The sequence below is a fragment of the Bos javanicus genome, chromosome 15 (genome assembly GCF_032452875.1).
Source record: "Bos javanicus breed banteng chromosome 15, ARS-OSU_banteng_1.0, whole genome shotgun sequence".
Lineage (NCBI taxonomy): Eukaryota > Metazoa > Chordata > Mammalia > Artiodactyla > Bovidae > Bos > Bos javanicus.
This window is the reverse complement of record NC_083882.1, coordinates 41,126,121-41,702,836: the sequence shown is the minus strand read 5'-3', so window position 1 is coordinate 41,702,836 and position 576,716 is coordinate 41,126,121. Positions and strand designations below refer to the sequence as shown.

At 46.1% G+C, this 576,716-nt stretch overlaps 1 protein-coding gene across 2 annotated transcripts; it reads right to left on the bottom strand.

Annotated features, from left to right (window-relative positions):
* Window positions 1–193,138: 193,138 nt before the first annotated feature.
* GALNT18 (polypeptide N-acetylgalactosaminyltransferase 18) lies at window positions 193,139–551,554 on the bottom strand. 2 transcript variants are annotated; one of them, XM_061440790.1, is made up of 11 exons: window positions 550,839–551,554; window positions 381,990–382,182; window positions 368,723–368,889; window positions 312,034–312,217; window positions 310,302–310,499; window positions 305,210–305,324; window positions 266,537–266,722; window positions 254,800–254,937; window positions 249,366–249,461; window positions 210,191–210,355; window positions 193,139–193,555 (listed from the first exon to the last, which is right to left on the bottom strand). In XM_061440790.1, exons 1-11 carry the CDS (start codon window positions 551,071–551,073, stop codon window positions 193,409–193,411), a joined length of 1,824 nt encoding a protein of 607 aa, XP_061296774.1. In that variant the 5' UTR covers window positions 551,074–551,554; the 3' UTR covers window positions 193,139–193,408. The 2 variants fall into 2 exon arrangements, with proteins under 2 accessions (XP_061296774.1, XP_061296775.1); XM_061440791.1 differs by lacking the exon at window positions 193,139–193,555 and adding an exon at window positions 195,170–198,748.
* Window positions 551,555–576,716: the final 25,162 nt, after the last annotated feature.

Sequence of the window (576,716 nt, the reverse complement as noted above, 5' to 3'; positions counted from 1 at the left end):
CTATTTTTATCAATTGTGCTGAGAACTCAATGGGCCTGTTTATTGTGAAACTTACGTCATTCAGCTTCAGGATATTTTCTTGAAAAAAGCTTTTTAAAATGTTTCCTCCTATCACTTTCTCCTCTTTATGTCTAGAATTCTACTTTTCAGCTACTGGAGCTTCTGAATTAACCCTCTAAGTTTCTAATCAGCCCTCTCTCATTTTTCATCTCCTTACCTTTATGCTGAAATCTCCGAGAGATTTACTCAGTGTCTCTCCTAGCTCTTGTACTGAAGCTATCACTTTTCCTCACAGGTTCCCACTAGTTTCCGAGAGCTCTTTTTTGTTGTTGTCTGTTTTCTCAAAATTACTTTTTAATAGCATCAGATGGCTCAGCAGGCAAAGAATCTGCCTGCAATGCAGGAGGTGCAGGAGACTTGGGTTTGATCCCTGGGTTGGGAAGATCTCCTGAAGGAGAAAATGGCAACCCACTCTAGTATTCTTGCCTGAGAAATCCCAGGGATAGAGGAGCCTGGTGGGCTACAGTCCAAAGGGTTGTGGAGTTGGACACGACTGAGCAACTGAGCACTTACTTTACACACTGCTTTAATTTAGTGGTTTCGAAATCTTCACATGCTTCTCTAGGGTTGTTACCATGAGATATCTGGATGTTTTCTTTTTCCTGCACTCTTCCCCACAGCTGCTTTCTCCCATGTGTTTCTGTCTCAGGGTAGAGGCATTCCTCACGTATCTGGGGGTCCTTGTTTGTCTGCCTTTGTTTATCTGTTCATAATTGGGACTTACCAACCCTGGGTCACAATGTAGGGTGATTTTGCTTGACTATTTAGTTGGATTCCTTGATATCATAGGTTTTGGATCTTCCTGCTGGACTGGTCAAATTTCCTGGAGGAGCATCTTCCAGTCTCCTGCCTGGCTTAACAGCAATCATTGGAGTTCATTTGGAGAAGAAGATTGTAAGTTTCAACATCTAGTGTACTGACAAACATTCTTTTAATTCCTTTGTTTTTAGGATGGTGGTCCTAGTATTAACTGGACTTGGTGTCCTTAGTCCAGAGATCCTAGATATGTGCTGTCCACTACAGTAGCCTCCGGCCACACGGTGCTATTAGCACTTGAAATGCGGTGCATGTAACTGAGGGATTACATTTCCTAATTTAAATTAATTTATTGATAGCATGCATACTTTATTTGGTACTGGGAAACTTTTACACACTTTGGAACAATTTGGGTATGTGCCTGTACTTTTTAAATTGTAGATTTATGAAATCTAAACACAGATCAAGTATTCCAATGAAAACTTAACATTCAAACTGATGTGCATTTGAGTGTAAAATGCATATTGTATGCTGAGAAGAAGAATGTCAAAGATCTCATCAATGATTTTCTCATAGTGATAATATTTTAGAAATGCATTAGGTTAAATAAACATTGTTAAAATTAATGTGACTTTTTTTTTTAAAATGAGGACTTGAGAAAATTTTAAATTATACATGTGGCTTACACTATTTCTATGGACAATGCTGTCCTAGAGGCTGGAGGTGGTGTTCCAGTGGGGAGAGACAGTCATCTGGTTTGTCTAACTGCTCCATAAACAGACATGCACTCAGGCTTTCCGTCTGAGCCTTATTCTTCCTCATTTGCAGAAAACCCAGTGCTGCTGATGCCTGGGCCTATGGGTCTTCTCTGATGCAGATAGAGTGGTTCTTGGTTTTGCTCACCATCAGGCTAAAATCCAGTTTCCTTGGGTTTGCTTGTTGATTGCCAACTAGTTGTCTGCTTTCAGGTTTCCAGAAGTTTATTGCTATTGACTCTTTATCTATCCTCTTTATACGTTAAAAAAAATTATATTCTGGTGTTTCAGTGGGATTTCAGGCAGGAACAGAGACAAAGATGCATGCGTCCAGTCCACCATCCTAAACTGGAAATCCCCAAACCTTTTGATTCCCTCTCTTGATCCATCCTACGGTACTTTTTGTCATCCTTTTTTAGGAGGAAGATCCCACCAGATTTCTCTTAGCTGATCCTACTCCCAGGCTTTTCCCATACAAAGCTCTATTCTAGGTTACAAATCTGATTACGTTGTTCTTCTGTTTAAAACCCTTCAACAGCTTTCAGTACACAAACATGAACATTCAAGCTCCATGTAGATTCCCAGGAGCTGACCCCTTCATCCCCGTCTGCCTTATCTACTACTACTCCGCACTCCAAGTCTCATTACCCACCATCTCTGTGATGGAGATCTTTTATTTTTTAATTCTTGGTTTCTTTATTCTGTCTGTGCTGGGACTTCGGTGTGGCATGTGGGCTCTTCCTTGTGGCCTGTGGGCTTTCTGCAGTTGTGGTGGATGGGCTTGGTTGCCCCACAGCATGTGGAATCTTGTTTTCCCGACCAGGGATGGAAATCATGGTCCCCTGCATTGGAAGGCAGATTCACAACACTGGACTACCAAGAAGTCCCCAGAGAGAGATCCTTTAATGCCTCTGCTTCTCCCATGCTAGGCCCTCTTCCTTCCACCTTCTCCACTTGGTCAACTGCCCAATCCTTGACAACACAGCTCACCAAGACTTCCCCAAACCTTGCCCTTGGTGGAGGCGGGTTAGAGCATGGGAACTAGACTGGGTGTCCCCCCTACTATAACAACAACAGCGGCCAGCACATCCTGTGTGCAGCAGACACTCTTTCAGGCCCTTTACATACTTCAGATCATTATTACTCTCCTTATTTTCTGTATCAGAAAAGTGAGGCCCAGAGGGGTTCGGTGACATTCCCAGATGACTTACAGAGCTGGAAGCTGAGCTCTGGAGTTGCTGCCTGTGTGCGTGAAAGGTGCCAGTGCCTTCACCAGGCTGTAGTTGCTGGCATGTCAGGCTGTGGCTCCAGTAGACTAGGAACTGCCGGAGGCCAGGGGCCCCGTCTTTGTTATCTCTGTATTGTATTACTAAGTGCTTGGCACAGGGCCTGGCATCTAGTAGGTGCTCAAAGTGTATTTGTTGAACAGACCTGCTATCCTCTAATCATTTTATTATGGCGCCTACCCATTTCCCATGAAAAGGACCCATTAAAAGACAACTGAGCAGCTTCCCAGGCATTTGCTTCGACATGTTTTGTGTGTTTTTAGAATGGTAGTCTTATTATTATCATATTTATTTTAAAAAAATAAATACACTTTTAAATCACCACAGAGGTTTAAATGATGTGGAAAATTCTAAAGAGGCTTCTTTGATGAAAAGATTTTTTTTCTCCATACTTAGCATAATCTTCCTTTGAATTATGCCAGGAAATCTTAAAGCCATAGTTTTATTTTTTTCTCATTGCAATCCTCCTTTTTTTGGATGCTTTGCCAGTGAACAATGGGAAGGAAGGAGCTTTCTGCATGCAAAACACTCCTCTGGTGGGAGGGGTTGGGGGACCTTGCAGTTTGGGCTCACCCAGCACTGGAGCAGCAGTGGGAAACAGGCCAAGACCCTCAAGCCAAGCACCCCATTCTCTGTCCTGCAGAGTCTGATTGTTGAGTGGTGCCCACTTGCCCTTCCAGATGAGGGTGGCCTCCAGGTATGCACAGGGGGAGAACAGTGAGCAGGTGGAGCATGGCAAGCACATCTCACAGAGGCAGCCAGATGTGGAGCCTGTAACCCCTGTAAAGAGGTAGATTTCCGGAGAAGGAGAGATGGTCAGCCCTGGAACCCCACATAGGGGCTGAAGGGGCAAAGTGGCAGAGCCTTATGCAGGGGGAGGGAGGAGGGCCAGGCCTGTGCTGAGTTTGCTCCTCCATCAGGCCTTTCTCCCAACACTCCCCTCTCCCATCCTCCCTTTCCTTCCCCCTCCTCCATCCCCCTCTCCTCCCTGCCCCGGGCCCTGACTCCCCACTCATGGAACCACATGCCATGTCCATGGCTGTCTCCAGAGACATGAAGCCTAGACAGTGCCACACGGCACTCAGAGCTCTCTCTGCAAATGAATACACCAACAACTGGTCTAGATACCAGTCCCCTGTGAGTGTTGCTCTGAGTCAGTATTCCTGAGTCCTGGTCCTCTGGGGACTGACAAGATCCTGTTTCCAGGCCTGTGAGGCTGAGGACCAGTCCTTGGACTGGGAGGTTTGCTGAAGAAGTAGATGCTGTCCTAGGAGATGGTTGGGAAACAACTAGCATCTTTATTCCAGTGAGGCCCACCCTCATTGCAGGCCATTCCCTCAGATGGCTGCATTGTGTGTGTGTGTGTGTGTGTGTGTGTGCATGCACACACGTGCACCTTCAAGAGCTACGTGGAAGGTCCACGGAGGCTGAGACATGGAGACTATACTATTCCCTTTTCCCACATGCCTCTCCCCAGTCCCCAGCGAATCACTGTTGGATAAAATCCATATACTAGGTCTTTGGCTGGGAGTTAAAAACCCAGAAGTGAAGAAGAGCTGTAATTCCCACCTTTCTTACAACATCCTGGGAGATAGCCTGGCCAATGAAGCCAAGTAGACCTGGTTCATAAACTCGGGGCTCCATGAATTAGCCATGTGTCTTGGGCTGGCCTCTGAGACATGGGAGCCTCAGTGTCCAGGTGGGGGTGTGTGCTGCCCTCACACAGCTTACAGAAGGATTAAATGGGCTGATGTACTTGCAGCCATCTGGCACAGACCCACACCAAGCGCACAGGAAGATCAGGGCAAATGGTAGCCTCTATCGTTTGCCAAATTCTGAATGGGGTCCCTGCACAGGGTATGGAAGAAGCAAGTGTAGCTGGGGGCTAGGTTTTGCAGATTTTATTGTTTATATTCCCACCAAGAGTTCAGGCTGGTAACCATGAAAGGCTGCATGGAGGAGGACACAGACCCCTTGATTCTAAGATGGTGCCATTTGCAAGGTGCACTGTGCATTTAGAAATAGCTGTGTGCGTGTGTGCCTGTGCACATGTGTGTGTGCACACATGTGCACCCATCCCTGAGTATATTGGGAGAAAAATAATACATTTAGTGTGAATAAGACATGTTTTGATTTCAGCAACATTAAAATATATAACACTGTGCATCTTAAGAAAGTGCAGTACTATTCTTAATAGCTTATAGTGATTGAGTCCTTGCTTTGAGCTGGGCACTGCACTAATTCTTTGCATAAATTATCTCACAGAATCTTAACAAAGTCTCTATGAGAGTGACGCTGTTAGACCTTCACTTGGCCAGTAAGGAAATAAGAAGCTCAGAAAGGTTAAGTAAGTTTTCCAAAGCCACACAGCTACTAAGTGCTAGAGCCAAGCTGATGACCGCTTTCTGATGCCAGTGTGTTTCTTCTTACTCCCTATGTGTTATTCCCGTTCCAGTTTAGGATACCAAGTTCAGCGTTGACTAGAGCACTCATTATCATTATCCATTTCTAAGCCCATTTCTCCTATTAGGGGCACACACAATTCCATCAACATATTCATCACTTTTTATAAGTTCTCCTCTGGTTTTAATAGAGTATATATTCTGGAAAGAATCTATTAACCATTCCCACTCTAATGTGAGTTCAAGTCATAGAATCATATACTCTTACAATGACAAGGGACTCAAATTGCATCTAACTTCACTTCCTGCCAAATGCAGAGTTCTCTGAATGGTAGCTCTAACATGGCTACCCAGACTGTCCCTTCATACCTCCTATGGCAGAGAGCTCATGGTCTACCACCTCCTTATACCCACAGAGCTCTAATTGCTGGATGATGTTGAACTAAAATCTGCTTCTTTGAAGCTTTTTACCAGCGATACTCACTCTTCTCTCTGGAGTGATTACAAAATAAATCTGCTTCTTCCTTCGCATGACAACTTTTCAGACACACATGAGCTCTCATATCCCTTCTCTTTTCCTGGCAGAATGCTGCATTTTCTTGATATGTCCTCTGTAACACTAGTTTTAGTCTCTCACCAGCCTGGACACTGGGGCCCCATTTAAAAAAATCTAGCACTGAACATATCTCACCAGTCAGGGTCCTTCTTCTGGGGTGTTTAAAATGCAAAGCAGACCTCTTAATCATCAGAGCAGAGGTCTTAGTTCCCTGGGAAGAAACTTCGGACACTTACTTCCAGCTATGAGGGTCATTATGAACCAGGTGACACTTATACATAACTACCCTATGACATATTTAATTTGACTTTTTTTTTAACCTGATGTGGACAACTGGCATGTCACTCAGGTCTTCCCAGTTAGGCTGTAAGTTTATCCAGGGTGGGCATCACATCTAATCATTTCTGGGGGCCTCTTAAACACCTGCTGCAGTGGTCTGACTCCTTTTGGCTGCCAATAAATGTGTTTGATTGATGGACTCACTGGAGCCGAAGAAGTTATTTGCCGCTCTGTTGCATCTCAGAATCCAGCTGTGTCCAGCTGGAGCCAGCCCTCTTGTTTTTACCGTGACCATGGACCTAGATCTCATGGCTTGTTCATGTAGCACGGTAGGATGAATTTCACTTTAGAACCCCACTCTCTGCTACCCCCAGCTGGGGAGAGGGAGGAACCCTGAGGGGACTGGCGCATCCAGAATTGAAAACAGCCTTGGACACCCATCCCTCTTGCTCTGGCCCACCACCTCCTTCTTGTTTTATCTATCCACCAAAGTTTGGATAATAAAGATCTCCCTGCTGCTGCTGCTGCAAAGTTGCTTCAGTCATGTCTGACTCTGTGTGACCCCATAGAGGGCAGCCCCCCAGGCTTCCCCGTCCCTGGGATTCTCCAGGCAAAAACACTGGAGTGGGTTGCCATTTCCTTCTCCAATGCATGAAAGTGAAAAGTGAAAGTGAAGTCGCTCAGTTGTGCCCGACTCTTAGCGACCCCATGGACTGCAGCCTACCAGGCTCCTCCGTCCATGGGATTTTCCAGGCAAGAGTACTGGAGTGGGGTGCCATCACCAGATGTAGGCATATTCCAGGGCTGCAGTTTGTAGAGAAGCTGGGGGGTGATGTATCAAACAGATGTTTCCAACTGTATCTTCACTGAGCCTCTTGCCTCTGCTGTACCTCCTGGCCTCCCCCCCTCCTCTCCCATCCTCCCTAATGTTGCCTATAAATCAAGTGCCTCTTCTTAAAATTGTAATCACCCAAATAAGGTGGTGATTTATAAGGAATTCTGAAATACCAAATAATCAGCCAAACACTTCAATTTAATGGCAGCGATAAGTCAAGTGTCTCCACACTCAGCTCCAGAGGAAGAAACACGTCTTGCTCTTGGTTGTTTAGAAATGACAAATGCTCTTTTGTGAGTTGTAACAAATCAATTATCCACATGATGAAAATGGAGCAAGTCCTTTTTAAGACATACTTTTATGGATACATTTTAAAAGATGTCCCAGGAAGTGTGGGGGGGGGGTGGGTGGAGACCAGAGAGCTCTCTAGTTATTTTTCTGGCAACAGAAATTTGGGGAAAGAATAGCTCGGAGGAGAAAACCATCCAAAATGACATCAATCAGAGATGCAGGTGCCCCACAGAGCACTCAAGGTCTGTTTTTCACCCAGTCTGAGCAGGTAACAAGGAATCAGCTCCACCTGCAGTGGTATTTTCACTAGAACTTTCTGGTTCCCCGAAGAGCTCTGGGGGGGGGCATTCAATCCTGCACCTCTCCTCAGGCACATTTGTCTGCCTTGTATTTTTCATTTCAAGGAGAATTTCTTCTTTTTCCATTAAGGAAGCAGTCATGCCTCAGCAGCTGGCCCCGAGATTGGAACCTGTGTTATCTCATTATGTACGCCCATCTGTTAGGGCCGCCCAGAAGGGTTTGCGCCCTTTCCCTGGTTCTATTTTCCTCTACTCCCACACTGCATTCATTTGCCACACAATGAAATACAGGAGCATCTGCTGGAACCTCTCCTGTCAAAGCAGGCGGGGCTCAAAGTCATCCCCGGCTTCCAGCCAGCTGGCAGCTTGGTTGGTTTCAGCTTTGAGGTCACCCCATCACAATTCCCAATGTCACGGCTGTCCCAGTGCACTGAGCTTCAGACACATCTGGTGCAATGGGTGCTGTTTCAGACAATACCCTGCAAAGTGGATCTTGACAAATTGGAAACTGTTATGGATGAGGGTGACTAGAGGGTGGAGAGGGTGGATGGTTTGGCCATTGTCCCTTGAAGAATGGTTCAGAGATTATGAATGCTTTCAATAAAGAAGAAAAGACACACCATGTAGGGGTTGATGCATAACTGGTGCTGAGAGTGAGCACCCCATCCAGTGCTGAAGGTGTCTAGGCAGAGGAGGACTGTGTGGTAGGCAGCAGGTGAGCCAGGTGGGCCCCTTAGGCTTTGCATCTCAGGCGTGCGTGGCGCTGTCCCTCTGAATAGTGCTGAAGCCTTTGCTGGAATGGTCTGCAGTACAGCTGTAGTTTCGCTATTAGACTTTCTTTGCCACTGCTGCTGCCCACTGTTCTGCCTGCTTTACTCTTGGCCCCTTTCCCCCGTAACCCAGTCCCTCAGCTCGGCTTCTCTCAGCAGGCTTCCCTTCTACCTTCTTTCCTTCTTCTTTAAATCCTTGTTGCTTTACAGTAACAATTTTACTTTGTGTTCCACTCCTACCCTTTTCTCAGTCAGTCTGGTTTGGATGCTCTGTGGTTGACTGGTTTATGATCCATCCATTGGTTCATTCACTCAACAGTTATTGCAATGCTTTCTATGTATTATGTAAGTATGCATATATGATAAGTAATTTTTATGAGTTAACTTGACTGGGCAAAATGTTGCCCAAATAGCTGGTAAAGCATTATTTCTGGGTGTGATTGTGAGAGCATCTCTGGAAGAGATTGGCATCTGATCAGCAGACTGAGTAAAGAAGATGACCCTCACCAAAGGGTGTGGGCATCACTCAATTCTCTGAGGGTCTGAATACAGCATAAAGGCAGAGCAGGGGCAAATTTTCTCCCTCTGCTTGAGCTGGAACCTATCCTCTCTTCCCCTAGGATACCAACTCTGGTTTTTTGGCCTTCAGTCTAGGGCTGGGGCTTACGCCATTGGCCCCTCACCCCTGCTCTCAGGCTTTGGACTCAGATCTAACTAAACCACTTCCTTTTCTGGTTCTGCAGCTTGCAGACAGCAGAGCATGGGGCTTCCCAACCCCCATGATCATTTGAGCCAATTCTTATGATAAATCTATACAAATATAAATACACAGATATAGACATAGATAGATAGTAATAGCTATAGATATAGCACTCTCTTTCTCTCTCAGCTCTTGGTTCTGTTTCTCTGGAGAAGTCTGACTAATACAACATGCAAAGAGTTGTACTTTGTAAAGATAGAAGCAGGTGTTATCAGAGAAAGTTGCAAGGAGGTGGTGCGTTAGATCGGATAGTCAGGGAAGACTTCTCTGAAGAATGAGTGTTTGGATTGGGACCTGAAAAATGAGGAGTCATTCAAGTGAGTGTAGGAGCAAGAGTGAATGGCAAGAGTAAAGGGAACAGAGTGGGCAAAAGCATAAAAGAGCTAGGAGTGCTCCAGAAACGGAAGGGAAACACAACCAATACTCCTCATTATTCCTTTGTTTTGTCATACGTGAGTGCTGGCCACAGGGAAGGTTCTCTCTGGCCAGAAGCTCTTGTTCAAGTGGACGCATGCCTTGTCTGTCCTTCCCAGTGTTCGTATCCCTGCCTAGTTGTTACCTCCTCCAGGGAGCCTTCTCTGACCAGCCATTCACACTCACTATCTCTTACCCAACCTTGTATATTCTGTGGCATCTACCACTAAATGAAATGACATGATTTATTTCATCACTTCTTGATAGATGATCATCTCCCATTCGAATAAAAATCCCCAAAATTCAAATCCTATTCTAATAAGCTGTCATATTTCCAGCACCTGGCAAACAGTAGGCCCTTAATACATGTTTTGTGAATTAATGGATGATGAATGACATGCTGGAGAAACAGAACATTTGTAAGGAAATGTAATTCCATTATAATCAGGCAGCCGCAGGACAAATGCTGAAAGGGAAGGAGGAGGACGTGTTAGAGATCCACGCCAGGACAGTATCACACAAGGAGGAAGATGTGTAATGAGCATATTTATTATGTGAACGTAAAGGCCAGTACTTAAGCTCCTTGCTCTTAAGTAGGCTAACATTTCTGCTGTTTGTATTATGAATTTGCTTAGCAACTCCTGTCGCCTTTATGATAAATAAACACAGACACATTTCTGTAACAGGCATTCTTAATAATTAAGCTGCTGCCAAGCCCCTAGTGAGCACCCAGCTTGTCACTGGTCACAACAAATGCTCTGACCTACAGGCTTTCCACGGCTCTGCCTTCCAAGGGATCATGGCTGGTTGTTTAATGTTTGCACAGTTGTGAGGGGATGAAAAGGCAAGCTGACCTGCAGTTGGATTATTCACAGTTCTTTGCTGAGCCTTTAAGTATTATTAGCAGTCACTCATGAATTCCCTTCTGCTTTTTCTACCACGCTTTTCTAGTTGCTGTTTATAAAACAGATATAGTCCCATTGTCAAACCCCAACACAAAACAGAGCAAAACAAAGATCCCAGTATTGGAGAACAAAACAGGTTGGGAAGTGGATGACTTGCTGGGTGGCTGCTCAGATTGATAAGAGACAGGAATTGGGATAACACTTGATTTATGGCTTGGGTGACTGGTGGATATGTTGTTATCAGCTAGTGTGCAGTTAGAGAAGCAGAACCATTAGGAGCTCTGTCTGTACATGTTTATGTGATCTATCTATAGATACGCATACAGATGTAGACATAGATACAGATATAGATTTATTACAGAGGATTGACAGTATGCAGTGTGAGAGCTGGTCAACAGTCTATGTAGGGCTGTCACATTTGTGTCTGGATGGCAGAAGTCAGGAAAGAACAGACAAGAAAAGATACAGTGTGAGAATGCAAGACTAGAGGGGCTCTACAAAGACGAGGCAGAACCTGTGAAACTGGCCTAGAAACTGAATTGCTTTCCCATCACCTTTAGGCTTTCAGTAGAGGAGAAGCTGGCTTCCTTGATCGCAGAGCTAATATGCATCATGAATTTGCTTAGCAGCTCCTGTTTTCAGCAGAGAGAGATGCTGATGGGAGAGATCTGGCAGAAGCTGGAGGAGCCGCCTGCTTGGCTGCTGCCTCACATGGGCGAGAAGACCAGCAGATAAGCAGCATCAACTGCCCGGCAGTGGCTTTCTGAGAGTAAAACAAAACTGTTTTTCCACCTTCTAAATCTTCTGTAAAATGTCTCTTATGGCCACGCTAACCCAGACCTGTGCAGGGAAGAAGATGGTGGGAAAGAGATGGTCCAGTCCAGCAAAATCAACACATCCCATTACGAGGATTGACAAATCCCCAGTAAACCTAAGAGAAGTCAAGGCTGTGGATAAAATGACCCAGGGATTGCGAGGAGCCAGAAAATACCATTATTGAAGGGATGGGCTGAGGGTAGGAGCCTATGGTAGAGAAGAAAAGGAGAAATCCCAGAGGTTGGGGACAAACCAGGGCAGGCACAGTTCCTGGGTATGAATGTTGGTGAGAATGTGTGAGTCCATAAATAATGACAGTGAGGAGGATGATAATAACAAGGCATGGTAACAAATTTAATGGCTGGTATCTACGGCACTGGCCAATCAGAATGGATGCTGGAAGGTGTTCCCTGGAGGTTCTCAGGTTACTGAGGGAAGGCGTCACACCACCGTGCGATGGTGGACATTGGGTGAGCAGGGGCATTAGGGAAGCAGCTATTTAACATCCAGTGTGGGCATTTCCCCACATTTTGACAACTTTTATGCGGTCTTGGTGCATGTTTGCTTTGTATCAGCCCTGCTGGTAGCTAACATTAATTTTGTGCCTACTGTGTGCCCAGCTAAGCACTGTGAGTCAGTGTGATGGTGCTTCTGGGATGATTGCCCACCTGATTTGGCTGGGTGGGCATGAGGAAGGCAGGGATCAGGCGGGGGTCAGAATCTTAGATCCTGGCAGGGCAAATTGTCAGGCCCATCTTCAGCAAACATCTGTTGTCAAGCATGCACCGCTTCCACAGGAGGATATATTTTGGGGAGGTTTTATAGGCCCCGCTCCACGTGGGGGAGAACGTTTAAACCGGCAGCCGCTATGAATGAGTGCCATGCTGCTAATGAGGACAGCCTGGGGAGGAGCAGCTGTGCTGGTTTGAATGGCAAAGGCTGCGACATCTACCTGGTGGAGTCCTGAGGGGCTGTCTCTGTGGGGCACATTCTGAGCTACTAGGACCCATGGAGACTCTGGGGGGCGGGGCATTCAACTTGGAAGTTCTTGTCTTGAATGATCTGATGTGACTACTCACCCAGCTCCAACAAGGTGCCATTTTGATTGGCAGTTTATGGCTACTGCCTTGGGTACCATGCCAGAAAGACCTGTGCACTCAGAAGTAACCCGGAGGTCACTCACCTTGCCTCTGTCCCCTTCTCTGCAGCGTCTGGGGTCCTGTTTGCCACTTGACCTCTGTCTCTGGTCCTGCCAACTTTCCATTTCTCCAAGAGAAATTTTAAAGAGGTGCCAGGGTATTATTATCTTAAATGATCTTGGCATTTGTCTTAATAATACTACCAGATTGACCAAGGGATGACCCTAGCTCCAATTTGTTGCCAGCTGGCTTGGCATTTGGTGAGGCCAAGGTGCTCAGTCACTTAGTCATGTCCAACTCTTTGCGGCTCCATGGACTGTTGACCACCAGGCTCCTCTGTCCATGGAATCTTCCAGGCAGGAATACTGGAGTGGGTTTACACTTTCCTACCCAGGGATCAAACCCGTGTCTCTTTGTCTCCTGCATTGGCAGGCAGATTCTTTACCACTAGTGCCACCTGGGAAGCCCATAGGGCAAAGTGGACAGGTTCACTTGCATATGTGAGCCAGGCAGCCTCCATCTGACTGCAAGTATGTCTGTACTCCGGGTCATTTGCAGCATGTGCTTTTGATCTTTGCAGGACTGCTGCCGCTGCTGCTAAGTCGCGTCAGTCGTGTTTGACTCTGTGCGACCCCATGGACTGCAGCCTACCAGGCTCCTCGGTCCATGGGATTTTCCAGGCAAGAGTACTGGAGTGGGTTGCCATTGCCTTCTCCGTTTGCAGGACTGGAGATCACGAAAATAGTTCATTGGCCCTCTCACTTCAGCCACTAGGGGGCAGCACAAAACACACGCTTTATTACAAGTGGGTCAGTGAGAGCCTCTTTGATTTATGTGGCATGTCATTTGACTGTATGTTCATTCTCAACCTGTTCCTTCCTTGGATATTGTTCCTTACATAAAGAATTAAATCAGCAAGTGGTAGCAAGTTGGACTGCGCAGCATCTTTTGGTGACTTCTCTGGTGGTCCAGTGGTTCAGACTCTGAGCTCGCACTGCAGGGGTGGTGGGTTCCATCACTGGTTGGGGAATTAAGACCCCACATGCTGAGCAGCCAAAAAACCCCCAAAACTCCACCCAAAACAAAATTAGCATCTTTCAAGAAGTTTATTCTTTACCCCAAAGACATGAATTCACAATAAGGATTCCTTAGCAATAAATAGCAGTGTCTTCCTTCCTAATCATTTGATATGAAATACTCTGCATCTGGAAATAAGAAGAGAATTCCAGGTAGGGACATGGACACAAGCAGAGGTGTAGAAGTCGGCATAGTCTAGTTTGGGGAAGATTGACTGTGATAGCCATTGATGGGGTTAACCGGTGGGAGTGAAGTGTGAGCAAAACTCCCATTTTTATTTTATTAATAGCAGCTTCAAAAGAAAGACTGACAGCTACTGTTTCAAACTCCCAAAGTTGTAAACTGGGTTTTATATTTTTGGCAACAATGGGCTTTAGGCAAAGAAAAGAAGAAAATAATTCAATTATTTTATGTTTAATTATATCTGAAGTTACCACTAATAAATACAAATTTCAAACCATTACAATTTCCAGTTTTGTTTATCTCCCTATGATTATTGAAAACATGTTTCACAGTTCTTCATGTTCACCTACAAACATTAAAGGTTTGCATATCAGATGGGCCAAAATAGGGGTGTCAAAGCAATTTGACAGAAAACCAGTCCTTATCTCTTTCTGTAGAATGGCAGCTAAGAAATTTGCCACTTGAGTGGAGCATAATCCAGTATAGTTTCTGTTGGGGACCTATCTCAGTGTGATTTGTAAGCAAATAGACTTTTTAACTACCTGGGTTGTAAATAATCTTTATCCTCCAGCTTCTTTTATCAGCCAAGAAAAGCCATTTACAGCATGATGCCTGGATAAACAAAAGTATTTTTAGGTCCCAGTGATTTTCTTCAGTTTTCCTTTAATTAAAACTGATTCTCTTCATAAAAGGTGGTTCATATCTCATCAAATTTTCATTCAAATTTTCTTTCTTGAAGAGGGACTTATAGGATTCTGTTTTTACTGAGATTATGTGCTTCCCTGAAATCCAAAAGTGAAATGGCCTTCTGTAGCTCCTAGGGCAAAGTCAGAATCCAATAGCAAAGCCTGCTTTGGTTTTGCCTCTTGCTGCCGTCCCAGCCACATCCTGGGCCCCTTTCACTCCAGCCCCACTGAATTCACTATTCTTCCAAGGGTTGTGCTCCTCTCCACTGGTGATGCAGGGGATGGCCTCTGCCTGGAACATACTTCTGTGCTCCCTTTGTTCACCAAGTGCTGCCAGTCAATTTCTGTCTCAGATGAAGTGTCCCTTCCTCAGAAAATTTGCTCTGACTACCCCCCAACCCCCACCCTTTTCCCCACACCCTTCAGTAGCCCCCGTGCTTCTGTATTGCAATGTTTTGTTTCCTTGTAATTTTCTAATTATTGATACTAATTTATTTAGCATCTATCTTCTCTGCTGTACTGTAAGTTCCTTGGGGACAAGGACAGTATCTGTTCATTCACCACTGCACCCACCACATTGTGTAGTCTCAGGGATTGGATGCCCTCAGTTAATATTTGTTAGCTGATTGGCAAAAATCTAACTCTTCATTAAAGCAACTAAATGCATTAAAGTAAAAACATTTTACATTAAAAATATTAATACTATATACTTTAAAATTACTTACAAAGTAAGATTCAATTCAGTCAACTCTAGATACATTTCAGTATCTTTTTCGTTGATTCTCAACAGCAGCTCATCATGAAAATGATTTATCCTGGAATCATTATCCTGAAGTCAGAAGCATCCTCAGGACAACATTTTCACTGCAATTTCAGCTCATGGATTTCAAGATAGTTTGACAACAGATGTCCTTCCATCTTGGAGCTGTTGGTGGCATTTTCTGCCTCAGTCATAAGGATTTTATTGCCTGCTTATGGATTATATGCCTGCTTATAAACCAGACAGAGTGGCCTTAGCTGGCTTCCTCACCTCCAGCTAGGAAAACCTCCACTATGGAATGAATGACATGTGCAAAACAGCCTTCCTCAAATCACAGGGAAGAAATTTTTCTTTGGATACTCACATTTGAAAATCAAAGTGAGATGATTTCTCCTTTATTTTGCATTAGTTAGGTGATCCTTGTATGCAATAATGCTCTATTAACCTCTGACTTTTAGGTTGTGGTATCCAGATCCTGTCTTTAAAGAACTTACCATCTGGTTAGGCGCAAATAGGTAAAAAGCAAGTCAAGGGCACATGAATATCTCAGGCAGTGAATCCTGGAGTTTAGGGGTGGGGGTGGTTTCTGAACAGCTATGTGATCTCTGAAGAAGACTTTGACACTCTTACCCCAATTTTCACAGGATTAACTCTCATGTCACTCACATCTCAGATCCAACATCTACTCCCTACTGAGGCTTTCCTAACCACCCCATCTAACACACACACACACACACACACACAAACACACACACTCTGACATTCTTCATACCTTCACCCAGGCTTTAATTGGCAACTTCCTCACTAGAACATAAGCTCCCAGAACAGGGAAACTTTGTCCTGATCATCACTGGATCTCCAGCACCTAGAAGGTTGTCAGCACATAGTCGACACTCATTATGATGTTTGTTGAATGAATGGATGGGCAGAGAGGGGGAGCGGGTGAATGCATATGTAGGGAAAAATGGAAAACCAGATGGATGAAATGGTGTGGGTGATGAAAAGGAGGCTGGCTTAAAGCGGGCAAGTGGATAGAAGGAAGAGGCTCATTTAAGTGAGCAATGGGAGGGTGGGCCACTGGTTTATGAGGTAGGATGGGGCTCGGTCATAGAAGGCTTTGAGCAGCCAACTATAGAGTTGCGAGGCATATGTAGATTGGACCCTTGCCTAGGAACAGGGCATTAAGAGTGAAAATGTGGGGAGATGTTACACAGAAACTATTAGTAGGATTTGGGAAGTGACTGATGTGTAGATGAGGAAATCCAAAACGGTGGTCCTACTGTTGAGCCTCCGAGAATGTTGGTGCTTCTGACAATTCAGGCATGCTTTATTTTTTTGCACTTCACTTTATTACTTTTTTTTTTTTTAACAAATTGAAGGTTTGTGGCAACCCTGAATATGGCAAAACTATTGGCACCATTTTTCCAACAGAATCTGCTTAGTTTGTGTTTCTATATTACTTCTTGGTGATTCTTGCAATATTTCAAAAATTTCATTATTATTATTATATTTGTTTTGGTGATCTGTGATCTATGATTGCAAAAAGATTATGACTCACGAAGAGCTTAGCTGGTGGTTAGCATTTCTTAGCAAAGAAGTATTTTTTAAATAAAGGAATATATGTTGTTTTTTAGACATAATGCACTGTTTATTATAATAGACTACAGTGTAGTGTAAGTGTAGCTTTCGTAGGTACTGGAAAATCAAAAAATTTCCGTGACTCGCTTTATTGAGGTACTTGCTTTATTGTGATGGCCAGGAACTGAACCCACAGTATCTTGGAGGTACGCATGTATTAGTGAAGTCAGAGCAGAAACTGGTTTTGGAGCTTGGCAGGTAGACTCAGTTTGAACCAGGTAAAGGGTAAGGGAATGGCAGGGCGTTCAGCAGAGACGAACTGCAGCCATGGGTGCTGCCAGATGGATGCTCCCAGGAGACATTAAGGTTTTCAGCCTGTTCCTAGAGCTGGCTCATGGAATCACTATGTGTGTGTGTGTGTGTGTGTGCTGTTGCTTCAGTCATGTCTGACTCTTTGCAAGCCTATGGACGGTAGCCCACTAGGCTCCTCTGTCCGTGGGATTCTCCAGTCAAGAATACTGGAGTGTGTTGCCATGCCGTCCTCCAGGGGATCTTCCCAGCCCAGGGATTGAACCCATGGCTTCTGCATTGATGGACGGATTCTTTGCTACTAGTGCCACACGGGAAGCCCTGATTCCCACTTTATTCTTTCAACAATCCTCACAGTTGTAGCATCCACTGTTCCATCTAGGTTGGATACTCCTGTTGGAGGCAGGAACTTTCCTACTAGCCCCCAAAGAAGCTACCTAATTCATCATCTATCTCATAAGGCTAGTCTGGATCTCCACTCTCATTATGCACATTTTGATCCGTTATCTTCCCATTTTCTAAGTACTTTGAATTTTCCCCTCACTCCCCACTTCTCCATCTAGTTCACAAATGTGCTAACTTGTGTGCAAGTACACACACACATGTACTAACCCCATCAATCATGTAGTCCAAGGCTTCATAATTCAATGAGGCCAGTGACTGCCACATAACAGGTGCCTAATAGGTGTCATTTCTCCTCCTCTGACACCTTTCTATCTTCCAGCTTCTCTGTTTGAATATAAAACTGTCCAGATAAATGGGAGGGAGTTGGGCTGGCTGCTGGGTTTCCATGCCTGCATACCAATGAAGCTGCTTCTGGAGCAGAGTCTTTTGTGCCCATAAACCATGATCTTTGTTATCTATGGAGGCGGCCAGCAGTAGCTGTCCCTGTAGAAATCCTTCCCATCTCAATCGCAAGGATGGCAGAGGCCACAAGACTATGCCACGTGTCTCGGCAGCACTGACAAATGCTTTCTATAGTGCTGTGCAAAGTGCACTCCTCTCCTATTCTTTTGGGATGGGCTTTTTTTCCAATTAAAAATTAAAATACTGCTGAATTTACATTCATTTCCTAGGTTTGCAATTCACGCTCCATTTCTCATGAGCAGCCTGTATTATTGTAGGGCTTGTCTGCTTATATTGCCTCTTGGAAACAGCCACTTAAATCTCTGCCTGGTTAAAAATGGTTCCCTCATGCCAGGGTACCAGCGGGCAGTGACACACGGAATTGAGTCCACTGAGAGTGACCAGAGGTCTGCAGCCCGGTCCCCTGCTAAGGAAGGAATTCCCCCCATTGCCAGCTCCAGGAGTCATACCTCCTCTTCCTCAGCAGCTTCAAGGATGGGAATCAAAAGGGATAAATCTTCAACTCTTAGAAAGTTCTCTGTAAGTGGCTACAATTTTCCTAGTTTTACCCTTTAGGCTGTGATCAAATCCTCTATAAGAGAGTTCTTCAAGTTATAAAGACAGTTCTCCTGCCTTTTACTATGGGGTGAGTTATGTCATCAAAAGATACATGTCGAAGTGCTAACCCCCAGTACCTCAGAAAAGTGAAAGTGAAAGTCGCTTAGTTGTGTCTAACTCTTTGCGACCCCATGGAATTCTCCAGGCCAGAATACTTGAGTGGGTAGCCTTGCCCTTCTCCAGGGGCTTTTCCCAACCCAGGGACTGAACCCAGGTCTCCCGCATTGCTGGTGGATTCTTTACCAGCTGAGCCACAAGGGAAGCTCAGTACCTCAGAATGTAGTACCTCAGAATGCGGTCCTTATTTGGAACTAGGGCTGTTGTAGATAGAATTAGTTAAAATGATTCATACTGGAGTAGGGTGAATCACATACCACTGGTGTCCTTAGAGGACACGTACACAAAGGGAGAAGAGCAAGTGAAGATGGAGGCAGAGCTGGAATGATGCTGTCACAAGCCAAGGGATGCTTGGGGGCCACCAGATGCTGGAAGAGGCAAGGAAGAATCCTTTCTTAGAGAATTCAGAGGGAGCATGGCCCTGTGAACACCTTGATCTTTGGACTCTGGCCTCCCAAACTATGCGAGAATAAATTTCTATTGTTTTTAGCCACCCAGTGCGTGGCAGGCCCAGGAAACTAATATACCCTCTGAGACTTCTCTAGGCTGAGCATGCTAAGTTCCTTCAATTGTTTATCCTATGGTACGATTTCTGTCCTTTCCTTGATTTCCTTCCTGGAGTGTGTATTTCATGTACCAAGCGAATTGCTCTAGAGGTGGGCTGAGCAGCACATCTTATCCTGGGGACCATCACCTCCCACGTTTCTGGACTCGAACTCAGCACAGTTGCTTTCCTGGCAGCTTTTTTGCACCTCAAATTCTCAATGAGTTTATTATCAACTAAGACCCATGGTTCTTTCCCAAGAGCACCACTGCTAAATCATGTCTCTCAACTGTTATGGTAGTTCTGTCACAATCTCCTATCGTAAAACTGATTAGCGCTCTGTCTTCTTCATGTATTTTGAATCTTGAGTCAGTTCAGCAATGTATTCAAAGTTCTTCTCAACTCCATTCCTATTTTATCAGTCGCACCCCTGCGCAGAAATCCCTTTATGTTTTCATTGAATTATTAATCATGGTGGGCTGAGGAGAGAACTGTGGCATGTTATCAGAGACTTCATTGCAGTCCTGCTGTGAATTCATATATTTGTTCACTCAATAAATATTTACTGAGCCCCTGGTACATGTCAGATGTTATTTTAGGCACCTGAAGATTTGGTGATGAATAAGAGAAATCTCTGGGAGAAGGCAATGGCAACCCACTCCAGTACTCTTGCCTGGAAAATCCCATGGACGGAGGAGCCTGGTGGGCTGCAGTCCATGGGGTCGCTAAGAGTTGGAGACGACTGAGCGACTTCACTTTCACTTTCACTTTCAAGAGAAATCTCTGGTGCTAGTGGTAAAGAACCTGACTGCCAATGCAGGAGATATAAGAGACACAGGTTCAATACCTGGTTTGGGAAGATCCCCTGGAGGAGGGCATGGCAACTCACTCCACTATTGTTGCCTGGAGAATCCCCACGGAGTCTGCCGGGCTACAATCCATAGGGTCACAAAGGGTCAGACATGGCTGAAGCGACTTAGCAGGCATGCACACACACACAAAAGAAATCTCAGTCCTTACGGAACTTAAATTATCACATTAGTCAACCTAGGGGATCTACCTGACTATTAGTGAAACATGTGGATATGTGGATTCTGGCAGATCCTTTATCTTTTCACAAATGCCAGTTCTAAACCTTTGGAGACAGGGGCATGGAAAATACTATTCTTGAATGGAGAATTGAGTGTAGGATTGTCGGATTGTTTTTTATAGCAAGCAAGAAATTTCTCTTTGTTCTTGCCTTCTCTGTGACCAGGTGTAGCTCCCTAAGGCTTTCTGTCTCAATTTGCCAGTTTTCTTTCCTTTTGACCTGCTTACAGTGAGAGCATTTTAGGGTTTGGGTAGGAAGAGTATGAAAGAAGCTGAACTGCAAACAGGCAAGTGGAGTCAGGGGTGGGAAATAAAGTACCCTGACTCTGGATCCTGGGAGCAGGAAGCAAGATCAGTCAGGAGTTTGTACAATGGAGAAAATGAGTGGAGAGAGAGGATAGAATTATGGTCAATGAAGAAGAGTAAAGGAATGGGGTGGGGTATTTAGCTTGAAAAAGGGGAGGTTTGGGGGAGATGAGACTTGCATTCAAATGTTTATGCAGATGTATATCTTCCCCTAACATCTGACCAGTTACAAAATCAGCTAATAGAATTTTGTTGAGAGGGCAATGGCAACCCACTCCAGTACTCTTGCCTGGAAAATCCCATGGATGGGGGAGCCTGGTAGGCTGCAGTCCATGGGGTCACTAGGAGTCGGACACGACTGAGTGACTTCACTTTCACGTTTCACTTTCATGCAATGCAGAAGGAAATGGCAACCCACTCCAGTGTTCTTGCCTGAAGAATCCCAGGAATGGGGGAGCCTGTTGGGCTGCCGTCTATGGGGTCGCACAGAGTCGGACATGACTGAATCGACTTAGCAGCAGCAGCAAGGAATCTAGACGTACTTAGATGAGTTTATGCTCCAAACGCCGGAGATTCTAAGGCTTTAACAACCCTGTTGTAGAGTACCTGGCTCTCTAGTGATACCTCTAGAGTACCTCTAGAGGTTGGTGCCTCTGATGTTGCTCTCTTTTCCATAGCATATGGGCTTTTCTTCTCATGTCATTCTCTTTTCTCTTCATGTCCCCAACTGATTAATTATCTTTTCATTTTCCTATTCAAATTCTGGAGTGGAACCACCAGTCCTACTGGACAGAATTTTGCATACTTGTTTGGTGACAGGCCAGCCTGTGGTGAGCTGCTCTTGGCCCAGGCATCCAGTTATTTGCCAGTCCTGTTCAAGGGCCAGCACAGAGCCTCTTCTCTCAGCAGGGACTTGAGGGCGGGGCAGTTTCCCTTCTGATGGAAGGATGGGCGTGGCAGTCACCATGATTGTCACGTGGCTTGCCATGTCTGGCGGATTCTGTTTTCTAAACCTTTTCCCCCTTCATTCTCTGTTTCCTGGTTTCACCTCTGTTTCTCCTTTATTTGAGCTGGACTGTCAGAGATGTCTTCCAGTCTTCATTTTGTTTTATTCCTCATATTGCCATCACCATGATCTTTCTGAAACCACATATATGATATCTCTCTTCTAGCTCTCCATCATCTCTTAAGGAAAAAGTCAGACTTCCTTGGCTTACCAATTCCATCTCCCGTTACAAATTCATCCCCCTGCCCCTCATTTGCTGTTCATACCCCATTAAGGCCCACCATGCTATTTTATTTTTCCAAGTCTTTGTAATGTTTTCTCCCTCCTTGAGTGCCAGGAAAACTCTTGTTAATGTTCAAAACACTTTGTAGACATCACCGTCTCTGGGAAGTCTACTCTGGAAACCACCTCTGCCTCTGCCACAGTCTCCTCTGCGCATTGTACATGAATCTTTTGTTGTACTTATCATGCTGTATTAGAATTTCCTTTTAAACATTTCTTTTGCTCCTACTAATTTGCATCCATCCTCAGAAGGGAGCTATTTGTTATGCAATTTGCAGCGCCAGCATTCACCAGCAATACCTCAGTGAATGTTTGCTGAATAAGTGAACAAATGAGGAAATGATTGAGAAGATAACCTCACCTACTCTATGCCCCTGTGCTAAGTGCTTTACATGCACTATCTCATTTAATTCTCACGGCAGGGAGATAAGGAAAGGGAGGGCTCAGGAGATGGAGTGCCTTTCCCAAGGTCGAGCAGCTAATAAGTGGTAGAACTGGGGACTTGCACCCAGGTTTGTCTGACTCCAAAGCCGTCGCTGTTTTCACTGCACTAGCAGAGGCAATGGCACTCCACTCCAGTACTCTTGCCTGGGCGGAGGAGCCTGGTGGGCTGCAGTCCACGGGGTCGCTAAGAGTCGGACAGGACTGAGCGACTTCACTTTCACTTTTCACTTTCATGCATTGGAGGAGGAAATGGCAACCCACTCCAGTGTTTTTGCCTGGAGAATCCCAGGGAAGGCGGGGCCTGGTGGGCTGCCGTCTATGGGGTCGCACAAAGTCGGACATGACTGAAGCCACTTAGCAGCAACAGCAGCAGCAGCAACAGAGGAAGAATGTTCTATAGAGACAGATTCTAGCTAAATAAAAGGAAAAGGTTTTTTTTTTTTTTCTTTTTGTGGTTGTTGTTTTTGTTTTAAAGATTGGAGCTGTGCACATTGGAAATGGGCCCTCTCGAGTTTCCATGTCAACAGAATGGAAACAGTTGACTCACAGGAGATAGGGCCCAGGATGCTGATAAAGTATGATTTTCCAAGGGTTAAAAAACATTACTCTCATATCGATATAAAATGAACATGCGCTTCCCTCATAGCTCAGTTGGTTAAGAATCTGCCTGCAGTGCAGGAGACCCCGGTTTAATTCCTGGGTCAGGAAGATCCACTGGAGAAGGGTTAAGCTACCCACTCCAGCATTCTTGGGCTTCCCTTGTGGCTCAGCTGATAAAGAATTCACCTGCAATGGGGGAGACCTGGATTTGATCCTTGGGTTGGGAAGATCCCTTGGAGAAGAGAAAGGCTACTCACTCCAGTATTCTGGCCTGAAGAATTCCATGGACTGTGTAGTCCATGGGGTTGTAAGGAGTCAAACACAACCGAGCGACTTTCACTTTCACTCACAAAGATTTTATTTTACTCGTTAATGAATGAGGGGACCAATAAGATGTTAAAATTGGCTCAAAGAGCATTTAAGAAGCTGGGTATTCATAGGAAATGTTAAGATAAGATTGCTGGGTTAGCTTCAAAATTGATTAATGTCCATTAGAACCATAAATGTAATCTTTGAAATTTATTTTTCACTAGATAGAAATTATTTGCATCTCTAGTGGTCAAAAGCAATAAATTAATATTAACTTTACTAAACCTGGGACTCTAAATCAGTTGTAGATAGTTGAACCAAATGTAATTCCCTAGATAGTCCTTGGGTGCCCTTCACCCCTCTATGGCACTGGAAGGATGTGCTACCATCCTTCTGTCTTATTTCTAAGTTTTGGATAATTTTTCTGACAGTTGTACTGCTCTCTTCAGCCCTAGGGTGTCACCCAGGACAGGCTGCTTCAGGGCCTGGCTCGGGGAAGGTGTGGGGCAGGGCCACCGTGTGCAGAGAATTTGGGTCCTTTCTCATCATGAGCTAGGAATCTCTTCTCCCATCCCCATGGGGAGCCAAAGGGAAGGAGAGACAGGCTCCATGTGCTGCAGGAGGGAGTTCCAGCAACCAATTCTAGTTAGTGGCAAGCACCCAATTCTCAGCTGGTGGCAAGCCCACCTTACAACCTCATCAATATTTTTAAAAAGTTTTTATTATGAAAATATTCCAAGAGAGACACACACACACAGAATTTGATCTGGTTCTCCCTTTTATCTTAGGCTATGTGTGTGCTCAGTCATGTCTAACTCTTTGAGACACTATGTACTGTAGCCCACCAGGCTCCTCTGTCCATGGGGATACTCTAGGCAAGAATATCGGAGTGGTCTGCCATGCCCTCCTCCAGGAGATCTTACCAACCCAGGGATCAAACCCAAGTCTCCTGTGGCTCTTGCATTGGCAGGCGAATTTTTCTCCATTGAGCTACCCAGGAAGCCCCTTTCTTAGGCAATTGTTGTTCAGTTGCTTAGTCATGTCTGCCTCTTTGCAACCCCATGGACTGCAGAACTCCAGGCTTCCCTGTTCTTCACCATCTCTCGGGGTTTGCTCAAACTCATGTCCATTGAGTTGGTGATGCCATCCAACCATCTTGTCCTCTGTTGTCCCCTTCTCCTCCTGCCTTCAATCTTTCCCAGCATCAGGGTCTTTTCCAAAGAGTCAGCTCTTTGCATCAGGTGTCCGAAGTATTGAAGCTTCAGTTTTAGCATCAGTCCTTCCAATGAATAGTCAGGGTTGATTTCCTTTAGGATTGACTGGTTTGATCTCCTTGCTCACCAAGGGACTCTCAGGAGTCTTCTCCAGCACCACGGTTTGAAGGCATCAGTTCTTAAGTGCTCAGCCTTTTTTTATTGTCCAGCTCTGGCATATATTAAAGAAAATCTCAAACATATCATGTCCTCTCACTCCTAAATTTCTGTAGTTTCTACTTCCCCTACTAAAAAGAAAGCAAAAAGATAATTATTTTCTTATGCAACAATGCCATTATTACACTTAACAAATTAACAATAATTTCTTAGTGTGATCTAATTCATACTCAATACTGAAATTTCTGATTATCCAAAAAGTATGTTCTTATAACCCTGACCACTAATATTTACTGCACATCTAATCTGGACCAGGCTTTGTGCTGGTGTTGGTCACATAGTGAAGAATGTTATGGACAGGATCCCTGCCCTCACGGGACTTATTACCTTCTCGTGGCCTAGAGGGTGGGAAGGCTGGTCTTCCCTGCAGCCTGAGGGATGAGGCTATTGTGGAGCTGGGCCTTGTTCTGGGAACATTCTTAGGTCTTAGTGACGCCCATGGTGTTGAGTACCCTAAGTTTTACTAAAATAATCAGAACTAGTTTGTTGGTTCAGCTTGGGTGATATAGACTGGGGCTCTGGCCTGCAGGAGGTGGAGCAGGTGGTGGCAAAACCCAGGCTGAGGACAGCAGCATCCCTTGAGGAAGGGCAAGGGCTTAAGGGGTCCTGGGACAGCACCTTCTCCCTTCAGGAAGGCCAAGCAAGGAGGAGGACCTACCAGAAAAGGAGCAGAACCTGAGGGCTCACCATGGACCAAGTTTGGCATAAATAGGACCAACTATGGTAATGGCACCCCACTCCAGTACTCTTGCCTGGAAAATCCCATGGACGGAGGGCCTGGTGGGCTGCAGTCCATGGGGTTGCTAGGAGTCGGACATGACTGAGCGACTTCACTTTCACTTTTCACTTTCATGCATTGGAGGAGGAAATGGCAACCCACTCCATCGTTCTTGCCTGGAGAATCCCAGGGATTGGGGAGCCTGGTGGGCTGCCGTCTATGGGGTCACACAGAGTCGGACACGACTGAAGCGACTTAGCAGCAGTAGCAGCAGCATGGTCTAACTATTTTTGACCTCTGGTGCACCCTTATGAGCTTCCCAGGTGGCTCAGTGGTAAAGAATTCACCTGGCATTGCAGGAGACAAGGGAGACACAGGTTTGATCCCTGGGTTAGGAAGATCCCCTGGAGGAGGAAATGGCAACCCACTCCAGTATTCTTGCCTGGAGAATTCCAGGGACGGGGGAACCTGGTGGGCTGCAGTCCATGGGGTTGCACAGAGTTGGACATGACTGAAGCGACTGAACAGCAGCCAGTATTCTTGCCTGGAAAGTTCCATGGATAGAGGAGCCTGGAGGGCTATAGTCCATGGGGTTGCAAAGAGTCGGACACAGCTGAGTGATGGGGCACACATGCACGCAAAATAATAACTCTAATAACTATCTCTAATAACTCTCATCTCGACATGTTGGGTTTTGTGGTTCAACCTGCAAAAATCACTCTGAATTTTGATCCTGCCAGCCCCCTTCCCAGTTTCCTGACATCTGTCTGTGTGGTAATTATGCCTTCTGTGTCCTTACTTAAGTTTGTGATGAAAATGGTGAATAGGACAGGATGGAGGATAGAGCCTGTGTTATTGCTTGGAGAAATTCCTCTAGTAAACTGACAGTAAACTTTTAATCCAGACATTCCAAATGGGTGTCCATGGGTCATATTGGGCTGCAGACATGCTTGGTTGATCATGCACAGTGTTTGTTTTTTAATTAGAATGTGCTTGCCGCATACGTGGCAAGTCCAGATTTCTACTTTCTTTGCAAAGCCAGGGGCTATAGGGTCCATTTGCCCGAGTTTTCCCATGGCCTCAGTGGGCTGCTGCTGGGTGATTATATGGGGGGCTGCTCTCTTAGGTTAATTATATCCCTTTCTGTTTGCCTAAGTCCTCACCACTCCCTCCACTCATTCGTAGGCATCAGAGTCCTCCTCCCACAACTCTCGTTGCTCCATAAAATGATGCCTTTTGTTTATGGTTGGGCTACCAACCATGAACCTGTCTCACTCACTCATTCTCCACCTGTATCTCACCAGCTGCTCTGCAGGGCCCTGAGAGACTCCTTGTCAGATCCTTCTGGAAGCTCAGATACATGCTCTCTACTTGATTTCCCTGGTCTATAGATCTAATAACTCATGAAAAAAGGAGAGGATGTGAGTTGACATGACCTGTTCTTGATAAACCCACACTGGCTCCTGGCAGTCATTGCTTCGTTTCTATGTGTTTTAGGAATTGATCAACTATTCTATTATTTTGAAGTAGGAACAGAAGGTGAGCTACAGCTTGGAGTTTTGGGGCTGCAGCAAACTACACTCCTCAAAGAGGACCATGCCATGGAGAAAAAGGCAAGGGCTTTAGATTTAAAAGTAAAACCAATGTTTGAGTTTGGTTTAGCAATTCTGAGATGAATTTCTCAGGGCAGGTCCTTCTTCTCTCTAGGCTTCAGTCTCATCCACAAATGGGCTGATTGGTTAAATGTGGCCTCAAGCTACCATAGGGCTGGAGAGGGGAAGAGACCCCAAAGTCTCTGAGCTGGATCATCTGGTTTGTGGGCGTCCCTGATTCCCTGCACTAGATGATGACAATGCCTCCACAGAATCTCAGAACCAGGAGTCAACTCATTTCTAAATCCCGAAGTGTACACTGGTGGCAGAATGGAGATTTTATCTCAGGACATCCAACTCCAGGTGAAGATTCTATCCAGTCAACCAGTATATTTCAAGGCAATGGCACCCCACCCCAGTACTCTTGCCTGGCAAATCCCATGGACGGAGGAGCCTGGTGGGCTGCAGTCCATGGGGTCGCTAAGAGTCGGACACGACTGAGCGACCTCACTTTCACTTCACTTCACTTTTCACTTTCATGCATTGGAGCAGGAAATGGCACCCCACTCCAGTGTTCTTGCCTGGAGAATCCCAGGGACGGGGGAGCCTGGTGGGCTGCTGTCTCTGGGATCGCACAGAGTCGGACATGACTGAATCGACTTAGCAGCAATCTTGACTCAGATTGAAAAATACATTTATAATCACTATCTGTAACAGTCATACATATGTGATGTGTTTGGATAAAGCATATTTGTAACATAAAACTTTGCATTTCTCATGCAATAAACTCTGTATGCTCTGTTCTGATCTATCCCATCCCATCCCATCCCATCCCTTCCCATCCCATCCCTTCTCGTCCCATCCCATCCCAATCTAGGTCATTTTTAAAAGAAGAGTTTTACTAGGCATTTGAATTTGTTTTCACATTGGTCATTGTAAAACAGGGTTGTTTTTTGTAAATAAAATTGTATTGGTATGCAGCCACATCTGTCATGTGTGGATTGTCTATGGCTGCTTTTGCACTATAGTGGCAGAGTCGAGTTGTTCCAAGAGTCGGCATTTCCCACCAAGTCTGAAATACTTATCATTTACAGAAAGAGTTCGTGAATCCCCTCCCCTTACTTTGTGCCAGGCTGAATATTTTAAGACCTTTTTTCATGATTTAAGTGGGATGATGGGTGAAAAGGAGGAAAGACAGGGAAAGTCCTTTGGTCCATGAGCCAGGTTATGCATTCAGAGATTTTGGCCATGGGAGAAAGAGGTGGAACCTGGGTTTCTGGGCACCCTTTGCTTGCTTGTTTGAACTCTGGAGGCTTTGTATGTACTCCTGGCTTCTACATCCCCGATTTTGTATTCATAGACCCTTCTGTAAGGGCCACAGAAAGCACTTCTGAATTAGTGTTGTGGGGCAGGTGGAAGGTGGAAGGGAGGGGCTGCACATGGGTTACAGCCTGAGATCTTGCAGCTGGGGACCAAGGAGATGTCTATTTGTGCGTTACTGATTGGCAGATCTTGGACTCTCCTGCCCCTCCCACTCTTAGTGGAAATGCTATGGTTTTCAGCTCCATTGGTGCATGTTTTGACAGGTACTCGGTTGCTACCAAGTCTTTGAGCAGCCAATCCCCCTGCCTGGCTGCCTTGTTCAGCCAGTCCCCCTGTCCAGGTGCCTTGTTGATTCATGATGAGTGGGAGCTGCCACACATTCCAAATGTGTGCAGTGTGGAAACCCAGAGTCTGTCTTTGGCACCACGGTGAAGTGAGGATGCCTTTCTCAAATGAAACACGGTATGTAGCACCTCAGGGACCGGGGTTAGGTTTGGTTACTCAGAATAAGTGAAGTGGATTTTTGCTGTTGTTAACTAGGAACAAATGTTCATAGGCTCCTTGTTTAGCTCATGGAGACAGTGGTAATGAAATTGGTTTTGCAAGGTGACACAGATGGTTTTCTTTTTTGGGGTTACGGGTCTCTGTGCAGGACCACTTATGGAAATATATTCAGCTCAGTTTCTGTCCTGCATATACTACAAAAACAGGTGGTCCAGTTTAATGGCATGTATATTTAGTGCATACATCCATGAGAATACACGTATTTATCTATACAAAGTACAAGTGGTCATATACATCACTAGATTGCAGTAAGGAAATACTTTCGTTAGGTTGGTGCAATGTAATTGCAGTTTTGAACCATGAATTCTAAAGTATAAGTAGGCTCAAACGTATCCTTATTAATCAAATAGGAAACATTACAATCAACATATTTTTGCCAATAAGAAATGTTTGTTTACTCCTGTAGCATAAAAATCTGTGCTTCAGGATTCAATGAACTCTTGGAAAGCATTTTCTGCCTCCTGCTGCTTGTAGAAGCATTTTCCCTGCAAAAAGTTGTTGAGATGCTTGAAGAAGTGGTAGTCAGTTGGCAAGAAGTCAGGTGATTATGGCAGATGATGCAAAACTTTGTAGCCCAATTCATTCAACTTTTGAAGCATTCGTTGTGTGACCTGTGGTCATGCGTTGTCATGGAGAAGAACTGGGCCCTTTCTGTTGACCAATGCTGGCACAGGCATTGCAGTTTTTGGTGCATTTCATTGATTTGCTGAGTATACTTCTCAGATGTAATGGTTTTGCTGGGATTCAGAAAGCTCTAGTGGATCAGATGGGCAACAGAACATCAGTGACTGTAACCTTTTTTTTTGGTCAAGTTTGGCTTTGGGAAGTGCTTTGGAGCCTCTTCTCAGTCCAGCCACTGAGCTGGTCATCACTGGTTGTCATGTAAAATCCACTTTTCATTGTACGTTGCAATCCAATGGAGAAATAGTCTATTGTTGTGTAGAGTAAGAGAAGATGACACTTCAAAAAGACAATTTTTTTTTTTGACTTTCAGTCAACTCATGAAGTACCTACTTATCAGACTTTTTCACCTTTCAAATTTGCTTCAAATGCCATATGATCATAGACTGAACAACAATTTTTTCCCAATATTAAGATATAGCTTATTATATCAGTTCAGTTCAGTTCAGTTCAGTTGTGTCCGACTCTTTGTGACCCCATGAATTGCAGCACGCCAGGCCTCCCTGTCCATCACCAACTCCTGGACTTCACTCAGACTCATGTCCATCGAGTCAGTGATGCCATCCAGCCATCTCATCCTCTGTCGTCCCCTTCTCCTCCTGCCCCCAATCCCTCCCATCATCAGAGTCATTTCCAATGAGTCAACTCTTCACATGAGGTGACCAAAGTATTGGAGTTTCAGCCTCAGCATCAGTCCTTCCAATGAACACCCAGGATTGATCTCCTTTAGGATGGACTGGTTGGATCTCCTTGCAGTCCAAGGGACTCTCAAGAGTCTTCTCCAACACCACAGTTCAAAAGCATCAATTCTTTGGCGCTCAGCTTTCTTCACAGTCCAACTCTCACATCCATACATGACCACTGGAAAAACCATAGCCTTGACTAGATGGACTTTTGTTGGCAAAGTAATGTCTCTGCTTTTCAATATGCTGTCTAGTTTGGTCATAACTTTCCTTCCAAGGAGTAAGTGTCTTTTAATTTCATGGCTGCAATCACCATCTGCAGTGATTTTGGAGTCCCCCAAAATAAAGTCTGCCACTGTTTCCACTGTTTCCCCATCTATTTCCCATGATCTTCGTTTTCTGAATGTTGAGCTTTAAGCCAACTTTTTCACTCTCCACTTTCACTTTCATCAAGAGGCTTTTTAATTCCTCTTCACTTTCTGCCATAAGGGTGGTGTCATCTGCATATCTGAGGCTATTGATATTTCTCCTGGCAATCTTGATTCCAGCTTGTGCTTCTTCCAGCCCAGTGTTTCTCATGATGTACTCTGCATAGAAGTTAAATAAGCAGGGTGACAGTATACAGCCTTGACGTACTCCTTTTCCTATTTGGAACCAGTCTGTTGTTCCATGTCCAGTTCTAACTGTTGCTTCCTGACCTGCATATAAATTTCTCAAGAGGCAGGTCAGGTGGTCCGGTATTCCCATCTCTTGAAGAATTTTCGACAGTTTATTGTGATCCACACAGTTAAAGGCTTTGGCATAGTCAATAAAGCAGAAATAGATGTTTTTCTGAAACTCTCTTGCTTTTTCAATGATCCAGCAGATGTTGGCAATTTGATCTCTGGTTCCTCTGCCTTTTCTGAAACCAGCTTGAACATCTGGAAGTTCACTGTTCATGTACTGCTGAAGCCTGGCTTTGAGAATATATCCAGAGAAAAACATGGTCTGAAAGGATACATATACCCTAGGGTTCATTGCAGCACTGTTTACAATAGCCAGGACATGGAAGCAACTTAAATGTTCATCAACAGAGGAATGGATAAAGATTTTGTTGTACATATATACAGTGGAATATTACTCAGCCATTAAAAAGAATGAAGTGGTATCATCTGCAGCATCATGGATGGACTTAGAGATTGTCATATTGAGTGAAGTAAGTCAGACAGAGAAGGAGAAATACCATATGACATCCCTTATATGTTGAATCTAAATAGAAATGATACAAATGAACTGACAAAATAGAAAGAAACAGCCTTGAGAACAAGCTTACGGTTGCCAGGGGGAAGGGATAATTAGGGAGTTTGGGATGGACATGTACACACTGCTATATTTAAAATGGATAACCAACGAGGACCTATGCATAACTTATGGAACTCTGCTCAACGCTGTGAGGCAGTCTGGATAAGAGAGGGGTTTGGGGAGAATGGATACATGTACATGTGTGCCTGAGTACTTTTCCTGTTCATCTGAAACTATCACAACATTTTTAATTGGCTATCAGTTCAGTTCAGTTCAGTTCAGTCACTCAGTCATGTCTGACTCTTTGTGACCCCATGAATCGCAGCACACCAGGCCTCCCTGTCCATCACCAACTCCTGGACTTCACTCAGACTCACGTCCATCGAGTCAGTGACGCCATCCAGCCATTTCATCCTCTGTCATCCCCTTCTCCTCCTGCCCCCAATCCCTCCCAGCATCAGTCTTTTCCAATGAGTCAACTCTTCGCATGAGGTGGCCAAAGTATTGGAGTTTCAGCTTTAGCATCATTCCTTCCAAAGAAATTCCAGGGCTGATCTCTTTCAGAATGGACTGGTTGGATCTCCTTGCAGTCCAAGGGACTCTCAAGAGTCTTCTCCAACACCACAGTTCAAAAGCATCAATTCTTCGGCGCTCAGCTTTCTTCACAGTCCAACTCTCACATCCATACAAGACCACAGAAAAACCATAGCCTTGACTAGATGGACTTTTGTTGGCAAAGTAATGTCTCTGCTTTTCAATATGCTGTCTAGGTTGGTCATAACTTTCCTCCCAAGGAGTAACCGTCTTTTAATTTCATGGCTGCAATCACCATCTGCAGTGATTTTAGAGCCCCCCAAAATAAAGTCTGACACTGTTTCCACTGTTTTCCCATCTATTTCCCATGAAGTGATGGGACCAGATGCCATGATCTTTGTTTTCTGACTGTTGAGCTTTAAGCCAACTTTTTTACTCTCCACTTTCACTTTCATCAAGAGGCTTTTTAGTTCCTCTTCACTATTGGCTATACTCCAATACAAAAAAAATTTTTTAATACAACTTATTGTTATGTGACATGATGGTGGTAACATATTATTATTTTTTTTTTGTTCCTTATTTGATTGCTAATATTATAGAGTCTCCCAAAGAGCATTTTTGAAATTATAATGGACAATAAAATCCAGGTACCTAGAATCATTGATCTACTACAACTGCTCTGTTCTCCCTGGGAAACCTAAACCAGCAGAAAGAACTCCACACCAACCAGCCAGCACTGTGCCCAAGGGAAGCCCCAGCAGTTCACATCATTTGTGCCTTGCTCTTAAGCCTTGAACCTCTCTGTGTGTCCTGTTGACTTGTGATGGAGACATTATCTAAATAGTACCAAGCTTTAATTCACAACTTGGAAAATGCATGGCTGCTGAACATGCCAGGATATCAGCCATGGAAAGTGGGGATTGACTAGCCAGTAGGTGGGCTTGGAGACTGGCACCTTGCCTGGCTGTGAATCTGGCACCAGTAGTGGGAGTAGTGGGTATTCTATTGCCCAAAGGCCAAGAGGTTTGCCATTCCTGGACACATACAATAGACATCCAAGCCAGGGGCCAGTTGGTGAGAGAAGTAGGAGTCACACTCAAGGGGTAGATAATACCTGAGGTCACACAGATGGAGGGACAGTGATGCTGTCAGTCAGTGAACATTCCAACTGTCAGAGGCTCCTAGGAAGAAGCAAGTCAGCTGTTTGTAGGACACAGCCCCTGGGGAGGGAGTGGCGAGAGAGAGGTCAGGGTCCCACCAGATGTGGTGGGGTTGGGGACAGGGTTCAAGTCCAGCATAGAAATCAAGTGCTAGACAAATAAACTGGACAGGAACCCAGTTGAAAGACCCAAACCCACCTGTGGTGAGGGAGAGGGTCAGAAGCAAGAGCAGGCTATGGTCAGTGGGCCCTGGCCAAGAGGCTGAGATCACGAATGTCTTCCTACCATGGTCATATTGGCTGCAGACCTGGGCTGGGCAGAACCTTCAGGAAGTGGCCTCAGCATCTGGAGCTTTGAGGAGATGAGAAGATTAGGGCTTCTGCTGTAGAAAGCAGTTCTTATGCTGCATTCCCTGCCACACCAGTGAGCAAAGGAATTGGGTCAACTCTGCAGTCTGTCCTGCTCCTGGAATCTCACAGAACACATGACTGCATTCAAGGCCCTGAGAAGTCCTCTGGGAAAGAGCTAACTGCTTAATCCAGCATTCCCTAAATGATCAGTGCCTAAGACCCTGTGTCAGCTCCGAGTCTATTAACCCTTAAACTGAGGGCTGCCAGAACGCCCTGTGGGAAATGCTGCTCTGGGAAATGGACCCGAAGGCAAACAAAGCCCCTGAGCTTTGAGGTTCGTGTGCCTGTGTGTGCATGTGTGTGTACATGCACACACATGCCAGAAAGAGAGTGATTAATCTTCAAATGAACCATGGAAATCGTGCGTTAATACCACCATCTGCTGCCTGAATGGGTCACCATAATGGGCTCTGACCAGAACACTGAGTCTTTGCTTCAGGTCCTTTTATTTCAATGCCAGGGAGGCTCTGATTGGCTCACTTTCAAAGGGGAAATATGAAAAATTCTACAGGACAAATTTCCCACGATAATGTCACAACTTCTCTCATTCCCTCCCAGTGTTAGGGCAGTTATATTTCAATTTGTTGATTTTCACAGTATTTATTACCATCAAGTGTTCTAGGATGTGTCAGAGGCAGCCTGGCGAACCCTCAGCTCATCATGGTGACAGCCCTCATCTGTGCGCAGAGAGTGAGCTGTGCCCAGGAGGTCTCTACTTGTTAGAACAAAGCCCCGAAGTTGGACTCTGCTCTCAAGGAAGAGTGTTTAACTTGCAGAGGTTGCCTGAGCAACCACAATGACCTGATTTCCTTTGTTACCAAACCAAACTTGGGTCTACTCGCCTGGGTGCAGGAGAGCAATCTACTGACCCTGGATCATGGTAAAGTAAAGTATAGTGTTTATTGCAAGACATCCAAGATGGGGCCCAGCAAGGAGAATGGGCAGCTTGTGCTCAAAAGACCTGGACTCCATGATGGTTTTCAGGAGAGAGGTTTTAAAAACTGTATGACAGAGAGGGTTGTGGGGCACATGATCAACTTGTGCTAAATTCTCTGATTTGTTGGTGGTTAAGTAGTTGGTTGATTTTTTGGAATATCAATCATCAACCTTCTGGTTCCAGCTGTCTGAAGTCCACATGCTGGTGGTCATCACGCAAATTTCTTCACTTGGTGGGGGTTTTAGTATCGACAAAGCAACACAGAATATTATCTGCAATCCTCAAGGAGGAAGTAAATGTCCTTGATTTTATTTTATGGCTAAACTTTCACTATGTTGTCTTGTTTGACTATGTTCCTTTGTTTCTCATTTCTCTGATTAAATTTGCAGAAGACCTAAGAGGCTAAAGTTTTTCTATAAACAAGGGGCAGGAGGTGGTAGGGAAGGGGGTCTGTCCTTGGGAAGGCCCTGCAGGGTCCTGCTCTGTTTCACTTTGAGCCTCACCTCCTTGGAGGAGGCAGCATCGCCTAGTGGCCTGTATGGGCTGTATGAGTGGTCTGCATGAGGCTGTATGGGCTGGAATTTGACTGCCTGCACTTGAATTTTGGCTCCACCATTAACTGGCAGTTTGACCTTGCGTGAGTTATTTAACCACTCTCAGCCCCAGTTTCCTAATCTTAATAGCATCTATCTCATGGGTTGTAGTAAGATTAAATATATGTAAAACTCTTAAATCACAGAAAAAGATGCAATAAATTCTAGCTATTATCATACTTATCAGGAGGGTTCCTTATTCTAATTTAATTACCAATACCTTCCCTTTAGCTTTGGATTCAGAGGTGGGGTTTGGGGATGCTATTTCCCTTTTAATGTTTGGCTCAGAAGTAGATATAAACTCTCTGTCTTAGGTTTTAAAGAGTCTACTGAGGAAGGACAGCAGGGAAATAAATGTTAAGACTGTAAGCATCATCCTCCCAATCCAAAGCACACAACATTTATCTTCCTCCTTGGACTTAAGGTGAGGATTAAATTGGACAGTGTATGCACAGTACTTAGCACAGTTAATTTGCATAGTAAAGTTCCATTAAATTAGCCCTATTGATATGCGGCCACTGTCACGGTGGTGTTAGCATCAGGGGAGGGATTTGCAGGGTATTTCATGTGTTTTCTAATTTAATTCCTCTGTATTTAGGCGTTTTGGTGAACAATCGGGGGCTCAGGTCAACACCCATCTGTGACTTTGATTGCCCTGTTTCACCTTATCCCTGCTCCTTCTTCCTCCAATCAGAAATGCTCTTTGCATCCTTTCAGCCTATATATAGTCTATGCATCCTTCACTATCCTCTGTGATATGTTCCTGGGATCACCCCAGGTACTTCTAACAACTCTGAACATCTAGCTGTGCAGTCTCGACTGTTGGCAGGATTGATGTCATACAGTCACTGGAAGAGTGGAGGGGTGTAACTCATTGCTATAGGCTAAATTGTGTCCTTCCAAATTCATACGTCAAAGCCTTAAACCCCCATATGGACTGTAGCGGAGATAGGACTGTTAAGGAAGGAAGTAATTCTAAAGGAGGTCATAAAGGTGGAGCCCTGATCTGATGGAATTAAGTGTCCTTATAAAAGAGATACCAGGACAATGGGGTGCATGTATCTTTTTGAGTTATGGTTTTCTCCAGATATATGCCCAGGAATGGAATTCCTGAGTCATATGGTGGTTCTATTTTAAGTTTTTTGAGGAACCTCCATACTGTTTTCCATAATGACTGCACCAATTTATATTTCCACAAACAGTGGAGGAAGGGTCCCTTTTCTTCACACCCTCTCCAGCAGCATTTATTGTTTGTAGATTTTTGGATAATAGCCATTCTGACTGCTATAAGGTGGTACCTCATCCTAGTTTTGGTTTGTATTTCAGTAATAATTAGTAACATTGAGCATCTTTTCATGTGTTTGTTGGCCATCTGTCTGTCTTATTTGGAGAAATGTCTGTTTAGATCTTCCCCTAATGTTCACTGTAGCACTATGTACAATAGTTAGGACACGGAAGCAACCTAGATGTCCATCAATGAGGAATGGATATGGAAGATGTGGTAAATATACACAGTGGAATATTACTGAGTCATAAAAAAGAATGAAATAGTGCCATTCGCAGAGACACAGATAGACCTACAGAATGTCATACAGAGTAAAATGTCAGAAAGAGAGAAACATCATATAATATTGCTTATATGCTATATCTAGAAAAATGGTACAGATGAACTTATTTGCAAAGCAGAAATAGAAACACGAATGTGGAGGACAAACTTATGGATACCAAGGAGGAAAGCAGGGTGGGATAAATTGGGAGATTGGGATTGACATACATACACTGCTAGGTATAAAATAGATAACGAATGAGAACCTACTGTACAGCACAGGGAGCTCTACTCCATGTTCTGTGTAACTTAAATAGGAAGAAAATCTAAAAAAGAGAGGATAGATGTACACATATAACTGATTCACTTTGCTGTACAGCAGAAACTAACAGCATTGTTAAGCAACTAAACATCAATAAAAATTAGTTTTAAAAAGCTAAATAAAACCTTCAAATCTCCAAGAAAGACAAAATATCGAATTTAAAAAAAAAAAAAAGGAAAAAAACAAACTCGAGATTTAGCTCCTTCAATAAAAGAATGAAAATGTAAAAAACAAAAAGAGATAACAGAGATCTCTATCATTTAAGGACACAGTAAAAAGGCAGCCATCCGCAAGAAGAGAACTGTCTCCAGAAATGAAACCCTGCTAGAACCTTGATCTTGGACTTTGCAACCTACGAAAATAAATTGTTATTTAAGCCTATAGGTTTAATTGTTATTTAAGTCTATCGTAGTTTGGTCTGGCAGCCTGAGCTGACTAGTATCCTCATGTTCACTGCATGGGATTAACATGCTGTGGTCTGCATAGGGGATTTATACAAATAAGAAAAACCTAGTTTGTGACTTCAGATATCTTATTGCCTTTACTAAGAGGGGAAGATAGAGGCAAACATATGATCAGAGGTTACAGACCCTGTGGTAAAGGTTTTGGTAAAAGTAGGCACAGTATGCCATGGGGGATGGTGTTTAATAACATGATAGGCTTTGGAGTCGCACAGACCTTAGTTTGAAACCTGCATTTGCAATGTGATCTCCTTCAAGTTACCTATCCTCTCTGAACCTCAGTTTCTTCACTGTAAAATAATAATAATAATTCATCATCATCATCATCATAATTATTATGAGAATTTACAAAGTTAAGCAGTAAAGTCCTTATTAGACACATGGGGAAATAGTCACAGTTATTTACAATACTACTGTTAATAGCACATGGAAAGGGCATCATATTGCTGGAAGGATGGTCAAAAATCTTACAGAGGAGACAAAATTAGAACTGAGTTTTTATAGGGTGAGTAGCCGATAACCAGAAGAAGATAAGTGTGAAGGACATTTGAGGTAGAAGAAACAGAATTTGTAATTATTGGAGGCCGGAAATTGTGTGCCACATTTAAGGAATTTCCAGTAGACCTGTATGACCTGATAAAGTCTCAGGGACTGAAGGGGCTGTGGTGGGAGGGCACAGGGAGTAAGGGGATAAGCAACAAGAAAGGTAGTCAGGAGCTATGAAGCGGAGTGGGACTTTATTCTGAAGATGTTTGGGACTCATCTAAGAATGTTAAATAGTAGGTCTTGGAGCCATCATCAGATTTACATTTTTGAAAAGCCCTCTGACAGTAATGCGGAAGATGGATTGACGGAGAAGGGATTGGTAGGAGATGGAGAGACTTATATGGATATTTTAATGATTAAAGGAGACAAGACAAGGGTCTGAATTAAGATAATAGCAATGGGGACTGAGGGCTTTCCTTGTGGCTCAGCTGGTAAAGAATCTGCCTGCAATGCAGGAGACATGGGTTTTGATCCCTGGGTTGGGAAGATCCCCTGGAGAAGGGGCAGGCTACCCATTCCAGTATTCCAGCCTGGAGAATTCCACGGACTGTATAGTCCATGGGGTCACAAAAGGTCAGACATAACTGAGTTTCACAAACAATGGGGACTGTAGTTGACAGATCTAAGAGATTGGGAGATTAGATGGGGAGAAGGATGAGGAAGGAGCAATAATTAAGGAGAGGGAGAAAGAGAATGGACAGAACTGACTCCTGCGTTTCTGTCATGGCTTCAAGATGGATGGTGGTCTCAGTCACTGAGACAGGATGGGCTTGCAAGTGGAGTGAGTTGCATGTAGGACATGAGCTTTTGGTGTCTGTAAATCACCCATAGAGAAATATCCTTCTGAATGAACTGAATGTAGAATTCTAAAGCTCTTCAGAGAGCTCTGGGCTGGAGACATCTATTTGGGTTTATCTTTATATTGGAAGTTGAAGCTAAGGTTTGAATGAAGTCACTTAAAGGAGAAATGTGTAAAGAGAAGGCTAAGGAAAGAGTGTGGTGAACATAGATATTTCAGGTAAAGAGGAGCCATTGGAGCCAGTGACGTGATGTGTGAGTGGTCAAAAGATCAGGAAGAGGGAGCAGTGGCACTCAGATGGAAGAGAAAGCTTAAGGAAGGAGGGCATGCCAGGAATGCCTGTGCCACAGAGAGGCCAGGCAAGGTGAGGCATGTAGCATCTGACTGGCAGTCACTGGAGAATTGTTTAAAGCTGAGGAGTGAGTTGTGTTGAGAAAGCTTGACTGTTAAGTAAGGGCTGAAGAAAGGGGGTTACCCAAGGAAGGCTATGGGCTATAGGAGGCTCCCCTTTCAAAGAAGGGAGAGACTCGTGCACATTTGTAACCTGTGGGGAATGAACCAGTGGAGAGGAAAAGGTTGACATTATAGAGAATAGTGGTCGATGGGACCAAGTTCCTGAAGAGACTTTCCCCACCTGGAAAGGGTCTGCAGAGCACAGGGTGCAAGTCTAACTTCAGACAGGAGGAGGGGACACGCCTCTGACTGAGGAAAAGGGAGGAGAAAGAGACACTTGCAGATGAAGGCAAGTTTGCCACTAACGGGAAAGGGAGTTGTCTGGATGGTTGGATTTCTTTGTGGGACAAGAGAAGAGGTCACCTGATGAGATGAGGAGCTTGAAAAGGGGATAACAGTTTGGATTAGTGCTTGGCATGGAGGGGGGAAGCTGCTAGGGAGATGCAGAAGATCTCCCAGCAGCACAGGAGCCTTAGCATTCTTAATAGGATCTAAATGGGGCAGGAGAATTGAGCCCATGGAGAGAGAATAATGAAAGAGCTGTTCATCGTGGAAAAAGAAAAGGAACTACAAAGGCTACAGACAGATTGGGAGGCTGTAACATGACCAGTTGACTGGAAGTCTCCCTTAAATATACACTGGGAGTGTGAGAACCAGAGATATACATCTTGGTCCTTAAAAACGGTCGGAGAATAGGACAGAATGGTAAGATTATAGAGGGAAAAGAAAAGCAAGCTTCTAGATGTGCTAATATTTACGATGGATAAAGTAAATGAACAGGAAACTTTTGTATTAAAAAGAACCAGGGTCTTGGTCTTCTACATCTGTGATTCTCAAATTATAATATGCGTGTGGGTCACTAAAGGATTTTGTTAAAATACAGATTCTGTTTCAGAAAGCCTAGGGTGGGATTCTACATTTCAGTAAACATCTTCAGTCATGCTGGCTCTCCTGGTCCACAGATCACACTTGAAGATGCAAGGTCTAAATGGATATGGAAATGGTCCAGGAGGAAGGTAGGCCTGGGGGTGGAGAGAAAGTCCATGCCTGTGGCCTCTCTGATCAAGGGTGCTCCTGACTGTAGTCAGGGGAGGGAGATGGAGTAGGACAGATGAGAAGTGTGAGGGGACCTGCTCTGCCTGGCCTGTCCCATAGCAATTTCCCCACAATAAGAGAGAAGGCTGCTAACTGGCTAGCGACACTTGGTATTAATTAACTCAATAGGATCAGTCCCCTGAAGCCTGTTTTGCATAATTAATAAGTGCTCAGCTATAAGCTGCTGAAAACACTGAAGCCAAAGTGTGACAATTTTCTGATCAGCTAAGCAGAGACACCACAATCCCCTATTGTTTGTGGACACAGAGCAAAGCTTTGTTATTAGTTGCTAAGTTGAGTCTGACTCTTTGCGACCCCATGGATTGCAGTTCGTCAGGCTTTCCTATCCTTCACCATCTCCCGGTGTTTGCTCAAACTCATGTCCATTGAGTCAGTTATGCTATCTGACCATCTCATCCTCTGTCGTCCCTTTCTCCTCCTGCCTTCAATCTTCCCCATCATCAAGGTCTTTTCCAATGAGTCAGCTCTTCGCATCATGTGGCCAAAGTATTGGAGCTTCAGCTTCAGCATCAACCCTTCCATTGAATATTCAGGGTTGATTTCATTTAGGATCGACAGGTTTGATCTCCATGCTGTCCAAGGGGCTCTCAAGAGTCTTCTCCAACACCTCACTTCAAAAGCATCAATTCTTCAGTGCTCAGCTTTCTTTATAGTCCAACTCTTATATCTGTACATAACTACTAGAAAGACCATAGCTTTAACCATATGGACCTTTGCTAATGACTGAGATCGGATACAGAGCCCTTGGCTCTGCCGTGTCCTAATAGGGGGGGAGGCAGGCTGGACTAAGACATGGGGGCACCCCAGGCAGACTGATAATTTGATGCCTCTCCAACAAAATATTCTTTAAATATTTGTTCAACATTTAATCAGAGAGGAAGTTGAGTGCAGCCTTGAGGAAGAGCAAAGCAGGAAAGTGCTGGGCCAGGTACAGTTTTTTCTCTGTTGTCTCAAGCAATTCAGCTCAGGCCCCAACTTTCTTAACATACTTAGCTAAACAAGACCCTCCAGTCACAGGCCCACCCTCCTTAGAAACCAGGTTTGCTTCCCCCTCTATGTATCTCTGGAGATACCCCTGGGAGGTTCTGCCTTTGATCCCAGGATGCTCTCTGAGGTGCTCTTTCTAAGAGTTCTTTCAACAAATAGAATTGTTTAAAAATAGCTTGTTATCTTTCTAGAGAATTTTAGCCTCATTTTTTCAATGATTCTATGGACAACCGCTCAGATGGTGGTGTCTTTGGCTCTGGGAGATGGTCCTGAGATAGGTCAGTCTCCTTAGCACTCAACCAGAGATGCAGTTAGTGGGGAGAGCTGGTTCTCTGGTGCTTACTTATGCCATTGGTAGGATGATTTGATGAGAAGTCCTTGTTGCTTAGAAACCTAAATTCTGAGCCAAACTGTCTAGGTTAAATTTTACTTCTGCTCTGTATGAATAGCTACCTGGCTATGGGTAGGGTTTGTAACTTTTCTGAGCCTCTGGTCCCCCATCTGTAATATGGGGATAATGACAGACGGCTCTTCTAATGTTCTTCTGAGAATTAAGTGAGTTAATAATGTGTGTGTATGTGCGTGCATGCTCAGTCACTCAGCTGTGTCCAAGTCTTTGCGGCCTCATGGCCTGTAGCTCACCAGGCTCCTCTGTCCATGGAATTTTCCAGGCAAGGGTATTGGAGTGGGCTGCCATTTCCTACTCCAGGGGATCTTTCCCACCCAGGGATCTCACGCATCTCCTGCATTGGCAGGCACATTCTTTACCACTGCATCACCTAGGAAGTGAGTTAATAATGGGGAGTACTTAAACAGTTTTTGACATGTAATAAGAATTAAATAAATATTAATTATTATAGTTATTATTATTCTGCAGCTGTTAGCTTCTATGCTGCATAACAATTGTCACAAAATTAGTGATTTTAAACATGTTTTAACATTTAAACATCAATAATGGCACCCCACTCCAGTACTCTTGCCTGGAAAATCCTATGAGCGGAGGAGCCTGGTAGGCTGCAGTCCATGGGGTTGCTAAGAGTTGGATACAATTGAGCGACTTCACTTTCACTTTTCACTTTCATGCATTGGAGAAGGAAATGGCAACCCACTCCAGTGTTCTTGCCTGGAGAATCCCAGGGACAGGGGAGCCTGGTGGGCTGGTGTCTTTGGGGGTCACACGGAGTCGGATACGACTGAAGTGACTTAGCAGCAGCAGCAGCAAATATACTATATCAATAGAATAAAGGACAAAGCCACATGATCAATTCAATAGATGCAGGAAAGCATTTGACGAAATCCAACAGTCCATAATAAAAACCCTCAACAAATTAGGAGTAGAAAGGACTTCTTTAGCTTCATTAAGTGCAGCTATGAAACTCTACAGCTAACATCTTACTTAAGGGTGAAAACCTGTAAGATCAGAAACGAGACAAAGCTATTCCCATTTACTTCTATTCGATGTTGTTTTGGAGGGTCTAGCCAAGGTAATTAGATAAGAGAAAGAAGTAATTCAGATTGGAAAGGAAGAAGTGAGACTATTTGTATTCACAAGTGACATGATCATGTATATAGCTGGTCCTAAGGCATCAACTAAAAATGGCTAGAAGTAATGAACAAGTTCAGCAAGATTTCAGGATATGAGATTGATAAACAAAAATTCATTGTATATTTATACACTTAAAATGGCCAGTCCAGAAAAGGATATTAGGAAAAACAACTCCAGTTACAATAACATAAAAAGTTTAGAAGTGAATTTTTAAAAGAAGTGAAAAATTTATACTCTGAGAACTATAAAATATAGTTAAAACTAAAGAAGATCTAAATAAATGGAAAGACATCCCATATTTGTGGATCAGAAGATACATTACTGTTAAGATGGCAATATTCCAAAACTGGTTTGTAGATTCAATTCTTATAAGCCCAGCTGTTTTCCTTGAAGAAATGACAAGCTGATCCTAAAATTATTTGAAAACTCAAGGGGCCATGACAGACAGAACAATCTTGAAAAATAACAAAGTTAGAGGACTTACAGGCTTCCCAGGTGGCTTGGTGGGTAAAGAATCCATCTGCAATGCAGGAGACACAGGAGACTCAGGTTCAATGCCTGGGTTGGGAGGATCTCTTGGAGGAGGGCATGACCATCCACTGCAGTATTCTTGCCTGGAGGATCCCATGCACAGAGGAGCCTGGTGGGCTATAGTACACGGAGTTGCAAAGAGTCAGACATGGCTGAAGTGACTTAGCACACACGCACACAGAAGACTTACACTTCTCAATTTAATAACTTACCATAAAGCTACAGACAGTGTGGTATTGGGATAAAGATAATTATAGGGCTCAGTGGAATGGAACTGAGAGTCCAGAAATAAACTGTGACATCTATGGTCAATAGATGGGGGAAAGACTGGTCTTTTCATCAAATTGTGTGTGATTGTATATGTTTTAAGCACTAGTAGTGTGTTTATTAGGATTTCTACAGGAATGGGTACAAGTAGAAATATTAGGCGGAGAAGGCAATGGTACCCTACTCCAGTGTTCTTGCCTGGAAAATCCCATGGGCGGAGGAGCCTGGTAGGCTGCCATCTATGGGGTCGCACAGAGTTGGACACGACTGAAGCGACTTAGCAGCAGCAGCAGCAGAAATATTAGGCATTCTGGTTTAGTATTGGCTTTTAAGTCATTTGCCATACACCTAACATGTGCCAGGCATTTTCTTAGGTGCTGGTGGTACAAGGCAAGTTATACAGATATAGTTAGTCCATTAACCCCTCTCTGATCGTTGATAAGCTGGGCCTGCTTTGCTTAATACATTTAGTGGCTCTGTTAATTGATGCATACTTGCGAGCTCAGTCACTCAGTCATGGCCAACTCTTTGTGACCCCATGGACTGTAGCCTGCCAGACTCCTCTGTCCATGGAATTTTTCAGGCAAGAATACTGGAGTGGGTTGCTGTTTCCTACACTAGATCTTCTTGACCCATAGATTGAACCCACATCTCTTGCACTGGCAGGAGGGTTCTTGACCACTGCACTACCTGGGCAGGCTATTTGATGCATACACATATAGAATTCTAGCAGCTTCCTATTTGATAGGCTCTTTTACTGTTATGAAATCTCTTTTTTATCTCTAGTAAACAGAGATTTGATTTCTTTTTTAAATCCAAGATCTATTAAAAGTGTTTAATGAGATAGAGACCCATTAATAGTGCCAAAAACTGATGACAGCAAACTGGTTTTTGAAACAATCCAGATTCCAATGGAATGTGAGAAAAAGCCCTCTGAGATCTAATAAGTAAGAGAAGGAAGCCAATAAAATGACAAGTGGAGCTTTTAGTTGATCTAAAGGCTTTTTGCAAAATGTTTGGAATGCTTTTTTGTTTTAATGTCTGTTTAGGTATAGCTATCCCAGACTTTGATTAGTGTTTTCATGGTATATCTTCTTTCATCCTTTTACTTTCATCCATTCTATAGTTTTCTATTTAGGGTACCAACCAAAACCCTCTGGGATATGATACTTCCCTCTTTGGAAGAAAGTGTCAACCAGAAATAGATGAGGCCTCATAAGGTGAAGCTCAACTTTGAATAATCTAATATCTAGTTGTTATTAAGGTGACCTTCCAGAAACAAAAGTAAATCCTCTGGAGTAAAATACAAGAGCCACAAATGATCTCTGCAATTCCTTATACATGTTATACAGCACACAGTAAAAAATAATAAGGCATGCAAGAAGACAAGATTTGTGAAAAAATAGAAGACAAAAAAAGACAAAAAGACATATTCACTAAAATTCCTGACATTAGATTTATCCCACACAGGTTTTAAAATGATTATATTAAAATCTTTAAGAGTAAATATCAAGATAGGAAAAAATTGACAGAGAACTAGATACTGTCATAAAGGATTAAATGGAAATTGCAGAATGAAAACCACCTCCTCCTTGGAAGATCACAAACTCCATTTTTTGTCACTCCACCTCTGTGTTTTCTGAAAACGTTTCTGTTTCTCAGCCTCTCAATCACTGCTTTTGCTTTCGGACTTGTCCTTTGTTTCTGGTGTTTTCTTGTGTTCAGCTGCTCAGTCATGTCTGACTCTTTGCAGCCCTACAGACTGTAGCCCGCCAGGCTCCTCTGCCCAGGGAATTTTCCAGGTGAGGATACTGCAGTGGAGTGCCATTTCCTACTCTAGGGGATCTTCCTGACCCAGGGATCAAACCTGAGTTTCTTGCATCTCCTGCATTGGCAGGCAGATTCTTTATCACTAGAGCCATCTGGGGAAAGCCCAAATGCTAGGCTAAATTCTTTTGTTTTTCTATTTTATTTTTACCATATTCTAAATTTTTAAAAACAATCTTAATCATTTTCTACATGTTCAAACAGATTTTTGAGATATTTTGATTGTTTAATTGTTTTTAGAGAGAGACTTGGGCCAAAATAACTTAAGCTGCCTTTGCCAGAAGCAGAACCACCAGAGTTCTCCCAACATTTTCATGTGGGCTTAATTGATTGTGCAAAGTTAGACCATAGTTTTGGAATTTAAACTGAGACTTTTCTGTTTCCTGAAGAAGAAAGGAGGGAAGTGCTTACCAATGAGAAGCTGAATGACCACTATGTCCCAATTCTTTAGTTCCGGAAACTCACAAGCTAATATATATATACACCCAGATGTAATCTAAGATTGTCTGTGAGAATTACCCTATGGTTAGCAAGGTGGCACTAGTGGTAAGAACCTGCCCACCAGGAGACATAAGAGACACACTGTGGGTTTGAGCCCTGGGTCAGGAGGATCACTTGGAAAAGGGAATGGCTACCACTCCAGTATTCTTGCCTGGAGAATCCAATGGACAGAGGAGCCTGGTGGGCTCCTAGGGACGAAGTCCCTAGTGTTGTAAAGAGTCAGACTTGACTGAAGCGACTTAGCATGCACGCATCTATGCACACACAGAAAGGGAGGAGTTGGTGTTTTGATACTTCAGTGGGAAAGATCTCATGATACTCAGAAGGGCAGGAAAGCAAGAAGCCCTCCTCCTACCTTAGGGAGTTTCAAAAAGTATTTGTAATAGTTGCTGATAGCACGCATTTTAGAAATGTGTATTTTTGTCCTGAGGGGTTAACTTTCTTTGAGTAACACTTTACAAGTTCAGCATCTCTCTCTGTTATAGGGCTCAGGACTGACTTCTTTATCACTTGGTTCTGGTTAGTACTGTTTCAGTTGAGGAAAGAGACTGGGATAAGAGTATACTTTCCAATATTTGATTGGAAGGAGGAAATTTACCGCTTTGCTCTGGTTACCTTTCAAAACGGACCAGAGAACTTCTGGAAAAGAGCTGATCTCATTTCTGGAAAGTTTCCCAATCCAAACAATCACTTTGGCTGAAAATTTATGTTTTCCTTGGGACCCACTGATAATTCCCTAAGTTGTGTGCTAATGTGTGGAGAACTTCTAAAGTGGCTGTCACCCTGAGTGGCATAATTATAGGTTGTCTACAATGCTTGATAAGAAAATGGAGAAGAAAAAAAAATCTTTAAGACTACAAAAAACCCAACCAAACACACACACCTGAAGATAATGAAGGTGGTAATGAATCCTGGAGGGCACAGAACTGTTTTGTTTTCCAGGGCTGAGAAAAAGAGAAATGGAGAGAAAAGTTCCATGTTGAATCCAGGGGCAATTTCTGGTCTTCTTTGTGCCCCTGGTCATCAGGAGAGCAATGCTAATGTGAGGAGACTGTATGGAAAAGTCTGGGCTTTGGAGGAGAAGGAAGGAAGCTCAGACTCTGGCTCTACCACTTACTCAGTGCATCATCTGAGAATATTATTCACTTTTTTTGAGCCTCATCTGTAAGATGGTAATGATCACTCTTGCTTCACTGGTTTGTTGCAAAGATGAAATGTGGACACCATTGTGAAAGTAGAACATTTACCATGTTAATAGAACATTCAGATAGTTAAAAGAAGAGCCAGATGTGGTTAGTTTGGTGCTGTGGCTATATATGGAGTCAAATAGGCTTGGGTTTGAATACCACTTTTTATTTCCTCATTTGTTTGGATTAAAGGACATGAATGTATATAGAGTGCTTAGTATAGATTCTGCCATATGGCAAATGCTCAGTAGAAGTTATCTGCTATTATTATTGTTGTTGTCCTTTTTGCGATGATGATGACAGTGATGAAGATAATTATGACAAGGTAGGGGAACTTGTTTTTGCCCATTTTGAGATTCAGTTCAGTTCAGTTCAATCTCTCAGTTGTGTCCAACTCTTTGTGACCCATTGAATTGCAGCATGCCATGCCTCCCCATCCATCACCAACTCCCAGAGTTCACTCAAACTGATGTCCATCGAGTCAGTGATGCCATCCAGCCATCTCATCCTCTGTCGTCCCCTTCTCCTCCTGCCTCCAATCCCTCCCAGCACCAGGGTCTTTTCCAATGAGTCAACTGTTCGCATGAGGTGGCCAAAGTATTGGAGGTTCAGCTTCAGCGTCGGTCCTTCCAATGAACACCCAGGATTGATCTCCTTTAGGATGGACTGGTTGGATCTTCTTGCAGTCCAAGGGACTCTCAAGAGTCTTCTCCAAAACCACGGTTCAAAAGCATCAATTCTTTGGCGCTCAGCCTTCTTCACAGTCCAACTCTCACATCCATACATGACCACTGGAAAAACCATAGCCTTGACTAGATGGACCTTTGTTGGCAAAGTAATGTCTCTGCTTTTGAATATGCTATCTAGGTTGGTTATAACTTTCCTTCCAAGGAGTAAGTGTCTTTTAATTTCATGGCTGTGGTCACCATCTGCAGTGATTTTGGAGCCCCAAGGACATTGATTTAGTCAGATGAGGTCTTCCAAGTCCAAACATATGCCTTTAACTAGTTGGCATGTCAATGTAAGGTTTGAAGAGATTAACAAAAAGAACTGGGGAATTTCTGAACTCATATTCAGGAATATATTTTACTTGACCTCAACATAAATATAGGTAGCCAGTTATACATGACCTAGGAAGCGTTCTGATGAAAACATCTACTGGTTTCTCATAAGGAACTAATAGGCACCCTTACTGGAAAGACTAGGGGAATATGTTTGTTCTGGCTTGGTGTGGATTTTTACTGGGTTCTAAAGATTCTGTGCTTTTTAATGCTCTTTTTCCTATAATATTTGAGTTGGAATCTTTCTTTCTCATATATTACTAACTTTTAAAAGTATAATCAGCTTCTGATTATCTGGGGATAAGTAGAATGGTTTGATGAACAAGGTGTATAGGGGCCTGGTACATGCTTGCCTTACCAGAACAGCTGGGACAAGGGCCTGACTTACCATTTACCCTCCCTGCCTAGGGAGTGGAAGAGAGACAAGATCTGCAGCTGAGGTCAAAGGCAAGCTGAACAGGAAGAAATGCTTTAGTTCAAAGGAAGTCGTCGGCTTAGATGAAGCATTTGCTTGGCAATAGAGAAAACACTGAATATCTTTTTAAATTATTTTCTCCCACCTTCCTTGACATTGTATTGCCTTTCTTTTTTCTGACTTCTTGATCTGAATACTTAATCTGTTAGAGGCAGAGTGTGTAGATTGGAAATGAAAAAGATCAAAGGGAGGATTTTTCCTCCAAATAATGTTTTGACTGTACCTTATAGACTTTAGTATATAATGTTTTCATTTTCATGATTTCCTAGAGATTATATATATTAGTTAGGGTTCTTTCAGCAGCAAATAACATAAAATCTTGATTCGAATGCCTCAAGGAGTTATTATTTCCCATAACAAGGAGTTGGAAGCAGGAATATTTCAGAGCTAGTTTATTCAGAAGTTCAGGGATACCTTTAGGCTAGTCATTTTCATGGTGCAGCTTTGGGTGTCACATGCCCTTGACAACTTCTAGATGCAGAAAAAAGACTTTCTTTTTAGCAAAGAAGTAAGCCTTTCCCAGGGGGCTTCCCAGGTGGCTCAGTGGTGAAGAATACACCTGCCAACGCAGGACACATGGGTTTGATCCCTGAGTTAGGAAGGTTCCCTGAAGGGGAAAATGGCAACCCGCTCCAGTATTCTTGCCTAGGAAACCCCGTGAGAGGAGCCTGGCGGGTTACAGTCCATGGGGTCGCAAAGAGTCAGACACGACTTGGTGATTAAACAACAACAAAGCCTTTCCCAGAAGTCATTCATCAGACTCTTCTTTGAAGTTTGTTTGCTAGGATTACTTTATGTGTCTGTTCTTAAAATCACTGGCAGTGGGTTGATTGAAACCAATCAAAAGCCTACCTTATCTGAAGCAGATGATGTCCTAGAGAGAAGAGGGGATATATGAAAAGAAGCAAGGGAAGGTTCAAAATAAGGAAGGAAGAAAAATAATTACAGGAAATGCAACCAGCAATAACTACTACTTTCTGCAATTGTAGTTTTGATTTCTTTTTTTGTGTTTTTTTTTAATTTAATTTTATTTTTTAACTTTACAATATTGTATTGGTTTTGCCATATATCAAAATGAATCTGCCACAGGTATACATGTGTTCCCCATCTTGAACCCTCCTCCCTCCTCCCTCCCCATAACCATCCCTCTGGGTCGTCCCAGTGCACCAGCCCCAAGCATCCAGTATCGTGCATCAAACCTGGACTGGCAACTCGTTTCATATATGATATTATACATGTTTCAATGCCATTTTCCCAAATCTTTTTCTTTTTGACCATGCTGTGCCAACTGTCCGTATCTTAGTTCCCCAAGCAGGTATGGAGCCCAGGCCCTGCAATTAAAGTGCCATGTCCTAACCACTGGACTGACAGGAAACTTCCTTGATTTCTTCTTAATCTTAGGAGTTGTTTATAGTATTGGAAAAAGTTTTAAAATGGTCAGAGATTTTGTTTTCTTGCTACTTTAATTTTGAATTATGGATAATAATATGGTTGAGTGTTTTACTTTTTAGAGTTTTTGAGGGTTCTTTGGTCTAATATGTAGAGAACTTTTGCATATTATGGCCATGTGAGAATAGAGAGTAGTTTCTGTTTTTGAGTTGAAACTCTTAATTATGTCATTCAGACTTTCTATATCCTTACCCTTTATTAAGCTGGTGTTCTTCTAAACTTTCTATTTTGAAATATTTTAGATTTACAGAAAAGTTTGCAAATATAGTACAGATGGGTTGCATACACTTTTCACAAAGCATCCCTAATATTAGTCAACATAACTGCTGTACATTGTAAAAGCCAAGAAATTAATATTAGTACAATTCAATTGCTTAACTTCAGATTTTTTCATATTTCACCAGTTTTCCCACTAATGTTTAACGTGAGCTTTAAAGACCATTAGGTATTAAAATGTCCATTTGGCCTCTTTTGCTTTGCATTTCTAGCAACTTTTGGCTTCATATATTTACCACATATAGATTCAAGACAATTTTACTTTAATGTGGCTCTTACTCTCTACCGTTATACTATGATCTTTTCAATCTCATTTAATGTTCTTTCTTTGAATTCAACATTTTCTGTGGATGACAAACCCTGAATTCTTTTTCTTTGAATTTACCTAGATTTCTTCCCCCCGTTTGTTTCCTTTCAGCTTTATGAAAGTAAAATCGCTTTGTTTGAGTGTGTATCAGTTGGGGGTCCTGGTAGAAAACTGGCGCCATGCTCAAAAATTGGATAATTTAATGAGAATTTAGTGGAAGAACCGTTTTCAAAGGTATGCTATGTGGAGAGGCAGTAACAGTGCGGTACCCTTGAACTTAGCGATGGGGCGCCGTTATCACCACCGCGTCAGTTACCGGAACCTGAAGAGAAGGGCCTGCCTGATGGGAGTGGTGGACTTTGGCGTCAAGAGGCAACCAGCAAGGTGACTCTGCAAGAAGAAACCCAGGAAATGCCGACTTCATTTTCTTCCCTTCCTTAGTGCTCCTGTTGGTGCCTCCTATGACCAAACTCAATTGGAAGCCTGAGGGCAAGGCAGCGTGGTGATACATTGGTGTCAGTTGGCTTCCCGGCTCACAAAATAGTGGAGAATGGAAACAGTAGATCTGGAGAGCAAATAAAAAATGTCTAGTACAAGATGTGTTGTTTTATATAGAGCTAGATTTAGTTTATTTGACTCAATCTGAGAATTCTTTTTATGTATTAGGTTAATGTCTTGCTTCAACACTCTTTGTCATATCAGATGTTTTTAGTCTTATTTCTGTCATCTGTTTTCTATTTTCTGCTTTTTAAATTCCATCTTACTATTTCTGAGTTTTCTATCATTTGCTATTGTTTGATTTTTATTTTCTGCTTTGCTAATTTGGAAGATAAACAACTGACTTTCAGCTCCACTGCTTAGTAATCCAGGCTGTATACTTAAAGAACACAGTTAAACATAATTTTGGTCTCAGAGTCTCAATTTTGTAGATGAAGCAATATCAACAGACAGCTCCACCTGCCATGAAAGCTAAAAAAAATTAATGCATACTTTCCTCATATCTCCCAACTTTCAAGGTTTTGTTGGTATGGGCTGTGATTTTTGTTCTAATTTATGTGTTTTTCCTCATGTCATTTTAATCCAAAGAAGTACAATGCTCACTTTCTGTATAATTGATCTCATTAGTTACTGAGATGAAAGTCTTAGATGGATTCATTGCTCTGGAGAACTGTGCTCATCTGGGGCCGGATTCCCCCATGACTGTATCCATTAGTCTTTAGTTTGCTGTCTCTGCTTTGAGGTGAGCTGGCTGTGCTTGCATGAAATCCTAGAGGTTCCTGGATTTTCGTTTGAAATGGTGTTACTATTTCTTTTCTTCCCCACTGGGCCTTTTGACAGTTATCCTTAGGGTAGCTACACTCGCTGCTCCTCCCCCACACTCTGCTCAGAAATTTTGCAAGTTGGGGAAAGGGATCCCTAGGTGGAATATCACACATTCCCTTTGGATACTTCTAGCCCCAGCCTCTCCATTACTCCAAATTGGATATCGAAGGGGGATATTGGTAAGATTTTCTTTTTAATGTCCTTGGTTCTGCTTTGCACTGTCTCCGTCAATTCCTAGAGTCAAATATTTTTTATTTCAGGTCTAGAATATATCTTGAAATGTCAATAGTATATTTACTACTTCTTTTTATGCATTGATATAGGTTTGGGGAAACAAAGTTTTATAAATCTGCTCATTTACTGTCACTTTTTCCTGAATGTTTTGCTTTTTTATAAAAAAAATATTCAAATTAAAATCTTTAATTTATTTAATGCTTGTTTTTCTATATAGTATTTTTCAATGTGGTAATTTATTTGATAGTTACATTCTAGAAAGTATTTTCTTTCTGAAGACCTGACTCTATTTTGACCCAATTGATAGGGAGAGAGTAAAGGGACAAAATAGGGAGCTAAACAGTTAATCCCACTGCTGCTGCTCCTGCTGCTAAGTCGATTCAGTCGTGTCCGACTCTGTGCGTCCCCAGAGATGGCAGCCCACCAGGCTCCCCCGTCCCTGGGATTCTCCAGGCAAGAACACTGGAGTGGGTTGCCATTTCCTTCTCCAATGCATGAAAGTGAAAAGTGAAAGTGAAGTTGCTCAGTCATGTCCGACTCCTAGCGACCCCATGGACTGCAGCCTACCAGGCTCCTCTGTCCATGGGATTTTCCAGGCAAGAGTACTGGAGTGGGGTGCCATTGCCTTCTCCATAATCCCACTAGGGGACTGTAAGTAAAGAAAAAAAAAAAGGAGACCTCTGTAAGTTAACGATCACTCAAGAACGCAGGTTTGCTTAACCACAAAATCAAGCAGGCTTGCTTAGCAGCAAAACCATGCAGCAGAAGCATAAGGCATGACCCCAAACAATAAGACAATGGTTGACTGAAATCCGCATCCTGCCCAGTGAACTCAGTAAGTTCATGATTCCTAAGACATGCTTCTCTGCACACACAAAAGACAAAGATATAAGAAAAACGTGATATTCTACTGAAACCTGACATGATTTACCATTTTTAATATAGATTAATTAATATAGATTAATTAATATAGGTTAATATAGATTAATTTCCATTGTGCCGGGACAGTCCTGGCTTGACCGTGTAGGGACAGGAAAAATCCCCTGCTTGACTGTGGAGGAGAAGCTGATGATAGAAGCTTAACATCTACTCAAGAATAAGGAAGAAGGTGGTCTTCTCCCACTTTTCCTTTGATTGTAAAACTGTAGCCCACTAATTTCTTGGGGCACCACTAGGAAGCCTCACAAGCATCCTAGAAAAATAGCTTCTTATCACACACTCTGAGCATGTGTGCATGCTAAGTTACTTCAAGCATGTCTGACTCTTTGCAACCCTATGAACTGTAGCCTGCCAGGTTCCTCTGTCCATGGAGATTCTCCAGGCAAGTATACTGGAGTGGGTTGCCATTCCCTTCTCCAGGGGATCTTCCTGACCCAGGGATCGACCTCGAATCTCCAGCATTGGCAGGTGGGTTCTTTACCATTAGTGCCACCTGGGAGGTCCACTTTGCCTCCCACTAAATTTCTGCATTGAGACATAAAGAGCCAGAGTTGCTCAGAGACTCTCAAATGCATTAACTGTGGTTCCACCATGGTTAGTGTTTTGTATCAAATAGTTTATCAAATAATCATAGTTTCCTACCTCTACTGTGAACTTGATTCTCATAGATATTTGGTCTGTTGTGGACTTTCTATTCTGTTTCACTGATCTTACTGATTTTCTTCCTTGCTCTATCTCTCCATGACCCCATCCCCCCAAACCCATTCACTGTGTTTGGGGTGTGACAGCCTGAGCCAATAAACACTCTTGGATGAGGTGTTTCCTTTATTTTTCCTGCCCCTCAAAAGCATGGTGCATGTTCTCCTTCCCTGTCTGGCTCCACCACTGTCCCTTCCTCAGAGATTCTTCTGAGTCTTCAGAGGTTTCTGATGAAGTGTCCTGCCAACCTCTCACCCAGTTTGTATTTACAAGTGGACAGGGATGACTTCCAGGATATGAGAAGTCTGTTACCATCAGAGTCCTAAGGAAGGAGTGGGTGAGCTTTGCAGGGTGCAAATTTCCAGTCATCTTGAGCCCACAGACCCACCCACTCCTTCCTCTGACCTTCAGTATAGCTACTCAGAGACTCCACTCGCCTCAGGACTATCTCATCTCCTCACTAGCAAGGTCCTTTGTCTAGTAAGCACTTGGTAGGGCTCTGAGACTGTGTACTATTGCGCATTTAAACTATTTAACATTTGGGAGTGGGTCTGTCTTCTCCAGTCTTATGAATACATGAACAATGCCACAAGCCCCCCAGAAGAGTACAGAGCTTTAGACATGCTTTGATGTGTGTAACTCTTCAGAGCTGCACAAGGACCCTCAATCTTTGAGCAATTACAACTTTTCAGGAATTCTGAACCTACTAGAGGAGAGAAATTGACAGGAGTACCATTTTTTCCTGTTCCATTAAAAAAGGCGATTATAGGGAAAATTGAAATTTATGATATGGTTCTTTTTTTTTTTTTTAACCACTCTAAATCTGAAGCCATCTTGATAGCTGCAGAACATAAAAATGCATTATGGAATACTTGGCTTGCTCATAAAATGATCAAATTTGGCATATTAAATGTCAAAGTATGGTTTATGAAGACAACAATTATACATTTACTAATTGAATTGACATTCAGACGCATCCCAGTTTGCGATAGACAGAACAAAAACACAGTGAGTTCAAGGAACAGAGCACCTCAGAGTACTCACAAAAAGAGAACATTTTTTTTCTGTTTCTTTGCAGATTGCACAGTCACTGAACCAAGTGAAACCCAGTCAAGAATTTCAGCTTCCAAAACTGGTGTTCCTTTCTTCCTCTGGATCTAGAGAGACAGAGTTGTAAAGACTCGGTAAAGTCCTCGGTAAAGACCGAGGACTCTAGCACCACACTGCTGGGGTCTGAATTCCAGCTCTGCTAATTGCTACCTTGGTCGAGTCTCTTAATCTCTCTGTGTTTCAGTTTTCTCATCTATAAAATAAGGATGATGAAGGATTTCTTCAGAATATTGTTATAAGGATTAAATTAATATATGTAATATCTTTCAAGGAATTTTTAGCATATAATAAAGACTATATAAATATTAGCTACTGTTACTATCAAAACTCGATAATAATCCTTAAGGTTCTATCCCAAACTAGGAGTAAATGGTTGCAACAACCAGTCCATTCTGAAGGAGATCAGCCCTGGGATTTCTTTGGAAGAAATGATGCTAAAGCTGAAACTCCAGTATTTTGGCCACCTCATGCGAAGAGTTGACTCATTGGAAAAGACTCTGATGCTGGGAGGGATTGGGGGCAGGAGGAGAAGGGGATGACGACAGAAGATGAGATGGCTGGATGGCATCACTGACTCGATGGACGTGAGTCTGAGTGAACTCTGGGAGTTGGTGATGGACAGGGAGGCCTGGTGTGCTGTGATTCATGGGGTCGCAAAGAGTCAGACACGACTGAGCAACTGAATTGAACTGAACTGAACCATAAAATTTCTTAAGGGCAGGAATACGTCAATCTTTAGTTTAGGGACCACAGGTCTGTGGCATTGGGAAAGCAAATTTAGTTCACAGATGTATTTTGTTTGACTTGAAAGTATTTATAGAAACAGATCCAAGTACATATGGAAATTGAACACATAATATAGATGATATCTCAAATTACTGGAGCAAGGAATTATTTTTTTAATAAATGTGTGAAAACAAGACAGCCATTTTAAAAAGATGAATTTATATTCTTCTTTTACACATATATAAGAATAAACTTGAAATGGATCACATTTCTAAACATACAAAATTAAGCCATATAAGTACTTAAAGAAAATTTGGGTGAATTCCTCTATGATCTGAATGTGGGGAAGCTATAACTCAAAATACAAAAAGTACAAAATGCCAAAAACAAAAAAATCAATGTTTGACTGCAAAAAATATACTCCCCACTTTTTAATGACAAAAATACCATAAGTAACTCAAAAGATAATTGAGAAATTGGGAGAAAATATTTGCTATATATATCACAGATGTGGGTTGATATCTCTAACATATAAAGAATTTTTTTTACACTGAGTAGAGGGAGAGACCAAAAATCTATTTAGTAAAAATGACAAAATTTATAAGCAACCAATTTATAAAAGTATCTAAAATGGCCCTAAAATGCATGAAAAATATTCAGTTTCACTCATAATAAAAGAATGCACATTTAAACTAAACCAAGATATTACATTTCATGCATCAGAATGGTAAACATTCCAAAGTCTGATAATATATCTACATGGTGAGGTTTCAGGAAAATAGGAAGCCTCACACATTGCTGAGAATGAAAAATGGTACAATTTCCAAGGAGGGAAATTTGGAACTACCTAACACAACTACGTATTTACTAAGTCTTGGGTCCAGCAATCCCAACTCTAGGACTTTGCACGGAAAATACACTTCCAACAATATGCACAAGGTTTTCATTGCTGCACTTTTGTATAGTTGCAAAATATTGGAAAGTACTTAAATGCTCAAATATAGGAGATTGGCTGAAATAAAGCATAGCATGTGTACACAATGGAGTTTATGCAACTGTAAACAAGAAATGAAGTTTATCCTTGTGAATGGAATCAGAGTCATTTCCAGGATATATTGTTAAGTGACAAAAAACAAATTGCAAAAGAGTATGTACAATATACCATCTTTTGTGTTAGAAGGAAGGAGGAATAATGAAATATGTGTATATTTGCTTACTTTTGTCAAAAGAAACAAAGAAATAAAATCGATGACTTTCAAAGCTGAGGGGGAGTGGGATGAAGAGGGTGAGGGGAGGACTGTCACTTCTTGGTATATGTCTTTTTGCATAGATTTGACTTTTGGAAGCATATTTATGTTTTATAAACTTGAAAAAGCAAAATTAAGTAATTGTGAATGGGGAAGTTAAAACAATGCAAACAGATAAAAGTAAACTCAAGTGTATCTTGAATTAATAACATAACTATGTCAGAGGGAAAAGATAACTAGTTAAAAATAATTTGAGCACAACTCTTTGACCATAATATATACCCTTGAGTTAGGGGAATAAAAGAACTACAAACGCTTTTGATTGTGTGGGTAAAGCTATTTTGAAATCAGTGTTTGGGAGACTTCCCTGAAAGGTCAGTGGGTATGTGCTGTGCCAAGTCCCTTCAGTTGTGTCCAACCCTTTGCGACCCCAATGACTGTAGCCTGCCAGGCTCCTCTGTCCATGGGGTTCTCCAGGCAAGAATACTGGATTTGGTTGCTGTGCCCTTCTCCAGGGGATCTTCCCAGTTCAGGGATTGAACCGACGTCTCATATCTCCTGCATTGGCAGGTGGGTTCTTTACCACTAGCACCTCCTGGGAAGTCCAGTGATTAAGAATCCATGGTTCTCCTGTAGGAGGCATGGGTTGGATCCTTGGTCGAGGAACTAAGATCCCTTCTTGCCATGCAGAGCAGCCAGCAAACAACAACAACAAAAAAACAGCTTTTAAAAGTACATTGTATGACTGAATGGTTGAATAAATGGAGGCTAAGATTTTCAATGTGGAAGAGATCTAAATATGAAGTAAGAAAATGTGAGGAAGAACTCTATAGGGCTGGACTGGAATTTTAAGTACCAATATGAACTCATGGGAGAAGGCAATGGCAACCCACTCCAGTACTCTTGCCTGGAAAATCCCATGGATGGAGGAGCCTGGTGGGCTGCAGTCCATGGGGTTGCTGAGTCAGACATGACTGAGCGTCTTCACTATCACTTTTCACTTTCATGCACTGGAGAAGGAAATGGTAAGCCACTCCAGTGTTCTTGCCGGGAGAATCCTAGGGATGGGGGAGCCTGGTGGGTTGCTGTCTGTGGGGTTGCACAGAGTTGGACACGACTGAAGTGACTTAGCAGCAGCAGCATGAACTTATGATTTCTTATATATAAATATTCCCTAGATACATATATTGAAAAGAAGCAGTAACACTCCAGTAGCAATGAGTACACTCAGTGCCAAAGTCTTGGTTTCTAAATACCATTCCTCACTAAGATAAACCAAGTGTCTTTGGAGAAGCATTAGGGAGAGTACAAGATAAACCTGAACATCTTTTGTGACAGAAAATAAGAGAGTGTTAAAACAAAAAAAGAATTCGAGCATGTCACAAAAGATATAGAAACCACTTTGAAAGGGGGGGGCATCCAAGGTAGGATAATTTGAGCAAAACAAATTAAGATTTTAATGGACTAGGAATTATATTTACATAGGAATTATAAGTTCACGAATAAATAAATGGGTAGATAGATAGGTGAGAAGAGAGGTTTCATCAATATGTTGCAAATATTTTCTTACAATGGAACATGAACTAGTATATGCAAGGGAGTCGTGGAAGTGGGAACCCACGGTTTTATAACCATCAGAGTAAAGACTGGATCAGACAAATCACCCATAAATGTTAAATCAAAGGGAAAAGTTTGACGAGGAGCAGGACATTTCAGTTCAGTTTAGTCACTTGTGTTCACCTCTTTGCAATCCCAAGGACTGCAGCATGCCAGGCTTCCCTGTCCAACACCAACTCCTGGAGTTTGATCAAACTGAAGTCCATCGAATTGGTGATGCCATCCAACCATCTCATCCTCTGTCATCCCCTTCTCCTCCCACCTTCAATCTTTCCCACCATCAGGGTCTTTTCAAAATGAGTCAGTTTTTTGCATCAGGTGGCCAAAGAATTGGAGTTTCAGCTTCAGCATCAGTCCTTCCAATGAATATTCAGGACTGATTTCCTTTAGGATGGACTGGTTGGATCTCCCTGCAGCCCAAGGGACTCTCAAAAGTCTTCTCCAACACCACAGTTCAAAAGCATCAATTCTTCAGTGCTCAGCTTTCTTTAGAGTCCAACTCTCATATTCATACATGACTACTGGAAAAACCATAGCTTTGACTAGATGGACCTTTGTCGGCACAGTAATGTGTCTGCTTTTTAATATGTTGTCTAGGTTGGTCATAGCTTCTCTTCCAAGGTGCAAGCATCTTTTAATTTCATGGCTGCAGTCACCATCTGCAATGATTTTGGAGCCCAGAAAAATAAAGTCAACCATTGTTTACACTGTTTCCCCATCTATTTGCCTTGCAATGATGGGACTGGATGCCATGATCTTAGTTTTCTGAATGCTGAGTTTTAAGCCAACTTTTTAACTCTCCTCTTTCACTTTCATCAAGAGGCTCTTTAGTTCTTCTTCGATTTCTGCCATAAGGGTGGTGTCATCTGTGTATCTGAAGTTATTGATATTTCTCCCAGCAATCTTGATTCCAGCTTGTGCTTCCTCTAGCCCAGCATGATGTACTCTGCATATAAGTTAAATAAACAGGGTGACAATATACAGCCTTGATGTACTCCTTTTCCTATTTGGAACCAGTCTCTTCCATGTCTGGTTCTAACTGTTGCTTCTTGACCTGCATATAGATTTCTCAGGAGGTAGATCAAATGGTCTGGTATTCCCATCTCTTGAAGACTTTTCCATAGTTTTAGTGATCTACACAATCAAAGGCTTTGGTGTAGTCAATAAAGCAGAAGGAGATGCTTTTCTGGAATTCTTTTGCTTTTTCAATGATCCAGCGGATGCTGACTCCTTTGCCTTTTCTAAATCCAGCTTGAACATCTGTAAATTCACAGTTCATGTACTTTTGAAGCCTGGCTTGGAGAATTTTGAGCATTACTTTGCTAGCATGTGAAGTGAGTGCAATTGTGTGGTAGTTTGAGCATTCTTTGGCATTGCCTTCCTTTGGGATTGGAATGAAAACTGACCTTTTCCAGTCCTGTGGCCACTGCTGAGTTTTCCAAATTTGCTGGCATATTGAGTGCAGCACTTTCACAGCATCATCTTTCAGGATTTGAAATAGCTCAACTGGAATTCCATCACCTCCACTAGCTTTGTTCATAGTGATGCTTCCTAAGGCCCCCTTGACTTCCCATTCCAGGATGTCTGGCTTTAGGTGAGTGATCATACCATCATGGTTATCTGGGTCATGAAGATCTTTTTTGTATAGTTCTTCTGTGTATTCTTGCTACCTCTTCTTAATATCTTCTGCTTCTGTTAGGTCCATACCATTTCTGCCCTTTATTGAGCCCATCTTTGCATGAAATATTCCCTTGGTATCTCTAAGTTTCTTGAAAAGATCTCTAGTCTTTCCCATTCTGTTGTTTTCCTCTATTTCTTTGCATTGATCACTGAAGAAGGCTTTCTTATCTCTCCTTGCTATTTCTTGGAACCCTACATTCAAACAGGTATTTTTTAGGACAGGACATTTGCTGCTGCTGCTGCTGCATTGCTTCAGTCGTGTCCGACTCTGTGCGACCCCATAGACGGCAGCCCACCAGGCTTCTGGTCCCCGGGATTCTCCAGGCAAGAACACTGGAGTGGGTTGCCATTTCCTTCTCCAATGCATGAAAGTGAAAAGTGAAAGTGAAGTTGCTCAGTCGTGTCCGACTCTAGCGACCCCATGGACTGCAGCCCACCAGGGTCCTCCATCCATGGGATTTTCTAGGCAAAAGTATTGGAGTGGGGTGCCATTGCCTTCTCCGACAGAACATTTAGATGTCTGCAAATGTCTCCCCATAGATTTAGAAGAAAGTCTAGACAGGATGTTTTGGACTAAGAATTGCAATATCTGAAATTTAGATCTCAATGCATGGGCTCAATAGCAGATTGGACACAACAAAAGTCGGGTCATTAAACAATATTCAAACTTGGCACAGAGAAAAATACTAAAACACAGAAAGTTTGGAAGTAAAAGAATAGAAAAATATTTTTTCTTCTAAACACTAACCAAAAAAAAAAAAAAAGAAAGCAAAATCCCCCAACCCCACACACCATTGCATAGTTATATTAATATTAGACAAAATAGAATAGACCTTAAGACAAAAAACATTACCAGAGATAAAGATGGACATTTGAGAATGATATAATACTTGATTCAACTTTAAGATATTACATTTAAAAATGTTAACTGCACTTAATAACATACTCATAAAATGTATAAAACTTGACAGAACTGTGAAAAGAAATAGGTAAATCTGTACTTGTACTTCAAGATTTTAACACATGAATCTCAATATTTGGTGGGCAAAAAAAATAAAATAAAATAAGGTAAGTATATAGACATTTGAAAAGCATGATTAGCAGAAAAGCCTCATAAACTTTTAAAAACGATTCCACTTAACAAATTGAGACTACACATATTTCAAGTTACACATGGAACACTTTATTCTAATTGACCTTATGCTCCGTCATAAAACAAGTCTCAGCAAATTTCAAAGAGTTGAAATCACACAGTGTGTGTTCTTCTTCCAAAATACAATTAGACTTGAAATCAATACTAAAGGCATGATGATAAATTTTGTATAATTTTAGAATTCAGAAATACATTTGAAAATAGCCCCTGAGTCAAAGAAGAAGTCACAAAGGACATTAGAAAAATTTTTGAATTGAATGATAATAAAAGTATCAAAATATTTGTGTGTAGGTAGGTAAGTAAGAAGAAACTATCTTTATATTATGATAGTACAAAGTAATGAGGGCTTCCCTGGTAGCTCAGTTGGTAAAGAATTCGCCTGCAGTGCAGGAGGCCCTGGTTCAATTCCTGGGTTGGGAGGATCCCCTGGAGAAGGGATAAGGCTACCCACTCCAGTATTCTGGCCTGGAGAATTCCACTGACTGTATAGTCCACAGGGTTGCAAAAAGTCGGACACGACTGAGCAACTTTCACAAAGTAATGAATCAGATATCTTTGTCAAGAAGTTAGAAAAAGCATCACATTAATAGCAAAAAAAGAGTAAATTAGTAATAAAGATAAGCAGAAATTAATGAAACAAAACAGTGAAAAGGGTCAACAAAAACTCAAGTTGGTCCTTTGAAAAGAGTAATGTCCTTGATATACCTCTACTGAGTATATAAAAAGGAAAAGAGAGAAGGTATCTATCCAATGTTAGGGATGGAAAGGCAGTACAGCTAGAGATTCTGCTGATGCTAAAAACAAGATGATATTCAGTTCAGTCCCTCAGTTGGGTCTGACTCTTTGAGACCCCATGGACTGCAGCAAGTCAGGCTTCCCTGTCCATTGTCAATTCCCGGAGCTTGCTCAAACTCATGTCCATTGAGTCAGTGGGGCTATCCAACCATCTCATCTTCTGTTGTCCCCTTCTCCTGCCTTCAATCTTTCCCAGCATCAGGGTCTTTTCAAATGAGTCAGTTCTTCGCATCAGTTGGCCAAAGTATTGGAGCTTCAGCTTCAGCATCAGTCCTTCCAGTGAATATTCAGGACTGATTTTTTTTTTTTTTTTTTTTATGACTGGCATCTCTGGTGTCTCCAGCATTCGCAGGCAGATTCTTTACCACTGCACAACCTGGGAAGACCAATTAATGTATAATTTCATTTATATTAAGTTCAAAAACCAGGCAAAATGCTGGTGTTTAGGGATGTGTGCTTAGGTAGTAAAACTATGAAGTAGGGAACTGATTGCTCTAAAATCAAGGCAATGTTGCCCCTATCGAGGTGAAAGCATGACGTGGCTTCTGAAATGCTGATAATCATCTAAATCAGAGGTCAGCACCCGAGTCTGGTGCTTATTTAAAAAAAATTTTTTTTGATGTGGACCATTTTTTAAAAGTTTGTATTGAATTTGTTGCAATATTGTTTCTGTTTTACATTTTGGTTTTTCAGCCATGAGGCATGTGGGATCTTAGCTCTCTGACCAGGGATCGAACCTACACCCCTTCCCATTGAAAGCTGAAATCATAACCATCGGACCTCTGCGTGGTCGCAAAGAGAAGTCCTGTCTGGTGCTTATTTTTGTAAATAAAGTTTTATTAGTACTTAGGAATATATCTACCTAAAGAAACTAAAGACCTATATATAGAAAACTATAAAACACTGGTGAAAGAAATCAAAGAGGACACTAAAAGATGGAGAAATATACCATGTTCATGGATTGGAAGAATCAATATAGTGAAAATGAGTATACTACCCAAAGCAATTTATAGAGTCAATGCAATCCCTATCAAGCTACCAACGGTATTCTTCACAGAGCTAGAACAAATAATTTCACAATTTGTATGGAAATACAAAAAACCTCGAATAGCCAAAGCGATCTTGAGAAAGAAGAATGGAACTGGAGGAATCAACCTACCTGACTTCAGGCTCTATTACAAAGCCACAGTTATCAAGACAGTATGGTACTGGCACAAAGACAGAAATATTGATCAATGGAACAAAATAGAAAGCCCAGAGATAAATCCACGCACATATGGACACCTTATCTTTGACAAAGGAGGCAAGAATATACAATGGATTAAAGACAATCTCTTTAACAAGTGGTGCTGGGAAAACTGGTCAACCACTTGTAAAAGAATGAAACTAGAACACTTTCTAACACCTTACACAAAAATAAACTCAAAATGGATTAAAGATCTAAACATAAGACCAGAAACTATAAAACTCCTAGAGGAGAACATAGGCAAAACACTCTCCGACATACATCACAGCAGGATCCTCTATGACCCACCTCCCAGAATATTGGAAATAAAAGCAAAAATAAACAAATGGGACCTAATTAAACTTAAAAGCTTCTGCACAACAAAGGAAACTATTAGCAAGGTGAAAAGGCAGCCTTCAGAATGGGAGAAAATAATAGCAAATGAAGCAATGGACAAACAACTAATCTCAAAAATATACAAGCAACTCCTACAGCTCAACTCCAGAAAAATAAATGACCCAATCAAAAAATGGGCCAAAGAACTAAATAGACATTTCTCCATAGAAGACATACAGATGGCTAACAAACACATGAAAAGATGCTCAACATCACTCATTATCAGAGAAATGCAAATCAAAATCACTATGAGGTGCCATTTCACGCCAGTCAGAATGGCTGCAATCCAAAAGTCTACAAGCAATAAATGCTGGAGAGGGTGTGGAGAAAAGGGAACTCTCTTACACTGTTGGTGGGAATACAATCTAGTACAGCCACTATGGAGAACAGTGTGGAGATTCCTTAAAAAACTGGAAATAGAACTGCCTTGTGATCCAGCAATCCCACTGCTGGGCATACACACTGAGGAAACTAGAAGGGAAAGAGACACATGTACCCCAATGTTCATTGCAGCACTGTTTATAGTAGCCAGGACATGGAAGAAACCTAGATGCCCATCAGCAGATGAATGGATAAGAAAGCAGTGGTACATATACACAATGGAGTATTACTCAGCCATTAAAAAGAATACATTTGAATCAGTTCTACTGAGATGGATGAAACTGGAACCTATTATACAGAGTGAAGTAAGCCAGAAAGAAAAACACCAATATAGTATACTAACACATATATATGGATTTAGAAAGATGGTAACAATAACCCTGTGTACGAGACAGCAAAAGAGACACCGATGTATAGATCAGTCTTATGGACTCTGTGGGAGAGGGAGAGTGTGGGGAGATTTGGGAGAATAGCATTGAAACATGTATAATATCATGTGTGAAACGAGTCGCCAGTCCAGGTTTGATGCACGGTACTGGATGCTAGGGGCTGGTGCACTGGGACGACCCAGAGGGAGGGTAGGGGAGGGAGGAGGGAGGAGGGTTCAGGATGGGGAACGCGGGTATACCTGTGGCGGATTCATTTCGATATTTGGCAAAACTAATACAATATTGTAAAGATTAAAAAAAAAAAGTTTTATTAGGACAAAGTCAGGCCCACTTGTGTGGTATGGTCCATGGCTGCTTTCACAACACTATGACAGGGTTAAATAGTTGCTAAAGGGACCGAATCAGTTAAGTATTTATTCTCTGGCTCTTAAAAATAGAAAGTTTGCTGACCTTTGACCTAAATCTTCACCTGGAAATTGATTTCACAGGTATTCTTTTGTGACACATCACTGCCCTCTACATTTTTTCTTTTTCTTTGCTGTTCACTCTTGAATATATATTTTTCTTGTATATATCTTATATTTCACATTAAAATGACATTTAGACTCTATATTAACTTTGAGCCAAGATTACCAGAGAAACACCTTACATACAGTTTGTTCTGACATCTCAGCAAATGTATACTTTACGGATTTTCAGGGATGCTCAGAGTAAGTGATCTTGCCAGGATCTCAGAGCTTGTACGGGGAGATCAGATTTGAATCCAGTCTCTCCTGTAAGTCTCTGATGCTTCTATCATATCCTTGAAGTTGTCTCCTGGATATTGTTAGAAAGGCAACAAGTAGGAAAAGAAAGCAAAAACAGCCTGACTGTGAAGCATTTTAAGGGTCCATTGTTGTTGAGTTGCGAAGTCATGTCCAGCTCTTTGCAACCCCATGGACGGTAGCCAGCCAGACTCCTCTGTCCCTGGCATTGTCCAGGCAAGAATACTGGAGTGGGTTGCCATTTCCTCCTCCAGGGGATCTTCACAACCTAGGGATCAAATCCACGTCTCCCGTGTCTCCTTCCATGGCGGGCAGATTCTTTATCACTGAGCCACCAGGGAAGCCCTAAAGGGCCCACGCTGCTGCTGCTGCTACGTCGCTTCCAGCCTCTGAATTTAGCCAGTATGCTTTTTTCCAGGAAACAAAAAGAGAAGGCTTAACTGAACCATGTTTTTAGTCTCCTGAATAAATGCTTTACCAAAAGGCTTGCAGATGAGGGGGGAAAAGAACAGAGTTCCGGAAACTTCTAGTTCTAGTAATTTACCTTTGGTGATGCAGGGGAAGCCATCTTCAAACCCCAGTTTGACTCTGAAGCTTGTGGAAGCTGGCAGTTGATTGATGGTTTTCATTGCCACAACACCTGTAAACCTTTCTGCAAGCCTTGAAAAAGAAGTGTCAAGACTGGTCCAGCCACTCAGTCCCTGTGGGAGCTTTATATTCTGCTTCCTCTGCAACATACCGAGTCACAGATGAAACAAGTGCTTTTATCCAGTAATAATTAAAGCAGAGATGCCGTCTCAGAATCTACTCTGCTTAGGCAAAACGTTTATTGCCTCTGCTCTATAGTTCACCAAATGTAAATAATGGGGCGGATTAACCTACCTATTATTACAACTGTTCACTCAAGTCTTTATACCAAGAGCCATTACATGGAAATTAGTCCTGGGGGAATGCTATTTACAGCTGCTGGCCAAGCCCCCAGTGGATGTTCCTAAATTTGTTTACATGTTTTCCCCAGCGAAATCCTCAATGGATTTAGATTACTCAATCCTGTTCTTTATGTGACCTTAAATTCTCCAGGTCATCCTAGTGACATTTCTTTTTCCGTCATACTTATTTACGTAATTGACGGGATTATGCCCAGTACTCTTTTTGGCCCTCAAGATATCAAAGGCACTGTGGACTAAGGTGCTTAATTTTGGCACCAGACAGACTTGGGTTCAAATCCCAGGTTCTTCCTCTTACTGGTAGTGGGGATAATGTTAGACAAGTTATTTAACCTCTCAAAACTTCAAATTCTTTGCCTATAAAACACACAATTGTTAAGATTCAATAAGATAATAGAAACAAAGTGTTAAACTTGGTATCAGGCCTATAGAAAGCAATCATTATTATTTATTATTATTATTAATTATATATTTTACTGTCTTGCTTAACTCTTAGTATCTATCATTATTGTTGTTTAATGAAATTTATTTATAGACTGGACAGACAGGGAGGCACCAAGAGCAGTGGGGAGAGTTTATGGAGCCTATTGGAAATGGATGGTGTCTGGATGGTCTGAGTTAGTTAGCAAATGGTTTAGGGAAAAAATTCTGCCCCCATCACTAGCTCCCACCAACCATCCACATTCCCTGGGCTGGGGTCTCTGCTTCTTGATCTTCCAGACCTCACATAGTCCAACAGCCCAGGGCCTGGCATGGTCCTTGATTAATCATAATCTCTGTTCACCATATTGTGCTCTTCCTGGCTCTGGCTTCTCACAGCAGAAGTTTTACAAACCTCTTGTTCTGTTTTTTTAAAATTATAATATGGTAATTTAATTAGGATAAAGCAAGGCACCATTTCCTCACCTCTCCAGTCCTTGCCTTTTTCTGAAGTCACACGGTTTCTTTGCTCCTAGGGGTTGGGATGCCTCTTCCCTGCTGTGGTTTTGCTATGCTGCATTTTAAAGCCCACGTACAAATGAGTCGCCTACAGCAGATGTCATAAAATGGGCACCCATGTTTTCTCACTTGATCCTTAGAACATGCTTATGAGGTTGTTGGGCACTAGTATCATTCCTACTTTACTGGTGAGGAAACCAGGACTCGTTTGATGTTATTTAGTGGCTAAGTCATGTCTGACTCTTTGCAACCCCATGGACAGTAGCCCTTGAGGCTCCTCTGGCCATGGGATTTCCCAGGCAAGAATACTGGAGTGAGTTGCCATTTCTTTCTCCAGGGGATCTTCTAGACCCAGGAATTGAACGGGTGTTTTCTGCACTGGCAGGCAGATTCTTTATCCCTGAGTCACCAGGGAAGCCAGTAGGAACTCTGAGACCTGGGTATATATGGGTTGAGATGCCAGATCTCCTGGGTCTGTGCCAGCACTTTGAGTTTCTCTAGAGATGATCATCGTATCCTCCCTAGAGTAGTTGTGGATACAGAGGGACGGGAGCTCATTAAAGCCAGTCCCTTTTAAGACCAGTCTCTGGTATGACTTGGGTTTGATCCCTAGGTTGGGAAGATCTCCTGCAGTGGGATGTAGCAACTGATTCCAGTATTCTTGCCTGGAGAATCCCATGAACAAAGAAGCCTAGAGGGCTACAGTCCATAGGATTGTAAAGAGTCAGGCACAACTGAGGCGACTTAGCACAGCACACACTGGTCTCAAGCAGACCCCAGGTCCTATGTAAAAAGAGGGTCTAGATCACCCTTCTGCACATGCTGACTTAGCTCATGAATACACATCTCTCTAGTGGCTGCCTTCTTCCATATTCTGACCCGCTTAATATCAGCCCCTTCCTGTCCTCCATTCCCTCCCTGTCCCGTCTCTTCCGTGACTGCTTCCATCAGCTCCTTCCACTTTCCAACCTCTGGCTTCATTTCCTGGCTACTGACACCCTTAATCCTGCTTGATGTGGCCCCAGCCACCTCCATACCTTTGTGCTACCCTCTCCAGCAGCCTTCATCTGGAATATGCCTCCTGGACTCTGACGCCAGCTCCGGGAGCCCATGCTGGCTCTTGGTGCTCAGTAATGTTATCCCAGGGGTTGTTAAGCTCTAGACCTTGCCTACCTGGTGCCATTCCTGTCTCATCCGCAAAACTCTAAAACACCCAGGTACCTGGGCAAAATTTCTAGAAGGAAGATAATGTCCTGCACGGTTGGGTTAATGCCTCATCGTTCCTTGCCTCTGGTAAAGGCTGCTCCCAACCTGGCTAGCGTCCAGAGGTTTAGTAGCTAGTATCACATTTGGAAGTCATCCTCAGCAAGCCCTGTCCCTGCTACCTCTTGCCCTTGGCTGCTCAAAGTCCCTCCCCCAGCTTCAATATCTCAGCCTGTTTGCTTCAGACCTGTCTCTATTTTCGGACCCTCGTTTACCTGCATCTCTGAACTCCATTCCACCATTTTAGTTCTTGACTTACAGTAATCTGTTCTCTCTTCAGATGTGACACTGTAGGAGGAACTGGCTAATATAGGGAATGTTTAAGAGAGTGGGTTTCAGTACCTGACTTAAAAAATTGATTTATGAATTTTAAGTCATATTAAAGGCTATGCTTTTTACTTTCTATTGCAGCAAAATATACATAATATACCATGTACATTCTAACCATAAAAAAACTTCTTATTTTGTATTGGAGTATAGCTGATTAACAATGCTTTGATAGTTTCATGTAGACAGCAAAGGGACTGAGTTATACATGTATGCATTCTCCCTCAACATTTTAACCATTTTTAAATGTAGAATTCTGTAGCACTAAGTACATTCACATTGTTGTGAAGCTGAAACCATGCAAATCAGATGGGACTTGAACTCACAGTCTTTTAATTGAAACCACACACCTGGGTCTCAGTATCAAATAAAGCTCAGGTACCTGATGTCTCATTGCAGAAAGAATTCAGTGAGAAACAAAGGGATGGGTAAGAAGTGGTTTTATTTAGAGAAATACACATTCCATAGATAGAATGTGGTCTGTCTCAAGGGGCCAACGTGGCCTTTGGAGAAATGCACTCCACAGACAGAGTGTGGGCCATCTCAGAAAACGAGAGGCTCAAAATATGGGGTTAGCTTTTATGAGCTGGGTGATTTCATAGGCTAATGGGTGGGAGGATTTTTCCAACTGTTTTGGGGAAGGGGTGGGGATTTCCAGGAACTGGGCTACTGCCCATTTTTCGGCCTTTGATGGTTGGTCTCAGAACCGTCATGGAGCTGGCGGGTGTGTCATTTAGCATGCATGTTAAAGCATTGCAATGATCGAGTATGAGGCTCAAGGTCCACTGGAAGTCGGATCTTCTGCCATCTTGGGCATAGTTCTCAGTAGTTTTTGTTATGTTCTATGGTTCCTTGCCTGGAGAATCCCTGTAGACAGAGGAGCCTGGCCAGCTTCGGTCCACGCGGTTGCAAAGAGTCAGACACGACTGAGCGACTAAGCACCCAGCACACAGGGCTGTGTCATTCTTTCAGAGGCTGGGCCCTGCCCCCTTTCCTCCTGTTTCAAAATGGCAGGCAACGTTCTTCTTTTGCTGACAGAATCCTTGGGTAATTTCCTTGCCTACTTGGGTTTCCCATCTGTAAAGTGGGAGCTGTCATGGTGTCCACCTTATAGTGGTGTTCTCTGGCCATCACACCCGCAGCTCCTGGCATGTGGCTGGCTCTCAATGAACATCTCTATCATGAGCATATGAATCAGACTTTTACTCTCCCCAGTTGTGGCCCCAGCGGTCAGATGAAGGACCAACTCTCTAAGAGGTGACAGGGAAAAAACTGGGCTCTCTTGAGGACCACAGTGGCTTCAACTCCAACAGTTTTCAATACAGTACCCAAAGTCCAGTGGGAATGAGTTAACAGGTTACTGTCAGAATGAAACAGGAAGCAATATTGTCCCCACTGTAGAGCTGACAGGCCCAGGGCATGGCTTAAGATCGTGTTTCGCTACGGGTTGGGGGTACACCTCAGACTAGGAACTTCCTCTTGACAAACTTCGTTTCCTCATCTCTCAGCAGGAACAACAGTCCCTATTTCCCAGGGCTGCCATGAGATCACGATGGGAACACATTCTGTGTATTCTCCCCTCCAGCACCCTCCTTTCTACCCTTCCTGAGTTCTTGTGGCTAGACCAATAATAACATTGACGCAAGGCAGATTAACAGAAGAAAAAGAAACACATTGCTAATTCGTCACACTGATGTCACAGAAACGGAACCCAACAAGTGGCCAAAGCAGGCAGCTTTTATACTTTGTAGACAAATAAATAATAAATTTGTGAGAAATTGACAGGACTAAGAAATTTAGATTTTTAGGTACTCAGTTGAAGACTCTAAACAGAGTTTGGGCTTGGAGTAGTAAATTAAAGGAGGAACAAGATCTGTATATACAGACTTCTAAGCCCCAAATTCCCCATCTCTGGTGATGAGGGCCTCCTTCCACCTTCAGATGCAGGGAGGGCACCTTTCATATGAGAGATCTATTTCCTGCTTTCAGGGAGACAGAGGAGAGGGTTGGAATGTCCCTCTTGTATCAGTTGTTTCTTAAGTAACTTAAATTCAAAATAATCAACATGCCACTGTGGTATATGTTGGGGTGGATCCTGTCCTGGGCCCCAACAGAGGTCACCCCTTTCCTTGAGGAGCAGCCAAGCTTGGGGGTGGGTCTCAGCTGCAGAGGAGCAACAAGCGATTTGCAGTTTGGATTCAGTCTCTTCCTAATTCTTCTTTTTGTTACTAATGTAACAAAAGTGAAAGAGACAGATGGCAGGACTTGATTCACTTCTACAGTGTTTTTAAGGTGCGAATATAAAACTGAAAACTGGAGGAATGAGTGGAGGGTCCGTCTCCAGGAGAAGACAGAGCTAGGCTGGGGAGGCCCAGGGCTTGGACAGTGTCTCCCAGAGTCTCTTCCGTCACACTGGCCAGTGAGGGGACTCTGTGGTCAGTGAGGAGGGGCTTCTGCCTGGACATGGCATCCTCCCCAAGGCACATGCTGGCTGGGTCAGACCAAATGATGCTGCCTTTCCCAGACAAGGGAGGGCAACACCCTCCAGCCCACACAAGGGCCGTGCAGCACCTGTGCTGAGCCGGGGTTCTTCTGGAACATTCGATCAGGCCAGACGTTCTCAATCTCAGACTACCGACATCCTGGCTTAGAGAAGTCTTTGTTGTGGGGGCTGCCCTGTGCATTTTTGTATGTTTCTCTGTCCTCCTGGCCTCAACCCACTGATGCCGGCAGCACCATCCCCCTTCCCTCTCCAGACTATAAAAATCCAAACTGTCTGCAGACAGTGCCAAGTGCCTCCTGGGGCAGAATTTCCTTCTGCTGAGAACCACTGGTTGGCCCTTCTCTCGGGTGGGCAACTCTGGGCAACACAGGTGGGGGTTACTGAAATGAGCCTCTGTGTCCTTGTCTTTTGAAGTAAAATGCTGATTCATGAGTTAATAATTGCAAAATAAGATGTAGAAGCAATAGGCTGTTGTTCTAGGAAACTGTTAACAATTTAGACTATAATTCTATCACATAACAGATTCGTCAAACTCACAGTTCCCTGAAAGATATAGATATCCTCCTTGACACATATTCCTAAGTTTTTTTTGCAGAACACAGGCCCCCCACCCCAGATGGAAACTGCTGACCACAGGAACATAAACTCTAGACTGGTTGAAACCAGATACTTGATGATGTTCAAAACTTCACCTTGATGACAACCCATCCAAGAATTGTCCATGAACTGATCATTCCCTGCTCCTTGAACTCTGTAAAATTCCTCACCACCTCTCCAGGGTGGGTCACTATAAAATTACTCACTACCCTCTACAGTCCTGAGGGCATTAGACCATCGTGGTCCCCCTTGCATGGCAAAGCAATAAAAGCTACTCTGTTCTACTTCACCCAAATCTTGGTCTGGATGTTTATATTTGGCACTGGTAAACAGAGGTTGAGTTTGGCAACAGAATTCCACAGTTCTGTACTTTGCTTTCCCCCCGCCCTTCTCCACCTGGAGCGAGGGGTGCTTCTGCCCTCTGGCTTCCACTTGGCTTCAGTGGAAGGGGGACAAGGGAGGAGATGTGAGGAAGGGAGGACATGAGGTCAGAGTTTCTGCCCTGCAGTCTCTCTCTGCAGATCGCGAGGGACTGGCTGCCTTCCTTGTGAAAGACCACAGCTCCCGTCTGGTGGTCCTCTCCAGGTCTGTTCACGGCTCTCCATCAGCCCTGGGGTGACAACGGCTTCGTCTCCACTCACTATGATGACCCTGGGGTGCTGCCTGTCTTAGCCAGTTCCCTAATTCTGTCTTCACCTTCTAAACTCCTCTCATGACCCAATTTGAATGTGCCCTCTGTTTGTTGCTGAAACTTGAATACATCATGTGACCTTTACAAAACATTTTCACAAAAGATGTTCAACACTGCTGATTTTTAGAGAAATGCAATTCAAACTCCAATGAGATATCACCTCACACCAGTCAGAATGGCTACCATAAAAAAATCTGAAAACAATAAATGCCAGGGAGTGTGGAGTGAACGGAACCCTCCTACACTGTTGGTGGGAGTGTAAATTGGTATAGCCACTATGGAGAACAGTATGGACCTTCCTTAAAAAACTAAAAACACAGCTACCATATGACCTTGCAATCCCACTCCTGGGCGTATATCCAGAGAAAAACATGATCCAAAAGGACACATGCACCTCAGTGTTCATTGCAGAGCTGTTTACAGTAGTCAAGACGTGGAAGCAACCTGCATGTCCATCTACAGAGGACTGGATAGAGATAATGTGGTACACATACACAATGGAATGTTACTCAACCATTAAAAAGAATGAAATGATGCCATTTTCAGCAACATGAGTGGACCTAAAGAGTGTGTCATACAGAGTAAGTCAGACAGAAGGAAATATCATATGACATCCCTTATATGTGGAATCTATAAAGAAATGATACAAAAGAACTTACAAAACACAAAGAGATTCACAGACTTAGAGAATGAACTTACGGTTGCCAGGGGCGAAGGGATAGTTAGGGAGTTTGGGATGGACAGGTACACACGGCTATATTTAAAAGGGGTATCCAACAAGGACCTACTGTATAGCACATGGAAGGAACTCTGCTCGGTGTTATATGGAAGTGGGATGGGAGAGGGGTTAGGGGGAGAATGGATACATGTATATGTGTGAGTTCCTTCTGCTGTTTGCCTGAAACTATCCCAATATTGTTAATCAGGTCTACCTCAATAAAAAATAAAAAGCTAAAAAACCCCCCCACATTTTCATGAATGAATATTTACTTTTTCTTGCATTAGGACATTTGACTGTTCATTGATTCACTGTTTTTTTGTTTTTGTTTTTTTTTTACATCCACCTATTCTGGGTCAGGTTCATATGATGCCAGGTGCTGGGGACACAGGAACATATGTGGTCCCTGCCCAAAGGAATCTTATGTCTTACAGGAAATCAGAAGGGTGGTGGTTATGACAGGTGTTCAGCTGTTTAGAGAGCGGTGTGACAAAGCCTCACTCCTTCCATGGAGAGGGGAGCTCGGAGAGAGTATGCCAGTGGAGAAAATGCTGCCTCTCCCCCAGAGATGTGGCTCTGCTCTAGAAAGATGTCCCCAGATCACGGCAATGTGTCCTTGGAAGGGGCACAGTCTCCAGGCCCTGGGGACTCTGGCCTGGAGGAACAAGCCTTCCTCACCGTGGGCCCCAGAGCACATTCACCATGAGACCCTCCACCCTTGGCTGTCTGACATCCGTGACAGATGCAGTGAAGAAGGAGAACATTCCAGAACGGAGAAGTCCTTCCCCACAGCTGCTGCTAAACAGGCTTGCGTCCCAGGCACCCCTCCCCTCGCCCCCACCGTTTGCCAGCCAGTTATATTCCAAAGGTCACAGTTTCCTCCCAGCAGTTTGCTTCAGAGCCGCGGTCTCCTGGACCCTGAAATAAATTAAAATATTGATTGATTCTTAATATTCTCTCAAATCTCTCAAAATCTCTGGGTCTTATATAAATCAATGTGCCAGTTACAGGGACTTATTCAATAATCTGCAAAGTATCCTGGTAATTACTTTCGGGTTCACTTCACAGCAGAGGCTGGCTACCTCTCCATCATTTTTGAGGCCCTGGATATAGCAACTTATCAGGGGAACTCTCATTTCTTACTTTAATTACTGAGTCTCTTCGACATGGTGCCTGTACAGCAGAACAAAGCCCACGTGTTGGAATGAGTCTGTTGGGCAGACCTGGGTCAGGAACTCTCAAAACTGGCCACCTCTGCTGCCTTGTCTGTCTCCCTGGCTCTGTCCTCTCTGCCTGTTCTCCAGCGTCCTTAGCTTTCTGACAATGACAGCTCAGAAATTAATTTAATAGCACCTCATTTCCCCAGATGAAACAAAGAGCTTGTCGGATGAAGGTTATACTCTCTGAAAACCTCAACACCTCTGCCCTTGGGCGGTGGAGGAAGAGCAGGGAGACGGACTGTACGCCTCCCAGAACGTGCTTGTTTCTTCTGCTCTAAGGAACAGAGTGACTTCGGCTTGTTAGGGACCGACGTGGTTCTCTAGGATGGTGGTGTGCTTCTAACAAAGCTGGAGATGCTGCCACAGGCCCCCGCTACTCCGGAGCCTTGTCTTCTGTGCCGACATCCTCCCATGCTAAGCTCCAGCTGTATGGAGGCCCAGCCATCCCAGGAATGCGTTCTGCCCTTCTGCAATGTTTCATCTGTGAATGAATACTCTTCTCTCTGTCTGGAATGCATTCTTCCTCTTTCCTCCACCCAACAAACTCCTCATCAGCTCTCAAAGCCTAGTTCAGATCTGAACTCTTATGGGAAGCTCTGTGCCCCACCACACCCTGCATTTTCCTCTGTTAGGAATCTAGATGAGCTTCCAAGGTCCCTTTTTTCGTCTGTGTGGTGATGGGGGGAACATGCCTGCAGGTGTCTGGCTTCCCATCACCTTACAATGAAGTTCCGTGGTGACCTCTAAGGCCCTAGGTCATCTGCCTTCCCCTGCCTCCGAGCTCAGGCCCTGTACACTGTGGAGCTCTCTGGGCTCCAGGTGCACTGGCTACCCGGCTGTTCTTCCAAACCGCAGGTGTGGGCTGCTTCATTTGCTGTTCCCTCTGCCTGGGACACCTTCCCACACCATGTGTGCCTCATCCCCTCCCTCCCCACAGGTCTCTGACTAAATGTCACCTGTCCCTGGAGTCCTTCCCTGACCACTGGGTTTAAAAGAGCCCCTCTTTCATCTCCTCAGCCTTCCTAATTTTTCTTCACAACCCTTAATACCATCTGATATTACACAATGCACGCTGCATGCTCAGTCACTAAGTTGTGTCCAACTCTTTTGTGACTCCATGGGCAGTAGCCCCCCAGACTCCTCTGTTCATAGGATTTCCCAGATAAGAATACTGGAGTGGGTGGCCAATTTCCTTCTTCGTGGGGGTCTTTCCAACCCAAGGATCGAACCCATGTCTCCCGCATTGGCAGGTGGATTTTTTACCACTGAGCCACCAGGGAAGCCCTGGTATCATACAATGTTTCTGTTTATTTATTATCTATGTTTCAAACTAGACTGTAGGCTATATAAGGGTAAGGATGTTTATCTGTTGTTTTCACCACTATGACCCTGGAACCTAAATGGTGCTTGACATGCAGTAGGGATATCCACGCCTCTGTTTATAGTATGGAATGAATAAATTGATGGTGAAGCGCTGTTTGTGGGAGCTGATTTGCTGTCTGGTCCATTCCCAACCCCTGGACAGGAATCCCAGTCCCTTGAGGAAGACATGGCAAACAGAACCTGAAGGAGCTTTTCTCACTGAGGACTGGGAGGCCACATGTTTAGATCTCCAGATGAGCGTGAGGGATGATGTCAGGCACTGGGGCCTTCTGCCAGGGGCCTAGCCACGCTCTGACCTGCAGACAGCTCCAGGGCCTCAGTGGTGCCGCTCTGAAGAGGAGCAAGGGGTCTAGAGCCCATGGGAGCTGATAGGATGCTGAGGATGCAGAAGGTCACCGGCAGTGTACGGGAGTGGCTAGTGTGTGAGCACAGCAAAGACATCACCTGGGGTTGCAGTCTGGGGTGAGCAGAGGGAAATAATGAGACAGTGAATCAGAGGTAAGACTGCTACTTTTTGAGGTAGGGACTGCATTCCTGCTCACAGGCCAGGAGAGGGGTTTATTGCTGTGTTGATGGGGTTGCTTTGGGTTATAAAGTGAGATTCACACTGAGCCACGTGTGTCCCTGTTCAAAGTAGCTGCAGGTTTAGGTCATCGCCATAGAGAATGCTCTCCAGCCAACCTCCTCAGGCCTTGTGGGAACTGGAACTCATACTCACGCTTATTTTCTTCTCACTGCTGAGAAGAGAACTCTTTGTGTGTCTTTGTACAGACTCCAGCAGTGGGGTGACCGATCCTTTACCACAGGGCAGCCCTGGGCTACATCATCCATGGAGGGGGCTGCCCAGCTGTGGGTGGTGAGTAATCTGTCTTCTGCTCCCCAGACAAATGGGTAAAGGAGACCCTGCAGGGAACACATTTTTGTTTGTTTGCGCAACATCCTTTCTTTCGGGGACCCACCCTTCCCTGACTCAATGTGGCTCAATGTGGAGCTGCAGTCATGGCACCTCACCCTCTCCACCCCAACACCATGCTTTGAAGCAGCTCATCTCTGGCTGTGTGGTTAGTCCAGGGCTGGGCAATCAGTACTGCAGAGCTGACCAGCCTTTTCTGAGAGTCTGCTCTGTTTCTTTTGAGAGTCAGCTCTGAGAATAAGGACTGGAGTCTACCGGCAGCCACTTCCCTGAACCTGGAAAATGTCAGCTTGCAGAATAAAGGCACCACTTCCACGGAAGCCAGGTTGAAAGAAGGAGGAAGAGGCAGCCTGGCTGACTCCACTGGAGCCCTGGTTCTGGCCAAGTCTACATCCATGACCCTCTAGGTTTGTTAGGTCATATCCAATAAACCCCTTTTGCTGTGGCTAATTTGAGCTAGATTTCTGTCACTTATAACCAAAATGTCCTGATAAACATAGGTCAGTTCCCTCCTCTCTGCAAACCTCAGGGCTTGAGAGCCCAGGTCAGGGAATGCTATAGGAGAAAACTGGGAGAATTAGTGTACTCCTCTACCCTGAGCCCCTCTCTGCCCACCTTCTGCCCTCTGCCACATACACCTGTGCTCTGGCACGAGGAGCATGGGCCATGAGGCTGGACTTCAGCCAGTAGCACTTGGTACAGTTAGCATCAGCTGCCCTGCCCTTTCTTCAGCCAGCATTATGGATTTTCTTTTTTTTGTCCCACTGCTTCAAATTCCCAAGAGATGGCTTATGGAGAGTTGTCGTAACCTCATCCCTTACTCCCAGGTGGAAATGCAGGGGTCAAGACCAAATGTTTTATTTGTGAGGCCTGAGGCTAGTCTGGCATATGGGCCTGGATGAGGTTGCAGCTAGAATTGGGAGTTTCTCAGTAGGACAGAAGGGGATATTAAATAGGGTGCACCTAAAAGCCATGCAGAAAGACAAGGTCCAAGAAAAGGGGGTAAGTGACCAATCTGAAAAGGCCAGAAGAAAGTTCAGAACTGGGAGCAGTTGCAGAAATCTGGGAGACAGAGACACAGAGCAGGCACAGTGGACACAAGAAGTGCAGTGGCTCCAGGATGACCACCTAGAACAGGGGCAGAGTTTGCTGCTGACTTTCATGGACCCTCAAAGAGTGTGATCAGTGAGTGGACAGACAGCCACCTGGATGGTTGATGTCTTCCTTGCTTTTTGGCTGTGCTGGGTCTGCATTGAGGCAAACGGACTCTTGCTGCGGCACACGGGGGCTTCTCTAGTTGTGGTGCAGGGCCTCTCTGTAGGTGCGGCGCATGGGCTCTAGAGTATGCAGGCTCAGTAGCTGTGGCTCATGGGCTTAGTTGCCTCAAGTCATGTGAGATCTTAGTTCCCTGACCAGGGATTGAACCTGTGTCCCCTGCATTGGAAGGTGGATTCTGAACCACTGTACCACCAGGCAAGTCCTGGATGGTTGACTTCTATGGGAATCAACTGCTTCTTTCCTACTCTTGCCTGTACATGCTCATGTTAGGATAATCTTTTTTCTTCTTGCTTTCTTTAAGCTAATGAGGGGTAATAACTTGGGGATTTTTTTTTTTTTTTTTCTGAAGAGAAGTCAGGTCTGAATTTCTCAATCTTGGTTCATTTTCCCTTGTTTTTCTCTGTGGCAACCACATGCCTCTTACTCTGCATTTCCTTCAGGAGACACTTTCAAGGACCTTCCTTTCACTCCCCCCAGGGGCTGCTACAGCTCTGAACTGGGACTCAGGACCATGGAGTTCTCACCTGCCTGTATCAGTTACTAGCCATGTGACCTTACTATGTCACTTACCCTCGGCAGGCAGATTAAGTCATTTTCAAAATTCCTCCTAGCTCTGTTATTCTGGGATGCTGTAAATCAGTGTCCTTTACTGATCAGTCTCTAAACCATAGTAACCTCATTCAGAAATACGATTCCTAAGTCTCATTAGTGAGCAGGTGTCTGCCCACAGACCCCGCTCCCCAGATGCTACAGGCAATTTGGGAACTATATTTTTAAAATCACCACAGATGGGAAGACTAAGCTGAAATGAGACTTGTTTAAAAATGCTGCTTTTAGCATTTTAGCCCCATCTCTTCATCCCTCATTGCTTTCAGCTTTTTGGATGGCCGCCCCAAATAGCCCATGATCTTGCTGATTGCTCAACAAAGTCTCCCAGAGAAGAGCCTTGGATCACTGCTGGTCCACGGCCCCTCCTCCCTGCCACCCCATAATTCTCCTCCTAGTCCATTGCAGGGCTATTGAGATCCCACATGATCAATGTTAGGGCCTCTTTAACAGCCTCTGCTATCTGCATAAACATGGGCAGATTTGTGTTTTCATTGTGCCCGAGAGGTCTATAACAGCTTCCATTATCTTCCCTACCATATCTGTCTGTAGCCTTAATCTAAGTCTTGGCTCTATGGGTTCATTTGCATATGTCATCTTTTTATCCACACAGTAATGCTCTTCTTGCCTCCATATTGCTATTTTCTTTTCCTGGAAACAATCCATCTTCAGATAATATCCTCAGAATTGGGATCACCTCCAACCCTAACAAGCTTGTCCCCAACTGGTTGAGTACCATGCCTCTTGGGCTTGGGGCTTGTCCAGCATCTGGTCTTGTCTTTGGGGCAGCATGGCAATGGGCAGAGCCTCCAGTTGGTAGAATGGTGAGTTGGGAGTTGGGCCAGGAAGCAGCATGAGTAAGAATGCAGGGATGGACCAGGGTGCAGGCCAGGAAAACTCAGGAGCCAGGGTGGATGGAGTCAAGTTGGGAAGGGTTAGGAGGCAGAATGGGAAAAGTCAGAGGTGAGGGTCATAGTAACTGGGTGGAATCCAAAAGCTGGGGGCTTGGAATCCAACCCAGCCAAGCCCAAAACTACATTGAGAACCCAGGCAATGTGACAGCTCAGGACCCAGGGAGACTTGTGCTGGGGACTTTACATGAAAATCTGGAGCTGGACTGTGTCCGGATTCAAATTCTGGCTATCCTGTTAACAACTGAGTGACTTGGAGCAACTTACTTCCTTCTCTGTGTCTCAGTTTCCCCACGTATAAATTGAATGACTCTAATACTACCTTCCTTATACTGAATTAAAACACATAAAAATCTTAGAAGTGGTACTTGACTCATAGTAGCATTGAATTCAGTTATTATCTTTACATTAAAAAAAAATTAAAGAAATAAGATCACTTTGCATATGGAGAATTCTTCTCCTCCCACCCCACAGCCCCATTCCCAGGTATGCTACAGGCTCTGAGCAACTACTGATGCTGCTGTGTGAGGCTTTATCTCCCACCCAGGGGAGGTCTAATCTTGGGGAGCACAGTGTCTCACTGCCTCCATTTAGTTCAGTTCAGTCTCTCAGTCATGTCCGACTCTTTGCGACCCCATGAATCGTAGCACGCCAGGCCTCCCTGTCCATCACCAGCTCCCGGAGTTCACTCAGACTCACGTCCATTGAGTCAGTGATGCCATCCAGCCATCTCATCCTCTGTTGTCCTCTTCTCCTCCTGCCCCCAATCCCTCGCAGCATCAGAGTCTTTTCCAATGAGTCAGCTCTTCGCATGAGGTGGCCAAAGTACTGAAATTTCAGCTTCAGCATCATTCCCTCCAAAGAAATCCCAGGGCTGATCTCCTTCAGAATGGATTGGTTGGATCTCCTTGCAGTCCAAGGGACTCTCAAGAGTCTTCTCCAACACCACAGTTCAAAAGCATCAATTCTTCGGTGCTCAGCCTTTTTCACAGTCCAACTCTCACATCCATACATGACCAAAAGAAAAACCATAGCCTTGACTAGACGGACCTTTGTTGGCAAAGTAATGTCTCTGCTTTTGAATATGCTATCTAGGTTGGTCATAACTTTCCTTCCAAGGAGTAAGCGTCTTTTAATTTCATGGCTGCAATCACTATCTGCAGTGATTTCGGAGCCCCCCAAAATAAAGTCTGACACTGTTTCCCCATCTATTTCCCATGAAGTGATGGGACCAGATGCCATGATCTTTGTTTTCTGAATGTTGAGCTTTAAGCCAACTTTTTCACTCTCCACTTTCACTTTCATCAAGAGGCTTTTTAGTTCCTCTTCACTTTCTGCCATAAGGGTGGTGTCATCTGCATATCTGAGGTTACTGATATTTCTCCTGGCAATCTTAATTCCAGTTTGTGTTTCTTCCAGTCCAGCGTTTCTCATGATGTACTCTGCATATAAGTTAAATAAGCAGGGTGACAATATACAGCCTTGACGTATTCCTTTTCCTATTTGGAACCAGTCTGTTGTTCCATGTCCAGTTCTAACAATTGCTTCCTGACCTGCATACAGATTTCTCAAGAGGCAGATCAGGTGGTCTGGTATTCCCATCTCTTGAAGAATTTTCCACAGTTTATTGTGATCCACACAGTCAAAGGCTTTGGCATAGTCAATAAAGCAGAAATAGATGTTTTTCTGGAACTCTCTTGCTTTTTCCATGATCCAGTGGATGTTGGCAATTTGATCTCTGGTTCCTCTGCCTTTTCTAAAACAAGCTTGAACATCAGGAAGTTCACGGTTCATGTATTGCTGAATCCTGGCTTGGAGAATTTTGAGCATTACTTTACTAGCATGTGAGATGAGTGCAATTGTGCGGTAGTTGGAGCATTCTTTGGCATTGCCTTTCTTTGGGATTGGATTGAAAACTGACCTTTTCTAGTCCTGTGGCCACTGCTGAGTTTTCCAAATTGCTGGCATATTGAGTGCAGCACTTTCACAGCATCATCTTTCAGGATTTGAAATAGCTCAACTGGAATTCCATCATCTCCACTAGTTTTGTTCGTAGTGATGCTTTCTAAGGCCCACTGGACTTCACATTCCAGGATGTCTGGCTCTAGGTCAGTGATCACACCATTGTGATTATCTGGGTCGTGAAGATCCTTTTTGTACAGTTCTTCTGTGTATTCTTGCCACCTCTGCTTAATATCTTCTGCTTCTGTTAGGTCCATACCATTTTTGTCCTTTATTGAGCTCATCTTTGCATGAAATGTTCCCTCGGTATCTCTAATTTTCTTGAAGAGATCTCTAGTCTTTCCCATTCTGTTGTTTTCCTCTATTTCTTTGCATTGATCACTGAGGAAGGCTTTCCTATCTCTTCTTGCCATTCTTTGAAACTGTGTATTCAGATGCTTATATTTTTCCTTTTCTCCTTTGCTTTTCACTTCTTTTCTTTTCACAGCTATTTGTAAGGCCTCCCCAGACAGCCATTTTGCTTTTTTGCATTTCTTTTCCATGGGGATGGTCTTGATCCCTGTCTCCTGTACAATGTCACAAACCTCATTCCATAGTTCATCAGGCACTCTATCAGATCTAGTCCCTTAAATCTATTTCTCACTTCCACTGTATAATCATAAGGGATTTGATTTAGGTCATACCTGAATGGTCTAGTGATTTTCCCTACTTTCTTCAGTTTAAGTCTGAATTTCGTAATTAGTGCTGGGATAATTGAACTATTTGTTTTTATTTCTAAATCCCACTGGGAACACAGAGAGTAAACACTGTATATTTCCACAATAACCAGAATGTGAGCTTTGTCGTTAGTCAGTCCTGTGTTCAAATCTCTATTTTCTATTCACTTATCATAACATGACATTTTACAAATTATAGCCCTTCTGAGTCTTGATTTCCCCATCCACTCCTTGGAGGTAACAACATGTATCTCACAGAACGAGTTCAAAGGTCAAGGTACAGTGTGCAGAGCATGTGACTCAAGCACTCTCTTCCACTCACTGTGTCAGCTGGGGTTGCAGTCTCATCTGACGGCTCTCCTGGACGGAGGTCCCTTCCAAGCCTCCTCCTGCGGCTGCTGGTGGACTGAAGGCTCGCAGTAGGCTGCTGGCTGGAGACCCCCTCGGTTCCTACCACATGGGTCTCTCGATAGGGCAGCTCACAACAGGGCAGCTGACTTTCCTCAGAGCACGCAAATGAGAGGGTGAGCAAGGTGGAAGCCAGAATCTCTTGTGACCTACTATTGGAAGTGATATCCCACACTATTCATTACCAACTCCCACTCAGGATGAGGGGATTAACACAAGGGCATTAATACCAGGAAGTGGGGAAACTTGGGGCCACCTTGGAGACTGCCTACCACACTCTGAAACTGCCTCTCCCCACACATGCCCTCCAAATCCCCCCCTCTCAAAAGGCACCATTTTGGTCACCACCTCTAAGTCATTTCTCACTTTATTTCCTCTCCACCCTCAACCAGAGCTAAACTCCACATGCACCAAAGCTTTCAATCTTTAAGCAAGAGATTTACCTTAATAGAAGCTCTTAATATTGTAACTTGAAGATGTTTCTTTTTCTCCTCTGCAGCTCTCTAAGGTTTCCATTTCTTTAAACAGAGAAGAAACAGCTTTTCCCTATGGGCTTCCCCGGTGACTAGTGGTAAAGAATTCACCTCTAGTGCAGGAGACCTAGGTTCAATCTCTGTGTCAGGAAGATCCCCTGGAGAAGGAAATGGCAACCCACTCCAGTATTCTTGCCTGGGAAATCCATGGACAGAGAAGCCTGATGGACACAGTCCATGGGGTCACAAAAGAGTCGGACATGACTTAGCGACTAAATACAATAACAAATCCCCAAGGAAATGTAGTAGCCAAATTCTGTCTTAGGCATGTGTTTACAAGGATATTCAAAATCTACCTTTATCTTGTATTCAGAAATCTTCTAACCCTATACTGTTTAAAAACTGCCTTTGGCAAGACTTAGGTGATAGGGTATGTTGCTTCTATGGGAATGGATCAGCCCTGCCATCCACTCCAAAGCTGAGACACATTTGCCTAAGGTTTGCTGATTTCTTCCAACAGGACTCAGGTTGACTTCAGTAGCAATCTGGCTGAAAAGGAGAGAGCAAAGAAATGCTGAGATGGGAAAGCTGAGAGCAAGCTGGTACCCGCCCTGTGAGGAGAAAGAGAACCATGGGGTGGAGGGAGACACAGGGAGCCTATGAACAGCTAGTCTTGGTCTCAGCAAAAAGTCCCAGTGCTTTTTGTGCCATAGCCCTAATCCAAGCCTGGGTCAGAGTTCACAAGAGGTCAGAGGAAGCAGTGAAATCAGATAATTGGGATAATCCTGGAGACTTCAAAAAGCACGCAGAGTTAGCCACTAGTATTACTGGGAACTTGAGGCTCAGAGAGGCAGAACAGTTCGTTCAAGGTCACGCAGCTTGAAGTGACACCATATCCCCCAACCTTCTTTTCCCAAGGTTACATCAGGGGCCCTGACCCTGGAATGGGGGAATCAGGTAAGTCCAGCAAAGTTACAGAGCAGATTTCTCCCCACTTGTATCCTAAACTCTTCCTACTGGCTTTTCACTTTAACAGACTCAAACCAATCCAACAAACTTTCTTCGCTCTTGCTCCCACCCCTGGTGTTCTTATTTCAGTGCTCCCAGCCTTCCCATCACCATGGATACCCTTTGTATTGTTTTTCCCATCAGAGTCCATGCTTTGGAAAATTCTCTCTACCATGTACTCTCCCCTTGCAGACAATAATACATTTGTTTCCATGGGTTTTATTCATCAGAACCATATGTAACTGCCAATCAGAGCTTCTGATCCATAAGAGATCATCATAGTTGGTATAAATATTGAGCTGTCTAAATAGAAGCTTGTAGCTTCATTTAGTTTGGGGGCGGGGTTTACTGAGCAAAACATGTGCAGTTTCCATAAGGAACTTTAAAAATTTGAAAAAAGCACATAACAATCTGTCACTGCTCCAACTGTGGAGGTAAAACAAGACCCCAAAGCCCCGCCCCACAGCACAGAGCTCCCTGAGCCCCATGCTAGAAGAGATCTAAGCAACAGTTCCTCCCGTCAGGCACTGAACCCACTACCCCTGGACTCTAGGTGCCTGTCGGAGCCTCAGGGCAGGACCAGATGCCTTCCTATTTAAAGAGAAAGTGGGCAGGGCTCTCTGCCCTGTGGCCCTACTGCCTCCCCTCTCCTTTCTACCATTAGCGCTCCATTCTCCTGATTCTTGGATCCCATGGACAGAGGAGCCTGGTGGGCTACCGTCCATAGGGTTGCAAAGAGTCAGATATGACTGAAGCAACTGAGCATGCATGCATGTTCCTGATTCTTGAGGCAGATACACTTGAGGCAGGCGAGTAGGCATGATTTAAACTATGATTAGCAGTTTCCTCCACATTATCAGCCAAGCCCTTTGTAGAGTTTCCTATGGCTCCTTCAACATGATGGTCTCAGCAGACCCTCTGGGAGGTGCAGAGGGTCTGAGGTGGGCTGGGAATGGTTCCCCGTTCTCCAGATCCTGTCTGTGCACATGCTGTGCCCAGGCTAACAAAGCTGCGGGCACCTCTGCCCAGCATCCCATCCACAGCCCAGACGTGCAGTCTCCATGGAGCTGCCTCAGCAGGAGGCTCAGCCTGCATGTGAGGAGGAGACACTGGGCTTTCCACACCGTACCTCATTATTCCTCACGTGCTGGCCACCAGGCCCACAGCTTTCAGATCTCATGGCTGCCTAGGGGTTTGTCCAGCTTGCCTCCAAGGTGCTGTTGGCAGTGTGGCCAGGTAGAACAGTGAACTCCATGAAGACAGGGGAGATAGAGTTGCCCAGAGAGCCTAGCTCTGTCTCCACAGGCCTGTGTGCTGAGGTCCTTTTCCTGCCAAACCCTCTGTAGATCTTCCACTGCTCTCCCCAGGGCCACACACAGCCTCTGGCATCTTCCCAGTGGAGCGTGGGCGTCATGAGGAGGTCAGAGCTTATGTCGGGGGAGGGGTTTGGCCCATGGAGCTGATCTCTCCTTCCCTAGAAGATAGTGAGATGTACAGGTCACTCTGATCCTGCCCCAAGCAACCCTCAGTGGGGTATGCACACGCCTATGCTAGAAATCAGATTATCAATTTTTTGTGTATGACAAAATAGGTAGGATATGGTAGATAACCTTTGTCTTCTTGGATAGATATATATACTATATAAATGTATATTTTAAAAATATATATGCATTTTAATTATTTAATCTTTATTAAAGGAATTGAAAGAAATATATATGATCCTTTCAATGAAATCTAAATTAAAACACTTTAAAAGTTTTAATTTAATAATAGGGACTGGGAACCTAAATAAGGATTCAAGTTAAGAAAGCTGATGGAATGGTTATGAGATGAGTCATTGAAAGCACACAAAATGATAAATAATGAGTTTAAAAAAAAATCCTTGTCTTTTAACAAATGCCATGGAAAAACATCAGTTTATTTCTGGATAGTCTGGTTTGGGATGCCCAATTTTATTTTATTTTTTTAAAGTAGCATAAGAGGAAAACATAAGTACCTAATAAATAATAGTAATAAATAAAACAAAATCCTATAGGAAAAGGCTTATCCAAATGGAATCATCAAGGAGCCTTCAGAAGGAGTTTATTACATGAATTTTTCCAGCAACCTTAAACGAGGTCAGGCTCCAGTGGGCCTGGAAACCTGGGTTTAGGGATATATCAACACCTATCAAGCCGTGAATCCTGTGCCTTTACATCTCTAATTGTTTCGACTTCTTCCAGTCCCAAAGGCAGTAATTCAAATGTCTGACTTTTTAAGCCATCCTGATTTCCAAAAGCTCAAGCACTGCATCTCTTTTCATGCCTAGAACTTGAAATTGGCCTCAACAGATTCCTTTTTCTTTTCTTTGAACTCCTAAATATACTGCTCTTGGGCAGGCAGGGAGCCTGTGCCCTCCTTCAAACCAAACTGCAGGGCCAAGGGCAAAGTCAGAGAGACAGGAGGAATGGTCACCTCTGACCTGTGGAGGAGGACTGCCTTCAGCACTGACATTAGGAGACAGCAGGGCTTGCATCAAAAGACCCCAAAGAAAGAAACCCAAGTCTCTAGCTCTAAAACTTCTGAAAACTCAAGCTGCAGCATTAAAGTAGGTATAAAGAGGTCAGAAAGGGCCCTTCTTCTCTTAAAACCTCAAGATTGTTTCTTAACTTCTCCAGGTTAAAACCAACAGCTGCAGGAGATGTCCTGAGGCGACTTCCCACAAATAGTCCAAACCTATCTTCCCTCAGTAACGTTTTGTGAGTTTGTGCTGTTTGACAGTGATCTTGTTGCCCTGGTGACAGCTGATTGGACAAGAGAGAAGCCACCCTCTGCTAAGGGGTACCAGCATGAAACCTCTCAGGGAGCTCCATTAGCATGACCCTCTGTTCGGTAGGATGACTGCATATTAGATGGTGATGAACCAACTCATTCAAACCTTTTGGGAAAGAGCACAGGCACACAATAGTAGCTTGGACTCAAGTTGCATCCTGAATGGCAAAGAGCTGTAGTTTTGATTCTTTAGAGAAGCCCTGGATTCCAGAGTGCATGTCGAGTTAGGATGATGATGGCCTATGATTCCCCACTGTATTAGTTTCTTACTGCTGCTATAACAAATTAGCACAAATTTAGTAGCTTGAAAGAAGACGCACTTGTTCTCTGACAGTTATGGAGGCCTAAAGTCTAAAATCAAAATGTTGATGGGGCTGTGTTCCTTGGAGGTTTCAGTGGAGAATCCATTTCCCTGTCTCTTTTAGCTTCTAGAGGCTGCCTGTATTTCTTTTTTTTAAACTAAAGAACATATGTTTTATTGGGGTATAGTTGCTTTGCCTGTTGGTTTCTGCAGTACAATGAAGTGAATCAGCTCTAAGTATACATATACCCTCTTCCTCTTGGACCTTCCTCCTTGCCCCTCATCCCATCCTTCTGGGTTACCACAGAACACTGCACAGCTGAGCTCCCTGCGCTATGCAGCACATTCCCACCAGCTATTTCACACAAGAACAGCTGCCATGGATAACATTATGGAGGTTCCTTAAAACGCTAAAAATAGAACTACCGTATGACCCAGCAATCCCACTACTAGGCATATACCCTGAGAAAACCATTCAAAAAGACACTTGCACATGTGTCTAAACATGGGAATATCTTGTCTCTCTAAGGTCACCTGCTCGCTCTATTTCTGTTTCCGTTTGATTCTTCTCCTGATTAACTGGCTTCCTCTGCTTACACATACTATTCATGACCCCCCATAGCAGCTATCAATCCGGATGCTAGATCATTTTTCAAACCTAAAGAGCCACCATCAACTGGCCACAGTCCCTGTGCTATTTATCCAAAGTCTTTGAAACTGACTGACCATTGGCAAGTCATGCTTGCATGATTTAACTTCATTGCCTGCATTTCTTAACTTGTGGCCTCTTCCTTGAATCACTCCAATCTCTAGTATCTGTTATCACATCTACCACTGCTGTGTCTAAGACATTCCCTTTTAAGAGACCTTTGTGATTACATTAAGCCCACTTGAGTTATCCAGCATAATCCTCCCATCACAAGATCATTTACTTAGTCCCTTCCCTGGTGGCTCACAAGGTAAAAACGTCTGCCTCCAGTGGGGGAGACCCAGGTTCGATCCCTGGGTCAGGAAGATCCCCTGGAGAAGGAAATGGTAACCCATTCCAGTACTCTTGCCTGGAAAATCCCATGGGTGGAGGAGCCTGTTAGGCTACAGTCCATGGGGTCGCAAAAGTTGGACACAACTGAGTAACTTCACTTCACTTTTGCCATATGAGGTTACAAATTTGTGAGTTCCAGGGATTAGGATGTGGATGTTTTGGGGGACATTATTTGGTCTGCCACACCTGCTCTGCTATATATTCTTTCAACAAATCTGTATTTCTGGTAATTATATAATTCTATACTACTTAGGCTTCAGCATCTGGCCTGCCCACATCCCCTGGAAGGAATAGTGCAAGTTTGGTATGATTCTATCCTCCATGGCAATAACTGATGAATAGCTGAACTATTTTCTGGTTAATGACCTATTGAGTAATGATGCATTGACTTGCCATTAGCAGCCAATGATTCATTGACTTGCCAATGGTCAGTCAGTTTCAAAGACTTTGGATAAATGGCACAGGGACTGTGGCCAGTTGATGGTGGCTCTTTAGATTTGAAAAATGATCTAGCATCCGGATTGATAGCTGCTATGGGGGGTCATGAATAGTATGTGTAAGCAGAGGAAGCCAGTTAATCAAGAGAAGAATCAAATGGAAACAGAAATAGAGCGAGCAGGTGACCTTAGAGAGACAAGATATTCCCATGTTTAGACTCTGTGGGGCCTGGCTGTGTTTCTTACCCTGAATTTTAGTGTAAATTCTCTCTGTGCAGCTGCAATGAACCACATCTCTGCTCTGGAGCCAGATTGTCATTTGATTTTTTGCAACAAAAACAGCTCCAAATAGAAGAATCTTTTTTGCTTGACTTCTTAAAAAGATGACTTACACAACTGAAGAATTGACGCTTTTGAACTGTGGTGTTGGAGAAGCCTCTTGAGAGTCCATTGGACTGCAAGGAGATCCAACCAGTGTATTCTAAAGGAGATCAGCCCTGGGTGTTCTTTGGAAGGAATGATGCTAAAGCTGAAACTCCAGTACTTTGGCCACCTCATGTGAAGAGTTGACTCATTGGAAAAGACTCTGATGCTGGGAGGGATTGGGGGCAGGAGGAAAAGGGGACAACAGAGGATGAGATGGCTCGATGGCATCACCTAGTTGATGGACGTGAGTCTGAGTGAACTCCGGGAGTTGGTGATGGACAGGGAGGCCTGGCGTGCTGTGATTCATGGGGTCGCAAAGAGTCAGACACGACTGAGCAACTGAACTGATCTGAACACAACCCTTTAAACCAAAGATCCTGTCTTCAGGCGGGGGTCTTTGAAAACTCAAGAAGGGCAGTTAGGAGGTAAGGTGTTACCCCCTATGACCTACTTCTGTCCGTGGTGCTTCCATTCCTTGCCCTGGCTGTCCTTCCATCCAGCAGCTAGAACTCTTAAAGGGCAGACCCAGGTTCTCCAGCTCTGATCAGGATGGGGTTTTATGTGACAATTTTCTCAGGGTTGAGTTGCTGAGAAAAAAACAAACTACTCTCACATTCCTATCCTCACCATATCATCTCAGTCCATACTCTGGTCTTCTGCTCTAGTTTCCTTGTGCTGAACTCTGGTTCCTCACCCTCAGCCCTCCCCATCCAGCCCCTCCCAGAATTGACTGCCATGCGCTTCACTCCTAGACCTTGGCTGGGGCTGTGCTGTGACTGAGCACCACTCAGAATCACAGACCAGAAGTGCCCCTACTGCGTAGACACCTGTTGCCACCACCCACCCATCAGGCACTGGCACTTGCTCCCGCCATTCGTGAACTTGCCACACCCTCTGGGCATCAGAACCTGCATCTTCCAGCCTCCCAACACGCCCCTATTCTTTCAGATCAGGGTCTCCCCTTGATCCCCACAAGTAAGTATCAGTGAGAACCCTGCTGCCTTACTCTCCTTGCCGCTCCCTACTTGCCCAGTGTAGGACACTTCAGGAATCCCAGAGCTATGAACTAATGAGCAGATTTTTGTTCATCAGCATGCGTTTTGTGAATCCAAGAATGAATGAGATCTCTGCTGCCTCCAGTACCTTTGCTGTCAGGGAAAAATTGAAGAAGACCTGAAATGGCTGAGGAGCCGGCTGGTGATTTAATTTCCTCCTAATTTTTCTGCCTCTTGGGAAATGGCAAATTAATTGGAAGCCAGACTTCTCAACTCTGCTGCAACGTAAGTGGTTGCCCCAGGAATGCAGGTCCCTGGGGTCAGCTGGGAGGTCTCAGACACTGGGTCCGGTGGTACAAGGCCACCTGGGGATCCTAGGACAGTCCTTCCCGTCCCCTGCAGCTCGGCTGCGGGATCCTGGGCACATGTGGGCCGTCCTGTTTCGGCATCCTGTGGAGAGCATCCTGCTGCTCAGTATCATCTATTTCCCTCCCCTGGCGCTGTTTTTGCTGTGGAGCTGATCTTGTTTTGCCTTAATCCATGGGGTGCCAGACAAGACCTGGGTAAGTAGACAGGCCCCCAAGGTGCAACACATTGGTTTCCTAAGCCTTGAGTATAGCACTGGGAGCCCTGTCGTGGGTGCTGCAGCCTGGGTTGAGTCTGCAGCATTTCCCAGCTGTATTCAATCCCAGAACACTTTGGTTTCAGAGCACTGATGAACATCTCTCTCAAAGAGTGTTCAGTGACACACATTTAGGAAAATGTTATTCTATTACAGGATTTATCACACTGGATTGAAGTGATTTATTTGCATGTCTGCCTTTCCCACCAGGCTGTGAATTTCTAAAGGGCGAGAAATATATCTTATTTATGTTTTTATCTCCAGCACCTGGCACAGTGCTTCTTTGTAGCGTTGGGCCCTCAAACAGCTCTTGCCAAGGTCACCAGTTACCTCCTCTTGGTTCCCATCTTATTAAAATTCCCGATAACATTTTACCCAGTTTGGTGCTCCTTCCTTCATCACTTTTTTTTTTCTTTTTAAAAAATATTTATTTATTTGACTGTGCTGGGTCTTAGTTGTGACATCCAAGATCTTCAGTTGCAGCAAGAGGGATCTAATTCCCTGACCAGGGATTGAACCTGGGCTCCCTTCTTTGGGAGCAAGAAGTCTTAGCCACTGAACCACCAGGAAAGTCCCCCCACCTTTTTCCCTTTATTTTTTTCTGTCTCGGTTCCTGGGACACCATAGTCTACACAGGACCAGCGACTCGTTTGCATCCCCTGGCTGAACACTTCTCTCTCCGTTATCTAAGCATTGAAGTGCTCAGGGCTCCATCCTTGGACAGTGCCTCTGCCACCAGCTCCACCCTTATCCCGGGTGACCTCGGGCAGATCCACAGCATAAATCACTTTCTGTAATCTGATGATAATCATGCTTATATCTCTAAATGTGGCCTTTTTCTTGAGCCCTGGACACATATCTGGCTACCTATTTGACATCTTCTCTTAAATTTAATATTTAACATGTTCAAAGCAAACCTCCTGATTTTACCCAGTAAATCTGTCCATAGGGCTTTCCTGGTGGCTCAGTGGTAAAGAATCTACCTGTAATGCAGGAGATGTGGGTTTGATCTTTGGGTTGGGAAGAGCTCCTGGAGAAGGAAATGGCAACCTATTCCAGTATTCTTGCCTAGGAAATCCCATGGACAGAGAAGCCTGGCGGACTACAGTCCACAGGGTCTCGAAAGTGTTGGACACAACTTAGTGACTAAACAACAGCAAACCTGTTCATTTTCCAGTCTTTCTGATTAGTAAGTAACATTGTCAGCTACTGATAACTGATTATATCCAAACTCTAAAACTTATCACATTAAAAAAATTTCCCTTTCAATCCATCAGGACATCACTCTAGTATCCTCTCTATGATTGTTTAGATTATTATTTGGCAACTATTCTTTCTTCTCCTCCTGTCTCTATAGAGTAGGCTTCCCCTGCCTCACCCCCATGCCCCCAAATTGATAATAGATTTGGTCAATTGACTTGCTTTGGCCATCGGGATGTCAGCAGTGTGTCCAGAGCTGAGACCCTAACTATATTAGCAAAGTGTGGTTTGGCACTTACGTCCTGTGCTGTTATCAGTGTACTACCTGTCAGCTCCAAGTTCACTGTTTGCTGCCTGAATTACGGAAATAGATCAAGGCCCTTTACATCTTTTCCCTTTGCCAGCTGGCATGATGTTAATTTTGTCAGCAGAGGGCACTGGATATGACTGCTGAGGAGTCTGTGATGCCCTGCTCCTCAGAGGGCTTCCTGGTTGCTGCTTCTCTGATGATTGTGGAACTCTCTACCTGAGGCACCCAGAGAACCTCTTCATTATCATATTCCTCTTTGACTATTTCAGTAGCCTCTTAACTGTTCTCCTTTCTTGCATTCTTGTTACTCTGGACCATTTCTGGGTCCCAACTGATTAATGATGCTTCAGTTGGTTATATGTAAATTTAAATTATATCAGGTTCTGTTTCAAACTAATTTATCCTATCCCAGCATCTTGATCCATTTATTTATTTGATTTTGGGCCCTTATCACAACATTTGAATTATGAGATCATTATAAAGTATCCTCATATCTGGTAGGACAGGTCTTCCTCTTCAGTGCAATTTTTTAGGTTTCTTTTTGTTGTTGTTTTTACAACACATCCCCACCCCCTCCCCCAAACTGGAGTACAATTGCTTTACAATGTTGCGTTAGTTTCTGCTGTACAATGAAGTGAAGCAGTTATATGTATGCATATGTCCCTTCCCTCTTAGACCTCCCTCCTACATCCTTCCCCTCTAGGTCATCACAGAGCACTGGGCTGAGCTCCCCGTCTACACAGTAGCTTCCCGCTAGCTATCTACTTTACACCCAGTAGCGTATATATGTCAATCCTACTCTCCCAGTTTGTCTCACCCTCCTCCTCCCACCCTATGTCCACCCCTTCAATGCATTTTTTCCCAACCTTCTTTTCTATAAACTCTTCCAGTTGAATTTTAGAATCATTTTGTCATGTTCCAAAGAAACCTCAATATTAGAAATTCACTTGGAAACATTCACATCTTTATGCTATTGAGTTTTTCCATCTAACAGATTGACACATCTATATTTAGTTATCTTTTATATCTTCAATAAAGCTTTCTGATTTTCCTTATATAGGCCCTGCATTTTCTTTGTTAAGATTATTTGCAGGCATTTATGTCTTTTGTTACTATTCTGCACCAGATTCTTTATTTTTCTATTATATCCTTTAAGTGAGTACTATTGTTATTTAGACAAGTTATTGATTTTTACATGTTTATTCTGTAATGAATCATTTTATTGAATTCTCCTTATCAGTTCTACATGTTTTCAATGAATTATCTTGAGTTTTATGGGTTTGAAATTCATCTTGACTGTAAATAATGATGGTTTTCTTTTTCTTTCCAATAATTATACTGCTTGCTTATGTCTTGCATCCCATTATATCGGCTAGAACTTTTAGAACAAACAATGTTATATAATAATAGTAGTCTGGTACATTTTTACATTTAGATGCAAAAAATGAAAATTGACCCTTTTTTCACTCTCTTTATAAAAATTAACTCAAAATGAATCATACACTCAAATATAAGAGCTAAAACTGTGAAAGTTTTAGAAGCAAGCATAGAGAAAAAATCTTTGGGTCCTTGGGTTAGGCAATAATTTCTTAGATAAGACACAAAAAGCATGAATCATGAAAGAAAAAAATGATAAGCTGGACTTGATCAAAATAAACCTTTTGCTTTTTGAAGGACACTCTTAAGAAAATGAAAAGACAATCCCAAATAGAAGAAAATACTTTCAAAACACAAATCTGACAAAGAACTTATATTTAGACCATATAAAGAACCCTTGCAGTTCAATAATAAGAGGGAAAACAACTATATAAAAAATAGATGAAAATTTGAACAGACACTTCACCAAAAAAGATATATTGGTGGCAAACAGACACATGGAAAGATGCTCAATATCACCAGTTATTGGATGAGTGAAAATGAAAGCCTAACCAAGATATTACTGTGTATTTATGAAAGAGCTAAAATCAAAGGACTGATAATACCAAGTGCTGATGTGGGAGTAGAGCAGTACAGAGTTGGTGGAAGTGCAAAGTGGTACTGCACTTTGGAAAACAGCTTGGCAGTTTCTTATAAAATTAAATATTTACTTAAATTTCTACTTTTAGAAAAATTCCATGAACAGAGAAGCCTGGCAGACTACAGTCCATGGGGTCACAAAGAGTCAGACCAGACTGAGCAACTGAGCACGCACGCATGCAATACTTTTAGATATTTCCCTAGTAAAAGTAAACATATATGTTTACATGAACCCCTTTACACAAATGTTTAGAGAGACTTTATTCATAATACTCTGAAGCTTAAAACAAACCAATGTCCATCAATCACAGAATGGGTAAACACATTTGGTACATTTATACACAGAATATATGCATTCAGCAACTTGGATGAGTCTCAAAAGCAGTATTCTAGGTGAAAGAAGCAAGACACCAAAGGCTGCTGCATGATTTCATTATCTGACATTCTGGAGGAGGCCAAAGTATGGGGACAGAAATCAGATCAGTGGTTGGCAGGGCTGGGGTAGAGGAAGGAATTGACTCTAAGGGAACTTAAGGGAACTTTTGGGGATGATGAAAATAGTTTATATATTGGACATTGTGGTGCTTAAATGATGGTATATATTTGCTAGAACCTATCAGATTGTACACTATAAAGGGGTAAATTTAGTGTATGCAAATTGTACCTCAACAAACCTTTTTTTAAAAAGACAAGGATAGGACTTCCCTGGGGGTACAGTGGATAAGAATTCGTCTGCCAATGCAGGGAACACAGGTTCGATCCCTGGTCCAAGAAGATCACACATGCTGCAGAGCAACTGAAGCTGTGTGCCACAACTACTGAGCCCAGCTCTAGAGCCCACAATCCAAAACTGCTGAGCCTGCATGTTGCAACTACGGAAGCCCGAGTGCCTAGAGCTTGCGTTCCACAACAAGAGAAGCTACCGCAATGAGAAGCCCGGCTCCACAACCAGAGAGGAGCCCCTGCTGCTGCAGCTAGAGAAAGCCCGCACTCAATAATGAAGACCCAAGTACAACCTACAATAAATCAATAATGAAAAGGACAAGGATACATGTATTAGCTGTAATCCTTGTTTTTCTCCTTGTTTTAATAAGAATGCCATTATTTATGTATTATTTTGGCACAGCTTTGAGGGAAAAAAAAATGCATTCTTTATTATGTTAAGAAAATAGCCTTTAGTATCATTAAGATTGGGCTTCCCAGGTGGCGCTAGTAGTAAAGAATCTATCTGCCAATGCAGGAGATGTAAGAGAAGTGGGTTTAATCCCTGGGTTGGGAAGATGCTCTGGAGTAGGAAATGGCACCCTACTCCAGTATTCTTGCCTGGAGAATTCCATGGGCAGAGGAGCCTTGTGGGCTACAGTCCATGGGGTTGCAAAGAGTTGGACGTGACTGAGCAGCTGAGCGCATCACATTGTAAAGATTTCTGAGTTGTCAGGATAATCATCAGACAGAAACTGATCTGGATGATTTAAGCAGAAAACGAATTTACTAACCAGATCCTGGATAGTTAAGAGAAGCACTGGAAAGTCAGGGCCAAAGGGAGCCTGGGCAACTTGCCCCACAGCCCAGATCATGACACAGAACAAAGAGGAACGTGCTGCCATCTTGGAATGTGGGATCCACCGCTTGAAATACTTGCACTGCTGGGCCTAGGGCCAGGATGCAGCTTCTGTGCTTCTGTCGTGGCTGTTCCTGCAAACTGATGCTGCTGCTACTAATGGAACCACTGTAATTTTTTCCCCTGCATTCAATAAAGTTGAAATTAAAAAAAAAAAAAAATCTCTGCTCCCTGTCATCTTTGCTCCACCTTTTGAGTTTAGGTCAAGTGCCTCATTGTTGCTGCAAGGGTGGGGCTGGCACCCATGGCAGTGAGCATTCGTTTTCTCCATTTCTAAAGGGGAAGAGCTCTGCCTCCACCCAAATTCAGAAAGTGAGGAGTTTCTCAAATACAGGGAGGAGGAGGGATTGCTCTCCCACATGTGTGGAATGCTATCCCACTAAAAAAGTCCCACCAGGTGTCCACTGGTATCATCTGTTTCTAGTATTTTGGAGAATGTCCTCTTTAAGAATAAACGTTGAATCTTCATACATGATTTCCCTGCTCCTGCTGAGATACTCATGTGATTTCTCTTATTTGACCCATTGATGTGTTCTATAAACAGATTTACTCATATTAAAATGGCTTTGCATTGCATTCTTTGGGTAAACCCTGCTTGGTTGTGGTAAATTATTCTTTTAATAGACTGTTGAATTCCATCTGCTGGGTTTTGTCTCGAATCTCCATGTCTGTATTCATGAGGGAGCTTGGTCTCGTTTCCTTTTATTTTATGCTGTTTGTCAGTTTCAATGACATGCTGGACTCTTCCTCTCAGGAATTTTCTACCCCCTGGTTGGGATTTCAGCTCTGAAATCTTTTTAATAAACTGTAGTCTTCACTACAGCCCATGTGGCTCATCAAGCAATAGGAAATTATGGGGATGGACACAGATCTGATGAGAGAGTCCAGATGCCTGAGGCACCCCTTAAATTACTCTGGGACAATTACCAAGGGCCGACCATGTGCCAGCTGCTCAGTTATTTAACCTGAAGCTTAAATAAGCTTCTCCTCTGTGGGTAGAATTCAGATGACCCATGAGAATCATCTGGAAATAGAGAATGTGAGAGCACACCCCAGGCCATCTCATCTACCCGTGTGTTATGGTTGGAAAATGTAGGCTCACAGAAGCGAAGAGACCTGCCCCAGGTACATACCCAGCTTTGCCTGATTTTTTCGAAACTTGCTCTTTCAAAGACTCCACTTCAAAGACAGGGCAGCCAAAATATAGATTCAGACCCTGCTGAAAATATCTTTTGGGCCCCTCAGTAAGTGTGGATGAGCTGAAACTCCTAACACAGCTGGTACTGATGTCCGGTACTGTTGGACCTCAGGCCCCCTGAAGACCTCTGAGCCCCTGCCAGCTGGCCCACCCCTCATGAGTCTTGTCCAAAGAGAAGTATGAGGAACATCATATACGGCCCAGAGCCTAAGCCGAGGGTTTGGAGTCTGGTACCCTGGTTTTAAACCCCGCGTCTAGCACGTAGTAGTCATGAGGCCTGGGATTCAGAAGCCTCAGTTTCTCATCTGTACAATGGGAGACTGAAATAGCCTAAAGTGAAGCCCACCCTGGGCTAGAACAAGCGCTCAGTTATTTCTATAAAGAATGCGCTCCATGCCACACCTGTGGCCGACAGTAGGGCTACAACTGAGACTGAAGATGGTGTAGTGCAAATGTATGTTCAAGACACACTTTTTGCTCATAGGAATGGCATCTTTAAAAAGCCTCATCTTTCACTTTTCTCTGGAAGCAGTGTTTAACAGAATAAGAAGGCCTTTGAAGAATTTCAGGACATGTCTTTCTCATCCTCTCAAGCTCTTTGATTTTTATGGAGACACTTTCATGATCTCTCACCTGTGCTCACCTCTTCTACATTGCTCACAGCCCAGGGGTTCTCTGGGAGCTGTGTCCAGGGCCAGAGGCCCAGGCCAACATCCCACAAATTTCTTCCAACCATCTCCTCCATTCCTCACCTCTCCTGTTCACCCAGATCCCACTTGGGAGCTTAGTAGTGTCCTCTGGGCCTATGGCCATTGTCTTGTTTCACAGCAGAACTGTCAGCAAAGCTTTCCCTTGAGTATTTTACCTTGTATCCATGTCCCCAGGTCTGGCATCCCAAGAGTCTATCCCATGTTACTTTCTAGAATACATAACAGACCAAGGTAAAAACTGATCCATAGCAGAGTTCTGCAGACAGTCTGACTCTGTAACAGCCTTGGCCTGTAAAGATGAGGTGCCATGCAAAGGATAAGGCCCCTGATGGTGTGTCTGGAGAAATGACTACACTGAGTCACTGAGTGAGCTTGGGTGTGTCTGTCCCTCTCTGGGTCTCCATTTTCTCCTCTGTGCAATGAAAATCCTCCCTACAGCACTGATCTCCCTGGTCTAATGGACTTTCAAATGGGGCCAGTGAAGTCAGAGGTCTTTGAAAAGTGTAAAGCTGCAAGGCACTCTTACTGGTTGAGGTTTTGTTTAATTGGAAATATGAGAAGACATCTTGGTCAGAAATTGTTTGGTTACCAGGACACAGGAGAATTTCCAGGCACCCCATGGAGGAATTATAACTGGGCTTCACAGGGGCTGAAAGTCACCAGTCCTCCTCTCTCTGCCTCTGCCTGGGGTCACCTTCTTCTCTGCTCCATTCTCCTCTCTGTTAAACTAGTCTCTTTTCCAAAGCTTGCAGTGATGTTCCCCAGATTCAACTCCTCCGCCACTCTGCCCGGCATTGGTGCGGTAGTTATGGCGCCCAACAGCATATAGTTGACTCTGCCCTTGTGGCCTAAGACTCAGCCTGGGTGGGGCATCCACCCTTAGTGCCATCAGTTTCGGGTGCTGAGTGTGACCCCATGTTACCCAGAACTGACTTCAGTCTGGTGGCAGGTTCTCAGAGAGGAAGAGAGCCCAGAGCAGGCTTGCTGGAGCTAAGTCAGCCATCTTGGTGCTTCCTTTCATAATGGAGTAGAACCAGTCAGGAAACTGGCAGGTGTAAAGTCACACAGAGAAGTAATATAAGAGCTGGCGCTTGAATGCAGGCCTCCCAACCCATGAAATAGGATTTGTTTTTTAATCCCTCCTGCCCTTCTCTGGTTCCGATGCAGAGAACTGTCTGTACTGGGTGGACCTTCTCCTGTAATGGAGAAATGGAAATCAATATGACAGGCCTTGTGTGGCTGGGTGGGACCCACGGGTGTGTCTTTTGGGCTGAGGAGCTGGTGTAGGTTTGGAGGGCTGCCTTGCAGGGTGAAGCCTCGGAAGTCAGGCTGTGGCTGCACTCTGCAGTCCTCTGGCCACGTGGGTAGTTACCACTTGGAGCTACAGGAGTTCTAGCGGGCCCTTGAGCTGATTTAGTGCCTCTCCTCAGGGCTCGCGTGCAGGACTGGGCAGGCCACTCACTCAATGTCAGCCACAAAGGCCTCCCCAGGACATGCCTCTTGCATCCCAATCCTCCAGCTCCATATATGGTCATTGAAAGCCTGAACCTCATCTCACATCCACACTCTTTTGATTGCCCCAGAAAAGGAAGCCTTGCATTCATTTTGAGAAGCTTTGCTAGGCTCTGGGGATATAGTGATGAGCAAACAGAAGCGTTTCTGCCCTGAAAGGGGTTCATGGCCTGGAGCAGAAGGCAGACAAATCCACTCTGTGCTGTAGAAGGAAGGAACCAGGAGCTAGGAGGACATAGAACAGCCCCTGACCTGGTGCTGGTGGGGAGGTCCCACCAAGAATGATCTCCCTGAGAAAGGAGCTGAGGTTGGGGCTTGCAGGATGAACTAACAGTTTTGAGCACTCAGGGCTTGCTTGGCCAGGATGAACTAACAGTTTTGAGCACTCAGGGCGTGCTTGGCTCTAAATTCTATACATGCATCATCTCCTTCACTCCTGCAGCTACAAGTGCTATTGTTGCCTCCATTTTACAGACAAGGACATCAGGGTTTGCAGAGCTTTTGTAAATGGCCCAAAGCCACTTTTTTTTTTTTTTTTTCCTTTTAAATGCTAGAGCTGGGGATTTGAAGCCTGGCTGTCTGGCTTCAGGTCCTGCATATGTAACCACTAACCACAGCAGATGTTAAGTAAGCAGAGGTGGCAAGATAATAGCCAGCCTGGGGGAGGCAAGCGAGGCCAACTCGGCAGAGCTCAGCACCATGAGTGAGGACAGCCAGGTGCCAGAGGAGGCCTGAAGCCTGGCAGGGCCTTGTAGGGGCTTGGGGGACCTTGCAGGCCACATTATGAATTTTACTGTTTATCCAGAGCACAACAGGTTAGAAAACGCAGAAGGAATTTAAGGACAGGAAACACAGGATCAAAATTGTAATTTTAAAAGATCATTCTGTTTACAGAATGGAGAACAGATTGGAAGGGGGCAGGAGTGGATGTGCGGAGACAAATTTAGAGGCCACTGCAGGGCCCAGGGAGGGATGATGCAGCTTGGAGGAGGGGGCTGTGAAGACACAGGGTGGGTGGGAAGTAGGAGTGCAGAGTTCTCTAGGAGGGAAAATTGACAGTGTTTGGTGACTGGGGCTGCAGGAGAGGGAGGCCTCAGGGAGATGCTTCAGGTTCTGACTTGTGCAACTAGATGAAGAGTGGGGCCATTCACGGAGAGGGAAGACTTCGGGAGAACGACTTATTTTCTGCATTCATCCACACGTTTATGTGACTCTCCAATTCTAGGGGCAGTTTTACTTTGCGAATGTTTAATACTAGCTGTGTCTAAGGGGGGTGGTGTGGCACTTCTGGGAAATGACAAAATGGCAGCCTTGCCTTTTCTGCCCCTTATGGAGCCTGCACTGTCACCAGGAAAGTGACTCACCAGGGCCCACTCCAGCACGTGAAGGGAATGAGCTTCTAGGCAGCTTTTCTGGAGGCAAAATCTCAGCCCCTTCTTTCCAAGCTCCCTCTGCAAGAAATTCATACTCTTTCTAGAATTCCACATTCCCCAAAACCCAGGTTCTCCCAAGGACGGCTGAAAGTAAGGTGGGGATGGGGGACATACACTTAAGCACATGATGTGGTAAGTATGAAGCAGTTCAACAGAAAATCCCAGGGAAGCTGTTCAAAGTCCCACTTCCAGCCTAGAAATTGAAGTAGAGATGAGGCAGTAGCCACTAAACAAATAACAGTAAGCAATGGCTAAGAAGAAGAACCAGCCAACTCCTATCAGTAACACAAAGTTTCATTGTCCCACCTGAAAAACTCTCCTCTGGCAGGTGCTTGTTCCATTCCTCACAGTCCAGGCATTTAGTGAAGCAGGTTTGCTGGACATGGTGGTGCCCATCCAGAAGCCCCCTTTCAGACCAGGGCTTTCCATCCTCCAGCTGCCAGGAATGGAAACTTCTGGAAGCTCATAGCCAAATCCACTCTGGAAACTGCCCTCCACCTCCTTGCTGCCATACTTAAGGTTGGGTGCTCTCCTGAGGCAGCCTTGCCTTAATCAAGACAATCCTAAAGGCCACCCCAGCTGCAGAGCGCCAGCCCCAGAGGGTCCCAGTGTACTGGGCATCCCTGTGGGATTCAGTGCTAAGTGAAAATGTGGGGCTCCCTTGTTTAAATTATTAAGCATTTCAAGACAGCAATGGATGGCATAGCACTAAACCAAGCACTGGGTCTGTCTGAGCACAGGGCCCTGGTGACTATAGTCTGAGCACACCCACAAAATCAGCTCTGCTAGCTTTGGGGCAGTGGGATAAAGTCCAGTCCCATAACCTGAATCAGGCTATGCTGAAGAGCACGCAGTCCTGCTGGGTCCCAGGGCTGTGCTGCTCACTCCCCCATGGCTGGGAACCACCCGGGAGCTTGCGATCCAGCAGTTCTGGTGCAGGACTTGCATTTCTTACCAGCTCCCTGGGGACACCCGAGGCTGACCGTCTTCAGGTCACACTTTAAGTAACAAGGTCCCAAGAGACAGCTCAGGTCAATGATGTGGACCTGAGCATCAGTGTTTCTTTTCACTTGGCCTCTCCGGCTACAGATCTTATCTTTAGGGACCTGGCACTTCTGTTCTGAACTGTGAGTAGATACCTGAGAGTTAGACTCACCTGTTATGTCGTGAGTCAGTTTGGGTTTAGTCAAAGATAGGATCTCCTAAAGGTAGGTAGTCTGTATCAATCTGTTCCTGGTAACAGGAACAAGGACAACACAAAGACACCTTAACAGGTTGTATTTATTGAGCACAAACCATATGCTAGAAACACAACTAATCATCTCACAGGCATTGTCTTTTTTCCCATAGTTTGTAACTGTATTTAGTTGAAAAGTACTATTAACATTAGCAAATACACATTTTCCAGGCCCTATAACCAGTAATTATATTATATATATAAAAAGTATTTAAAGACACATAAACTTTTTACTATTAGTTTTATTTGTTTGAAAATTTTTAATTTATTTTTATTTTTTGGTTGCACCATGCAGCATGTGGTACCTTAGTTCCCCAGCCAGGGATCAATGCATATCCCCTGCATTGGAAATGTGGAGTCTTAACCACTGGGCAACCAGGAAAGTCCCTACTACTAATTTTCATGCATAATCTTGCATATGCCCTCTAACATCCTTGGAGTAGGTACCACCTTGATGCCCATTTTACAGATGTGGAAACTGAAATAAGAACTGTTCAGTAACCTGCCCTTTCTGCCTGGCTCCCAAGTCCTGCTCTTGAATACTCTCAAGCAGTTGGTCTTAGTTGTGAATAAATGGGAACAGGTTTACACTAAACACTTTGCAACGTGAACTCACAGGGGATTGTCCACTTGCTCTTTACAGCCATCCTGAGACACAGCACAGGGATACAGATTATAGATAGAGTGATTGAGGCCTGGAGCTGATGAGTGACTTGCCAAGTTCAGAGCCAGTCTGTGGGAGATGGAAAGCCCAGGGAACTAGGGCTTTGTGGGCACCCCATGCTGTCACTTCTCCATGGGAGGGCTAACAGGAGGAGGAGTGTTTGAGGAGGTGGGGACCCAGCTCCAAGACTGAGGTGTTCAGGCAGTGGCTCCAGGGAAAGGACAAGTCCAGGGACAGCACTGGGGAGACATGTGTTCCCAGGAGGGGCCTTCCTGGAGGCTGGTGCTGAGCTTCTGCTGCCATGGGAGAGGGTGAGAACTTACCCCTTCCTAAGGACTCTCCTCTGATCCTGGAGCAAAGGGCTGGAAGGGAAGCCTCAGACCCTTGGGTTGGAAGACTGACTCCAACTATTGATGGTGAATCGGTCTCAGTGTTTATGCAGTGGAATTAAGAATAGTGCCCTCCCTCCACCCCCAAATTGGCTTGTTAGGAGGATTAAATGATTTCTTCCATGGAGGGCTCTGAGAAGAATGGGTGGTCTTCCTCCTCTGGTAAGAATTGCATGTGTGCTAAGTAGCTTCAGTCGTGTCCGACTCTTTGCAACCCTCTGGACTGTAATCCACCAGGCTCCTCCGTGCATGGGATTCTCCAGGCAAGAATACTCGAGTGGATTGCCACGCCTTTCTCCAGGAGATCTTCCCGACCAGGGATCGAAGCCGGGTCTCCTGCATTGCTGGCAGATTCTTTTACCACTGTGCCACCAGGGAAGCCCTGTAAGTGAGTGTTAGTCGCTCAGTACTGTCTGACTCTTTGTGACCCTATGGACTGTAGCCCACCAGACTCCTCTGTCCATGGGATTCTCCAGGCAAGAATACTGGAGTGGGTTGCCATGCCCTTCTCCAGGGAATCTTCCTGATCCAGGGGTCAAACTCACATCTCTCACATCTCCTGCATTGGCAGGCGGGTTCTTTATGCTAATGCCACCTAGGAAGAGTTCATGCAAGTGGCTCTCACCTCCAACATTGGATGCGACCAACAGCAGGTCCCCTTGAGCTGAGGGCCTGGTACATCCTTGTCTGATCAACTACCAGCCTTCACCGTGTTGGTGGGACCCAGCCCCTACATTTCCATCCTCCAGATCTCCCTTCTGTTGACATGTTGGGAAGCAGATCATTGTTGAAATTCTTCCCCATCCATATGGAATATACACAACCTTCAAAGAAAATGACACCAATTTTCTCTCCAAGTGCGATGAAATAGAAACAGCTCACCTCAGGGTCAGGATGACTTCGTTTTGGTCACAGCTTTGCCCTTAGGTAGCTGTGTGATTTGGGGAAAGCACCTAAACTTTCTGGATGGTGGTTTCCCCACGTAAACTATGGAGAAGTTGGATTGCATTTAATTTAAGAAAAAAGTGCCCTGAGCTCCTACTCCAAGCTGGGCAATGCGTGGGGCCCCAGGGACATAAGACTAGAGAAGCCAAGCCTCTCTCCTCAAGGAATTCCACTCCAGAGGAACACCACTGGAGGAATGCATCATTTAATACTTGGGTTTGGCTCTGACATTCTAGAATTATGCCCATTCTCAGTCTTGACTCCTACCAACAGTATTGTGTTCAATAGTGAACAAATAAATGTCTGTTGTTAATCTTTGTTCTTCCATCAGATACCCACCCATTCTGGTCAAAGAAACATTCCAATGACAACCATCTAAATTTTGAACCACTGGCTTGGTTCTGACGATCTGAGTTCTGAACCACTGGCTTGGTTCAACAATCTAAGTGCTGAACTACCGGCTTGGTATCTGCCCCAACAAGGTCCTCTTGCTGGTCAAAGTCCAATGGCTTCCAAAGTTTAGATCTAGTGATATTATAGGTGACCTTTACTTTCTCTGGGTTAGTGGAGACAGAGACATTGCGAGGTCCCCTCTGACATTCTCCCAGCTTACCTGTGCCCTTTTCCAAGAGGCCTCTGGCTGGTACTTTACATCCGCGGGCCTGGAGGCTTATGTCTCCATAATTCAACAACCACGGCAGCTGGTTCTTTTCTCTTAAGATTTAATACTTGCCATTTATCTGTGTCAAAATTGCAAAGGACCAAGTTTCCAAAGACAGATTTATTATGTGTGTGGAGTGCCTCAGGTGCAGCAGTGCATAGAGATGGGCTGAATTCCATATTTTCTCTCAGTTTTTGTTCTATAAAAATAGCCACTTTGACTCTGCATTCAGACAAGTGAGAAATATACAGTCTTGAGCTGTGAGTCACCACGGGGCATTCACAGGAAGTAACATTATTGTGGGACTGGGTTCTAGCCGTTGGTTTCAGGGTCAGCTGCCAGGCTTACACAGGCACGGGCTTAAGCAAGAAGCATGCTGTAACCAGAACCGACCACATCATTTGGGAGGCTCAGTGCTAAATGAAAATAAGGGGCCTCGAGGTTAAAAAGTAGGAAAAAATTCTGTAATAGATAAAGCTTTTCCCTTTCTTCTGTGGTCTTTCTCTCACTTGTCATGGTGCTTTTCATTTGCTATTTAATGTTATCCTAAGAAAAGTTAAAGTTTTCCGTTAGAGGTACACAATTTTTAAATTTTCATAAAGTCTAGTTGTCTTTTTTTGTTTGTTTGTTTTTTATAGTCGGTACCTATGGCGTTCTTTTGGAGAAGGAAATGGCAACCCACTCCAGTATTCTTGCCTGGAGAATCCCAGGGACAGAGGAGCCTGGTGGGCTGCTGTCTATGGGGTCGCACAGAGTCGGACACAACTGAAGCGGCTTAGCAGCAGAAACACGCTTTTACTGTTTACCTATTTATTGGGCAATGCAAACTTAAATGCAAATGTAAAGCATATAACTCCTAGGTGGAACCACTGAAATTATACAACTGTATTTCGCAGCTTGTCCCCAGCGGGTGTCTTGAGTGCTCTAGAAAAGACAAACCCAAGCTAGGATCAGGAATATAGAAGGAAGAAAGGATCTTCAGGCGGGGAGTTGGCTGAGGGGGTGCTCCAGGCGTGCAGTGTGAATCCTCACTGGTGTCCTGGAACTCCTTCCCAGGATGCAAGGCGCATGTGTGCTCATTCTGGCCTGAGAGCTTCCAGCTTTGCCTTCCTGCCGCCCCCCACCCTATCTTGTGCATCTTGGGGATGGGGGCTGGAGACATCAAGCCAGGCATCTCCTCTTCCCATGAACTCATCACCAACAGGCACAGCAGATGGGTTTCTCCACAGATTTTTAAATGTTCATGCTGGAATGGACATTATTTTCTAATCCTTGGAAACTGTTTTGTCTTATTTGGGCAAAAAGTCTTTGCAGATGTGATTAAGCTGAAGAACTTGCAAGGGAAAGATTATCCTGGGTGGTCTGGGTGGGCCCTAAATGCCATCATAAGTGTCCTTACAAGAGAGAGGCAGAGGGAGATTCCACATGCAGACAGAAGAGAAGTCAGTGTAAAGATGAAGGCAGAGATGGGGTTGATGAGCACAAGGAACGTGGAGCCACCAGAAGCTGCAAGAGGCAAGGAACAGATTTTCCCCTAGAGCTTCTGGAGGGAGCTAAGCGCTGCTGGCAGCTTGGTTTTAGCCAGTGAAATTGATTTTGGACTTCTGACTCACAGAACTATGAGAGAACAGTTCTGTTTCAAGCCACCGTGTTTGTGGTAATTTGTTACAGCAATTTTAGAAAACTAAAACACAAGCTACTAGAATAAGAAGTATAATCAGGAAAGTTGCTAGACACAAGGTCAACACACAAAAATCAACTATATTTCTACAGCAACTAATAAATTAAAAACTAGAATAAAATATTGCATTTATAATAAACATCAAATTCCTATTGTTAAATCCAATGAAAAAAGTATTATTGAGATAAATTAAAGAAGACCTAATTAAATGAAGGTATATACTGTGGTCATGGATTGGAAAACTGCAAGATTCAGTTTTGCAAGATTGCAATACTGCAAGATGTCAATTATCCCCATATTAATCTATAGATTGTATAACGCCTATAAAATTCTGGTAGTTTTTTAACATTGATAAACTGATGCCAAAATTTATATAGAAATGCAAAGGGCAAAGAATAGCCTAGGCAATCTTGAAGAAGAGTAACATCAGACAGCTTACATTACCAGACAAGATCCATTATTAATTTACTGTAATTTAGACAATATGAAACTGTCACAAGGATAGAAACACTTATCAATGGTATAAAATAAAGCTCAGAAACAGACTCACATATATAATGACCTGATTTATTAATAAGGCAGTGCATAAGAAAAGTTTGTTAGTAAATATTTCTCAATTGATTTTATGTAAAAGATAGTACTTCTATTCCTACTTCATATCAAGCATGAAATCAAATACATATGGATAGCAGCTCTAAGTGTTAATGATAAAAAATAAAGTTGTAGAATAAAGCATAGAATAATGTCTTCATGACTCTGAATAAGCAAAGCTTTTTTTTTTTTTTTAAAGGACACAAAACTGCTAACCAACTAAAGAAAAATATATTGATAATTTAGAATAACTTTGGTTTTCTAAAAGACATCATTAAGAGAGTAAAAAGGTAATGAATGCCCAGAGTAGAAAAGATATCTGCAGTACATATATCTAATTAAGAACTTGTATCCAGAACATACAAAGAACTCCTACAAATCAATTAGAAAAAGACAACCCAATAGAAAAAATTGGCAAAAGGCTTTAATAGACACGTCACCAAGAGAACATCTGAAGGGTGGCAAACAAACAGAAAAACAAAAAAGAGCCCTAAACCAACCACATGAAGTGAAGTGAAGTGAAGTGAAGTGAAGTCGCTCAGTCGTGTCCGACTCTTTGCGACCCCATGGACCGCAGCATACCAGGCTCCTCGTCCATGGAATTTTCCAGGCAAGAGTACTGGAGTGGGGTGCCATTGCCTTCTCCACCAACCACATGACGAGGTACTAAATGTCATTAATTATCAAGGAAATGCCTCAATTGTACTACCATACACCCACCAAAATGGCTAAAGTGATAAAGATGAAAGGTTTCAAATCAAGGTAGGTGAGGGTATGGCGCAAAAGGAATTCTCCTACACTGCTGGCAGGAGTGTAAATCAGTGCAATTATTTTGATCAACTGTTTGTCAGTGTCTAATAAAGCTGAACATATGCATACCTCATGACCCAGTTATACACCAAATAGAAAGGCATTCATGCATTCACCAAACAATATGTACTATAATGATCATAGCAGCATTATGGGTATTACCCAAATGTCCACCAGAATAAATAGAGATATTCATATAATGGATGTCTATACAGATGTGAAAATACATGGTCTAATTCCATGCAACAACATGTATGAAACTCAGAAACATAATATTGAGTGAAAAAAACTAGATTCCAGTAAATACCATTTATTATTCCATTTGTATAGAGCCCCAAAACCAACAAAACAAATCTTTACTGTTAGACTCTGGAACAATGTCTCCCCTTCGGTAGGTGCAGTAACTGGAAGGGACCACAGAGAGGGACTTGGGGGTACTGGTCATGTTTTGTTTCTTTTTTTTTCTTTTTTAAAATTACTTAATTTATTTTAATTGGAGGATAATTACTTTATGTATTGTGATGGTTTTTGCCATACATCAATATGAATGAGCCATGGGTGTACCATGCGTCCCCCATACTGAACCTCCATCCCACCTCCCTCCCCACCCCATCCCTCTGGGTTGTCCTAGAGCACCAGCTTTGAGTGCCCTGCTTCATGCATCAAACTTGCACTGGTTATCTATTTTGCATATGGTAGTATACACGTTTCAATGCTATTCTCTCAAATCATCCCACCCTGGCCTTCTCCCACATAGTCCAAAAGTCTGTTCTTTACTTCTGTGTTTTGTTTTTTTTTTTTTTTGCTGCCTTGCATATAGGATCATCATTGCTGTCTTTCTAAATTCCATATATTATGTGTTAATATATAGTATTTGTGTTTCTCTTTGTGACTTACTTCACTCTGTATAATAGGCTCCAGTTTCATCCACCTCATTAGAACTGACTCAAATGTGTTCCATTGTGTGTATGTACCACAACTTCCTTATCCATTTGTCTGCTGACGGACATCTAGGTTGCTTCCATGTCCTGGCTATTGTAAACAGTGCTGCGATGAACATTGGGGTGCATGTGTCTCTTTCAATTCTGGTTTCCTCCGTGTGTATGCCCAGCAGTCGGATTGCTGGGTGCTGACCAAGGTTGCATTGGTCAGTTCAGTCACTCAGTTGTGTCCGACTCTTTGCAACCCCGTGGACTGCAGCACACCAGGCTTCCCTGTCCATCACCAACTCCTGGAGCTTGCTCAAACTCATGTCCATTGAGTCGGTGATGCCATTCAATCATCTCATCCTCTGTGGTCCCTTTCTCCTCCTGCCTTCAATCTCTCCCAGCATCAGGGTCTTTTCAAATGAGTCAGTTCTTCACATCAGGTGGCCAAAGCATTGGAGTTTCAACTTCAGCATCAGTCCTTTCAAAGAATATTCAGGACTAATTTCCTTTATTTTTTAATTTTTTGATTTAGATTTATTTATTTTAATTGGAGGGTAATTACTTTACAATATTGTGTTGGTTTGCCATACATCAACATGAATCTGCGATGGGTGTTCCCAATCCTGAACCCCCCTCCCACCTCCGTCCCTGTACCATCCCTCTGGGTCATCCCAGTGCACCAGCCCTGAGCATCCTGTATCATGCATCAAACCTGGACTGGCAATTCGTCTCTTATATGATATTATACATGTTTCAATGCCATTCTCCCAAATCATCCCACCCTCTCCCTCTCCCACAGAGTCCAAAAGACTGTTTTGTACATCTGTGTCTCTTTTGCTCTCTCGCATACAGGGTTATTGTTACCATCTTTCTAAATTCCATATATATGCATTAGTATACTGTATTGGTGTTTTTCTTTCTGGCTTACTTCACGCTGTATAATAGGCTCCAGTTTCATCCACCTCATTAGAATTGATTCAAATGTATTCTTTTTAATGGCTGGGTAATACTCCATTGTGTATATGTACCACAGCTTTCTTATGCATTCATCTGCTGATGGACATCTAGGTTGCTTCCATGTCCTGGCTATTATAAACAGTGCTGCGATGAACATTGGGGTACACGTGTCTCTTTCAATTCTGGTTTCTGGGGTGTGTATGCCCAGCAGTGGGATTGCTGGGTCATAAGGCCGTTCTATTTCCAGTTTTTAAAGGAATCTCCACACTGTTCTCCATAGTGGCTGTACTAGTTTGCATTCCCACCAACAGTGTAAGAGGGTTCCCTTTTCTCCACACCCTCTCCAGCATTTATTGCTTGTAGACTTTTGGATCGCAGCCATTCTGACTGGCGTGAAATGGTACCTCATAGTGGTTTTGATTTGCATTTCTCTGATAATGAGTGATGTTGAGCATCTTTTCATGTGTTTGTTAGCCATCTGTATGTCTTCTATGGAGAAATGTCTATTTAGTTCTTTGGCCCATTTTTTTGATTGGGTCATTTATTTTTCTGGAATTGAGCTGCAGGAGTTGCTTGTATATTTTTGAGATTAGTTGTTTGTCAGTTGCTTCATTTGCTATTATTTTCTCCCATTCTGAAGGCTGTCTTTTCACCTTGCTTATAGTTTCTTTTGTTGTGCAGAAGCTTTTAATTTTAATTAGGTCCCATTTGTTTATTTTTGCTTTTATTTCCAATATTCTGGGAGGTGGGTCATAGAGGATCCTGCTGTGATGTATGTCAGAGAGTTTTTTTGCCTATGTTCTCCTCTAGTTTTATAGTTTCTGGTCTTACGTTTAGATCTTTAATCCATTTTGAGTTTATTTTTGTGTATGGTGTTAGAAAGTGTTCTAGTTTCATTCTTTTACAAGTGGTTGACCAGTTTCCCCAGCACCACTTGTTAAAGAGATTGTCTTTAATCCATTGTATATTCTTGCCTCCTTTGTCAAAGATAAGGTGTCCATATGTGCGTGGATTTATCTCTGGGCTTTCTATTTTGTCCCATTGATCTATATTTCTGTCTTTGTGCCAGTACCATACTGTCTTGATGACTGTGGCTTTGTAGTAGAGCCTGAAATCAGGCAGGTTGATTCTTCCAGTTCCATTCTTCTTTCTCAAGATTGCTTTGGCTATTCGAGGTTTTTTGTATTTCCATACAAATTGTGAAGTTATTTGTTCTAGCTCTGTGAAAAATACCGTTAGTAGCTTGATAGGGATTGCATTGAATCTATAAATTGCTTTGGGTAGTATACTCATTTTCACTATATTGATTCTTCCAATCCATGAACATGGTATATTTCTCCATTTATTAGTGTCCTCTTTGATTTCTTTCACCAGTGTTTTATAGTTTTCTATATATAGGTCTTTAGTTTCTTTAGGTAGATATATTCCTAAGTATTTTATTCTTTTCATTGCAATGGTGAATGGAATTGTTTCCTTAATTTCTCTATTTTCTCATTATTAGTGTATAGGAATGCAAGGGGTTTCTGTATATTGATTTTATATCCTGCAACTTTACTATATTCATTGATTAGCTCTAGTAATTTTCTGGTAGATTCTTTAGGGTTTTCTATGTAGAGGATCATGTCATCTGCAAACAGTGAGAGTTTTACTTCTTCTTTTCCAATTTGGATTCCTTTTATTTCTTTTTCTGCTCTGATTGCTGTGGCCAAAACTTCCAAAACTATGTTGAATAGTAGTGGTGAAAGTGGGCACCCTTGTCTTGTTCCTGACTTTAGGGGAAATGCTTTCAATTTTTCACCATTGAGGATAATGTTTGCTGTGGGTTTGTCATATATAGCTTTTATTATGTTGAGGTATGTTCCTTCGATTCCTGCTTTCTGGAGAGTTTTTATCATAAATGGATGTTGCGTTTTGTCAAAGGCTTTTTCTGCATCTATTGAGATAATCATATGGCTTTTATTTTTCAGTTTGTTAATGTGGTGTATTACATTGATTGATTTGCAGATATTTAAGAATCCTTGCATCCCTGGGATAAAACCCACTTGGTCATGGTGTATGATCTTTTTAATGTGTTGTTGGATTCTGATTGCTAGAATTTTGTTAAGGATTTTTGCATCTATGTTCATCAGTGATATTGGCCTGTAGTTTTCTTTTTTTGTGGAATCTTTGTCAGGTTTTGGTATTAGGGTGATGCTGGCCTCATAGAATGAGTTTGGAAGTTTACCTTCATCTGCAATTTTCTCGAAGAGTTTAAGTAGGATAGGTGTTAGCTCTTCTCTAAATTTTTGGTAGAATTCAGCTGTGAAGCCGTCTGGACCTGGGCTTTTGTTTGCTGGAAGATTTCTGATTACAGTTTCAATTTCTGTGCTTGTGATGGGTCTGTTAAGATTTTCTATTTCTTCCTGGTTCAGTTTGGAAAGTTGTACTTTTCTAAGAATTTGTCCATTTCTTCCATGTTGTCCATTTTATTGGCATATAATTGCTGATGGTAGTCTCTTATGATCCTTTGTATTTCTGTGTTGTCTGTTGTGATCTCTCCATTTTCATTTCTAATTTTATTGATCTGATTTTTCTCCCTTTGTTTCTTGATGAGTCTGGCTAATGGTTTGTCAATTTTATTTATCCTTTCAAAGAACCAGCTTTTGGTTTTGTTGATTTTTGCTATGGTCTCTTTTGTTTCTTTTGCATTTATTTCTGCCCTAATTTTTAAGATTTCTTTCCTTCTACTAACCCTGGGGTTCTTCATTTCTTCCTTTTCTAGTTGCTTTAGGTGTAGAGTTAAGTTATTTATTTGACTTTTTTCTTGTTTCTTGAGGTATGCCTGTATTGCTATGAACTTTCCCCTTAGCACTGCTTTTACAGTGTCCCACAGGTTTTGGGTTGTTGTGTTTTCATTTCCATTCATTTCTATGCATATTTTGATTTCTTTTTTGATTTCTTCTGTGATTTGTTGGTTTTTCAGCAGTGTGTTATTCAGCCTCCATATATTGCAATTTTTAATATTTTTTCTCCTGTAATTGAGATCTAATCTTACTGCATTGTGGTCAGAAAAGATGCTTGGAATGATTTCAATTTTTTTGAATTTACCAAGGGTAGATTTATGGCCCAGGATGTGATTTATCCTGGAGAAGGTTCTGTGTGCACTTGAGAAAAAGGTGAAATTCATTTTTGGGGGTGAAATGTCCTATAGATATCAATTAGGTCTAACTGGTCTATTGTATCATTTAAAGTTTGTGTTTCCTTGTTAATTTTCTGTTTAGTTGATCTATCCATAGGTGTGATAGGGTATTAAAGTCTCCCACTATTATTGTGTTATTGTTAATTTCCCCTTTCATACTTGTTAGCATTTGTCTTACATACTGCAGTGCTCCTATGTTGGGTGCATATATATTTATAATTGTTATATCTTCTTCTTGGATTGATCCTTTGATCATTATGCAGTGACCTTCTTTGTCTCTTTTCACAGCCTTTGTTTTAAAGTCTATTTGATCTGATATGAGTATTGCTACTCCTGCTTTCTTTTGGTCCCTATTTGCATGGAATATATTTTTCCAGCCCTTCACTTTCACTCTGTATGTGTCCCTTGTTTTCAGGTGGGTCTCCTGTAGACAACATATATAGGGGTCTTGTTTCTTTATCCATTCAGCCAGTCTTTGTCTTTTGGTTGGGGCATTCAACCCATTTATGTTTAAGGTAATCATTGATAAGTATGATCCCGTTGCCATTTACTTTATTGTTTTGGGTTCGAGTTTATACACCCTTTTTGTGTTTCCTGTCTAGAGAAGATTCTTTAGCATTTGTTGGAGAACTGGTTTGGTGGTGTTGAATTCACTCAGCTTTTGCTTGTCTGTAAAGCTTTTGATTTCTCCTTCATATTTGAATGAGATCTTTGCTGGGTACAGTAATCTGGGCTGTAGGTTATTTTCTGTCATCAGTTTAAGTATGCCCTGCCATTCCCTCCTGGCCTGAAGAATTTCTATGAGCTGAAAGAAAGGTCAGCTGTTATCCTTATGAGAATCCTCTTGTGTGTTATTTGTTGTTTTTCCCTTGCTGTTTTTAATATTTGTTCTTTGTGTTTGATCTTTGTTACTTTGATTAATATGTGTCTTGGGGTGTTTCACCTTGGGTTTATCCTGTTTGGGACTCTCTGGGTTTCTTGGACTTGGGTGATTATTTCCTTCCCCATTTTAGGGAAGTTTTCAACTATTATCTCCTCAAGTATTTTCTCATGGTTTTTCTTTTTGTCTTCTTCTTCTAGGACTCCTATGATTCGAATGTTGGGACATTTAATATTGTTCTGGAGGTCTCTGAGATTGTCCTCATTCTTTTTTCTTTTTTCCTCTCTGATTCATTTATTTCTACCATTCTGTCTTCTACTTCACTAATCCTATCTTCTGCCTCCGTTATTCTACTATTTGTTGCCTCCAGAGTGTTTTTGATCTCATTTATTGCATTATTCATTATATATTGACTCTTTTTTATTTCTTCTAGGTCCTTGTTAAACTTTTCTTGCATCTTTTCAATCCTTGTCTTCAGGCTACTTATCTGTGATTCCATTTTGATTTCAAGATTTTGGATCATTTTCCCTATCATTATTTGGAATTCTTTATCAGGTAGATTCCCTATCTCTTCCTCTTTGGTTTGGTTTGATGGGCATTTATCCTGTTCCTTTACCTGCTGGGTATTCCTCTGTCTCTTCATCTTGTTTATATTGCTGAGTTTGGGGTAGCCTTTCTGTATTCTGGCAGTTTGTGGAGTTCTCTTTATTGTGGAGTTTCCTCACTGTGGGTGGGGTTGTACGGGTGGCTTGTCAAGATTTCTTGGTTAGAGAAGTTTGTGTTGGTGTTCTGGTGGGTGGACCTGGATGTCTTCTCTCTGGAGTGCAATGAAATGTCCAGTAATGAGTTATGAAATGCCAATGGTTTTGGAGTAACTTTGGGCAGCCTGTATATTGAAGCTCAGGGCTGTGTTCCTGTGTTGCTGGAAAATTTGCATGGTATGTCTTGCTCTGGAACTTGTTGGCCTTTGGGTGGTGCTTGGTTTCAGTGTAGGTATGGAGGCGTTTGATGAGCTCCTATCGATTAATGTTTCCTGGAGTTAGGAGTTCTCTGGTGTTCTCAGGATTTGGACTTAAGCCTCCTGCTTCTGGTTTTCAGTCTTATTTTTACAGTAGTCTCAAGACTTCTCCTTCTATACAGCACCATTGATAAAACATCTGGGTTAAAGATGAAAAGTTTCTCCACAGTGAGGGACACCCAGAGAGGTTCACAGAGCTACATGGAGAAGAGAAGAGGGAGGAGGGAGTTAGAGGTGATCCGAATGAGATGAGGTAGAATCAAAACAGGAGAGAGAAAGCTAGCCAGTAATCACTTCTTTATGTGTGCTCCACAGTCTGGACTGCTCAGAGATGTTCATGGAGTTATACAGAGAAGAGAAGAGGGAGGAAGGAGACAGAGGTGTCCAGGAGGATAAAAGGGGGGAATCAAAAGGAGAGAGACAGATCCAGCCAGTAATCAGTTCCCGAAGTGTTCTCCACCGTCTGGAACACACAGAGATTCACAGAGTTGGGTAGAGAAGAGAAAGGGGAGGGAAGAGACAGAGGTGACCTGGTGGAGATAAAGGAGAGTCCGAGGGGGGAGAGCACAGTCAAGCCAGTAATCTCACTCTCAGGTAAAAATGGGTACTGAAGATTGGGTTCTTAAAGGTACAAAATTGATAACAAATACCAAAAAGCAAAGATTAAAAATCTAGAGTAGAGGTTGGATTTTCAAAAATACAATATTAAAGAAAAGAAGAAGAAAAAAAAAGTCACAAAAATTATTATGATCAGATCAGATCAGTCACTCAGTCGTGTCTGACTTTTTGCGACCCCATGAATCGCAGCACACCAGGCCTCCCTGTCCATCACCAACTCCCGGAGTTCACCCAGACTCACGTCCATCGAGTCAGTGATGCCATCCAGCCATCTCATCCTCTGTCGTCCCCTTCTCCTCCTGCCCCCAATCCCTCCCAGCATCAGAGTCTTTTCCAGTGAGTCAACTCTTCGCATGAGGTGGCCAAAGTACTGGAGTTTCAGCTTTAGCATCATTCCCTCCAAAGAAATCCCAGGGCTGATCTCCTTCAGAATGGACTGGTTGGATCTCCTTGCAGTCCAAGGGACTCTCAAGAGTCTTCTCCAACACCACACTTCAAAAGCATCAATTCTTTGGCGCTCAGCCTTCTTCACAGTCCAACTCTCAAATCCATACATGACCACAGGAAAAACCATAGCCTTGACTAGACAAACCTTTGTTGGCAAAGCAATGTCTGTGCTTTTGAATATGCTATCTAGATTGGTCATAACTTTCCTTCCAAGGAGTAAGCGTCTTTTAATTTCATGGCTGCAGTCACCATCTGCAGTGATTTTGGACCCCAGAAAAATAAAGTCTGACACTGTTTCCAGTGTTTCCCCATCTATTTCCCATGAAGTGAAGGGACCGGATGCCATGATCTTTGTTTTCTGAATGTTGAGCTTTAAGCCAACTTTTTCATTCTCCAGTTTCACTTTCATCAAGAGGCTTTTGAGTTCCTCTTCACTTTCTGCCATAAGGATGGTGTCATCTGCATATCTGAAGTTTTCTCCCGGCAATCTTGATTCCAGCTTGTGTTTCTTCCAGTCCAGCGTTTCTCATGAAGTTTGATTTAAAAAATAGGGTCTTTTTTTTTTGAAAAGTAATAGTAGGGTATAAAAATGAAAATTAAAGGAGTAATAGAGGACTTAAAAATTAAAAAAAAAAAGAGAATTATCATAAAAATAGTAAAAATATATCTAGGACTTTTCTCTGGTGTTGTTGTGGGCAGTGTGGGGTCAGTTTATTTTCGGATAGTTCCTTGGTCCGGCTTATATTTCTCAGGATCTATAGGCCCCTTGCTATGTAGTCAGTACTAACTACAGGGTTTTAATCTATTGCACCTGTCACTTCCAAGGCGGTTCCCTCAGTTTTAGCTTCTGTTTGCTGGTCTCTTCAGTGTCTGATTTCCGCCCTGACACAAGGGGGCGGTGGTGGACACTTTTTTCAGGCTCACTTGTTCAGTCGCGCTGTGGGGAGGGAGGGACGCTGCAAACAAATAACACTGGCGTGTGCTCCTAGTGTACCAGCCACACTGGGCCTGCCTCCGCTCACAGTGCGTGCACCCTCCCTGCCCACACTGTTCAGGCTCTAGGTTGCTCCACTGGGAACCGTCCAAGGCTGGCCCTGGGCTGCATGCATCTCCCAGGTCTAAGCTGCTCAGGTTCAGGCATTCGGGTAGTCCTCAGAGGCGCAGACCCGGTTAGGCCTGCGTTTTGTGTCCTTCCCAGGTCCGAGCAGCTCAGGTGAAGAGGTGTTTGGTGAGCGCGGTTCCTGTGACTTATCGCTTCCCCTGTCCCTGCCGCTGGGTTTTCTGGGTGTACAACCAGCGCACCTTCTCAGGCAGATGTTGACTGTCCAGAACCCCAAGATGTCTTAGTTAGCAAAGAAGCCTGCTTGCAGTTTGGTAGATAATGCCTCTCTGGGGCTGCGATTGCCCCCTTCCAGGTCTGGCTACCTGTCACCGGAGGGGGATGGTCTGCAGCGGGCTAGCTCTGTTCAGTCCTTTGTTCTGTGCGCAGGCCTGGCGGTGTCTTAGGTTAGGGCTTTTCCGGTGGTAGCTATCCCACAGTCTGGTTTGCAAGCCCAAGTTAGTTCCCTCAGATTGCCCTCAGGGCATTCAGGCACGGTCCTTACTCAAAGCCATGCAGCCCGCGCCTCCCTGCACAGCCCCCGCTTGCTAGTGGCGGGTGCAGGCATCTGCGCTGCTTCTCCGCTGGGGGAGTTACCGTTGGGCACGTAATCTGTGGGTTTTAATTATTTATTTATTTTTCTTCCCTGTTATGTTGCCCTCTGTGATTCCAAGGCTCACCACAGACTCGACAGTGAGATTGTTTCCTGGTGTTTGGAAACCTCTCTTTAAGACTCCCTTCCTGGGACGGAGCTCCATCCCTCCCTCTTTTGTCTCTTTTTTTGTCTTTCATATTTTTTCCTACCTCCTTTCAAAGACACTGGGCTGCTTTTCTGGGTGCCTGATGTCCTCTGCTGGCATTCAGAAGTTGTTTTGTGGAATTTATTCAGCGTTTAAATGCTCTTTCGGTGAATTTGTGGGGGAGAAAGTGGTCTCCCCGTCCTATTCCTCTGCCACCTTAGGACTGCCCCCCCCACCTCCCCCCGCGCCATGTTTTGTTTCTTGATTCTGGTTACCTGTGTATGTTTAGTTTGTGAAAATTCATTGAGCTTGAAGCATATTTTGCTTCAACAGAAAGTATATAAAATCTCATTTTATATAAAAACATTAGGACTGGGATTAATGAAAGTAATTTAGCACAGGTCCTGGCACATTGTAACTATTTTAAAAAGACTTCTATTTTTTTCTTCTTCCAATTTATTTTATATTTTTAACTTTTTATTTTATACTGGAGTATAGCTGATTAACAATGTGATAGCTTCAGGTGGACAGCAAAGGGACTCAGCCATACATATACATGTATCCATTCTCCCCAAACTCCCCTCCCATCCAGGCTGCCATACAACATCGAGCAGAGTTTCACATGCTATACAATAGGTTCTTGTTGATTATCCATTTTAAATATAGCAGTGTGGAAATATTGATCCCAAACTTTCTAACTAACCCTTCCCCTCATTCTTCCCTCCTGGCAACCAAAAGTTCAATCTCTGTCTGTGAGTCTGTTTCTGTAAAAAGACAGCTATTTTTATTATTGCTACATAATAGAAATGATTTCCGGAGGGACATCTGCTACAGCTGCTACTGCCGCCTTCATTTTGCCTTGCTTGATGTTAGCCTGACAAATGAGGCCCTGTCCAGTCCTGACTCTGCTACAGTGATTCTGAAATTTGTCAAAATTTGTGCAGCAATGCAGATCATCATCAGACGTGTGAACTGAAATCTGGTGAACGGTAATGTCTGTTAACAGGGAGTTATTGTTCTCCACTTTCAACATTTTTCTAAAGCAGTTCTGGCAAATGAGACCAAGACCCATGAAAGGGCAATGACTAAGGTTTTCCAGAATCGTGTCTGACATGGATTTCACATACAGGCACCTTATCTAGGTGAGATTTAGAAATGGCTTCAGTGGGGACTTTTGCAGGGGCCAAGGTATTCTGTGTGTGTGTGTGTGTGTGTGTGTGTGTGTGTGTATGTGCACTCTCAGTAGTGTCTGACTCTTTGCCACCCCAGTGACTGTAGCTTGCCAGACTCCTCTGTCCATGGAATTTCCCAGGCAGTAATATCGGAGTGGGTCGCCATTTCTTACTCCAGGGTATTCTAGGAGTGGCTGTAATGTTCTTTGCTTTTGCCTCCTCAGCACATGCTGGCCCCATTTGCCCTCTGTATGAAGCTTTGTATTGTTTCCCATTGTGATAAGGATCCTAAGGCTGAAGGCTCAGATGAAGATGTAATTCATGTTGCACATCCCTATCCATTTGTTTGTCTACACATTTCCTTTTTCCAGAAAGGCACTAAGTAGCTTACATGAATATTACTGTTGGAGTTACTTTTAGGGTATTCGTCTCACTGTCCCTTCTCTTATAAGCTGCCCCTCTCAGTTTTAGTGGTGGGTCTGGAAGGCATGTTTGCATTTCATTAGGTGAAATGACCATGGCCCATGGTCATGGTGACCCATGACCCCAAGTGAATAGATCAGGTGGAGGGGACTGACCCAACGTGGGCCACTTGCAGTCTTTCTCCTGAGATTTGAAACTGATGCTTAGAGACAGTAGTCACTGTGCACTGAGTGGCTGAATGGACAGTTGTACTGACCTATTTTCAGAAGAAGAGAAAAAAGGACGTCTACAGTGACAGACAGAAGGAAATAGACGCAGAGAAGAAAGTAGAAAGCAGGTATTTGAAGAAGAGAAAGGAGAGAGACGGGGATGCCTTGGTTTCTTGTATTTCTCTCAATTCTGGTTCTTGTCTCTCCTGTGGGCCAACTGCACTCTCTCCTCTGGGGCCATGGGATGACCTTGTACTATTACAATGTCCTTATCCTTTTCTTTGTGCCTGAAGCTAGCTCAAGTAGATTGTCTGGTTTCAGGCTAAAATAAGAAATATTCCAACAAGAAACTCATATTTAAAATGTGTCAACAAATGGAAAATATGTCAACAAATGACATTTAAAACTTGTCCTCATAATGAAGGCTAGTATGATGTCAGGAGAGAGGAGAGGATACCAATGGCAGCCACAGGACCCTGTTCATTTTCTGCTAGCAGCCACAGATGCCAAGGAGGATGAGTCATCAAGATCAGGTAGTCTCAACCCTGATTTGCATAAAAGGGACATGGGAGCTTCTAAATTATACTCCCAGGCTCCACCCCGCAGACCATGATTCAGTTATTCTAGTCTGGGATCTTGGTGTTGGAAAAGCTCCCTTGTGATTCTAAAGTGTGGCCAGGGTCAAGAGCCACTGAATAACATTATTCACAAGATGTAGAAATAAAAATGCATAATAAACCAAACAAAAACAGTTCCTTAAGAGAAGTATAGAAATAGTATTGAGGCCACAGAGAGAAATCCCTTCCACAGAGCCTCATTTGCAGGGCATGTGTGCTCAACAATGTCCCCACAGCAAGCACAGATGTGGCTCTGAATGCGAGCTGATGGATAATCCCAGAGCACATCTGGTAAAGCACTTTTACCTGGTGGAGCAAAGTGTCTCAGTTGCGTGGCTTCATCTTAGAGTGAGTTTTAGAGTACTTAGAACAAATGTTTATACTAAGACTCCTGAAATTTAAAGCAACTTTTCCCCCCGAGGAGAGGGACCATAATTTTCATCAGATCAGTGGTAACTCTGAGTCCCAGGAAGTTTCAGTTGAAGGAGAAGCTTTCACAGGCTGACTATCTTTTCAATGATTCTCTATCATACAGGGGTCTCCCAGCTGCCCAAGCAGGCTTCCAGATAAACCCATTTATGGGCACCCAACAGGTGTAGAGCCTGCTGTGTTGCTGACTAAAGCATGGGGCAAATCTGCCTTAATAGTTGGTTAGCAGGATGAGGATTGGTGTCCCCTTAGGATAGTGAGGAACCTGGCAAAGACACGTGTGTGAATAGAAAGCAAAGAGGAAGGCTGAAGAGGGGCCAAGATGCTCCTTAGAAAGCATCTGAGATACTCTAGTGCACAGGCAAAAGGGCAACAAAACCCCCAAAGTTCTCTATCTGAGTATAAACAGCAATAATTTCTGCTTGAAAAAAATTTAAAGCAAGTGGACCAAATACCCATATTGTTCATAAAACATCTCTGTAAACACCCATGGAACATTTAACCTTGAGAAATATAGTTTCCTGGTGCTGTCTCTAAGCTAAATTGTTTGCAAAATATATGGCTATGTGACTGAATTAGTTAACTTCTTCTTTAGGGTTATTGACCATAAGTCAGTTTAATGCTGGAGGCTGTCTACCAAAAATGATGACTTTGTTTTTAGAAGCATTTGATCTCTAGTCCTTCTTTACAACATTAATTAGATAGTAGGTAAGTCATCTATCAAGGTCAGTCTTGGCTCATGACATTGGACTATGATATCTAGGAATAAAGAAATATATACCCTTTCAATTTTTTTATAACTAGGGGTTATATCCTGATATCCTACTCACTGAAGAGGAATAGCAAGACTTTGAGGTGTGGCAAGCCAGAATAAATACCTGTTTTATCTCTTTGGGAAATGGCTTCTGATTCATCAAAAGGATATTTTTATTAGGTAGTACCTAAATCAGGCCTTGGGGCTTCCCTGGTGGCTCAGTGGTAAAGAATCCACCTGCTAATGCAGGTGATGTGGGTTCAATCCCTGGATCAGGAAGATCCCCTGGAGAATGAAATGGCAACCCACTCTAGCATTTTGCCTAAGGAGTCCCATGGACAGAGGTGCCTGGCAGGCTAGAGTCCATGGGGTCACAAAGAGTCAGACACAACTTATCAATTAAAACAACAACAACAAAATCACGCTTTGGCTAACTACAGCCACAGGCCAAATCTAGTCTGTAGCCTGTTTTTGTGCTGCCTACAAGCTAAGAAGTTCATGGTTCATATACTGTTGAAGCCTGGCTTAGAGAATTTTGAGAATTACTTTGCTAGCATGTGAGATGAGTGCAATTGTGTGGTAGTTCGAACATTCTTTAGCATTGCCTTTCTTTGGGACTGGAATGAAAACTGACCTTTTCCAGTCCTGTGGCCACTGCTGAGTTTTCCAGATTTGCTGGCATATTTAGTGCAGCATCATCTTTTACGATTTGAAATAGCTCAACTAGAATTCCATCACCTCCACTAGCTTTGGTCATAGTAACACTTCCTAAGGCCCTCTTGACTTTGCATTCCAGGATGTCTGGCTCTAGGTGAGTAATCACACCATTGTGGTTATCTGGGTTATGAAGATATTTTTTGTATAGTTCTTCTGTGGGATGACAGAGGATGAGATGGTTGGATGGCATCACTGACTCAGTGGAGATGAGTTTGGGTAAACTCTGGGAGTTGGTGATGGACGGGGAGGCCTGGCATGCTGCAGTCCAGGAGGTTGCAGAGTCGGACACGACTGAGCGACTGAACTGAACTCTGTGTATTCTTGCTACCTCTTCTTAATATCTTCTTCTTCTGTTAGGTCCATACAAATTTCTGTCGTTTACTGTGCCCATCTCTGCATGAAATGTTCCCTTGTGTATCTTTAATTTTCTTGAAGAGATCTCTAGTCTTTCTCATTCTATTGTTTTCCTCTATTTCTTTGCCTTGATCACTGAGGAAGGCTTTCTTATCTCTCCTTGCTATTCTTTGGAACTCTGCATTCAAATGGGGATATCTTTCCTTTTCTCCTTTGTCTTTCACCTCTCTTCTTTTTGCAGCTATTTGTAAGGTGTCGTCAGACAACCATTTTGCCTTTTTGCATTTCTTTTTCTTGGGGATGGTCTTGATGCCTGCCTTCTGTACAATGTCATGAACTTCCATCCATAGTTCCTTAGATACTCTGTCTGTCAGATCTAATCCCTTGAATCTATTTGTCACTTCCACTGTATAATTGTAAGGAATTTGATTTAGGTCATACCTGAATGGTCTAGTAGTTTTCCCTACTTTCTTCCATTTAAGCCTGAATTTGGCAATAAGGAGTTCATGATCTGAGCCACAGTCAGCTCCCGGTCTTGTTTTTGCTGATTGTATAGAGCTTATCCATCTTTGGCTGCAAATAATATAATCAGTCTGATTTCATTATTGACCATCTAATGATGTCCATGAGTAGAGTCTTCTCTTGTGTTTTTGGAAAAGAGTGTTTGCTATGACCTGTGCATTCTCTTTGCAAAACTCTATTAGCCTTTTACCTGCTTTGTTTTGTTATCCAAGGCCAAATTTGCCTGTTACTCCAGGTATCTCTTGACTTCCTACTTTGCATACCAGTCCCTTATAATGAAAAGGACATCTTTTTTGGGTGTTAGTTCTAGAAGGTCTTGTAGGTCATCATAGAACTGTTCAACTTCAGCTTCTTCAGCATTACTGGTCGGGGTATAGGCTTGGATTACTGTGATATATAATGGTTTGCCTTGGAAACAAACAGAGATCATTTGTTCTGTCGTTTTTGAGATTGCATCCAAGTGCTGCATTTTGGACTCTTTTGTTGACTCTGATGGCTACTCCATTTCCTCTAAGGGATTCTTGCCCACAGTAGTAGATATAATGGTCATCTGAGTTAATTTACCCATTCCAGTCCATTTTAGTTCACTGATCCCTAAAATGTCAATGTTCACTCTTTAGAAAAGGCAGAGGAACCAGAGATCAAATTTCCAACATCTGCCGGATCATAGAAAAAGCAGGAGAGTTCCAGAAAAACATCTACTTCTGCTTTATTTTTTGACTACGCCAAAGCCTTTGACTGTGTTGATCACAACAAACTGTGGAAAATTCTTCAAGAGAAGGAAATACTAGACCACCTGACCTGACTCTTGAGAAATCTGTATGCAGGTCAAGAAGCAACAGTTAGAACTGGACATGGAACAACAGACTGGTTCTAAATCGGAAAAGGAGTACATCAAGGCTGTATATTGTCACCCTGCTTATTTAACTTATATGCAGAGTACAGCATGTGAAATGCTAGGCTGGATGAAGCACAAGCTGGAATCAAGATTTCTGGGAGAAATATCAATAACCTCAGATATGCAGATGACATCACCCTTATGGCAGAAAGTGAAGAAGAACTAAAGAGCCTCTTGATGAAAGTGAAAGAGGAGAGTGAAAAAGTTGGCTTAAAACTGAACACTCAGAAAACTAAGATCATGGCATCCAGTCCTATCACTTCATGGCAAATAGATGGGGAAACAATGGGAACAGTGAGAGACTTTATTTTCTCGGGTTCCCAAATCACTGCAGATGGTGACTGCAGCCATGAAATTAAAAGACGCTTACTCCTTGGAAGAAAAGCAATGGCCAATCTAGACAGCATATTAAAAAGCAGAAATGTTACTTTTCCAACAAAGGTCCATCTAGTCAAAGCTATGGTTTTTCCAGTAGTCATGTATGGAAGTGAGAGTTGGAGTATAAAGAAAGCTGAGCACCGAAGAAATGATGCTTTTGAACTGTGGTGTTGGAGAAGACTCTTGAGAGTCCCTTGGACTGAAGGGAAATCTAACCAGTCCATCCTAAAGGAAATCAATCCTGAATATTCATTGGAAGGACTGATGCTGATACTGAAACACCAATACTTTGGCCACATGATGTGAAGAACCGACTCATTTGAGAAGACCCTGATGCTGGGAAAGATTGAAGGTGGGAGGAGAAGGGGATGACAGAGGATGAGATGGTTGGATGACATCACTGACTCAATGGACCTGAGTTTGAGTAGGCTCGGGAGTTGGTGATGGACAGGGAAGCCTGGTGTGCTGCAGTCCATGGGGTAGCAAGGAGACGGACACAGCTGAGTGACTGAACTGACTGACAAGCGAAGAATGTTCTTTTGCATTTTCAGTTCAGTTCAGTTCAGTTCAGTTGCTCAGTCGTGTCCGACTCTTTGTGGCCCCATGAACTGCAGCACGCCAGGCCTCCCTGTCCATCACCAACTCCCGGAGTTTACTCAGACTCATGTCCATCGAGTCGATAATGCTATCCAGCCATTTCATCTTCTGTTGTCCCCTTCTCCTCCTGCCCCCAATGCCTCCCAGCATCAGGGTCTTTTCCAATGAGTCAACTCTTCACATGAGGTGGCCAAAGTATTGGAGTTTCAGCTTCAGCATCAGTCCTTCCAATGAACACCCAGGACTGATCTCCTTTAGGATGGACTGGTTGGATCTCCTTGCAGTCCAAGGGACTCTCAAGGGTCTTCTCCCACACCACAGTTCAAAAGCATCAATTCTTCGGCACTCAGCCTTCTTCACAGTCCAACTCTCACATCCATACAAACCACTGGAAAAGCCATAGCCTTGACTAGACGGACCTTTGTTGGCAAAGTAATGTTTCTGCTTTTGAATATGCTATCTAGGTTGGTCATAACTTTCCTTCCAAGGAGTAAGTGTCTTTTAATTTCATGGCTGCAGTCACCATCTGCAGTGATTTTGGAGCCACCAAAATAAAGTCTGACACTGTTTCCAGTGTTTCCCCATCTATTTCCCATGAAGTGGTGGGACCAGATGCCATGATCTTAGTTTTCTGAATGTTGAGCTTTAGGCCAACTTTTTCACTCTCCACTTTCACTTTCATCAAGAGGCTCTTTCTTTAGTTCCTCTTCACTTTCTGCCATAAGGGTAATGTCATCTGCATATCTGAGGTTATTGATATTTCTCCTGGCAATCTTGATTCCAGCTTGTGCTTCTTCCAGCCCAGCGTTTCTCATGATGTACTCTGCATATAAGTTAAATAAGCAGGGTGACAATATACAGCCTAGATGTACTCCTTTTCCTATTTGGAACCAGTCTGTCGTTATTTTGCATTTTAAACTGGTTGAAAAAATCAGAGGAATAGTATTTTGTAACCCATAAAAGTTACATAAAATCAAATTTCAGTGTTCATAAAGAGTGTTTACTGAAACACCACCCTGCTTGTTATTTATTGTCTCTGACTGCTTTCATTCTACAGTGGCAGAGTTGGGTACTTGCAACACAGGTTATACGGCCTCACAGCCTAAGTTATTTACCCTCTGGCCTTCTACAAGAAAAGCTTGTGCATCCTGTGCTAGTGGAATGCAAGCAGCAGCCACACTGAGGCCATATGTGTGTGCTGTTGCTTCAGTCCTGTTTGACTCTGTGTGACCCTATGGACTTTAGCCTGTCAAGCTCCTCTGTCTGTGGGATTCTCCAGGCAAGGATACTGGAGTGGGTTGCCATGCCCTCCTCCAGGAGATCTTCCTGACCCAGAGATTGAACCTGCATCTCTTATGTCCTCTGCATTGGCAGGTGTGTTCTTTACCACTGGAGCCACTTGGGAAGCCCACATTGAGGCCATGTAACACTTATCCACAAATGTCAGTTCAGTTCAGTTGCTCAGTCGTGTCCGACTCTGCGACCCCATGAATTGCAACACACCAGGCCTCCCTGTCCATCACCAACTCCCGGAGTTCACTCAGACTCACGTCCATCGAGTCAGTGATGCCATCCAGCCATCTCTGTCATCCCCTTCTCCTCCTGCCCCCAATCCCTCCCAGCATCAGAGTCTTTTCCAATGAGTCAACTCTTCCGTGAGGTGGCCAAAGTACTGGAGTTTCAGCTTTAGCATCATTCCTTCCAAAGAACACCCAGGGTGGATCTCCTTCAGAATGGACTGGTTGGATCTCCCTGCAGTCTAAGGGACTCTCAGGAGTCTTCTCCAACACCACAGTTCAAAAGCATCAATTCTTCGGCACTCAGCCTTCTTCACAGTCCAACTCTCAAATCCATACATGACCACAGGAAAAACCATAGCCTTGACTAGACAGACCTTTGTTGGCAAAGTGATGTCTCTGCTTTTGAATATGCTACCTAGGTTGGTCATAACTTTCCTTCCAAGGAGTAAGTGTATTTTAATTTCATGGCTGAAGTCACCATCTGTAGTGATTTTGGAGCCCAAAAAGATAAAGTCTGACACTGTTTCCAGTGTTTCCCCATCTATTTCCCATGAAGTGATGGGACCGGATGCCATGATCTTCATTTTCTGAATGTTAAGCTTTAAGCCAACTTTTTCACTCTCCAGTTTCACTTTCATCAAGAGGCTTTTTGGTTCCTCTTCACTTTCTGCCATAAGGGTGGTGTCATCTGCATATCTGAGGTTATTGATATTTCTCCCACCAATCTCAAAGAACTGTCAAATACTACAAACCATCTTATATCATTCTTAGGAAAATTTTTCCCCATAAGAAATAGTACAATAGTCAGTAGTAGAATAACCATGCCTAAAACATATTCTATTCTAGAATAGAACATTGGACTGAGAAATTCAAGTTTAACTTTGGATCAGAAGGCAAAAAGTCAACCGTCATGCATTTAAATGAAATATTGAATAATTGTGGGCGTATAGGAAATGCTCTCAAAAATGGCAGATACCACTTTTGAAGTCATTTAATTATTCAGGCAAATATTTATTGATAGATTACTGTGTGTAAAATATCATGCCCAGAGTATTTATAGCAGACTTAAATCTAAAAGCAGACCACTGAGACCAACCCTGAGTAGTTCTGGGCACAGGAGATTTTGTTCAGGTGTTTTATTTAGCTTGAGACCTTTGTTTTAATCAACTGTATAAAATGAGATCATTACCAGGCCTGAGTCAGCAAGTGGCCTGGGATCTACAAGACTTGAATAATTGAACTTGCTTTGTACAGCTGTGGAAATTAAGCTTCTGGCCTCTCAATCGTCAAATGCGTATGTCCTGTAATTATTTTCTAGACTGTTCCCATTGCTGGTTGTCATGGCATGGATCAGGTACACCTGTGGGACCTTAGCATAAGATCAGGAGTTGCCAATGAGTTTTCTCTCTTCCTTGGGGTTATTGTTTGACCACACACTAGGTGAGTAAGCACCTTATTTCCTAGGATACAACATGGAGAGAAGTGTATCTAAGTAATTAGCATTCTACCTGGGAGGGAGTCCAAGAGAAAACATCTCCCTTGAGGCAGGGGAAGCAAAGATTAATAGCTGAGTAGATAGAAACTGGTGGCTCAGTGATGAAGAATATGCCTGCAAAGCTGGGGATGCGTGTTTGGTCTCTGGGTCAGGAAGATCCCCTGGAGAAGGAAATGGCAACCTGCTCCAGCACTCTTGCCTGAGAAATTGGCTGAACAGAGGAGCCTGGTGGGCTATAGTCCATGGGGTCACAAAAGAATCGAATAAGACTCAGCGACTAGGCAACAACAACAACGAGACAGAAACTGGTCCTAGCAGGGTCTCATTGATTTGGGGATGAAGGATTTAAAAACAGGAAGTCTGTCCCACAGTTTTGGAGGTCATGGGAGGGCAGGCTGCCACACAACTCCCTCCATCAAATGTGTAAGGTTGTATGAAGAGCATTATCGTTCTGGGGAGAGCTAACATGAGTCTTCTGGGTTTTCAGTGGACGGGGTGGATTGGAGACTACTGAATAAGAAAGGGAGCCTCTAGGGACAGGGTGTAATTTTTAGGTCAAATACAAGGAAGAAGGGTCTCAACCTCTTCTTACAGGTGAGCTTTGCTTTTGCTACCACAGGTATAGCAATGAGTTCTGACTAGCCATTGTAAAAAGAAATGATGACTATAACATACATATAAGAAAAGGGAAAAATGAATAAGATGATATCAATTATGAGAGTATAGAAGGTTAGGAGATTAAAACAGCAATAAAAAAGCAATACACATTTTTAAAAGAATATAAATCACAATAAAGTCAGTTAGAAACTTAAAAATAGCAATCAATAAAGTGGTTGAGATTTAAAAGAAAATGTAAAAGGCTATAAACCAACAAAATAGAAGGTTAAAATATAAAAGTAAATGAGATGAAAGATTAAGATAAAAGAGCAAAAACATTAGTTAAAAAATAAAAAAAAAGTACAAGTAGATGGAATTTAAGGATTAAAAACTAAAAACTATAAAGGTAAAAACAGAAATCACAAGAATAATAACATTAAAGAAGCATCTTTAAATAAAAAAAATTTAAATGTGTATAGTGTGAGACAGAAAGAGAGATATATCTATATATACATATATATATATGTATATATATATATATATATATAGCCATGAGGAAGGAACCGGCTGGAAGAAATAAGAACAAGTCTTAGGATATTCTAGCCAATGGATCAAACACTCCTGACTAGGGAACTAAAAGAGAAAGGTGGAGCCTTACATTCTGAGAATCACCTTCTACACAAAATCTTTTTATTTAATTTCTTTTATTGTCCACTCTATGCAGCATATGGGATCTTAGTTTCCCAACCAGGGGTCAAGCCCATGCCCCCTACATTGGAAGTGTGGAGTTTTAACCACTAGACCACCAGGGAAGTCCCATCTACCCAAAATTTAGTGCAGTTGGAAAGCAGTCAAGTCTTGGCTCTTGTCTGTAATGAGAGGAGGCAGGATGCCTTAACACAGGTAGGTGTCAGAGTTGGCCCAGATCTGCCTTTTGAAACAATCCAGCCAGAATGATCATTTCAGGTAATTATCAACATTCCATGGTTCAATTAATATAATTACTTACAATTAGATAACAGAATTGACAATAAAACTCAAGTCTAGTTTTTTATTCTGTAGCTTTGTTCATCCCAAAGCTTCCAAAGTCTAATCTTCAGTCGCCAAACTTGGGAACTGCCCTTTTCTGTTTGTTCTGAATGTTAACTACTCACTCCTGGCTATTAGGAATGAAGGAATAAATTCACTTATTTTCCATTCTACCACATTCCACTTTTCTCCTCTCAGTTTTAAATTGTTGGAGTGTATACTGGAAAAGGTCAGTTTTCATTCCAATCCCAAAGAAAGGCAATTCCAAAGAATGCTCAAACTACCACACAATTGCACTCATCTCACATGCTAGTAAAGTAATGCTCAAAATTCTCCAAGCCAGGCTTCAGCAATATGTGAACCGTGAACTTCCTAATGTTCAAGCTGGTTTTAGAAAAGTCAGAGGAACCAGAGATCAAATTGCCAACATCCACTGGATCATAGAAAAAGCAAGAGAGTTCCAGAAAAACATCTATTTCTGCTTTATTGACTATGCCAAAGCCTTTGACAGTGTGGATCACAATAAGCTGTGGAAAATTCTTCAAGAGATGGGAATACCAGACCACCTGATCTGTCTCTTGAGAAATTTGTATGCAGGTCAGGAAGTAACAGTTAGAACTGAACATGGAACAACAGACTGGTTCCAAATAGGAAAAAGAGTACGTCAAGGCTGTATATTGTCACCCTGTTTATTTAACTTATATGCAGAGTACATATTCATGAGAAACGCTGGACTGGAAGAAACACAAACTGGAATCAAGATTGCCGGGAGAAATATCAATAATCTCAGATACGCAGATGACACCATCCTTATGGCAGAAAGTGAAGAGGAACTCAAAAGCCTCTTGATGAAAGTGAAAGTGGAGAATGAAAAAGTTGGCTTAAAGCTCAACATTCAGAAAACAAAGATCATGGCATCCGGTCCCACCACTTCATGGGAAATAGATGGGGAAACACTGGAAACAGTGTCAGACTTTATTTTTCTAGGCTCCAAAATCACTACAGATGGTGACTGCAGCCATGAAATTAAAAGACATTCCTTGGAAGGAAAGTTATGACCAACCTAGATAGCATATTCAAAAGCATAGACATTACTTTGCCAACAAAGATCCGTCTAGTCAAGGCAATGGTTTTTCCAGTGGTCATGTATGGATGTGAGAGTTGGACTGTGAAGAAGGCTGAGCGCTGAAGGATTGATGCTTTTGAACTGTGGTGTTGGAGAAGACTCTTGAGAGTCCCTTGGACTGCAGGGAGATCCAACCAGTTCATTCTGAAGGAGATCAGCCCTGGGATTTCTTTGGAAGGAATGATGCTAAAGCTGAAACTCCAGTACTTTGCCCACCTCATGGGAAGAGTTGACTCATTGGAAAAGACTCTGATGCTGGGAGGGATTGGGGGCAGGAGGAGAAGGGGAGGACAGAGGATGAGATGGCTGGATGGCATCACTGACTCGATGGACGTGAGTCTGGGTGAACTCCGGGAGTTGGTGATGGACAGGCAGGCCTGGCGTGCTGCGATTCATGGGGTCGCAAAGAGTCGGACACGACTGAGCGACTGATCTGATCTGATCTGATACTATTTATGTTCTATGATGTTGCCTTTCTTTCCACCCTTGTTTGTATTGAGTCTGCATGAGTGTGTGTGCTAAGTGGCTTCAGTTGTGTCTGACTCTGTGACCCCATGAACTGTATCCAGTCAGGGTCCTTTGTTCAAGGGGATTCTCCAGGCAAGAATACAGGAGTGGGTTGCCATGCCCTCCTCCAGGGGATCTTCCAACCCAGGGATTGAACCCTCATCTCCATCATTGACAGGGGGGTTCTTTACTACTCTAGTGCCACCTAGGAAGCCAGGTTGCTGCTGCTGCTGCTGCTAAGTCGCTTCAGTCGTGTCCGACTCTGGGTTAAATACATTTAATGCTTAGTGATATTCTTTTTGCCTGGTTTCCTCCAATCATCTCTTGAGTTCATTCTCTACTCTAGAGTCAGTGTTCTCCAGAAAAACAGAATGAACAGGGTGTGTGTGTGTGTGTGTGTATAAATATACAGAAAGAGATTTATTATAAGGAACTGATTCACACAATTATGGTGGCTGAAAAATCCCCTAGATGTGTTGTTTTCAAGCTGGAGATCCAGTAGAGCTGATGGTATAATTCCAGTTCAAAAGCAAGCAGGCTTGAGATCCAAGAAGAGCTGATGTTTCAGTTCAAGTCCAAGTCCAAAGGCAGGAAAAGACCAGTGTTACAGCTCTGTGGTCAGGCAGGAGGGAATTCCCTCTTACTTGAGGGAAGGGCAGCCTTCCTGTTCTTTCCAGGTCTTCAACTGACTGGGTGTGATCCACCCACTTTGGGGAGGGCTACCTGCTTTACTCAGTTTACTGATTTAGATGTTAATCTCATCCAAAAACCTTTCACAGACATACCTAGAATAATGTTTGATTATATATCTGGGCCAACCTAGATAGCATATTGAAAAGCAGAGATATTACTTTGCCAACAAAGGTCCGTCCAGTCAAGGCTATGGTTTTTCCAGTGCTCATGTATGGATGTGAGAGTTGGACTGTGAAGAAAGTTGAGCACCGAAGAATTGATGCTTTTGAACTGGTGTTGGAGAAGACTCTTGAGAGGAGATCCAACCAGTCCATCCTAAAGGAGATCAGTCCTAGGTGTTCATTGGAAGGACTGATGCTGAAGCTGAAACTCCAATACTTTGGCCACCTCATGTGAAGAGTTGACTCATTGGAAAAGACCCTGATGCTCGGAGGGATTGGGGGCAGGAGGAGAAGGGGACGACAGAGGATGAGATGGCTGGATGGCATCACTGACTCGATGGACATGAGTTTGAGTGAACTCTGGGAGTTGGTGATGGACAGGGAGGCCTGGCGTACTGTAGTTCATGGGGTCACAAAGAGTCAGACACAACTGAGTGACTGAACTGAACTGAACTGAACTGATATATCTGGGCAGCCTGTGGCCCAGTCAAGTTGACACATAAAACTTAATATCACATGCTATTATTTTCCTCAAGAAAGGCTCCTGAGAACAATATTCCCAGAGCTCTTTCATGTTTAAACCATTAGGCTTGGAAGTTTGTCTATATATAAGACCTTTGTTTTAAAATTCTTTCCCTTCATTATCTTATAATTGCTTTGAGAGAGTAGCATTGACATATGTACACTGCCATGTATAAAACAGATGGCTAGTTGGGAAGGTGCTGTATAACACAGGGGAGCTCAGCTTGGAACTCTGTGGTGACCTAGAGGAGTAGGATGGGATTTGATAGGAGGAAGGTTCCAGAGGGAGAGGATATACGTATATTTATAGCTGATTCACTTCGTTGTACAGCAGAAACTTCGTTTCTCAACATTGTAAAGCTATTATCCTCCAATTAAAAAAAAGAATGGTTTCACTATATGGGTGTTCAACAATGTCATGAGGAAGTTTGAGGCAGTTTGGTTTATTTCCTTTACAGGTGATTTAATAATTGTTCTTGGCTGCTGAAAGAATCCTTTATCTTTAAAATATAGTAATTGCATTAGGATACATCTCAGTTATGATCACTCGGAGTCAGTTTTTCCTAGCACATGATTTGTCTTTTCAATACGTAAATTCAAGTCTTCTTTTACTTTAGGAAAATGTTCTTAAATCTCATTTTAATTATTTTTTGTTGGTTTTATTGTCTCATAGTTTGGTTTTCCTCTTTGGAGACATGACTTATGCATATGTTGGATTTTCGGTGTATCTTCCTTGTCATTTGCAGGCATCTTCTGTGTTATCTGTAGTCTTTTCTTTGTTGTCTTCTTTCTAATTTCTTCTTTTCTGACAAGTTTATTTTTTGGAGGAAGGATCTTCCTATTAATATTCTAATTCTTTTATTTCTCATCTCACTTCTTTCCTGAATTCTTGTTTTTCTGATTTTTAAAAAATCAAGTTTTAAACAGTATGGTGGAACATTTGGTTATAATATTCAGATAGTGAGTTTTCTTCATCTCCAGGAAAGTTTTTCTAGGCTTTCAAAGTATATTATGTTTGTGAGTGTTTGGGCGCGTCCTGTGCCTATTCAGTATTTGTTAGCTTATTGTATTATATTAATTTCTGGACCAACTAGCTGCAGGCAGTTCCTTTGTTCATCTACTGGAGGTGGTTGTGAGATGAGAGATGTGAGAAGACGTGGAAAATCTCCAGACTTTGCAACTCAAGGGCTTGCTGTTGTATTACTAATGTGCTGGGCCATTTCCTTTAAATACGGCACCCCCATGTAGCCGTACCCACTCTGCCCTAAACTGCTCAGATGGGCTTCTAGAGTCATCTTTGTTTTTCTCTGTTTCTTTATACAAAAGTGTATTTTTCATGCCTTCTGAGCTGTGCCATTCCTTGGTCCTCTTGGATACAATCTCTGGTCCTTCTTAGCCTCACTCACAGAAGTCCCCCCCAGGCTAGTTATTCTCTCCTTCTGGGGATGGAATTTTTGCTGATGATCTGAAGTCTGCACACTCAGTTCTTGTTCCTTTTGGCTTCTCCCATCACTGTGTCTTATGAGGATTCCCATAGGACTCAGCTGGTCACACCTGTTTTGGTGATTATTTAAATGTAACTGGGGGTTTGTGGGTTTTCTCCTTTTATTTAAAACAGTGCTTGTGTTTTTCTTTTCTCAACCTCTCCCCTCAGTTCTCCTTGTCTCTCTATATGACTTCCAAAAGGGGAGAGGAAAAGTCCAAAACAGAATCAATCAACGCAGTAGTTTTAAAAAATCTCCACAGTAATTTTGATGTCCAGAGGAGAAATGATGGTTCTAAAAAACCCAGGGAATGATAATCACAGCACTTAACATAATGGTTATCCCTGGATACAGGAAGTGTGTGGGATGCAGGAAAATGCAACTGGGGAAAGAAAGCTTTAATGGTACAGGTAATATTTTATTTCTTTTTTAAAATTAATTTTGTTTGTTTGTTTATGTTTGTCTGTGCTGGGGCTTCGTTGCTTTGCTCATGGTTTAGTTGCATCGAGCAGGGGCTGCTCTGCTTGCAGTGCACGGGCATCTCATCGTGGTGGCTTCTCTTTTTGCAGAGCACTTGCTCAGAACCAGTGGGCTTCGGTAGTTGCTGCTCCCAGACTCTAGAGCACAGGCTCAGTAGTTGTGACACATGAGCGTACTTGCCCCTCGGCAAATGGGATCTTCCTGGACCAGGGATTAAACCCATGTTTGCATTGGCAGGTGGATTCTTTACCACTGAAGCACCAGGGAACCCAATATTTTATTTCTTAAATTGAGTACTAGGTTCAGGAGTATTTACACTATTGTTTGCCATGTATGATTAAAATATTTCGTAATAAAAAATTTAAAAATCCTTTAAACACTCAAGGAGAGAATTATATTTTAGTGATTTGAAATGATTTATATTAATTTGACTTGCTGAAAAATGACTGTAATAGATTGTGTTTAAGGACAACAAAAAAACAGCTCTATTCAGGAAGCTAACCAGCCAATCTTACTACTTCTCTCATCCCCAGACATATGAAAGGACCTTCAGAAAGCCCACCAGGGTACCTAGGATACTGGTATTCTTTTTTTATTTCTTCTTTTAAATTTGAGGTATAGTTGATTTACAATATTATTTTAGTTTCAGGTATATAATGTAATGATTCACAATTTTTTTAAGGTTATACTTCACTTTCTACTACTGTAAAATATTGGCTATATTCCCCGTCTGTGCAATATATCCTTGTAGCTTCTATTATATATAATAGTTTGTGTCTCCATCCCCACTCCTATCTTTTCCCTCCTTCTTCCCCTCTTCCCACTGGTAACCACAAGTTTGTTCTCTATATCTGTGAGTCTGTTTCATTTTTGCTATGTTCATTAGGTTTTTGTTTGTTTTGTTTTTAGCTTTCACATGTCAGTGATGTGGAATACAGTATTTGTCTTTCTCTGTTTGACATTTCAGTAAGTATAATATCCTCCAACTCCAACCATGTTGTTGCAAATGGCAAAATTTTGTTCTTTGTTATGGCTGAGTAGTAGTCCATCATGTATACGCACACTACTTCTTTAGTCATCTGCTGATGGACACTTAAGTTGCTTCCATATTGGCGTCCTTATTTTAAAAGAATACCCGCTATGGTATCTTTAACTGGACTCTGAAACAAATGGGATATCAAACAATACATCCATACTCTATTAATCTTGTTTGGCCAAAACCAGGAGAGCCTGAACTGGTAACTAGAGGTCTAGTTAATAATGACATGGTCCTTGACACCACAACTCCACACCCCCTTCTGTTTTACAACCACTTCTCAGAGAACTTAAAACATACTTCCTAAGAATAGGATCAGAAAGCACATGGCTATAGTAATAATAATAATGATAGAAAAAACAACTATAATTTTCCATATATTGACATGAAAATTTATGTTGCTAAGGAAAAAATAGTCGTGTGGACTAATATATATGACGTGTTCTAGTTTGTAAATAAAATTTAAAGGTATCTGTATCTTTTTTCTGTAGACAGAAGGGTAGACAATGTTATGGCACAGTGAGGACTGATTGGTGTTTAGGATAGAGAAAAGGAGCTTCATTTCCAGATTTAATAATTTGAAAAGTTTATACTTTTAAACTTCTTGTGCATGATTGTATTTTATTGTTTTAAACATATTTTTTCAAATAAAAAATAAAATGCATCTCTTCTTGTTGTCGCCAGCCTCCAGAGCACTTGCCACCAGTTCCAGCCCGGGAGTGAGTCCCTGTTTCCTCCCCAAGGGGCTGGACAGCCTTTGTGCCCCTCTTTTGCAGGAGTCCAAGGGCTAGACCATTAGGACTAAAATCCCCAACCTCGTTTCTCCAGGACATCCGGGTGGCCTTCCCTGGTAACACAAGTCTCCCAGGCTCAGCTTCAAAGCTAGCCTCCTCCTCCCCTCACTTCAGGTTCTTATTTTTTTAAGTGACAGAAGAGATGTGTTTAAACATCCAGTTCAAAACAGAGAAGCTGTGAAGGTGTCTGTGTTTCTTCTCCCCTGGGAGCCCTGACTTGGGTTATGAGCTGGATATATTTAGGGGTCCTGCCTTGGGTTGCTAACCTCAGCCCCTCATGGATTTCAATCTGCACCAGTTCCCTGTGCGTCAGGGGAGGAAAGAGACCCGGATGCTGAGGTTATCCTGTGGTCAAGAGGCTTTGCTATCCCCAGGCGCTGCGTGTGGCCCATAGGGCTGAGCAGTCCAGATCTGCAGGACAACGGTGTGCGCTGGCCCAAATCAGAACCCAAATGGGGACCGATGATGGCAGGATGTGTGGTTATGGAGGGAGGCTTACTAACGATTCATAGAATTTTCCATCGTTTCCAAAAGGTTTCTCTAAAAATTTCAAACTTGCCATTTTATTGGGGGAAAAAAAGGAAATAGATTTTTTTTTTTCATTTATTGCTGAACTCCAGAGACATCTCCTTGTCAGATGAGGCTTCTATTGCTCCTACAAATAGAGTTCATTATTTTGTCAAAGTGAATTAAAATAGAATGTCACTTAGTGAATGTCACATTTCCAGATTTGACATAGTATATAAAGGTCCTTTTTTTAAAAAAAGGAGAGAAATCGGAAAACCTTGGTCAGAAACCCACTTGAAGAAGAAAGAAATATAGGCATTAAAAAAATCCCATTTGGGTTTCATAAAATTCCTTTCAAATGTGACAGTCTGGTAGAAATCAAGTAGTTTTCAGTTCCAAAAATGCAATTTTGATTAAAAATTTATCAAGCTATTTGGAGGAAAGATACTACATAAACTGAGAATAAGTCTTATGGGTCCCTTAGAAAGAAGCTGGGAAATTTCTACATCGAAGTGGTAAACCGTGTTCACTCCCTATGAACAAATATGCTTTTTAGTGTTTGGAGTGAATCTCTAATCACATTCCGGTGGTTTATGCCTGTGGCAGCTGAGGATGACCAGAGACACTAGAGGCTAATTCAGGAGGCCACACTCAGGAGGTACTCAAGGATCCGATACTTCTCACCTCACAGTGGGACAGGCTTGGGACCTGGAATCCTGTGCTGCAGAGCCTGCATGTGGACACACCTCTCCTCAAGCTACAAAATACAAAGAAACCATATGGGACTAAAAACTGCGTACATGCAAAGTTGGGGCAAATTCTGGACCAAAAGATAACACAAAGACGAAAAAACCCGACCGCCAAATTAAGATTGCCAGGAGAAATATAGATAACTGCCGGGGACCAGCCCCGGCTGATCCAGGGTATTCGAAGGAGAGACGGCGTAGGCGAAGATCAGGAAACAACTGCTTAATTAAATGTTAATTAAGGATATAAAGAGTAATAGAATGAGGATAGCTCAGTAAAATTCAGTGAAGAAAAGAGGCTGAAATAAGGATAGCTCAGTGAGGAAATTCAGTGGAGAAAAGAGGCTGAATAATTCAGCCAGAAGGTAAGAGAAAGAACGACATGGTGAGACCAAGTTTCGGTGAACAAGGCCCGCACTTCATTTTCCAAAGTAGTTTTTATACCTTAAGTTATGCATAGAGGATAATGGGGGAAGGGGTAGAGTCAGGCAGCAAGCCAGGCTTTCTTCCTGCAAACTTATCATATGCAAAAGCTTAGGTGATTTGCATCATCTTCTGGCCCGGAGGCCTGTTAACATTTTAAGACCTTTTCTTCAGAAAACTTATTTTTCTCTAAAGGTGATTGGTCAGGAGCCACCCTCCAAAAGCATTAGATAAAGTTGCATTCCTACAGAGCAAAGGTGTGGTGGGCTATAACAAGAAAAAGAATTAACTCAAGGGTCCCAGGTTACAAACATTAAAGCTACTATTTACACCAATTATATTAATCAATACACTGCCAGGGACACAGCAGGTAAGGGATATGGAAACTTAGCAGCAAACATTGGCCCAACAAGTGAAAATCCCTTCACCAATACAATTTCTAATCAATCTTTTAACTACTTTCAAAAGAATCTGTGTTTAGACAGTTTAGAACATCTCCTGCCTCTCACAGTTCGGAGGCTCTGAACAATCACATGTGGCCGGAAAAACCTATTCAGGCAGGCTAGAGGATTTCCAAAGGAGTTTGTAGGTTAAACACTGTCACACCCAGGAATTATTAACTGGAGCTGTAAGCTAACTCTTTTTTCAGAGAGGTAGTGGGGGACAGTCCCCCATAAAGTCAGAGGTGTAGGTGAAGGCACAAAGCAGAAAGTAGGCAGACTCTGGTTTTGGGGGTATATGCTCGAGAATTTCCAGGGGGACTCCTGAGCCTCGATCCCGCCTTTGCGTATGCCGAGCCTCCTTCCTCATGACCTTTGTCATGGGCGGAGTTCCTCACTGGCTCCCAGCAGTGATAGAATTCCAGTTGAGCTATTCCAGATCCTGAAAAGTGCTGCACTCAATATGCAATACGCAATATGCACTCAATATGCAATATGCCGGCTCCCGGCAGATAACCTCAGATATGCAGATGACACTACATTTATGGCAAAAAAGTAAAGAGGAACTAAAGAGCCTCTTGATGAAGGTGAAAGAGGAGGGTGAAAAAGCTGGTTTAAAATTCACCATTCAAAAAACTAATGTCGTGGCATCTAGTTCCATCACTTCATGGCAAATAGATGGGGAAACAATGGAAAGAGTGACAGACTTTATTTTTTGGGGTCCAAAATCACTGCAGATGGTGACTGTAGCCATGAAATTAATAGACACTTGCTCCTTGGAAGAAAAGCTATGACAAAACTAGACAGTGTATTAAAAAGCAGAGACATCACTTTGCTGACAAAGATCTGTGTAGTCAAAGCTATGATTTTTCCCAGTAGTCACATATGGATGTGGGAGTTGGACCATAAAGAAGGCTGAGTGCTGAAGAATGGATGTTTTCAAATGGAGCTGGAGAATACTCTTGAGAGTTCCTTGGACAACAAGGAGATCAAACCATTCAATCTTAAAGGAAATCAAGCCTGAACATTCATTGGAAAGACTGATGCTGAAGCTAAAGCTCTAATAATTTGGCCACCTAATTCAGAGAGCTGACTCATTAGAAAAGACCCTGATGCTGGGAAATTTTGAGGGCAGGAGAAGAAGGGTGTGACAGAGAATGAGATGGTTGGCGGCATCATTGACTCTATGGGCATGAGTTTGACAAAACTCCAGGAGGTAGTGAAGGTCAGGGAAGCCTGGCATGCTGCAGACCAAGGGGTCGAAAAGAGTCAGACATGACTGAGCAACTAGGTAACAACAAGAGTGGGTGTCAGCAGCAAAAGCAGGGTACTCTGATGCCCCTCTGCATACACCACCAACAGAGGGGTGGGCAAACCACCTAAGCCACCCCTCCAGCCTGATCCCTGGGCACATCCCCACCCTCACCCTATATAAGGAAATACTTGCACTCTCCAGCTTGGGGAGCAAGCAAAGGAACCTGTTATTCCCCATCCCTCCTGCAGCTGGCACAGGAGCCCCAACAAAGCCTTGCCTGAATTTCTTGTCTGGCCTCTAGTCAATTTCTATTGATTGGGGAAGGCCAAGAACTCTGATCATTATCAACAGGATTTCCTGAAAGAGTGAAAACCATCACCTCCATCTTCTGGTGGCAGGTAGAAGTGGGCGGCTAAGTGAAGAATGTTTTGTCTTGTTTTCTGCCCACAGGACACAGGAATCATGAGCCTCTGAGATGAGAGGGAATTAGGAATTATGGGAGCTATGGGCTCACTTCTATAACGTTGAATTTAGGGCTCTCTCTTTTCTTTACCCACACTCTACCCCAACCTTCTTTGATTGATGAACTCTTATTCAAATATTCTTTGTCCTAGCAAGATTCCCCCTCACTTTTAGGCAAGGATAATCAATTTTGAACTCTCCAAATATATCATATCATACGTATACAATGAACCTAAAACACTGTGATGCAATTATGTATATAAATGGCTGTCTAATCCTTTAAACAGTTCTTTAAGAAGAAGGATTTTGTCTTATAGAATTCTATATTCCTAACATAATATGGTACTTAACACATAGTAGATGTTCAGGAAAAGTCTGTTAAATAAATGGTTAGATGGATTGACAAGCAAGTGAGTGAATGAGTGATTGAATAGGTAAAAATATAAGTGAATAAAATTCAGCCATGAAAAAATAAATATGAATGAATGGATCAATGAATAAATCAAATGTCTATTCTCTATATGCATATTTACATATATATTATGCATATACACTTACACAAACTTCCCTATACATGTTATTCATATTGAAGTCATTTCCTCCCCTGTTAAAATTCATTCTGCATCCTCAGGAAAGACACCAATAGGGTTTGAGATCATTCTGTTAGGGAGAGTCAGGAATCAGAGCAGCCTTGTCCCCTGTTGGAGGCTGTCGGGGGGAAGCTGCTTCTTGGGGATTGGCCATGATGATTTTATTCCTGGGACTTTCCCCATTCAAAGACCTGCTTCCTATTTTTGACCCTGACATCTTGACTCATTGGCTTCCATCCTCCTACAATGAAAACTGAATCCCAACTTTGTCTAGAGCATGACCATGACCATTAGTACCTGCACTCAGTCCCTGATACTTGCTCTCTCCTCCAGAAAAACGGGGCAAGAGGTCTAGACCTGAGGTCCACAGACACTTCAGCTGAAATGAGGTCCAAGTATACACCCAGAGTATCATGATCCAGGGCCATGCACAGGAGACAGTGTATAGCTGATCTTGCTCCAAATCCTCGCTCTGTTGCTTGTTTGGGTGTATCTTCTGTGAGCCTCAGTTTATTCATTTGTTGAGTGGGGATAACCGTGTCTATGAAGAAGGTACATACAATAAACATAAGAAAGACCAGTTTCCTTCATGATTGATACAAAATTTAAAAATAGCAGCTGAAGGAGGAAAGCTGCTCTTGGACTTGTGGCTCTGGGCATTGACCACCCAAGACATGGCTCCAGAAAGGCATTAATTCCACTGAATCCCACCAGTAGCCCCCTCCCTTCACCTTCAGTGATACTATCATTCCTGGCTCATCTCCCAGGATAGCCTGTGGCTCCCAGTGGCTACAAATCTGCCCTACCGAGCAATTATGACTGGAGAGTGTCTTGTGGTTCAGGGATAAAGACAAGATACGGGACACCTTGGACTTCCTGGTGACTCAGATGGTAAAGAATCTGCCTGCAACACGGGAGATCTGGGTTCAATCCCTGGATTGGAAAGATTCCCAGGAGAAGGAAGTGGCGACCTACTCCAGTATTGTTGCCTGGAGAATTCCATGGACATAGGAGCCTGGAGAGCTATAGTCCATGGGGTCACAAAGAGTCAGACACAGCTGGGTGACTAACATACACACACACACACACACACACACACGGGACACCTTAGGGCTTCCCAGGGGGCTCGTAAAGAACCTGCCCATCAATGCACAAGACACAGAAGGCTTGGGTTCGATCTCTGGGTCAGGAAGATATCCTGTAGGAGGAAATGGCAACCCCTCCACAATTCTTGTCTGGAAAATTTCACAGACAGAGGAGTCTGGTAGGCTATGGCCCATGGGGTCCCAAAGAGTCACACACAACTGAGCACACACACACATGGGACACCTTGGCTCTTATTTCAGGACAAAGTTTGTTCTGCCAGAAAACCTTGTTCTGCCATCTTTGTCTACCAAGGATCTAGGGTCTTGCTACAGCCTGGATGAGACTGATGGGTCCTCAGCCCTGCTGACACTACTGTCTTATACTGTGTCTGTTAGAGAAAACAGGAGAGAGTGGGCAGTTTCTGCAGAGAGAATGGTCAAACCAGTGTTGGGCTGGAAAAGTCCCTTAATCACCTGGGTCACAGCCAGGAAGAAGAGCTAAGAAAACAGGGGGTCTCAGTGAGAGCTCAGGGATTCTAGAGTCATCCTGATCTCGCCCCACGCTAAGCAGATGTGAATAGATCATCCCGGCAAGGACTCTGGTGAGGCAGTGACCCTGAAAGGAGGCACCTCCTTAAATTTACACCCTGGGTGCCTTCCTCATTTGCATCACTGTAGTACTGGCCTATGTGTGTGCGTGTGTGTGCGTGTGTGTGGACTCAGTTGTGCCTGAGTGACTCTTGGACCTCATGGACTGTAGCCGGCCAGACTCCTCTGTCCATAGGATTTTCCAGGCAAGAATACTGGAGAGGGTTGCCATTTCTTCCTCCAGGGTATCTTCCCAACCCAGGCACTGAGTCCGCATCTCTTACGTCTCCGTACGTCTCTCTTACATCATTGGCAGGTTCTTTACCTTTCTCACTACCTGGGAAGCCCACTGGCCTAGGTCACAGAATTGTAGCCACCTCATCTATAAAGTGGGATGTTGCGAACTTAAAAATACTATTAATAGTTAATGCTATTGAGCACTGTTATGCTCCCTTTACACACATTAACTGATTTAGTCCTCAAGTTTGCAAGGTAGGTTCAATGATAATCTCGATTTTACAAATGACCACATGGAGGCTTGCCCATGTTCTCACATCTAGTAACTTGGCAGAGCTGGTATTTGAACCCTGGGAGCCTGGCCCCAGTGTCCAGCCTCATCACCATCCTGCCAAACTAGCTAGAGCGCAGGATGGGTGTAGGGAGGACCACATGGAATGACAAAGACAAGAAATCAGTGCCGAAGAGAGAGACTGTCATTAATAACCTGAGAGGTGCCCAGTAAGCCCCACCTTAGCTCCTCTTTACTTCTTGGAGCATAGCTGGGCAGGTCCAAGGTTACATACACCCTGAAGACCTGACTGGGCAGCAATAGCCTTGGGACACACTTGCTCCAGCAGATCCTGGACTGGAGTTTTCTGGACACACTGAAGACCTGGGTTCAGGGCCATTGGCCTTCCTCCCAGGACCACCATCTGACAGCATTAATCCAACTCCTGTGAAGCTGTCACAAGGTTCATTCACATGCATATTAGATAATGCTGTTAGTGATGCCCATTAATTAAGTAGAGCAATTTGTTTATAATTAACTTGAGAAATTTATGGCTTTAGAAAACAATTACAGGAGCTGATATAAACACATTAAGTAGCGATAGCAATGCCAAATTTAATTGCTTTCAAGAAGAACCACTGATATTAATGCCATGGCCATCACTAGTCATGTTTGACAGCAGCTTGTAAATTTATCAGTTTGTCTATGAGCCAGCTCCTCAGGCGATTTGGAATGAAAAACTCCAGCCCTTGGAAACTGCTTATGATACAGTGCTAAGTAAAAAAGGCAGGTTTAAAAATGTACATGGCACATTCCCAACTTGGTAAAAACATTCTTTGTATATGTATTTCCCCCTCTTATGATATATATATATATATATATATATATATATATCATATATTTATGTAATACACGTATCTATGAATATACATATACCAATATAAATAAATATATTTCTCTCTGGTGAAAGAAATACATAAAAATGAAAGAAATACGTATGGAGTACATAGAAAAAGGTTTTGGTTATTTTTCCTGGGCAATGAGATTACTGACTTCTTTTATCTTTTTTCTTTATGATGTTTTGTATTTTTCCAAAATTTCAAGGACTCCCCTGGGAGTCCAATGGTTAAAACACCACACTCCCAATGCAGAGGGCCCAGGTTCAATCCCTGGTCAGGAAACTAGATGCCATGTGATACAGCTAAGAGCCTGCACACTGCAGTTAAGACCTGGTGTGGCCAAAAAAAGAGAATTGATTCTTTTTATAGCAAAAAAGAGTAAAGGTTATGGAAAGTGTAGAAGTAGAAAAGACTAAAAAGAGATACTTTCTTTTTCAAGTCAATTACTTTTAAAGTTTAAGCAGACCTTCTGTAATAATTGTGTGTGCTACTTCATTGGCATTTTAAGATGACTTTTATTTTTGGATGAGAAAATGACAAAACAAACTCACCATGTTCACAAATGTGATCCTCATCATTGGGATAGTCTGGTTCTTTAATTGGGGAAGAAAGGCAGCACCCTTCAACTTTTAAGAAAGTCAGCTCATGGAAATACTGCAGGAGGCTGTTGACTCAATGCCCACACTGTGGTTCCTGCAAATTCAGGATGAGACACACCAACCAGCCATTCTGGAAAAGGATGAGCTCTCAGAAGACTCCTTGAATAAACCTGCTGACAAGTATGTGTACTTTGAATAGGGGTGAAGACCCATCCTTGCCAAATGATGCATCTTCAAAATGTCACAAGCGAAGAAAAAGGGCATTTGGCTAAAAACTGTGAATGTCTTCTCAGAAAATGCACTCCCAGAATGTCATAAGTCATTTGACCTATGTCCCCTCCCCAGCTAAGAGGAGACAGTGTGACCTGTGGGGTCATGTGCTTGCCAAAGACAGTGCTTGTTATGAGCACAGATGGGATCCCCTTTCTGTCAACATTTCCTGAACACCAGCTCTGTGTCAGGCAGTAGCTCTCACCTTTCATAGTGTAGTACATTTGTAATTATTCTTTGACATCTGCCTATTAAAGATTTTTTAAGCCAGGATCTTGTGCTCCTTAAAGTATGGTCACTGGAACATTCATTTGGCTAGGTGTTCCTTGAAAAAGATTTTGTAGTCCAGAAAGTTGGGAAACACTGATTATTCTTCCCCTTCTTGGAGAGTCCTAATGGCATCAGTTTATCCAAGTCTTGAGGAATCCCCTTGTAAAGAATCTTACTTATCCTTGTTTAGTATGTTTAACAAGTTTTCCAAGCTTCTTTGTGCACAGAATGCTCTTGATCCTACAACATCTCTTAACATTTGAAATTAGTGTTCCTAAAATAAGTGTTTGGAAAAAGGGCAATGTCTTATCTTAGTATGAAGAGGCAGAACAATTGAGTTGAGGACTAGCTGGGCAAGTTATTTCACCCACAGCTCACTGGGTTATTGACAGAATATATCTAGCATGGAATAGACCCTCAAAAATGTTTCAAAAAATTTTGAGTCAGAGGAAAGTCTGAAGCCCAGACCAGTGAAACAATGGGCTCAATTGAAACTCACAATCAAAGCTCTGTTTTATTTTTATGACACATGTAGAGAGATGTTCCAGAATCAAATAAAGTAGAAATGCTGTCTGTAAAACTTTATTCATTCGACAGTGAGTCATTCTCTTGCTTGGCTTGGAAACACAACCGTGGGCCTGCATGATCCAAGGCGCCTCGTTATTTTAGAGGCAAAACTGATGCTTGTGAAGCCACATGGTTTATCCAAGATCATAGGACCATCAAGGGGGCTTCTCAGGCTCTGACCCTTCCTGCCTGCTCTCAGTCCCTCCAAATGAGATGGCACAGAAAGGATCTTCTAGATGAGGCAGCTTAAGGGTTAAGTCCTGGCTTTACAGATCTGTGTGCCACTGGGCAAGTGGTCTGAATGCTGTGTGTCTCGGTTTCCCCTTCTGCTGTATGGTGATCACGGGAATTCCCTGGTGGTCCAGTGGTTAAGACTTTCACTGCTGTGGGCCCAGGTTCAATCCCTGGTCAGGGAACTCAGATCCCACAGGCTGCATGGTGTGGCCAAAATAAATAAATAAATGGTAATCACAAACTCTCCACACAAAGCTGTTGAGAAAATAGAATGACATCAGAAAAAAAATTTTTTTTTAAAAATCCACTGTTATAAGCTCAGTCGGTATGCGATACATTTTATCCCTGTCTTTTTATTACCAATTTGCAGTGCTTTTGATTATTTTTTCTCCCCAGGATATGCATTCAAGTTTTCTCTTCTCTCTGGCCATTTGTCATTCTGGAACAGTCCTTTATATTTGAGTAACAAGAACTTTCAATATCAATAGAAGACAAATGGACTAAATATATAAATTGCCTGTTGATAAAAAAAAAATGATGCTCAATTCTAAGGGTGTGAAATTGAGAAAAACAGAGCAGGTGATTTATCACACCCTGGCTCTGTCTTCTAACAGGGCCTGAAGATTCGGAAATCAGGTCCCCTCAGATGGAGGCACTGAGGGTCATGTTCTGACTTCTGCCTTGTCATTAGCTCCAGCCCAGAAGGACAGCCTCGCTGATTTGACCCCGATGCTATCATGGGTCAGCATAAGGCTCTGGGTGCAGACACCAGTGTGTTTCCCTGGGAGAGTCATTCATTTCAGGCTGGCAGAAGGCTTGCTTCCCCTGGTAGTCAGGCAGTACTTGGAGCATTCTGCAGACAGCTGGGCCCCAGGCAGCCTTACCAAGCTCTTTGGTGGCAGTACAATTTATTGCCTGCCTGGCAATAAATAATCAAAAGCACTGCAAATTGGTAATATTGGTATTCTTCTGTACTTCTTACAGAAGAATTTATTTATTCTGACTCCTTGGAGACAGAAGTCTTGCTATCAACATCTAGAGAAACATCCTCCCTTTCCCATCACCTCTAATTCCACCCTCTCATGCCTTTACTCCATGCTGTACCTCACATTTGGTCCATTGTATTGGCCTTCCAGGGGCTTCCCAGGTGGTGCTAGAGATAAAGAACCCGCCTGCCAATGCAGGAGACATAAGAGATGTGGGTTCGATCCCTGGCTTGGGAAGATCCCCTGGAGGAGGGCATGGCCACCCACTCCAGGATTCTTGCCTAGAGAATCCCAGGGACAAAGGAGCCTGGGGGGTTATGGTCCATAGGGTTGCAAAGAGTTGGACAGGACTGAAGTGACTTAGCACACACATTGGCCTTGTAACTGACCTTCCAGCATCTTCTCTATCCACCTTCCTACTGACCATCGGCAGCCAGAACCATTTCCCAAAACTGCTGAGTTTAGAAACTTCAATGACTACCTTTGTTTTCCAAAATCCTTAATCTGATATTTGGGATCCTCCAAATCTGGCTAGCTTACCTTTCACCTTATTTTACATTCCTCTCACATGTGCTTCCTTTGCTGCAATAATATTAAGTTTCTTGATGCTTATTTTTTCCATTCTCAGCCTGTTATTTTAAGTCTGTAAGTCATTGCAGTGGCTATTTCCACTGGATGGCCTTTTTCCCCCTCTTCATCACATGCATAATTCAGCTCAAATGTCAACTTTTTGATGTCATCTTCTACACTCCCTAGAATTAATCATCTTCTGCCTTGGAATCTCATACTGCTCTCTTCATATCCTTCATAAACATTTGCAAAAATTTCCATTTTCTTCACCAAATTATTAGCACTTTTAGTACTGGGCCTGTGTTTACCCAGCTCAGCCGGCCCAGCACCCAGTTCAGTTTCTGGTACACAGGATCCACTTAATCCATGGATAACTGAATGGATGGATAGAAAGATTGGATTGATGGATAGATGGATGGAAGGAGCATTAGATGGAAGATGGCTGGCTGGATGAGTAGATGGAAGGCAGGAAAAGAGAAAGGAATAAAAAAGAAAAGAAGGAAGAAGAGGAGGGAGGGAGGCATGAAAGAAAGAAAAATCAGTGAGTGACCACGTAGATGTGGTACAGAGATTGTACCCCAAGTAGATTTAAAAGGTTGAAATCTAGTTAAGGACAGCTGTTTTGCCTGTGGGGAGGTTGTGATTGATTTTGTGATAAAACGAAAGGAACTTCTAAAATAAAATAGAAAAGAAAACTTGTTTTTCTCCCTGACGAAGTTTGGGCTTCAGGGAAATTGTAAGAATCACAGAGGAAAAATGGAGGAAAAAAGTCAGGCTCTCTTGGCCAAGACTCAGGGGACAGAAAGTAAAGAAGGCTGAGAGAAAACTGTAGTAGCAGAAAGAGTGAGTCAAAATTTGAACCATGGAGAGGGATTTTGCTATTCATCTGTGAATTGTCCAGAGCCTGGCACATCATTGACTCAATGAATATGAGTTTGAGCAAACTCCAGGAGACAGCAAAGGAGAGGGGAGCTTGGTGTGATGCAGTCCATGGGCCACAAACAGTCGAATACGGCTGAGTGAACAACAACAGCAGCATAATGGCTGGCACACAGCAGGTGTATGGTAAATATTACCGAGCGAGCGAGGAAGCATGTGCACAAAGCACGTGTGATACCCAAAGTACGTATATTCTCCTCTGGGAGCAATAAATGATCCAGAGACTTCTTAGTCTCTGAGCATTACTGAGAGAGGATTCCATGATTTCCATGGTTGCCAAGTTAATGCCAAGGGGCTCAGGTAACAGCTGATTTTTCTCTTATTCTTTTTTTGTATGTTACTATTTTTCTCAAACGCTGAGTGTTTGCACGTGGGTAGCTCTGGACCATGGAGTAGAAGACCTTCCCCTCCTGAGAGTGGAGACTTGAACCAAGAGAAGGAATCTATTTTTCCTGATGGTGGGATGAGCAGAATGAAACATAGCCCAACAGCTGAGTTTCAGCTCTCCACGTGGAATATCAGGTATTGGGTCTCTGAAACAGAGGTTCAACCCTAATTCTAAATAATTAAAACAACACAATGGGAGAGGAGACAAGGAAATTTCCTTACAAAAGGTTTCCTGGCTATTGAGAAAGGGATGGGCTTGCACTGCATGGATTCAGTTGCTAAAGGATTCAGTATGGCTTAGGTATTTTGAGTCTGCAAGTAGAAAGATATCAACACAAAATTCAATTTCTATATCCCTCAGGTAAAAGAGAAAGAGGATTTTGAAAGGCCCCTGTCCTCCTTATTACAGTATTCTTTAGATCAATAAAACACTTATGAGACATTAACTGCTTGCCAAGAGCTGAGTTAGACACTGAGACTCAGAGATGAAGAAAACACGGCCCCTGCTTTCAAGGGGCCCCAGGGGAGAAAGATGGGCCAAAATCAATGGCAGGACCCCATGACCAGGGCTCAAAAGGAGGCATGGGTGCCAGCGCCCGGGGGCTCAAAGGGGAAGGGGTTAGGTTTCACTTTATGTGGGGAAATCATAAAAGGACTCCCAGAGGAGGAAGCATTATGAGGAGGGAGAGTTTGCCAGACAGACAAAAAAGAGGATGTTCTAGGCAAATGGACTAAATGTTGAGGCAAGCGTGCTAAGTCTCTTCAGTCACGTCCAACTCTTTGTGACCCCATGGACAGTAGCCTGCCAGGGTCCTCTGTCCATGGGGTTCTCCTGGCAAGAGTACTGGAGTGGGTTGTCATGCCCTCCTCCAGGGGATCTTCCTGACCCAGGGATTGAACCCATGTCTCTTTGTGTCTCCTGCATTGGCAGATGGGTTCTTTACCATGAGCACCAGCTGGGAAGCCCTGTTGGTGCAAGACCAGTGCAAAAAAACCCAGTGAAAAGAATCCAAATGTCAAATGCTGAGAGAAGCTTTAACTTGAATGATTGCAGCAGGGATGGAAAAATGTATATGGATTTTATATATCTATCTATCTATCTATCTATCTATCTATATATATATGTATCTCATACAGTAAAGAATCTGCTGCAATGCAGGAGACACAGGTTCAAACCCTGGGCCAGGAAGATGCTCTGAAGAATAGAAAGGCTACCCACTCCAGTATTCTTTCCTGGAGAATTCAAGGGACAGAGGAACCTGGTGGGCTACAGTCCATGGGGTCACAAGGAGCCAAGCACAACTGAGTGACGAATATGTTCACTTTTTTCATGTGTGTGTATATATATGGAACGGGATGGGCTGGATGAATGACTGGACATGAGGGATGGAGAAGGTGGAAACAAGGATGACACCTGTGTTTCTAGCTTGAATGACATGATCCACAGAGGTGGGAAAAAACAGGAAAGATCAGACCTGAGAGCAACATGGAGAGGACAGATTTCAGTTGTCTTGGGGACACTCAGGAGGAAATATCTGGATAAATGGATCTGGGGCAGAGGATAAAGGACAGAATGGAGATACAGATTTGAGAGCCTGTATGGAAATACATGGGGCCCTGGTGATGCACTTTGAAGTCAAGACCCATGAGTGGGGAGCCCTGCCGTCTCTGTGATCAGAGAGGGGTGCAGCTTGGTGAGACGGTGTGATTTCAGAATGGGAGAAGGAGTGAGCCCTTCTTAATAGCCTTAGAGACTTTCCCCACCTATTGTTTAAAATCCATAGTGTGTCTGGAGGGAAGCCCCCCTTCAGTGTTTTTCACTGTGCTCTCTAGAGGCAGAGCTATGGGCTCCAAGGGTTGGGGGATTTTGTGTGAAAAGCTGTGGGCCCAGAGAAGAGGGGACCTGCTGGGTAGATGGTGTCAGTGCTGGATCCTAAGATGGCATTAGTGCCCTTCCTCTTTAATATTTAAGATGTTCTTATCTGTTGGGCATCCAGAGGGGGCCAGGAAGGGGGCCTGAGCGCCATGTGGAGGAAGCCTGCCCTCATCCCTTCCCTTTCCGCAGGCTCACCCATTGGGCAGCACTATGGCCAGCCCTCCTGAGCCAGCCCCCTGCCTCTCCATCAGGAGAGTAAAGTGTCCCTGATGGAGCTTCTGGCTTGACTGAGTCAGTGTGCTTCCCGCCATTTCACATGTGTCACCTGTCACTCCTTGAGAGGGATTGTTGGGTGGGAAGGAAAACAGCTTCAGTTAGGAGCAGGTACGATTGAGATTCAAATATTCGCTTTCTCTGGCCCCCAGCATAACCCTAAAAGACCCAGGCAACCCCATATCCTGCACAGGAGGCAATGTCCAGGATGGGTCTCCAGGGGCGGGACCAGGTGGTGGGGAGCAGAAAGGGTGGCTGAGAGCACCTCACGGCCTGGCCTGACAACGAGCTGTGTGATGGGAGGTGGGGCTTTTACTTCCTTCTGTCTGGGCAATGCCAGAGGCAAGAGAGTTGCTCTACAGAGCTAGTTTGTGGTTGTTGCTAAGGTCATGTACATTCAGAGAAACAGGGGTAGAGCAGGAGGCTCTAATTCTGGCACAGACACACCCTTCTGCCCCCTGCCTCTTCACACAGAGAGTTGAAGCTACCTCATTGGACTCCCTGAAGGTGTGGGTCCCTAGAATGCCATTCATGTTACAGTCTAAGAAAAAGGAGGGACAGAAAGTAACTTTTACAGGCTCCTATCACGGGGAGCCCCAAGTTTTATCTACCTCTGCTTCATTGACTATACCAAAGCCTCTGACTGTGTGGATCATTATAAACTGTGGAAAGCTTGTAAAGAGATGGGAATACCAGACCATCTTACCTGTCTGCTGATAAACCTGTATGTGGGGCAAGAAGCAGCAGTTAGAAACATGTGTAGAACAACTGATTGGTTCAAGATCAAGAAAGGAGTATGACAGGGCTGTCTGCTGTCACCCTTTTTAATCTATATGCTGAGCACATCATGAGAAATGCTGGGCTGGATGAGTTACAAGCTGGAATCAAGATAGGCAGGAGAAACATCAACAACCTCAGATATGCGGATGATACCACTCTAGTGGCAGAAAGCGAAGAGGAACTAAAGAGCCTCTTGATGAGGGTGAAGGAGAGTGAAAGAACCGGCTTAAAACTAAATATTAAAAAAACTAAGATCATCGCATCTGACTCCGTTATTTCATGACAAATAGAGGGGGAAAGTGAAAGTAGTGACAGATTCTTTCTTCTTGGGATTCAAAATCACTGTGCATGGTGAAATGCATCGTCAATGAAATGCACTGCAGCCAAGAAATTAGAAGACATTTGCTTCTTGGCAGCAAAGCCATGACAAACCTGGACAGTCTATTGAAAAGCAGACACATTACCAACAAAGGTCTGTATAGTCAAGGCTATGGTCTTCCCAGTGGTCATGTTTAGTTATGAGAGTTGGACCATAAAAAAGGCAAAGTGTCAAAGAATTGATGCCTTTGAACTATGGTGCTGGAGAAGACTCCTGAGAGTTCCTTGGACAGCAAGGAGCTCAAGCTAGTCAACCTTAAGGGAAATCAAGCCTGAATACTAATTGGAAGGACTGATGCTGAAGCTGAAGCTGCAGTATTTTGGTCATCTGATATGAACAGATGACTCTTTGGAAAAGTCCCTGATGCTGGGAAAGATTGAGGGCAGGAGGAGAAGGTGTCAGAGGATGAGATTGCTGGATGCCATCACGAATGCAGTGGACGTGAACTTGGGCAAACTTCACCATCTGGTGTGCTACAGTCCATGGGGTTGCGAAGAGTCAGACACACCTGGGTGACTGAAGGACAGCAACAATCATGGGGCAGCTGCTATGCTGAGCAGCTTCTCTATGTTGCCCTCACAGAATTCTATGCAGGGATTCAGAGAGGCTAAGCCACTTGCCCAAGGTCACTCAGCTAGTGAGTGGTAGAGCCAGTACTTGAGCCCTGGGTGGTCTGGCTCCCGATGCGAGGCTCTTTCTGTCCATCACCCTACCCCTCTGATGGAGGATGCCCAACACCATGCATCTTGTCCCACACCCTCCACTCTGGGCTCCAATCCAGCTCATCCTTACCTGGCTCACTTGCTTACAGACACACAGAGGTGTCTAATGCCCCATCCTCCTTCCTGAAGCCCTTTTCCTGCATTCCAATTCCCCGTACTTTTCAAGGCAGTTCAAGACCCAGAGTTTCACCTTTGGAATCTGCCCTTTAGCAGACTCACTCTCCAGTATCACCTCTGCTGGATGCTTCCCAGGCTCTGTCTTGGATAATGGGTTCCCTTCCCATTTACCATTTGCCCATTCTCCCAGTCAGTATAGGACCAAACTAATAACTGTCCTCTCTATTTTCAACTGGAGGAAAGCTGGCTGTCGGTGGAATGGCTACTGGTCAGAGCTCCAGTGCTGACTGAGAAAGTTCCTTTTGGGCTGGACTAGCTGAAATGACCTTAGAACTGTCCTCTCATTTCCAACTCCAGGCACTCTGCTGACTTTTCCTATTTCCCCACATCTGTTTCTGTGTGTATTTTCATGTCTCTGACTTTACATCAGAGAGTTTGACACTTGTTTTCAGTCTTTTCTAGAGATTTCCGAGTGAGGACTTGGGCTGTCAGTCCATGATTTTGTCTCTTGGGCCATGGAAAGAACTTAATGATATGTCAGTGATTGACACTCTCCCTGTAAGTCTTCTTGCCTCTTTCTGCCCAGCCTGGCGCAATTATAAGGAGAAGACTACGGGTGTGTAACATGCCCTGCCCATCGCCTCTCATCTCTCACTACTCAACACTGATGCTTCTTTCTGCAATACTGCAACTTTCTGCCTGAGGAGGAGACTGGAAGGACAGGGTTCTGACGCCCCTGGGAGCAGCCCTCAGCCAGTGATGGATGGGAACAGGGGACAGACAGCCAGCTTCCTCATCCCTCAGGTAGGAGAACCCAGAAGTATATTCTACATGACCAGGTGTCCCTGATGAGGCTTTCCTTGGCTTCCCGCAGCAGTGATCCCCTCACTTGCTCATCTGAGTTGCATCCCTTCCTGTCCCTATCTCACCCCTCACTCCCCTAAAAATACTTCCTGTACAAATTGCTTGTACTCAAATCCTTCTTAGGGTCGGCTTCTGGGGGAGCCCATCCCAAGAAGTCCTCGGTGGTTCTGGCGTCCACGTGGCCACTTTCCAGTGGGGTCACAGTCACACCAAACTCCTGTAATAGTTTCAGAACCCAGTTAGTGCACATGCCAAAGCTCCAGCAAGTGTGGGAGGCCAAAAAAAATGTTGAACATAGTCATCTTAATGGAAGCAAGTTATGGAGCTAATAATACTGATATTTTCAATGGACTGAATTAAATTATGCTTCCCATCTTGTATCTTAATTAAAGGGATAAAAACAATTTTACATTTTAATTAGCAAGTATGTCTTGGAAAGACTTAAATTAATATGGGAGTCATCACCATAGGAGAGCAGCCTCTGCCAAGATTCACGAGGCCAGAGAGAGCTCGGAGAACAGGCTAAGGCTTCTGGTATGGATGAGCGCGGCCACAGCAGGAACTTGGAAACCTCTGAATTTTCTGAAAGAATAAAAACTGGATCCTGGTGTTAGCTGGGAGGCATGACCCCTTCCTTTCCTACAAGGGGCCATTTTCTATGCATGAATCTTGAAGATATTGGAACATTTGATCTAGAAGATGTGAGAGTTATGAGGAACCGTTTGAATGATGACTCTGCTTTGGTTGTCTTCTCGGATGAGAGTTCCTGGGGGTTCTCGAAGCCCTGTTGGCAGAGCCTGAAATGAAAAGGGTTTGCCATAGAGCTGGTCTAGCAAATACCTCAATTAAATATCCTGTGCTGGTTTCAGAGAGGAGTTGGGCTCCCAAGGCTGTGTGCTTTCCTTTGTCCAAAGAGGAAGACTATCTGGGGCCGTGCTTGTTGGCTCGCGCTGAGTACATAAGCTCCATGGCAGTCCTGTAGGCAAATTATTATTATTATTTTTTAGTTTTACTTGTAAAAAAATGTTACAAGGAATACCTGTGTTTAAACATTGAAAGTATATACGAGAAAAGAAGAAATTCACAACAGAAAGCATAACCCCTCACCCAGAGATAATCGCTGATGACACTGTGCATGGTTTCTTCTACATTTCCTTGGGTGCACCTGGCTCCTGGTATCTCCCTGGCTAACGATTCTGAGCATCCCGGGCAATGAGGGTGGGGTGAGGGGGTGGAGTCTAGTGCTCACGTTCTCCTGCTGCTTCTGGTTCTGAACTCCTGACCCGTCTCCATTCTTTGTTCCTGCTCAGCATCCTCCTTCACTCTTGCAAGCTGCTCCAGGGTTTTTGGTTCATTTCATCAGCCAGGAGCTGGCTCCCCCCGTTTTCATTTCCCTTAACACAGTCCATTGTATAATGACCGGTATTGAAGGATTTAGGTAAAACAAGACTTCAGCATGGGAAAAGGAATAATAGTCACCATTATTCTTTCCTCAAGGACTTTTTACTGCCTTTCTCCATTTCATCCAATGTCCTCCCACTGGATTTCTTGGCTTTGCTCTCTCTCCCCAAATTCTCCTCCCATTTCCTCTCTTTTTGGTTATCTCATCATCCCCCAAACTCCTTCCTCCTGAGTTGCCAAGGGACCACCGGAGTATTTCTATTACTTGTGTTATGCTGGACAATTTAGTTTTTTTTTTCCCTCTATCTCTTACAAATAGGCTAGCCCAAGGATTTTCCTTTCATACCCAAAAAAAGCCAGGAATTTTCTAAATTATGTAGCCAACTACTTTTGAGATGAATTTACCATTCCTCTAAAAGATAGAAGTAATTTTATTTTATTTGATCCTTCCCCTGAAATATCCTTTTACCTAAATTAAGGGGGTGGGGAAGTAGGGGGACCTGTGCAAACCCTTATCCACATCTTTAGACTCAGTTCCTAAACATGTGAGTCTAGCTCAGGAAATACAAAACAATTTGAGGTTTCTGATACATTTTGCTGAGTTTCCATAAAAAAAAGAGGTACCATCCCACACTCGCTCTAGCACTGCCACGTGAGGATCTGTTTCTCTCTACCCTGAGTGGCTTTGGATAACATAATTTACAGGGGTAACTGATGAGCTATTTTGATCGGTCAAAGTCACACCTGCATGTTGATGTCATTCCAGCAGCAGTTTCTGAGCCGTGTGTGGGCCAAGACTGGAAGACAGAAGCCGTTGGTGGAAACCCCACATGTCACCTATTTGACATCCCGTTCCCAAATGGAATCTTAAGGTCTGCACAATAATTTATCAAAGAGTTTCTAAATGTCACTTTCCAATTTGCATCAGACCTTTTCTACATATTAATGTGATTCTGTAACTAATGTATATATTTTTGCTGCTCTACCTAAATTTGCATTTGAAACACTAATGAAGCTACAGAGTGAGCCAGCTCTCTGGGGAAAAATGATTCAGTTGCTTCCCTTCGTGGCCTATGAGGATGTCCTCCCAGAGTCAGAGAAAAGTCAGAATTGACTCAGAAAGTCCACTCTCCAGGATCTCCACCAATTTTGGTGCTCAGTTTGGCTCCAGCTCAACTCTCTCTCTCTCTTTTTTAAATATTAGTGGGTTCCATCCCTGGGTTGGGAAGATCCCTTGGAGTAGGAAATGGCAACCCACTCCAATATTCTTGCCTGAAAAATCTCATGGACGGAGGAGCCTGGCAGGCTGCAGTCCATAGAGTCACAAAGAGTTGGACACAACTGAAGTGACTTAGCACAGCACATTTATTTATTTGGTTGAGTTGGGTCTTACTTGTGGCACACAGGCTCTTCCAGTGGCAGCGTATGGGATCTAGTTCCCTGACCAGGGATTGAATCCAGCCACCCTGAATTGGGAGCATGGAGTCTCAGCCACTGGGCCACCAGGGAAGTCCCCGGCCCAACTCTTGACTCCTGCATCCTCTTGCTCTGGGTAAAGCCTGCTCCAGTTTGTTTGCTTTTCCTCATTCAAAGACGATGAACCGGCTTTAGAGGGATGGGTCTCTTGCTCCCCAGGAATTTTGTCATTGAGGGGATGGCCTGGTCTGGGGTCCAGAAGTAAGAAGTTTCTTCAGAGGTGACTCACAGCAGGGAGAGCCAGACAGCCAAACCAAGTCCAAGTGCTCTGGGAAAATACCTTTGCTGTGTTGTTCTGGGCTGAAATGGATATCTTTGAGCATCACTTCCCTGGTCAGGGTCTCCAACTCTGAGACCATGGGGTTTGCACTCTAGAGAAAGATTCTGGAGTGTTCACTGCTCCCCATCCTGTCACCCTCTGCTCTCTTCCTCCCCTTTCCTGGCCTGACCTCGAAAACAAGATGTGGCTCCTGGTTGGACACTAAGGGCTTGCTTCAAAGTGTGGGAGGGAAGGGAGCATTCAGCCACTTCCTTCTCCAGAGGATCTTCCTGACCCAGGGATTAGAACCCACTTCTCTTGAGTCTCCTACATTGGCAGGTAGGTTCTTTACCAGCTGAGCCACCAGGGAAGCCTTCAGCCCTACTCAGCAGCAGTCTTTGACCTCTTCACTGTCAAGGCCCTGAATCTGCTCTGACTGGGACCAGGAGGGCATTTGAAGCCTCAGCCACAACCTTAAGCTAAGGAAGAAGTTTTCTGAGCTTCTAGCTTCAGTATCTGGTCACTGAGGAGAGACTCTGGTCCCTCATCTCTGACCCAAGACCAGCCTTGGCCCATAGCTGCTAGATTGCTGGCATTCCCCGGTCTATCGATGAGTCTCACTGGGAACTGATCCTGTGTTATTTTGCTAAGGCTATTGTAACAAATTACCACCACCTGGCTGGCTTAAAACAACAGAAATTTATTCTCTCACAGTTCTGGAGGCCAAAAGTCTACAATCAAGATATGGGCAGTGTTAGTCACTCAGTTGTGTTCAACTCTTTGCAACCCCGTGGACTGTAGCCTGCCAGGTTCCTCTGTCCATGGGATTCTCCAGGCAAGAATACCGGAGTAAGTTGCCATTTCATTCTCCAGGGGATCTTCCTGACCCAGATGTGGGCAGGGTTGGCTCCTCCTGGAAGTTCTGAGGGGGCCTCCCCTGGCTTCTGGACACTGTAAACAATCCTTGGTGCCCTGTGGCTCACAGATAATGTTGTTCCAACCTCTGGTTCTGTTGCCACACCGCCCTCTCCTCAGTGTGTCTCTCTCACCTTCTCTTCTCTCATAAAGACACTGGCCATTGGATTTAGGGCCCACTGAGGCAATTCAACTAACCTCAGAGCCCTCCCTGAACGCCAGCCGTTGCCCATTCTGTCCAGCTTCTTGCTGACTCCCTGCTGCCATCTCTGACCTCAGGTAACCTTCTTTAGCTCCAAGTGCCGCTCATGTCCAAGCTCCCCCAGTAACGCTCTCCCCTTACTTGTCGGCAGAATTCTTCCTCCACTGGGAATGTCAGAAGTCAACCAGAGTTGACTGTGCCCCACAAGGCACAGAATAATGGATTCCAGACTGTGGTCAAGCCAGGGCAAGGGCAGAAGCTGGGGGGAAAGGGCAGGGGCCTTGGGAGAGACCCGTCTTGGCTTTTGGCATCGACACTCACTCCCTGTGTTAGTGGTTCACTCAACAGTTCTGAGTCCCTGCTTCCTCAGTGTGGCTGATGCTGGACCACGATGGGTGGCTGTGAGAGGGCTGAGGGCATGTGGGTGAAGGGACTAGGGAACCAGTGATGCTATAGGATTGTGATGCTACGGGATTGTCCTGCTCTCTCCTGCTCACCTCACCTTCTACAGTAAGGCCTTCGTTACTATGGAGATGAGGGGTAGTAATTCTGCAATGTGGAAATTCTGTCATGTAGTAACAGCAAAGTTATCCTTAAGAGGAATAGCTGCCTCTTCCCCTCCCTCCCCCCAATAGGAAATAAGATGAAACTAAGCCGGAGCCAGGGGATCCAGCAACACGGTGAAAAGACTGAGGTGACTACAGGGAGAGAAGAAGAAGAGAGATGACACTCAGCATCCACCAGAGACAGATTCTGAATGAAGTGTCCACTCTTGTAATAGTCTGTGCCTGTAGAACTTTCTAGAATATAAAATATAAATTAAAAACAAAAACCCTTAGGCATCACTAAGGGGTTGCAGATAGGAAGTGCTCAATAAAAGTCAATTCCCTCTCCTCCTATCTTCTTCTGAAGCCACTGCTCTTGGTCCTACCTTCCTCCTTGGCACAGGAAAGCACCACTAAGTCAAAACTTGCCCCTCAGCCCCACAGAACTGACCCTCCCACCATTCCCTGTGCTCTCCTTGTGGGTGGGTTAATCCAGAGTCCTGAGTGCCAACTTCAAAGCCACGGTAATGACTGTGAATGAAAGGATGGTTAAGGAGTCACCACCTTTCAGAGCTGAGATACTAGTTGCCCTTGGGTAGGGTGAGGGGGGGTGGTGTTTAAGCACAATCACTGCTCGGTTGAATTAGAGGGGAGTCTTCCTTTGTGAGTGTCCAGAAGGACAGGTTTTCAGTCTTCTCTATTCCCCCAAAAATTCAGGCCTAAGGGTTCTTAACATTTTCTGACAGTCACTATGGGTTTTCCACAATGAGTGAATTTAAACAATTCACAGTTGAGGATGAATATGCAAACAGGTGTTAATTAAGACCTTTGCTCTTCCTGCCTCATTTTGAGTGTTCAGGGTATTCAGTCACACTGGGTAGGGTTAGTCTATTCCTCTGATGCCCAACCCTGCCACGGCCCTGTTGCAGGTCGCCCTCCCCAACCTCTCAAGATTATTCAAGGCTAACATCACGTAGATCTGAGCCCAGGTCAGTCCTTCTCCACCAGTGAGAGCGCACCCACTCACACGGCCTCTGGTTAATTAACCGAGTTCTGCTGAGGGCCTTTTTGTGGATGGATGGAGGAGGGCGTGTGGCCCTTAAACACGCTTAATTAAGCTGGAGGAAATGCTGGGGTCCGTGGCAATGAGCCAGGCCTCAAAGCCAGGCTTGTGGAAAGTTCGCACAGCGTGCTCTGTGTTTGTACCTTTGAAATGGGATCCATCTGTCCGGGGAATGCCTTGTACCTCTCGTATTCCCTGTGTTCCTTCTTGGCAACAGTCAGATTGGGGAGAGCTCAGAGAAGTGTGGCTCTCCTCTGCACTCTCCTTAGAGATAAGCTGTGACTTTACCGTTCAGGGAGCTTGGCCAGCTGCTGCTGAGGAAGCGACATGAGATGTACATGTAACCATAGTATTAAAGAAAGGAAGTGAAAGTCGCTTAGTTGAGTCTGAAGCTTTGCAACCCCATGGACTATATAGTCCATGAAATTTTCCAGGCCATAATACTGGAGTAGGTAGCTATTTCCTTCTCCAGGGGATCTCCCCAATCCAGGGATCGAACCAAGGCCTCCCACATTGCAGATGGATAGCATTAGATATGGCATTTGACATATTCAGTAACAGGGAGATCACAGGTCCAACCAGAGCAAACAACAGCCATAAATAACAGAGCTAGTCTGGTGGGTACTACCTGAATACCAGCCATGGAAAAAGGTATCTATTACAAAGAGTTTCACATACATTTGGGGGCTTCCCAGGTGGCTCAGCAGTAAAGAATCTGTCTACCAGTGCAGGAGACTCAGATGTGGGTTCGATCGCTGGGTCAAGAAGATTCCCTAGAGAAGGAAACAGTTACCCACTCCAGTATTCTTGCCTGGGAAATTTGATGGACAGAGGAGCCTGGAGGGCCATAGTCCATGGGGTCCCAAAGAGTTGGACACGGCTAAGTGTGCCTGAGCATTTGATTGTTGCCACAATCCCATGAGCTGGGTTGAGATACTTTCTTATTCTAGAGATGGGAAACTGATGCCCAGAAATGTGTCTTCCCCAAGGCCACAGAGGTAATGTCACAGTGGAAGCCAAGCACCCTCCTTATTCTTTCTACCACCTCACTCGTTTGTGCCTGTGCAGATGCTGGGACTCTACCAGGTCCAGAGAGATCAAGAGAATACTTCCCAGTGACTGGATTGCTAACTGATAAGTCCAGGGCCAAGGTGACCATGAGGGCAGAGATGTGTGTGTGTGCTCAGTCACTCAGTCGTGTCAGACTCTTTGAGATCCACTAGGCTCCTCTGTCCATGGGATTTCCCAGGCAAGAATATAGGAGTGGGTTGCCATGGCTTCCTCCAGGGGATCTTCCCAACCCAGGGATTAAACCCATGTCTCCTGCATCTCCTGCAATGCAGGCAGATTCTTCATCAACTGAGCCTCTTGGAAGCCTGGAGGGCAGGGATGGGGGATAGCAATACTCTGTGATTTGTGGTCAATCAGGAGGAAGCCTAGAGCCGAGTGTAGGCCTTCTTATGGCCTCTGCTCACAAAACCCTGTGATTCTATGGGAGGCTCAGGGGAAGGAAGGATGGTACAGAATATATGCAGAGAGGAACATTCCTGGAAGACAAGGACATGGGTATTTATTTTAGGAGGTCCATCAGGAAGCACAGGAGGAACTGAAGCAAGTTAACTCTGGAAGACAAAGAGCCATTGAAGTAGATGTCAACAACCAAGTCACCCTCATGGGTGGCCAGCATTAGTCCCCGGGGACTTCTGAAACCAACAGGGCTTTTGCCTCAGAATTGTGCCAATGGAGGATGGGGAGGCTGGAGCACTTACCCACCCACTTCCTCCCCCAGCCCTGGGCATTAACTTCCCAGCACTTTGCAATTGTTCTTGGCCCCTCAGGGAAACCAGCAGGCAGATAAGAGAGACTGGGTGCTCAGAGGATGGGGTGTTGAGAATGATCTCCATAACCACAGGTGAACTCACGTGGGCTGGGACATGGGACAGGACGCCCAGGCGTCTACAATGCCCATGGATCCCCAAGGATGCCAGAAAAGAGCAGAAGGCTCTCCCCTTCGTGGGGCTGGTTTCCTCCAGGTTAGAGGCAAACATGGAGGTTCCTGGCCTCTGTGCATGCCCAGGATTTTCCGAGAAACTTGGGGACTGTGCCCTGTCCCTCTCCAGCTACAGAATGCCAGTGTCTAAACTTCCCACTCCCCACAGCCTGACTTATTTGGAGACTCTCTGGAGCCTCCAAGGTTGGACAGAGACTTCTTGTAGCTCTGGTGGGAAATGCCACCCCGCTAAGGCTGACCGTCTCCCCTTCTCCACGGCCCCCACCTTCACACCAATCTTTAGCTGGCACCTCCACCCTCTAGAGGGCCTGGTAGGGACCTGTGACAGATACAGAACGTTTTAATTTTGGAAGCCATTGATCTAGAGCACATTAACAAATGACACCTGTCATTGGAAATGTTGTTTGCCATTCATCTTGTCTTATCGGAGCACCAACTTCATCAGATAGGATATAGGCCAGTTTTCAGGGACAAATTGCTTGCAGGTCCTCCCTCGCCCCAGAGCCAAGAGGAATTGTCACACAGTGGCAGTGCCTGTGAGGATGGCTCCGGGGCCAAGGGCAGGAGAAAGTAGGAGGAAATTGCCTGGGAGTGGCTAGAATAGGGGCTCCTTATTTCCACCATGAAGGGAATCTTCTGGTGCCTTTCAGTGGTGAGTTGGAGAGACGTCTGTCACTTGCACATGGACCTCAATAGGCAGCTTCATGCATGTGAAAAGCACCGAGCCAGGGGTTCATCACAGGTGCCTGGAGCTTGCTTCCATCTAGCAAGATGTGAACCTGGGCAGATAGCTTTCCCTCTCTTTTCTTTCAGGACACCATCTGTAAACATAAGCTCCCTGCCCTGTTTCATTAGGCTGCTCAACAGAGTTGAGGCAGAATGGCCCTAAGAAAGGTAGAAGGAACCATGGAGATGCACTTTGTTTATAAATTGATGTGGATGAGTCAAAGTCAAGACAACCTGCATAGGCTGGGCAAGGCTGGGCAGAGTGACTCACCTAAGCTCTGCCACAGATTCAGTGATGCTAATCCCTCTGAACAAAGGCAGAATGTTCCAGCAGAAGGAATGGGGTCCAGCACAAAAACCAGGCTCCAAGAAGGAGGGTTGCTAGTCTATCCCCAGCTCTGCCCTAGACACAGGTCTTCTGCTTTGGCGTGGGGACAATTCCTAGATCTTAGTAGAAGCCTTCTTGCTCCCTAATATTCCTCTTGCCTCATTTGGACACACTAAGTAAGCCTCTGCAGAATATTTTGGTGTCCTCAAGGGGAGGATGGGACGAATTGAAAAAGTAGCATTGAAATATACGCACTGCTGCTGCTGCTGCTAAGTCACTTTAGTCGTGTCCAACTCTATGCGACCCCATACCATGTGTTAAATCGACAGCTAATGGGAAGCTGCTCTATAGCACAGGGAGCTCAGCTCGGTGCTCTGTGATGACCTAAAGGGGTGGGACGGCGTGGGAGGTGGGAGGGGGGGCTCAAGAGGGAGGAGATATGTGTACACATACAGCTGATTCACTTTGTTGTGTAGTAGAAACTAGCACAGCATTGTAAAGTGATTGTACTCCAATAAAAAAGTGTTTTGGTGTCCTCAATGTATAAAGGAGTGTCCTGGCATATGGGCATTGGTTGGATTTGCTGCCTAGCGTTGTGGTGCCCTCTTGCCCTCCCTCTTGTCTACTCTCAACCCTTCTACTTTAGATGAGGCATCAGCTATTGGTGGAAGGATGAAATGTCCCTGGATCTCAAGGTGATCTAGGATTCAGGCACTCAGAACATAACATTCCTCTCCTGGACACTGAGCTGAGTTCAGGGTTGGCTATATGATCTAATTAGAACCCAAGCAATGCAATGAAATGCTTTCTGGGGCTTCCAGAAGAGAACCTTTCATTCTTGTCAGCTAGACTTGAAGCTGAGGATGGGATCCTGGAGGGCAGGAAGCATTCTTTCCACCATGTGGAGCCTAAGATGGAAGTCGACACGGTAGAAGACAGAATTCAGAAAAGGAAAAAAGTTGTTTTCCAGTGGTACCATTTGAGCTTTGAATCCAGCTGTGCCTGAAGCTGAACTCACCCCCTGGGACTTTCAGCTTTGAGAGCCAATAAATTTCTTTAGTGCTTAAGTCATTTTGAATTAGGATTCCTGTCTCCTGCAACTGTAACACCTGGAGAAGAGACAGCATCTTTACAAACAGTTCAGTTGGCATTCTCACTTTGCACCAGTGTCTTTTCAGCCTGAATCATGTGAGTTTGCCCTGAAAAACTGATGATTTTGGATGCACTGAAAAGGTCTACATTCTGAACTTGAATGGTGGAGAACTTAGCCAGGGTATAATCCACCAGTGAAGGACCCTTCCCAAGTGGCCATCTCTGGCCCTGAGCGAGAACTTGGTGGTCACCATGGATGGTACCTTATTTGTCAATCGACAGGCTGCCCTGGACCTCCTTCCTTCATGATGAGGCTAAGAAGATAACAGGAGTTAGATTATATACCATTCATTCCTTTATTTACTCAGATGTTCTTTAATTCATTCAACAAATAAATGAAAAAGGGAATGGTGAATGATAAGTCTAATACAGTTGACTGATGCAGAAGTAACATTCACGATACTGCATTTAACAACCAGTGTGGTATATACTGTAGAAGCTGTGGTTCCCAAAGGGGTTCAGGCAAGGGTATCTATCGGGAGTGCTGGGCCATGTCAGGGGCCTCAGTGCAGTGTATGTCCCTGGGGAGCCAGTGCCAAATGCCACCTTTGTCAGAGGTGGCATCTCTCCCACCAGGGCTCTGGCCAGGAGACATACGGGCTAGGATGTTGGTTAGTGGATGGTGAATAGCCATTGGAGGAGCAGAAGTATTTCAACATTTTAACAGCTGGCATGGTGTTTTGGGTGAGTATTGGCTGCATTTCAGGTCTAATGGAAACCAGACTTTGAAGAGCTTGGCACAGCAAGTTGAGAAATCTGCATCCTACTATGAAGACAATGCAGAGCCACTGGGGGCATTAAGAAAGAGAGTGACATAACCAGATTTGTGATGTGGAAGCACGTGTCTAGTGACGGCCTGGAAGATGACTGGATATAAGACCAGAGACAGGTAACCGTAACGGGAGGCTGGTGACAGTTGTCCAGGCAAAAGATGGTGTCAGGGACCATGTTAGAACAATCTTTTCCCCTTCAGAGGTTATTGGACTGAGTGGCTTGGAAGAAGGTGGCTGTGTGGTGATGTGGGTGGGTTAGCTGAGTATAATACCTTTTCTGATGGTGCAGGGTAAGAGTTGGCTGTTTGATGCAATTCATTTCCTGTTGTATGTAGAAAGTTCCTGAACACTCCCAAGAAATCTGCCATTGCAAGATATCACCCTCCATTCCTTAACTTGGATGCTCCACTGGGATTCTGGAAAGCTTCAATCCATAGATAGACATCATTGAGGACACTGATTTGCTTAGCTTTGACTATCTCTACTTGAAAGGCTCAAAATAACATTTCTGAAGAATGCTCCTGCCTTCTCTGCTGGAGAGGAGAGCACTTAAGTGTCTCAGGCCCTTAACCAATCACACTCTGCCAGCAACCCTGAGAGTCCCTGAATATTCATGACTGTAAGTGAGTGGGTCACGAACTCTGGGAAATTCACTCATCAAACATTTGCTGAGTGCCTACTGTGCACCAGGCCCTACTGTTAGGGAGAATAGTGACTGAAATTGGCCACCCTGCCCAGGGACCACAGTAACCCTTTGCATGAGTTATTTTACAACAGGAGATAACAAGCCACCACCAACCAGAAGAATTTGGGAAAGGTCAAAAGGAGACACTACATGTCCTACCAACCTCCCAGAATCATCCTTGCTGGAATCCAACTTGGCTGAACAATGTGTGCACCACCAGGAAGGACCCTGAGTCAGAATAATTACCCAGAGAAAACCCGGAAACTAATCCTATCACCATAAAACCCAACACTAGGAGCCATGTGGCAAAGCCGTTCTCCTGGGTTGACTTACCCTCTTGCTCCCTACCTGGGTGCCCTTTCCCAATAAAGTCTCTTGCTTTGTCAACTTGTGTATCTCCCCAGGCAGTTCATTTCCAAGTGTTAGACAAGAGCCCACTCTTGGCCCTGGAAGGGGTCCTAGTTCCTGCAACACTGCTGCTGTTTTCACACCAGTGCATCACGGGACACTTCACCAATCCATACATGGAAGTCGTCTGCTGCTGCTGCTGCTGCTGCTGCGTCGCTTCAGTCGTGTCCGACTCTGTGCGACCCCACAGATGGCAGCCCACCAGGCTTCCCCGTCCCTGGGATTCTCCAGGCAAGAACACTGGAGTGGGTTGCCATTTCCTTCTCCGATGCATGAAAGTGAAAAAATAAAGTGAAGTCACTCAGTCGTGTCCAACTGCTAGCGACTCCACGGACTGCAGCCCACCAGGCCCCTCTGTCCATGGGATTTTCCAGGCAAGAGTACTGGAGTGGGGTGCCATTGCCTTCTCCGGGAAGTGGTCTAGGCAAATCCAAAGCTGTATTTTATTTCCCCATTAGGGAAAATAGCAGCCCATGTTGCTGGGCTTTCTGTACGTCAGTGTCAGGGTTATCTAGGATCTCCAGCAATTACTCCCTCCTTGGTTCTTCTGTTCCCCTAAGGTAATTCTTAGGCATCCAAAGACTATGGATCTAAGAGGCTGTGGGTCAAAGCAAGCACCAGTGTGGCAGGTCATCTCTGCTACTCCCAAGCACTGGCGAACAGTGTTCTCATAAACATCCTCTTTATTGCACCCTGATGTCTTCTGAAGAATCCGAAAGGAGTAGCTCTAAGGACCCAAATCTGCCACTCAGTCCAAACTAGACTTTGGCCTTGGGGATGGTTTTGCAATTAAGTATGTGACATGGTTCTCTGCTGATAATCCCCTTGCTGCCACTAGGAAGCAGAGTCAAAGCTGCTTCTCGATGGAGAGCTCTCTTTTTGATTCAAAACTGGGCCCTTAAAGGAGACAACTAACTCTTTGTACTGAACATTCAAAAAATACTATTGTTAAAGGCAGCTTTTGAACCAACAAAGACAGTATCATTTCCTCACAGAGACTCAAGGGAGAGCCTGTCTGACTAGGTGTGGGTATAGGGAAGGGGACTCATGGGGAGGAATTGTTGAAGGTATGGGGGAGGAAGAAGGGGACTCAAGGATTGGAGAAGGCTGAGAAAAACCCAGGAAGAGTCTGGATTGTCTTGAGGGCCAGCCTTGTGGTGGGTAAAGAGAGGTTGAGCAACTCCCCTGAGGGCACCAGGGATGCCAAGTAACCTAATGGGAGGAATCTGCTGGAATCCTGGATTAGGGTTAATGCCAGTAATTGCTAATACTTCCATTGCACTTAATGTGTGTCAGGGACTACTGTGTTCTTTGCACTTATTAATGCATTTAATCTTCCCATCAATGCTATGAGATAAACATCAGTATTGCTACTATTCGCATATTCCAAATGAGGAAATTGAGGCAGAGAGAGGTTGAATAATTTGCTCAAGCCACTGAGCTGGTGGCTGGTGAAGTGGGATGCAGAGCCGGGGAACTGGCTCCAGGGTCTGTGCTGAGAACCACTGTGCCAGGACGAGGCCTGGGAAGTGGGTCCCCAAGTGCACCAGCAGGAAAGCCAGGCTGAGTTCCTCGGGTCCTCATTTTACCACCTCTGTGATGGAGGAAGTGTGGATAATGATGCGTCTGGTGAAAGTAAATGGAACAGAGTGAAGAAAAAGAGCTTTGTGGGTTGAAGGGTTCTGTACACACATTCAGGGAGGTGGTTTAGTTTGCTCCTGGGGTGAGGGGAGAAGAAGAAGAGGCTGGAAGACTGACTTTCCCAAGGAGAATTCAGCTGGTGCCCCAGCAACAGGGACTTCAGAGAGGCACTGAGGCAAGAGAAGAGATGAGAGGCAGGAGAGGACACCTGGGAAAGGAAGCCAGCCTGGTGGTCAGCACCCATCAGGGATACATCCAGGCGCAGAGATGGATTCAGAGTGCTCGCCTCCATACAAGACCCCATCTGGAGCCCCCCTGGGGACTCTGAACACTTGGTTGGAGCCCAGCTGAAGTGCTCCTCCTGCTGACCTGCTTGCCACACCCCGTAGGTCCCCAGATGCTCAGCATACCCTGGAGGTCCCCGGATGCTTGCCCCACCGCCCTCCCACCCAGAGGTCCCTGGATATTGTCATCAGGATCCTCCCTCCATCCCTCTCCCTCCTCTTGAAACCCTCCTCATCTCTCCAGGGCCAGTTCCAAGGCTGCCGCATTCCTGAAGCTTCCATGCCATTTTTAAGGCTAAAGAGAACCCGGCTCCCTGCATGATTCACAGTGCAGTGTTTTCTGCTTTATTCCATTTGTTGGCCTTATTTGTATCTTCCTCCCATGAGCTCCCTGAGCTCAGGGAACAACTCTTTGTTAAACTGAATTAAGGAGAATTTGGGGAGTACCCAGAGCCCTGCCTCCAGCTCTGCGTGTGACTGCAGGTTAGTCACGAAACCTCTCTGGGCCAGTCTCCCTGTCTGATGAAGAGAGGGTTGGGCTGGATGATTTTGAGGTCCTTGCAGCACTGACCTCCGTGCTGTTCTAGGGACGGGACACCACCAGGTGGGGAATCACTGGGCAAGCAGAGATCAGCCTGTGTGTCTGAGAGGCTGAGCCCACCTCCCCTGTGCTCTCTGTGGACCAGACTGTATGTGTCTTTAGTGGTGGCTGAATCTCACAGTTGGCTCTGAGAGGTGGTTTAGGACCCGGAGTGGATAGAATTAACACCTACTTTATTTAGCTGGCAATAAGAATTTGGTTGGCAATAAACTGTTTTGCCAATGAGAACATAATCACTTCTCATCAGATTACCCCTCACCAGGAGTTGTTCTGAAATCCTTTCCATGTCCCATCCAGCTCTGACTTGGAAGAAAAAAAAATTAAAAATAAATTAGATGTTAGGATGATGAATTTGACAAACGGCAAAGATTCCCCGAGGCTTTTCCTCCTGCAGAGACACTCAGGAAGTGGGGAGGGGGTTCACCAGCAAGCTTAAGAAGCTGCAAGAGGAATCTAAGGCTGTGAGAGCCAGCTGCACTCCCACAGTCTCACCCCCATGTTGCATGAAACTGGGGTTCAGGCCTGGTTCCACTGTGCATGCACTTACTCACTCACAAGGCAACAAATAAAACCATCCCCAGAGCCTGCTCTGTGAGCTCTGTCTCAGCCCTCCATCCTTTCACATCTAAACTTACCTTGAAAGGAGGATGCAGATGCAACAAAATTCCAGTTGTGGGATTCCATGCTCATAGTCAATATCAGACAGCTGGAAGGCCTCCTAAACCAGTGCCAGACCCAGCACCAGGCCTCGCAGTAAAGGGCACAGGTCTCTGGGATTCTCCTGTCCTGACGGTGCTCAGGGGAGCATTGTCTCCAAAACATTTTCAGCCAGTCCATATATCCGAACACCTTTCATTCCTTCAATGCAAGCCCACTTCTGATACTCATCTTGCTAGTAAACAGGCTATAGTTTTCACCAAGAAGTCCCATTTGTGGCATGCAAATATGCAAATTTTCAGAGTCTCAGCTGTCGATGGAAATACAAATAATAGAAGTGTTGACAACAGTTGCTTGTAACACATGGGCTTTCTCTTGGGTGTGTTGTTAGCAGCTGTCCCCAGGTCTGGGGGTTCCTGATTAGGGCAACAGCTCTGAAAACTGAATTCTACTCTAAGCTGAAGTATTGGAAAGTAAATTACACACATCATAACAAGGAGCCACAAACGGGAGACCTTGTGACCCTGCCAATCACTGAGTTTGGAGAGAGAAAGTAATTTACTAAATTGTATCTCATGTAGAGGCCTGATCCCTTGCTAGAGATTCAGTCCCTGACTGAGTTCACAATCCCAGATACGGACCCCAACCCCCATCACTTGCTGACCACTGACCCTGGCACAGATGGAGCCACCATGTTCTGCAGAGCCTGGACCCCCGGCAAGTCTAACGCCAGCCCTGGAGGCGAGCTGGCATGGAGTTTAGAACAGCGTGTGATTGTAACTATTCAGGCCACAGGATAAGCCTTCAAGCCTGAAAGTCCCTAGTAAATTTAGCTTGGTTTGAATATTCTGTCAGTTGCTTTCCTGGGAGAGATGTGGATTTTCACCTCCTTAGGATACAAACCACTAATTCAGGCCTCTGGGAGTTATTTCATTGGGGGCTTTCACTTCCTATAAATGTACTGCCTAGATTTTTGGCACATCTGGGGACTCAGAGTCAGTTTAGCATTTTAAAGAAGCTAAAGAATATGTAAAACGTCCTAATAAAAATATAGTTAGAGCCCAGGTGGGAGGAATACTTATTACATTAATGCATTGGGCTCCTATTCCCAAAGGCAATTTTGCTTATGTAAAATCTGTCCCCCTCACCTTCCAATCCTTGTTAACTGGTCTCAGGGAATGACAATGTATTTACATTTTCTTTCCTGAGAGCTCTGGAATTTCTGAGTCTGGTATTTGAAGTCCCCTCACTTTTTTAAAAAAGTTATTATTATTGGAATATAGTTGGTTTAAAATGTTGTGTTACTTTTTGCTGTACAACAAAGTGAATCAGTTATATACATACATGCATCTGCTCTTTTTTAGATTTCTTCCCATATAGGTCATTACGGAGTACTGAGTAGAGTTCCCTGTGCTATGGGCTTCTCAAGTGGTGCTAGTGGCAAAGAATCTGCCTGCCAGTGCAACCTGTAAGAGATGGAGGTTCGATCCCTGGGTCGGGAAGATCCTTTGGAGGAGGGCACACAACCCACTCCAGTATTCCTGGCTGGAGAATCCCATGGACAGAGGAGCCTGGCAGGCTGCAGTCCTTAGGGTCGCACAGAGTCATACACATCTGAAGTGACTTGGCATGCACGCACCCTGTGCTATACAGTAGGTCCCTGTTAGTTCTCTATTTTATACTCAGTCATGTGTATATGTTAATCCCAGTCTCAGATTTGTCCCTTCCCCCTTTCTCCCCAGTAACCATAAGATTGTTTTCTACACCTGTGACTCTATTTCTGTTTTGTAAATAAATCCATTTGTACCGTTTTTTAAGATTCCACATATAAGTGATATTAGATGATGTTTGTCTTTGTCTGACTTTACTTAGTATAACAATCTCTAGGTCCATCCATTTTGCTGCAAATGGTGTTATTTCATTCATTTTTATGACTGTAATCTTCCATTATCTATATGTACTATATCTTCTTTATCCATTTCTCTGTTGATGGACTTCTAAGTTGCTTCCATATCCTGGCCCCCTCACTGTTTTTATTTATGATGTAACACATAATATAAACACTACCATGAACGGGTTCCAAGCTTCGGAATCAGACATCTGGGCCTCCTCTCATAGCTCTGCCCCCCACTAGCTGTGTAACCTTGGGCTCTCAGCTTCAGCCTCTCTGAGCCTCAGTTGTCTGCATTTGAAAAATGGGGCTAATAAAACTTATCTTATTAGGAGTTAGGGGATGACTACACTGTATGGTAAAGTACTGGTCATTTAGTAAGTGCTCAGTTAAGGGTAGTTGCTATGAATTCAAGGCTAACCCAACAGAGAAGCTGTGTATGGAAATAGCATTAGGAACACTTACATTTGGGTGCTGTGATTGCTTCTATTTGAAGAATAATTATTCATGAGCCTTAGTAGACCTAAAGCCTGGCAAGTGGTCTTTTAATTTCATGGCTGCTGTCACTGTCTGCAGTGATTTAGGAGCCCAAGAAAATAAAGTCTATCACTGTTCCCATTTTTTTCCCAATCTATTTGCCATGAAGTGATGGGACTGGATGCCATGATCTTAGTTTTTTACAGTGCTTTACAATTTATAAAATTTTCATGCATGACCTCTTATAGTCCATAATAACCTTTTCCCCTTATCCCTATCTTGCCCTACCCCTTCCCTTTCCCTACTGGTAACCACTCATTTGTTTTCTGTATTTCTGAGTCTGCTTTTTTTTTTGTTATATTCACTAGTTTGTTGTGTGTTTTAGATTCTACATATAAGTGATATTATATATATTTGTCTTTCTCTGTCTGACTTATTTCACTTAGCATAATACCCTCCAAGTCTATTCAAATATCATTCATTTTTATGGCTGAGTAGTATTCCATTGTATATATATACATCACATCTTCTTTATCCATTTGTCTGTTGGTGGACACTTATGTTGCTTTCATAACTTGGCAGTTGTAAATAATGCTACTATGAACACTGGGAGGTTCCCAGGTGATGCTAGTAGTAAAGAATCTGCCTGCCAATGCAAGAGATGCAGGTTTGAACCCTGGTTTGGGAAGATCCCCTGGAGTAGGGAATGACAGCCCACTCCAGTATTCTTGCCTGGAAAATTCCATGGACAGAGGAACCTGGCAGGCTACAATCCATGGGGCTGCAGTGTCAGACATGACTGAGCACAGCAGCAGTAGCATGAACACTGGGGTTCATGTTGGGATGGGCTCTTTCCTATTAGTTTTTGGATTCAGTTCTCACTAGAATCCAACTGGGGAAATATTACTCTCCTCCCTGTGTTACAGTTGAGGATGACATAGAAGCTGAGAGGGGAAATGCCTGCCCATTTCCCAAGGCTGGTATGGAAGGGAGTCAGAATTCAAACCAGATCTGTTTGCCTTGAATTACTTTTATTAAAGGAGGACATTTTCTTCAAGGTATGTGTTTGGGTTTCTAAGTAACACACAGAAAAACCTCCAGTGGTCACTTGATCTAAAACTCCTCTGGTCACTTTATAGTGGAAAAAGCCTTCTGAGGGAGATGAGGAAGAGAGAGAAGTCTTATAACTCCCCACGGGAACCGGAGGTGGTGGGGACAGAGGAATCAAGTTGTCTGGTGGTGATTTTCACTCTGTTGTTCTGTATTTTTATCTCTAGAGCATCTTCTACAAGCCAGGCTTCTCACTTGGTCCTCATGGCATCCTTTCGAGGTAGTTATTATTACCTCCACTTCACAGATGAGGGGAAGGGTTGATGAGAAGTTTTATCCCCAAAGAGACATAATCTGGTAAATTTTAGAGCCGGTATTTGAACCCAGGTTTGCTGATTGGAAAGCCCTTGCTGTTTTCACCACGCAATCTTATCGATTTAGGACTTGGAAATTGAGACTTAGAAAGAATTATGATTTTCCTTTCTGGGATTCATGGTGACTGAAGTGAGAAAATAGAGAGGTTCAAGCAAATGCCTCAGAAGCCTACATTAACATCTGAGTTGGCATGATTTGGGAAGGAAGATGTAGACACACCAGTTGGGATGGACGAGAAGGAAACATCTGGTCCAATACCAAAGCTCAGGCACAGAAAAGGAGCACGATCTGACAGGCCATTGCAGAAAAGAGAGAACATGCAGAAAGAACACGAGATGGGACCAAATCCTGCTCCACCACTTCCTACTGGGCACACTTGGGCAAGTGATATATTGAGCCTTAGTCTTCCTACTTAAAAGGAGGATAAGTGGGGCCTGGTAAAAATTAGAAAAAAAGAAAAGCCCACGGTAGGTATCTGGCAGGCCCAAGCTTTCCCAGGCTACACACCTCTAAAAGGTGAAGACCAACACCTCCTGCCTGGGCATCATTCCTGGAGGCGCTTCTGAGGCATATGGAGGACACTGGAGGCTGGAACCTCCCCCTTCCCCAGTCACTGCTGAAAAATTGGGTTCTCACTTATAGGGCTCCCTGACTCTAGAGGTCACAGAGAGCAGGGCCTGGGGTGGTCAATACTTTGGGGCCAAAGAACTTGCAGAGTTTGGAAATCCAGCTCAGTGTTTCCTCAGTCTACAGCCCCAGGAGACTTGAGTAACAAAGATACTGCAGTCCCACTGGCGGCTGCTTCCTTGTTGCTAAGCAACCAAATATTTGATATTAAGTTCCTGTTGATTAAGCTAATTGCAAAGGTTAATTGTCCTCTGAAATGAAAAAACGCTGCAGGAATGTACTTAGGAGTTGGTCTCTGTACTTCTGAGAGAACGTGATTTTTTGAAAAATCCTGTTTTTCAGACGGTGATGGCATCAGCACTTTGTTCTTCCTGCATTGTTCACCCCCTCAAGCAGAGGTTTTCAAAGTCAACGAAGGAGATGTTCAAGGGGACTCTTGCATGGAACCTCAATCTATGGAAGAGATCAAGGAAAGCTCACCTGGAGAGGCAGGGTGGATTTCATAGCCCCACCCACCAGAGCCACGCCCATGCAGGGACACTCCCACCCAGAGCCCTTCCTCTCTCTTCCATCCTTCTACCCAGATCTTATCTGTTGTGCTCCTTGCTGGTATCTCAGTTGTGTCTCTGTCATTTCACTGTGAGATCCTTGAGAGGGTCTCACTTGCGTCTTCATCATTACACATTTACCTCCTTGAGAGGTAAAGCTGTGCTCAGTCTACCTCTGTGTCCTGAGTGGCCAGCATGGAGTCTGAGTGACTTGCCCAGCAGGGCAAGTGAGTACCAGTGCATGTCTAATAAATGATGCCCTTATCTGTTGTGAACCAGGCTGGGTCAGGTGAATGCAGCTAAATTACTTAATTCAAAGATCATATCATGGAGTTCCAACATTGTTCCAGTTACTGGGTCATGGGTCCCTGGGAAAGCAGGTCAGGGACACAGACAAGAGGAGAGAATGGGTTTCCATCCCACCTCCAGTACTTCCTGGTTATGTGACCTTGGGGAGATGGCCTCACCGTCTTCAAATGGGGATTATAAAGTCCAGTTTGCCTCTGAGGGCTGTCCTAAGAACTGGTGTTGATTCTGTAAAGTCCAGGACATGATGTCTGGCACAGGGCAGGGTTCAGTGAATGGCAGTTGGTTTTATTGTTGTTGTTCTGTATTTGTTGTTGTTGCTGTTTTCCAATAAGAGGTTGAAGCGATCGCTGTAGGGCAGTCTGCCTCAGGAAACTTCTGATTCAGTTCATGAGAGATCTAAGGAAAGGCACAGCCACAAACCTGGGGACAGAAGAGAGCAGGCAAAAAGGAGTAGGGTACGCTCTCCAAACTGTCTCCAGTTGCTTTTCCATTTCACCAATGAGGTTTCCTTCCAAGCAGATGCTGGTCGTGTCATTTGGGAGGCTAAGTGGTGATAGGGTGATATCATGGTGACCTGTTACTGGTCCTGACTCAGGGTTACCTGTGGGGACCAATAGGCAGCTGGCAGCATCACAGAGTTGAGGGGCTCCCCAGGATCTGAGTGGGGTCAGATCCTGACATCTGGGTTCCTGATGGGGTTGCTCCTTCAGAAATGGCATCTATTCAAGTCTGACACATCTTCACTCTTTTCCCCACTCAGCATCTACTTAGGGGGCCCCCATCACATGCCAGGATGAAGGGGTATAGACAGAAATACATGAGTCCTATTTAAGGAGGCGTGGTTCATGTGTGTATGCTCAGTCATGTCCAACTCTGGGACCCTGTGGACTGTAGCCTGTCAGGCTCCTCTGTCCATGGGATTTTCCAGACGAGAATATTGGAGTAGGTTGCCACTTCCTCCTCCAGACGATCTTCCCAACCCAGTGATCCAGTTGGCATCTTCTGAGTCTCCTGCATTGGCAGGCAGTTTCTTTACCACTGAGCCAGAGCTCACAGTCTAATGCAGGGGTTGGCAATCTTTTAAAATAAAGGGCCAGCTAGTACAGTCATCACTCAGTATCTGCAGGGAATTGGTTCCAGAATACCTGCATCCCCACCCTGTGGATACCAAACTCCTCAGACGCTCAAGTCCCTTATGTAAAATGGTATACTATTTGCATGAAATCTGAGCACATCTCCCACATACTTTAAATCATCTCTAGATTACTTACAACACCTAATACAATGTAAGTAGCTGTAAATACAATGTAAATGCTATGTAAGTTAGTCACCAGTGCACAGCAACTTCAAGTTTTGCTTTTTGGAACTTTCTGGAACTTTTTTCGCAAATATTTTTGATCTATGGTTACTTGAATCCACTGATGCAGAACCCACAGATATGGAAGACTGACTACAAATATTTTTAGCTTTGTGGACCATATGGTCTCTGTTGCAATTACTCAGCTCAACTATTGTAGCATGAAAACAGCTATAGACAATGTGGAAACAGACATGACTCTGTTCCAATAAAACTTTCCCTAAAAACCCAGTTTGGCCCAAGGGCTATAGTTTGCTCACCCCCTAGAGAGACACAAGGTGGTAAATAGATCGTGACGATGTGTCACCGTGCAGATATTACATGATGTGGTAATGGGCCCGTAAGGGGAAAAAGTATTTCTTGTTTAAGAAACTTCCTGAAGAAATCAGCTGGGTGCTTTTGGGAAAGTCACTCTCTACATCTTAGTTTCTCCGATAGGATTTTGATACTATTATAGATCACAGGATAAATGTGAGGACCTATGCATGCAACATGCTGTTTGGGTCACAGTGATGTCCATAAGTCAACTTGATAAATGTTAGCAATAATAATAATAATGATAATAATGTTTTTGAGGGTTTTTTAGATGTGCTAGGCACACTTTCATGTACTTGGCACATATTATCTCATTTAAACCTGAGAACTATACTCTGGAAGATCTATACTCATTTCTTCCATTTTACATATGAGAAAACTAAGAAACAAAGAGGTTAAATAACTTACCTAATAAGGGCAGAGCCAGGATTCAAAGACAGTCCAAAGCCAGAACTCTAACATTACATCTACAATTACCACTGATTTTATGTCTGTGGCCCCACTCAAACAAGGAGGGACAGTTGCTGGTCAGTAGCCTCGTTGCTGTGGACAGCTGGCAATGGGCTTCATTGGTCTCCTCTGGCAGCAGGGCCTGAAGCCAAATGTCTGGGTGTTGCAACCGATGAGGGACACCCACACTCTGTGAGCATGACCCCAAGGGTCATTCTCACTGTGTCTGCCTTGGGGACTCAAAGGCACAGGTCTGGGGTGGTGTCTTCCAGCCCTCTGCCCTTTGCAGTTAAGTGTGCTTCTTACTGTATCAAGCTTCATTCCTCCCCCATCCTTTCGCCCCTTATCTCTTATTACCAGTTACCCCCAAAAAACAAAGGAAAAAAATATGAAGTCCTGTAAGGTTGGGTGATGATATCCTTATTCACTAATTCGGAGCCATCTCTTTAGAGTTCAATTTTCATTCTGTGCTCACAATGAGGGCAAATGGACCAACTCTGTCAAGAAACAGAGCCATAAGCCCTCTGGACTAAGGATGACTTTGTCTACTTCTGAGTGATGGCCTCCCAGGGATTGGATGGTCTGGCTTGCAATCATGCTTTTAACAGCTAATTGCATTTCTTAACTATGCTGCTTCAGACCAAGTTACACAAAGTATTGAATACAATTCCTGGAAGTCTGACATAGCTTTTCAGAGTAGCAGGGCAGAGGTCATCTTACTGGAAATCTCCCTTGGCCTTTGGAAGGGGCTCAGAATAGCAAGAGTCAGAAGCCCCCACCCCCTTAGTGTTCTCCAGGATTCCAGTGAGAGTTGGCCCTTGAAGTCGGGGTGGGAGCCAGCCTAGGATAAACCTGTTAAAGGCAGCTTTTACTTGGCCCAAGGTTGAAATTCAGAGCACCAGACTCCAGGGAAGATGCTTGTGTTCAAGGATTGGTATCTGTGGCTAGCTCATAATGATAATAATGACAATAGATACCACTGATTTCACTCCTGTGGATCAAAACCCTCTTAAGCAGCACTTCTCAGCATCACCTTTCTTTTGTTGCAGCTGCTGTTGCCATGGCCACTTCTGCGTGGGATGTGGTCGATTTCCCATGGGTACCGCCAGACAGGTTCTCAGACATGTGTGTGTGTCACTTGCCTCCTATCCTGGGACTTCCCTGTTGATGCCACTGTAAATAGAACCTCACTCTGCACCCACACAAGTGCAAGGAAGTTAGTGTCCCATGAGATGGAATGTTGGCCAATGGGAGATAGAAGCCACTGAGGACATTCTTTTTTCTGTCCCTCCCCTGATAGATGGTCCTCAGACACAACTTGCGTGGCTCAAGAGCTCTCAGAGATGCCACTGTGATTGAGCATTATGGGATTGCTTCTATCAGTGATAACTGGAGTCTGGCGGCTACAGTGTGCTCAGACTGGATTTCTGGGTGTGGGTGGTGGGGAGCTAGTCCACAAGGGTCTCTTTAGGACAAGGGGTTCCCACAAGTATAGAAGGCATCAATTTCAATAGTGAAGATGGGCTGGATGGGGTTAAGCTGAAATCAGGAAGAGGTAAATTTGCTTCAATACCAAGAAGTCTCAGGCCTACATTCTTGACTTTCTGAGGATGTTGGCTATTTACTGCCATAAATGTGGAGTAGGTTAAATGCTACTTTTTAGCTCTGGAGTGCACCCCCTTTGGCTAGTCCGGGGGTTGGGCTATGTAGCTATTCGAGAACTTTCTGGGCCAAGGGCTAATGGACTATCAGGACAGAGAGGGGGTGTTTTGGATGATTTTATATCAGCACTTGAGCCAAAACTCCCACACAACTTTTGAAAGCCCAGACAAAATAAAATTGGGACAGACTCCACTGTGGTAACATCCATCTCCACTATGACTGATGCTGAGCCTGGAATGCATTAATTCCCTATTCATGGTTAGAGGAGATCTACATGCTTACACACAGAGGACAATCAGAGATAATCTAATCTAGGGTTTGTTTGTTTGTTTGTTTTCCCTGTCCATGCTGACTGCTGGTCCCTCTTCTACCGGTATTAACTACTAATGATTTTGCCCAGAAGTCACAAACGTGGTGTAACAGAGACAATGCTTGTGTGAGAACACGGGAATGTTATATTCCACAATTTCCCTTGCAGTTGTGTGTGGCCTCAGACTAGGTTCTAGCTATTAATAATGGGAAAGTAGGTAGATATTCTTCACTGCCTGGTGGCTCAGGTGGTAAAGAATCTGCCTGCAATGCAGGATACCTGGGTTTGATCCCTGGGTTGGGAAGATCCCCCAGAGAAGGGATAGGCTACCCACTCCAGTATTCTTGCCTGGAGAATCCCCATGGACAGAGGAGCCTGGTGGGCTACAGTCCATGGGGTTGCAAAGAGTCGAACATGACTGAGTGACTAAGCACAGGTAGATATATGCCACTTTCAGTCTTGCCCACAAAACTCTACATATACTACCCACCATTTCTCTCTTTCCCCCCTTCTCCTGGCTGGAAGCCAAGAAGTCCAGTTGAGTGGAGCCCATGATGCAAGGGGATTGATCCTTGACACTGCTTGGAGGTGGAGACACCCAGGAGATGCCCCCAGGGGGAGGCACCTGTCCCAGGCAAGGCTTTGTTAAGCCATTGAGAAAGGGGATTGCTCATTCTTGGAGCTTAGCTCACTAATGCTAACAAAGCAAGGAGACAATGCCCTGCCAGCCCTTGTGTCTCCAAATCTCCATGAGATGGTTGGAGTGCATCTCCAGCCATCTCTTCCACTGGTATCCTAAGGTTCACAGATTTTGCCACACTAGATCATGATGGAGGTATAGGAAGGTTTTGCTAATGGGCCAGGTGGGTTCCAGAATAGCAGCCTTCTGTGGGAAGAGCAGAATTTGTAATTCACTGTGATAATTTCTTTCCCTGTGCACACTGGCGAGGGACTGCTGAGAATCAGCCTGCAAAACTCCAGACCTCTCCCTTTGGTTCCATCCAGTGTCCTTTTGAGTCCTTTGAGTTTTGTCCTCAGGCTTGGTTACTCACAAGAAGATGAGGTTCCACTCTTTCGATCCTGTTGGTTTTGTAACCTGGATTGCTGTAGAATTTCCTTACACAGATACGGTGTGGATTCTGCTGTCCTGGGGAGGGAGGGATCAGGGTGCCACCCCTCCTTTCATCTCCTACAAGGGACTCACCTGAGAGTGAGTCCTCTCAGGGGCACCTCTCATGGGGAACGTTACTTTTTTCTCAGAGACAACCTAGCATAGATTTGTTTGAAAAAAGGAAGCTTTTTTTTTGGCAGGAAGTTTTGACCTTATTGCTTTACCAAACAGTGACCTCTGTAATTAATATGTAGGGCATTTGGCTCTTGGCTGGGGTTGGATTAGCTCATAAAGACCACCAACTGAGCTACAAATAGCTCACTTGTTGACATTCAGAAGTGACAGCTCATCCTTTTGGGAAGGATGATTCCCAAGTTGTTCTACTCTATTGAGGGAGTCCCAAGTTATTTTCATATCCTTCCCAAATCATCATTATACATATATATGCACACATCCCCTAGAAGGTGGATAACTCTGTTCCCTATCCCAGCATTCAGATGGTAAAGAATCTGCCTGCAATGCAGGAACCACAGGAGATCTGGGTTTGATCCCTGGGTCAGGAAGATCCCCTGGAAGAGGGCATGGCAACCCACTCCAGTATTCGTGCCTAGAGAATCCCATGGACAGAGGAGCCTGGTGAGCTGCAGTCCATAGGGTTGTGAAGAGTCGGACATAACTGAGCAACTAACACTTTCACTTTTTCACCAGCCCAGCACACCCGGTGCATTCCCACCTCAGAGCTTTTGCACTGGCTGCTTCCTCTGCCTAGAACACTCTTCTCCAGATCTCTGCCTGGCTTGCTCCTTTCTTTCCTTCAAGTTGTTGCTCAGCTGTCATCTTCTCAGAGAGGTATTTCTTGACCATCCTATAAAATTGTATTCCCCACCTCCCAGCAGCTTAATTTCTCTCCCTGTTTTCAATAACGTCACCACAATTATCACCTTCCAACATGCTATTTTACTTATTTGTTATTTACTGCCTCTGGTTTTCCTTAAACAACATATAAGCTCCAAGAAAACAGGGTTTTCATCCGGGTTGTTTCCCTTTATCTTAAACAGTGCCTTTATCTTTATCCCTTGCATCTTAAACAGTGCCTGGGCTATGGCAGATGCTCAGTGGATCCTTGTTGAATGAATTAATGACCCCGTTTTACAGATAAAGGAGCAAAGTCTTAGAGGTGGTGGTTAGATTCAGAGCTAGTGAGTATCAGGAAAGATTTCAAACCCACGAATTTCTGCTTCAAAGCATGTGTACTTTTTTCTCTGACATCAGACTTCAGACATGTTCGATGTGGCCCTGGGGTAGGTATATGGGATGATGTGGCCGTGAGAAGAATATCTGTTGTCCCACATCAGGCACCAGTGAGTGGACTGTTCGGGGGGAGGAGGGGGCATGCTCTGCGATTCTTCTCTTGTATCCACAGAGGCATTTATCTCATCAGCAACATCTGTGGCCTCTAGAAATCACTTCACCTTTCTGTGGTTCAAACGCCTTGAGCTCCCCACCTGCAAATATTGCCTTTGAGGTTTTTCAAGCCATGCTGAAGTCCTGTCATGCTTGACGGGACTTGGGTTGGGTGTGCCATGACCCCGTTGGCAGCCACACACTTCTAACCAACGTGCTGTCTGCGCCCTTCTCTCCCAGGTGACTCGCCTTGGAGGGGGTGACTTGTGATCAGCTGCTCATGTTTTGCTGATGGGCTTGGAACTGCCACAGTCACCTCAATTTGAGCCATAAAATTTTCCACGGAAGGGATCCAGTCTTGCTTTAAATCAGTGGGTCTTCAAGTAGGCTGATACCTGAATCCAACTCCCAGACATTCTGATTCAATTGGTCCAGACATCATGATTTTTAAAACCTCCCAGGTGGTTCTACATAGGCAGCCAGGGCAGGAAATGCAGCTTAGGTTGATTCTAGAGCCTCGTTGCAAGAGGAGAGGTAGAAAATGCAATTTGACTGAAAGCAGAAGTATTTCCAAAAAGTCACATCTCATCCTCCAATTTTCCTTACTTCCCCTGACATCCTGCTAGTACCTGGAGACCTTGGCCTCTTTAGTTTCATTGCAGGATTCTGATGTTTGTTTTCTTGATGTTTTCCTTACTATAGATGATGCCAGCTTTGGTTCTTTCCATTGTCTGTCAGTAAAATAGGCATCAAACTAATAGCACTGACCTTATAGGTTTGAGACTAAAATAAGTTAATACACAGTTAAGTGCCTGGCATGCAGGCATGTATGGATCAGCTACCATTGTTGCTATTAAGCATCTTGCTTATAAAATGCCCATTCCAGAGTCTGTTGTCACAGTAGTTGGTATGAGCTCCACCATAAACTTCCCCTAGATTTTGCATGACTCTTCAAGGGTCTTTGCTGTGTCTCTGGCACAATCCAAAGATTATCACCAGCAAAAGTCTCATCCCATGTCTCTTTAAAGCTTAATTACCACAAATTTTGGATTCTTTGCTGAGAATTTCCTGTTTGGGCACCAGCCAGTCTCACCTGCTTTTGGACTAGCTTTCTGAGCCTGGTACCATAGTGGTGGGCTTCTCTGGTGGCTCAGCAGTAAAGAATCTGCCTGCAATGCAGGAGACTTGGGTTTGATCCCTAGGTGGGGATGATCCCTTGGAGGAGGGCATGGCAACCCACTCCAGTATTCTTGCCTAGAGAATCCCAGGGACAGAGGAGCCTGGCGGGCTACAGAGTCAGACACGATTGAGGTGACTTAGCATGTATGCACCACAGAGGTATCTATTCCAAGCATGCCTGGACTACTCCTGCCAGTTCTGTGGCCCAGCTTTGTACCCCCAGGAAGACTCTGGATCGTGTCTCTACTGGTCCAAGCCTCAGTTTTCTTCTCTCGTTGATGCAGTCCAGGAAGTGGCTGTGGACAGATGCCACCCAGCCTGTGAAAGTGACCATGTGGAAAGAAACAGGAAACTGAATGGAGGGGGCCAGCACTGGCAGGACCTGTGAGCAGAGAGCCTGGGGCTGGTGGGCTGGTGTAGCCAAACTATTTGTTCCAATCATACATACAAAGATCTCCTAGAACTGGACTTGGGAAATGAGCTGTGAGGGCCTGGGATGCTGGACCCAGATCAGGGGAAAAGCACCTACATCTACCCATGGCCTGCATGGGTGAAACAAGGGCACCTACTCTGGGGAGAGCACAGCAACACGAGACAGCGCGATAGATGGTTGTTCCCATTTGGAGAGATTGGCAGAGCGACCTGTGTCTGTGGACTAGACAGACTAGGTGATGCAGACACCAGCTCAGACTCCTGAAACTGCTGGCTGGGGGTGGGGCAGACTAAATATTTAACAGGGGAGCCATGTAGTGTGACATGCAGTTGACTGTGGGCACAAGTCACAGGAAACCCAGCTTCACATGGGACTCCCAGTGGCAGCCACTTCCCTCAACTGTGGCTGAAGGCTGTTTGACCACAAGTTTTTGCTTCATGACCACCCCATTCTGCACATGAGGGAAGCCAGGACACCATGCTTGTTTTGAGCTGAGCCTCATGCAGTTGTCCTGGCCCAGCACCCCTGAGAGGAGGGTTTAGGTTCTCTTGTTTACCACCGTCTCTCTAGGGCACAGAAAAGTATGTGGCCTTAGCAGGTGTTTTATAATTATTTGTTGAGTAAATGGATGAATGCATGAACCAGTGAGTGAATCTCAACACAGCACAATGATGGGAAATAGACGCTACATGGCAGGAAGCTGATGGGTACCACAGTCACCTGAACATCTGTGCTGTAAATAAAGTAAATAATGTAAGACTTCAATGCTCACAATGACTGGCATGGGAATTTGCATCAGAGACCAAGATGAGCACAGAGGGAGGGCTGAATGGGTCTCTTTGAATCAGGGCCCAGGATCTGGGCATGTTTGGGCCTGTGGATGGGGAATCAGTGGGCCCAGCAGTTGGGAACGGCTGCCAACGGAGGCAGGACTGACACAGTAATGAAAAAGACATATGGTCCATTCAAGAGAGAGCTAGTTAGTGAGTAAATTGCTCTGAAAGTGGAATATTTCTGAGGTGGATGCAGAATTCACAGGCTTTAACCGTAGATCACATCACGTTTTAAAACACATTTCTCTGTGTCGACAGTTTCACTTATTTTGCAGATTGTGCCTGATTCAAGAGCCATAATTCCTACCAGTGAGGCTGGAGCCATGTCATTTGTGTTCCCAAACTGGGTTTGCAGATTGCACCTAAACAGCCATCTCTTCATTTAGGGTAGCTGAAGATGCACCATCAGCATGGCCACGGTGACAGACAAGAAACCCCGCGTCTGGTAGGGTTTCCCCCAAGCAGAGCTGACTCTGCAACTGGCAGGTCTTATCCATTCCTGATGATGTTATCATCCGTGTGTGGCCTTCTGCCTTGGAGGCAGGTAGGTGCCCAAGGCAGCTGGTATGCTGAGAGCACTGGTAGAGTCTAGAATTTGAGGGTCACGTCTAGTACCAAGGATAGCTGCGTACGAGGCTCCCCAAGCACAGTTCACAAGGATCAGCAACGGACAGAGACAGCAGGTTGCTGGGAAGCCCAGGCTGACTCCCAGGGACCTCGGGCGTCTGTGTGAGGCAAGGCAGCTGCAGGGATGGGGAGCCTGGTTGAGTCTCAAGGGGAGACACATACAGACAAGCTTCAGTGATGGGGGTTATTACAGGTGTACAGTGGGGTGTGGAGCAGCTCAAACATCTCCTCAACTGACATATACATTCCCTCTGTGTCCAGAGTTTCTGGGACTGTACCAAGATGCCAGATTCCTAGAGAGCCCACTGTTCAGTATCTAGGTCAAGGATCTATTTTTGGGTGATAGGATACCAAATGGGACTTCATCTGTTTTCTTGGAATTGGAAGTAAAAACCCAAAGTTGAAGTGAATAGGGGCTGTTGTGTTTCCATGTTTCTAGATGGAACCATCTGATACATCTCTGTGGGGCAATGCCGGCCCACCGTGTGCGGTGCTCAGTCGTGTCCAACTCTTTGTGATTCTGTGGACTGTATCCCGCCAGCTCCTCTGTCCCTGGGATTCTCCAGGCAAGAATATTGGACTGGCTGCCCTGCCAGGGGATCTTCCTAACCCAGAGATCGAAACCAGGTCTCCTGCGTCTCCTGCATTGGCAGGCAGATTCTTAACTACTGTGCCACCTGGGAATCCCGTATGTACATATATACACATGTACCTACCTACATACTTTTTTTCTTTAGATAATTAGCTCCTGAGGTAGACCCTGTATTTGGTTTCCCCCTCTTAGACTCCTTGTGTCCGGTGCTTAGAAACGATGTCTCAAAGAGACTAAATGTTTATTTGGGGATTTGGCTCCCTCAGAGCAAACTAGCCCTGACTGGCCTTTCAGCATGGAATGACTCCAAGTGACAAGGTCCCTGTCCTCTGTGGTAAAGCAGAAGAGAGCATCCCTCTTCTTCCTGTGCTGGGCCATGCTAGCAGCCAACCTCAGGAGAGCACATAGGGGAGCAGAAACTTCCCGTCTCACTTCCCAGGGGTTAGGAAGATCCCCTGGCAGGGGAACCACTCCAATACTCTTGCCTAGAGAATCCCAGAGACAGAGGAGCCTGGTGGGCTACAGTCCACAGAGTCATAAAAAGTCGGACATGACTGAGTGCGTGCACATGGTGTGTGAGAGGCCACTTCCAGGCTCCCCTGTTCCCTCTCAGCCACCGTCCTCTGCACGCTGTGTGCCTGGGCTTCTGGGAGAGCTGACCCGGGAGAAACCGCTGACGGGCAGACACTAGGCTGTCCTCAGACTCGCTCCTGGGTCCTGTGGACTAATGCTTTCGTGCTGAATCTTAGGTGCTTGGATTCCTCTTCTCTTAGGATTAATTTTCTCCCAGGAAGCTCCTCAGTATTTCATGTAAACAGCCTTTTGTGTACCTGGCCCCACCAATCCAATAGATTGAACCACAGGAGTAATAGCAGTTAATGTGTTTTGAGTACTTGACTATATTTGAGGTACAGTGTTAAGCACTTTGTATTCTTTAATTGATTGAATTCTCAAAATAACCTTATTAGTCAAGATTCTTTTGATTGCACATTACAGAAACTCCAGCTAAAACCAGCTCAAACATGACAGGCCATGTATCGACTAATGGAACTGAAACGTCTACTCTCAAGCCAAAGTTAGACAGAACAATGACCTGGGTACCTCAGGGTGGGACCTGGATACTCTTTCACTTTTTTTTACAGTTCTATATTATGTATTTGTTTACACTAGACATTATTTTTTATAATAAGAGAACTTTTCTTTAAATGAATTTTCTATGGTATTCTCCCACATTGCTTCGTGTATTACAATCAGTTAGGGCTCTTGTTTTCTGGTCTATGATCTCAAGGGCAGGGGCTTTTTTCTTACATGTCTTTGCAGCCTTTCCTTTGCCTTTTAAATTTGTGCTCAAGGATGTGTGTAGACTGGATTGGATTCAAGTGTCTCATAAGGGAAGCTTTTTGCAGTTTCAATTCTTCCAGAAGGCAGATGATAATAAGAAAGTAGTTTACACTTGATCCAATACATGATTTCTCAGGACAAATCTTGTAACCTCAAATGGAGGTAATAATCCCAGGTTCTTGTGAAGCTCAAATGAGTTAGAGCCCCACGTGGGCTGTAAAACTCTGTGCGCCTGGCAGTTGGTAATGACCTGGGTTTATGGAGCTGCCTCCTTCCGAAGCCTCTATCCAAGGTGAGTCATGTCTATTTCTACATTTCCTAAGAACCATCATCATTATCTCTTGATGAAAAGAAGTGGTGGAAGAGAGAGAGAAGCTGAGAACATTAATTTAGGACACACTATTAATCCCCTGCCGTGAGCACCCACATATCCCACTGTCAGATTGTCAAATTCTCCTGACATCTCATTCTGGAGAGCTTGAAGGGTCCTCAAACTCATGATAGACTTAAGACTAAGTTCAGGATCTTGCTTTCCAAATGGATCCTCATGACATACTCTTATCCCAGGGAGTGGTGCCCTTCATACCCTCTCTTCCTCATGCTCCATATTCAAACCACCACTGTGATCCATCTACTTTACCTGCTCTGTGACCTTGGAATTTTTTCTTCTCTCCATCTTCATTGCTGTGACCCTGGTCAAAGCTAGCATCATCCCTACCTCCTCCTTGATCTACCTGGGAAAGGATTCGCCCTCCTCCAATCAAATGCAGCTCTGATCATGTCACCTGCCTGCTTAAAACTTTTCAGTGGCTTCCCTTATCCTGAGGATAAAGGCTCCATCCTTAGCAAAGCTTACAAAGGCCTTCGTGGTAGGGTATCACCTACTCCACTCTCCTATTTTGCCGCTTCACTCTTTCAGACCCTCCTACATGAGCTGTCCATAGGCCCCCTCACCTGCCTCTCCATGTGCTGGTCCCCAGGATGGAAGGACATGTCTCAATCCTCCAGTTATTGCTCCTCAACATAGCTCAGCTCAGATGTCACTTCCTCAGCACCCAATTCTTGTCTCCTTCTTAATACTTAACTACCATTCAATTTCATATTATTTGTTCAATTATGTGGTTAACATTTGTCTTTTCCGCTAGTATGTAAGCGCTATAGAGGTAGTGGCTGTGCCTCTCTTAATTCACTGTTGTGTCCCCAGCACACAGCACCCTGTAGATGATTAGTACACGGGTGCTGAATGACACACACATGCGTGCTGGGCACTGTGCCAGGAGAGAGGGCTACAAGACAGAGTAAGTGATGCCACTGCCCTCAGGATTCTCATGGTCTAACAGGAGAGACAGCACAGGTACACTGATCATTTCAAGGGGTCTGTGGAGATCCTCCAAAGAATTGTTTGATGGGGATAAAACACATGTAGAAGGGAACATAAAGAGGCCCAGTCACACCAATGTCAAAGAAAAACTAACTTGCATTCTCACAGACAGATCATATCTATATGAAATACAGCAACACTGCTCTTGGAGACTGAAGACCTAGATATGAATATGAACTCTTTCACTTACTAGCTCTGAGAACTTGTGCAAGTAACTGATATCTTCAGAACCTCTTCTATTCCTCATCTGTAAAATGGATGCTTAATATTAACCTCATGACCTACGTTGAGACTTCACTAGATGTACATCAAAGTCTGTAGATGGGAAATGCACATCATGAATATTTGATTGTTGAATATCTGTTACTTCTGATCACACTGAACCTTCGTGATCTACCATCCCACCCAAGACAACTTTCAGATGGTGAGCACCCCACAAGAGATGCCTGACCTTCTGTCCTTCTGCCCTGTGTCTGCACAGAGGGACCTGAAAAAGACATCCCGTTGAGTACATGACTCTTCACCCCCTGTAGAGGAGGTGAAGGCCTTTTAAGGTTTGGCCCGTTGGATGGAGTTTGGACACACTGTCCAGTTTGGCCAATCTACCCAAGTTTGAAGCAGAGGAAAGAAGTTTCTGCCATGTCTCTGTCCTTGTCCTTCCTAGTGATTTTCCTTGAACCATTAATTGTGAAGCTACATGCTGAGCCTCCCTGACAATGGTTTCCACGTGTGGGCACTGGGCCTCCAGGGCCAGGGCTCCAGAGCTCTAATCATTCTGCCCTCTGTTCACCCTTCCCCTCGGTCCGCCTTTTCCTGGGGCCCCACCTGCCTGTCTTGCTGTTAACATCGAAGGACAAATGCAGTCCTATATTTCAGAGTCATCTGGCAGATCTGATTAATTTTGGAAATGAACAACGCAAAGATTCATCACAAACTCTCAGGTATGAGCAGCCATAAACAAAACCAGAGCACGGAGCACTATTTATTTATTAAAACTGTAAACTGAAGGGAAATGGGCTATTTATTTTGCACAATGTCTTCCACAGAAGTAATTGGCTCATTAATCACACTCTCACTGTGGTCACGTTTGGAAGGTCAGAATCACCAGGGAAATGAAACAGGGGGTGGTGTTTACAGCTCTGGCAGCATGTGGAGCCCCATGAGGCTGGCTCCTGGGGACCGTGGCACATCCCAGGGAGATTCTATATCATGTGAAGGCAGCCACGCAGTTGGGGGGTGGTGTGGCACAGTGGCTGGAAGTTCCCTGGGGGCTCAGCAGTAAAGAATCAGCCTGCAATGCAGGAGATGCAAGAGACGTGGGTTCAATCCCTGGGTAGGAAAGATTCCCTGGAGGAGGGCATGACAACCCAGTCCTGTGTTCTTGCCTGGAGAATCCCATGGACAGAGGAGCCTGCCTGCTTAAAACTTTTCAGTGGCTTCCCTCATCCTGAGGATAAAGGGTCCATCCTGAGCAAAGCTTACAAAGGCCTTCATGGTAGGGTATCACCTACTCCACTCTCCTATTTTGCCCCTTCACTCTTTCAGACCCTCCTATGTGAGCTGTCATGTAGCTCCGGTCCATCAGGTCACAAAAAGTCAGACATGACTGAGCGACTGAATACAGGGACATACTGGGGAAGGGATCCAGTTATACCAGGGGCACTTCCATGGCCAGGAACTGAAGATGGATGAAGTGTGAGTGGAACATCTTAGGTGAGCAAAAAGTATTGGGAAAAACAACCTCCATGCTCCTCTTTGCTCAAGGGATCACTTTCTTGGATAGTCCCTTTAGTTCAATCCCTTTTGGAAATCTTGGCGCTGCTCGCCAAGGAACCCAGGGGCGGAATTTGAGTGCACCCTTCAGGCAGAGCACAGTGCCCCCTAGGGGCTATTGTGAGGGTGGTGGCAGCAGGAAGTGGAACGTCCTGGAAGAGGACAGGGAGGGATGGGGGCAGGAATCAAGACTGGTTCTGAATTTAGGCCACTGGGATCAGCTGCTTCTCTCACCAGGAGTGGCTCCTCCTGGGAGAAGGTTCTGTGCCATGGACTGGCTTCTGGGTGTTTTCTACAAAAAATGCTGTGTCACAAGTGGGATCTGCTGTATACTTTGCTGGGCCCAGTACAAAATAAAGATACACAGCCCCTTGTTCAGAAATTATCAAGACGGTGACAGCAGAGCATCAGACTAAGCTGGAGCTGGAGGTGGCTGGAGGGGACTCTGAACTCAGGGTCCCATGCCACACAACCATGACGCCACCTCTGGCCTTAGCTTCTCCCTGTGGGGACTAGGGATGGGTCGGGGCCCCCTCCCCTGGGTACAGTGATGAGAAGGTTTAACAGAGAGAAGAGGCATTATGTGATGACGATCTTTAAAACCTGGCTCCCAGGTGTGACCACACTGTGTAATCTGAAAACATATCCACGTTAAGGCTGATGTCCCCGAGGCCCTTTCTGGCCAGGCAGTTGGTAAAGCACCAGGGAAAGACAGAACTCCTGTCTGTGGGCAGAGAGATGGACTGAGGCCAGAGCCAGGCCGTGGGGCTCTCGTGGGATCAGGAGCTGGGGGTGTGTCCACCGCCTTCCCCTCTCTCCTCTTGGGTGCCGAGGGCTGGAGAGTGAGCAGGGCTGAGCACACGGTTTCGGGTGACTGTGTCCTGCACTTACTTTTCCATGATGAAGAAAGCAAGCAAACCCAGACTCTTAAGGCCAGGGAGTTTCTGTCTTGCCTCAGAACTCCCTTGGATCTCTTGTCTGCATTTAGAAAGAGATGATGAGAATAAAAGGGCTCTGATTTCCAGTAGCCTCTGCTTCATAGGCACCATGTTAAATAATGTTAAATCATGGCAGCCTCGTGGCTGTAAAAAGACTTTTGGAGAGTGGACAGAAATAACTTTCCATTTGGGGTCAGTGTGTGTGTGTGACACACTGCACGCGTGTGCACACACATGGATGTGTGAAGCCTGTGCATGTGCATGCAAACACTGAAGTGGGAACGCATGCCTCCCTGTTACTTGTGTGCACAGCAGTTGTAGGGATTGTGTGTGCGTTCACACACAATTGGTCTGTGCATGAGTAGATTCTGACGTCTGAAATCTTTACACCCTGCTTCTGGCAGTCAGTCTTGTTTGTTGTAAGGAGCAGGGGCAAGAGTCAGCAGCACATGAGCGGGTTGGGTCTGGGGTGAGGGGGGCTGTCTGTCGTCCCCTTCTGTGTCACGGCCACATCAGAGCTCCATGGGGTGGATCCGCTGCCTCTGTTCACTAGCCTCCTCTGTCCTCTGCTTGCCTTGGCTTCCCCCTCTCAACCTCAGCACACACAGGCTCTGGCTCACTCAGCACTCTGGGGCTCATCTCTGTGTATGGTCGTGGCTCCTGGCCTTCTTCACCAACTGTGTCACAGTGCCAGTTTGCAGGCAGAATGTGATCAGCCCAGCTCACCTTCTTGTGTTGTCATCAATCACTGACCAGTATCTGGATCCTGCCCACAGGTCAGGTCCGATCAGCTTTGGGGGGGAACCTAGTCATGGTACAAGTGGGGTCACTACTGGGGCTCTGGTTGGGACAGTTTTCCTTAGAAGTGCATGGACACAGAGGGCCATGATGAACATCCCAGGTCCTTCAGCAAAGCCTCTGTCACCTGCTCAGGACCCACCCTGTGGAGGCGGGGACAACTGGGCTTCCCCACAGGCAGGACTTGCTGGGCAAAGTGGACTCAAGGGGAGGCAGCCTTCTGCAGCCTGGGGTCTGCTCTTTACCCGCCTCTGCTCCCCTGTTAGGAGTTAAATTGTGCCCCCTATTCATATGTTGAAGTCTTCACTTCAGAATGTTACCTTGTTTGGAGACGGGGTCTTAACCAAGGTACTGATGCTAAAATGAGGTCATTAGGATGGACATTCAGTTCAGTTCAGTTCAGTCACTCAGTTGTGTCCGACTCTTTGCGACCCCATGAATCGCAGCACGCCAGGCCTCCCTGTCCATCACCAACTCCCGGAGTTCACTCAGACTCACGTCCATGGAGTCGGTGATGCCATCCAGCCATCTCATCCTCTGTCGTCCCCTTCTCCTCCTGCCCCAAGTCCCTCCCAGCATCAGAGTCTTTTCCAATGAGTCAACTCTTTGCATGAGGTGGCCAAAGTACTGGAGTTTCAGCTTTAGCATCATTCCTTCCAAAGAAATCCCAGGGCTGATCTCCTTCAGAATGGACTGGTTGGATCTCCTTGCAGTCCAAAGGACTTTCAAGAGTCTTCTCCAACACCACAGTTCAAAAGCATCAATTCTTCAGCGCCCAGCCTTCTTCACAGTCCAACTCTCACATCCATACATGACCACAGGAAAAACCATAGCCTTGACTAGACGGAACTTAGTTGGCAAAGTAATGTCTATGCCTTTTAATATGCTATCTAGGTTGGTCATAACTTTCCAAGGAGTAAGCATCTTTTAATTTCATGGCTGCAGTCACCATCTGCAGTGATTTTGGAGCCCCCCAAAATAAAGTCTGACACTGTTTCCACTATTTCCCCATCTATTAATCCAGTACAAATGGTGTCCTTATAAGAAAGAGAAATTTGGAAACAAGACACAGAGAGAAGATGGTTATTTGCCAGCTAGGGAGCAAGGCCTGGCAAACCCCCTTTCGTCACAGCCCTCGGGGGAATCAACCTGCCAACACCTTCATTTTGGACTTCTGGGCTCCAGGAACATGAAACACCACACTTCCGTTGTTTAAGCCACCTGGTCTATGGTATTTTGTTATAGAAGCTCTAACAAACACACCAAGAAAAACTTTCCGAAAAGAAGGGAAGAAGCCATTGGACACCACCGTCCCTAGAGGGTGGACTGGGGCTACAGACGTCCAGTGAGGGTGACAGCCAGGAGGCCAGGCCTTCTTGCATTCACAACCACCCCTGTGTGTAAGGCCTCTAACCTGGGTGCTTCCGACACCTGGCCCCTGGACTCACCGCAGGAGGAAGCTCTGAGTCCGGTACCTTAACTAGGTGTTTACCATCTTTGGTGAGACCCACTGAAGGCCAGGAAAAAAAAATCTCACCCTATTTGTATTTCAGAAAGACTCCTTGAAAACTAGTGTGGAGGGTAGGTAAGATGGGAATGGAGGAAGGCTGGAGACAGGGAGGCAGGCCCTCGTGAGTGATGAGGGGGCCCAGGGAGGGGATTTGGGGGCTGTTGAAGAGGCATCACTGCCACGATGGACTGACAAGATATGGGAGTGAGGAGCAGCGGGGAGGTTAGACGACTCGGGTGTGAGCGCCTGGAGGAGGGCGGTGCTGGTCACGTGGGTGGGCCTGGAAGGATGAGGGACAGGTCTGTTTTCTGCACGTCAGATGAGCACTGTCCAAGGGACAGCCACCCAGCTGCCTGGGGCCTGTCAGCAGCGGGAGACTGGACCTGGGGCGCAGAGGAGAGGTCCGGGCACAGACGGGGAGTTGAGTATCACTGTGTCAGGGGTGGGGGCCCTTGTGCAGAGGGACTGGCTGTGAGCTGCTTCTCCCAGTAACAGGGCTAGAGACTGGCACTCAAGAGGTGATCGGGGTGAGCACAGAAGGAGTGCGGGTGATGACACGGGGAGGGAGGAAACACGCAGGCGGAAGCCGGCCACTTACAAGCCAAGGAACCCCTGAGGCCTCTAGATGCTCGGGGAGAGGCCTGGACCTGATTCTCCTCACAGCTCTCAGAAGGAGCCAGCCCAGCTGACACCCCGACTTCAGACTCCTAGCCTTCAGAACCGTGTGACGACAGCTGTTTAAGCCACCCAGTGTGTGACGTTGTTGCCCCTGGGAACTAATGCACTGTGATTCATGGAAGGAGTTAACGGTCTCGGCAGCTGGACGTGACAGTTGCTGACACGAGGCTCACTGCTGAGGGCCTGGGCCGTGGACGGCTCTGGGAGGTGAAGGCGGTGGCTTCCAGAGAGCAGTGTGGTCTGAAGCCCAGTGGCTGACGAGCCTTCCTGGTTTCTCAGGATGAAAGACTAAGGCGTCTTGTAGAAGCAGAGGGAACCCTCTCTCTGGAGGTGACCCTGAGGTCGAGGTGCCCGTTTCGTCTCCCTGGGCCCCACAGAGAAAGCTGGCAGCTTGCACAACAAGCTCCCACTGTCTGCCCGGCCTTAAAGCCTCGTTTCTCAGGCATGGGAGCAGGGAGGGCAAACAGCCACATCTTGGGCTCCAAGTTCAGAGGAGCCAGGCCTGAATCTCCACCAAATGACTGCAACACCCCTTAATCAATGGTATTTTATTGTCAGTTATAAATATTTTCCACGTGTCCCCTATTTACAGTTGCAAAATAGTTTATGATATTATACCCTCACCCACCATTCAGCGTCTTTCTATAAACTCCATGAAAACTGAATAGGAATACAAAGCTCTTTTGGGGGCCCACCAACCTGGTTCCCCAGACTCCAAACACCCCCACACGGACAGCAGGCAGCATTGCAGCGGGTGCTACACAGTAGCAAAGGGGCGGGGCGTGGGGGCAGCTCAGGCGGGGTCAGGACACCAGGCTCCTCAGGACGTTGGTGATGCTCCAGTGCTGGCCCGAGCACCTCTGCAGCACCAGCTGGAAGCCGAACTCCGCTTCGCTGTTCTCCTGCAGCTCCAGACAGCGCTTGGACTTGCGGTTCTGGATGGGGCCTCCCTAGGAGCCAGGGTGGAGAGTGGGGTCAGAGGGTGTGGGGGAGCCTCAGGCCCAGTGGCTGGTGGGGATTACTTGTGGGTGCAGACACATGGGATCCTGGGAGGCTGCAGGAGGTCTGGGGTCAGCATGCCCACAGAACCTGAGGCTTCCCATCTCCAGGTGCTGGTTTCCTCCCCAAGATGGAACCCTGTGCCTCTGTTTTCTTCACAGGGCCCTAGTCCTTTGTTAGGAAAGAGGACAGAAATGCCCCAGCCCAGCTTCCATCTATCTAGCTGCGTGTGGCATGCTGGTTTGCTTCTATTGCACCTGCCATGGGGGCTGGGTCCTGCTCCCCATTTGTTCTGCAAATCCTAGTTCCTTGGGACCGCCCTATGATTGGCCTGAATGTAAGCATCACCAGAGGCCCAGGACCTCCTGCTTTTAGGGTCCTTGCTCCCAAATGAACCTCTGGAGTCATCAGTGCTGGCCTCAACCAAACCCAGGCTCCTAGATACTGTCTTACTGCCCTGGGCTTGGTCAGCCCTGGATATGCTTGGTTTCCCTCTATGCTGCTGATATCCCAGAAGGTTCTGTAGCCATGCATACTCAGTTTATGCTCAAAGTCCGTGAAAGAAGGGAGGTTCTGCTTCTTAAAGCAGCTCTACAGCAGCAAAAAAGAAACCTCCAATTTTTGCTTTTAGTGAGATCCTTGCAGGCCTTGGACACTCTGAGGCTGCTGGCTGGCACTTGGGTGAAGGTCCAGACTCTCGGAGTATCTCTGAGTTTCATCAAAGATGTGCTCAGCCCGACTTTGGCCTCCCAGGCAGGCAGGCTCTTATAAGTTGGCCTCCTGGAGCTTCATGGTACTGGAGTATATGGACTCCAGTATATGGAAATTCACTTTTCCCCAGAATACTCCTGTGCTTCCCATCTCAGCAATAACCAAGCATTTCCACTGACACCTCTGCTTATCCCCAGGACTGATTAGGCACCAAGTCCTACCAATTCCTCCTCATGCCCTGTGACTGTCCCCTTATCCCCATGCCATCACATCTGCCCTGGTTCAGGCCACGGTCTTCTGTCACCTGGACAACTGCACCAGTCTCCTAACTGACCCCCCCTCCACAAGCAGGACTCGGTAGTGCACCCCCAGCTGCCCCCATGCCCATCCCAGTGAACAGCACCCTGTGATAGAGGGGGACACACTCCTCTTCTGTAAGGAAGCCATCCCCTTGGCCACTATTGTCCCCATGGCGACCACTGACACCTCAAGAGAACACTGAGACTCAGTTATTCCAACCACCTGGGAAATGGGCAGCATCTCCTGCAGCTGAGTGTACACTGCCCTGAGACCCACCGACCCCATGCCCAGGTGGGTATCCAGAACTGTCTGCACCGGTTCTGAAGCATGGTTTATAAAAGCTCCAACCTGGACACAACCCAAATGTCCATCAATAGTACAATGGATAAATAACTTGTGGTTATTCACATAACATACTTAGCTTTAAAAATGATCAAACCAGAGCTCCATTCATTAAGGACAAATCCTACAAATATAATGTTAGCAAAAGAAGCCAGACAAAGAACACATACACAAATCCTACAAATATAACGTTAGCAAAAGAAGCCAGACTTATACATACTTTCCAAACAGGCAAAATAAGGCCACAGGCTCAGAGTCAGGGGTGGGTATCTTGGGGAGTGGGGAGTGGGAAAATGATTGACAGTAGACCAAAGGATGCTTCTTGGGAGTAGGGAGTGTGCTATTTCCTGACCTGGCTGGCGGCCACCTAAATGTTGGCTTTGTTTTAAATTATTGAGTTGAACATTTACTTTGGTATGTATGTTTGGATGGTTCTATCTGGGTATATGTTATTCTTCAGCTAAAAAAATTTAAAACAAAAATCCAGCTCTCTCAGAGGGACTTTGAACAGCAGGTGAAGAAGCCAGGGTGGCAGAGGGGGTAAGGAGTGTGTTTTATATGTGTGTCTGGGAGGGGCTGTGGGACTCTCCATTTCCTGTGTGTAGGAGATGGCCCGGGGACTGCAGACCTCCTTGGAAGCATTCGAGGGAGCAAAGCAGTGTCTCCCCATGTGCCCCGGCCGCAGCACCTCCCCCGAGGAGAGTAGGGACTCACTGATCCCAAGAGTGGAGAGACAGCACAACAGAAGCAGCTCACCTGGGGCCCAGAGGTGCAGCCAGAGAGAAGCCCTCAGGCTCAGGCTCTGAGGGGCTGAGGGACGATGGGCCACCAGGCAGGGGCTCGGAAAGGCCCCTGGGGTCCCTGTGTTGGAAGAGATGTGGAAGGCTGGCCCTCTCATTCTCACCTGCAAGCTGACTGAGCCCTCCTGGCTGGGCACGCTTCCCTGGGCCGCTCCATCTTGGGAGAATTCTCCTCTACTGAAGGAAAATTGTTGTCTCAGGGGCACCCAGCAAGGGGCCCCAGACTGTGCCCTGGGGTTTCCACAGGCGGGTGGGCTCCTTCTTCTCCACCTTCTCCTTTACCATAGGGGAAGATGGGGCCCGCAGTCCCCCCTAGTTCCATTCTCTACCAGGTGAAACATTTCCAGTTCCTTGTGAGACAATCTGGTTTCATTTTCCCGCCTGGTGCCCTCCCGTGGACAAACTCCAGCAGTTGTGTGTCACTCAGAACTGACCACAGAGCAGAGGGTCCCCACCTTGTCTCCACTGGACAAGAGGCTCCTTGGACATAGCCAAGGACTTTGTACTTTGGTGGCCACACCACGCTCCCGAGCCCTGACTGGATGACTTTGTTGGCCAGCCCCAAGTCGTATCTTCAGAAGCTGTGCTCCACCTTGGGTCCTCTCCCTGTCCCTCAAAATCTTGGCTTTTGAATCCAGGGGTATCCCTTGTGATATCTGCTCTAAGCGAGGCCAGGCAGCCACTCAGGTTTCCAAGGCCTGAGCGCTCTGCTGCCCACACCCAGGCTGGGTCTAGTGCTTTGTAGGCCTGGGGCTAACCCCTCCGATCCTCCTGTGTCCCCAGCAGCCTGGTGGAATGTCTTATTCTATGAGGCTGGAGGAGAGCTCAGGCAGGATGGGAATGAAACCAGCCCAGCTCTCTAATCACAGGGTCTGCTGGTGATTCGGCTGGTGAGACAGAGGAGAGGCCTGGACAAAGATGCTTCTGCCTGGGGCAAGCTGTTCTGCCCTTCTGCTTCCTTTCTCTCTAGGGCCAGATGGTAACTATGGTCCTGATGACTGAAGAATGAGCAGAAGGATCGATGGGCAACCCCTTTAACAGCTATAACACAACAGATGGATATGAAGCTATTCATGGTGTCAGGATCGGGGCTCCAGAAAAAGTGCACAACAGGCAGAAAAGGGGACAGTCGAGGATTCCGACAGCTCAGGACGTCCTCAAGGCCAGGCCAGGCCTTGCCAACCGTGAGGCTGCTGCACCAAGCCCAGAGCACTGAAGTCTGGAGAAACTTGTCCAAAACAGAGGCATCCATAGCCCTCTCCTTTCCTGCCAGCCACTCGGGCACATTCTAAGCCTTCCCCTGGGGCGCCGTGCCAAGGCCCAGAGAGGGAGGTGGGGCAGAGGTCTCTGAGAAGCAGAGTGTTCCTTCAGAGACTCAAATATGGCATTTCCCAGGCCCTACCCTGACCCAGACGCACTCTCAGCACCCAAGACACAGGAAGCATGGTGACCCTGAGGCAGAAACAGCCGGTATGGCCTCCGGGAAGGCTGTGAGAGAAATGGAGTCAGGCCAAGAGCAGGGCTGTGAAGGAGACACAACCTCAGTGAGGGCATCCGGACCTGAGGGTGGAGAATGAGGCCAAGAGAGCTCTCTCCCCAGAGGCTTTGAAGGAGGATCTTCTAGAACAGAGCAGTAAGGCCACCTTGGAGGCCTGGTATACGTCTTGGGGCATATGTGGGATATGCAGAGAGGAGCCAGCCCACTCTGATGTGCAGCTGCGCTGGTCACCGGCCAGTCTCCCTCCTGTCTTCCTTCCCAGACTTCAAGCTCTGTCATTGAGCAAACCCTGGAATCTCACCTCATTCCTGGGCAAATTTGATTTGCCACAATTATGAAGGAGACTCCTTTTCTCTATTGGGTCCCTTCACAGTGAGCTCAGCACCTTTGGGGGCAGCCTGGGGTGGGGGGCTGCTATCCTTCCCTCTACCTGTAGGCTCTGCCCTGAGACAAAAGTAGTGACGGTCAGGGCTCATTCCCCGTGTCCCCGGCACTGCGTTAAGTGCTTCACACGCTGTTTCAAGTGTTCCTCACAATAACGCTGAGCAGTGGAGGTAAGAATTATCCCCATTTTGTAGAATTGGAGACTGAGGCTCAGAGAGTTGGGCCACACGGTCAGTCAGTGGGAGAGTCGGGCTGGGAGTCTGCTGCCTTCACTCTTCCCCACTAGGCTGAGTGGCCAGACGCTCCCCTCCATTCATCCCCGTCCAGGCCTGTTGGTGAACTAGACTGAGAGCTGCTGGTGCGCCACAGCTTGGGGTAGGGGAAGGCCACCCGATGAGTCCCAGGGGCTCTGGAGTCAGGTTGATCTCATTCTTTTGAGAGTTCTCTGCAAAGATGTGATTCATCGCTCTATCCATCCATCCAGTATTTAATGAGTGCCTATCACATTCTGGGAACAGTTACTGGCCACTGACACATATCAGTGACTAAACAGAAGGAGAACTTCGTCTTTGTGGAGACTGTATTCTAGGAGGAAGAGAGAACAGTAGATTCTTTAGTGTGTTAAAGGTGCTAAGATTATGCACAAAAATGGAGAACAGTGCTGTGGACTGAATGTGTTCCCTATAAATCCACGTGTTGAAGCCCTGATCCTCAGTGTGATGTGAGGTAGGACCTTTGGGGAGGAATTAGGTCCCAGGGGCAGAGCCCTCCTGATGGAATTAGTGCCCTTATAAGAAGAGACACAGGAGAGATGGTCTCTTTCTCTGGGCCACGCAAGGACACAGTGAAAATGTGGCCATGTGAAAACCAGGAAGAGGGTTCTCACCAGACACCAAATCTGCTGGCACCTTGATCCTGAACTTTCCAGCCTCCAGAATGGTGAGTAATAAATGTTTGTTGTTCAAGTTTCCCAGTCACTGGTCTTCTTTTTATACCAGCAGCCCAGATAGACTAAGTCCAGCAGGTTGGGAGGATTCGGGAACTGCTGTGAGCAGGAGGCAGGCTGCAGCAGCGGGAGATGCTTGGGGGTAATCCTGAGAAGATGCAAGCTGGGCAAAGCGTGAGGGAGGAAAAAAGGAGTCTAGGTGCATCGGGGAGCCTTGTGTCCCAGAATGAAGCTCCCGCACCCCCAGAGGCCTGGTGTGTGCTGGGAACAGCATGGGGTCGGGGGAGGAGAGGACACCCAGGAGCTGAGAGAGGGGCAGGTTGTGTGAAGGGACTTTGGCTCTTCATCCAGTGACAGGACTGGCCACTGCGAGGTGGGACTGACATGCTAAACGGGTCCCTCAGGCTGCTGTGTGGCATGTAGAGCACAGGGGTGGGGAGCGGGGAGGAAGGAGCCAGGACCACCTGTTAGCAGGTTCTCAACCAGAGAGCCCCTGGCAGCCCCGCCCTCAGGGGAGGGCGAAGTTGCTGGGTTTACCAGTCCAGTTATCTAAATTATTTGTGTAATACTTACAACAGGATCTGGAAACACACAATACTTTTAATTAAAGAATTTAAATAAGGGCAATTAAACCTGGCAGGAGAGAGGCCGCAGCACACAGAGAGCTTAATTGGAACGGAAACCGAGTTAAGTATGGAAACAGTGTTTAAAAAAAAAAAAAAAGGAAAGCTGAATGTATGGAATTAAGAAGGCTAATAATAATTCCTAGAGCTGGGTTCCCAGCCCCCAGCCTAGCTCCTTCTTCTTCCAAGCCTCTCTGGCGTAGAGACTAGAATGGGCACCAGAGTTGGGACGAGTGGAAGCAAGAACATGGGACTCTGCTCCCAGCCCTGCTTCCAGCTCTCCCTGGCTGTAACCCTGGTAAGTGGCTGAGCCATCCTGGGCTTCAGTCTTCTTGTTTTTAAAAGGTACCAGAGGACCGTGGGGGTACAGACACATGGAGCACTGACTATGGGCCCAGCGGGGCACATGGTACTATGGTCCATGAGCTCTTTGGGCTGAGGTGCTAAGGAGCCGACTCCGGATTTCACAGCCACGCACTTCCTCTCTGCCTGTTTGCCCAGGTGTGTGTCTACGGCAGGTGACTAACCCTGGGGATGTGGGCAGGGCAAATGGATTAGACAGCCCCTGAAGGGCTTTCTGACACCGTTGATCATTGGGCCCCACCTTCTGACCCACACAGGCCTAGTGTGTACAGGGAACAGCATGGGGCTGGGGGAGAAAATGAGGCCCAAGATCTAATGTGAATGGACTTTGGCTGTTCATCCCATGACAGGACTGGCCACTGCGGGGTGGAACTGACATGCTAACCAGGTCCCTCCGGCTGCTGTGTGGAGTGTAGAGCACTGGCAGGGGTGGGGAAGGAGGAAGCAAGCACATTTTTAAGCTGCCTGTGCCCCACTCCAGTACTCTTGCCTGGAAAATCCCATGGATGCAGAAGCCTGGTGGGCTGCAGTCCATGGGGTTGCTAAGTTGGACACAACTGAGTGACTTCACTTTCACTTTTCACTTTCATGCATTGGAGAAGGAAATGGCAACCCACTTCAGTGTTCTTGCCTGGAGAATCCCAGGGATGCGGGAGCCTGGTGGGAGGCCATCTATGGGGTCGCACAGAGTCGGACACGACTGAAGCAACTTAGCAGCAGCAGCGGTGCTTTTCACAACTGCCGGTGCTGCTGGTCCAGGGACCATACTTTGGGGACCACAAGCAAACCGTGATCCTCTCTGGGGAAAGGATGAGGCTTGGCTTATCGCCCCCAGCTGGAGCACCCGGAGCAGCTGAGCTAAGCTCAGGCTGCTCTCGTGCTTGCAATCAAGGTGTTTACAAGGAGGTTGCGTGAAGACTGAATCCTGTATTCCAAAGACTGCTTCTTTCAGAGCTCTGTTTCCACTTTTCGTTCTAATTAGTTTTCCATGGGCAAGTGGCCCAGTGGGTCTTTGGCTTTAAGCACAGTGGATGTGGGAGTTTCCAGGTTAAATCGTTAATGATTAATAACCAAGTAATTCAAAGCATGGGTGGGATGTTAGTGCTAGATAAAGAAATCCTGAGATTAAGTCTTTTTTGTAGAGGAAAGTGGTCTTTCTGTACTATGAATATTCAACACTTGGTTTATTTAAAAAGTGCTTTGGTGTTTGTTGTTCTTAAAGGAGACGCACCTGTTTCTGAGTGAGATTCTGCTTGGGATTTGCTCTGAGGTCTGTTGGACTGAAAACAGGGTAATGGCAATGTCAAATGCAAAAGGAAGGGTGAAGGAGGGTATCCAGCAAGATGGCTGGAGGGAGTTTGCTGAGGAAGGAGGAATACAGCCTGTTCATACACATCTACAGCTGGCTGTCAGGGAGACCCTAGCCCCAAACTCCTACTGCAGTAATCCACGGGATTTCTAGAGACAAGACAAAGCCTCCTTGGCATTAAGGTTTAAAGCATGGGCCCTGGAGGCAGAATCCTGATTTGACCTCAGACAAATACTATAATCTCTCTGTGCCTCAGTTTCCTCATCTGTAGAATGGGGATATGAAGCGCCTGATGGCAACGTCATGAGGATGAAGTGATATTTATACAGCAGTTACAGTAGTACCTGGTGCACAGTAAGAACCACGTGAATGTTTGATACATAAAATTTAAAATCCCACCCACAGGTTCCCTGGTGGCTCAGTGGTAAAGAATCCACCTGCCAATGCAGGAGACACAAGTTTGATCCCTGGTCTGGGAAGATCCCACATGCCTCAGAGCAACTAAGCCCCTGAGCCACAATTACTGAGCTTGAGCTCTAGAGCCCAGAAGCCACAACTACTGAGGCTGCACAACCCAGAGCCCATGCTCCACAAGAGAAACCACTGCAATGAGAAGCCTGCACGTCGTAACTAGAGAGTCACCCCCACTTGACGCAACTAGAGAAAAGCTGGTGCAGCATGAAGACCCAGCTCAGCCCAAAATAAGTAACTAACTAAAGGAAAATTTTAAATAAATAAGTAAAATTCCCCCCGGGTCTGAACAGTGAGGTACTGAGCCTTCACACCTGGTCCTGGCTCCTGATCTAAAGTGCTGACAGCCATAAACTAAAAATAACTAAGAAAATATTCAGGGCCTAAATAAAGCTTTGTCAGTCCTTCAAAACCGGACAGTTCTATACTTGCCCCTTCATGTGACATGGAAATGAAAAGCTGCTTTATTCCAGAGCTGCAAAGAAACACCCGATTATAGTCTTTTCTTCTCAGTACAAAAGGTTCTCCAAGTTGGACTTCCTGACAGCGCCTGGGGATTGGAGCAGGAGAAAGTCAAGGACTCCTCCTCCTTGCGTGCTGGGAAATTCTTTGGCAGAATCAGTGATGCTCCCTGGGAAATGTGCTCTGCAAATAAGTTCTTTTTGGAGTGAGTTACTCATCTTGCATCAAATTATCAAATTAGAACCCACAAATCAGAACAAGTGGTCCATGGCCAGGCTCTGCACTCAGCTCTCTTCCAGGCAGTCTCTGCAGGCTCTCGAAATGCTTTCTCTCCCGGCCTTAACGGTCATCTCTGCTGTTATCCTTGATGCTCTCCATTTGGAAAAGGCATTAAAAAGCCTTTTAAAGCCCTTGCCTCTGAGCTGAGAATGAGGCAAGACTGGGGGCTGAGATGGGAGGACAGCCCACCAGTGGGAAGGCTGCCCTGTGCACTGAATGGGACTTGCCTGTGTTTCTATCAATCACCCTCAATGGCCCACAGGGATGACAACACATCTCAGAGTCTGGGGCAGCATGAAGTGCGGTCAGAACACACTGACATCTCATCAAAGCCTCTTGTTTTAACAAATATTCATACAAATTGCTACTCCCTTTCATACAGTATGCATACTTGTTTTAGTAAAGATCATTTCCACCTTCCTCCCCCAAATCTGAAGCTATAGGAAGAGTAAGCTGGAGCAGCCTGCTTCAATCATGGCTGTGTATCGCGGCTGGACGCACTACCCTCTAAAAATGTTCTTGCAGGGATTTCCCAACTAAACTGAGCCCTTTGACTACCATGTTCAAATGTCCTTGAAATACTGTAGTACAATTATTTTTTTTTCAGCATGTATACGTGCATGCAAGGAGGAGTTGTTGAGGGTAGAGTCCATCTTTGGGTCTCCCACAAACCTGTCTCGAGATCTGGGACACAGAATATTTGTATTAGTATTTGTGAATTTTTAGAAAGGATTCTTTCATTTAATCGACAGCATCCTGAGGTATCTCCTCTGTTTCAGGCTTTCTGCTAGGTGCTAGAGACACTGAAAGTGTAAGATAGCCCATCCCTCCAGTCTATTAGTTGATGGGAGAAAGAGTTATGGAGAAAAATAACAGATAAACAATTCCATAAAGTGGGATAATGATGACCCTCATAGCAGACATGCAGCTCATTTTCAAGTTCATGGTGCTTCTTAGTAAGGTGGGCCCACTTGGGGCTTCTAGGTAGAAAAAGCCCGTTTCTGGGCATTAGGAGCTTAGAATTATAGAATTTCAGAGTTGGCAAGCCCTGAGAACCATCCAATCCAAGTCTACTTAGAGCTGTGACACCACTAATGGCCTGCTGAGTGGTTCTCTGAGTCCACCTCTTCCTTGAATGGCCAATTTTTTTAAAATTTAATTTTATTTTTTAACTTTACAATATTGTATTGGTTTTGCCATATATCGAAATGAATCTGCCACAGGTATACATGTGTTCCCCATCCTGAACCCTCCTCCCCCCTCCCTCCCCATACGATCCCTCTGGGTCATCCCATTGCACCAGCCCCAAGCATCCAGTATCGTGCATCGAACCTGGACTGGCGACTCGTTTCATATATGATATTATACATATTTCAATGCCATTGAATGGCCAATTTCATGTCCAGACATCTCTATGAGAAAGCTGCTCTGTAAATTGCCCTTGTATCCCCCTCCAGCTGGTCCTCCCTCAGAGATGCCTAGGACAAGCCTGTTCTCTTTGCCTACAGAAACCCTTATGATGTTTGAGGGTGGAGATCATCCATTCCTGAGGTCATTTTTGCTTCAACCATGTATTCAAATAGACTTTAAGGAAGCTGAAATTTAAAGGACACACATCATAACAGCCTTCCTAGGTCATGAATTCCCTCAATAACATCTTGGAGAGAGGACTTGGCATTTGCTTAACCATTCAAAGCAACAGTGATGGGGGGTGGTGGGGAGGATGGGTGCCTCACTGCCCCTGAGAGGCAGTCCATTGCTTTGGTGCCACACAGTTCTCCTGTGTAGTGACCTAATACCTGCTTCTCCCTGTCTCCTTCTCTTGGTCCAGGGGCACTTATTAGATGCCTCTTTCACTGACACTGCGTTGCCTAATCCCAGAATCCCCCAGATATCAGTATGTGGGGTACTCTGAGAAGGTTAAAGTCTTATGCACGTGTGTGTGCTGAGTTGCTTCAGTCATGTCCGACTGTTTGCGACCCCAAGGACTGTAGCCTGCCCGGCTCCTCTGTCCATGGGATTCCAAGTATGGCAAGAATACTGGGGTGGTTTGCCACGCCCTTCTGCAGGGGATCTAACCTGTGTCTCTTATGTCTCCTGCATTGGCAGGCAGGTTCTTTACTACTAGTGACATCTGGGAAGCCCTAAAGTCTTATACCTAATGTATATGAGTCTATGATCCCAGGACATAGTCAGTTTAGGAAATTCTTTAATTCTGGATGAGTCACAAGTTAGAAAAATCATGAAGGAACAACTACCACTTCTGATGTTAATGAAGTCTCATCACTTGTTGACATGGGAAATGTTGGCTGTTTAGAGATAGGTGCTAACTGACTTCTTCAAACTCAGAGCCTGGGGTGGCCCTCAATTCATAATCTCCCCTCACAACTACCTCCATTTAATTCATCACTACTTCCGATAGACTGATGAACTGTCTCTCAATGTTCTCCCCAGCAGTTGCCTGGTTCCATGCCCCCATGGCAACCTCATCCATCCCTTTTCTCACAAGGGTGATGGAACAGCCTCCTACTTTCTTCTCTGTCCTCCATTCCACCTTGCACTCTGCTGCCAGAGGTATTCAGACCACATCATGTCAATCTAAAGCTTATTGAACCCCTCCTGTGAAAAGTGAAGTGAAAGTGTTAGTCGCTCAGTCTTGTTGGACTCTTTGTGACCCCATGGGCTATAGCCTGCCCGGCTCCTCTGTCCATAGAATTCTCCAGGCAAGAGTACTGGAGTGGGTAGCCATTCCCTTCTCCAGGGGATCTCCTGACCCAGGGGTCAAACTCGGGTCTCCTGCACTGCAGGCAGATTCTTTACCATCTGAGCCACCAGGGGAGCCCATGAACACTCCTAGCTCCTCCCTTGGCTTTTAAGGTAAAGTCAAACCTCCTGGGCTTAATTTTCAATGACCATTACCTGCCTCCAAACTGACTCTGTGTCTCATCTCTTTCATACCCCAATTCTAAATTCCACCCACAGCGACACTGAATTTTTATTCCTCGGACATACCCTGCCTTTTTCTGCCTTTGCCCATGCTGAGCCTCTACATAGGCTGTTCTTCCTTTCTACACCTGGGAAGTATCCTGCAACTTTCAAGATCCAGATCAAACATGTCTCGAATGTGAAGCCTTGCCTGAGCTGTGCAGATAGAGCCCGTCACCCTGGGCTTCCAGAACACTGTATCCATCCCCCTCATTTCTGCTCTTGCCATCCAGTTTTGTTATGTGTTTATACACCCAAGAGCTCCTCCAGGGCAGAGGCCGTGTCTGATTCATATCTGCATCCCTCCTGCCCAACCACTGTGCTCAATAAATGTTTGATGAATGACTGAAGGAAAGAATGTTCATCATTGGAAAATTGTTCATCAGAGCCCTGTACATCAGCGTTGCTGAGAGATGTTTTCATCAAATGTGGTTTCTCAGTGTCAGTATCTAATGCTGTTCTGATTCATCCTGAAGCACTGGAAATTCAGAAGAGCGTGCAGAGGTTAGAGGACAGGCATTTTATTTGTTAAACAGAAAAGCAGGCTATGAGATGGAACACTAAGATATGCAAATACTATCTTCTTTGTAGGAGAAACTGGGAGAATCACACTAGATTATTTTGGAATTAATTCAGCCTAAATGTCTGTGGAGTTTAAATGCAGCCCTCAGGAGAGTAAATAATGCAGAATGTGAAAGTGAGAAGAAGATTTGAAATGCACCAGTAAAATCTTTCAGCCCAACTTCTGCACCAGAACATTTTAGTTGGTAGAATCCCATTGTAATTTGCAAAGATTAAAACCTGTTGCAAGAAAATTAGCCCAGGTCATAACTTTAATCATTTAAGAGGCTTCCAGCTTCCTCTGGCCTCGTCAACAGTAGTTCCTAAACAGTAAGGGCTTGAGGACAGATTCCAGGATGCTTGACAAATATTGACCATTTTGCATGAAACAAAAATTTCACAAACATTAATTTTTAAATATCAAGTGAGAGTGGCTGCTCTGGGTTTGCAAATTAGGGATTTAAAAATATTATTTCCAAACAGTTTCCTTGGTAGAAGGATCAAAGAGGTGATGCCAGAGTGCCCTGGGGGTTCTAATTAGATTTATGTATAAGGAGCAAAAAACTGCCCGGTCCTCAGGGCTGCACATGCTAACATGGCCTGCTTTTGTCAGAGTGTCCCTTTCAAGCATGAGTGTGTGGGGCTGCCTGTTCAGGGCTGTGTATGTGCTGAGATGAGTGAAGGATGGAGCTGGATTTTGGAGGAATATTCCTTTCTCTGCCCAAGTCAGAAAAGGGCAGATGAGATGAGGGCCAGCTGGGGCACCAAGGCCTCTGGATCTGGGCATGGGTGGGAAGGCCATCTGTCTGCGAGGGCTGGAAAGGAGCTGGACATGCCTGTGTGCAGGGATGGGATGTCAAAGCAGCCCAAGTTCAGATTCAAACTGCATGAGGCTAGGCACAGAGAGGCCGAAGCCCCACAGACAATCTAAGACAATCTAAGGAATAGCCCCTGGTGATTCTGGAGCTTCTGGGAGGAGCTAGGACTCGAAAGAGCCCAGGGAGCTCACTTCAGTTCAGTTCAGGGGCACTCATAGCCAGTGACACACAGTTCCCAGAGTGGCAGGTGCCTGGCTGGGCCCTGATTTCTCGATGGTATTCCAGGGCAACCTGGGTCCTCTCCTCCTCCCTCTCCCAGTGCGTTGAAGCAGCGTGCCTGCCCATCCCAGGACCCCCAGCCACAGCTGCCTGCTTGTTTGGTCCACCCCACCAAACGCTGGGCTCCTGGGGGCAGCCTCAGATTCTGTCCTGACAGGAGATCGTGGGGGCCAGGCAGGGTCCTGAAGACCCCAGGGTCGTAGAGGAGAAGGAGGAGGAGGAAGGAACGGCTAAACTTTCAAGCTGCATCTCAGCCTCTGGTAACTCTCCTACCTGTCTCTTCCCCCCTTCTAGAATTCCTCCTCACCATTCAGCTCCACAATTCCAGCCACTGCGGGCTTTCAAAACGCAGACCTAATACATGGGTCCCCCACATGAAGCCTCACCTTCCATGGGACCAGGTCCATGCCAGTCTGCCCCTTAGATGCATCCCCAGGTGTGCCCCGCGATGCCCGCCAGGATCCAGCCACACGCACCATCTGCAGCTCCCTGCACGTAGCTTGGGTTTGGTGCCTTCAGCTTGCACCTATGCCATTCCTTCTCCCTGGAATGCCCCCTCTCAACTCCTATATGGAGCAAACTCTCATGTCATCTACAAGAGCCAAGTTATGTACTGCTGCTGCTGTTGCTAAGTCACTTCAGTCGTGTTTGACTCTGTGCAACCCCATAGATGGCAGTCCACTGGGCTCCTCCGTCCCTGGGATTCTCCAGGCAAGAACACTGGAATGGGTTAAGTTATGTAGTATCTCTTCTGAAGAGCCACCAGCCCTGCCCCAACCCACCACCCCCATCTTCCTGCATGGTGGCATACAACTCCCAGGAGGAAACTGAAAGCAGGGGAGAAGCAAAGTGACTGAAGGCAGCACTGATGTGAGCCACAAGACCCTCCAGATGGTACAGTCCCCATCTCACCCAGCCCAGTCAGCCCCATTCACCTCCACGGGCCGATGTACCCATTTCTCTCTGTTGCCTCCAGCCTGCGAGTCTATTTTGCATCTAACGTGAGCTGGGAGACAATAGCCACTTCACCACCAAGCCCACGGTTAGCCTTCCTCCCTGACCGCACATCTTCAGGGCTCCCTCTGCCTTGTAATTTAAAGGTGGACAGAAAGTCTGTCTAGTCAAAGCTATGGTTTTTCTAGTAGTCATGTACAAATGTGAGAGCTGGACTATAAATAAGGCTGAGCATTGAAGAATTGATGCTTTCGAATGGTGCTGGAGAAGACTCTTGAGAGTCCCTTGGACAGCAAGGAGATCAAACCAGTCAGTTGTAAAGGAAATCAACCTTGAATATTCATTGAAAGGACTGATGCTGAAGCTGAAGCTCCAATACTTTGGCCACCTGATGGGAAGAGCTGACTCATTGGAAAAGGTTCTGATTCTGGGAAAGATTGAAGGCAGGAGAAGGGGGTGACAGAGGATGAGATGGTTGTATGGAATCACTGATTCAGTGGACATGAGTTTGAGCAAGCTCCAGGAGATGGTGAAGGACAGGGAAGCCTGGCATGCTGCAGTCCGTGGGGTCGCAAAGAGTCGGACACGACTGAGCGACTGAACAACAGAGGGGAGATGCAGCCCTGTGCTGTGTCGCTCCGGGCCGGAAGCCTGGCAGAGGAAACTGATAGAGCCTTCCACTGGGCACAGTGTGGGGCCACAACAGGCCACAGCTGGGCCATGTGGGCTCCACCAGGAGAGAGGGAGGGGGAGGAAGACGTGTCCTCTATTCTAAGCCTCAGCCCTGACCCTGACCTGCTTCTAGGGGCCACTTCCAACATCCTCACACAGTTACAAGTAGAAAAGAGAGTCTGAAGTAGGTCAGGAGTAATAATAATAACCAGTGAGCGCCTTGGGTCTGTTGTTTGACATCTTTGTGCCTCATCTATGATCTTGGGCTAACGGTCCACAGCAAATCACACACAGTCGCTGTGATGACTGAATGAGCTGGTGTGTGTCCGGCACCCAGAAGTCTGGCACAGGGTAAACACTGTATGAACCTTAGCTAATTCTTCCTATGGGACAGAACTTTATCGTTTGCAGCACGTGTCAAAGGTCACATGGATAGGGAGGGGCAAGACCGGAGGCCCCAGTCCCTGGGCACCATTCCCTTTCACTGAACCCCACGCCCTGTGCAGGCCCAGCCTGGACTCTGAGCTGCATCCTCTACCTGCCCTTAGGCGTGCTGTCATTTGTCTCCCTGTGCTGCTCCCCGACATCTGCTTTTCTGGGGTCACAAAGTCCTGGTCTGGACTCTCACTCCTGCCCTCCAAGTAGCCCGTGAATCTATGACTTAGGTTGAACTTGTTGCTGAGAGTTGACCTTCACCATCCATTTAGGACCCAACTGAGGGTCTCTCTCAGGTCTATCTGGTTCTGCACACCCAGACCACAGGTCAGAGGTGCCCTGTGCCAGACTTGATGTAGCAGGACCTCCCTGCCCCCCATCCACCACTACAGGGGAGAGTAACTGGACGTGAGGGCTGGAATCAAGGTCAGGCTGACTGAACACCTCCTTCCTGTGCCCGTCAGCCTCCTTCCAGGGTGGAAGCAGCTTGCTGGGAGTCTTGAGTCGGGGCCTCTGCCTCTACATCCTGCGAGTATAGACTTTCTGTTTCTGACTTCCCCAGGAGCATCTACCACGTGCAGCCCCCAGCAGCCTTGAGGCTCTAAAAGAACTCCCTTACCTCCTGTGATGAGCGCTTTCCCTGTACTCCCTGGGAGGTGGATGCTCCTATCTGTGGGTGGAAATGGATCCTAACTTAATGGATTCCCTAGGGGCTGGAGGCCTCTGGGCCAAGGCACGGGTTTTCTTCAAAGCTGGGTCATCATGGGGTGTCTGCAGCTGGCGCCCTGCTCCTGGGCCATCATTTTATAACTGGGCCATTGCAGAGCAGGAAGATAAATACGGTCCTCAGAATTGATGGAGACTTAATAAAGGAATGTTTCATGGTCACCAGTGTGCAGACTGCCCTTCACAAAATGGTCCCCAGACACTGCCCTTTGAGGAAACCTCATTCCCTGCAGAACGAGGAGGAAGGCAGAGTGGCTCACAGATCACAGATGACCCAGCACGGTCTGTACCTGGGATACTAGGGCTGCGCTTGTCAGAAGGGGCTTATGCAGAAGAAATGTGAGTTTTAGAGTCAGAGACTCAGTTTCAATCCCAGCCTTGCCCGCTAACTATGTGACTTCAGGCAGGGGACTCCCACGTCTGAGCCTGTTTCCTTATATCTAAAAGTTAAATAAAATACCACTAAAGCAACAACAATGACAATAACAATAAACTCCCTCAGAGCCAGTATCAGGAGTCAATGAGCTAACCAGTTCCACCCCCGCCCATAGTAGGTGCTCTTTAAATCCTGAGACTGGCTCCTCTGCTCTGCCCCTCCATTCCTCCCATGCCTCCCAGGCCTGGCCCCTCCCTTGTTCCTCTGGCTGCTCCTTCGGGCGGGCCGCTACCTGAGAGAACTGCCAGTGGAGCTTCATCCTCTTGGCTCTGGCGTAGCTGCACTCGATGAGCCGCGGCCGGCTGTTGACGTCCACCAGGCACCGGTTGTCGTCGTCGTCCACCGTGGGGCTCAGGATGCCCACGTGGATCTGCTGGCTGCTCGTGTAGTACACATTCTGGGGGCCGGGGGTGGGGAGAATGAGGTCAGAGGTTAACAGCCAGAGAGGTGGGGAGGGTCTGCGGGGCATCTCCTCGGGCAGCCGGCCAAGAGAGCACAATCCAGGGGCCTTCAAATAATCTTCCATTGTAACGGACAAGAAGAGACCCTTTTACGTTATGATTCAGTACAGTGCCTGGTCCAGAGATATAACTGATACAAAATTCTCAAGAAATCAAACTTAGCCTCACTATATGCAGCATACTCAGTTTTCTATACTTTTTTCATTGAAAAACAGGGGTTATAACCTTTTAAATGGATTTCACCACCCACAGTTTAAGAAACACTGCTTAAATCCATTATTTGCAGGCTTGCTGACTTCTTCCCTCCATAAATATTTTGTGTAAGATGCTGCACTTGACCAGGAGTTAAAGAGCAAAAGACCTGGGCGACGTCTTAGGGAGCTCAGAGTTCTGTGGGAGGGGTGATATGTAATAGGCAATTTCCATCCATCCTAAGACTGTGTAGAGCAGTTGGCAAACTTCTTCTTAAAGGGCCAGGTGGAAAATAAATATCCGGGGCTTTGCAGCATGCTGGGAGGTCTCCCAACCACCACCAGGTTTGGTGGTTCTCTAGGACTCAGAAGATTCAGCATATAGTTGCCCTCACAACTATGATTTATTCTGGGGAAAAGATATAAATCAAAGCAGCAAAGAGAAAGGCATGAGGGCAAAACCTGGAGGAAACCAGGTGTCAGCTCTCAAGGCTCCTTCTACAGCAGTCACAGAAGATGCCCAGGAGTCCCCAGCAAGGAGTTGAGATAATGCCTGTGAAGAGTTATCTACCAGAGAAACATTTAGAGACTCAGCACCCAGGCTTTTTACTGGAGGCTCGTCACACAGGCAGCCTCTGCCTGGTACATACCTATCGCAGACTTCCAGCAGGAAGGCAGGTGTTCAGCATAAACCATATTAGTTGTATAATCAGTTTGGGCACAGTGAGCCGCTCTTACCATCTGTGGGAGTGGTGGGAACCTTCCTGCAATCCAAGCTCCCAGGTGCCAGTCAAGGGCTAACCATGTCAGTGGGCCTTTCAAAGGAGAGCAGTCAGGCTGCTGTTTTAACCATTTTTTTGCACAAAGGGCCAAATGGTCTGGAAAATCAGCTCTGTGACTGTAGTGCAAACACTGACATGGGCAATACAAATGAATGACTTTATTTACAGAGATCGGGGCTGACTCTGGTCTAGCGGAAAGCCATAGGACCTTGGCCTTCACAGTTTTCAGTCACTTCCCCCAACCTTAGGCAATGGTTCCCAACAAGGACAGTCATAGGGTTTGTGAGCTCTCATCCTGTATCACCAAAGAAATTTAAAACCCCAACCTATGATTAGGTCACATGGACAAATCAAGACACCGTACTTCTCTGCTTTAGGTTAGATTTCAGGGTAGGCCCTATTGTTATCTTGATCTATTAAAAAAAACTCTCACTGATAAATATTTTTGATTAATTTCAAATGGTAAAAGGAAGTATTTCTTGTGTTAGTTAAAGAAGGTGATTCTCGAGGACTTTTAAAACAGGGTGCAGAGCATGAAAGGGACTGTGTGGGGAGAAGGGCAGTGCACATGAGGAGAGCAAATAAGGGGTGGACTTTCAGGGCCATATTCTTCCTGAACTTCAGCATCCAGGGAAGGGGTGGAGAGGCAGTCATCCTTCAGATGTTAAAAAGAGCCTCAGGTCAGTGGATCAGCTAAGGTCCCAGCAGGAAATAGGTGGCACGCTCAGGTAGAGGAATCCAAGGAGGGTAAATACAGGCAGGGTTCTCAGCGGTGTGGGTCTACGGGAAGGGAGCACAGGGATAGTTTAGTTCCTTGGGACAGTAACATGGAGCTGTTACCGTCACCAGGCTCAAAGGGATGAGAGGAGACAGCAGGTACCAGAATGTGTAAAAGTTACATGGAGAGACTTGCGAGAAGGGTCCAGGGAGGGAGAGGTTTGAGGTGATGGTGAGTGGTGGTTAATAACCACCCCAACATCACTTTCCCTTCCCCAGTCCGTTCCTCTGCTGGGTTGGCCCATTGGAAGAACCCAGCTGGAAGTCAGACAACATAGGAGCCCATGGAAACTTCTGTAAAGTCAGCCTCGCAGGGCAGGACAAAAAGGATGGAGAGACAGATTGTAGACATTCATTACAGCTGGATTTGCTCTCCAAGGAAGTTTTATGAATCCATGGAAATGGACATCAAAACTACCAGGGTGACTGATTCTTCCCGTAAAAGAGGTAAAGGGTGATCAAAGTTCTAAGCAGAGGCCAAATGTAGAATGCCTGCCTTCAACGTGGAAATGTGACTAGAACACAGAGCCAAGGAGGCCCTAGTCAACACCTAAACTGGGTAAGAGATAGGCTTCTCATCAGAATCCTGAGACCGTCCATCGGGTGGCCTGGGTTCCCAGTTCACCATCAAGGGGAGTTGATGACCTGCTGTGGCTTCCAGTTTATTGGCATTGAGGGAGAATTTGATGACTGGTAGGATTTAGGAAGGATTGGGGGCAGGAGGAGAAGGGGACGACAGAGGATGAGATGGCTGGATGGCATTGCTGACTCGATGGACGTGAGTCTCAGTGAACTCAGGGAGTTGGTGATGGACAGGGAGGCCTGGCGTGCTGCGATTCATGGGGTTGCAAAGAGTCGGACACGACTGATCTGATCTGATCTGATCTGAGGATTTAGGAAATTAAATTAGATGCAGGTAGGAATCTCATCCATCCATCCAATCATCTAACAAATAATCTCTAAGTTGGGTCCTGAGGGTCCACAGTTGAGAAAGCCATGGTTCCCTGTCCTGGATGATCCAACAGTCAAGTTGGGGAAACTAACATATCAGGAAATAGTGGTCATAAACACACTGATATGGGAACCGTCCGCACTTCCTCCATCTCTTACCCCAACTCTTGCAAAGTTGAAAGTCAATATAAAAGCTCACTACCTCCAAAAAGCCTTCCCTCAATGCGCGAAAGTGTGAGCCTGCTACCAGAGCCTCTCTGCAAAGATGCACAGCTATATATATGCCCTTGGGTTGAACGCACCATCCTCTGTCCTCAGGACAGTGTAGCTCTTAGTCACATAGCAGGTCAGGACCCGAATTTCCTGAAGCTCCGGGGTGTGGGCCGCCAGACAAGGACAGCCAGGAAGGCAGTTACTGTCACTCCTTCCTTCGTCCCTGTCACTAGGACTTGGCTCTCATTTCTAGGGCGGGCTCCACAGACACAAGTAGCTGCCCAGGTAATAGCTAAAACCAGTTTTATCCACTTAGCTGCTCTGAAGTGCTTGGGGGAGATGCTCAGAGAGTCATGTGTCCACTTACTTACTATCTGGTACCACTGTCATCAGAGCTGTTTATTACTCCAGAGTCTGGGAAAATCATAATAGGGACAGACAGTTGTTTGTTACTTAAAAAGCAAGCAACAAAGTGCATCTCGAGTGGGGTAGCCACCAGCCGGTCAGATCACAGGGCAACTTAGCAAAGAAGATTCCGTTAAGCTGTCGCTTGGACACCTCAAAAGCCCAATCAGCGGTGGACTGAATCAATAAATGGCCTGAACACTAAAGAGGGAAATAGTTTTTTACAAGACAGCGTGCTTTTAGTGCCTGTAGGTCCAGCAGGCCCAGCTATGCTTCTGAGCAACAGGGAAACTGGAGATTTAATAGAAGATGACTTAGAATTGTGATTCCCAGTGGCGGGCACTTTTGCCAACTAGAGGATATTCGGCAGTGTCTGGGGATATCTTTGGTTGCCACGATGAGGGTGGGAAAGGCTGCTACTGGCATCCAGTGGGTAGAGGTCACGATGCTGCTCAGCACCCTACAATGCACAGGACAGCCCCCCACAGCAAAGAACTATCCAGTCTCAAGTGTTGAGTGCTGCTATGCTTTATCCCAGTGAATCCTAGTAACAACTCTATGAGGCAAGCGTTACCATCACCCCCATCTTGTGGACGAGGAAACTGAGGGACAGAGAAATTAAGAACTTGTCCAAAGTTACACAGTTGGAGAACAGTAGCTGAAATCTAAACCGAGGCAGTTTGATGCCAAAGCTGTGCCTGTAACCTCTCATCTTCCTCGCCTCCCTCCCTCCCTCCCTCCAGTTACTCCAGCTCCAGTGACCAGGCTGGAGGGGGAGAGGCCAGCTTGGAGGCTTCCACTGTGATCCTGTGAGCAAAGGGTGGGGCGGGGCAGTCCTGGATTAGGGAACAGCCGCGGGCTGGAGGATCCTTGACAAAAAGGCCTAGAATACAAGGTGCTACCAAGTGCTAAGACCGCAACAGCCCTCCTGTGACTCACATCAGAGGTGGAGGCCGAGCTATTATCCTGTCTGTGGATGATTTATGACTCCCCCTGCCTCCCAGGGCACAGATACACATCCCTGACCCCCCAGCTCCTCCTCAGCCACAAATGACTGCTTCAGCTCACTGTCCTCTCAGCCCACACAGCTCAGCAGGCCTACAAACCCCATCTGATGCTGAAAGAGAAAAATCACCAGCGAGGGAAACGGACAGACATATGGTATACCGGGTCTCGTGCCAGGGGCATCATCCTGTCCCTCAGGCTGGGGTCAGGAGTAAGGACCCATCGCTGAGCGGGACGGCCAGCCAGGGAGCCTGTAGCACCCCTCGGGGCACACTCCTGCCTTCAGGGCCACGGAGGCGAGGCTAGGCAAAGCCCCCCAGGGCGAGAGGTTCCCCTTGCTGTGTCACCTCATCTCCCAGACAGGCAAGGGCCCCCTCCCTGCAGGAGCTGGGTGGGCCCCCTGCCAGCTGTGCCCAGCATCCCTTCTCTCCCTGGCCAGCTCGGAGGTGGGACCCGCCTCTGTCAGACTGAGGTGCAGCCTTCCAGAGGCTCCAGCCCTCACTGTATAAAAGGTCACCTCTCTGGGGGTAGAAACGCTTCGGAAGAGAAGAATGAGAAGAAAACAAACATTTGTATCCTGCACCACGCCAGGGACCGTCCACACCTGAGGCCACCCTCGGCTGTAGGGGTGAGGAAGCAGGCTAAGAGAGCTCTGAAGACCCTGCCAGCTGCACAGGCAGATGGCTCTGCTCCCTCCGTGATGAGGGGGAGATTCCCTGGGAAGGCTGAGATCCTGGCAGTTCAGGGCTTTCCTCCCCCTCCCCGGGCCCAGCCGCCCAAAGGGGCCTCCCATCAGCCTGGCTGGAACTGGGGTGCAATCTCCCCCACAGCCCCAAACCCTCAGTTCAGGCAGGGGAGTGAGGATCCCAGAGGGCCCTCCTGGAGTCACCCCTGGGAACCAGCAAGGGAACTGCCAGGTCATTTCCACCAGATCATTCACACTGAGTCCTGGGACGCCAAGAAAGGGTCTCAGGGGCCCCTGAAGACACTCAGGTCTGGGAGGACGGCTCACTGGGTGGGGTTCTAGGACCCCCTCTCCCAGCCCAACCTGGGCTTGCTTTCTTTATTCAACTTTCACATAACATTTTACTTGAACAAAAGGTTATGAAGAATTTACCAAAGAAGTCTGAAAACCACTGAGGTCAACCATGAGACCTTCATCTGGGAGAAGGTCATTAATGCCCAGTAAACCTTCATCAGCTTAAACCCCACCAATCGGAATTTGTGAACACTGGACGACCAGCTTTAACTTCCTGTCTCCAACCTCCTCCAGGCCGCTAGTACCATGCATTCTTTCGTAGGGTCAGTTTACGCATGTCCCAGTCATTCCGTCCCCTCTTCTGTCCAGGCTCCCATACCTGCACTGGCATACCTTAGCCTCTGTGGAAAGGCTGCAGCCCTCACAGCAAATCATGGGATGGGCAGGGGAAGGGGTGCTGCTGGTGGTGGGAGAGGGCCTCCTAGCAAATCAGGAACAGGGAACAAAATGGGGTAGGATAGATAACTTAATAATACATTTTCAAGGTACAGCAGAAGAACCGGCTCTCCTGCAAACAATGGCGTGTGGATTGTGAGCGACTCTGTTTCTTCCATTAAGCGATGTTTCCTTGGCAACACTGCTGGCCTATTGAGTAAGTGCCCTTGAAAAACGAGGTGTCTTAGAGACAGAGACACTCTCTCACCAGGAGATGGGGCGGCAGTGGTAGTATTTGGCTAAAACATTCCTCGGCCTGGAGAGGGGTGAGGGGGAGGCAGGGGGAGAGGCAGATGGGGACACGCTCAACAAGAAGCTCTAGAACAGGGAGAAAACAACTCTTTCAGAGTGCTTTCATGGGAAAAGTGGGGTCTTTGTGGACATTTCTTAGGATACTTGGAGGGGATCTGTACCCTGGAGGACTGTGGTGGCCCAGCTCTGTGTAGGGGTGGACGTCACCCCAGGGGAGTGACAGTCTAAGGGTTAGAAATTACACTAATTGGATGACCAGAGGGTATCAGAATGGGGGTGTTGACAAAGTCCATCAAAGGGTGAACCAACCTGGGGGCTGGAGGGTGGGTTTCCTGGACAAAGGGGAGAGGAGAAAGATCTGTGAGCAAATGAAATGGGGGAGGATAGAGAAATGAAGAGGACACAGTCCTAAATGCAATCAAGCTCGGGGTGTTCCTCACATCAGAATCACCTGCAGAACTTTAGAAACTATAAACACAGTCTTAGGGGTGGGGCCCAGGTGATTCCAGTGAGCAGCCAAGGTGGAAAACTGGGTGTATCGAGGGGCTGATGGCAGCCTCAGGAGTAAATGTAGCGCCAGCACATACAGCCAGCTGGCTTCCCAGCCTCCCTCTCATCGTGGGGGGCCAGCGGGATCTGTCTGCAGGGCATTGTTTGGAGGACTCTGAGAGGTTAGGATGCACTGTGTTTAGGACAACAGTTCTCAAAGTGTGGTCCCAGCACCAGACAGGAACTTGTTAGAAATGTATATTTTTTAAGCCCAACCCCAGGCATGTTAAATCAGAAACTCTAAGAGTAGGATTCAGGAATCTGAGCTTTCACAAGTCCTCCAGCGAAGTCTGATATAAGTGAACATTTGAGAAGTGCTCGTCTAGGAAACGGGTGGTCTGGTGGGCTTACAAGTCAAGAGGGCTCGGGTCTTCACTTAGCACCCCCACCCTCGCTGACTAGCTGGGAGCCACTCCGAGCCTCAGTTTCCTGACTGTAGAATACAGCTGTGGATGACGAGCCTGATCAGTCCTCTCGTCTGGCTGCAGGGACTGGGGCAGGAACCGGCAGCCAGGGAGAAAGGGAGAGAAGAGACCGGGGGGTCCTGCTGCCCTGCCTCAGTGCCCCCATGCCTGGGGTCCCCTCCCCGAGTCTGCCCGGCCAGTAGACCTGTTGTAAGATTCACAGAAACAGCGGGCAGTGTGTGGGCACGTTGGCTGGCTGGGGCAGAGGGGATAAGGAACAGGGCCTTGCTTTCTTAAATTTCAGTCTTGAGTGGCCACTGTGATGTTCGCAGTTTGTACTAGAAATGGCCTTTGTCTTCTTTACCAAGAATGAGCTGCTGGCTCTGCTGCAGGCAGGGAGGGCTGATTTAAGGGCTTGGTTACTGGTCATTAACCCCTTGACACAGAGGTTTCCATGCTGAGAGCTGCAGGGCACTGATGCTAAATCAGGAACAGAGAGGACTCATTTCCAAAATGATCTTATGTTCACTAACCACAGGACCGGTTATATTTAAGGAATGGAAACATTTGTAAACATTCTGCCTTGGTAACGGTGAAGGAGTGTACATGTGGAAAGCAAGGTCCCTTGCTCAGGAACCCCCTTTCTGCCCCTGCTCTCGTGAGTCCAGGAGGCAACAGGTGGTGAGGCTAAGCACATGAACCCCCCAGCCTTGTAACTGGCACTCAGCCCCTAGACAGCAATCCGTCTAGTTTAAGTCAGCAAATACTCCTTGGTGCCCTCTACGGTGTGGGCCTGTGCCAGGCAGAGAGGCGGCAGGTAGGGCCTCCCTCAGGGCTCTCAGACTGGAGGGGAGTCAGTCATGCTGAACAGGGCAGTCAGAATAGCCCCCTGGCCAAGCTTAGCACAGACTAGGAGCAGACCAAAGCGCTCGAGAACTGGGGGCCAGAGCTGGAGTGACGAACTCTACTGGGGGCTGGTCAGTGAGTGATGAGCTCTGAGAACAGCCTAGGAAGAGAGCATGGGTGCATGCTCAGTCGCTTCAGTCATGTCTGACTCTTCGTGCTCATATGGACTGTAGACTGCCAGGCTCCTCTGTCCATGGGATTCTCCAGGCAAGAATCCTGGATAGGGCTGCCATGCCCTCCTCTAGGGGATCTTCCAACCCAGGGATTGAGTCTCCTGTATCTCCTGCATTGCAGGAGAGTTCTTTACTGCTGAGCTACCAGGAAGCCCAGGAAGAGAGCAGTTTGCCTGGATAACTGACGAGGACAAGTGGGCTCTGGCAGAGCAACTGGGATACACAAGATCACCGAGGCCCAGTGCTGCACTGCCGTCTGGGGAAGGAGAATGCCTCGGGGACGGGGAGGTGAGCTGGGGAAGCAGCTTGGGGTCTGCAGCACTTGGACAGTGTCCTGATGGCCACGGGGAGCTGTGACTTCAGATTAACCAGCCCTCTGCTTGTCCGCACACATGGGGGATCCTCGGAGGAGTTAAAGACATTTAAGGGGCCTGGCAGTGAGCTGAGGTTAGAGATGACTCAGGCTGCTGGGCAGGAGTACCTGGGAAAGCCCGGTGGTGGCCTGGCAGGGCAGCCAGGAGAAGAGAGGAGCTTCAGACTGAGGGGTGGTCTCTGAACATAAGACTGAATAGAAAAGGCTAAGTCAGGCCCAACTTTTGCCTCCCACTGTGCGCCTGACCCCCTGAGGGAGGGCATGGCAACCCACTCCAGTATCCTTGTCTGGACAATCCCATGGACAGAGGAGCCTGGTGGGCTACAGTCTATAGGGTCACAAGGAGTCAGACACGCTGAGTGACTTAGCACCCGTGCAGCACATGCACCTAACCCGAGCAGCTGGGGAGCAGTCATGGGCACTACTGCTGGGCTCAGAAAGTCTGCCTTCAATTCCCGGCTGGCTGTGTGTTTTCATGTTTCATCCCAGGCTTTGTGCCTGAAGCACAGGTGTCAGCTCTGTACCACCACCTGTGAGGTTGTGTGCAGCCCAGCCAGTCCCATCAGCGACCCTAATCCCCGGCCTTGCACTGTCTGTTCTCCCTGGGTCTGCTGGGGTCTCCTGGCTAGGAGTATGTCCCAGTGAGCCCCTCATTCTCAGGAGAGAGCCGAGTGACAGGCGTCACCCTGGGGTTCCTGCATGGGAACCCGTGAGAAACCAGAGACAAACCGGAAAAGAAGGCTGCCGGATTCCTGATGCTGAGAGTCTCATTCACTTTCTTGTAATAGCAACTTGCTCACCCTGGCCATACGGGGAGGCCTGATCCACAGGCTGGCCAAGTAGAGCACCCCATTGCTTGGTCTAGGGTTGGTTCCAGAATGGGACCCAGTCTGGGCCAATAAAAGCTCCCTGGTTTCCCTGTTTGTGGGGCCAAGCTGGGAGGCTCTGCTGCCCTTTCTCGTCAGGTGAGTCGCAGAAGCCCTTTCCTCTTTGACTAAGGAGAGAGTAAGTTTACACATAATGGAAACCAGAGTCATAGAGTGGTGAGAGAAAGAGAGAGGGAGGGAGGGAGAAAGTTAGGTAAATGCCTTTCAAGCCCGTGAATCCAGCCCTGCCTGAAGCCGGGACAGACATGAATTTGTCAATTACATTAGGTGATAAAATCTGTTTTGCATTTAAGTTGATTTGAGTTAAGTTTCTGTCACTTGGAACCAAGAATCTCAACTAATACAGAAGATACAGGAGACCTTTCCAGAATACCAAAGGGAATGAGGCAAAAGTTTCATGGAGTCATACAGCCCAGTAGTCCTTGGCACAGGGTGAATGCAGATATCATGCATGTATAACATTTATTCATTCTTATATTTATTATAAGAATGTTTTCAAATAAAGTACTGAAGTTCTGAATGTCTGCTTTTTTTTTTTTTTTTTACAAGGCAATCTCTCACTCATATGCATGCCAGTATGCTTTCTTCAGAGAATGAGAAGCTAGTGAGGCTAGAGGTTCACATGACCCTAGTAAATCCCCAGGAGTGGGCTGAGTGTCTGAACATTATTCATTATGTGGGTGTAAGTGGAGAATTTGAGAGCTGCAGAGGGAGCCCAAGTTTAGGGAAATAAGATCAGCACTGGTCCAGGAAAAGGCAAGGAACAGGTGCCCTGGAATCGGGCCTGATGGTTGAGCCCATCATTTTCTGCAGCCTCCAGTGTCTGTCTCGAGGGAGCAGTGCCAGCCAACTGCCCCAGCTTGGACCTCAGCCCCACACCCAGGTCTGCTCCTGCCACCCCTCCCTTACCCCTCCTGCAGAGTCTCTGTCTGCACCCCACACCTGACACAGGTGCCTGCCTGAACAGCTCTTCCAGCAGAATCCCACGGATGGAGGCTGCAGATGAAGGCTACTTCAGGCAGAAGCACACTGCTGAGGGACAGATCAACATCATCCATAGTGATGGCCAGTGAGGTGGCCAGGGTCTGCGCTTGTCACAGAGAGGAAGCATGGCAAGGATGGGTGCTGCTGTCAGAAGCAGGCAAGGAGGGCAGACCCAGCGACTGGTGCCGGCAGCTGCGAAGAGGCAGGACTGAGCCTGTGATGCCTAACAGTGAACCATCTCCCCCGAGAATGGCTCTGCCCAGGGATGGGCCCCTGGTGGTCTGTATGCTGTGACACTACCACCTGCCCACTGGGGAAAATAGAGCTGTTAAGGGGTTGAGAAGCCCCCCTCCTCCCAGGAATTTAAATCATGAAATGGAGAGACAGAGATGAGGCAGTGCGATAGCTATTAATAAGACACATTGAGGGGAACTCCCTAGAGAAGATCTATGAACTTGTACTGCTGAGGGCTGCCCCATTTCTGCCTTTCCCCAGGCAACCCTCCTTTTGAGTCTAGAAATGAATCACTATTGGCTTTCTCTAACAGCACCCACCCTTTTTATTTAGCTTAAGCTACCCGTATCTGCTTCAGCTCTTGATGATTGTCACTCCTTTCTATCGAGTCCAGTTGTCCAAGTAAAAACAGCTGTCTGTTGCTCATCTGTGCTTTCTCCATCTTCAAGAAAGCTCACACACCTGCTGTCTGCCTGCTGGCCCTTTGTAGGTCCTTATTCTGGAAGGTGCTTTTCAAAACCCTTTAAAGCTGTGTCTGGTCGTCTACCACCCGCTCCATCTGCTCTCTGACAAACAGCTAAGAGCATATCACATGCCCTGAGGAAAACACGCCCTAGCATTCCTCTCTTCAAAACAGTGTCTGCCAACTCTGCATCCGCCTGTGACAATCAATGCTGGCTCCTTAGCGCCTCTAACAGATTGACTCACTGTCCTGTCCTGCCACCCCGTGCCTCCCTCCAGACCGAGCTCTGGTATGTCCCTTCGTCATTAGTGTCAGACTGGGCCCCGTGCCTTTAACCAAGGGAACGTGAGTGGGAGAGACGCGTGTCATTTCCAGTCAGAAGCTGTAAGAGCAATCATGTCATCTGCCGTGTCTCCTTCTGCTCTCGGCCACTGGACTGGCAGTGTCCCAGGGCAGGGCTGCTCCGCTGGTCTCAGACAGAGACGAGGTGACGCAGAGCTGTAGCTGAATCCTGATGACCATGTAGCCTGAGCAAGAACTCAGTACTTTTTGTTGTAAGACCTTGAGATTTGGGGGTCATCAGCCTAAGTTGAACGATTAAGAAACTGATTCTAGATAAGGAGTACTGCCAAATCCTAAAATGTGAGACACTGACTTTGAAGCCACAAGGTGGGTGGTAAGGAACCACCCCTGGAGGTGTAAAGACGGTGACCTCTTTATGCAGTGGTGAAATACTTGACTAAACTGTTGCCTGCCATAAGCTGGTAGACAAAACATGGCAAGTGAGCTTGTGCTTTCCATGAAGAGCACGCCTTTGTTACTGTCGGCTGCTCGTGACAAGCACTGCAAAAGGAAGATAAGGTCAAGAAAGACTTGGACATGGAGCATGATAAAGAAATGTTTGTTATTGTAAGGCACTGGGATTTCGAGGTCATCTGTTACTGGAGCATAACGAAGCCTGAACTGGCTGACACACCTATTTTGCTATGCTCCCTCAGCAAACAATCACACACAGATAGAATCACAAAATGCGATGCGTGAGCTTAAAGACGAGTAAAAGGGGTTTGCAAAGTATATACCGAGAGGACTTGCTCCAGCAGGGAAGGGGAGGGAGAAGGATCCAAGAAGGACTGACTCTGGATGCATGTTCCCAGTCTCATTCATTAGCTGTGTGACTGTAGACAATTGACTTGGCCATTCATTCTTTTGATTTACTCATCTGTGAAAGCAGGAGATAACAACAGTACCCAGGCATGTTGATGGGGGACTGCCTTGTACTAGTTAACGTTAGCCATTAGTAATGCTCCAGCAACATCGGTCTTTCCCAATCAGATTCCAAGATCTCTAAGGGTTGGGACCGTGCTTGTCTTGCTCACGATTGTATCTCTCTTATCCAACCCAGAGCTTAATGTGTAACATATACTCAAAACATATTAGTTGATTAGATGAATCAGTTACTAAACTATTCCAGGGACACTGAACTCCAGCTCAGACATCCATCCAGGCTCCCTCCCTGGTGCCGGTCACAGTCCTTACTCTAAGAGTCCTCTAAACTTCTCTCTGTTTAGTTTTGGATCAGTACCTTGTAGCTTCATGTAGCCTTGTGGATTAGTAGTTTGGCCAGAAAAGGATTCTCTCTCCAAGATAAGATTCTCAATATTTGCCCCAGCACACCGTCTGTGCCAGGCCTAACTCTTACCTGCCCCTCATGAGCAATGAGGGGCTTGCTCCCTTCCTGCCACACTACAGCTGTTAACCTGCACTGAATTGAGAAGATCTTACTAACAGAATGTTCCCAGGGAGAGTGTGTGTGTGTGTTTCATAGAGTTTTTAATATGCGGTCAATGGTGACCTAGACTCACAAGTAATCTCAGTGATTTGGAAGATGGAGGAAAGAATATGGTAATAAAATCTATGGGTTAAGATCCAGCAGGGAGAAGTTAGCCCAGAAAAATGGACTTCCTGAGGATGATATATTGGTGCTTGATTTCGATTTGCAAATATAACTCTTCCTATTTCATATGTTCCAGCACCATCCCCCATGCCATCTCTCTTCCCTGGGAAGAGTATAACCTGATATACTGGGGAAAAAAGGTCCATCCCACATCTTTACTGGATGTCACAGGCCTCAGATAGCAACGCCTGATGGGCTGCACTGGGACGGGGAAACTGAGGCCATTCCTCTGGGGACTCCTCTTCTTGCCATCCCACAAGATAGGCACTCCATTATTATTTTTTGTATGAATGAATGAACAAATGAATGAGTGAATTAGTGAGATAATACAAAGTGAACACAATAGGACATTGTGATATATTATAAAAATAGTTACAGGTTTTCCTCATCCTTGCACTGAACACTTTGCAAGGTGACTTTGTTACTCCTCCTTTCAAAGATGGAGTCTGTTTCTCTGCCCGTTGAGTTTGTGGTTGGCTGTGTGACTTCTCTGACTCCTGAAAAAGTTTCCATAGGCAAACGTCATCCAAGCAGAGACAGGAAAAACATTCATGTGGTCATGCTTGCTGTTTCTTGCTGCCCTTAGAGTCCCTGTCACCAGCATCATGTGAAGCGGCCTGGAGTAGCCTACTGGATGAGAAACCACTCACAGCCCAGAAGTACCGTCACTCCAGCAGTCAGTCAACCCACCTCCAGAAGCTGACTCAACCAGCTAACCAGCAACTGGCCACAGCCGCCTGACTGAGCCCAGCAGAAGACAGGGCCAGCACAGCTCAGCCAAAACTGTGGACCCTCAGAATCTGGAGCTAAGTCAATGGATGTGTCTTTTTTTTTTTGTTTTTGTTTTTTTTTTATTCTTCCAATTTTATTTTATTTTTAAACTTTACATAATTGTATTAGTTTTGCCAAATATCAACATGAATCCGCCACAGGTATACATGTGTTCCCCATCCCGAACCCTCCTCCCTCCTCCCTCCCCATACCATCCGTCTGGGCCGTCCCAGTGCACCAGCCCCAAGCATCCAGCATCATGCATCGAACCTGGACTGGCAACTCGTTTCTTACATGATATTTTACATGTTTCATTGCCATTCTCCCACATCTTCCCACCCTCTCCCTCTCCCACAGTGTCCATAAGACTGTTCTATACATCAGTGTCTCTTTTGCTGTCTCGTACACCGGGTTATTGTTACCATCTTTCTAAATTCCATATATATGCGTTAGTATACTGTATTTATGTTTTTCCTTCTGGCTTACTTCACTCTGTATAATAGGCTCCAGTTTCATCCACCTCATTAGAACTGATTCAAATGTATTCTTTTTAATGGCTGAGTAATACTCCATTGTGTATATGTACCACAGCTTTCTTACCCATTCATCTGCTGATGGACATCTAGGTTGCTTCCATGTCTTGGCTATTATAAACAGTGCTGCGATGAACATTGGGGTACACGTGTCTCTTTCCCTTCTGGTTTCCTCAGTGTGTATGCCCAGCAGTGGGGTTGCTGGATCATAAGGCAGTTCTATTTCCAGTTTTTTAAGGAATCTCCACACTGTTCTCCATAGTGGCTGTACTAGTTTGCATTCCCACCAACAGTGTAAGAGGGTTCCCTTTTCTCCACACCCTCTCCAGCATTTATTATTTGTAGACTTTTGGATCGCGGCCATTCTGACTGGTGTGAAATGGTACCTCATAGTGGTTTTGATTTGCATTTCTCTGATAATGAGTGATGTTGAGCATCTTTTCATGTGTTTGTTAGCCATCTGTATGTCTTTTTTGGAGAAATGTCTATTTAGTTCTTTGGCCCATTTTTTGATTGGGTCTTTTATTTTTCTGGAGTTGAGCTGTAGGAGTTGCTTGTATATTTTTGAGATTAGTTGTTTGTCGGTTGCTTCATTTGCTATTATTTTCTCCCATTCTGAAGGCTGTCTTTTCACCTTGCTAATAGTTTCCTTTGATGTGCAGAAGCTTTTAAGGTTAATTAGGTCCCATTTGTTTATTTTTGCTTTTGTTTCCAATATTCTGGGAGGTGGGTCATAGAGGATCCTGCTGTGATGTATGTCGGAGAGTGTTTTGCCTATGTTCTCCTCTAGGAGTTTTATAGTTTCTGGTCTTACGTTTAGATCTTTAATCCATTTTGAGTTTATTTTTGTGTATGGTGTTAGAAAGTGGTCCAGTTTCATTCTTTTACAAGTGGTTGACCAGATTTCCCAGCACCACTTGTTAAAGAGATTGTCTTTAATCCATTGTATATTCTTGCCTCCTTTGTCGAAGATAAGGTGTCCATATGTGCGTGGATTTATCTCTGGGCTTTCTATTTTATTCCATTGATCAATATTTCTGTCTTTGTGCCAGTACCATACTGTCTTGATAACTGTGGCTTTGTAGTAGAGCCTGAAGTCAGGTAAGTTGATTCCTCCAGTTCCATTCTTCTTTCTCAAGATCGCTTTGGCTATTCGAGGTTTTTTGTATTTCCATACAAATTGTGAAATTATTTGTTCTAGCTCTGTGAAGAATACTGTTGGTAGCTTGATAGGGATTGCGTTGAATCTATAAATTGCTTTGGGTAGTATACTCATTTTCACTATATTGATTCTTCCAATCCATGAACATGGTATATTTCTCCATCTATTAGTGTCCTCTTTGATTTCTTTCACCAGTGTTTTATAGTTTTCTATATATAGGTCTTTAGTTTCTTTAGGTAGATATATTCCTAAGTATTTTATTCTTTCCGTTGCAATGGTGAATGGAATTGTTTCCTTAATTTCTCTTTCTGTTTTCTCATTATTAGTGTATAGGAATGCAAGGGATTTCTGTGTGTTGATTTTATATCCTGCAACTTTACTGTAGTCATTGATTATTTCTAGTAATTTTCTGGTGGACTCTTTAGGGTTTTCTATGAAGAGGATCATGTCATCTGCAAATAGTGAGAGTTTTACTTCTTCTTTTCCAATTTGGATTCCTTTTATTTCTTTTTCTGCTCTGATTGCTGTGGCCAAAACTTCCAAAACTATGTTGAATAGTAATGGTGAAAGTGGGCACCCTTGTCTTGTTCCTGACTTTAGAGGAAATGCTTTCAATTTTTCACCATTGAGGATAATGTTTGCAGTGGGTTTGTCATATATAGCTTTTATTATGTTGAGGTATGTTCCTTCTATTCCTGCTTTCTGGAGAGTTTTTATCATAAATGGATGTTGAATTTTGTCAAAGGCTTTCTCTGCATCTATTGAGATAATCATATGGTTTTTATTTTTCAATTTGTTAATGTGGTGTATTACATTGATTGATTTGCGGATATTGAAGAATCCTTGCATCCCTGGGATAAAGCCCACTTGATCATGGTGTATGATCTTTTTAATGTGTTGTTGGATTCTGATTGCTAGAATTTTGTTAAGGATTTTTGCATCTATGTTCATCAGTGATATTGGCCTGTAGTTTTCTTTTTTTGTGGGATCTTTGTCAGGTTTTGGTATTAGGGTGATGGTGGCCTCATAGAATGAGTTTGGAAGTTTACCTTCCTCTGCAATTTTCTGGAAGAGTTTGAGCAGGATAGGTGTTAGCTCTTCTCTAAATTTTTGGTAGAATTCAGCTGTGAAGCCGTCTGGACCTGGGCTTTTGTTTGCTGGAAGATTTTTGATTACAGTTTCAATTTCCATGCTTGTGATGGGTCTGTTAAGATTTTCTATTTCTTCCTGGTCCAGTTTTGGAAAGTTGTACTTTTCTAAGAATTTGTCCATTTCTTCCACGTTGTCCATTTTATTGGCATATAATTGTTGATAGTAGTCTCTTATGATCCTTTGTATTTCTGTGTTGTCTGTTGTGATCTCTCCATTTTCGTTTCTAATTTTGTTGATTTGATTTTTCTCCCTTTGTTTCTTGATGAGTCTGGCTAATGGTTTGTCAATTTTATTTATCCTTTCAAAGAACCAGCTTTTGGTTTTGTTGATTTTTGCTATGGTCTCTTTTGTTTCTTTTGCATTTATTTCTGCTCTAATTTTTAAGATTTCTTTCCTTCTACTAACCCTGGGGTTCTTCATTTCTTCCTTTTCTAGTTGCTTTAGGTGTAGAGTTAGGTTATTTATTTGACTTTTTTCTTGTTTCTTGAGGTGTGCCTGTATTGCTATGAACTTTCCCCTTAGGACTGCTTTTACCGTGTCCCACAGGTTTTGGGTTGTTGTGTTTTCATTTTCATTCGTTTCTATGCAAATTTTGATTTCTTTTTTGATTTCTTCTGTGATTTGTTGGTTATTCAGCAGCGTGTTGTTCAGCCTCCATATGTTAGAATTTTTAATAGTTTTTCTCCTGTAATTGAGATCTAATCTTACTGCATTGTGGTCAGAAAAAATGCTTGGAATGATTTCTATTTTTTTGAATTTACCAAGGCTAGCTTTATGGCCCAGGATGTGATCTATCCTGGAGAAGGTTCCATGTGCGCTTGAGAAAAAGGTGAAATTCATTGTTTTGGGATGAAATGTCCTATAGATATCAATTAGGTCTAACTGGTCTATTGTATCGTTTAAAGTTTGTGTTTCCTTGTTAATTTTCTGTTTAGTTGATCTATCCATAGGTGTGAGTGGGGTATTAAAGTCTCCCACTATTATTGTGTTATTGTTAATTTCTCCTTTCATACTTGTTAGCATTTGTCTTACGTACTGTGGTGCTCCCGTGTTGGGTGCATATATGTTTATAATTGTTATATCTTCTTCTTGGATTGATCCTTTGATCATTATGTAGTGACCTTCTTTGTCTCTTTTCACCGCCTTTGTTTTAAAGTCTATTTTATCTGATATGAGTATTGCTACTCCTGCTTTCTTTTGGTCCCTATTTGCATGGAAAATCTTTTTCCAGCCCTTCACTTTCAGTCTGTATGTGTCCCCTGTTTTGAGGTGGGTCTCTTGTAGACAACATATGTAGGGGTCTTGTTTTTGTATCCATTCAGCCAGTCTTTGTCTTTTGGTTGGGGCATTCAACCCATTTACATTTAAGGTAATTACTGATAAGTATGTTCCCGTTGCCATTTACTTTATTGTTTTGGGTTCGAGTTTATACACCGTTTTTGTGTTTCCTGTCTAGAGAATATCCTTTAGTATTTGTTGGAGAGCTGGTTTGGTGGTGCAGAATTCTCTCAGCTTTTGCTTGTCTGAAAAGCTTTTGATTTCTCCTTCATACTTGAATGAGATCCTTGCTGGGTACAATAATCTGGGCTGTAGGTTATTTTCTTTCATCATTTTAAGTATGTCTTGCCATTCCCTCCTGGCTTGAAGAGTTTCTATTGAAAGATCAGCTGTTATCCTTATGGGAATTCCCTTGTGTGTTATTTGTTGTTTTTCCCTTGCTGCTTTTAATATTTGTTCTTTGTGTTTGATCTTTGTTAATTTGATTAATATGTGTCTTGGGGTGTTTCTTCTTGGGTTTATCCTGTTTGGGACTCTCTGGGTTTCTTGGACTTGGGTGATTATTTCCTTCCCCATTTTAGGGAAGTTTTCCACTATTATCTCCTCAAGTATTTTCTCATGGTCTTTCTTTTTGTCTTCTTCTTCTGGAACCCCTATGATTCGAATGTTGTAGCGTTTAATATTGTCCTGGAGGTCTCTGAGATTGTCCTCATTTCTTTTAATTCGTTTTTCTTTTATCCTCTCTGATTCATTTATTTCTACCATTCTATCTTCTAATTCACTAATCCTGTCTTCTGCCTCTGTTATTCTACTATTTGTTGCCTCCAGAGTGTTTTTAATTTCACTTATTGCATTATTCATTATATATTGACTCTTTTTTATTTCTTCTAGGTCCTTGTTAAACCTTTCTTGCATCTTCTCAATCCTTGTCTCCAGGCTATTTATCTGTGATTCCATTTTAGTTTCAAGATTTTGGATCAATTTCACTATCATTATTCGGAATTCTTTATCAGGTAGATTCCCTATCTCTTCCTCTTTTGTTTGGTTTGGTGGGCATTTATCCTGTTCCTTTATCTGCTGAGTATTCCTCTGTCTTTTCATCTTGTTTAAATTGCTGAGTTTGGGGTGTCCTTTCTGTATTCTGGCAGTTTGTGGAGTTCTCTTTATTATGGCGTTTCCTCACTGTGTGTGGGTTTGTACAGGTGGCTTGTCAAGGTTTCCTGGTTAGGAAAGCTTGTGTCGGTGTTCTGGTGGGTGGAGCTGTATTTCTTCTCTCTCCTTTCGAAGAGTTGGGTTGCTTTTCTGGGTGCCTGATGTCCTCTGCCGGCATTCAGAAGTTGTTTTGTGGAATTTACTCAACGTTTAAATGCTCTTTTGATGAATTTGTGGGGGAGAAAGTGTTCTCCCCGTCCTACTCCTCCGCCATCTTGGCTCCTCCAACGGATGTGTCTTAAGCCACTAAACCCTGGGGTAGTTTGCTATGTAGCAGAAGTGTACTCATTCAGGTCACTCACTTCACAGGTGTATCAAAGATGCTCAGTGTTTTACAAACACAATTCCTTAATCCTCAAAATAACCCTGCATAAGTGGGGGTGCTATCCACTGTTAGGTGAGAAAACAGAATTAGATAGAGGTAAGCAGACAGCAAATGGCAGAGCTGGGAGCTGAACTCGGGTCATCTGGCTCCATAGCCCAGCTCTCAATCACTCCAATATCCTGCTTTTAACTAAAGAAAGAAAGGAAGGCTCAGTTCCACCCTTTCCCATGTGAGCTGTGCTCCTGACATGTCTTCCTGCCCTTCTTTTGTCCCATGCATCCTACTCTTTCTTTAGGGTCCAGGTGCAGCTCCTCCTCCAGGAAGGCTTCCCTGACTCTTCAGGTTGCCAAGACCCAGTCCTCTTTGCCCTTGGCAGCTGAGACTCTGATTGCTTTTCCCAGCTGAAAGGAGGCTTCACGGAGTCCTGCTGACCCTGGACCGAAAGCAGCATGACATGACCAGGACAGAGTTCTACTGCAGGCGTGGTACACGGTCTCCACACTGTACCCGTGGAGCGAGCTTTGGAAGTGGGTGCTTTGTCCTGACCACAGAACGTGGGGGCTGAGGGTAACTGCAGTGGCAGCAGGAAAGGGGATGTGGCCCCCCCACATTCTTTCCCTCTCACCCTCCCAGTTCCCACGGGGCCTAAACGTGCACCTAAGATTTAATTTGTGTTGTCTTTACGGGACTTTCTCACCCTCTTTCACCCCCGATATGTTCTGTGTGTACTTCTTCTCCTGGTTGATCTTTTCTGATTTGCTTTCCTCCTAAGCTTCACTTTAGGGCTCCCCTGGTGGCTCAGAGGTTAAAGCGTCTGCCTGCAATGCAGGAGACCTAAGTTTGATCCCTGGGTCGGGAAGATCCCCTGGAGAAGGAAATGGCCACCCACTCCAGTATTCTTGCCTGGAGAATCCCATGGACAGAGGAGCCTGGTGGGCTACCATCCACGGGGTTGCAAAAAGTCGGACACGACTGAGCGACTTCAGTTTCAGTTTTAGTTAAGCTTCACTTTGAGTCTTCTGAAAACACCTATTAAAATCCTGGTGTATTTCAAAGACAGTCCTTTCCAACCAAAAGGGCCTTTGCCTGTCTAGATGGTTAGGCCCTTCAACATGGCTATTCTCTTGCTCTCTACAGATCCCCGGCTTCACTCACATGACTATCCAATCCTCTTACTTATAGGGCTCAGTAAGCCCCTGGAAACTGATGAGTCTACCTGACCTCAATCTGCCCTCTGGACGGTAGCCTCCTTCCCCTCCTAGTAGCAAAGACTGCTGCCACGTCCTGTCCACCCTCTGCGCACACGGTGGGGTGTCACCCTTTGTGTAAGATCCCTGGGTCCAATGAGCCATTGATGTCTCTGTTGCTGTCCCTGGGCTTTTTCTTCAGTCTCGGGGCTAAGCAACTACAAGGCTGGCAGGCCTATGGGATGTAGCCCCACACTGTCCCTACCAAAATAGCTTTCCTGGAGGGTACCGCCACTCTTGTGTGCCTCTGAAACGTGCTGATTCTCTCATCAAGGACATGGGATGGAGTCGACCCTCTCCTCTCCCTGTAGCTTTCCTTCCACACCTCGCTCCTCCATCCTGGCATAGAAACATCTCCGCCTTAAGTATCAGACATTAGACACCACTGCACTCTGCACACTTTGTTCTCATCAGGTACTTCCCAGGTAGCTGTCACATCCTGGGATGTGACAAAGACAAAGGTCTTTGGCATCAGGCTCATCCCTCTATATCCCGCCAGCAAGACTTTGGCATCTCAATCAATGAATGCACCATGGCCTCAATTCCAGTGAGGGCCACCCGCCCCCAGGCCCCAGCTCTCAGTGCTTGAACTGCTGTGCCCCTGAAATCTTAATCTTGATTACTCCCTCTTTTACTTCCCAAATGCCTTCTCATCAACCTGAAACCTTCAGAATAATAACCCTTTTCTACCTTCCTCTCCCTTCTGGCCTCTCAAGTCCCTAGAAAGGCTGTACTCACATTCTTGCAATCACCCCCTTGCCATCACAAGGTTAGACCCATCACAAGGTTAGACCCATCACAAGCTCCTGGTTTTAAACATCAAGGGGGCCCTGCAGAAATACCTGGTGTTCCTTCTTCAGGTGCCTGCCGAGCCTCTGCACCACTTCCCCTGAGCATGCTTCCTAAATTTTCTTTACTCTCTAATGCAGCCAGATCCCCCTGCTTTACTTGCAAGGCAGCTGCCAACTTACTCCTTTTGAACCTCCCTCCATCCTGCCCTTGAGCCTCAGAGGCAACTGTTCTTCTCCAATCCCAGTGCTCACCCCTGGCCTTGGCCCCCATCCTCTCCCATCCCTGCTCTATGCCCATCCTGAGAATGTGGCTTCATTCTCTTTCCAGTAGACATCTTTCTCTATAGACTTCTCATGTTCCTTTATTGCTTTCCTTAAAAAGCACCTCTTAATACACATGGCCTTATCTCAACCCCACTCGCTTCTAAAAGGTAGCCCCTTTGTCCATCCTTTCATAGCAAACTTGGAGGAAGAGGAGTCTTCACTCACTGGCTCCTCCTCACTCACTTCCCTGGATGGAGACTCTCTGGCTACCAGGTCCTTCTAGTCTTTCCACAACTACCACCTACATCATAGGGGATAGAATGTCCCCATCACATCAGCAGTCCTCATTTTCCAGGGCAAAATTTGTGTGCATACACACGTGTTAGGCCTCTTGAGTCGTGTCTGACTCTGCAACCCCGTGGACCGTAGTCCGCCAGGATCCTCTGTCCGTGGGGATTCTCCAGGCAAGAATATTGGAGTGGGTTGCCATGCCCCCCTCTAGGGGAATTTCCTGACCCACAGATGGAACCGGCATCTCCTGTGACTCCTGCATTGCAGGTGGATTCTTTACTGCTCAGCCACCCGGGAGGCCAGCCAGGGTGAAACTTGCCACCCCAGAAACCCCCAGGAGGATTGAGAAGGTGAATACTGATCAGCCCATACTGTGGTCATCACTTAAAAGGCTTAAATTTTCCATGAATTTAGTCATTTCTGTATCCAACACAAATTTGTTAAGCACCTATAATGCCCCAGACAAACATGACTGTTTTCTGAGTAGCCCAGGATGTTCCGAGGAGCTAAAGATACTGCAGAGACATAAATGTGTTTTGTAGCTCAATTCTACAAGAATTAAGACCAGCGGGTCCTTTTTCCTACAGAAGAAAGGTATGAAATTTTCCTTTTAAGCATGTCCTTCACCCAAGTCAACCCCACTCCCACACATGTTCCCGCATTTCAGAATGTATTTTTGAGCAAGGAAAAAAATAAAGCTGTTTTGGTGATAGATTTAGAGAGCCCAGCTCTGCTGAAATTCCCAGTGTATTAACACAGTGCTAACCTCAGGGACTCCGCTAAAACTCGACACTGGCAGGACTAATGTACAGCAGTGAATAGATTTCAAGAAAAGCAGCTGGGACAAAGGCAGTGCGGGGACAATGGAGGCAGCTGGGAAAATCAAATAGAAGGCTCCATTTCAGCCCATGATATATTCTGAACACGTCTACTTAGAAACTTTCTTGAAACAGACAAGCATGTTCTTAAGCTTTCCTGATGTAAACACAATTCAGACATCCCCACTCAATGCCACCAGCCGTTTTCAAGTCCCCACGACTATTTCTTACACTCCTTTGTCACATTCTTAGCGAGGGGGTGGTACGACCTCCTCCAGGGGACCCTTGGGAATGCTTGGGGGATGATTTGGTCCCACGCTGACACTCATGATAGTCAGGGTGCAGGGATGCTAAACATCCTGCATTGAGGAGGATAGTCCCATGCAGTGAAGAACTGCCCCAGCCAAAATGCCACTACCATCCTAATAAAAAGCAGCAGGGCAGGAGGGGGCAGCCCACTTCTTGATGGCTAGTGCTTTGTGCAAAGGGCAGTGAGAACTCATATAGACTATGTGGAAAACTCCCCACTCCCTGCTCCAAATGGATGAAAGAAAGAGGGAGTGCCCTTGAACAGGTGTGGAATGTACCTGTGCTGTTCAGGAGTAGTCTCTCTCCTGAGACGGAATGCCTGCAACTTAGATTTTGTCGTTGGCTTAATGTTCTGATCCTGGGCTCTCCTCAGTGCAGTTGTGCAAAACCAGCTTGAGTGGGGGATTGGTTATAGAAAGCTCTGGGGGTGGGATGTGTGTGTAAGTACAGCCCTGCCAATAGGGCAACCCTTAGAGTCTGAGCGGAAAAGGCAATGGCACCCAACTCCAGTACTGTTGCCTGGAAAATCCCATGGATGGAGGAGCCTGGTAGGCTGCAGTCCATGGGGTCACTGAGAGTCAGACATGACTGAACGACTTGACTTTCACCTTCATGCATTGGAGAAGGAAATGGCACAGTGTTCTTGCCTGGAGAATCTCAGGGATGGGGGAGCCTGGTAGGTTGCCATCCATGGGGTCACACAGAGTCGGACACGACTGAAGTGACTTAGCAATAGAGCCTGAGAGTCTTTCTCGCTGGGGGTTGGGTCAAATGGAAAGGCAGCTGATAACTGGGTGACTTGAATGTGTCACCTGATTGCCTTGACCCTGGTTTCTCTCCTGTACACATAGAGTAATAGCAGCACCTCCTTCCCAGGGCTCTTGGGGATTTCAACAGAGATTATACACACAGAGCATTTAGAAAAATGCTTAGAAACAGTAAACAATAAATGTAGGCTGTTATTAGCATTATCTTTATTTAGACTAGCAAGTTCCCCAAACTGTTGAGAGATTGCCCCAACCAGAACAAGAAGCCACATTACTCAGCCCAGTTCTGTGCCAGGCTTGGTGCCAGACACACAAGAGTTTGTTACTTAACTCCAAGTACCCACCCGCATTTTCCTGATCAGGAAGCTGAGGCTCAGGGAAGTACAGTGACTTGTCAGAGAACACAAAACAAAGTCCTGGGAGGCTGGTTCAGTGACCCATCTGCAAGACCCAAGGCCTGGGAGGCAAAGCTCTCTAAGAGTGGCGGGCTGGTAGTGGGCGGGAGGCTCAGACCCTGGGTAGTGAGCCGGAACTGGTCTCCTCATTGCTGGCCCACTGTGGGGCCTCTGATGACCGCTGCTTCCCAGTCTGTGGGAGATTAATAAAAGGGACACAGAACTTGCTGTTTACAACTCTAATTGTGGAGTTCGGACATGAAGTGAAGAACATATCATGTGAAATGAATAACAAGCCAAGTGGCTCCCGCTGAAGCTGGGGGAGCAGCCCGTGCTAAGTTGCTTCAGTCCTGTCTGACTCTTTGCAACCCTGTGGACTGTAGCCTGCCAGGCTCCTCTGTTGAAGGAATTTTCCAGGCAAGAATACTGGAGTGGGTTGCTCTGCCCTCCTCCAGGGGATCTTCCTGACCCATGGATCGAACCCACGCCTCTTACACCTCCTGCATTGGCAGGTGGGTTCTTTACCACTAGACTGCCTGGGAAGCCAGGGAGCAGCCCAGGGTTCAGCATCGCTCGGGGGAGGAGGAGGTCACCGCTGCAGCACTGACATCTGGGCAGCAGACCCATCTGTCCGCTGTCGCCCTGTGCGCCTGCACCACACACCAAGCACACGTCCGGGCCATGGCTCCGCTCCGTGTGTCACTACTGAACAGGAAATGGCAGTGCGGTGCTTTCCTAAAGCAGGGTGGGGCCAGCTCCAGGCAGATGCTCACAGGCGGGCCCAGTGGGTGTCAGTGATGGAGACGGAGCCCTGTGATGGTCACCGAGGCCACGCCCTGTGGAGGAGCCAGATCTGGGAGGCAGTGCTGTGAGAGAAACAGCAGGGGGGTCTGCCTGCTCCTCCCGCCCTCAAGTGTTCCCCTTCTGCTCACATGGAGAGGCTGCCCTTGGGCGTGACATAATCACACCAACCATCGTGTCCTAGGCACTGGGCTAGGTGCTGTCACATATGGGCCATCAGAACCCTCAGGCCCATTTAGTGAAGCCCCTGTTCAGGGGTTACAACTGGCATTAGAAAGATGGAGTCACCAGCCACAATCACACATGTGCTGTGGGAAGTATTGGGCCTAGATCCCAGCCTCGCCTGACCCCAAGTTTGTGAAGGTACAATCACACTGCCCTGAGTCCTCTGGTGCAAACGCTATCCCCTTGAACAAGTGGCCTGCACATGGATGGGGGAGTGCTGAGGGATGGCTGCCCGTAGAGTGTGCAGAAAGTGGGTCGTCCCAGGGCCAGGCGTTGCATCACCCCAGAGGCCTCACTCACCCTGTATTCCAAAGAAATGGTGGCCCCTGGAATCATGTGTGGTTATAGCTTAGAGACCGATAGAGAGCCACTTTATAACCCAGTGATTCCATTCCTGAGTATTTATCCAAAAAATCCAAAACCACTAATTAGAAAAGGTACGTGGCACCCCAATGTTTGTAGCAGCACTATCTACAATTGCCAAGATGTGGGAGTAAGCTAAGTGTCCATCAACAGATGAATGGATAGAGAAGATGTGGTTCATAGATACAATGGAACACTACTCAGCCAGGAAAAGGAACAAAATTTGCCATTTGCAGTGACGTGGATGGACTTGGAGTGAGACAAGGCAGACAGAGAAAGACAAACATTGTATGATAGCACTTACATGTGGGATCTAAAAATAATGCAAGCCAGTGAGTATAACAAAAAAGGAACATACTCACAGATACAAAGATCAGAGAAGTGGTTACTAGTGGAGAGAGAGGCAAGGCAAGGGTGGGAACTAACAGGTACCTACTAGAAGGCAATGGCACCCCACTCCAGTACTCTTGCCTGGAAAATCCCATGGAAGGAGGAGCCTGGTGGGCTGCAGTCCATGGGGTCACTGAGGGTCGGACACAACCGAGCAACTTCACTTTCACTTTTCACTTTCATGCATTGGAGAAGGAAATGGCAGCCCACTCCAGTGTTCTTGCCTGGAGAATCCCAGGGACAGGGGAGCCTGGTGGGCTGCCGTCTATGGGGTCACACAGAGTCGGACACGACTGAGGTGACTTAGCTGCAGCATTAGGCACATCATAAGCTACAAGGATATATTTTACAACATTGGGAATATAACCAATTTTGTAACAACTGTAAATGGACTTGTTGTTTGGTTACTAAGCTGTGCCCTACTCTTTGTGACCCCATGGAGTATATCTGGCCAGGTGCCTCTGTCCATGGGATTTCCAGGCAAGAATACTGGAATGGGTTGCCATTTCCTTCTCCAGGGGATCTTCCCGACCTAGGGATCAAACCCATGTCTCCAGCACTGGCAGGTGGATTCTTTACCACTGAGCCACCAGGCAAGCCGAATAAATGAAGTATAATCTTTAAAACTGTGAATCACTATTTGCACACCTGTAACATATAATATTGTATAGTAATTATACTTCAATTAAAACAAACAAAAAAAGAATTATAAAGGATTCAACCTGCTAACAAGCTAACCTAATGGATGTTGGTAGAAAACACGACTTCTGGGTCAGGAACAAAGGACCATTATCCTCTGTATCTTACCACAGTCCATTTCTACTTTACTGAAAGAGTTAACAGTTTACAGAATTTTTATTAATAAAAACATGATCAAATTAGTATTTGGAAGCTCTAAGGATTGTATTGTAAAATAAAATATTAAATGCAGAAGATGTCTTAAGAAATGAAGGGACCCTGTGTGGATTAGTCCCTGAACAACGCAGACTTGGAGGTGGCCAGCTAGAGCTTCAGGCCTGGGTGAGGCTCCCCCCAGACTGTAATTAAGTCAGGACCCTGTACTAACAATCCTCAGCTGACACCTGGGCGATACAACCACACATGAGGAGCCAAGAAACAAACTCAGGGAAGTTTTTCAAAACCTTACAACAACTTGATGCCTGGTATTCTTATTTATTTATAGATAAAAATTGTAGAGAAATGAAGAAGTCCACCAAAGTTCGCAGAGAAGTGGCTGGCGATTTAAATTCTCAGCCCACGAAGTAAAACTTTTCAACTGTCTCTGAGATGTTACTTGAAAGTTCTGGGGATGCAAACACAGTGCAAGAAAGGCCTCTAACACCCCATGCGTTGGTCTTGGGAGCACTGCCAACCAGGCCAGGGGTGATGGCTTTATTATGACCCCGTGTGGGAATGGCAGTTTCTAGAGAGTGATTAGCAGACAAATAAGCTAATCCTTTCTCTCATTTCTCTCTCTCTCTCTCTGCCTGTGTGTGTACATGTACGGAGAGCCAAGTGAGAAAAAATGAATAAATTCTAAAAATTCCAAAAAGTGAAGGAAACAAATTCCATTTACAATCCCACACTTCTCTTAAACACATTACCTGATCTAACATGAAATTCATCTCCAGGATGAGTTCTAATCTTTATACCTTGAGTCAAAAACACTTCCTGAAGCATAAATGTGACAGCTTCGGTATTTCAAAAATTTTAGAAGGAATTAAAGTCCCTTTCATCTTCCTTCTTCTACAGAATTTGCTTTCCTATAGAAAAAGCACCTACCCCTCCCCACTCCACTCCCATCCCCACCGCCCCACCGGGTGTCTTTCACAGGCTAGAAGATTCAGGCAGAAAGAGTGGGAAAGGCCCTCAGAACCTGTCTTGACCCATCTCTCCTCTGAAGGCCTAATGAGAAAGTGGTTTGGGGCCCTAGGTTGCATCATATGAATGGTAATTATCCAAGTGCCCACCTCTCTCTCCAGACCAGGGCTCTTCCAGGTCAGAGACCTGGGTAACGCTGTCTCTGCCTCTCACAGTTCTTGGCCTGACATAATACTCAATGCAAGTTTGTTGAATGAGCAAATGAATATATGAGTGAATGAATGAGTGAGTGACTGGATGAATAGAGCCTGTGGGGAGACCCCACTGCTGTATTTCTCCCAGCAGAAGAAATTTTCCAGGCTGTTACACTAATTAGGGCTAATATTCTCAGTTATTTTGAGGATTGCTTGAAATTTGCTGCTAATTTAAAAAAAAAAATGGTTACGTTTACTCATTAACCAATTAGCATGCTTCCCAGCAGCTTCACTTCACTAATTTGTTTAGTTACACTAGGCTTTCTCCTACCCAGGGCCTTCTCTGAGACCCAGGAATATCACAACGCTGACAGAGTGAACTTTTCAAACATTTAAACAGAACTTCTCAAAGGGCTGAACCCAGATGTGAACATGGCCCCTCTGCCCCACCCAAGCTGCCTGTGGGTCCCTGATGTCTTTGAGACCCACTGGGCTCCACAGGGAGTAGCTGTTCTACAGCACCACTCCTATTACTAGACGACATTTGCTCTTCGAGGGAAATTAAACTTCCCAAAATGTGAGGACTTCCTAAAAGACAACCCAGCCTGTGTCTGATGAATGAATGAACAAAACTGGAGGAGAAAATGGAAGTCAAAATACAGGCATCCTTCCCAGCCCTGTCTGGGCCAGTAACTCATAGTGTGACCCAGGCAGGAAGTTCACATTCCCAGATGCCATTTTCTTATTTTCTTATTTGTCAGAGGAGGAACTGATTTAGAAGATACCTAAGTTTGTGTGGTAGAGACAAGGCTTCCCAGGCACCCAGAAAACCCTGACTTCCCACGTCCTCTGTTTGAGGCAGGGCCATGTGATAATTCTGGTTAATTGAATGTGAGGTGATGTGAGGCCCTTTTCATCTGAGGCACGGAAGTCAGGTTACCAGTCACATTCTTTCTTTTTAGGGATGCTGGGGGTTGACCTGTGTACCTCAAAAATTCACATGTTGAAGTCTTAACATCTAGTACCTGAGAATGTGACCTTATTTGGAAATACAGTTAGCTGCAGATATAAATTAGGATGAGAGTGGAGTGGGAGGGCCCCTAATCCAATATGACTGGCATCCTCATAAAACGGGGGAATGTGGACGCAGACAAGCACTCGGGGAGAACACCATGTGATGGGGAATTTCGCTGCCATGAGCCAAGAAACTACAGAAACCGAGGAGAGAGGCCTGGAGTAGGTGCTTCCCAGGTGCCTTCAGAGACAGCACGGCCCTGCTGACACCTCAGTCTCAGATTTCTAGCCTTCAGAACTGTGAGACGATAAATTTCCATTCTTTAAGCCACCCAGTTTGGGCTTCTTTGTTACAGCTGCCCTAGGAAATAATAGGGGGAAAGACCATGTGCTTAGGCTATGAATCCACAAGGGTTTCTGAGTCACTAATGGCCTGGACAGTCACCCCACCTTTAGCCAACATTGTGAAAAGACTAAGAGAAATACTAAAACCTGGGAATAAGGCAAAAGGGAAGGGAGGTGATCTATCCATTCAGTATCATACTGGAGCATTGTCTAACAAGCCCACCCAAGAGTATGTAATTTTCCAAGAGAATATACCCATGTTTGACTTTGTTATTAACCTTTCGATTAGTACTCAGACACACTAACTTCTAGACTTCTGTCTGGGTTGAAAAGATCACATCATAGGCTGTGATTTTATTTCTGTGTAGGGTGTTAACTACTTTTGGATCGAATTCACAATCTTATTCTAACACTCTTCTTTAGAAAATGCCCACAGACATTGAGTTCCTCAAATGCTTTCAGTACTTGCTTGCTGCTTCCCTTATTAATGAGCTAAATATGTTTTTATTACATGTTCATTTTAAGAGTCATGTTTTCCTTTTTTCTGAATTGATTAGTTAATGCTAGTGTGATTTGGGATTGATTATTACATAGTTGATACCAGTTCTTTCTGAGAACCTGTATTTTTAAAACCCCAAATGGAAAAACTTAGAAATTTGGATGAAGAAAAGAAGGAAGGGAAGTTCACCTTCAAGTCAGCAGGACGAACTTAGCCAGCCCGAGATCCTGCCTTCTTTCCCTCTTCCTCCTTCACCATTATATTCAAAAACTCTGTGTCCTTATAATTTTGGAAGTTTCATATCCCTCTTGAATCTATTCCTCTCTGGGCTACACAATTCCCTTTCTTAAGGACATGGTCTTTACCAATCTGGTAATAATTATCCGATATTTAGCAAGCAGTGACTGTGTACCGAGTTTGTTGTCTAAGTGTTTCGTGTGCATCAATTTATTGTTTGTTTGATTCTTAAAATTAATGTTTATTTAATTCTTAAAACAACCTAAAGGGTAGATGCTACTCTAATCTCTACTTTTTAGGTTGTGAAATTGACACAGAGAAGTTATGACACTTACCCAGGGAACTGGGTTAGTAAGTGATAAGGCTGGGATCTGAACCCAGGTAGTCTGGTTCTTGACCACTATATACCTTGTCATTTGCTTTTTAACATTGTTATGCTTCCTATCAAGTGTGATGCTCAGGAAGGAATATATGGGGTTTCATAACAGAGGCCAGCAAGACTGTCACCTTGGGTAGGTCTCTGTTCCCCACCCCTCTGCTGGAGTTGTGCAGTGCACGACTTGCACGATGCACATGGCAGTCCTATCTGCGAACTTCCTTGGGTTCTCCTTGACCTCTGTGGCCATGGTACTAAAAGATTTGCTGAGAACTGTTAGTAGGAGGGGAAATGCTCCTAGAAATGCATGTTGAGCATTTTATTTGGACCAAGCCTAGGAGATTTGGAGTATCCCAGAGGCCTGTATCTGTTCACAGTCCCCTTCTGAGATGTACTCTGACCTTGTACTAAGGTCATCCTCCTCCTCATCTTGTCTCTTCCATGAGCCAATCAATTTCTTAAGGGTTAGTAGATGCCATTGGAAACCCTTGAGAACCAGAGGCCCTGCCTCCTCACCATCTGCTTATCCCCTGCACCTCAGTCAGTTCAGTTCAGTCGCTTAGTCATGTCCAATTCTTTGCGACCCCGTGGACTGCAGCACAACAGGTTTCTGTCCATCACCAACTCCCGGAGTCTACTCAAACTCATGTCCATTAGTCAGTGATGCCATCCAACCATCTCATCCTCTGTTGTCCCCTTCTCCTCCACCTTCAATCTTTCCTAGCATCAGGGTCTTTTCAAATGAGTCAGTTCTTTGCATCAGGAGGCCAAAGTATTGGAGTTTCAGCTTCAGCATCAGTCCTTCCAATGAATATTCAGGACTGATTTCCTTTAGGATGGACTGGTTTGATCTCCTTGCAGTCCAAGGGACTCTTAAGCATCTTCTCCAATACCACAGTTCAAAAGCATCAATTTTTAGGCACTCAGTTTTCTTTATAGTCCAACTCTCACATCCATACATGACTACTGAAAAAACCACAGCTTTGACTAGACAGACCTTTGTTGGCAAAGTAATGTTTCTGCTTTTTAATATGCTCTCTAGGTTGGTCATAACTTTTCTTCCAAGGAGTAAGTGTTGTTTAATTTCATGGCTACAGTCACCATCTGCAGTGATTTTGGAGCCCCCCAAAATAAAATCTATCACTGTTTCCATTGTTTCCCCATCTGTTTGCCATGAAGTGATGGGACCAGATGCCATGGTCTTAGTTTTTTGAATGTTGAGTTTTAAGGCAACTTTTTCACTCTCGTCTTTCACTTTAATCAAGAAGCTCTTCAGTTCTTCTTCACTTTCTGCCATAAGAGTGGTGTCATCTGCATATCTGAGGTTATTGGTATTTCTCCTGGCAATCTTGATTCCAGTTTGTGCTTCATCCAGTTCATTATTTTCATGATGATGTACTCTGCATGTAAGTTAAATAAGCAGGGTGACAATATAGAGCCTTGATGTAATCCTTTCCCAATTTGGAACCAGTCTGTTGTTCCATGTCCAGTTCTAACTGTTGCTTCTTGACCTGCATACAGATTTCTCTGGAGGTAGATAAGGTGGTATGGCATTTCCATCTCTTGAAAGAATTTGCCACAGTTTGTTGTGACCCACACAGTCAAAGACTTGGGCTTAGTCAATAAAACAGAAATAGATGCTTTTCTGGAACTCTCTTGCTTTTTCGATGATCCAGTGGATGTTGGCAGTTTGGTCTCTGGTTGGGCTTCTTTGGTGGCTCAGAGGATAAAGCATCTGCCTGCAATGTGGGAGACCTGGGTTCGATCCCTGGGTTGGGAAGATTCCCTGGAGAAGGAAATGGCAACCCACTCCAGTAGTCTTTCCTGGAGAATCCCATGGATGGAGGAGCCTGATAGGCTATACAGTTCACGGGGTTGTCAAGAGTTGGACATGACTGAGTGACTTCACTTTCTTTCTTCTTCCTTTTCTAAATCCAGCTTGAACATCTGGAAGTTCACAGTTCACGTACTATTAAAGCTTGACTTGAAGATTTTTGAGCATTACTTTGCTAGCAAGTGAGATGAGTGCAATTGTGCAGTAATTTGAGCATTCTTTGGCTTTGCCTTTCTTTGGGATTGGAATGAAAACTGACCTTTTCCAGTCCTATGGTCACTGCTGAGTTTTCCAAATTTGCTGGCATATTGAGTGCAGCACTTTCACAGCATCATCTTTTAGGATTTGAAAGAACTCAACTGGAATTCCATCACCTCCACTAGCTTTGTTCATAGTGATACTTCCTAAAGTCCCCTTCATTTCACATTTCAGGATGTCTGGCTCTAGGTGAGTGATCACACCATCGTGGTTATCTGGGTCCTGAAGATCTTTTTTGTATAGTTCTTCTGTGTATTCTTGCCACCTCTTTTTAATATCTTCTGCTTCTGTTAGGTCCATACAAGTTTCTGTCCTTTATTGTGCCCATATTTGCATGAAATGTTCCCTTGGTATCTCTAATTTTCTTGAAGAGATCTCTACTCTTTCCCATTCTATTGTTTTCCTCTATTTCTTTGCATTGATTACTAAGCAAGGCTTTCTTATCTCTCCCTGCTATTCTTTGAAACTCTGCATTCAAAGGGGTATATCTTTCCTTTTTCTCCTTTGCCTTTCATTTTTCTTCTTTACACAGCTCTTTGTAAGGCCTCCTCAGACAACCATTTTGCCTTTTTGCATTTCTTCTTCTTGGGGATGGTCTTGATAATTGCCTCCTGTACAATGACACGAACCTCCATCCATAGTTCTTCAGGCACTCTGTCTATCAGATCTAATCCCTTGAATCTATTTGTCACTTCCACTGTATAATGGTAAGGGATTTGATTTCGGTAATACCTGAATGGTCTAGTAGTTTTCCCTACTTTCTTCAATTTAAGTCTGAATTTGGCAATAAGGAGTTCCTGATCTGAGCCACAGTCAGCTCCCAGTCTTGTTTTTGCTGACTGTATAGAGTGTCTCCATCTTTGGCTGCAAAGAATATAATCAATCTGATTTCAGTATTGACCATCTGGTGATGTCCATGTGTAGAGTCTTCTCTTGTGTTGTTAGAAGAGGGTGTTTGCTATGACCAGGGCCTGCACCTAATGGATGCAGTCCACCCTAATGGATGGATGAACACCTGCCAAGGATACACAGCCCATCTCCAGGATGACCCAGTTCTCCCCAGATCTCCCAACTCATTGGGAAGGCCAGACTCAACAAATTCCTGCCACAGCAGAGTCCCTACACCTCCCTGTTCTTGGAAATGTGTGTGATTTGAGGCTGGTCTCAAGCCTCCTTACCTCTGGGTATTGACAGCTGTGTACCTCAAGCCTGGTAAGAGAGGGCAGCTGGGCCCCAGTGTTCATGTACAGACCAGTTACAGGAAGGTTCTGCGGGGGATGGGAGGGGGACCCAAGTTTTTAAGGCCTGCTGCAGCTCCACAACAAAAAGCTGATTTACAAAGCATCAAGGCAAGGCAGCTCCAAGTATTCCTGGCAAGCACAGCACAAGCTCACAACATCCTAGGCACCTGGATTTCAGAACAAGAGAATTCAAGGTAAACAGATTGGCAGAGCTGGCAGAACTGGGCCTGGAGATGGCCAGTCCAACTTCCTCACTGGCAGATAAGAATACACACCCAGACAAAACTAATCAATTGTGCTAGAGATGAAAATTGTCATTACCTGGACTTCCCTGGTGTTTCAGATGGTAAAGAATCTGCCCACAATGTGGGATACTTGGGTTCAATCCCTGAATCGGGAAGATCCCCTGGAGAAGGAAGTAGCAACCCACTCCAGTATTCTTGCCTGGAGAATCCCATGGGCAGAGAAGCCTGGAGGGGTACAGTCCATGGGTTCACAAAGATTTGGACACGACTAAGCAACTAACACATAGCATTGGATGGAAGTGTTGACCAAAAGGCAGAACGAGGAAGCCCACTGGGATGACGGGTTTGATGTAGGTGGTGCCTGTACAGTGTTTATGAATGTGGAAACTCACGGAACTGTATACTTAAGATGTGTATGCTGCTGCTGCTGCTAAGTCGCTTCAGTCGTGTTCGACTCTGTGCAACCCCATAGATGGCAGACCACCAGGCTCCTCTGTCCCTGGGATTCTCCAGGAAAGAACACTGGAATGGGTTGCCATTTCCTTCTCCAATTAAGATGTGTATACCTTAGTGTAAAAGCATACCTCAGTAAAAGAATAAAACAAAATAAGGCCCAGAGAGGGTTAAGGTGATTGCAAATGTGTGCCAAGACCAAGCCTCAGGCTTCCTGATGCCCCATTCACTGTCCTCACCCCTACCCCACTGCATTTTTGCTACTATAGCAAAATGCTCTCAGAGCCTATGGGTCAGCTCTGACCAAGGTTGGAGCCCATAGCACATGACACCTGAGGTCAAGGAAAGTCAGTCCAGTGTGAGCTGGGGTTAGAAACTGGAGGGTATTTATACTGAGTAAGGCTCAATGATCAGTAATAATAATAATATCATCATAGCAATAGTAATAGCTAAACATTTATTTAGCCCTTACTATATGCTAGGCATTATTTTAAATGTATTAAATCCTTACAACATTGTTCTTTATGGTATACACCATTATTAATCCATATTTTACAGGTGAAAGAAATAGGCCCACATTTAAAACCCTGTCCAAAGGTTCACAACTGGAAAGTTTCAAAGCTGCCATTTGAACTCAGGCAATCTGGCTCCAGAATCCATGCTCCTTACAGCAAAGACTGTCCCCATACTGAATCACCTGCAGCTGGAAGACTCGGCTTGCCCAGGCACCCACCATCCCACAGAGGAAACGTCTGACACGTGGCCAGAGATGCAGATGAGCATCGACACCACACGTTTCCACCTAGATTCGTTAAAAGTGAGTTCACCCATTGCGTCTTGGATCATACGTATTACAACACAGAAAGGGAATTTACACAAAGATGGAACTACTGTGACCTTGGCCATCTTGGCCCACACTCAGGAACAACTGAAACTCAGGTGCCTGACGGCACTAACAATCAGAGAAATGCAAATTAAAACTACAACGTGATAGCACTATACAACCACCACAATATCTCGAAGTTTAGAAAGACAGATAATACGGAATACTGTCAAGGATGGAGAAGAATTACAGCTCTCATATATGGCTGGTGGGGTAAAAATTAATACAACTACTTAGGAAAACTGTTTGACAGTGTATTAGATGGCTCTGGCTGCCATTACAAAATGCCACAGACTGGGTGGCTTAGAGGAAGATGGAACTACCTATGACCTTGTTTATTTTTTCGTACAGTTTTGGAGTCAGGAAGTCTAAGATCAAGGTGGTGGCCTGTTCAGTTTCCGGTGAGAGTTTCTGGTGCAAATGGCCACCTTCTTGCTGTGTCCTCACATGGCAGAGAGTGACGGACGGAGCGCTCTGGTGGCTCTTCTTATAAGGACACTATCCCCATAAAATCAGTGTTGCACTTTATGACCTTATTTAACCTGATTACTTCCTTACTCCGCATATAGACAGGCTTAGCACTTCAACACGTGAATTTTGGAGTGACACAGTTTCAGTCTATAGCATTCTGCTCTTGGCTCCCCAAGTTAATTTCCTTCTTTCACGCAATGTACATTCACTTCATCCCAACAACCTTGAAAGTCTTAACCCATTCCAGCACTGACTCTTAAGTCAAGATATCATCTAAATCAGGTATGTGTGAGACTCAAGGTATGATTCATTCTGAGGCAGAATTTCTCTCCAGCTAAGAACCTGTGAAATCAGACAAGTTATGCACTTTCAAAATATGATGGTGGGACAGGCACAGGATAGGTGATCACATTCCAAAAGGGAGAAACTGGAAAGAAGAAAGGGGTGATGGGTCGCAAGCAAGCTCAAAACCCAGAAAGGCAAAATTCCACTGGATCTTAAGGCTCAGGAAAAATCACCTTTGTCTGGATATTCTGCCCTCCAGACCCACTGGGGTGGCAGCATCACCCCTCACTGCTCTGTGGGGCAGCCTGCCCCTTTGGCTCTCTGGAGTGGCCCTGCTTACTGTTCAAGTTGCTTAGTGTCCAAGCTGCTTACTGCCTTGGTCCCACTCCACTGGCTTGTGGCAGGGTCATCCTGGCCTACTGAAACCAGAGTGGCAGGCCCATCCTTTGAGTGAACAGCCTTACCCTGGGGCCAGTGGTAGGAATAAGGACTTGTGCCCTGATGATCTCTAAATCACCTTCAGTATCCTATGTCCCTTTTCTTGTGGAACAGTACATGTTAACAATTGAATAGCTTTATGGTCCCATCTTACAGAATCCAAGAAGTCCAATAGCATTCCTTTGTCTTTCCCTGATTTACCTTTACTTCACTGGCAGTGTCCCTGCTGGTATAACCCCCTCTCTATTGATGCTTTCTGCTGTGAGATGGTTGATTAAGTCCAAGAGCCCCACCCTTTATCTCTTAATCAAATGATTGTTCAGTAGCACTTTTGGTATCCTCTCCAAATCAACCTTTCTCATTTTTTGTAATGTGCATAGGCTGAGAATTTCCCAGACCTTCACACTACGGTTAAACGAGGTCATAAGAGCAGAGCTCTGATGCAATAGGATTAGTGTCCTTTTAAGAAGAGACTCCAGAGAGCTTGCTCGTTCTTTCCCCCTTGCCACACAAGGACACAGTGAGAAGGTGACTATCTGCAAGCTAGAAAAAGAGAGACCAGCTCAGCTGGCACTTTGATCTTGGACTTTCAGCCTCAGAACTGTGAGCAAATACATTTCTATTGTTTAAGCTATCTGGTTTCTGGCATTTTGTTACAGCAGCCCTAGCAGACTATAGAATATAGGCAGTGTCTACTAAAAGTGATCATACGTCAACCCTATGACTCAGTGATTTGACTTCTAGGTTTAAATCCAGAAGAAACGAGTACATATGCACACCAAAAGACATGGACAAGAATGTCCATAGCAGTAGTATTTGTAATATTCCCAACCTGGCAGTAGCCCAACTGTCCATCAACAGTAGAATATACAGTAAATATGGCATGTTCATAAAATGGAATATGACATGGTAGGAAAAAAATGAGCAAATTACAACTATATATAACAGCATGGACACACTTTACAGAAATAATGATGAAGGAAAGATTCCAAAATGAGAAAGCATATACCCTATGAAACTATTTACATAAGGCTCAAAGCAATACTGTGGTTTTTTTTTTTTTTTTTGACCTGGGTGCTGTTCCACAGGTGTGTTTGCTCTGAAAGTTCATTACTCTGTACACTTATAATTTGTCTATTTTCTGCATATATGTTATATGCCAACAAAAAGTTTGCATAAAAGTAGTCATTCATTAAAAATGTTATACCATTCTAACAATGGAGAATGAGTTGATATGCTGTGTGGTGTGAGGATAATGTGATCTGCTGACTGTGACAGACCAATCAATGATGTCACAGCAGCTCGGCCCACAGAAAGGACCGGGGGGTAGAGATCACAGTGGGCATTTCTGGCAAGTCTTGGGATAGCACACTGGATAGAGATCACAGTGGGCATTTCTGGCAAGTCTTGGGATAGCACACTAATGACACATCACAGTATCCTTCAGTTGTATAACCTTCAGTTTAGGCAGGTAACAGCTCTTTAAAACACTTAACTTCAACTGCACAAACACATGTATCTTCTATACTAAAGTATCTTTTAAAAATCTTTCCATACTTCTGAAGGTATACTTCAGAAGGTATGTATACTGAAGTATGTATACTGAAGGTATACATACTTACTTAAGATAAATAAACTCTGAAAATGCCAAGTCATAATGGGTCAGTCCATGGTGTCCTTGGTCATTGATTGTCCATTGTACTTTGCTGAATAAATCATTTTTCTTGCCAGTGTCTCAATGTCCTCTTTGGATATCTGAAGCCTAGGCTATGAATGGAGAATTTTAGGGGGATAACTTACCTTTCTGGTAGCTTCCCTTCATTCTCTGCTGGAAGGTCAGAAGACCTAGAAAGGATCTCATGGCTATAAATTTTGGTCCCAGCTACGATGGAGCAAAGGGCAGAACCTGAGGCACTCTGAAGAGATTCTGAGATGGCAGGGAGTCTAGGGGAAACTTAGGGCTCCCTCCAGCCAGGGAAAGGCATGGTTGCCAGAGCCAAGACTGTAACCTGTGACAGTCTCCCCAGTGGAGGCAGGTGTCTCTCTTTAGAGATGTATCACCTTCCTTGTGCCCACCCCAGGGGATCCTGGCATCCTAGCCTCTCTCCTTTAGACTCCTTCCAGACATATAAGTATGACTCTCTTTTTTTCTCATGAGGATACTTTCTAATGAAAAGCCCCCAAGGTCCATGGGCCCAGAGTAGCCACGACAGAGTTGAGCTTCTCTTTTCCCACCAGACACACACATGTACACACCCGGCACGGGGATCTCAGAACTCACCTGGGGTGTCATCCCGTGGCAGATGTACACAATAGGAACATTTTCTGTCTCTGGACCCTGATCAAGACACAAATCACTCTTCAGGGAGTTCTGCAACTGAACACCAGAGGAGAGGCAGTCACACAAAAGAGAGAAATAAAAGCATTAAATCAGGAGAAACAATCATTCCACTGAGACAGGCTCTGCTTCCATAGTCAACTCTGCTTTCAGTCAACCCTGAATACTACAGAAATCAACAAGCACCAACTAATACCAAGAAACCAACAGCATTGGCCTTGCATTAAAGGTGCTGAAGGCAGAGCAGCCTCCTCTGAAGGACAAGACCTTGGACGCTGTTAAACAGCAAGCTGGATTTTGGGAGCTGAGAGGGTCTAGGTAAAAATATGGCATATACACACAAGATGGTACTACACTTCTCATCCTCTCCTTTTGCACAAGGGTGGCATAATGGCCAACAGAAGTCCCTGGATGGAAGACTTTGTTCTTGAGGGTTGGGGGAGGTGAGGAACATGTCAGCTGTTTGGGGGCCTGGGATGTCCCCTGGGATCAGGCCTTCTCTGTCTCCTCCAGATCCAGTGGTGGCTGGCCAGGCCCCAGTGGGGACCCAGCTGATGAAGTTTCCCTAGAGTGGAAGGAAGGTCTGGTGGGTGAATAAGAGAGAAGGGGACCAGAGAGGGAATAGGAGAGGGGAGAGGTGTCTCTTATCCTCACCTACAAACACATGCCAGTCAACAGTACAAAAGTCCTATGAATCAATATCTTAGCATATCTAGGTAGGAAAGCTGATAGTCAACATCCCCTTCTGGCTTAGCCCACTCTCAGCCCTTGGAAAGGGCAGCTTGTGGTTCACGTGGCCCTGTTTACACGCCACAGCTGAGGAGACCAGGGCAGGCACCAACTCTCAGTTTAGAATGAATGGACAATTCTCTTTCTTTCCTCCTCTCTCCCCATCCTTCTCTTTCTGGAATGTGACAATCTCATCATCCTCTTATTCTGCCCTAGGAGTCCTGATGAGAGACCAAACACTGTGCTCAGTGGGTGCTGGCCTCTCAGATTGTGGGGCCATTTAGATCGGGCATGGAGATCTGTTGGGCTTGTGCAAGCAGAGAAATCCAGCTGTGATGAAGTGGGGATGAAGCAGGAGGCAGACGGATTTAGAGACAAGAGATGATCCTGCCCCCACTGTGGTTTTCGTGGCTTCCCAGCACGAGTGCCTGGGTCCAGCTGTACTTCAGTTCCTGGGCCTGTAAGAGACCTTATGGTATCTTTACCCACCTAAACTGAAGCTAGCTTACATAGCTCTTCTTAGTGATCAAAGCACTTTATTTACAACTGGAGGCTGGAGATGGGGATCCAGGGGAGACCAGGGCAATGGGCCACAGGTGGGTCATCTATCCCGGGAGGGCCAGAGGCAGACAGCAGCTAAGTTCTTGTAGTCTTCATGGATGTGGTAGGAGTGCAGTGAACCCAATTAAGGAGTGTGAAGCGCAACAGATAACTGGAGGCCCCCACTTGATCTATGAACATCCTGTTCTTGACAGGGGACAAAGAACAGAGTCAAATTCTTTTCTTTTGAGCTCCCTTTCCCTTACTGGGTGATAGCAGCTCAATCTCAAACTTGGAGTTTAGAGGTTCTGAAGAAATATGAACATGTGTCAGCTCCCTAGGCAGGGCCCCAGAAGCATCCACGCAGCACAAAATCCTCTATCATAAACCAACTACCTGACCTGTGTGGGAGGAGTATATGCAAATATGCCCCGGACTCCTCCCACGGCCCACTGATCCATTAGTGAGACCTGCATAAAGTCCCAGAAAGCCCTGGTGTCAGACACGGCTCTTCTGTGGGCCCCCAAAGCTGGCCTCTGAATGAGGGTGGGTGGTGACTTTTGATAAAGTCCTCTTTGATTCTGTGTCATCCATCCCCCATTAAGCAGATTTTCTGTTGAGAAAGTTGGGAGAGAAGCTGAGATGAAATCCTGGCTCCAGCTGTTTGGTCTTGGGCAAAGCTACATAACTCCTTGTCTGTTTCCTTCTGTCTCTCAAATACGGACAATTATATTGCCAACCTCATACGTATGTGGATTAACTGAAATAATCTCTGCAAGTGCTTAGTACAAGGCCTGACAAATAGCAAAAGTGCGATAATTGTTAGGTGCTGTTATTACTGCTATAACTATCCTGAAAGCCATTCAGGGAAGTTAGTGTTTATGACTGCATCTATGTGCCAGGTTCCAGGTGAAGGGCTTTCCATGCTTTATCCCACCTAATCCTCAAAATTACTCAGCCAGATTGGTAATATTAACTCTCTTAAGGGTGCAGGAAGTTATGTCGTAGCAAGAAGCTCTGCCTCACCTCTCGGTCTGTAATACTGTTCCCACTGCATGGGCCCTCTGCTTTGGCCTTCTCTTTTCCCTGACTAAGCCCTCCTCCTCCCGTGGTTCTCAGCCTCTCTGTCACTCTGGAAGCCTTTCCTGGCCCACATCTGGGTGTGAGGCCACCACACCTCCATTTCTCTGAGCGCAGCACTTACACACTGTATTCTTGTCACTTCCCTACTTGCCTGGCTCCTCTATCAGTCACCAGACTAGGTCTCAGGCTTTCTCACTGCCTGTGACACAGGACAGCCCTGGCACATATTAGACTGTAAGTACATATGGGATGAACGAATGAAGAAAATGAGTAATGAATGAATGGCCTCATAGTTGGAAAAATGGCAGAGCTGGAGTCTGTCTCCAAAGCCCAAGCTCTTTCCATCATAAAATGGTGACAATCCTGAGACTGTGAAAAATGTCCCGTGAAGTGATATGACTAACCTTTAAGGTTTTACAAACTGCCAGGGTTACACAGTGATTAAGTAGCAAAGCTAACTTTCAGAAGCAGGCATGTCTGTTTCTGGATGCTACTCCATCTCTCCTGTCAGCACCAGAGCTGGGATTATTCAAACCATGCTGTCTCCCAGGCCTGAAGCTCAGTAATCCTGGAGGAGGCCCATGCCCACACTGCAAGGTCCATGATCCTTCTGCCTGCCAGAGGCATCAGTGAGACCTTTTACTAGATTAATGGTCTGGGTTATACAGACTTGACAGTGACCGGAGAGTTCCGGGGGGTTATTTGACCTGAGCAATGAAGTTTAGGCATGAGTTGGAAGGGGAAAAAAAATCCCTTCACCGAGAAGACATCTGGTCTCTCCGACTTCAGAATAAAAGAAACCACCAGGAAGAAAGATTCAGCTCCACAAATTGTCTTGCTCTTGTACTGCATCCTGCCTCAACCATCGTCAGCTTACTGCCCTCATTGAGTTCATTATGCTCCTGGACAAGCAAGTGTCTCTGCTCATGTAAGAGCGCAGCCCATGGAGGAGGCAGGAGAGAGGGGCTCCAGCTGAGCCCTGAACAGTAGCCGGCGAATGCACACGTGCAGGGTCACAGACATCCGCCAGTCCCAGGAATGGCTGACACAGCTCAGCCCTCTGGAGTGGCGGGAGGATGGGTTTTCAGCATGACAGAGTGAAAACAGCCTCCACTGTGGACTCAGCCAGATCTAGATCACAACATGGATATGCCACTTACTATTTGACCAATCAAAGGTTTCTGGGTGTGATCTGGGTGAGGGGTCTACATGGTAAACGTGCGATCTGTGCTCCTAAGATGCGACTCTTTCGCTTACACGACCAGAATGTCTTGGGCCCAGACCCAGGATTGGAATGGCTGCGTGCAAGCACCTCCACTGTTATGTCTCTCTGGCTGAGTTTGGTGAATACTTTTAGCTACAGCTAACAGCTTGGTGAGACCATGAATCCAGAAGCTTGCCTTGGCTCTCAGAGGCCTGGGCCAACAGCTTCTCCGGAGCCGCAGCAGCATGTCTGTCCTGTTTTGGTTCAAGAGTAACCAGGCAGCACACATAACGTGCTGTGGACAGCGTGTCCGCCGTGTCCTTAGGACGGTTCTGGGGGGCTGGATGGGGCGGATGGGCACCTCACAGTCCAGTGTGCTTCCACAGCGAAGGCGGGATCTGGGGCCTCAGGTAACAGCTGAGCAGCGCCAGCTGATGAGTTTCCTGACATCTGAATTATACCAGCCTGAGAAGGGGAGAGGAAAGAGGCTACTGGGTGGTTCTCTCAGGACATGTCAGCCACAACACGGGGACTCTCATGGGAAGACACGACCCCCTCCGATAGTCAGGCCTCCGGGGACAACAGAGGCCCTGCAGGGGGGTAGAAAGGGGCAGTTCCTGGGACCCTGTCTCCTTTAGAATCCTAGGATGTGAGCGTTAGCAGGCCTGTGGGAACACTGAAGCCGGCCTTCAGCAGAATTCTTCCTCTCTAGGCTGAGGCTGTGCCCATTAAGTTCCTGCTGAGGCAGGCCTTGAACTCAGTTCTGGCCACAGGCCATCAGAGGAAGAATTCTTCCTTCAAGTTTTCATCCTGGAATATCTAAAAGGCCTGAGGGGACACTCCAAAGGGAGGAGTGGGAGTGATATCAGAAGCTGACGTGCTAGACTCAGTTTCACTCAGGCTGACGGCCTGTGTGAACATGGGCAGACACTGTACTTCTTTCTTTCCCCATCTGTAACACACCAGGGGCAGGGAGTGAGCCTAGTAAACCCAGGGGATAGTTATGAGGGTAATTTTGAGGGCTTAACTGTCATAGAGAATTTTCATGTGTTCGCTCAGCAAAAACCAGACCAGGCATCCAAAAATCAATCAGGTATTTAAAATACCTTAAGAGTTGTAATGTCCTCGGGATATTGGAAGCATGGGGAGAGTTTATCATCTTCAAAGTATTTTAACCTCAGACACAAAATACATTTCTATATCAGAGACTTTCTTCTACCCATGAGGAGAGCATTATTTTACCCCACTTAACATATGAAGAAACTAAGACCTATAGACATTAAGACACTTGCCCAGGAAGTGGCTGGGTCAAGATTGGAACCAGGTCCATGTGGATCCAAACCCTCTGCTCTGCCTCTCTGTCTTGCTGTCTCTGCTGGGGGAACCACCAATCAATAAGTGGTACTAAAACATCGCTGAAAATCCAATGAACTCTGGAAGGATATGTTTCCCAAATCTGCTTTCTAGGAGGCTCTGTGTGAGTGGAAGATGTAGCACCTCGGGTAAGGGAGGCATGCAGGCTGGTCGGTAGAATCTCAGGCACCCATGCTTGGGAAACAGTTGGGGCTGTCTTGCAATGTTAACCTAACTGCATGTTTTTGCTTTATTAAGTAGCATATTCATGTGTGGGGCCAGAGCTGAATTGCTTAGGATTGTAAGGAGAGACTAAGCACCTCTCTCAAGAGAATGGAGAGGTCTGGGCTATGAACATATAGGCTGCTTCACATGAAGTTCTAGAAACCAGCCTCTTGTCCACAGGTCTACCACAGGTCCCACTCGGGCAGATGTGTCTGGATGAAACCCCAAGGGTGGGCTCCTTACCACCCCGTAGGCAATGATGTCTGAGTACATCCTCATTTCTGGGTACACGCTGACCAGGTACCACCGGAAGGTCTTGCACTGCAGCTGTTTCCTCAGAGCCTTCCTTGCAGTGATGTCCCCGATGTCGATTCCTGAGTCCTGTGCGAGATGCAAACACAGAGATGCAGCCGCCACCATGGTATGGCTTTTCCCAGACCCTCCCTAACCACAGTTCTGGAGACTGCCTGGTGAAGGCATTACCTGGGAACTCAACTCAGGCATTTCCCCATGTGTGCCCTAGCCCCATAACCGTCCCTGTTTGGTCTGCAAAACAGGAGATCAGCACCGATGGGGACTGTTATCAAAGGCCATTGAAAATAAAGGGACTAAATCCTTTAAAAATACTAAAGAAAAAAAGCTATGGTCTTTGTGTAAGTAAAAGAAATGGAAGAATATAGTCTGAGTAAGGCTATCACTTTGCTGACAAACGTCTATATAGTCAAAGCTATGGTTCTTCCAGTAGTCATGTATGGATGTGAGAGCTGGACCATAAAGAAGGCTGAGTGCCAAAGAATTGATGCTTTCAAATTATGATGCTGGAGGAGACTCTTGAGAGTCCCTTGGACAGCAAGGAGATCAAGCCAATCAATCCTAAAGGAAATCAGTCCTGAATATTCAGTGGAAGGACTGATGCTGAAGCTCCAATAGTTTGGCCACCTTATGTGAAGAGCTGACTCATTGGAAAAGATCCTGATGCTGGGGAAGATTGAGGGCAGGAGAGAAGGGGGCGATGGAGGAAGAGACGGTTGGATGGCATCACTGACTCAATGGACATGAATTTGAGCAAACTCCGGGAGATAGTGAAGGAGAGGGAAGTCCGGTTGCTGCAGCCCATGGGGTTGCAAAGAGATGGACATGACTGAGCGACTGAACCAACAACACGGTTACCTCTATCTCAAGAGATAAGATGAGAGATTCTGAACTGTGTGGGGAGAGGGAGAGGAAAGGAAAAGAGTTGAAGATGGAATACTGCTAATTCTAATACTATTTCTAGTGATCAGGGCAGCTAAGGCTTACATAACACAATGTGCCAGGCTCTGTTCCATATGAGACAGACACATATATTTTTATATTTTACTTATAGTAAATGTTTAGAATTCCATGGCAGGTCAGCTGGTAAAGAATCCACCTGCAATGCAGGAGACTTCAGTTCGATCCCTGGGTTGGGAAGATCCCCTGGAGAAGGGAATGGCTACTCACTCCAGTATTCTGGTCAGGAGAATTCCATGGACTGTATAGTTCACGGGGTTGCAAAGAGTCAGACACGACTGAGCAACTTTCATTTTCACTTTATATTAAATTTACATATATGGTCCTATTTAAACTCATGAGGGAGCACAACATAACCCTCATTTTATAGATGTGGGAGGTTCAGTGACCTCCTGCATGACTTGCTTAAATCCCACAGCTAGTAAGTGATGGAGTTGAAAGTTGAACCCAATCAGCCTGGGTCTGGAGTTTGTGCTTTAAAATTTCCAGGGCATTTGCAGGAGCCTGACCTTCTGCCTGCTTAGACCAAGTCCTTGTTGAAGAAGCAGAGCCCCTCTCTCTAAGCCTGGGGTGGAGGGGTGCTTAGCACAGACAGTACTATGTCCCTCATTTCCCAGGTGTACCAAAGACGTGGCCCTGAGCCACTGAGGTGGAGCAGGCAAGGAGCAGTCACAGAGACAAGTGTGTGTCCTTGAGTGTGAGCAAGAGAGAACCTCCCACATTTCTTGTGGTCCCAGGAAGCCCTGGGACCTGCACCCCAGCTGTTGAATACGGCACAAAATCAGCTGAGAAACAGCTGATGCCACAGCAGGAGATGGAGAGGGGTCCCTCCAGTTGGGGATCAGATGGAGACAGGTGACATCTCAGAGGATGACACCATGGAGCCAGGGACCAGATGGGGCAAGTGTCATCTCATGAGATACCAGCCCAGAGCGGAGACAGGAGGATGGGAAAGCACAGGTCTCTCCCTCTGACACTGTGGTCCATGGGCTGCCAGTGTGACTCCACCTGGTTCTACCATCAATTCTGGGATCAAGTTAGTGGGGTTGGGAAAATAATGAAATTGACAGTTTAACTCTGAAATGTCTGGGAAAAACCACAAAGATAGTTGCTGCATGTATCTGGACATGATCAGAACACATTCTTAATATCAGACAATGGGGGCTTGAGTCAAAACAAAAATAAATATAGAAGAAATACATTTATTTTTGTCTACTGAAGTTGAGGTCATGTAAAAATTTGAACTTGCTACAGCTTGAAGGTTTAAGCTCTGGAATCCAAGGGTGCAATTTCAGTGAGGTTATGCCCTTTGAGCATTTCCTAATAACCTCTTCTATGATTGGTCTGCCCCCCAGCTCCTGCCCAGAGCCTTCCCAGCAACTTCTGCTTGTTCTTTCTCTGCTGGACCCCCGCTCCCTGACGATCAGGAAACGTGTCCTGCTGATCTCTGTGCCCCTAGTCTAGCACTGCACCTGAGCTCTACTGATGAGACTGAGTTGAAAAAGTATGTATGAAACAATGAACACAGCAACTGACGATAAATGTATCCTGCTCAATCCTCTGTTACGTATTAACTTAAAGACATCTCCTAAGTACTAACTCTTTAAATTTCTCTGTACTTTACCCATACATCACAAAGCTATTTGCCTGGACCCAGGCCATCCCACTTAATGCTATATGTGATGACAAACGAACACTGTCTCAGCTTTTACAGAAAGCCACTAGAAGAATCTGTCTAAGGAAGACCTCTGTGTTTTCCTAAAAAATCTAGGTTCCCATGGGAAAACTTCCTTTCTACATTCAGGATCAAGGGAGAGTTTGTCTCTCTACTTATAACCTAATCAAAAGTGGGAGAGAGACAATACATCACGAGTACACTCTACTTTAACTTCTAAGAGACTCAAGAAACAGAGTTTTGCTCGGCTTCTGTGTCTGGATATCATGTCCCTTTCCCCTTCCTGTTTATTAATTGACTTTTGCCTTCCCATTTTAATGGTTCAGCACATCTGTACTGTGCTGTTCGCTGTAAATTGCATCAAACTATTTCGGAGCAGGAGGCAGAAATTGGGAAATAAGCAAACTTCCTCAGAGAAGGTCACCTTGACCCTTATTATTAGAAAACAATACATGTATCTTCCCTTTTTGCCAAATAGTTAATGTAGAGGGTTGAACAGTGTCCACCCAGAACCTCTGAAGGGGACCTTGTTTGGGAAAAGGGTGTTTGTGGATATAATTAATTAGAGGTGTTGAGATGATTCTGGATTTAGGATGATCTTAAATCTATGAGAGAAAGGAGAGGAAACACGGAGACAGAAGCATAGAATGAAAAGACACATCTACAAGCCAAGGAACCCCGAGAGCCCCCCATAAGCTGGAAAAGGCCAGGAAGGATCCTCCCCCAGGGCCTTTGGAGGGAGCACGGCCCTGGCAGTCCCTTGAGTGTGGGCTTCTGACCTCCAAAACTACCAGAGAACACATTTCTGTTGTTTTAAGCCACCCAGTTTGTGATCATTTGTTCCGGCAGTCCTGGGACACTAATATACTTAACCACAAAAAAAGCTGTCCAGTGTTCCTGCCTGCGTGTGCAGCCACACACAGAATTCCTTGTAGCCAAACCTCAAGAATGGTTGTTGCCTAAAAACCACGGTGAGTCATCCTTGGCACTCAGCCTGTCTTCAGGCAAGAGGAAGCAGGGGCGAGTCTAGAGTTTCCGAATCCTGTGTAAGGAAATGTGGATGCTTTGCTGCAGACTGACTTTCTGTTTGCTGATAAGCAAACCAACTTTCAATTAAAGTAGAGGAAGCATGAGTGGAAGGCTCCTCTGATCTTCCGAAAGCTTGGGACGGCACGTGGTAAGGGAGTGGCTGAGACCAGGGAAGAACTCCGCATAGAGGGCAGCAAGGGACGATGACTGCCCAACAAGGGCATGCTGAAGCTCCGGTGAGAATGCAGAAGGTGCAGCTGATGACACTGACAAGAATTTACACTTCTCTAATGCATCTATGTCTGCTTTATTGACTATGCCAAAACTTTTGACTGTGTGGATCACAATAAACTGTGGAAAATTCTGAAAGAGATGGGAATATCAGACCACCTGACCTGCCTCTTGAGAAATTTGTATGCAGGTCGGGAAGCAACAGTTAGAACTGGACATGGAACAACAGACTGGTTCCAAACAGGAGAAGGAGTTCATCAGGGCTGTATATTGTCACCCTGTTTAACTTATATGCAGAGTACATAATGAGAAACGCTGGGCTGGAAGAAACACAAACTGGAATCAAGATTGCCAGGAGAAATATCAATAACCTCAGATATGCAGATGATACCACCCTTATGGCAGAAAGTGAAGAGGAACTCAAAAGCCTCTTGATGAAAGTGAAAGTGGAGAGTGAAAAAGTTGGCTTAAAGCTCAACATTCAGAAAACGAAGATCATGGCATCCGGTCCCATCGCTTCATGGGAAATAGATGGGGAAACCGTGGAAACAGTGTCAGACTTTATTTTTGGGGGCTCCAAAATCACTGCAGATGGTGACTGCAGCCATGAAATTAAAAGACGCTTACTCCTTGGAAGGAAAGTTATGGCCAACCTAGACGGCGTATTCAAAAGCAGAGACATTACTTTGCCAACAAAGGTTCGTCTAGTCAAGGCTATGGTTTTTCCTGTGGTCATGTATGGATGTGAGAGTTGGACTGTGAAGAAGGCTGAGCACCGAAGAATTGATGCTTTTGAACTGTGGTGTTGGAGAAGACTCTTGAGAGTCCCTTGGACTGCAAGGAGATCCAACCAGTCCATTCTGAAGGAGATCAGCCCTGGGATTTCTTTGGAAGGAATGATGCTCAAGCTGAAACTCCAGTACTTTGGCCACCTCATGCGAAGAGTTGACTCATTGGAAAAGACTCTGATGCTGGGAGGGATTGGGGGCAGGAGGAGAAGGGGACGACAGAGGATGAGATAGCTGGATGGCATCACTGAATCGATGGACGTGCATCTGGGTGAACTCTGGGAGTTGGTGATGCACAGGGAGGCCTGGCGTGCTGCAATTCATGGGGTCGCAAATTGTTGGACACGACTGAGTGACTGATCTGATCTGAATGCTTTCTATTGGCCAAGCACTGATCAAAGTCCTTCCACATATTAACTTATTTAATTCTCCAAGCAGCCAACTAGGCAGGGTTGAAGGGTTCCAGCTCTGCCTTCGTAGACAGAAGCTTAAGTAAATTGGGAGCAGATGTGCCTGGGACTGAGCAGAAGGTATTGCGATGCTGCCACATCAAGGACAGCTGGGGAAAGTCCTGGGGAAAACACAGAGGGATGCAGAACCCATAATTCCTTCCTTTGGTTTCTTTTTCAACTCATCTTTACTGAGTGCCTAGACTGTGTCAGGCACTGTCCTAAGCATCATGAACACCAACAGGAAGAAGTCACATTCTGTCTGAAAGGAGACTTTGAAAGATCCAGACAAGTAAACAGACTCTGCACAGAGTGTGAAGCATGGAGGGAAGCAGAGTGTTGAGGGGCAACAGAAAAGAGGCCCTTAGTCCATCCCATGGTGTGGGACTGCCAGGATGATGCGGAAGGGGAGGACAGCAGTCAAAGAAGGCTTCCTGGAGTAGGTGATGCTATGGGTGAGCTGGGAAAGATGAGCAGGTAAACGAGGTTGCCCAAATCTGGCTTTCCCAAACCAGCACCTAGAGAGCTTTTCATAGGTTCTGGCACCACTACACACCTCCTCATCAAAATCTCTGAGGATGAGACACAGAATCAACATTTTTAAAAGGTTTCCAAGTGACTCTGATGCAATTGGTCAGTATATCTGTTTTTGGGAGTCCTTGATCAGGAGAATGGGATCACACACATGGCCAGCAGATTCATCTGTTAATAAATGTTAGTGAGGTTTTACTGAGCCCTGACCATGCACCTCACCTTGGGCTAGATCTGGTGACACATATAAGAATATCACAATCTGTCCTCAGGGAACCCATGGTCCAGAGCAGTGATTCGCAGCCCTGGATGAACATTAAAATCCCCAAAGAGCTTTCAAAAAAAAAAAAAAAATCCCTAGTTCCCTTCCAAACCAATTAAATCATAATCTCTGGGGTGGAGCCCAAATGATTTTAAAGTTCAGCCAGATTTAAGAGCCATTGATCTAATGAGAAAAAGATTTTTCAGACAACAGAACATTCTCTTGCAGGGTAATGATGCAATGACAGAGACACGCAGGAGAAAAGGGCATTCTTCCCAGATGGGACTGGCTTCTAGAGAAGATGTCAGCAGAGCTGAGTCTAAAAAGATGGAGGAGAAGTGGTAAGGGTGGAGGCTGGGGAAGAAGTTTTGAGAGGAATTGCAAGCAGAGAGGACAAAATGGGCCACCACAGAGAGATAAGAAACAGCCTGACATGGGCAGCACTCAGGGAAGTGCCCCTAGTCCATGCCATGTGCAGAGCCTCCAAACTCAGGGTGGTGGGTGGTGGGACTGGGGAGGTAGTTGGAGGAGACAGTGTAGATCCATGTCCAGTGCTGTTCTCTATGCCTGATCCTGTGCACATGGAGAGTCGTTTAAAGATTTCAAGTAGGACAGTGACATGGTCATTGTGAGTTTAAAAAGATGACTTTGGGTAGTGGGAAGGATAGATTTAAGGGGTAAGACTTGAGTCAGGGAAACCAGCCAGAGGCTCTTGCAGAGGAACAGGCATGGCCTGAACTCAGAAGCGAGAGGAATGGAAAGGTGGGCTCGATGATGGGCTGGGAATGGAAGATGATTAAAGAATCATGCTCAGGAATAAGCTCACAAGTCTAGGCAGATGGGGGCATCATGCATTTAGATAGAGGATAAGAACAGAAGCAGATTTGGGGAAGAAAGATATACTCAGTTTTGGTCAGATTCAGACTGAAGTGCCTGTGGGAACACCCAGGGGAAGATGTGCAGGTAAAGTCTGAAGCTAAAGGCAGGAGTCAGGCTAAGGTCCTTTCTATGTAGGCAGTGCAGAACCCAAGAGTCACTGGGATTTCCCTGCAGAAGTATATCACTAGAGCAGACGCCCAAGGATGGATCCCTGGGGAGCACTTAAACATTCCCTGGAAGTAAGAGTTGCCTACAAGGAGTTAGGAGCAGTCAGAGAGATGAGGACGGTCTAGGGTGTGGAATCATGGAGCCAAGGGAGTGAAGAGTTTCAAGGAAAAGGTGGGATCCTGTAAGTTGAAGACTTTAAAATATTCATTAAATTAAGCAGGTGATAACTCTGATAACCCATGATAACTCTGTCAAAAGCAGCTTCAGTATTGATATGTGACTTCAGAAGTGAATGGGAGGTGCAGAGTGGCTCTTTCCACCAGCCTGAGAGAGGCAGAAAGGGGAGTTTGGACATAGTAGTGAACAGGGGGTCCAGAGGAAACACACTGACCTCTTCCTTCTCCTCCTAAAGGCTTTATCCTGGACATTTCCACCTCTCATTTGTCCTTGTCTTACCACCCCCTCCAGCCCCCACCCACTTGACTTGGTCTGAATTCCTCTAGGAGTCACCAGCAGACACTGAGTTTCATCATTTTCCAATTACTTTTACTCAAAGTACACTCAATTCTCTACCACTCTTCGTATTTGCTGTTTGTTTCAACATCTGTCAGCTGCAATGGCGGGGGGTGTGGTGGAGAAGGCTACAAAGTTTGCAGCTTTATGGTGCAGAGAGAAGGGGGACAAGGACATGCACAGGACCCCAGTCCTTCACAGAACCCGGGGAATCACACTGCTTTGCTGGTGAGCTCCTGGTGAATTTCCAAGTGTGCTCAACATTTTGCTCTCAGAGGACTCCCACAGCAGGGCTCAGCATCTTGCCCAGAGTGCTGTGATCCAACGCCCACAGCCACAGATGGGTCCAGAATGCACCACCGTTTCCCTAGAAACACTCCCACTGTCAGAGCTGCGTTCGGGGCTGGTTCACCAAGGTTGGACTCCCGCTGGTACTGCTGGGGTTCCTCATTCTTTCTCCCGACTGCTGAAGTCTCGCTGATTGTACAAAGGTGCAGCCAACCCAAGACCCCTCCCCATGGTGGTGGTCCTTAGGGGGCTGCTTGAAAGATCCCGCCCAGCCTACTTTCTCAATCCCTCAGCCTGAGTGAAATATTAGCTTGGTGGAGACATCAGGAAACAAGGCCTTTACATGGAAACTTTAAGCAAAGATCAACCATTTTCCTGTCCAGAAGAGAGAGCAGAGGCTTTCCAAAGGACTCTCGAGGAGAAGCCACGGCCTTGGGAGCAAAGCAGGAGGTCATGCAGTCAACAGCTCCATGTCACATAAAATGCAACCTAAGCAATGACATTCAGGCAGACTGCCTGGCAGGCAGGTGGGGATCCCATGTCTGGCATCTGTTCGGTTCGCCTAACCCAGCTGTCCAAGGTCATTTCCATATGACACACAGCAAGGCTGAACAAAGCTACCAGAGATACACTGCTTCCTCTCTTGCACTTTTTTAAAAAAATTATTTTTTAATTGAAGGATAATTGGTTTACAGAATTTTGTTGTTTTCTGTCAAACCTGAACATGAATCAGCCATAAGTACACATATGTCCCCTCCCTCTTGAACCTCCCTCCCATCTCCCTCCCCATCATACCCCTCTAGGTTGATACAGAGCCCCTGTTTGAGTTCCCTGAGACATACAGCAAATTCCCTCTGGCTTTCTATTTTACATATGGTAATGTAAGTTTTGCAGCCATGAAATTAAAAGACACTTACTCCTTGGAAGGAAAGTTATGACCAACCTAGACAGCATATTAAAAAGCAGAGACATTACTTTGCCAACAAAGGTCTGTCTAGTCAAGGCTATGGTTTTTCCAGTTGTCATGTAGGGATGTGAGAGTTGGACTGTGAAGAAAGCTGAGTGCCGAAGAATTGATGCTTTTGAACTGTGGTGTTGGAGAAGACTCTTGAGAGTCCCTTGTTCTGCAAGGAGATCCAACCAGTCCATCCTAAAGGAGATCAGTCCTGGGTGTTCATTGGAAGGACTAATGCTGAAGCTGAAACTCCAATACTTTGGCCACCTCATGTGAAGAGCTGACTCATCAGAAAAGACCCTGACGCTGGAAGGGATTGGGGTCAGGAGGAGAAGGGGACGACAGAGGATGAGATGGCTGGATGGCATCACCGACTCTATGGACTTGAGTTTGAGTAGACTCCGGGAGTTGGTAATGGACAGGGAGGCCTGGTGTGCTGTGATTCATGGGGTCACAAAGAGTCGGACACGACTGAGCGACTGAACTGAACTGAACTGAATGTAAGTTTCCATGTTACTCTTTCTATCCATTTCACCCTCTCCTCTCCTCTCCCCATGTCCATAAGTCTGTTCTCCATGTCTCTTTCTCCATTGCTGCTCTGCAAATAAACTCTTCAGTACCATCTTTCTAGATTCCATATATACATGTTAGTATACAATATTTATCTTTCTCTGACTTACTTCACTCTGTATAATAGGCTCTAGGTTCATCCACCTCATTAGAATGGACTCAAATACATTCCTTTTTATGGCTGAGTAATATTCCATTGTTTATATGTTCCACAATTTATTTATCCACTCATCTGTCGATGGACATCTAGGTTGCTTCCTGTTCTGTGCTAAGTCACTTTAGTAGTGTCTGACTCTTTGCGACCCCATGGACTGTAGCCCTCCAGGCTTCTCTGTCCATGGGATTTTCCAGGTAAGAATACTGGAGTGGGTTGCCATTTCCTCCTCCAGGGGATCTTCCTGACCAGGGACCCATGTCTCTTTGTATCTCCTGCTTTGGCAGGTGGGTTCTTTACCACTATCACCACCTGGGAAGTCCCACATGTTCTAGCTACTGTAAATAGTCTGCTGCACTTCTTAAATACGGGTGACTGGAAGGCCCTTGAGAAACTTGTGTGCAGGTCAGGAAGCAACAGTTAGAACTGGACGTGGAACAACAGACTGGTTCCAAATAGGAAAAGGAGTACATCAAGGCTGTATATTGTCACCCTGCTTATTTAACTTCTATGCAGAGTACATCATGAGAAACGCTGGACTGGAAGAAGCACAAGCTGGAATCAAGATTACCGGGAGAAATATCAATAATCTCAGATATGCAGATGACACCACCCTTATGGCAGAAAGTGAAGAGGAACTCAAAAGCCTCTTGATGAAAGTGAAAGAGGAGAGTGAAAAAGTTGGCTTAAAGCTCAACATTCAGAAAACGAAGATCATGGCATCTGGTCCCATCACCTCATGGCAAATAGATGGGGAAACAGTGGTCACAATTTCAGACTTTATTTTTTTGGGCTCCAAAGTCACTGTGGATGGTGATTGCAGCCATGAAATTAAAAGAAGCTTACTCCTTGGAAGGAAAGTTATGACCAACCTAGATAGCATATTCAAAAGCAGAGACATTATTTGCCAACAAAGGTCTGTCTAGTCAAGGCTATGGTTTTTCCTGTGGTCATGTGTGGATGTGAGAGTTGGACTGTGAAGAAGGCTGAGCACCGAAGAATTGATGCTTTTGAACTGTGGTGTTGGAGAAGACTCTTGAGAGTCCCTTGGACTGCAAGGAGATCCAACCAGTCCATTCTGAAGGAGATCAGCCCTGGGATTTCTTTGGAGGGAATGATGCTAAAGCTGAAACTCCAGTCCTTTGGCCACCTCATGTGAAGAGTTGACTCATTGGAAAAGACTCTGATGCTGGGAGGGATTGGGGGCAGGAGGAGAAGGGGATGACAGAGGATGAGATGGCTGGATGGCATCGCTGACTCGATGGACATGAGTCTCAGTGAACTCCGGGAGTTGGTGATGGACAGGGAGGCCTGGCGTGCTGCGATTCATGGGGTCGCAAAGAGTCGGACACAACTGAGCAACTGAACTGAACTGAACTGAGAGGACTAGAGGGCTTCACCGGTGGCTCAGTGGTAAAGCCTCTACCTGCCAATGAGAAGATGTGGGTTTGATCCCTGGGTCAGGAAAATACCCTAGAGAAGGAAATGGTAACTTACTCTGGTATTCTTGCCTGGGAAATCCCATGGACAGAGAAGCCTGGTGGTCTACAGTCCAAGGAGTCACAGAGAGTTGGACACAGCTTAGTGTTTAAACAATAAGAGGGCTAGAGGACAGTAGCAGACAATGATGAGGTTCTCTGAAGGTAACAAGCAGCCTCAAAAATGCCCAGAACGGGTCCCTTCTCCTGAGGGTCCCTGTGGGAGTGCCCCACCCACATGGTTCAAGAAATCCCAAAGGTATAAGGACGTTGCTTATTGGTTTGGTCAAAGTTTCGACGGAGAAGCTTGCATTCAGTCTACAGGGATATTAAGGTGCATTTGGTGAATTTTGGTAATTTCTGGGATATTTGTAGTCTGGGACCATGAAATATCCATTGCCAGAGAAGCTGAGGACCTGAGAGCATGTTGGAAACTTGGAGCCACCTGGTTCAACTTTCTCAGATGGTATGAGGACATTGTGGTCTGGAGGGAAAGGAGCCCACGTTCAAGGAGGAGGTGACCAGAGATGGGGCGGGTAAGACACACCTTAGCACGCCATAGCACCCTACAGTCAGGCCCTTTTCTGCATTATACAGTATCTTAGGACTGAGAGTTTACTCAGCATGGCAAACAAGACTCTGGCTGTCTCCTGGGAAGAAGAGTTTAGTTGTACATTTGCTTTGTTTGTTTGCTCCCCATCAACCCTCAAGAAAGCCATCCCCACAGTGGCTTCCTACCTCTTGGGGTATGTTCCATGCCATGTACACATGGCTTTTAAATTCGTCCATCCAGACTTCAGCCACCCTGAGGGCGTTCCTGCGGACATGGGCCGTGAGGTCCTCGGTGTAGGGCTTGTGGGCTCGCTCGATGTGGGCAATCCGCGAGCAGGGCAGGACCTCCACGCTCCCACCACACTGCCATACCTGCGGAAGACATAGAGCCACTCATCAGTGCCCAGACTTGACTCTGAGCCTTGAACCCAGACCACGGGTGACAATGAACAGGACCTTGGACCCATCCAGCTCTCCTCACCTTACTCTCCTGCCTGCAAAGGGAGCGCACCGTACCGTAATTCTACTCCTAGAACTGGAAGGTTATTGAGTCATTCATTCGTGTCTTGTTTCCGTTTGCTGTGGTTACCAGCAAAGAGTTAATGCACCCTTCCTCTCCAGTCTTTCCACCTTCCTTCCCCCAAGGAAGACACTAGACATTTCATGACCAGTGATCTGAGTTCTCCTTGCCCCAAGTTAACAAAATCCTTGGTAATTTTCTCTGCAGCAGTGCTTGACATGGAGGGACCAGCAGAACCTCCAGGAGAGATGTCACGTTACAACAAGACTGCACAAGAATGAGCAGTCTCCACAGGGAGAGCCAGCGCCCTCCTCCTGCTCCATCCTTCCTGGGCCCTGAGTTCTGATGCAACCCAAGGAAGGGGGAGGTTAAAAGGAAGGAATGATATGAAACTTCTCCTGATTTTGGTGAGTAGGAGCTTCAACTGGCGGAGAAGGCAATGGCAACCCACTCCAGTACTCTTGCCTAGAAAATCCCATGGATGGAGGAGGAGCCTGGTGGGCTGCCATCTATGGGGTCACACAGAGTCGGACACGACTGAAGTGACTTAGCAGCAGCAGCTTCAACTGGATGCAATTCAGTTTTGAAAAATAAAGAAAACTGACCTTGCAACCTGAGTGTTGAGGGACAGTGTCTTGGAGCCCTTGCCACAATCATCCCAGCCACTCTGGATGTCTAGCGTTCTGGAACATGCATGTCCTTTTGTGCCTTTAGGCCTTTTCTCACCCTATTTGCAATTTGGGGATGCCCGCCCTACTCTTCTCCAGCTGAAAAAAATTATCATCTCTCAAGATCTCAGCCACACTGTTGTGGGGTCTTTGCTCAGTTCTTGGGGCACAGCCGATGACTCCCTCCTCTGGCCCTCAAAGCTCTTGACACCACAACTTACCTGCTACTCTGTTCCTAGAGGGCAGAGTATCTCATTCATTTCTCTAGCACTGAACACAGCCTGGTACATATAGGTACATAAATAAATAAATATTTAAATGATTGGTGTATATAACCAGACAATCGATCAATAAATGATTAATGCTTAATAAAGTGGGATGGACCTGAAATACCTGATCAGAACTGATGAGTAAGACTTTGGAGAAAAGCAATCAAGATCTCCTGGTGGACAGCAGTGGTTGTTTGTCAGGTATTGTCAGTTGAACAATTTGGCAGATGATATTCACGCCTGTAACGTGCACCCATCAGCACCCACAGGTCTTCCTCTAAGGCTAGGTCAGTTTCAGGTTTAGCTTAATTTCCCCCTGTGTTGCTTAGGAAGAGACTGCCTTCTCTTCCACCAGGCTTTTTCACACCAACTGGTCCCTGTAGGTTGCTAGAGTTGGAAAGCAAGGGACTGACTGACCACTTTCTGAGCTTCTCTTGCATTTAGTATACCATTTAGGGTCGATGGGCTTCCCTTGTGGCTCAGCTGGTAAAGAATCCACCTGCAATGACCTGGACTTGATCCCTGGGTTGGGAAGATTCCCTGGAGAAGGGAAAGGCTACCCACTCCAGTATTCGGGCCTGGAGAGTTCCATGGACTGTATAGTCCATGGTGTTGCAAAGAATCGGACACCACTGGGCAACATTCACTTTCACTTTAGGGCCAATGGAAAGGAAACAAGCATCTCCACTGAGCATCCCCTGTGTGCCAGCACTGGACTGTGTAGCATGGCGGTTATGAGCAAAGGGTTTGAACTCAGACTACTTGGATTGAAATCCGGGCTCTGGTTCATACTAGCTGTGTGACCGTGAGTTATTCACTTGATCTCAGTGTGTCTCAGTTTCCTCATCTCCAATGGGGATCCTAATATTCCCATCTCATGAGGCTGCTGAGAAGATTAAAGGGCTAATATACAAAGTGCTTAGAAAGATGCCTAGCACATAATTAGCACTTGCTCAGCCTCAGCTACTATTGTACAAATGATGTACGGCGGAATCTTCAGAATAAGATACTGTGAGGTAGTGGTTATTGCGCATGCGTGCGTGCTAGATCGATTCAGTCATGTCTGACTCTTTGCAACTCTATGGACTGTAGCCTGCCTGGCTCCTCTGTCCATGGGATTCTCCAAGCAAGAATACTGGAGTGGATTGTCTAGGGGATCTTCCCCACCCAGGGACCAAACCTGTGTCTTACGTCTACTGCACTGGCAGGAGGGTTCTTTGCCACTAGCGCCACCTAGTGGTAGCGCCGCTGGAAGCCCAATGGTTATTGTCTCCAATGCCAAATGCGGAAACTGAGACCAAGGCTGTCCCTTGCCCAAGACCACACAGCTGTTACGGAAAACAGAAGGATGTATCTGAACTTGACTAAAGCTCAAGGAAGAGCTAGTGCTTCCCCTAGGGTGACCAAGATTTGAAGGAGGTTCCCACACCCAGGGGTGTTTCTGCGGATCAGAAGAGGGAGCCATGGGAGGCCCCAGGCTGTGCATCTTTGTGTCTATGACCTCCGCATTCTGGGACTGTGCTGATTTCCAATTCACAGGTTGCTCAGATTTTTCAAGAAAAGCCTTGTAAATACCGTGAATATGTTACTGACAACACAGAGTCAGGGTAATTATTCTTTGTGCAACCAGAATGGAGGCTACTAATTGACATATTTCAGCAACACAGAACATGATTTGTAACAAAGCTGTTTTATTCCAAGACCAGTTTCTCAAAGAGTTGGTCACCATTTCACCTCAGAGTGGACACATGTGCTATGGTTCTAATCAGAAGGGTGGCTGCAGCACCTCCCACTGTGCCTTTGGCTGCTCAGTGAAAGCAGCAGGGTGGACTCTGCTGAGCTCTTGAAGCCACACCCCTGTCCCCATCCTGCAGCCACGCCCTCATCCAGACCACTGCCGTGTCCCATCTGGACACGGCAACAGCCTTCGAACAACTGCCTTTTTTCCTCTCTTCCTCCAGTCTCGTCTCCACCTAGCAGCCAGAATGATTTTATTTTAAATTGGAGAATAATTGTTTCACAGTGTTGTATTGGTTTCTGTCCTGTAACAATGTGGATCGGCCATAAGTATACATATGTCCCTTCCCTCTGGATCCTTCCTCCCAACCCCCACCCCTCCTTACCCCTCTAGGTTGTCCTAGAGAACTGGGTTGAACTCCCTGTGTTACATGCTGCTTCCCACAAACTATCTATTTTACATATGGTAGTGTATATGTTTCAAAGCTACGCTCTCAATTCGTCCCACCCTCTCCTTCCCCCACTGGCCACAAGTCTGTTCTCTACATCTGTGTCTCTATTCCTACCCTGCAAACAGGTTCATCAATACCATTTTTCTGGATTCCAAATATATACATTAATATACAACATTTGTTTTGAAGGTGCACCCTGGATCGTGTCCTGTAGGCACCGCACCCTTCCCAGTACAGCCTCTGAAGCTCCTGGGGCCTGGCCCCTGCCTGTCCCTCCAGCCTCATGCTTGCTCCCTGACACAGTCCACGCTGGAGCCACGCTGACATTCCTCTGTTTCCTCCAGCACACCCGGGTTCCTCTCACCTATGGACTTCTGCACATGCCATTACATAGCCCCCCAACCCCACTTCATGTAACATTCTCAGGGTGTCACTTCAGCGTCACAGTTCTGTATCCCCTTCAACTAGGTTAACCTCTAAGATAGGAAAGCCCTATCTTTCCCGATCATGACAGTCTTGTATTTGCTTCTTTGACTATCTCCTTCCCTCTTTCAAAATGTTCTCCAAGCTCTTCACCTGATTCTTCTTTAGACAGGTACTAAATGGTGCCTAGAACAGATCATGGGTTTCCAGCAGAGGTGGGGTGGCTGGGCCGGGTCGGAGTAGCACGTAGTGTTTAAAAGCACAGCTTTGAAGCCAGAGAGAATTGGATTCAAGTGTTTTTCTCTGCCACTTGCTGCTGTCACCTTTGGCAGGATATCTCCTCCCAAGCCTCAATTTCACCCCAGAGAAGAAGGGGATGGAGTGCAGATATGTATTTACCCTGAGCCTGCCTCCATGTGAGCTCTGCATGCATGGTAGTTGAGGCGGGGGCAGGATATCTGGGTCTATTCTGGTCCTATCATGTCCTGGCTGAGTGGCAACTCTGGGGTGCTTCACCTCAGGTCTCGGAAACGTGCAAAGCAGTGACTGCTGCCCTGGGCTGTGGGCTCTGGAAGCCCCTGTCGTAATGCAGGGAATATTGCTAAGCCCTTAGTCTGCACTTGGTATTTTTAGGTATTTTATAATAACCATTATGGTTGCTATTGACTTCTGTACAGCCATATTCAGGAGACAAGTGATTGCAGAGGAGTTACGTATCTGGTGAAGCCCAACAGACAACAGACGTGTTACCCTCAAGAGTGCCTGACCCAGCAGGGAGAGGCTCCTCTCCAGGGACTGGGGGCACCTGTTCACCTAGAATACCTCAGCCCTCTTCTCTTCTGTGAAAAGAAACTCATCTATGGAGACCATCTGCCTTGTGTATTGCCTTTGGGTTCCTGGAAACTTCTGGTTGGAGCAGAAGAGTGTATTTTGCATGTTTGCCCCTCCATTTCTGGACCCTGCACAATGACCCTGAAATAAACAAGAGAAAGCCTGAGCTCCATGATCCTCACATGAGGAGTGACTCCACTGACCCATGGCTTGACCCAGAGAGAACCTCAGAGGTCTGCCCCACAGCTGATCTCAGAGACCCTCTCACGGATTGCAGACAAAGGATAGGGAAGAAAACCACTGGCATTTGGGTTTCATGAAAGATGATGCCCTGAAGCATCCATGGAGGCTTGGGAGGAACAGGGGATGAGGAAGTAAAAGGGTGCCAGGCCTGGGACACCGGTCATAGCTGGCATGTTGTGGCATGTTTTGGGAGGTGATAGACAGGAGGCATTGTGCTAGAGAAGTAGGGCCACTGGAGGGAGGACAAAGGGGCAAGATGATGGCTCAGTCTCGCAAGTTCTAGGGGGTAGAGATGCCAGGAGGAGGAAGGGCAAAGGTTGGGTATCAGAGCGGTGACTGAGGAACAAAGCCCAAGGGTCACGAATCAAGAAGGCAGATGAGGTCGCTGGGCATAGGAAGCGGCTACCAAGGTAGAACCGAACGTTTGCCTTGTGTGCTTGTCACACTTCGTTATAAGAAGTGAGGTGTATGCTAGTCTTATGGGCAACCAGGGATGCCCGGTGGAATGGAGTCCGAGGCTGGACCTCGTGGCCTCCGGATGGGTACTGGGCATGTTTCTTGACCACACCAAGTTCTTTCCTCTCTCTGTGCCTTTGTACCCACTATTGCACCTTTCTGGAAAAACTCCCTCACTTGTTACCCAGTTCAAATATCACCTTCTTTCACCCACCCAGTCGAAATTAGATCCCTGGGAGTACTTTTGCACTCCACTCTTTTTTCTTAATGATGCTTATTCATAATACTTCTATTTATGCATTTATTCTTTCAATGTCTGCCCTCTGCCTCCATAAAGGATAAGCTCCAGGAAGACAAGGAGCATGTTGTATATGCCAGCGCCGAGCACTTAGTACATGTTCAATAACTGTGATTTGAATGAGTGGTTCCAGCAATCCCAGAGCCCTGGGCTTGCACTAACCATACAGAGAGGCGGTTTAACTCGCTCAGCTGGCTCCTCTAATAAAGGCCATAAACATAAAATGTGCCAGATTTTACTGAACACAATGACTTCCTTCAAACCCAAGTGGTTTTTCAGCAAAGCTCTGACATTTAAGTGCAGGCTGCTGCAATGGAGGAGAGTTACTTTGGCTGCAGAGCTTAAATTACCATCGTAAAACCTGGGAAGTTATCAAATGAGTCTGGGAGATCGCAGGCGGTTTTGTCTTACAGAGTCATGAACTCAGTGTAGGGAAAGCCCCTGACCTTGCCAGTGCTCACAGATGCCCACGGAGGAGCTGCCAGGCTGCCCCCAGATGTGACCGTGACTGAGAACCTGAACTGTTGTAAATAGAAGCGTGAGTCCTGCTCACCACCAGCTCTTCCCAGGAAGCCCTAATTTTGTGATTGTTTCAGAAAAACTTGGTGCATCCACCTGGGAACTGCAAGAAAGCACGCAGGTCTTGGGGGCTGGTGGAGAAAGTGTGGATCCTGCCTCTGTCACACGTTAGCCTTCAACTAGGACTTGTCCTTGGATGTCAGGTGCCTTCTTATTGGGGCAACTGGCAGGTTTAAAAGAGATCATGAATGAAAAGCTCCCACTAGCAAAGATAGCCATCTAGTAGGTTCATAGGAGGAGAAGGCAATGGCACCCCACTCCAGTACTCTTGCCTGGAAAATCCCATGGATGGAGGAGCCTGGTGGGCTGCAGTCCATGGGGTCACGAAGAGTCAGACATGACTGAGCGACTTTACTTTCACTTTTCACTTTCATGCATTGGAGAAGGAAATGGCAACCCCCTCCAGTGTTCTTGCCTGGAGAATCCCAGGGATGGGGGAGCCTGGTGGGCTGCCGTCTATGGGGTCACACAGAGTTGGACACGACTGAAGTGACTTAACAGCAGCAGTAGCAGGTTCGTAGGAAAGATCGGATTCCTTTCTCTTCCTGGGACTGGGAGCTGCCTGGGGTCAGGGTCAGAAGACCGAATTTATGTCCTATGTTTGCCAGTTACATAAACAGACCCGTTTCCGTCCCAAGCCCCTGTTTTTCCTAGCTACCAAATGGAGGAGGTGGACTCAGGGACATCTTAGATCACTTCTTCCTTTTGCATTCTGTGCTTCTAAGTTTTCTTGCCAATACCTCAAGTGCTGCCCAGTATGTGAGACACAACTGGTAGAGTTGTGAATTGGGAGCTGGAAAGTAGGGAGACACTGGAAGCAAGACTCCAGGATACAGTGTGACCATTCCTCCTATTTACAGACTGGTGATCACTCTGTAAACTTTGGTAGGAATCACAGGTAACATCCCCATATTGAAGCCATTCACTTATTAATGTCCTTCTGAGGCACTGGGTTAAGAAGGATTCTAAGGGACTTCCCTGGTGGTCCAGTGGTTAAGAATCTGCCTTGCACTGCAGGGGTGCAATCCCTGATTGGGGAGTTCGGGGAATCAGTTGCTCCACATACCACAGAACAACTGAGTCCACACACAGCAACCACGGGGCCTGCTCGTTCCAGAGCCCACATGTCACAGCTAGAGACTGTGTGATGCAATAAAGACCCTGCATGCAGCCAAGACCCGACGCAGCCAAATATATATATATATTTAAAAGGATTCCGAGCCTCTGTCTGGGCTCAATGGAAAAGCATACTACCATTTATTAGTAATATCTACCATAAGTATGGAGAAGGCAATGGCACCCCACTCCAGCACTCTTGCCTGGAAACTCCCGTGGACGGAGGAGCCTGGTAGGCTGCAGTCCATGGGGTCACTAAGAGTTGGACACGACTGAGCGACTTCACTTTCACTTTTCATTTTCATGCATTGGAGAAGGAAATGGCAAGCCACTCCAATGTTCTTGCCCGGAGAATCCCAGGGACAGGGGAGCCTGGTGGGCTGCCGTCTGTGGGGTCGCACAGAGTCGGACATGACTAAAGCAACTTAGCAGCAGCAGCAACCATAAGTAAGGGATTGAGGGTGGTGGCACCTTAGTCTTGTACTTCATAATCATGTTTCACAGGATAAGATCCCAAATCCTGTCCAGCTTTTATCTCCTTATGGCTTTTAATGAGCTATTCTCTCTTGGCAAAATGTTCCCACTGTTCCCTTAGTCCAGAAACCCTTCTTCCTACTCTCCGTCCATCCAAAACCAGCCTGGCCCTGTTCCTCCTAACTCCTGGAACACATGATTTGCTCCACTCATGTGGTCCTTATTTCTTGGCTCATGTTGTTAATTACCTTTTTATGTGTAGCTGTCTTGCCTAACTTGGCTGTGAAATGCTGAGACAAGAGCTGAAAGCCAAACCAGGCAGGCTAGGGGAACAAGACGAGGAGGATGGAGGCTGAGGCCTGAGAATGGCTGGCAGGAGACCAGACACGTGTTTGCAGAGTGATTGTAGGGTCAGAAAGGCAGGCAAACAAAGACACTGACAAGGGCTGGGTATTCTTAAGACATTCTTCAATTTTCACCTTAGACATGGCAGGCGTTTTACTCTATTCACGGCCCTGCATGGGATTGAGAAGGAAAGAGAGGTCAAACCTGGGCAAAGCTAAGACAAAAGCCAGTGGTGGTCAGCCTCTTCCCCCTGTCACATTTATATTTATTTGCCTGGCTAATTCCAAAATGGCTGTCTGGGGAGGCCTCACAAATAGCTGTGAAAAGAAGAGAAGCGAAAAGCAAAGGAGAAAAGGAAAGATATAAGCATCTGAATGCAGAGTTCCAAAGAATAGCAAGAAGAGATAAGAAAGCCTTCCTCAGCAATCAATGCAAAGAAATAGAGGAAAACAACAGAATGGGAAAGACTAGAGACCTCTTCAAGAAAATCAGAGATACCAAGGGAACATTTCATGCAAAGATGGGCTCGACAAAGGACAGAAATGGTATGGACCTAACAGAAGCAGAAGATATTAAAAAGAGGTGGCAAGAATACACAGAAGAACTATACAAAAAAGATCTTCACGACCCAGATAATCACGATGGTGTGATCACTGACCTAGAGCCAGACATCCTGGAATGTGAAGTCAAGTGGGCCTTAGAAAGCATCACTATGAACAAAGCTAGTGGAGGTGATGGAATTCCAGTTGAGCTATTCCAAATCCTGAAAGATGATGCTGTGAAAGTGCTGCACTCAATATGCCAGCAAATTTGGAAAACTCAGCAGTGGCCACAGGACTGGAAAAGGTCTGTTTTCATTTCAATCCCAAAGAAAGGCAATGCCAAAGAATGCTCAGACTACCGCATAATTGCACTCATCTCACACGCTAGTAAAGTAATGTTCAAAATTCTCTAAGCCAGGCTTCAGCAATACGTGAACCATGAACTTCCAGATGTTCAAGCTGGTTTTAGAAAAGGCAGAGGAACCAGAGATCAAATTGCCAACATCTGCTGGATCATGGAAAAAGCAAGAGAGTTCCAGAAAAACATCTATTTCTGCTTTATTGACTATGCCAAAGCCTTTGACTGTGTGGATCACAATAAACTGTGGAAAATTGTGAAAGAGATGGGAATACCAGACCACCTGACCTGCCTCTTGAGAAACCTATATGCAGGTCAGGAAGTAACAGAACTGGACATGGAACAACAGACTGGTTCCAAATAGGAAAAGGAGTACATCAAGGCTGTATATTGTCACCCTGCTTATTTAACTTTTATGCAGAGTACATCATGAGAAACACTGGGCTGGAAGAAACACAAGCTGGAATCAAGATTGTCAGGAGAAATATCAATAACCTCAGATATGCAGATGACACCACCCTTATGGCAGAAAGTGAAGAGGAACTCAAAAACCTCTTGATGAAAGTGAAAGAGGAGGGTGAAAAAGTTGGCTTAAAGCTCAACATTCAGAAAACGAAGATCATGGCATCTGGTCCCATCACCTCATGGCAAATAGATGGGGAAACAGTGGAAACAGTGTCAGACTTTATTTTTGGGGGCTCCAAAATCACTGCAGATGGTGACTGCAGCCATGAAATTAAAAGATGCTTACTCCTTGGAAGGAAAGTTATGGCCAACCTAGATAGCATATTCAAAAGCAGAGACATTACTTTGCCAACAAAGGTCTGTCTAGCCAAGGCTATGGTTTTTCCAGTGGTCAGGTATGGATGTGGGAGTTGGACTGTGAAGAAAGCTGAGCGCTGAAGAATTGATGCTTTTGAACTGTGGTGTTGAAGAAGACTCTTGAGAGTCCCTTGGACTGCAAGGAGATCCAACCAGTCCATTCTGAAGGAGATCAGCCCTCGGTATTCTTTGGAAGGAATGATACTAAAGCTGAAACTTCAGTACTTTGGCCACCTCATGTGAAAAGTTGACTCATTGGAACAGACTCTGATGGTAGGAAGGATTGGGGGCAGGAGGAGAAGGGGACGACAGAGGATGAGATGGCTGGATGGCATCACTGACTCGATGGACATGAGTCTGAGTGAACTCCGGGAGTTGGTGATGGACAGGGAGGCCTGGCGTGCTGCGATTCATGGGGTCGCAAAGAGTCGGACACGACTGAGTGACTGAACTGAACTGAATTCCTACCTACTTGCCTAGCTGCCCTACGTTTATTAAATGCCTCTGCTCTGCATTCCCATGTTCCCTGTACTTCCTCTAACTCTGTGTGTGTGTGTGTGTGTACACAATGCATGTGTACATCTAAAGACATAACACAAGGGACAACTGCCTATGTACCATCAGCATAAGAAAGAGTGCACTGGCAGCAACATCTTTGTGTGTTCCTCCCTACCCCCAAGGTAAGCCCCCATCCTGAATCTTGTTAATAATGTCCTTGCCATCAAGCTCAACTACCTTAGTTTTACCTGGTTTTGAAGGCTACATAAATGGAAGCATATCGTCTGCATTCGGCCACTTGCTTCTTGCCTCATTTATTTTCATCACTATCATGTTCCATTGTATAAATATACAGGCATTTATTTACGCATGCTCCTGGTGGTCCCCGGTCTGGTTATTTCCTGGATTATGAATAGTGCTCCTTGGAACGTATACATGTCTCTTGGCACCCAAGGGAGGGCACCTCTCCGTGTATCTACACCACGGTGCGACTTCTGAGGCACAGGTTATGATGCACATTCAGCTCTCCTAAGGAGAGTCAACCTCTTCCACAGTGAGAGTCCTGTGCTCCACCAGCAGCACAGGTGAGCACTCACGCTGCTTCACAATCTTGCCAACATTTGGCATTGTCCAGAGATGGGTGTGAAACTCACTGTCACTGTGGTTTTAATTTGCAGTTCCCTGAGCACCAGTGAGATGGAGCCTGAAGCACTGGCCTGCGAGAGAAGGGCCTTATAGCTGAAACAGGGCCTGGCGCATGACAGGTGCTTGATAGACTGCATGGACAAAGGCCTGAGGGCTGGGCCTTAGTTCTGAGTCACCCCCTGTGTGCTTTCCTTGGTGCCTCCCAGGTTTCCAAGGGCAGATATTTCATTATTTTCAAGTGTAAGGAAACATTTTTATAGTCCGGCAGTGCTTATTCTTCCATCAGAAAAACACTCCCTGGGGATCCAGTTTCCCAAGCCCTGTTTTTACAATAAAACACTGCCAAAGAGTCTTTTGGACAGAATTGCTACTCGGAATTAAAAAAAAAAAAAAATGATGCTTTTTCTTGGACGGTGTCCCTGAAGGGGTCTGATGTGGGGTCAGCCCTAAGAAGCGCTTGAAGCAGTTCCCCTGTTTGAAAGGGATTTTTCATAACTATCAGAAGGCAGCAGGAGGATTCATCTGGCAGGAATCCAGGAAGAGACCAGCTGGGCTGGAATGTCTGGAAGCTTTTTACGAAGAAAAAGTAAAAAGGCTGTTTTGCAGGGTATTGAGATTTGCTGAAATAGCTGTTTACCTATTGGAAACCCAGGGCCCGCCACGGTGCCAAGTTCAGCAAACCAGCCCATCATAGACAGGGGCTCCAGCTTTTCCTTGGACCCTAGTTCTCTGACTATAAAGACTGGGACCATGAGAGTTCATTTCCTTATAGGAAATTCCAGGAGGATCACTTTATAAACATGCAGTCATTGAGATTATAGGATATATTTCAATGGTTCTAACCAAGGAGAATTTATTTATGGTTACCTCAAACTTCTTATCAGCCAACAGCCCTGATTACTTATTGTTCAAACATAATGGGCTTGATTGGACTCAAGACAAATGGAAAAAAAGGAAGAAGACACGCCTGACTCTATCCAGGGTTGGGGAAGTGAAGCCAGGGGAAGCGGGTCTCCACGGATGTGGCTGAAGCCTGCTGCTCACGAAACCTGTGTGCTCCTCTGCATCTCCCAGCCTTCCTTGAGTCAGGAGGGATCGTGGGAGCCAATGAAACGAGGGGAAATTACAGCTGTCACTTTCAAGCCCAGATATTTAAGTGTCCAGTGAGGGAACCCATGAACACTTCTGCCTCTTTTTCCCCCAGTCCACTGGATGTTTTCGTCGAAATGACCTTGAAGTTCAAAGATGGGGAAGACACAAAAAAAGCACCCTCAGCCCTCAGTTAGCACTTGAAGGGGAGCCACCAGGAGCGCCTCGCACCCTTTAGGGGGCGAGTGAGTGAGAAATAAACTTGTCCTGGGTTCAGCCTTTGGGGCCTGGGGGCTGCTGTTGCAGACTGTGATCATTTCCTTGCTTCATACAAGCTGCAAGCGTGTGAGGGGCAAGGTGACCAGAGAGGCCTGGGCCCTGCAGCATGGATAACCAGGGGTTCAATCTATTAAGTGAGACTTTGCCACAGAAGGTCCAGGCGTGGGGAGAGATTTCCAAGTCCAGATAATGAGTCCATTCAGAGCAGGTTCCCACCAGGGGCTGAAGCTACAAAGAGGGGATTTAATTCTCAGTAGGGAGAAAGGGAACTGTCGGGGGAAGGTAGGCATTAGGACTCCTACAAAACAGGCTATAGAGAGAGTCTGGTTCAAGTTCAGGACCAGAGAAGCTGTGAGAAAACCAAAGGAGAACCCAGCAGGCTGGAAAAGGGAAAGCCAGGGGCCTGGAGACCACGCGTGGCTCAGTGTTCCTCTGATAGCCACAGGCAGCAGCCCCATGATGGCTCCATGGAGCCTAGAGTGAGCCATGGGAAGTGGGGCTGCAGCCACACCTCCAGCCCTGGGCAGGTGACACAGTCTAGGCAGGGCTGCCCCTCTGTGTGAAGCTGAGAAAGCTGGGGAGGCTGGCTAGTTCCAGCCCAGGCGTTTCTATAGACCCAACACTACAGAAGCATTCCAGCTCTGAGACCGAAGTGTCAGCCACGTTCCAAATCAGGGTCCCATTGACACGTGTGCTGTCTACTCTAATCACGTCTTTTTGTTTTGAACTAAGATCTCTGGCCCCATTACCATCACCAATGCTATGTCAGAGAATAATAATGAGCTTGAATGTCACAGGGACTCAGGGAATAATTTTCTGAAATCCAAATAAAACCCTTCCCATCCCTAGTGTGAGAGTCATTTTTATCAGGTTCGGAGAAGGCAATGGCACCCCACTCCAGTACTCTTGCCTGGAAAATCCCATGGATGGAGGAGCCTGGAAGGCTGCAGTCCATGGGGTCGCTGAAGGTGAGACACAACTGAGCGACTTCACTTTCACTTTTCACTTTCATGCATTGGAGAAGGAAATGGCAACCCACTCTAGTGTTCTTGCCTGGAGAATCCCAGGGACGGGGGAGCCTGGTGGGCTGCTGTCTATGGGGTCACAGAGTCGGACACGACTGAAGTGACTTAGCAATAGCAACAGCCCCTCCATTTACTCAGGAGTGCTCAGAGCCCTCTCTGGTGGGTTAAGCCCCCCGAATTGCTGTGAGCGCCTTCTCCTTGCGGATGTATTCAGAAAAGCTCGCTCTATCCAGCTGCTATTCAAAGCTGATCCCTGGACTATGTTTAATTTATACTTCGCTATATGAAGATGAGCCACTTACTACTCATTTAAAGTGTTTCCTTTTTTATGTCTTTAATCAGTGGCTCTTTCCTCTCTCAGAAGTTTAATCTAATCAGAAACAACCTCCCACCAACACATATGAATGGCTCTTTAGCATGTTCCAGCAAAATTCAAATTGAAAGTCCATACTAGATGAACTCCAAAACACTGGCCCAAAGAATAAGCCAGGAGGAGAAGTCAGGAGGTCCTTTATGAAATGCAGGGCAATCAGAATCACTGGAGGAAAGCATAACACACTCTGTCACCTCCCAGCACAGTGGGGGCCAGGTGACAGGGAACCCATGTGTCACCGGGACAGCATAGGTGGCGAAGTTTGGCAGACCCTGGGTGCAGACATTAGAGGAAGCTGTGTGTCTGGCTCATGCATCACACCCACCTTTGGCTCAGAGGGATGCTTGAGGTTAACATTTAGATGATAAAAGTGAATATGAGATGCTGAACACTTTCTCACTCAGAAATATTTGTTCTAAAGAGTTTTACTCCACTGGAATTCAGATTAAGAAAGCAGTGTGCTGGGTCTTCACTTAAAGAAATTTGCCCTTCTCATACACATCAAAATGACTTGTCAGCTTGAGTTTCATCTCTGATAGGTACCTACAGCAAACTCACATTAAAAATGGGATTTGTGGGTTTCTCTGGTGGTCCATTGGTTGGAATCCACCTTGCAATGTGGGGGACCCCAGTTTGATCCCTGGTCCCACATGCCATGGAGCAGATCCCACATGTCTCAGAGCAAGCTTCGTGTACCACAACTACTGAGCCTGCGTGCCTAGAGCCAGTGTTCCACAAGAAGGGGAGCCATCGCCATGAGAAGCCCACACACCACACCTAGAGAGTAGCCTCTGCTGACTTCAACTAGAGGACGCCTGCACAGCAATGAAGACCTAGCACAGACAATAAATAAATAAATTAAAACTTTTTAAAAAGGGATTTACGAAATAGATCAGCATTGCAGGAGCTGCAGGGGCCCTAACCAATTACCTTCCCTTTCCCATCTGAGGCTCAAGGTCGCATGATACTTTAGGAGCCGAGTAGGAAATGTTGCCAAGGCCTCTGCCTCTTGGGAGATAGGAGGTCACCGTGGTCAGAGCACAGAGGTTAAACAGTCTTGATGTCAAATCCTGGGCTTCTCAGGTGGTACTAATTGCAAAGAACCTGCCTGCCAGTGCAGGAGACATAAGAGATGCTGGTTCGATCCCTGCGTCAGGAAGATCTCCTGGAGAAGGAACTGGCAACCCACTCCACGCATGCATGATGTCAAATCCTACATTTTCCATTTGCTGGATTGCTGACTTTAGAGAATTTATTTCACTTTCTAACATACAGTTTTATTGTTTGTGAAATGGAGACAAAAATGACACACTGCAAAAATAACTGTGAGCGTCAAATGAGTGAATACACATAGAGGGTTATTTCAACACCTAGCCCAAGTTTAGAGCCCATTAAGTATGTGGTATAACTATTATCTCTGTAAAATTTTGTTGATGGTAAGATTTGCTACCGCTGTAGTGAGAGATTTTTAGGGCAGGAGGACACACTACATTCCATTGAGCTCAAGATTTGTATGTCCGTCTGCCTACACATCACCTCCACTTGTGCATCTCTCAGACATGGCACGTTTACCTTGTCCAAAACCAAGCTCTTGATTTCCTTCCCTGCCTCCCTGGGTGTCCCTTCATTTTCCCCTCATCGACCTAATAGCCCATGCCTGAAACCTACATAAATAATTATGTAACTCATCTATAACTATGTCCCCTTCCTTTCCTTAACATTCAATAATATGTCAGTAAATGCAGTCAGTTCTACCTCCTAAATATAGCTTAACTTTAATCATACCTCTCAATCTGCTCAGACAACATTCTGGGCCGAGCTGCCATTATCTTTGTGTGGACAACTCTATCAATAGCCTTCTAACAAGTTGGGTTTTTTGTGTGTGTGTGGCTGCAACTCTTGTTGCCCTCCACTCCAACTTCCAAAATTATAAATCAATCATGTCCCTTCTACCCTTTAATTCAACTTAACCATTATTTGTGGAGTACTTCCTTCCTTTGGGCTGGGGGCTTTAGTGTGAGATGAGAATTTTGTCTGAAAAAAACCATTCAAAGTCCATGACCTTCGGGAACTTATATTCTTACATTTTTTGTTGTGTCCCTCAGTTCAGTTTAGTCGCTCAGTAGTGTCTGACTCTGCAACCCCATGGACTGCAGCATACCAGGTTTCCCTGTCCATCTCCAACTCTCAGAGCTTGCTCAAACTCATGTCCATCGAGTTGGTGAAGCCATCCAACCATCTCATCCTCTGTCATCCCCTTCTCCTTCTGCCTTCAACCTTTCCCAGCATCAGGGTCTTTCCCAATGAGTCAGTTTGCACTAGGTGGCCAAAGTGTTGGCACTTCAGCTTCAGCATCAGTCCTTCCAATGAATATTCAGGACTGATTTCCTTTAGGATGGACTGGTTGGATCTCCTTGCAGTCCAAGGAACTCTCAAGAGTCTTCTTCAATACCACAGTTCAAAAGCATCAATTCTTTGTCGCTCAGCTTTCTTTATAGTCCAACTGTTTCATCCATACATGACTACTGGAAAAACCATAGCTTCGACTAGATGGACCTTTGTCAGCAAAGTAATGTCTCTTCTTTTCAATATTCTTTTTAGGTTGGTCATAGCTTTTCTTCCAAGGAGCAAGTGGTCAAGGCTGCAGTCACCATCTGCAGTGATTTTGTAGTCCAAGAAAACAAAGTCTGTCACTGTGTCCATTGTTTCCCCATCTATTTGCCATGAAGTGATGGGACCAGGCACCATGATCTTAGTTTTTTGAATGTTGAGTTTTAAGCCAGCTTTTTCACTCTCCTCTTTCACTTTCATCAAGAGGCTTTTTAGTTCCTCTTCGCTTTCTGCCATAAGGGTGCATATCTGAGGTTACTGATATTTCTCCCCACAATCTTGATTTCAGTTTGTGCTTCATCCAGCCCAGTATTTCATATGATGTACTCTGCATGTAAGTTAAATAAGCAGGGTGACAATATATGGGCTTGATGTACTCCTTTCCCAATTTGGAACCAGTCATCTGTTTCATGTCCAGTTTTATTGCTCCTTGAGCTGCATATAGATTTCTCAGGAGGCAGGTAAGCAGGCAAAATTTAAGTCCAAATTTTGCAATAAGGAGTTCATGATCTGAGCCACAGTCAGCTCCCAGTCTTGTTTTTGCTGACTGTATATAGCTTCTCCATCTTCAGCTACGAAGAATATAATCAATTTCAAACCCCTCAAATTCATGTTTTGAAGCCCTAAGCCCCCGTGTGACTCTTTTGGGGAGAGAGCCTTTATGGATGTGATAAAGGTCAAAGGACACTGTAAGGGTGGAATCCTGACCAGACAGAACTGGTGTCCTTATAAGAAGGGGGAGGGACCATAGAGCTCTCTTTCTACCATGAGGGCACAGCAGGAAGGTGGTTGTTTGGACGCCAGGAAAAGAGCTCTTACCAGGATCTGACCCTGCCGGTTCCCTGACCTCAGACGTTCGGCCTTCAGAACTCTGACAAACACACTTCTGTTGTTTAAGTCATCCAGTCTATGGTGTTTTGTTAATGCGGCACTTACTATGATTTGTAAATATACATCTATTCTTTGTTCCCTTTTATCAGCTATCTGTCTCTTTATACCATCAGTTCCAAGAGGGAGAGGTCTGTGTTTACCTTTTAAACACTGTAAGCCAAATGTTAAGCATGTAATTTTAAGCACTATATGCCCAGTGTGGATGTGACTGGTGATAGAAGCAAGGTCCAATGCTGTAAAGAGCAATATTGCATAGGAACCTGGAATGTCAGGTCCATGAATCAAGGCAAATTGGAAGTGGTCAAACAAGAGATGGCAAGAGTGAATGTCCACATTCTAGGAATCAGTGAACTGAAATGGACTGGAATGGGTGAATTTAACTCAGATGACCATTATATCTACTACTGTGGGCAGGAATCCCTCAGAAGAAATGGAGTGGCCATCGTGGTCAACAAAAGAGTCCGAAATGCGGTACTTGGATCCAATCTCAAAAACAACAGAATGATCTCTGTTCGTTTCCAAGGCAAACCATTCAATATCACAGTAATCCAAGTCTATGCCCCAACCAGTAACGCTGAAGAAGCTGAAGTTGAATGGTTCTATGAAGACCTACAAGACCTTTTAGAACTAACACCCAAAAAAGATGTCCTTTTCATTATAGGGGACTGGAATGCAAAAGTAGGAAGTCAAGAAACACCTGGAGTAACAGGCAAATTTGGCCTTGGAATACGGAATGAAGCAGGGCAAAGACTAATAGAGTTTTGCCAAGAAAATGCTCTGGTCATAACAAACACCCTCTTCCAACAACACAAGAGAAGACTCTATACATGGACATCACCAGATGGTCAACACCGAAATCAAATTGATTATATTCTTTGCAGCCAAAGATGGAGAAGCTGTATACAGTCAGCAAAAACAAGACCAGGAGCTGACTGTGGCTCAGACCATGAACTCCTTATTGCCAAATTCAGACTTAAAATGAAGAAAGTAGGGAAAACCATTAGGTCATTCAGGTATGACCTAAATCAAATCCCTTATGATTATACAGTGGAAGTGAGAAATAGATTTAAGGGCTTAGATCTGATAGATAAGAGTGCCTGGTGAACTATGGAATGAAGTTCATGACATTGTACAGGAGACAGGGATCAAGACCATCCCCATGGAAAAGAAATGCAAAAAAGCAAAATGGCTGTCTGAGGAGGCCTTACAAATAGCTGTGAAAAGAAGAGAAGCAAAAAGCAAAGGAGAAAAGGAAAGATATAAACATCTGAATGCAGAGTTCCAAAGAATAGCAAGAAGAGATAAGAAAGCCTTCTTCAGCAATCAATGCAAAGAAATAGAGGAAAACAACAGAATGGGAAAGACTAAGGATCTCTTCAAGAAAATCAGAGATACCAAAGGAACATTTCATGCAAAGATGGGCTCAATAAAGGAGAGAAATGGTATGGACCTAACAGAAGCAGAAGATATTAAGAAGAGATGGCAAGAATACACAGAAGAACTATACAAAAAAGATCTTCATGACCCAGATAATCACGATGGTGTGATCACTCACCTAGAGCCAGACATCCTGGAATGTGAAGTCAAGTGGGCCTTAGAAAGCATCACTATGAACAAAGCTAGTGGAGGTGATGGAATTCCAGTTGAGCTATTCCAAATCCTGAAAGATGATGCTGTGAAAGTGCTGCACTCAATATGCCAGCAAATTTGGAAAACTCAGCAGTGGCCACAGGACTGGAAAAGGTCCGTTTTCATTCCAATCCCAAAGAAAGGCAATGCCAAAGAATGCTCAGACTACTGCATAATTGCACTCGTCTTACACGCTAGTAAAGTAATGTTCAAAATTCTCCAAGCCAGGCTTCAGCAGTATGTGAACCGTGAACTTCCTGATGTTTAAGCTGGTTTTAGAAAAGGCAGAGGAACCAGAGATCAAATTGCCAACATCTGCTGGATCATGGAAAAAGCAAGAGAGTTCCAGAAAAACATCTATTTCTGCTTTATTGACTATGCCAAAGCCTTTGACTGTGTGGATCACAACAAACTGTGGAAAATTGTGAAAGAGATGGGAATACCAGACCACCCGATCAGCCTCTTGAGAAATTTGTATGCAGGTCAGGAAGTAACAGTTAGAACTGGACATGGAACAACAGACTGGTTCCAAATAGGAAAAGGAGTTCGTCAAGGCTGTATATTGTCACCCTGTTTATTTAACTTCTATGCAGAGTACATCATGAGATATGCTGGACTGGAAGAAACACAAGCCAGAATCAAGATTGCCGGGAGAAATATCAATAACCTCAGATATGCAGATGACACCACCCTTATGGCAGAAAGTGAAGAGGAACTCAAAAGCCTCTTGATGAAGGTGAAAGTGGAGAGTGAAAAAGTTGGCTTAAAGCTCAACATTCAGAAAACGAAGATCATGGCATCCGGTCCCATCGCTTCATGGGAAATAGATGGGGAAACAGTGGAAACAGTGTCAGACTTTATTTTTGGGGGCTCCAAAATCACTGCAGATGGTGACTGCAGCCATGAAATTAAAAGATGCTTACTCCTTGGAAGGAAAGTTATGGCCAACCTAGATAGCATATTCAAAAGCAGAGACATTACTTTGCCAGCAAAGGTCTGTCTAGTCAAGGCTATGGTTTTTCCAGTGGTCAGGTATGGATGTGGGAGTTGGACTGTGAAGAAAGCTGAGCGCTGAAAAATTGATGCTTTTGAACTGTGGTGTTGGAGAAGACTCTTGAGAGTCCCTTGGACTGCAAGGAGATCCAACCAGTTCATTCTGAAGGAGATCAGCCCTGGGATTTCTTTGGAAGGAATGAGGCTAAAGCTGAAACTCCAGTACTTTGGCCACCTCATGCAAAGAGTTAACTCATTGGAAAAGACTCTGATGCTGGGAGGGATTGGGGGCAAGAGGAGAAGGGAACGACAGAGAATGAGATGGCTGGATGGCATCACTAAATCAATGGACGTGTGTCTGAGTGAACTCTGGGAGTTGGTGATGGACAGGGAGGCCTGGCATGCTGCGATTCATGGGGTCACAAAGAGTTGGACACGACTGAGCGACTGATCTGATCTGATGCCCAGTGTTAAACATTTTACACCCTACATGACGTGTGTATACCTAACAAATAACGTCAAATGAATGAATTGCATTAAATGTACATATAAAATTATAAGTTGAGTGATCATATGTCCTGGTTTGCTTGTGACAACACTGATTCATACCTGCTGTTTCAGTGTAACAATTAGCAGTACCCTCTTTAACTCTCAAAAGTGTTCTGGTTTGGATAATAAATTGTCATTTCTGTATATATTTATTATTTATCTGTATGCCAAATTTATCAGGCACAATCTGATTTTAGAAACATTGAAATCCAAGAGAAGCATCTGTCTTGAAGTCATGGTATTATTAATATTTTCTCTTCCTTACTCCACGATTTCTTTATAGGACTAACAATTCTAAGGTAGTGGAAATGACACAAGTCATCAAGATCCTCTGTCACTGATGAGCAGCATCTGAAGCAGTCATAATGAGTAAAGCCAGGCCCACTGCATTGAGTGTGGCCTATACCAAGCAAGGAAAGAGGCCGCATTCATTAGACTTTCCAAAACAGTCCAGACACAGAGAGAAACAGGACTTCAGGGAGGACATGTGCCCTGGGGGTGTTACTGGGGGTTAATTCTATCTTCAGGACTGACTTCATGTGCAGGTAAGCCTGCTTGATGGAAACACTAGTATGTGGCGATAATTTCTGCAAACCATCACTGGTGAGCACTGGGAGGTTTTCCTCACTGGGAACTTGTACCTTGCATTGCTTTACAAAGTGAAGTGCATTTGCAATGAGAGTAGATGTCTCTGAATTCCCCTTCTGTGATTTCAGATTTGTGAACATGAGGATTTTTCAAAAGAAAACCACAAGAGTGTCTGGATGGTGATGATGCTGATACTGCTGCTGAGGCTGAAGAGGTAGAATGGGAGGAGGAGGAGGAGGCGAGGAGGAGGGAAGGAGAGGACGTGAGGAGGAGGGGAGGAAGATGGGGAAGAGGCAGCAGTCCCTGCTCAGCTTCTACCAGTCATTCTGAGGAACTGATTTTGGCCTTGCCTGGTGGTCCCTTCCTGGAAAATTGGAAACATGATGTATTGGTGGCAAAGAAGTTACTTTCCAATGGCACAATATAAAGCAGCTGCTGCTGCTAAATCGCTTCAGTCGTGTCCAACTCTGTGCGACCCCATAGACGGCAGCCCACCAGGCTCCCCCGTCCCTGGGATTCTCCGGGCGAGAACACTGGAGTGGGTTGCCATTTCCTTCTCCAACGCATGAAAGTGAAAAGTGAAAGTGAAGTCACTCAGTCGTGTCCGACTCTTAGCGACCCCATGGACTGCAGCCTACCAGGCTCCTCCATCCATGGGATTTTCCACGTAGGAGTACTGGAGTGGGGTGCCATTGCCTTCTCTGGAGGTAGGGCAGGGTGAATGAATTGGGAGAGGACTGACGTATATACACTGCTGCTGCTGCTGCTGAGTCACTTCAGTCGTGTCTGACTCTGTGCGACCCCATAGACAGCAGCCCACCAGGCTGCCCCATCCCTGGGATTCTCCAGGGAAGAACACTGGAGTAGGTTGCCATTTCCTTGTCCAATGCATGAAAGTGAAAAGTGAAAGTGAAGTCACTCAGTCATGTCCGACTCTTCGTGACCGCATGGACCGCAGCCTACCAGGCTCCTCCATCCATGGGATTCTCCAGGCAAGAGTATGGGAGTGGGGTGCCATCGCCTTCTCCGATACAAAGAAGCAGGCAGACTCAATTAAAGAAAGACAAAATTTAAAAAAAGAAAAGAAAAGGAGAGAGAACCTGACTCTCTGGAGCTTTAAAACTCGTTGCTGGCTCCCAGGTTTTTTTCTCCCCAAAACCAGGAAATTAAACACTGATACATGACTATTGTCTAATCCACAGCCTATAATCAAATTTTGTTAATGATCACAATAATGGCCTTTATAGCTATTTTCCCTTTTGGTCCCATCTTTTTAAGAAAGTAAAACATTTTCTTCAGCTTGGCTCTCAAAATCTTTTATCAATTGTTACCTCTTCTGTGCATCTTATTAATTGTACTTCTCTAAGGCTCCCTCTTTGAACACAATTAAAAAAACCTAAATGTGAAGACCCTTCCAGAGTAAATTTGTCCATGGGCCCTCTCCTCCTTCTGCTCCCCACCATTTCTAGATAATTACTTCATTAAGTACTTTTTTAATTACTTTGTTCTTTAGGGATTAATTTTGCACATATCTTTACTAATCGTAAACTTTTACAACATACAGTTAGGCTGCGTCTGTTCAGCGGCTGGTTTGTAATTGCAGAGTTACTCTGTGGCTGCTGAGCTGAAGATAATGTGCTGAGGCAAAGAGCCTTCCTCTTGGTGTTTTCAGATGCCTTCTGGCCACCCAGCATGGCAGAATAATTGGCTCTGGGCTGCTTGGGGGCACCAAGCTCCCCTCCCACGTGGAGATCGCAATCAGAAAAGGCCTCCGATTCTGGAGGTTTAGGGTTCATAGGCCCCAGGCTGCTCAGACTTCATGCGCCCTGGGGATTTCAGGCCCCCTGGTCCTTGGAGGCCAGGCCCAGTGGCCACATGCCAACAGATCAGGACTGGCTATGGCAGACCTCCTAGAAGGAAAATGCCAACTCCTCTCTCAAGGTCAAATCCACACATTCCCAGGGCCCTTGTACATGGCCTGTCCCTGCAAGCAGTTTTTAAGGAATCCTTCTCCCTGCATTCATGGTCATATAAATCTCTAAACTCCCTACCTCTGCAGTCTCTCCTCTGACATCCATATTCCATCATCACCTCCTGCCCCCAAAACTCCCCTCAAAGCCTTCTTCCCCTCACATCTGGATGCCCCTTCTCCACTCATATCCTCACAGTACCAGGTGGGGATTTAGAGGTTTTGGCACCATGCAGGACCATGTTCAAATCCCAGTTTTACCAAACTCTTTCGCTGCAGGACCTGGGCAAGTGACTCAACCTCTCTGAGCCTCAGTCTTCTCGTCTGTAAAATGAGGATAATAATTCTAGCCTTTCATGGTTCCCAGGAAGAAATGATGTACAGAATAAAACTCACCGGGATGTAAGAAGCCCTATGAGGGCACAACCTAGCTGATCCTGTTCACCACTGTATGCCCAAAGCTTAGCACAGTGCCTAGTGTTAAATACATAAAAGCACAAAGTAAACAAGAACGGGTAGCTATTATTGTCAGTGGTCATTTTAGCGTGACTAGTGCACTCCTGACACGCTTCCCTTGGCATCTGGGGTTTTCCACCAACACAGCTCTCTTTCTAGTCGGCTCTTCTCTGTAACTATGGGCACCACCCTGCCATCCACCGTATTTCCTATGCCCATGCTCAACTCTAAAATCTCTTTTTAGCTCAGATTTTCATCCTCTCTGGGATCCTCCATCCTCTATCCTTGACTGGGCACACAGAGGGTACCCAGGCCCTGTCTCACCTGCAAACCTTCTCTTTACCTTTAGTTAGATAGTTCTGGCTTCTTGCAGAAGTCAAGACCCAGGTCTTAAATTTCTCCCCTAATGCCACTATCAGCAACTAACACAGTGCTAAGGGAACACGTGGACAATGCTTCAGCTAAAGCTTGGAGTCACTGGGCAAATTCCCTCAGGAAAAACAAAAGCCTGCAAGCTTGAAACCTGTGTTTGATGTCTTGAAACTTTTGGCCTCAGAAGACGGCAGAAATGAATAGTTATTCCATTTTATGGCTGTGAGCTGTAGGTTTTATTTACCCCATGGCAGCAGCTGAAGGACAATGCCACAGCAGATTTCAATTCATGACAAAACAATCTAAAACAGAGGCAAGGCTCATGTCCCCACCCACCCACAACACATGCACACACACACACACACACACACACACACACACACAGAAGGATGTGTTACTCTAAGCTCTCAGATTATTCTGAACTCCAGCTCCAGCTGGCCTGGCCCAACCATAACATTTAGAAGCGATCAGAGACTAAAATCCAATTTAAGGTGTTTAATTTTCTCTGTCTCTGGGGATGGGAGGTCAGAGAATCTGCTTGCAGCCTTTCTATGAGATGTTGCTTCTGGTGGTTTCCTGAGACCACAGTTGAGCAAGAATGCTGGTGCCCACGTCCCTTCTCTTCCTTTTCAAGTCTCTCTCTCACTGTGCTGGCAGAGACTAGCTGACTTACCTAAAATTGTGGTGTCCAGTGGCATTGTCCTCATGGCTGGGTGAGATCAGTTATGGTGTTAGCCATGAGCTAACTCAGTCCACTAAGCCCAAGGCCTCTGGAGAGAACCACGTGGTCCCTCAAGTGCTTCAAAAAGCAGGAGGCTTGTCAAGCAGACGTTCACTTGCCTGAGCCTTTTTCACTGGTAATTTTAGCAAAGTCTCTAGCCTTTTAACCCTAGATACATTTTGTAAAAATCTCAAATAATGGCAATGCCTGTTCTGAGCAGTTGCTATACCCCCTACTTTGCTTTCTCTTCCTCCTCTGTGTCTCTGGCTCCCTGAACCCAGGTTTCTGACTTCCTGTCTGTTACGGGCATTTCTCCTTTGGCAGCTCCTCAATCTACCTCTTTTCTGAGGCTCTGGACTCTGGCTTTCAGCTCAGCTCTTGTCTCTGTCACCTCTTCTAGTGTTGAAGTCTGCAACCTCAGGCGGAGAAGGCAATGGCACCCCACTCCAGTACTCTTGCCTGGAAAATCCCATGGATGGAGGAGCCTGGTGGGCCGCAGTCCATAGTTGGACAAGACTCAGAGACTTCACTTTCACTTTTCACTTTCATGCATTGGAGAAGAACACTCCAGTGTTCTTGCCTGGAGAATCCCAGGGACAGGGGAGCCTCGTGGGCTGCCGTCTATGGGGTCGCACAGAGTCAGACACGGCTGAAGCGACTTAGCAGCAGCAGCAGCAACCTCAGGTGAAGACACCATGTGATCCTGTCTGATCCAAGCCTATCTCCCATAAGGGATTTGAGCAGAAACCTCAAGCACTGAAATGGTATTATGGTCATTTTCCAAAGCGATGCTGGCCCAGGTTTAGCTTCTGAAATTCAACTTTATGCCCTGGGTGATTTTAAATCCTGAAGGCAGAGGTGGATGAGCACTGTGACACAGTGATAAGGCATGAGCCCTGAACCACTCAGGCTAGTTCTGATCTTGAGTGACTTGGGGAGGCATTTTATTCTGTTACTTCCAGTTTCCTAACTTACAATATGGGGATAACAACATGGACCTCATGGGACTCACATTAAAATTAACCAGATAATATATATAAAGTGATGGTATTCAATAATGGAAGTTCCTCTCATTATTATTATCTTCCAGACTTGTGGCCTGATAGTTTATCAGCTGTGGAGCATGTATGAAATAATAGCTTTATGAAATAATAACCTTCTTTTGTTGCCCAAGAATCAATGTCACTTAGCCAAATCTTAGACATTGCAGACCTAGAAAGGCCAGTGACGGTAACCAAGGAAATGTTTGCCTGGGCTCTCAGCAAATAGGTCATCCATCATGAGTTTACCTTTTCCTTTTACTGAAGTCACTGGTGAAAATGTTGAACAAGCCAGGATGAGCAAAAAGCCCACCAAAGGCCACTTTCTGGATTGCCAATGACCACTCTTCTTCCTCATCTGATAACCCGGCTTGCCTGTCACCCTCTGTTTCAGCACCAAGTTACAGATCCCTAGTTCTCAGCCTTAGAGCTCAGCCATAGTCAGGTTCTTTCTCAGTCGTCACTCTACGCCTGTCACCTCAACTCTCCGGAATGCCTGTCCTCCTCTTCCCACCTGGACAAAACACTTTCATTCCTTAGGCTCAGGCTAAATGCTGCCCCCTCCGTGAAGCCTCACCCAGCTCTGAAGGGCTGAGTGGTCACTCCCTCAGCTACTACAATACAAAGTGATGGTGTTCAATAATGGAAGTTCCTCTCACTATTATTATCTTCCAGACTTGTGGCCTGATAATTTATCAGCTGTGGAGCATGTATCTGATTGCAATACACATGCAATATTCATCCTCGCCATTCTGATCCTGAGCACTGGGTTATGCCTTACTTAGGGCTTTAATCCAAATTATATTCACAATGATGAATTTTCATTCAGGAAATATTTCTGGAATAAATGTCATTAAGGGACTTTAACTCTCTAGGTCATTTTCTATATAAGGTAATTAAAATATATTTCCTTTCATGCTAATTTTCCCATTTTATTTTACTAGACTTATTTTCATAGGGGTTAATACTTTTTTGCATTGATTTTACAACTGGGATATGATTTATCTATCAGCATTTTTAAAATCTACATCTATTTTACAATTATGGCCTCCCTCACAAGTGGTCATGATCTCACCAAGTTGAGTTTTTCTGAATCAAATTTTGCAGATGTAAATTATATTACTATTTATTTCTTCAATCAGTCTTTTAACTTTCACTGTGTTCATTTTTTTTATTGCTTCAGTTCATGTTAATGATCTTTACTATTACTCACAATTTGGAAAAAGAATGATGGTTGGCTATTCAAAAATTTTTAAAGAATTATCACAAGAAATAGTGTCGGCAGGGAGCTGTGTACTTACTATGGTTGCCAAAGATAGATCAAAGAACAAAGAAGTCCTTAAAGTCACAATGGAGCTTTAGGTCATGACATCCTGTTTAGGCTCAAGACATTTTCTATAATCTGTTAGCTAGTACTTAGAAGATGGGAAGGTGGTTGTCTTTCCAGCTAGTCTGAGAGCCACTCAAAGACAGAGTCTGTGTCATTCACCTCTAGTTTTCCAGCGCCTGGCAAGAATGAATGAATGAATATATACATAAATCCACAAGCAGAACATGAGAAATCTGATCTGATTTCTTACTAAGGCCACTACACTATGCCTACCTATATAAGGCATAATGGTTTCTGAAGCCCCTTTCCCTGAGGTCATATCTTAGCTTTACCATTTTCCTGGGACAAGTTATACCATTTCTCGATGCTTCAGTATATCCTCCTGGAAGCGGGGGTAATAAAAGATTCTGCATCACAAGGTGGCTGCAAGGATTAAAGGAGCTAATATATGTAAAGCACTTAGGATGGTAGCTCACATGTAATTATTGCCACACTTCTATTAACTATTTCAGTCATAAGTCTCATTTACTTTCTAATTATACCGAGGGGTGTTTATGTTCCCTGTTATAGAGAGCTCATGATTCCATTTGCCATCCTTTCCTTTTTAATGATTCTAATCTTCGTTTCTTATATGGAATTGATATCTACATCCATTACAGCTTCCACCCCACTGTCCGTGGCTCTAACTTTCTGAGATATATAGAATAAAGTCTCTTACATTTGACTGGCCTTCAAACTTGACAGCTGTCCATTGAGCACTTACTAGTTTCCAAGCATCAGTATGAAGATTAACCAGCCATAAATCCTGACATTAAGTATTTTAAAGTATAGACAGAAAAGAAGTGGGAAAGATGCTATTTGGTTCTTTCATAGATCTTTTCTTCCTTTGAATCCAAGGTTTTCCTGATACACTGTTGGCAAGCCAAAATCCAACTTACAAACTTAATTCACAAACATTCGTGAGTTTGAACATACAAACATAATATAACGGCTACATAATAGAAATTGTGTGATATTAGTACATGAATACACAAATAGATTAATAGAACTGAAATAAAAAAATCCAGAAGCAAACCCTAAGTATGACAATTTAGCCTATAATAACGGTAGTATTGTAAACCAGTGAGGAAAAGATGCAATTTTAAAAAGAAGGTATTAGGATAACTGGAGGGCCATTCAGAAAAATGAGACATTGGGTTCATTCCTCACACCATACATCAAGATCAATTCTGATGAACTGGAGATTAAAATGCAAAAACAACAACAGCAAGAAAAAACAATCCTACAACTATTAGAAGAAAACATAGGTGATTTTTCTCTTTAAACTTAAAGTGGGTAAATTTTATTCTGACTAAACTCTGGAAGCAAGAAAGAAAAGCTAATGCATTTGCTTATGTTTAAAAAAAAAAGGCATCTTTTGCATAGCAAAAAAAAAAAAAAAAAACCCCCAGCAAAACACCAAAAGCAAAATCAAAAGACAAGTAACACACTGAGAAAAAATATTTGCAATGTATATGATGGGAAAAGTATTACCATTCCTAATGTGTAAAGAGGTACTAAAAATAAAGATTAACAATCCTATAGGAAAATGGGCCAAAGATAAGAAAAGCTCATGGAAAAAAGAAATGCTAATAGCCTTAATCATGTGAAAAGCTTCTCAACCTACTTCTTAATAAGAGAAACGCAAATTAAAACTACTCTGAAAGCCATTTCTCATCTGTCAGATTGGAAAAACTCCAAATATTTCACAACATACTTTGTTGATTGACGGTGAGGAAACAGGCAGCTTCACCATTCCTGGTGGGAAAAATACTACTCTAGAAGGATATTTGATGTCTAGCAAAATTACACATGTATTTGCCTTTTTATCTCACAATTTCCCTTTTAGGAAACTATTCAAACAATAATCCAGAAAAATATGAAAAATTGTATGCATGAGATGATTCATTACAGCACCAAGCACCAGAATAAACTATGAAATGTGCATGCATTGGAGCACCATGCGGCTATGAAAAAACAGTGAGGAATACCTCTATACACCATTGTAATCTTCAGAAAAAAATTTATATAGTGAAAAAAATCACAGCAGTGAAAAGTATACTAGCATACTTCTATTTATCTAAGAAAAAGAGATGTAAGTATATGCACATTTCCATTTTTTAAAAGGGTAAAATAAAACAAACAAGGTGTTTATGTTAGAGGTACTAAAGAAACAGGATAAAAAGGACAGTAATAGCAAATAGATTTTTCTGAATACACTTTCTTTTCTAGATTTGGTCTTGGAATTATGCAAATATTTACATAGCTGTAAGAATTAAACATGAAAAAAGCAATTCCTAAAAATCAAAAGCAAAATAAAAGAAATGAACCTATTTATTTGGTTAGTAGAATAATGCACAGAGAGGAACTATTCTAGTTTAAATCACAGTGATTTGACTTTACATTTCCAGTGGAATATAACCTAAAAGCAGAAAGAAATGCCAAAAAGAAAATTTAAACTGTTTTTAGTAATCATATCATTGGTGATAGTGTTCAGGGACAGTTATATGCATGCTAAGGAATAAAACAAATAAGTAATTATGTTGATGTCATTGAGAACCAGAATTTTTGGCATCAGAGAAAGGAAACAGAGCTGTAAGATTGATGAAATTAAGTACAAATCCTGTAGTGGGTTTCCCTGGTGGTCCAGTGGTTAAGAATCTGCCTGCCAGTGCAGGGAACACAGGTTCAATCCCAGGTCCGGGAAGATCCCACACGCAGTGAGGCAACTAAGCCTGTGTGCCAGAGCTACTGAAGCCGGCGCCCTAGAGCCTGTCCTCTGCGACAAAAGAAGCCACCACAATGAGAAGCCCGCTCACCGCAACTAGAGAGCAGGCCCCTGCTCTCTGCAGCAAGAGAAAGCCTTCATGCAGAAATGAAAGCCCCGTGCAGCCACACACACACACACACACACACACACACACACACACAAAGCCTGTAGTACTAAATTTGATTCAGAGAGATCATCATGAACATTGAAAGTGTTTTCTTTAAACAAAAAGAATGTATCTAGCTCTAACCACTGAAAAGACCCAGAAATATGGACCAACTCAGTAGCAATGAATGCCTGTAGTGCCCAGACCTAGACTGTGATTTTTAAATACCACTTCTCACTAAAAGAAAGCTGAGCTCCTTAGAAAAAATGGCTGGTTACAAGTCTGGAGCAAGAAATGCATAGAGGGAACATTTCTGATGCCAGAGAAGTCATTAAAGAGGCAAAAGGACTCTTTCCTGAGGAACGAATGTCAATAGGCTCCCAATGGCCAAAGGTGAAAAAACTGCAAATCAATTAGGGTATTATATAAAATGAATTGAAACACATCAAATATGTTTAAAACTCAGTTCATAACAGTACTCAAAAACCTAATTGGCTCCCTCTAAAAGATTGTAGAGAATCAACTCATTATTTTGCAAACTGTAATAGAATTATTTATTCTGACTTTTCCTAATGAACTGTGTTGTATTTCCAGGCAACCAAAGAATGGATGACTATAAATGTCTATTTATGAAAGTTATTCCAGCTAATAAACAAAGAAGGAAAAATAAAATTAAAATATCACCATTTTCCAACCCTTAATGAATTACTTGATCTAGACACTAATCAGCAGTAACTGCTAACATCACAAACAGGGAGACAGCAAGACATTAGATACCCGGTGATGAAAGCGCGCACATATTGCCTTTGAAATATTCTTGCTACAAAACTGAACCTACACCTCCAGGTCTAACTAGCAATTTAGAAGAAATATACAGAACAGCAGTGTTAGATGACATCAGGGAAATGCAATCAGAAAAACCTAGACTGTGGGAGTCTCCACAGGACAAATAACCTGGTCTTTTTAAAAATAAGTACAGGGAGAAAAAAAGAAATGGAGAAAGAAATCCAGTGGATTAATAGAGACTTATAAGACATTAATCATCTGGATCTTGATTCAAGCAAATTGTAAAACAAAGTAAAAACTGCTGAGAGAATTGGCGGAAATGTGAACACTGACTGGATAATTGATGGTATTAGGGAATTCTGTTCAACACTTTTAGGACTGAAATAGTATTGTGATCATGTTTCTCTCAAAAAGTTCTTATCTATTTTAGATGCATATTGAAACATTTTTTGATGATATAATATCTGGGATTTGCTTCAAAAAGCCAGAGTTAGGGAGAATTGGGTATGAATAGAGATTAAAACCAAATTGCCCATGAGTTAACAATGTTGATATTGGGTGATGGATGGAAGGGGATTTATTATACCATTCTTTCTATTTGGGGATATGTTTGAAATTGCCCATAATAAAGAAGCTTTTTAAAAAAAATTCCATTTATGATAAGGTATTTGGAATATAGAGTACAGTATCCTAGACATTATGTTACATGTTTTAGAGGACATTTGAACCTAGGTTCCAAATTCCCTTCCTATATGAGAGACAACATCATGTGTGATACTTGGACCCATGGAACTTGAAAGGAGGCATATGTGACCTGTCCCTGACCCCTGGAAGCATGTGCCTATAACCTAGGTTTAGCCAACTGTATGAGCTCATGCAGTACTTTGAATTTTGGTGACTGTCACCAAGACACAAGCAATGGGACTGGCTTATAGCAGGACTATAATACTCTGTACAAATTAAAGTGTGCTTAAAAAAATAAAGCACTATATGAAATGTATGGTTGTATATTTATGGGACATAGATATATCTGCATGTATAATAATAATAGATATGATCATGTTTTGTATAGAGCACTTTATAGTTTACAAAGTATTTGAATTGATTTCTTGTTATCTTTATTGTTAAAATAATGATTATAATAATGAGATAATAAACCATAAGAAGGAATTAACATTTTTTGGCCAATATAAATATTTTTAATTGTATAACACTATTAGGATAGTAATATCTGGCTTGCCTATAGCACTTGATTGCTAGGTACATTAAAGAGGATAATTGTAGGGAAACAGCTTTGAAAATACAGATGTCAAGGAATTTACTGCCTATATTTTCTTCTAGGAGTTTTATGGTTTCAGGTCTTATGTTCAGGTCTTTAATCCATTTTGAGTCAATTTTTGTGTATGGTTACATTTTTGTATTATGTTAGATAATGGTCCAGTTATGTGATTTTGCATGTGGCTGTCCAGTTTTCCCAATACCATTTATTGAAGACACCATCTTTTGTCTGTTGTATATTCTTGGTTCATTTGTTGTAAATTAATTGAGCATATATGAATGGGCTTATTTCCGGGATCTCTATTCTATTCCTTTGATTTATTTGTCTGAGTTTATGCCAATACCGTACTGTTTTGATTTACAGTCTTTTAAAGTGCTATTTTGGTTGCATTTCACATAATGTAATATGCAGTATTCAATATATTTGTTATATTGCTATATTCAGTTCAAAATAGGAGAAGGAAATGGCAACCCACTCCAGTATTCTTGCCTAGAGAATCCCATGGACAGAGGAGCCTGGTGGGCTGCTGTCCATAGGGTCGCACAGAGCCGGACACGACTGAAGCAACTTAGCATGCATGCATGCATTGGAGAAGGAAATGGCAACCCACTCCAGTATTCTTGCCTGGAGAATCCCAGGGACAGAGGAGCCTGGTGGGCTGCCGTCTATGGGGTTGCACAGAGTCGGACATGACTGAAGTGACTTAGCAGCAGCAGTTCAAAATGTTTTAAAATTACTAGTATATTTCTCCTTTGACCTATGCTATTCAGAAAAGTTTCACAATTTCCAAAATATGGCTTCTTCCTATACTTTTTAGGTATAGATTTTTAATTTAATTCCATTGAGATCAAAGAATGTGCTTATATGATGTTACTCCCTTGAAATTGAATTTTGTGGTTGTTAGATGCAGTGTTGCACATATGCCCATTTGATTTAAACTATCAATTATGTTGGTCTATCAATTACTGGGAAAATTTATTAAAATCCTCAACTACATTAGTGATGCTGTTGATGTCTCCTTTAAATTCTACCCATTTTATGTTTTATAAATTAAAGCTGTGCCATTAAGGTACATAGAAACTTATAATTTTCATATATTCCTGATAAACTTAACATACTTTCACCTTGTAGAAATCTACCTTATTTATTCTAAAGCATGGTGCAATAGTATTTTTTTAAACATTAATTTAACTACAGCAACTTTCTTTTGATAGTATTTACCTGCCATGACATTCTCCATCTGTTTACATTTTAACTTATCTGTACTATCATATTCCAGGCTTATAAATAGACTACAGATAAGTTCTAAAATCCAGTCTGCAAATGTTAATCTTAATTTGGCCCATGCACATTTACTACATTTACTGATATATTTGGGATTATTTCTACCATTTCATATATTTTCTTCTTGAATTACCTGTCTTGTTTCTCTTTCTTACCATTTTCATATCTTGTTTTTTTCCCTCTACTTCTTTAGAAGTTAGACTTTCTATATCTATGATATTCATGGCTTCTCTAGGAATTTTAACAGATTACTTTATCAGAATTTAAAGTCAACTAGGATCTTCTCCATCTTCACAAACAATATAGACATTTTAAGCACTTTATTTATAATCACTCCCTCCCAACTTATTTGCAAGTTTCATCATGCACTGTAATTTTGTTTTAATAACCCCACAATACATTACTGGTGTTAATAACTCTATAATACAGTACTAAAGTGTTATTTACCATGAATATTTCTTTACATTTACTCATATATCTTTACTTACTCATATATGAGCTAATTATTAATCTTTTATTTCAGAATTCCTTCTGAGCTCAGGAATACAAGTATCATTCAGATACTTGTGTCTGAAGTATATCCTTTAAAAACTTTTTAATGAGGATCTGTCAGTAGCAAACTCAGTTTTGTGTCAGAAAATAGCTTCCTTTTACCCTAGTTCTTGAAGGAATTTTTTAAATTGAATGTACACGTAAAAGTTGGTTTTTCTCTAGCAATATAGAAGATGTTATTTCATGGTCTTCTGGGTTCCACTATTACCACTGGAAAGTCTGCTGTTATTCTAATTATCATAAAATTTTAGGTAGTCTCTCTTTTCTGATTGTAAGATCTCCTTGTCATCTTTGCTTTTCTATGGTTCCATGTCTATGGAACCCTATTCTATGTCTAAATGTAAATATTTTTGTATTTATTTTACTTTGGACAGGTTGACTTCCTGAATCTGAGAATTGGTGTCTTTCAGCAGTATGGGAACATTTTCAGTCATTTCTCTCCAAATATTGCTGCTGCTTAATCCTCTTTCTATCATCACCATTTGGAATTCTAAGCTATTTGACCCTCCTTCTCATTTCTACATATCTCTCAACCTCTTTCTTTCGTATTTTTTTTCCTTTTCTTCCCAGATGATTTTGAATGATTTCTTTAGCACTATTTTCCAGTTTACTTAGCTTTTCCCTTTAATATCTATCTAGCTGTTTAATCCATCCACTAAGCTTTTAATTTCCATTTTTATGTTAGTCATGTTTGAAATTCTATTTTTATCCAAATATGACTGGTCTTTTTATAGTCTCCTGCTTCATACTCATATTTAAATCTCTTTTAAAAGTTACTAAATTTACAACTTTTATCCTATATCTGATAGATTCAATGCTTGAAGACTTTGTAGATCAAATTTGGCTGTCCAATGCTTTTGCTGGTGTTTGCTCTTGGTTCTTTTTCCGTTGTCTGCTTTATGATTTAAAAAAAAAAAAAAGGAAAACAACTTGAAATCACATTCCTTGGAACTCTAGCTAGGAGAAACTTTGTGGCCTGGGTCCTTCTCAGAGAGGATTTGTATACACTTTTGCAGATGCCTAAAAACTTCCAATAACTTTAAGCTAAATTTTCCTCTTGAGATTCTCTCGATTTTAGATGATAGGCACAAGGGAGGGGCTCACAGAGGAGAATTTTTCTTTTCTTCCTGGTCTAAGGTTGAGACAGGCAATCTTCACTGTAATAATGAAAATGTGGGTGGGAGTAGTTCTAGCCCACCTTTACATTCAGGTAATTGGCCTTTGCAGTCCCTGCTTTACGGGAGGTAAGGGGTAGGGGTTATTTTATTAGTCTCTTAATGTTGGTTAAGCCTCGCGCTTTGTGCTTTGTCGTTCAGTCGTGTCTGACTCTTTGCGACCCATGGACTGTAGCCTGCCAGATACCTCTGTCCATGGGGATTTTCCGGGAAAGAATACTGGAGTGGGTTGCCATGCCCTCCTCCAGCTTAAGCCTTAGTCTTTGTGTCCTGTCCTCTGTATACTCCATGAAACTGGGATATCATAAGCTTCAAGTTACCAGGTTCTTCAGATATAATGGACTCAGGCTTTCTATGGTTCCTACTTTCACATAGGTTTTGGTGTTTGTATTGATTTCCTTGGGTTGTTATAACAAAGCATGGCCAACTGAATTATCTAAAACTACTGAAATGTACTCTCTCACAGTTCTGAAGGCTAGAAGTCTGAAATCAAGTATTGGTAGGCAATGCCCTCCCTAAAGCTCTGGGAAAGGATCCTTCCTTTCCTCGTCTAGCTTCTGGTAGCCACAGCATTCAGTGGCCTGTGGCATCATAACTCCAATCTCTGTCTCCATCTTCACATGGTCATCTTCCCTCTGTGTCTGGGTCCAAAGTCTCCTTCTTTTATAAGGACACCAGTCATACTGGATTAAGGCCCACCCTGACCCAGTATGACCTCATCTTAACCTGATTACATCTGTGAAGGTCCTATTTCCAAATATGATCATATTTAAAGGTACAGAGGGTTAGAATTTCAACATGTTTTAAAGGAGATTCAATTCAACCCATAACAGTTCCTAGCCACTTTTTAATTCCCTGCCAGCTCCTGAATTCTTTCTTATATATTCTAGTATTTTATAGCTATCATCGGTATAATCTTTCTGTCTTCTATTCAGTGTCAGCTCTTATTTCTCACTCTTTTCATTCTGCTTTCCCATAGCAGTTCCCTTCTTTTTTTTCCTATTGACTTGTAGACTTAGAAATTTGGGAAAACAAGGCTTATTAGAATTGAGTGCAAAATAAGAATAAGGTTGTAAATGAGGACTCTGTGGACACGATTGTGTAAAGTAGAAGAAAATTACTGCATGGGCACTGTAATACTCTTTGGGGAATGCACAAGGAACATTTATTCCTAGATCACTGTGGTATATCTAGCTAGGCTTTTGAATCATAAAGACCCGAGGGTGAATCTTTTCTCTGCCTCTTATAAGTCATATGACTTTGAGAACATATTATGTAAGCTCTTCATTTCACAACTTCCTCATCTGAAAAAGGGGGTATTATGATAACAGCTACTTTTTAGGGTGCTTTGTAGATGGATGATATAAGTAAACTGCCAGAGCAGGTATTGAATATTTGTGCAAATGACTCTGTTTCTATGTGCCAGATGGGTAAGGACTTTGAATAAGTTGCCTCTGAATAAGTGAGGGGAGGAAAGCAATGTCTCTAACTTTTTTTTTTTTTTTAATCACACGGCATGTGAGATCCTAGTTCTATGACCAAGGATTGAAACCAAGTTAATTCAAATTAACTAGCTTCTGTCCTCAGCTCTGCCAGCCAACAAGTTGCTCGGTATCTGCTTTAAAAACCACGTTTCCTTCAACTCCATGACACTTCACCGCTGTCAAACAGGAGGGAACAGACAGAAAAAAAAAAAAAAAAGCCAGGCAACATTTTGTATTGTATTTTACACCCCCAGCACAAAACCCCCAAATTTTAAACAAGTATTGAAAGCCTCACCCAGGCCTATACTCCAGAACACCTTTATATTAATAATCTAGGCAAGGAAAAGCCAGAAATCTCCCACCACTCTGTGATTGACTCACATATATGTTGGAGGCAGAGTTCACAAATCTAATTCCTTTCCCCATTCCCAGACATTTTTACCCAGAAAGCCTAAGTGACTAGAGGCGGTTCTGCCCGTTCAGCCAATTCCCGGCAGCAGCTTCTAGTGAAAAATATTATGTTTGGGGGCAAGCATTTATCCAGGAGTGTTTGGAAATGAGATGGTGAGGACGCAAATGGTGACTAAATGACCGGTGTAGGGAGAGCAGAGGAATGAGGGCGATTATGCAGGCTCTGTCCTCTATGAATACATTAGCTCCTCAACGAACCCATGTATCTTGACTGCCTCCAAAGCAATTTCTTTGGGTTTCAGTGAATACAGGTGTATGGAAGTGTTCTCTAAGCTCGGCTTCAGACAGGCCGCTGCAGCCTCCAGAACTTAAAGCCCTAGCATTAAGCCTGGGTGACAAGCCAGGCCCATGCAGCCTGCCAGGCCATTATAGTTGTGAGATGCTCATTAGAGATGCCCAGTCTCCAGTCAGGAAAGGGCAGGGGCTGTCCAGCTCCAGTTGACTGCCCAGTGGGTAGTAGGGATGGCTAAGGAGGGTTATCCAAGCTGGAGTCCTTGAGTGGAAACTGGAGATTGGGAACAGGAGATGGCCAGATACAGACACTGAGGTCAAAGGGGCAAGAGTGGGGTCACTGGTGGGAACCAGGCAGATGCTAGGTGGCCTGCATGGAGGGTTGGCAGTGAGGGGGAACAGCCTGGATGACTGCCTTGAACACAGCAGGTACGAGGGCTGGCCAGGGACTGGCAAGCCTGTAGTGCATGTGGGCCAGGCTGCTTAAAGATCCCTGTGGAGAGGACAATGAGGACCACAGTGGGGACAAGCCCAGCTTGCATGTCGCTTTTTTCAAGAGGCGAGAACCACAACCTGGACAGAGAGGTGGTCCTCCCTTTACAGGGCGAGGCCCTTCCTTGCATCCCAGATCACACTTCTGTCAACTGCCAAGGGGTCGAATGTGTCTCTCAGTCATGGGGAAGGCTTCCTTTTGGAGTTACCTTTTCACAGGCCCAGAGAAAGGGGTCAGTGCCTTGGAAACATTCCCAAATGATGATAAAATAAATGGTGCCTAATGTGGACTCACACCACACATTGATGGCTGCAAAGGGCCCTGTACTTTGGGGTAGGATGGTGGATATCTCTGGAGAGTGATGTGAGGCATGTACGTGCCTGAGGGTCTGAACCACGTTGGGGGTCAGGAACCTGCATGGCGTGAGCCTGGCTGTGCTTTGCTGTTTATGCTCCACGAGTTTATTTCTCTGTGGCACTCTCTTGACAAAGTCTTTAGGAAGGTTCTGTGGGACACTGTGGAGGAGATGGAGAATAACAGAAACCCCGAGGGGAGGTAACAGTGAAGAGAAGCGGCTCTGAGGGTCCCTCTTATTCACCTCCCTGTTCCTGGAGCTCCCTTTTGCTCACTCCCTGTGAAACCTGCATTTGGTTTCAAAACAGAGGTTTATTTCCTTGATTTGGGAGATAACTCTCTCATGTTTCCACCTCAGCAAAAACAGTTTCTGATGTTCTTTTCTTCCTGAAAATTCTAGAGGCCCCAACCTGTGTCTCTATCCCATCCCTAGCAGCCCTGATCACATATGCATGGGCCTAGCAGCCCTGATCACATATGCATGGGCCTAGCAGCCCTGATCACATATGCACGGGCCAAGGTTAGGGACTGGACGTTCAGTATCAGTCCGCCACCGTCAAGCCTAAACCAAATTTCTGCACCCCCTGGACTCATTCACCCACTGGGGAGCTGAGCGAAGCCTTCCTGGTGAGAAACCCTGCTCACCCTGATCCCGAGCTCGACATTTTCGCCTCCGTAGACCTCCATGCCTTCGTCCAGCAGGCCGATCTCCTGGAAGTACTGGCGGTCCACGATGAAGCAGCCGATGAGGGCAGGGCTCCTGCAGGGCATGGAGAGATGGAGGGCAGTTAGCAGAGGGGCCGTCTCATGGGGGTCAACAGAACAGGAAGCACAGTGCTGCCTTCCTGCCAGGAGGGTCTGGCCTTCTCCCTTCCTTTGCTGCCAAAATTGGCAGCCTCGTTCTCTGAGTGGCTCCCCCAGGTCCACCCTCACCAACTACTCCAGGGAGCCTTTTCCATTAGGACAGAGGCAGACAGCTCCTGTCCTGTGACCAGGCATTGTTTTTGGTGGTGGTTGCCTGTGTGTCAACCAGAGAAGTAATGCTTAGTCTGCCAGTCTTGACCACATTGTATCTCTGGCTGTCCTGACCCCTGCATTTTGAACTACAAAGCTGGCCTCTGTTGCTACCTGTGTACCCACAACAACTTCCCCATTCTTCACCTTGGTCCCTTTAGAGAGATGAGCTGGGGCTTTGGATAGCATAGTAAATCATTTGGATTTTATCTGTGGATAAAGGAATGTCAACGAAGAATTTTAAGCAGACAGTGGTAGTAAGCAGATCTGTGTTTATAAAAAGAATACTCTGGCAGCCGTGGGGTGATCGATTGGAGGAGATTGGGTAGAAATCGAGGAATCCGGTTGGGAAGCTTATTGTTATATCCAGGTGAGCAATGATGAAGACCTGGGCTGGAGTACCAGGAATGGAGATAGGGATTGTTTAAAGACATATATGGAGGTAAAATCAGCAGAAGTTTGAGACAGATGAACTCTGAAGGTGAGAAGGAGGAATCTGGATGCCAGCTGGCCTTCTGCTTGGGTGATGATGGGGTGAGGGCCATTGCTAGGTGGATAGAGAAGAAGCTGGTTTTAGAAGAAAGAGGGATTCCATGCTGGGAAAACTGATCTTAAGGTGCCTCTGGGTCACCAGGGGGAGATATCTAACAGGCAGGGCCTGGGTGGCTGGTCTGGGTTGGAATTCAGCAGTGGTCTTAGGCTGGAGCAACGTGCCACACAGCTGGAGGGGCCAGGAACTGAAAGGCCTTTCCTAGTAAGCATGATTGCGGGGCTCATGGCTGTGTGCAGACACCCAGCTCAGACTGTCACGAGGAAATTTACATTAGGTGAATCAGCAAGAGACCGAGTGGGTTGCTTCTCTGCTGAGAGCATCATCTTACACAAATAACATTAAATTGTTCCATTGCACACTGCTACCACATCTAGCCCCTGTGCAGCATCTTATCAGCTGGTGGCTGAGAAACTGGAGGAGAAGAGAAAGAAAAGGAGAAATGAAGAATACTCAGTGATGAGAAAACTGTCACTCAAGTGCAAATGGACTCATCTTTGAAATTGGAAACTCATCAAGGTGGAGAAACAGCTATTTTGCAGGCCATTTCTTTGGAGAATGCTGATGCAGGAGACTGCTTAGGTAGAGACTGGTGCTTTGGGGTCCCTACCCCTCCTGCTTTCAAATTCAGTCAGTCAGTTCATTTGCTCAGTCGTGTCCAACTCTTTGCGATCCCATGGACTGCAGCGTGCCTGGCCTCCCTGTCCATCACCAACTCCTGGAGTTTACTCAAACTCATGTCCATTGAGTCAGTGATACCATCCAACCATCTCATCCTCTGTCGTCCCCTTCTCAAATTGCAGCCTTTTATTCTGAAAGGACTCAGCTTCCGCATGAAGGCATCCAGGGCAGTCAGTACAACCCAATCCATTGCTCCTTTAGGCTGAGTTCTGGTGGGGGGTACTTGACCTGCCCTTAGAGGCGACTGCTAGGGGAAAGGTTCCCCATTCTGGCTGTGCATCTCTGAAAGAAGTTCCCTAGCCTCCCTGAACCTCTGATTCCATATCTATCAAATAGAATCAACTATAACCTCACAAGGATTAAATTAAATAATATAAAGCACTTGAAAACCTCTCGTACATAACTGGAACTCAAAAGATCATTTTTAAAAGATGCACTTGTACACTGAAGAAGCCCAGAGAATCCTCTCTCTAAGTGCACAGTGATTTTAAAACATCGACCCTGCAGAGTTAACATCAGCATTTTCCTTGATGTTACTGAAGTGCTGAGCAGGGTAGGGCATTCCAGGATACAAAGGAGGGAGCCTTCCCCTCATGGCCAGGCCCAGTCAAAGCAAGAACAGAATCTAAAATAGTTTCTCTTGGAAGAGCACAGGCATCCTCAGTCTATTACTTATTAACTGGCTAGGGTATTAAGTGGACCCACTCAGCCTGAAAGTGTTATTGATTTATATCTTGCCTTATTCTCCAAAGGGCTAGAAATAGTTTATAAGAAAAAGTAAAATACATTATAAAAAAAGAGATAAATGTCTGAAAAGCTAAAATTTCACCCCAAATTAGAGGTCAGTTAGAATGCATGAGTCTTCCTTCATGGTTCTTAAAGTAGACCTGCAAAGTTGACCCTAAACTTCCTGGTGGCCAAAGAGAAACACACAGGCCTTAGAAATAAGATTCAGAGTTCCCATGTGGAAATGTTATACTAATTTCTCAGGAATAGAAAGCTTTCAGTTTGAAAGAAATTTCTCAGGTCAGTCCTCTTAAAGAGGTCACTTTGGGTCGTAGTGAACACCAGTTTCAAAGCCACCCTTGGGCTCTGTTTACAGCTTACATCATCTGTGGGCAAAGCATTAAAGTATAGCTCTGAGGAAATAGGAGCCAAGGTGGGCAAGATACATATGTATAACCCACAGCTTGCTGTGAGGCATCTTCATCTTCCTATGGGGTATAAAACCAAGAATGTTCTTTCAAAGTCTTCCATTAATATAATTTCTTCCATTAATATAATTTAAAGTTAAAATTTTAAAATTAATTTTTGTATTGGAGTATAGTTGATACACAATGTTGCATTAATTTCTGTTATACAGCAAAGTCAGTCAGTTATATATACTTATCTATCCAGTCTTTTTTAGATTCTATTAGCACACAGGTCATTGCAGAATACTGAATGGAGTTCCCTGTGCTCTGTGTGCACGCATGCTCAGTCACTTCAGTCTTGTCTGATTTTTTGTGACTCCATGGACTGTAGCCTGCCAGGCTCCTTTGTCCATGGTACTCTCCAGGCAAGAGTACCTGGAGAGTACTGGAGATGATTGCCAGGCCCTCCTCCAAGGGATCTTCCCCACCCAGGGATTGAACCAGTGTCTCTTATGTGTCCTGGATTGTCAAGTGGGTTCTTTACCACTAGTGCCACCTGGGAAGCCCTCCCTGTGCTATACACAGGTTCTTACAATGATCTATTCTATATAGAGTAGTGTGTATATACCAGTCCCAATCTCTCAATTTATCCCTCCCTCCTCCTTCTTGCTTCAGTTAAGTTTTTGATATAGATTAGGTGATGGAATATTTGAGGTTCAGATGATACTCTTTGTCAGGAACCTAGAATGCAGGTTTAATGATTAAGTCCAGGCTGATGCATTTAGAGATGAGGGGAGCAGAAGCAGCTGGTACCAGTGCACAGACTTCAGCAAGAACGCTCAAGGTGTGATGGTCTATTTTCCACCAATAGGGGTCAGCAGACCTTGGGGTAGAATTCAGCCACACCAGTTCTGAGCTCGACAGTGTGTGCCTGGGAGGATGGTAGGCGTGGAATCTAGCTGATCTGGGTGCGGATCCTGTCTTCACTGGCTGGAGCCTTTGGCGGGGCCATTCCCCTTTGTCAGTCTCTCTTTCCTTATCTTGTGAAAGGGGAATGGCACCGTGAGCTGTCCCCAGGCTATGACAAAGAGCAGGTGAGACCACGTGTGTAAGAGGCCCAGTGACCTCTCAGCAAACATTTATTAATAATAACACAGAAGTGTGGCACAGGCCGAACAGATAGGTGACAGAGACAACGCAGGAAAGACAGGTGGAGTTCTCTTCCATCTTGTTTTAAGTATGAATATGGCTTTTTTCTTCTGGCAAGGAAAAATGCAATCCCAGATAATAATCACCCATTTTCAATTATATTTTTCATAATCTTTCTCCCTCACATAATACAAAGCAACACCAGTTTTTAATCTCCTTTTTCATTCCAGGAACTGTCCCCTAGGCCACCTTCTGATGCCATCTGTGTATTTAATGGGCAGGGCTTTGCAGGGAGCATATAGGCACCTGGTCAGTGATTAACCAGGTAGAAATAAAGGCTGGTGTGGCTGGCTTTTTCAGGAGTCCTGACCCATAAGAAAAAGGCCACATAGAGGAGTCACTTGAGTGTCTCTAAAGGCAGCAGCAAAGACAGAGTTTGGGATCTTAGCACGGCAGTTTGGAGCCACTTTTGACTGAGTCCTGCAGGGTAAGCTCAAACATCAGCCAGGCATACAAGTGCCATGGGGTGCGCCAGCCTCATTGCCTGGGGCTGCCGCCTCCCTGTTCTCCTTCCTCCCAGACCCTCTGAACCTCCTCTGTGTCCATGAACTCACTCTGCTCCTGTGAATATGCGTGTCCTTGCTCCAACCCACAATCTCCTACTTTCCCATAAAAACAAGTGTGAATATTACACTCTCTATAAAGGATCCCCAGCCCCACACTTCCCATCAGCATGGGGAATAATTTGTTATTCCAATTATTTTGTCCGTCTTCCCTATATTCTAGGCTTTTGAGGGCAGGAATCGAGTGGTGATCGCTATAGATCCCCAGCACACAGCACATAGTTGGCACCCAGCAGGGGTCCCACAGCGATGTGTTGAAATGAGTAATTTTGAGCCTTTGAATGGGTTCTGGATGCCACAGCTTTTTTAAAAGGGATCATCAGTATGTATACCTATGGGTGATTCATGTTGATATATGGCAGAAACCAATACAATATTGTAAAGCAATTATACTCCAATTAAAAATAAATAAATTTAACTTTTTAAAAAAGGGATCACAGAGGCTGTAAGCTGTGACTGAAGGTCATTTGTAATTTCTCCCCACCACCCATAATGGGGCTAGAGTTTGGTGAATGAGGGTCAGGCTGGGCGGGGAGCCCTTGTCTGGAAGTCAACACAGGGAGACTCCCCAGGTTAGAATACATTACCTGATCGGGGCCGTGGAGTTCTCCAGCTTCCACCAGGCCTTGGGGGGGTTGAGGTAGCGGCACCACAGCTCCCAGTCAAAGCCCTGGGCCGCCAGCGGGTACTCTTCTATCTCAAAGTTGTCGTATTTGATGTTGTCAAAGGATGGGGAGATGATCCGTTTCCGGTTCTCCTTAATGCGGGTGAGCACGGGTTCAGCCCTAGGCAGGGAGGAGGGGGAGGGAGATTGGCATCTTCATTAGCTCCTTCCCCCGCAGAAGGAGGAAGGGACTCCCGGCTCTCTCCTCCAGGGGAGAGCTGCTCTGCCTCCCACCCCCATGCTGCTGGGTTACACAAGGCTGGACTCCTCATTCAGCGTGAACCAGTCTGAGCGGACAGATTCTTAGTACCTTAGATCCTGATGTCTGCTTGGTTTCCTTTATTCCATTAGAAAAAATAAAGAAATCAAGACTCAAGAAAGAAGAAAGAAATAGTTCTGAGGTTCCACGGAAAGCTTTCAACTTGGGCTTTGATTTTGCTAAAATTCAGCGTGTCACCCAGGAGGAAAAAGCAGATGAGGACGGCAGACACACGGAGGCGAGAACAAACGTGTCTCCACCCATCGTGCGGTGCCTCTTCAGCCCTTCCAGGCATGCCACCCCCACCCCCCCACCCCACCACCCAAGGAGAGGTAAGCGGGGTCGTGCTTCCACAGAGCCCGAGCCCCTCTGGGTACCAGGCGAGCAAAATGTTTGCAGACAGGAATGATAAGCTTCTCATTAATAATGCATTTGTTGCATAATTGTTTATTCAAATCTGCTTGAAATAGTAAGTGTCCCTCTCTTCTCCTGGCCATAAATCCAATGAAAATGCTTTTTAAACAGTCACAAATGGCAAGCAGGGACTTCAGCTATAAAAAATGACTGCATTGCAGCCTTAATTCGGACCTGTTATGTCAAAGTATGCTGTGTGCATGCCTGCTGTTCCCTCCTGCCAAAGGACCCTCCTCACTCTACTCTGGGGAGGCAGAGGGTGGTGCTCAGAGTTCAAGAGGGACAGCAGACCCCAATGCTACCAGGCATAGTGGCTAAGAGGGCGGTACACTTGGCCATCCCCAGCACCCAGGCCCCCCCACCCCCAGGCTCTCTGCAGAGCCACACCCAGTGGACCACACAGCATGCCCTTTGGCCTGCAGGGATGTCAGCATCAGGTACCTTGTGTCTTCTTGGCTGAAGCCACTGAGGCTTTGCCCCACTCAGCACCTGAGCAGCCGTGGCCAGAGAAAGAAAGGTGCTCTAAGACCTAGTTTTACCAGTGGAATGAATCTGAGATTTTCTGCTACCTCTGATCTGGAATCTGGAGGGAGCCCAGGGTACTTAGCTCCCTTTGCTCTCTTGGTCTTGGCCCTGTCTGTGGGCTGGGCTTCAATTCATGTCTGGTCCAGCTCCCCTTTCCCGGGGGTTGCAGCCTGGTCCTTGGTTGGGCTGGAACTCTCGCTCTGCCCCAGGCATTTACTCTTCTCCCCCATCATGTCTCCTAGAGGACCACGTTGGCCCTTATGCCACCAACCCTTGAGACACTGTGTTTTGACCTGTTGATCCCTGACCCTTTCCCACCCTGAAGGGCCAGCATGGTGCCTGGGCACCTGCACACCCAGATGCTGACTCCTTTCCCCATCATGACAGAGATCCCAGTGAGCTTTGCACCCTGGACCACACTGGGACTCAACTTCCTCAGCTCCCAACGGGCACTTACCAGCCCACATTGAACTCCACGTGGGCATCAAAGAGAGCCACTACAGGGGCAGTGGCGGCCCTCCAGCCGCTGACCCTGGAGCGGATGAGGCCTTCCTGCTTGCTGTGCCGCACGACCTTGATGAAGCCTGGCTTCTGGCCGTTCACCTTGTCCACGTACTCTGTCAGCTTCTCCTTCAGCTCCTCTGTGAGGGAGAAAATGCACTGTTAGCATGATGACGACGTTCACCCTTCCAGGGTGAGCTGACCCTAGAGAGAGGCAGGAGGGGCCGGTCCCCTCCCCGGGTCTTCCTTGGAATTCCCCAGGATGGCCAACACAGCTCAGCTTTGTGGAGAAAAACGGAGGTGAAAACAGTATTTATTATGCCCAGCAACACGAAGAGGGTCACCTGCTTCACACACGGTGCATTTAATCTTCACAACAGGCCCTTGGGAAAATCCAGCTCTGAAGTTTGATCAGTTTGTCCAACACCCTGAAGTTATGAGTTGGTGTTCAGTTCAAGCCAGGTCTAATGACCTCAGAAGCCCCATTCTTTCTCATCTGTTCAGGGTCTTCCTTCTTCCCCAGTGTTCTCCATCAGTCCTCCCCAGTCCCCAGAGAAAGCTCCATATACAAAGATTATAGCTTGAGACCCACTCCTGGCCTAGAACTCCATCTTTCCAGGAAGTGGATGACCAAGAGCTGTGTAAGTGGCTGGCATCAATTTGTTGCTGGGTGTCCCTGGGCCTGGCTGAACATCCAATTCCCCTGCATCTTCATAACCGCATATGACCCCACAGCAGCAGAACAGGGCAGCACGTTCATCGTGTTTTCCATAGCTGCTCAGGCAACACAGTATGACACCTCCCTCCTCCCAGACAGTGGCCTAAGTGGGCCGCATTCACCCACTTCCAACCACAGCACTTCCCTAGGACTTGATTTCCAACTGCCCTGCCTCCCATCTTCCCAGCCTGCCCATGCCCAGGCTCTGGGACAGACCCAGGTGGGCTGAGCCCTGCGTGTCCCTTGGTGTCCAATCTTGGGTCTTGCCAGACAGGCAGCCCATTAGGAGTGAGGAAAGGGCAGGAGGCAGTTGGCACACCTCCTGGCAGGAGCCTAGGGTACTAGAAAGAGGACAGCACTTGGAGCCAGCAACATAGCATTTTAATCCTATTTGCTATGGAATTAGCCTTATGACGTGTTATTAAATCACTGCTAGATTTCCATGGGGATGTTCAGATAGAGTGACTGTACTCGGCACATAGGAAGGACATGAATGAGGGGCTGAGGATTTGATGGCAGACTATTATGGATTGAATTGTTTCTCCCCAAAGGCTTTGGTCTGACCCCAGACTTCAGAACACAACCTTATTTGGAAATAGAATCTTTACAGATTTAATCAAGTTAAGATAGGTCATTAGGTCCTAATCCAATAGGATTAGTGTTCTTATATTAATAAAGGGGGGAAATTTAGACACAGAGACAGACTACACAGAAGGAAGACAGGGTGGAGAGATGCAGAGATGGCCGTCTAGCAGCCAAGGAACATTTGAGGGTACCAGAAACTGGGGAGGAGGCCTGGAACAGATCCCTCCCATCTTCAGAGGGAGCACCTTGATTTTGGACTTCTAGCCTCCAGAACAGTGAGACAATACATTTATGTTGTCACTCAGTCTGGGGTGCTTTGTACTCTGCAGCCCCAGGGTACAGATATGGTTGTTATGAGGATTAAATGGGAGTGACATCTGTGAAAAGTGCATAGCACTTTCTTTCCTGTTCACAGTTTCCATCATAGTGGGAGTTATAAAAGCTGGGGGAGCTGACTGTCCCTGCAAATCAAGGGGTCCATCTCTGGCTGACAAAGCCCTCTTCACATGCTCTGGTCCAGGGCCACTTCTTCCTGTTCTGGCCTGACCCCAGCTCCGAAGTCTGCAAGCAGCAAGGCCACGGGAGCCAAATAGGAGATACAGATGTGTGCTGTGGCCGCATGCCCAGGAAAGGCAACAGAGCACGGTGGCTACTGCTGGAACTGGTAGCAGGTATTGGTTTCAAGTCGTTTACCACATGATGCTGGCCAAACAAAAGGCTGTGTAAGATGTGGCCCCTAGGCTGCTTTTTGTACCACTGCCTGAGTTACCATTAAGGAGATGAGAAAACTGAGTCTGAGGCAAAGAAGCCGAGAGGGAGGCAGGCTTTTGTGCTAGACAACTACTCCCTTGCTCTGTGACCTTGGTCAAGTTCCTGGGAATCCCAAGACCTCAGAATTAGTACCTGGAATTTCATTTTGAACCAACTACCCATCGAAGGTTTGAATCCCCTCTGTGGATCCAGATGAGTGATTATCCAGCCCGTGCAATGACAGAAAACCCTGTACCATCTATTCCAGGTATTAGATGTTTTTTCCTTTTACTCTTTAAATGCCACAGTTCCTCAACCGTCCACTCATTTGGGGACCACTGAGGGCAGATCAAGTCCCTCTTCCACGTGGCAACCTTTTAGAGCCAAAGACCATCCTTAAGTCCTTGCTGCGAATTTCTCTAGGTCAAATGTCTTTAATTCCTCCTTGTATTTCCTCATCTCTTGTAAGTTCAAGTTCTTTTATCACAGTGAACTTGTCCTAAAAATGTAAGTTTTTCTCTAACGCTTTTAAATTACAAAGCTAGAAACTGGCCTATTTTTTCCCTGGAGCAAACTGAGCTGTATAGACTATAAGGAACCAATCACCTCCCTGAATCTAGAATTGATGTACCCATTAATATCATAATAGCTTAAGGTCACATTAACTCTGCCTACTTTTGATACAAATTGACCTTACTAGAAACATATACTTAGATTCTCTTCATGTGATGCTGCTGAGTCAGGCCTCCTCCATCCCATCTCTTCATGGATGCAGGTGTGAGTGGATGGATGCAGGTGTGAGTAGATGCACACGTGTATGCTTGTGTGTGTGTGTGTATGTACTCCAGTGCTCCGAGTCAAAACAAGGATCTTTCATTTACACCCCTTTATTTCAATCTTTTCAAAGATTTACAGCACTTCTCTGAAGTCAAACTGTTTTTTCCCTTGATTCTGTTATCCAATGTTTTGTTATCTAGCTCAACCAGCTTTCCAGCTTCTGCAAAAGTGATGAGCATGTGGCTTTTGTTGATGTTCAACTCATCCTTTCAAACAGTGTGACCCTTGTCTGGGGCTAGGCTCAGTGGGGGCTGTCAGGCATTCTCATTCAGCCCATAGAAAATTCAGCTGACCCTTGGGTCACACCAACATGCTGTGCAGCTCACTCTAGCCAATAAGAAAATGACCTTGCGCTCTCCCACTGACCAGGGAGGCCTGGGGACGCGGCTGGCTCAGTAATGGCAGGAAGTCATTGGTACAGTGGCAGAGATCAGTGTACCCCTTACACGCTTACAAGGTCTTCAAGCATGGTTGCCAGGAGGCCTCTTAAAATACATACTGTTTCATCATTTCAAAGGTCCACTCATCATGGATCCAAAAAGGATCTTCATAGATCTTACATAGATCTATGTAAACATCATAAAGCCTGATGTTTGGACTTTTGTTGGTGGTCATTAAGTGGTGAGTGCACACAACTTGGAAAGAGACTGAGCTAGCACCAAAAGACCCCTCTCCCTGCCCCCAGGGAGGATAGATCCCTGGTCTCCCTCCCCACTCTCAGGTGAGGACACTGCCTGCGGGGACCACTGTTACTGAGCTGTTGCTGGGACAGGGCTGTGGGTCATTGCCACCAAGTGATGTGCCATGAAGGTGAAAGAGGAGAGTGAAAAAGGTGGTGTAAAGCTCAACATTCAGAAAACGAAGATCATGGCATCCGGTCCCATCGCTTCATGGCAAATGGATGGGGAAACAGTGGAAACAGTGGCTGGCTTTATTTTTCTGGGCCCCAAAATCACTGCAGATGGTGATTGCAGCCATGAAATTAAAAGACGCTTACTCCTTGGAAGGAAGGTTATGACCAACCTAGACAGCATATTAAAAAGCAGACACATTACTTTGCCAACAAAGGTCCGTCTAGTCAAGGCTATGATTTTTCCAGTGGTCATGTATGGATGTGAGAGTTGGACTATAAGGAAAGCTGAGCACCAAAGAATTGATGCTTTGGAACTGTGGTGTTGGAGAAGACTCTTGAGAGTCCCTTGGACTGCAAGGAGATCCAACCAGTCCATCCTAAAGGAGATCAGTCCTGGGTGTTCATTGGAAGGACTGACATTGAAGCTGAAACTCTAGTATTTTGGCTACCTGATGCGAAGAGCTGACTCATTTGAAAAGACCCTGATGCTGGTAAAGATTGAGGGCAGGAGGAGAAGGGGACAACAGAGGACGAGATGGTTGGATGGCATCACCGACTCGATGAACAAGGGTTTGGGTGAACTCCAGGAGTTGGTGATGGACAGGGAGGCCTGGCGTGCTGTGGTTCATGGGGTCATAAAGAGTCAGACACAACTGAGCGACTGAACTGAACTGAACTGATGTGCCATGAATCCCGCCTCTCTGAATTCTCATCCTGGGAGGCCGCTTTGCACACTGAATCTCAGCTAACCCTGAAACAACAGAATGCAGCCAGAGGGTCCCTGTGAAAATTCCAGGCCTAGGCCTTTGGAGGCCTTGCAGCTTTTTCTGCTTTTGCTCACTTGCTGGCCTAAGTAAGGAAGCTGGCCTCCTCGAGTGGAGCAGCCCAGGGAGTCCTGGTCATTTAGGTCATCTCACCGAGGCCCTACAGGTGTGAGTGAGGCCATCTTTTTTTTTTTTTTTGCCATGTTGTACAGCATGTGGGATCTTAGTTTCCTGACCAGAGATCAAACCTGTGCCTCCTGCAGTGGAAGCACCAAGTCTTAACCACAGGACTGCTATGGAAGCCCATCCAGGGATATTTTATTTATTTTTTTTAATGTGAACCATTTTTTAAAAAGTCTTTATTGAGTTTGCTACAATATTGCTTCTGTTTATATATATATATATATATATATATATATATATATATATTTTTTTTTTTTTTTTTTTGGCCCTGAGGCATGTGGGATCTCATCTCCCTGACTAAGATCAAACTTGCACCTCCTGCATTGGAAGGTGAAGTCTTACCACTGGACTTTCCAGGAAGTCACGTGTATGGCCATCTTGGATCCTTCAACCACCAGTAGGTCACAGTCACATCAGTGATCCTAGCTGACATCATAGAGCAGAGACAAGCTGGGCTTATTACAGAATCGTGAGGCAGTGAATGGTTGCTGTTTCAAGCCATGAACTTCTGGGGTGGTTTGCTATACACAAAAGTTAATAAAATGGGATCTATTGTCTCGGAACAGTGCTGGGTTTAAAATAAGATTGTGAATTCCTGATGCACAGGAAATGAAACCAGACACAGAAGAGCCAGCTTGGAAGGTGGCAGCAGGAGATGAGACAGCTTTGCTTCTTGTAGGAGTTGCCTGCCCCTTTGTATCTCTGAGTTTTGCTGTTAACCAGAATAAAGATTTCTCGTGGAGCAGCTAGGAAAAAAGATTCTGTTCTCAGTCTGTTGTATCTCAAATATTAGCTACTGGTTAGAAGAGAGGATTCCCTTAGCCCCCACCAAACAACTGCTATCAAACAAATTTTTAAAGGCCTGAAATACCCTTGACAATACTGGTTCAGTCTTGGCAAAGTCCCTTTACTTAATTAGATTTTCATGTTTTCCTTTAAACTTTGCTAACAGCCAAAGCAAGAAAGAACAATATTAAAAACATTTTGACTTGTGCTAGAAAACTGTTATGTAAGATATCACCTATTTTATATATACATGGAATACCTCTCAGAACAGCTCAAAAAAACATATAAAGAACTTGAGGTTTTCTTTATACTTAAACACAAACACATAACCTGTTATATTTACTTTTTTCGCCAAGGCTGCTAGGAAGCTCGGAGACAATATAATGACGAATCACAGGGTTCTACCAGCATTTTTGCTTCTGTTAAAGCTTTAATTTTCAAGTCGCAGTCTAAAAGCTGCACTGTCTTTTACCTTTGGTAGCTACTTTGTTTTTTGAAATATCTATAAATAATTTTTAATAAAGTGTCTTCATAAGAGCAGGACAGGAGTATAAATGTGGAAAGAAGGGGAAGGCCATACTTCACACTGGTTTGACCATGCTGGGAAAGTGGAGGCAGGGAGTCCGCTCTCTGTGGCTTTGTCAGATGTAGACTCAATGGCAGAGCTGTTAACTCACCGCCAGTGCTGCCAGAGGAATACAATTTGCACCCTGCATGGGGCCAGGTGCCCTCCTGCTTATGTTGCTCCTCCGCCTCTCCTGCTGTCCACAAATCCCTGCTCTGCTGACCTCTGAACGACCTCTGTACATCAGCACTCCCAGAAGCTGTGCTGATGAAACAACATTCTGCTCTTAGGAGGTCACAGGCCACTCCCCACCCTCCCCAGCCCGTGCCTCCCCTTGGAGCCAGCTGAGTGCAAGCTGCTATTCTCCCCCTTCAGACTTAGATGCCAAGTGAAAATGCAACATTCACCAGGCTGGTCAGACAGAGCCCTTTCTTCCCTGACTATATATGCCCCTTGTACTGCTAAATGAAAAGCAATTAGCTCCTCAGAGTCACCCTAAAAGAAACATAATGCAAGCTGAACAGAAGTCTGGTACCAATGGCTGTTAATATGATTTAAACACCTAATGAGATACTCTTTATCTCTTGCATAAAGGAAAATAAAGGATCAGGACACTGACGTCCAATGGGGCTTCACCATGAAAGATGGCTGCACAGGCATCCTTGTAAACCAGCCAGCCCAGCTTTGTCACAGAGAACCAGGTCCAGCTCCTCATCCTTCTCTTAGTGCTCAGACAATCATTTCTCCTGTCTGCTGGAGGTTTGGGGGAAGGAAGAATGAAGGGAGGGGCCACTCATTCATTCATTCAACAAACAATGAGCACTCGCTGTGTACCAGCTATTGATCAGCTGCTATGGCTCTAACTTGTGAGCAGGATAGTCCGTAAAGAGCTTTCATTCTGCTGGATGTTTAAAAGGCATGTGCTGTAGTCTACACAGAGAGGGGACGGGGTAGAGATGAGGAGAGAGAGGGAGAGAGAAAGGAGGGAAGGAAGAAGAGGCGGGTGAGTGAGAGAGAATGAGGAGCAGGAAAGGGAGAGATTTTTGCAAAAGAACTCCGGGCACTGATTCAGTGCTCCCTGATGCTGAGATTTCCTAAATGACTGGGCCTCCTGAGCCTGAGAAGCAGTGCTTGGTGCAGTGGGTGGGCAGGCAGGGGAGCACAGGCTGAAGTTAGAAGACTCATATTCTGTTACTTTCCGAGCCCAGTGGTTTTTTGCCACATTCTCACCCCTTGAGGGGGTATTTGGCAGAGTCTGCAGACAGTTTTGATGGCCACATCTGGAGAGGGTACATCTGGATAGTTAGTTGTCCTTTTCATTCTCCCAAACCCATGGGCTCCACCTGGCTGCTTCCAACGGCAGGCCTTTCACTTGGCAGTTGTTTTCTCTGCGGTCATCTTTGGATCAAATGCTTTGGACAGTCCTCTGTAGGTCCCCCGCTGCCCTCTGCACAAGGCATACTCTTGTTTGCCCCCTCTCCCCATCTGCACACTTTCATGCCACCCAGTCCTGCCACTAGCTCAGTGCTGTCCTCCAAAGCCCAGCCTAGATTAGAGTTGCCACCCCCTCCCTCCAGTTGCCTGGGAGGGGTGGTGAACACCCCACTGACAAGTGCTAATAATTGCTAGTTGCCAATGATGCTAATCTGAAGATTAAAAGCACAGCACATTTCTGTTTATTCCTCCAAAAGTGAACAGTAGCTGATCTTCCTCAGATCAGAAGATTAACTAGCTTTCCTCTAAAGCCATTTAGGGCCATTGAAACACCAGTGATGTGTCAAAACACTTTAAAAGAGAAATTATTCATTTGGATGCAATGGTTGTCGTACCTAGCTGCTCATCCACTCACTGGGGGATCTAAAAAATAAAAGAAAATGCCAGCCCACCCCCCTCCCCCGCCATCCCTAAAGAATATAGAGGGAGACTGTGGACTCATACGGTCCTGAGATTAATGATGGTGAGCTGGGCTTGAGCAGTTTCAACCCTAGAAGAATAGACCAGCCTGAGACTCCAGCCCAAGAGCAGCCTTGTTTTGTGAGTTGCTCTTTCTTTAAGATCACTCTGGACAGGCTTTCAAACCCTGGGCAGTTTACAAATGCCTTCCATGCCATTCCCTCTTCTCTCCCATATACTCCTTTAATAGCTTCACTTATTCAAAGTCAATTGATACTGAAGTAGCTCTGGAATGACCTTTAATGGTTCTCCTTACTCAGGACTTAGAGAAAGGCTCCACCTAGGAGCCACACAGACAGCATATAAAATATGGTCACAGGGTCCAGGCAGATTGTCACAATCTTCTGAGTTTCCAGGCTTTAATTCAGCTATTCCAAGTCGCAGAATTACCACCTATCAATAGACCCAGCCATTTGTTTCCAGGTCTACTCTTTTGTATCATAGCCAGGCATGAGTGATCACCAAAACCCACATGAAATATGTACTCCTCACTTAGTGAGGTCTCCAAACCCAAGCTCTTAGCATCCATTAACAGCCTCTTATCTGCTCCTAAATGACTTATTTTCCCAAAGATCCTGGATCTTGCAACAAAATGGTTAGAACTGGTTTCTAAAGATGATTGAGGTGGATGATGTATAAATGGTCCCTTGGACAGTCAAGGATGTGTGTTGGGTGCCAGTCAATGTGTAACTCTCCATCTCTCTCTCTGTTTTTCTTTTTCTCTCCCTCTCAACAAACGAAAACCTGATTTATAACATCTTCCAATGTCTGTAGTTTAAATACTCTCCCATCATAGCTGGTTTCGGGCTACTCACCTGATGCTACTGACTTTAAGTTCAGAATAGATGTGCAAAGACTGGAAAGTATGATCAGCCAGCAGCGGTCCAGGTCAGCCAAGCACACTGGTTCCAGTGGCCAAGGCAGAAAGGCTGTGGTTCTGTGGGTGCTTCCCTTCACTCACTATATAATGGGCACTGTGCTCAGGGCTTTGCATCAATCCATCCCGTTCTTTATTCATTCATTCAGCAATTATATATTAAGCACTTTTGAAGTGCTGTACATTATTCTAGATTTTGCTGTACATTATTCTAGGGTGGTATTGAAATCTCACTACCACCCTACCAACAATGACATTTATAGCTAATGGGAATTTATTTGGTGCTTATCATGTGCCATGTACTTTTCCAAACTGGGTTTATATATGACTGATTCAGTCTTCTCAACGACTGTACTACTACTCAAGGTAGGCAGTACTGTCGTTCCCATTCCATACATTAGGAAACCCCAGCAGAGAGAGGTGGAACTAGAGGAGTTAGGCTGGGATGCAAATACAGGCAGCCTGCCTCGAATCTGTGTCCTTAATCCCACAGATTATTATCTCCAAATGATAAAAGAGAGAGTTCAAAGATCAGACTTGACATGCCCAAGATGACACAGACAGTAAAAAATAAGCAGGGATTCAAACACATCCGCCTGCCTGCACAGACCCTGATCTGCCACCTGCCCCTCTGTCCACCAAAGGAGCTGCGTGTCCCAGGTTTCAGCAGCATTCTATGATCACAGATCTGTTCTGGGAGGAAAACAGCCTCTTTTTTTTACAGCTATGTATCCTTAGAACCCAAGGGAAGGAATTAGACTGACAGACTCAGCTTTCTTTTGATGTGAGGGCAGATAGATCATTTATACACAAACTCTAGTTTCTCTGGGATACAAATCCTCGAGCAAGCAAGATCAAGCAATGAGGGAACAGGGCCTCAGACTGAGTGCTTGTTACCTTTGGATTCACAGTGCAGTCTCACCTGGAAAATCCACTGTGGCTCCAAGGACATAACGTTGCCTGAATCCATCTGGGTGTTCCCCGTGGGCCAGTCTGGGGCATAGGCGTGTGCTCTTCAGTTCCAGGCAGGGGCTTCTGAGTGCTCACGTCCGCTTGGCTCCTGCCACACCCAGATTTGCCCAAATATGAAAAGCCAGCAAAAGAACCCAGCTCTTCTTCCCCCAGGGCCAGAGCACCAGGCTCTCGATTCCATCCGCTCTCCTATGTTTCCACCATGAGTAACTCAGAAAATGAAAATGAGAAAAGCAGAAGCATAGACCTCAGTTGTCCTCATGGACTAGAAGACCTTGGAAAAGGACCGACTTGCCTTTGCCCTCTCTGGGGCCACGTGAGAAGGAAACCCTTGTAAACTAAAGGTGAGCACCAGCACAGATGCCGTGAAATTGCTTGCAGGACATAAAATGCTCCTGCTATTCTGAAGGTTCTCAGCAGGAATCTCAGGACTTGTTAAAAATGCCATGAATGTCAGGGGTCCAGCAGAATGGACATTGCTCCAGTCCAGCCGCTCCAGCTCAAGAGTACTAGGTAGGTAGGCCCCCCGTGAGCTTCCAGGGAGGCTGTGACCCAGAACTCAAAGCCTTGGAAAATACTGGAGTCCAGCCATTAACCACAGGTTAAATCCAGGCTGAGAACAGGCCCTGTTGATGTCCCAGCAGGCAAAGGCGATCCCAGAGGCTGGGCCCACGTGCTGGCACTGGGGAAGGACCGTTGCCATGAGCACTTAAGTCAGGGACCAACCAGAATTTTGGTGGTAACTCATCTCGTGCCAGTTGGAGAGTTTGAGTGTTGCCTAGCTCAGAAAATTGATGATCAAAATCTCAGGAAGAAGAGTCCAAGACTTCATGATTATGAGTCCAAAACCTTGAGATTCTCAGATACCAAGCCCCATGATCCTGAGATCCTAGAGTCTAAGCTTCTGTAAATGCCTACAGTACCAGCTTCCCTATGCGCACTCCTACTCCCCACCCCCTGCCATTGCTGTTGGCATACCAGGTCCTGGTCCCTTTTTGCTTCTCAGACTCTTCTGCCAGACTCTGCACACGTCATGTTTCCAAATATACCGAGCTTGGTGGTGCCACAGTGCCTTTGCATGAACTACTCTCTCTGCTTGAAAAGAGTCTTCCTGTCTCATATGACCTGGTTCAGGTTCTTTAGAAACACTTCCCTCCCCTGCTTGTTGCTCTTTAACTGGAAGGAAAGGCCAGAGGAAGAGAGGTTTTTTTCTTTTTTCCTCCTTGGAAAACAGACATGGGATGCTAGAAACACTGGTGTTCCTCTGGGTGACCAGTGAGGACTGACATCAGGCTTTAGGGTCCAAGTCCTGCTGATGCAGCTCTGAACATCCTTCAGGGGAAAAGTGAAGGCTCCCCCAGGCTGTAAGTCAGCTCAGTACTCATGCAAATCACTGCTGTTCAGGCTGTGTGACCGGCAGCCTCAGCTTGGCTTATTCACGACTCAGGACACCCAGAGGTGTGGGCTTTGCACACATATTTACACCTCAGTCTGCTGTTGTGCCTGTCAGCTCAGGAGGTTTGATGAGCTTCTCTTCAGCTCCAGAACATCTTCAGGCAATCTATTCTCAGCAGGAAGGATCCCATGAAGGGGTGGGTGATAAGGAAGAACTGAAGTGTTCTGCTTTTAGCCTTTAAGATTTTATTTCTTTATTGCAAGATCAGGGGCTTAGGAGAGAGGTTTAAACCCTTGTTGTGGAGTCGCTAAGTCATTTTCAACTCTTTGTGACCCCATGGACTGCAGTACGCCAGGATTCCCTGTCCTTCACTGTCTCCCAGAGTTTGCTCAAACTTATGTTCATGGAGTTGATGCTATCCAACCACCTCATCCTCTGTCACCTCCTTCTCCTCCTGCCCTCAATCTTTACCAGCATCAGGGTCTTTTCCAGTAAGTCAGCTGTTCGCATCAGGTGGCCAAAGTATTGGAGCTTCAGCTTCAGCATCAGTCCTTCCAATGAATAGTCAGGACTGATTTCCTTTAGGATGGACTGGTTGGATCTCCTTGCAGTCCAAGGGACTCTCAAGAGTCTTCTCCAACACCACAGTTTGAAAGCACCAATTCTTTGGCACTCAGACTTCTTTATGTAGTTATGTCCAACTCTCACATCCATACATAACTACTGGAAAAATGGACCCTTGTCGACAAAGTAATGTCTCTGTTTTTTAATATGCTGTCTAGGTTTGTCATAGCTTTCCTTCCAAGGAGCAAGCATCTTTTAATTTCATGGCTGCAGTCACCATCTGCAGTAATTCTGGAGTCCAGGAAAATAAAATCTGTCACTGTTTCCATTTTTTCCCCTTCTATTTGCCATGAAGTGATGGGACCAGATGCCATGATCTTAACTTTTTGAATGTTCATTTTTAAGCCAGCTTTTTCACTTTCCTCTTTTACCCTCATCAAGAGGCTCTTTAGTTCCTCCTCACTTTATGCCATCAGAGTGGTATCATCTGCATATCTGAGGTTGTTGATATTTCTTTCAGCAGTCTTGATTCCAGCCTGTGATTCATCCAGCATGGTATTTCACATGATATACTCTGCATATAAGTTGAATCAGCAGGGTGACAATATACAGCCTTGATGTACTCATTTCTCAATTTTGAACCAGTCCATTGTTTCATGTCTGGTTCTAACTATTGCTTCTTGACCAGCATACAGGTTTCTCAGAAGGCAAGTAGGTGGTCTGCTATTCCCATCTCTTTAAGAATTTTCCAATTTGTTGTGATCCACACAGTCAAAAGCATAGTTAATGAAGCAGATGTTTTTCTGGAATTCCTTGCTTTCTCTATGATCCAATAAATGTTGGTAATTTGAGCTCTTGTTCCTCTGCCTTTTCTAAACCCAGCTTGTACATCTGAAATTTCTTGGTTCATGTACTGCTGAAGCCTGTCTTGAAGAATTTTGAGCATTATACTGCTAGCATGTAAAATGAGGGCAATTATACAATAGTTTGAGCATTCTTTGTCGTTGCCCTTCTTTGGGATTGGAATGAAAACTGATCTTTATTCAATTTAGTGTTAGTCATTCAGTTGTATCCGACTCTTTGCAACCCCATGGACTGTAGTCCGCAAGCTCCTCTATCCATAGAATTCTCCAGACAAGAATACTGGAGTTGGTAGCCATTCCTTTCTCCAGGGCAACTTCCCGACCCAGGGATCGAGCACAGGTCTCCTACATTGCAAGGTAGATTCTTTACCATCTGAGCCACCAGGAAGGCCTTCATTTAAATCCTAGGCAGGCCATTCATCAGCTGTGTAACTTTGGGTATGTAATTTAACCACCCTGAGCCTCAGTTTTCTTATCATTAAGATGGGAATAACTCTATCTACCTCTTTAGTTGCTATAGGATTCTGTAAGGTATTGCCCGGCATGTTATAATTACTTAATAGGTGGGGCTATTATTTTCTCATTAGCCTGAGCCCCTTTGTTCCCTTCCTCCTTTTTGAAGGAAGGGGCCTAAGGCTGGAAGCAGGGACCCTTGCATTATTTGGGAAAGTTGGGCCTATAGCAAATTGCCCAGGCCCAGGATTTCCCCAGGCACAGGATCCCACTGACCCTCCTGGGGGCCACTCACCATCTGGCCACTTCATATTCAGGCCGCAAACCCTTCCCATCCTGACCTGTCATCCTGTGACCACTCCTATGGGGACAACTTCTATGTGCAAGGCTTTCTTTTTATTAAATCACTGGATACTAATGAGAACTCAATTTGGTAAGGATTAATAGTAATTCATTTTATAGATGAGGAACCTGAGGCACAAAGATGTTAAGTAATTCATGCAAGTTCAAACACATGCAAACCTTGGAGCTATCATGGGTTTGGTTCCAGATTATTGCAACAGAGCAAATAGCACACTAAAATGAGTCACAGGAATTTTTTGTTTTCTTGTGCACATACAATTTACTTTTACACTAGACTATAGTCTATTAAGTGTGCAATAACATTATGTCTAAAAAATGTGTATGCTTTATCTAAAAAATACTTTATTGCTGAAAAAAGGCTGTCACCTGAGCCTTCAGCAAGTTCTAATCTTTTTGCTGGTGGAGGGTTTGAATATTGTGAGAATTACCAAAATGTGGCTTAGATACACAAAGTGAGCAAATGCTGTAGGGGAAATGGTGCTGATAGACTTCCTTGACTTAGGATTGCCACAAACCTTCAATCTGTAAAAAACAAACAAAAAAAACACGGTATCTTCAAAGCATAATAAAGTGAACTATGCCTGTAACTAACAAGTGGTGGAGCTGACATCCAAAGTTGGCAGCTTGGCCTCAGAGTTCACATTTTAACACATTTCCTACCTTTGTGATTAGCAGTGGGAGGGTGCACTTAATGAGCATTAGCCCAGGCTCTGTGCTGGGCACTTCAGTGTGTCTCATCAGCCTCACTTTATGATTTAAAGCCGATAAAAAGCAAAAGAAGCCTGTGCTACCTTGGTTCTCATTCACAGCACATCCATGAAGCAGGGACCTTTTACACTCTTGGGCCTATTTCCCACATGAGCGAAATGAGGCTAGGACGAGGGGGCCAGGGTATCCATATGTCAGTTCCCACAGTCACTGTTGAGGGCTGCTCCTGGGGCCTGCTAATTCTCAGCATATCCAGGCTGCTCTGTGCATGGCAGAGAAACCTGCCTTGGCTTTGGAGAAAACCCCTAGATAAAGAGATGCAAATGGGGCAGTGGGAAGGCAGCTGCGTGTACCTAAAAGGTGAGGCCAGAAGTGTAGCCTAGCATCACCTGCTCTGCCAAACTGTCCTGGCTTTGGGCACCCACCAAGACTGGCATACAGCAGGGATGCCATCCGTGTTCATTCTGATTTTTTATAAACACATTTACAGGAATGAATGAATGGTGTCTCAGCTCAATGGGTCCTGGTGACCAGGATTAAAAGCGTCCAGAAAGACCTCGGGGCTTATTGTCTTTGGTTTCCTCTGCCCCGGGGCTCCCCCTCCCTCATTGTACTGACTTGTTCAGTGTCCCACTGGGCTGTGAGCTCTTGGCAAAGGAATAAGGGTCTTCCTCTTTCCTGTCCCCAGAGTCCAGCAGAGCCTGGCGTTTATGGAGGGATATTGCTGGCTGGGCAGCACCTGGAACAGAAGTCTTCAAACTAAGGTTTGAAGATTTTTCTGGAAAATACCCCCCATACCCAGTGGTGTTTCTGGTAAGCCTATACAGGAGTTAAAAAATCACACTTTGTCTGAACCCACTTTCTGAAGTTTCCGCACAGCTGCTAAGCAACAGTGCTGCCTGGGCTCACTGGTTGTTTCATACGCAATGTCCCGGTCAGTCCTATGCAGGCTAAACAGTACTGTGGTCCTTGTTCACAGATAAAAACTGAGGCTTAGTAACATGAAGATTCTTCCCTAAAATCATACAGCTTATAGTGGCAAGGTTCAGACTCAGTCCCAGGGGCAGGAGGCCAGTAGGAAGCCAGGCTTTGCCACCTCCTCTCTTCAAGGTCACTGTTGAACTTCTGCCTGCTCAATCCCCTCAATAAATGGAATAACCTTGAGAAACACATCATCCTTTCCACACCCCTGCTCCTGGGGGTCCACAGAAGCTGAACAGATCCTACTCCCTCTGCCGCCTATTCTGACCACGGTGTTGGGAAACATTTACAGCCAACATTGCTCAGATGTTGTCCCATGCGCCAGGCACTGTCTTCAGCCCTTCCTCTGACCTGTCACGCTAAGTCCTTATCTGGACCTAGCTAGACCTTCCTGGGAGGAAGGATCTAGTGCAAGCCCTACCATCTGGATGATAAAGCAGATTCAACTTGCCCAGCATCACATTACTAACGGTGAAGCCTGGATCCAAACCGCATCTGTGCCACTCAAGTCCAGTGCCAGCATCCAGCCTTCTAGAACCCAAACTTTCCAGGGTAAAAATGGACATGTGAACTCTGGCTCAAGGGAAGACATCCTACTGCCTCAGTACTCAGCCATTCACAGAGCATCCCTCTGGGCCAGCTGCTGCCTAGACTGAATTTCCTCAAAGAGGAAACCTAGCTCCCTTCCCTCGAGGACTCACAGACTATTAGTGGAGACCAGCAATGCATAAATACATACATACATGGATTTATTCTCTGATGTCAGGCAGTGAGTCCGTGTATGTGAAAAAAAAAGCAAGCACCGTGAGGGGCAGACAGTGATGGAGAAGGGACCTGGCAGCCACGATCTCCAGGCAGAGGTGATATTGACCACAGAGGAGCAGCGATGTCATTTATCTAACACAGAGGAGGAAGCTGAAAGCATTTGGAAAGCCGGAGACAAGTTGTGGCTCTTAGGGGAAACTCCAGCAAAGGCTTAGGGCTATGGGCTGGTCTCAGCAAGGGGCTGGGTTTCCAGGAAAGGCCCCAGGCTGAGAAGTGAAATGAACTGTGTGTTCAGCTTGGCATGGCGCAACCAGACAAAGCAGGCAGCCCCTAGAAAGTAAGACTGGCCCCCATGCATCCCTCCCATGACCTCTCAGCCTTGGACTGCCCAGCCTCATCGATGAAACTGAGCAGAGATGAGGCCTGAGAAGGGAGAGGGCCAGCCCAGCACTGTCCCCTCCTCCCCTGCCCCAGGCAAAGCCTTTTCTGTCCAGGTTTCAGTTCTGGTGGGACTGGGAGAGGCTGGGGTTGAGAGAGACGCAAATCTAGGCTTGGGTTCTGGGAGGGCGAGAGCTGTCTAATAAAACTCACTGAGCGCTCCAGGCTGCTGAGGCTGTGCTGCGTTGCAAGTGGAAATAACAACAACAACAAAAATCAACCGCTGGAATCATTGCTTTGTGTTTAAGTTTAGTGCCTCGGACTGATGCCTGTGCCTGCATGTTGATGTGGATGGCTAATGCTGGCTGGCTCTTGGGCTCCCCTGTCCATCCAGCACTGGCCTTCCTCTTCCTTTAAAACTACCAAAGGTAGAGCTGAGGGGCCTAGAGATGCCATCAGGATGCAGGACGTAGGTAAGTAGGTAGGATTCCAGTGGCTCAGTGGTAAAGAACCCACCTGCCAATGCAGGAGATGTGGGTTTGATCTCTGGTTGGGAAGATCCCCTGCAGGAGGAAACTGGCAACCCACTCCAGTATTCTTGCCTGAGAAATCCCATGGACAGAGGAGCCTGGCAGGCTACAGTCCATGGCATTGCACAAGAGTTGGACATGACTTAGCCGCTAAACAGCAGCAAGGTAATTACAGGCACCCCAACCGCTGGCAGGAGACTGTGGGACCAGGTGGGTGAGCAGCCCCGCTGAACAGCTGCCCTCTATAAAGTCTGCAAACGTTCACAGCTAGCAGCAGTCGTGTCATTTTTGCAGGCCTTTGGAATTATTGATTTTTTTTCAGACCCCGTTATTTCAGCAACATGTATCCTCATATTCCTCTAGCAAGACTTGCTTCAGAAAATCCAAGAAATATTACTTCCCAGACAGACAGGCACCAAATATTGACCACATCACTCTTCCTCACTTCATGTCCCATTGTGTTCCTTTCATTCAGGTGTTCAACTGGCAGATGCTTCCAGAGCGCTCAGCACGTGGCAGGCCGGGTGCTCGGGGCTGGGTATGTGGAGTAAGTCTGAGCTCCACCCTCAAGAAGCTCAGTGCAGGGGAGGAAATAACTGGACAGATATCATTTTCGTGCATTGAAATATATTCTTGTGATAATACAGCATGGGATGGGACCAGCGTCATAGGATGACATTTAAGTTTGTCTCAAATGGATGGATGACGGGACTTGGCTATAGGAAGATAAAAGGGGACAGAAAGAAGTGTTCTAGGAAGAAAAATAACATGCATAAAGCCTGAGAGGCATGAACATGCACATTTGACAAATGGTGAGTGGCAGGCACGCCAAATATGGGTGACAGCTGAGCTTGGGGGAACAGAGTCAATGAGTGGAGAGGTCACTAGATATATGAGTTGTGTCTAGGTTGTAAGGGGACTTGAAGGCTGGGCTAAAAAAATATTAGGAAGTTTTAAGGAAGTTGTTTGGTATCTTCTCACCTTAAGGTCTCTGAGAAATCAGCTGAAATGTCAGGAAAGACCTTTAATCCATTTATTAATTTTAAAATGTACCATAGCAGCAAAAGAAACTGCCCCCTTCCAGAAAGTCAAGCAAGTGAGGTTTTTGGTTCCCACTCCCCAATTAATACAAAACATTGTATTACTTATTATTGTGAGTTCCTCACCCAGCCCCAAGCCTCACTCAGGCCTATCCTGGGTCTCTAACAAGGGCCAGGGACCATTGTCTGAGCCAGTAGGACATGGAATGAGCATGTCTGGCCTGTCATGAGCATGTCAAAGCTAGGTCTGGCCACTTCCAGGGTCACTGAAACCCTTCCTGACCACATGCTGACTGTGCCTGGCCTGTGATGAGTTCCTTGCTCCCCCAGAACATCTGGAGTTAAAGCATCCAGGCCTGATGCTCCTACCATGGAAACAACTCATGGGTCACCCAGCTGTGAGGCCCGCCTGGTCCCTGGGCAGGTCTGGCTTTGTGCCTAGACTTCTGCAGAGAACTCCACACACAGAATCAGCTCTGCAGCATCAGCCTGTGTTGGCCTCCAGCCTCAGAAGCTGGGCTTTTTGTCATCTTTTTCAAATCATTCATTCATTCAGTGAAAATATGGAGGACATAGTATCAGACACCCATCGTCAGATAAGATTCAGTCCCTGTCTATCCAGGCCCTGAAAGTTGCCGCATCAGAACTCCTTTATGGATGGGTGTCTGAATCCCTATGACTGTTATAATGCCCATAGCCCAGAGAGCCCCAGACAGAAGCCTGGTCATGGTGAAGTGACTTCAACCACAAGAGGAGGAGATGGCCCCAGAGGAAACAGAGAGAAGGGAAGTAGGAGAGGAGAGGGAACTTTGTCTGATTACCTACCATGTGCTAGGTACTTCCTCCGTGTGTGTGTTTTAGTCACTTAGTCAGATCCAACTCTTTGCAACCCCATGGACTGTAGCTTGCCAGGTACTTCTGCCCATGGAACCCTCCAGGAAAGGATACTGGAGTGGGTATTCCCTTCTCCAGGGGATCTTCTTGACCCAGGGACTGAACACCAGTCTCTCACATTGCAGGCAAAGTCTTTACCATCTGAGTCACCAGGGAAGCCCAGGTACTTCATCTGTATTATCTCATTTCATCTTTACAATGATCCCATGAGATGGGAAAACTGGACCCAGAGCCTAGGAGAAAGGTGACGGCATAGCTTCAGGAACCACAGAGTTTGGAGTCCTCTTGCCAGAGATGGAAGCTAGAACACTGAGAAAATGTTAGGGGAAACTCAACCTTCTGTAGGCAAATCACATCCACCTAAACCTGATGTGAACCTCAAGTAGCTCCAAGGGGCCTCTCCAACCCTGGCGAGGACAAGGGCGGCATTGCTGCTTATTGCTGTGGGCATGGCCAGGTGGGACAGCTGAGCCTTCCCCAACCACGACGACCTACCTCTGTTGCTAATCCACCAGGGACTGGACAACCTCACCCAGAAGCATGTCTCTAAAGTCTGGGCCGGACACCGAGGAACTGGGATAGTTGAGTGGTACTTTAATTCCTTTTTTCCCCACTGACTCTGAAAGAGCAAAGGCTTGGCAGGACATCAGCTGGGTCTGCTGATGGTATTCGTAAGCATCCTTTGGCTTTCTTGATTCTGGCCTGGAATCCACAAAAGCTGGATCAAGCAGGACACTGCGTGAGGAGAGTGCGAGGGGGTATGTTTAGAGATGAAGTGACGCCAGAGGAGAAATGCGTGAACCGGTTACTATGGAGAGAAGCAGGGATGCTGGAGAGAGGATGCACATGTGGGAGGTGGTCGTGAGTCAGAGGAGGAGACCATGAGGCGGAGCTGAAAACAAACCTTCTCTCTCAGAAGAAGTCTGATCAACAATATGGACAGACTGGTCAGGAGCAAAGGGAACTCGAGAATGGGTGCCAGGCGAGAGGACGGTCCCATGGCGAGTGCAGAGAAGTGTGTGTGACCTGAGGCTGGGGATCAGGGCTGCTGGGGCGGGAAGTATCAACCTCGGCCTGCCTGGCAGCAGCTAACCCGAGGGTGTGAGTGTCTGGTGAGGCTGAAAGGGGAGAAGAGAGGTGAGCGCTCTGGCTCTCTACTCTGCTACTGGTGCTGTAACCAGATGGAGCCAGAAGAAAGCTGTTTCTGGTCCAAACACCAAGATTGGCAGGGAGGGTCTTGGCTGCCCAGATGCCAAAGGGAAGGCTTCCATCTCATTCAAAGCAGGATGCTGGACAACTAGCTAACAATTCTCTGCCACCATGGCTAGAGAGAACAGTGTCACGGTTATTTACCCTTTGTGCGTCTTAGTGACCTCAGAGTCTAATAAAACCTACAGGTCTTTTCCCCTGAAAAAAAAATGCACACACACACACACAAGCACAGATACACGCATGCACACATGCAAACACATAGACACTGCCTATTTCAAGGGGTCAGGAAGTCCCCAGTGATCATGACTGTTCTTCTAGAAGTCAAGGGTACTTCCTGCCTCAAACATCTCCTGATCTTAACACAGCTAATTCCCAGGGTTCAGTCTCTGCTTGAATTTATAACCTCAGAAAGGCATTCCCTGACTGCCTCATCAACCCACTCCTCCAATCCATCCCTCCACCTTCCCTGTCTTGTTTTTCTGAAAGCATTTTTAATTATCTAAGAATTACATCAACCCTTATTTTATTGTTTTGATGTTGTTGTCTGTGTCTGTAGCTAAAATGTCAGATTTATATAGGCATGGGCTTTTTCTCTACTAATTTCTAGTGCTAAGACAGTACTTGATATATGATAGGGGAGCAATAAAAAAAAAAAAAAAACACCTTTACTATTCTGGACTTATCATTCCTATGAACCATGAGGAATTGGCGCAGTGTTGGGAACCTTGGGGGAAATATTCTTCCTGGAAATATATTCTTCCAGGGCCTGGCAGAGAGGGCCTGGGTTCTAGTAGACAGACTTCCAAGAGTGGACACAAAAAGATCTGTGATTTCATGGAGTATTGCAGAAGACTCTTGAAAGCCCCTTGGACTTCAAGGAAGTCAAACCAGTCAATCCTAAAGGAAATTAACTCTGAATATCCATTGGAAGAATGGATGCTGAAGCAGAAGCTCCAATACTTTCGCCACCTGATGTGAAGAGCTGACTTACTTCCCAGCCTGATGCTGGGAAAGAGTGAGGGCAGGAGGAGAGGGGAGCAACAGAGATGAGATGGTTGGATGGCATCACCATCTCAGAGGACATGAGTTTGAGCACGTTTCCAGAGATAGTGAAGGACAGGGAGGCCTGGCTCACGCAGTCCATGGGGTCTCAATCAGACACGACTCAGCCACTGAACAACAACAACAACTTTGAAAGGAAGCCCTTGGAACCAAAAATCTGCTTGTACAACCCGTGATGATCCGAAACAGGAAGAACACAGGAAACCCAGAAAAATCAGACCCTAGAGAACTCTTTTAAGAGGGCTCTCATTTTTTAAAGATTGTATAGAGAAAATAGGAGATTCAAAATTGATATTGATGGTGATCTGTAAGAATCAAGTTAAGAAAGGGTCTGTTATTTGGGCCGATGGCATGTATGAGACATCTGAGAGAAAGCATGGCTCCCCAGCTTCCATCCTGCAGCTCACTGCTGTTGCCCTCCAGAATAATGCTTGATTTGAAGGGAAGAGGAAGGAAATTAACATTTATTAAATAACTGCTATGTTCCCGCACTAAACTGCTCCACACATTAGAGACATTATTTAATCTTCACAACGATCCTGAAGGAGCTATTGGTATTTGCATTTTATAGATGAGAAAACGGAGGTGTTAAGCACATGCCCAAGATTGCATACCTAATAGGCAGCAGAGGCTGGATTCAAATCTGTATATATCTCTCTCTCCCAACTGAGCTCCTGCCGTGCCCACTGCCCCCTCTCTGTAAATCCTAGAGGTCAGGACCTGGACCCCTGCACTGGGCATGACCACCTTGTCAGTTACGCCTGAGCCCCCTGGGCAGTAGGTTGAATTGGAGGAAGGAATAAATAGTCACCATAGGAGACACTGATTGTGGGCCGGTTGGTACTTTCTAAGCATTTTCCACAACTATCTCATGCACTCCTCACAACACGCTTATGGGAAGATTACTCTAAACTATTTTCTCTCTTTTAAAGATGAGGAAACTGAAGCACAGAGGCATCAGGGTAAGTCACCGGCTTATAAACGGCAAGATCAGGTTTTAGAATCAGGAATTCAGTCTCTTCTGGGTGTTCACTAAAAATGAACAGGAAGACAGTGCCTGACTATTCCCAGGGCACTCCAGCCTCCCAGCCAGGAAGACCACAACTCAGGGCACCAAGATCCATTGCAGATAATAACACTGAACTAATACGCAGAAGAAAAGGGCTGGGAAACCAGATGGATTTCAACCCCAGCAAAGGGAAAGGATTAGTCACATTGCAGGCAATTGGATTTAATACCAAACACAGGTAAGATTTACTTAAAAAAAAAAAATCTTTTTTAATGTGGACCATTTTAAAGTCTTTACGGAATTTGTTACAATATTGCTTCTGTTTTTTTTTGGTTTTGGAGGCAGGCAGGATCTCAGATTCCCAACCAAGGATTGAACCACATCCCCTGCATTGGAAGGTGGAGTCTTAACCACTGGACTGCCGGGGAAGTCCCAAGATGTACTTTTTAAGAGAAGAAGAAAGGTGTTCCAGGCACATAAAACCAGCATGTGCACATATCCTGAAAACAGGAGTATGGGGCTAACGCGTGGCTGAAGCCCCTTCAGCCAGGGCAGAGGACACCAGGTTGGAGGGGATGAGATGGAGGTGAGAGGAAGGAGGGGCAGACCCTGAAGAAGGGGCCCTGGAGGTCATGTTTAAGAGGCTCATCTTTACCCGAGAGCAAGGAGCAAGACTGGAAAAGGTGAGAAATGAGTACCTACTTCATAAAATGGTGATTCCTAGGACCCAGCACAGGTTTATCAGAGCAAGGCGGTAAGTGAAACACATTTCTTTGCATTAAAGCTTGTCAGTGCCTCTGGTCAGGGAAATTCATGGAAATGTGTAAATAGTAACAATAACATCAATAACAACTACAAACAGCAACAATAAAAAATTCTACAAATCAGTGTAGTATAATGGTTACATGGACAGATTTGTGATCCATACTGCTTCCCCATTTACTAGTGTGGGAACATGAGCTATATTTGTTCTACCTCACTGGACATGTGGTCCAAGTTGTAAAATGAGAACAAGAATAAAAAACTACCTTACATAGCTGTTGTGAGGTTAAAGAGTTAATGCATGCAAAGCTTTTAGAAGAGTGACTGGTAGGTATTCAACACTGTTACCTATTACTATTGTTATTAATAGTAACATTTATTGAGCACTTACTATGCAATAACTACACAGCACTAAAGATTCTACATGCATTCTCCAATTTAAAGATTGTGGTGGTGTTAAAATATATCCACAAGGTCTTTGATATTTCTCTTTTTGAGAAATGAAAATTGATTCCTTTCCCCCTTGAGTGTGGGCTGGACTCTGCTACCTGCTCCTAAAGAATAGAATGTGGCAGAAAGGGAAGTGTGTCACTTCTGAGACCGCGATGAGAAGCGTCGCAGCTTGGTCTTTGTCTCTTGGATCACTCGCTCTGGGGGAAGCCAGCTGGCATGTCAGGAAGATAGATCCACGCAGGGGCTCTGGCACAATCAAGCCTGCACGTGACTGTAGCCCTAGTCAGCACCTCGACCACAGCCTGATGACCCAGAACCACCCAGCTAAGATACTCCTGGTTTCCTGACCCTCAAACGTTGTGTGGGATAATAAATATTTGTTGTTTTAACCTGTTAAGATTGGGTAATTTGTAACATAGAAATGACTTCCCTGGGGGCTCAGCCAGTAAAGAATCCACCTGCAATGCGGGAGACCTGGGATCAATCTCTGGGTCTGGAAGATCCCCTGAAGAAAAGAATGGCCACCCACTCCAGTATTCTTGCCTGGAGAATTCCATGGATAGAAGAACCTGGTAGGTTACAGCCTGTGGGGTCACAAACAGTTGGACACAATTGAGCGACTAACACTTTCAACTAATACAATGATAAATATGACAGATAACTATTACAAAGTCTCTCTTCCTATCCTTTAGAAAGATTGCAAACTCAAAACATAAATGAGCAAAGTAATCAGGGAAAGTAGCAAACCAGAGATGGCATATCTTGTGTAACAAAGGCACTTGCTATCCAATTCCAGCGGATGATTACTAAGTATTTTTCAAGAGAAGCCAGAAATCTGGATATCCCGGTGACAAATCTCCTGATTTTCAATTTGAGTTCAGATTTTTTAAATGCTGTGCAGACCAAACAAAACATTTGCCAGTAAGCTACCATTTTGAAATATCTGGACTGGATGCTTGAAAATTTTAGCTTGGGTGCTTACATGATCAAGTGAAATAGTAATTAAGTGAAGAACTATGTCCAAAGAGATTGATTTATGGCTCGATATCAATGAGAGAGGGGTTTCTAGGAGCAAGCAAAAATCTCTGTCCTTAATTCCATCCCAGATACATATTTTTCCTGATAACTTAGACAAAGATAGAGAGGTTGTACACATCAAGATTTGTGACCAATAAGAGAGTCGGGGGAATTGTGATAACTCCAGAAAAGAAAAGCTTTAGTAAGTGGGGCTGGGTAAAATCTAACAAGGGGACATTTTACAGACATAAAATTGGAAACTGTACACCTGTGCCCTCAGCTCAGGTGCACGAGGCAGGAAGCAGAGCCAAACTGTCCTGTTGGCCCTGTGGCAGCTCCTACGGGGAGGGACAGGGGTAAAGTGAGAAATGCCCGTCAGCCTTGGATGGGTGGCCGAAGCAGAGAGGAGGAAGGAGGTGAGCCAGGCACAAGGAACCCCAGGGGAGCCTGGCAGCAGCTGACGGGCTGAGGTCCCAGCTTGTGGTCAGTGTCTGGGAGGCACAGCTGAGGTCTGCAGGTTGTGCCGAAGGGAGGTACAACATGAACCCCATCCCAGGAGGCTGATTGCCTGCAGCAGTTGAAAAGTCAAATAGAAGATTCTTCAGCAGAGAACACAGCTCATCTACCTGGACCAAGAGTCAGGGGCTTGGTCATGTGGGAAAAGCAAGAACTCAGTTACAAAGGTCAGCATCCCACAAGTAAGTTGGAACCACTTGCTGTTATCATCATTCAATGCATCCCAGAGGCTTGCTTCATTCAGATGCAATGGATGGGTGGAGGGGAGAGAAAGAGTCCAGATGAGACCCATGAAGAACAGTACCTGGGAATTCCCTGCATTTGGTACCTGGGTAGCGTCCCCAGACTTCAGCCTTGGATCCCATTTTCATTCTTAAATGTGCTTCTCACTCCTGGCTTTGATATCACTAGGAAAATCTGTGCTGTCACCCGGCTAATTGTGCCTTGACTCAAATTGTCTAGATGAACATGAAATAGGCTTGGAATAGGTCTTGTTAAGCTCTCATTCTATTTCTTACCAGTCCCCCTCTATTGGAATCTTGTGATTCCAATCATTGAGTTACTGATCTAAAGAGCAATAAACATCTCTGAACTTAGAACAGAATCGGCTCCAGTGTCAGGAGCGGGGACAAATGCCCCACTCTTTAGTGGCTGAGGGTAGGCTGGGGCAGGAACACAGATGGGATTTAGATACAGGACACAGGAAAGCAGCAGTAAGCAAAGGGGGCAGCCAGAGTCCAATTATGGAGGATTCTAAATGTGAGACTGAGCTGCCTGGCTTTAAGTTGTTAAGTAATAAGGAGCTATGGAATGGTCTTGAACAGCAGCATAATGTCCTCAGAGCTTTCCTTTGGCAAGATCCTTCCAGCAGTTGGTGCATATTCTCGAAGATGGAAAAATATAGACTGGACGTGCGTGGGGGCAGGGGAGCAAGTGAATTAAGTAAGAAAGAGGCTGCATTAATCTTGGAGATGACCAATAGGGCCTCAGAATCCCACACACTGAAGTTTTCAGGTCCCTTAGAGTTTCCACAGCACATTTAAGCTCCTTCTTCACATTTGCGTGTTTGACTCCTAATCTCAAGTCTTAGAAAGTTCTCCCTTCCTCTATGAAGCCTCGCTGAGCCCCCTAAGATAGGCTGGATGCTTTCCCTTCACCCCAGTGTTTCCTAGGCCATTTCCCCCACTAGACCATAAGTTCCTTGAGGGCCCTGTCCATGGCTTGCTTGGTTATAGCTTTGGTGCCTAGTACTGAACTTCACCCAGAGAACCTGATCTGGAAAAGGTTTTTGAAAAAGAAGAACGAATGCTTCTCTTCTGACTCTGGGAGGGGGCTGTGTGAAGTTCACCCACATCACACAAATTCTTTCTATTGCTTCTAGCAAAACACTCAAGGGACTATTTGCAGGACTGGGGAGCTGTCCACATTCTTCCATGGAACTAGTTTAAAACACACTCACCCATCCACCCCCCACACACCCTTAAATTTCTGAAATTAAGTTCATGGCATGTAAACAGTAGGGCAGACCAGTCCAGTTCTCTGTAAGGACCTCTATCTGACCTACTCCAAACCCCTTACAGTCAGAGGGGAAGGGTGTTTCTAGATCTTTTGCATTCCAGAAGAGAACCAGGGAATCATGATATGTTTGAACTCAGAAATTCCAGGCCTGGAAGTGCAGAGAAAGTAACTCTTCATAAATGAGAAATGAACAAATAAACATGCAAACCCAGATCAGCCTCCTGAATGTGGCAAATACATGCTTTGGTGGGAAGGCAAAACAGGGACTCAGGCTACCAGGTAAACTCTCTGAAGGGCATGATGCTAGGTAGTACGGTCAGGCTGGCTGCTCCCAGCCCTCTGCTCTAAGGCTCAGGTCCCAGTCTGAACCGTGCTGCCTCTTGTGATACTTGAAGAGGCTGAGTGGGGAGCACTCAAAGTTCCCCTTTAACATTCTGGTCATCAAACACATCTTTTAGGAACAATAGTACTAGGGTCCCTCTACTAGGAAATAGTCCTTTCTGCTATTTTTATCAGACATTTCACCTTCACTTGCTTAATATCACCATTTAAAGTAGTAAGCAAGAGAGGGGCAAGTTGCTTTGTATATAGTAGGAAAAGTACATTAAGCAAACTCTTCTTGGGAACATATTATGTGCCAGGCACTAAGTGCTGAAGAAACACAGTCCCTGGTCTTGAGGAATTCCTGGCCCAACGGGAGACAGACGTGACAAGAGACGAACAGAGTCCATTCTAAACGGTGAGTGCAGAACAATAGAGGTGAAGACACACGGCTCAGGGGACTCCCAGGAGCTAAGTCTTGGTGAGAGGGCTTCACAGAAGAGGTGGCATCTCAGCTGGGCTTTGAGGATTGAAGAGGAGTTTTCCAGGTGGGTAAGGGTGAGACTATTCTTCTAGTTAGAGTAAGAGCATGGGCCGAAGCCAGAAGGTATGTCATGGACTTACTGAGTAAATCAAAAGTCATCAGGTATGGCTGGCATGGAATTCTTCACATAAAGAAGAATTAGGCTGGAAAGCTAGAAAGCAAATAGTGAGGCACTAGAAGAATCATACAAGCATGATTTATTTTATATCACCTTGGGAACACTACTCTTCAGCATGTTTACAGAATGTAGATTGCCTTTAAATGATCCAGCCTAGTGGAATTAGATTTCTTTCCCCCTTGTCTGTGAAATGTAAGCAATGCGTTCAATAGTCTCAGAAAAAATAACTGTTGTCGTCGGGGGCGTAGACATGTTTTAATCTGCGATGACAGTTTGTCTTGAATCATAAACTGCTTGTATCTTGCGGAACCAGGCTTTGATGGCGGGCAGATTGGCTGTCATGTCGAGCAAAACTTCAAAGCGACGGAAAGCAAGATAACTTGCTCCCTTAGTCAGGTGCCCACGGGTAACTGTCTGTGCAGTGTGTGGAGCCGTGTGAGATCCAGGACAGCTGCCACAGCGTCTGACGGGAAGGACTTCACACGGCATCATCCCTAAGTCCTGCTCTTCCTGCTCTTCATGAATAGTGCCCCCCCAAAATCTTTGGGGAGCTCTAAGTTTTTCTCCTTTTCCAAGTCTGAAGTGCAACATGGCGATGCACCTGTCTTGCAACTGCAGACAGGAACAGAGACTGAGGGTGGGAACAGGAAGACGTGAAGGCCTCTTCAGTGCCGCTGGCGTTTGACAGGGAACCTCAGGTGTCTCTGTGGGCCCTGGGGAATGCGGTGATGCTTGTTTTTCTCTGGAGTTAGCACACCCCTGGAAGACGGGCACTTTCCTTTTCCCTGCCCCAGGCATTCCCCTGAAGAAAGTGAGCCTTGGAACCAGGAAAGAATGGTGGTCATTGAGAAAGAATCGCGCTCTCCTTAGGGCAGAAGGGAAGATAAAGTTCAAACATGGTGTGGAGGAGATGATAAGACGCAGGGCAAGAAGCAAGGACCTGGAGAGTGGAGAGGGATGCAGAAAGCCAAGGCGTACCTGCAGTCAGGCACTTGACCTTGAACTTGTGACATCCTTCTCAGACCCTCTCCCAAGAAGGGTCTTTGACAGTCTGCTTATCTAATCCTTCACTGTTGCATGAATCCCCCACATCGTATTTCTGACAAGGAGCGCCTGCTTTGTTTGATAATCTGTCCTGGAGAACTCAGTACCTCACAAAGCAGTTCATTCTTCTGTTCAGTGGCTCTGGCTGAGAGACAGTGCTTCCATTCCTGACTCCCCACACCTGTTCCCAGGGAGTAGTGTGCCATGGTATGATCCAGGAAATGACAGTGAGTCCCTTCCAGGCAGCCTGTCTACTACAAGGAATCTGAGCCCAGACATGCCAGGCAGATGATGAGCTAATGCCGGACCACTTGCCTGGCAGTGAGAGGAGAGTGCTCCCACTCCTCATGGGGTCCCTGAAAGGCAGGGCTTCCCTTCTGGAAAGCGGTAGTGAGTGTTAAGAGAAGCCCATGCATGCACAGCACAGAGCCAATTATCTCTGCTCCAGGAAATGGGGATGGCATCGACCACTGGATTCCCTGGGGAAGCCTGGGCTTCCATCTATCTGCAGATGGGCCAGACAAGTGGTGAGATCACCAGGATTCAACTCAGCTGTTTTTATTCTTGTGCCCTCCCCTAAGCAATACCCGTGAAATATGGGAAGGCAGAGGAATGGGAGCGAGCGCTAAAGCACTCACGGTTGACATAAGCCTGGGTCCTGAAGGAGTTAAGGGGCCCTGAAGGAATTACTTGGGGTGCTTAACAGGTCGAACATTCGGTGCAGGAGACTTTAGGAGACTGTGACTTTATGGAACCATGGCTCCAACCAAACTTAACCCAGTTCTCAAACTCTATGCTCATGACCACATTCTCATTCAGTGCGACTCTGCCTTATCTCAACTCTGATCACAACCTAACTCTGACTTCATCTTGACTTTGATCTCCTGCTGATCCCAACCATCATCCCTTTCCAGATCCTGACCCACCCTGGTGACTCCACCAGCCATGGCTTCACCATCACCCTGGACTCACCCTGAATACACCCTAGACATGTTCTACCCTAGCCTTCAGTGGGCCCTGACTCTACTCCCAGTCCTAGGCTGTTTCAGACAGCAAAGGATGGCAGGGGTCCCTCCTGCAACTGGGCAACAGCCTCTCAGTCACAGGACTTTTGATGGGCCATGTGTCTCCTTTCTTCCCTCACCCCCAGTACATTTCATGTGGTCCAGACACCTTCTTCTTTAGAGAAGGAAAAAAAGCCTGATTTGGTCACATATCGCTTCTGTGTCTTGAGTCGGGGGACGTGGCTACAAGGCCATCACTCATCTTTCCTATCTGTTCTGTGCTGGGTAACGGGAGGAGGGGAGTGGGGTTTCGGTGCTCAGACAAGATGGAGATAGGATGTCTCTTTTCCCTTCCCTTTCTTTGTTTTAGCTTTCTAGGTTATGAAGGAGACATGGGAGGAAATTACTGCACCACCTGTCTGAAAATCATTTCCAATTGTATTTAAATCATTCTTAAGACTAAGACTGTGGTCATGTCCTCAGCAGAGGCCAGTTAGATAAATCCTTTCCAAAGTAAATTTGAAATGGCCAGACTTAAGAAGGAATTAGGTGAAAAGGAAGAGGGTAAGTCTCATTGCCTGAGTTTGGGGGTTGAGTCGGGTAAACAGGGTGAGGAGGGCTTGTACAAAAGATGCCTGGGCTTGGGGTTTCTTCCTCCTCCAACCACACAGCATGACTCTAGGATTTAGAGCAGAGAGAACCCCATGGAAGCAAGAGGGCTTTTTCTTGGGGATCCATCCTACAAGGTCTGCAATATAAGAAAGGATGATATTTCCTTGTTAAAAAAAAAAACTAGAGAGAAGTAATGAATGCAGAACACAAGTGGAAGTTTCCCAAGGGCCCCATTTTATCCAATCTACAAGCTGGAAAATGTCTCTTCAGTGCCCAGGAACTATAAGAGTAGGAGGAGAAAGTTAACGTTTCTCAAGAGTGAAAAAAATGTCAAGATTGATGAAGTAGTGATGGATAAGAGTTCTACTTGGGAAGGAAGAAATATGACTTTCACCTAAGTGGGGGTGTGTCTCTTTTACCCTATGGCTTGGAACCCTGCATTTCTGTCTTTCTCTGGGCAGGCAGCTTTACTGATACACTAGTCCTAACGCAATTTTTAGCTCCTTCAATGTGGTACTTGACAGTGGGCAGAGCATCAACAGTTCTGCCAGACCAGAAGCCTAGCATCCATAGAGATTTCTGTTAGAGAGATCTGAATGTTCCAATGAATCACAAGTAGATAAACTTTCCCCATAGTGTGGACTGTATAGTTCATGGGGTCGCAAAGAGTCAATGTGAAATGAGCAACTTTCACTTTTCGTAGTATGTCTCCCTATTGTGACTTTCTTACTGCGAATCACTGTGTAACTTACGTTGTCATTAAAAAAAAAATCACATCTATTAGAGAAATAAGTAGGTCACTGAATCTCAAAATAATAGCCATTATTTACTGAGTACCTACTATGGGCCAATGGAATATTCCAATATGCTAGAATAGCAGTTTTCTGGTTTATGGTAAGAAAAAACCAAAACAAACAAAAAAACTTTCCTCATTAAGCGAGAGGCGGGTCCTCATGATGTCTGCAGCTCCCACAACATAAGCGTCTATTATAATGACTGGGCTCTGTGATTTATTGCACCTTTTCTGAGTTTCCATGCTGGCACCTGAGGACAACTACTGCATTGCAGGTCAATGTTGAAATATTCCCTCTCCATAGGACTAACACTTTATACTAAGCACAATAAGAGCTGGTCAACCTAACAAACATCTAAGAGCTGACATTTCCAGTCCCATTTCTATCCCCAAAGTCACTTACGTAAATGGTCCAATATTTGCAAGCCCTTTCAGTCCTGTGGCAAAGAGAGGATGGTTCCAGGTACCATGGTGGTGCAACAAAGGCAAAATTGAATATGAGGGGCCATGGGAATAAAATATCATAGAAACTGGGGTCCAGAACACGGTCAAGGTCATATTCTAGAATGACAGCCATCAAAACTAATATGAAAACCACCATTCATGGAGGATGCCCAAGATAGAAGACAACAGATGAGAAAGGACACGAAAGTTCTCACACATGGTACAGGGTCATCTCTGTGGCCAGTGGGTGTTCCCATCATTTCCTTTTGGAAAGATGAGAGCCTTGTCCCCATGGGCATGAATCTTCAGGTCCTTTGCAAGAGAGTGAACCCCAGAGGAGCATTATCCATGGGGGATTTAGGCAGAGGTGAGGGGCCTGGGGCCAGATTGGACCAGCAGGTAGACTAACCTAGGACAGCCTTCAGCAGCTTCACTTGAGAAAGACTCCTAATCAGCGTCAAGGAAGGAAGCAAGTAAGTTCAACGTCAAGGTGCTGAGCCTACATGGATGTGAGCCAACAGATTCCCAAATCTGGGAGCTGGGAACAGATTGGGATTTTTAAAAATATCTATTTATTTATTTGGCTGCATTGGGTCTTTGTTGCATCATGCAAAATCTCTTGTTGGTATGCAAGGACTCTCTACTTGTGGCTCGTGAACTCAGTAGTTGGCAGCATGCAGGCTTAGTTGCTGTGTGGACCTTAGTTTCCTGACCAGGGATCAAACCCACATCCCCTGCATTGCCAGGTGGATTCTTAACCACTAGACCCCCAGGGAAGTCCCCAGGTTGGGATTCTATACACGCAGTGGGCTGAGGCAGGCTGCTCAGGCAGGATCTTATAGGGGAGGAGTGCTCGAGGACTGTGATGGGTGGGGCTGGCTGGGGACTACAGGGCGTGGCTTTAAGGGCTGGCATTTCAGCCAGTGGTCATCACCACTTCATAATCGTGTGCCTTTCTGACAGACCAGGCAAAGGGTGGAACCGAACTGCTGAAAGCATCCTTTAGTCAGATCAGCAAATTGTCCTGTGAGAAAACAGACCAGACAATGCTTACAAAGGAGTGGCAGTTAGGGAAGCTGCCTCCGCCTGAGAGAATGGCCACCTCTTCAGCATACACGTCTCTGCTCTGCAGAACCACAGAAAAAGAGCAAAGGCCATTGGGCTTCAGTTCTGTTTCTTATTATTCAGAAACAGCACTGTGGAGCTTTCTCAAAAGTCAGCTTCGTGATGTAGCCAGCCAACACTGCAAGATGATTTATGGGAGAGAAGAGGAGATATTCCCTGTGACCGCTATTATCCAGACACAGTCAGAGAACACTGCAGGATGAGGGGAGCCTAGAGTTTTATTTGGCCACTGAACTTAATAAACCTAAGAGGAGGGCAAAGTGGAAGAAGGAATATGTCCAAGCAAAGGTTTACTAGACTAATGGAATAGGGCTCAAGTCCTCTGGGAATGCATGTGAAGAGCATGAGTGAAAAGTCAGAAGCCAGAATTGACTCTAGAGAGACAGGAGACCTGATGAGAACTCTTAGTTGATATATTGAGTGGAAGCCCCACCTCCACCACTTACAACTTGAGCAAGTGTGTCCTGGACATTCCCTGGGAGGCACTGGGTCTAAGGTATGATCCTCTTCTTGAGGAATTTACAAACTAGCTGGTCAGAGGAAATGAATGAAAAAGTACACAGCATGCATGCATGCATGCTAAGTCACTTCAGTCGTGTCCTACTGTGCAACCCCATGGACAGCAGCCCACCAGGCTCCTCTGTCCACGGGATTCTCTAGGCAAGAACACTGGAGTGGGTACACAGAGGCCAGACATATAACTAAAAAGTATATGTGTCGAAAGGGGACCTTCCAGGACCGCTGCTGCCTGTGCCCCTGTCCCTGTGGTGAGCCCCTGCTGACCCATGCCTTCACAGGAGACCCTCCAACACTAGCAGATATTATGAACTGGATCCTGACAGAAGTCTCCTTGACAATTGGTTTCCATGGCTTCTCAAGCTCCCATCCTCATCCACCAACCACAAGCTCCTGGAGGACAATGGCTGGGCATATGTAACCAAGAAAGCAATGCCAGCCTGGCTCAGAGCTGTGCTCTATGAAGGAACCATCTGACTTTGGTCAGTCACAGGCTGGATTCCTAGACTCTTCTCAAGGCAGACACACAAACCCAGACAATGTGGCTTCAAATGAGCAAAACAGCAAGGACCCCTAACCAAAGCTGTACCCTAATCACCAAGACTGCCATTTTGGACCTGCACTCAAGTGTCAGGATGCATTTTTAGGGGGGAGATGTCTTTACTTAAACAGCCCTGGTACCATAGGTTGAAGGTGAAACCAGCACTTTCTTCCAAATGCTACAGACAGTCCTCACTCACTCACTGAGGCACAAGCAAGGCCAGAGTTCTCTGGCTCCTGCCCACCCATCCCCAGCTGTTGGCTCTTGGAAGAAGTGAGAATGCCCTTCTCATAGATTCCCAGCTTAGGGCCAGCACACTCATTTCCTGGGAAAGAAGTCTAGTTAGCACTCCCCATACCCCACCCAGGTTCCTGGAGCTCAGGGTTCCCAAGGGCAGGCTAGGTGGGCTACAGAGCTTTTCGTCATAGTCTGGTCTGGCCAAAGGGCAAGGCCTAGGAAAAGCTCAGGGGCCCACCTGGCCACAGTTGTGGGCCTCAGCAGCCCTCTGTCTCCACGTTGACCTGGCATTAATGAGCTGACAAGGTCCCTGGGGCACCCCAAGTCCCTCTTTGCCCATGCCCACCCCAGCTCTGCACTCTCCCTGTCAACAGAGGCAGCTACACCCAGAAATCTCAGATCTCAGCTCTTCCCTAAGACAGTTACCCCACCACATCCTGCATGTTATCCAGCACTGACCTGGATTCTAGCTTTGTCCCTAAATCACTGTGTGACCTTGAACAAGGCACTTCCCCTCTCTGAGCCTCAGTTCCTTATCTGAAAAATAAAGGCACTGGACTAAGCAGGTTCTCCTACCATAAATCTCTGGGGGCTGACAGCCCATGAGTCTCTAGTCTTTGCTGGAGGTCCTCTCAATCCCTCCTGCAAACAGAATAACGCATGCAGACATGCACACAATCAACAAACTCCATCCAAGCAGTCAGAAGCTAAACTTGAAGCCACTTGCATTAGGAGGGTTAGGTCCTGAGGCATTGAGCTGGGACAACATGCATCCACTCCCCTGAGTCCTCTCTGCGCCCCAGGGGCTGACCTGTGGGGAGACCAGAGGGAAGGTGGGCATTCTCCCAGTATTTCCCTGTGGGGATCCCCTCCTGGACCTGCAGTGGGAGGGGCCACTGCTATATCCAGCCCCAAGGTCTTGTGCTGCCTTCTGTGGCTTCCCTACACCCTGCTCACATTTTTGTGAATCATCTCTATTATTAAACTCTCCTCAGATTCCCCAGTTTGAGAGTGCCACCTGCTTCCTGCCAGGACCCTGCAGCTACGTGAGTACGGATTTGATATTGTAGTTAGAGGACGAAAGATCCATATGGAAAAGAGGAAGATGGAGAAGTGAGCTCAGAACTGAATCTTTGAAAGCCCAACTCACACTTTTACCTTCATCATACTCAAAAACTAAAGATGGCAAATGAACTAAAGAGACTATCAGTGGAATTTTTACATGTCTTAAATGAGTAATCACTGGCCCTGTATAATTAATTTCTATTTACCAATCTCTGTTCACTAAAACTTTTCCCAGATTTCTCTCCCCTGCAGTTTTCAATAACACGCATGAAAGTTTGTTTTGCTTCGTGGCAGAGAATATGCACACAGAGTGTGCCTGGAGTTCCAGTTAAATGATCACGATCTGTTTAATTTTATGACTCAGAGCTGGTGGCTCTGGCCTCCTGTGTTACCGTCGCTCCAGAAATGCAGCAGCACTTGATGTGTTAGATTAAAAGGTCTGAGTGATGCTTATTTAACCCAGGCTGCTGGCCACTCTGAAACGCTGTATGTTTCTCAAGCTCTCCTCCATATACACAGGAATTATGCAGGCGGCACCCTCCACAACAGCTTCCCGCTGGGGTGGGGCATGTTGGAAGTGGCAGGACCCTGACTGTCTGGCTGCTCCTCCCAGGACAGCCTGCATGTGATGAAGGGCCTGGGCTTTTTTTCTTTTTGGCCTCAGTTTTCTTCATCTCTCCCCAAGGTCAAATTGCCAAAACCTCTTTGTCTTTTGCCTCATCGCCTTTTTCTTTGTCCCAACTTCCAGTTTTCTTTTATCTACCCTGATATCTACCCACAGGGAGTGACTTGAGTATACAAGAAGTGAAATCCCCACAACATGGGGAAAGGCTTGTGGAAATAAGACCCTCGCTTAGTTGAACTTCACTGAAGACACTCTTTTGTGCTCCTTTTTGGTCCCCATTGAGTCTAACACAGCTCGGGGCTCACATGGGGAACTCAGTTCACTCCATGGACCAATTAAGACATTGATCCATAGGGCAAACAACCATCCTAGTTAGTCAGAAGGAGCCAGGTTAGCGCAGAAAATCCCCGACACTTTGGGAGGGTTGGCCACCCTTCTCGAGCTGACCATGTGTGCACCTGACTTGTTACTGCTGCCCCGTCTCACATATCTGGAAGTCTTAGATGAGGTTCTCTAAAAGTAGAGCCTGAGAAGGGGATCCTTGAGTAGGTGTTTACCTGAGTGCCGGCTCCCAAGTAATTCCCCTGAGGGAGTGAGGAGAGCAGCTTAGGGCAGGGAAAGAAGCTGCACAAACATCTGCCTTCAGCAGCAGACCAGGCTCAGAGTTGTCCCCTCTTGCAGTGAGGAGTGGGGTTTAGACCCCCGCATCAATCAGGCACTAGTTCTGGGCCATCTCGAGGATGAGCATAACCTCCCAGGCATTTCTGGGTGAGGCAGCTCTCAACAGAGAGGGCAATCTCCAGGGGAGGGGACCCTCACAGCCTCCGGGGGACAGGTGGACTGGCCAGTAAAAGGGCTCTGGGTGGGACACCAATAGCACCCATGACACCGACCACAGCTTCAGCCTGGTCTTTCAGATGCTGAGGGGATGCCCTCAGGACCCGTTGCCAGTCAAGCTGCAGCTTCTTTCCTGCTTCACCCCAAGCACACCCAGACCTCACAAGTGTGCTTCTTCCTCAGTTTCCTGGTTTGTACTCTAGGAACTCACCTGAGACCCTCCTTGGTCAGGGTCTGACCCCTACTAGAATTTGCCAGTTTCCCCCAGAGACTTCTCCTGACCCTTTTCTCCCAGATGTAGCTTGGATTGTGCTTCAAAACTCCTGAAGCTGGGAATCTCTGATTCCTACCCAGGTCTAAGTTAGTCTGCGTGCGTGCTAAGTCACTTCAGTCGTGTCCAACTCTTTGTGACGCCATGGGCTATAGCGCGCCAGGCTCCTCTCTCCATGGGATTCTTCAGGCAAGCACACTGGAATGGGTTGCCATGTCCTCCTCCAGGGGATCTTCCCCACCCAGGGATCGAACCCACATCTCCTGTGTCTCCTGCATCGGCAGGCAGGTTTTTTTTTTTGTTTTTTTTTTTTACCACTAGCACCACCTAGAAAGCCCTGTAAGTTAGTCAATATCACCCCCAAGTTACAGCTTCCTGCAGGGGTTCTGTCCATCTGACAGATCTGCTGGACAGAGACACAAAATGAAGTGGGTCTTGATGCACAGAGGGCTCTGCCAATGGGTAGCAGGTCAACCTCACAGGGCAGGAAATGCTCTCACCCTAGTTTCGCTTGAGCTGGATGGTAGCTTCACCTGCCGCAGAGGTCCCAGCACGCCTTGCAGCTTGCTCAGTGAGGACTCAGAGTCAACATCGCAGGCTTTTAGAAATGCAGCTTTTAAAAGTATCAGAATATATGCATCATGGCCCCTATGGCGGATGCTGTGGATGCCCCAGCCGTATCCTTGGAGATTCATCCTTTTCCAGTGCTCCTCTCACCTGCACATCTAAGTGCCAGAATATTTACCCTAGGGCTTTACTCACAGAGCAGTCTGCTCTGCCTCAGCACACGGGGGCTGGAGTGCTAGAGACTAACAGCCCCGAGAGCTGCCTGAACCAATGACTTAAGGGAGCTGGCACATAAATACCCTAGTTCCCTCACCTCTCATTTGTGGGCATGTGTTTTATACCATTTCCCAGAGTTCCCCTGGAGGTTTCAGCTCCACCTGCCCACTGTGGTGCTTGACTTGATAACATGCTCTTTTTTTTTATCTGCTTCCCTTCCTTGTCTTAACTCCCCATTCTGCTGGTATATCTTGAACTTCCTGAATAAACTACTTCCCATTGAATCTGTGTCTCAGGGTCTGATACCTGGGGAACATCCCTTCCAAGGCAAAGCTGAAGAAGCTGGGGCCAGGCCTGCCACACAAGACTTAGGCCCTGTGTAGGCTGCTGCTACATGCCTGAGCCCCGTGGTGAGCTCCCTGTGGGAACTCTCTTCACGCCAGCCCGTCCTGCACTGAGCAGCCCCAGAGAAGGAAGAGGTGGCCCCATCAAACATCCTTCCAGAGTCCCAGATGCCCTATTAGTATTCGGAGGTGTTCCCCACTTTCTCTAGAGGCCACTGACCCTGGGAGGTGATTTTAATCAGGGATTTGATCATCCTACAGATGATTCCTTGTTCATGCTCATTCTTCCCAGCCTCCCTGAGGCCCCTTAACAACATTAGACTGCAGTTTTAGGTTTATATAATTTGGTGCTTAATGCCCCTTATTATTAGCCCAGAACAATGGAAGTAACTTGTTGGAATGTCAGCTTCATGACAGATCCACCCCTTCCCAGAATGCCCCACTCTGGGTGTGTGGCTGCACCCTGGGCTCGGCATGGGAGCAGGGGCTCCAGGCGGGAAGGCTACTCTCAAGGTCTGGGCCCTGGTCTTTGAAGCCTTCCTGTGTAGCCCGGGGATGCTGTCTCTCTTCAAGGGAGTGAGCATGGAGCCAGGTCTGCCACCAAGACAGGTCACCTGGTCCTGACCTCCTTGAGCCTGGATATTGGCCCCACTCAGTGGTGCCTCTGTGTCCAAATGACTACTTAAGAACTTCTTTCGAATGTCTCAAAGGCATCTCACATTCAGCATATCCAAACTTCAGTGCTTGGTCTTTCTCTCCAAACCTGTTCTTCTCCTCTTCTCTGCTTTCCCATCTCAGTAAGTAGCACCATTATTCAAACCAGAAACCTGAATTTCATCTCTCCTTCACTCCCTTCATCCAATCACCAGCAAATCCAAATATATATCAAATCCATGGTCTCCTCTTTGTCTCCAGTCACCATAGTGCAAATCACCATTATCTCTGATCTGAAGTATTGCGATAGCCTCCTAAATGATTCCTCTGCTTCCTTCCATTTGTATCTCAAACTCTTTACCACAGACTACAGACTAGTCAGAGAGATCTTCCAAAATAGCAGTCAGATCATACTTCTCCCCCATTTAAAATTCACCAGTGTTTCAGGTCTCCAGAGGGCATCTCTATGACTTCCCTTTCTGCAATCAGCCAGAGGAAACTGCTTTTTAAAGGGCTCTTGTATTAATACTCAGGTCAGACCCACCCAACTGACTGTGGACCTTAATTACATCAGCAAAAATTCCTTCACAGCAATATCCAGGTGAGGGCTTGATTGAACAACTGGAGTCCACACCAGAGGCCAGGAGTCTTGGGGCTCCATCTTGGAACTCTGCCTACACAGTGATCAATAATATTTGCTGAATTAAAAAAAAGAGAAGATTCTCCTTCTGGCCACCTGTTTGTACAAGCAATTGGTCCAAGTCCAGGTGGGTCTGTCTCTAGGTATACGGCAGGCCATCTATACAAAAACAAACAAGCCCGGTGGGCAACATAGGAAAAGAGAAGGGGGACACACCAAACTTGGAGCTGAAAAATGTGGGCTTAAGCCCTAGTCCTGCCACCCTCTTACAGTGAGAGCTGTGGTGACCCACTGTCTCCTCTGACCCTCAATTCCTTCCATCTCTAAAATGGGCATAAAATATCTGTGTCATAAAATGGAAAACATCAATTCCATCCATTCATCTTCCTATCCACCTTCCACTCACCCACCTGTGTATCCACCCACCTACTCACCCATCCATCAATTCACCTACCCAGCCACTCCACCTCCCCCACTTCTCTCTCTCTTCTCTTTCCCTCCCTCCCCCATGGATGCACCTGGCATATTGTAGAAACCCAATAACCGAGAAATGGGAGGATGGGATTGGTTTTTCCTGCCATGAAGAATTTGGGAATTCAGGGAGGAGTAACCTCACCCACTGCTGGACTGATCCATGTAGGAATGTGGAGCACGCAGGTTCAGAGGACAGCAACTGGGCATCTAAGATCGTGGGGACTCACTCCACAGAGATTAAACAACAGCCTTGAATGTTTTTTCAGAGAAAATACAATCACTTCAGGCAATGCCCCAGCCTCATGCCTGAGCAGCTCCGGTCAGGAGCAGTCAGCAAACAATCTTGTTTTCTTTGATTCTCTGCATTAGTTCTCACGTTTTAAGCCAAATGAAATTTGACAACACGGACAAGCTTGCAGACACTCCAATCTATGGGACTTCACCAGGAACCTCTTTCAAGGTGGAGAAAATGTTCCTTTCTTCAGCCTCTCAGCACTGTGGGGCAGGTGAAGAAGGCAATGGCACCACTGGCAGCTGGTCTGGCATTAAACATACCCTGCATCACTGGAATTTTCTGTCCCATCTGTGAGCATCAATTAATGACAAGTCAATTCCTCCCCACTGTCTGGGTAGAGAACTCTCTCTGAACCTCCTGATCTCATCCACAGGATCCTTCGATCAACCCCCTCTGAGACCTGAGTCAGGACATTCTGCCAAGGCAGGAAGCCTGCCTTCACCATTAACCCTGCTGAAGATGCTTTTGTTAATTTCCATTTGGCTCAGAACCCATGGTAGTGCTGAGCCTTGATCTAATTTCTAATTCATTTTTGTCACCCAGCAAATTCACTGGGTGAGGAAGGGTTTAAAGATTTGGGTTTGTAAAGCTCCACACTTCTTTCCCCCAAGGAGACAAACAGGAGGCCTAGGCTCTTTTCCCCCTGGGTCTTATTCAGCTTCAAAATGTTGTGGTTATTCACTCCCAGACGGCAACCAGAACAGTATCAACCCACGGACCACAAACACACTCCAAGACACTCAGGGTTGCAGGTTGCAGGCTATGCAAGAAATGGAACTAATGTGGTGGGAGAGAATCAGGCCTGCTGGTAAGTGCTGGTGAGCTGTGGCAAATCCAAACCACAGCCCCCACGCCTGGGGATGGCCCATGGGCGGGGCTGTGCTCCTGCTTCCCTCCCCTGTTTCCTCTCCCATTTCCTGCCCTGAGAGAGTCCTGCTACGATGAGCCTGATCAGACTGGCACGCTCTCCAAATGACTGTCACACTATCTGGCTCCTCTTAGACCTAGTCAGCTTTCCGGGTGCTGGTCACTCCTGTCCCCCACTACTGGCCTGTCCCAGGGTACCTAATGCAAGTTGTGTCCAAGGTCTCAAGATGCAAGGATGTCACCAAGAATGGTATTCAAGTCCATTACCTAGGAACAAAATCTACAATTTGATTGCGTGGTCATATGCTTTACTGAAAGGGTCCATCAGCCCAGAAGGGGCCTCCCTGAATCAATGAAACTCACCCGTGTGGCCTGTGCATTGTGAATTTCTTAAACTGTGCCTGCAATGAAGGGAGACTGCACAAAGACTTCTCTAGGTTAGCCTACCTGGACTGGCTGCTTTCTGAGATGTGGGAACCAGCAAATGTGAGAGGGAGTGAGTGTGAGATGAGGTTCTCACTAAGGATGTCTGAGTTAAAGAGCACCTCTAGAGAAGCTTCTATTTCTCAGATTGGCAGTGAACATGATCAGGCTGTAGACAGCCAGATACAACCATATCTGACCTGCCCACCTGGCTTGTTCAGCCCACCAAACATGAAAGTATTATTTCCAACTTGGAAAAAAAGTCAGCAGGTCTTGCAGGCTAGGAATAGGCTACACCCAGCATTGGCTGCCTCTCTGAGCTGAACTTGGGCTCATTCTCTTGTTCACCACCGTCCCCACCAGTCCTCATTGCCTCACCTCCTCCATTCACATTATATATCCAGCCTTGATGGGTAACTGAGTTTAGGACCCCTGAATACAGTGACTAGGTTAAGTGCTCAGGTTCTACAGCCAGATCCAACTTGGTTCAGATGCTGGCTCTGCGTTTCTTAGCTGTGTCATCTGTAGCTTTTCCAAGCCTTGATGCTGTCGTCTGTGAAATGAGCAGAAGACCTAAACAGACATTTCTCCAAAGAAGACATACAGATGGCCAATAAACACATGAAAAGGTGCTTAACATCTCTCCTTATTAGAGAAATGCAAATCAAAACTACAAAGAGGTATCACTTCACATCAGTCAGAATGGTCGTCATCAAACAATCCATAAGCAATAAATGCTGGAGAGGGTGTGGGGAAAAGGGAAGCCTCTTGCACTGTTGGTGGGAATGTAAATTGATACAGCCACTACAGAGAACAGTATGGAGATTCCTTAAAATCTAAAAATACAACTACCATGTGACCCAGCAATCCCACTACTGGGCATATACCCTGAGAAAATCATAATTGAAAAAGACAATCCACCACTGCTCATTGCAGCATTATTTACAATAGCCAAGACATGGAAGCAACCTAGATGTCCATCAAGAGATGAATGGATAAAGAAGGTGTGGTACATACATACAACGGGCTATTATTACTCAGCCATAAAAAGGAACAAATTTAAGTCAGTTTTAGTGAGGTGGATGAACCTAGAGCCTGTCATACAGAGTGAAGCAAGTCAGAAAGAGAAAAATATCATAAAGCTCCAGTGGCTCAGTGGGTAAAGAATGTGCCTGCAATGTGGAGATACAGGTTTGATTCCTGGGTCAGGAAGATCCTCTGGAGTAGGAAATGGCAACGCATTCCAGTACTCTTACCTGGAAAATTCCATGAACAAAGGAGCCTGAAAGGCTACAGTCCATGGGGTCACAAGGAGTCAGACACGACTGAGCACACGGCACAACACATATACACGGAATCTAGAAAAACGGTACTGATGAACCTATCTGCAGGGCAGGAATAGGGGCACAGACACAGTGAACAGACATGGGCACAGCGGGGGAAGGAGAGGGTGGCACGGACTGAGAGAGTAGCACTGAAACATATACACTGCCATATGTAAAACAGACAGCCAGTGGGAAGTTGTATAAACACAGAGAGCTCAACCTGGTGCTCTGGGACAACCTAGAGGGGTGTGATGGGGTGGGTGGTGGGTGGGAGGCTCAAGAGGGAAGGGACATATGTATACTTGTGGCTGATTCACAGTTGTTGTACGGCAGAAACCAACACAATATTGTAAAGCAATTATCCTTCAATTAAAAATAAATTAAAAAAAAAACACAATACCTACCTCATTTGGTTGTTCTTTCAATTAAACAAAGTAACACATCAAAGATGCTTAGAAACAAATGGTAGCTCTGATTACATAGCATTTGCCTAGGCTAAGAACCTACCAGCGTGGAGGCAGGGTGTATATATGAAAGGGGAAGACATTTATTCTGATGACCGAAATCCTAAATAGCCCTTAGCTCCATGTTGTCTAAGGAAGCAGGATGCTGCCTTCCCTATGGCTTTGCAAATGCTCTACCCCCATCTCTGTCTCCATTTTCATTCAATCATCAGATTCACTAACGAATCACCAGAGTGTTGGTGGGGCACAAGGCACTGTGCGAGCCTTGTGGGAAAGAGAAGGAATCAAAGAAGAAACTTTTGTTCAGACTAAGTAACTACTGAGTCTCAGTTTCCTCATCTATAAAGTGGGTAAAAATACTGGAAAAATTAAAGAATACAGTGCGACAAGTCCCTAGCACATTGCTTGGATCAAATCAGATGCCCAACACATGATCATGCTGTCACCTTCCATAAAGTCTAGTTGTTGCTGTTCAGTCGCTAAGTTGTGTCTGACTCTTTGCAAATCCATGGACTGTAGCCCACCAGGTTCCTCTGTCCATGGGATTTCCCAGGCAAGAATACTGGAGTGGGTTGCCATTTCCTCCTCCGTAAAGTCTAATTAGAGACACACACCAAAAAAGGCAGCTTGTCTTTTACCCCCTCAATCCCATTCAATCCCCAAGGCCCAGCTCAAATGCCAGTTCTTCCAGGAAGACTTCCCAGAATGACTGAAACCTCTCCCTGGTCTCCCCCAGCACTCTCCCCTTCACTTGTGACTGGTGGCAGACATTTTTACATTGTGCATAATGGCTGTGTCTGTGGTTTATCAGCTGCCCTAGACTGGGAGCTCTCTGGGAGCGGAAACTATTCCTCCCCTGTCCTCGGATCATTGGTGCTGAGTGTGATGCCTCACGCTCCCTGAGCATTTGTTGAATGAATGCGTGAGTACCGTCAGCAAAGCACTGAGCAGGGTCAGTCTCCGGCTATGCCAGTGATCAGGTGTGTGACATTGCTCTGGATCTCAGTTTTTCCTCCAGTAAAATGAGGACCTTGAACTACATTTTAGGGCTATATTTACATTTTAGCTTGCTTCAAGCTGCCCGGTGCCCCGTAAGGGAAGCTCATCCAGGTAGGGGAGGAACCCACAAAGTGAGCTAGGTCACACATCTCTACCACAGGTCAGGGGCTCAGTGGAAAAGCGTCTAAGCCAGGGGAAGCCACTGGAAGTCATAGTACAGGGGCCAGGGAGGAACAAATCAATGGAGCCATATGTGCTGGTACCCTACTTGGTAGGGTGTGCCCTACTTGGTTAGATGAAAAATCAAGCCCCCACTCCAGCAGCACAGGCGGGGTCAAAGGGCAACTGTGTGCTGTCTCATAAACCAGCCTTCCATCAGTGCTACTCAACTCACCCTTCTTGCCCACTGATCTCACATCCCCCTGGTTTCTTTCTGTTCAGACCCTTTCTCCCTAAAATTCGACTTACATCTAGAGCTCCTGAGATATGGGCTTTTAAAAACAGCTAGAAATGAGAATCTCATTTTTGCATCAGTGTCAAAAGAGAGCCATAGACTGTATGTACTACTTGCTTCCATCCTCTAGAACTCGCCTGAAGTAGGGAACCACATCCAGTTCACCTCTGCCTCCCCTATGCCAAGCTTAGAGCCTGGTGCTTGGTTTGCCAAATGTATGCATGTGCATGACTTATGGAACAGAACAGGAATAAGTATCTATGGGCTTGAGCAGACAAGCAAGGCAGTCTCTAAAAAAAAAATTTTTTTTTAAGGAGTTGTTCTACAATTTAGAGCCCCTGAGTCTAGATTGGGCTTCCCAGATGGCTCAGTGGTAAAGAATCCACCTGCCAATACTGGAGACGTGGGTTCGATCCCTTGGTCAGGAAAATCCCCTGGAGAAAGAAATGGCAACCCACTCTAGTATTCCTGCCTGGAAAAATCCCTTGGACAGAGGAACCTGATGGACTACAGTCCATGGGGTCCCAAAGAGTCAGATATGACTGAGTGACCGAGCATGAGCCCAAGACTAGATTAGGGCCCCGGTAAATAAAAACAAAACCCAAACAGCCCTATGCCCGGCCCCTGCCACAGTGAATCCATACCTGCTATTGGACCCCCTGGCCCCAGTTATTTGTACTGGCTTCCCCCACCCCAGCATTATTTTCAGCATAACCTCCCACCCAACATCCAACCGGGGGGTGCTGGTCTCCCACAGACTCTGAAGGCTAACAGGCAGGACAGATCTGGGTGGCAGCTGGCTCTCCAGCTGTGGGTGCCAACTCTCGTGCATTCACACCTCTTCTTGCTGAGCGCTCAGGCCCAGGAGATGCTGGAGGACATTTGGGTCACTGTGTGGTTTGGGGTAGTCTTTCAGGAAACCAGTCCCACCAGAAGACATTCCACCCTCCACAGATTTGCTATCAGTATTTGATTGATTGTGCTTTGAGCGCTTTCCACTACTGGGAAGTGGGGGGTGAGGGGCGGGATGTGAGCTCACTGCATGGCCTGGTGTTCAGCTTGGCTTGTCTTCAGCACCAGTTTGTCTTTTCAAGCTGCTGAACAAGATAGGCTGTGGGCCAGGAGTGGACAAGGAGACCTTTCCTGCTGGCCGCACCACAGGCTGGGCCAGTGTGTCCCTGGCCTTTGCCAAGGGCAGCTTGCCTCCCAGCTGCGGGAAGCAGGACCCCTGACCTGAGGGCAAGAGACACCTCTCCTGGGTCCTCCCACACTTGGCTCAGTGCTCCAGCTCCAGGAATTTCCCCGTCGACAGATGGCCACCCAGCTGACCAGAGGAAGAGCACCATTGGTATCTGGTTCCTGCTGGCTTTGTTAGCCAAATACTGGTCACCTTGGCCAGTCTGTAAAGCAAAATGGTCCAAAGCTCCCTTGTGCAGACTGCTTCCAGGTGGCTCATGAGCTACAGAGAAGGCAGGCATTTTGCCCTCCTGGGGTTGTTCTTGGTCAGCAGGGGAATATTTTAAGGAATTCCTGGTTACTGAAGTCAGTTTCCTTTATTGGCAAAGGAACACAAAACGGTGATGAACCACCCATCCACACCATAGCCAGACTCAAGCAGGCTCAGCTGTGTGACATGCCAGGGCCTCAACAGAGTGGCTGGTGAGGACAGAGAGGTGGCTGACAGCCACACAGGTTAGAGCTGGAGAAACTGACAGAGGTCTGGGGCAGGCCTACAAAGAGGCAGTGTTCCCAGGGCCAGGCACGCCGAGGCATCACGGACTAAGGATGCTCTTTTGGGTGGCTCAGTGGTAAAGAATCTGCCTACCAGTGTAAGAGACTCAAGAGAAGTGGGTTCAATCCCCGAGTAGGGAAGATAACCCTGGAGGAGGAAACGGCAACCCACTCCAGTATTCTTGCCTGAAGAAATCCTCTGGACATGGAAGCCTGGTAGGCTACAGTCCATGGAGTTGTAAAAGAGTCGGACACAACTAAGCAACTGAGCACATGGTTTCAGGTGGAGCGGCCTATCAGTGGGAGGTCCCAGCCCCCAGGATGCAGGAAGGAAGGTGGAGCAAACCAGCAGAGTGGGACCCCAGCACCTGGTGGTACAGGGAACAGGGTCCAATCTCTCAAGGAAGAGGGCTAGCCAGGAAGAGATGCGGATCCAGGCCCTCGGGGAGTATTTGAACAAAGCTGCATCCCTGCAGGGGACTGATGACTCTCAGCTGGGTGCCCTGGTGAAGGGCACAACCCGAGGACCATGTGGGGTGTGACCAGATGCTAACATGATGGAATCTGCCAGAGATAGTTATCTGACTCCCTTCTACCCCCACAGCCACTGGCCAAAGCAGACTCAGTCTGACGATCAGGGCCTGAGTAGGCAGGGAGGGGTGGGCAGTGCTGCTCAGAGCAGCCAGGAACTCGAGTCGTGTAAGCCGTGTCCTCAGGAGAGTGCTGCCGGATGACATGCGAAGACACGAATCTGTGGCCACAGCCAAGAGTAACTCTCAGGCTGGTGATGAAGGATGAATTTTGTCAGGGAGAGGCAGCCCCAGGCATAAGGAGCAACAGTGAGAGCCTCCAGGACTCTTGTAGGATTCAGGACCAGCTATGTCCCAGGTGGCACTAGTGGTAAAGAATCTGCCTGCCAATTCAGGAGACACAGAAGATGTGGGTTCGATCCCTGGGTCAGGAAGACCCCTGGAGGAGGGCATAGCAACCCACTTCAGTACTCTTGCCTGGAGAATCCCGTGGACATAGGAGCCTGGTGGGCTACAGTCTATAGCGTCACAAAGAGACGTGACTGAAGTGGCTTAGCACGCACCCACGCCTCCATCTCGAGGTTGCTGGGTATCAGCTCCTGGGTATGTGGGCGTGACCCTGAAGTCACACTGGTCAAAGGCACAGGGGTGGGTGGTGACAAGCAGCCTTCTGCTGAGCTGGCTGACGGCCCACATGCCTGGTTGTATAAACACCTTTAAGCTGCCTGAGCCTTGGCTGTAATTAGATTAGCTATATGGGATTCTTTAAGCTCCATAAAGCACAATACTGTTGGACCATTCTTTTTCTCTGCTTTTTTAATTTTTGCAATTATTCCAGCTGCACACAAAGCTGTTGGTATTTTTACAGCCTGGAATGGGTATCTCTCGTGTAGGACAGCATCTTTGAAACATTAAACAATGATTAGGCAGGCTCTGGGCCAAGGGATGATGGGGGCTTTCCGGGAAGTGCAGGGGGACCCAGCAGCTGGTGGCAAGCAAGCTGGCAGCTCTGATTCTATTTTGTCACTACACTGTGGTTTTCTTACCAACAATTAAAAATAACAACGATTCACAGTTGTACGATAACCTATCATTCAGCAGGATTCTGAAGATGTCCTGGGTAGTGGTGGAAGGGGCTAAACCACAGTGGGTGGGGACTTGCACACCTCAGCTCACATGTGCACACACAAGCCCAGCATTGTGGACTGAATGCATGTGTCCCCAGAACCATATATTCAAGTCCTAACCCCCAAGGTGAAGGTATCTGAAGGTGGGCCCTTTGGAAGGTAATTGGGTTTAGAGGAGGTCACAGGGGTGGAGCCCGCATAATGGGATTAGTGCCCTTATAGGAAGAGGAGAAGACACCAGAGCTTAGCTCTCTCCACACCCAGGCACCAAGGAGGGCCATGTGAGGACACGGAGAGAAGGCAGCTGTCTATGAGCCAGGAAGCAGGCTCTCAGCAGACACTGAATCTGCTAGTACCTTGATCTTGGACTTCCCAGACTCCAGAACATGAGAAGTAAACCCCTACTGTTTAAGCCACTCAGATCACCGTGTTTTGTTACAGCAGCCCAGACGGACTAAGACACCAGGTACATACGTGCTTGCTCACAGCACTTACACATGATCACATGTATAAATGCACACGCACAGGTTTGTACCCACTCATCCACATGTGTTCACATGCACATGTATGTGTGCACACACAAGCATATCAACTTTCCTCTATTTCAAAGAAAACATGAAGCTGACTCCCTCTCACAAGGTGACCTAAAGCACGGCTGCCAACTCCACCTGTTACCTCTCAACTCTGAGCCTAGAAGCCTCTGCGCAATGTCCCTCCTTCTTACCGAGCCCAGGGCAGAGCTCCAGCTGAGGAGATGGCCACACCTTCTCTTCAGGGCCTTCTTCACCTCCTCCTTCACTCACCCTGCTGCCAAACATCTCTCTTTGTGGAGTGTATGGAGGTAAGAGAATGAGGGTAAAATTCGAGTCAGAAACCCACAGTGCACCAGAGGCAGCCTTGTTTAATAGTCCAGGGTGCAGCAGGCTCTGAGGCCAGACAGCCTAGGTGCAAACTCTACCTCTGTGTGACTCTGGACACGTTCCTCAACTCTTTTGTGCCTATTTCCTTCTTATATAAAATGATATTAATCATGGTCCTTACCATTGCCACAGAGTGCTGATTAATTTATGAAAAGTTTCTTAGAATAGTCTCTGGCACAAACCTGATCCAGCCAGCAGGGGGAGTAGCACAGAGTGATGCCAGACTGCCTGGAAGCAGTGGCCTGGGAGTGGACCCTGAAGCCCGGAGCTGGCAAAGGGGCTGGAGGGGAGGGATGAGTATCATTCCCAGAAGACGACTAAGCAGGTCCCACAGTCACCGTGAGCAAGCCTGAGGGGCCTGGCCGTGGGCCACATGTCCATGTACAGTGCAGACAGCAGAAAGACTGGCCACTGGACCAAGCAGGGACACAGTGTGGAGTTGAGCAGCAAGCCTTGGAAGGAGTCAGGAGACCCGAGGTCCCACCCGGCCTCTGCCACTCACATACTGTGGGGCCCTGGCCAGTCTCTGCCTGATGCAGACACTGGTTCCCTCCAGAGAGCCAGCTGGGGCTGGCCTGTCAGCCTGCCTGCCTCCTGACACTGTGGTGGGGGAAAGTGTTAGTCACTCAGTCATCATGTCCAACTCTTTGTGACCCCATGGACTGTAGCCCGCCAGGCTTCTCCTTTCATGAGATTTTCCAGGCAAGAATGCTGGAGTGGATCTCCTTCTCCAGGAGATCTTCCCAGGAATCGAACCCAGGTCTCCTGCATTGCAGGCAGACTCTTTACCATCCGAGCAACCAGGGGGAGAGTCCGTTTGGCCTGTATCTCAAGGCCTGCATACTTCTAAGCCTCCTCCTGCCAGAAGGTGTGGAAGGCTTTGAGCAAACATGGCCAGTGTGAAGGCTGGATCCCTGGGCGAAGGCTATCCACTGCCCAGGAGACAGCTCCATCCCAGCTGAAGCATGCGAGGTGCTGGGAACTGGCCTTCTCGTGTTGGAAGGCAAGAGAAGAGCACAAGCATCAGGCTGGTGTGGGCTGGGCAAGTCACTGCCAACCACGTGCTGACCAAAATCTCCAGGGAACGAGATGCTTAAAAGAGTATTTGATATCACCATGGCTTTGATGTGCTTTTAGTCACAAAATTCAGACTCATTTTGCAATTTCAAGTAGCATGAAAGAAGACTGCCTGATTTTTCAACTTTATTAAAAGAAAACATGAGTTAAGAAAGGAAACAGAGAAACTGAGCAGAGCAAAAGCAGTGGGGGTGGCTGGATTGTGGGATGGGGTGACTCTGGGGCAGCTGGTGAGAGAGCCGGAAAGGGCTCATGTTCATCGAGCACCTGTTCTGGGCCACGTGCTGAATACCTGAGTCTCATGAGAGTGTTCACAATGTGTGTGGGGTGGGTGATGTGGAGGTAAATGTTTAGCTGTGAGTTAGAGTACTTGGCACAAAGTATGTAGCCATTAAAAACCTGTTGAGGGGACGAATGAATGAAGTGAACGATCAAGTGAATGAAAGCCAAGAATCAAAGGCAGAGATGATTTTATCAGCTGCAAGTCCTGGTGCTTCCTTTCCTCTGAAGGTCTATAAAGGTTGAATCACTCAGTCCCAGCTAAAGACATTGGCCCATTGGGATTCAGTGCAAAGCACAGTAATTAAAACCAGGAGGCTCTGAGTTGTGTTCCAACCATTGCTTTGAGACACTGCCTTAGAGTAGTAGGGCAGGCAGCCTGGCAGCCACTGTCAGGAACGCCTGCAGGGGCTGGGTAACATGGAAGAGAGGAGGCTCAGGCTGGCCATCTGACTCCATGCGTAGAACCTGAGGTCAGGCCATGATGGTGTAACCGCAAAAGCTCCCCTTCTGCGCTGCACCCCTTCCCCATTCCTGCCATCTCCCTAGGATGCAGCAGAGAGGGTCCCAAGGGCCCCGCCCCAGGAAGACATACTCCACCCAGCAGTGCCTACTGCCAGGCTAGCCCCGGAGGCTCTGAAGTGCCTGCTGTCCCAGGCTCCTCAGCTGCAGCACACAGGATGATGGGAGACAGAAATTAGAACTGTGATTCCCGGAGAAGGTCCCATTGCATCAGAATGCTCTGGGGTGCTTATTGATGTGCAGATTCCAAGCCTTGTCTCAGGCTACAGAATCCACATGCATTCTTTCACTGAATCAATATTTACTGAACACCTACAAGAATCAAGCACCATTGTAGGTGCTGGGGACACAGCAATGAACAAAACAAATGTCCCTGTCTTCATGGAACATGCATACTAGTGGAGGGAAAATGTACAAATAAATAAGGGAGAGTAACTAAGTGAGTACAGTGTACCAGAAGGTGACAGATACTGTCGAAGAAAAGAAGCGCTGAAGGGATGAAGAGAGACAGGGGTTAAGGCTGCTATTTTAATAATGTGTCATTTGCAACATTTGAAGGGGTAAAGGAACAAGTGGTGCAGTATCAGAGGGTAAGAGCATTCCAGAAGGCAGGGGAGTGTGTGCATGCTAAGTTGCTTCAGTGTGTCCAACTCTGTGTGACCCCATGGACTGTAGCCCATCAGGCTCCTCTGTCCATGGAATTCTCCAGGCAAGAATACTGGAGTGGCTTGCCATGCCCTCCTCCAGGGGATCTTCTTGACCCAGGGATCGAACTCACCTATGTCTGTATCGGCAGATGGGTTCTTTACCATTAGCGTCACCAGTGGAAGCAAGTGCAAATGTCCTGAATCAAGAATGTGCCTGGTATAATTCTCCGTCTGAGGCCACTTTAGAGGACTGACGGCATCCTACACAGGTGCCAGCCCCTGAAAGAGTGGAGCTTGTGCAGGAAATGGCCAAGGTGGCGAAGGACAGGGACTCCAAGTCCTACACAAGGACCACCCGCAGAAACTTCAGTCCTTGACTTCCGGGACGAAGATAAAGGTTTCGAGTGGCGTGGATGAAGAAAGCAGTGATCGACTGCCCTGTTTTTTTGTGTGTGAAAACACAAGCCTGACCCCAAAGCAAAGGTGCCCTTGGGGGTCTGGGGGCAGTTGGCGAACACGAGGCACCAGCACATACAGAACCTGTGACAACCACCTTGTAGACGGTCTCTGGAAGCTCAGTCCTCTGGCTTCAGGCTTCACTTAGAGTTTTAAACACCAGCATCACTTCCATCATGCATTATCTCATTCAAGCCTCCAAACAATCCCAGAGGTAAGAATTAGACATCTCAATTTTATAGATAAGGAAAATAGGGTTCACAGAAGTTAAGAACACACAGCTGGGAAGAAGCTAGAAAGAACTGGAACTAAATAGCTGGCCTAATGTGAATTCCGGCTCTTCTCACCAGGGCACACTTATTTCGCAAAGAAAGAAAAGCCTGGGTTGCCTCTAACTGGGGGCCGCACGGCAGCTATTATCGTTGTTGTTTTAGTGCTCTCATTTTAACTCTTCCTTAGCGCTCTCTTTGCAGCTTGCGGCACGTTCACCCTTATTACCGAGTGTCCTCGGTGACCATCGAGCAGACAGGGAGGGGCAAAGCCTGATGGCTACACAGGGCACGAAAGAAAACCACAGGAAAGGCTCGCGGCTGGCAAGTGCCAGAACTGAGACCGGAAACCAAGTCCTGTTATGTCTCATCCCACTTGGCTTTTAATCACAGGATTCCTTGATGGCAGGGACTGGATCTGACCCGTCACTCCCTCCACGCCCTTGGCCCAGGCTGGGCACCCTATGAATGTTAGCTGAGCTGAGTTGGCCTGATGTCAAATCAATGAAAGTCCGGTGCTGAGTGGGCTGATGCCCTAGAGGGAGTCCTCCAAGGATACGGCCAGAGCCACCTTCTCCGTCAGGCTGGGCTCTCAGAGCAGCCCTCGGCTAAGGCTAGAGGTGGCCCCTTCCTCCAAGAGCCACAGTCTCAATGTCTCGGCTGCCCCTCCTTGAGAGCTCAGAGCAGGCTGGTCTCAGGGAGACCCATTACTGGTCAGATCTCCAGCCCATTCCCCACAGGGGCCAACCCTTCATTGCCTCCAGCTCCCTTCCCATTCGCCCATCTGCTCTTTCTTCCCAGAGGCAAGCCCGGTTTCTATGCTCTGGGTCCCATCCTCTCCTCCCTTCTCAGAGGCTGTCCTCACTTTTGCCTCAGGCGCGTCCTCCCCAGACCAAGGGCCTCATATGTTCCCTCTCCAGAGCAATTAAATTACTAGAGCTAAGGCATGACACCCCTAGATTTCTTAAAAGCCCTCCAAGCGATTCCAATGTGCAGTCAGAGTCACGAGAACAATCTGCCTTTCAAAAAGAGAGAGGAACACAACGTAACACAGCACAGTACAATAGAAGACAATAGAAATGAATAACATAGGCCAAATTACAGTAGAGCGAATCAGAGAGCCTTGCACATTATAGGAGTTAACTATTGTCTCTTGAAAGTTTCGTTTCAGTTGTGTGTGCATGTGTATGGTTATGACTAGGCCTGTCATCCTGGGTCATGACCGCAGACCATGGTTAATCGGTGGAAAACATCGCTCCAGCTCCTCGGCTCCTGATTCTCCTTCGCAGTCAACATCCCTGATGGAAGCATCTACCTTCCAGCTACTCTTCATCTGGCTTCTGCAGCCCCACTCCCACCCTTCCCCACTAAGATTTCCATGCTCTGCACCCCTCAGATCTAATGGCTTCTTCCTAGACTCTGTGTCCTTCCACTTACCTGTGAAAGTGAAAGTTGCTCAGTCGTGTCCTACTCTTTGCAACCCCATGGACTATACAGCTCATGGAATTCTCTAGGCCAGAATATTGGAGTTGGTAAGCCTTTCCCTTCTCCAGGGGATCTTCCCAACCCAGGGATCGAACCCGGGTCTCCCATATTGCAGGTGGATTCTTTACCAGCTGAGCCACAAGGGGAGCCCTTTGAATGCCTTGGGCTTAGTCAAAGAGGTGGCTTGTTTCTGAAATTCTCTTTGTCCTCAGAGTCTGGCTTGCCCTCCAGATTCACCTGGCCATTCCCTCTCTGTCTCTATCATCTAACTCTCTTCCTCCTGACTCCTAAACACCTTATCCTCGGCATCCTCTCAAACTTCTACTTCTTTTGTTCTCTCCTCTTCAGTTTTCCATCCTTTCCTCCCAACCAAAAGCTGTAATTAATGTGTGTACAAGACTCCCCATTCGTGTCCCCATACTTTCTTATCAGGCTCCAGTGTGCGGTTGGCCATCTGTGATGCAGTCTCCTGGGAACAGAGGTGGGGGCTGGAGAGGGGTAATGATGATGGTTGCTCAACTCACAGTGAGATCCTTGACCATGTCAGGCAGGTGAGGTAAGCAAGAGAGGATAACCATCCCTGTTTACAGAGGAAGGAACTGAGACTCTGAGAGGTTGAGGAAAGTTTCTGTGGTCACTCACCCATAATGGAGAGGGTCCTAGAACCCATGACTTCGGACTTGAGAGTTCTTTCCCTTCACATCATGCACTGGAACTCAGCACATGCATCCTATTTGTTAAACCAGAGATTCTCAACCAGAGCTGTGTAACAGAATAGTCAAGGATGCTCTGAAAAGCAGAGATGGTCAGATTCCATCACAAACTTTCTGGGTTAGAATCTTCTGGGAAGGCTTTTGCTTGATTTGTATTTTGAAGTAATTACAGACTCACAGGAAAGTACACAGAAGTACACAAGGAGGTCCCATGAACCTTTCACCCAGCCTCCCCCAACGTTAACATCTTACACAACTATAGTATGATATCAAAATGAGGACACTGACATTACCAACATCACAAAGCTTCTCCAGGTCTTTTCAGGAATATGTGCAGTCATCTGGGTGTGTGCTTGTAGTCCTGTGGAATTTTGTCAAGTGTAGCCTTGTGTAATCATCACCAAGGTGCTTAACTATGCCATCAACTCAATACTTCCCAGAGCTTTGGGTTTAAATGCCCCCCATCTCTGATCTGATGAAGAACCCACCTACTCTTCCTCCTGCCCCCTATCCTGGGAATGACCACCATCCTCTGTCACCCTGGTTTGAGACTGAGTCATCATTTACCAGCCCTCCTTTGGCCTTCTCTCAGTCAAGAGATCCAATAGATGCTTCCTTTATAAAACCTCTCAGGCTCATATCTCGCCCTCAGGCCCCACACCCAACACAGCTCCAGGCCCCTTAATTTCTTGCTATATGGCTGCAATTACGATGCATCTAGTTCCCTTCTTCAAGATGTCTCTTTCCCCCAAACAATGATATAAAACACATCCAAAGCCCTTCATTGCCCAGTCCTGACTGTATAACTCCTCTTACCAAAATATGGTTATCACCATTTAGAAAATTAAGTCCAAATCATTTAAATTCAAATATGAAACCTTCTATATATAGCTCACTTTCCTTATCTAAATTTCTCAATCTCAGTTTTCCCCCTCTTTCCCACAAGAATTAATGACAAAACAGCATCCTTCAGGCCACAATAAAGTTTTTACCATGGGAATGAAATGAAAGACTCCAAGATTTCCTTCTTCTTGATGTTTTGTTCTCTGTTTTGTGATGAGAGGAGGTAGGGTGGGATGGAGAAGGCAATGGCACCCCACTCCAGTACTCTTGTCTGGAAAATCACATGGATGGAGGAGCCTGGTAGGCTGCAGTCCATGGGGTCATGAAGAGTCGGACATGACTGCGTGACTTCACTTTCACTTTTCACTTTCATGCATCGGAGAAGGAAATGGCAGCCCACTCCAGTGTTCTTGCCTGGAGAATCCCAGGGACGGGGGAGCCTGGTGGGTTGCTGTCTATGGGGTCGCACAGAGTCGGACACGACTGAAGCAACTTAGCAGCAGCAGCAGCAGCAGGGTGGGATGGAGCCTGGGGATGCCTCTTGCTTGGGGGATACCATCACCCTTGGAAGGACGGCTCTTCCATCCCTTGCCTCCTGACAATGTAAGAGGCCAAGAGAACAGATGGCCTTGCTGGAGCAAGATAGGGTTCACGGGCAGGCTAGTCACAAAATTGCAGTGTTAGCCACTGGGGAGTGGGAGCTTTCTCAGCATCCACTCCTTGGAGCCAGGCAGGTAGCTGCATAGGTAGGTCTCCCTACTCGAGGTCTCCCTCACAAGGCCATCACCTTTAAGCCTCCTCTGCCTACCTGCTGCCATCCGAGGCACCTTTTCCTTCCTTCACATCCACGGAATGATGAGAGTCACATGATGCATAAGCACTGCCCTTCAGAAAGCTCTAGAAGTCCCTTCTTTCTACACCACACTACACTTCTTACTGCACGATATAAAATGAAACAGAAAATTTGCTTATAGAGATTAAAAATATTTCAATTATCTGATAGGTTTCAGCTTTAATTGATAACAAAATACAAATTGCTCATCTGAACTTCTCATTACAGCAATGGATTCACTGGGAAATTTACTACCTGACATCAGAGAAAATGCTAAAGATAACAAGCCCAATGACTGTGCTCCTGTGACCAGGTTGTATTATCTATAGCACATTCATATTAAAGCTCCTATCAGGAGAGATGGTTCTCAAACTGTCTCAGTGCAAGGTCTCTAAGTTCAGAAAATATTATGGAGACGGTATATATGGGAAGAATCAGAAGTCATGGAATATGTACCAAGGGAAAGAGGCACCTGGTAGTAGCTGGAGAAAGGGAGAAGTGCTGTGAGGGCTTCAACAAGGGATTGCAGGTCGCCTGGGGCTTTGCTCAGGTCAGATGGAATGTGGAGCAGGGGATGCAGAAAAAAAGCTAGACTTTCAACAGCTCTGTTGCTGTCATTGCAGTTCATATTTTCTACCATCCTCAGCATCAACACCACTATGACCACCACCAGCACCATCAACACTTCCACCGTCGCCACCACCTAGGACAACGTCAATGAAAAATCTTCTGGGCAAAGGCCAAGGCACAGAGCAAAACGGAATGATGCTTCACAGAAAGGAGTCACCGGAAAGGCTCACTGCGTATATGGAGGGGGTGGAGGTCATGGCTATTTATCTCATCACATTGCACTAGGATGTTGAAGGGGAGAGTTGACAGCCATCGAGGAAAAGCTTGGGGACCAGGCCCCTCCGGAACGTGAAGAGAGTGCAACTATGGACTGAACCTTCATGAACTTCATGAACCTCTCCTCTAGGAGCCAACATCCCAGAGAAGGAAGAGCCATGGAGAGCCTGTAGAAGCACGGAGGCTGAGACGCCCGCACAGGGCAGGGAGCTGGGCACTCACCGTTACTGCTGTTGTCATCCACCAGGATGATCTCCTTGAGCAGGTGTGGAGGTGTGCGCTCGATGGCCGAGTGGATGGAGCGCAGCAGCACGGAGAGTGCTTCATTGACAAAGATGAACACGATGCTCACCTCTGGGAGGCTGTCGGGGAACGAGAGGTTGCGGCACCTGGAAAGAAGAGCAGCCAGGCTCTTAGATAGGTCACTGACTCAGCGGGCGTCGCCCCAGGTGCCGGCCCGCCCATGTCTTGGCTCCAGCTTTGCTGGAAAGCTCAGGAGTCCAGATTCTCCCCTGGGGTCTTCTCTTTGATATACTTAAGATAATCACAAAGTGCACAGCAGACAGACCCTCAACCACTGAAACCCGTATGCCCCACTACAGAGTCTGAATTTGTCAACAACTCTCCCAGATGAACAGTTGTATCACTGGACCCTGGTACAGGGCCTGGAACCCAGCAGGCTGTCACCAAATGCTTACTGGAAGAATGACACTGTATTTCTAAATCCAATAGGATGGGAAATGCAACCAAAAGAAAATCTTAGTTTTTCCAAAATGACAGCCAATGCTTAAATGAGGCCAGACCTTAGATGACCTGCTTCAGGAGAAAAACATGTCTCCTTCCAGAGACTCCTGCCAGAATCCACTCTGCCTCACTCCAGAAGGAATGCTGCCTAGAGCCTCTCTTATGGCTCTTTCATCTTATGGATCGAGCCTCCAGAAACAGGTGGAAACCAGAGGCAGAGTCTCACCATGATAGAGGAATAGAAAGACAATTCGGACCTCATTTCACAGATAAAGATGCTAAGGCTCAGAGAGGCTAGGTCCCCACCATGTGTCAGCTGCCAAGATGAAACCTCAACTCTGGTCTTCTTACTTCTACACCAAGGCTCTCCCTTCAAGGAGAAGTGGTCAGGTGAGAGACTGCCCCTAATTGTCCCATTTCCTCCCTAGCTCCATTGAAACCCATTTGGAGGTCCATTTGGAGGTCTCTTATCCAAAGGACGTGAGGCAAAATCACAAAAGTCTGCATGCCGCTCTCCATGGGAAGAGGAACGTGAGACCCTAAAATTAGACCCCATCACGAGGCCAGACAATAAGGAATGTCATTGCTCCCAAGGGCATGTCAATTCTTTCTCCTGTAAGCATTGACTTTGTAGATGGGAAACCACTGCTGGTGCCCTTCTCTGGCTGACACTAGATACTGTTCCAGAGGGCACTGAGCTCCCATCTTCAGGACAGCTGAATGAAAGGAGAGAGCAGCAACTGTGGCCCTGACCTCGGTCCTCAGCTCAGAGTGGAGGCTGCCTGCTCCCACTATCGGCCACCAAAGGTTCCAGGGGTTCAGGGCTGGTGACCGTGTCGCACTGCTCCAAAGTGGGAGGTACAGTCAGGTGAGCATAATAATGCAATAATGAGCATAATAGCACAGGGCTTCTGCTCGTTGTAATTAAAGTGCTGCAGGATAGGGATGGGCCTGCTCTTCCTTAATGAGGAAGGCTGCAGGATAACCAGCGCTAAGCAATTTTGCAGAAATCACAGTGGGGCCCCAGCCTGCTTAAGAGCAGGAGATTAATAAACTAAAATCACTATCTCTATGGTTACCAGAAGTTTACAGAAACTTCTCTCATTCTATTTCCAGCTCTTTTTTTCTCTCATGAAAAAAATGAATGGGGGAAGGGAAAGAACCAAGGTTTTATCCAAATCTGCTTCATACTTAGGATGTGAGTAAAGCCATCAGGGTAACAGATTGGTGTAGAATTCGTTCATTCTTGCATTTGATGGAATCTATTGAGTTTTTTTCCATGAGGTGGGTATTGCATTCAGGGTTAAAACAACAAGGACAAAGTGCCTGTCCTCATGGAACTTGTGCTCTGAAGTGGGAAACAGGCAAACATGGGAGCAAACAAATGATACAATTTCATACAAGCGCCGAAATGAACAGTAATGTGGTGTTAGAGGACAGTGTGGTGCCCTGGCAGCTGTTCTAGGAGCGGTCAGGGAAGGGCTCTATGAGAGGAGAGGCTGGGTCAGAAACTCACCTGGCACACCACAGGTGCAAAGGCCCGCGGGGTCGAGGGGACAGAGTTGCGACTAGAGAGGAGGTGATGGAGGGAGCCAGCTCAGGTAACTGCAGTGAAGGGAGGAAGAGATGAGGAGGATGAGGGAGAAAGGCTGAATGAAGGAGAAAGGCTGGGATGTCTCCTTAAGCTCATCTGCTGCTGCTAAGTCACTTCAGTCGTGTCCAACTCTGTGCGACCCCATAGACGGCAGCCCACCAGGCTCCCCCATCTCTAGGATTCTCCAGGCAAGAACACTGGAGTGGGTTGCCATTTCCTTCTCCAACAATGAAAGTGAAAAGTGAAAGCGAAGTCGCTCAGTCGTGTCCGACCCTCAGCGACCCCATGGACTGCAGCCTTCCAGGCTCCTCCATCCATGGGATTTTCCAGGCAAGAGTACTGGAGTGGGGTGCCATTGCCTTCTCCGTTAAGCTCATCAGACCCTTTCAAAAAAGTGTTGTTGTGAATAGTACTGTTATAACAGCAATTAAAAGGTGGTGGTTAACAGTCAAATAATTCTGGCTAGTGCTTACTTATGGTTACCAAGACCAGCAGTTGACCTTTCCTTAGGAATGGAAAATGATAGAAGTGTTAACACACAACCTACTTGCTAACTGCAGTTAAAGAAAACACTTTATATGGTCAGACTACTAGCACATGACCTTTATTTTTCTTTTTTGAAAGTGTAATGAAGAGCTCCTAATAAGGTCACTGTATCAGTACAAGCTAACTGTCTGCCCCACCAGCCATGAGACTGACTCTAGTCTGTTCCTACACCTCCAGGGGTTTCCTCTGACTTCTCAGAGCCTCCGTATCTAAAGCTTCAGGTGTTTCCCAAGTGTTTTTCAGAGTTAAGGGTTAACTGCCTTCCACCCCTCTCTTTTCTTTTTTAAAGCTCCACATAACCACTCCAAGTTGAATTTCTCCCAGTAATGGCCATGGCCATCCTGATGGGTTGAGCTGCCGTGTCTGGTATCCATCTCCTGGTGACCTTTCTCTAAGCAGAGCAGGAATTTTATATTCGTTTTTCAAGCTCAACTCTACTGATCACTATTTTTACATGCAAGACTCTTTCAAACTCAGCTGTTATATGACAACCCTTTTGAACATAACACCTAGGAGAGTACATCACATTTGTGTGTGTTCATTTCTGTCTCCTCCCACTATAATGACCTTCCCTCAGAGCAGGGACTTTATTTTGCTACTGTGTTAGCTCCCAACCTTAAACCAGAGTCTGGCATATAGTAGGTTTTCAGAATTAAACCAACACGTTTATTTATTTTATCCATGGATACCTCAGAGATATTGCAGGTTTGAGTCCACTGCAATAAGGCAAATACTGCAATGTAGTGAGTTATATGAATATTCTGGTTTCTCAGTGTATTTAAAGTTATGTTTCTATTACATGATAGTATATTGTGGGTGATAGCATTGTCTGAAAAAAACAATGTACATGACTTAATTTAAAAATGCTTTATGGCTACAAAATGCTAACCATCACATGATAACACAACACTTCAACTTGTAGAAAATTTAGTATCTGTGAAGCACCGTAACGTGAAATGCAGTAAGACAAGGTATGTCTGCATAAGGCCTGAACTTCACATGCATGCCACTGATCCCAGCTCGCTCCTTTTTGTATAAACCTCCTCCCTAGAAGGAGAGTCAGGTCTTCTCTCACCAGCAGGTCCTTCCTTCTCCTGCTCTCCTTCCCTGGGATTTTGGCCCCAGTTGCTCACATTCCATCTCCAGCAGCTCTCAGTTCTTCTGCACTATAATTAAGCGATCTCCCCTGGCCAAATGTATTGAGCTCCTTAAATCCTCCCTCCCTCCCTTCTCTCTGGAGAGTCACTCAAGGCCTTCCCAGGATCAGCCTCGGTGCTTTTTCTCCAGACTGCACAGCATCTAACCTTAACCTGGGTTTCTGTGAGTAGAGAGGTGAAGAGTGGGCAGGATAAGAAAGATGAGGTGGGCTAGTTTATAGGGAGAGAGCATTGTGGGGGAGAAGGGATGGATAAAGCCACCCAGGCACTGACCCAGCTGTGCCCCAAATTGCTGTGTGATCCTGGGCAAGCCACTCCCCTGCTCTCTATATCTTTTCACGTGGAGGCAGGGACAGAGGGAGGCAGGAGAAATGATCACTTAGGTGTCTTCTCCATATAGTTCAGGATCTTCTCTCTCATATGTGATGAATGGAAAACTTCTCACTAAAGAAATAGTTTGCGAACTTCCTCTTCCTCCTAGCCAGCTCCTGGCCATCACCAAATGCCACAGGACACATATATCCAATCACCACTGTAGTAGTGACTAGGCAGTGTGACCAACTCATCCAAGTCTGCCCAGGACTCTCCCAGTTTCAACACTGAGAATCCCAAGCACACCAGGATGGTTGGCCATCCTATGACTAGACCACAGCTTCTTGATGGCAAGGATCTTGTTCACGACTGCGCATGCTCTGCCTGGCACTGTTCTGGCCATCAGCAAGCATTCATTCAGCCAGCATCTGCTGAATAAACTGAGGCTACTGTTTCAAAGCACCCAACACACATATAATGGATACACATAGTCCCGGTTCCTATTTTCATCTCAACATTGAAGCAGAACTTACAAGGCTGAGGGGAGAGGCAAAAAGAGGGAGGAAGACCAGCATGTCAGACGAGATGTCCTCATACCTGCCGGTCCCACCCACCATCATTACTGCCAGACACTGAACTGAGGACAGGAGCCTGCCTACAGCAGGGCATCCCAAGTCCTGCCAAAGGAACACACGTCCAAGAGCTGCTATGGAAGAGGGTTGTTCAGATCAAGCCCAGCGCTTCTGGTCCGAAATCTGGCCACTTTACCCAACAACCAGCCCCAGCCTCTACCTGAGGGCTATGCCTCTTGTATTCACATGCCAATGATCTCCCCCAGCCCCTATGTCTACTGGAGTCTGGCCAGTACAGCCTCTGTTCCCAGAGCCTGCCGTCCCCACCCACTCTGGTGTCTGCTTCTGTCTACCCCCGTCTCTGCTCACCTCTCCAGAGAAGGGCCAGGGTACATGAGAGTCAGAGGAGCCACCAGGGTGGCTATAACCGACCCTTCCCTATTTACATGCCTTGAGAAAGCCTGACTGTACCAGACTGGTGCCTTAATCATTTTGAGAAGAGGCACATTCTCCTGTAAAATTAAGCCATAAAAGTTCCCTTTGTACTTTTATTCTTGTTCAAAGTTAAGCCATTTTCCACTAAAGATAAAAACAAGGCATTTCTGAGCAGGGAGAACTGTGGCTGTCTAATAAGCTGGGATTGATGGTCCTGATAAAGCTGACTGTATCGATCCCTGCACACAGAGGTGGTATGGGGACAGGAGCCTCCCACCAGAGCTCCCCAGGACGGTTTTGAGCTGTTCGTGAGGCAAGTTTATGTCAAGAGCTTTAGTGATGCCATTACCTGCGAGAGGCAGAGAGGCAGTACCAGACTAAGAGAGGCCAAGTCAGGCACCTGGGAACTGGATATCAGCCAGGGCAGCAGCCAGACCCCTCCACAGTGGAGGGATGGATTCTTCCTGTGACCCGGGCAAATCTATGAGCTCCCAGTGCATCGAAGCATGACTCGTGGAGGCTGATTGACCCCTTCCAGTGTGAAGATCAAAGTAGAATGTGAGCTGGGGGCTGCTGGCCAGTGTGTATGGGGAACTGGGTCTAACTATGCCTGGGTTCTGGGAGTGCAGGAGGGACCCACCTAGACCAAGCAGAGAGAAGATAACACGCCCCTGAATACCCACTTCCCTGAGTGTCCCCAGCCCCTCCTTTCTCCTAGATAGCGTCGAGGGTCTCCCCTATACTGCGGTCAGCACACGATGGTTCAGCTGTACTGTTGACCTCCTAAGGATGGCACCCTGGGATCAGCAGTGTCTTCTTATCCCTTCACGGCCATCTGTGTCCTCACCCTGGCCTCCACCCTCCCACCTGCACCCACAGGACTTGTTTGATCCTCCTCTGACTTCACTTGGTTACACTTCTGGCTTCTTCCAGAACTTTTCAGATTAGACAGGTTCCCAGCCTGCCAGCATTCAGTCTGTTGGACTTAATGAGACCCAAGGATGAGAGCAGTGTGGGGGTTCTCACTGGGCACGCATGCAATCAAGACTTCCACTCCTGGTGGCTGGCATCTCTATCTCTGTAATCTCTGGAGCTCAGAGACTGCACCGTGCTTGCTACCCCTACTGCCCAGGGACTCCATACAGAATATCTTGAAGTAACAACATTAATAAGTTCCACCTACTGAGTGCTAATGACTCATGACAAATCATACTAAGAGATGTACGTATATTTTTACCTTTCCCCCCCTCTGATTTTTATTCTTTCCTATAGGAAAAATCCTATAGGGTAAACATTTTATCCCCATTTTATAGATGAGGGCAGTTGGACTGAGACAGCAAGTTATTTTCCAGGGCTTCCACCTGGGCTCATTTGCCTCCAAAGTCAGTGCTCAAAGGTCCCATTAAACCAGGGTCTGCACCTTCCTTCTATGACCATCTAGAGATTTGTCTGGCCAGACATCGGTGTTATGACAACCCAGAGACCTGGTGGAGGGAGGGATGAAATGGAAGTCACTCCAGGTCAACTCTGATGAAAGATAGGGTAGACACAGCGCATCTAGGAGGGTGATGTGGACTATTACAATAAAGCTCTACTGGTCATGTGAAGCCTAGATTGCCTTCCTGTTTCATTGAGCCCATAGAGATAGCAATCCCCGAACACACTCTTTGTTTGAAGCCGGGTTCTCTGCGCTCCTCCAGAGCCTGGGTGTGTGGTTTCCGATGGTGTGATTATGCAACTGTGTGTAGACACTGGCGTACAAAGAATCCCAGCCACCTGCTGTCACCTGAGTAAGCTCAGCTCCTTCCTCCCTGACAGCATACGTATAAACCAGCGAAGAAAGACACAGTGTGCTTCCTGGCCTGGGGTGTGATCCCTGTTAGACTCTCACAGGCTCCTTTGTTTTTCTTTCATGCCACGTATATGCTATTGCCACTTAGCTTTTATGTGATTATTTAACAGATGTCAGTATTTCCACTAGACTATAAGCTGCATGAGATCAAGACCACATCTGCTTTGCTCACCAGCCCCCCACCCCCACCCCCGTGCCTCATGCAGCACCCAGCACAGAGAACAAACTCAGGAAGCACCCAGGATCTGGCTGAATGAACAACTGAACAAACGTTCAAGCAGTGAACACTAGAATGAATGCAGGCCCAGGAAAAGCCCGCGGGTGGGACTTCCACCACAGCCTAACAGAATGGAATCCTGGAGTTGGACATTTACTCCCTGCCCAACCACAACCACAAGCCCAGATCATCCAATAAGCCAGAGGGGTCGTGGAGGCAATGGGATATTTAGTGTAGCCAGGGGCTTCAGGGTCCTGGTAGGATGCATGTCTGGCTCAGATGTGGAAGAGATAGTGGACAGAAGTTTTAATCATCTACAAGGCAAGGGAAATGGGCCAGCCTCATCTCAGAAGAGTGTCTGACACCAGAATGACAACAGGTAAAATTCTAAGTAGAGGTGATCATCAAAGTGTCCAGCTTTCACTCAGAAACAGTTCTACTAACATCCTTTCAGGGGACTCTACTGATTTGGAGCAAGGATCTGCTATATCAAACATAGACTATAAGTAGAAGAAGGAGGGAAATGAATCAATTAAACTGTAAATAGCCAACAGGAAGCAGGGCAATCATTTGCTCCTAAAACTTATTAGAAATCCAGGGGAAATGGGATTGCTGGGACTACACAGACAGCATCCAGCGCTAGTGGAGAAGTCAGACAAGGGACTGAGCGTCTCCGTGTGGGGGGTTTGTGGGTGAGCAGACCAGGCCTGTGGCAAGGTGAGCTGAGGAACGTGGGGGAGGTGGGGAAGGCAGGCACTGCAGGTGGGAAGGAGGAGGATGGGGCATCTTTGCTTTCCAGCAGAGCCTGGCTCCAGCCTCTGATGCTCAGAACTCTGGGGCTGGGGAGAAACCACTCTGATCTGTCTTGCAATGCCTGCCTGGCCCTCCTCTCATCTAGTGCCAGCGTGGAAGGCCTGGCCTGTGTCACTCCTTGTCTGCTTGGTGGTCCTTCTAGTACATAAAGTCATGACCGTGCCCCCAGGCCATCCATTTTACAAATCAGAGACCCCGATGTGTTCAGTCGCTCAGTCGTGTCTGACTCTTTATGACCCCTTTGACTGTAGCCTGCCAGGCTCCTCCGTCCAGGGAGTTTTCCAGACAAGAATACTGGAATGGGCTGTCATTTCCTCCTCCAAGGGATCTTCCCAACCCAGGGATCAAACCCAGGTCTCTTGCATCTCCTGCACTGGCAGGCAGATTCTTTACCATTGAGCCAGCAGGGAAGCCCAGGGACCCAGAGTAACAAAAAGTTAAATAGCAGTTACTGTGATGTTAGGCAATGTTCTAAGGTGTCTACATATATTACATGTTCAATCTGTGTATTACCATCTCCAATTTACAGACAGGAAAACCAAGGCATAGAAACGCTAGTTAACTTGCTGGAGGTCAACCAGTTTAGAAGCGAGAGACCTGGCCTTGGAATCCAGGCAATCGGGTTTTACATATTATTCTATAATCCAGCAGAAACTTCATCTGTCTGTCATGTTACCCAGTTTTTCCTCTTGAGTTGTTCTCTAAACATACCTCACTTTCTCTATATCCCATAAAATCCAATTCTGTAGCTTTGATCTGAGTAGCAGAATAGAACAAAACTATTCACCTCCCCATTTTAAGACATTAATATTGCTCAAGATTACATTATATTTAAGAACAATCATGTGATACTACTGGTTCATAATATGTTTAATTAACCAGGAACCACAAGTACTTTCCCAGATTGCCCCAGTTAAGAAGTATTTCCTCCTGTGTCTGTGCAGTTAGCATTTTTGATGCAGCAGCAGAATCATTATTCGGGGTGTTGATTTTACCCCTTTGTTCTGAGGCAACCGTCATGGAAGCCTCATCTTCCAAAGACCTCTGGGTCATCTCCACAGAGCCAAGATTCCAAACTAGAAAAGCCCCCCTAGGAAGGGTGGGGCGAGGGGGCTGTATAGCATCCTAGAGACACAGACTTACGTAAAAACACCAGGAACTTGATCAAGTTTCTTAACCTAGGAAATATTCAGCATTCTCCTAAATAAAATGTGAACAATAATAACTACCCCATAGAGACATGAGGATAAAAGTTAAAGGAGAAGGCGGACATTAATCTGTCTGCACAGTGCCTGCCACACAGGAAGGACTGGTGAGCAGACAGTGGCTCTTGGGGTAAATCCTTGGCCCTGGGGAAGCAACCCCTAGATAATCCAGTGATCATGTCCCAGCTTCTCACCTGAAACTGCCCTGCTTCCCCACCAGGACCAGATACATAGCCTGTGGGGCTCAGTGCAAAAGGAAAACATGGTGGCCTTTGTCGAAAACTTACTAAGAATTTTAACACAGCAAAGGCAGAACATTAAACCAAGGGCAGGGCACTTTTAGCCTTCTGAGGATCTTGTGCCCACTGGATAGTGTCCTAACACTGCCACTGTAAGAAAGTCCTGCATCTTGGTGCCTTCAAACAACACACATTAGTTATCTTCCATTCTGGAGGCCAGAAGTCTGACAGAGGTCTCACTGGGCTGAAGTCAAAGTGTCAGCAGAACCGCATTCCTTTCTGGAAGTTCCAGGTGATAACCTGTTAGACACTGTCCTTGCTTTTTCAGTATCTACAGGTTTCCCCCATTTACAGCTCTTTTCCATCTTCAAAGCCAGCAGTGTCTGGCTGAGTCCTTCTCACATTGCCATCGCTCTGGCTTTCTCTTCCACATTTAAATGCTCTGGGATTACTCTGGGCTCGTCCAGATAATTCAGGATGATCTCCTTATTCTAAAGCCAACTGATTAGCCACCTCAATTCCATCTGCAACCTTAATTCTCCTTTGCATACACCATGTTTAAAGGTTCCAGAGACCAGGATGTGGACACCCTTGGGAGGCTGTTACCTGCCTACCATACATGATGCTCATGAAGACAGTCCTCCTGAACCCCAAAGTTCAGAGATCTCAGAGGTTTGTCTAGCGGCTGCAGCATGAAGACCCTGTGACCTTCCAATCTGTACACACAGATCTGCTGGCCATACTCATAGTGGTAACACCGCAAACACCCATAGCCACCTTGGATGGACCCTAACCTGCTCCCAGGAGGATCCAGAACCCTGGCTCCAGGCTTTATTCTTTCCCTGCTGTAATCCCGTCCTGACTCTTTCCACTTCAATGTTCTTCTTTCCAGAGTCTCCCCAGCTGAAGACCCACGACTCCTTTGGGGACAGGCGTGCGTGCTTCTGCCCCAGTTGCTACCACTAGGGGCTGCAGAAGATAGTCCAGTCCCCTTTACCAGCCCCTTGTACCCTGGTGGCTCAGACGGTAAAGAATCTGCCTGCAGTGCTGGAGACCCAGGTTCAATCCTTGGGTCAGAAAGGGAATGGCTACCCACTCCAGTATTCCTGCCTGGAGAATTCCATGGACAGAGGAGTCTCTGGGCCTGGGCTACAGTTCATGGAGTAGCAAAAGAGTCAAACATGATTTAGTGACTAAACCACCACCAGCAGCAAGGAGCAGTTGAATCCCAAATTACAGCTGGGCAGTGACAAGTACAGATGACAACTGGGACTTGTGACTGGTACCTAAAGTGGGGCCAGTCTTGTGGGACTGAGCCTTTAACTTATGGGATCTGACACTAACTCTGGTAGGTAGCATCTAAAGCTAACTGAATTGTAGGGACACCCAGCTGGTGTCACAGAATTGGTCGATATTGGGGAAAAAACCCACATCTGGTGTCAAAGTGTCATGAGTAGAAGAGTAAAGCGTGTGTCTTCTACCTGCTCCAGAAGGTTACTGTGAGACATCAAAGAGTTAATGTAAATAAAGTGTGAAATGCTTCCCTGAAAACATGGCTCATGCTATATAAACGTTTGGCAGTGTAATTTGAAATAGGATGACAGTAAAGATATTGAAAAGATATTTCTAAAATGAGTTAAACGGGATAAGCAAGCAATGACCTTGTTACAAGGCAGTGATGTTTTCATGGAAATTAACAGACAAAGAGAGGCACTGTTTTACCCAAGCATGTGCTTGTTTCGAGCGGTCCACCATCGGCTGTCTAATCCTGGGTGTGTGTCTGGCACAGCAGCTGAAGTAGAGCTAGACAGAGCCTTCCAGTCCATGTGCAAAGAGACACCACCGTCCTTAGAGCCTCCGCAGGAGCCCCTGCTGAGAGCAGGCAGGCTCAGCTCTGCCTTTTATCAGAGATTCTGTTTCACTGGCTATAAAAAGGGGTTGACAGAAGTCGCCTTGCCCACAGGGGAGGTGTGGAAGCTCGATAAACTGTAAAGTTCTGTGCAGAGGAAAGGTCTTTCCATTATGATTACTGCTTCTCTCCAGTGGCTCAGGAGGAAACCACAGAATTCAGCTCACCTGGAGTCCTCCAGAGACATCCCCCTCCAGCCCCGGCCCACGCACCTGCCACCACCTTCTTAGCAAACTCGGGAAGTCCAGGCTGGGCTGCCTTTTCTGCATGCACTCCCTTCAGAGCGGGCTTTCCAGGGAGCCCTGAACTTCAGAGAAAGGCCATGTGGTCTCTCCACCCAGCAACTCCTGCTTCTCTCCCATGGAAGCAGGAAGGACTGGTGTGTACAGCGCCTCTCTCAATGAAGGCTGGAAGGGTGTCAGTCAGCTCTCAGCATGCCTCCTGCACAGTCAAGGCAGCCCAGCTGTGGGCTCAGGTCAAAGGCCTGGATTTGGTTTCTGGATACATTGGTTCAAGTCTCAGCTCAGTCACTTATTCAACTGTGTGATGTCAGCCAGAGTTCTTACTCTTTCTGTTCCTCAGCTGCTTCGACTCTGAATGGGACTATGCCAACTGCCTGCCCACCTTCATGCAGGTTGGTGTGGTCCACATGGGAAGCACATCTCAACCAGTCAAGCTCATGCAAACACCAGTCATCATTACAGCCACGCTACAGTGAGCAAAATCTACCATTTCCCCTTATTTTGGGAAAAATGTGTATTGAGTTGTGCCTGAGTCTATAGCTTCTGTGCTGGCCAAGATCATGGCTGAGGCCTCTGCAGAGTCCTGTGTGTGTGTGCTAAGTCGCTTCAGTCATGTCTGACTCTTTGCAACCCTATAGACTATAGCCCACCAGGTTCCTCTGTCCACGGGATTCTCCAGGCATGAGCACTGGAGTGGGTTGCCATGCCCTCCTCCAGGGGATCTTCCTGACCCAGGGTTTGAACCTGTGTTTCCTGCATTGCAGGTGGATTCTTTACCCACCGAGCCATCTGGGAAGCCCCCAAGTATTCTTTAAATGAACATATACTCTTCTTTCCCTGTGTAGATCCTTAGATGGTCTTTCATCCCTAGAGCCCAGCCAGGCTCACTTGGGCTAAGAAAAACCATACCTCACTACAGGGCATACAGCAGATGTTCAATAAATGTCTATGAAACTGAACTGAACTCTCCTTCCCAAAGAACACAGACTCCAAACCCAGAAGCAAAATCTTTCTTGAAAACTCCAGACACAAGCTAACTGTGGTTTGCAGCTTTAAGAAAAATTTTAAAATAAGTAGAAAGAGAGGAAGAGAAGGTGCGGAGGGGGGAGCTCACAAAAGTTAATGAGATTTTCTCAGCTGTGGTACGTGCCCACATTTTTAATAATTAGGAGTAATAAAAATTCTAACTGAACCTTAAAGGAACATCTTTTGTAACAAAGAGAGAAGTCAAGACAGACTTCTCTGTCGGGTGTAATGACTTGTTAGCCTTGGAAGATGGATGTACTTTAAGAAACTAATTTACAGAAAAAAATAATTGTTCATAAAAATGCAACTAATTGGGTTAAAATGACTTATTAACAGGAGTGCCAGATGATTCTTGTGCCCTTAAGGATTAAATTCGGTTATTAGTCCTCAAAATTTCTTATTTCTAATGGAAGAAAGCCTTCTCCCTGCTTAGCAGATAGAGAAACTGAGGCTGGAGGAGAGGGAGAGTGACTTGCTCGATGCAGGCCGAGGAGGGAGGACCCTAAGCTAAAGCTGGGAAGCAATCAGGAGTCCAGACACCCAGTCCTGGCTCTGTCCCCAGCACCATGGGGACCCCACCTCCCCACCGGCAGGTCGACAAGGGCCCGGCCACTGACTCTGCTCACCCACTGGGTCTGAGGTCAGGCAGGGGCCGGTCGAGGGGTAGGCGGTCACTGAGGTAGGCGTTGTAGCCGTAGTACTGGAACTGCTTCAGGGCCACACGCCGGCCTTCGGGGCTGAGCTCCTGGCCCCAGTGTGCAAACAGAGAGGAGTCTGTGAAGGGCTCAGCCTCTGCCTCCTCAGGTTTGGCGGGGGCTTCTGGAGAAAGAAGGGATAAGGAGACAGTGGGTCAGAGTACACGCCTGCATATGCCATGACAGCCCCTTACCCTTCCTCACCATTGCTTTGGATAAAACGATCTTAGCCCCAACTTTGGGGGTGGGGGGAATAGAATCATCATGCTCCCCCAAGCCCATTTATCCTTCCATATATCCATTCATCCACCCAACAAGCACTAACACAATGGATATGGAAATACACCCAGCAGAGTCCGCAGGGAAGCCAGTGGGTGTGACCCTGATGCCCCATGGCTTTATGTCAGAATCTCCTTTTCCAGTCTGCCTTCTCATCAGGCACTGGGCCCAGCCCTTGAATGGGGTTTCTGCTTCTCTTTCCCCAGAGCACACCCCTATTCCCTGTTAGTCCTAAACTGTCCCACACCCGGATCCCCAAGCTGAGTGTCTGCTCCATTGTCCAGTTCTTGCCAGTCCACTCTCTCTCCACTGTCTGGTCCTGCTGAGAGTTTCCTGGCTACACCCTATGAGATTCACCTAACTGCTAGGACCCTCAGCCAAATTGCCTCCTGCTGCTTCAGGATAGGGGCTCGTTGGCACAGCGGATAGACAGACCATCCCCAAATCTCCACACACTCTGGGCACTGCTCATTGGACCTCTGGTAGACTTTGTAGGGGCAATGCTCACACCACATCAAGAGAACTCATGGTTCTCCTGGAAATTTCCAAGAAAATGGAGGGGGTATTATTACTACAAGAGCAGAGGCTTGGATTTATATAGACACAGATTCAAACAAATCCCTGCCCCACTATTCACTGGCGATATGATCATAAGCAAACACTCAACTTCTTGACGCCTTGATTTCCTCACTTGCAATGTGGGGATATTAATAATAATACCTACTCCTCATTCCTGAGATCTGTGAGGATTACATGCAATAATGTACATGAAACACTTGTTTCGGAGTACGCGCACAATAACAGGGTTGCTATAGTAAGGGCAGCCTGGAGGGTCAAGTCCCTTTTTTACAGGGATAGTGAGTAGGTCTTGCCAGGACACAGGCTGACTGGTCAGGACTATAGAACTCATTCCAAGGGACCAGGTAGTCAGGCCCACCATTCAAATGCCAGCAATCACAGAAATTGGACAGGGATGCTAAGGCCACTGGACTGGCCTTTCATGTTCATAAACATGATGTAAGTAAGAGATGGAGCCTGGAATGAGACAGGGACCAGGAAGAAAGCAGAAGGGGGTTCAGAACAGGAGAGACAGGCTTAGGACACTTGCCAAAGTCCCTTCAGCTATCTACATGGAGCCAGGAGGTGCAAACACACTTATGTCAGGTAACTTAAAGGTACAGTCTGGAGACAGGCAAAGGGAGGGCCACTTGGTCTTCAAGGCCGGAGAGCTCAGAGCGGCATACCACCACCTCCTCCTGACAGATTCTTGGAAGTGTCCATCTGGGAAGAGGAGGAGGCTTGCGAATAAGAGGGGGACACTTCCAGCACCCAGAACACTCCTGTCACAGAAGGGGTGCTCCCGGGAGAGGAAGCGCCATCACTGGAGGTGCACAAAGGATGTCATGGACGGAGGCGCTGTCACCGCTCCTTGCAAATTAGACAGCGCCTGATTCTGAAAGCAGAGGAGCGCACCAACGCCAGAGACTCGCGTCAGGGAGACACCAAAACTCGTGCCCACGGAGCTGGCACTCACACCAACGCCAGAGACTCCAGTCAGGGAGACACTGAAACTCGTGCCCACGGAGCTGGCACTCACACCAGCGCCAGAGACTCGAGTCAGGGAGACACCGAAACTCGTGCCCAAGGAGCTGGCACTCGCACCAACGCCAGAGACTCGAGTCAGGGAGACACCGAAACTCGTGCCCACGGAGCTGGCCCTCACACCAACGCCAGAGACTCGAGTCAGGGAGACACCGAAACTCGTGCCCACGGAGCTGGCCCTCACACCAGCGCCAGAGACTTGAGTCAGGGAGACACCAAAACTCGTGCCCACGGAGCTGGCACTCACACCAGCGCCAGAGACTCGAGTCAGGGAGACACCAAAACTCGTGCCAACGGAGCTGGCCCTCACACCAACGCCAGAGACTCGAGTCAGGGAGACACCGAAACTCATGCCCACGGAGCTGGCCCTCACACCAGCGCCAGAGACTCGAGTCAGGGAGACACCAAAAGTCGTGCCCACAGAGCTGGCACTCACACCAGCGCCAGAGACTCGAGTCAGGGAGACACCGAAACTCGTGCCCAAGGAGCTGGCACTCACACCAGCGCCAGAGACTCGAGTCAGGAGACACCGAAACTCGTGCCCACGGAGCTGGCCCTCACACCAGCGCCAGAGACTCGAGTCAGGGAGACACCAAAACTCGTGCCCACGGAGCTGGCACTCACACCAGCACCAGAGACTCGAGTCAGGGAGACACCGAAACTCGTGCCTTCGGAGCTGGCCCTCACACCAGCGCCAGAGACTCGAGTCAGGGAGACACCAAAAGTCGTGCCCACAGAGCTGGCACTCACACCAGCGCCAGAGACTCGAGTCAGGAGACACCGAAACTCGTGCCCACGGAGCTGGCCCTCGCAGGTGCTGGGTGAACGTGTGTAAGCACCTCTGCTTTTTGGGGGCCATGTCCTGGGCATATACTCACACTGGAGATCCATGTAACTCCTGGGATAACCATCACAGCTAGCACTTGCTGAGTGCTTACCATGAGTGAGGCTCTGCCATAAGCATTTTCCACTTACCAACTCATTTCCCCCCTACAGGGTGGGGACTGCCACTGTCACCATTCTAGAGAGAGTGAACATGAGGCGCACAGAGGATAAGAACCTTGACCTTCACTTAGGAGGACGTGAAGTAGCTGAGATGCAGTCTGAGGTAGTCTGTCCCCCGAGGCAGTGGCCCTAACCATTAGGCTGCACTGCCTCTACAGAGCAAAGGGCTGGATACAGGTGAATTCCAAAGGTGAACACTGCCTGTCATCTCAGTTGCCAATTTTCCTTAAAGATGCAGGAGGAAACTCAGATATGTTAAACACATTAGGACATTTAAAGGAGTAAAATGCGAACTACGTGCGCATTTCTATGACAAAGCAAGAACTTCTGGGACTGCGGTGCTGCTCAAAGCTCCATCCCAGAGCTCAGGCTGCCCTTGGCCCTTCGACTTGGTGTGTTCGAAAGGAAATACAGGGCTCACCTGATCTTGAAGGTCCTTGTTCTTTCTAAAAAGATGGATGGTTCATTGTTTGGATTCAGGAGTAGTAAAAATCTAAATGAGTGAACCAACTGAATCACACATATAATATTTAACACAAATGGAGTTTTACTGCTCTCACATACCTAAACGGATATTATCAAGTAAAATCAGGTCATTTAATGAAAAAATTATGATTCACAATTAGACCAGTATAGCATGAAAATGGATTATAAACATATTAAAGTCCTGGGTCCCAGCACGTGCTTTTGCCTTTTTACTCAGTATGGTACAAAGGACAACATATTTGATGGCGGTGGGTTCTGAATGATGAGTCAGGGGCAGGACAGGGAGAAGAGGGGGTATATTTGGTGAATTTCTGCCTGAGCCAAGCACAGCGCTGGTTGATGTCTTTACCCAAGGTTATCTCTGTCATGCTCACAGGCTGGATCCCATGAGGGCAGGAGGACATCTGTCTTGTTCCCTGCTGTATCTGTGGCTCCCAGCAGAGTACGTGGCTCTTACAAGGAGATCAGTCCATCATTTCAAAACAAATCGGTTAATCAGTACTCCATAGTAGTTAGTTACTAGACACGAGGAAACCAGAGATGAAGAAGCTGAATGACTAATCTGAGGTCACCCAGTTTGTCAGGGGCATTGACGCTTTCCTCTGCACCGCCAAGTGGCAAACTATGGTCTGAGGGCCAAATCTGGCCCACCGTCTTTTACATAAATAAAGCTTTATTGTAACACATGATATTCGCTTGCTCTAAATTTAGCTATAGTGCTTCAGGACAACAAAGGCAGAGTATGACAGAGACCCATATGGCTTGAAAAGTGGAACATATGTACTTTCTGGCCCTTTAAGAAGAAATACGCTGACCCCTGCTCTACACCTCACATTTGACATCCCTTAGGTAAAGAGGACGTGACTCTGCTAATCCATTCATCTTGTTTCCTTAGGAGCACTGGCTGTAGAGAAAGAATGTATACTCCAGCTCTGCCATTTACCGGATTAGCTTAGCTGCACCTCAGTTCCTCATCTGGAAAGTGGAATGGGTACCAATAGTACCTTCTTCTTAGACTATTGGTGCACATTCAATGAGAAGGTCCATGCGAGAGCTTAGCACGGTGCCCAGCATGTAAGAAATGTTAGCACAGGGAGCGGCAGTGGCTAAGGACACACACAGCCCCACAGCCCGCCAGGGTGCTCCTCCACTGACACTTCTTGAGCTCAGGTGAGGAAGATGAATGAGGTCCCAGCTCTGGAAGATGCTGCTGTTGTGTAGCCCCAGATGAAGGGTGTCCATGTCGACAGAGTGGGCTCCCATTAACCAGTCCTAGACTCAACCCCTCGCACTCTCCAGTAAGAGAGCAGACCTATAAGAAGGAACATGTCTGACACAGTTAGGGTGACAAAGAGACCCCAGGGAAGTGCCTGGCTGGGTCCTCCGCAGGGGTCTGGAGGTGTCCAGACAGATCTGGTGAGGCGCAAGACCCACAGAGGTCTCTCACCCAATGATCAGGTGTCCCCGAAGGGCAAACATGGGCCATGGCCCCCGCTGGGGTTCACTCTTGACTCACGGAAGGGGTGACCTGAGAGACGTGTATATTCAGGGGGCTGAGTGCCTCCCCGGGCGAGCTCATTCATGGCACAAATGAGAAGAACACGAGGAACTCAGCCGGGCAGCTGAGCCAATGTTTGGAGGGTTCTGAGCGCAGCACGGAGGCTGTGGTTCCAGCCCACTCCTCACCCAGCCTTGCGCTCGTCTGTGTCCCAGGGAGAAGCAGGCTGAGAGGGAACACTGAAGGGCCATTTCCCTAGATGGTCACACACAGGGCACAAGCGGCGCCTGTGTGATGCTCGGGCAGGAGAGCTATTCCTCTGCCTCCCCTGACCCACTATGAACAACCACGTGCTGTGGGCAGGAGGGAGGCCCCAGTGGGGCCCGACTCATGGAGGACACTCACTGGAGACTCATTGGTTGAGGGGGGCAGTGCCGTGTTCTGCCCCTCTCTGCTCATGACCTCCCATAGCCAATGGTCCTTCTTGGCCTCTGGACAGATGGCTCTAACAGGGCAAAAACTACAGAACAAGAACTGGAGCTGCCAGCACCTCAGCAGGCCTGGGACGGCCAGTGAATGGGGAAGGAAGAACCACAACACACACTGCAAGTCCGAAAGGCCCGACTGGCCATGTGATTTGGAAATAGTTTCTGAACCTTCAAGCACGTATGCAAAGGTGCCACTTGCCAGCCATCACCAAAGGTTCTGTCCAAAGTGGCCAAGTGCCATTCAAAAATTATTTGAGGTCCAATGAGGAGGGGACTGCAGGCTAATCTTGGGTGTTTACTGCAAAACCTTGCCCCTGAAGCCGATCCCCTCATACACTGTACCCCAATTCCACTGCACTGGCCCTGCCCAGTGGTAAGACCAGGCCATTGCAGTGGTCCCATGATGTAGGTTCTATCATTCCCATCACAGATGAGAGGAGACTGCAGCTCAGAGACAGGAAAGAGCTTGATGCTGAAACTGTACTCCTGAGCACAGCCCAGCCTCTATGTTGTAGGAGAGATATACTGTCTGGCCTGAGGACTAGAGCACTTCAGGCCCTGAGAGGCTGCTGAAGTTGGTCTGCACTGGTTCACAGCAGCTGTTAACCCACTGCAATACCTTCACAGCACTGGTAACAGCTGCTTCCCCGAGGCCCTCCATGTGGCCCTCTTACCCCAACTGCTCTGGCCCTTTTCTTGGAATGATCCAGATCTTTCTACCAGCCAGCCTCTGCCTCCCCATCCCAGCTGCTCCACACTGTGACCAGCATTTATGCCAACTGGTTAGTGTCTCTGCCTTGCTAGTTAAGTACAATTTGACTATTACTTGCTCGCGCCCTTCCTAGGAGGCCTCTGAAAAAGAATTATGGGTTTCTGGAGACCTTTCACTCAGTTCATCTGTTCCCCACGTTAGTGCCCAGGCCTCATTACGCATGACCTGTTTTCCAGAAAGTTCTGCCAGGGATCACAGAAGGCATCCAGGAAATGCCACGATATGGTCCCAGAGATAGGCCCACAGAGCCTGACATGCAGCCCACTAATGAGAGCGGAGAATTGCAGATCCAGGTCCTGACAGCCTCCATGCTAATTCACAGAGACAGGAGGGAACTGGGGCAGGAAAGCAGCTTGCGAAGCTCCAAGCAGTGAATGTACCAGAGGCTGCAGCTCTGAGCCTGAGCCCCAGCTCGCCAGCCAGGCACAAGGAGGCCATCTGGAGACCCAATCAAGGCCTGTGAGGCCTCTAAAGCCGCTGATGCTGAAAGCGGGAGGAATACCTGTGTGAGGAGGGCTGCTTCAGGGAGCAGCCGGAGTGAAGGCTCTCCCCGCTGCTTCTGCCTGTCTGGGCGGTGCCAAGACTGCACGATGGAGTAGAAAGAAAATGGGTCTTGGAGTGAAGCAGACATTACCATGCTGCCCAGCCCCTCCCATTTCTGATGGCCTGTCCTCTCTAGGACCACGTTCCTGAGGATCCCTGTCTTTTGGAGCTGAGCCATTTTGTCCGCTCCCACCACGCCCTTCAGTGGAAACTCTGAGGCTGGAGGAGCTGCAGAAGAGGCTGTAGCCCAGACCTCTCCCTGAGCCCGACTCTGCTCCTTAGACTTTAAGATGAATCTTAAAATAGCAACAGAAGGGGTCACGTGCTCGATCCCTGCTGGTGGTCAAAGTGATTTGGGGCTGGACAGCAGGACTGGCCAGGCTCTGCTGGGGGACAGACTGAGCCACCTGGGACGAGGCCCTCTTCGCTAAGGGCCAGTTAGCCAGTTGCTTAAGCTGGACTAGGGCTCACTGGAAGTGGCAGCCCTGCTTCTGATCCCATCATATGGGCACCTTTGGGAATATTTCCCCAAGCAGTGGAGCCCTCTTTTTTTTTTTTTTTTAATGGTTTTTCTCAGTTCTCTATATGCTCCTCTTCAAGGCAGAGTTAAGAAGACTTTGAGGGTGGGTGGCGAGAGGGTCTGCCTTCTGCCCTGCAGCCAGTCCTATAGCCTGCTATTTCGGTTTCTGCCCTCGGGCCATGCTCAGAGCTGAAGCTTTGGTGTTTGGTGGTGAGATCCATAGTCTAGGGACAGGGAGGCAGGGAGGAAGCAGGACAGGCAGGCCAATGTCCCAGGTAATTGCCTGCTGTGTGCACTGGGGCCCTATGTCTAGAGGACATCTGGGGGACAAGCACAGATGGTCCTGTCGCCTTGTCCTCCTCCCGGAGTGTCCTGGGGCCTCCTTCTCCTACTCTCCTAGGTCTGGTCTTCATTTTCTCTGGATTAGATCCACAGTCCAGCCCTTCAAGTCTGCATTTCCTTGGTTGTGGAACAGGAAGAGACTGCCAGGCTGGTGGGGGGAGCCGCTGTGAAGTCGGCTTTTGGAGGGATGAAGGCTAAGCATGAAATAATGGAGCTGGCAGTGCTGAATATCCAGATAAGAATTCTTAAAGCAGTTTCCTTTCCTTCCACTCCTTTTATTTTTTTTTTTAACAGCTTTATTAGGGTGTAATTTACATATCATAAAATTCACCTGTTTCAAAAGTACAGTTAAGTGATTCCTAGAAAACTTTTTTTCCGTTCTTGAGATGTCTTGTTGTATGCTTTATTTGGTGTTAAAAAGAGAAGGGCTAATTGAATATCCAGAAATGTACGTTGTTGGTGTTCAGTATCACCTGCTGGCTGGCTCCCTGCTGATGATAAAGGACCATTGTTCCCACTTAAACAGCCTGATGCCTGGGCCTCGCCCGAGAAGCCCGGAAGCCTGGGAAGTGTCTTCAGATCCTCAAATTCCATCCATGGGAGCAATATTGATGAGGCAGGATTCACACCTCCGCACATGGGGTGGTTCACCCCAGAACAGCAGCGGCTAGTCCTGACTGCTTCTGCTTGCCCTCTGCAGTGCCACCTCCACACTCCACGGTGTGTGCCCTCCCCACTTCTCTTCCAACACCCAGCCCTGGATCCAAAGTGGTGCCCCTGGGCCTGTCCTAGCTGGAGGGAGGCACCGAGATCCTGGGGGAGACAGGCGGTCCTGAGAGGCAGGAAGCCTCAGTCCACCCTCCCCTCCAACACGGGGCAAATCCCCGTTTCCTGCTCTGTGAGATGAACCCAGTGTTTGGGCTCTACTGGGGAAAAAAAGGAGGACTTGCAAACGTCACCATGATGCTTTTCTTACTCCTCGAAAAGGAAGGCATCAGGCCTCCACTTGTACCTGGGCTCCCAAGGGGAGATCTTCAGGTTTTTAAAAACATCCTTTGATGTGCTAAGAGTCCTAATAATAAGGAAGCAAAGTACTGTGTTGAGTTGAGGGTCTCCCCTCCTCTCCACTTTTAGAGACGCAGTACTGACATGAGCTGAAGGTCTTTTGCCCCCACAATTTGGCTTTCTTTTCCAGGAATCCTAAGAATGGCTAAGAGAAAGCAGTGGGATCTGGCAGGAAAGAGCTTGGAGATAATCAGAAGCAAAGAGCTCTGACAGTCTCAGGCCCCACACCATTAGAAGCCTCTGCAGAACAACTTTATCCACTGTGGAAAAGACACACAGGGAGAGCTTCCTCTGGCACGTGGAGAGCACTGCGGGGAAGGGGAGTGGCTGCCACAGAAGGCCTCCTGACCAGGCAGGGCCAGGCCTGCATGGCGAAGGACAGCCTCCCTCAGGGGCTCCAGAGTCAGCTCTGCCCATGACAGGCTGTGTGACCTTCGTCAATCTCCCTGAACCTCAGCCGGCTTGTCTGTTTGATGGGGATAATAAAACCTCTCGCTAACTGTGAAGATAAGGCGAGCTGCTGGCATCAGTAAAGTGCTTCGCAAACTGTCAGACTCCTGGCCGGTGGATTTGTTTCCTGTTGCTGCCGTAACACATGTCTACAAATTTAGTGACTTCATGCCAATGTATTATCTTGTAGTTCTGGAGGTCAAGGGTTTGACAGGGTCTCTCTAGAATAAAATCAAGGTATTGGCAGGGCTGTGTTCCTTTCTGCATGTCCTAGAGGACAATTCTTGAATCCTTGAATCCCCCATTCCAGCTTCTAGAGGCCACCTACTGTCCTTGGCCCATGACCCTCTTATTTCATGGCCAATGCCAACAACAGTGGGTTGAATTCCTCTCATGTGGCATCCCTCTGACTTCTGATCCCCTTTGACACTTTGAAGGACCCCATGATTACACTAGGCCCACCTGGACAATCCCGGACACTCCCTATTTTAAGGTCAACTGATGGGCACCCTGAATTCCATCTGCAACCTTAACTCCTCATTGCCGTATCAGCTAACATTCACAAACCCCAGAGATTGGGATGTACTTATCTTTGCGTGTGTGTGGGGAGGCACATTATTCTGTCTTACCTAGTAAGAGGTCCATCATTGTGGGTTTTGCTCTTTATAAAGGTGTGGTTCTAATACTCTGCTCTCAGGGTTGGAACCCTGAGAGGCAAAGGAATGACAATTCACGTTTGTTGAGAGCTGACCAGCTCTCAGCACAGTGGTGGTCTCCTCCCTGACATGGCTCTGGGACTGCACGAGGGGACACACACCCAGGAAACCAAGGGCAGGGCTGCCAGTCAGGCTCTCTGAAGGAGGCAGGTGCACATGAGGGCAGCAGGTGGCTGGAGCCTCGCCCCTGACCTTGAAGCCACCCTGGCCCTGCCTCCTTCATGCACCACTAATGAACAACAAACAAGAGCCCGGGAGGTGCAAGGCATGTGCCGAGGCCACTGCCCTCCTGCCTCCTGCTTCTTCCCCACCAGCTCTGACCGAACCATCCTCGTCTCCAACCGGCTCCTCACTGCCGGCCCTGCCTCCACTGCTGTGCTTTGAATTGGTGAGTTTGGTTACCCCAAACTCTGGCTTTCAAAACTCCCTGAAGCTGCAGTTCTATTGTTTTGGGAGTTTTCTCATCTGGGAATCTGAGAAATTGCATACTGGCAGATACCTAAAACCATCTGCATTAGATTTCATGGGAGTCATCAGAGGCAGTATGATGTAATGCGAGGGTTGGCAGACTCTTTCTGTAAAGGACCAGTAGTGAGTATTTTAGGTTTTCAGGTCACGAGGTCTTGGTTATAATTACTCCACTCTACCCTGGTTTCTTGAAAGCAGTCATAGATCATATGTAAATGAATGGGTGTGGCTTTGTTCCAGAAAGAGTGTTTCTACAGCAGGCAGCCGGTCAGCTCTGGCCCCTGGGCTGCAGTTGCTGACCCCTGGTGCAGAGGCAGCAGAGACTGGCTCCTGGCTGCTGCATCTACTAAGCAGGTCATAACTGCTCTGTGCCTCAGTTTCCTCACTAGTAAATAGGATAACAATAGCAACTCTGTAGGGTAGTAGTGAGAAATGGAGAAGGGATCCTGTGTCCAGCACTCAGAGCAGAGCCTGGCAGCTTGTAAGCTGGGTGAGTGTTAGCCAGGATCTGCCTGTCGGTCAAGAGCATCCACCTCCAGGACGCTGGCTATGACACACCTCTCAGCCTCATTGTATGAAGGCCCACTCTTACTCTCCTAGTACTGGCCTCATGGGCCACTACTCAAGCCCACCTAATTCAGCCCCAGCTGGGAGGGACCAAGGTAGTTATGATCCTGGGTGTTCAAGTCACTGAAAACAGGATCCTGAGCAAGGCCAGAATAGAGGACAGAGGAATCAGGCCTGCCCTTCTGGGAGGGGCTGGGAAGGATATGAGAAGGCTGGGGTTCAAGAAGTGTGACGGGTCCTAACAAGAAACCAGAGAATGAGTCAGGGGTCTAGGGAGAAGCACTAGTCATTTCATTCTGGGCTGACATGGCAGACAAGAAACAGGAACTCGTCTGACTCCAGATACCGTGTGATGGCCTCTGGCAGGCAGACAAATCTCACACCAGGTTCCTTGCCAGCCTGGGACCGCCATGCCCTCTACCATGGGCTGTGGGCCTGGGTGTGGCTGAGCTCACAGCTGAGACAGCCTGGCAGGTAGGGACAGCCAGAGCTCAGCGTGTGCATCCATGCTCATGGAAATGGAAATGGACTTGATTAGAAATTATGCAGAATGAAAGCAGCCATTAAAGGTCCAGGTTTTTATGCTCTGAGCCAACCACATAAAGAACATGTGAAAAACTCATTTTAGGGAGTGACAAATGTACATACCTTAGGAACGAGGATTTATAGGTGCCATTATGTGCTACTTTAAAACAACCCTTTAAACCTAGAATTCTGCCTAGGAGATATAATGAACTCTGAAGCACATACCATCTTTTTTTTTTTCCCTGAGAGCTGACAGCCTGGAGCTGAGCACCCAGACTTCTACTAAATATACACCTCACCATTCACACATAAAACACAGTGTTTCCACACATCAATTCTTGGGATGAACTAGTTGGTGACCCTGTTGACGTTAAAGTGGCATGCTTCTCCTGGCACAAATACGCAGATGGGAACAGCTGGGCTCGACAGGGAGAAAGAAATGTGCTCCTTTGCAGCAAGACGGTCTACAACCCGGACCAGCTTCAGACTGCCTGCAACAGCTGCAGCTCCTAGGTGTGGGACAGGCTACAGGAGAGTCCTTGCGTTGGGAAACCTGCAGCCTGAGGTAAGCTGGGAAGAGTGTGTCCCTGTCCTCTGTAATATTACTTTACCCTCTTCTCTCTGGTCTCAGCCTCTCTGGAAGCCTGCGGGTTTCCAGTGTCTTTCTTCTGGTCTTAAAGGGGCAGCCGTGTGCTGTCTGGCAGTGGTTCCCCTTCATGAATGAACATCAGACTTACCCAGAGGGCTTGATGCACCATGGCTCATGCTGGGCCCCGCCCCCAGGGTTTCTGATGTAGCAGCAGGTCTGGGGTGGGACCTGAGAATGTGCATGTCTAACAAATTCCCAGGAGATGCTGAAGCTGCTGAAGGGGCCCCACTCTGAGAACCAGGCTGTAGAGATGATGGGAGTCACAGGCTTCCTTCCAGCCCTGACTCTGCCGCTTATTCATCCTGAGAATGAGCAAGTCCCTCCCTCTCTTCAGGCCTTAGTTTTCTCTTGGGTAAACTTCCTGGAGTGGGATGTGATGATCTCTAAGACCCTTTCACATGATGCTAAGATAGTTTAGCTCACATGGGAATTGGTGAAGCAGAATGTTCAATTGTATCCTTAGGTCTCTAGTTCAAATTTTTTATTTTATAAATAAACTAAGGTCCAGAGAGGTTAAAATGACTTGCCCAAGGTCATACAGCTCGGTAGCAGCTGATTCTTAGACCATGTAAGTAGATCAAGCCTCTGAGTGCCCTCATTCGCTTCTCAGTGCATCTTCTACTACCCTTGAGGATTTCCGCAAAGTGGTGCTAGGGACAGACAACCTGCTGGACCCCCAAGTCTACCCAGTACCTCTGAAGCCGCCAAACCCTAGAGCCCAAACCTTGGACAGATCAGCAGCTCCTCCCTCAGATACTCCTCACCAAGGCTGGTGCCCAGGTCTAGATCTGCAGATGCACCTGCAGCCTATACGTCAGGCTGGCAGGGAGGTGAGAGGAGCACTGCAGGTGTGGAGGGAGAGGGTATTAATCACCAGAGCCCGGGACTATTCACCAGGCTCCCAGAGGACAGCAGGCTTCCTGTTTTGCTCAGTTATCATCAGCTGTATCCTTATCCAGGGGTGCACGTATGCACACACACACACAGAGTCACAGCAGCCCACAGCAGCCTACAAAGGCTCGTTCTGAAAACAGATTTCTCTAGTCCCAAGAGGCTGCTCACTGCATGTTGGAAGACCATTAAAATGTGTCATTTCAAAGATGAGAGAAGAACACTTGTAAAAACAAACTTGCATGAAGAAATATTATGGGGTTGCATTCTGGTTCAACAGCCACATTTGCATCTCTAAGTGCAGTTGCCAGTGGAGAAGGATCCATAGGACCTGGGTCAGGGGGGGCGGTGGGTGTGGTCACAGGCTCCTGGGTACCCGGGCTGTGGGGGCCCCAGGGCCAAGCGCCACCACTCCCAGCAGCTGTTGGCTCTCTGGACATCTTTTCTTGGTTGCTCTGAGTCGTAAATCTCCCAGCCCTGGCAGCCAAGGCTGTATTTCAGTGAAGAGAAGTGGATTTGTCCTTCGAAAAAAGTTAACAAACAGGCCCTCCCAACCCCAGGCTCTTGCAGGACCAGGAAAGGCTTTGAATCCATGTCAAAGAAGCCATCAAAGGAAATAGGCCGTTTCAAACAAAATCCATTTCTCAAGCATGACGGTAAAAATATTTATCACATGAAAGATGTGAAAACCTTTATGATGTCTCAACGTTCTGTATTATGGATGCAGCATGTGTCCAGCAGAATGTGTGCAAAAAAAAAAAAAACCCCGTTATGCCTGTGATTTTGAAAGGAAGAAAAAAATTAGACCTTTCCATCTGGTAAATTCTTAATTTACCAACCCCGTCGTGCTACATGGGCACCTGAGGCAGAGGATGGAGGTGGGCTCGGCTCAGAGTCAGATAAAAGAATCAAGGGCTTCAGACAAAGAAAGTCTACATGTCCGGACACAGTGAATAGGGGTCCCACACTTATCTATCTCTGTCAGCCGGGGGCCTTGGAGAGCATCCAAGCTCCTGCCTCGTGCACCACGGTGCACTTCAGGATTACCAACAGGGTCCAGACTTCCTTCAGGGACCTCCACAATCAGGAGCATTTGCTGTTCTAATGGATTTTCAAGGTGCAAGACAAAGCCTGTTCTTTCACCCAGAAAGGATCACAGGGGTGGGGAGGGGTGGGGGTGGGGGGCAAGCCAGCCTTTCTGGGAGGCCCAAATTTCTCAGTCTCAGATCTGAGGATGAAAGGTCTGCTCAGAGAACCTAGGGTGCCCAGGTTCTACCGTCATGCCACACCTCACAGTTGGTGGATTGCCAGAGAGGGCACTGGGATGCACGGCCTCTAACGGATCCATGAGCATATCCTTCTCTTCAAGAAGGAGAGGCACCCAACTCTAATGCCCTTTCCTCTGGATGGGTGGCTTAAAAAGAAGTGCCCTGGTGGGCCCTGGCACACTGAAAAAGACACAGGGGCTTGCCCTACCTTTTCTGGGTACCCACAGAGAGGTAGAAATTAAACTCTATGCATTTGGAGGAACAAATGTAAGTTAATTCACTTAATCAACAAACTGCATCGAGATGCAACTGTGCAGAGATAGCCTGGTCTGGAGGGGAAGTCCAGGACCTCTGAGCCACACAGCTGCAGTTTGGCTTCATTCTTCATTAGCTATGTGGCCTGGTATAAGTCACTTAACCTCTCTGTGCCTTGGTTTCCTAACGTGGAAAATTGGGGATAATCACACTACCTGCTTCCTCGTGGGGACTGAATAAATTAGTAAGACAGCCTCTCACATTCTATGTGCTATATAATCCCTGGCAAAGGTTGCTATAGTTATGGGCAGGTACTATGCTGGGTGCTAGGATAGAACTATGAGCAAACAGTGGGGCGTTTATGAGGTGGCTGCTCATTGCTTTCTCACCTTTCCCACCAGAGTCAGGGATACAGAGTAACTGAGAACAGGTAGCTATAGGGAAGGCTCCTATACCTTCCCTAATGGGACAAGAGGACCCAGAGCCCGCTGGTATCCTGGGGTGAGGTTCCTGGGGAAAGTCAGGCTCTGCTCCCGCTCCTCCCCCCATTCCTGCTAGGGTGAGGAGAGTAAGGGAAGTCGGGAAAGCTGCACGGGAGTAGGGGAGCCCAGTGCCCAAATGTGAGAGCCTCTGCATCAGGATGGATCTGTCTGACTGGGGAGCTGGGTGGGAGGCAGTGCCTTTTCCGGCCAGGTTGGTCTGTCATACATGCAGCCCAGGGGCTAGGACTCGGGGATTCCCTTCCTAGGGGGCTGTTACTCTGAGGGAGACCCTATGGATTCCTTGTAGCACGGGAGCTGTCCAGGCTGGCCTCTGCTCATGACCCAGTGGGCGGGCACCTTAGCAAGACAACCCGGAGTGTGAGGCTGAGAAGTGTAGCTCAGGCAGGGTCCTGAAGGCAGACCCCACGAACCAGAGAGGCCTGGAGGTGACAAGACCCTCCACTGTTGGGAGTCACAAAGAAGAAGCCCCCAGACCCCTCACACATATATGCCACTTGTCTTGTATAAGATATACCACAGTTAGCATCCTGAACCATAGAATTGGGCAAGGTCAGTGCCACATTAACCTTTCCTTCTGCCAGGCCCAAGTAGGAGGAGTGGAATTGAGGGATGTGTGGGGGTGCTGGGCTCTCTTGGGGTGAGGGGCTCACCCTGCCCAGAAGTCCTGCCTCTGAGCCCTTGTGTCCCTGCATTCCTTGACAGTGCACAGCTGAGCACAGCAGGTCAGAAAGTTCCCAGATGCAGACATGGGGCAGTCAGAGCCTGAAGGACCATCCATCCAGGACCACAGGAACCATCCATCCAGACCAGTGTTCTTTATAACTCACTACATTGATGTCTAGTGCATACATGTAAACACACGTAAGGGAAACCACAATTTACAAAACAGTCTTTAGCTTTACTATGTGTGACCAACACTGGTATATTCTATTTTTTGCTACACTATTTTGTTAAGAACAAATGTTGGGGACTTCCCTGATGGTCTGGTGGTTAAGAATACACCTGCCAACGCAGGGGAGCGCAGGTCCGACCATGGTTCGGGGCGACTCCACATACCTTGGGGCAACTAAGCCCATGTGCCACACCTGCTGGGCCTGCACACCCGGAGCCTGTGCTCTGCAGCCAGAGAAGCCGCCACAACGAGGAGTGTGCACATCACAACTGCAGAGTGGCCCCCACTCCCCACAACTAGGAAAAGCCCGCACACAGCAACGAAGACCTAGCAGCGCATCTAAAAAAAAAAGAACAAATGCTGGTTATGAACTAGGAAATTGATTCCATAACCTACTAATGGGTTGTGACCAGCATTTCGTAGAACAATGATCTAGATCAATGGATTGCAGCCTTTTATAAATCAATGTCTCCTTTTCATAAATATTAAAAATTCCTACTTTCATATTCCTTGAAATTTGAAAATAAATTATCACAATCGAAAACAAAAATAATGGCCATTTTGGAATACTTTTTCAAAGTATGCACGCCACCTGACTACTTTCCCAAGACTTTGATATAGAATCCCCCCATAGGAGAGAAGATGCCCTCCCCACAATTAACCTAGCTAAGAGTGGTTTTCAAGAGCTTCTGTGGACCCCCCTTTGGGGAAAGTGGACCCTGTGTTGGGGGAAAGGGAGACCTGAGGTCCCTTTACCATAATGCTTTGAGTCCTAAATTCCTAGAATTTTGCATAGAAAACTTTTGAAAGAAAGGGTCACTGGCTGAAAAAATGGTTGGAACCCCACAGGCTCATGCGTTCACCTGTCTCATTTCCCTGGGGAGAGAAAGAGGCAAAACCATTCATTCCATTAGATTCAGGGATTTGCTGAAGGGAACACAGAGGCCAGAAGTGAGAGGGAGACAGGACAGGACCTGAGACCTGATCTATGGCTACACCACCTTGAATGCACCCCATCTCATCTGATCTCAGAAGTGGGGCCTGGGCAGGATGTTCTGAGGCCTTCAAAATGTTACAAAAAGGCCCAGCAATAAGGACATGCACAATGAAGGGACCCAATTCCCTGGCTTTGAGTTTGATTTCTAGAAGACTCAGGGTGGAAAAATATTAACTGGGAGTCAGACGCCCTGCTTAACAGCTATATGTGGCTGTGATTAATAAAAGATGGAAAATAAACTGACCATCTCTGAATGGGGGCAGTGTGTCTGGAGAAGAACATCTTCCTAATCTGGGATCCAGGAGGAAGGGAGCTCTTGATTGTGAGAAGACAGGCGCCCCTGTGTGAGCGTGTGTCCATGGGGGTGGTGGGCGGGCAAGGAGAGGGCTCTGCTGGCTCTTCCACTAATATACAGAAGTTGATGCCAAGTGTCAGGCTCACGGCTCTGTGGCACCCTCTATCAGGTGCTGCTCCCCCAGGCTGTCCTCCACCATTTGATAATCGGAACACCCCCAGGATGGGCTGGTTCCAGACGCAGCTGTTGCCCTCTGCTCCTTCAGAAGGACTTATCTGACCCAGAGCCCGGAGCGGCAATGCCAGAGGCTCTTTCCTGGACTCCTGAAAGATCCTCTGAACACAGCAGAGGCTGCCGTGCCTATCTGATGGCCAACCAGAGGCGTCAGAGGGAATCACTCAGTATCCTGGAGTGAGCCCAGGTCCGGGCCATAAATGTCTCTGAGGGTTGGAGCCGGCCCAGAAGACACTCACACACACTCACACACAGAGCACAGATGGGCGCTGTCCCTGAGTCTGTGGCTTACCCTAGTTCCCAACCCTGGCTGCACACCAGTGCCAACTGGGGAGCAGACAACAACAAAGCCACAAATGTTCAGGCCCACCCCAGACTGTCCTCCTCAAATTCTCTGCAGGTGGGGTTCCAGGCATCCTTATAGTTCTGTTTCATTTTTTTAATCTCTCCAGGTGATTTCAATACACAGCCAATTTAGAACCACTGGGTTGGGGAACAGTTCCCAAACTTCAGTGTGTATACAAAAGGTTATATGGAAAGTCTAGGGAAAAGACAAATTCACTCCAAGATGGTCCACCCCTCAAGATTCTAGAGTAGATTTGGTTCAATGGCTCGATCGTGTCTGACTTTTGATTCCCCATGGACTATAGCCTGACTGGCTCCTCTGTCCATGGGATTTTCTAAACAAGACTAGAATGGGTCGCCATTTCCTTCTCCAGGGGATCTTCGTAACCCGGGGATTGAACCCGAGTCTCCTGCAATGCAGATGAATGCTTTACTGGTGAACCACCAGGGAAGCCAAGCAGAAGGTTTGGGACAGGGTAATTATTAACAAGTCCTAAGAAATGAGCTCCTCCCTGTCAACAGAACTTCATGTCAATTCAAACCATTGCACATTTCAAAGGACAAAGCAGTCCTTAGTGTTTCATCCCCTTAACAAATACTGTAATCCTTTTATATTCCGTAAATGTTTATTGGACAAATACTATTCCGTCTCTCAGATGGAGCACTGTAGTATCATTACCTTCTTCCAAAAAGCCTTCTGGAAGTTTAATAACTGATGGTGCCAGCTCTATTTTCCTCACCTGAGCATCATGATGCCTCATTTTCCCAACCTGGGCATCAAAGGGCTCTTCCTCCCAAGGGCAAATCGTGGAAGGCACTTGGATATACAGATACAGAAAAGAAAGGCACTCCAGGCCTGGAGTTGTAGCGCCCCAGCTCCACACTGGTGACTATGGTCCTCCCTCCTGCCATGCATTTCTCATAAAGGCTGAGCCTGTTCTGATATTCTGAGTCTTTCCTCTGCACCACAATCTCCTCTTGTGTTTCTGATGCAGTGTTCCCTAGAACACACACATTGACAAACAGAGCTGCTGAGCCCAGGCTGCATGGAGGTTGCTGGAGAGTAAAAGAGGCCAAGTTGGGGGTGGGAGGATCGCACAGGCTCTTCACTGAACCCCCATTTCCCTGTGTTTCCTGCTAGCAGAATTCTTGGAACTGGGAGCTTTTTCAAACAGCACCCCTATAAATCAAAGTGGCCCCCTCTACTTTGAGAATGCCTGTTTAGCCCGCAGCCACTGCAGCAGATTCCGCAGGTGCTAGTGCTGGAGAAAGTCTGGGAACCACAGAAGGGATACAGAGATGAGGGAGCCTCCCTGCAACCTCACACTCAGTACGAGATGGACAGGTAACCAGGTGTCCCACCAGCGTAGCAACCTCACATTCAGTACGAGATGGACAGGTAACCAGGTGTCCCATCAGTGTACCAACCTCACACTCAGGCATGAGATGAACAGGTAACCAGGTGTCCCGCCAGTGTACCAACCTCACACTCAGGTATAAGATGGACCTCACACTCAGGCATGAGATGAACAGGTAACCAGGTGTCCCGCCAGCGTACCAACCTCACACTCAGGTATAAGATGGACCTCACACTCAGGCATGAGATGGACAGGTAACCAGGTGTCCTGCCAGTGTACCAACCTCACACTCAGGCATGACATGGACAGGTAACCAGGTGTCCTGCCAGTGTACCAACCTCACACTCAGGTATGAGATGGACAGGTAACCAGGTGTCCCGCCAGTGTTCCAACCTCACACTCAGGTATGAGATGGACAGGTAACCAGGTGTACTACTGGATACCATCATGTCACAATGGACTGGCTGGCTGGACAGATGGACAGACTGACAGCGGGTCATTGGGGCTTGCTGCTCCAGCCAGGGCTTGGTAGCGGGGTATGTTGGCGGGAGGCTATGTTGGTAGCGGGGTAGCAGGCATGATTGCTGCCTCTGGAGACACGCTGACAGAACGCAGCGTTCCACATGACTGCCAGTAAGCCAGCTCTGAGGAGATTGTTTTTTGGCTCCTGGGAGCCAGGAAAGGCTGTCTGAGTTGTATAAACGACTGTCTCAGACAGCACAGTGCTAATGATGGCCTCAAATTAGGGCCCCAGACTGTTCCCAAGGACTTCACAGAGGGAGCGGATGAAAGGCATCTGGGCAGCTCTGCAAACCTCCCCCTCATTATGAGCACGGTTCCAACACCTCATGGCACCACAAGGGCCTCGCTGTTCCTGTCTGCAGCCTCCCCTTCACCGGAAGCCCAGGCTTTTCCTCAGGAGCCTGGGGGGCCCTCGAGGTAGGTGAGTCAGCAGGCGCACCCTGGAACAGGCACCCTTCCCCGTGAGCGTTTTCACAGCACTGATTCCACATGCCACTCAGCCACCCTCAGCATCCATTTCATGTGTGAGCACATCAGAGTGGTCAAGACCATGGGCACCGAATGCGACAGGCCAAGGTTTGACTCCCAGCTTGCCACTCATTACCCGTGTGACCTTGAGCAAATGCTAGAATCTTTCTCAGCACCTCAGATTACTCAGATGTGGGAAAAGGATAAAAAGAAAACCTACCTCCTAAGAGCTGGGAAGAGTATATGAAACATTTCATGGAAAGCATTTACATGAAACATTTGATGGAAAGCACTTACCGTCCCTGGGATGGGGTAAGCACCCAATCAGTGTCAGCGAGTACGACCAAGGTCATTGTTGCAGCACAGGTTACAAAATACACACACACACACACACACACACACACACAAGGACTGAGAAGCAAATCCCCAAGCAGAGGTCTCTGCCCTGCGCCAGGCACATGAGACCTTGTGCTCCGAACCTTTTAAGCCTCTGCTTAGACCAAACAATGGCTACCACCCCCAACAGCCAGAAATACTGTCTTTCCAATCTGCTTTTGTGTCTCAGGTTCCCTTGGCAATGGACAGTGACACCTAGATGGAGATGGTTTTGAAGTTGTGCCCAAAGTGTCTCCCTGCCTTGGGAGGGCTCAGGGCCAACCCTGTTTCACACCTGGCCCCCACTGCCATTCTTGCTGTGTCCCTGAGCCTGCAGACCTGGGGTTCTCAGGCTGAGGGCCAAGTCTTCGGCTCCAGGTTCCCAGAATTGAGACCCCAGGCACTCAGTTACATCTACAGTCCGTCTGTCTGTGCACGTTCCTATTGTTGGTGCAGAGGAAATTCTACTGTGCCATGCCCCATGTTTGTGGCCTGGCCTGTAGTTGGGAACTTTCACCTTCTCAGAAGATGGAAAAAAGCCCCTACCTTCCTCTGTACACCTCACTTCCTCGCAATCATTAGGGTGTGAAAAAGAGCCTCCCCTCCATGCCATTGTCTGGGTAAGTGGCCACTCTGTAGACCCCATTATTCCTCAGGCATAGCCTTGAGGACAGTGATAGGATGACTATACACTGGCAGAATTTTGATCTTGCAATCTCTCTCTGACTCCTTTCTACTCAAGGGCTAGTTGAGATACTGGCAGAGAACAGAACATCAACTGAAAATCTGGTTAGGACCTCCTTAGCTGGGTCTCTTGGCAGATTCTCAGACCCCTCCCTTCCTCCAGAGAGCTTCTCCTAGCTATGGTTGGCCTGTACCAGCATCTCCCCAGGGCCTGTCCCCACACTCAAAGACCAGGAAGGACAGCCAGGACCTGTGGCTGCCATGGTGTGTCTATAGTACCTCTGCAGTCCCCAACCGCCTGTGGCCCCAGTATTCACCCTCTGTGTCCAGGGTCACTTTCCCCCTCCATGTCCCCATCCTAAAAACCTCTGCCTGGCAATCAAATATCCCTCCCAATGACTTAAAAAAAAAAAAAAAAACAATGTTGGCAGCACTGCACAGCATGCAGGATCTTAGTTCCCTGACCAGGGATCGAACCCAAGCCCCCTGCAGTGAAAGCACAGTCTTAACCGCTGGACTGCTGGGGAGTCCTCCAGTGACTTCTTGGTTCCTCCCCATCCACACTCAAAAGCCGCCGCACATATGTTGTCACCCTCTCACTGTGTCTTCATTCCTCACCTTTCCTCTGGATCAGTGTCCTGACATCACCCATGTGCCCCAGTCCCCCTCACCTGATAAAACCTTTCTTGGATCCCCTCACCCTATCCTCTCATTTCTCCCCTCTTCTTCAATTCCAGTCTTCTTGTAAGACAAGTCTACACAGACTGCCTCCTCCTCTCATCCTTGGTTGGTTGGCTGGGCCTCAATTCTGCTCATGGTTGCAGGGATTCCCTGAAGCCAGGACTGTGTCCCCAAAATATGTCTTCATCCCCAGACATGGCCTAGGGCTTAGGACATGACAGAGGCCCAACAGATGTTTGACGAATGAATGAATGGACAAATGAACACAACTCACATGAGTTGTGCCATTCTATGACTTCATTTTCTCATCTGAGAATCAGGGAAGCAGGTAGTGCTGGTCCAGTCTGACATGGCATTGGTCCAAGACCTCCCTCTCCATGCTATCATGACAGGCAGGTGGTGACTGGCTACTTATAAGGGTGCCAGTGACTGGGGTAGCAACATTAACCCCAGGCAAGCTTTTTCTTGCTCCGATTCCCTGGCTTTCTTTCAATACATCCCCTTTCCTTTCACTCTGATGAGCACACCCACTCTGTTGTGAGATTTTGAGGTTACCTGAGATGATATTCATAATGTCCACGTCACAGGAGTTGGCACATAAAAGTAGAATCCTTATGGAGCTGTACTAAGCAAGAAAACTGAGGCTCAGAGAAGTTTGGTAACCTGCCTGGGACACCCAGCAAGAAAATGAGGTAAGAAGCTTCCATCACACTGGTCCCATTTTAGTTCTTTGGACCCCCCCAGACAAGATACTCTCAAACCATCTCTGAGATACAAAGGCCCAGGAAATCCCTGGAACCATACAGAACATTATTGAATAGAATTAAATAGAACTCAATAGGGCTACCGTCACTTATTTGACTATCTCAGTGCAAAATACTCCGAGGCAAGAGCTTACGGGAGTGAAAATGTATTTATTGAGCAATCAAATGAAAGTGCTCTGGGCCCAGAATATGCCCTCGTATAGAACTTACGTTATAAATACAAACCCCGTCTTATTCCAAGGTTTGAAATGAAAGATTTGCCTTTCAGTAGAGAATCTGCATTTCAACATAAAGATGTCTTAGCTATTCAGGAGAGATGCAAGACCTGGTTAATGCTGTATATTCACAGCATTTAGAAAGCCCGGGGATTCCAGAAGGCTCATTTCAGCCCGGAAGGTGACAGCACACACAGACAGTGCCCGGTGAAATATGTGAGTGTCACTGGCAGCGTCCTAGCTACCGTCTCTAAAGGAAGTCTCCAGGGACAGCAGCAGCAGGGTCATCCTTTTGCAAGGCTGAAGTGGACATGTATGTTGGGGGAGACAGCAGCAAGTTCACTCCCAGGCCATTCGGTCAGCACTGAACACCTAGTACCTGTCAAGTGCCAGGTGCTATGACTGTGACAGTGAACTTTCCAGGCATGTCTGCCTCATGGAGCCTACATTCTACTGATGGAGACAGACACTAAGTAGAATACAAGCAGGTCATTGCAGATTGTGACACTTGTTATGAAGGAAATAGACCTAGTGGCATAATAAAGAGAAACCTGGAAGGGAGGTGCTGCTTTAGTCAGACTAGTCGGAACAGGTCAGGCTGAAGATACATTTGAGCTGGTATACGAAGGGTGAGAAGAATGGGCTGCAGGGCAAGGGAGACAGTATGCATGAGAGTCTTACAGCTTAAGGGGGTCCAAGGGGGCCCAAAGAGCTAAAATGGGCCAGCATGACTGGAAGCTGGGAAAAGATCACATGGGAGTCTGTAAGTTGGGGTAAGGAGTGTGGGTCTTGCTCCAACAGCAAGGGAAAACTTTGAAGGGTTTAAGCAAAGGGGCTTCCCTGATGTCTCAGATGATAAAGATCCTGCCTGCAATGCAGGAGACCCAGGTTCCATCCCTGGGTCAGGAAGATCCCCTAGAGAAGGAAATAGCTATCCACTCCAGTATTCTTGCCTGGAGAATTCCATGGACAGAGGTGGGCTACAGTCCAGGGGGTCACAAAGAGTCAGACACAACTGAGTGACTAACACTTTCACAAGCAAAGGAACAACATGAGCTGATGAATATATGAAAAAGCTCATTCTGATCAGACAATGAATGGGAGGAAGCCAGTTACGAGCTATAGACCAAGCCAGGCAAGAAAGGCCTTGGATGAGGCTGGTAGTTTGAGATACAGAGAAGTAACCAGATTTAAGTTACCTCTTAGAAGTAGAAACATCAGGCTTTAAAATTAAGTGGAGGTAGATTCATTCATTCATTCATTTAACAAACATTGAAGATCAAGAAACAGGAGGTTCCTAACCATGGAAGAGTTGCTGGAACAGAGGCAAGGCTTGGGAGGTCTTAGATTTCCCATAGGTCAAATATATAGATACAGACATTTATCTGTCTGTCTGTCTGTCTATCTATCATCTGTCTGTCTGTCTATCTATTTATTTCTAGTGATGCACCTTTCATGGAAAGACATTGCATTTATTCAACAAACAGATATGAACTACTAAATACTATGAAAATTTCAACATATAAATTCCAATTTCCTTGCACTTTAATTTTATCACAACAAAGAGAATAGCCAAACAAGATCTCCTTCTTCTTCTTCTTATAATCCTACTTTCTGTCATTTCTCTGGGTGCTTTCTACCTGCATAATATATCTTCTTATCATATCACAGTCACTGCATCTCAAATAGCTGATAATTATCATATTTCTAGAGCCTGCTAACATTTACTTACTACAGTGATATCCTTCTAAATATCCATGTGAGTCATTTCTTTCTTTCTTTTTTTTTTTTTTAATGAAAATCACAGGTAGGTGCTCAGGGGAAAAAACAATCAACCTCATTAAGACAGCAGGGTGAAAACCTGAGAGCCAGACTCCTGACATCCTAAGAGTTTAGAGTTGGAGTTCCCAAGACCCCAAATTGAGTTTTGTTCCTTTTAGTGATAATGAATGTTAAAATCCAAGGCATCCTTTAAAACAAAGCCTTCAAAACTTGACCAGAAGTTGCTGGATTCTGTTGCTTTTGCTCGGTATGGGACTTAGTGATACCACTAGCCAGTTCTGAAAGGAGAAAGGTGGACAGTTGTTGTACCTGTCCAACTTTTATTTCTTCTGTTTTCAGCAGATGCGCAGCCTCAGGCAGAATAAGTGACATTAGAAAACTAGAAAAGAGCCAGTCTGACTCTCCCAGTGCCAAAAGGCCTCCTTCAGGGAGTCTCTAGTGAAACCAGTGCCCCATGGCCTCTGGGTGGCCACTGTCATGGTCCACACTCAGCTGCCGCACACACACCTTGACTCCATAGAAATCCAAACCATGCAGACCCTGACTCCACTGTCTACACCAGAGGAAGCAACAGCTGCCAAATCTAGGAGCAGAGCTGGGGAGCCACGGTTTTCATGACCTACCTCTAAAGTCGAAATTTCCTTTCCTGAATGGGGACATGCTCATGATGATGGAGGTATGGACATGGAGAAGACGTAAGTGTCTTCTCTATTCAGCTTTCCCTTCTTGTCCCCTGGAGGCTCTCTCTCAACATATGAGTTCAAGAGTCATATTTCCCCTTTATATCTGTCAGCCAGGCCCATGGAAATCAGAAATCAATTCGTTTAGGCTGCCCCCAAACCAGCTGATAACACTAGTTCAGCATAAAGGCTCTCATGGAAAGCAGTGGAACTGGGGGCCATCTAGACACCAATAACAGCACGGAGATGGCACCCTTCAGAGTCAGGCTCCCTGGGGTCCCAGGCTCTTACCCTTGCAATAGCTGACTTATTGGAGCTAGAATTGTTCACACCTGGGAATATATCTTTCCGTTCTCCTTCTATTTTCTCTTGTGCATATTCAGGAATACTCAGAGCCAGGGAATGTGATTCCTCTTGGGTGAACAGAGCTAACTGGGCACATTCAGAAGGGAGAAATTTTCCCCATAGCCTATAAAATTAACAGCAATAGATAACCAAATAAAATGTGCTTGCCACCACTCTGGAGGTGCTGTGGCATCCTCCTTTATTGGCTCATAAAGCATCACCCAGCATTCTTGCTCTGCTATTGACAGCACCAGTGACAGGCTGAGCTTTCAGCTCACTAATTGCAATGTCCTTTTTCCAGGAAACTCTTTCTGAAGGAATCAAATTTCCAGTCCCCCAGTGATTCCTTCAGGAGCCACTACCCACTACTATCTCCAATATCTATCTATTGTAGATAGATCTCTCCAATATCTATCTACTCCAATAGATACTGGAGATGGCTATTTCATAGCAACTTTCAGATGGTATGACAGGACTGCACAGGGGAGGCAGATTCTTGAAGATGCCTGTGTAACAGGAAATGCTAAGATGGGAGTCTTCACTAAGGCACCAAGACGTGATGGAGACCAGATGCCCAAATTGAGTTTTACTTACTAGTGGGGAAACATTAAAGTAGGTGGTTAGAAAGGACTGGGTTGTTAGAGATGAAAGAGAGGATTTTTGAAGAGGATTTCTGAGTTGGGGGTCTCTGTCAAGGGGAAAGGTTGGATGACCTACTTCCCAAACCAAGCTTAATAAGAGAGGCTTCAATGGTACCATCTACAGTACGGATGTGTGTGTTCTCTACAACTGGGGGACACAGGAGGCTCATAACTGATGTCTCATGCCTGAGAAAGCTAAAGCAACCACTAAACACCACCCCCACCCCCTTCAAAAGCAGGACAGTGGTGCACAAACATGGAACCCAGGGAGGGAATGTCAGTCTGCTGTCATTTTAATAGGTCTCCTTTCCAAGAAGGTAGCTAGCCAATGTAAGGGATCCTTCCATAAGCCACTATGGGGATCAAAACTATGGAAGGATTGGGAGGAGACAGCTAAAACTTAGGCATGGCCTCTGTCAAGAAAGTGTCAGTTACCCGGTCCAGCAGGGTAATCTCCAGAGAACTCGTGAAAATTATAATAACAAAGTCATCTTCCATGTCTGACAGATGAAGAAGGTACAAAGCCATCTTCAGACAGTATCAGCTAAGTTAGGGAGATCCTGTCATCTGCTCCCCCTACCTGCCCCACTTTCCTCCCTCCATTCCAGAATGATGGAAGAGCACAGCTAGCAAATAAGGAAGGAGGTGTGAAGAAAGAGAGAAGCAGGACTGCCCTGTCCCTCCTTGGACTGCAGAACCTTTAGAGAAGAATCAGCATCAAACCAAGTGTGAAATTTCATGATTATATAGCCCTGTACTCTCTTACAGAGAAGGCAATGGCACCCCACTCCAGTACTCTTTCCTGGAAAATCCCATAGGCAGAGGAGCCTGGTGGGCTGCAGTCCATGTGGTCACTGAGGGTCGGACACGACTGAGCGACTTCACTTTCACTTTTCACTTTTCACTTTCATGCATTGGAGAAGGAGATGGCAACCCACTCCAGTGTTCTTGCCTGGAGAATCCCAGGGACAGGGGAGCCTGGTGGGCTGCCGTCTATGGGGTCACAAAGAGTCGGACACGACTGAGGCGACTTAGCAGCAGCAGCAGTACTCTCTTAATGATGGAATCTAGACTGTACTTTGGTTTAAAGTAATCATATGACTTATTCTTGCCCCTTAATTAAAGAAAGTCCTGGTCCTGTCTGAATTTTCACCCCACTGAGGTGGAAGACTTACTCCTATTGAGGATGTTTGAAAGGACAGAGATATCAGAAATACAGATGCTTTTTTAATTACACCCCAGGGGTCCTGTTTATTCAAAATACCAGATTCACCAAGTTAGAGCAGAAAGGGAAGGCTTCATTTCATCATCCATGGTTGATGGCTAATTCTGCCAGAAAGCCCTACAATTAGCAGCTGATCCCTTTGGGATATCATGCTCGATCTAAGATGAAAGCTTTAGTCCCATTGGGTCTTGATATTTTCCTGACTGTGGAGAAAAGCCCCACCAAGCAGGCTTTATGCTCACAACAAAACAAATCTATATTTGGGGTTGTTTATCTCGATTTGCAAAGATAATTTGAGGATATATAGAAAATCCTAAAAGCTTCCAAAGAGGTCATATATAAAGGAGCAGAAAATTGGATAGCAGCAGATCTCCAAAGCAATACTGGTATTTAGAAGTCAATGAATCAGCACCTTCAAGAGTCTAAAGAAAATCTGTTCTCACTTAGAGGTCTAAAGCCAGCCTGTCAATCAAATGTGAGTGTAGAATAAAGATATTTTCAGACATGCAAGAACAAAATATTTATTTCCCATGGCTTCTTTCTTGGGAAGCTGCTGGAAGACAAGCTGGTATAAAAAAGGGAAAAAACCAAAAAGGGAGAATCCATGGGATTAACCCAGGGAATTCAGCCCAGGAGTGAGGATGAGGGGCCATACCTCAAGATGAAGTTGCCCTGAAGCCTCAGACAGCAGCACTGAGGCGGGCCTGGAGCAAACCACCCCGAATGGAGCGGAAGAATTAAGCACCCCAGGAGACAAAATGAAACTGATGGATTATATGAGAGATTCAAATACTTGTGAAGTAATATCAAAGGCATAAGACAGATATGATAGAGCACATAGGGAAAAAAATCAATGCTAAATACTAATGTAATTATTTTTTCTAAAAAGGGCAGATATTAATATTAGTGTGCCTGGCATTTGCTTGTCTGCCCTCATAGCCATTCCCTGCCCTTCTCTGCCCTGTTCTGTACCATGGGAGCTAGGTGGGGTTGACTCCTGCTGGCTGCACTTCTCAATTGGCTTCTATCTGTATTTGGCCAAGAAAGACGAGGCACTAGAGGGAGATGGAAGGCGAGCAGGAGGAAGAAGCCAGGGTATTTCTCCCCCTCATTCTCTGCTTTATGTGGCATCTCTCACAGGAGTGGCATCTCCCACAGAGGTGGCACCTCCTCCATGGCTTTGACTCCTCTTTGATAAGTCTATTTTGGTTCTACCTTTGGCCCACAGCCTTGGCTCTCCAGGCTTAAGCATGATAGCAGCTTCCTGTTTGCCTCAACTTCTCCTGTTTGGCTTTCCAGCTTTTCCATGACTTGTTCAAACCAGCCAACCCTAGAGGAAATCAACCCTGAACATTCATTGAAAGGACTGATGCTGAAGCTCCAATACTTTGGTCAACCTGACACAAAGGGCCCATTCATTGGAAAAGACCCTGATTCTGGGAAAGACTAAAGGCAGGAGAAGGGGGTGACAGAGGATGAGACGGCTAGATGGTTATCACTGACTCAGTGGACATGAGTTTGAGCAAGCTCCAGGAGATGGTAAACGACAGGGAAGTCTGGCGTGCTTCAGGCCATGGACTTGCAGAGTTGGACACAACTTAGTGACTGAACAATATATATATATATATATATATATATATATATATATATATATATACACACACACACACACACATACAACAAAGTCTCATCTACTATATCAGGAAATCAATATATACTGCCTAATACTGGTGAGTCAGGAAACAGTGGTATAAGCATATTATTTAGAAACATGGTGGCAAATATGAGAAGAAATAGCTAAAAGGTTTAAATAGATCTCCTTTAAGGGTCAAAGCTGGACAGATGACTGGTGAAGCAGAGAACTACTGTATTTTATTACAGATAATATTTGATGATTTTAAGTAAGTAAAGAATTACTTTACTTAAACAGTGGAAACAGTGGCAGACTTTATTTTGGGGGCTCCAAAATCACTGCAGATGGTGACTGTAGCCATGAAATTAAAAAACACTTGCTCCTTGGAAGAAAAGTTATGACCAACCTAGACAGCATATTAAAAAGCAGAGACATTACTTTGACAACAAAGGTCCATCTAGTCAAGGCTATGGCTTTTCCAGTAGTCATGTATGGATGTGAGAGTTGGACTATAAAGAAAGCTGAGTGCTGAAAAATTGATGCTTTTGAACTGTGGTGTTGGAGAAGACTCTTGAGAGTCCCTTGGACTGCTAGGAGATCCAACCAGTCCATCCTAAAGGAAATTGGTCCTGAATATTCATTGGAAGGACTGATGTTGAAGCTGAAACTCCAATACTGTGGCCACCTAATGTGAAGAGCTGACTCATTTGAAAAGACCCTGATGCTGAGAAAGATTGAAGGCAGGAGGAGAAGGGGATGACAGAGGATGAGATGGTTGGATGGCATCACTGACTCAATGGATATGAGTTTCAGTCAACTCCCGGAGTTGGTGATAGACAGGGAGGCCTAGCGTGCTGCAATTCATGGGGTTGCAAAGAGCTGGACACGACTGGACAGGAGCTGGAGCGACTGAACTGAACTGAACAGAATTACTTTGATAAAAGTCAAAAATAATTTTTTAAAAATGATTCATTCTGGCGGTTTGCTAAGGGATGACATTAAACTCACTAACCTATAGTTCATAAAGCTGACCTTTTGCCCCCATGTAGCAAAATCAGGGCACTTATTTGTTTTGACTTCTGTCCCCAGTCCCACTCCCCACAACACCCTGAAGCCCCTGGATGCTGGATCAATGGTTTCTTCTGTAAATTTACCTTCTGTGAAGCTTCATCTAGTGAAGCTCAGGTCAGAAAGGTGAACTCATTTAAAACTACTGTGTTTCCAATCACTGTTTCTAAAGTCCAGCTGCACTGTGGATAGGTAAGTTACCTGCTCACCTCCCCAATCCAGGAGTGAGGGAGAGGCAAGGAGAGGGTAGAGAGAGGGGAGCAGAGGTGCAAGCCCACCCCATCCCCACCAGGAGACAGCAAAAGTGACCTCTTGAGTTTTCAGATTCACGCAGGGAAACACTGCTCCTTGTTGCCTTCACTACTTGGGCTGAAACTTCCTGTTATTTGATGAGCTAATCTGAAATGTAAACTCCCAGAACAAGTCAGGGGTGGTGGAATGCAGCGGCGCCATTCCTGCCGGGCTCACTGTCAGCAGAGGGGTGATCATGGCAGGCTGGTTCCTGCCGTCTGGAGGATTCCTGACTCTCCAGATGAGTCCTCCCATCCCCCATCAGCATCTGCTGCAGCGTGCTCTGCAGAACCTTCCTTCTGTGCAGAGTTATTACTGCTGTGACACAGAAGGTTCCAGATCAAATGACTATGCAAAATGCTGGCTAGTTTTGGTTAAGCGGAAAAGAATTGTGACTCAGGACTTCTCAGGCCTCTGATGTGCATTGGAAACCTCTAAGAGTGAAGTATAATTATAGCACTGGGTAAACCCGGTGCCTGGGGAGCCCTCTTCTGAGAGGGGCAACCCAGGACCAATGTTCCACGGAACCTGCTTTGGGAGATGTTTCCATCAAAAATCTTCTCCAAGTTCCTTAGCTCTGATCCTTCAACATAATGGAATTTGCTCAAATTGTTTCTAGAGGGTTCTTCCAATGGGATTATGGTGGCAGGCTCTCCACGGGTCTGCGCAGCTACACACAAGAGCTGGGTAAGTGAACTCATGGCTGAGAGGGTGATTGAGCCACCCAAAGCATCCTTAGCCCAGCAAGGTGAGTCTTCCTCAAGTTCCCATGAGCGAAGACAGCCTGTGCCACCACTCACCCAGGTACTGCACAGCACCCACAGCTCCCTGCAGGCCACGTGCGTCCCCACCTCTGTGCTCTCCCTCATGCCGGTGCCCCTTCCAAAACTGGGGTCCCTCCTTCTCTACTGTCTTAGTGTAAGCTCACTTGAAAGCCACCTCTGGGACAAGCATTTGGGTTCAAGTAGGAGGTGAAGAAAATCCTGAAATGAGAACAGTGACCCAGAAAAGGGAAGGCAGGAACAGAGGGTACTTTCTCCCTTTGTTGGGTGGGTGACTGGGGCAGAGTGCTGCTGGGGCAACTCAGAAGTGTAGAATCCACACCTCAGAGTTGTCTTCCCCATGGGCGAGGCACCTGGGGTATTTATACTCCATCTCCTGCCAGTCATTGGTTGATGGCTGCTGGGGGCAGCAGCATCAATTGCCCAGCCTTCTCGCCTGCGCTTCACAGCAGAGGGAACACTAGTGGGAAGAGAACACACCCCAAGAAAGAAGGGCAGGTGCTGGTGGCGGGAAGCTGGGCCAGTGTGCACTGAAGGAGCTAGGCGGGGGGATGTAGGCGAGGCCTGGACAGCACTTCCTGTACCTGCCCGGACACGCTCACTGCCCACCCACTAGCCCCCACCACACACGCATACCGGTAGGCCCTTCAAGGCATGGTCCTTGTTTGTTTCGTCCCAGTGCCTAGCTCAGCGTAAGGATTTGTTGAATGAACATACTCCATTCTACAGAATCAGTCACCCCCTACCTAGTTAGTTACGTATCGTCCCCACGCTCCTCTCTAACCACACTGAATGATAACTGTCAATGTCCTTGTCTGTTTTCCTACTGAACTGTGACTTCTTGAGAAAAGGACCCTTGTTTCCCCAGGGCCCAGGTCCATGGTGGGTGTTCAATGTGCCGTTTCTGAACTGGACTGAATGGAACCGACTTTCCACTAGCATCCGTGGGATGGAGAACCTGGGGTGAGAAAGGACAGTGTGCTGTCAAGGGTGGATGAGCTCAGCACCAGCCTGGCTGCTGAGAAGCCTTTGTGAGCCGCACTGAGCCTGAGGGCCAGATGGAGCCCCTGTCACCCTCCCCCAGCTATGCTGGTACCCACACGATTGGCACGCCTGGGCTGGGCCCTCAGCCCCACCTGGGATTCGTGCCTCCAAGCTGTTCTCCATCACAGCCCACAGACCCACAGACCCAGTGGGCAAGGGAATGAGAGGACTCTGGGTAGGAGATCTGTCTTGGACTGCTCTGCAATGAGGGGGAACCCATGGAGGCTGGAGGGAGAGAAGGCATCTCTGGACTCACTGAAGAGGGGCCATCTTCCCCTGAGGGTGAGGCCCCAGCCCTTTATGCTCACACAGAATCTATGGGGACCATTACACCAGCCTGGATTCCCATAGACAGGACAGTGTGTCTTCCTCTGGGAAATCCTTGCCTTGCCTGAATGGGAATTCAGAAACAGGACTACTTAGACAATCATCATTAAAAAGAAAATAAAAGCAAACTAGCATCCCAGTCATACTAAGGGCCTGTGCCTTGGCTAAAATATCAGTCTCAGATGCTTCATGGAATTAGCTAAAGCAAATTCCCATTCACTAGTCAGGCACAGTCGCAAAAAACGAGGAATAAAACCCTCCAAGGTCAAATACACAAGGCTTGCCCTTCCTGCCACAGGTTTACCCTTTGCTACTCAAAGTGTGGTGCATGGACCAGTGGCATGGAGTTTCACCCAGGAACTTGTTAGAAAAGCACACTCTTAGACCCCAGCCCAGACCTACCCAAGCATAATCGGATTTAACAAGCCCCTGGGTGACTTACATCCACATTAAAATCTTTCTCAGATTTTAGTCTGAGACACCTTTGCTCAGGCTCACTCCAGTGGCTCAGGATTTTCTTCTTTAAACCCTGAGAAGCTCACGGGTTTGCCAGTCCAAAATCTTGACTCCCACCACATCGGTCCATTCTGCTGCCTGCCATTGTGCTGAGAGGGAAACCCATGGCCCTTGGCCTCCACTCTCGCTATTCCCTTTACCCAGAGTTCTCTCTTCCCCCCAGCTCCCTTCTTAGCCTGGCTAAACTATCTTCCAAAACTCAGCTTTTAGGAAGCTGCCCTTGACTCTCCGGGCTGTGAGAGGCACTTCTCTGGGCTCCCACAGCACTCAGCCCTCAGTCCTGGCTTAGCTGTCACACTGGGAAGTTCTGCTTACTTTTCTTTCTCCCCCATCATGCTGGAAGCTGTGCGGTCACCTTTACAGAACCAACTGCTAGCAAAGACACTTAAAACATCTTGGGTGAAGAGAACTGAATGTTCACTGGATGCTTTTCTGAGGACTTAATTGCCCATCCATTCTGGAGAAGCCCATGGCAGGGTGGATCTAGGATTGTGCCCCCAGCCCACTTCTGGCCTGTCACAGAGATCCTGGAAGCCAAAGTGTGTGGAAGTCTTGGGAACTGTCAGCCTGCCACCCCCACAAGGCAGCTCTGAAACACACATACTTTTCCTGTCATTCGAGTCACAACTCTGAAAGGCAGAAGGCACCAAAGCCAGCCCTCAGTGACACTAGTGAGCTGCAGGAGGGCAGGTTGATGCGGGCTGTGCCTTCAAGGTGCACCAAAGTGCCTTCAATAAATAATGAGCTCAATATCTGGGGGCGAGTTGATATTTAGGCTCCTTTCCGTGAATTTTTGGAGGGACAATTAATGTGGCTTTAAAAGAGCAGCCATGAACTGCGTGTGGACAGATGCTGGTTGAAATGAAGGCCCAGAGCAAAGCAACCATCACGGGACAGGTTGGATGCAATGCATAACCCTCCCTGAAAAGAAACAGAATCTCCTCCATCCCAGAGCCTCTCCACTCATTTAATCTTCCCGAGAGCTCAGTGAGATAACCATTATCATCTGCATTTTACAAATTAGAAGTTAGAAGCTCAGCATGGTTTAAAGGATTATCTGAAGTCCCAGAGCAGGTGAGTGTTGGGGTCAGGATGGAGGTAGGAGCAGTGAGAATGACTGTTGGAGGCTGGCCATCTCCAAGGACATCTTGTGGAATCCTGCAATATCAAGAGCCTTCTGATGACCATTGGGAACCCAGCTTATCCTGAGCAATTTCCTTCCCTTCAAAAATAGCTAAGTGAACTGTTAACAAAGCACCCCAGGATCTGTCTGCTGCCTTCTAATGATGGAACAGGCACAAGATAGAGTGTGTATGAAGTCAGCTGGCTTATGAGAATGAGATCGGTGGAGACTGGAAGGACTGGTCCTCAGCAGCCCTGGCAAAGGGGAGAGGAAGGCGCTGTGATCAGGTCCAGGAGGGGTGAGGAGAAGCCAAGCAGCTGTGCAAGGCCCTCGGGAGGGCCTCTCTACAAGGGACTGTAGACAAGTTACTCAGCATTTCCAAGTCCCAGCTTCCTCATCAATAAAATGTGATCATTATGTCAATCTCCAGGTGAGACTATCGTAAGATAAAATGGGGATAACCAGTGAATCCTCCTAGGGATAGATCTTTGAAAACCAGTGTTATGAGAGCTGGGTAGAAGGTGACCAGAGCACCAGCTGTGGCCCAGGAGTCAGAGGAGGTGGCCTTCACGGGGAGGATGAAGAGCCGGGAGTTTGCTTTTGAGAAAGAGAAGCGAGGGCAAGGAGTGCCAGGCTGGCCAGCTGGAGTGGGCCTGGGATGAAATGTGAGCAGTGAAACTCCCTTTAAGAACTTCCATGATTCTGGAACCATTGAAAGCTGCTGCCCTCATAATCTTCTTCAGGAAGGCCTACTGTGAACCTGAACCCTTTGTGAAGTCCCTGTAAACTCACCAAGTCAGCACACTGAGCACACTGTGGAGGTGATCCATGGGAAGACAGGAGCCCTGGGGGGACCAGCCTTAAGACCCTGAGAGTGAGCAGGAATCTATACGGGCTGTATTCCTGTGCATGCACTCTCAGTCATGTCCGACTCTTTGAGACCTCATGGACTGTAGCCCACCAGGCTCCTCTCTCCATGGGATTCTCCAGGCAATACTGGAGTTGGTTGCCATTACCTCCTCCAGGGGATCTTCCCAACCCAGGGATCAAACCTGTGTCTCCTGCCTCTCCTGCATTGGCAGGAGGATTCTTTACCACTGAGCCACCTGAGAAGCCCTTTATTCCCAGGGCTGCAAAATTACCCAGAATGATGTGTAGATCTTTGAGGAGGGAGTAGGTCCAGCTGACAACTGCTCACATTCGTCAGATCCACAACTGTCCCAAGAGCTTCGCAACGCTTGTCTTTCTTGCCTTCTTTTTCTCCTGCATTCCTTTCCTGAACATTCTCTGCCTATCACAAGATCCTCTGAAGGTCAGAAATCAGAAATTCATTTTGCATCAAGCCTGTCCTCATCACAGGAAAGACAGAAAAAAGAATATTTCTTTTTTTTATGAGAGGAAAGTATGTGTAATTCCAAGGTCCTTGGGTACCACAGGACACGGGTGCTCCTGTCAAGAAGGGACAGAGCTGAAGAGTAGATCTGAAAGTTAAATAACTCCAAGTGGGGTTTCTTCACCACTTTTTTTTTTTTTTAATAATTCATAGTACCAGACAGGTTGACAACTTATTGAAAATGGTTCCTCACCTGGAAAGTGCTTATTACTCACAGTGTACCATCTTTATTACATCGATACTGACATTTAACACTCAATAAATCTCCTCTCCTTCCATGGAGATGTGCCTGACAGCCAACAGGAGTCCCTGTCTTTTCTCTGCTTTCCAGCAGGTTTTGGTTTCAGGAACTGTGCTCAGCCCCCAGGTCCCTCAAGTCCAAGGCAAATCTGAGTGGGAAAGGGCAGTCCTGGGATTTCCTTTGTCCAAGTTGGGCCCCTTCCCCGACCTAGCCAAACCTCTGGTCTGCTAACAGCAGCTGATACATCCATGTAACAGGAGTTGGGTAAAAGCTGAGTAAGTGAATGAGGGAAGGAAGGAATGTCACAGCCACGTACCACTGCATGGGCTGCTATGACAGCCGAGGACCCTCCCAGTCCAGCCTCCTTCTACCACCCGACTCTCCACTCTCCCCTGCCCTGGGAAGGACCAGCCATCATCTCCCAATAAGCCAGTATGCCCCCCAACCTCTCAGCCTTTGCTTATGTGTTTCCCTCTGCCCCAAATGCCTGATCCCCCGTCAAGTCCAAGTCTAACGCCTCCTGCTCTGTGTATACCCACCCTGCCTCCCACAGAAACACTCACTGCTCTCTGGCCTGTGCGCCTGTATAACCTGGCACAGATCGCACACAGTTCCACTCAGCACAGCTGTCTGTTACTTCCTGAGATTCTCCAGGAAGGGGGTGATCTTTCTCATTTCAGTGTCTGACTTATCGAAGGCCCAGAATTAAACCATATACAGGTAGCCCCCAGCTTTTGGAAAGTTCACATCATGCCACTTTATTTTCACGAAAGACCTAGTTAGTTAGTACCTGTTTTCACTAGTGGAAAGAAATCCAAAGAGGATTTTTGCCTTTACAAAAAAAAAAAAAAAGATGAAAAGCAAAAATAGAATTCAGCATTTATTTTGCAGCAAACCAAATAATCTGTTGCCTCACTTAGAGGCAGTATCACCCTAAGCAGAGAGAGTGGCACTACCAAGCTCCTTACTTGGGAATTACACTCAGCCTCTCAGCCTCAAGCCGCCGTACCTTTGAACTGTGTCCGTGAGCAACTGTGCTTTATCTCAGTTTATTTTGTGCATCCGTTAGCGAGATGTGTCTTCAGGTAACTGCTTCTTAGCTTTCCACTATTTCAGTTTATGAAAGGTTCAATAGGAATGCTCTATTTCGGGGAAATGTAGAGTGAATGAATGAATGGGTATGTCACCTTCTTCCCTGCCTTCTCCCCCTTCTTCCCTTTCTCTCCTTACTTCCTCTACCTCTATCTGGCAATTTCACAGACTCTTCTTTCTTTGGGTTTGCTAAGTCCCTGAAATGGTAGATTATGGTAGCTAACATTTTGAGCTCTCAAGTCAGACAAATATATCTTAATGACCCTGCCTTGAAGCTTACCAAGTAAAGGATCTCTTAATCCCTTGAGCCTTAACTTTCTTATCTATAAAATGGGGATAATAATATACAGTGTATAATAATATACATTAGGTGGTTGGAAGGATCAATGAGGTCATGCATGTAAAGTGCTTGCATAAGCTATGCTGCCTGGGAACATAGAAACTGTCCCCTGCCCCGGGAGGACAGGAACTCCCAGTGTCCCCAGTGGGAACTCCAGGGAAGCCCCAAACATTTCCAACAGTCATAGAGCACTTATGATATGCCAGTTATTGCTCACTGGAGCCTCCAGATGATCCTCTGTGGTAGGAAGAATAAGGCCCCCAGAGACGTCTACCTCCTGACCCTCAAAATCTTTGAATATGGTCTATTATATGAAAAAGGGGACTTAAGTTTGCTAATCAACTGACCTTGAGATGGGGAGATTATCATGGATTACCTGGGAGGGCCCAGTGTAAACATAAGAATCCTTACAAGTGAAAGACAAGCAGGAGTGTCAGAGTGATTCAATGTTAGAAAGACTCAACTACTCTTGCTTGAGTTTGATAGAGGAAGACAACCATGATTTAAGGAACACAGGCAATTTATAGAAGTTGAAAAAGACCAGAAAACAGATTCTCTCCAGAGCCTTCATGAGGAAGATAATGTCTATTTGTCTCCTCTGTTATCCCTGCCAGCTGCGTGAATATGGAATCCCCACACAGGTCTCTCCCTGGAGGGAAGGTGTGATCACGTCCAGTCCGGCCTGCATGGTGGAGCTTGGGAATTAGATGTGGTCCCTTAGCCATGAAAACATTGAAGATTTAGGGAACATTCTTAATTTCTCTGTGCTTCAGATTTCTCATTTGTATAATGATAGGAACAACAGCAAACACATATGGGTGTTTACCAAGTGACAGGCTTTGTTCAACAAGCATTATATGTGTTAACCTATTCCTTATAACAACCCACTGAGGTAGGTATTATTGTTATCCTATCCTGGTGGCTCAGTGGGAAAGTATCCACCTGCCAAAGTAGGTGACACAGGTTCGATCCCAGGTCTGGAAGACCTCCTGGAGGAGGAAGGGGCAACCCACTCCAGTATTCTTGCCTGGAAAATCCCAAGGACAGAGGAGCCTAGTGGGCTACAGTCCTTGTAGTTACAAAAAGAGTCAGACACGACTTAGTGACTAAACAAAAAAAATTTTCCAGATAGGATACTAATGCACAGAAAGTTTATATTGAACATCATACCCAAGGTCACAGAGCCAATGGTGGGAAGAGCTAAAAATTGAATACACCTAGCCTGGCTCGAGCCTCAGCAGTCCTACCCACTGTTCTATACTGCCTCACAAACATGGCTCACTTCATAGGACTGTTAGGAATTAAATAAGATATCTATGTAACACACATTTATAATTATCATATAATAAAGTACATAAATTCCTGATATAATAAATATTAAACATTGGTTGACATGAAGGGATTGACAAATGGAGGGAGGCTCAGTGATGGAACCTTCCAGTACAGTCCAGGGACCTGCAGATTCTACTCTTTACAAAACGGGCGACAATGTGACCAGAGTCATAAAAGAATGCAAGCCCTCTACAGGACCATCTCTGACTTGTATGCCTGACCAGAAGGTCTTCCCCAGCAAACACAGCCAAGAAACTTGCTGATGCCTTTGACCGATGATGTCTCCAAATCACGTTACGTTGGGGCTGGTTCTCCTCGAGGAAACTGAGACAGCTCAGCATTGACTCTTAGAGCATCTGTCTGCTGGATCCACAATTGGATAAGGAACACAGCAGCCCTGTCACTCTGACACAGCTTTGCTCATCAGACCTGAAAGCCCAGTCCCTAAACGTGGGCTCTGGAAGGTATTTGTGGGGGGTGGGGGGAGGGAGCAGAAGTATTGTGTTCACTGACACAGGGAGGACCACCCGTAGAGGTCAGATCTGGGACCCCAACACGTATCCGGAGAGAGGTGATTATCTTTGGTCCATCTCACTTGTCTCTCTGGCCCACATGAGGCCATCACCAGCAGGGAGGGCAGGAGCCAGGTCTGTGATGCCAGGTGACTCTCTATCAGAGGTCCTGGCCATACAAGGGTACCTCGCTTCTCTGACATCCCAGGAGTTCTGTGGGAGCTGCTCAGACATAAGATGTAACCTAGGAACCATTTGGAAGAGTCAGATGGCAGAAGAGACTCACTATCATCACACAGCCATAGCAGTGACATGTATAGGCATGAACACCTTCCAGGCCTCCTTCCTGGCTCAGAGCACCAATCTATTCACTGAATGCAAAGAACAATTCTTCCTGCCAGATGGGGGAATGTATCAAAAACACTCTCCCAGAGTATAACCAATTAAAGCCTGGGTTTTAAAAAATCCGACTGATTCGCTCAAAGAAGCAAAGCCTGGGCTGCAGGGGCTCTTCCTGCTGAGCCGCTTCTCTGTTTCCCAAAGCAGATCTAAAACCTCCCCACGGACTTGGTTTTCAGATGGCTATGCACAGAGTCTGCTGATAATCTCCATGCTTCAAAGCACTTGCCAGGCATTTTCTGATGCATATTCATTTAATCATTCAACACAATTTCACTTTACCCTTTAACCCTGGAATCTGAGCCCTGGGAAGGCTGACAGCAGAGTGCTACGGTGGCAGGTTGCACACACTGAGCAGTTCTGGCTGATGCAGCCTACACCACAGTCACAGAGGCAGACGAGAACGGGGACCTAGGAGGCACTCGCTCCCCTCAACAAGCATGACAATCTCATGTGGCCCCCGCAGCCACGCTGAGCCCGAGGAACAAAGCCTGCCTGTTACAGGCAACTCAAACTGACGGACTCGGTAATGAAAATCTCATCTCTCATAGAAGGAAAGAGTACCCGTGATCCATTTAGCATTGACTCAAAATTTGACTCTTAAATTCTAAAATGAATAATGAGTGATGAGTTTTATTGGCTCAACCAGAAGCAATGGATTAAAAAAAAAAACAAACCAACTCCTTCAGGGCACATGAAAATCACTCCAAATTATATCCTGGTGTTTAAGTAACACTGGGCATCCTGGTGCCAGACAAGGACCTAGCATTTTATCCAGCGAGTCCACATCGATGTCCTGTCTGTCGTGTGCAGCAGTGGGCACTCAGAAGTGAGTGAGCACCGGCTTACTTTCCTAAGCACAGCCTCACAAGGGGCATCTCTCAAGTCTGGAAGCCGCTGTTTTGAAACCAGGGATACCTGCATCCTAGAAGCCAAGAATGCTGCAAACAGAAGGAAGAAGTGGCCTTGCCAGCAACAGACAGAAGCACATGGCTGATAATGAATCTGTATTCTCAAGCTCCTGAGGCAAAGCCCAGGCCCAAGACTTTCAATCTCTGGGGTCTCAACAAGGCGGCTTTCCCTCAACTGGATGGTTCCTTTTATCTGGCTTCTCTTGGTAGCCTAAGGCTGAGACCACTCAAGAAACAACAACCCCTCATTCATTAAAACCCCTCAGTTTTAGAAACAGCTCAAACTTGCTGCATAAACTTAGCAAGCAACCTCAGCTTTCTCATCTGTAAGAAGATGGTGTTAGCTACTTTGAAGAATTGTTAGGGGAATGAGGGGAAAGACTGAAGTTTCTAGTGCTGTTCCTAGCACGGCGGTGTTCAGCTAATGGTTGTTGGTTACAAAGAGGAAATGTTACCTATCTACATCTCCAGAGTTTTTTTGAAAGAAAATACATGAGGAACACCTACTACTGGGCCTTCCAGTTGGTAAGCTCAGGGTAAATAGTAATGTCCACCCTTTTCTTCTACCTTCTCACTCCGCAGAATGTGGCAGGTAACCAGAGGCCAGATCATAATCATTCAGACTGCCTAGTTCAGATGCCAAGGGAGGCAAGTTACTTACCCTCTTTGTGCCTCTGTTTACTTACCTGCAAAATGGGGTTAAAAATAGCTCGGAGGGCTGCTATAAGGATTTAACGAGGCCATGTACATAACAACTAGGCACACAGTACCTGGCACATAGTAAATGCTTAATAAATGTTTACAATGAGTGTGCTTTTTTCCATACCACCAAGCAATGCTCCAGCACCAGCTGGGTGTCTTACAATTCAGCTCAGTCCTGATATTATCACTATCTACCTAAAGATAGTATCAGATCCCACAGATTAAGGGCTCAATCCTACAAGACAACCCTACCCCCACCTCACTTCAGATGCGAATCTCAAGTCTACATTGTCACATGGGCTTCGGACTGACCAGCTATAGAATGAAGCTTCTCATGACCCCTCTTTGGGTCTGATTGATTTGCTAGAGTGACTCACAGAATTCAGAGAAACAGCCAACTTACCAGATTACTGGTTTATTTTAAAAGGACATATCTCAGGAACAGTCAGAGGGAAGAGATACTTAGGGCAAGGTGTTTGGAAACAGTACGGAGCTTCTGAGCTCTGTGAGTATACCACTCGCCGGCATCTCCATGGGTTCACCAATCTGGAAACGCTCCAAAGCCTGGCCTTGGGGGTCTTTATGGAGGCTTCATGACACAAGGATGCTCACTTAAATCATTGGCCACTGGTATTTAACTCAACCTCTAGCCCCTCTCCCTTCCCTGGAGGTTGGGGTGAGACTAAATTGCCCAACCCTCCAAGTGTAAGGTATAGTTCGGGCCGAGGCAGAAAGAGGAAAGATGACCTCAACAGAAGTCAGTTACCTTTACTCAGGCAAGGAGGACTGACCAGGCTGAGCGAGGAGAGGGATCAGGGAGGCTCCATATTTGTAGGGAGGCTTGTAGAAGTGATAAAGGAAACATTAATCAGGTGGGATGTTTTGGGTATTTTTTAGTTGAGGTGGCATTTGTAGTTGGGCAGGGGGTGATAAGTCTTCCGGGCAGGTGTAGGGGGTGGAAGGTTTCTGGACAGGGGGTGATAAGTCCCAGATAGATGCAACTGGCCTGGAGCATCAGGGCGGGACCTAAAGTTCTGTTTTGTTTTCTCTGAAGTTAGATGATTCAGCGAGGGCCTTTGAAACTGTTGTTTTCTTTTCTAGGCCCAAAATACTCCTTCACCAATCACATGGCTGGCTCCGTAGACCACCTCTCAACCTTAGGTGACCTAGAGGCTTCCCAAAAGTCACGTCATTAACATAACAAAAGACACCTTTACAGCTCCCATCACTTAGGAAATTCTGAGGGGTTTAGGAGCTCTGTGCCAGGAATAGCGACAAAGACCAAATATATATTTCTTACTATAAATCACAATATCACAATGTTAAGTATTATCATTACCATTACGACCATCATCATCAGGAATAAGAGGTCAGGAAAAGGACTAAATCTCTGGAGTAAAAACTGAACACAGGAAGATGATATGAAAATTCCCAGCAGAAAACATACTATTTTAAGAAGCAGTATAAACAAGGTGAAGAACTGACTCATTTGAAAAAACCCTGATGCTGGGAAAGATTGAAGGTGGGAGGAGAAGTGGATGACAGAGGATGAGATGGTTGGACGGCATCACCGACTCGATGGACATGACTTTGAGTGAACTCTGGGAGCTGGTGATGGACAGGGAGGCCTGGCGTGCTGCGATTTATGGGGTCGCAAAGAGTTGGACATGACTGAGCGACTGAACTGAACTGATAAGCAAGGCAGACACTTGAACCTAGGAACCGGGGTCCCTTCCCCAGCACCTCCAGTCTAGCATCTTCTGTGACCAGTCTATTTCTCTAAGTCTGTACTGGTTTTTGACCACCTTTTCTAAAACACAAGGCAGCTCCCTCTCTCTTGGCGAGTTCTGACAGACACTGCAGAATAGCAGTGGGGTGGGGGTGGGGGGGGGCTATTATAAGGGGTGGAAGAAGGAAAGACCACACCAGGAGGGAAGGACAGACCCTGAAGAATGGCCTGGGGGCAATGCTGAGTTTCCTTGTGCAGATCGCACCACTTTTCTGACTGTTCCCACCTCTGTGCCTCTGCTGTTTCCACCACAGTGCTCTACACTCTCACCCGGGCTGCTGGCCTGGATCTCTGCGGTGCTCTGAGCTAGTCTAAGCACCTCTACGTCTATCCCTTACTCCCTCCAATCCATCACTGTGGCAGCCAGAGCAGACTTTTAAAAACTTAGATCGCATCACTCTCTTACTTAAAACTGAACAAAAGCTTCTCTTCTCAGCATAGGGTTTCCCAGGTGGCTCAGTGAGTAAAGAATCTGCCTACAATGAAGGAGACACAGGAGACGTGGGTTCAATCCCTGGGTCAGGAAGATCCCCTGGAGGAGGAAATGGCGACCCACTCCAGTATTCTTGCCTGGAGAATCCCATGGACAGAGGAGCCTGGTGGGCTACAGTCCATGGGGTTGCAAAGAGTTGGATATGACTGAAGTGGCTAAGTATGCATACGCGCAGGCTCACTTAGTATAATGCTCAAAGTCTTCACCTTGGTCTATGGGGGCCTCACTGCTCCCACCCACTGCACCCTCCTTAACATTTTACCTCTTTTTAATAACTCATACCCTTTAGGTATCATCTGTGATTTCCAGATTTGGCTTTAAACTGGAAAAATAACTTAAATTCGCATAGGAAATAATCTGAATGCAACATTCTTCTAGGATTATGTACAATTTCTTCTAATTTGCCAGTGGCCCTGCTCACAACTAATTGGGCAGCCTTCATTGCTATCAACTGATGTTTAGCAAGTTGTTCAATGCACACCACTTGATTTTCCTAAGAAACAACTCTTTTCACTCATATTTCACTGGGTCGCTTAAAATTTAATTAAATTATGTTATCACAAGTGCAGGCAGCATAAGGAGGACTGGACAGGAGCACAACTCTCTAAGCCTTGGTAGCATTCACCCCAGAGGTGGGCGCAGAGGCTCATAGGAAACCCAGGGGCTCCCTATGGGCTCTGAGTACCCAGCAGGCCACACCCCTCAGTCAGAAGCTTCTACAGAAGGACGAGCAGGGAGAGCATGGACGAATTTGTGAGTTGGTTAAGTAGAGATGAGTTGAGAGAGATTCTATTGCAGTAGTAGCACTTATTATCAGCCGTAATTGTAGCTGTAGTCACAGAAGATTAAATGGAAATTTGCCAAAATGCTTTCTCTGGTAGACTGTTAGATTCCTCCTAACGATTTCCCTTATCTTTTAAACTTTTGACGTGTCATAAATAATATTTCACAAAAATAAAGAGTAAATTGTGCTTGTGGCTGAGTCAAAGAATACTGCTGACAGTTACCATTTCAAGAGCTCCTATTCTATGCCAGCAATTTTCACATGACCTCGTGTCCTCCTAGTCACTCTGCAGAGCCAATGATGCCCCACTTTACGACTGTATGACTGTGTTCACTTAGGAGGCCCCAGATCCAGGCCCAGGTCTCTGTCCCAATACTCTGTCCGTTCTCTGGCCCATAAAGCGGTGAATGCAGTCAGCTTCTCCCTGAGCTGCCAGGGCATCAAGTCCACAGCTATCAGGAGGAACAAATCTTCACTTATGCCACTGTCCCACCCTCCTCTTTGCAAGCTGGTCGGAAATAAAGCCTTTCCTTATCAGCTACCCCCTGCCCCATCCTCTCCCCGTGGCTGCAGCCTGTCCCTACTCCTCACTGTGGACACGAGACGCCCATCCTGGGACAGATGCAGCCCTGTCAGCATGGCCCTCCTGAGGCTACACAAGGATTGCTCTATCTCACCTCCCTTCTGGAAGCTCCTTTTCTGGACTGTGGATTTCTTGTTCAGCCCTCTGCTGCCTGCATTCCATCTTGGCCCATCTTAGCCATTCCATCTTGGCCCATCTTAGCCACTCCATCTTGGCCTCACTCTTGGCCCATCTGGGTTTCTGCACCATCCCAGCCCTGACCTCCAGGGACGCCAGTGTTGCCCTCCAAGAAGCACAAGCCACCCCATGGCCCGTCCTATGTTCACACACATCCATGCCTTACATCTTGGTGACCCAAGCTCTGTTCTGACCTGGAGCCCTGACTGTGACCCCCCAAAAGACTCAGGCCTCTGCTGCCCTGATTTCATACTGACATAGCACCTTCTCACATTGCTGGGGTGGAGGGATCACAGGAAGTGGACAATGTATGCGAAGAGGCTTCTCCGACAGGTTCTTGAGTATCCCAGTGGCAGCTTCAGACAGAGGCAGCCTTCCCAGTGATGGCAGCAGTTAGCTCCCAACAGCCCCAAACCCAAAGGATTCAAAGAGATTAAGACTCAGGCTTAGTGAAACAGAGGCAGAAACAAAATCCAAAGAAAGGGATCAGAATCTGAAAGAAAGGCCAAGTAATATTGAAACTTGGCATTTTCACCACATTTGTTCTCATCTCATTCTCTTCTACAAAAAGATTTCATTGGAAACCACAAATAGGATCTCAGAGCAAATGATAAAGAAACTGCAGGTCTACAGGAAGAAAAGTCACAGTGCGGAACTCTAGGGAAGTGTGACTCTGGACAGATGGCATTTGTGACGGAGGACGTGCAAGACGCTGGCCCTTCAGGAGTCTCTGATCTGGTGGACAGACACGGGTTTCAAATCCCAGTGTCATCACTCGCCACTTATGTGGCTTTACGCTTGTGTCTTAACTTCTCTAAGTTTTTACTTCGTTCCATGTGAAATAATGACAGTAACACCTGCCTCGTGACTGTTGAGGCTTAAATGAGTTAGTACTGGCCCAGCACCTAGACTAGCAATGGCTGGAGACATTTTTGGTGTTCGCACATGGTGGGTATGGATGGAGGTGCAGGGCTGGTTGTCAGCAGGTAGAAGCCAGAAGCCAGGGATGCTGGTTAACACTGGTAGTCATCCCACAATGAAGAGGACAGCTCCCACAACACAGAACAATCCAGTCCAAAGTGTCAATAGTGCCAAGGTGGAGAAGCTTGTCAAAGCACAGATAAGCAATTATTAGTCTTTAACCCCATGCTCGAGCCACCCTGCCCATCTCTTTCTGGACAGTGCATTTCATCAGGTAAGGACCAGGGACCTCTTTTTCTTATATTTCTCCTATCGTGGCATCTGGTCCCATCACTTCATGGCAAATATATGGGGAAACAGTGGACACAATGGCTGATTATATTTTTCTGGGCTCCAAAATCACTGCAGATGGTGATTGCAGCTATGAAATTAAAAGACGCTTACTCCTTGGAAGGAAAGTTATGACCAACCTAGAAAGCATGTTAAAAAGCAGAGACATCACTTTGTCAACTAAGGTCCGTCTAGTCAAGGTTATGGTTTTTCCAGTGGTCATGTATGGATGTCAGAGTTGGACTATAAAGAAAGCTGAGTGCCGAAGAATTGATGCTTTTGAACTGTGGTGTTGGAGAAGACTCTTGAGAGTCCCTTGGACTGCAAGGAGATCCAACCAGTCCATCCTAAAGCAGATCAGTCCTAGGTGTTCATTGGTAGGACTGATTCTGAAGCTGAAATTCCAATTCTTTGGCCACCTGATGCGAAGAGCTGACTCATTTGAATAGACCCTGATGCTGGGAAAGATTGAGGGCAGGAGGAGAAGGGGACGACAGAGGATGAGATGGTTGGATGTCATCACAGATTCAATGGACATGGGTTTGGGTGGACTCCGGGAGTTGGTGATGGATAGGGAGGCCTGGTGTGCTGCAGTTCATGGGGTCACAAAGACTGAGGGACTGAGCTTAACTGAACTGAACAAAGGGAGAAAGTAGAGTACTGAGCACTTCACCTGGCTTCCCGTATATGTGGAAGTTCCTGTCGTCTCTGCTGTTCCCACAGACCTGTGCCTACCTGGCAGCCAGGCACAGAGCAGGGATGCACAAGACAGATTTGCTAGCTGACTGGCAGGGAGGGCCGGAGCCATGCCATGTCAGCCTGCAGGCTGGGCAGCTCCAAGGAGGCTAAACTCACAGAGAAAGGCTTGGCCAGGGGACATCTCTGAGAAGGACCCCTCTTCCACACCCACTCGCAGAGACCAAAAGTGACCATCTGATTTCTCCCAGACTTGACAACAATCCTGTATTCAGGTGGTAGAAGGCAGAATTCATCCCTTCACTCAATTCAGCAAACATTGGGCGTGTACTCTGGTCTGCATAGCACTAACAATCTATGTTTTAAAAAAAAAAAAACTTCAGTGTTATTTTTAGAAAAAAAAAAGTTAATGTTATTTTTTTTCCAGCTATGCAACTGTTTAACCAAGACATCGATGAAACTGAATAAATAAAAGAGGGAAGGAGATGTTTAAATCTCATAGAACTTTGGATCTGACCAGCCTCATTTTTAAATGGGGAAAATACCTACTTGATAAAATGGCCAAAAAAAAAAAAAAAACTAATATTATTCTATTACTCGCTCTCTCTTGATTCATTGAGCTTCTGAACCATAGTATTTTTTTTTAATGTAACTCTCTTATGAACAAACTATTCTAAGACACAGTCTGCCTGTGTTAGATAATAATGTGTCTTCCACAGAAATGGCCCAATAAGTGAAGCCACTTATTCCTCATTCCTAAATTCAATAAGGCCTGTTTATATATTGCCTGTGTGTGAGAGAGAACAGAGGGGAAAGTGCCTTGAGAACAGAAGGCCTGTACAAATGTTGGCCCTGTGATCTGTACTAGCCATCATAATTTCCAGATTCCTAGGGGCAGGACAAGGGAGGTTTTGCTTTTTTGGATCCTTGGCTCATAAGTTGCTAAGATGCCTGTCCTTTTTTTTCCTCTTGCTGACTCTCCAGTCTGGGGAGGGTAGAAGCAAATGCAGCCCAGGAAGGCCTGAGGTCACTCTCCCAGGATTTTGCTCCTCTGCCGATGGCATTGCTCCCTTGTACAGTGAAGTTCCTTGCGGGACCCTCTGGAGGAGCCTCGACCAGAAGGTGCCCAGCTGGAAGGAGCCAAGAAGAGCCTTGCCTGTTGCCAAATGCCCGTCTGGCCCAAAGCAGGAAGTCTGCAGGAACACACCCACAGCACTGAGTGTGGGGCCTGTCTGACGATGAAGTGCCCTCCCCTGAGCCAGGCCCAGCACCTCATAAAGCCAGGCCTAGACTGCATAAATAAGATGTCTCTCTAAGGCGAGGTGAGTCTTGCAGGATTTATGTGCTCTGAGGCCCCCTTGCAAACAAGCTTAAACCAACAGGACCTGAGTCCCTCCCTTCTGTGAGCTGTGTGACTTGGCTCCAAAGGTTGGGGTAAAAGGCTGCTATGTTTGCCTGGGGTTTGCCACTGGACGAGCAGAGGCATGTGTGGCCTTTGAGAGACCTGGGTCTCAGAGCCCTTTGGGGGAAGGACGGCTCAGGAGCAGAGACAGGAGGCCTCTGACATGCTCTGCTGGCTTCTGTGTAAAGGAAAACAGGTAAAGAGAGCCAGGAAGGGAACAAGAAAGGAAAGTCATTTACAGGAACGGCCTGAGCAGAGAAACCAAATGTGGGCTCCCGGCAGCATCGTGAGTGGCCTGCTGCATAATTCACCCATTGTGGTTCTGTTTATGTGTCTGTTTTTAAGGTTAATCATTTGTTGGTTTGATCGAGGCCTCCTCCACTGATCACTTCTGTTAGCACATGAACAGTGTGCCTGGTATGAAATGCAAACATCCTCATTTGGCAGACGCCGAGTTTGCTAAATTATCCTTCCAGCTGCAGATAAGTTGTGACATTTGTAATAAGTTGCCAGTCAGGAGGGGCGCCGCGCATCCTTAGAGAAATTCACGGCTGAATTTCTCACCAGCATCAGTCCATAACTCTCTCTGAAAGAGAGAGGAAGTATTCTTTCTAGCTCCAAGAAGGAAAACATTTGAGATGGAAGCCTAGCCACTGACCCTTGGGGTTTCAGGCTAGTCTGTGAGCCCCGACTTGCCCAGACTCCCCGACTGAAGGTTTGCAGTACACAGGCCAGGCCAACACCTTGCAGGACTAGAGGGCTTTTCGACCCGACACCGTGAAAGCTGTACCTCGGCTTTCCCGACAGCCATCTCTAAGGAAGTAGATAGAGCCTAGCACTGAAGAGGGCCAGGAGCGTGAGCAGACGCTGAGGGTATTGGAGGTAACGTGCTGTAGGAGGAAGAACAAGGCTTTGAGGAAGAGAAGCCTTATTTTGAACGTCAGCTTTGTCTCACTCATGAGCTGAGTGGGCTTGGATAAGGTAACTTGCCTCTCTGAGCTTCAGTTTCTTTTAGGTCATGTAGAGTTACTAGGAAGAGCCTGGAAGGACGGACATACGTGGAGAGCCTGGCACACTATCATCTCTTAATAGAGAGCAGCTATCGCTATCACCGTTACTGCAGCGAATCCAATCAAGTGCCCACCACCACGGCAATTTCCAGTCAAACTTCTACCTGAAATGATGCTACTGGCCACGGGCACCATCTGCCTTTCATTTTACAAAGATGTGATGTCGGCCTCTTTAGACTTGGACCTATGCTAGGTTCAAATACCAATAAAATTGGCTCCTCCCCAGCCCAAAGTTGAGATCATCTGTGGGTGATTTTGACAGAAAAGATTTCCTAATTCTTTTTTGGATTTTTTTTTGCATTGAAGTCTAGTTGATTTATAACATTGTTAGTTTCAGGTGCACAGGAAAATGATTCAAGATTCCTTAATTATGAGTCAAAACTATTGCAATGCAACAGTATTCCTTGGTTGAAAGGATTATGAGAAAACTTTACTACCTTCTCTGACAGTTTCAGCTTTATTTCCAGGCTTCATCTTTTTTCTTCTTTTTTGGAGATGTGTAATGTATATACAGAAAAGTACATCTAACACGAGCGTACAATCTGGTGAACTGTCACAAGCTGAGCACCTCCATACAACTCCCATCATCACCAGCGCCCCAGACATCCCACATAACCATAATGCTGAGTTCTAGATGTACACATTCATTTTGCCTGTTTTACTACTTTGACATTATCTTTAAAAGATTTTCTGTAAGGGGTTCTTGTCTTTCCTGGACTATTTTCACCTAGTGAAAGTGAGAGTTGCTCGGTCGTGTCTGACTCTTTGTGACCCCATGTACTATACAGTCCATGGAATTCTCCAGTCCAGAATACTAGAGTGGGTAGCCTTTCCCTTCTCCAGGGGATCTTCCCAACCTGGGGATCGAACTCAGGTCTCCCACATTGCAGGCAGATTCTTTATCAGCTGAGCCACAAGGGAAGTCCAAGAATGCTGGAGTGAGTAGCCTATCCCTTCTCCAGAGGATCTTCCTGACCCAGGAATCAAACCAGGGTCTCCTGCATTACAGGTGGATTCTCTACCAACTGAGCTATCAGGGAAACCCTAGACAAAGAAGAGGTTTCCTTTTACATCATGAAATTCCACCATTACATGGTTTTCATTTATGATGAGCCCCTGAGGGCTGCTGGGGCAAGTGTGCTTGACCAAAATAGGTGCTCGGTAAATTGAGTAAATGAATAATAATATCAGATCCCTCAACAGTCAACACACTTGAGCAAAAGGACGATCATGAAAAACAGGTGCAGGGCCGGGAGTATGGTGATGGGTCTTAGAAGGAACTGTAGAGCAGACGCCTCTTTTCTAGGTCATTCTGTTCAGGTGGACTGGACAACCCTGGGCCCAATCCTGATTCACCAATGTTCTGTTGAGTATCAGGCATTTTGTGCTGCCTTTAAACAGATTTCCTTGTTAAAAAGAAAAAAACTGACCACAGGTAAACCAGGTCATCAAATATTAAATGAACACCTACACTAGGTAAGTGGGACAATCTACTGAGTGCCAATTATGAAGATTCAGAGATGAATCAGGCACTCCTGCTGCCCAGAAGTAGCTTAGAGGCTAAAGGAAGATAAAGGCACATAAGCAAACAACTGCAAAATTAAAGTGTAGGAAGTGCTATAATCCAGATATACATCAAGTGTCATGGAACACAGGAGCAAAGTTTATAAGAAATGCTACACTGAAGAGATGCCATTTGAAGAGGATCTGAAGAATGAGTGGTGTTTACTAGATCAACACAGGGGCAGGACACTATAGGTTGAGCCAACAGGAGTATCAGTAGGGTTATCTGGTAGTAAGCACTCCTATGGGCACACTGGTTGTTTATAGCTTATGTCTGCTGGGATTAGTCATGGGCTAGTTGTGAGAGATCATGAATATTCACCCTAAGTACAAACAGGAAGACTAGGAAGGGCAGGCCATACTGGGGGAATGGTGTTGAGGTACCAGCTCCTTGAACATCTAACCTCTGCTAAGGATGGCACGGAGGTGTGGTACATGCCAACACTGACCCCTCCTAAGCCCACATTAGACATTAGTAAGCACTCACAGCACTCCTACTTGATTCACCCAGAAACCACCCCCAGATCCTGCTCTGCAAAGAGCTCTAGGCAGCAAATACAAATAATAGGAGTTGGCATCATCCTGGCTTGCACTTTATGGCTTGCATTGCCTCACCACCTCTTCCCCCATAAATGGCATAGAGTCTGGCTTCAGTCCTCAATGTTCCACTGAAACTGTTCTATCAAGAATCTCTATCAACTTCCTTCTCACCAAATTCAGACGTCCTTCTGACTTGATACCACGCCCACTCCCTACTGAAAACCCTTGTTTCCTACTCTATGAATCCAGCGTACTGCTCCCTCCTTTATTCCAGTGTCTTCAAGTTATGTCTACACTTCCTTCCCAGTGTTTCAGATCTGCCCTTTCTTCACTGTCAGCATCCTAGTCCAGGTGTTACTGATGGAACCTCCAAGTCGGAGAAGTTAGCCATCCATCCTCACACACCTTGAAAGGGAGTCGCCCTCCCATTATAGTTTCTTCATCAGTGCAGGTTGGCAATGTTTAAAGCCTGGCTCAGCTTTGGGGGATGAAACTCTGGATTACTGAGGCCTCCTCCAGCCATCCTACAGCAACTTGTAATGCCCAGAACCATCTGATTGATTTAGTTCTTAGGAGCTTCTGTGATGGAAGATCCAGCTGAGCAACAGGGTAGAAGCTACCAGCTGAAATAAAGTTTAGGGCTTATCTATTGATTTCAAATGATCTATGTCCACAGAGGTCCAGCACACTGCACCTCTAGCAAGTGAATATAAAAAATGTACAAGCAACACACACACACACCCCATAAAATCCCACATGGATTTGCTACAGACACATGAATCTAAGTAATTCATCCATTTTGCAAAAGAAAAGCTACCACAAAATATCTAATATAGGTTTAATACACATATGGGCTTTTTTCTGCAGGGAGATAATTTCAGATTCAGAATGGTCAGGGATGATGTCTAAATTCTATCCAGATGACCAACTATTTCCCCAAATAGCTACAAGGAGACCCCAGAAAAACAATGAGGATTATCAGCCAACTGGTAATTCAGGCATTGGGAGTAGGAGGTGACTTGCCAGAGTGCCTACATTGAAGGGTAGTCCTGTCCCAGCCTCACGTTTCCTGGAAGAAGGCTAACAGTGCATCAGCTGACAATACTGATTCCTGTTTTTGTTTTTCCTGGTAGAAAGTGGGGCATTTGTCTTAGATAAATTAAAAATGAACTAGGAGAAAGAACTGTGTTCTTAGAAAAGTGAAGGCATGTGAAGAAATTCACAAGACCATGCCAAGCAGATAAAACTTCTAGTTGATGGGCAAGAAAATGCTCAGGAGACCTGCAGCTGGCCAGACTGGTATGCTGGCAGCAGGTATGCCCTGGAGACTTATAGCAACGGAGAAGGGTAGAGAACTGGTCATGTAAAATGGCCTGCTGGCCCTCTCTCAGGCAGTCATACAATCCTTCGCTCCTCTCCAGACCACACTGTTGCTTCTGTATCTTCCACACTAGGTACCCCAGACAAGGAAACGTGCAGGGCAAAACCTGCCAGGGATGTTTCCCATGGAAAGGGCATCTCTCTGTGAGGGAGCCTCTCCCTTGCAGAGGCTGTTCTGCATATATGAAAATGCGGACAAACAGAAGCAAAAGTGTCCAGTGACTTAGGGCTGGCTGCCTCGGCTTTGTTAGTCACGACCATTATATGGACACTAGCGTTTGAGAATGAGTAGATAATGAGAAGATAAATGAATTTTTCCATTAATGAAAATGTCAACTTTTAAAAAGCTGCTCATTCATTAAAAACAAAAGAAATAATTGAAATAAACATTTATTAAAGACTTACTTTATACCAGGAACATTCAAGTTCCATAAAAACCCATAAAAGACACATTTTCCCCATCTTATAAGAACACTGAGTCTCAAAGAAAAACCCTGAACTGAGTCAATCTCCCATCCACCAGCCCTAATGCACTTTCCTTTTTATTCTTTCTTCCTTTTCCTCTTCTTCTTCCTCCTCCTTCTCTTCCTCTGCTTCAACTTCTTTCCCCCCACTTTTACTTTTTACTGTCTTATATTTATACAAGCTTTATAGGCACAAAGATTAAAAGATCAGCTATTTCTATGTGCTGTGCTGTGCTTAGTCACTCATTTATGCACGACTCTTTGTGACCCATGGACGGTAGCCTGCCAGGCTCATCTGTCCATGGAATTTTCCAAGCAAGCATAATGGAGTGGGTTGCCATTTCCCACTCCCAGGGATCTTCCCAACCCAGGGATCAAACCCATGTCTCTCACATCTCCTTCATTGGGAGGTGGATTTTTTATCACTGCACCAACTGGGAAGCTCAACTACTCCTATAAACCTTATAAAAATATCCTGCTCCTCCTCCAACCCTGCCTCCCAACATTTTCCAAGGCAACTAACTGCTTTCAATTCTTCTGGCTTTTTCTCTTAGTATATACTCCCTATCTTTATATAACATATAATATGAAGAAGTGAAGTGAAGTCGCTCAGTTGTGTCCATGGACTCTTTGCAACCCCATGGACTATAGCCCTCCAGGCTCCTCTATCCATGGGATTTCCAGGCAAGAATACTGGAGTGAGTTGCCACTTCCTACTCCAGGGGATCTTCCCAACCCAGGGATCAAACCCAGATCTCCCGCATTACAGGCAGACTTATTACTGTCTGAGCCACAACATGTCTTTATATTACTTTTTCCTAATTGTTTAGGTGAAAGCATTATCTATTGACATTCCCTATTGGAGAAGGAAATGGCAACCCACTCCAGTGTTCTTGCCTGGAGAATCCCAGAGACGGGGGAGCCTGGTGGGCTGCCATCTATGGGGTCACACAAAGTCGGACACGACTGAAGCGACTTAGCAGCAGCAGCAGTAGAAGATAAAGATTTAATGTCACAAACATACTTTGCCTCCCCTTCCCTCTTATTTCCAGCTATGCATTTCTGAATGACTTTGTTCTATACCCACAATTAATAATTTAGGTCGGTATAGAATTTCAAGTTAAAAACCATTCCCCCTCAGAATTTTAAAGGCATTGTTCTCTTTTTTCTAGTTTCCAACATTGTTTTTGAGTGAACTGTGAAATTCCAGATGTTCAAGCTGGTTTTAGAAAAGGCAGAGGAACCAGAGATCAAATTGCCAACAACCGCTGGATCATGGAAAAAGCAAGAGAGTTCCAGAAAAACATCTATTTCTGCTTTATTGACTATGCCAAAGCCTTCGACTGTGTGGATCACAATAAACTATGGAAAATTCTGAAAGAGATGGGAATACCAGACCACCTGACCTGCCTCTTGAGAAACCTGTATGTGGGTCAGGAAGCAACAGTTAGAACTGGACATGGAACAACAGACTGGTTCCAAATAGGAAAAGGAGTGTGTCAAGGCTGTATATTGTCACCCTGCTTAATTAACTTATATGCAGAGTACATCATGAGAAACGCTGGACTGGAATAAACGCAAGCTGGAATCAAGATTGCCAGGAGAAATATCAATAACCTCAGATATGCAGATGATACCACCCTTATGGCAGAAAGTGAAGAGGAACTCAAAAGTTTCTTGATGAAAGTGAAAGTGGAGAGTGAAAAAGTTGGCTTAAAACTCAACATTCAGAAAACGAAGATCATGGCATCTGGTCCCATCACTTCATGGGAAATAGATGGGGAAACAGTGGAAACAGTGTCAGACTTTATTTTGGGGGGCTCCAAAATCACTGTAGATGGTGACTGGAGCCATAAAATTAAAAGACGCTTACTCCTTGGAAGAAAGTTATGACCAACCTAGATAGCATATTCAAAAGCAGAGACATTACTTTGCCAACAAAGGTCTGTCTAGTCAAGGCTATGGTTTTTCCAGTGGTCATGTATGGATGTGAGAATTGGACTGTGAAGAAGGCTGAGCGCCAAAGAATTGATGCTTTTGAACTGTGGTGTTGGAGAAGACTCTTGAGAGTCCCTTGGACTGCAAGGAGACCCAACCAGTCCATTCTGAAGATCAGCCCAGGGATTTCTTTGGAAGGAATGATGCTAAAGCTGAAACTCCAGGACTTTGGCCACCTCATGCGAAGAGTTGACTCACTGGAAAAGACTCTGATGCTGGGAGGGATTGGGGCCAGGAGGAGAAGGGGACGACAGAGGATGAGATGGCTGGATGGCATCACTGACTCGATGGACGTGAGTCTGAGTGAACTCCGGGAGTTGGTGATGGACAGGGAGGCCTGGCGTGCTGCGATTCATGGGGTCCCAAAGAGTCGGACACGACTGAGCAACTGAACTGACTGACTGACTAAAGCCATTGTGATTCTTCCTCCTTTGTCTTTTCTGTACAGGAGTACAGGAGCTTGAAAGAGCTTCACTTTGTCCATGGTATTCTGAAAATTCACCTTTATATGTCTTGATATTAGTCTATTTTCATTCATTATGAGAAGCAGTCAGTGGGCCCTCTCGATCCTGATATGTGCCTCAATTACTAAACGGTTTCTTGTATTATTTCTTTGATGGTTTCTCCTTTCTTATCCATCCTTTCTATCTGGAACACCTATGATTTGCTCTTGGACTTCCAGGACTGATGTACTACCTGCCTCTTCTCTCCTACTTTCCATCTCTTTGTCTTTATCTCATTTCCACAGTCTAAAAGATTGCTCCAATTTTAGCTTCCAGCATATCTGCTGTTTCATTTTTGTTAGCATGCTAATTTTGTTAATTCCCAAGAACTCTGACTGTGATCTTACTTTTGTAAAGCATCTTCTTCCTGAACACAGTTTCTACTCTTATCCCTCTGAAGATATTTAATAATTTTTAAAACTTCATTTCCTGGATTGTCTGCTTCCTTTAGGTTTTTCTCAGTTGTTTGTTTCACATCCCTTGTATATTGTTTCCTGATGTTCTTTTGGGGTGTCTGGTGACCTTCAATCATCTCCTCTTATTTAAGGGTTGGGCACTAAAAGATTTGCTGGAAATTCTGCAGAGGGGGAATGTTGTGACTATGAGGCTTACAGTGGAGCAATCTGGATGCATCATTTTGAGGGGAAACATACATTATTACTGTTTTCTTAGTGTTTTAGTTTTTCAGCACAGATAACTCTTTGTACATTGACAAGGGTTTTTGTTTCACTTTTTGTCATTTCAAAATTTCATGACGTCAGCCACCAGAATACAAAAAAAGTAGGCTCTTCACTTTGTACAAAGAGGAAAGTAATGCATTTCATTAAAAGTTCACTTTGACCAAAGAAGAGACAACATTCAACAAAAAGCCACATGCAAGAAGACCCATGAAAATCCAAGTTTCATAGTGTTATCTCCAGTAAGAAAGACTAATTTTACCAGCTTTTCAAGCATTAATGGTGCAGTGGTAAAGAATCCACCTGCTAATGAAGGAGATGCAAGAGATGTGGATTCGATTCCTGGGTGGGAAAGATCCCCTGGAGGAGGAAATGGCAACCTACTCCACTCCACTGTTTTTGAAAGACTAATCAGGTTTCTCAGAGAAGACTCTTCTTATTACACAAAAGTGAGTCACTCAGTCATGTCCAACTCTTTGCGACCCCATGGACTATATAGCCCATGGAATTCTCCAGGCCCGAATACTAGACTGGGTACCATTCCCTTCTCCAGGGGGATCTTCCCAACTCAGGGATTGAACCCAGGTCTCCCACATTGCAGGTGGATTGTTTACCAGCTGAGCCACCAGGGAAACCCAAGAGTACTAGAGTGGGTAGCCTATCCCTTCTCCAGCGGATCTTCCTGACCCAGGAATTGAACGGGGGTCTCCTGCATTGCAGGAAGATTCTTTGCCAACTATCAGGGGCTATCAGGGAAGCCCGTCTTATCACATGACTAGAGCATAGAAATTTGCTCTTGTTCTAGGAACAAGTGGAGGATAATGGCCAGAGATGTCTCTATGTCCAGTGTAAGACAGGCTTTCACTTTATCCTGCTGTTTTCGGTATGGCATCCCACTTGGCTAGATGTTCCTCAGCCCCAAATCCTGTTTTACTCTCCTGAAAGAGTAAATCTTCGGTCTTCTGTCAAAGTTGGTGGTGGGTGGTAGCATTTGTTTACCTAATTACATGGAGTAAAAGAGAAAACTGGAGGGTCTAACTGCTTATCAAAGGACTTTCAGCCAGTCCTCTTGCTTTCAGTCCTGATCATATCTACACTTTGAGCAGTAGCTGCTAGCAATGTAAATATGGGAAAAGTAGAGATTGCAAAGATATTTCTAGAGTATTGTCTGTTAGGAAGGGAACGGGAGTGAGATCATGATGGAACAGAGGACAGCAAAGGTGTGCTTGAGGGACCTCAGGTTCAAATCAGAGGTTCAGTGTTTGTAACCTAGTGAGAGCTTTGGAGGGCAAGGATATTTGTGAACCAAGAGGGTAGATTTGGAGCTTGAGATATTGAGCATGAATCAGAACCAAATGATGAGGAGATTCCAATAGAAGGAACCAAAGAAGAACCTTTCAGGTACCACCCTCTGGTCCCCAGAGACCCATCTCCTCTCCTAGGCTCTCAGGCCACAGGTGGACAGAATCCCATAAGGACAGAGAAGAATGGCCAGAGCTTTTAAAAAGGGGGGAAGGCATTGAATACACCAAGCAAAAATGCAACTGGTGCTCAGGGCCCCACATCTGATCTTTCACCAACAGGCCTCAAGTCTCCAGGCTCCCTTTCCTTAGCACTTCCAGCTTTCACACCCTGACCTTCCTCCCCATTTATTATCTGCAAGTATCAAGGAGATGACCACTGCAAGGGCTGTCCCAGAATGTGTCCTCTGTCTTCTAGGACTGCCTAAACTCCCTTCAGTAGGAGAAAAAGCCCTTCCAGTCCCACTCAGAGATGGACAGTATGCCAGTTTCCCTGGAGGCTCAGTGGTAAAGAACTCACTGCCAGTGTACAAGATGCAGGTTCGATTCCTGGATTGGGAAGATCCCCTGGAGAAGGAAACTGGCAACCCACTCTAGTACTCTTGCCTGGGAAATCCCATGGACAGAGGAGCCTGGCAGGCTGCAGTCCACAGGGCCACAAAAGAGTTGGACACAACTGAGAGATTAACAATAACAAGAAGTTTCTCTGGGAGGGTAGACAAATTGGGTTCACTGAAGTCTGAACAGAGCCCAGGTTTTACAGTCAGGTTTTGAACCTTGGTTCTACATTTGCTTCAAACTGTGTGGCTGTGGCAAGTTACTTAGCCTCTTTGAGTCTAAGTTTCTATACTTTTAAAATGTAAAGAATCATGTTCCTCTCACAGGATTTTCCTGAGGATTACACATACAGTTTTAAAGTACCGCATAGAATTATTTGGCATGCAATGGATAGTCAGTAGCAGTAAAAGTAGCAGTAGCTAGAGAAGAAAATGGCAACCCAATGCAATAATCTTGCTTGGAAAAACCCATGGACAGTGGAGCCTAGCAGGCTACAGTCCATGGGGTTGCAAAAGAGTCGGACACAACTGAGCAGCTCGACAACTAGCAGTAGCAGTAAGCAGTGATGCTGCTGTCGCTGACACACAAAAGAACCAGAAACATAAAAAGCACCTTCCCGAGTCTACTAGTTTCTGTGTGTGCTGGACTTTGTCTATGAGTAAGACACTGGGTGGAAGACTTGCACGTCCTACACAGCAGCCACACTCGTCCCCTGGTGTTAACTATGGGTGCAGTGTAAATTAACTGCAGGTTCTCAAAAGGTATTCTTTGGTTTTAGATAAGCATCGTAACTGAATTTTAGTTCACAGAATTGATAAGGGGAATTACTGATATACATTTTCTAGATTCTGATGCTGCAGACAGAAAATTTTAACGTTGTTGATCAGTGACACTTACTGGCAAAGTGCAGCGTGGCAGCCTAGCTCCATTAGACATGGTGAGAGGGGACAACTGCCAGGAAGAATCTCCCAAAGGGTGTAAGTAAATAGGGGGTGGTAGATTAGAGACCACCGAGCATGGCAGAACACATTATCTTAGCAAGAGTAAAGTGAATAAAGCACTAAGGGAAGTAAAGCTTGTAATCAAGAAAATTTTTAGTCTTGAAATACTCCCATAAACACCCTGGGATGCCACAGAAAAGCACTTCATGCAAACATCTCTCTTAACAAACATTTTCCCTCAATTATTCTCCATTTTACAAGGGAAATCAATAAAAAATAGCGTGTATATATATATATATATATACACACACACACATATATATGTATAGTATAACTGAATTTATAACTAAGTATAACTGAATCATTTTGCTGTATACTTGAAACTAATGCAACATTGTAAATTAACTATGGTTCAATTTAAAATAGGATGAACCACAAAAATTCACTTTTCAGTCAGCCTATAGCACACGTCTCTTATTAAGCAAGGAATAGTACTACATTGGGCTCCCCAGGTGGTGGTGGTGGTCAAGAACCCACCTGTCAATGCAGCTGACATAAGAGACTTGGGTTTGATCCGTGGGTCAGGAAGATCCCCTGGAGGAGGGCAGAGCAATCCACTCCAGTATTCTTGCATGGAAAATCCCATGAATAGAGGAGCCTGGCAGGCTGCAGTCCATGGGGTCCCACAGAGTTGGACACGACAGAAGCAACTGAGCACGCAATACGTACATTTGGTCTAGAGCAGCTCTGCAACATGTAAAATTAACTTCATGCCAATTTGAGATCACAGTTCTAAGAATATATATTGTCTTACATTACTACACAAGGAATTGTTGTTGCTTTGGTTTAAGGTTTTAGTTTGAAAAACTTAAAACCTATAGAAAAGTTGAAAGAGTAGCACAATGAATGTCTGTACAGCCATCACTTAGATTTATCAGTTGTTAATATCTTACACATTACTCATGCTCTCTGTCTTTGTTACTCTACCTCTAAATACAGCATCAATTATCACCTAAGTACCAGGCGTTCTTGTACATTAATATAATACCATTGTCATTCTCAACTAGTTTAACATTGATAGAATGAATTATCTAATATACATTCTGTATTCAAATTTTCCCTGTTATCCCAACAATGTTCTTTATAGCTCTTGTAAGTTTCCCAGTTCATGATCAAATCAGAGATAAAGCGTTACATTTCATTGTCGTATCTTCTTGGTCTCCTTTTAATCTAACATAGTCCCTTTGAACACACACACATCACACATCCTTTTTTTTTCTTTCTTTCAAAACATTTATAGCTTTAGAGTTTATGCTATTTGATTTTAAGGCTATCTTATGATGTGAATGTGTCTGATTAATTTCTCTTTATTACATTCAGTTCAATTTTTTGACTTGAATACTACGTAAGTGATGTGTCTTTCCCATTGCACGCCATCAAAAATCACATTGTCCTATTATTGGTAATGCTAAGTGTGATCACTTGATGGAGATGATGTCTGCTATGTTTCGCCACAGTAAAATCACTTTGTTCCTTTGTAATTAATAAGTAATGTGTGGGGCTGTTACTTTGAGGCCATGTAGATATCTGCGTCCCCAAATTGTTGTTGTTTTTTAATCACTGCAATTATTGTGATCTCTCCCTAACAGATTTGAGCAGTAATGGGAGGACAAAGGCATGGTCTTCATTCACTCACTATCTCTGTAAACCCCATTTAGCACTGGTTAATGATAATGAAGCCTTTGGCACTTTTTTTTCCCTATAGATGCACTTACAGGATACAATTCCATTTAAAAAATGCATTACACCAAAGCACAGTGAAAGCAATTACCAATACTCAATTACTCTGGCATCACTTCATCACTGGAGATACTCTTAAATGCAATGCAAGGGCGATTTTGAATATCCTGAAGGTGAAAATTGGTCTACAACAGCAGAGGCTCAGAAACCCTCAGTGGCTCCCAAGAATTACCCAATACATCCCCAAACCCTTATCTTGGCATTCAAGGCTAGAGGATCTGGCCACACAGTTCATCCTCTCTCCCATGACTCCCTTTCACATCCCCACCACGTTGAACTGTCCTCTTCTTCTTAGATACCCCTTCATGCTCTTCCATTGCTCATTTGGATTCCTTTGCCTTGAACATTCTGATCTCCATCAGAGAATTTACAGACATTTTTACTCAGATTTGAAGGCCAAGGTCAAATGTGTGCTCTTCCATAAGCATTTGTTCCAAAAGTAACGTCTCCCTTGTCTGAGTTCTCTTTATCTGGGAAATGAGAGCCCTCGGTACCTGCCCTTGGTACAGCTTTGTTCTGTCTGTGTCTTCTCTTCCCATAAGGCTGAAATCACAGCTGTGGTTTCTGAACAGTACCCTGAGAATGTGTTCAGAACATCAATGATGTTCAAGTACCAAAACATTTTTGAGAAAATTTGATATCTAAAAAAAAAAATGTAAGCATTTAAGTAGTTATCATGAGAAAAATTAGAACTGGCTGGTATTCCTCATAAATATTTATAATTTAATATATTTTTATTTTGAATTACATATGGGGGAAAAGAGAAGGGAGAACTTTCTTTCTTAGGATCCCATATATCTTAATCTAGCCTGGGCTGAAAACTCCAGCAACAGAATTCACAATATTTCTTCCCTAGCCCCAGGCCCAGCACAATGTGCTATGCATGGTAACTGCTCAGTAAGTAGCTATTGAATGACTGAGAGAAAACTAGGAATTACAATTGTTTTGCTCCCTTGAAGATGGAATGACTCTCCCCAGCTCTCCTATGCCCCTCATCCAAGGCACAGCTCATCCCAAGAGGCCCTCTGTGACCACCACATCAGAGAACAAAGGATGGCCATAGGCCTTTGGCTTCAGGCTTGCATATTTGAATTCAAGACTTTCATTGGCCTGTGTTCTGCACACGGCAACTCCGTCCTCTGTGAAAAATGGAAGGTCCTGTTCATGATGACAACTGGAGGGCGAGTTCACTTCTTTGGCTATGCTTGGGGCCACCCTAGCACCACTCAGAAGATATATTCATATAAGACACAGCTCAGGTGGTCTTTCTCTGGAAATCTTCTCAGAGGCAGAGCCTATTAGTACATCCCTCAGTTCTTGGTTATAGCATCTGACCCCTCCAGTCCCCTCACTGCGGCCCTGTGAATACTAATAAAGTGCCTATGCTCTGCCAGCCATGGCATGCGGAATTTGGCATGGAGGTATTACCACCACATCACAGAGAAAATACTGAAATACCTGGAAGACCCCAGAATAAACAAGGCAATGTAAGATGAGGGGCTTTGGAAATTCCCACACTGGAAAAATTACCTTTAAAGATAGCCAGCGTTTTGCCCAGCACTAAAGAGCACAAAGCACTTTAACATCTCTTGTCTCAGTATGCTTTCCCAAAAGCCCTCTGGGATGGGCTGGTAAGAAGCATTAAACATGAAACAGGGTAATAATGAAAGCTTTTTTCTCTGTGTCTCCTCTTCAATGAAGTCTCTCCGTGTCCCAAACTCTATTCAGGCCACTCGGCGAGTATCACTAATCACCAGCCTTATGCCAGGCCCTGGGGACATAGAAAGACCCTTTGAGCACTAACTATATGCAAAGAATCTGACCATTTAGTGACACATTTTCTGAGTCTGACTCTGGGCTCAGCGCAAGGAGCACAGAAATTAAAGTGCCTAACCGTGAGGACTTCTCCAGTTATTGTCCACTTTTCACACCATCTGCTGGGAAGCTGCTGACCCATCTGTCTCTTCTTCCAGACTGTGATCTTTTTCAAAAAAGAGGCATCTCTGTGGCCCCATGGCAAGCCTCAGGGTTGAACACACCGCAACACTGTTTCTAAGACAGGCTTCCTGTTGCTGGACAGTCCTGGGAGCCCAAGCACGTGTGCCCACTGAGCTCCACCCTTAGGAGAAGAATATCCAGCAGGTTGCAGGTGGCTGCCCCAGGCAACAGTCTCCACACACCCTGCCATCGCTCCGCCGGTGCGGACAGTGCCCAGGCAGCCCAGTGCAGTTCCTGTAGACTCAGTGGTCCTGTCCCCCCGGGAGGGTGTGCAGCTGGCACCACCGTCTACATCTGCCAAAGACATGGGGTCAGGTGATGGGGTTCCCTGGGGCTTTCAGACGAAGGACAGGCTGCAGCTGACGACCTTCTGTCCTGGACAGTCTGAAATCAGGCTGCCCTTACCTTGGGCTGAATGAGGTTTCCCACTGGAGACGTGGTGCTAAAGCGTCCAAGGACCAGGTTCAGGGACCCACACCCTGACATCCCAGCCAAGGGATCTGATGAAGACTGGATGGACCAGCTGTCTGGCTTTGCACAGGGGGACTCCTCACAGCTACTCACAGCTGGGACTCCTCACAACTACCCCAGCTCCCAGGCCCTGGTCTCATACCTTACAGACTGGCCCACACACAGCTCCATCCTGAGGTTGCTCTGTCCTCCAGTCACCAATGAAGTACAGCTGAGCCAGTCCCCTGGCGCAGACAGAGCAGCGCCCTACACGTGACCCCAGAGAGCCTCCGCCCATCCCCCATCCCGATCCTAAGGAGACCTGCTGGGCCTCCAGTTACACTGATGCAATGGTTCCTCTGCTCTTCTGGGTCACACACACCTTGGAAAAACTGAGAAAAGGGTTGGATGCTCTCTCCTCAAAATGCATACACACACACACACCCCTACATATATATACACATATATATATGTGTGTGTTGGGGAGCATATATATACAGACACAGAATTATTCCCACAATTTTTGCATGTTTACATATTCTCTAAAACCCATCCATGAAGTCCAGGTTAAGAACTCTTGCTTTTAAATCTTCCCAGTAGCCTAGCAACCCTGGGTTCTTAGCAAACTTCCTCCTCAAAGTCCCCAGAGTAGAAGCCAATTTCTCCATCTGAAACCTCGTGCCCCCATGGGGTCAGAGCTGAGCTCTGTCTCCCGGGCAGGAATAAGCAGTTAACACAACCCCAGGGCCAAGTGGCCTGTGACCTCGCACACAGCGTGGAGGACTGTGGCTGGGCGCGCTCGACCCCTGTCACAGCTGTCAGGCTCTGCCCGACCCAGACCTGCCACCGGGACAGACTGCTATCTTTGTGGGAGGAGTTCATGGCACTCTGTCACTCACAAGCATTCTCTCTGGGTTTCACTCAGAGATGGAGGGACGCATCCGAGTGCTGTAGAAATCCCTCATTCTGACTGGGCCCAGGACTTTGGGATGAAAGGTGTGGAGGGGGGAGTCTCATCGGGGGGATGTGCGTGCAAACACACACAGGCATACATCGTTCTTCCTGAGCCCAGGGCAGTGACAGCAAATGAGCCATTTTCTCAGGATGGCTCAGCCCAGCTCAGACCTTATTATGACATAATTTAAGTGACAGGGTCTTCATCCCAACTGGCATTTTGTGTAGGGATTGTGTGTCTAGAAGGTGCTATGGGGGGCTAGGCAGTCCCCGAGGTCTGGGCTCATCATGTGCCCTAACCCAGTGGTACTATCCACGCCTGACTACTCTCTTAGCCCATCTAGCCAAGCAACCAGGACACAGGTGACATGGTCAGAAAAAGGACACCTTTCGACAAAGTCCCAGAATGAAGGTAATTCCTCTCATCAATCAGGTGGCCCCTGAGTATGTTGTGGGGAGGCGCTTTCCTGTGGTGTGTGTGTGTGTGTGTGTGTGTATGAGTTTACGCATCAACAGGCCCCCCAGTCCAAGGGGTCACAAAGAGTCGGTCACATGACTGAGCACACACACATGTACCCTCCAGACTATAGAAACACATTGGAGAAGAAAAAGGCGACTTGAGGAGAAAGAAGAGCAGCTACTTTAGAATCACAGACACTTAGACCCAGATTCAGGTCCAGATTCCTATGCCTAATCCCTGTGTGACCTCAGGAAAGGCACTTCACATCTCTGAGCCTGTTTTCTCTTCTGTGACAGGGGACTCAGAACCTTCCTCTGAGGTCTGGTAGAAATAAATGTGAGGATTGAAGGTGAGGTGTCAGCATCATGCCTGGTACATCACAGATGGTCGAGACCCATCTGTTGCTTTTCTGTCCCTTGCTCTAGTCTATCCAACTCCTGATGGAATCATCTGAGTGAAAAATCTGGCTCTGGCTTTTTAAGCCCTCCATCGACCCCAGAGTCTACCTGTTTTGTGCTTCCACATCCTACAAGAGGCCAGTGACTGGCGCCACTCAGAGCTCTCCCAAGCTCTCAGAGAGGACTTGGGTGATAAAACTGAGGATACTGAGTTTCCCCAAATGTAAAGCTGCCTCTCGCTATGCATCACCAGTAGAGCCCGACCTGTCTTCCCTGCCAGACCCCAAGCTCCTGCTTCTTAAACAATCTAATCCATTTTGTTCAAAGCAAGAAGCAAGAGGGCTTTAAGGAATAGGAAGGCAGTCTTCCTAGGACATTCACATAGTCACAGTAAAGCAGTTTATGTCTCCAATGGCATTTCTTCTGGGATTGTTCACAAGGAACATAACTTATTATTTTTTGCAGCACTTCAAAGACTGTTGTTCTTTTGTTGTAAGTGGGACTGAAAATGTGTTTCTAGGTACCTACAGGGTCCCGTTTGACTGATTCTGATGGGATTTCTAAAAAGAAAGCATCAAGCTTGAATGGGTCCCGGATGGACAGTGGGCCAAATGGTGAGTGAGCAGCTCAGACCCTGAGCGCTGGACCCGCCATGGTCTAAAGGTGGTCACTGAGAGTGAAGGGGACCCTCTCCCTGGGAGATCCCCTGTGATCACAGAGGAGGGGGTCAGAACGGGAAGGGGAGCTTCCTAGAACACCCTCACTTAAAGAGAATCCTAGATTCAAACCCACCTGATGAGTCCCATATTACAGATGAGGGAACTGAGGCTCAGAGATGTGAGGTCACTTGTCCAGGGTTATGCAGAAAGTAAGTGCCGGGGCCTGGGCTCCAGCATTCACACCTGGAGCTGCCGCGCCAGGCGGACGTGTCAGGGGAATCGTCTCCAGCTTGTAGACCGAGGCTCCCCACGTGGAATGACAGACTCCAGCCCTTTATTCCACAGCATCCTGAAACCCTGCCAGGAAGCAGCTCCCCTGGGCACTGGTTTTGCAGTGACGGTGGGTGGCAGGCCTCACTGGTGGCCAAGAGTCTCCAATCCTGGCACATCTGAGTGTAGATAAGGAGAAAAGCAATCACACAGAGAATTTTTTTCCAAGTGTGAAATTTCACATTGCCTATTACTTGTCACTGATCTGACTGTGGCCACAAGTCACTAGTCTTATGTCCAGGGACGTGGGGCTACACTTGAGGTCATCCATCTGTAAGTGGCAGAAGCAGGTCTCTGTCTGCATCCGAGACTCCTGCTCTTTCCAGGGGACCTCCTTTTCAGATGCAGCAACTAAGCCCACACAGCCCTACCCTCACTCAAATAACACAGCGGGCAGACACACCAAGCGTATAAACAGAAGGGGGTCTCAGATGGAGACGAGTGCTGCTCAGAACAATGAAGCAGAGTAAGGGAGACAGAGACGGACAGGCCAGCAACTATCTGATGAAGGTGGTTGGGGAAGGCCTCTTCAACAGGGCAAACTAAACCTGAGCAGAGACCTGGGGGAAGGGAGGGAGGGAGAGGGCAGCCACCTGGCTTCCAGGAAGGAAGAGCAATCCAGCCCAAGCAGCAGGTGCAAGGACCCCAGGGGACGGGGGAGAGTGCTTGGTGAGGGGAAGGAAGAGTGAAAGGCCCCATGGCTGGGGCTCAGGAGTGACGGCGAGAGTGGGGCAGAGCTGGTTCCTGCAGGTGGGAGAGGAGCCTGTCTGCAGGGTGCTCTGCCAGAGCGGAGGGCCGGAGTTCGTCTCCAAGCCCAGGGCCCTGGCCAGGTGTGCTGGTGCTAGGACAGAGACACAGAGGGGCTGAGGCTTCTGGGAGGTTCAGCAACAGAGGGCAGGTGCTTTGGGACTTAGGAACTGGGCTTCTAGAAGGAGAACAGGGTGAGGCCCCTAAGAGCTGGGAAGACCGGGGAAAGGGTCCATGAAGAAGGGCTGGGACCAGGTCCAAGCAAGAATGGCTGTAAGATGGACCTTCACCACAGCCTCTTTCTAGCCCCAGCTCCACTTGGGAGTGGCCACAGAGCTATGACCTAGACCCAGCTGCAAGGGAAGATCATACAGGGACAGGGAGCCAGGCATCCTGTACGAAGTAAAACACTCAAAAGCCAAGGTCTTAGACCCTGAAAAGTCAATTAGAATCTCCTCCAAGTAGCCTTGTCCCTGGACTGTTGAAGAAAAGGAGACAGGGTGTGTGTGTGTGTGTGTGTGTGTGTGTGCGTGTTAGTTGCTCAATTGTGTCCAACTCTTTGCAACTCCATGGACTGTAGCCTGCCAGGCTCCTCTGTCCATGGAATTCTCCAGGCAAGAATACTGGAGTGGGTAGCCAGTCCCTTCTCCAGGGAATCTTCCTGACCCAGGGATCAAACCCGGGTCTCCTGCATCGCGGGCAGATTCTTTACCATCTGAACCACAAGGGAAGCCTGAAGAAAAGGAGGCCTGGACTTAAATTCTCAGTTTTACATAAGAGGCCTTAGAAAAGTCAACGGACCACTCTCCAAGTTTCCATTTCCTATAGGTAACACGCCCCGCCCCATGGGGGTGTCACGGGGGATACACGTGATTGAGCTCCCAGCAGAGCTCCCAGCTCCAGCTCCCAGCTCCCAGCTTCACTGGCACACAGCAGACCCTCAGTAAAGGGCAGTCGTCCCTGCTACCACTGCAGTATATGGATGGACTAAGAGAGATGCCAAGGCCTCGACTGAGGTCAGCTGACCCAGTTACAACGCATCAGAAAAGGTCAGCTCTGTGAAACAGATCATGCAGTGATCACTGCAGCCCAGGGGCAGCCAGACAGCCCAAGAGAGATGGGAGACGAGGCTCCACCCACTCAAACCTGCTGGGATTCAGCACTCCCGTCTTTCACTGCTGTGCTGAGAATGCTCGTTCCCACCCTGGAAGAAATAAATAGGAGGGTGGGGGGTGAGGGAAGGTCTATACAAATATATAAACCCATATGTGCACACATATGGATTTACTGTAGTCAGTTAAAGGGAGCATTTGGGGTGTTTTAGTTATCCTCAGACAACTAAAGACCAAGGGACCCTCACATACAGCCCTGGCATCCCTGGTCTGGCTGGTCCTAAAACAACATTTAAATAAAAGCAGTCACTCCCTTCTCTATCCCTTGAGAGACACTAGCTGCCTGGATGAAGCTGGCAGCAACAGAGCTCCTGCCCCAACCCCCAGTCTCAGTGGCCCATCCCACTGAGTCAGCCGGGTCCCCTCTTCTCATCCCCTGTGATTCCTGTCACAGTCCCTGAGTTTCAAATCCTGCTCAGAAGGCTTGAAAAATTATTGTAACCAAAGTGAGAAAGAACACTGATAATCTTGCAAAATGAGCCTCCTAGGAAAATTATCTGCACTTTCTCAGTCTTACCAACTTTAGCTGAAGAGGTGATGCTGTAATGGGGGGACTTTAGACAGGCTTCCCCATGGCCAGTACCTCCTCTGGCCTGGTTTAACAACTCTGCTCTGAAGGCCTGTCTCTTACCAGCAATCCCCAAGGTGGTAGAGCCCTAGAGATGCCAGTAGAAGGATGACATCCTCAGATACAATGCTGGGCTCCAGAGAATGTCTCAGGAGCCATGGGATGCCAGGTTCTTTGAACATGATTGCCCAAGATCCTGCCTATCCCCAAGCTGGGACCTTTCTCACCAACCAGCCCAAAGCCCTTTCTGTACCATTAGCCCAATACAGACAGCAACTGCATTTCTTGGTTGAAAAAGCCAGTGACGGGATAAGTGGTGTTTGTTATCTAACCAAATTGTAGAGGAAATGATGTGTGAATGAGAAAATTCTAACACAACCGTGGATCACTTCTGACAGCTTCGATTATGGTTTTGTTTAGTTAAGCACTTGTGCATCCTAATGAACTGTCTTATGGAATTATTAACTGGACCTGGGATTTCCAGGGCTTTTCCACTGCCCTAACTCCTTCCTAGTGGAGATGACATGTCTCTGGGTGTCTTGACTACAAAGGTTGGTTTTCCACTTGAAAATCCTGAGGCTAAAGACCAGAATAAACCAGATTCAGACATGCAAGTTGAAATAGGTAGAGGAGATTTTGGTCTTTCTACCAAGTTAAGGACACAGAGAAGCAAATTCTTGAAATTATAGGGATATAGAATAAGACCGATACAGGGGCACTGATATGTGGGTTTTCATTAGGAAAGCAATCCAGTTGAGAAATAAGTCAGAACCAGTGGCTCAATTGTCCAGGAGCCGAGCGCTAGTCATCTGAGATAAGGGAGGGAACCCTGGACCCATCAACTCCCCTAAACACAGACCAGGAAGACCTGGCAGAGGCCCCAGGCCCCTGTCCCTCAGAACATCCAGTGTCCACTCTCCCAGCTCTGGCTGCACCAGCACCTCAAGCCTGCTTCTGTCCCATTCCCTCCCCAGGGACACTGCTGTCACAGTTGAAGGATCCTGTCAGCCCCCTGGATGAAGCCAAACCCAGATCTTCTGCTGCTGGCAATGGAGGGGATGTCCCACACTGGGAATAAAGAGGTTCCCTGGGACCCACCGGCCACTGCCGCATGCAGTCTTACAGATGGTGCCCTGCACGTGCACCCTGCCATTCAGCCCATGCCCGCTCACCTGCCAGAGGGGTATGTGTCAGTTAGGGCCCCACAGGAAACTAGCCAAGAGGACTTAACAAGGAACCCTTCACAAAGGTGGGAAGGGTTGAGGGAAGTCAACAAGGGCTGGAGGCAGCCTGGGCTAGCAAGACAGGGGCTATCACTGACTCAGGTTGGAGAGGGTTATGGAGGGGAGTCCCCATAGAAAGGAGCAGGATCTGTGGGTGAGGGGAGAGAGGAAGAACACGGACACTGCACCCCCAGCACGAAGAGACTTGGACAGGAAATGGCCAGTCTTGGCCTAGCTCTCCTGCTGGTGCCACCCATTGGCTATGCCCACGTGGGAGCCCAGCCAGGGGCATGGAAGCTTGTTGGATGCAATCTGTAGAGGTCACCTACTGCGACTCAGGGCATCATAGAGAAAAGTGGGGAGTGAATGCAGACAAAGTGGAGGGGCAAAGCGGACCCTCCCAGGCCTGAAACCCATTCTCTGATTCCCACAAAGGGCCACATGGTTGAACCTGATTCACATCTTCTTTTCACTCCCTATGATTGCATTTCATCTTGCCCTTGGGGGATCTCTCCCGGTTGCCCCCCACCACCAGCACACTCTATGCACTTTTCCATTTCTATGTATCTCAGCTCCATCCCCATGTCAGGATAAACCTTAGGAAGAATGGGTGGTGACCCATCCATCAAGCTGCAATCAGGAAAATCTGGATGCCAGGTCTCCTTGGGACCACTGGCAGCCTGGGAACCTGCTACTCTCCTTCCTGGGAGCATGTAGAGCTTGTGGGTAAGAATGGGCTCTGCCTGCTGTGCAAGGGCCAGCAGCAGTTCCCAGTGCCTGCCAGGGACCGGTTTCTGTATCCTAGGAGAAAACTGGGGCAGGGCTGCCAACCAAGCACCCGACAGGAGATGCCAAACACGTCATCCAAGGCCAAGGGGGCAGCAAGCACTGCAGGTAGCCACCAACCTGCAGTGGGCCTTCTTCCCAAGAAGGTGGGCCTCCTGGAGAGAGCCCCGGGCCGCGTTCTTGAGTGATGTTTTAACAAACACTCCTAAATAGCTTATAATTGCAATCTTATGCCCAGCAGGCACTGTTGGTTTTAAAAGCTTTACGAAGATCTTCCCATTTACTCCTCATAAGAAGCTATGAGGGAGGGATAGTTATCTTCTCCATTTTACAGATGAGAAAAGTGAGGCGCAAAGGGGTTAATTAACCTGCCTTAGATCACATGGGGAGCAAATGGTAGAGCAAGACTCAGACTCAGGCAACCTGGCACCCAGATGTGTCCTCTTAGCTTCTGAGCTAGCGGGAGCACACTGACTGCCATCCCTGCCAGCCACAGACATGAACTGCCACCCAGACATATGGCCTACTTCCCACTCCTCCCAGACTGGATATTTAAGGCATCGCTGGAAAGACTTCTGCCGGTCATCAAACGAAAGTGAACAATCTCGGAAATGACCCAAGGCCTCTCTGCCCTGCAAGGAAAAGTCGTGGGCTGAGTTTCTGAGAGGTGGCCTCTGAAATGGATATGAGCATGTGGGGGTTCAGGAGGGAGAGCTCTGAGGACCCACCTTTCCTGAAGAGAGGGAAGAAGTGGGACTGGGCAGAGTGAGAAGTCTCAAAAGAAGCCAGAGCTGTCCCTGAGGTGAGTGTTAGAGGGGGTGATCTCACAGAGCTGGGGTGAAGGCACCCTATATCAGCAGTCATTTCATGCAGAACAGCCCAAGGAGGCACCATGGCCTGGGCAAGGCAGCCCTCTCCATCGAGGCACTCCCTCAACAGCAGGGCTTTCTACCAGCAGTGCTCCCGGTGGGTGGGAACCATTGCTTTGTTCCTGGAGGGGATCCGGGACACACATCACCATGCCCATCATAAGCTGTAAATCAGAAACCTGCTGCCTAGCTTTGGCCACCCAGGAAGTCTCTCCAAACGTCCTTGTGTCTGGCTACTTGGCTATATCAACCAGGACGCAGCTCCAGAGGTGTCAGGAATCCAGGGTTCCCTTGCCCTAAACACAAGGCCTATGCCTCCTGGCTCTCTTCTGTGCCCCATAATGGGTCCCACATGGGCTGACACCCACACTCCCAAGCCAGAAGTTTTCTAAGGGTCTTGAAAGATCACAATTTTCTGAATACTCACATGGGTAACAACTAGCAAACATCAGAAATAAGCAGAAATGTGAAAACAGAAGGAGAGTCTGGAGCTCTGAAGACCTGCGGGCCCAGCTCAGCTCTTGGCCACCAGCTGGACTTGTTCCTCATTCCCTGGCTCTTTGGTCTGTGCCCTGGGCTCCCCTGATCCCTCCAGGCCGACTCATTCTCCAGCTCTTGTGCACTCTGTAGGCCTCACCAGAAAGGCCACTCTCAGAAAGGGATGTTCTGAGAGGCCGAGGGGAGTTTCACTTGCATCTCAGAAGAAATGCTAGGCAGGACAGCCACTTTTCTGAGCTCCTACCTTACCGCTGAACTGTCCTCTTCCACAATCAGAAAATGTCAGAGAAAATCCCCATGGAGAGAATCTAAAGAATTATTCAAAGCCACCTTCATCTAACATAATTTACACCACAATCAGTGGCTTCTGACAGCAGCTTAAACGAAGGGAACTGTTGAGTGGCTCAGACACTCCCTCTGGGAGGACCAACCAGCGCCCCATTGGTGGGGAAGCCCAGCGCTTCTCCATGCGGTCCCAGGCAGCTGCCCCTGCTCCTGCAGTCCTGATGCCCTGCTGGGGACTCTTCCACCATCACCCCTTCATAGGGGCCCAAGACCAGCTGACCCAAGAGTCCACCCCCAAGAACACTTTCTTAAGGTCCAAGAAAAAGCAAGAACCAAAGAACAGGGACACGGGTGGTTCAAAAGTGAGGAAAACCCTAGCACCACATCAGCCACCCTCGGGAGAGATGGTGGCATCCCCCTGACCTGAGAAGGGAGCTTCCAGGTCTCTTGTCTTACAAGAGTCCTCCTCCTGAGGTGCTCCTCACCCCAGTCCAGAGAATAAGTAGTAGATCAGACACACATCATCTCTGCCCTGCAAACTCTATGCCCACTGCTGGACCCCCAAGAGAGAGCTGCCCAGCCCCTACACCTCACAGCCAACCTGCCACTCTTTCAGCACAACTTCCAGTGGTCAGTAGGGGCAGGTAGATGAGGACAGGGATGGAGCCAGGCTGGAGGGCCCTCCCTTCCAGAGGGGAGTAGGGACTGAGGTCTTTGCTAATTTTTTGTAGTTGTTTTTGAACCATGGCCTTGGCTCATGGCACAGATAAGAGGCATGTCCACAGAAACACGCAGCTCACTGTTAGGCTCAAAAAGCAAATGAAGACCTCCAGATTGGTCCATGCCACATGTTAAGTCCCTCGGGACAACTGAAGGAAAGCTCAGAGCCTGCTGGGATCCTGAGACAAGCCACCGAGACTACATTCTTTTCTGGATGCTGAAAAACAAAAACAGAACAGACACCTCACTGCACCCATGAAATCCAGGTCTCTAACAGTCTTGGGGTGATGGCTCCTCCTCTGCTGACAAGGACACTTGGCCATTGGCACACAGCTAGTAGTACACCATCTGCACCTCGCATGTGGCATCCTGGAGCATGCATTTGCCATGTGGGCAGTACACGTTAGACCCACTTCCAAATCTAGGTTCTACAGCCTCCCTACTGTTGAAATACCGACAAAGATGTCAAGTCTTAAACTTCTTTCCTCGTCCTCAGATTAGGCAACTGGGATTAAAGTGAGAGACAGAGCTCGGTGCCACCCACCAAGAGTTCAGACAGAAGTCCTCCTTTATGAATTGCTTGCCAAGACAGCAGCAATTTATGTACACTTTCTTACCTGAGCCCTGCCATTATGTCCGCAAGGCAAATTCCATCTGAGTGAAAGCTGAGCACTGCTGAGCACTGCTTCTGGAGCCAGGAGGGCTGCCTTCTGGACTCAATTTTACCACCAGCATATTTTATGAAGCTGAGAAAGTCATTTCACTTTCTTGCGAATAACGGTCATCATAATAGGCACTAAACTCCCTCCATGCATATTATCACCTTTAATACGACAACCCTGTAAGGCATCCTTACCCCCATTTCACAGATAAGGAAACTGAGGCTGATGGAGGCTAAGTAGCTTGCTCCAAGTACAGGGGAAGCTGGAGTCTTCAAAGCCAAGAAGTCTGGTTTCAAAGCTGACAGTGTTAACTACCTTGAACACTGCCCACCCTGGGAAAGTCGGTGGGCGAGCCAGGGGACATGACTATAAGCAACAGCAACAGCACTGGCCGATGCAAGCAGACAAGGAATTAGTAAAAGGACATTCAGTGACCATGGCATTGCCAGGAGAGCTAGAGGACCAGATTCTCGGTAATGTCAGCAAACACATTACTCCAAGTCTTGTTTCAGTAGAGGCCCACCCAGCACTGCCCACGGTGCTGATATTGGACATTGCTCCCCACACTGCAGCCTCCAGCACCCTGAAAATTTGAAGTTCCTGGCACCCCAGCCATTGCCAGCCAACCTTGACTCAAAGCCTGGGAAGCCACATATGATGGATGCAAGCCAAGCCATGAACCTGGGCCTGGATCAAGGGAGGCCAGGAAATCACTTTTCTTGTAGGAGGCTGTTCTGATAGGTCTCTCTTCCCACCAAGACTCAAAAGGAGGGAATTCCTCAAACAGAAGAAGTGAGTTCAGATGCTGGGTAGTTCAAAATGACAAAAGTCCAACATGTGAGGAAATTGAACACTGAATTCTGTAAGGTTCTTTTCAGTAGCTCGAGTCCATTTAATCTGACAAGCACATTGCAGTGCAGTATATCATAATTCCCACTCATTAGCTCCATCATACATAAAAAAATATTAGATATCGTTATTCATTGCCTTTGACTTGTGGGGCCCCTTCCCTCCTATGGGAGAATACGTCTCCAGTGATATTAGGCTTGAGCAGTAACTGGCTTTGACCAATAGGATATGACATAAATTATGCCCTAAAAGAAACTTTGGGAACCATCACATGGAAGACTCTTGCTTTTTTTTCTCTTCCAGGAAAACAGTATGTCCCAAATGGAACAACCTCCAGACTATGCCTCAGAATGGGAAGAAACTAGCAGAGCCCTGTAGTAACCACAATTGACCCACATGGTCTCCAACATTAATAAGAACAAGAAATAAATGTTATTTTTAATAAGTCATTGATTGGGGGGGGCAGTGTTTGTTATAACAAAACTGCCTGATTCAACACTGAGACTCATTCCACATCACTGCCTATTAAACAAAGAGAATACACAAATAAACAGGATCCAGTCCCCACCTTTGTGGCACTTCTCTGTGACACGTTCAAGTCATAGCTGGCACAGAGAGTGGAGATGTTTCAAAGGAAGCATAAACACAATGCCCAGGGAACACTAGGAGAGGAGACAGAGATTCTGCCTGGGGCTTCCGAGAAGGTTTCCTAGGGGATATGAAATTTGAACTGGATCTTGAAGGTTAAGGTCAGTGTTACCAGAGAAGGTTGAAGAGGAAAGAGGGGAGAATTCCATGCAAATAGGCAAATTCAGAGGTACAAGAAAAAAAATATATGTATGGAAGAATAAATTCCGGCGTTGCTGGAGTATAGGCAGTTAAGGAGGAGGAGCAGTGGGAAAAAAAGCCAAATGGAGAAGCAGATTTCAAATGCCCCAGAATGCCATGCCAACAGGATTCAACCTCATACTCCAGACTACAGGAATGATCAAAAGCTTGCAGCAAACCTCTATTTCAGAAATATCAACCTAGAGGTAGTAGAGTGGAGGATGAGGTAGAAGCAAAGAACGCAGTGAAGAAGAAGACTGTTAGATCAAAATCAGTTCCAGAACTGGAAAAGTGATGATGAGAACAAAAAGTTCACAAAGCATTTCACAGTTCCTCAGTGAGACTTGGTGGGATGAGGGATGAGGCAGGAAAGATGAAGATGGTACAGCATATGATGGCATAGATTTAATCACTGACTGGAGGGTAGAGGCATTCGTGGATATGGGGCAGCAGAAAGGGAAGCAGGCGTGGGAGAAGCTGATGACTTGGCGTTGAACACAGCACATGTGAGCTGTCTCTGGGACAAACCCACAGAGGTGTCCAGTTGGTCACCGGAAGAGACGGAAGAAATTCCCACCTGCCTGGAGTTGGGAAGGGTGTGGGAAAAGCTTCAGAGAGTGTTGACATTTGCATCAAGGCCACTAGGTACTTCTGGAAGAGGGGAAGAGAACAGCACTCCTGGCAGGGGCTATACAATTAGAAAGCCGAAGGATATAATCAGGGAAGATCAAGCTTTTAAACACGGTTGAAGGAAGAGGAGCAGATATGTGGTGACTTCCCTATGTGACATCCCACAATCCATGGGACTGGTCACGGAGTTATCCTTTCTATGGGAGTGGCTGTGTGACAGGGATGTAGTAACACTTTATGAATAAATCTGCAGACTCTGAAAAGTGGATGCCTTGGGTCCTTGATGTTACTTTATACACTCAACTGTGGGTCCATTTCTGGCATTTATGTGTTCTTCTTTCTCTTTTTGTCCTTCCGCTATAAAAATCAGAATATGATTAGCTATTCAAAGAAGGAATAAATGTCATATCATTCCTCCTTTAAAAATAGACAGTATTCGTCAAGACAGACTGGGTTAGACTGCAGTAACAAAAACTCTCAAAACATCAGTACAGCAATGGTTTACTTCTCATTCATGCTATGCATCCATCAAGGGTCAACCAGGAGCCCTGCTCCTGTGTTCTCACTGCCATCTTCATACTGAGATCCAAGCTGATAGAGCAGCTGCACCCCAGACCCTTGTGTTTATGGCGAGAGGGAAGAGAACAAGGTGAAGCACACACTGGCTCCTAAAGCTTCCACCTGAAAATGAAGCATGTCACTTCTGCTCATATCTCCTTGGCCAAAACAATTAAGCCACATGGCCAAGGCTGGCATGCAGGGGCACTGGCGGAAGTATAGCCCTCCCAAAGGAGCATATGAGATCTCACTGAGCAGCAGTGGAGTCTATAACACACACTCACTAAGCTGGCCAGCTTATTCAATATCTGTGATGTTGTTCCACCTAGAGTATGACAATTCTCATGTGACCTGGGCACCTCCTCCAAAAGGGGTTCAACCCTGGGGCTACATTTTCCCATTTAGAAATGCATCTCTTCAGTCATTAGCATCAGATTGCCAATGATCTTAAATTTCCAGCCAAGAGCATTTCAAGTTGACACCTGTACTCCCTGCATTGTGATTCTTGCAAAAGACTTAATTATCTTGAGGTGCCCCCCAACCGTAAACTAAGGATGGAGCCAAGAATCACCTACTTCTGATTCCACTATGGCTTTTCTCTACATAAAAAAAAAGAAAAGAAAAGAAAACTTAGCACAGAACCTGTATTTCACTCTCAGAGGCATTTTCAAATCAAAAGTCACTTACTGGTCTGCTGCTGGGTGGGTAGGATTTCTCTCTACACCTGTAGATAATTTGTTGACCTTGAAATTCTCCAGTGTGGTGCAGTCAAATCATTCCAGTACCATACTTTTGCAATTAATGGATTTTTACTAAGTAAACGTCCACATGAGTTTCATTCAATGGAACTGCAAACAGAAACCAATGAGCACTGTTTCCACTACGGTGGTTCACCAATGAGAGGTACCAGACTGTGAGCAATGAAATATTTAAACCCCTTCAAGATTAGATAGGTAGATATATATATATATTTTTTTTTTTCATCTCAAGTCTAAATGTATTTATAAAACCATATTTTAATTTTCTTTGTGTTGCTTTCTCAAACAGATCTTTCTGAGCTTAAGAAATTCCTCCCTTCACCCCTAGTCTTGCATGACCCCATCAAGCAGGCATCTGCAATAGGCTAATTCCTACTGCTTGATAGACACTAATTATTATCTATTTGTTTGAACTGTGAAAGGTAAAAAGCCTGGCAAAGTCAGGCCCCCCTGGTCAAAGACAGACTGAAGGCTCCCTATAGTCACCACTGCCCAAAACACTGACATCTCTAGTGCAAGGCAGGCTGGTGGCTGAGTATTTCTTGGACTCTTTCTACCTGCCGGACACTGTGCTAAGCACTTTACCTGGGCTGTCTCATTTAATCCTCATGACAACCCCATCAGGTAGATCCTATGATTGCTGCTGCTGCTGCTGCTAAATCACTTCAGTCATGTCCGACTCTGTGTGACCCCCTAGATGGCAGCCCACCAGGCTCCCCCGTCCCTGGGATTCTCCAGGCAAGAACACTGGAGTGGGTTGCCATTTCCTTCTCCAATGCAGGAAAGTGAAAAGTGAAAGTGAAGTTGCTCAGTCGTATCCGACTCCCAGCGATGCCATGGACTGCAGCCCACCAGGCTCCTCCATCCATGGGATTTTCCAGGCAAGAGTACTGGAGTGGGGTGCCATTGCCGTCTTCGAAGAGTACTGGAGTGGGGTGCCATTGCCTTCTCTGAGATCCTATGATTACCCCATTTTATAGAGGAAACTGAGATGTACAGAATTTTATGGGAAGACTATAAAAAGCAGGCACCATGTGAATAGAGTCTTACAGGATAGTTTGGACTAGCCAGGGGTTCAAAGAGAGGAAGACCCCTCAATCAGACTAAACAACATGGGTAAAGGTGTGGAAATGAGGAAGACTGCAATTGTCCCTTGAACAACAAGAGTTTGAAGTGTGCTGGGTATTTTTCCACAGTAAACACTACATAACCCAGGGTTGGTTGAATCTGTGGATATGGCAGAACCACAGATAGAAAGGGCTATCTATAAAGTATAGGCGAATTAACCCCTGCTGTTATTCAAGGGTCAACTAAACTGTGTGTTTGGGAAAGGTACAGAGCAGCATGGCTAGAACACACGGTACTTAGGTAGAACAGCCTCAAAATAAGCGTGCGAGGGCCAAATCATGAAGGGACTCCACTTTCACACGAGAGTTTGGGGCTCTGGACTTCTCTGGGGGCACAGTGGATAAGAATCCTCCTGCCAGTGCAGGAAACACAGGTTGGATTCCTGCTCCTGAAGAGTCCACATGCCTCAGGACAACCAAGCCCATACGCCACAACTACTTAGCTCGCACTCTCGATCTCGCAAGCCGCGACAACTGAGCCTGCACGCTCTAGGGCCCTCAAGCCACAACCAGTGAGCCCCTGTGCCACAACTACTGAAGCCCGCACACCCTGGCGCCAGCAAGTCACAACTCCTGAGCCTGTGTGCTACAATGACTGAAGCCCGGGTGCCCAGAGCCTGTCTCCACAGCAAGAGAAGCCACTGCAGTGAGAAGTCTGCTCGCCACAGCTAGAGAAAGCCCACATGCAGCAGCAAAGGCCTGGTGCAGCCAAAAATAAGTAACAAATAAATATAGCAGCGTGTACAGGTCAAAGAAAAATTTTTTAGGAGTTTGGAATCCTCTGATTTCAGGAACTGGACAAGAAGCAATGGAGGGAAGCAGGCATGGGTAAGACCGTGAGGAGTGGTGAGGGCTGTGGAACTGGAAGGCACCCATCAACAGGCAAAAGCATTTGAATTCTTTCTTTTTTCTTTTTTTGGGTAAGTGTAAGCTGAATTTGGCCCTTAGAGAATTAGCTTACAACTCTACTAGATGGTGAGAAGCTGATAAAATGATTAATCAGGGAACAAGGTAGTTGGATCTCTTATTTTAGAGAGCTCCCTTTGGCAAAGAGTGTGAATGACAGGCTCTGTAAGACAAGACTGAGGGCAAGAAAAGCACTTGCCCGCAGGTGCAGGGAAGCGGCAGGAGATGAAGCCAGGTAGGGCCCCAGTAATGGCAGTGGGTAGGAAACAATAATGGATTGGAGAAGGAAATATTAAGGAGAAAGAAACTGTCAGGACTTGAAAGCAATTAAGATGTAGGGAAAAAACATATTTCAAATATAATGCCCAGGTTTCCGGTACAGACCATGGTGCAAAGATTATTATTAAACCCAGAGGGTATGCGAAGAAGATGATGAGAGTCATTTTAGACAAGCTGATGGGCAAAGCTCTGACATTACTGCTACCAAGAGAGGCCCACAGGGCTGGAGTAGGTCTTGGTCATGACACCTTGCTATCTTCATGGCTGAAGAGCTGATGGACTCACCTGAGATATGAAATTCTGCCACCCCAGAGGACAACCTCTGCTGTATTACAGGGGTGATCAAAAGCTCCAGGAGGTCCTAAGACTGGTGCTTATCCCCAGGACACCCACTGTGTTAGGACACCCACTGATGCATGAGGTCACCAGATACTAGGTGTGATACAGATACATTTTGGGGGGCTGTGACTGAACCATGGAGTACCCAGCACTTGGTTAAACATTCTAGGTGTGTCCACAAGAGTGTTTCTGAGTGAGTTTAATATTGAATTTGGCAGATTGAGTAAAACAGATTGTCCTCCTCTATGTGGGTGGGCCCCATCCAATCAGTTGAAGGCCTGAATAGAATGAGAAAGCTGACTCTCCACAAGTTATAGGAAATTCCTCCTGCCTGACTGTTTGATTTGGGATATCTGTCTTTTCTTACTTTCAGATTGGAACTGAAACATTGGCTCTTCTTGGGATGTGAGCTTGTTAGCCTTGGAACTGGATATATCCACCTTGCTGACTAGATTTAGGGACTTCTCAGCCTCCATAATCATGCGAGCTAATTCCTTATAATTAATCTCTTTATTACACACAGCACACACTCTGTGGTTCTGGTCCTCTGAAGACGTAACTGATACATCAGGTCAAAAAGGAGCAGGCCAGAACCCTGTCCCCTTGTCATCAGAGCTGGCTGGAGCCGCTCAGGCTACATGGAGAGCTACCTGTGTCTGCGGAGAAGGCGATGGCACCCCACTCCAGTACTCTTGCCTGGAAAATCCCATGGACGGAGGAGCCTGGTAGGCTGCAGTCCAGGGGGTCGCTAAGAGTCGGAAACGACTGAGCAACTTCCCTTTCACTTTTCACTTTCCTGCATTGGAGAAGGAAATGGCAACCCACTCCAGTGTTCCTGCCTGGAGAATCCCAGGGACAGGGGAGCCTGGTGGGCTGCTGTCTATGGGGTCACACAGAGTCGGACACGACTGAAGTGACTTAGCAGCAACCTGTGTCTGAATGGGTCTATTTCTCCTGTGTAGATTGCCCAGGAGAATATAAAACCAAGACAGGAGTTAGGAGCTCCCCATATATTGAGCACCTATTGTATGCTAGTCACATTGCTGGTGGCTTTAATAGCTAATTATTTAAACCTCATAGCAGGACTAAGAAGTGGGCTCAAATATCCTCACTTGATAGACAGAAAAACAAGATTCAGGGCTTTAGTCAGTCACACAGCTGGCCCAGATACAAATATGATTCCATCCTACTGAAGAGTTCTGCTCTCAGCACCCTGCCTCCCTAGCTAAGCACCTCCTCTAGGGATGGAAGAACAGTTATGAGTGCACAGAGGATGAATTTGACCGTAACATGCAAACTCAAGCATTCATAGTCCAGTCCTGAAGTCCACAGGTGCTGGCCCTTCAGGGGATGGGATTGGCCAGGTGTGGGCTCATGGAGGGGTACAATCTGACATGTGGGACATGTATCCCAACCAGGTACTGGTGAGTCATGCCAGCCTGGCATTCATTCCTTGGGGAACTTGCAGCTCAGGAAGGAATCTAACCCTGCCCTTGACCTGTGTGGTCCTGGGGGCCCTGGCCTTGGGATGTGGTGTCTCTAGTCCCAGAACTGGCTGGGTACCCATGGCACAGAGTCACCAGCTCTGCACCCACTCTATGCTGAGCAAATCAATCTAACTCATCCAGAAGGGGATTAAGCTGGATCAGCAATCCTCTCTAACAGGTTTACTTGTTCTGACCAAACATGAACCGCACGTATCTGTGAGTGTGTGTGTGTGAGAAAGAGAGATTGTTCATAGGTGCGTGTCTGAGTATGAGTATGTATGCCTGTGTAGCTCTCCTTGCTTTTCACACTTGGCGTGGATTTTTCTACAGAAATATGCCTGCCTCTTCCTGAAGGTCCTCTAAGTCCAGTCCCTGGCACTGCAGGACCCTGGACTGCAGCTGGGAGATGGCTTGGGTACCACAGATTTACCTAAATCCTAGATGAGCAGCTTTTCGTGGAGCCCAGGCCCTCCCCACTCCTCCTGGGCACAGATTCATTCACATGCAAAGTCCTACACAGAAAGGCCAGGCCAGGCCAGCCAGAGAGGAGAAACACAAGGCAAATTCCAGCCTTAATATGGGCAGGGCTGGGAACTAGCTCCCTGCCAACTTAACATCCACTCAGTAACTTAGGGCAATTTCTAAATCCAGTGGACAAATGTCCTCCCTCTGTAGGAAACAGGAAGATAGACCTTTTCTTTGGGCTGCTGACGGGGCTCTGTCTCCAGTACCAGGAGACGACTTCAAGGTGTGGGCTCTCTCAGTGACATCAGGGTGATGTTAACTGTACCCAGCAAATGGGCGACACAGGCCCATAAGCTTTGCTATCCAGGGTGCCTTTTGCAATTAACCCTTCTGGAAGCCAACCTGCTCAGAATACGTGTGCTGCAGGCATCCTGTTGAGGAAAAAGAGAGGCAGACCAGTGACCATTTAGTCGGATATCTCTCACAGGTCACACAGAGCTGGGATTTGAGACAGAGCTCCCCACCAACCCCCTTTGCTGCCCGCCACCTGGACTGAGGAGTCACCTGTAGGAACTTTCAGAGGGCACAACACAAGGCCACACTAGTCAGTTGTGCTGGCCTGTGGAGAACACACATCCTCTTGTCAACCAGCAGTGCAAACTCACTGTCTGCTGGGTGCTGGCGGGAAGCTAAGCCTGGCACTGCCAACTCCCAGTTCCTGGGAAAGCCCTGATAGGATTAATGGTGTTGGAGAGGGCAGAGCCAGGGAGGTGAAGCCAACGGGGAGGAACCTAAGAGTGCCTCTGGGACCTCCAGGAGCTGAGGGTGGGGCCAAGCTGCTCACTGAGGACCGCACATGTTGCCCATGTCCACACCAAGCTGGGCATGCTCTGAGGACACGACTCCAGCCAGCTGCAGCCCTTGCCCAGGGCCATTGTTATATCCCTCACGCCTCCTGAACATAGGCACTGGGGCGAAAGAGAAAGCACGACACACAGATTTATCTCAAATAAGTGCAAACTCACAGTCGCCTTCTGCAAAGATTAGCGAGGCTAGAAGCCAATTTGTGGTTTCCCATAAACAACTGAGACATGACAGTGTATGAGCTTTCAGAAAATCCTGCAGAGAACTCCAAGAGGCATCTGAGAGCCCTTTCTGGCATTACAGACATGTGGGAGGGGCTTGGGAATCATCCAGCTGCATCACACCTGCCCAGCCCTCATCTGGCCACCCCACCTGCCCTTCAGGAAGAAGCTCTGGGCAGCTGACGCTTGTGCATGAGCTCACTCCCTGCATGCTTATCCCTGCCACTTACTCTCCTTTTGCACCCTTCTAAGGGGCCACTCTCCACCCTTCCCTGGGGGCTCTGTGCCCAGGAAGGAGGCTCCTGCCTATGCTATCACCTACCCTCCCTGGGTAGGGCTCAGCCAACGGGAGGGAAAAAAATCAAAGGGTAAGAGGAGGGGTGGGGGGCTCACAACTCTAGGAGTAGTCATGTCCACCTATGATTATCGTTCCTGCCAGACTGTGACACTTCCAAGACTTAGGCTCTTTCCTACCTTGGTAACACCATGTCTTCCCTTGTTCCATCAGCCCTAGGTGTGGCAGAGCTTCCTCCCACTGTGAGTTTCTGGGCACCTCACTGTTCGTGACCTTTAATTCCATCCTTGCCTCTTGGTTAAGGCTTCTATGTGAACCAATAGGGCTAAGTCCTGCTTTGTGCCAGGTCCCTTCTAATAGGTATGATTGTCTATATATGAATGTCTATATGACGTCCATATTTCTGTAAGTGTGGGTATAGGCAGGCTATACACACATTCAGCCCTGTGTGTGCATCTGGACACACACACACGACTCAGTTTTTCCCTGAACTTTCAAGGCCGACAGAAGGAAGCCATCTGTGTGTGTCCACCTCTGTATTCCAGAATTTCCTGTACCTACTCTTATCCTGGTGCCATTTGAAATGTTTAGTTTAGGTCTCTGCCTGACCTCCCTCGATGGTAAACTCCTTGAGAGCAAGGAAAGAAGGAGTAGTGGGAGAAAGTAGAAAGGAGGAAGGGAGATGAATGGAGAGAGGAACACAGGAAGATGACTCTCATCCATTGAGTACCTGCTATGGAGCCATTTCTCTAGTCTAAAAACCATGTAGATAACCGGTCTCAGTTTGCAAGTGGGAAGCCAGGGTTCAAAGGTTTGGGGTAACAACTCAAAAACCACACAGGAATGAGCAGTGGAGAAGCATTCATCTGTAGGGTCGGGGGGTCGTGCCCCTTCCCAGGCCACCGTGTTGCTTTGTTGTCCCCCAACCTGGATCACAGTTAAAGCCAAATAGTAGGTGCTCAACCAAGGCTTGTAAAACTGATCTGAATCTGAGAAGGAGGTCCAGAGGCATGCTTAAGTCCAGGGAGAAAGCTGACAGTCATGAAGAGGGCCAAACTGCTCAAGGGCTGAGCTCAGGTCATCTTGAGTGACACATGGATAGTGTCTGTGGAGGCAGTTCTACAGTAACCATCAGGGCTTCCCTTGGAGCTGCTTCAAGGCTGGTCCTTAGTCAAAGCCAGGGTGTTGGCAAGTGGCGGGACAAGGACTTTCTGATGGTCAGATGCATGGCTGAGGATCAGAGCATCAGGAGGACTGAGCTGCAAACACACTCAGGCTACCTACTCAGCAAGGCTGGGGCAGGAACTCAGTGGCAGATAATTTGCAGTGACAGAGTGTCACTCACAGAAACTGAAATGCCAGGTAACTAAGTAGACAGCAATGAAGATGTTTAATAATTATAATAATGATAACTAGACTCATCCTTTGAAGGTCAGATGGCTCAAAGTTTGGGGTCTATTCCGGGGTCAAAGTGGCACCTGGGCATACCAGCTCCATCATAGTGACCACTATGTCATCCTTGTCTAGCCCTGTTACTCCTCAGCCATTAGTTAATCTGAGGCCCCTAAAACTCTTGCTGCTGTCTGGCCTCAGAAGTATCTGCTTGCCTTGCCAAAATTTAGCAAGAGATGCTGTTGAGCTGGTGCAGGAATAAGCTCCATCTTCACAGCAATCCTGTATTCGTGGTATATCTGGTGAATACAGGTATAGCAAACCCGTATTCACAGCTAGTCAGTGAATGGAGGAGAATCTGAGGCCTGGCCAATTTGCCAACAGTCACACAGCTGGCAAGTGATAGAGACGGATGCAAATCCCAGTCTGCTGTATTCAAATCCTGTACACTTTGCCACACCCAGTGATGCCAATGCCTTCCAATACCATTGGAATGCCACAGTGCTCCTTATCCCCACAGTCGAAGCACGTAGGTCTCCCAAAGGAGCCACTGGGAGTGAGGCGACAGTGGCTCAGAGGCAGACACGTGGAACATCTCAGATCGGCAGAGCCGGCCCCCAAGGAACTGAGTCAGGGCTCACTGTGGGCACCCTGATCTCTCCACGGTGCCAGCTCTCCACAACAGCTATTTATAAACCTCATTTGTACAAACAGGACAGCATATTCTGGCTTTTTTCCTGCACTTTAAATAACTAAGTTATGGATGAAGGAAACAGAATGGAAATGTTATCCAGTCCCTGGCTGGCCCTAGTGCACATCTATATATCCGATAGCTTCTCCTGCTGCCATTTCTAATAGACTCTTCTCTTCTCTTCCTCATAATCCCCTGCTCTCCTTTGTGCTCCTAAACAAAGGCAAGGTGGGCACACAGCCAAAGTTGCTTACCACCCCCCTGGCAGACGGAGCAGAAAGGGACCAGCCACGCTCCCAGGCCCCTCGGGGAATGATAGAACAAAGGCCTGACATGGATTGAGCCCTTACTATGTGCCAGCACTGGACGTGGTCTCATTCAATCCTCATCGTTCTCTGTGCTATGACCCCAATTCTAAAGGTAAGGAGTCAGACTTAGAGAGGTCAAGCATCTTGCCCAAGGTCACACAGCTGGAAAGTGATGAAGCCAACACTCAAACTGGGACAACCTGACCCTGGCATCCAGGCTTTTGACCACAGCCAGTTGGCTCAGGCCCCTGACCATAGCTAGTCAGCCCTAACACGAAGTCCAGTGGTGATCCTGGACACCAAGCCGATGGCTCCCAAGGGAGGCCAATATTTAAAAAGGCAGAGGAGGACCATGGGATCTCCTAGGGCTCTCTGCAAGCCAAAACTGGAGACATTGAGCCCATGGCAGGTGTAATATGAAAGGAGGGGAGAGCTCTGAGCCATTCGGTCTCACCCTTAACCTGAGTCATGGTTCTCAAACATTCATTCCGTCGATCATTCAATAAACATTTGCTGAATACCTACTCCATGCCAGACCCTGTACTACACGCTGTTGACGCAAAGATAAATATGCCACAGTATTGTCCTTAAGACACTTAGCCAGTCAGGAAGACAGATGAGAATGTGGTGGCCGAGCCAACTGAGTCACACATCCAACTGAGGCTCAGGACTACCCTTGCCCAAGACACAGGAGTGCCGTCCTCCTGCCATTCCGCGTTCACTTGAAAACGTCCACCTTTTCTCCAATCCATCTTCTTTCCCCCTGGTACCTCCCTTGTTTTAATTCGCAGACAAATAGAACCTGTACGATCCTCGCTGGCTTCCTGATGTGTTCTCCATGCTGTGTTTACAAATGCAACTGCAGACAAATTGCTCCTGCCACCTGTCCTGAGAGATGTGCTCGTGGCCTTTAAATGTTTGATTCTGTAGATGTTCCTTATGCAGCAGGGCCACATAATGAGTCTGCCCGTATCTTCTTCAGGGTGGGAGGGAAACAGCTCGATGCAGTGGAGACAACATCAGGCGGGGAGCCAGCAGACGTGGTTTGGGTCCTTGGCTCTGCCACTTTCTTCTGAGTGTCCCCAGGCCAGGCTTCTAACTTCTCTGAACCTCCACCCCCCTATCGTTAGGCAGAGGAGACTGGATAAGGCACCCCATTGGGTCACTTCCAAAGTCCCAGGGAGCGTCTTGGTGGTTCTCAGCCCACAGCTGGTGCTTTTCATATAACAAAAGAATGCGTGAGGAATTCTGTTGGTGAGGCAAGCCCTGGCCCCACCAGCTGGAGACCTGCACACACTGGTACCTGGATGAGAGCAGGAGATTCTGAGCAAGCAGACCTGGGCATTCCTGCTTCTGCCACAGAGCAGCTCTGGAACATGGGGCACATCAGTGAACCTAAAGGAGCCTCAGTTTACTCATCAATAATATGGTGATACCAATACTTTTTCCATTGGGCTTGTGTGAAAACTTGTCTGAAATAATGTGATTTGGGGTACACGACAAAGCTCTGGGTACAGTCTCCTGAGTTATCTTTTTCTGTGTGACCTCTGTGGTCCTCCAGGGCCAAGTTCCAATGTCCTAAGGTGACCCCTTGTCCCCATGGGCTCCAGTTTCCAGGCCTGGGTCCTGAGCTGGTGCCACTCCCCAGGGAGCAGAGCCTGCCCTGCCCCCGCTGGATAGCTAGGCCCAGCTGCTGCTGGCTAGACTTTCTGCGCTCCTGCAGAAGATCCTGCGAGATCCACCTGCCCGACTGGTATGCAGGAAATTCCTCCCTGAAAGTATGGGTGCCACCTGCTGGCAGATGTTTCCTAGACCTTCTCTGCCACATCAGTGACCCCGGCCCACCCGGCCTGCCCCTGAGTGAGTTCCCTGCCAGGCTAGCATCTTCATCTGTTTCTACCCTGGGGATCGTCTGTGGTGCTGGGCTGTGCCCTGCTCCCTGGGTCTCTCTCAGAAATGAGTTTCTGCGGCTCCTTTTGGAGCACCCAGAGGAGTCACGTGGAGTCACCAGGAGGGTCTTTACCATGGGGAGGGTGGTCCCTGCCCGAGGAGCTCCAAGTCCCTCACACACTTCCTATCCAAACACATACACAGGAACTCATGGGTCTGTCCCAGCAAGCTGGTCGTTCAGTCTTCGTTCCTTCTCCAGCTATTCTGGACTATTCTTTGAAGGAGTCTGTACTGGGTGAGACCTGAATCATCCGATCTTGGACTAGATTGGGCCCATGGAAAAGTCCACGTAGCAATAAGAATAATAAAAGCTTTCATTTACTGAGTTTCTGGCACCTTATATATTTTACTTTGCTGAATTTGACCCAACAATTCAGTGACATGGGTACTGCTATCCCCTTTATTTTCCAGAGGAGGATTAGACTTGTCAGTCAGGTTCTCAAGATCACACCACTAACAGGTAACACGGCAGGCTGTCCAGCCAGCTCTGCTGCTCCAAGGCCTAGTGCTAAGCCATACTGCTGTCCCAGGGGACACAAGGCAGGCTAACCTGGCAGGGGTAGATGAGGGGGAAGTGAGCCCGGTTTCCTTTCCCTGGTCTTTCATCATCACTGACGGCCTGATTGGACACTGCTGTTCTGGTCTCTTAATTCCTCCCTTTCCTATATCAGGTTCTTCCCCTGTAGCTCTTCAGTCAAGGAAACCAGCCAAGACCTTCAGCAATTCCATATCTTGGAAATGAAAATTGAGACAAAGGGAAAAGCCCCCTGGTCCCTGCCTGCCACTTAGATAGGTCACAGCTAGAATGATTCTGCGCAGACAAGGCTTTACGGAGTTTGCTGATGGGGCTCAGCAAAACAATGTTGTGCTTCGTACATGGCTGGTGGTCATGATAGGGCTTCCTTTACTGCCTTCATGGTTTGGTTCTTTCTTCAAGGCAGAATTGTGTGTCAGGAAAGAACAGGACTTGGCTAAAGCCAGTCAGCATCATTACGGTAAGTTTCTCATTTACTTTCCTGGAAAGCATGTAATGTTCATGCTCCCTGGATCTCCCACGCTGTCTCATGCAGGTACATTTCACGGTCTATTGTGAAGGCTCACTATGGGTCAGGCATTGTTTTAAGTGCTTTATCGATCCTTCTAACAACTCTGGGGGATAGCTGCTACTATTAGTCCTATTCTAAAAACAAGGAAACCGAGGCACAGAAACTGGGTTGCAGAACTTGCCCAGGGTCACACAGCTAAGAAGGGGCAGAGCTGGGATTCAAACCCAGGCAGTCCAGTGCCACAGTCTGTATGTTTAGCCACTCTGCTAAGCCAGTCTTCATTTGCTAGGGATCATTCTGTATACAAATAAAGGGAGATATACAATTATACTATTATAACACATTTAAAATGGATTCTCAAGTCAGGAAAAAAAAAAAAAAAAAGCCCCTATCTAAGCGTGTTTTTTAGGAGAGAGTTCAAAAATTGCAGCCGCCCAGAGACAGGTGATCACGTTTTCAAGGAGAAAAGGTTTTGTGGGTCTGCATGGTGTCTAGATAGAAAGCTGAAGAGAAAGGATCTGTCCATGCGTGTCTCCAGGGGTGCCCAGGGAAGAAGAGCCTGACTTGAGGCAACAGCTCCTAGTGATTAGACAGAAATAGCCCAGCCATGGAGGAGAGCCAGCCACGAGGCTGGCCGGGGCTGGAAGAAACAGATTTTAAAGCAGTGCTGTCCAAAACCTAATTCCTGGGCTTCCTGCAACAGAGTCACCTCAGGATTTTAGTAAAAACACAGATTCAAAACCTCCCCCCAGACCCATGAACGGGAATCTCTAGGGAGGGAAGAGGGCAATGGGAGGGGGTATAGCCCCCAACCCTGAATCTGTAACAAGCACCCCGGGTGTTCTGATGACAGGGAAGTTTGGAATCCTCTGCTGTAAAACCTGATGTTTCTGTTTGCCATAAGTCTCTCTGCCCCATGCATCCCTGGGAAATATGGCTCGGCCACCAGAATAAACCATGACTTACAGCCCAGCCCCAGCTACATGGAGGAGTATAACCTGATACTAATATAATAAATTAACATCAATCATGACAGCTACTGATTATTAGCATTTACTGCATGCCAGACACTGCTGGGTACGTTCCCAATCCTATTTACGCTCATTCTCATCACAGCCTTCTGCTGCAGTTGTGGTCAACCTTGTTTTGCTGATGATAAAATTAAGGCTCAGAGAGTCTGGGTGACTAGCTCAGGGCTACAAGCAAAGTGAGCAGTGGAGATGGAATTCAAACTCGTTCTGTCACTTCGGCTGTTGTGGCTTTGAGCACAAGGTCAGTGCTGCAAGCACGGCCCCCTCCACCATCATCCCCAGGGCCACGCTGGGGCTGGGCAGCGGCCGGCTGAGGAAGCGGCCCTTCCGGCTGCACACCCCACTTCAGCTCATCCCCCAGGGACACCTGTCCCCCTGTTCTGATGCCTGTCAACATGCTGGGCTAATACCAGCTCTATTAGGCCTGAGTCTGCAGGACGGGAGAGGCCAGGGTATCACCACCTGAGGTGAACCCTTTGTGACTAGAAGACACAAGCCTGAGGCCCCGGAGCCTATAGAGCGTCTCTGGGCACCTCACACAGCTCTCCTTCTGCTGACGGAATGATGTCTGCTGACCCCAGGGAGAATCCTCACTTCCAAGATGTGTGCCAGGAGGGGAGGCTGTTCACATTCCTGGGGAATCTATGACAATGACTGGGGCTTCACTGGGGCTCTGGGAGGATTAATGCTGACACCGTGTAGAAAGAAGTGGGCCCAGCCCCCGGCCCCTACACAGTAGGTGCCCAGACCTCCCGCCTTACTCCTGCTGTTGCCATCTTTAATTTCTTGGTATCATCCCCATCTGGACAGCACTACCAGATCCCCTACCCTAGGCCGCAGGTCAGAAATCCCAAGAAACTCTGGGGGCTCCTTTGCTGGAAGAGGTACCCCACCTGCCCCAACTCTCTTGCCATCGGTGCTGTGGGTTCCCTCAGTCTCCCTGAGAACTCAGCCTAGGACATCAGCTTCCCAGGGGCAGGGCCCTAACTCTCTTGTTCTGTGCTCTTTCCCTGGGCTAGAAGTGTGCCTGGAAGGGAGCAGGCCCTGCATTCATGTTGAATGGATGAATCCAGTCTTCTGACACACGGGAACTGCACGCCTGCTCTGCACAGGGCCCAGGACTGAGGACAAACACACCTGGAGAGTGTGGTTCTGCCCTCACCCCTGACACCCAGGCTCCCTCTCCAGGGCTCCAGACTGGCGGAAGTCCCCTTCCACCCACCCTGCTCCTCTTGTCCCGAAGTGAGTCTAACTCAGCAGTGGAGCCACACTCTCCTACTCCCTTCACTTCTGTCCCGGGATCAAGACTCCCAGAGAGAGAAGCTCAGACCATGGCCTCCTTCTGGAACTTTCCATGTAGGCCCAGAGCTGGATCCAAGCCCCAAGGCACAAACAGTAGCTGTCTCCTGGCCTGGCAACCCCTCCAGAGAGCTGTCCTGACACATTCTTACTGCTCACAGCCTCTTGCAGGAAAATCCACTTGCAAGACAGGAAGAGACACAGGCATGAGCCAGAAGAGCTTCACATCCACCTCTCAGAAAGCCCCGGGAGGACCCAGCTCCAAATAGTGGGAATACCAAGCAGTCACAAGATTGGGTTGCAGGGAACATAGAGGGAAGCTGTCCACAGGGGAACCTGCGAAAGGGGCCTCCTGGCCCCCCACTGATGGGCTAATGGATCCCTCTCAACTACTTAACTATATTTACTGAGCAATAAAGACTCTGCTCAAAAGCTGCAAGAAAAGCTATGTCCGGATCTTATGAAGCAAATAAAAAAAAAAAAAAAAAGACAAAACCATAGCACTAAAGTGCTGGAAGGGGCTGCCAAAAGATGGATCATAAATAAAGAAGACATCGTCTCAGAATATCAAGGAAGTTGATGGCAGACTAGAATTTTCTCTACACAAATGTGATATATGGCTTTGAGACATAGCACCTGGCAGAGATGAGGAGCACCTCTATCCCCAGTACCTACTCCAGGGACGGCAAAAAGGGCACAGGGCCAGGAACCAGAGAACCATGGTGGCACTGCAGACCAGCTCTTCTCAAGCTGGGCCACCTTGAATGAGGGGTTTAACCTCCCTGGGTCTTTGTTTCCTTCTCTAAAAACAGCAAGAGATTGTCCTGCACATATTTTGTGGTGTCATAAATATTTTTTCATTTCCATGTCAACATTTTAGACTGAGATAGTTCTGTCATCTTCTCCAGTGCTTAGACAGTGTTCTTGTAACCTTGGCAAAGGGCCCTGGAAGGCACATGATAATTGTTTCTCTGCCCCGTTGCTATGGATACTTGCAACTCCTGCATCCCTGGTGCTAGGACAATAGAGTGCCTGGAACTCCTGGGTGGTTTGGGTTTGTTTTGTCCGCATGTATTGTTCAAAGGAAGCACTGAAGTTTTCCCAGAGCTGAAGGTGGTGGCTTGCTGATATGAGTCACTGCCACTCCCCCTTTAATTACTAAGTTTTGCTAGAAAGCTTGGGTCATGACAATCACATTAGCAATACTGATACTGCCCTGAGGGGCTCCCACTATTGGCACACCCCTCGGCCCTGAAAACTGACTCCAGTTCTGCCTTCTTTGGGCTTCCCTTGGCTTGCTCTGAAACTTTGGGGTGATGCTTTATGGCTTTCCTGCCACTTCTAATGAGACACACACTTCAAAAACATGCCCTCACCAAGCACTGAAGAGTCCAACAGCACCTCTGTGTGACTCCCTCTGATCATGAAAACATATCAACTCAGCAGACATGTGTGTCAGAAAGCGGGTCTTTAAGGGCCCAAACAGAAACAGGTAATTGGCAGAAAGGCCACCGATGGTATATTCGAACTCTGAATTGCTGGAGAGGGAAAGCGGGTTAGAAAATCATCCCCTGTCTAGAACCCTATATGGTGCATCAGATTTGCTCAAAGGTTGGTGCATTGTTACAGTTCTCTGTCTCCAGAGGTAGTGATTTCAGGAACCAGCAATGTGATCAAGGCACGCTGCCTCACTCCTGATGAAATGGCATGCAACAGGTCTTCGCTCACCCCACACCCAATCCTGAGACCACCATGGTCTCCATTGGCTGAAATTAATGGGGTGACACCGTGGCTGCCAACAATTCTCACATCACGCTCTGCACCTACAAGCTCTTTCGCCCTCCCTTCCCAAACAGCCTGCCACTGCCTGAATAATTGCCGGCATTTCCATACATGCAGCAGACCCAGAATCAACCCCGACTCCTTCACCTCTCTCGCCCTCCCAAAGCTGACTGGTCATCAAGTCTTCCTTGAATTCCACCTCTACTGCCTCCACTGCTGTGCTGGCCTTTTTCACAGGCACTCATCCAGTCGTCTCCTAGTTGGCCTCCTTGCCTTCAGCCTTACCCTCTCTAAGCCATCCTCCGCCAGAGGGGTCTCCCTAACCACAGACCTCATCATGCCACTCTACTTACAATTCTTCCATGGCTCTCTCAGCCTTGCACCATCAAGTCTTTCCTCACTTGTTGTTGTGGTGGTGGTTGTTTAGTCACTAAGTCGTATCTGACTCTTTGCGACCCCATGGACTGTAGCCTGACAGGCTCCTCTGGCTATGGGATTTCCCAGGCAAGAATACTAGAGTGGGTTGCTATTTCCTTCTCCAGGGAATCTTTTTGATCCAGGGATTGAACCCATGTCTCTTGCATTGGAAGGAGGATTCTATAACCACTGAGCTACCAGAGAAGCCCCGTCATCCATTAGCCTGACATATAAGGCTCTTCCTGCACTGGTCCCCATCCACAAATAGCCACTGGGGGAACAGTTCTTCATCTAGCTCAAACCCCCTCCTCTTAAAACCTTCCTTCACCCTCTCTACCATACTGGATAGAGCAAGTCATAGCCACCTCTGTGCTACCATTAGCAACCCGGGCTCCCTCCTCTTAGCTCTCCTCCTTCCATGATGTCTGCATATTTCTTTCAATGATATCTGTCTCCTCACCAGACCATGAGCTCTTTGTGGGCAGGGACCTCAATCTAGACAGTCTCATGAAGAGCATGGTACTGGCACACACTTAACAATTTTTCAATGAATCAATGAATGAACACATGAATGAAGAACCTGCCATGTGCTGCTTGCTTTTCACATGAAGAAAACTCTTTCCACACCTTAATCACAGAAAGCAATCAAGCCAAGCTCAAAGAGAAAGACCCTGGGTATCAAGAAAAGTGAGTGGAGTGAAAAGGTGAACAGTTATGCTCCTTGGGTTCAAATCATATCCCTACCCTTTTCTACTGTGTGACTTTAGTTAATTTTCTTCACTTCTCTGAGCATCCACTTTCCTACTTGTAATATGGAGGGAAAGTAAATAATCCGACCTTCTTCATAAGTTTTTGTGAACATTGAATGTTACATAAAGTACTTGGGAAGGGCCTGGTGCAAGGCAAGCGCTCAGTCAACATTAGTGACTACTGTGAGGTCTTAAAAGATGCTTACTCCTTGGAAGGAAAGTTATGACCAACCTAGATAGCATATTCAAAAGCAGAGACATTACTTTGCCAACAAAGTTCCGTCCAGTCAAGGCTATGGTTTTTCCAGTAGTCATGTATGGATGTGAGAGTTGGACTGTGAAGAAAGCTGAGTGCTGAAGAATTGATGCTTTTGAACTGTGGTGTTGGAGAAGACTCTTGAGAGTCCCTTGGACTGCAAGGAGACCCAATCAGTCCATTCTAAAGGAGATCAGTCCTGAGTGTTCTTTGGAAGGACTGATGCTAAAGCTGAAACTCCAATACTTTGACCACCTCATGCGAAGAGTTGACTCATTGGAAAAGACTCTGATGCTGGGAGGGATTGGGGGCAGGAGGAGAAGGGGACAACAGAGGATGAGATGGCTGGATGGCATCACTGACTCGATGGACATGAGTTTGGGTGAACTCCGGGAGTTGGTGATGGACAGGGACGCCTGGCATGCTGCAATTCATGGGGTCGCAAAGAGTCAGACACGACTGAGCGACTGAACTGAACTGAACTGAACTGTGAGGTAGGCACCAGCTTCCCAGATGTTTCTACCATTTAGAGAACAAAGAGCTCTGCCCAAATGGCCTCCATGTCTTAGATATTTCTAGAGCCTCCATTTCAGGAAGTTGTGAGTCCCGGCCTTGCTGACCTGTGACAAGTGTGGGTCCTCAGGGGCAGAATCAAGGGAGGTCTCAGGGGAAACAGCATATCTGGCATAGGTGTCCACCATCGTAGCTTCATCCCCACCTCCTAATTGGGCCGCCTCAGCCCCAGTCCTGTGCCCGCTCCCCTGGCTGGCTGAAATGACAGGGGCCTGGTGCAGGGAAAAGGGAGCTCAGTGGGGACCCTGGGGACCCTGAGTCAGCAGTGTTTCATGCCCTCAGTTTCAGGGCATGCTACCATCTTAGTCTATTCAACCTGCTATATCGAAACACCACAGACTGCGTGGCTTAGAAACAACAGAAAGTTGCTTCTGACAGATATAGAGGCAGGAAGTCTGAGACCACGATGTCAGCATGGTCATGTTTCCCCGTTTCCACACACAATGGAAGGGGCTGGGGAACTCTCTGGAGCCTCTCTCATAAGGGCACTAATCCCATTCCCAAGGGCTCCACCCCCATCACCTAATCTCCTCCCAAAGGCCCCACCTTCATCTGGATGGGGGGAGGGTTAGTATTCCAACATTTGAATCTGGGAGGGACTCAAATATTGGGACCATAGCAGCTACCCTGCCCCATCCTTCATACCACTTGGCACAGGGAGGTCACTCACAAGTGTTGCTGGAGGCTTTCCGATCCTGGGGGTATGGGGTGAGGAGGGCCAAGGTGTGGGGAAGGAGACAAGCAAGAGTGGCACGGGGAAGGGCCTGGCTTTAACATTCAGCACTCGGGGCCTCAAGGCTCAGCTTTGCCCCAGCCGCCCACTGACCTGCACGAACTCCATCTCCCCCAAAGACCCAGGCTTGCTCCTCCGTAAAGTAAAGGGCTTTGGGTTAGATCACCATCTCCTGCATCCTGTGGCTCAGGGACGTGACCCAGGCTTTGAATGTGTTGCAGGGTAGGGGTGGGAGGGGGTGCAGCGTCGTTTCCTATTTCCTTCCCTCCATCCCCCATGCTGGTGCTTTGAGCTCTAGTCTAGTGGCTTCTGGAAATACCCATTCTTCTTCAGACAGGAAGAGCCTTTTCTAAATCATTTTTCCTCTCGCCAAGTCCAAGCCAAGAAACCTGGAACAATAAAAAGCCAGGCCAGTCTTCCATCATGATTGTCTGCAAACCTAATAAAAATAGATGCCTTGGGCTCTGGAATGGTAAGCACGATTCTTCCTCATCAGCCCAGAAGGTCCTTGGGCTTCAGTATCTCTTCCAGAGGCAAGAAGCAGATGACCAGTAGGCCCAACCGGGATATCAAGACCCCATGGGTGTGGGTGGCCCAGTCTCCTCTGGCTTCAATTGTCAGCCTCAGAGAAACCAGGCATGTTGTGATGGAAATGAAGGCGAGCCAGCCTTCAGTGCATGTGAGGAGGCAGCAACGGTGCTCTGTGGGCCAGAGTGCTGGGTCCTGCTGATTTATTTCCAGAGACATGCCTTCCCTATTATTAATAATGAAACACTGGGATATCTACAGAGGTCTTGCTCTGTGTCAGGCACTACACTAAATGCTCTGGCTGTATCAAGTTATAAAATGATTTGTTTATTCAAATGAAAACTTAGTGGGCACTCAGCATGTGCCTGAAGCCGTGCTGGGCACCGAGGCAGAGTGTAGAGTCATGGTACCCGCACTCAGGGAGCAAACGGCCTAGGGTCACGGCTCTCAGCTTATGTGTGCACCCAGTAGGAATCACTTGGTGTGTAACTCTGGGCCACACCCACCAAACAGGATTCTTCATTCTTCTCAAGCACCTGGTTCCTAATTCACACTTTGTGAAACACTGGTCTGGTGCTATGGGAGAAATCTATTACCAGGTTCATGTTACAGCTGAAGAAACTGAGGTTCAGAGAGGCTGAGTAACTTGCACTCATCACACAGCTCATAAGGGGCAAACTTGAATAGAGATATTTCTCCACCAGATTTCAGAGCCAATGTTCTTAATTACTACTCTAGCCTGCCTTCCCAAACCTAACCCAAAGAATTGTAAGTGTATTCATAGTTTACCAAATCATTTCATTGCTGTGTGATCCTTGTGACTACCTAACCACATGAGGTGGAAAGCGTTACTATCATTCTCATTTTTCAAATACTGATATAAGAATGGGGCTTAGAGAGTAAAGCAACTTGTTCAAGGTCACAAGGTAAGCAGACCCTGGAGCCAAGCTTCAAAGTCAGGTCTGTCCCACTGTAAGGCTTATGCTTTTTCTAAGACTCTCCTTCTGAAAATTATTTTATAAAGATGAGGAGCAATCAGACAGAAAGGCAACCACAAAAGCCAGTCATGCTCAAAAGGGAAGGAAAAAATTGCAGGTATTCTGTTAGCAGGTTAAACTTGGAGGAGGGGAACTCTTTTTCCCACGGTTCTAGAGGTGTTCACAGGCATAGAACTCCCGAATTGCCTTGCCCCATGGAGCTCAACCCACAGACTGGGAAATTCTGTATGTACACGTATCACCATGAGGATACATGCTTACCACCGCACATGTGGCATATATGGCCACGTTGGGACATTCATGCGCACACACCATATCCAGGCCACACTCCTTGAAATCCCAGCCCCTCGGGAACACCCCATGAAAAAGTCACCTTGTTCCAGGTGGTCCTCCACCACCCCAAATGGCCATCGCCACAGGATTAAACAGCCTCTGCTGAAAAGTGTTTTCCAGTCAAAAGGGGTTTTAATAGTCAGAGTGCATGTGTAAAGGTCAGTCCCCACTCAGGGGACACCCATGCCAGGGGAAGAGACAGACAGCTGGGGAAGGGCTGCCTGGGGATGACATTTGGAATTACGTGTCTCTCTAAGCTGCCTGCAGAGCTGCAGCGCTCACGGGAAGGCCTGGATCCCAGGGGACTTGGTCTTACCTTTACATGACAAGCCCCTGTGCATATAGCAAACACCAACTAACCTGCAAGGGGAGAGGAGATGCATCTCACAGCCCTGAGCAAGTGCAGAGCTAACTCTTCCCAGAGCTGGACACCTTGGGAAAGGTGCCGATGGTTGGGCCCCCCCCGGCATCTTAGCCAGGCTGCCAGTGCCGATTCCCTTGCTTCTTTTTTGACTCACACTGAGCCCTGACGTCCCTGAGGAGGCTCACAAGCCCACGGAGACCTTGTTGCCTAGCTACCCCTGGACCACAGCATGCTTGCAAGATGGGTGCACAGGGAGGAGGCTCAGCCACACCCACCTACTTGGTGAACACCAATTCTACATGACCTGTCAACCCAGCCAGGACCCTAGGATCATCCAGACTTCCCCTCACCCACAACCTCAAGCACCCAGTCCTGCTGTTTCTGCCCTTTTTATTCTCTCCCAGGTCTGTCCTCTTCTCTCTGTCCCAACTGACAAAGCATCCTTGGCGGGCCTTTAGTCAGGCTCCTCAGAATCCACGTTCTGACTGTACTTTGACTTTTGGGCTCTTGTGTTCATCTCTGCATCATGCAAATTCAGCAAGAATCCTACTAAATCCAGCTCCCCCACCACCACTCCCACCCTCAGGATCTGATCAGACTCAGTTGATCAGATTGGTTTGTGCATCCTCCACAACCCTCCAAATGATGTCTGATCACCTCAGCCTGCCTGCAAGAATCTCAGTCAGTTTAGCCCAAATCTCTTACCCTTGATGCTCCTCCCAGTAATTTTCCCTCCACTGAGCCCACCCTGCTCCTTGGCTATACATTCCCACTTGTCTTGTTGTATTTGAAATCGAGCCTGGTTCTATAGGGAGGTCTCTTTTCCTCTACCGCAGTAGTCTTGAATAAAATCTGCCTTTTCCAATTTAGCTACTGTCCAGCTCTGTTTTGTTTTTATTTTTTTTAACAAAATTACACCCACCCCTGTTCCCTAGGCCCTAAAGCATCATCTCCTGCACGTCCTCCCTATGAGGATCTCCCAGCAGTTGTCATCTCAGAACCCATTCTGTCTACAGTTGTCCAACACAACTCAGATCCTGCCATTGCAATGCTTTAAGATGCAACGTGACTCCCACTGGATAAACCCAAAATCTTGACTTGGCCTTCTAAGCCCTTGGCAACCTAGAACCAGCCAATCTGCATGACATTATCTACTGCCCAACCTCTCCAAATACTCCAACCTCTAGCCATGTAAACACATCTGTTCCCCAAATGGTTCATGGTATCTACTGCAGTAGATATCCTGAATGTTATGGGTTTCTTCCCAGGTCTTTATCCCTCTGTCTTATAAACTCCTGGAAGGCCTGGCACAGAGTGGGCACTGAGTGAAATTTTAGATCAGATAGGTAGCTGAGTAGGTGATGGATGGATAGACAGATGGATGAGGAATCTCTTATCTGCTCTTGTCGTCTTTATCCGATGTGTCCCTGGGAGGCAAGTAGCCTGATCAGACATTCTCAGAAAGGTTGCTTGGCCTCTACTTTTAAACTGATGAATATGAAAGATGAGAATAACAATACCTACACCGTAGAGCTGTTGTGAAGATTAAATGAGAAAACAAAGTATTTAGCCCTGTGCCTGACACATAGTCAGTATACAATATACAGTAGCTGCCGCTGCTGCTGGAACCAGCACCTATGTGTAAGCTCCTTTGCCTCCCAGTGGGCAAGAGCCAGGTGCCCCAGCCTCCCCTAGTTCTGGTTGAGATGAATCTTTCCTGAAGGCTGGAGTGAAGGTAGAGGGTAGCCACAGAGGAGCGCCTGGCCTACTTTGTGTAATTTTAGGCTCATTCAAGGCTCCAGACAATAAGTGATGGAAAGAGCACTCAAAGCCAACTGCAGATAATGAGGCCTGGGGGACAGGGAGCTCGGGGTGGCTCTCTCCAGCAGGGCCTGCTCCACCTGAAGGCCCAGGGCTCTCATCCAGCTTCAGGCTGTGCCCAGGGCTCAGGCCTCTGCAAAGTTGCCAGGCATGCTCCCATTCCACAAAAAGAAACACAGAAAAAAAAAAAAAAGAAAGAAAAGAAAGGCAACCTCTGACATCCCAAGCTACAGGGAAACTCCTCTCCAATACCCAACTAAAAAGGCAGGAGGAGTTAAGATAAAGTTTCTCCATATAACACAGAGGCCTGTGTGTCCAAGCAAGTCCTCTAGCCCCTGCTACCAGGGTGCTTAGGGGCCTCACAAGTCTCCCTGCATCCATACACTCCCCACTAGCTCATCTTCCACACAGTACCCAGGGGGAGCAGTATACACATAGATTCTATCCTCCCCAGCCTATAATCCACTCAGGGGAGCTGATTGCCTTCCAGAAAAAGTCCAAATTCCTTGGTATGGTCTTCAAGACCCTTCCAGCCCCTCACTCTGCCCCACATGCTAGCATACACTTACACAGGCCTCTGCATATGCTCTTCCCTCTGACTGGAACACACCAGAGTCACTCAGCAAGGAGGTGATGGAGCCAGGACTCCAGGCCTTGGTGCTAGTGGTAAAGAACCTGCCTGCCAATGCAGGAGACATAAGAGACTTGATCAGACTCAATCCCTGGGTCTGGAAGATTCCCTGGAGGAGGGCATGACAACCCACTCCAGTATTCTTGCCTGGAGAATCCCATGGACAAAGGAGCCTGGTGGGCTACAGTCCAGAGGGTAACAAAGAGTCGGACTGAAGCGACTGAGCACGCACGCACACTCACGGCACTGAGTGCCACGCTCCTTGGGCGGGAAGGGCTTCCAAAGCAGCCCAGTCTCATGTACTGAGATGCCAGGACAGATCTCTCCCATTTCTCACATCCCAGATTCCCTGGATTTGCCCTCATTACACATCACTGTGTGACACCGTGAGCACCTAGTCGATGGTTACCCAAATAGAGCCGGCACAGGCTGCAATCTGCATCTCCAAGGCTCTGAACGGCTCAGCTGCAAAAGGGACCACAAGCTGACATTTCAGTTAACCTGGTTTTTACTCTCAGTCCCTATGCACTGCACGGTACACCCTCATGGGACTGCAGAGACAGGAGTCTGGGGGGTGATGGCAGACCCTGGCATCCAGGGCAGCAGGAAGCACCTCTTCAACACCCATTCGGGAAGGCAGCTAGAGCTAAGACAAGACCACTCTGTCCATCACAAGACTCTTGTCCCAGCTAGGCCTCTGGTCCCTGCTGCTCTGCTCTCAGGCACCTCCCTGCAGCCTCAGCTCCCTCTGACATCTGAACCTTCCAGGGCCTCTGGACCAGGGACCTCCTGATTTGTCAGGAGAAGAGCCTCTGAAGACCTCCAGCCATGTGCTCAAAACTATTGCTCCCCTCCATCAATAATGGCTCCTCACATCCAAACACATCTTGAATCGCACTGTCAGGCATACAAGAGTAAACACATATGACTTATCACTTTTCCCACTTCAACAGACTCCACTTTTGCATGCGAAGCCTCCTCCTATTTAAGGCAGTATCTATAAATTCAATAAATCTCTCTGCTGAGAGCAGAAGATTCAACACAAACAAAAAATCTCTTTGACCACAATAGGATGTTTTCCTCGATGTCTCATCTATACCTGCACTTATACTAATGCACTTCAAATTAGCTGCTGTAGCAGAAACCATTAGTTAGAACTTCCAAATTATGTCTGGGAACATGACTATCCAGAAGAAAGACCATACTTCCCAGCTTCCCCTAAAGCTAGGTGTGGCCATGTGACTATTTTCTGGATAATAGGATGTAGGAGGAAGTGGTATGTGTAACTTCCAGGAATTTTCCTTAAAGAAAAAGGATGTGCCCTTCTCCTCCTTCCTTTTCCTTTTAGGTGGAATGTACATACCATGGCTGGAGCTGGAGCAGCCACTCTGGACCATGGATTGGAAGGCTCATATTGAGGATGATAGCAACAGGCTAAAAAGAACCCAGGCCTCTGATGCTGGAATAGCCAAACCAGCCCCAGAGTCAAACCAGTTAACCAGAGTCTGCTTAACTCCAGACCCTTTGAATATAACAGAGAAACACACTTCTATTCTGCCTAAACCACTGTTATACTGAGTTTTCTGTCAAGTCACTGCTAAACCTAACTCTAATTGATACAACAGGTTACCTAAAAAGGCTTATTTGCTTCTCTAGGCATTTTCCTCTGTATTAGTACCAAACACTGCAGGTAGAGCTACTCTGTCCCACATGCTTGGGTTTCTGCAAAGGAGTGCTTTATTCTAAATGGAATATGTAATCCCAGATCTTAGCCAGAACTTGTCACTGGCAAAGCCTCCCTTGACTCTTGCAGTTTCTTCTCCTCGCTTCTATCTGCCCTGACCTTCCAGTTTGATATCCACTGGCCAGTCTTCTGGCCTACAACTCTATCCTGCCATTCCCGGTTTCTTCTCCATGTTGCATATAGGCAGGGTTTATTTCACATAGTGCTTTCCAAATGTCTAGCTTCTTGGGACTGTTCTGAGTACAAATCTGATGGGACCCTGAGCATTGCCCCTCCCCTGCCCTCACCCTGTAGGAGAGGCTAGCCCACACAATGGAGGCTAGTGGCTGCTATCTCGAACACGGACAATCTGGAGGAGTCAAATAAGCAAATAGTTGCTCAAACATGGAGATGAATGTTACTAATTGTGATAATCACCATGGAAGGAATGAGCAGTGTGTAGTGAGTATGTATGATGGGGGAATTTACCCTTTCCAGAGGGCGAGGGACTGTTCCTCTGAAGCAGTCGTGTTTTAGTGAGTGACCCAACTACAGACATACAAAACAAAACTCCATGAGGAAAAAAAAAGTCCAAAAGGAAAGATACCAAAAATATTTTTCAAATGCTTTGTAACAAATTCATCTTATTTATATAAAGAAGAATAAACTTTTTTTTTTTAAGTGGGTCAACTCAACACTATATATTTCTCTCTGAGGAAAAGTAAACTAAATAAAGTTGCTGTCTATTTATATGTGGGCCAAGCCTAATTTTTTTTTTTCTTATGCAACAGAGTCTGTCAGAGAACAAAGTGCTTCCCTGCCCATCCTGGGGAAAGGGGCCAAACGGCCCCAGGATCACTGCTTCAGTCACACGCCTTGCCTTCCATCATCAGAGACTTTAGGGCCTGAGATCATCGCTGAGGCCTGGCCACACACACATTCATCAAGCCCAGAAATTTCTAGCACTTTGGACCTCTTTAGCTTTCTTAGGATAAAGTCACAGTGGCTCTGCCTGGGAGGCCATGAGAGCTCACCCCACTGGTGAGGACAGAGCAGGCTGAAGCTTTGGAAAAGCTGGTGGATACAGTTGCCTGGAGAACTGCCCGGGTGACTGCTCATTTTCTGGACTGGAATAAGAACGTGTAAAAAGGGAAGTGACATATTACAAATGCATTCAACAAAGGGAAGGGAGAGGTGGAGCAGCCAGGGGTGTTGGGAGGCTCCTGTCTTCTGCCAGGAGCCAGGAAGTCAGGCCTCTGCCCTCTGGTTACGGGTTCTAGGCAGTGAGACGTGTCATGTGAGAGATGCAGGCACTGGCCCTCACCCATCGGCCAGGGCCACACTGTGGCAAGGAGCCTAGGCCTCTGAGAAAGTTAGCCCCTCTCCCATTGGCCCTCATAACTCTTGGTCCAGACATTCACAGCAGGGGTTGTCATGTTGTGTTCATGTATGTACAAGCTTCCATCACTGCAGAGAGACCAGAAGCTCTTAGGGGGCGGGCACTAGTTCATCCATCCCAGCACCCTCGTGCCCTGCTCAGGGTCTAGTGGAGAGCAGGTGTGAGAAAATGACCGTTGAATCGAGAAAAAGAGTATATGCGCAGCATAGTGTTCAAATCCCAGCCAGCCTCCTGATGGCTGTGTGAGGCCAGCTATACAACCTCAAAGAGTCTCAAAGCCTGTATTAAATGTGAGGCAGCAGTTTAGGCCTAACCTGGACCCTGGCTCCCAGTAGCCCAGTAGACAGGGGTTTATCATGGACAGAGCAGGAGGGTGATGAGACCCCACTAAGTACAAAGTAATTCCCAGAGACCCTTCACCCTAACTTAAAGAACATGCCTTTGGCCTGAGGCTATCCCCAATACTCTAGCTTCCACATGGTGCTGCTGGCTTTTCTCAGGGAAGACAAGCCTCACCTCATAACCAAGCCTCTATCCCCATGCCCAGTCTCTGAAGCCTCACCCCCACTCCTGAGCCACTCTAGACGGAGATCAGCAGTTTTCCCAGAGCCATAGTTTCCCACCCAACGGACTCAGGCAGACATCATTAGCAATCCCCAAGCCCTGGACAGCTCTAGGCACCTGGGTGGACCTCCCAGTCACAACTCTTCCAGTTCAGTCTAGATCAGTAGTGCTTAAGCTGTTGACCCAGGACCAACAGCATCAGCATCACCTGGGAATCTGCTAGATATGCAAATGCTAGGGCCCCGCCCCATTCCACACCAACTCTTGGGGGTGGGGCTCAGACGTCTACCTTTTAACAAGCCCTCCAAAGGATTCTGATAGATTCTTAAATTTGAGAACCACTCTGAAATTTTCCCTAGTTCCCCTTTCTTTACTGCACCTCTTCCCATCCCCAAACTGGTGTTTTCCTCCAGTGCCTGAGCCAGGGCTAGTACTAAGGCCCTGAGCAGACTTTCCTGCCTGCTACCTGAATCTCACAGTGGCCCCAACTGTGTATATTCTCCTTCCTGACCCAGCACCCAGAGCCAGCCTCTACTGGAATGAAGACATTGCTCAACCAGCAGGGCTGCCTCTCCAAAGCCCATCTCCACAGACTCAGGGCATGGATGGAGCGAGAGCAGCCACCATGCCCTCCCAGAACCCCACAGGCCAGAGCGAATCCACAGAGGAGACAGGAAAGAAAGCTCAGGGATGAGAAAAGCCTTTGAAATTCATTGTAAAGAGAACTGAGAGACCCAGGGAAGACCCTAAGCAGAAGGGAGAAATGTGGAGAGGACAGAGGGGCACCAAGCTCCCCCCATGGTTACCAGGCTTCTCCTGGCGCTGCTACCCAGGTGGCCCCTCCTGGGCCCTGCTAAGCAGTCCTCCTTTGAAGTTTCACTTTCTGCTTAGCTGCAATCCCTGGCTGCTGGGTGCCAGGGTTGCCTGCCATGCCCCTGACTGCAAGTCCTCAAGTGTGGCCCAGAAATCCACTTAACTCCTAGAAAATGCAGGGGCACAGTCCTAAGGGAGCACTAAAGAATTTGCAGCACAAGACACAAACACTTCTTGCTCCGCCTTGCTGATTCTTTTGCAATTATGCATTGATTACCTCGCTCCATCTGCACTGCTGGCCCCTGCTCAGCACTTCCTAACCACGAATGGGTTTGCTGGTTAAGGGCCAGGGGATGAATCCCCCAGGTCATCACCATGCTGGTAGCCACCCTGCCCTCCTCAGCTCAGGTTCATCTCTCTGCCCCAGGGCAGTACTCCCGCTGGAAGCCCTACAAACTCACTGTGACAACAGTAGCTCTAGAGTAGCTCCCCTTCCTGCCCTCTGTCCTGCCCTGGACATCTCCCCAGTCGGCCTGCTCCCCTCTACTCCAACCCAGCCCCCAAAGCCATCCCAATGGCCCCCTCGGCCTTGTCTCTTTCCCAAGAGCAGCTGGATTCTAGAGGAAGCACAATAAGAGGAGGGGCCACAGAGATGTGGGGGGTCTGGTAAAGGAGGGGCACAGTGAGACTCGGGGTGTCTTGGTCTGAAATATCTCAGGGAATATCTAAAATCTGTGTCTCTAATGAGAACCTACTGTGTAGCACAGGGAACTCTACTCAGTGCTCTATGGTGACCTAAATGGGAAGGAAATCCAAAAAGGAAGGGATTATATGTATCCGTATAGCTGATTCACTCAGCTGTACAGTAGAAACTAACCCAACATTGTAAAGCAACTATACTCCAATATAAACTAATATGAAAAATAAAATCTGTGTCTCCAGTGTTTTCCAACATGCCTTCTGTGGAAGATGTAATCTGCAGCTGTTAGCAGGTGTTATGTGAAAAACGAGGGGCAGAGGCTACTTCTGTGATGAAATGCATTTGGAACATCCTAGAAATGAACCAGGCTTTCTTATAAGAAGGTGTCCTAGAGCCTTGGGTGTGGAAATATATTGAGGTCATTCACAAAGAAAGATTTTCAAACGTATTTAGCCACAGTGCTCTACTGTGTGGATCTGGCATGGAACTAGAGTTCTGCGGGGCACACTTCGGGAATGGGGGTGCTCTCAGCAGTTGGGTTGTGCGAGTGTGTCTGATTCCCTCCCGTGACTTATACAGATCCATCTCTCCCGAGATGCCACACATGTGAAAGATGTTCACAGAGAGTCAAAAGTAGCCAGATTAGAGGCCGGTAGGGCCCTGTTGCTGACAGCATGTGTCTGAGCCCACTGTCCCCCAGCAGGGGCTAAGGACCCTGGAAGGAGCAAGTGTGGGGTGGAAGTGAGCAACAGGAGTGGGTCCTAAGCAGCCTGTTGGTCAAGAATCTGTAATCCTTGAACCTGCTTTTGCAGGCACCTTCCTAGGCACTTTGAAACCATGGTCCCATTACATCCTACCAACAACCCAGTGAGGTATATATCATTATTGTCATTTTACAGATGTGGAAACTGAGACTCAAAGATGCCAAGAAACCAGCAGGATTTAAATTAAGATTCCCAATGATGAGTCCTGCCAAGGACCCTGAGGGGAGACCTGGCACCCAAAAAAGGGCAAAGGGAAAGGACAGAGCCCACTGACCAAAGACTTCCTGTCTACTCCCCTGCCCACCACCACCACCCACACCAGTGAGGATGCCAAGCACCCGTCCTCTCTGACAGCCAGCAGGCTGCAGGGGTCTCTTTTATCAGATCTAACTTGTGAGTATTTTCCTGACATGGTGTAAACATTTGCCAGGAACAGTGTTCTCATCTTCCCCTGCTGCTGCTAAGTCACTTCAGTCGTGTCCGACTCGGTGCGACCCCATAGGCGGAAGCCCACCAGGCTCCCCCGTCCCTGGGGATCTCCAGGCAAGAACACTGGAATGGGTTGCCATTTCCTTCTCCAATGCATGAAAGGGAAAAGTGAAAGTGAAGTCGCTCAGTCGTGTCCGACTCTTAGCGACCCCATGGACTGCAACCCACTAGGCTCCTCCATCCATGGGAGTTTCCAGGCAAGAGTACTGGAGTGGGGTGCCATCGCCTTCTCCATTATCTTCCCCAGTCCCAGCTTAACCTATGCTCTAGTGCTCAAAAGAGTCAGACCTCAATAGCATCACCCCAAGAGTGGGCATATGCGGCATGTGGAAACACAGGTCTGGTGAGCACCTCTTGTGACAATACTCACCTGGGGTCTGCTTTCTCACTTAAACTGCCCTGTTTGTTTGGAGGAAATCCCATTATTCTCCATGAAGTAATTCCCTGCACCCTGTAATTTCCAAGCGACTTAGTCCCATGCATGGCACAGATACTCAGGGGAGGCTTCTGCACCTCTGAACACATTCAAGCAGATCCTTGTCAACCTCCCAGAAACCCACATTTCTACAAGGAAAAAGAGGAGCAGGGGAGAGACATTTTTGGTGCCAGAGGGAGCAGAGGGCTCACAGACCCTCTGGAGACTCCAAAGACAAGCAGCCTTTCGTCTCATTTGTCTGGTGCACACGTGCATGCTAAGTTGCTTCAGTCCTGGGTCCAACTTTTTGTAACTCCATGAACAGAAGCCTGCCAGGCTCCTCTGTCCATGGGATTCTCCAGGCAACAATACTGGAGTGGGTTGCCATGCCCTCCTCCAGGGGATCTTCCCGACCCAGGGATCAGACCCGAGTCTCTTACGTGTCCTGAATTGGCAAGAGGGTTCTTGACCACCACCACCACCACCTAGGAAGCCCCTCATTTGCCCCATTCATCCACAAATGTTTTCAGCACCCACTCTGTGCCATTGAAAGATCACAGAAGCTTCCCTGGTCAATAAAATGTGCCTGTCTTACGGGGTCTTTATTTACAAGTGAATGGGATTTGAGCTAATATTTGTGAGCGTCAGCTACATGACTCAGGTTTACTTCACTGAATCTTGACTATAGCACGACAAGATAGGAAGAGCATCCCCATTTTCTAGACGGGAGAGTTATGTTCAGGGAAGTTAAATTACTTGTAAAACGTCATATAGCTCTGCTGATCTGTCACCAGGAGTCAACCTTTTTCCTCCTTACCATGCTGCCTTCCTAGACTTTCAAAGCATAAAAGGAGTCAGACAAGACCTAGTGACTAAACTGCAACAACAACAAGTACTGAACAGTCATAGGGAAAGGAAGGATTTCTCTGCCTCCCCTATCTCAAACACAGCCTTCTCCCTCCCATGACTCTATCCTTTTCACAAGGCTTATCACTGCTTCCTTAGTAACTATATGTCTTCTTCTTTAGTCTGTGTCCACCATGGAAGCAACAATTTAATTGTCACTCCAGTTTACACGGTATCTATGGGACTAGCATATACCTGAAACACAGAAAGCTCTCAATAACTAGTTGTTGAATGAAGAAATAAACAGAAACCCAAGGTGGTCCAAGAAGATGCAAGATGGCACTTGGCTACCTAAATGAGGCATGTTTTCTGCCTTGGATGAATTCAGAGCTAGTGAATAACTAGGCCCATTTTAATGGTCTTTAATGAGTTTTGGAGAATAGAAGGAAAGTCAAGAAATTAACCAAGCATCCTACAGCTCCAGTTTCTAAAGAGAGAGAGGAAGTAAATCCTAGACGACAGACATGTAGAGGTACCCATTCGAGATTCTAGGAGAATGACACCCGGGAGGATTTGAGCACTAGGGGCCCAGCTGGCCTGTTGTACTGGGTCAAATAATTCTCACCCACCCCCAAATTCATGTCCATCCAGAACTTCAGGACGTGAACGTATTTGAAAATGGCATCGTAGGTATAATTAGATAAGATGAGGTCCTAGTAGACTAGGGTGGGCCTTAATCCAATGACTGAAAAACAGAGATGCCGAGACACACAGGGAAGAAGTTCACAGGAAGACAGAGGTAGAGATTGCAGTGATGCATCTACAAGCCAAAGAACACCGAGGATTGATGACAACCACCAGAGGCTAGGAAGAAGCAAGCTAGGACTGGCCCCTAGATCCTTGAGGAAGCACGGTCTTATAGAACACCTTGATTTTGCACTTCTAGACTCCAGAATCATACAAGAACACATGTCTAATGAGGTAAGTCACCCACTCTGTGGGACTTTGTTACAACCACCTTCGGAAACTACTGTACCTACAGAGGATACATCCCGTCAGATTTACCTCAGTTTCTTCACAGAACTGCTACAGTGGAAGGCAGTGGTGAAGGTTTCCTGCAAACCTTCCTTGGCTAGATCTTCCACAGACCAAGGGACAGACCCATGGTCAGATGTAACAGCCTGGTTAGGGATCACCTCTCCTGGACCAGACGGACTCTTCCTTGAAGAGACAACCTCTTCTCCAAGGATTCCAGTACCTGCTTCCACGCAGTTGGGGTAAATGTAAGGAGCAAAGGTGAAACTCCATTGTGTGGTTAAGAAATCAACTGTCGGGGCCAAGCAGCATATATGTGCGTGGTAAAACTTTAAGAGGGCACCATTCACACTTTCATTCGTGCCCAGAATTGTGTAGACACCCCCTGTACCCCACACAGGGAAGCCCTGACAGGAATTACAAAAATATATTGCTGAATTCATCAGCAATATGGCACCAGTCAACTCAGTTTTCCATGGGCAATTATGGAATAAATGGAGCTGGCAAAAGGTGAGTCAGTCTCACTTCTATACAAAACAGTGTCCTTGAGGGGGAAAAAAAAATCCATATAAAAATAAAACTTCAAAAAATATATAAATAAATAAATAAAACTTCTTGCTGGCTCCAGCTCCCTACCGCTGCTGAGTATTTTTGCAATCTGCATGTGGAAGCTGCACCATGCAAATGCAGACCATACCACCAACTCCCATGATGCCAGTAGCCAGCAACTTGAACTTGGCAGAACAGTCAACTGATATTCTGAAAGAAGTAAAGCATAGTTTGCAGGGAGCAAATATTTTATGATGTGACAATGTAAGCTACCGTTATCTTTAACGGATATCAGTGACGAACACTATCCAGTTATGAGTGACAGAAAAATACGTACTAAACTGTAGTCTCAAGTAAGCTTAAATGTTATGTTCAGCTCATGTTATCACCTAGAGCACACAAAGAAAAAGGTATACAGATTTCATTATTAGGAAGTCCATTTCTCCATGGTCCCAAAAAATAAATGTTGAAGAGATATTTCCAGAATGCTAGATAGAAGATGTGTCATGCCATTTGCCTGCCCCTGAAGCCAACAAGTCTCAGAGAGGCCCTGGTGCCCCATCTTGGGTCTTCCCCTGATAATCTCAGGACACTACCACTGGTGGCTCTTGGAAATTGTCTAGTCTAGCTATTTTCATGCTGTTTCAAGGAGCTGAGGATACCACAAAAGTGCCCTCCCACCAGGTCCCTGGAAACAAGAGAGCCTCTGAGCCTTACTCCAAAGTGGGCAGGGTGGCTAAAGATGAAGGCAGCAGAGGCAGGGCTGGATAGATGTGGGTCTCCACCACTCTGCCCTGGCCAGCGCCAGCCAGCACCACCCCTGTCCCTTGTTGGACAACCTCACCACGCAGAGGTCCTCACTTGACCACAATATGTTTAGAAAACATCATACTCCTTATATTCTTAGATGTTCATTTCTTTTTTACATTTCAACATTTCTGAAATGGTGATGAATCTTAAAATTAATGTGTACCTTTATGCCATAATGTTTCTTTGTTGTCCTCTGAAAAGCGATTATTAAATCAGTGATCTGTCTTACAATTGGTGGAGTGCTAAAATATAGAAAAGAGCATACCTCATAACAGATGCAGTGGGACCCTGAATTTTGCCTAGGAAAAGACAGGAAAGAATGCCTAAGTCCTACTGCTGAGCGCTTGCAAATGCTCCAGCTGGTGCTCTTCACTGAGGCCGGGCACTGGGTGGAGCCTGGGCGTACCCGAGCTGTGAGGCAAGTAGCAGCAAGAACGGTCATGACTGATGCCTGGGCCCTGCAGCATTTCCCACCTGCTCTGCAAACATCAGAGACGAAAGGCTCAGAGTTTCCTGGCCCGGAGTCCCAGCAGCTGAGAAGCTGCTGAATTTGCCCAGCTTCTCTGGCAGGAAAGCAAGGGGAGGTGAAGAAAGGTGGCGGTGGTTCCTGTTGTTCCTCGGTGGCCAAGAAGTTGGATAGTTTGGCTTAAGGAGACGTACTTCATGGAGAAAATAATACAGTATCTGCACCATAGGAGGAGGGGTTCCTGCAGCCCCTTGTTATGGTCTCCCTGATCAAGGACAGTGCCGTTCTCACCTGTGTCTGGAATGTCCTCCCTGTCTTTCCAGAGCGGCCATGAGGCACGGTGATTAAAGCCACAGCCTGCGTGTGTTGGACCTGGCTCTATCATCTACTAAACTATTGTTTTGTGCCTCTGCTTCCTCGTTCAGAAAATGCAAGCAATAAAAGCACTTCCCTCACAGGCTATTTTGAGGAGTAAATGAGTTAAAACATATAAAATGTCAGGAATGTGGCCCACCACCTAGCAAGTTCTCTTGAAGCGCTAGTTCAGAGATTAGCTGTTGGCCTAGTAAACCCCCATTCACTCTTTGAAAACTCAACCCCATAATCACCTTCAAGGAGCCTTCCCTGACTACACCCTCCCTCACTTTCCTTCTGCTACCTCTGTTACTGGGATATTTATGGGTGAAGTGACTTTGTCTGGGAGAAGGGGGGGACAGCCAGTCTCTCCTCTGTATCATCTGCATCACACTACAACTGTCTGCTTACTTCCCTCGTTAGAGGGGGTCTTCATAAAGGCAGGTGTTGTGTCTTGATCATCTCTGTGCCGTCATGCTTAGAACATGACCTGGAACTGCATATAACTCATGACTGTTTAGAGCATAGAGAGTGATGGGATGGGATGGGATGGGATGGGAGAGAATGGAACAATGGAATCATGAAATGTAACAGAACAGTTGTGACGAGATCTTTTCAAATCACAAAAGGACACTTGCTCAAGGTAGATTCAGGAAGATAAATCATCTTAATCTATCTGGAAGGCAATTCACCAGTTGGCACCAACATATTTAAGGCCTGGAACAAGCAGGTATCCCTGAGGACATAGAATCAGGCAAACCCTTTGAATCCCACCCGTGGAAGAAACTTCCTTCTGAGCCAGCAGGAGCTCAGCTGGAAAGGGCTCTGCACTACCACCCAGTTCCTGACCCTCTCAAGGTTTCGGGCTCCATGTCAGGTGGGCCAGGAAATAGAGCCCAGCTCCCCACATGGCCAGTGCTGATGTGGACCATCGCCTTGGGCCTTCAGACCCAATTAAGTCTCCAGGGAGCATAGCTACTGAAATTCCCACCAGGCCTTTCTTGGAGAACCCCTCATTGGCATAACATGCCATAACTCTGCCACCAGGGAGCTGACAAAGTTTACAGCTCAGCTACCTGAGGGTACTGTCCTGCAGAGGCCCCTTGATTGACACTTCTACCATGGAAAACTCATTTTATTTAACCTTTCCTTCCGTTATGGCATTTTAACGAAAAAGTCACTTAAGACCCGCAGTGAAAAATACCTTTTACTAGAACAATGCATAACCCAAATACCATTTGCCTTTCCTTATCAATTCTTGTTTCATTCATCATCTTTATTAAAAATCCATGAAGAAACAGCAGACTTGAAACTGCTGGGTGCCTTCTTCCGGGAGATGAGGAGGGAAGGGAAAGAAAAGGGAAGGGGATCTGGGCTCCCTGTAAGCATGGCCATATTCTCTTCATGGCAGCCCTGGAGGGGCCTTTCTCATCCTTCACCTGCAGTCCCGCCCCGGAAACTCCATATCTGAGGCCAAAATCCAACACTTCTCCTGCAAATGAAGCTCTATGTCACAAGAAGAGAAAGTGTACAGCTCTGGATTCAAATCCTTGCCCTGCCTCTATGTCAGTTGATCTGGGGCAAGTTACACAAGCTCCCGACATTCAGTTCCCTAGTCTGCAAAATGGATGTAGCAATACAAGATGGCTGTTAAGGATTAAATGAGAAAGCAAATGTGAAAATGCCTAGCAGAGTCAGGCAAAAACTAGATGTTCAGTAAAAGATGGTCCCTTCATTAATTCATCTTGAAAGTGTAGTTTTCCGAGGGAATGCTTTCTGGTCCAGCTTGGGAGTAGGGATGGAGGAGGTGATAAACTTTAGTGCAGAACTGAGACCGGGGATCTTCCCCAAAGTCTTCCAGGGGTCCTAGGTGTGGTTTCTCCAAAGAAATAAGGCACTACCTCCAGAAATCTTGGGCTCCCCAGCATAGCGAGGGAGAGTGGCTGATGAGCAGAGGCAGAAAAGGGGAGGCATCTATGTGGAAAGAGGAGGTCAGGATAGAGGCCAAGGATGAAATAATAATGGCCACTACCACCGCCGAATTTCACCTCCCCACAGATCTTCAGGGCAGCAGATGTTATTAACTCTGTGTCCTGATGCCATGGCTCACAGGGTTGATGGGACCTGCCACAGTCACACAGTGGGCAGTGCCCTGGCCAGGTCATCCGAGCACCCCCACTCTTAAGCTCTTCTCTTTTAACAAAGGTCTCCCAAGAGGCAGAAATAAGTTATTCTGGAAACACCCACCACTCTTAAGTTCTTCTCTTTAACAAAAGTCTCCTAAGAGGCTTCAGAAGTTATTTTGGAAACATCCACCACCACCATCCCTGACAAGCTGGCCTCCAAGCTCAGGGCACACAACATGATTTCAAAGCTCCTTATAAGACTCCACATGGACTTCTGCAAATAGCAAAATAAGTCAGTAGATAAGTAGATGATATGTTATGAACTTCCATGAGGAAAAGGAATCAATCACACATTGCTGCTGCTGCTAAGTCACATCAGTCGTGACCAACTCTGTGCGACCCCATAGATGGCAGCCCACCAGGCTCCCGTCCCTGGGATTCTCCAGGCAAGAATACTGGGGTGGGTTGCCATTTTCTCCTCCAGTGCATTAAAGTGAAAAGTGAAGGTGAAGTCGCTCAGTCGTGTCTGACTCTTCTCGACCCCATAGACTGTGGCCTACCAGGCTCCTCCGTCCATGGTATTTTCCAGGCAAGAGTACTGGAGTGGGGTGCCATCGCCTTCTCCAATCACACATTCAGTTCATCTAAATACTAGGGTCCTCCTTTAATCCCCATGTTATTGATGGGTACCTCGAGGCTGAGGGAGGCTATTGAACCTGGGTCACATGAAGGAAAGCAGCAAAGCACGTTTGAACTCGGTTCTGCTTAGCCTGGGGCCCAGGCCCTCCCTCCAGACCACCCTGCCCGAGGCTTCATTCCATCCCCTGCAGTCCTCACGTTCACAGATGGAGACAGCAAGAACTGTCCTGTTTCTTCCACATGCTGTGGTCTCCCTGTCTTCTACAATTTGCCATCTTTCTTGATATTTCCTAATCAGCTTCCCCGCTGAAAACAAGAACCCCACAGCCCAGCAGCTGCCTCCTAGACCCCTATCGCATCAGGCAGGGGTGCTCTCAGCAGCCCCTTGGTTCACAGGGGTGTATCCAAATCCATCCTCCTGGAGTCAGCATACGGCTGTGGGCCTCATGCCTCTGCGCTCTGGGGACTTGGCTCTTTCTGACTTCACTTCCACGGTGCAAATCAGCTTAGCCTGTAGCCTGTTCTTTCTAGAAGCTTGGTTTCGACAGTCTAAATAGGGTCCTTTGGTAGAGGAACAGCAAAGAGCCAAGAAGACTGATCTGCTGCCCTTCACTGCAGAACTGGACAGCTTCCAGCTGAGAGCCCCACCATGAAGAGCCCCCCACAGCTTCCTACTTGTGAGTCTGAACATTTAAGCCGACAAAGGATTTAAGTGCTCACATTCAACTGACACCATGTCTTGTGCAGGCAGTGGTCTGGGCCCACCCTTATGCATTATCTCATCTGATTATCACTCTAACCTCATTTCACACGTGAGGAAACCGAGGTTCAGAATATTTACTGAGCTTGTGGTTGAGGGTGAGGGTCACACACAGAGCAAGTGGGATTCAAACTCAGGCTCTGAGGCCAAGTCCAACAGTCTCTCTCCACAGCCCTTCCTCCCCCAACACCACACTTTTGTGGAAACTATTCTGAGAAATCAAAGCAACTCTTTTCTATCCAGAACTATAAATATCCAGAGACAGGGAGATGAGATGAGAAAACAGACATCCTTTCCCAGGATTTGGGAGCAAATTCTTGCAAAGCTCCCAAAAGCATTTTGAGTTCTGAGAGCAAAAAAACTGCCAATGCAGACAAAAAGAAGGAAAGAGAAAAAGAAAGAAAAAGCAGAGGGCAGAACATAAAAGGCTATGCTGATCTGACACTGGGCTGTCACGGCTGTGCGAACACCCTAAAACCACCGAAGATCTGCTGGATGCTGACTGCAAGCGAGGCACAGGCTAAATGCGGGTTGCCTTGTTTAACCCTTACAGCAGCCCTACCAGCTAGGGACCAACATTAACTCCATTCTACGGTTGCAGAAACTTGGGCACAGAGAAGTGAAGTAACTTGCTCAAGGTCATAGAGTTTGTAAGCTTTAACTCCAAGGTGTGTGGCCTCGAAGTCCAGGTTTATAACCACTGTGTAGACAGCCTCCAACTGAACAGCCCAGCTTAAGACAACTGACTCTCTGCTGGCACCCCATTCTAGGTCCTAAAAGGACAGGCATATTCTTGAGTCTAAACTCCACTGTGAACTTCAGCTGGGAACCCAGAGCCAGCCCTGCATTCCCAAATGGATAACAGGATGACAGGCAAGCACTTGGAAGAGCACAACTGGAATAAATAAATGAACAACACCTCCACCATTCTGGTCCTTTGGGTCCTCTCTCCCATGTCTCCTTTCTTCTCTTCCCCACAGCCCTGTGCATTTCCTCTGCCTCCTTTCGGGGCTAGAAGATACATTTGCTTCAAATGCAAACCTGAAAACTGTCCCTGCTCATCACAGTGACGGCAGGGCAGGCAGTCCCCCCTTCCAGAACAAATTGGTTGCTAAACGAGTTGTTTGGAATTTAATGCCAATTCTTTCTATCACAACCATGCTAACCCAAGAAGTCTCCAGCCAGCCAACCCACACAGCATATTTACCCAGAATGTACTCAGCCAACATTTACTCTAGTCTCTACTGTCCAATGCAGTAGGTACTAGCCACGTGTGGCTATTTAAATTTTAACAACGTTAATTAAAATTAAATAAATCACACGAACCACACTTCAAGTATTTGAAAGTGGCAGGTGACTACTGAATACCACGTTGAGCAGAGCAGATATAGAACATTTCCATCATCCCAGAAAGTTCTACTGGGCAGCCTGATCTAAACTCTAGCCCCTGGTTCCAACTCTGTGTAAGACAATAAATTCCTTCACAGGTTAAACTTAGCATGCCAGTACCACACCACCCTTCCTAAGGGAAATTATGGTAAATAGCAAGGAACAAGGAGGGAGGTTTTGGAGTCACACAACTCCTAGTCTGTCCCAGCTCTGACACTTCTAACCATGTCATTAGCTTCTCTGTGTCTCAGTTTCCTCATTCCAGCATGGGGACAAGATCCTCTGAGTGGGTATCCATGAAGATCTAGTGAGAGGGTGCTCAGCACACCCAGAGCTCCCTCTGTTCACTGCTAATTCTATCAGCCACACAGTGGTGACTGGGAACCCTAACCTGAAGCCATCACCAGTGACTGTGCAGTCTGGGCCAGTGGTGGTAAAGGGCCAAAATGGGACCCATGGTTGCAGAGGCTGGTAGCCTCAAGGGTCTGCCCTTCTCTCCTCTCTCCATCTTGGGTCATTTCAGTCCCTGCATTGGAATGATCTAAGGTCACTTATAAATCAGCAACCAGGAGGGTGAGTACCTCATCACAGGCACTGGGAGGGAAAGGGCAGGAGAACGAGAAGCCTGGAAATCCCCCAAGGTGGCCCTAGGGAAAAAAAGAAAGAGAAGCCCTCAAGCTGTGGAAAGATCTTTTCATTCATTCAATAAGAAATTATTCAGCATGTCAGGTCTGTATACTAGGCAGCAAGGAGACACGGATGAATGAGACATAGTCCCTGACCTCAAGCCCTCCACAAACAAGCAAGTAAAACAACAGAAAATGAATCAGCACATGAGTGCAGTAAGTGCTGTGGTCATGGAAAATCCAGTGGGTCTCGGGAGCTTAGACAACCAGATGGTGGGTGAAGGGATCTTGGGAATGGGGAATGAGAACGATTTGGGAGGCTTCCAAGACGTGGCACTTGCACTAAATCTTCAAAGGAAGTGTGGAGAGGCGTCCCAGGCAGAGGAAGCTGCAGGAACAAGGATATATGAGGCATGAATACTTTATGTCACTACATCAAGCAGCTCCACGGAGTCAGGGCTTACACAGGGGTGTGATGGGGACAGAGGATGGAGGCAGCAGGTCATGCAGTCTTAGGGCATCAGGCTGTGGTTCTGCCCCATGTACTCTCTTGTTCCAAGTCATACCCGTTTCATCGTGACTGAGAAGAAGAAGAAGCTGAGCCAAATTGCAGTCACATTTCAAATACTGTTCTGAACGGGCATACTCCATATCTGCTCACATTCCCTCAGGGAGCCTGTTGGCATTACGTGTAAGGAATGTTCATAAGTTAGAGATCATTTATACCTTTTTTTAAAAATTTAAAATGTAGGCAAAGTATGAGCCTTGATTGGATCCTGGATGACACAAATGCTAATAATGCACGAGTTAGCACCTTTTTTCTTAAAGGGTCAGATGGTAAAATATTTCAGGCTTTGTGGAACATACAGTCTCTGTCACAACTACTCAGTTCTGCAGCTGTAGCACAAAAGCAGCCATAAACAATACGTAAATGACTGAGTGTATCTGTGTTCCAAGAAAACCTTCATTTATGAAAACAGGCAGCGGGCAGGATTTGGCCCCCATAGCTGACCCTTGCTATAAAGAACATCCTCATGCTCAGAATGGAAATATAAATAGAGAATGTAGATAATGGTATTGTACTGATGTTAATTTTCCTGAGTGTGATAAGTATACTGTGGTTCTGCAGGAAAATGTCTTTGTTCTTAGGAGATACATGCTGAAGTATTTAGAGGGCATAAAGCCTACAACTAATTCTCAAGTGGATCAGGGAGATAATAAATATATGAAGAAAGCAAGATAAGGCAAATGTGCAAAATGTTAAGAATAGTGAAGCCAGGTGAAGGGAATATGGATGTTCTCTGAATTAATCTTGCAACTTCTTTATGAGTTTGAAATCTTTCAAAATAAAAATGTTTGGAGGAAAACTAGAAACTGAAGCAGCTTCAGAGGACCAAAGGTCTTCACGAACAGACCGCTCTGTACTTCCCTCGTCCTTCAGAGCTTTGTGACCTGACCTAGGACAGGCCTGTCTTTCTGCAGAGTGGATGTAACCCACTTTGGATCATGCATCTTGTTTTTCTTGATTCGTTCTGCAATACCAGGGAAAGCCATTGGAATGCAAAAATGGGTACAGGTTCTTGGCTCATTCTCAGACCCCTTTTTGTCTGAATTCTTGTTTTCCTCACCCAACAGCCTGGAGACCAGCCTGCTTTTGACACTGAGCCTCAGCGGCTGTGGAAGAAGCAGCAGCTCTGAGAGCCCTAAGTACTCCCAGTCATGGGATTTTCTGCAGAAGACAGACTCGGGAGCAGCCACTGTGGGAAGGAAGCCTTCAGTGCTCCGTGTCTGATCAAAGGCCACCTGGACCCCCCAGGTGCTTGGGGTGACGCTTTCTGCTGAACTAGGAGCTGCTGACCCTGTTGAAAAGGCTGGCAGCAGCACTTTCCCAAGTAACCCAGGTCCAAATCTCCAATGATCCCATTGCAGAGTGACTTCCTAATTCTTGACTTACTAGTAATCAATACCATGAAAAACACTAACCCTTCCATTAAAGTAGGCATCCATTGATTTCCATTGGGAAAGTGTCGTTTGGAGGCCCAGAATCTCAACGAACTTCAGGTTTGATTTTTCATCTGTCAAAGCAATACCCAAAAATACAAAATACGTAATTCTTAGAAAGGGTTGAAGGGAGCAGAGTAGAAATGACCACTCAGCCCTCCCACCCTCCCACTCTCTGGCCAAGCATGGCCTTGGAGCAATGCCCATCGGTGCAGCTCCTTGGACCTCCCTGGGCACCAAACCTGGCCAGCACCCACAGGGGATGCCCATCACCGCCTCTGCAAGCCAGTTCAGGACCACATCCTCTTCCAGGAAAGGAAAAGGAAAACAGAAGTCCTCCACCAATGATGGATGACAGCACTTGGGAACCAGGACTCTGAGAGACTGGGCATACACTTCTTAGTGTCCTCAGGAGCTGGCTTCTAGAGACTTTCTATCTCCAAAGACTATATCCTATGAAGATAAGCACCCTGTATATCTTCTTCCACCACCTCTCCCAACTTCCCTGGTGGTAGGCCACACGCATGTGCAATTACTTGCTACCCTCACCCTGTCAGTAAGAGAATTATACAACCTCTCCTCTTGCCTTGTGACTTACAAAGGTCCCACCCCACTATCAGGCTCTGTCATGTGACCTGTTCTGGCCAAAGGGATGTGAGAAGACATGAAGTGTGCCTGGTCTGAGCAGAAGTTTTAAAAGTGACTCTGCAGATGTGACTAAAGATCCTCTTGCTCTTTTCAGCCATAATAAAATAGGCATGTCACCGCATGAGAAAGTACATGGAGCAGAACCACAGTCAACGCACAGTCCAAATGCAACACAGGGAAGACCTTTGTAAGCCACTGAGATTGGGGGGCTGTTTGTTATGCAGCCAGACTTAGCAACAACTGACTCACCACCCTCATACAGGAGCAGTAAGTAGGCTGCAGGGAGTCTGCTGACTCTTCACACCCTTATCCTGTGACTCCTATCCACCACCTAACAAAGCCCAGGCCAGGTTCCCTCTTCACTGAGACTCATTTTCCATCTATTTACACCTGAGGCTCCTTAGGAAACGAGTCTTTCCATCAGCATCCTTAGTTCATGACTCATTCCTGCCAGTGATTCTAGTTGAGGTAAGGAAAAGCAGGCCTAACATTTCAGCAACACTAACGGGAATCTCAGAGTGAATATTCCTTCTTGACTTCTCCTGGAGAGACTCCACACCAAGGGCAGATGGACACTCGCTGTTGGATAGAGGGAGCTCCATTATAGGAGAGGGAGTCTGAAGTGCTGGATCCCCCGTCCAGGGGAGGTTGCTGGACCATATCACCCCCTTAAGCCATCGGTCTCCAAGGGTCTCAGTTACTTCAGAAAGTCACTCCCCTGTCTGAACTGATCAGTGGTTTCCGAAGCCAGCTCTGGGTTCCTCAGAGGTCTCAGCAAACAGTCAAGGTAAGAAGAAGCCTGTGGCCAGTGGGCCCTCATCCCCTGCTTCATTCAGTCAAACCAGCTCTGCTTTATACTTTTGAATATATTGGATTTCTAAATAAGATTCTGTTCAGCCAGGAATTCCATGATTAACTGCATTCAAAACTACTGAACAGGTGATCTCTAGCAACTTTCCAGCTCTGACGCACTGGGAGCCTCTCTGAGCCCAACTTCTTGTGCATTCTGCATCTGCCTGCCTCCTTGTCACTGTAAGCAGGGATTTATTAACACCCAGAGGGCAGCCTGTGATGACTGACTGACCAGCAAGGATAGAATAAGGTAGATTCAAAACAACTCAACCAAGAGTTATAAAACAGCTGCTACTAAGTTCTGCAAGGCAATTGGCCTTTGGAAGGCTAAAGATAAAAGAAAAAATTCAGTTCAAGATGTCACCATGGAAATGAACTCAGAGTTTTCTATTTCAGCTCAAAGTTTATCTTCTGCTTGAGGGTTCTGGTAAGACTACCACCTGCCCCAACCCCGACATCCCAACTTGAAATGGGTCCGTTGGAGTGAGTGAGATTCATACTTTCAGATCACATTATATGGCTAACATGTCCTGGAAACTATCTCTGGGTGTGGAACTTTATAGGGGGATTTGTTGATCAGAATTCTCTGATTCTCATTCTGTACCCTACCCCACGCCTTTTTTTTTCTGTCTCTCTCATATTCTCTCTGAATTCTTCTAAGAAACTCTGGTCTTAGGGAACTCGTTGGTCATGGGGCCTCTAGCTGAGGGATGGAGAGTCTTCTGGTTTCCCAAAGCCCCCATGGGAGAACACACACTCTGAGCCCAGGGCAATGGGGCAGTCTTAATAGTCAGGACTTCACTACACCAAGGGCTACTTCCCATCCATCCAGGCAAACTGTGCCTCCTAAAATGATTGAACAATTCCCCATGTGACAAGAATCCATTTTTCCACCCAGCACCATAGGACAAAGAGTGGGCTGGATGCTGGGGCAGAACCAGGGATGACTGCGACCTACATTCAAGTTGCTGATAAGTAGGCAAGCAGGGCAGAGATGAGAAACAGGGGCCAGAAAACAGGGTATGAGATTGCTGGAGCAGTCAGAGGAGAGAAACTGAAGCAGAGATGAGCTGGCCAGTGGAGACAGGAAATGCTCAGGAAAGAGAAAAACTCCAGTTCAAGGAGATTTCCATAAGAGGGATGTAAACAGGGCAGGCTGCTCAGGAAGTAAGGGGCTGCTTGATGGAAAATGCAGCTTGGACTTTTCCTGGCTGGGAAAACACACAGAATGGGCCTAGATTCCTCTGTGAGCAGAGATGTGAGCAAGCTCAGGCAGGCTAGAGTCAGAGTCAGAGTGAACCCAGGACTGTGACGGGAAGAGAACCCCATCGCATGGATCAGTATTAGCCCCAAAAAGCTTAGCAATGGGCTGAGCACTCAGTGTGAGATCTAGTGTGTTGGACTGGGTCTACCAGGAACCACCCCAGCAGCCTCGCTGTTGAGCCCACCACCCCCCCTCCACCCCACAGTCAGGGCAGCCCTCCCCACTGCCCGCCGTCAGGTCTCCTCCCTTCTCACACGCCCCAGCTGGCCTACCGTTGCCCCATCTGCCTGCCTCTTCCAGCAGCTCAGCTCAGCAGGTCTTGCACACTCTGCCCCTGTCCACAACTCCAGCCCCATCCGGGCTTCTTCCCCTCACTCCCTAGGTTTCTCCCACACACCAAGCTCTGTTCTTCCTTGATGACTCTGCCCCTTGCCTTGAAAGCTTTTTTCCCCTCATGATTTCACTAACCAGAAACTTCTTTTCTATCAGATCTCAGTTTAACGGTCTCAAAACCTCCCCTGACCACCCAAGCTTAAGGACCTCCCCACCCCAAGGGAGAGGACCGTGCTCCTCTCATAGTCTTCCTACCTTGTAGGCACTTCTTACAATGCGTGCTGACCCATATTTAACATCAGACTCCAGACCTAGCTGAGCACCATGGGAAAGGGACCATCTAGCTCTCAACACAGCCTCAGTGCCAGCCCTGAGCATCCAGGCATCATTAAATTGTCACTGAATAAACTGAATAAAACATCACTTACTTGCCTGTAGAGGGTCAGTCTCCAAAGTGCTCCCTACATCCTCCCTCAAATCATATTAAACCCACACCATACTGAAGACAAGCACTAACACTGAAGCTAACATTCACTCAGGGCTTTTCATGTGACTCAGGCTTTCCTGGGTTACCTCGCTGAATCCTCACCACAACTTAAGGAGGTAAGATTTCTTCTTAGCATTTCACAGATGAGAAAATCAAGGCTTAAAACAAATGCAATTGCTTGACCAAGAGCACATGGCTAGTGTGTAGTAGGGTTTGGATTCCAACTCAGGCAGACTGGTCTTTGGCCCACGTGCTTAGCTACCACCAGGATGGCATCTCCAGGACGCCAAAGGGAAGGTCTTCCCAAGGGTGTGTCTTTGGAGAATCAACTCCTGACTGTTAGAAGGAGGAAGTCAATGAGCCATAATATGTTTTCTTAGCATTCTGGGAAACGAGATTACTTGCTGATAAGTGGAGCTCTTCAAAACTAGTGCCATCTTCCGAGTCTGGGCCCCTGCATTTCCAGAAGCCCCCCAAGGCTTCAGTCCTCTCAAGGACTAGGTCAGATCAAAGTCAGAGGAAGTGCAATGTGAATGTTCTGTGCCCCTGGGAAGAGGTACCTCTCCCTTTGCAGGGAGAATGGGCTGTGGAGGGTGCTATGCAATTTTCGAACCATCTGTGTCCCCAGGGGCCCTTTTCAAGGGACCACGTTGGCTCTGACAACCTCCTGTCGATTAGCTGTGTCCAGGCCAAACATAATAACTTGACAAAGAAAGTTTCAATTCAGGGCAAACAGGCTTTCTCCACAGAGCCCATAATATGCAATGAGGTTATTTAATCTAGAAAGAAATCCAATGACCTGGAAAAAATCCGGTGTGCATTAGAGACCATTTCCTTCACCCACATCTCAGTAAGCTCCTACTTAACTTGTGGACAGCCTTATTCACCTGGCTTGAAGTTGCTAGTTATTTCTGGAGTTTCTCTCCTGTCCCCCTGCCTCGGAATGACACAGTGAGCTGTGTGCCCAGCAATGGAGACAGTGACTCCAACACTGGGCATCACTCCCTTAAGGAAGTAAAGTCGCTCAGTCGTGTCTGACTCTTTGCAACCCCATGGACTGTAGCCTAACAGCCTCCTCCATCCATGGGATTTTCCAGGCAAGAGTACTGGAGTGGGGTGCCATTTCCTTCTCCAGGGGATCTTCCTGACCCAGGGATCAAACCTGGGTCTTCCTCATTGTAGGCAGACTCTTTACCATCTGAGCCACCAGGGAAGCCCTAAAGAAAGTGAAACTTGCTCAGTGGTGTCTGACTCTTTGAGGCTCCGTGGATATAGTCCATCGAATTCTTTAGGCCAGAATACTGGAGTGGGTAGCCTTTCCCTTCTCCAGGGGATCTTCCCAACCCAGGGATCAAACCCAGGTCTCCCACACTGCAGGCAGATTCTTTACCAACTGAGCCACTTAAGGGAAGCCCTCCCTTAAGGAGGCACTTTACAAATGCAGATGCCCAGGCTCTACTCCTGGGGATTATGGTTCAGCAGACCTAAGCCGGGCCCAGGAGAGGAATCTGAATCTTTCTGTGCAGGCAGGCCTGTGGGGCAGTGTTCAGACACAATCGAGCAGTGGTGCAGATGCTGTTGCCAAGTAGCACCATGCAGGGATCCAGGCTCAGTCACTCGTTCCTGTGAGCTCCTTGATTATGAAACATTCAGCCTCAGTTTCCTAATCTAGAGAAGGAATATACAATATACAGCCTTCTTGCCCCTTGGGTGGCTCGTGGGGATCAAGGGAGATGATATGAGTAAAATAAGAAAATAGCTAACATTCACTACCTATTGACCACACACCAGGCATCAGATGAAGCGCTTTGCTTGCATAACCTAGTCTTCATTTAAAAAATTGTATGAAGGAGTTACCTTCAACTCAGTTACCTGTGTTTTAAAGGTGAGTAAACTGAGGCACAAAGAGCTTAGGCAACTGGCCCCAAATCACAGAGCTAGGATATGAGCTCGGGCTTCTCTCCAGTCCCACCAGTGAAACCTGGAATGTGCTGGGCACGTTTGAGACAGTGGTTCTAGAGCCTGCTTTCCTGCCCCATCCCCACTAATGGCATCAGGATGGGAGATCTAAGCCAAAGGGACCTGAGAGGAGAAGCCTTGAACTTAAACACAGTCGGCTGGTGCCCTTCCGCAGGAAGACCAGCAACAATGGCCCTCACGTGACCCACTCCTCCCTGCCAGCTGTCAGGGATGTCACTGAGTCATTCCCAGGCAGGGGGACAGGAGAGAAACTCCTGGAAGCATGCACCAGTTTCTACTGACAGGAAAGAAGGAAAAGATAACTAAGTCAGAGGAGCCCAGCTCCAGAGTCCTGCCCTTCCTGAGCCGCAACACCCCCACAGGCACTTCATCAAAACGCTGGCTGCCTTTGAAGAGGTTAATACCTCACAACCCTACAAACTCCCTCCTGGAAACTCCCTACACACAACTTTAGATCCTAAATATGAAGCTCCCTGTCCTGGGCAGGGAGGGTTGGGGTGGGAATGGGGAGCAGAGCATCCTGAAGCTTGTGAGAAGGCTGAGAAGACTGAGTGCAAAGGGGTTTCAGCCTCATGCTAAGGGTGTGCCTACCTCAGTTATCAGTCAGGCCAAGATGAAAAGTCACGATTAACTGAACACTACCTAGTACCCAGAACTTGCTCATAGATGATAAGATTCAAGTTTCACCACCACCATGCCGCGCTGGGCTTTAGTACCCATTTTACAGATGCAGAACCTGAAGGTCAGGGAAGGGGAAGAAAAAGAGGGGGTTGGGAGCACTATTCAACCCTGTCCTTGCCCAGCAATCTGGGCCAGCATGGGAAGACGTGCTTGGCTGGTCAACAAACAGCTTCCAGGAAGGAGGAACTGCTGCGAACAAATCCTCAAACCCCGAAGGCAAAGCACTAGATGCTGTGAGGACAGACAGATTTTCTCTCCAACAAGGGCTCCGTGAGACTGAAGAGGCTGTCCTATTTCCTACCGTGTATCCTCGTCATTGTCCCAATAAACCCATTCAGAGGACGCCCAGGCACGGGCACGGGCAGCAACTCTCTGAGGCTGACCTCAATCCTTCATGCTCCAGGGCCTAGTGTTCTGACCCCACCATGTTTGAGGCACTGCTCTGGGGCTTACTGGACATGTTTCATCTGGTGCTCATGGCAACGGGAAGAGTTGGTGCATCCCATCAGGACAGTCATTTTAGAAGAAATTGCTCAGGGAAATTAGACCAGCTCCCTGAATCTCCCAGCAAGTCTCAGGAAGGGTTGGCCCACAAGCGTGAGCTCTCTGTGTGACACCAGGGGGTCTTTCAACAGCAGATAAGGCTCCAAGCAAATCAATCATTGTGGATGTGGCTGCCCACCCCCATGGGAGAGGGAGTTCCCTGATCACAGGACAAGTTCCACCCCCACCAGTGGCTGTCTGTGGCATCAGCTGAGGAAATGGCCTCCCCGTAGGACAACTGCCAGGTGGATCAGACAAAACCAAAACACAGAAACAAAAAAGCCCTGGGTCCCTATACTGCAGAAAGGACCAGAGAAGACAAATGGCTCCTGAAGGCTACAAGTGAACCCCTGGCCTCTTGGACCAGAGAGTGGTTAAATCTGCTTCCTCAGGCTGGGAGAGTAGAGAGAGCTGGCAGGTTAGGTATATGGTGGACTTAAAGGCCTGATTGGAATAGATAGTCCTGAACTTTTGTATAATTATGCATGCATGTGTGTGTGCTAAGTCGCTCCAGTCATGCGTTACCTTAAAACTATCAAAACACAAGATCTTCCCTCAATTCCTAACCACACCAAATTCTGACTATTTCGCACGATATCACATTCTGCAGAAGAAGGCATCAGACCTGGCTTCTGGCTTGGCCTTTCACCTTCTTAAAGGAACCCATAGCATCATGGCCACCAGGATGCCACGTGAGGTCTATTTAGGGTCAAAATCTGTTTCATGACATGAAAAGTCCACCCACCAGCACAGACCACTTTCCAAGATGGCGAAAAGAAAGCCAAATGCACTCTGGGAGCAGGCAGGAGCCTGTGTCAAAGGGGAAGCCCTTCTGCAGGCCGACCAGGAGAGCCACGCGAAACAGATGCAGCCACTTCATGATCTCTCCCAGCAAAGGAGTCATGTTAGGGGAGCAAGGACAAGCAGAAGCTCTGGCATAAATTCCTCTGCGTGTTCATAAAGGCTCACCGCTCAGCACTCCCAGGAGGCTTACGGATGGTTTTCTCCAGCCTGGCAGACCCAAAGCATGCAAATTAATAGTCATGATTTATCATGGGGTGTTTTTCACCGATGTTCTTGGACCAGGTTTCTTTAAGTATTTCGGTTCATCTATCTAGCATGTGCCCAGTCGAGTTACTGCTACTATTCTACAAAACGCATCATAAATCCACCATTTAAGAGAGGTTTATTTAAGCCAGCCTGGTGTCCAGGGTCTAAGCTCATTATCATGAATACAATTAATTCCTGGCAGGGCATTAGAGGGTGGAAGCCAATTCACTGCATCCGTGAGGCACTGAACAGTCATGCAGAGTCTGTGTGGGGGTGGGGAGGGGACCGTCAAAGTACTGCTCCTCTACTCCAGAGCCATTTGCTGGGCGTGAATCAGCCTCTGCCTTTAGGCTGCCACACCTCTGGCTCAAGCTGTGTCTGCATGCCCTCTCTATCCCACAGCTTTGCCTTCCAAAATTCTCAACAGCCTTCAAGGCCCAGTTCAAGGACTTACTCCACTAAAGCTTTTCCTGATCATCTGAGGCAAGACCATCCCTCTCGCCTCTCCAGCCTAAGCAGGGGTAGATGAAGAGGCTAGATGAGAGATGGCAGACCCTGGGCCCAGTCTCTTCTCTTTCCAGAATCCAAGTCTCATTTGGTAAGATAACCTCAAATTTTCTCAGGCGAAAGTTGAATGTACTTCTCACCCTTTGGAACTCATGCCCCGTGTTATCTTCTATGAGATCACGAGTTCCTCACGTCCTTCCTAGCATCCAGCACAATGTGTCCGGCAAATAGCAGATGCTATGAGATGATGGAAGGGAGGAAAGGAATGGAAAAAGAAAGAAAAGAAGACGGGAAGATGAATCTCACAGGGAATTAAGGGTCCTTGTGTAAGTCATCAAATATCCTAGAGAAAATAAGTTACCAGCATAATGGAAATGTAATATCAGTCTCAAATATTGAAAACAATATCAGTTTACTGAGAATAACACTGGGAGGAGTGACCTGACCTCCATTTCACAGAAGTGGGCACTATGGTTCAGAGCATGTGCAGCAACTAACCCAGTATAACCCGGAAAGAAGAGATAGTCAGGACTTCAGGCTTTTCTTTTGAACCATCTGGCTATCTGTTTTCTCTTTCTTTCTGGAAGGCCAGGATACCTGGCATGTATGAGAGCCTGGGTAGGTAAGTACATGCTGCCCTTCTCTAACACCACACTCCTCCTGCCATGACTGCATGTAACCTGGGGCCAGGGCAGTGATTCTGGGGTCTTTGGCCAGGTTGCTGCTCACCAGGCTGTGGGTTCCAGGTAAAGCCTCACTCTGGTTTCATGGCTTGGGTTTGGAATAACTAAGAGAAAAATCTAAATGATGGCACATCATATGATTCCAATGGTTTTCTCCAAAGACATGAACTACAAGATGCTGCTTTAGCCAGATGCAGTTAGAGGACAGGCCAGCGTGGGCAGGAGGAGGCATTAACATCCAGTGACATATTCAGCTACTCTATGCAGGCACCTGCTCTGCCACACCAAGCATCCACATTGTGAAACTCATTTAAGTTTCACAATGACCATATCAGGAGAGATTATTATCCCATTTCATAGATCAAGAATTTGAGACTCTGAGTGGTTAAATATTTCATGTAGGGTCACGAAGCTGGGAGGAGGTCGAGATAGAATTCAATCCCAGGCCCACTCAACTATGAAGTTCAAGCTAGGGCTAAGCCTGTTCCCTTAGCTGGGTTAGCACATGGAACTAATGAGGTCAGGGATCTGGGTGTGGGCTCACATTATCTGAGAATGAAAATGGGCTTTGACCTAGATGATCATTTCTTTTTAATTGTTCTTGGTTTTGCACAGAGCAAATCTCTTTTCTTTGGCTGTGGCCTGAGCCCCAGTTATCACACTGTGAATGAACTCCCTTAGTCCAGAGATGGAACAAGGTAAGGGAGCTGACTGAGTGCAGACCTTCACCACCCTTCCGTAGAAAGCCCTTAGCCCTGGCCCACCACTGCCGGGTGTTAGGAGGCCTGCCTTCTGTAGACAGAGACCCAAACTCAAGCTTCAGCAATGGTCAAATCACCTTTTCTGCCTTTTGGACTGTCAGACTGTCACCTTGATGCAAGATTACTTAGCATTGACTGGCTGTGTGGTCTGAACTCAGTCTCCTCATCTGTAAAATGGGGAGGATCATAGATTATCATACTTCATTACAGGTTAGTGGTGGGGATGAAATGAAATAATGTATATGCTCTACTCAGCAAGTCCCTGACCATACCAGCTCTCAGTAATGTTAGCTATTGCTCTGATTATTATCATAGTCTTTCAAGTTCATACCCACCAGGCCCTACTAGACTCAGAAGATAGTTGGAGAGGACCACTGTGGAGTCACTGAACCATGCATTGCTACAGGCCACAGAATGGAGCCAGGCCCCAGCTGCAGCAGCCCTACCTATCTAGCCCTGCTCTGGGCAAGTGTCCTCTGAAGATTTCCATCTGAAAAATGCCTAGCTTATTGGCAGCAGAGTGACCACTGAATGACAGAAGACTTCCACCCTCTGTGCTTTCCTGACTCCATGCCTTCTGGCTTCTGTTTCATTAGAGACAGTGTCATTGGTTAGGGGTCTACTGTCTCCTCTCTAAACCCAGGAGTCTCAGTGAAGCTCACGGAATCCTGAATTCCGAACACAGAAGCCAGTGATGCTACATGATTCAGGGACAGGCCCTAGGAAAGATGGACCCTTTTCTCTTAGTAGAAAGGGGAGGTGGCAGGCAAGTTTTTGACTGATCTCTTGTTAAGGAACAGTCTTGCTTTGGAAGGTGCTTACATAAAAGCAAAAGAGGGGGCCCGGTGGTGTGGGTATAGCCAACTCTTCCAAGAAGTGAGAGACTAACCTGTATAATGAAGGGAACCACTGCAGCAATGTAGGAGAAGGAGAAAAAGGGCTTGACCTCAAGACATGACCTTCACCATGACCTTCTAATCTTCCCAGAAGTGAAGATTCTATGGATGCCTCACAAAATGCTGCTTGCGGGAATGGTTTTCTGGCTGGTGCTGACTTGAGGCAAAGCAGAGACCACAGGGACACAGATCACAGCCTGACATGGGGGACTCTGAGATGTGCCCTGGAATGTGCCGAAGTCCTGGGAAGGCTAACAATACCCCTGGGCCATGGAATCAAGGACCAGGAGGAGATGAGCCAAGAAAACTGGCGGGTTTGTACAAGGATCCAGGGCAGACTATTCTGCAGGTCATTGGCTTTGAAAAGACTGATACTCATAAGGAGAAACTGAAAAGAGTAACAATGAGCAACATCAAACTCAGAAGCCAAATGCTCTCCTTGCCTTCTCTGTGTAATTGCTCCCCCAAACCCCCTATTTCAGGGACAGAACACATGGCTCAATGTTCAGCTTTTCCTGTAGGTAGAAAGAACTTTAATTAAGAAGTAAATTGCAGCTTGAGTGTACCTGGTAATGTGTGTGATAGCCTTGAGCCAATTAAGAAGTTTCCCTTTTATCCTTTCCTTTGCTGGGATGGATTGATCACTTGGCTTTTGAAGAAATGAGAAAAGACAACAAGGCATCTCAGGAAGGGACCTCAACTCCCAGACTCAGAAGGGAACTGGGGTCACATGCAGCAGGCAGCCCTGGGCCTCCATGTGCAGGACAAAAGGGTGCTGCAGTCTGCTTGCTTCCACTGGCTCCCTTGGAGATGCCCACTGTGCCAGCAGAGGCAGTGATGGAGGAAGAAAGGAAAGCACAATCCCAGTCCATCTTTCCCCACGAGCTACTCTCCCCAGATCAGCCTAGGCTGCTATGTGCCTTCTTAAAAATGGAAAGGGCTACAACAATAGCAAAGAATTTGAGGCCAGAACCAACTGGCTCCCTGGAGATCCAGAAGGGACGGAGTGGCCTCTCTTGGCCTCAGAAAGGAAGGAGATGAGGGCAGCACCATTGGACAGCTGGGAAAAGGACAGGTCACTTCCGGAGCTATACCCAGCTTGAGTTTCCTGGCCAGCAGCACCCCAGCAGACATGCAGGGCTGGCCAGGAACTGGCTATGGACAGATAGCATCCCACTGGGGAAAATGTGAGTCTGGGAATTTGTTGGGCCAAGCGATGGTGATGACAGAGAATCATCCTATCCCTCTGTCATGGCATGGGCCCACCCTGGTCAGCCCCCAGCTGGCTCCAGTGAGTGCCAAGGTGAGGCCCAGCTGCCACCAACTCTTCAGGCTTGACCAGGGCTTGGAGGTGACAGACAGCAGTCTACCTGCCCAGGCTCTATGGCTTGCTCCAAACAGTAATTTCCAAAATTGTTTTAATCCTCTAATATGTGTCCAAATAAACTTCTATGTGAACCCTAATATATAATACAGATAGAGCAGAGCCGCTTTGGAAGTGGAGAGAGAGATGGGGTCTCTACCCCTACAGTTACCCATCTGTCACAAGCCCCTGGATCACTGCCAAGGTGCCCATGGGCTTAATCAGAAACCAGGAAGATTAGATGAGAGCCTAGGAACTGACACCCAGAGCTCCAATGTGGGAAGGAGCAGTGAAAGAGGTGTGATTAAGATTAATCGATAATCCGTCCCTTTCTAAATAAACTATTAAACTCATTCCTTTATGCTCTGAAGTCATGCTAACAGACAACTTTATAAATCAGTGCACTAAGCCCTGAAATGCTCAAGAGCTAATTTCCACATTTCAGAGCCTGGTCTCAGTTAGGAAAGAGTCCTAGGGTCTGGAGGCTGTTAGGACGCAGATTTAACATGCTGGGTCTACATCCAGCCCACGGCTGAGCTGTGACTCAGTCACTGCACTTGTACATGGTTTCATAGGACCTAAGAACTCAACAAAAGATGCTCCCCAAACCGCAGAGTGGTGGGCCTCCTATGGCAATGAGAGGAGGGCCAGAATGGAGGGAGTTGGGAGATGGAAAGATCTGCATCGATCAACTTTGGACAAGAAAGCAAAAGGGAGACAAAGTGGATTAGTGAGATGGGGAGACAGAGGATGGATGGATGGATAGATGGATAGATAGATAGAAAGATAGACAGAGGATGGATGGATGGATGACAGATAGATAGATGGATGGACAGATATCTCTGTGAAGCAGAGGCCTATATTCAACAATCAGATAAACTCTGGCTTCACCACTAACTCATCCTGTCACCTTTGGCACTGCACATTTTGTATTTGGACACAGGTTTTCTGGTCTGTACCCAGACCCCTTTGCGAAAGCACCTTGGTAGGTCCAGGCAAACCTTACCTGTTATTGATCTTAAAGGCTGATGATAAGGAGAAGGAAGAACTGTTCCTTTTCCACCTTGAGACCTAACTCTGGGTTCTCCTTCCCAAAGGTTTTGCAAAACAATCCCCAGATGAACCCCTAAATATTCCTGGCTATCTCCTGCCTCTGGGCCTTTGCCCAGACTGCTCCTCAGTCCCTCCCTTCACCATCTTGCTACTGAACTCTTGCACAGTATTCAAGTTCAAATGACTACAGCTCCATGTCCAGACAGTCCAGCCACCAGAGGTTACAGATTAACAAGGCTTCCACACAGGAGTAATATTCTAAATATTTATTAACTAGAATAGGATGAGCACTGCCCAAGCAGAACACCCAACTAATCGAAACAGATACTTATCAAGACAAGCAAGATGGCCACCCAAGCATGTCCAGTGACCATCCAGCCTGCCTCCACCTACCATCACCCCACATCAGGGCTGTCTCTCCCCAAGTCTAATGAGGACCTAACTCACTCCTGGCTCAGTAGTGCTGAAGGCAGAGGGCAGGACACTCTATACCTGCTGACAAGCATCTCTAAGCTGCAGGATCTTATTTCTACCCTATCCCGGCCAGGTCAACTGCAGTGCAGGTTCAGTGACCTTTGAAGTGAAGTGAAAGTCACTCAGTAGTGCCTGACTCTTTGTGACCCCACGGACTATACAGTCCATGGAATTTTCCAGGCCAGAATACTTAAGTGGGTAGCTTTTCCTTTCTCCAGGGGGCCTTCCCAACCCAGGGATCAAACCCAGGTCTCCTGCATTGCAGGTGGATCCTTTACCAGCTGAGCCACAAGGGAAGCTCAGAAATGCTGGAGCGGGTAGCCTATCCCTTCTCCAGCAGATCTTCCTGACCCAGGAATCGAACTGGATCTCCTGCACTGCAGTCGGACTCTACCAACTGAGCTACCAGGGAAGCCCAGTGGCCTTTACCCACCTCCAACACAAAGACATACTAGTAAAAGAACAAAAGAGATTATGTCCTCCACAGTGCCACCCTGAAGCCTGCTTCGCAGCTCCCTGTAGCCCTTGGAGAGAGGGAGGCAGTGTATTTGTTGACAAGAAAATTTTATGTGTTGTGAGTTTTGTCTATCTGCTAGTATCCCAAGAGAAGCAAGCTTGCTGAGCCCCAGCTGTGACAGCCAGAAAAGCCTCATCTTTCCTAAGTTGTTCAAAGACACAGAAGTGTCTTGAGAGGTGGGGCAGAAATGGGGGTGGGAGACAGGTGGCTCAGGCCACACTGGTGCTGAGTGGACTTGGCACAGGGCAGAGGGAGGCTGGGGCAAGAGGCAGGACCCAGGTGGTCCTAGTTTCCTGGCTGTTCCCTGGATTCAGAAAATCACTGAATCTACTGGCTCCAACTGATGTGACAAACTCACTTCTCATCCAGCTACAAATGGGCTCTAAACAGAGCCAGGTGCCGGTCGTGTGTAAGTTCTGCCTTCCGGGGATGCCTGCCAGGATTTTCTGCTTTTCTCACCCATCTGTAATAACTGCTGACCTCCCTGCTCTTTTGGATCTGACCATGAATCCAAGCAGAGCCATGAGCAGCTGAGACCCCTGCGGACCTCCTGCCTACCCGGCTGGCCCCTCCCTGTACACAGTCCTAATCCCACCACAAGCCCAAGTCATCTACTGCAGCACCCAGAGCAGGGCTGCAGAAGGGAGCAGCTCCTTGTTATCTCAACAGGGGCTGCTCCTGGGTGCTTGGTAATGCCAGTGGGCTCTGGCTGCCCACCCCAGCTAGACTTGCAGGCGTAGGCAGAGGTCTCTACACAGGTGCATATAAAGACTGCATCTGTCTGTTTCATGCTCAGCAGGACAGAAACATCCAGGCTGGCCAGAGACTTGTGCTGTTCCCAAATGGGCTGCCACCCTCCATATGCTGGGAGCCTCTCTGCTTGGGGACTGATTGTTCTATGGGTGAGCAGCCACTCATTCAGAAAGCATTCACAGAAAGCTGACCAAGTGTCAGGCCCCCAGGTATGTGAGATCCTGAGAACAGGACCAAGTCCCTGAGGACAGTCACAGTCTCCAGGAGAAGAAAGACAACAAGTGAACAGATATATCAAGTCATCTCAAGTAGATACATAAAGGAAAGCAAAGGAGAAACAATGGGAAAGAGGAGCAAGCCTCTATGAGGAGGTGAGATCTGGGCAAAGGGCCCAATGAAGTGATGAGGGTCCATGCAAAGAGCTGGGAATTCTGGGTAGAGGCCCCAAGGCAGGAACAAAGATGGATGTTTGAGAAGCAGCACAAGGCCGACAGGACCAGGGTAGAATAAGAGGCTCGAGAAGATGGTGGGAGGGGAGTTCAGGAAGGCAGGCAGGGCCAGATGACCTTTCCCAATTATTTACTGCCTCCCTGTAAGAGGGTTTACTTGCCCACTCATCACCCTGTGAATGACCATGCTATCCACTGGGGGGACTGTACACCCAGCCCCATGGTGAGTGGCTATCTGACTTGCTTGGGCCAGTGGAACATGAGTGGAAGTGACGTATGCCACTTGGAGGAGAAGCCTTAAGAGCTATTATTTAGTTCAGCCACTGCCACTCCTCAGCCTGGGTCCTCCTTGAAGCAGGGATGACATTCAATGTGAATGAGAAATATACTGTAGGGGTTGAAAGCATTTGATGTTACTGCCACAAACCCTAGCAGAAACTCACTAACAGCCTCACGGTGGCCATTAAAGGAGGTAGAATTTATTCTTCATCTAATGAATAGCCATTATAGGGCTTTGAGAAAAGAACCATGAACTGAATGATGCACTTTTGAAAGACCACCCTGGCTGCTGAGTGGAGAACAGAATTCCCTCTCAGCCATTCCCCTGTCAGCTATTCCCCTCAACCCAATCACCCAGCACATCTCTTGACACACATTCCATGAAGATGTGACCATCAGGGGCCTCTGGGGGTTAAGGGTCCAAGATACCCCTGAGGCATCTTATCCCTCATGTTATTCTATACCCCAAACTGAAAGGCACTGGCCTCTCTTTAAATTCTGCCAACACACACTTTGGAAAAAAATGTTCATGTGATGTACTGAGGAAGCCGTGGGGGCCAGCAAAGAGATGGTGTCTTCCATTCTAACTGAGAAGTTACATTCCATTTTTCACTATACTAGGGGATTGGTCTCCATTCAGTTACTCATCAGGGAAGATAAAGCCAATTCTGCCCCTGTTTCTGCATTCTTTGCAGGAACATCTCTCAGGTTCTCTCTCCTGGCACTTGGTCCTTCTGCATGAGTATTCTGCATGTTCATCTCAAATCTCCTACATATCTCCTAATAGATAATGACCTATAGATGACTCTGCATCCTCCAGAGCATATCATACAGTGCTCAATTAGCATATTTTAAATGAATGAATAAAAGCATATTATCAAAATCCATAGATGAAAATAAAATCCAGAAGGCAGAAAGGCTGCTAGCTCTGTTCCTGGCTGGAAAGTACATGAAAGCTGGATTTAATCAATAAATGAAAAAGGTTATAGTTACTAAATTTCTTTCTACTTGGCACCAGCAAAGGACACATTTACATCCCATTCCCTAAAGGTAGAACATCAAAGACCAGAGGTTTTATGAGATGTCATTCATTCAAATGCAGATCTTCAGAATGGCATATATCAGGCCAGTCCTAATGCCCTGACCACATATGCGGCCAGAGAAAATCTGAAATCTTCTGTTCTACTCTTAGTGAAGGCAAAAACTGAATGGGCAATGTATACTCTCTCACCCAGTGGTTGAATCTTCACAACGTGCCAGGCATTAGCTGGACCAGGAGAGAAAAATGAAGTTGTCCGAGGAACAGCCCTGTCTGTAAGAAGCACATGATCTCAAAACCCACACAAGACCCCAGGAAGTAAATTCTGGTTTTGAGCAAGTCAACAGCTCTCCACAAAATGAAAACACAAGGTCACACTCAGTGAAACAGAAGTAAAAGACGTTCTTACAAGGACATAAGAATTTAGGGGAAATGGCATCAGGAGCTGGCAGGCTACAGACACTGTAAGCTTTGAAGAGTGCAGCCAGGCCGAGAGGAAGAGCAAAGACGACACAGAGAAGCAAGAAAGGGCAGCAGGAGAAGAAGTGGCCCCGGATTCCAGGGACTTGGTTCCAAAAGGCAGGACAAGCGGCCAGAAGCGATAAAATTAAAGCCAACTGTCCTGCCAACACTTGCGGACAGGAAGCGCAAGGATAGACAGTGTGCTACACCCGGAGAAGCTAGGAAGTTATGTCCAGGAAAGAAAAAAACATACACACACACACACGAGCTTGCATTTCAGTCTTAAAAATGGAAACCAAAGTAAACAGGAACCTGAGAGACATCAGGTTATCAACAGATGAAAAGCTGATGGGAAATACTATAAGAGAGACCAATTCCTATTCTCCAGGGCATTTCAACTGGTCACATTCTCACCCGTGAGTGAGGGTGGGTAGAGCTCAGAAGAGCCCTTTTGAACATGTAAAGAAAGAAAAGAAAGCCTTCAGTAAAACACCGAGAGAGCCATTTGCTCCTTGGCATTCTTGGGGAGCATGAAGTGCAAACAAGCAAAACCAATGAGGCACAGTGTAAATTATTCCTATTATCCAGAAATATTTATGAGCACAGATGCACACATAAAGCTTCTGCTGCAGATTGAAGAATGAGATTGTCTCCCGAAAAAGTTTCTGTATGATTGAACTGTGAGCTGAACTAGCCAGTTTTTCTTCTTCATGGAACACTATTTTTACTTGAAAGAACAACTAACAGATAATAATTATTCAAAAGTTGGGAATCTGTTATGGTGGAGCTCTGATTGTGGCGAGGCTGATAAAATGAAAGTAAGCTAGTCAAGTCACAGAAAATAACTGATAGTAATTTTCCCAATGATAAAATGTAAGCTTTTAAGCCAAAAACAATAATAAAATCAGAATTTTTGGAAACCTGCATCACTACCATGAGCTTGACAGTTTTCTCATTCTGTACTTAAAAGCTTTTAATATCAGTGGCAATAGTAGTAAAAGTTACTTTTGTTACTTTATAGTAAAACTAGTTCAACATTTAAAAGATCTGAATAACTCAGTGAACCTACTTTTTTTTCCAAATGAATAATGCAAAGTGTTACCAGATCATGCTTGGGTAAAAGAAACAAGCATAAAAGTTCAAGACAGATCACTGGATTTTAATGTAATGGAGTACAAAAATTTTTTTTTATGTAATTTCAGATTCCACATTGCAACTAGTCTAAAAACCTGCCATTTGTCCAGTTTGGGGATAGTATCAAAAAACAGTATCTATAATTATCTGAAAATGCTATTAATGTACAAGAATGTTTTTCATATTCTTCAACCAAAACCATATATTGAAACAGACAATGCAGAAGCTGATATGACAACCCAGTTTTTTTTTTTTTTTTTTTTATCAAACCAGATATTAAAGAGACTTGTGAAAATATAAAACAAGCTCATGCTTCCCAAGTATCTTTTGTTTTGGAAACTCTGGTTATTTTTTATTTTAAAAAATATTATCTATGTGGACATTTAATTGAGTTTACTATTGTTATTGGTAACTAAATTGATAAATAACTATTTTGAAATTTTCTCAGTTTAAATTTCTTAACGTGGCAAATAGTGATAGGTGAAACCTACCTGAACAAAAGCTCTTTGAGGTCCTTAATGATTTTTAAGAGCATAAAGGAATCCTATGATTAAAGCACTTGAAAACGTAGATTTAAATTATTGTGAGATGATAGGAAATTCTACTTGTTCAGAGCCCAGCATCCATAAGACCCAGGCCCAGCCTCCTCCAAATCCCAATGATGAGATCATCCTTATTGACAAGCAGATGCCACAAGGGACATTTTCACTGGGGCTATAAACAATCAGGGCAAGTCTGATAAAATAATTTGTTTCAGAGTCTATATTTAGCTGGTACACATTGGCCCCACCATAACAGTAATTAAAATACTGAAATAACTTTTTACCATTTGGTTAAAAGCTACTGTCTCCCACCACCAAACAGAAATTTCCCACCCCCCACTATCTGGACAATGCTTTATCAGTTACTCACACTTTTGAATATCAACCTTCCTCAGCTTCTCCCTCAAGGAAGAGAAAAAATGTGAGGCAAACTGATTTCAACGGGACAACATTCCAGAGGTCTGAACACTGACTGGAAACAGTGTGATGCCCAAGTCACTAGGTCCTGGAGACGGACCCTGTCAGCAAAGCAGCCTGCCGCTGAAGAACGAGTCACACACCAAATCAACGAGCTGCCAGAGGTGGCTGTGGGACCGCCAGCTTGCCTACAAGGTGGGGATGAGCAGTGACCGTATTAAGCCCAGATCCAGGAGGGAGCTCCTGGTAGCTCAGCCCAGTCTTGGAAGAGGAGCTCCAGACTCAGCTTTGCAGGACCACACACAGCCAAGCAGGGGAAACATCCTAAAGTGGGGAAAGCTGAGATTAAAGCTTAAAATCTAATGTCCTCATGAATTCTGTTTCAGAAGTTACATCCCTGTGGAGTAAGACCAGTAATCAACATCAAAGTCAACCTGTAACAAGGAAAATTATGGTGAAAATTTTTTCCCTTTGACTTTCCCTGGTAGGTACTTAAAATGAAAATGGTCATGGCTGGGAAGGCAAGGTGGAGCCTCACCCCGACTCGGACCCCCAACACTCCCAGTCAAACTTAAGCAAGAACACCTCTTCGTGACCCCAAAGGTTCCTATTAAATCAAAATGCAGAAATCCAAGGTGAAAGAGAGAGAGAAGGAGAAATAAAGCCTTTCCTTGAATTCAATGGGTGATGTATCTTCCCAGTATTTAATCGCAATACAGATGTTTCACAAATCTCCATCTTCTTTTCTAACTTCCACACCTTTATACATGCAGGTCTTTCTGACTTGAGGATCCTAACCCTTTCCCCAAAATTTGAAGTTGAAATCCAACCCTGATTTCTCAGTGATCAGTTCAAATACCTCTTTCTCCATGAAAACTTCCCCAAGCACGGGCACATACCTGCTCAGCTGCAAGTCCACCCCCTGTTGACTTTCCACCACACATGCTTTTCAGTACTTTCTTATGGCACTTATCATATTTTGCCTTGGGGATGGGTTACCTTTGTCCATGCCTTCATCCCCATACTGGACTATGAACTTGTAGGCAAGGACTACATGCCCTCCTTTGCATGTCTCTGGGCACCATGCATAGAATCTGGCATTGTCTCTTGACTAAATCAACAAATGCATGAATGAATAGATGGAAGGAAGGAACAATGGTGTAATGTTAAGCTCCTGCCTGGTGAGTCAATTCTTATATTTCCCTACTGGTTATGAAGTCTCTCCCTGGATCAGGCAGATGCTAGGTTTAACAATATCCCTTTTTAACTCCATCTACTTCCTTCAAATCTGGTGGATGAAGACTCAGGGATGCCTTGAAACATGAAGAGATTCATCTGGGTCATTTCTGGGCTCTGGAGGAAATTTCTAGTTCTGTTTTCTCTATCCAAAGAGGAATACTGTAAACACCTTATGCACACACATAAGCAGGCTCTAGATTTCAAACCCCAGCTCCAGGATTTATTAAGAGTGACTTATGATTTGTATTTTACCACTTTCCCTTTTGATGAGAACAGATGTTATTTGTCTCTAACTCCCAGACACCTGGAACTAGGGAAATTCCCAGTGCCCACTTAATTATCACTGAACAAGCAGTGCCCATTAGAACTCTTTACCTACAAGGCATGTTTCTGCCCAAACCTGAGGAAGCAGGATCAGTTATACCCGTGAGCACAGTGACTGCCATAAACCTGGCGTGGTCCCCTTTATCTTGGGGAAGACAGCATGGATGGAATCCCAAGGCATGGAATCACCTTCCCATTCGATAGCAGAAAGTGAAGGGACTCTGAAACCCTGAATTAAGGGAATGGATTGTTTGGGCCTTGCTGTTTAGTCATGTGTCCCTCCCCTGAGGGTCCCCATAGGAGTGGGGAGAGAGGCTTGGAGGGAGAAAGGGCCTGCAGGCGCTTTGCAACTTGAGTCTTCTGCCATAGACCAGTGAGGAAGTGGGGCAAGACATGTTTTTTCCAGAAGAGAAGCACATTCATAAAACCAATAGCTCCTTCTTACTCCTCTGAATAAACAAGATCTGAAGCTCTAAAAAGCAGCAAGCAGTGCCCTTTGCCAAAGATAGCAAATACCTACATTCCAAGAGCATCTTCACGTTTAGCCACATTGCTAAAACAACACCCAAATATGCCCCAAAGGGAAAACACTATACCAAGGCTCCCCTTTTGCTGTTCAACAAGCGTGGGAAACTGTTAGTTCCATAAGAGCTTCAACCAAGAGAGGCTTTTAGTAGTTTTTTTTTAAAAAAGCCCTAAAAAGCCGATTTGTACAAGACTCCCAGCCTTGCTGAATGCTAATGACAGCCAGATCCAGCCTGAGGAGGGTGACACAGCTTGTCCATCGTCCATCACTCCCGGCACAGCCGCTGAGTGCCACATGAGCCGGGGCCTTCAAAGGCTCAATCCCAAGTCAGCTGCCCACAAGGATTCCCTACAACCTACTCTCAGATCCACAGCCTAGAGAATCCGTGGCAGGACCCAGGGAGGGCATCCATATGTTTCACAGAACTAATGTGGCCCAGGAATGCAGAAACCACATGGTCACATGGAGCACCCACTGCATCCAGGGCTACAGAACTCATCCAGCCGCTGGAGGAGAGTGAGAGAGAGAAAGAGAGCAAAGAATCCAGAGCTAGGGTTCCACAGATCTGGGTCCTGCTCCTGGCTCTGCCACTTGCTGCCTTTGTGACTTTACCAAGGGTAACACCCAAATATGTAACAACCAAAACAGCAAGCCCATGTGGCAGAGACTGTTGTGTGTTCACTGAATGCGCTTCCTTTTCCTCCTGGGCGACCAGCTACACTATGTTTCTCAGCCTCCCTTACTGTTAGGAAACACCACGTGACTGAGTTCCTGCCAATAAAACATGGCAGAAATTATGTGCTCCACTTCTAATCCGGGCCCATGAAAACTCCCCGTGAGGTCCTCCATGTTCTCTCTCTCCATGTATCTGCCAGCTGCAAGCAGAGGGTCCAGCAGAAGGCTGCAAGTCCCAAGCCCACGTCCTTGGGTGGAAGGAAGACTGCCAGCTCACTAGGAACTTCCAGGCTGGTCACTGGATAAGTGAGGAATACATTTTTATTGGTTAAAGCCACTGAAGTTTGGAAGTTGGTACTACAGTTAGCTTTCTTTACTCTAAATAAAATAGGCATCAACCAATCAGAAGGACTCTGACTATTACGCTGTACCAACACACTTAGTATATTCTAGAGGGATATTACCACCCAACTTACTTCTGAAACTTCTTCATTTCCTCATTGGTGAGATAGGAATGTCATTGTCTACCTAATAAGGTTATTATAAGGATTGACTGAGATCATGTATGTACAGCATCTAAGCACAGTACTTTGCCCACAGCTGACTGAACTGGATGGACTTCACTGAGTTCCTTCTCATTTGTAGTTCTCAGGTTCCTTATTTGTCCAGTGAAAATTATTCCAAATAGCCTGAATTTTCTCTCCCTCTCTTATATTTTCAACCACGGTCATCCAATCTATAAGCAAAGCAGTCCCCCACCACCAGTCCACCACAGTAAGCACTTCTGTCATTTCTAAACAGCTTTATGGAAACTGGTTCCTTTTGGGTAAATGTGAGCTCCAGAGGAGGCCAAGACGATGATGGAAGTGCATCTTCTTTGGTGCCAGGTGGAGATACAATGAGCCCAGTCATATAGATGGGCCCCAGATTCTTTTAAGAGACCAAAATACACCAGTTACAAGGTTTGAGGCCCTGAGAACACATCTATAATCCTGAAAGCCAATACTAACTGTGATTAAATTCTACATGGACTTAAACGTTCTGGTTTTGATGTGACACAGTCATTAAAGGCTCAGAACTGTTGTCAAACCACATGCACAACCAATCCCTTTCACATAGAGTGCTAACAGTGTTATTGTGTATACATGATTTAATATTTGTGCACCTCAATTTTATCAGGAAAGGGAGATAATAATATCTCCCTATCTCAGACTGTTGCTGTGAAAATAAAGTGAGATAATTCATATTTAGCACTTGACATGGTACCCGACGCATAATAAATACTCGATAAACATTAGCTATTCATATGTTTGGCACACGTCAGAACAAACTTTTCAAGCAGTTACAAAGCCTCCTATTTCTCTAAGCAAGTACCTAGAAACACTGTCAATCTCTCTCCTGCAGACATTTTTCTATTTAATGGCTCTAAAGAGACAGAAAAGCTTTAATCAATTCCCAGAAGTAAAATGCTAAGAAATTATATGTACGGTTACAAAAGAAAAAAAAATCAAAGATGTTTCCCATACATTTTTCAGCAGACAAAAACATATTGACGTGTTGCTCCTACAGGGAAATGGGATGAATTTTCTGGATAATCCTGAGCCATACATCTTTTCCACCACTGTGACTGCTCTGAGGCTAAAATGTCCCTCCAGCCAAACAAAGGGCTCCTTCCCCATAAGTTCCTACCCTGGTTCCCTGGAGGAACCATGTTCCTCTATTCTTCTTCTAATGCTTTTTTGTTCATTAAGTGAATATTTTCTTGCAGACTATTTTAATTTCCAGAATATTTTAATTTAACTCTATTTCTTAGGCTATTTTCTTGGTGGTTGATCTGGGGCTTACATTATACATTTTAGTCCATTCAAGTTCATTAACTTAATTCTAGTGAAATACAGACATTTTACTACTTATAGATCTGGTCCATCCTTTCTATTTTTGTTCCTCTTCTGTGCTTATCATCAAACATATTACATTTCCATATGTTATAGTCAATGCAATTATATACTGTATATTGTTTATGCAATTCCTTTTTAAATCAGTTAAGAGGAAAAGGAAGAATAAATATGGAATTATACTGCATTTTACAATTGTCCTTATAATTACATTTAGTGGCACTTTTTAGTTTTTTGAATGAATTCAGATTTGTCTGTTGTCACTTGCACTGAACCTGAAGGAAATCCTTTAGTACTTCTTGTAAAGTGGATCTGGTGGTAACAAAATCTCTCAGTTTTGTTTACCTGGCAATCTCTTTATTTAATCTTCATTTTTGAAGAACAGTTTTGCTATATATAAGATTCTTAGCCACCATCATTTCTGTAAAAAAAAAAATTGGAGTATAATTGTTTTATAGCAGTATGTTAGTTTCTGTGCTGTACATGAAGTGAATCGTATATATATACACATACACACACACACATATCTGATACATATATATGTGCATGTATCCCCTCCCTCTTAGACCTCTCTCCAACCCCACCTGCATCCCATCCATTTAGGTCATCAAAGCACATAGAGCCAGACATCCTGGAATGTGAAGTCAAGTGGGCCTTAGAAAGCATCACTATGAACAAAGCTAGTGGAGGTGATGGAATTCCAGTTGAGCTATTCCAAATCCTGAAAGATGATGCTGTGAAAGTGCTGCATTCAATATGCCAGCAAATTTGGAAAACTCAGCAGTGGCCACAGGACTGCAAAAGGTCAGTTTTCATTCCAATCCCAAAGAAAGGCAATGCCAAAGAATGCTCAAACTACCGCACAATTGCACTCATCTCACACGCTAGTAAAGGAATGCTCAAAATTCTCCAAGCCAGGCTTCAACAATATGTGAACCATGAAGTTCCAGATGTTCAAGCTGGTTTTAGAAAAGGCAGAGGAATCAGAGATCCAATTGCCAAGATTCACTGGATCATCAAAAAAGCAAGAGAGTTCCAGAAAAACATCTATTTCTGCTTTATTGACTATGCCAAAGCCTTTGACTGTGTGGATCACAATAAACTGTGGAAAATTCTGCAAGAGATGGGAATACCAGACCACCTGATCTGCCTCTTGAGAAATTTGTATGCAGGTCAGGAAGCAACAGTTAGAACTGGACATGGAACAACAGACTGGTTCCAAATAGGAAAAGGAGTTGGTCAAGGCTGTATATTGTCACCCTGTTTATTTAACTTCTATGCAGAGTACATCATGAGAAACACTGGGCTGGAAGAAACACAAGCTGGAATCAAGATTGCCGGGAGAAATATCAATAACCTCAGATATGCAGATGACACCACCCTTATGGCAGAAAGTGAAGAGGAACTCAAAAGCCTCTTGATGAAAGTGAAAGTGGAGAGTGGAAAAGTTGGCTTAAAGCTCAACATTCAGAAACGAATATCATGGCATCCGGTCCCACCACTTCATGGGAAATAGATGGGGAAACAGTGGAAACAGTGTCAGACTTTATTTTTCTGGGCTCCAAAATCACTACAGATGGTGACTGCAGCCATGAAATTAAAAGACGCTTACTCCTTGGAAGGAAAGGTATGACCAACCTAGATAGCATATTCAAAAGCAGAGACATTACCTTGCCAACAAAGGTTCGTCTAGTCAAGGCTATGGTTTTTCCAGTGGTCATGTATGGATCTGAGAGTTGGACTGTGAAGAAGGCTGAGCGCCAAAGAATTGATGCTTTTGAACTGTGGTGTTGGAGAAGACTCTTGAGAGTCCTTTGGACTGCAAGGAGATTCAACCAGTCCTTTCTGAAGGAGATCAGCCCTGGGATTTCTTTGGAAGGAATGATGCTAAAGCTGAAACTCCAGTACTTTGGCCACCTCATGCGAAGAGTTGACTCATTGGAAAAGACTCTGATGCTGGGAGGGATTGGGGGCAGGAGGAGAAGGGGACGACAGAGGATGAGATGGCTGGATGGCATCACTGACTCGATGGACGTGAGTCTGAGTGAACTCCGGGAGTTGGTGATGGACAGGGAGGCCTGGCGTGCTGCGATTCATGGGGTTGCAAAGAGTCGGACACTACTGAGCGACTGATCCGATCTGATCTGAGCACACTGAGCTGAGCTTCCTGTGCTTTATAGTAGGTTCCCACTAGCTATCGAATTTACACATGGTAGTGTATATAGTCAATTTTAATCCCCCAGTTCATCCCACCTTCTCCTTCCCTCCCAGTATCCACATCTCTATTTTCTACTTCTGTGTCTCTACTCTTGTCCTGGAAATAGGTTCATCTGTACCATTTTTCTAACCATTGTTTCTAGTGAGAAATCACCTGTTAATCGTACTAGGTTTCTCTTATAGGTGACGAGTAGTTTTGTTCTGCTACTGCTTTCAAGACTTTTTCATTTTCTATCATTAAATATGCCATTGGTGGGTTTTTTTAATTATTATTAATGGTGTTCCACATTTCTCTAAGGCTCTGCCTATTTTTCTTCATTATTTTTTCTCTTTTCTTCAGATTTCATAATCTCTATTGATCTATTTTCAAGTTTGCTAATATTGATACTTTCTTTTGTCAACTCAAATCTAATTTTAAATGTTTCTAGTGAACTTTTCATTTCACTTTTCATATTTTCAAGTCCAAAATTTCCAGTTTGTTCTTTTTCATAATTTTTCTCTTTATTTATATTCCCCATTGATAAGATGCTGTCATCATGTGCTTAGTCGTTCACTTGTATCTGAATCTTTGCAACACCATGAACGGTAGCCCCCAGGCTCCTCCATCCACAGGGATTCTCCAGGCAAGAATACTGGAGTGGGTTGCCATGCCCTTCTCCAAGGGATCTTCCCGACCCAAGGATCAAACCCAGATCTCCTGCATTGCAGGTGGATTCTTTACCATCTGAGGGAAGCTTAAGAATACTGGAGTGGGTAGCCTATCCCTTCTCCAGAGGATCTTCCTGACCCAGGAATGAAACTGGAGTCCCTTGCATTGCAGGCGGATTCTTTACCAGCTGAGCTACCAAGGAAGTCCTGCTGTCATTATACTTTAATTATTTCAGCAATGTTTTCTTCAGTTCTTTGGAAAAATTTATAATAACTGCTTTGAAGTCTGCATCTGGTAATTCCAACATCCAGGTACCCTCAAAGATAATTTCTGTTGTCTGCTTTTTTCCTCTTTATGGGCTACATGTTCTTCTGTCCTTGCTGTCTTATACATTTTTGTTGAAAACCAGACATTTTAGATAATATATGTTAGCCTCTTCGAACACTGACGATTACCTCTGCCCTCCCCTCCAGGACTCGTTTTTGTTTACTTATTTGCTTATTTGTTCAGTGATATAAATGGAGTAGTTCACATCTTTTAGCTGCACAGTGTGCAGTCTATGATGTGAGTCCTTGGAGTGCATCGCCTTAGCCCTGTGAGCCCCGCTATTTAATCTCTTGGGATGACAGTTGTTTTCTTAGGTTGGTTTTTTCTTTTTAACTATCTCTTTTACTTATCTCCCTATTAAGCTTCCGGATGGACTACCCTATTGGTATTACACCAAGCTGTTAGCTTCCACTAATTACCATCTGATTGCTCTATTATTTTCAACAGAACTTTGAGGCATAAGTTGCTCCACAGTCTGATCCACTTAAGTTCAGACTCCTATGCAGGGGCTGTCTTGGAGCCAAGTCTTCAAAGCTTGCTTTGAAGAACCCTCCCAAGAGGGTTCTTCTCAGATAATTCATTCTCTGGTTCTCTCTGTAAAATGTCTAGCTGGGCTGCTGTCTCTCTCATTGCCATTATGGAGCTACTAACCTCCTCTTAAATACTCACCAAATGCTTTTTGTCTTGAAATTCCTCACACTTTGTTCCAAATAAACTGGACAGCTACAGAACTCTGTGCTCTTACAGCCCACCTCTCCCTCTAGGTAGGATCTCTGTACCACAACGCTGGAGCTAAGAGTGGGAATGGCAGTCCACTTCTCTTGGTGACATCGCTGCTCCCTTAGTGGTGTACCGAGGGTGGATGGCACCACTGCTCATCTTGGATTGCCTCTCCTGGCATGGAAACTTCACCCTATGTGTGGACTAGGGTGTAGATGATTAGGGCCCAGTATTCGTGGCCAAGGATAGAACTTTCTCTCTACAAATGGGGACTGGATGGCAGAAAGTCATAGACTGCTTGGCCAGGCTTGCATGCAATAAAGCTTCTGTAACACAAAATTGGGAGTGATAAAAAATACAGTGGCTTGACTCTCCTAGGGAGAAACTGGAGCCTTAGAGTAGAAGCTGGAGGGGAAAGGGAGCCCTGTCTTCTTATCCACATCTGCACAGAGAAGAGATCTGTCTCACTGAGTTCGTGTTCAAGGGGAGAGTAGGTTGTGGCTCAAATACCACAGATTGTTGCTATACCTACTGAGATTTAGTACATTTTCTTGAATAAGTGTTTTTCCATTTGACATGGGCCTTTAAAATAACTTCCAGGGACTTTAAGTGGTTGGAATTTTTAAAATAATTTCCCCAGTTATGTTTGTTTCACTGGGGAGAGGCTCCACAGAGATCCTCACACTGCCATTCCTGAAGTGCTTCTCCTAACCCCATGTGATTTGCACTAAAAAAAGATCCATTTAGGAACAGCTGGCTCCATTTACCAGTGTTGTTTACTTCATTGTGACCATATTTTCTAAATTAAATATAAGGGACATATGGTCTGGCAAGGGCTTTGTACTGCTTCCAGGTAGGGGAGTTGGTGTAGGCAGGTAAACTTTGGAAATAGTAGAATTTACAATTCATTTAGATGGTTTCTGGGGCTAATAGGTCAGAATATTTGAAATTCAGTTGTCCCAGGTAACCTAGGGATATATAGTTGCTAAAACTCTTGTTCTCTTTAGAAGTTAGAAGGAATTCCTGGCTGATACAAAGTCTCCTTTGAAAGGGGACACTTCTAAATTGTGTCTTCCCATCAATGATCTCAATCTATGTTTGGTAGTTCTCCAAAAGACAATCAATTAATTCTAATGGGAATTCAACACAGAGAGAATTGGGTTCCACACAAATTAACACTCAATAGCCAAGACCAAGTCTTGCTACATAACACCAGTCCTCCAAGGCTGGAAACAAGCTGTTTCGCTTCCACTCTGAATTAGTCACCACCTTAGCATACAGAATCTGGAGAGTTTTCTGTCTCCCAGAACTTTGAAATTTCTCAGCTGAAGTATGGGAATATGGATGTAGGTAAAGGAATGCGGCCTGGCAAAGGGAGGGAAAGAAATAGGATTGTCTCTGAGACTTCATTCTCCATTCAGACTGAAGTCACCAGGGAAATCTGGTTTTAAAATGACAGACAGTCCCAACCCCCTCAGCCATCAGGGTAACATACCCTCCCTGGAAATACGCATCTGCCTAATTGCTTGAGATTGTGCACAAAATGAATATTTATGATCTTCATGTTATCACAAAGGCTGTACTTTTAAATGTTCTACCCAATATTTAAAGCCATTTTTTCTATCCTTAAAAAGACCCACAGATTTTATTGGACCAACTGCTATTTGAGACGTGTGGCTAGCCAGGGACTGCCAGGACTGTGGACTGCAGATTTCCAGGTCAGGGGAAAGGGGGACAGAAAGTACTGGAGTCAGAGTGATTGCAATTCATAGCCAGTTTCTTACCTATAGTGTGAATAAGGACACGAACTTGAGCAACCTACAGGTGACGGTGAGGGACAGGGAGGCCCGGCATGCTGCAGCCCGTGGGGTCGAGAAGAGTCGACACAACTGGGCAACTGGACAAAACAACAATATATTTAACCATTTTTCAATGATATGTATGGGCTTGATAAGTAAGTTAAAAATCCATTTAAAAGCACTATGAATTTCTGATCACCCTTAGTCTTGTGTGAGCTCCACTGACAGGTGGTGACCATATCATGTACCTGGCTGGGTCTCAGTTCTAGGATCAACAAAGTGAGGCAGGCCTACAATTTCAGGTTGCCCGTCACTGAGCTCATGTTGCTAGGGAGAGGGAGGGACAGAGCAGACAAGCAATCTGTTTCCAGTCCTGGATACTCTGGGCAACGTCACAGCGATGACTGGCCATACCAGGATTTGAGCCACATCTGTCTGACTTCAAACCTTAGCACCTTGCCTGAGCTGAAAGAGGCAGGGCTGCTGCGTATCAGAGACGTTTAGGACCAGAACGCAAACTGCCATTTCAGAGCTTTGAGAAGCTTCCTGGATTTTGCTCCTGTTTTTGCAAACTGGCAAAGACCAAAAGACCTCTGCTCTCAAGGCAAAGAGAAATTGATAAGGAATTTGGGAAGCTTTTCTGCCCCAGGGAAGAATCAACCTCAATGACAGTTTGGTATTAACTAGCTCAGCCATGCAGGGAGGCATAATTAGTTTCCCATCTCAGAGCTTCATTCCACTGGTCCCCCACACCCCAAGGGCTATACAATCTGTTTGAAATGAAAAGAAAAACAAAATCACTGCTCTCCTCAGCTCACCCATTGGGCTATTTGCTCATGGCCACAGGCAAAAGGTGAGGCAGCCATCTGTCTATTGAGGTATAAGAAGAATGGAATAGTCATTTTTAAATGACATTTTCAATTTTTCCCCTATGTCTACTATGCCCTCTTCCACCCTACTGCTTAAATGACTCTTCTCAAATTGAAAATATCAGGGAATAATAGGAAAAGAAAAATTGTAGTAATCCTTAGCTCCTGCCAATGGGCTGCTCTGTCCTGGTGGGCAGAGTCTGAGAAGAAACTTCTTCCTGTGACCATGTCTTGGCTGTACCAACTGGGGAGGATGGGAGAAGCTGTGCTGGGCCACTATGAAGACCTGCACCCATGGGCGGGTGATTTCCCAGGTGGCACCCGGGGGCCCAGGAGGTCTGGGCTGCCCAGCCCTGCTTTTTGCACCAGCTCCTGCCTGTGATGCCCAAGGAATTTCAACAGAGCAGGAAGGGAAACCCTCTCCCTCTCCTGACTCGGGAGTCATTCTCTGAGAGTCCTTCCTCCTCTCACAGTCCATGAGCCTTCTGAGTGTGAAAGGTCAGATCGCAATTCACCACCACCACCCGAGACACCCTGAAAGGGTGTGGCTCTCACAGAGGCCTCAGGGCAGAGAGGAGACCGAGTCCAGCCAGAAGCCAAAAGCTAACTTTCTCTTAGCTCCGGGGCCCGGAGGAGTTCTTTATTCTTTCTTGGAAATTAAGCTATACTTTCTCCTTCCAATTGACTCACCAGGTATCCATTTAAATGATCTCAACTTCATCTCTCCTCCTGAAACATAGACATCCTGTTCAGCTGCATCTTTTCTGGAGTCATTCTCCGCTTTTGGTGCGGTTTACTCTTCCTCTTCGGTACCCACGGGATTGCTTTCGTTTGAAAGTGGCCACAAGTGACAGCTTCATTACAATAAAGACATCGTGGGTCCCTTGAAGGCTCCAGGCTTTTCTCACAAGCTGGTTCCTGGGAGATCTCCGTGGAGGAAAGCACATTTTACACACACACACACACACACACAGAGCCATGGCGTCCCTTTAATTAAACCTTGAAACAGCAGTGTAAGCCATGAGAGGCCATGAGAGAGGCCCCAGGACTGCATGTCTTCCTGTCACTGATCAAGAAGGCGGGCACAGCGTGAGACATCCTCACAGAAGCCACCCGGAAGCCTGGAGGGACAAGAATCAGCTCTTTGGGCCCCTGGCTTCCCTTCCAGACGACTCTGAAGCCAGAGACCTGGGTATGAATCCTCTTACTAAGTGGGTTTAGGCAGGTCTGCTTATTTATTCATTTAGTCACTCAACAAATTCCTAATTAACCCAACTATAGAAGGCAATGGCACCCCACTCCAGTACTCTTGCCTGGAAAATCCCATGGATGGAGGAGCCTGGTAGGCTGCAGTCCATGGGGTCGCTAAGAGTCGGACACGACTGAGCAACGTCACTTTCACTTTTCACTTTCATGCATTGGAGAGGGAAATGGCAACCCGCTCCAATGTTCTTGCCTGGAGAATCCCAGGGACGGCGGAGCCTGGTGGACTGCCATCTATGGGGTCGCACAGAGTCAGACACGACTGAAGCGACTTAGCAGCAGCATACGCCCTACTGGCCTGTAGTTTCCAGTGAAACACAGAAAAATGGAAAAAAATAGGACTCTGTCTCCACTCTCAGGGAACTTACAGTCTAATGGGAAAGCAGATGAACAGTCAGTGTATAGTACAACTTTCTCACCTGTAAAATGGGGCTAAGGATATGATTTTAAGGATTAAATCCTAATAGTACAAAGAAGATTAACAGTACCAACCAAACAACTAGTCAGTGCCTGATAATTGTTGATTTTTTTCTCTTTTCCTGTCCTTGGCGCAAAATCTCTGCCCCTCCTCCATCTGCACCACTGTGCAGGTTTGAAAGGCCTGCTCCTGATATAAAGACTGCACCACCAGGAGCTGCCATGTGCTTCGGGACCTGAACACAGGTTCTGCTCCGAGTGCTGTGTCCCCAGTCCTGGACAGGATCCCAGGTGCTGGGGTGCAGGCCCCAAGGACCCAGACAGGGCCCCTCCAGCCTCACCTCATAGAAAGAAGTCTGCCCATTCTCTGTCCCTGGAGCACCCAACTTCATCTGAGAATACACAACAAAGGGTTACTTCTCACTGCGGAAGTTTCTTCTCATGTTGAAGGGAGTAACAGGATATAGAGGGGAATTTTCTAGAACTGACTCAGGACCTCTCCACCCCCATCCCAGAATCTCTGGCACCAAGGGGAGGATCCTCAGGGCAGTCACCAAGTTGCTCTGGGTCGTGCATCCCTCAGCACAAAGTTTGAGGGTGAGGGTCCTCTTATACCTTCTGGTTCTAGCATACTCTGAATCTCAATAAAGAGCCTTCAGACAACAGCCTTCACAGTTGACATGACTTGGGAACTGCCAAAGTTGGACAGCTCAACTTTTTTGTTTAATAGGTGAAGAAAGAGGGAAGGGGCTACACAGAGCTGCATCCCACAATACTTTGTTTCTAATAGTGACCAGAGTGAAATAAGATTTAATTTTTGATTTATAAAAATCAATGCATAATTTCTGTACTTCTAAAGTAATTACAAACCAAAAAATACATATGCTGTTTGCTGAAATAAAAAAAAAAGAAAACAAGCAACTAGCTGTTGTTGAAAAACATTCACAATTGTATAGTTTTAGGTACATAAAAGAAATATTTTAATTGTTTTGTTAAGGCAATTCTTATCCCCTACTCTTAAGTGATCAAAAAAAATTCCCACTAATCAAGAAATGTTTTATTGTCCAGGAAGTTTCATAATGATTTACTTCAATTCTCTCTAGTAAAAAAGCAAAACCATCCCTCTGTTTTCTGTCACTAGTAAGGGATCTCTTTCAAAAAGGACTTTAAATAGATAAGTACTTTTTTAAAAAAATGTAGAATGCACCTTCTTAATATGAAACTACATCTATCTTTGAGTTGTAAAGAATGTATATTAAAATTAGATCATGCAACAAAATGCACATTTTGTAGAGAAGAAAGAAAGAAAAGATTAAATTGAATCTTCCTGACAATTGTCTTAAATCATACCTTCCTGCCTGCAATTGAAATTATAAGTCACGTTGCTTTGTGTTAAATCAAATTCCCCCCAGCAGGAAGACAGGCTGTTGCAGCTCCAGTTCTGTTGGGAGGTGGGTTGAGATGGAAGAAAACACTTCTCTCCTCCAGGAGGCTCTTCCACTACCAGGGATTTGAGGAAAAGAGATTCTGGACCAGGTAACAGGATACCTTGCATAACTCTCCCACCAGGTTTCTACAAACAGTGCATTCCTAACATTGTCCCCGGACCACTGTGATGCCAAGTGGGCTTTATTTTACAAAACAAATATTTCTCTACAAATGAGGGCAGGTCCCCAGGCCTGCGGGCTTAAAGATTACCAGGCAACAGTCAAATCAAACTGAAACACTCCAGGTGTCCAAATGTCACAGTGTGAGGCTGGGCTCCCCTCTAACCTCACTTCTGAACCATCTCAGTTCAGTTCAGTTAGTCGCTCAGTCGGGTCCGACTCTTTTCGACCCCATGAATTGCAGCACTCCAGGCCTCCCTGTCCATCACCAACTCCTGGAGTCCACCCAAACCCATGTTCAGTGAGTCAGTGATGCCATCCAACCATCTCATCCTCTGTCGTCCCCTTCTCCTCCTGCCCTCAATCTTTCCCAGCATCAGGGTCTTTTCAAATGAGTCAGCTCTTTGCATCAGGTGGCCAAAGTATTGGAGTTTCAGCTTCAGCATCAGTCCTTCCAATGAACACCCAGGACTGATCTCCTTTAGGATGGACTGGTTGGATCTCCTTGCAGTCCAAGGGACTCTCAAGAGTCTTCTCCAACACCACAGTTCAAAAGCTGAACCATCCCAGGCTGGCCTTAACTGGGGAAGTCCTAACACACTCATCCTGTCAGCTGCACTGTAACAGGGATCAAGGTTGATAGTCTGAGTGTTACAACCAGAAAATGTATCCCTGACTGTATTTTCTATGCCAGCTCCAAGAGGAAAAGGTGGTGGGAACGAAAGGAAGAGGGAAAATGGAAGACTGAAGGAAAGAACGTGCTCCCCACCACATGCCCACCAAGTGATAGGCAGGGTGGGGTGCTGTCCAGTCCCGCATTTAATCAGCACCTCAATTAATTTCAACTCTTAATCAGCACAACAATCCTACAGGGTTTAAGGAGTAGTCATCCTCATTTCCATAGCTGGGGAAACTGAGGCACAGGGAAGTGAAGAGCCTTGCCCAAGGTCACCCAGTCTGTAAAGGGCCACGCTGATTCCAGCCACTGTCTGCCTGCACACACTTTGCCACAATTCACAAGACTCCGGTTTCCCTCTTCCAGGTAACTGTTGGTTTTACTTAATGCCTGAACTTGCCCTCTCCTAAACTTCTCTATTCCACTCCTCTAAATCCTCCTCATTCTCCAAAGGTGTGTCATTAAATCCCAGCTCCTCCCCATTCTGCTCTACCAGCACACTCTTCGAGAATTCAGTATTAACCCTCACTACATTTGTTAGTTTGCAAAAGATCATCACCTGTTTCTTGGGTTGTCTTCCTAGCCTGACGAGATTTTCAAAGCAAAGGACTGTGTCCTACATATTTTATCATTTCCTGACATGCCTGGCACAGAGTCAAGCCCATAAGGCGTGTTCAGAAGCAGCCACAGAAAAGCCTGGATTGGTGCCTTTAAAAGCTGGGCTCCTCTGCGACCCCTTCCCAGGGCTCCCCCTTTCTCCCAGGACATTTCTTCCACAGTGTCCTCCAAGGCCAGTACAACCTGCTCCCCGACTGGCCCTCTCTGACCTCACCCCCTACCCCTTTCTCCCACAGTCGCTCTGCCCTGGCCACACTGTTCTCAAATCCACAGACACCAGGTCCACTCCTACCTCGGACTTTGCACACCTGTTGTTTCCTCCACCTGGAACTGTTACCCCAGACAGACCTCACACCTAATTTTCTTCAAGCTTCTCTTTATCAGAAGGCACCTGACTACCTCACTTCATTGCAAACCCTTCATACGTCTGTCTTCATCCCACTGACATACCTCCACCACTTACTAGGTGCTTAATAAAAGCTAGTTGGATGAAGAAAGGAAAGAATCTGAGCACGTGACCAACAGAAGGTAGGAGTACCTCCCAGGTCACTGTCAAACTCTGAGTCATAGGAGAGGGGAACAGGAACTTGGAAGTAGTTTCTTCCAACCATCCCAAGCCTCCACCCCAAGCCTTAGTGCTAGATCTGGGGCCCCTCTCCAATACCTGCCCACAGAACTAGGGCCCACATTCTATACACCTGAGCCCAGATATGTTGCTTTCTTGATTAAATGGGAATTATGGACAAACCTGGACATGTCTGCAGTTTCCTCTGTATGCAACGCTCCACTTCACGGCCCCCAACTTGACGCCATCCCCTGATCCTGGAAGACACTTCAGTGAAGCTTTGCTCTGAATGAGCAGAGGAGATGGTTTTGTTCACACTTAAGTCATGAAGTCAAGTAGGCCTTAGGAAGCATCACTACAAACAAAGCTAGTGGAAGTGATGGAATTCCAGTTGAGCTATTTCAAACTCTGAAAGATGATGCTGTGAAAGTGCTGCACTCAATATGTCAGCAAATTTGGAAAACTCAGCAGTGGCCACAGGACTGCAAAAGGTCAGTTTTCATTCCAATCCCAAAGAAAGGCAACGCCAAAGAATGCTCAAACTACCACACAATTGCACTCATCTCACACGCTAGTAAAGTAATGCTCAAAATTCTCCAAGCCAGGCTTCAGCAATACGTGAACCACGAACTTCCAGATGTTCAAGCTGGTTTTAGAAAAGGCAGAGGAACCAGAGATCAAATTGCCAACAACCGCTGGATCATGGAAAAAGCAAGAGAGTTCCAGAAAAACATCTATTTCTGCTTTATTGACTATGCCAAAGCCTTTGACTGTGTGGATCACAATAAACTGTGGAAAATTCTTCAAGAGATGGGAATACCAGACCACCTGACCAGCCTCTTGAGAAACCTGTATGCAGGTCAGGAAGCAACAGTGAGAACTGGACTTGGATCAACAGACTGGTTCCAAATAGGAAAAGGAGTACGTCAAGGCTGTATATTGTCACCCTGCTTATTTAACTTATATACAGAGTACATCATGAGAAATGCTGGGCTGAAGGAAGTACAAGCTGGAATCAAGATTGCTGGGAGAAATTGTCAATAACCTCAGATATGCAGATGACACCACCCTTACGGCAGAAAGTGAAGAAGAACTAAAGAGTCTCTTGATGAAAGTGAAAGAGGAGAGTGAAAAAGTTGGCTTAAAGCTCAACATTCAGAAAACTATGATCATGGAATCCGGTCCCATCACTTCATGGGAAATAGATGGGGAAACAGTGGAAACAGTGTCAGACTTTATTTTTCTGGGCTCCAAAATCACTGCAGATGGTGACTGCAGCCATGAAATTAAAAGACACTCCTTGGAAGGAAAGTTATGACCAACCTAGACAGCATATTGAAAAGCAGAGACATTACTTTGCCAACAAAGGTCCATCTAGTCAAGGCTATGGTTTTTCCAGTGGTCATGTATGGATGTGAGAATTGGACTTTAAATAAAGCTGAGCGCCAAAGAATTGATGCTTTTGAACTGTGGTGTTGGAGAAGACTCTTGAGAGTCCCTTGGACTGCAAGGAGATCCAACCAGTCCATCCTAAAGGAGATCAGTCCTGGGTGTTCATTGGAAGGACTGATGCTGAAGCTGAAACTCCAATACTTTGGCCACCTGATGCAAAGAGCTGACTCATTTGAAAAGACCCTGATGCTGGGAAAGATTGAGGGCAGGAGGAGAAGGGGACGACAGAGGATGAGATGGTTGGATGGCATCACTGACTCACTGAACATGGGTTTGGGTGGACTTCAGGAGCTGGTTATGAACAGGGAGGCCTGGAGTGCTGTGGTTCATGGGGTCGCAAAGAGTCGGACATGACTGAGCGACTGAACTGAACTGAAGTCTTCTCCTAGAAACAGAGATACTGCTGGGTGTGAAGAGCCAGGCCTTCAGTCTCTTAGCCTTCCACAGCACTCCAGCCTGACAACCCCTGGCACAGGCCACCTCCTGTACCTCCAGGGAAGGGCACTAAGAAAACAGTCGCTTGGTGACCTACCTCAGGGTCATGCTCCTCTCATGAATCCTTCTAGTATCACCTGCAACCTTCCTACTGAGAGAAAGGGGTGATCCTATTTTCTCTTGCTTAGCATCACTGGAGCAGAAAAACAAGAGGGTGCCTAGCTCCATACTAAGGGGCTGGAGAGAGGTAACTTACTAACTGCATCGCCTTGGACACGTTAACTACAGTCACTGAGACTGGATTTCCTCGTCTGTAAAATGGGGGTAACAACAGAATCCCACAGGGTTACTTACAAAGTTAAAATGAGTTTTCACATGTAAAGCGTTTAGCATATAACAGGTGCTCAACAGATATTGATTCTCTTCCTCGTCCAGTTTCTTCTCGAGACAAGTTCAGAGCTATTTCTACAACCCCTCCTCTCCTTTGTTCTTCTATTTTAATTTTTGAATCATTGATAAAATTTTCTTCCATTATTTTCCTTTGGATTCTCCTTCTAATATAAATCCTCATGCATGCATGCTAAGTCGCTTCAGTAGTGTCCTACTTTTCACAACCCTATGGACCATAGCCTACCAGTCTCCTCTGTCCATGGGGATTCTCCAGGCAAGAATACTGGAGTGGGTTGCCATGCCTCCTCCAGGGATCTTCCCAACCCAGGGATCAAACCCGCGTCTTCTATGGTTCCTGCATTGCAGGTGGGTTGTTTTGGTTTTGGTTTTTGCCACTGAGCCACTGGGGAGGGCCCTCAGGTTCTAATAAAATTTTTTAAAAGTCTGGCCCAATTATAGTCTTGGAGAGTATACGTCATAATTCTTGCCTGTTATACTTTCCTCCCATATACTCTTTTTAAAAAGCAAAGTAAATCAGAGGATCAGTTTATTATTAAAGTGAGATTTAGAAATGTTAAAAGACTGCTTCTCCAACTGTGAGGCACGTCTACAGCCTTACCAACACCCCTCCCATTACTTGGTGGCTCCTTCTCTCCCTTCAGAGAAATATGATGATGATTAATTACAAAAAGCCTGTCCCACTCATCAAGATCCTTTGAGGCAGGAACCACATAAACACCAAAGATCATAACTGCAATAAAGAGAAACCAGAAAACCTCTCTGCTCTGGGACCCTACCCAGGCAGAGCTAAATAAATCTGAAACAGAAGATCAAAAAGGATCCTCCACATGGATAATAGAAAATGTCACCAGCATAAACAGGAAGAGAGATTAGTTCAATAAAGGAATAAAGTCACATCTGTGGGTCTCAAGTAAGATTTTTGCTTACTTTTAACTTCCCAGCATATAACTCACAAGGTTATTAATACGGACTCCTACTGTTTTGGGCAAATAAACAGCTGCTGATGTTTTGTGCCCAAACCACTTTATTAGAGCTTTCCTTTACAGCAATTGTTTTTTCCTTTCCAAATCCTGAGAGGCTCAGACAGCTGAGAAAAAAAAAAAAAAGAGGGAGTATTAAGGCAGAATGAATAACAAAGAAGAGAGGAGGCAGCTTGTGGGGGCAGAGCAAATGGGGCAGGGGCTGCCAGACCCTCACCATCCCCTCTACCACTCTTGGACAAAGTCAACGTTCAAGATCAGAGAGCAGAAGACACAGATGTGGTACAATCAGAAAAGCTATGTTTACCATGATGCTAGGAGTTACCATTGAAAAGAAAAAAAAGAAAAGAATTTACCAGCTTGAGAAGATGAGGATGACCAACTCTCCAGGTTTTCCCAAGTTTGAGGGTCCTCCGCAGACACAGGAATTTCAGTTTTAAAAAAGGGAAAGTCTTTGGGCTTCCCAGGCAATCCAGTGGTTAAGACTTCACACTTCCACTGCAGGCGGTGCAGGTTCGATCCCTGGTCAGGGAACTAAGATCCTGCATGCCACGCAGTGTGGCTGATAAATAAATAAACTTTTTAAAAAAGAGGGGAAGTCAAGCAGGGCTAGTTGGTCACCCCAGGAGCCACTTGGCTGCGCCAGTGCACAGGAAAGCATTATAGGAGTTTGAAAGTCACATGTGAAATCTGAATGAGGTCCAGCCTGCAGCCAGCACACGCCGCTTTTCCTATGAGGCCAAGTTCCTGGGGGGCTCACAGTGATTCCAGAGAAAGGGCTTTCTGGAGTCTCCCATGCTAGCACCCCGACTCCGAGGTTCCTTAATTATACGAGGATAAAGCAAGCCGCCTGCCTGGATCCCTTTTTCATCAGTCTCCTGCTAGACCTAAGGCCTCTAAGCTTACATTTGAAAACCATCTTTGATAAAATGATCTTCCAGTCCCTCCTCTGTGAGACTGTCATCTTCTGTTCTCTTCTGGAGAGAGCACAAATGCTGGAGACAGTTTCCCTTTCTGGCTCCACCACCTAGCAGCTCTGTGACCTTGGGCAAACTCTCTAAGTCTCTATGTCTCAATGTTCTCGCCTCTCAAACTCTCCCTCACCATGCAGTGACGCTAAAAGGCGATCATGCGTGGACAGCACCAGCCCAGTCTCTGACCCATAGGAGTAGTTCTCGTCCTCTGTTCCCTTTGATATCATCCAGCTTCAATTCTTTATATGCCTGTTGCTCTTAAAATAAATCAAGGGTTTGGCTAAGATTATCATTTGGCATTTCTGTAACTTCAAATCTCTCCTTAACTTTCATTCTCATTTGGCATTTCTGTAACTTCAAATCTCTCCCTAGCTTTCTAACTCTTAAATTCATTGTCCCAAGCAATCTTGTACTCCTAAGTCCTAATATACCACTAACATGACACTTATTAGCCCAAGTTTCAAATCTTGCCCTGGTCGCTGAACTGCCTTCCCTCTCCTGCAGGATCTCAGTGGCCTTTTTAACTCTAAGCCCCCACAGGACAGAGATGGATAAGCAAGTCAGACCACTGAAGCCAAATCAGGCACCAGAACTTAAGATGCAACATCCCTATGGGTCCAGTGGTTAAGAATCCACCTGCCAATTCAGGGGACACAGGTTTGATCCCTGGTCCAGAAAGATCCTCCGAGCAACTAAGACTGTGTACCACAAGAGGAGGTGGTGCACATCCTGATCCTACTGAGCCCACCTATCTAGAGCCCATGCTCCGCAACAAGAGAAGCCCCTGCTTGCTGCAACTAGAGAGATTCCATGTACAGCAACAAAGACCCAGAACATCCAAAAATAAATAAGTAAATAAAAATCTTACAAAATAATAATACAAAATTAAGTATAGATGCAGCACCTAACCATCTCAAATAGGTGCTCTACCCTGAATCTTAAACTCTGGACATGGGTGGAATGAACCCAATCATGCCGAAGAGCTGGCCTTAGCCTGCTCTTCAGGCATCATTTTCCATTGCTCTTATGTGTCCCGAGGAGATGAGTGCTAATGTCACTTCTCTGGATCTCTCCAAACACTGTTTATGTGAGCTCAGAGAGGACAGTGGTAACAAACGCAGCGGAACAAAGTGTGTCTGGCAGCCCCAGTACCATTTCAGCAATACCATCATAAAGGAAGTCTGTCTCTCTCATTAGAGTTGGACATGAAGGCTTTCCACTGGCATCACGAAGGGCAGCTTCATCTCCCAAAAGCAAACCTTCACAAAACTAAAATTGAATGTTGGGCAGTGAAAGAGAACTACATCTCAGAAATACATACCTACTGACTGGGATGATCTGTCCTAGCAACATATTTTAATCTATAATTGTGTAGCCAGAAAAAACTACCAAAGCATTAGTGTTCACACTATCAGGAATCCTCTTGCTTAAAGCTCCAGTGGGCCGCATTCAGCTGGGTCCATAGAGTACAAAGACTCACACCGAAGATTCCAGAACAGCAGCTGTTTCCAGTCATTGTCACAACATATTGTAAATTGGAACCGTTTGCAGTAATGTGTTATTAACAATAATTTAAGTACCAAAGCATATGAATGATTAACTATGAATTGAAGCCATTTCAAGGTTATCACATTCTCTTGCATATTAATATGCTTTCTCGTGTGGGAGAGAAAGGGATGGAGTGAGAATGAATGCAACATGTTGGGACATGCGTGGTCCTGGCCCTGCCCTGGGGTGTGTGCTCTGCATGCGAAGGCATGTGTGTGAAGAGCGGGGAGCAGGAGAACGCCTGTGCTCAAGCATTGCCCTGTGGAATGGCACTCACTCTGACCCTGAAGGCAAAGTGAAATTTGATAAGTTAACAACTGTAGGCACAATGGAATTATCAAGTCTTTGCAAATTCAAGGCACTCCAGCCCTAGGGAGACCTTCAAGGTCAGCATAAAAGTGCAATCCACCATTTACAGAATCGAGACCATCAACCAGTGGACCTAAACCTCTCTGGCCCTTGCTCTCGACCAAAGTACCCATGCCACAGTGACGGACTGCCCTTCCAGCATCTCTCTCTCTCCCCAAATCCCACCTTGGCACCTTCTGGCTACATTCATCACTCATACTCAGTTTGGTGTTTCCACAAAGGACCTTCTGTGTAATATCAGCTCAATCTGGGCTGCCCTCCAATATGCCTCTCACAAGGCACCCTATCTGTCCTAGTCTCCAGAATAGAACACAAGCAACGAAAAGTGGCAACAATCCTAAAGAGACTCCCAAGCTCTACATCAAAGCAGTAGCCCATTCAACTTCCAAGTTAAGGGACATCAGAAATCCTGTAGGACACTAGTGAAGATGTTCCAGCAACCCTGCACTGGCTCTGGATCCCACAAACAGCTTTAAAAAAACACAGACCACCTAAATCCGAATAACTGAAGCTGACCTTCAAGGCCCTCACAAACCAGAAAAACAAACTGTGGCTCTCCAACATTTCATTCTGAATTCTCCTTGAGGCTCTACATCAACCTACTTATCAAGGGCAAATAACAATTTATGTCAAGTGAGTGGGAAAGAATGTGGAATTCATTTATTTTACAGCCTACACACTTCTGGATAAAAATGAAAATTCTTTAGCCATGGTAAAAAAAAGTCGTATTCTTTGGCAAGGTTTTTCTACTCCATGGAGATATGGTCCTGGGCTATTAATAAAGATAATTGGGCTCAACTTCTACATTCTGCTATTGGACTCTCTCAAAATATCAATCTCTGTTACTATTATAATTTCACATGCCACAGTTCATTCCGAAGGGTAAATAAGTTTACTCTTTAAATGACACCCTTTCCTCAAGTAATCTTCAAGCATTTTGCAAACATCAAAATGATACCTTCTTTACAACCCTGCCAAGTCAGGGATGAGATGAGAAGGACATTAGCCAATTCTCAGTAACATCCAAAAGCTATAAGGGGACAAAAAAAAAAAAAAAACCCTCCCAACAACTGGGCCTTGGATATTTTCGTATTTTTAGGAACCATATATGTGTTTGTAATCTTGGTGACCAACCTACTGTTACTGAATTGATTACTGTTACCGGTACATTAATATGCACATAATATGCCTAATAAAATTTTTGGAAACAAAAGCACTTAATAATCCATTTCTCCCATTGTTCAGATGATCTTGACTCAGTGAAGTAAGATAATGGATTTAGAAATTAGTCATATAATGTAATACATTATTAATCATGGTATTCAGAAGGGTAAATAGATGTTACAAGTATACCACCCAGGAATTCAATTTCATTTTAGATTTATTTACTCTCTTAAATTCTTTACGCTATCATCATCCCTCAAAGAAATCTAAGTCTGATGTTTCCTTTTCTTCCAAAATAGTGATTTCCAACCCCTTTTTAAAAAGAAAGCAGAGTCCTTTAAAAAAATGAAATATCTTACAGAAAACCAAATATAAGACAGATGAAAGAGAAACAGCATTGGTTGCATAGAGGGGAGAGAATGAGGAAAGGAGGGATCAAAGAGACCTCACTTGACCCTTCTATTTCTTAAGTCCCAGATCAAACCTTCTAGAAGCTTGGGGCTCCTGGGGACAGAGTTTGAGAATCACTGCCCTAAAGCATATGTGCAAAGCAAAAATTATGTGTATAAAATAGAATACAGGCATGATATAAATTTCATCAATTAATGATATATGGAAATAAAACACATACATAAAATACACAAATCGCAAACACTGATATCCCAAGAGAAAAACCAGCAAAGGACACCAATACAAAGTTAAAGCAAACACAGGGCTCGGGAGAAGATGCTAAGTTCTACAGTAATCAAGAAAGTACAAAGCAAAAGAATAGAACATTTGATGGTGGTTACATTTGCCCAGAAAAAGTTGAAGGGTAACACCCAAGGCTGGCCAGGCTCTGAGAAGCAGGTACAATATTATATTGCCATTGGCTGTATAGAAAGATTTTCCTTTTGAAAAACAATCTTTCATAAATATTGTTCATATTTTTTGAGTCAGTAATAATCCCATTTGTGGAAATGCATCATTAAAGTCATTCCAAAGAAGAACACAGTGAGGTAAAGATGTTTATTTCTGATTAGTTATAATAGAAAAGAAAATGTTCAATAATAGGCAAGGGGTTAAATCAATAACGGTATACTGATGGTGGAATATTATACAGTCACTAAAAATACAGTAAAAGTTCTCTTTAAGAAAGAAAGTGAAAGTGAGAGTCATTCAGTCCTGTCCGACTCTTTGCAACCCCATGGACTACACAGTCCATGGAATTCTCCAGGCCAGAATACTGGAGTGGATAGCCGTTCCCTTCTCCAGGGGATCTTCCCAACCCAGGGATTGAACCCAAGTGTCCCACATTACAGGCGGATTCTTTACCAGCTGAGCCACCAGGGAAACCCTCTCTTTAAGAAATCTCCAGTTAATTGCCTCTCCAGATTAAGCATGTTTTCATTCTCTCCATGAAAAACAAAACCAAACCAGGATGCGATTGTCCCTCTGTGTCAATTTCTCTCCCTCACCCCATTTACATTTCCAGCTAACAATGGCATTATAAGCCAACCAAGAGTACACTGGGTTTGTTTCCAAGTGTGTTTAGAATCTTGGTACTTGTCATTGTAACGGCATAACTTAATTACATGTTATATAACCAATGGAAGATCATCGTTAAAAATTTAGAGTTATTTCTAAGAAAATTAATTTAAAGCTTTGGAAAGACTTTATAGAACTAATCACATAAATAGCAGTCAAATTACTCATGAACAAAGTCACTGCAAAAGACCACAGTAATAAAAATGTGGGCCACTACACTGCTTCATAAGTACCTTCAAGTTCTCAGTGAATGCTAAAGAAAACAGAACTAGAAATCAGACTTTGTAAACTGCACTTTATGGGAGTGGCTTATTCCATGAAGAAGCTGTTTACAAAGTCAGATTTCTAGTTCTGTTTTCTTTAACAGATCCAAACCAAAGATAAAGCCTTGGCCTTCCATCAAAAAGCTGAGAAATGAATGCACAGTAAAACAAAATACTTAATGCATGTATGTGATATTTTGTTTTAGTTTCTTCTTTAATCAGGTTTTCAGTAAACTAGCTAACTCAAACCCAAACTGTGTTGAAGAAGAGGTATACTGCTGCTGCTGCTGCTGCTAAGTCGCTTCAGTCGTGTCCGACTCTGTGCGACCCCGTAGACGGCAGCCCACCAGGCTCCCCCATCCCTGGGATTCTCCAGGCAAGAACACTGGAGTGGGCTGCCATTTCCTTCTCCAATGCATGAGAGTGAAGAGTGAAAATGAAGTCGCTCAGTCATGTCCGACTCTTTCTCGATCCCATGGACTGCAGCCCACCAGGGTCCTCCGTCCATGGGATTTTCCAAGCAAGAGTACTGGAGTGGGGTGCCATTGCCTTCTCCAAAGAGGTATACTATCATCCTTCAAAAACGCGTTCACTGCAACAGGGACCAGGAGTGTCTGGATTCACCACTGTACCCAAAGTCACCACTCAGTGTGGCGCCTGGCACATACCAGGCCTCCAATAAATAAGGACTAAATCAATAAGAGAAATCAACTCTGAATACTCGTTGGAAGGACTGATGCTGAAGTTGAAACTCCAGTATTTTGGTCATCTGATGCGAACAGCTGACTCATTGGAAAAGTCCCTGATGCTGGGAAAGATTGAGGGCAGAAAAAGAAGAGGGCATCACCCATGCAATGGACATGAACTTGGGCAAACTTCAGGAGATGGTGAGGGACAGAGAGGCCTGGCTTGCTGCAGTCCATGGGGTCGCAAAGAGTCGGACACCACTGGGCGACTGAACAACAACAACAAAATCAATAAACTATGTACCAAATATTGAAAAAGTGCTTCTAACAAAAAGCAAACTGGGAAAAGCAGAATATAAAATTACATGTAAACCACAACTACACCTGCATTTTAAAATATGGAGCCAGATGGACAAAGCTAGAAGGCAATGTCAAAATACAAAATAGTTGTGTTAGATTAGAATGAATTAGAGGAATTTTATACATTTTAAAATATTTTATTTAATGTTGGCTCACTCGTTTTTATATTCAAGAAAGATGCTAACCAAGAAAAAAGAAAGGCTGTATGGGTTTCTGCTCGACTTCCACAGTAAGACGTGAACCCACATGTCCATTTCCTAAGCTCTCCAACACTCCAGCGTCCTTCACACTCTGTACTTAACCCACTGCACCACCTCCAGCAATTCCATCTTTCTCCTCCAAGACCGGAGAAGGCAATGGCACCCTCCAAGACCAGACCTGTACGAACACTTGCTTTGTGTTTCCAATCCATCAGGATGCTATTTTTAAAATCCGGAGTTATCCACCCTCTCATTTACCATCTATCTGGTTAAAAAATAATGATCAAAACTGCAATTTACATTCCCAAGAGATTCCCAAACACCATCTAATTAAATCATTCAATCAGAAAACAAATTAAAATGAAATATCACTGCAACCCCCAAGAGGAAAATAAACTTTTCAGTCATGACTAGAACGTAGCTCCGGGGTGACGCTCCAAAGCCTCTTCTAATTGCAAGTCCTATGGAACATCCAGTAGAACATTTTGTGACATTTGCAGCTTCCAGGACAACTTTCCTTCCAAAGCAAAGAGGAGCCTGTGCAAGGCTCCAAAGCAAAACATAGTCATTTGAGAATGGAAATGCTTTACTAATGACTAACCAGTGCCCTGGGCACCGCACTGTGTGCTCATTCATTCATGTGCTCAGCCATCCAACACACACTCTCTGAAGAATGTGCCAGGAACTGTCCTGGGTGTTCCACAAACACTTCTTGTGTGAATGTAACCTCTGCCTTTTGGTGTGAAACAAAACCCAGAGCTTCCTGAGTTTAACTATGGAAGAGTCTCCAAGTGGAAAGGCTATGACTCCATCATCCCTCGGCCACCCTCTGAGGTCTCCAACTCCGACACCCACTCCCACCATCCAGGGACTCTAGGAGAGCCCTGCTGCCCCTGTGACTCGCTGGCCCTCTTAAGAGATAGCAAGGCAATGGCACCCCACTCCAGTACTCTTGCCTGGAAAATCCCATGGATGGAGGAGCCTCGTGGGCTGCAGTCCATGAGGTCTCAAAGAGTCGGACACGATTGAGCAACTTCACTTTCACTTTTCAGTTTCATGCATTGGAGAAGGAAATGGCAACCCACTCCAGTGTTCTTGCCTGGAGAATCTCAGGGACAGGGGAGCCTGGTAGGCTGCCATCTATGGGGTCACACAGAGTCAGACATGACTGAAGCGACTTAGCAGTAGCAGCATGTGGTTAAGAACACAGGTCCTGAAGCAACATGAGCTTGGTTTAAATTTCTGTACCTTAGACAAATTATATAAGCTCTCCATACGTAAAACGGAGCTTACATACTTACTTCATAGAGGGAGGAGAATTAAATGTCAACATACATAAAGTACTTAAATAATGCCTGGCACACAGCTGGTGCTATATAATTTTTAGCTACTAAGTATTATTATTATCCCTATTCCCCCTGAGCTTAGCAGAGTAAACTGGTTTGCTCAAAAGGCCCTCCTTACTAACTAGAGGAAACTCGGCAGTGGAATACATGTAAATGGCCCATATCATCAAGGACAAGCCTCTGATCTTTTCCTTTCCCACCCTCTGCCTTCAGAAAGTGGCATTTGGCCAGTCCCAAACACCATAGGCCCCTTACATAAGTAAGATAAATCCCTAGCCCACCCAGCACCTCTGTCCATGGACTTCTCCAGGCAAGAATACTGGACTGGGTAGCCATTCCCTTCTCCAAGGGATCTTCCTGACCCAGGGATTGAACCTGGGTCTCCTGCACTGCAGGCAGATTCTTTACCAGCTGGGCCGCCAGGGAAGCCAAATTTTACTTTAAATTCCCCCAACTACTTGCTGAAGGACGGCTCCAGCATCACTGGGGGTGCTGTCACTAGTTCTGGCGACACCATCATGGCACAACAGCCAAGCATCCTGTGCCTCCCCCTGCCTCATGGCCAGTCTTTGCTAAGTCACTGGCCCTTCCCCACCTGACTGTGCACTGTGGCTTCTACCTCTCCAGCTGAGAATCTGGCCTTTTCTGAATATCCACAGGACTCATAATACAGTCATTGCACATACACAAGAGAGCTGGATCACCATGCGTTTTACGGATAATGCACCCTCTTTTTTCTTCCCCTCTCAATTTTTTCAGGTATACATTTGAAAGTTTCAAACAAGGCATAGCTATAAGGTTTCCTGGGAGCAAAAACACAAAGGCTCCTTTCAGCTTCCACACCGTGCTCATTTGCATGTAGAGTCTTATAAATCACATGATACGGTCCACATTCAACATGACAGAGGTGCCCTCTGGGATGAGCCCATGACCCCAAGATCTCCTCACTGCTTCGCAATGTAGTATTTTGCTCACCTCCTCCCTGACCAGACTGGAAAGCACAAGAGGATCATTTTCCAGAAACATGAACACACACACACACACACACACACACACACACAGAATCTGTGAATGAAAATCTCTTAAAATCTGTGGGCAAACTAGAAATGTCAAAGTAAGGTATGGTCTGCATCCCTCTGGGAACATTATGAATCACCCTGGGGCAAACACTGTACTTCTACTACTGACTAATTGTCAATCTGGACCCACAGGAAGGAAAAGAACAAGTAAGAAACACAGCAACAGGCACATCAGAGAGATAAATTGGTCTGCTATGCAAGCCCAGTGGCAGGTACCAAGGAGAGCTGTGAAGCAGAGGCGTCAGAGCCATGAACTTGTTTTAAAGTCATCAGTCAGTCAGGAAGCACCGTGGATATGTATACCTCTCCTGCACTCACCTGAACCTCCCCCCTGGGAAGGAACTTTTGTACATACCGGGAAGCAAACCAAATGTAGAGAGCAGCTGTCCCCACCATGGCAGGGGCAGCAGATGCAAGGTTGGATCCTGACAACCATGTGTAAACAAATGAGAGTGCTCCTGGGAGAGAAACAGTCAACCAGATACGTGCCAAAGTCTGCCTGGTTGACAGGTGAACTAGGCTCTGCTGGCGCTGTCCTGCCCTTAAAAAGCTGACAAGCCTGGTAGAAAACAGGGGGAACAGAAGCAAAGAAAAAAGAAATGTGAACGTGAGAGACGGGCATGTGTGTGCACACTCTGACCTGTGGTGCCCAGCCGGAGCTCTCTATCTGCTGCCTCTGACAGCTCATCGGACAGGGTCGCCTGGGGAGAGTGCTCCGTACCCCATCCTTCCCTTGACCCCAGCCCTGGCCTGGAGCGCAATCTCCCGGCTCAGCCTGACTCCAGACCTAGCCCGCGCGAATCTGTTTGCTCTGCCCCAGCCACTCCCTGGGCCTGGGAGTGGAGCTACCGGAGGGAATGGCCTTCGCTGGCAGCCCAGGGCGGGTTCTCCCAGTCCTGGGCGGAGGCGCCACCGCAGTGGACAGAGCTCCAGGAGCCCATGCTTCTTCACCGCGCCAACACCTGCTCCTGGAGAGGGTCTTGGACCCGCGGGCTGTGGTGTGGGTGGAGACCGCTAAGATTCAGACAGCACTCCTAGCCACAGATACCTCTGCACACCCAATTGCCTATGGGCCGCTCACAGCCGGGCTGGGACTAGGGCCGTGCAGTCTTCCCAGCTCTGGCTCGTCCCGCAGCCTGTAGGTCCTAAATGGCAACGACTTGGGCCTCTCACGCTTCTCCCCATAGGCCCAACAGTAGCCAAATGAGCTCGATTGCCTTTGAGCGCTCCCTTGTACACACACCAACATTCACACGTACCCACACTCTGAACCGGACCTGTGTGCGACCCCGAGAGCCCTCGAGCAACTAGCCGGTAGTCCCACGCACACTGGGACACGTGCGCAGCGCGCCCCCATACCGCCAGCGAGCTGCACACACCCGCGCGTGGAGCCCCGCGCATACACGTGTGCCCTGGAGAAGCGCGCACAGCCGCCGACACTGAGGGTCCCGTACTCAGGCAAGAACATACACGCAGCCCCGCCAAGCGTCTGCGGCCTCAGAGCCCCGCAGTCACTCGAGAGATGCCCACCAGCCTCGGCGCACCGCGCACGGCTCTGGGCACTCCCCGGCCCCGTGGGCTGCCCAAGTTTCCCCGGGCGCCCGTACCTTGGATATGCTGCTTTATGACATTCTCCAGGTGATCCAGCCGTTCAATAATCTTCAGGGTGTCCCCTTTGTCTTCCTCCAGCTTCTTGTCGGGCGCCGGCTCCTGCCCCCGCACATACACGCTGGCGATGTAGTTGGTGACCCAGCCCACGTAGAGCAGACATATGATGTTGGTCATGCCGCTCAGGATCACGCAAGTGGACACCAAAGTTTTGGTCTTCCTGGTGCACACCATTCTGGGCTCTCTCCTCCATATAGAGCTCCCGGGGGCCCCTTGTCTCTGCGCACCCGGGACTCCCCCGCGATCACACCCCCTCGGACGCCCGCGGCAGCCGGGCGCCGGAGCACCTGAGTCCCGACGGTCTCCAAAGCCCGGACCGCTGGCAGTGGAGCCGCCGTGCCCAAGTTTGGAGCTCCCGCCGCTGGCCGCCTTTGAGAGAGAGCTTGACAAAGGAAATGAGGTGGATTATTTTTCCAAATTAAAAATCTCCGAGCCCTTCTCGGAGCAGTCACGGGTGGTCGGCAGCCGCGCGCCTTGATATTAGCGTCTGGAAAACTTTGCCACAGCCTGGATCCGCGGCCGCGCCGCTTCCCATCGCCGGGCGCCGATTGCCTTGGCGGTCCGACCCGCCCGCGCTGCTGGAAGGACGGCGGCGGCGGCAGCGGCAGGGAGAACCGCGGAGCCCAGCGGCCCGGCCCCCTCCGAGCGACAAGCGCCGCCACCAATCGCGCTCGGGCTCGGAAGAGGGGCCGGGGCTGGGCGGTTGCGGACCAACGAGGAGGGTGCGTGGGGCGGAGTCCGGCCCGGGGCCCCACCTGCTGGCCGCCCCTGGCCCCCGCCCTCCAGGGACGCTCCAGAGCCTCCACCCGCGCCCGCGCTGGCTGCCCCAGAGCCGAGGCTCCCGGAGAGGGCGCGCCACCAATCCCAGTCCTAGGCCGGCAGATTCCACCTCTAGGGGTATCCCACTTGCTCTCGCGCAGAAACCTCCAGGCTTCCGGAGGGAGCTCGGCTCAGCGCTCCACCGCTCGACCGCTGGGCTTCTCGCGTGGATCCCACCTGCCGGCTCTCAACCCTTTTTCTGGTTGCCGGGACTCAGGGAGGCCAGGGAAGCGTGGGCCGGATGGCCTATCCTGTCTCGCCCTCTGTCAGGCCCCGTGGGCGTCCACTTCTTCCTTGACTTCACCCTGTCAGCAGGCTTCCTGAATGTCTCCAGACCCCACAACTGTCAAAGGAGTCAACCCTTTTAGGAATCTCTTAGAAGGTTCTGTACCATCTCCACTACCAAACACCTCAGAGGTTTTTAACGCCCCTAGCTATATATATATTTTTAAGTCTGTGCAGTTCCAGGACAAACTGTGTCTTGTAACCCCAGTTGTCATTCATGTGGGCCCGGGCTCATCCCAATGCGTGTGGAGATCCTGCACAGAAATATCCCTGGGGGGATTAAGCTCTCTGTGAGCTGTAAGTCCCTGTACATGCTGTTGTGATTGATGTTAGGGAGGACAGAACGGTACCTCACAGCAGAGGGGCATGGCTGGACTCCAGTGGCTGACACTATTTTGTTATTAGAGTAAATGCTTATTCATATTATTCCTTTCTGCTGAACACTCACTTCTTCTCAGAACCTGAATAAAATTCCTTCAAACAAAGATTCTTCAAAACACAGATTTCTATCCTCTCTGTCTCTGGGGTGCATTTTTCTGTCCTGAAGAGTGTCCCTTGGCGTGCCAGCACCCCAACCAGCTGTGATCCTGGTACCCAAGGCAGCTCCCTCAAGTGATGTTTTCTGGACCTGGCCCAGCAAAAGAGGGTGGACACAAAACCAGTGAAGGAGCATTGGATGGCCATCAGCCTGGAAGCCCTTTAACCACTGCTTTGCTTACAGAACTCCCAAAAGATACCATGAAAACAGACACAAACTAAAGATCTTGGAAGACTTCTCTCTACCCGTAACTGGGAAAGAGAACAATATGTGTAGGTTGGATAGAGAGTAGAGCAGGGTACTATGTATGAGTCCATATGAAAAAAGAGAGTACAGACTATTTCTGGAAAAAAATCAAGGTACAGAAATCTGCATCCATGAGGGAATAACACCTGTCTCTCTTTCTTTTCCTCTAGAAATATAATCAGATCACAAACAGAGGTTCTGGACTTCCTTCTAGTTGGATGAATTTATAAGCTGTGGCTTTGAATACAGCTAATGGTAAAGGTCTAATTACTCCTGTTTCATACTCTCTCCCAGGAGGGGACTTGGAAATTCAGCTCTTCCCAGGATCTTCCTAAACCACCACAGGGCTGGACAGAGAGAAGCAATACTCATTTTTCACGTTCTTATTGGGGAAAAAACCCAAATTTAAAAATAAGGTTCAAATAGAAAACAGAATGGATTGTGTGACTTTGTATTTTGATCCAGCTGGCCCTATCATCTATTTGTAATGTGGAGGGACTGAATGCATTAAAAGAAGAATGAGGATCAGACTCTTCTCTCGAGAGGTCACAAGCTCTAGTTGACCAGTTCAAAGAATATTCACTGTAGGTGCAGCCAGGCTCCACAACTCTCATCCCAGATCCACCACTTATTGGTTACGAGAGTTTGGACGAGCTTCAAAACACCAAAGGGGCTCAGTTTCCCCTTATATCAAATATAAACAATACTTGCTGGAGAACTGGTTGTGATGATGAAATGAGAGAATGTACCAGGCAGAATGTTTCATTAGTGCAGGGTATATAGTGGGTGCTCTGGATCATGTGAGCTTTCCTTCTGGGATATGGTGAACTCGACTAGAATTCCATGAACTCCATTTACTATTCAGCAATAGTTAGTTTCTCCACCAACCAGTATCAGTTCTCTCTCCCCTAATGGAAGTTAACAGGAACCAGAACTATAGGCAGCAAGTTGCTTAACTTTCCGAGCTGAGCTCCAGCACACTGACTTTCTATTCATAGTGTCTGTCTTCACCATCAGTAGGGTACACAGGTCAATAAGATGTTCAAACGAATGGTGGTTTCCGGGACCCTCTAATTCCCACTAAAAATCCCTAATTCTTTGGTTTTAAACAAGCAAATTGGAAGGGAATACAAAGATTTAACCCAGAAAGATTTCAGAGTCACAAGGACAGGAAAGAGTTAGCCTCTATGTCTGAATGACCAGATGCCCCAGACCCTGCCCAATTTACTACAAACCTGTGTATATAACCTCTCATAGTCTCAATAATGGGCCTCTTTCCTGAAACTGGAAAGCTGCTAAAAAGGGATCCCTGTGAAGTTAATCAGACAATGGGTGTGAGCAGGCTTAGCAGAGACTCAAGGACAATATATTTCTGTAAATTTATACCTATTATTTGAACCTAGAGTCTCCTACTGCTACAAGAGGAAAAAGTATCTTGAAGAGTCTATGTGAGGGGCTAGAGATCCTTGAGAGGGTCTTTGTGGCACAACCTTTGGATATTACCCATCTTTTATATTGGGTAGGCAGCTTCCTTCTTTATGTGATTGAGTAGGGGGCAAGTACAACCCATTCCAGTATTCTTGCCTAGAAATTCCATAGACAGAGGAGCCTGGTAAACTACAGTCCATGGGGTCACAAAGTTGAACACGATGGAGTGACTGAGCACAGCACAACACAGCAAGTAGGCCTTCTTACCCCCAAGTACAGCCAATCTTGTTGTTGTTGTTCAGTCACTCCTTTGTGTCCAACTCTTTGCAACCCCATGACTGAGGACTCCATGCTTCCCTGTCCATCACCAACTCCCGGAGCTTACTCAAACTCATGTCCATTGAGTCAGTGATGTGATACTATCCAGCCATCTCATCCTCTGTCATCCCCTTTTCCTCCCGCCTTCAGTCTTTCCCAGCATCAGGGTCTTTTCCAGTGAGTCAGCTCTTCGAATCAGGTGACCAAAGTATTGGAGCCACTCTGCCATCCCCCCAATACTAAGCCTACATTCAGAATGCTTTTGATACCAGGGTTGGAAAAACCAGTCATTAATGGATCTTAATTACCAGTTGATGACCTTCTGAGAAGGGTATCCTGACCTGAGGACTAAAGAGGAGCAGGAGACCAATCTCCATTAATGGCGAGTCATTCATCAGAGTGCTGTCAGTGGTCATCTATACCCACCAGATGGCAGCACCATGCAACACCTTGGTACCAAAGGTGCCAAATGGGATTTGGGGGCTGCAGGGGGAAAATGAGCCTGGACAGTGGAAAGTCAATTCCCAGGCAGGGTACGTGGGAAGTGGGTTTTCCAGGTCCCTGGGAGAATAGGGATTACTAGGGCTTCTGGCAGGGAGGGATGCAAGGTTCAGACACAAAGACTGTGGAGAAACAACAGATCCAAGACTGGATTCTGCCAAACCACAGGACTGAGATGTTATTGACAGAAAAGGCACTCTTCTGGAGGAGGGATGGTGAACAAAGAGAGAAATGTTTGTTCAGTGCTTACGTTGTATCCAGTCTAGTATTTTTCACATGTTGTCTCTTGAGCAAAGACTAAGGAATCCAGGGAGCTGGATTCATATTCCAGGCCTGGCACTTACTAGTATGATCTTGGGCAAATTACCTAAACTCTCTGTTCCTTGGTTTTTTATCTGTAAAATGGGGATGATAATAATAATATCTCCTCCTAATAGGGATGTTGTGAGCATTAGATGAACTCATAAAGCACACTGAAGGCACTATATGTGCCTAGTCACTCAGTCGTGTCCGACTCTTTGCGACCCCATGGACTGTTGCCTGCCAGGCACCTCTGTCCACAGGGATTCTCCAGGCAAGAATACTGGATTGGGTTGCCATGCCCTTCTCCAGGGGATCGTCCCAACCCAGGAATCAAACCCAGGTCTCCCACATTGCAGGCAGATTCATTACCATCTGAGCCACCAGGGAAGCCCAAAGGCATTATGTAAGAATTGGCTATTGTTATTTTTACCATCTCTGGGCACCAAAGTATTTGAAAGTTCACCCAGAAGGAACTTTCCTCTATCTAGGAGCAAAAGGTCCTAGAAACCAGCTCTTGGCTTCTCCTCTTTCACCTTGTTGAAGGACCCAAAGCAACTCCTAGAGGAATCACAGTGTAGCAGATCCCAACTGAAATCCTGCAACTAGAGCCATCTAACGCTCTGTGTCTACTTATTCACCTACAGAGTATTTTTGAGTGCCTGCTCTGTGCTAGACCCAGTGCTGGCTGCTGCTAACACAGAGATGACTTATAGACATACACCCTTGCCCTCAAGAAGATCATGGTTCAGTGGAGGAGGCCAATGAATAAACAGCTATCATACAGCCTGATGAGCTCCGAACTGATATACTATATTCATATGAAAGAAAAAGGCACAGGTAGACACACCAGATTCCTCCCAAATAAGTGATTGTACAACTTCCGAACAGCTCTGCTTTCATTCAATCACTAGACAGCTCTTCTGGGTGGGAATTTGTTCTTTAGACCTAGAGGAAAGTATTTGCAAGATAGTTAGTAGACCAAGGATTGATATCCAGCATATATATAAAGAATTCATATAAACCAACAAAAGAGAGAGTCAAGAATATCCAAAGGGAAACATGGGCCAAAAATATGAACAAGGAATTAACCAAAGAAGTGTAGATATCCAATATAAATAAGAAATGATCCTTAAACTTGTTAAAAATCAGGAAGTTACATTTTAAAATATAAATACCATATCTCATGTATCAGATTGACAAATTTAAGGAGATGATTTTCAAGTATTGGAGAGAGTATAAAAGAAATAGGTACTCATTATCTTGCTGGTGAAAGTGTGACTGGTATAGTCACTTTGGAATGCTGTCTAGCAGTAATGATGAAATTTAAAATGCACATGCCCTATGACCTTGTACTTGAAGTGTAGTCCATGGAACATTCCGGTGCTTATTTAAAATGAAGAGAATCAGGCCCACCCCACATCTATTGAATCAGAATCTGTGTTTTTATCAAAATCCTCAGATGAGTCATGTATACAATAAGGCCTGAGAAGCAATACACATGAAACTTTTAACCATAGGCTTTCTTCGGAAAAAGAACCTGATTAAGGGTAGTGGTCAAGTGCTGAACTTCTTACCAGGTACCTCTGTAATGTCTGAATTTTTATAATGACTACTTCTTAATGTTACACTTCTGAAATTCAAATTATTATTTTCTTAATTTAAAATTTGACTCCTGTTTTTGTGGTTAAAACAACCTGCTTCTCACTGATTGCCATCCTTTGTGAACTGAGCTAGTCTTGGAGGTACTCTAAGCCTGTTTCTTAATCTGTCAAAGAGGAATAGTAACTATACCTCAGCCCAGCCTCACACATTGGTAGGCTCTGAGCACAGCATATCAAAGATAACTCAGCCTTTGACATTCATGATAATGCTTCTTCATCATCAGGAAAATGGACATACCTATGGTTTATGGCCATTGAGAAGAGAGCAGTACCACAGGAAGAAGATTTCTGGTGAATGGAATAAACACAGAAACAAGCCCATGCACACACACACACACACACACAGTTCTTGAGTGACCTATACTTATTGTGGGTATTTCCTATTGAACAAAAATGAAAGGAATCATTAAGGTACATGACCACTGTCATCATGTAGGGAAAGCAGGAATGTTATCAACCACCATCTCTTTCTTTTGCTCACTCAGAACCATTTCGTAGTTTTGTGTGCTTTACATAAATAACATTATGTTGTCTGCTGCTGGAGATACAGTAAAGAATTTTAGCTTCTTGTCCTTTAACAGGATGCTCAGTAGAAGATACATTGATTAGGGAAGCAACAGAGCATGATGGTTACACATACATAACCAGGCAGACCTGGGTTTGAATTCTAGATCTGCCATTTACTAGTTTTGTGAATTAGTGCAAGGTGTTGTTGTGAAGATTAAATGAAATAATATTTGTAAAACTTGGTACTGAACCTCTGGAAAGCATTCAACAAATGTTAGTTTTAGTGTTACTTAACACTTTTATTTAGACAACAAATTAATGGTATTTCATTTCCAATCCATAATTATACATATTTTATAGCATATATTGAGGAGTCCAACCCTTCTGTAGCCCAAGGACTATATATACATTTTTAATGTCCTATTACTTAGAGGGATGAGTATCAGTTTTTACACAATTTATGTAAGTAACCAAGTAAACGCTATGGAGAACAGTGATGCGTCTTACTTGACTGCCTAGACTTCTAGGCAGGTCGGGTGTACCAGCACTGTTCAATCCACAGAGCACTGTTCACACATACCTTGTCTTAAGCTTCACAGCCACCCCGAAAGGCAAGTTATTATCACGCCCATTTTCCAGATGAGGAAACTGTATGTAAGGCAAATATTCATGAGTAAAAGTGGTAGAGGGCTTCTGACTCCAAGTCCAGTACTCCTTTCCATGTGTCACATCCCTCCTGGGTATCTGGTAAGGAATATCATCTTCACTGAAGAAATAACTAGCTGATAAGACCCCAATTAAAAAAAAAAGAGAAAAGGAAAAAAGACCACAAGTGAGAGATCTCTTGGAAGTATTTGCATCTTCAAAGATGATTGTTAAAAACAGAAGCACTCTCAAGCCCTAAATGGATGCTGTCCTCTGAGCAAGGAAAAGAGCTACTAAATCCCTTTTCCAAAGGATAGAATCTGGCTGGGGAAGTGGGGGAAAGGAAGTCATGTGTACTGAGTCCTTACTGAGAGCAGAAGTATGGTCACAGATTTCCTCAAACCCATGAAAGATTCTTGCCTGCTAATTTATGTGGCTTCAAGAAGGCAGAAAAAAGAACTGGGATGGCAAAATGCCTCTCTTCTCAGAAGATGCCTGGAGGCTCCTCTCATGCCTGGGTGAAAGGACAGCACAGAGCCTCCTTCCCAGAGCCAGCAAGGAGGAGCACAGGACCCGTGTGAGGGATGGCTGGTGCCAACCAGGCATGAGGAGAAGCCAACGACCTTTTCAGGTTTGGTATATGATGGTCTGGGGCATTAAGTATGTTCTGTGCTTCTCTGCCAAGCAGATGGTAAATAAAATATTCAGCAGACAGGCAACCTCCTCACCACAGCGAGGTGACTGGCTTGTTGAGAACAGAGTGATTGTGGTGGAAGGCACAAATTGCGAGTGGCAAGAAGCAGCTGGGAAAGAGGCAACAATCTGCTTCTTGTGGCAGAGCCAGAGACCAGAGCTGGGGACAGCTTGCATTTGCAGCAGGCCCAGAGCCCCTCCTCAGAGAACCGTGGAATCTGTCATCAAAGGACTTCTGTAAACTTAGTTCCGAGACAAATGCAGATGCAGAAAAGTACACAGAAGTACAAAGTACTCAGATGGATGATTCCAGATAAAACAGTCTTAGCAGGTACCAACAGTTAGGCTGATATAGCAGGATGTATTTGCAGATACCAATATAATCAGTCTTCTGAAAGAGTCCAAATCCAAAGAGCATCTAGGCATTTGCTAGTAATTCTCCACCGCACATGGAATCTCTTATCCAAGCACTTGATGAGGGAGCGGACAGACTCCAGAATAGAAAGCTTAGGACCTTGTATCCCCAGGTAGTTTGACAGAACTAACGTTCAATCCAGCAATTCCACATTCAGGTGGTTTTCCAAAGACAAGATAAACAAACAGTTATTCAAAAAGGTTTCTAGTCACTGTAGCATTACTTGCAATAACCAAGATATGGAAGCAACCTAAGTGTTCACTGATAGATGAATGGATAAAGAGAACATGATATATAAAAAATGGAACATTACTCAGCCATAAAGAAGAATGACATCTTGCCACTTGCCACAACATGGATGGACCTAGAGTGTATTTGCTAAGTGAAATATGCCAGAGAAAGATAAATACCTATGATAAATAGTATCATAAGATAAATACTAAAATTTCATTTATATGTGGAATCCAAAAAAACAAAATGAACAAACAAAAACAACAGAAAAGACTCACAGATACCAGGGAGGGGTGGAGACAGATGGGTGAAATAGGCGAGGGAGATTGAGAGGCACACACTTCCAGTTACAATGGAACAAATCCCACCACATGGGGATGTACCGTGTAGTGTAGGAAATATGATGAATAATACTGTAAGAACTCTGTATGGTGACAGATGAAACTACACTTTTCATGGTGATCATTTTGTAATTTATAAAAATATCAGGCTTCCCTAGTGGTCCAGTAGTTAAGAGTCTGCCTCGCAATGCAGGGGACAACAGTTTGATCACCCGTCAGGGAAGAGTCCACATGCTTTAGGGCAACTAGGCTCTTGGGCCACAGCTACTGAGCCTGCGCTCCTGAGCCCGCAAACTGCAATACTGAGCCCGAGTGTGGCAACTACTAAAGCCCACACCCACCACAGCCCATGATCTGCAATAAGACAAGCCACTGCAAAAAGAAGCCCACGCACCTCACCTAGAGAGTAGCCCCTACTCTCCACAACTAGAGAAAGCCCACGCACAGCAACGAAGGCCCAGCACAAAGGTAAAACTAAATATGAATTCTTAAGAATTTTTTTTAATTTATAAAGATATAAAATCACTATGTTGCACACCTAAAATTAATATAATTTTGTAAGTCAACTGGACTTCAATTATAAATAAATACATAAATAATTTAATAAGTTCCTGGATATATGATCAATAAATAAAAATCAATTGCTTTTCAGTACTTTAATGAAAATATTCTATTTATAGCAACAGAAAATACACCTAAAACCCCAGCTAGCAAAAGTTGTGCAAGAGACACATCACAGCTCCAACAGTCACACTTTCAATGGTCACAGTTCCTTCTAAGAATGTCATGACTAAGTAAAAAGTTGAGATCCAAAGCTGACCTCTCAGAACTACCCAACTATCTTTTGCTGAGGATCTTTGCCCCCAGATGGAATCCATGGGTCTCCAACAACTCAATGGAGGCCAAGTGTCCAGAATAGTTGGAAGAGACAGTGGGGGATCTAACCCCTTATAAAATGGAGTCTTCCCCACTCTTCAGACAGTATTTTTTCATGCTCCACCCTCCCAGATCTTAAACAAATAATGGGTATTTTTTCCTTTTTAGTCTAATTGTGGTAACAGCAACAAAAGAAGCTGCCTGAACTTGAAGAACTTATTCAGAAGTCTTCCATCTTCTCAGCTCCCTGACCATAATTCTATCCACTCAAAGCAGGATAACAGGCAAGTCAAGGCACCCAGTGGCTAGCATCTGATATGGCCAACTGTGAAAGGCCATGTATCCTCACCTCTGGGATCATGTCTGAGTACACTGATGCTGTAGGGCATCAGTCCAAGACTGGAGAAGACCAAGTCTACTTCCTTATAGAACAGAAGGCTCCCATCCTCGGGGTGGGCAGGGGCCTAGCAAGGGGACCCACTGAGGGGCTGGAGCCATGCCCTCGCTCAGTGAAATCCCAGAGTCCAGATGCTGAGAGATCTTTTATACCCTGTGCTTCTCTGAGTGAGTTCCCTAGCAGCTGCGACTTTTTCTAAATCTCTAAAAGGCTGCAGCAGTCTAGAAATTGTTGAACTTCTGAAGGCAGAGGCCCACGGTTACCATGGCCACTGTCAGTTTGCCTCAGCTCATGTTCTGCGTTCACTGGTGAGAATCCAGAGTCTTTGACAGAGCTCCAGACCCTCTACTCCAGCAATCCTTGGATGGCCACCTTCATTTGGGGAGACTCGGTGCTGGCCATGGAGATTGAAGTGGGAACACAGTCCAGGGCTTGGCCACCATCTTGGGATTGAGCCACTGACAACCTGCAAGTGCTTCTGGGAATGTGGAGTCCATTTTTTTTCCTGACTCTTTAAAGAGAGGTTACTTTTCAACATCACACTGTGTTGTTGACTCAAATTAATCATCTAATTTATCAAGTACTGACTTAACAATGGGAGGATGACATTAAGGTAGGGCTATTTGCCTTTCCATAGAATAATCCCAATCTGCTGGGCAATTTAAATGCTTATTAATATTTTTAAAGTGTGTCCTTCCTTACAATCAAGCTGCCGCTTTTCACAGCTACCTGTGTCCCTACCTCCCACAGCACTGTCAGATTCTTTCTTAAGTGTTTACTCTTAACCTGTTATAAATTGGGAAAACAGCTGAATTATTAGAATTGTATGTAAATGAGGGCAGAAAGGCTTTTTTGTTGTTTTTGGCTTTAACCAAGGAACTAAGGAACTCTCCCATGAATAAAGTATTCAAGGGTTTGACACATTTATTAATTCACTTATTTCCTGCTTTTCAACTTCCTCACTGTTCCAGCAGCTGGTACTCCAGCCCCACCAGTCAATTCCCCACAAACCAGCCAGAGTGAACACACACACACCCTCCGTCCCTCCCGTTTTAGAATCCTTTAGCAGCTTCTCATTGCTCTGGGAATGAAGTCTGGCCTTCCTGTGGCCTTTGATAAGCACTGAGAGCCTGGTCAGATCTGGCTTCTCCTACCTTCCTCCTTCATCACTTCCAGGCCCTTGTATAGGCCACTCTTAACCTCACCCTAGGCCCCCCAGCTCATCTTACAGATTTCCTCTTAACCCCTCCCTTTACAGGCTTCCCCAGTGTCTCAGAAGTTAAAGAATCTGCCCACAATGTGGGAGCCCTGGGTTCGACCGCTGGATTGGGAAGATCCCCTGGAGAAGGGAATAGCTACCCACTCCAGTATTCTTGCCTGGAGAATCCCGTGGACAGTCAGGCAGGCAACAGTCTATGGGACCACAAAGAGTCGGACATAACTGAGCAACTAACACTGTCACTTCCTTTCCTTCCTCTACAGTCTCCTTGACCCCTTGAACAAATCCATGCATCCAACATTGGCCCATGGTCTCATTTACTTCTCCATCCAAACATTTAGCCCCAAATCATAACTGCATAATGGCATTCCAGATTTAAGGCTCTACCACTTATTAGCTGAATTGTCTTAGGCAATTTACTTAACCTCTCTCAGCTTGTTTCTTTATCTATGTGTGTGTGTTACACGACTTCAGTCATGTCTGACTCTTCGTGACCCTGTGGACTGTAGCCTGCCAGGCTCCACTGTCCATGGGATTCTCCAGGCAAGGATACTGGAGTGGGTAGCTATTCCCTTCTCTAGGGGATCTTCCCAACCCAGGGATCAAATCCACATTTCTTATGTCTCCTGCGTTGGCAGGTGGGTTCTTTACCAGTCATGCCACCTTGGAAGTCCTTCTTTATCGATAAAATGGAGATAATTATGTCACCTACCTCATTTCACAGTGAGGGCTGAGATGGTAATAGATACAGCACCTAGCATAATAAATGTGATCACTATTTTTTTCAATTATCTGTTTTCCTCCCCAAAATATAAGTCCCCTGAGGTAAGGAACCATGCCTGTCTTGCACTTACCATGGGGTGCACGGTACTGAGCAGGGAATCTGGAACACAGCTACTCAATTATTGCTAAATATTTACTGAATGAATACATGAATGTCAGAATGCCACCTAAGAATCCGCAGAGGCTCCCATTTCAAACCTGAGCAAATTTCCATTCTTTCACATGCATTCTCCAACCAGCCTGTTCAGCTTTTCTCTGCTGCACTATAACAGCTTGTCTGATGAAATTCCTTTCACTTCATCAAGTCCTCCCTTTCAGAGCTGGGTCTTCCCTCCCCCAAGAAGCTTTCCTGTGCCCACTGCTCAGGTCTTCTTGAATCTCCCACTTTGAATCATTTGTTTTGCTCTCTGTCGTTCCCAAGCTCCTTTTGGCCCTCATCTCTCTGTCAGTTGATATGCAGTGATATGCAGTGGCCTTGAAGGCAACCTCTGCTTTACCTCTCCCTGTGTGGCCCATCCCCACCCCAGCCCTGGTCAGAGTCAGCCCGCCCTCAGTCAGGGTCGCTCTGCCTCCCACTCCTGCCGGAGGACCTTTCCTTTTGATAACATTCTCTCAAAAATCACATCCTTGCAGTGTTTACCTCTCAGTTTCCGAGCTTTGCCACGCCTCACTTAAGGTATTGACTTTTCAATTTGGGATAAATTATTCAGCAGCTCATTTTCAGCCAGACTCCTCTTTTCTTCAGGGCCTTCTCCTCCAGCCACCATTTCGGGGCAGCCTTTAAGTTCTAATGACGTGTTTACAATTCATGCTCTGCCAGACATTAAAGCATCGTGGTGCACTCAGGGATGATGAAGCGCTACTTGGGATTCTCAGCAGAGGGAAGGGCCTAATAAGAGGGCTGCTCTGTTGTTTACAGAGAGCAAAGATTTCTGTCTTCACTACAAAAGATGTGTGTGCACACAGTGGCAGAGGGGTTCTGGTTCAAAGGCAGGGCTTTTGCTGGAACTTTCCAAGCCTCCCTGAAGAGCAGACTGGCAGCTGATAGGGACAGCTAGTCCTAATCCAATCAACTGTAGACTTAAGGATTTTCACTCTCTGTGCTAGTGGGTTGAATGTTGGGGTGGGGGCGGGAGGGGGGAGTGGAGGAGGGGGAAAGGAAAGGGAAAAGAAATAAAAGAAACCATGATCTTCTATAATCAGGGGCATCTGACAAAGCAAGCAAGAAGCAGCACATAATGCTTACCCTTAGGACTGAGTTTTTACATAGAGGCTTTGCCTCCTTTTCAAAGCACCACTACCAGCCCCTGTCTGAGCCCTTCCTGTTGAAAGGTCTTGTAGCCCACCACAAGCTCCCTTCCTGCTGGATGTTACTGGCCCTAGCTGTCTAGCTCCTTGGCTCTTGGCCTTCCAGGCTCCTAGTTGGAGACCTCACCCCCCGCCCCCCACAGCTTCCTAACCTGATTGTGCCATAAGATCACAGGCTGTGACTATATATTCAGGGCCATCGGACATACGAAGGTGTAATGTACATGGTCAGTAATGGGGGAAGACAGGTGAGAGAACTCTCACTGAGAGTCATATGAAGGGAAGGAGACTCCCTGTTATCTTAGATGTTGCTGACATCATTCTCTAAATTATTTGATTAATCTCCAGCCTAGGGTTTAGGCTAATGATCCCATCCCAAAGAATATCAAAATTGAGAGGCAGGCAACAGGACTTTTTGGATTCCATCAAAACTGGAGTTTCTGGTGGCATTACAGAAGGAATTGAAAACAAATGATAACACAAATAAGGAAGGTAGCATGTGCCATAGCCAGAGGAAGAAAATAAAAATAGTTGGTATTACAGCCACTTTTGCTCTGCCACAAAATTCCATCTTTCCCTCCTTGTCCCTCTCTCTTTCACTAAACACTGTGCTGTGTTTAGTCATGTCCAACTCTTTTGCAACTCCATGGCCTGAGGCCCAGCAGGCTCCTCTGCCCATGGAATTCTCCAGGCAAGAATATTGGAGTGGGGTGCCATTTCCTACTGCAGGGGATCTTCCCAACCCAAGGGTCAAACCCACATCTCTTGTGTCTCCTGCATTGGCAGGCAGATTCTTTACCACTGAGCCACCCACTGAACACTGAAAAGATACAAAACGTGAGAGGACAAGATACTGTACCAGAGGCACCCATGCTCCCTTCTTAGAGAAACCCTCAGCCCTGCCAGGTGTGTCCTGGCAGCCTGCTTCTCCCAAGATCCTTATCCCTGCTTCCGGCAAAGCTGATTGAATAAGGGGTAGACACCTCTTGGCCAGAAGTCAGCCCCATCAGATTCTCTCTCCCAAGAATCTGTGGCTGAGACACAAAAGATTGAATCAGTTAGCAGTGAGGGGTAAAGAAGGGTAGTGGTGTGCAGTCAGGAGGTAAGGCCACCATTTTTGGAGAGCCAGGATGGGTCATGTGAAAGCAGATAAAGAAATAGAGAAGCTAGCTGAACAGAGAGAATGAAAGACGGGAAGAGAGAGAGACGGGGATGGGGAGGGGGGAGGGGGACTTCTACAATTACATATTATGAGTCACCTGAATGTATCCCTACCTCCAAGTTACTCTCGAACTAATAAAGAAATAATTCACCCAGCAATGCAAGTGGTGGCGGTGGTTTAGTCGCTAAGTTGTGTCCAACTCTTAGAACCCCATGGACTGTAGCCTTCCAGACTTCTCTGTCCACGGGATTCTCCAGAAAAGAGTACTGGAGTGCGTTGCCATTTCCTTCTCCAGGGGATCTTCCCAGGAATTGAACCTGGATCTCCTGCACTGCAGGCAGATTCTTTACCAACTGAGCTACAAGGGAAGCCCAGCGATGCAAGTAGAAATAACTAACACTTAATGAGCACCTACTAAGTGCTACAGATATGGTTTGCTATAGATTAGAATACATCAGTTCTAGTAGAAACAATCCAGTGACATTGACCAACTGGTGAGTGATTTACTGCCACTCTCTAGCTAAGGCGACTGATGCTCACACAGCTTAGGTAGACAGCAGAAGGTCCTGTAACCAGAACGTGGCAAAGCCTGGATGGGAACGTGTTGGGGATGATGGCAGACCCATGGTTCCTCAGCTCCCACTCTAATGTATAAAGGTATGAGGACAACATACCTTGGCAACACTGAGAAACCAACAGGTTCACATCAATGAGGTTTCCAACAAAGTGAAGCAAACCCTTCAAGGGAAATTAAAAAAAAAAATGTTAGTTGGAAGTCCTAAAACATATGTGACATTCTCCTGCCTGTTTAAACTAATCACTGACTGAGCGCAATGTAACATTTCCCTGATCCGTTCATCCCTTCAGAAATATATGAAGGATATCCTGTTTGCCTCGCACTAGGGCTGTAAGGAGATCCAACCAGTCCATCCTAAAGGAGATGGGTCCTTCATGGAAAGACTGATGCTGAAGCTGAAACTCCAATACTTTGGCCACCACATGCGAAGAGTTGACTCATTGGAAAAGACCCTGGTGCTGGGAGGGATTGGGGGCAGGAGGAGAAGGGGATGATAGAGGATGAGATGGCTGGATGGCATCACCGACCCAATGGACGTGAGTTTGAGTGAACTCCAGGAGTTGGTGATGGACAGGGAGGCCTGGCGTGCTGCGATTCATGGGGTTGCAAAGAGTTGGACACGACTGAGCGACTGAACTGAACTGAACTGAAGAACTAAGAAAACAACGTTGCATAAAACAAAAGACTTTCCCCCAAGGAGTTCAAAGCCTGGAGGGGAAATACATAAATAATATACAATACCCATGATGGTGGTAGCTAACATCTTTGGTTAGCTGGTATTTTACTTGCATTATCTTAATCCTCATAGATTTATCTATGCAGGAAATACTGTTATTATTATTCTCATTTTACAGAAGCAGAAATTGAGATTCAAAGAGTCCAAGTAATTTGCTGCTGCTAAACAGTGAAGCAGGGCAAATTCATATAATCAGTCTGGAATCTGAGCTATTAGGATTGCACTCTACAGTTTCCTCCATGTAAGCAAATAATTGCAAGCAGGATAATCAGGACAAAGTCAGGTACTGGCTTATGACCGCAAGGAAAGAGTGATCAGACAGACCACTGGTAGTAGAATTTCACCAGGAGGACACAGGAAACCATCCAGACAAAGAGAATAGCATAAGCAAAAGCACAGCGATGGGAAATGGCATCAGACACCAAGAGAGCCGCCAGGAGGCTCATGCATTTGGAGCACCGTGTGTGGGAAATGAAGGGCAAAGGAAAAAGTGGAGAGAAATGAGGGCAGAAAGACAGGAAGGACCAGATGTGGGCAACCTCATGTTACACCTCACCTGCCCAGAGGAAATTAGGAGGCAATGAGGGTGTCAGGTGGGGAGAGGATGGGATATTCTTTGTATTTTCAGAGAGATAAGAAAGATTGTTCAGGCTGCAGGGTGGAGCTTGAGAGTAAAGCTGGTGGTTCTGAAAAGGGAGGGGAGCAGGAAGGAGGGGATACTGCCCTTCTAGGGACATACGGAAATGGTGTGTGTGTGTGTTTGGGGACTAGTCACAATAAATGACTAGAAATGAAGCACTGGAGTCCTGAAATGTTACATAGCCATCTGCAGATGAGACAGATCTGCCCAATGAATTGTCCTGCTCCAAATGTCCAATGAGAAGCCCTAGGTCAAGAGAAACTTGAAGTCATTCTAGATGCTTCTTTCCTTCACCCTGCCTCACCCCACAGCCAACACACATATGTATTAACAGTCTGAAAGTCCTGTGTCTTCCGCTACTTCTCCACATCTAAGTGCAGTTCTCAGCATTTCTCCTTCTGTGAGTGTGCTCTTTGTCTTTGGATTCCTGACACTTAACATCGTGCTGAGAACAGAGTGGGTGATGGCTGATGTTTGTTGAACCCAATGGAGCTGCTTAATCCTGTGGGATACATGGTCCCTGTACAATACCCTTGACTTGAGTGAAATCAATTAATGCCCTCTTCACTTGTGATCTTGACATGAGTATTTCTCCCAGGTCTCAGCAAAGCTGATGGTTTCTGCTTGGTTTCCTCACAACATAAGAAACACCACGTTTCATCATCCAGTTGCTGTTCTCTTCAGAAACTCTTTATATTGCCCAGCATCCCTTGAGTAATCAGAGCAAATATAATGTCTTTACTGCATCTATTTGTTATTTGGAATGCATAGCAAGCCTTCATGGAAAATTTCCTTAAGTTCACACATTTCCTTTCAGAATGAATCTTTATCTACATTTAACTCTTGAGTCACCTCTCTCTCTCTCAGACACACACACACACACACACACACACAAACACACACACACACACATAAACGATCTTTAGATCTTAAATAGAAATAGTCTTCAACTGAGAGCCAAATCTCCACTCTGGACCAGGTTTTGATGTTACTTGACCTTAATTAAGCAACTTAACCTCAATTTCCTCATTTATAAAATAAGGGATCTGACTCAAATAGTTTTCAAATGACTTTTCATGGAATCTAGGCGTTCTTTGGAGGTAACTAGAGATAACACTGGAGATGAGGGAGAGCTCACACACACACACACACTCACACACACACACTCACTGTGATAATCAGTGGTGGTTTCCACCAAACAATTTTACTAGAAAATGCCTTCTGGGCATATGGCAGTATCTCACTTGTGGGCCTCTTTGTGGCTGAGTAGGATCACACGGCTGGTTTTGATCCATGTGACCTAAAAAGTTTTGTGGGTCACTGTCATATCAGAGCATTTAATTACCAATGCAATACTCTTCAAAGTTGTCTCTTTTCTTCTGCTATGGCAACCAGCAATACTGGGATGGTGGCTGCTTCATCCTCTGGTGTCCTGGAGTGGAATTATGACCTGAGCCCAAGCCCATCTATGTCAGACATACAGCATGAACAAGAAAAGCCTTTTCATAACAGCTGATAAACTTAGGAGGCTGATTTTCACTGCACGTAACCTAGCCTATGCTGACTAATACACACACACACACACTCTCATACATAAATTCTACTTAAGATTTTGTTTGACAAATGGGTCCAAAGGCTAAAAACAAAATTGAAAATTTCATTTCTGAGGACCGTTACAATCAGAAATCTCTGAGTCTACACAGATTCTTCCAATACTCTGGCTATCTTCCCTATCCTCTTTACATATTTCAATTTTACTTAATTTCCATGCACTTCTCTTAATTTTATGGGTACCGCCCACCCCCACAGAGATTTACTTTCACATAAAACTGTATGCCAATTTTGGAATCTCAAAATGGTGACCCACTTTTTCTTCACCACACGGACGTTCACTTACCACAGCCATCAGAACAGACTTATCTGCCAAAGTTGGCAGCTGCACTCTGACAAGGTGAGACTTGTTGCAAGCTGTACCCAACTGTCTCTATTTACCTTAGGCACAAGTGAAAATGTGTCCTCACTTTAGAGCCACTGCTTGTGTGAGTGTTTTAGTCACCTAGTACCCCTACTGTGCCTGGAAAGAGTTCTATGCAAAGTGGTTTCCCAGTAAATATATTGATGGTTTTTGTGAAAATAGTGGATACATGTAGCACCACTGTTTCTTTCACAGTCTGATGTCTTATGGAACCTCCCTCTTTCAAGTTCAGCTAGGCCAGATGGGTTCTTCCATTGCTTAAAATAGCTTAGATGGGATACCAACTGGAATCTGAGAGATTAAATTCAATCAGTAATTAAAAAATTTCGTTGCGCCTAATCTAATAATCTACTTCAATTCAGTAGGTCTGGGATGATGGCTTAGAATCCATATTGTTAATAAGGTAACTCTGATGCAGGTAGTTACAGAACCACAATTTGAGAGGTTTAACGCTTGATCTTTAAGCTTTTTGGAATCCTAGGAATCTGGCTAATTTCAAATTCCAGATATGCAAGAGATCCTAAATGTTCAGTAAAAGGTACCACAGGAGAAGCACTAGTCATTTTTAGGCATTGCCCCTTTGGTGGTTAGGCCAAGGCATGGGAATGAAGGAGCTGGGATTTCACAGCATCAGAAAAGGCTGTAGGAAACAGGAGGGAGGGTCTCTCCTAAGGGTCTCATCATCTAAGTCTAAAGGTACCAGTGATGCCAGAGCAGGGCCCAGAGTTTACAAAGAACTGTGGTGGGTAGACCAAGAACTCAACAAGGTTGCCAAACCAAGGCAAGGACAGGACCCAAAGCAGGTTCTGGATGTGAAGCCCAGGGCGTGCAGGGAAATGAGAAGGTGGACATACAAGTGACGGATCTAGGCAGTTATTTGGAGGAGAGATCTGAGTGAGTCCTAGAGATACACACAGTGGCCTGGATGTCAGTTATCCCCTTGTAGGGGACTAAGGATCAACCTGGTAGAGTGGTTCCTAGAGTAAGGAATAATGTCTCTGGAAGACAGATTCAGTAAAAATTGGGTTGGGCTTTAATCAAAATGTCCAGGAGTGGGAAAAGTCAGAGGATGAGTATAATTCATGACCCAGGGAGAACTGAGAGTTGAACCCAATAAATCTGGTTGTTAAGTTAAAGGGTTGACTCAATAGGGTTAGAAATAGGAGACAAAGTTAAAATTTGGGGGAGCTGGTAGAAATCAGAATGGAGCAGACAGAACATGAGAGCAGGAGTGAAGAAAAAGGTCAAAGGCAATCTCTCTTCTTACAGCTATGAGACTGGTATCTCACTTTTGCTGGTTCCATGTGGTGTGGGGTGGGTGGCCTGGTTTGAAGACAAATGAGGCAGGTGCTGACCTGTCCTCAGTGGATTGTAGAGAGAATGGGCCCTTCGACTCAGAAGTCAGCCAAGGTCTATTCATCCATCTTGGCAACAAAACAGAGCTGAGCCATCAGATACCAAACACAGCACTGAGGAATCAGGGTAGACAGTGGGATTGCTTGGGTCATGTGACTTCCTAGGCTCCAGTTTGACAAACAAGCATAGCTTAATGGGGAGAGAAAATTTTTTCAGAACAAGAAAGGGCAGCATTCTCTTCTTCCTCATCTTCTTGTTCCTCCCATTACAGAAGGCCTTTGCTAAAACAGTGGAACATGCCCCAGTAATTCCACTGACGCTGTGTTAATTGTTTCTCATCACAAATTTGGGCACATCCTTTCCCAATTAAAAATTCGTTACATTCAAGGAAAAAATAATTTAGGGCTCATTAGAGTTTTGTTTTTTAATCAGTTAATAGAATGTGGTAGATAATGGAGGGAGAAGGCAGAGTTGGGCTGGAAGACTGGAAAATTGATTCTCTTCCCAGTTCTGACATTTACTAGCCATGTGACCTTAGGCAAATTGCTTCATGTATTTAGGCTTTTGTTCCCTTGTTTGTAACAAGAAGGTTATCAAACTTGATGGTTTCTAAAAGTCCTTCCAACTCAGACGTTCTCTGGTGTCTGATTGTACTTCCTTTCCACCTAACAAGAAGGCTTAGGAAAATGGAATTGGCTCACCTTGCAGAAATGGGCATTTAATTGTTGGATGACTAGATGGAGGGATTAAAGGATGAGTCGCATGCAATGACACGTATTTCTGGACATCTCCAATGAAAGGGTTACCGTACCAATGTGAGGGGGAGACCTAAGCAGGTGACGAAAGCAAATCATAAAGTTAAAGAAATGGGGACATGGTTATATGAGTTGTAGATCCAGATCCACCTTTGACCTTCACTGATGTTAAATCCTAGAATTCATGAATATAGACTCTCGGAACTCAAAGGCTTATCATGTCAAATCAACCCATTTGACAGGTGGGGAAACTAAGGCTAAGCGAAGTGACTTGCCTGCAGTCCCAGAACTTGCTAGCAACAGAAAGTCTGAACCAGCTCTTCTGCCTCTCCCTCCTGTGCTTTTTCTCTGCACTGTGCTGTATCACATTTCCCACAAGTGCAGCTAAAAATGGAGCTGAAGCGTTAGGCAAAAGCCCAGAGCTGATGACCCAGTGTTAATGGCAAACTATTATCAAAGCGAAGGACTTCCCCCAAGCCTCTATACCCAGTATCCCAACCTGTGCTCTGGAACCACCTTCCCCCTAACAACTGCAGCTGAAAAGCAGCATGAAACTGTGGACTCTGAAAAATGCACATCCCATAAGAGAAGATGATTAGGAGCAAAGACAGAAACAGCTAATTTTAGGGATTTTCTGGGAATAATTCCAAAGAGAGTTGGGCTTACTGAGAATACTCATGGGCAGTGGCAAAAGTTAGAACCTCCTCCTCTCCCCAGAACCATGAAAAACCCCCTTCCCATCTGGCCAGGAGCTTTGCCAACTAACTTCCTTCTAAGGCATTCAAACTCTCTGGACCTTGATTTCTCTTCTATAAAATAGAGAAGAACAAAGCCTGTGATAATTAAGTGAGGCTCATGTATATCCAAGCACCATATTCATCCATTCAAGACTGTCTTCACTTCAGGTCATCATTGCTTAAGAATCCCTCGTGGCTCCCGGTGTTCATTCTTACCCCTGAAACATTGCTTCTTTAGTTCTTTTGCCTAATGTGAAGAGTTCCTTGATCAGTCAAGGCCCCAAGGAGGGCTTTCCTCCTGTTTTCTCCACTGGTGATCTATAACACTCATTTGGCAACATACCTGATGCTTAGAATCACAAGTTACTGTTAGTTCAGGAAAAGATCTCTTTCTAGCTAAGCAGAATAATAGGTCCTGGATATGTCTACATTTGAATCCCCAGAACCTGTGAATATATTATATTATGTGGCAAGGGAGAATTAAGCTTGCAGGTGGAATTAAAGTTACTAATCTGTTGACCTTAAGGAAAGTATCCTGGGTTATCCAGGTGAGCCCAATGTAATCACTGTTGCTGCTGCTGCTAAGTCGCTTCAGTCGTGTCCGACTCTGTGCAACCCCATAGATGGCAGCCCACCAGACTTCCCCACCCCTGGGATTCTCCAGGCAAGAACACTGGAGTGGGTTGCCATTTCCTTCTCCAATGCATGAAAGTGAAAAGTGAAAGTGAAGTCGCTCAGTTGTGCCCAACTCTTAGCAACCCCATGGACTGCAGCCTATCAGGCTCCTCCGTCCATGGGTTTTCCAGGCAAGAGTACTAGAGTGGAGTGCCATTACAGGTGTCCTTAAATAAAGAAGAGGGAAACAGGAGACCCAGAACAAGAGATAGCATTGTGAGAATGACTCCACCAGCCATAACTAGGTTGGAAGATGGATGAGGCCACCAGCCATGGAATGCAGGAGGCCTCTGGAAGCTGGGAGAGGGAAGGAAATGGATTCTTGTCTAGAGCCTCCAGAGGGAACACAGTTGTTTGCCAACAGCTTGATCTTGACCCACTGAAACTGATTTTAAAATTCTTATCTCCAGAAAAGTAAGATAAAATTTTGTTTTAAGTCATTATGTTTGTGGTTATTTGTTATAGTGTGTGTGTGTGTGTGTGCTCAGCCACTTCAGGCATGTCCAACTCTTTGTGAGCCTATTGACTGTAGTCCACCAGGCCCCTCTGTCCATGGAGTTCTCCAGGCAAAAATACTGGAGTGGATTGCCATGCCCTCCTCCAGGGGATCTTACTGACCCAGGATCAGTATCTCCTGCATTGCAGGCGGGTTCTTTACCCACTGAGCAACCTACCTATACACACTACAATTTGTGCTGAACTACTGGATGTTGTGTAGTCAGTATTTATACTTTAGTACTGTTTAGTCTAGAAAGCATCACTACGAACAAAGCTAGTGGAGGTGATGGAATTCCAGTTGAGCTATTTCAAATTCTGAAAGATGATGCTGTGAAAGTGCTGCACTCAATATGCCAGCACATTTGGAAAACTCAGCAGTGGCCACAGGACTGGAAAACGTCAGTTTTCATTCCAATCTCAAAGAAAGGCAATGCCAAAGAATGCTCAAACTACCGCACAATTGCACTCATCTCATACGCTAGTAAAGTAATGCTCAAAATTCTCCAAGCCAGGCTTCAGCAATATGTGAACCGTGAACTTCCTGATGTGCAAGCTGGTTTTAGAAAAGGCAGAGGAACCAGAGATCAAATTGCCAACATCCGCTGGATCATGGAAAAAGCAAGAGAGTTCCAGAAAAACATCTATTTCTGCTTTATTGACTATGCCAAAGCCTTTGACTGTATGGATCACAATAAACTGTGGAAAATTCGTCAAGAGATGGGAATACCAGACCACCTGATCTGCCTCTTGAGAAATCTGTGTGCAGGTCAGGAAGCAACAGTTAGAACTGGAAATGGAACAACAGACTGGTTCCAAATAGGAAAAGGAGTACGTCAAGGCTGTGTATTGTCACCCTGCTTATTGAACTTATATGCAGAGTACATCTACATATAAGAGAAACGCTGGACTGGAAGAAACACAAGCTGGAATCAAGATTGCCGGGAGAAATATCAATAACCTCAGATATGCAGATGATACCACCCTTATGGCAGAAAGTGAAGAGGAACTAAAAAGCCTCTTGATGAAAGTGAAAGTGGAGAGTGAAAAAGTTGGCTTAAAGCTCAACATTCAGAAAACGAAGATCATGGCACCTGGTCCCACCACTTCATGAGAAATAGATGGGGAAACAGTGGAAACAGTGTCAGACTTTATTTTTGGGGGCTCCAAAATCACTGCAGATGGTGACTGCAGCCATGAAATTAAAAGACGTTTACTCCTTAGAAGGAAAGTTACGACCAACCTAGATAGCATATTCAAAAGCAGAGACATTACTTTGACAACAAAGGTCCGTCCAGTCAAGGCTGTGATTTTTCCTGTGGTCATGTATGGATGTGAGAGTTGGACTGTGAAGAAGGCTGAGCACCAAAGAATTGATGCTTTTGAACTGTGATGTTGGAGAAAACTCTTGAGAGTCCCTTGGACTGCAAGGAGACCCAACCAGTCCATTCTGAAGGAGATCAGCCCTGGGATTTCTTTGGAAGGAATGATGCTAAAGCTGAAACTCCAGTACTTTGGCCACCTCATGCGAAGAGCTGACTCATTGGAAAAGACTCTGATGCTGGGAGGGGTTGGGGGCAGGAGGAGAAGGGGATGACAGAGGATGAGATGGCTGGATGGCATCACTGACTCGATGGGCATGAGTCTGAGTGAACTCCGGGAGTTGGTGATGGACAGGGAGGCCTGGCGTGCTGCGATTCATGGGGTCGCAAAGAGTCGGACACAACTGAGCGACTGAACTGAACTGAACTGTTTAGTCAGCACTAAACACAAAGTAAAAGTAAACAACTCATGGTTATTTTTTAAGTTAGTGGATGAATGAACTAACTGTTATAAAAACAATTTGGAAATTAATCAATCAAATGATAAATAGCTCTAAGTTATAAAAACCCTTGAAAGCAGACTCAGGTGTCTGGGTATAATATAATATGATTTCATGGACATTGCTTGTGTTGTCATCATGTTTCCAAGGCCACATCACACACTGGAAATTACCCTGGACTTGAAATCAAAAGACCTGGGACAGAGTCTTATTGCTGGCACACATTAGCTGTCAGACCTTGGATAAATTGTGTAACTTAGCTACACCTCAATTACATCATCCATAAAAGAAAGTAGTATTTACTATTCTGAGAACTTCCTGGAGCAGTTCTGGGACTCTGATGAGCCAATGCACAGACAAGGGCTGTGAAAACTGTAAAATGCTATGCAAATGGGAGTGGCTGTTCATTTACCATCCTTTTCTTTGGACTAATTTTTAACTAAAAAGCATTTTCTTGGTGCCTGTACTGTGCTCACATTACTACATGAATCCTTGTGGCAAAATAAAAGAAATAAAAGTTTTGGAAGGGTTGATAATTCAAACTAGAGACCAGGGTGAAATGAGACAAGTCATTCTAGTCTAGGAGCCCAGGACCACCCCTTGCTTATTTGGCCCAAGACACTGAGGGACCAGGTACTGCTGATAATGGGCTAGAAGCTTCCTGTACAGACCACAGTTCAGTGAGCTGAGGCCCAGAGCCTGGAGTGAACCAACAAGAGGGGTCTCTCATTTGGGGGAAGCCTTTAAAAAAACTATTTTTTATTGTTTTAAAACACACATGATACAAAATTTACCATCTTAACAATTTTAAATGTACAGTTGAATGGCATTAACCACTTTCACAACCTTGTACAACAATCACCACCATCCATTTCCAGAAGTTTTTCGTCATCCAAACAAAAATTCTGTATCCATTGAACAATAAAGTCCTATTCTCCATTGAAAGAAGACTTGTGTAGGTAGCTGGTCCCACCCCAAACACAGAGCACTTGTGGAGCAGTTCCTTCCTGCTGAATGAGCCCTGCAAGCCCTGTCTCCACCCTGTGGGATCTCCACAGACACATGGCCCACTGGGGATGGGGTCTGGGAGGATAGACTTTTGGCGTACACAGGTGTAATCTCTGAAAGATGTCTGGCCCTCAGGACTAACACGTTGGGCTTCTTAGTAGAGTTTTTATTTCCTTGGAGAGTTAAGTCTTCTGGACTGCCAACTGGCCTGCCCCAGGCCAAGAACTGAGTTTGACAAAACTACCCTTATAAAGCTCCTTACTTCTCAAAGAAAAGTGCTCTAGACCCTCCTACTTACTTCAAGAGTCAAGGCATTCACACTTCTGTTTCTTACTGGTGAGCTCATCAACAAAGAAAAAGAAGGA

Bases quoted from the DNA above. Each gene is read 5' to 3' on its own strand.
- GALNT18 (XM_061440790.1), bottom strand. From the start codon at position 551,073: ATGGTGTGCACCAGGAAGACCAAAACTTTGGTGTCCACTTGCGTGATC. The intron at 305,325-310,301 runs GTAATGTATTCT...CATGCCCTGCAG, and splicing joins AACTCCACGGCCCCGATCAG to GAGCCCTGCCCTCATCGGCT. The intron at 210,356-249,365 runs GTGAGTTCTGAG...CCCGGCCCCCAG, and splicing joins GCCACGGGATGACACCCCAG to AATGTGTACTACACGAGCAG.